General features: G+C 44.2%; 7 protein-coding genes, 6 long non-coding RNA genes, 1 other non-coding gene and 2 pseudogenes across 52 annotated transcripts; 9 read left to right on the top strand and 7 right to left on the bottom strand.

Annotated features, from left to right (window-relative positions):
- The first annotated feature begins 11,469 nt into the window (after window positions 1-11,469).
- LOC102904671 (small ribosomal subunit protein uS4 pseudogene) lies at window positions 11,470-12,124 on the top strand (annotated as a pseudogene).
- Window positions 12,125-17,329: 5,205 nt separating this feature from the next.
- Window positions 17,330-23,653, bottom strand: LOC121831688 (uncharacterized). The gene is made up of 3 exons (XR_006075206.2): window positions 21,516-23,653; window positions 19,831-19,979; window positions 17,330-17,927 (listed from the first exon to the last, which is right to left on the bottom strand). It is a non-coding gene; the product is annotated as an uncharacterized LOC121831688 (long non-coding RNA).
- Window positions 23,654-32,533: 8,880 nt separating this feature from the next.
- On the bottom strand, window positions 32,534-33,945 carry LOC143274518 (uncharacterized). Its single transcript, XR_013053140.1, has 2 exons — window positions 33,539-33,945; window positions 32,534-33,393 (listed from the first exon to the last, which is right to left on the bottom strand). It is a non-coding gene; the product is annotated as an uncharacterized LOC143274518 (long non-coding RNA).
- On the top strand, window positions 32,962-33,033 carry Trnat-cgu (transfer RNA threonine (anticodon CGU)). The gene has a single exon. It is a non-coding gene; the product is annotated as a tRNA-Thr (tRNA).
- On the top strand, window positions 33,719-35,259 carry LOC121831687 (uncharacterized). The gene is made up of 3 exons (XR_013053139.1): window positions 33,719-33,858; window positions 34,130-34,366; window positions 35,024-35,259. It is a non-coding gene; the product is annotated as an uncharacterized LOC121831687 (long non-coding RNA).
- An 8,749-nt stretch (window positions 35,260-44,008) lies between these two features.
- On the top strand, window positions 44,009-71,323 carry LOC107402069 (uncharacterized). 9 transcript variants are annotated; one of them, XR_013053130.1, is made up of 7 exons: window positions 44,009-44,268; window positions 57,779-57,964; window positions 65,631-65,775; window positions 68,348-68,447; window positions 69,298-70,530; window positions 70,641-70,782; window positions 71,198-71,323. It is a non-coding gene; the product is annotated as an uncharacterized LOC107402069 (long non-coding RNA). The 9 variants fall into 9 exon arrangements; XR_013053134.1 differs by lacking the exon at window positions 71,198-71,323 and having other exon boundaries at window positions 69,298-69,439; window positions 70,060-70,530; window positions 70,641-71,010; XR_013053135.1 differs by lacking the exon at window positions 71,198-71,323 and having other exon boundaries at window positions 69,298-69,439; window positions 69,989-70,530; window positions 70,641-71,010.
- Window positions 68,233-71,331, bottom strand: LOC143274517 (uncharacterized). 2 transcript variants are annotated; one of them, XR_013053138.1, is made up of 2 exons: window positions 71,217-71,331; window positions 68,233-70,583 (listed from the first exon to the last, which is right to left on the bottom strand). It is a non-coding gene; the product is annotated as an uncharacterized LOC143274517 (long non-coding RNA). The 2 variants fall into 2 exon arrangements; XR_013053137.1 differs by having other exon boundaries at window positions 68,233-70,399; window positions 71,217-71,328.
- Window positions 71,332-141,980: 70,649 nt separating this feature from the next.
- On the bottom strand, window positions 141,981-309,465 carry Parn (poly(A)-specific ribonuclease). Of its 3 annotated transcripts, none has more exons than XM_042283507.2 (24): window positions 309,299-309,465; window positions 308,804-308,881; window positions 307,249-307,328; window positions 306,695-306,762; window positions 306,534-306,615; window positions 302,686-302,746; window positions 300,450-300,594; window positions 298,730-298,792; window positions 297,768-297,806; window positions 296,992-297,034; window positions 294,652-294,732; window positions 292,448-292,504; window positions 287,432-287,509; window positions 281,260-281,303; window positions 279,813-279,855; window positions 277,234-277,309; window positions 275,017-275,127; window positions 274,398-274,467; window positions 252,255-252,310; window positions 251,198-251,284; window positions 246,738-246,812; window positions 183,066-183,234; window positions 146,086-146,279; window positions 141,981-143,007 (listed from the first exon to the last, which is right to left on the bottom strand). In XM_042283507.2, exons 1-24 carry the CDS (start codon window positions 309,315-309,317, stop codon window positions 142,955-142,957), a joined length of 1,872 nt encoding a protein of 623 aa, XP_042139441.1. In that variant the 5' UTR covers window positions 309,318-309,465; the 3' UTR covers window positions 141,981-142,954. The 3 variants fall into 3 exon arrangements, with proteins under 3 accessions (XP_042139441.1, XP_042139442.1, XP_042139443.1); XM_042283508.2 differs by having other exon boundaries at window positions 294,652-294,729; window positions 309,299-309,459; XM_042283509.2 differs by having other exon boundaries at window positions 309,210-309,349.
- A 13,920-nt stretch (window positions 309,466-323,385) lies between these two features.
- Window positions 323,386-330,172, top strand: LOC102920018 (periphilin-1 pseudogene; annotated as a pseudogene). 3 transcript variants are annotated; one of them, XR_013053144.1, is made up of 3 exons: window positions 324,124-324,159; window positions 324,326-324,429; window positions 328,623-330,172. The product of XR_013053144.1 is annotated as a periphilin-1 pseudogene, transcript variant X2 (transcript). The 3 variants fall into 3 exon arrangements; XR_013053143.1 differs by lacking the exons at window positions 324,124-324,159; window positions 324,326-324,429 and adding an exon at window positions 323,386-323,526; XR_013053145.1 differs by lacking the exon at window positions 324,326-324,429 and having other exon boundaries at window positions 324,023-324,159.
- Bfar (bifunctional apoptosis regulator) lies at window positions 323,386-361,039 on the top strand. 5 transcript variants are annotated; one of them, XR_013053141.1, is made up of 9 exons: window positions 323,386-323,526; window positions 343,889-344,225; window positions 347,663-347,867; window positions 348,666-348,835; window positions 351,962-352,106; window positions 354,491-354,664; window positions 357,113-357,315; window positions 359,526-360,875; window positions 360,914-361,039. XR_013053141.1 is itself a non-coding variant. In XM_006983886.4 (8 exons), the coding sequence occupies exons 2-8, from the start codon at window positions 343,963-343,965 to the stop codon at window positions 359,716-359,718; spliced, it is 1,353 nt and encodes a 450-aa protein (XP_006983948.1). In that variant the 5' UTR covers window positions 323,386-323,526; window positions 343,889-343,962; the 3' UTR covers window positions 359,719-361,039. The 5 variants fall into 5 exon arrangements, 3 of the variants coding, with proteins under 3 accessions (XP_006983948.1, XP_042139446.1, XP_042139449.1); XR_013053142.1 differs by lacking the exon at window positions 323,386-323,526 and adding an exon at window positions 324,030-324,159; XM_006983886.4 differs by having other exon boundaries at window positions 359,526-361,039.
- Window positions 361,040-364,378: 3,339 nt separating this feature from the next.
- LOC102919711 (group 10 secretory phospholipase A2) lies at window positions 364,379-380,638 on the bottom strand. The gene is made up of 4 exons (XM_006983884.4): window positions 378,530-380,638; window positions 375,849-375,999; window positions 374,374-374,480; window positions 364,379-364,893 (listed from the first exon to the last, which is right to left on the bottom strand). Exons 1-4 carry the CDS (start codon window positions 378,585-378,587, stop codon window positions 364,751-364,753), a joined length of 459 nt encoding a protein of 152 aa, XP_006983946.1. The 5' UTR covers window positions 378,588-380,638; the 3' UTR covers window positions 364,379-364,750.
- Window positions 380,639-409,371: 28,733 nt separating this feature from the next.
- On the top strand, window positions 409,372-421,949 carry LOC102904041 (uncharacterized). 2 transcript variants are annotated; one of them, XR_013053125.1, is made up of 3 exons: window positions 409,378-410,851; window positions 421,461-421,558; window positions 421,701-421,826. XR_013053125.1 is itself a non-coding variant. In XM_006983918.4 (2 exons), the coding sequence occupies exon 1, from the start codon at window positions 409,449-409,451 to the stop codon at window positions 410,808-410,810; it is 1,362 nt and encodes a 453-aa protein (XP_006983980.3). In that variant the 5' UTR covers window positions 409,372-409,448; the 3' UTR covers window positions 410,811-410,851; window positions 421,701-421,949. The 2 variants fall into 2 exon arrangements, 1 of the variants encoding a protein (XP_006983980.3); XM_006983918.4 differs by lacking the exon at window positions 421,461-421,558 and having other exon boundaries at window positions 409,372-410,851; window positions 421,701-421,949.
- Window positions 421,950-444,905: 22,956 nt separating this feature from the next.
- On the bottom strand, window positions 444,906-448,834 carry LOC143274516 (uncharacterized). 2 transcript variants are annotated; one of them, XR_013053128.1, is made up of 3 exons: window positions 448,635-448,834; window positions 447,477-447,576; window positions 444,906-445,684 (listed from the first exon to the last, which is right to left on the bottom strand). It is a non-coding gene; the product is annotated as an uncharacterized LOC143274516 (long non-coding RNA). The 2 variants fall into 2 exon arrangements; XR_013053127.1 differs by lacking the exon at window positions 448,635-448,834 and adding an exon at window positions 447,710-447,847 and having other exon boundaries at window positions 445,542-445,684.
- Window positions 448,835-450,166: 1,332 nt separating this feature from the next.
- On the top strand, window positions 450,167-498,041 carry Rrn3 (RNA polymerase I transcription factor RRN3). 2 transcript variants are annotated; one of them, XM_006983880.4, is made up of 18 exons: window positions 450,167-450,321; window positions 452,211-452,316; window positions 454,205-454,261; window positions 459,580-459,669; window positions 459,781-459,910; window positions 460,604-460,663; window positions 461,680-461,743; window positions 463,134-463,203; window positions 464,102-464,200; window positions 474,500-474,592; window positions 476,140-476,278; window positions 477,613-477,743; window positions 486,715-486,845; window positions 488,145-488,329; window positions 490,639-490,747; window positions 492,885-493,037; window positions 493,935-494,022; window positions 496,595-498,041. In XM_006983880.4, exons 1-18 carry the CDS (start codon window positions 450,239-450,241, stop codon window positions 496,781-496,783), a joined length of 1,977 nt encoding a protein of 658 aa, XP_006983942.2. In that variant the 5' UTR covers window positions 450,167-450,238; the 3' UTR covers window positions 496,784-498,041. The 2 variants fall into 2 exon arrangements, with proteins under 2 accessions (XP_006983942.2, XP_076433934.1); XM_076577819.1 differs by lacking the exon at window positions 493,935-494,022.
- Window positions 498,042-502,431: 4,390 nt separating this feature from the next.
- Ntan1 (N-terminal asparagine amidase) lies at window positions 502,432-517,010 on the top strand. Of its 13 annotated transcripts, none has more exons than XM_042283502.2 (10): window positions 502,432-502,479; window positions 508,259-508,361; window positions 508,437-508,502; window positions 508,755-508,863; window positions 509,860-509,933; window positions 512,412-512,465; window positions 512,850-512,903; window positions 513,661-513,758; window positions 516,232-516,345; window positions 516,702-517,010. In XM_042283502.2, exons 4-10 carry the CDS (start codon window positions 508,820-508,822, stop codon window positions 516,876-516,878), a joined length of 615 nt encoding a protein of 204 aa, XP_042139436.2. In that variant the 5' UTR covers window positions 502,432-502,479; window positions 508,259-508,361; window positions 508,437-508,502; window positions 508,755-508,819; the 3' UTR covers window positions 516,879-517,010. The 13 variants fall into 13 exon arrangements, with proteins under 13 accessions (XP_042139436.2, XP_076433935.1, XP_076433937.1 ...); XM_006983881.4 differs by lacking the exon at window positions 502,432-502,479 and adding an exon at window positions 502,511-502,656; XM_042283504.2 differs by lacking the exon at window positions 502,432-502,479 and adding an exon at window positions 502,523-502,656 and having other exon boundaries at window positions 508,259-508,280.
- On the bottom strand, window positions 516,104-575,788 carry Pdxdc1 (pyridoxal dependent decarboxylase domain containing 1). Of its 6 annotated transcripts, none has more exons than XM_076577815.1 (24): window positions 575,144-575,375; window positions 559,547-559,620; window positions 559,033-559,098; window positions 556,715-556,795; window positions 554,277-554,423; window positions 552,814-553,003; window positions 549,557-549,625; window positions 547,296-547,374; window positions 541,762-541,846; window positions 540,879-540,927; window positions 540,627-540,728; window positions 539,070-539,195; window positions 534,563-534,613; window positions 530,902-530,965; window positions 528,392-528,480; window positions 526,664-526,769; window positions 522,745-522,916; window positions 522,080-522,198; window positions 521,689-521,810; window positions 520,741-520,833; window positions 520,559-520,655; window positions 519,514-519,618; window positions 518,891-519,120; window positions 516,104-516,399 (listed from the first exon to the last, which is right to left on the bottom strand). In XM_076577815.1, the coding sequence occupies exons 1-24, from the start codon at window positions 575,162-575,164 to the stop codon at window positions 516,340-516,342; spliced, it is 2,397 nt and encodes a 798-aa protein (XP_076433930.1). In that variant the 5' UTR covers window positions 575,165-575,375; the 3' UTR covers window positions 516,104-516,339. The 6 variants fall into 6 exon arrangements, with proteins under 6 accessions (XP_076433930.1, XP_006983941.2, XP_076433932.1 ...); XM_006983879.4 differs by having other exon boundaries at window positions 559,033-559,095; window positions 575,144-575,360; XM_076577817.1 differs by lacking the exon at window positions 518,891-519,120.
- Between the last annotated feature and the right edge of the window lie 928 nt (window positions 575,789-576,716).

Here is a 576,716-nt window from a genome sequence, read left to right as displayed (position 1 = left end):
CTTACAGTACAGCCTACACTCTCACAGGGAACTCCTGACACTAGGCAAATTCTTTCCTATCTACACCAGCTCTTTCATCCTAATAATCTTGCTCTGTCTCAATTCGTAAAAGCTCACCTACAGCCCACCTCTGACAGTCCTTAAGAACTATTACTGCCTCTTGTGAGATCTGCCAAAAAACAGATCCCAATACCAAGTACAGGAGTCAGCCTTTTCCCACCCACCAGACTAGAGGTTCCCTTCCAGGGACTGACTGGCAGCTTGATTTTACCCTTATGCCCACCATCAGGAAAGTTAAATATCTTCTCGTGATAGTGGACTCATTTTCAAATGGGTAGAGGCATAGTTGGTTTCTAATAAGCGGGCTTAGACAGTTGCAGACCTCCTTCTCTGAGAAATTATTCCTCGGTTTGGGGTTCCTGCTTCTCTTCAGTCTGACAATGGCCCAGAGTTCACCTCTCAGATTTCTCAGACACTAGCTAAGGCCCTTAACATTCCTTGGCATTTTCGTATCCCATACCGTCCTCAATCCTCAGGAAAGGTGGAGCATACCAACCGGTCTTTAAAACTATTCTTACTAAGATGTCACAGGAACTTCATCTCGACTGGGTAAGATTATTGCCTCTAGCTCTTCTCAGGTTCAAGGCTCTTCCTAAAAAGCTTCTTTCAATTTCTCCATTTGAACTAATGTATGGAAGGCCAGTTCTAACACCAGGTCTTTTATTCAACCCTCCAACTGTTCCACATAGCCTGTTAACTCCTCTTTTATGTCACCTAAGGTCTATTCTATGGAGCTATGCAGACTGTTCATTACCTCAGCCATGTGACAATCCTTGTCCATCTCCAATCCACATCGGGGATCAGGTTCTTCTCTTTCCTCCAGGCCAGCACCCTTCACCCCTTTCCCCTAAGTGGCAGGGACCCTTCAAGGTAATTCTTGTGACTCCTACAGCTGCTAAACTCGAGGGCTTTCCTCATTGGGATCCACCTGTCTCATCTAAAATCTTTTATCTCACCTCTATCTCTCTTCATATATAGTAAAACGAACAAGGCCGTGTTCTCTCAAGCTCCAGAAGACATCAAGATCCACTGCCTTGTCACCAATTCCAGAGGAATAAGGTATCACCCCTTCCCTTCCCAACTAGGGCCACACAGAGTCGGAGGCAAAAGGACCATCAGAAATATCCAGGAGGTAAGAAAAAAATGTAATCTAACAGTCTATCATTGTTAAATACTCAGCAACTGATCACCTGCATTTTCTGAATACTAAACTAATAAAGGAAACAGGTGCCTTAAATAAACTCCCTCTAATAAAGCTTGTCTCAGGTAAAAATTAAGCAGAGTACTAAAACAACATAATAATTAATTTTCTCACAGCCACCTTTTTAACATGTCTCCATTTGGACAGGCCAGATCTACCTCAGATAAATGTCACATGTCTCCATCTGGGCAGGCCAGATCTACCTGAGATAAATGTCAACTCCAAAAATAAAATAATAATGATTCTTTTTTCTCTAAGCTTTTTCTATGTCACCAGTATCTTGTCAAACAAAAGGTTCCCAGCCACACCACGAAGGATGGACAGCTGCAGAACAAGGGACGACAGAACTTCATTCCAGGACTCCCACCATCATCCCAGGACTTCAGAAGCTACCCTCCCCATTTCCCCAAGAGCCAACCGACGCCCACCATTCAGCCGGGAGCAGTCTTTGAGAGAAACAACGCCCCATCTGCCATTTTTTCCTTTTTTTTTTTTTTAAAAAAAAAAACAAGAGTCCGGGATGATATGGATTCACAACACGCCCCCACAGTTAGGCATGGTTGCGCATGCCCGCGGGACCTATTCACTTCTGCCTAGCCATTTCCAGGTCAAAACGTCTCACGTGACCAGGACCCCGTGCCTTTGCATGGTTGCGTAAAGCATGCAGCACAACCATGTGATCTACACTCTTGCTACTACTAGAATAGCCACATGGGCCTGTGTGCGCAGGCGCGGCCCAGCCTTTGTAAGCTGGAGCCATATTCTCGGCTCCATCTTTACTCACGTGTCTTTTCCACAGGCCTGTGCACATCTGTCTGTCTCCCTTATCTTAATAAAACTCTTGTTAGTGGATTCTGTCATGTTTCATGACATTTCCTTGCAGGGTAAGAGCACTGCAAATAACCAACACCATGACAACTGTCTCAGGTGAGCACCAGGGGAAAAAACCCTTATAAAGCATTACAGCAACAATGATTGTTCGTTTGTTTTTGGTTTTGATTTTTCAAGACTGTTTCTCTGTGTATTCCTGTTCACCTACCTCTGCCTCCTGACTACTGGGATCAAAAGCCTGCACCACCACTGCCCAGCAACTTTTTAAGAGCCACAAAAATACTTCTAATAAAATCTTATTTTGGAACTGGGCGGCAGTGGTGCACGCCTTTAATCCCAGCACTCAGGAGGCAGAGTCAGACAGATCTCTGTGAGTTCGAGGCCAGCCTGGACTACAGAGTGAGTTCCAGGAAAGGTGCAAAGCTACACAGAGAAACCCTGTCTCGAAAAAACAAAAAACAAAAACAAAAAAAAAAAAAACAAATCTAATTTTGACTTCCATAGGAAAAAAGTTCTAGTGTATCCATGACATGATGAGGAGAAACAAAACAGCACGTTTCGTACTGGACATTTTCTTTTTAAGTTTAGTGTGTGCATGCACAGCAGCACACGTGTGTGCTGTGGCACACATAGGGAGGGAATTGATTCTCTCCTTCCACTGTGGGTTCTGGAAACCAAAGGCAGGTTGTTGGGCGTGGCAGCAATGTCTGCCTGCTGAGCCACCTCATTAAGCCAGGCTTTGGCGGTTTCACATCTGAGTTTTTCCTGTATGCTCAGGGCTTCCCTGCATTGAAGTCAAAGCTGCAGGGGAAAATGCAAGGCTGGCTTGGCTCTGAATAGATCCCCTGGGGCACTTACTTCTATTTCCTTCCATCCTTTTGTCTTTCTGGTTGCTGAGAACAACCTTTGGAATAATCCCCTCCCACACCAAGCTCTGGGGAAGATGTGATTGGTGTCTGCTGACCGGAGGTGACAGTTTTAAACAGTCACCTTAAACTTTGTCACCCATTTCATCTGTAATCATGGAGGTAGCTCTTTCACTCTAGATTTTTTTTAAAGATGGTCTCATGCATCCCAGGCTTGCCCCAAATTCACTAAGTAGTCAAGCATGACCTTGAACTTCCCCTGCCTCACATCCCCTGCCACGGAGAGCTGGGATCACAGTTCCACATCACTAGCTCAGTCCATGTGGTGCTGGGGAGCCAGCTGCAAGGCCTCCTGGCTTTTACCAGGAGTGCTACATTCCCAGGCCTCAAACTCTAGATTTTAATCCAGAATGATAAATATGTGCATGAAAGATGGCCCAGCAGAAAGTGCAAATTCACAAAAACTCATCTATTGGGGAGAAATTAAAAAACAAAAACAGAAAATGGAGAGTTATTATTTATTTATTTATTTATTTATGCAGGGATCTTAAAATATAAGACCTAGAAAATGCTCTGTAATTATCAAAGTAACATCGCCCAGGCTGGGGAGACACTTCCTGCATAAGCGTGAGGACCTGAGCTCAGGTCCCCAGAACCCCCTAAATACAGAGCAGGTGTGTGCACATGCCTAGAACCACAGCCTCAGAAGACATAGACAGGTATCCGCAAAGAAGCCGGCTAGACAGACTGAACAGCTCTGATCAGAGACCCAATGAATAAAGAAGTAAGTGCAATAGAAGATGGTTCCTGACACCAGTCCCACCCTTGTGCCCACACACATATAAAATACATAAACACATGGGAATGTGGGGGAAACTTCCTGAATACTATGGGTAAAATTCTGAAGCTTTGCTATTGTGTGTATTGATGGTTCTTCCCTTTATGTAGAAGTTTACCATCCACCATCAATATGTCCCGACACATGCCAACGAGTGAATTCTGAACACTCACACGCTGTTTCCTATGAAGTTCATTATTCTAAAGACCCCGAGGCATGTGTTTGGTGCAGTCCTGTACACTAACCCTTAGCATGTGCATTAGCCTTGGTTGCACTGTCATAGAAAGTGTGGGCTGGCTGCTTCTTCCTGTTCCCTAACCCCACACAAGCCAAAACAGAGGGACTTAAGCCAGAGCCAATGTCAGTCTTGCTCCTGTGGAGGGGCAGCTGGTCACCTCACTCACTAGAACTGCTGCTTAAGGCTAATGAAAATCACCTTAGAAAGCAATGGGCCTGTGCTTGAGAAACCACCATACATGTTCCCAGGGTATGTGCCACGATGCCACAGCAGCTGCAGAAAACTGGGAGCAACTTCCGTGGCCAGCAAAAGGGGAATTACTAAAACCTTACGGTGGCCTGGTGGATTTGGAACAAGAATAAACTAGGCCAAAGGTAATATGACTGGGCTGCTGCTATGGCTTGAATGTGAAATGGCCCCCACATTGCCCCCAGCTTGTGCACTGTTTTGGGAGGTTGTGGAGCCTTCTGTGACAGTGGCCTAGTTAGCAAAGGTAGGTTGCTTAGGGAAGGTCTTGAAAGTGTTACCTCTTGTTGTATTCTTTGTTTTTTAGACAGGGTCTCACTATGTAGCCCTGGCTAACCTGGAACCCTCTGTGCTGAAGAACCAAAGCACCCCCATTTCAAGCAAGCCCCTCACCCCAGCTTGAAACAGGCCTGAGTTTCAAAATCCTCAGAGCTGCTGACATAGGTCCCAGGACAAAGTCAGGATGCTTGAAGAGCCATCTGGTAATAACTGATTAACCAAAGAATGGCCCAATGCCGGAGATGGTCAAAGTACAAAGTCAGGATGTTTGAAGGACGATCTGGTAGCAATTGATTAACCACAGAATGCCCCAATGCGGGAGGTAGTCTATAAAGTTTGACAAACAGCCGGTTAAAACTACAAAGTAAGATAACACAGAAATTCTGAAAAGCCCCTAAAACTTGAGCCAGTCAGAATTATACCTGTACTAGCACCCCTAAATGATGTAGCTTTGTGGTTTTTGCCCTTCAAACCTGAGCTTGCAGAGGGGCGGGCACCTCCTTCAGTCTCTATGGTGTTGGATGGATTGACGAGGTCCCTGCTGTGCGGCTTGAACTGCTTCAGTAAACCTTGCTTTGCATTTCAGTGAGTTCGTGTCTCTGGTGGTCTCTTCGGGGGTCTCGCACCCACACAACAGTGTGATCCAGGTTCATCTCAGCCTCAAAGATCCACCTGCCTCTGCTTCCTGTGTGTTGGCATTAAAAGTGTGAGTCAGCACACCTGGCCCACTTCCGGTTTCTTGTGTTGTTTGGGGAGGGTGTTTTTGTTTTCTGAGAAAAGGGATCAAGAGCCCAGGCTGGCCTTGAACTTGCTATATAGATAAGGATGACCTTGTGCTCATGATCCTCCTGCCTCTTCCTCCCCAGTGCTAAGATCGCAGGTATGGACCAGTACATCAAATTTTATGCAGCGCTGGGGATCAACCTAGGGCTTGTGCATGGCAGGCAAGCACTCTACCAACTAGGCAGCAGCATCTTCGGCCTGGTTCTGTTTCTGAGCTGTACTTTGTAAGATCCTAAGATGTAAAGAGCTTCTGTTTCAGGCACTTGCCACTGTAGACCAAGCTTTGCCAGCCACTGGGTCTTTCTGGCCATGACAAACTGTGTCCCCTGAAGCCCTGAACCAAAATAGATTTCTCTCAAGTTACTTGTGTCAGCCACTTCGCCAGTGGTGGGAAAAGTACGTAATCCACGGAACCAATGTGGCTGGACCTCCAGTGCTCCATGCAATAATAAATAAATAAATAAATAAATAAATAAATAAATAAATAAATAAATAAACAAATAAATATATAAATAAATACAAATAAATAAATAAATAAATAAATAAATAAATAAATAAATAAATAAATAAATAAATAAATGAAACACCATGATGGTGTTTGTGAGAATAATTCCATTCCTGGGGAGAAATGGGGCCACACGCAATAAAACAAAATCCATGCCTGAGGCTGAAGAGACGGCTGGGTGGTAAAGCATTCTTGTTATTCTTTCAGAGCACCCAAGATCAGTTCCCTGCACTCATGGTTGGCAGCTCCCACTGCCTGCAACTACAGTTTCAGATCAGAGGCCCACACCCTCTGCATATACATACACATAATAAAATAAAATAAAATCAATAAGAGTTGCCTCATAGTGACAGTCTCTCTGAAAGGGAGAAGGGAGAGGAGTGAGCTGGGAAGGAGGGAGCTCTCTGCCGCATCAGGTAAGGCAGGAGCAGAGCCGCATTCTGTTGCTGACCCCTGCTTCATACACATTAGACAGCAGCAGCCTGATGTCAGCACCACATGCTGATGCTGTTCCTCAAATAACCTGCTCGACCTTTTAAGAACTCATCTGACTTGTTCTTCATAGCTGCTGATGTGACCCTGCTCAGGCTCTGGAATAAACCAACTTAAGTGGATTCTTCCCCAGGTGGAACTTCAGACTGATTAGATGAGGTGATGCTGGGACATCCACGTGGGGGCCATGCCTCTGCCAGAAAAAAGTGTGCTTTTCCATCTTTACATTAGAGCATGTATGCTGGTGTTTGTTGAGGGTCCAGAGGCCATCATCATCACTTCCTTTCCCAAGCTTGGCTCTTCAGTCACAGACAACACATGTGTGCAGTAATCTGCAGATGATATACTGTCCAAAATGAGGCAGGGGATTGCTTAAATGGGATGTTACATGGAAACATTTTTCCTCCTCTGAGTCACAGGAAACTCACATTATGAGATTGCAATGAAGTAAATTTGGAATCAAAGACTTAAAAGGGAGAGAGAAGTGGGGAAGGAAGAAGAGAAGGGGGGATAGAGGAAGAGGAGTGGGGAAGAGAAAACAAGGCATGATGGTTATAGCCCTAGAGGCAGGAGAATCAAGAATATGTAGCAAGTTTGAGATCATCCTGTGCTATGTAAGACCTATCTTCAAAAGCAAAACAGAAAATAGGAAGGAAGTCTGTGGGGAGCGGAGGAAGTCCTGAATGTGTGCATATCTTTTCTTTCCTTCTTATTCCATGTCTGGCTGGGTAGCTGCCCCCTGGGGTCCTCTCCTTCTTTTCTCACTCCTACCTCTTATTATTCTCTCTGCCTGGCAGACCCACCTATCCCTCTCTCTGCCTAGCTATTGGCCATTCAGCTCTTTAGTAGACCAGTCAGGTGCTTTAGGCAGACAAAGTAACACAGCTTCACAGAGTTAAACAAATGCAACATAAAAGAATGCAACACATCTTGCATCATTAAATAGATATTCTACAGCATAAATGAATATAATACATCTTAAATTAATATTCCACATTTTCCCCTTTTTGTCTAAATAAAAATGAAAGGTTTTCTGGCGCCAGGGAAACTCCCAGGAACCCACAAGGATGACCTCAGCTAAGACTCTTGGCAATAGTTGAGAGGGTGCCTGAACTGGCCTTCCTCTGTAATCACTTTGGTGACTGCCCTAATTGTTATCAGAGAGCCTTTATCCAGTAACTAATAAAGCAGATGCAGAGATCCACACCCAACCACTTGGCTGAGCTCCCAGAGTCCTGCTGAAGAAAAGGAAGAGTAATTGTATGAGCCAGGAGGATCAAGGTCATGACAGGGAAACCCACAGAGACAGGTGACCTGAGCTCATGGGAGCTCATGGACTCTGAACCAACAGTTAGGGGGCCGGCCCTCTGCAGTTGTGTAGCTTGGTCTATATGTAAGGTTCCTAGCAGTAAGATCAGGACCTGTCCCTGATGGTTAGCTCACTTTTGAGAATCTGTTCCCTATGCTAAATTACCTCACCCAGCCTTGATGCAGGGAAAGGACTTTGGTCCTGCCTCAACTTTATGTACTATGCTTTGTTCAAGCCTATGGGAAGCCTGCTCCTTTCTGAACGGAGATTGAGGAGGAGTGGATAGGAAGGGAGGTGGGGGGAGGGATCAGGAAGAGAGGAGGGAGGGGAAACAGTGGTCGGTATGTATAATAAATGAAAAAAGCTAATTAAATAAAATAAAATAAGAAACAAAAAAATGATGGTTTTAAGTTTAACATAGTAAAATTATATACAACAATAACAGTTATCAAATAAGAATTACAGTTATAATATTTAGTTCATTTGTATTTAGCAAATTCAGAGAAAATACTCCATTATCTATAGTAGTGATTCCAAAAGTTTTATACCTAATTTACTTTCTATCATAACTAAGGAAAACTGTAACTTTAACTTTTTAGTTTTTAACTCCGTCAAAGACTCCAGAAGGATGTAATATTACCTAACAAGAGAGACATTGGGTGCCTGCACAGTCACCAAAGTTCCTCTGCAACACTGGGGCATCCATCTGCAGCCTACAGACTCTTCTGAGAATCAGGAATTTTGAAGGACTGTCCTGCCTTGTATTAGCAACGTTCAGCAGTCACTTTCCTGTGTGTCCTGCATGATATCCAGTTTATACAGCATACTGTCAGCAGGGAAGGTAAAGCAGTTTCCTGCCCAAATGTCTAGCCTTGCCACACCGAAAGTATTCTGCTGGAAACTCCAGCTCACTCCTGCTTGATTTGGAAAGTCCCATTCCTCTCTCTCCAAACACCACTGCTGTGGAGTAATCTTCTTGTACACTGTAAAGTGTACCACTCAAATTGGTTTAATAAAAAGCTGATTGGCTGGTAGCCAGGCAGGAATTATAGTCAGGACAACCAAACTAGGAGAATGATGGGCAGAAGATGGGTGGAGTTAGAGGAGATGCCAACTCTCCTTGAGGAAGCAGGACATGTAGAAAATGAGGTAACAAGCCATGAGCCACATGGCAAAGCATAGATAAGAAATATGGGTTAATTTAATTGTAAGTTAGGCAGTAGCAAGCCTTAGCTATCAGCTGAGCATGTATAATTTATATTAAGCCTCTAAGTTATTTGGGAAGCAGCTACTGGTTATTTGGGCACAGGTGGAAGGGACAGAAAAACGCCACCTGCAAATGGCACCTACTTATGTCTAGATACACATAAGATCTAAAAAAGCTTTAAAAGGTTCTAAACACACAAAAAAGGATCTAGACACAGCTTCCTAGTCTCACTCTCACACTAGCCACATCTCCCAACAGCTGCCTACGAGATGGAGCCAGCCACCTACCGCCATGAGCTAAGCAGCATGGTGTATTCTCACAGTGTCTCACCTGGGCTGCAGTACAGAGAGGTTTCTCTCAGTCACTGCCTGTGGGCTTAAGAGCTCCACCAGCACACTGCAAGGCCATTTTAGGGTTTTTGCTCACACAGATAGAAAAAGTTACAGATATGCAGTAAAGACAGATTCAAATGGGGGGAGGACCTCTTAATGAGTTACAGTGTTTTTCAAAATATACATAGGCATGGGAGAGAAAAGAAAAGGGATAGAAAAAGTCCTTAGAAAAGAAATAGAGTAATAAAAAAAATAATGAGCTACATAAAGATGAGAAATACACAGAAAGTCTGGATCCTGTATGTTAGTGTGTTGTCTTTTAATTTTTTGGCTGCTAGGAGACACTGGATTACAAAAACCAACCTATATATTTTAAAAATATCTTGACTTCAAAATTTAAGTCAAAAGATATGTTACTTTGGGGGAGACGTTAAATTTTATTAACACAGGAAATGAGAGGCTATGGATTCATTACAGGTTAAGGAAAATCAGGTTTGATCAAGGAAGACCTCCTGAAAAATCTGACTACAAACATTAAAAAAAAAAAACTAGAAAAACTACAAGACATGATGTATATTTTACCTGCTCAAACACATGACAAAAAACATCTTTGGCTAACTTGTAAACAATGCACAGTCTACTGTTTGTATTAATGGAGATATATGTTGCCTTTAAAAGTTTATGTATTTTCAGAGCAGAGGGACGAGACACCAATGGGAACAGATGGCTCAGGTGATCCAGTATTCAGAACAGCTTCAAGGCTGCTGACCAAGATGATCCAGCCGCACAGAATATGCCAGCCAAGACTTAACAGTTATCCTGATTTTCTCAAGGTTTACCCAAAGATGTAAGCACCCTTAAACAACAGGAAGTAGTCTAGAGAACTATGCCCACATTCCCAAAAAATGGGTTGTGAATGTTTATTATCATTTTGGGGGGGGGCATTGGTTACAAGTCATTATTGATAAAACTCAGGAAAAAGTTAAACAAAGGAGATTAGATTCAAATATCTCTTTCTAAAAGGGAAAGGGAGGATATAGAGATGATCGGATAAAATGGTAGATTATTAAACTGACTTTTAAACCAAAAATGCAACTACTAGTTTTAAATATTTTACATTGGTATGGATCTTTGTATATTGATACAAATTTAAAGTTAATTTTGTTACACTGTATGTATGTTTCTACTCTTGTTTGAGTTATTGTACTTATACAAATCATTTAAAATGTAATATATAGGGACTGGAGTGATGGCTCAGAGGTTAAGAGCACTGGCTGCTCTTTCAGAGGACTTGAGTTTAATTCCCAGCAACCACAAAATGGCTCACAACTATTTATAATGAGATCTGGTGCCCTCTTCTGGCATGCAGGCAGAATACTGTATACATAATAAATAAATCTTTTAAAAATGTACTATATAATTAAAAAATACAGATTAATAGTCATCTATAATAGCCAAACTTATAGTCATGTTAGATATGTTTTCAAGGTCATAAACAGGTATATTTAGATAGATGATCTTCAAACACTTCAAAGACCTACAAAATATGGCATTTAATATGCTTAATAACCTAAGGCTTTTCATGACATTGAGACATGTCTGCTTCTGGCAACACCAATCTACTTCATAGAAAATGATGGGCATCGAGAAAACACTACATGGAGTTTGTTTTCTTTATCGCAAAAGCTAGCCATGTGGGCAAAGAAACTGCCCTTGCCTCAGTTGCTGACAATATACTGTCCAAACTGAACTAGCAGGACACAAGAAAGGTGACTGCTGAACTTTGCCAAGATGTGGAACAGTCCTTCAGAATCCTTTGCTTCACAGGAAAGTCTGTCAGATATGCTAGGCCTATGGACTAGAGTTGGATGCCCCAACGTTACAGGAGAATTTGATGATTGTTCAGGTGGCTTGAGGTCCCTGTTATTAGGTAACATTTAATTTTTCTGGGGTCTTTGATGGAGTTGAAGACTAGATAGTTATAGTTTTCTTTTGTTATGATAAAAGATAAATTAGGTACAAAACTTTGGACTCACAAAAATAAGATAAATAGTAGAGTGCTTATTTAATTTTGCCAAATATAAGTGGACTGGATATTGTAACTATAATTCTTAATAACTGTTTTTGTTGTATATAATTTTACTGTATTAAAATTAAAACCTTTTTTAATTAGACAAAAAAGGGGAAATGATATGAGTAATCCTCTTGTAAACTGTAAATATTTTTCACTTGAATTGGTTTAAGAAAATGCTGATTGGGTCACGGGCATGAGTTCGTAGGCACAGTGGGCCTAGAGAAGCCAACATGCCAGTTGCCAGAAGTTGGGTTTGTCGCAAAACCTATGTGACCCCACGGAGACCCTTGGAGAAATTGGAGAAATTGAGACTTGACCAGGAACTTAAGCTGATCAGAAAATATGGGCTCTGGAACAAATGTGAGGTCTGGAGGGTCGAATTTACCCTAGCTAAGATCCATAAGGCTGCCTGGGAGCTGCTGACACTGGATGAAAAGGACCTAAGGCGTCTTTTTGAAGGCAATGCTCTGCTGAGGCAACTTGTTCGCATTGGGGAGCTGGATGAGGGCAAGATGAAGCTGGATTACATCCTGGGCCTGAAGATTGAGGATTTCTTGGAGAGGCGGCTGCAGACCCAGGTCTTTAAGCTGGGTCTGGCTAAATCTATTCACCATGCCCGTGTGCTCATCTGACAGTGTCATATCAGGGTCCACAAGCAGGTGGTAAACATTCCATCCTTCATTGTCCGTCTGGACTCCCAGAAGCACATTGATTTCTCCCTCCGTTCTCCTTATTGTGGCCATCCAGGCCAAGTGAAGAGGAAGAATGCCAAGACGGGCCAGGGTGGTGCTGGAGCTGGTGATAATGAGGAAGAGTTAATGCCTCCCTGGACTGGAGGATTGTGTAGTTTTCTGATTGACTAATAAAGCAGAATTAACACTTGAAAAAAAAAAAAAACTGCTGATTGGCTGGTAACCAGGCAGAAATTATTGGTGGGACAACCAAACTAGGAGAATGATGGGAAGAAGAAGGGTGGAGTCAGAGGAGACACCAGCCAGCCCTGAGGATGCAGGACATGTAGAAAATGAGGTAACAAGCCATGAGCCACTTGACAAAGCATAGATAAGAAATATGGGTTAATTTAAATGTAATAGTTAGGTAATAATAAGCCTGAGCTATTGGCAGAGCACTTACAGTTTATATTAAGTCTCTAAGTCAGTTATTTGGGAAGCAGCTGCTGATTATTTGGGAACAGGCTACCAGGACAGAAAAACTCTGCCTACACCCCACCCTCTCAGAGACTCTCCAACAAAGAAAAGGTGCCAAAAAGTTCAGGTCAGCATTCTTGGTGGCTGCAGTAGCTCCTCCCCTGAATCTGCTAGCAACCCAAGATCCCGCCTAAAGTGGTCAGCTTTTGACCATACTTGGGCACAAACCCAGCTTGTGGAGGACACATCATCATTCCTCACCTACAGGGTATGTAAGCTCCCTGCTTTAGTTCAGGTTTGTGATTTCTCCAGCCCCAGTCTCTGGGACTGGAGGACTCACCCAAGAGCAGCTTTGCTCAAATAAATCTGTTCTTTTACTTTTTCAATTCAACTTGTTCTAGAAACCTATCATTGTGTTACAGAAAACCTATTAGAAAGCCAAATCCATACGGAGTTTTTTTTTTTTTAATGCCCATCAGCCTTTTATGAAGTAGATTGGTGCTGTGAGAAGCATACATGTCTCACTGTCATGAAAACCCCTATATTAACAAAACATTTTAAATGTCATATTCTATACATGTTTGAAGATCATTTATCTATCTAAAATATTCCTGTTTAGTCTTGAATACATACCTAATGTGATTACAAGTTTGATTATTACAGAGTAACAAACCTCATTTCTTAGTTATACATTGCTTCTATTTTGGTTTTTTTGAGGCAAGGTTTCTCTGTGTAGCTTTGGAGTCTGTCCTGGAACTTGTTCTGTAGACCAGACTGGCCTCAAACTCACAAAGATCTGCCTGCCTCTGTCTCCTGAGTACTGGGATTAAAGATGTACATGAACCACTGCTCATCTTACATTGCATTTTTAAATGAGCTACATAAATAAGCACTATACCCCAAACAAGATACCAAAATCAATGCCAATGCAAAATATCTGAGATTAATAGCTGTCTTTTTATCCTGTATTCCTATATGCCCCTAAATGATAACAAACATCCATAACCCACCAAATAACCAACAACCACCCACCCCATCTCTTGTTCTCCAGACTGCTTCCTGTTGTCTCTGGGTGAAGACATATTTAAGGGTCCCTGAGAAAATTGAGACAATGGCCACATCCTGGGAAGACCACCTGTAACCTTTGTTAATACATATCACCTGTCAAGGCTCAGGAGGTCTCCCCTGAGGAAACCTGATCCATATTAATCTTAAAAAAAAAATCCACAGCCTTTCGTTTCCTGTGGAAACAAAAGCATTACCTTTTACCCAAAGCAATACATTTTTTGAGTTCCACTTTAAAGTTAAGGCATCCCTAAAATATCTAGGCTGGTTTATTTCATCAGTCCCTCTTTCAATCCCATGTCTCTAAGCAGCTGTTGTTTGCTTATTAGCAATCAATTCAAAAATTAACACAATAACATATAGGATCCAGACTCCCTGTATATTTCCCAACTTACATGGCTTTTTTTTATATTACTTATACTATCTCTTTAAATATTTTACTTTAATATTTTTAACTATTTTTTTATATGACTGTCTATATTCTTTCTCTTTTCTTTCTTAAGCCTACACACATTGTTAAACACACTAGAACCTGTTTAGAGATTTTTTTTCTGTCTGGATTTGCTTTTACTGTGAATCTCTAGTCTTTTTTTGTCTGCATGAGCAAACAGCAGCTAAACAACATGGCTTCGGTGGCTGTCTCCGCCCACTCCTCAGGTCATGAAAGCCAAGCCTAAAGCTCATGGCCTGGTCAAGATGCATGACTGGGAACTGCATTCAATTCCCCAAGTCTGGAGTGCCAGTGCCCTGCACTGTTGCAGGCATTTTAGTTTTTTGTTTCTATTTAGCCTTAAAAAAAAAAAAAAAAAGGCTGTGTAAGTGTTCCACTGTACAGCAGAACTTCTTAATGGAGCTGTGTCTGGTTGGTTTATTTGTTTGTTTAAGCTTTCTCAGGCCCTATGGAAATTTGAGCCCCATTTAGGGTGCCAAAATGTAGTTGATTTTTTTTTAACCTCTTTTTTCTTTAGGGATCAGCTCCCAAATCACACAGAGACTCTTACTTATGAATGCCTGGCCTTATCTTGACTTGTTTCTAGCCAGCTTTTCTTAAATTATTCCATCTACCTTTTGCCTCTGGGCTTTTACCTATCTCTATTTCTGTATATCTTTTCTTTCCTTCTTATTCTGACTGCTGTGTGGCTGTGTGGCTGGCCCCCAGCAATCTCCTCCTCCTTTTCTCATTTCTCCCTCCTCTTTCTTCTTCTATTTATTCTCTCTGCCTGAGGCCCACCAATCCCTCTCCTGCCTAGCTATTGGCCGTTCAGCTCTTTATTAGACCAATCAGGTATTTTAGGCAGACAAAGTAACACAGCTTCACAGAGTTAAACAAATGCAACATAAAAGAATGCAACACATCTTTGCATAATTAAACAAGCATCCCACAGCATAAAAAATGAATTAATACATCTTAAGTTAATATTGCACAACACATAAATAAAAATAAATCTTCAAAATTAAGGCATGGCTGTGTACACCAGTTACTCCAGCACTGGGGATAGAGAAAGGCAGTTCTCAGAGGCTTGCCAGCCAGCCAAAATCCTGTGTTCCAGATTCAGTGAAACCTTATTTGAAAGAAGAAAGAAAGAAAGAAAGAAAGAAAGAAAGAAAGAAAGAAAGAAAGAAAGAAAGAAAGAAGGAAGGAAGGAAGGAAGGAAGGAAAGAGAGAGAGAGAAAGAAAGAAAGAAAGAAAGAAAGAAAGAAAGAAAGAAAGAAAGAAAGAAAGAAAGAAAGAAAGAAAGAAAGAAAGAAAAAGAAAGAAAGAAGGAAAGAAAGCCAAAGATGTCACAGTGGGTAAAATGGCTTGCTGCATAAGCCTGATGACCTGAGTACATTTCCCCCAACCCACATAAAGGTGGGAAGAGAGGACCAACTTCACAAAGGTGACCTCTGGCCTCTATACAAATGCTGTGGCACACATGCTACACACACATTAGTAAGTAAAATTACATCTTAATTTATAAAGTGGAGAAGTGATTGGAGAAGATACCTGATATTTTTCTTGCTTCCACACATGCACACACAGGTAAGTACAGCTCCACACACATGCACATACCACACAAACACACATAGACCTAAAGGTAAAGCTAAAATGGTCCCAAATGTACAGGAAAATACAGTAGAAAAGATCTGCAACCTTGGTGTGCTGCAGTCCTGAGATGGGGGAGGGGCGTTGGCACAAGAATTGTCTGACCACCAGATGAGTTTCACACAAGCAGCTGCCCCTGAATAGCTTGAGCCTCTTTATTTATACTTCAAAAACAAGCACTTTTTCCCACCCTCCAGGATTAACCTCCAGAAAAAAAACAAATAAGTTTTTTTCCCAACTTTTACATCAAAACAACTTTTAAACCAAAAACAATGTTCAGCATTTTGTTAGCTTGGCTAATTATTGAGCCAGACATATCCTGTCCTTACAAAGCTAAAAGTTTATAAACATAGGCACACATTCTCAAGAACAAGAATATTGTTCAAAACTTAACAAAGCATATTTACAGAAATAGGAGTGATTTACCATAAACTACATGTATGAAATTAGCTTGTATTTTTCCAACTGTTCCCTTGTCCTACAAAAGGGCCCTGTATGCCTAAGTGTCTCTGTAAAGGGCAAACTTTGATAAGGCACTCTTTTTCCATCTTAATGGTTTTTTCCCAGAATTAGGAGACACAGTTAACGTCCCCTGTGCTGCTTCCTCATATGTGCCCACTACTCTTTTATTGCCTCTGATTCTATCAGCACTGAATCGAATGGGATTCCAGGGTCTGGAGTAACAACTGGTATTTCCAGATTAGAAACCTGAGAAGCATCAGTTCCCAAAGAATTTTAGGAGAAAATATTGGAGAAAAAAATGAAGTTTCTAGAAATGATCACATCTGTTCCATGCATGACTGTCAAAGTGAAACTGTAAACCACCAAGAGAACCGATATGAGAGAAGGAGAGTGCAGGCTGAGGTCTCAGCAGCATTCTGCACTGTCCCATGGTCCACTGGTCCTTGCTGAGCGAGAGAGACTGTCTCCATGGGCTTTGCCTCTTCTGTTGGACAATATTCATATGCTAATCCAAAATTAGACTATATTACTCCCAACCTTCGTGAGCAATATTTTTCTTTTTTCTTATTTGGTGGGGTTGGAGTTGTGGTTGAACTCAAGACCTCATATATACAGACCCCTTTCACTTAGCTACACACCCCACTCCGGGGTGTTGCAAGATATTTGATTATATTGTGTAAATATATGTCACTGTGATTGGTTTAATAAAAAGCTGAATGACCAATAGCTAGGCAGGAGGTGTAGGTAGGATTTCCAGGGAAAGAAAGGAAGAAGAGGAAGAATCTAGGCACAGGAGATGCCAGGAGAAACAGAGAGGACTCTGGGAAGAAGAAAGACAGGAGATGTCAGGAGACATAGGAAGGAAGCAGGAGGTGCAAGATGGACGGGAGGTAAAAAGCCACAGGTCAGAATGTAGACTTGTATGTAGTGAGTGGTGTTTGCTCCACCCATGACCCCGGGCTATACCGCCCAAAGGAGGTGGTGCTTCCTGCCATGTGACCTCTGAAAAGGAGCTGGAGACAGTCACATGCCCCTTCTCCCTGCTCCTGCCTGTGAGGTGGATTCCTACCAGTTAGATTAGAGGACCACTTCTGCTGTCTACTCTGTTCTGTAATCGTGAGTGTATTTCCTCAAATTATATCTTAATAAATTCTGTTACCCATTTAATAGTTCACATGGATTGATTTTAATAAATGGTGCCTAGATGTGGTGGCAAGAGTTTCCACCTAAAACCTGAGAGAGCTTAAGAAGAGATTATAAATGTAGTTAGGAGCACCTTCCTAGTTCATGTTGCTCATAGTGGGCTGAGGTACAGTGACATGTGAAAGGATGAATAGCACTGGTAGATCGGTGGAAGAGTCATGGCCACAGCAGAACCCAATATTGGTTTTTAGAGCTTTAATGGAGGGAAAGGCAGGGGGAGGAGCCAGGCCTGGCAGAGGGAACAGAGCAGGGACAGAGAGAGGAAACACAGGAAGAGAAGCACAGAGAGAGTGTGTGTGGGTGCATGTCCGGCTTTAAGGCTGGGACGCAGTCACCTGCTGATGGCGTAAGGCCCCAGACAAGACCACAAGCTGCACATGTACGGAATCCTAACATTCCAAACTTTTGCTTATTATAAAAACCAAGTAAATAGGAATAGGGGCGTCGTTTCTCCCAGAAAAACTGCTTCCAGCTGACTTGGTGGGCATCGGTTGGCTCTTAGGGGGAATAGGAAGGGGGTCTTCAGAGGAAGACAGGTGTTGTGGGATGGTGGGCTGTCCATTGTCATCCTTTACTCTGGAGCTGTTTATCCCTCCTGGCTTGGCACTCTGGCTGCTTTTGTGCCTGACAGGACGCTGGTGAGACAGGAAAAGCCTGAAGTAGGTCCGACCTGTCCAGATGGATTTAAGCTGGTTTCTGGAGCTTGGAAAAAAATTTGAACATGTTAAGAAGCAGCCATGAGAAAATTAGTGACCATTTGTGGTGTTTAGCACTCTGCTTGTATTGGTTAGTGTTAATGAGAGAGACAGAGAGATTGGAACACGCTTTATCAGAGAAAGATTAGTTTAAGGCATCTGTTTTCTTTACTAATTTAGCATCCAGGAGACACAGGTGATCAATTGTTGAGAGCATTTAACAGTAATAGATGTTTATATTAAAGTCTGTTTTGTAGAACCCAGACACTTTTGGGTCTGGGGGTGTAAATGTCTTTTAGCTGTTACAGTTTCTTACTTGATGATCTCTGGACTCCGGTTCTGTGGTGGTCCTGTACCATTAGCTAAGCAGTGAGTTAGAACAGGGAACTGGGAAGAGAAAAGCTTGTGGTGCATGAGAATTTATTTCTTTGGAATTAGGGACAAGGCAGAGATCAGGGCCCTGTAACCACAGGTGGGTGGGTCTGGAGTGAGGCACATGGAAGGGAGCAATGAAATGAAAGCTCCTACCTTAGCTGGAAAACCTTTTCCCATTTAAGTAACCCTGAAAGGACAATTAAGTCTGGTGAGGTGCGTAAGGCTGCCCTCCCTAACCTGACAATAGGGAAACGAGGAGAGGTGACATCCCCAAACTCCCAGGACCAGGTCAGTGCCTCTGGTGTCCAGAGGGAAAGAAATGGATCACTTCCCTGCTGCGTTCTGGGTTCCCTGCCATGTCTGTAGCCAAGCCTAGGTCTGCTGGAGGTCTTAGCTTGATGTACCCATGCATCTTGGTGCCTGGGGCCAGTCAGCTGACTCGTTGTCTTTCTAGGCAGCACTTTCAACAAGGCTGTTGATGGCCTGGCCGGGCATTCGCTAGCCCATGGCTTTTTTTCTCACTTAGAACAGGGACCCAACAGCTTTTGGGAGCCAGAGAGTGCCAGCACTTGGCAATTTTGTTCTCGGGCTTTTTATCTCTTCCCTGGTACACCTTGAATGCCATAGATGACTCCTTTGCCTGTGAGGTCAGAAGCCTTGCTCTCCAGATGGTTAAGTTTTAGTCGGGGAGGTCTGGGGAACAAGAGATGGATTTTACTCCATGTCTTGAATTTTTTTTCCTTGATGTTTACTGGCTTGAGGACAGCTTTTTTGCCTGAGGGCAGGCTATAAACTGATCTCTGGCTCAAGAGCCATCCTGACTATTAGAAGCTTATTTGCATGGATCCTATCCGGCTTCCAGACCTGTCTGTGCCTCTCACTGCAGCTTTAGAATGAGTGGGAGGAGTTAGGATGAGTTAAAGTGAGCCAGCAGAAGCGGCCCACACAACAGTACAGAGCCTGCCCACTCGTTTAGAAGTTGAGGTGGGGTAGGTTAAAGCCTACCCAATGCCAGAGAGCAGAAAGCAGAAGTCAGATAGACAGAAGTGGTTGCATGTGGCAGAGAAAACATCAGAAATGGGGAGGGAGAAGGGTTCAGAGTTTTAGCAGAAAGCTGAGGGATAAAGTAACTCTTTTTATTTGCCCATTTGCTGGAAGAAGTTCCCGCAAAGCTGTTATGTGGCCAAATTTACTGGTATCCACCAATTTTACTGGTATCTACCCCTTTATCCCATGGCTGCAGCCAAGAGAGAAAAAATAAAAAATTAAAATAACAAACCAGGATGCTAGGCTACTATCCCAAGCATCCCTGAGGTAGAGGAAGGATCTATGAATCAGCACAAGTTTACCCCACCCCACCCCCTGCATTGACAAGGGAGGGATAAGGGCTGGGAGCATAGGCAGCACGTGGACCACCCGGTGGCCCAACAGCATTGACCTCCTCGTCAGGAGAGAAAATGTGTCGAGGACCACCCCGGGGGGTCCGGCACGCGAGGAATATAGGTCAGGCTGCAGCCTCAGGAAATAGGACTCACCAATCGCATGTGCGCTGGAGACACGGCAGTGGGAGCCGTGGCGGCAGGTCCAGCAGCTGGGAAAAGCAGATCTGGCGATTGCCAGGCAATCACAGGTCCTCAGGTAGGCTTCTGGCATTCAGCCTCGGACACAGAGTGTGCAGAATTTCCTATCCAAGTCATGACACCAATGAAAAGATGAATGGTACTAGTGGGTTGGTGGAAGAGCCATGGCCACGGCAGAACCCAATATTAGTTTTTAAAGCTTTAATGGAGGGAAAGGCAGGGGGAGGAGCCAGGCCTGGCAGAGGGAACAGAGCAGGGACAGAGAGAGGAAATACAGGAAAGAGAAGTGCAGAGAGAGAGCTTTAAGGCTGGGGCGCAGTCACCTGCTGATGACATAAGGCGCCAGACAAGACCCTGAGCTGTACATGTACAGAATCCTAACAACATGTCCCCTGGCTGTAGCAGGTTCATGGAGAGCGGGTTGGAGCTACAGAGGTTTCTCCAAGCCATGCAGTGCACTGTGTGGTGGATTTAGCTCTTGTTAGTACAGACAAAAAAGATGGATTCTGGGCTACATGCTGCTTTGATGGAGGTGTAGACCCACTGCTTCCAAGAGTATTCCAAGAGTATTCCAAGTATGCATGGCCCCCAGAGCTGGCGGTAAATTGGGAAGCTGAAGTGAGAGTCAGCAGCCAAGCCTTCCACTTTAGTACTAGCCACTGCAGTTTAAAGCAATGGATTCACAATAAGACAGATTCAGATGGAATAAGAATTTAAATGATTTACAGTGTGTGTAAAAATGTATGTAGGCTTGGAAGAGAAAAGAAAATGAATATAGACAGTTATATAATGAAATAGTTTTAAAAAACGAAGTCTTTAAAGGGACAGTAAAGGTAATATAAAAAATAAGGCACATAAAGATAGATATTACACAGAGAATCTGGATTGTATTGTCTTTGAGATTTTTTGTGTGGGGGGGGGGTGTTCAAGACAGGGTTTCTCTGTGTAGTTTTGGTGCCTGTCCTGGATCTTACTCGGTAGACCAAGGTGGCCTCCAACTCACAGAGATCCACCTGGCTCTGCCTCCCAAGTGCTGGGATTAGAGGCATGTGCTACCACTGCCTGGCGTCTCTGGGATTTTTTAACTGCAGAAACACATTTGATTGTAAAGGCTACTGAGTTAAACCAATATGTATAATTTAAAGTTATCTTGACTTCAAAATTTGTCTCTAAGGATATGTTGCTTTGAAAAAGAGGTTCTGCTTTTATTTCCACAGAAGATGAGAACCTATGGATTGCTTCTAGGCTAATATGGTTTGATCAGCCAAGATTCCCCTAAAAGGTCTCCCTTGACACCATGGCCCAGATGATCCAACATCCACTACTCTAATTGCTCTAACAGCTGGACCCAGCCCCTAACCTACAGAGTAAAAAGCCCAAGCTCCGGACTTGAAATCCCACCAATCCCCACCCTGGAAAGCTTTACCCCAGTAAGTTCCACCCTCCTCCCCAGGAAACTCTATATAAACCCTGGTTTCTGCTCAGTTCTCTGCTGTTTCTCACTCACAGAGGCAGCCACCCTCCTGATTTTTTCCATCCTAATAAATCTCTTACGTGAGATTTGCTGTGTGGTATGACTTAGTGGTATTCCTTGACTCCAAACTGCCAGGATATCTTTCCATCTGAGCTGTACTGCTTACATTTGGTGCAGAAACCGGGATCAGCTCTCCTGGTGCCTGCATTTCCCCTCAGAGGCCTCAGCTGCTCTGGGACCCTAACCCTCATTGCCAGTCCACCTGCAACAGACTCATTGTACTTGTGCTTTCTCATTGGGACCACCAGCCTGCAAATAATGTCATGGAGACCTATTAATTATAAAAGCTTGGCCTTAGCTTAGGCTTTTAAAACTAGCTCTTATAACTTAATTAACCCATATTTTTAAATCTATGTTCTGCTGCATGGTTTCTTATCTCATCTCCCTACTGCACATCCTGTTCTCCCTCCATGTCTTGCTAGTAACTCTGCCTTTCTTCTTCCCAGAGTTCTCTCTGTCCCTGGAAATCCTGCTTAACCTCTTCCTGCTTACCTATTGGACATTTAGCTCTTTTTTAAACCAATCAGAAGGTGCCTTGGCAAAGACACATCTTCACAGTGTAAACAAATATTCTGCAACAACTCACCTTCCTGCTTACTGATCACTCACCCTATCCACCAGTAGAACTTGGGTAAGTTTTCCCCTTGATCAGTATAAACATTTCCCTGAGTCTGAGGAAGTGACTGTTGAATGTATGGTACCCCTCGAGACAGAGGTACCCCCAGCCACTGTCTTTAAGGCTACAACTGGCCCTCTTCACTAGACCCCATCCCCTCTGCCCTTGGAGTTGCAATCCTGCAGTTTCCTTAACCCAGCAGGGCTTAGGCCTCTTCCTGCCCTCTTCTCCCATCTGTCCTTCAGAGTTGCCTGTAATCCCACAGTTCCTCTAGGCCCTTGTGACTTTTGTGACTCAGTTCTCCAACCATTTCCTGTGGATGAGAACCCCTATAGAGCTAGGTTTTGGTCCTCACTTCCTGGCATCTATGAAAGCCCTGGTACCAGGCACAAGTCTCTCCTCTGGATTGTATTGTCTTTGAGATTTTTTGTTAAGGTTAAGCCCCTGACCCCCATTGAGTGTGGTGATGACCCACCAAATGACTTGGTCCTTGTTCTGTCCTTCCTGAGTTCTGGGTCACCTACAACTACAGACTGCAGTGACATTTTCTCTCCCCCACCACATCCATGGGTACATGTCTTTCATACCCTCCCATTCCCCTTGGAATGCCTCTTAGAAAACCTCCAGCCTCTCCACCTGACACTGACCTGAAGGGCCCTAAAGTTATTTGCTTTTGCAATCAAATCTGTCCTCAATATCCCTTAGATAATCAATACAAAGGGCCCCCTAATGGCACCCTAGATCCTAGTATGATACAGGACCTTTACAAATACAGTGAAGGATCAGGAAAATGGAAAGAGATTCTCTATGTTCAAGCTTTCTCTCGCCTCCACTCCAAACCTTGTCTCTGTACTTACTGTTACCCCACTGTTACACTTTTACACTGTTACACTTTTACACTGTTACACTTTTACACTGTTACACTTTTACACTGTTACACTTTTACACTGTTACACTTTTACACTGTTACACTTTTACACTGTTACACTTTTAGCTGTGAAGTCTGAACAAGATGATTCTTCCATTACCTTTGATCCAGCTAAAGAGCTCCCCCCACTGACCAAACCCCACAGCTCCCCTCCTTTCCCAACCCCTCCAGTTTCCCTGTCTCCCTCAGTGACAGGTTGCCCACATGAACTCTCACTGGCACCCGCTTTCAGCCCACAGACATCCACTGTTCCTCCCGCTACTCACTCCCTTTCTGCCATTGAATCCCTTCTACCTCCCCCTATCCAACTTAAAGCAGCCTCACTTCTCCCTGTGCAAGAGGTTGCCAGGATGGATGGCTTGGTCAGCATATACATCCCCTTCTCATTAACTGAACTCTCTCAAATAGAAAAAAGATTGGGGCTCTATACTGCCAATTCTTCCACCTTTATTAAAGAATTCCAGTGCATTATCTGTCTATTGCTGTGAAGAGACATCATGACTATGGCAACTCTTATAAAGGAAATTGGGATGACTTACATTTGCAGAGGTTCAGTCCATTATCATGCTGTGCAGACATGGTGCAGGAGAAGTAGCCAAATGTCCTACATCTTGACTTGTAGGCAACAGGAAGTGGTCTGAAACACTGGGTGTGGCTTGAACATATATGAGATCTCAAAGCCCGACATCACGGTGACACACTAGACCACACCTATTCCAAAAGGCCACACTTCCCAATAGTGCCACTCCCTTTGGGGGGCATTTTCTTTCAAACCACCACATTCCAGTCCATGGTTCCCAAAAGCCTATAGCCATATCATAAAGCAAAAATGCAATCAGTCCAACTTCAAACGTCCCCATAGTCTATAACAGTCTCAAGCTTATTTAAAAGTCTAAAGTCCAAAGTCTCTTCTGAGATTCATGTGATCTCTTAACTGTAATCCCCTATAAAATCAAAATCAAAGAGCTTATCACATACTTCCAACATATAATGGCACAGGATATACATTACCATTCCAAAAAGTAGGGAAGGGAGCATAGTGAGGAAATACTGGACCAAAGCAAGACTGAAAACAAGCTAGGCAAACAAACTCCAAACTCTGCATCTCCATGTCTGATGTCAAAATGTTCTTCAGATCTCCAACTCCTTTCATCTCTGTTGACTGCAACACACTTCTTTCTCTTGGGCTGGTTCCACTCCCTGTTAGCAGCTTTCCTCAGTAAGTATCCCACGGCTCTGGCATCTCCAACATCTTGAGGTCTCCAAGGCAATCCAGGCTTCACCTTCACAGCTTGATGAAATGGTCTCTCTGGTCCTCCATTCAGGGATCCCCCTGACACATGCCTGGCCTTGGCAGCTTGCCTTAGTTGAGGAAGCAAATTCTACAGCCCCTTTCTTCTATGCTTGACTCTAAATCCAGAACCATGTGGCTGAAGCTGCCGAACTCTGCTGCTTGCTGGAACTGGAACATGACCCCTTGTTCAATTACATCTTCACCAACTTTCTGTTTGCCATGGTTTCCCTCACTGCCTGAGCTTCATTGTTCTGGAACTCGCTCTGTAGACCAAGTAGGCCTCAACTCAGAGATCTGCCAGCCTCTGCCTTCTTGGTGCTGGGATTAAAGCTCTTCCCCACCACAACTGGATCTAAGCTTTTCTTTAATTCTTTTCATAAGTTGGAAGCTTAGCTGGGTGAGGTTATCTTGCTTTTAGGTGACTATTTCTTGATCTGTTTATCTCCTTGAACACAGGATTTAGTGCTATTCTGCTTTCTGGTGCCCCTTTTCTTTTTGTTTTTGCTTTTTAATTTTTTTTTTCAGGACAGGGTTTCTCCGTGTAGCTTTGCGCCTTTCCTGGAACTCACTTTGTAGCCCAGGCTGGCCTCGAACTCACAGAGATCTGCCTGCCTCTGCCTCCCGAGTGCTGGGATTAGAGGCGTGCGCCACCACTACCCGGCTACATTTTGTATTTTTATTAACTTGGTTTGCTCTTTTCATTATAACTTTTCATCAGAGTTAACACTAATAACCAGACAGAGTCTATACTAGGCTGCTTTGAGATTTCCTCTGCCAATGGAAATCATTACTTTACTTTAGCCTCAGGGAGACTCTTCAGATAAGGGCAAAAAGCAGCCTCATTCTTCACCAAAATAACACAAGACCCGTCTCTAGGCCACATACTAACATTCTTCTCCTCTGAAACCTCTTGATCAAGACAGTTCAAATCACACTCAGCACCACTGTCTGTTCAACTGTTTTTCTAACCCATAGTCCCAAGGTCCACATTCCTTCAAATAAAAACATAATCCAGGCTATCACAGCAATATCCGTCCCTGGTACCAACTTCTGTCTTACTGAAGGTTTCTGCTGCTGTGAAAAGATACTATGACCATGACAACTCTTATAAAGGAAAACATTTAATGAGATGGTAATCCTTTATCTTCATGGTGGGGATGATGACATCCACCCAGTTGAGGCTAGGGCAGTTCCCAACCAGGACCCTAAATGGGATTAAAATACCTCAGGGGACATCCTAGCTAGGAATCAATTTATAGCTTGCCTCCTGGTTGGTCTCCACAGGGTTACCCTTAAGGTGGCAAATCCAGGAAAGACATGAAAAGCCATATTAATTCCTCAGCCACTTCACAAAGGCCTTTTTTTTTTTTTTTTTTTTTTGGTTTTTCGAAACAGGGTTTCTCTGTGTAGCTTTGCGCCTTTCCTGGAACTCGCTTTGGAGACCAGGCTGGCCTCGAACTCACGGAGATCCGCCTGCCTCTGCCTCCCGAGTGCTGGGATTAAAGGCGTGCGCCACCACCGCCCGGCAACAAAGGCCTTCTTGCAATGTACCAACCTGGATCCTGAGAACCCAGATGGAAAGCCACTTCCGATGATCTACTCCTCCCAGAGTTTTCCTGGCATCTAGAAAAGGGACCCCTGACTCTACAGGAGGAAGACTTAGCTGTGGCCTTCAAGGTGTATCATGGGAGAAATGAAAAAAAAAACCCGAAAACAAATATACCTACTGATGGCTAAGGCCTCTCAGCCGGCCAAAGCAGAAGCCCAGGCTCCCTGGCCTCCCAAAGGAAGAGAACCTCCAGGTCCCTGTTTCAAATGTGGTCAGGAAGGTCACTGGGTCTGGGCCTGTTTGAACCCTTATAAACCATCTAGACTCTAGTAGTTAAAAAAAAAAATTGTCCCCCAAAGGGAGTGGCACTATTGGGAAGTGTGGCCTATTGGAGTAGGCGTGGTCTTGTTGGAGGAAGTGTGTTACTGTGATGGCAGGCTTTGAGGTCTCACATATGCTCAAGCCACACCCAGTGTTTCAGACCACTTCCTGTTGCCTGCAAGTCAAGATGTAGGACATTTGGCTATTTCTCCTGCACCATGTCTGCCTGCACACCATGTCACAGCATGATAATGGACTGAACCTCTGCAAATGTAAGACACCCCAATTTTCTTTATGAGTTGTCATAGTCATGGTGTCTCTTCACAGCAACAGAAACCCTAAGACGTGGACCATGTCCAAGGTGCCATCAAGAAGGACATTGAAGTGTTGACTACCCTCATGTTCCTTGTGGCATGAGGCATCAAGCTCAGATCACCCTTCAGCTGACCTCCTTGGTCTGACCTGATTGAGGGGGTCTGGGCTCACTTGGCCTGACCACCGCCATCTGTGACAGGGAGCCTTGGGTAGTCATCACAGTATCAGTTTGATCTTTCTCCATCCCTCTGAATACTGGGGCCACATTTTTTGGTCCTGAAGCTCTGGGGACCCACTTCTCCTTCCTGTTCCTCTTTTGTCAGGATAGGGAGACAGCCTTACCAGGCTCCCCAAACCCAGCCACCAGGTGTGTCTTTAGGGTGTCCCATTGACCCACTCCTTCCCAATGGCACCAGCCTGTCCCCTCCCCTTGCGGGGAAGGGACCTCCTTGTGATGGGGAGGGGAGCCTCTATTTCTTTTGCTCCCCCCATCTACTTGACTCCAGGTTCTCAAGCCATTCCCCTCCTCCTTCTCCTCCAAACCACACTGCCTGGCACACCTTTCCCCTTACCTGGTTTCTTAGGTAGATCCCTGGCCACAGGACACCAAAAAAACCTCTAGAATCAAACACCACCCTCCTCGTCATTCAACTAAAACCCACCAAATATATAACCCAGGCTCAGTACCCACTCTCTCTCTCTCTGAAGCCTCAGGAGACTTAAGCCTCTTATCTCTGGCCTCTTAAAAAAAATTTCTGCAACACCATTTCTTCCCCCCTTTAATGCCCTCATACTCATAGTTTAAAAAGCCCAATGGAACCTACCACTTGGTTCAGAATCTCTGACTTACCAACTTAGCAGTGATTCCCCTCCACCCCATAGTGCCCAACCCCTATACTCTCCTCTCCACAACCCTCTCAGAGTCCTCTCATTTCTCCATCCTAGACCTCAAGGATGCCTTCTTTTCTATTCCCCTGGACCCAATTCACTTGGACCATCCTACTCCAAGGGTTCTGGGACATCCCACATCTATTTGGCCAGGCTCTGGCCTCTGACTTACTCTCTTTGTCTCTTCCTCAATCTAAGCTCATACAATACATAGGTCATGTTCTCCTTTACAAATTAGCTAGGCCAACACCTCTACCTTATTAAACTCTCTCTCCAGCCAGAGATCTAGGGTCTCACCCTCTAAGGTCCAACTGTTCACTCCTCAGGTAACTTATCTGGGATTAGCTATTACTCTAACTCATAAGGCCATGTGGTTGAATGTAATTGGCCCCCACAATCTCATAGGGAGTGGCACTGTTAGAAGGTGTGGACTTGTTGGAGGAAGTATGTCACTGTGGAGGCAGGCTTTAAGGTCTTTTGCTTAAGCTTCACTCAGTGTCAGAGTTAATTGGCTTCCTGTTGCCTGCAAGTCAAGATATAGCCAGCACTATGTCTGTCTGCATGCTGTTATGCTCCCTGTCATGATGATAATGGACCGAACCTCTGAAACTGTAACTGAGCCACCCCAATTAAGTGTTTTCTTTATAAGAGTTGCCATGGTCATGGTATCTCTTCACGACAATGAAACTCTAAGACAGGCCATTACCCTAGATAGAAAACAAGAAAACACTTAATCCAGTCACTCACAGTCCCCACCACCAAGGATGAAATTCTGTCCTTCCTAGGAGTGGCTGGTTCCCTATGCTCTTGGGTTTCTTCTTTCTCTGTTCTAGTCCATCACCTATATGAGGTGGCCCTAGATCACTCATATGGACCCCTCCTTGCACCCATTACCAAAACATTTCATAAGCTTCAACAGGCCTTCCTCCAGGGCCTGGCCCTACATCTTCTGGAATTAACTCACTTCCCTCTCTCTCTCTCTCTCTCTCTCTCTCTCTCTCTCTCTCTCTCTCTCTCTCTTACTGAAAAGGAGGGATATGCCCTCAGGGTCCTGGGTCACCAACAGGGACCTCCCTGTGTGTCTGTTGCACACTTACTGAAAAAATTAGACCACACTATCCAAGGAATGACACCTTGTCTGCACCCTCTGGTCACAGCTGAACATCTTCTAGTGAGTCAAAGAAGGTAACCTTTGGGTCACCAATTACTGTCCTCTCCTCACCACCTGTCCCACCTTCTAACATACAAGGACCTCCAGACACCACCCCCTTCCCAAGTTCTCTCTTTTCAGGTAGAGGTCACCACACTTAGCTTTCAGCCATGCTCACCTCTTAACATTTCAATCTCTTCCCCCAACTAACCCCAGAGTACTCCCCATCTCACTCTTACACTGAGACCCTAGAAGAGTTCTTATCTCATCCTACATACACACATGAGGGAGTGCTGCCTCAGGTCATCTGTACTTGGTACGCAGATGAAAGCTCCTTCCTACATGATGCAGTTCATAAAGCAGGATACGCTATTGTTTCAGACACCATAGTGGTTGGAGCACAGACCCTGCCAGTCCAAACCACAGACCAACAGGCTGAATTAATACCTCTTACAACTAGCAAAGGAACAATCCCTAAACCTTTACACAGACTCCAAGTATACGTCTCACCTTCTCTTATCACATGTAGCTATTTGGAAGGAGCGTGGGCTGTGAACAACAAAAGGAGGGTCCATAACCAACCCAGATCGTATCATGGCCCTGCTAGTGGCCTCTCATCTTCCCACAGCCATAGGAATTGTCCGCTGCCGATCACACCAAGCAAACAATTCCATTATCTCCAAGGGAAATAACCAAGCTGGCGAGGCAGCTAGAGCTGTGGCTCTCAGAGGCCTGGGTCCTTCTCACACACCACAAGGCATTCTCATTTTACAACCCACATATTCATTATCATCCTTAGATACTAGACAGATTTTATTCTATCCACACCAGATCTTTCACCCCAATAACCTGGATTTGTCCACTTTATTAAAACCTATTTACAACCTACCTCTGAGGATCTATCCCTTTAAAAGACTATCACTGCTTCTTGTAAAATTTATCAAACGTCTAATCCCATCTCTGGGCATCGGAGTCTCCCTTTCCCCACTCATCAAGCCAGGGGACCCCTCCCTGGATCCGACTGGCAGCTAGACTTCACCCACATGCCCGCAGTTAGATGGTTCAGATACCTTTTGGTCCTGGTGGATACATTCTCAGAGTGAGTAGAAGCTTTCCCTATCACTAATAAAAGAGCACAGACAGTTTTTGGTCTCCTTTCCAGGGAGATTGGCTCCTATTTCAGAGTTCCAATGTCCCTTCAATAAGATAATGGCCCTGAACTTACCTCTCAAATCTGTCAAACCCTAGCCAAAGCTCTTAACATCCCATGGTGTTTCCATGTCACCTCCATCCCCAGTCTTCAGGCAAGGTGGAACAAATCAATTGCTCTCTCAAAAACATTCTTCTCCAACTCTTCCAAGAGCTCCATACAGATTGGATAAACCTCCTGCGGTTGGCTCTTCTGTGACTAAGAGCCCTCCCAAAGAAACCCCTCTTCACCTGCTCTTTCCAGCTCATGTACAGATGGCGGATTCTGCCTCCCGGCCTCATGTCTCAGCCGTCATCTCTCCCTGATCCCCATCTTACCCCCTTGTTACACTGTCTTTACACTTTCCTTTGGAACTTCACCCACCACCATTTGCCTCAGCCCCCCACCCTCCATCAACATCAGGGACTTAGTCCTCTCTCCTCCAGGTCACAGCCCCCTCCTCTTTCTCCAAAATGGGCAGGCCCTCCAGAGTCATCCTTACTGCCCCAACCACTGCTAAGATCAAGGGTTTCCCTCACTGGATGCGTCTTTCTCATCTCAAGCCCTTTACACCATCAGCCCAAGATAACCCTCCTTCTTACATTTTGACCCCAACAGGACCTTACTCTCTTAGGCTTCAGAAGATACCAAGGTCAACCAGCCTGCCTCCAGTCTCAGTGGAATGAGGCCTCATATACCTGCCAAGACCCAAGTCCGACCCACCTACAGCTTAACTTACATTTACAGCCTCCACCCACCTGGGTCTGGGATCTAAACTGTCCACCACGCACAGTGCTGCCCCACCCCCACCCCCACCAGAGGAGCAACACACAATACCTTAAGTGTTTAGGATATTAGGGAAAAACCTGTTGTCATCGAGTGGCCTAAACACTGAGCAGCAAGCCTTATAACCACTGAGTCATCCCTCCAGCCCCGTAAGTCACATCGCTTGGGTTTTTTGTTTTGTTTTGTTTTTTAAAAAAAAACCTGCTTGGAGATAGGAGCTAGGGCAGAGGTACAGAAAGAAAACAGAAACCTGTGGGCAGCTTTTCTCAAATCTGAAGAAGTGTCTCTTTAACACAAAGGAAGTATAGACACAAATTGCTCGATCGGCAAATCAACCATATAGATGAAACAAGACATCCCACTGTGTCACATGGTTCATCTATTCAGAAGCTTTCTCACTTGAAGCAGGCTAGCCCCCCACCCCAAGCAGCAGCACAGGCTTGTTAGGAGGGGAAAGCAGGTTGCTGAGTTCCAGGCCAGCCTGGGCTACGCAGAGAGACCTTGCTTCAAACCACAGGAAACAGAAGCCAGCAGCCTTACAAGACACTTCTAGCAACCCTCCCCAGAGCGTTTGGGGGCCTTCTTACTGGCACGCTCCAGCTCCCTAGGGTCCCCTAAGCTAGAGGCCTGGAGCAACAGAGAACTTTCCATAGATTTGAGTTCTTCCAGTAGAGTGGAAAACAGACACGCTGGACCCTGAGAAGGGCCGTGCCCCGAGGGGCCATCCTAGTGTCCACCGGACCCTGAGAAGGACCGTGCTCCGAGGGGCCGTCCTAGTGTGCGCTGGACCCTGAGAAGGACCGTGCCCCGAGGGGCGTCCTAGTGTCCACCGGACCCTGAGAAGGACCGTGCCCCGAGGGGCCATCCTAGTGTCCACCGGACCCTGAGAAGGACCGTGCCCCGAGGGGCCATCCTAGTGTCCACCGGACCCTGAGAAGGACCGTGCTCCGAGGGGCCGTCCTAGTGTGCGCTGGCTGCTCAGCACTTGCAAACCTCCCTGGAACTCAGAAGGTGCAGGCTCCAGAACCACTTAAAAGAAATGCCTGCAGGTTGACCCTTCCACTGTATTTATTGAGGCCTGACTGCAAGCACCACTCTAAGGTGTGGGCAGGACAGTCTGCCACTACACAGCTGTCCAGTTCTCTAGTCCTGGCCCTTTGGGCTTATGAGTATTTTAAAGCTTGGATTTTAATTTTGAAATATTTGGGTTATTTTCCCATGCCTTCCTATGCCCTTGCCCAAAGGCTTTCCACAGAACAATTTGATAAACTTGGTCCTGGATTTGTTTGTTTTGTTTGTTTTCTACAAGGTCCCATTTTGTAGTCTAACATCTTAGGTGTCTTAGGCTGGCTTCTAAGGCTTCAGCCGCAGAGACAACGTAGCAGAATCCCATGGCGGCAAAAAAGGCACAGACCTCCCAGTGTCTAGTTCCCAGTCACAGAGTCAGTCAATTGTGTGAAATATGCATCGGGGAAAGGCAACTTGTTTGTTTTCCAAGACAGGGTTTCTCTGTGTAACAACCCTGGCTGTCCTGGAACTCACTGTGTAGACCAGGCTGGCCTTGAATACACAGAGAAACCCCTGCCTCTGCCTCCCAAGTGCTGGGATTAAAGGTGTGCATCACCAGGCCAGGCAAAAGGCAACTTTTAATGAGGCGAATGAGGAAATCCATCCGTGCATAATGTACTACATATGTACATTGTTTAAGCATACATAATCTACTCAGTAGTAGTGCACTAATATTATGCAGTATGCTCATTAGAGCAGTAGATATTTGTATTTTCCGAACCTCAGACTAGCAATGATTGTGGTGATTATACTGTTTTATCTATTACAAGCCACCGAATTAAGGCAAAGTACAGGGAATAGCATAATTAGTCCAGTTACAGAAAAATAAAAAGGCCTTTGAATCCATGAACAGGAACATACACATTAGCAGTCCAGACCTCTGCAGCTCAGACCTGCACATAACAGCCCTATGCAGGGGATGTAAACCCACACAAATCGCATTAGTTCTAGTAAAGATTTCCAGATATTGAGGCTGATATCAGAGATATTCCCTACTACAGACAGCAGCAGTAGTCGGAGTAAAATCCAGTTGGGGCTTTTTATTCTGCAAAGTCGATGCACCAATTCACAACCCTGAGCAGGGCAGCCGAGGTCGCGCTAATGAAGACAGCTGGCCACCATGCCTCTGTTTCTTGTAGGGAGGGAGAAAAGCGCTTCTCCAAAGAGGAAACTGAGGCAAGGAGACCCGCAGCACAAGCGAGAGAGCCCACTGACGGATCCGGGATTCGAACTGCAGAGACCGAGACGCCGGGCAAGCCCCGCGGCGCGCGCGCGGAGACCTGGGCTCCGCCTGCGCCGCTGGCGCGCGCCGCCCGTGCGGAGCCCCGCCTGCCCGGCCGCGAGGGGCGGGGCGGCCGCGCTCTGCTCGTGCGCGCACTCGCGCGCGTCAGGCGAGCTCACAGGAGTGGCGCCAGCATAGAGGCTCGCGCGGCCGCCACTCCAACGCAGGCGCGGTGGCCAAGTGGTAAGGCGTCGGTCTCGTAAACCGAAGATCACGGGTTCGAACCCCGTCCGTGCCTGCTCCTGTTCTCCCCTGTGAAGGGACTTTTTATAGTTGACCTCTTTTCAAGAGTGACCGTCACAGGTCCCCACTGGTTCTCCAGGACCGTTGGTGGCACTCACTCTTTTCTTTCAGCCTTGTTTCACAAACTCCTCCTTTCCACCCTTCCGTGGTCGAACCTCGGCCCTTCTGGACCGCCAGCTTTGCTTGGGTCTCTCTGAAAGCAGCGCCCACTGTGGGCCACGAGGTGCTTATGCCTCTGGGAGAATTTGCAGAGCCGCAATCTGGAAGGGTCACCTGCCCATCCTCCGGTAGGAGCTTCGCAATGACTGGCCCCCGGCTGGCTTCAGGGCACTTCACGTTTTTCTGGTTACCCGTCCTAAAGAAAGGACCGTTGTTGTCCCAGCCCACACCCACAGCCAGCCAGTGTCTGTCTCGCTTGCAATGTTTAAAAGGAAACCCTCGCAGGGGGCATCGCCTTCGGGAAGAGAGCAATCCCTGCTCGGACTTGGAACGATTCTGACCTGAAAATGTAAACCCCTGGCTCGGAGCCTCCTTTCAACCCCGCGCTAAAGTGGGTCACGTGGCCCAGAGGTGGCGTTGGCGAGGGAGCAGCCAGGCACTGGCTGCAGAGGTGGCCTCTGCACACGGAGCGGCATGCCTGTCACATTACATCACAGAGGTGTGATTTGTATCATCAAAGGATGTACTGTACCGGAGGGCGCCCCAAGTGCCTTTGACGAGGTCGTTGTCTGACTCCAACTCCCAGACCAGAGTCTTGTAGACTCTGACAGACATCTTGACCTGATTTGTGCAAAGTGTATCGGACCTGTCTGAGATTGAAGCAAGTACCAATGGAGCTGGTAGTGTGCTCCTGAGAGAACTAGATTCAGCAGTGGCGGGTGGGGGGCGGGGGAACCAATCAAACCAGAAAGGGAGAAGAGCTGTGGGTTGGGGTGATGGGTCAGACGCCTGATTGGACAGTAGAGAGTATCACAAGTGTGACTATGCAGTAGTTAAATCACAGCTACTGCATCCGCGATCCTCTGGGATAGGGCCTGATCATCTGTGATTCTAACGGGCTTCAGGGTGATGCTGATGTTTCTCGTTCCCAGGCCACACTCTGAGAACCGCTGCCCTGCTGAGAGTCATACCACAAAGCCACATTGCCAACTCAGGAAAGAGAATGTGCTATGGACGGTAATCCATGGCAAAGTAGTGCCTGGAGGTGCTAGGAAGATGGCTGGGCCAGAACGTTCTTGTTGGGCAGTGATCAGGACCTGAGTTCAGACCCCCAGAACCTACATTTAAAAACAAAAACAAAAAACAAACAAAAAGACATGAGAGTGCAGGTCTGTAACCCCAACGACGGGAAAGGTAGACAAGATGCTCATCATTCACTAGTGGAAGGCCAAAAAACGGGATGTAAGACAGGCGGTGGTGGCATTTGCCTTTAAACCCAGCACTTGGGAGGCAGGGCCAGGTGAATCTTTGAGTTCAAGACCAGCCTGGTCTACAGAGCAAGTTCCAAGACAGAGCTACACAGAGAAACCTGTCTTGATAGATAGATAGATATATATATATAGATAGATAGATAGATAGATAGATAGATAGATAGATAGATAGATAGATAGATGATAGATAGGTAGATAGATAGATAGATGATAGATAGATAGATAGATAGATAGATAGATAGATAAAAATATAGAGTAATTAAGGAGATGCCCTACGTCAGTTCTGGTCTTCATGTGCACACTCACACACAAACTGTGACTATCCATGCTTGTGACATGCAGGTTGAGGTTGCATGTTACAGTGCAGGTCTGACTTCAGAGACAGTGCATGTCTAGTGTGTCATCAGGCAACAAAAGGAGACCCGGGTTTCAGCAGTGACTTTTTGAACAGAAATAGAACGGGGACACTGTTTGGAAGGACTCTTTCCACTCTTGTCCTGGACATTGTATTTTCTACAAGATGGTGGTTCCACATGTGGAGTTTTATTTTCACAGGATCTTATCCACAAAAGAAAGAATCGGGAGGGAAAGGGAGAGAAAGGCTGCAAGGGTGGCCTTTTAGAACAAATGCAAATTGTTGGACGACCGCAGAGTGAAGACGCTAGCACGACGGCTCCCCAGCCAGGGGTCCACTCCTCTTGCTGTGTTTTGTTTTCTCTATTCACTTCTTCTTGAAGAGCTACAAAAGAGCACTTAGGTGCTTCCCCTATTAAAAATGTCTCCAAACCAGATGTGGTGGTACATGCCTGTAATATCAGCACATTGGGGAAGCTGAGGCAGGAGGATGGAGAGTTCAAAGGCAGCCTGGGCTATATATAAGGCTCTATTTCAAGAAACGATACAACAATAACAAAAACAAATCTGGTTTGGGCAGAGCACTTGCATTCACAAAGTCCTGAGATTTCATCCCCAGCAAACACTAGAGCGTGTGCACACAGACACAGACACACACACAGACACACAGAGGAAGGGGAGGGAGAGAGAGAATAAGGGTTCACTTATGAGTTATTTTCTGTTTAAAAAAATATTGTGTCTGTGTATGTACATTTTCATGGCTGTGTACGTGGGTGGAGGCTAAGGGTCAACATCAGATGTCTTCCCCTATTGCTCTCCACCTTATTTTTTGAGACACCTCTCTCTCAGGAACCTGGAGCTCCCTAGTTCTGCTTGACTCTGCTGCCAGCAGTCTCCAAGGATTCACCTGACTCCTTCACCCACCAATACGAGGGTTACAGGCATGCAGTGCGCTCCCCGTCCAGCTTTTTACTTGGAGCTGGGGAGTCTGAAGTCAGGCCCTTAGCAGAGTAAGCACTTTACCAACTGAGCCGTTAGTTGGTTTGCTGTTTCCTTTGTTTTTTGTTTTGAAGCGTAGAAGATTACACTGGAATCCCAAGGTGTCACCTAGGTTGGGAGGTGAGGGTGAGGGATGCCATGGAATTGCGAAGCTAGCGTGCTGCGTGTTATCAAATTGGGAGCTAGTGACCCAAATCCTGAATTCAAGTTGTTTACAATTTTGTGAGTAAAGCTGGTCATGTGTGTGAGTGAGCCAGGTGTTTTCTGTTGATTTAAATCACTTGTGTTCCTGAATATAAAGCCACGTTTGGATTTCTAGAGCTTCTGTGTGAATTTCATGTCTACAGGTCTCCTTGAAGGCTGCTGCCTTTGTGAAAAGTCACACACAGGCCCTCTGTAGATTGGGAAGGGAAGGGAAGAAGGTCGCTGGTGCTGAGACAGAAGGGGCTGAGCAGTGTCCTTCCTTCTAAGACCCCAACATGGGAAATGACCCCCAGGGAGAAGGTAATTCACATGACTAGTCTATGACTTTCTGATAAGAAGAAATTAAATGCTTCTCATATCCTTCTCTGTTTTTAATACACGGTGGCAGCAAAGGGCTTCTTCGAGCAAAAGGAGCCTAAATTCCCAGACAGACCAGCAGCAGGATCAAAGGAAGAACTGCTTGTCAACACAGTGCACAGGTGCAACACTGCCACCCCATGGCAGCATGAAGCAAAAGCATTCATGCATCCTACCCGGCCCCGGTGTGAAGAGCCTCTTCCCTACGCCTGGGTCCCTTCGCTGTAGAGGACACACAGTCATTTATTTCTTCTATTGTGGACGTTTTCCTTCCATTGTTGGGGATGAGGTGATCCCAGGGCCTTCAGTGTGCTAGGTAAACACTCTAACACTGAATTACACCCTCCTTTGTTTGATTTTGAAGATAAGTTCTCACTAAATTATCTAGGCTGGCCTCAAGTTCTTGATTCTCCTGCCTCAGTGATTACAAGTTTGCTCCATCTCAGCTGTCACGGACTTCTGATGACCAGCCAGATGGCTCTACCAAAGTTAGCTTGTGACATCACAGCTGGTCACTGAAGAAACTATTATCTGAAGCAGTGACAAGAACCTCAGCTGAGTCAGGGAAGGCTTCCTTCTGGCTTGTTGTAAGAGCTATTCTAATCTATCTATTATAGGGTCTGGCAGATGCAGTGGGTAAAGTCCTTTCCACACAAGCGTGAGGACCTGAGCTTGGTTGGATCTCCAGAACCCATGTAAAAATCTGGGCAAGACTGGGGAGGCGGAAACAGGAGGATCCCTCAGGGTCACTGACCAGCCAGCCAGCTTAGCCAAACCAACAATCTACAGGTTCTCTGACTTTTGCTAAAATTCCTTCCCAGGTCCTCTAAGGTCCAATGGAGACAGGATTCCACCAGAGTTTACTCGAGGAACTAACCAGTTTATTGGGTGAGGGGTGGGGGTGCTCCTCCCCTCAAAAGGCTGCACTGGAAAGTCTTTACTCAGCAGGGGTAATGGCTTTCCAGAGCCACATAGGTGGGGAACCCATCTTCTCTTCCCCAGCCCAGATGCAGTAGCCTCTCCCATTTTGGATGCTTTTGTATACAGCAGGGGGATAGGAAGTGGTCGGGTACTCCTGAGGTGACCCCACATACACTCCTCTGTGAGGGGCTGTGGACAGTCAAGTCCAGCTTAGGTGTCAGTGGGCATAACTGAACACTCTGAGATGGTAGTTACTTGGCTTGGAGGATAGTCCTGTACAACAGTTGTGCACACTCACACAAACACAAATGCCACACACACGTACAGACATGTTAATGCACTGGGGTGCAGCTGGATGGTGGAGTGTTGTTTAGGGTAAAGCCATGGGTTCCATTCCCGGCTCCATATGCACATATACACAAAATAACTGCACAAATTTAATTTAACCAATTTGATAATATGGTGGTCAGTACACCCTGGACACTAAGTAATAAACATATACATTGCCTCCAAAGGCTGCTTGTGTCTGTCTCTTTGACATCTGTTTATTTGTTTGGAGTGGCGAGCACTTATCACGTGAGACTCTCTCCCTTGGATCTCTAACACCGTGTTCCAACTACTAGGCATCACGGCAGCAGACCTCTGGCGTTAGCTGCTCTTGAAGAATTATAACTTTCTTAGAACTTTAGTTGATGTTCTATGTTTGTGAAACTACCTGTCAGAGGTATGAGCTGTGGTGCACACATGCACACTGATTTTGTGGACAGCATTGTGTTTCTTTTTGTTTCTTAGAGTCCCACTAAGGTGCTAACGCTGAAACTCACAAACCTCCTGCCTCGGCCCCTACATGCTGGGATTACAAAGGTGTATCACCACACCCACCACTGGTTTCTCACAAGGGACACCCTCGTGCTTCTGGCTGGCTGTTCATAGGATAGACCTCTAGGTGGGGTGAAGGATGGAGAGAAACCACAGTGCCAACAGAGACTTTCAAACTCACTGTTTCTGCACAAAAAACTTATAAAAGAGAAACTGTAAACAGTAAACAGGGCAAGGGCTCTGGAGAGCAGGCTAGGTGGAAATGAGCCTGTGCTCACATGGACAAGATGCCAATGAAAAAGCTGACTGTGTCCCTGGCTCAGACCTTCTGCAGGGGGCAGCCCTGGAGGGGCCACCTCCCACCCCTTTGCCTGCTGCCTAGGCTGACATCAGGTGCTTAGAAAACTACCTGGAAGAATTTTTTTAATGGGCCCTTTCATAAGGGGGTGAGCAGTGTGTATACATCCATGCCCTGAGAACCACATTGCACACCCGAAAAATGTTCCAGTTTTCTTTTAAGAACACTTAAAAGAAAAAAATTCTGGCAGACCTGAAGTGGCAGCCATTCAGGGCACTCTGGGGTGGGGAGGAGCTGGCGTTCAGGCCAGGTGCTTCCCTTGCTGCCTTTGTGAAGCAGCCCTGTCCATCTTTTCTACCTCTGGAAGTTGGTCGCATGACAGTGAGCCACCCCCATGCCAGAAATGAATGTAGGAAAGCTTGGGAAATAGTGAATGGTGCGTCCCCTAAATGCCTTGCTGGGCATCACAGTTTCCCATCAACATTCTAGAAATTTCCAGACTCATGAGCCTTGGGCATACATTACCTCATTGCCATGACCTTACATTCCCCTTGTCTGACAGAAGGGACAAAGGGCAGGTCCTGTTCTGTGGGTCCAAGACGATTCAGTGTTTATTACAAAAGCCTGGCAACTTGAACTTCATCCCCAGAAGCCCACAAAAAGGGTAGGAGAAGAGAACTGACGCCATGAGGTCATTCTTGGTCTGGTATGCTGTGGCACACACACACACACACACACACACACACACACACACACACACACACTTTTAAAAAGTTCTAATTTTGTATGTGTGTTGAGCATAAGCACTCTAGGACGATGAAGCACCCCCAGGCTTTTATTTCATCTTCTATTTTGAGACAGGATCTCTTGAAGTTGCCTTGACCTCCTCCCATGTCCAAGTAACTTCTCTGTAATGTATTTACATGTTCTTTTTTATTCATTCACATTTGTTCAATATAAACTTTTAACATGTACTGTATGATAACTAACATCAGTGCTGAGGATAGGCCTGGGCCTCCACATCCTTAGGCAAACTGTTTCGTTTCTGACAGGGCTTCATTAAGCTGCACAGGCTGTTAGAACTCAGATTACCTGCCTCAGGTTTGTGTCACAGTTTTTGTGCTTGCTTTGGAAATGTAGGGTTTTTATTATTACATTTGTGTGTATGTGTACATGTGTGTGTATGCGTGTATGTGTGTCTGTCTGTGTGTGTGTATATGTCTGTGTGTGTATGTGTGTGTGTCTCTGTGTGTGTATGTGTGTGTCTGTGTATACGTCTGTGTGTGTGTCTGTCTGTCTGTCAACTTGTAAGAAAAAGTTTAGCAGAAGTGCACTGGCCTGGCATCATTCCTCTTCCTCACTTCAGCTCATGCCTCTCTAGGTAACGCAACCAAGCTCAAGTAATGAGTAATGGTTTTGCTAAGGATTCCTAATGATGAGCCTCTTTTTAAAACTCACCCAAAGGGCTACAGAGTGGCTTCTTTCTTCTATTTGTGAGTCAACACTACAGGTTAGGGCTTAACTCCCACTTTACAGATGGGGAAACTGAGGTCCAGAGAGGCTCTAGGGCTGCCTTTACCTGCTGAGCCATCTTTCTGGCCCCTAGAAGTTTATTTCTTTTACACCGAGAGTCTTGGCAGCTGATAGTAACTAACCACCTTTTTGTCCGCTTCCCTCAGGCCCCATGAAAACTCAGAGAAACCACGTGAGGCCTATGCCTGGCCTCTCTCACCGGCCTAGGGCTTTCCCGACGACTCGGGTTGGCTGTGGTTCTCTGGGGCTCCAAGGCCCTTTGCAGCTTTTCCATAGATTTGGTTGAGTTTTGGTGTCACCACAGGGCCAACAAGTGAGGCTCCTTCTCGGGGAGAGACCAGCAAGGGTCTAGGGCTTCAGCCAAACGGCAAGTTGTTTTCCATGTACATTGATGGAGATCTCAGGTCCATCACTTGCCTATTGTGGGCAGCTGAGTTAGGTCTGGTAAGACAGAACTCCAATGGACCTGGGAGTATCTTTTAAAAGCCAGGCGTCCCTAGCCTGTGGTGAGGCCTATTCGGCCAGCCAGAGACTGTTTACCCTCCTGCATAACCCTTTGCTTTCAGGCAGGGCCTGAACTGGAGTGCCAGGGTGAGTTTTGCAGCTCCATACACAGATAAGGAGCATGGTCATCCCTGAAGGACCCTGAACTGGCACTTGTGTAGCAGAAGAAAGTCACCTCAGCTTCAGAGCGGGGCTGGGGCCTCCCCATGCCACATACAGCCCTAGTTCCTCTTTCCCACTGTCCTGGCATCGTCCCTCTTCCTCATTTCAGCTTTGTCTTCTCCAGGTAATGCAACCAAGCTCAAGTAAGAAGTAATGGTTTCGCTAAGTCGCTGTGGAACAATCCTTTTCTACACTACGAATATGCATCACTTTCATTGGTTAATAAAAAGCTGACAGGATGGCAGCTGGCCAGGAAGTTAGGTGGGAAAGACAAACAGAGGATGATGGGAAGAAGGAGGGTGGAGTCAGGAGAGACTAGAGCCAGCTGCCCAGGAAGCAAGACATGCCAGAGGACAGGTAAAGCCACAAGCCACATGGCAATACATAGATTAATAGAAATGGGTTAGTTTAAGTTGTAAGAGCTAGTTAATAACAAGCCTGAGCTATTGACAGATCATTTAGAATTAATATAATCCTCTGTGTGGTAATTTGGGAAGCAGCTACTGGGTATTTGGGAACAGGCAGTTGGGACAGCTTCACTAAGTACTCCTAATGGACAGCTTCTTTTTCAATTTCCCACAAAGGGCTACAAAGGGGTTCTTTGTTTTATTCACACTCACATAGTGGTGTGTCACCACTATGGGCATATGGCTTCTTAACTCCCACTTTACAGATGAGTCCAGAGAGGCTCTAGGGGTGTCCAACTTGTGACTCACAGTCTGTATGTAGCAGTTTGACACACACAAAAATATTTGTGTGTGTGATTTCTTTATTGGGGGAGCACAGGCTTGAGCATGAACTTTGTAGATGACAATGTTGTGTCCCAGTGTCAAAAGGTTTGACACACCTAGACAGTGCCCAGGTGGAATAGAACATAGTTGTCCCTCCATGAATTTCACCAAAGGGGGCAGCAAGGTTGCCCATGCCACAGCGTCTATGGAGATAGAACAACAGCAGATACCACCTCAGTCTGTTCTCATGGTCCCCTGACCCAAGGCCGCCTGGGTCTAGGACCCTAGACAATGGTGACTGCATAGCAATCACCATCAACTCTGGACTCTCCCCCACAAAACAAGCTCCTGAGGGCAGGGTTGTAGCAGGAATCTTAAAGAGTCTTATTAATAAAATCAAACCTGTGGCCAGTTATTGGGGTGAATTCTGGAAGATCAGAGAGACAGAACAAGCCACAGCTAACCTCACCTGGCCAACTTCTCAGCTGGTCTTGTTTCCTCAGACTGGATGCTTCTGTGTCCTCATCCCAATGGCTCTCAGTTGAACTGTGCTGCTCAAAAGCCTGAAAAGCTTAACCAGCCAAATGCTTCTTGTTTCTGGCCCTCACGCCTTATATACCTTTCTGCTTTCTACCACCACTCCCTGGGATTAAAGGCGTGTGTTACCATGCCTGGCCATTTCCAATGTGGCCATGAACTCACAGAGATCCAGAGGAATTTCTACCTCTGGAATGCTAGGATTAAAGGTGTGAGTGCCACCATTTTCAAGCCTTTGTATCTAGTGGCTGTTCTGTCTTTGACCCCAGATAAGTTTATTAGGGTGTACAATATTTTGGAGAACACAATACCATCACACAGGGTCATCATCAACACTGTACCTCCCGCCACATAGAAGCCACTGATCCACAAGCATGACTGCCTATCTGTAAGGTAGGACCCGTGACACAATGGCACAGTCCTTGTTCTGTGTATGGCTCCCACACTAGAGGGGCAGTTATCAGTGAGCAAGCCCTGTCTCCCTTGGTCAAATGTCCTTTCCACATTGCTATTGGAAAAGCCACTCTTTGAGGTCCTTGTATCCCCAACTTTGCTTGCCTTCTGGAGCACCGCAGTGGCCAAGAGCCGCAGAAGCAGTGGCTCACAGTCCTGACACTCGAGTTCTTCCACTCACGAAGTGGGAGGGGGCTGCCTGGCTCACTCTCCTTGGGGTCTCTGGAATCTCTCTCATTCTCTCTCTCTCTCTCTCTCTCTCTCTCTCTCTCTCTCTCTCTCTCTCTCTCTCTCTCTCCCCCCCCCCCATTTGTATTTCTCTCTGTCCCCCTCCCCGTCTCTATTTCTCTGTCTGTCTCTCAGTCTGTCTGTCTGTCTGTCTCTCGCTTGCTCCCTCTCCCTCTCCCCATGGAATCAAGACTCTGGGTTGGTTGATGTGCTTTTCAGAGTGTGACAACCGCTGGCCAACAGAGGACAGCAAATACATTTTTTATGATCCCAGGAAACTCAGTCCAGTCACGTTTTCGCGCAGAGAGGCTGGCTGGGCTGTGGAGAGGGACAAGGCGTGTCTCAGTTATTCGGATCCTCTTTGGCCAAGAGGGTGGTGGCTTCTGCAACGGTTCTGGGGATCCTTGGGTAGGGGTGTGGGAGGACGATTTCAGGAGCCGACTGAGCTAGGGCAAACTCCCTGATGTTGAAACCAAAAGTACCTTTTGGGAGTCAGGGTGACAGCACCAGGGGTCAGTACCATGCCAGACAGAAAGTGTCCCCTTCGTGCCCCACCCCATTCCCAGAGCCTGGGGCTGCGAGGGTGCTGGTGGATTCGGAAGGAGAAAGCTCAACTTTCCGTTTGGGTCTGAAGGGGGGTTAGTTTGGGAGTAACTCTTGGGAAAGAGTAGAGCGTACCCTCGAAATTTAGACTGGGGGTCTTCCAAGGCACTGCAGTCACCCCAGAAGGAGATTTGGGACACACAAGGGGTGGCGGAAGAGCTGGGGGCGCTTGCTGCCTCGCCGGCTTCCTTGTGTGTGCGTGTGGAGGGGGAGTGCTGACGGCTGGGGGAGGGGCCGAAGGCGCTCCCTGCGGCAGGCACCCGGAGTTCCCAAAAGAAGGGGGCAGAGCCGAGGGCGGGTCTGAATCCTAAGTGGATGCCTCTCCATTTCGGGCACCCCGGCAGCCCCCACCTCCAGCTCAGGGATCCCTGGAATACTGCCTGCTCCTCACTCCGGCACCCGCAACCTCCCAGAGCGAGGCACGGTGGCACCCCCCTCTCTTGGCACATTAGAAGTGGGGAGTTTTCTCCCTCCTTTAGTATGGACCCGGGGATCCGATGTGTCCCTCTCAGCATCCCCCGCAAGGGTCGCTACTGACATGGCCCGGGCCACATTTCTAGGAATGTGTGTGTCCGTGGACTATATCTGGACAGGGTTTCTAGGAAGGTTTTCCCCAGCCACCCCCACCCACCTAGCCACTGGGGCGGACGAGCTCAGCTGGAAAGCTGGAGCCTTCTCCGAGGCCGGGCTGGAGAGGAGCCGCCTCCCTAGTGTGGCCAACCCCCGGCCCGCCCTGCCCCCGCCTCGGGCCGGCCACAGGGCTCTGGGGGGGCGGGGGCCAGGCCGCGGGGGGGGGGCGGGGGCCGCCCGGGCGGGGGCGCGGCTTTGTGGCAGGCGCGGAGGCCGGGTGCAGCCCCGTGGGCTCGGCGCGCTGCTCTAGGTTGCAGGAAAACCTGTCTCTCCCAGCGTGGTTGGGGAGGGGGCTGGGTTTTGCTTTTTGTTTCTGGAAGTCCCCCTTCACCCTCGTTAGTCCCCGCGTGCAGCCGAGAGGATCGTGTGGAAAGGCTGCAGTGCCCCGGGGCGCACCCCGCCCCGCGCACGCCGGGACGCCAAAAGGCACAGCCCCGGGGGGCTCCCAGCACCCAGGAGGAGGCGCGGTGAGTGCCCTGGCTCTTCCTGCACAGCTCCCTGCCCCGGCTGGGGTGGGGAGCGCGGCAGGTGGGTGCTCAGGCCTGGGGCGTGGGGTGCGGGGCGGCTGTCTGCCCGGCTGGGTGGGTGGGGACCAGAGCGGGGAGGTAGAAGCGAGGGCTCGCCCTCGACTCTTCAGGACCCAGCTCGAAGCTTGTCTAGGCTGCCGCCACCCTGGCGTCTGGAGACGCTAACCCCACCAGAACCCCTTCCCCAGAGGGGCGTGTGTGAGGCCAGGAGGTGGGACAGGGGCGAGGCGAGGCTCCCACTTCCTTAACGCTGGGGCTTGGAGATGAACCGGGAGGTGGAAAACCAGCCACCCCGCCCCCACCCCGGAAAAACCTATTCGTGAAACTGACTTGCTGCGTGACCCCGATATCAATGCCGCGCAGAGCAAGGCTGCTGGCTCCCCGCCGCACCCGACACTCCACGTGCGTCCGGGGGCCCGGCTGGAGGTCCCCGAGAGTCTGGAACAGCTTACCACCTTCCCCTAGATAAAGTTAGGGGGGCCCTCCCTCTAGGAGCAGTTGGCCTTAGCGCTTTGGCTGTAGCCTAACCCGACTGGAGTAAAATAAATAGATTAAAACTAGGTTTCGGGGCGAGGATCCGAATGTCTGGGACTGAAACGACACCAAGTTGGGAGGTGGTTAGGAAGAAAACTTACTGATTGGTGTTGAGGGACTGGCGGCCCTGGTTTCTCTTGCTTCCAACCCCACCAAGGGGAGCAGAGGAATGTGCCGCTCACGTCTTCTGAGGACACATCCATATTTATAATTTATTTTTAGGAGAAGTTGTGAAAAAGGGAGGGATTAAAATGGGGAGAAAAGGTGTGCTTGGGATGGTGTCCTCTTGGGAACCCAAAGGCTAACTGAGCTATTAAAGATGGAAATAATTTCTCCCAATCTGGACTGAGCAGCAAATTTGACTTTAATGAGCGACAATTAAGGGCATAAGTGGAACTTTATTTAGCTGGAGGTGGGATGGGGTGAGGTATTCGAGGCCCCTCAAACACTGGATTTATGCTTGATAAAGGACCTTGCGGCAGCTGGTATTTGCTGGAATGTTTTCAGGCCTGATTGTGTGGGACCGATGGCGGGGGTAGATACGGTATCTCTCCCTCCACAGCGACCCCCTGGCTTTGGGGGAGACAACCTCCTTCCAGCAGAAAGAGGCAGGCATTTTTAGTAACTCTGCCTTCTTCCCAACCCTTTCTCTGAGGCTAGCCAGGCTGCTGGGACCTGCCAACCACAAAGGGGTTCACTTCAGAAAAGAGGCTCCCGAGGTTGTGGGCCCAGGATCGGGGTTTTGAGGGCGAGATGAGTTTGTGTTTTATCCAACTGGCCCACAAAGTCCCGCTTTTGGGGTCATCCTAACTGCAAAGGATTCAGGCCCTGGCAGCCGATGGAGGGTGAGGGCCAACACCCCCAGGCTACCGGTCTGAAACTAAACCCCCCCGCAGAGAAAGAAGGGAAAGGCTGTTTTGGGGTGGGAGGTATTGTTATCTAGCTCTGTTCTCAGTACAAACCTGCAGTGGCCCCTCTCCATGAGAGGCAAAAGACAGCAGACAGGGGACATACAGTCTCTACACACATCCCAAGAGGCTTCATGAGGCCTTTGGGTGGACAAGACCAGTAGGAAATGGTCGACTCTGTGGACTGTAGCTTGAAACCCCTAAACACCACTGAGATAAACCATAATGCTATGAGACTTCGATTTACCTGTCAAAGGAGCAAGCAGCCAGCTGTTCGCTTCTACCTGGATCCACAAATTTGTAATTCTTTGCTACTCCATGTTGAACAAAGCATTTGTAAGAAAATCTGGACAATGAGTTGAGGAGGCATCTATAAGGCAGAGCAAATGTCCCTCTCTGGACTCTCACCTTTGTGTTCACACACACCTCTGTTGGGTAAGACAGTACACAGGGTGTGTGCATCTACACACCCTGAGCTATTTGCAAACCTGAATTTAAACTAAGCGTTCACAGTAGGGAATAGAATGCCTCAGTAGCTTTTGAACTGAGCCCCTGATAGCAGATTGAGTGATTTGCTCCTTGTGGCACACGGACACACAGATGACATTTGTGCTGCCTTGGCAGACAAGAAACGTTCTTTCATTCCAGCGTCCCTTGTTTTTCTTACGAGGTTTGACAAGTCCACACCGTTTCCAGGAGTCCGTGGTGGTGCTGTAGCTCACCCGTGGGCGATGGCCACATGTGAGCTGTGGTGGTGCTTTACTCACTTGCCACCTTGAAGAGACAGCCAGATCCTATCGCCTCTGCTAAATAATCTCAGCAAATTAGCCTTTAACCATACTTGTACAAATAGAGTGTTTTCTGTGAATGAATGCGCCTGGAGCATCAGATGATGAGCTCAGATCAGGGGCTGTCATGGAGGTGATGAAGCAGAAGGTGAAAATTATGGAATTGTTAAAAATGTAGAAAGTCAGGCAGAATTTAGTGTTAAATGTGAACCAATCCCTGTTTTTAAGGTGAGCATACCCAAAGCACAGGGCAGTGTTTACATTCGGCTCTGTGGGTCCACACATGTAATTATGAATATATTTAGCAAACTGCTCCCTGCCCCCAACCAGAGTTTGCAAACAGGTAAAGTAGCGTGGCAAGGAGATTATAAATCAGTTCTTTGCAGTGAGAGGTCAGTCACGAAATCAGCAAAGCGTGTTCTAGCTGCCACCCGGCTTCCCTCCCCTGCCAATAAGAAAAAAAAAAAAAATCCAACAAGGAACTGTTGAGTACTCTGAGTACATTTAGGTGTTTCTCCCTTGGCCTGTCTGCGTAAAATTTCATTAAGCAGCTGCTGCTTCCCGCCACCCATCTCCTTGCTCATCATGCACGGAGTGTGGATTTAGAGCAGGTGGGGGGGCAGATGGAGGGAGCAACTTTGAATTTGGTTCCTTTGCAATATATACAGGGGAAATTTTCAACAGAAAATATGTCAATAATTACGACTAGAGGTGAGATGGAAAGGGTGGGCCCTTCAAAACTAATGTGCATACATGGCTCAAGCTGGGAAAACCACTGCTTCCCTGCCTGCCCCCTCGCCTGACTGAAAGAAGGGCTGGGGTGTAATTCTACCTATTTTGCATAAGGCCCTGGGTTCAACCCTAGCACTGTAAATAAACAAGAAGATTCGGGTGAGGTAAACTTAGAGCTCTCTGAGCTAGTAAATGGCTATTTTAGATATGAAAATAAAAATTAGTCAGGTACACGAGTCCCCACTTCAGAACCACTTACTAGAAAACACACACAGCGGAGACTTCATCGGAGAAGACTTCATCGAACTGAAGGTGCATTCTAACCTGAAGTCCTTCTTGCTCCTCAGATTTGGAACAAGATGAAAATGAACCCCTTCAACCCACACAAGCATGTCATAAACAGCTGTAGATTTCTCAGGGAAAGAGATGTTGAGGAGAGGGGCTTGGGGGAATGGGAGCAATAGACTCTGGGGTCCCTCTATTCACTCCATGCCAGGCCAACCCTCCCGGGCACCTCATGGCTTCTTTCCATAGCTGCCAGTGTTCTGCTGTGGCCTTCACAGCCCGTAGCTGTGGGGACATGGGCAGATATGACGTTTCCAGTCTGTCATTGTTTTCCTCATAAAGGACATGGAGCTGTACAGACCCAGAGTCCACTTTCCCCCAGTGTTTCATGCACCGTAGTAGGAAAGGGACACCAAGGTAGTGATGTGCAGGGAGAGCCCCTGTAAGGTGACATGGCGGACACAGGCACAGGCAAGCTCCTTACCCTAGGTGGGGAGAGAAGGCCACGCAGGCACAGGGTGAGCTGAGCTGCTGAGTTTCAATGTAGTGTCCAAGTTTTGAGACCTCAGCAAACAGGGCTCTTCTGCTAGACTCAGCCATGAGAGCTGTGCCTGGGGCCTGTTGGCATTAGTACCCAAGACAGCCTGGACTGCTGCCAGCTGAGGCCCAGGCATGGCCTTATTGCTATGACTAGAGCCCAAATAAGCTCCAGATAGTGGCCTGCAGGTCTTTCGCCTGGGGTCTGGGTAGAAGCAGTTTAGTGAGAATGTGGGTGTTTGGTCCTCTCAGAGACCCCGCTAGCTTCAAAAGCTTGGTGACCTTGTGGACTCTGGAGAAGGATAGGTTCCTTCTGGACACACAGAAGGGAACACATGAAGCTGATGCACTTAGCTTCTAGAACACACACAAGGTTCTAGAAAATTCCACTACAGAGTTGTGCTTTTGTAGCCAAGTAAAGCCTTCGCTGCTGTCCAGGGGTGGTGAGTGAGGTTGGGGTGCCCTATGACCCATCTTAGCCATTGTGGAATTCTTTGCCAATCTCTCCCCCAGCCAGGCAGCCTGGTGTACTCTTGGGAGATGAACCTTCCCTGCCTAGACCTGAAGAGGCAGAACTGCGGGCCTAGAAGTGGGGAGAAGGTTGCAGGGTATTTGATGACCTAGAGGGAGGGCCAGATGGGCAAAGAAATGGGGGACACCGGAGCCACCTCGGTCCAGGCTTGAGTGTGAGGCCTGGGTGGGTAGGCTGGCCTAAGTTCTGCGGGGAAGGGGGTCTGCAGCCTGCTCAGCCTTGGCCGATCCACCTGCCCCGGGAAGCTGGGCCCAGTGTGAGTCAGCCAAACCCCTGGGATTCTCATTTGGTCCTACTAATTGAACTCCAGGCCTCAGGATGGCTCCTGGGCTCCTCAGTGTACCCCAGCATGGCATTCAAAGGGCCCAGCCAGGGCTCACGGGCCAGGCCATGTTTAGCATCACGTTCACCCAAAGAATATTTTAGGTGCTGCCTGGAAGGAGAGCTCTGGGCTGTGCTGCCGGCCGTCACATGGTGAAGGTGGGGTGGCAGCCTCAGGCCTGACCCAGATGCCTGGAGGCTGCACCAGCGCTTTGGGGCCACCCAGCCAGTGCTGGGAACGTGTTGGGAAGGCTTTGGTGGCATAAGCTCACTTCCACCAGCCCAGCTGTTTTCAGCTGCCTCTTCTCCGAGATGGCCCAGCGTGATAGGTCAGACTGCTGAGAGAGAAACCTTTGGGGACAGGTCAACCCTGTGAAGCCCTTGGGTGCTAGGCGGCCTGTGGGACACCAGTAGAAATCTCCAAGGTCAGATGTCTTGGGGATGACATTGCTGTGGATTTCTTCTTTCCCAGACCTTAGTGGCCAGACCTCAAGGGGGTTTGTGGGCATTCACAGTGACTATGCCCCATCAGCTATAAATGCCCAGTGGCCCTTCCCTAAGCCCGCACCCTCCAAGGGCCAGCCATGGAACCAGCCACTCACCTAGGTATTTCCATCCCAGCCTCCAAGGCAGCTGACTTTCTCTCATAATGCAGGAAGGGAGGCCCTGATGGATCTCTTGTTCTCTCTGCTCATCAGCAAGGGCCAGGAATGAATATTTGGTGTTTGGGGAAAAAGGGGCAGGCCCCTGTGAGTTTCTGCTTCAGGGCATCTCAATGTGATCAATTCTGGAGCCTGCTGGGGGCAGGGGGCCGTCTCCGATGCCTGGTTCCCCGCACTTGGCCTGAGTGAGGCATGTCTGTATGGAAACTCTGCCTAGAAACACATGTAGCGAGTTGTGGCAAAGACGCTGAGGTTCCTGGGAGACAGTGCCTAGCACCACACACCCTCGAAAGGTTCACTTGTCTGAAGTCTGCTTTAACTTTCTGCATTTTTTCCTTTTTAGTTTTGGCTCTTGGTGCCTCGGAGAGCCTCTACCTCCTGCCAGCTGGTTGGTTACCGCAGGGAAAATGAGGGACTTTTGGGGGCAGATGTGTTTCCGTTCCGCTATCATAATGCCCCTAAAAATCCTTATTGCTCTTGCAGTATTCCTCGGGGGTCCCTGGGCCAGGAAGACGGCGGCTGCGAGAGCTGCCAGCAGCTCACAGAAGAGAAAGTGTTCCCTGAGCCCCTGCCCCAGCTCCTCGGGTTCTGGGGTAGACCTCCCCTCGCCGCGCTCAAAACCCATGGAAAATAAAAAGATGCCGTGTTAAACGTGCTTTTTGCCCTCCAGGGGTGAAATGATGGTGCTCAGGCCTGGGAAAAGGCTGGCTGTGGCTGCCGTCCACCTCAGCTCCTGGGGATGTAGGGAGGCGGCTACAGTGAGGAGAAGCCAGAGTTACCAGTTTGGCAGGCCAGGGCCCTCCAGGGCTTCTAGGATCTTCACTGGGGGCGGGGCGGGGCTGGAAAGTCTTCGCCTGCCAGTTTCCAGAAACAGGACTCTTTCCCAACTCTGCCTCAGTTTCTCATCCTGCCAGCCGAGGGCCTATACTCCCTGAACTAGCCTCAGAGTTTCTTGGACATAGCTTGAAGGAATGGGAGGTCAGTTCCTACAGTATTAATTAGTATTGACACTCAGGTTTACTAATACATGCAAATGACTCAGGCAGGAGAGGTTAGAAGCCACAGCTCAGCTGCAAGCATGGTTTTCTGGAAGCAGCCTGTTTGCTTAGCCATATCCTCTCTAAGCACTGGGATTCTCTGTGTCACTACAGGGAAGTAACTCAACCCATGCGGGCCTCAGTACCTCACACCTGAAACCCATGGTGTAGAGCAGAAGTTTCTCCAAGTCTCTTAACATATCCACTAGGTGATTTTAAGTGAATTGTGTCTAAAGTAATGAATTATGCTAAAAGGCATTTCTTTGCACAGTAAACGTTTAGTTATGGCAGCTGGTTGGTTTCCACTTTGGGTGGGGATATTTCACATGAATTTATATTTTTAAAAAGAATGAGAGTATTTCTTTTCCTCACCCCGCCCCCTCCTTTGTTTAGACAGGGTCTCACTATGTAGCTTAAGCTGGCCTGGACCTTGATATAGAGACCAGACTAGGCTCAAAGTCACAGTGATCCACTGCCTACTTCTGCCTCCCTGGCTGGAGTGGGTTTCTTGAAAGAAAGCCACGAAGCAAGCCCGAGGTGAATCCAGCTCCATGGTCTGTACGGTGTCCTAGGTCAACTTTTAAAACGCCTGTTTCCTAGGGGTGGTGAGGGTGCAGAGAGAGCTAATTCAAACTCATCACGACTCCAGCTGTGACAAAGCTGGTGAGGTAGAGCCACCTTCCAGCTCCCTGTCCCCAGGGCCACTCCATGCAGTCTCATCTGTGGCTCTGGTTTGTCTCACTCAGGGGTGACGTAACTCCTTCTTTGTTTGGCTCCTCTGTGAACTTGTTTTCTCTGGGAAATGGGAAGACTCAAACCTCCTGGACATGCCACCAGGTGGTCAAGGCGCCACCACACAGAGCTTTCATGGACAGGGCACCAGGATAGGCAGGGGCACCATACTGCTCTTGGCCTTGAAGGGTGCCAGTTCAAAGGGACAGAGTATGCTGAGCTGGGCTCAAGAGCCAGCTCCCAGCCGATCCCCCCAGGGTGGTGAGGAGGGAAACAGGCCTCAGCAAGGGGCCAGCTCTGGTTACACTTTATGCTGTGTCATGGGGTGGGAGTGCCAGAGGGCTGGCTGGCCAGCTGGGGCAGGTACAGAGGCCAGCAGACAGCTGCCAGCCCAGCTGCCAGAGCACACGCTCCCCCATCCTACAAGCCTGCCAGGATAGGGCAGGGCCCTGGGGGCACCCTTTACATACCTTTCCACCCACACATTGGGGAGAACTTTTAGGACTTTTTTTTTTTTTTTTTTTGAGACAGGGTTTCACACTGTAACCTAGATTGGCCTTGAACTTGGAGAAACCCCAGTGCTCTGGCCTCTGTAGGCGTGGCCTACAGCACCATGGCTTGTCACTAAAACAAGTGTCTCTGTGTCTTTGTCTCTGTGTGTGCACCTGTCTCTCTGTGTCCCCCCAGCCCCCAACTTGGAACTCTCCACACTTTTTAAAGGCAGGGCTGTCACTGAACCTGGAGATCCTGATCGAGTGAGGCTGGCTGGATACAAGCTCCAGGGAGTTTCCTGTCTTCACCTCACCGCAGGACAGGGTTATAAAGACCTGCTCCTACACCAGGCTGCTTTTTATGGGTTCTGGAGATCGAACTGTTCTGTGTTTGAATTTGGGCTCTTCTAAGGACTGGCTTTACAACCTCTAGCAAGTGACAATACTTTATCCCTCAGTTTCCCTGTCTGTATTAGAGAGACAGACATGGGGAGCAGTGGGAATGAGGTCAACAGATGTCAGTACAGACCGAGAACAGCACTGGACACAGTGTGTGCTGTGTGAGCCTTGGCTAATACGACGTCATAATAATATATACAAATTATCATTAGAAGTCAGCTGTAGTCGCCCATCAGGCTGGTGGATGATATCGGGACATGACAGAGTCTCTCCCCAGGACGAATATTACACAAGAGCCTCTCTGCCCCTTAGGTGGGCCTCTTCAACTGGAGGATGAGATGGGGACTCAGACCTCTGCAGAGATGTGCTCGTAGCCACTCACCTGTCGGGCAAGCCATTTGAGCCTAGATTTGGGCTGGTCCCCAAAGGCCTGGGGTCCACACTTGGGTCAGTCTTGTAGTGTTGCTGTCTTGAACTTAATGATTTTGGAACCAGGAGCCCCATATTTTTATTTTGCAAGTTAGTCTGTCCTGCCTCGCTGTAACAGACTTCAAAATGGCCATTCTTCTGCTATAAGTAGTTTGTACATCTGGGCCCAGGGTAATTTTTCAGTTCATCAATCCAGTGTTTGATGTGTTTTATTGGTTTACTTTTTGAAACAGTCTTTAGTCCAGGCTGGCCTGGAACTGATTATGTAGCCCAGGCTGGACTTTAACTTCTGATCTTCCTGCCTGGCTGCCCTTCCTCAGTGCTGGGATTATAGGTCACACTCAGTTTTATGCTGTGCTGGGCCTTGAACTAGGGGGCGTCTCCACACATGCTAGGCAAGCATTCTACCAACTAAGCTACATCCCCAGCTTTCAGTCTAGTGTTTTGTAATGGGGTGGAAGCCTCCAGGAGAAGATGACATTCACTTTAGGATCGATTGTCCATACACATGCCTGCCTGTCTTTCTCACAGGCAGGGGGGTGCCGAGGGCAGGGGGGTGCCGAGGGCAGGGGGGTGCCGAGGGCAGGGAGGTGCCGAGGGCAGGGGGATGCCGAGGGCAGGGGGATGCCGAGGGCAGGGGGATGCTGAGGGCAGGGGGATGCTGAGGGCAGGGGGATGCTGAGGGCAGGGTGGGTGCTAAGGGCAGGCCAGGTCCCCTCTCCACTGAGGTTTGAGACCATATGGAATAGGAACTCAGTGGATCATAGATTACTCTTTCTTCTGACTGGAGCCTCCCTAAGCAACTGACCCCTTCTAGGGAAGCAGGGTCAGTTCCTGCCGCACTGCTTGGCTCCTGGGAAGCTTTGTGAGAGCAGAGTCTGAGGTCTGCTGAGACCCTCCCCGTGACCCCAAACCTGCCCCAACACCAGCACTGTTCAGTGGACACTGGTGTTTAACAGGCTCTGTGGGGTTAAAGGCCTATGTGGCTGGGTCTGTGAAGCCTGTCCCAGGGGAAGAAGCTAAGTACACTTAAAGACACTCATTTCCTTTCGGAGTGGGTGTGAGACCCGGCAGGGGCCATGGCTCAGGGTTTCTGGGCTGTTACATAAGACAGTGTAGTGAATAAGTCAGGAGTATAACTCAGCTTTCCAGAGGCTGAGGCAGGAAGATCGTGAGACCCTGTCTCAAAAGACACCATACATGATGGTGTATGCCTGTAACCTCAGCACCCAGGAGAAGGACAGAATGGGACTTTGACAGCTTTATTGAGTGATCCACTTAGCATGAAAACATGCACATTGAAAATGTGGCAGTCATGGTCTTGGGTGTATTCAGTGTCATGTCATGCAGCCGTCATCAAAATGAGCTTCAGAGCCTCCCGTCACCTGCCTGTCATCCTGCCCAGTCACTGCCAGTCACTGATCTACTGTCTGGCATTTCATGCATGGGATCGTTCTCGGCTGTGCCTGAGGACTGTTCCCTTCCAGGGATGGCTACCTGTGGCCCACTTGTGGCTGTCACGAGCAATACAGCTGTGAATGTTCATGTATGAATGTATGCCTTTATTTCTCCTGGGTATATTGCTAGCAGTGGAGTTGCTGGTTCCCGAGACGACACAGCAGATACCCACTGTCCAGGTGCTCCAGTGCAGGCCTCAGCTTGCTTCCTCTGTCCTCTCCACTTCCTGTCCTCCTCTCAGTATGCTGCCTCTTGGCCAGTGTTCTGTTACTCTTTCTGCTGTGTGTGTGTGTGTGTGTACATGTGTATTCAGGTGCCCATGGAGACCAGAACGGGGTACAGAGTTTCCCTGGAGCTAGAGTTACAGACATTGGTGAGCTACCCAATGCTGGTGCCAGGATCCTCCAATAGAGAGCAGTAAGCACTCTTAATCACTGAGCCACCTCTCTGCCTCGTTCATATTTGTGTGTGTGCACATGTGACTTTGTGTGCACAGAGATCATGTGGCAGTCTGAGGACAGCATCACATATGGACCTGCACATGCCTTTTGCATCTCCTTTGAGAGACTCTCATTGGTCTGGAACTTTATCAAGCTGAGCCGGGCTATCTGGTCTGATATTTTCCGGGGATCTGCGTGTCTCTGCCTCCTGTCTCATCATTGTGGAATACAGGTGCACACCACCACGCTCATTTTTTCCACGGGTGCTAAAGATTCGAACTCAGAACCCCACATTTGCAAGGCATAATTTTTACTGACAGCCATCTCTCCAGCCCTAAAATTTAACATTTCCCTTTGTCTCACACTTTCAGTGGGTGGAGTTTGGAGAGGACAGGAGAGCTGGACAGAATCTAGAGTAGGGCAGTGTAGCATGGGAAGGGAGGAGCCCTGGGTGAGGCTAGACCAGCTTTGTAACTCAAAGGATTCAGGGGGAAACCACTACTTCAGAGTCTTTTCCAAACTACAATGTCAGAGCCAGCAAGGTCCCTTTGTGACTGTACAGGGTGTGAGCAGAACAAGAAGGTACAGCGGATACAAGGATGTAAACCGTGGGTACCCAGGAGACGCGTGAGCAAGCCTCATCCTACCCCTGGTACCCGGGAGACACGTGAGCAAGCCTCATCCTACCCCTGGTACCCAGGAGACACGTGAGCAAGCCTCATCCTACCCCTGGTACCCAGGAGACACGTGAGCAAGCCTCATCCTACCCCTGGTACCCAGGAGACGCGTGAGCAAGCCTCATCCTATCCCTGGTACCCAGGAGACACGTGAGCAAGCCTCATCCTACCCCTGGTACCCGGGAGACACGTGAGCAAGCCTCATCCTACCCCTGGTACCCAGGAGACACGTGAGCAAGCCTCATCCTACCCCTGGTACCCAGGAGACACGTGAGCAAGCCTCATCCTACCCCTGGTACCCAGGAGATGCGTGAGCAAGCCTCATCCTACCCCTGGTACCCAGGAGACACGTGAGCAAGTCTCGTCCTACCTCTGGTACCCAGGAGATTCGTGAGCAAGCCTCATCCTACCCCCGGAGTGGTTCCAATGACAGTGGGGTGTCCCCTGGTATGTCAAGATCCAAACTCCATCCAACCTGTAGGCTCTAAGAACTTAAAAAACAATCATTTGTCTGAGGCCTTCCCCCAAGAGCCTCAGCAGCTGTATTTGGCCACAACCTCTAGCCCTAGCTCCTGAGTGTGTTTAGATACTCCAGCAGGTGATGGGGCTGCACTTTCAGGAACATGGGCACACAAGGGAGCAGACGGCCCGAGCTTCGCAGATCCAGGGTCCCAATGAAGCAGGTGGCTAGCCGATGCCTCCCAGCTCAGAACAGAAGACCATTATCTTTCTCAAGGGCTAGCCTCTACCAGCCCACAAACCTCATTTCCCATGTTCACCTAGACTCTTGTCCCCGGGACTCATCATCTCTACTCAGTACTTTGGGATTCAGAGCCTCCAAAGTGCTGGGGTGATGCATCGGTCCTTTGTCATGAAGGGATATTCAGACTGGTTGGGGTGGGTAAAGGATCCAGCCAGGGACTCAGAGAAGAAGGGGGTCTGGGGATATTTGTTTGTTACGTGTGACTGAAACATAAGGCCCCCCAGGCTGGGCACACTGCATCAGAGCCACAAGACAGATGTAAGTCCTTGCCTGGTGCCTCCCCTGCCTGACAGGCATGTGGCCAAAGAGAGCTGGATATTATTCTGTTTCAGCCAGGATGCAGAATGAACGTTTCCCATCTCATCTTCCCTCCCTCCCAGCCACCCTCTCTCTGAGAAAGGATCTTCCTGTTTTAATCCAGGCTGCCCTCAGCCATGTAAGTGCCAGGATTATGGGCATTTGCTACTGCACCTAGCCAGAAGTGACTTTTAATACCCCACTAATGTTTTTTAATTATCCCAGATAATTTTAAAATGTAGTCTTTATGGTTAAGAGAAAAAGATACACAAAAGAGAACGGAGGGGCTGTGAGAGGGCTCAGTGGATAAAGGTGCTTGCCACCAAGTCTGAGGACCCCAGTTCATCCCTGGGACTCCCACGGCGTGTCTTCTGACTCCACACGTGTGCTGTGGTATGTGCCAATGGCACATGCACGTGCACATACACACACACACATGCCAAGTAAACGAAAAGTTTACTCCAAGTCCACCCTCACCTTCTAAACAGTAACCACCAAGCTGGAGAGAAGGCTCGGTTGGTAAAGTGCTTTTTCTTTTCAAGTCTGAGGACCCAAGTTCAATTCCTAGAGCTCATGGAAACAGCTGGGTGTGTGGTACATGCCTGCAAACCCAGCTTGGAGAGGCAAAGGGTTGCCGGTCAGCCGATCCAGTCTAATTGGAGAGATCCAGATCAGTGGGAGAGCCTGTCTGGACAGTACTTGAGGAACACCCAGCGTTGTCCTCTGGCCTCCACACTTCACACATCTGCACATGAAGGAAGTACCACCATTTGTGGTTTGTACAGTTGATATGAATTTTATGGGCAAGATCAGGTGCCCTTTGTTTTGTCATGAAGTGAAGTCCAGAGTGTGGCCGTTACCTGGAAGACGCAGCTCCCAGGGCCAGCCCACACCAGTAGCGCCCAGCATCTCACCATATTTAATGTCCCCTACTGGTCAACATTTGTGTTAACTCCGGGACTTGACACATACATTCCTTGGCGCAAGTACAAACCCAAGATGTGGAATGTCTCCATCAGAGGATCTGTACGTTTTTAACTTCTGCATCGATTCTCTGGTGCCCTTCAGAAAGGTCGTGTGACTCACATGCCCCTCAACAATGAACACATAAGGACCCCAGTTTCTGGCAGCTTTTCCCTCTAGCAGAGAAACAATATTCTCAGTGAGGTAAGAGGGCCTGGATGGCCTGGGAGGACAGATGGCCATGGCTGCCAAGGTGATCATGCAGTTTTCTGAGGAGACCAGCCATTCAGCAAGATTGGGAGTCTAGGTTATGTAAACAAAGGCAGAGTTTGAGGAGGCGAGCCGGGAAACTCAGAGTGAGTAGCATCGTGCCAGCCAGTATTTACTTCTTTAGCATGGTTAGGACTTAAATATGGTCAAAACATATTCTTCTTTTTAATTTTACACAAACAAATATGTTCCCAGGCTGACACTTCTGATGCCAAGTTTCTAAGGGAAACAAAATTCTACCGCAAAGACATTAAAGCAGCAGAGAGCCACTGAGGATGGAAGCGCCATAGAGAGAGGGACCATCCCACCAGCACCAGAAGCTCCATAGAGAGAGGGACCTTCCCACTGGCACCACCCAGCACTGCTGTGTTTTGGCTGCAGGTAAAGTTGCCGGGAGTCTCAGTGGGATATAGCAAAGCCAAGGTCGGGAAAGGCTTGGTTCTGCTCAAGAGTCCCTCTGCTTGGTAACCTCCCTGCTGCCAGTCAGGCATGCTCCAGACGGGCTGAAGGAAACACGCCGCTCGCCTTTCCGCCTTTCACATTTGTGTAAGAATCAAACAGCCTGAAACCGGTCCAAGCAGGCGAGTAAAGCAACAGGTTATTTGGAGTGATTGCTTAACTTACTGAGCCACCACTGGACCTGTAATGAAGTAAAGTCCTCATAGCCCGGAGTTTTCTCTGCCTCCGTCCTCTGTAATGAAGGATATTTTCCATGAGTTTCTCTGGAATTTTTGCCTTTTTTTTTTTTAAGTGTCAAGCTGATGTTGATAATAGATGTAAGCATTTGATGGGGGCTTGTGTGCCCCTGGTCTTTATGTACATGATCAAATCCACCCGGTTTCCTACTGAAGTAACTCATTAATCCCTGTTTTACAGATGTGCAAGGAAATGTGTGAGGGGTTTACTAGAGAGGGGCTGTCCAAAATGGTAGCTGCTAGCCACTTGTGATGATTTGTGTTTAAATTAGGTACATTTAAATACATTTAGCCAAGTGTGGTGTTACATGCTTGTATCCAAACACTCAGGAAACTGAGGCAAGAGGATTGAGGGTTTGAAGACGGCTTGGGCTACATAATGAGTTCCAGGCCAGCCTGGGCTACAGAGTGATATCCTGTCTTTAAAATAAAATTTTATAATGGATTTTCTAGAGTGTCCTAGAGTCAATTCAAATGCTCAGTGCCCTAAGTAGGCTCACTAATCTCGCTCACTGTGATGGGTGGAGAAAGTTCTGGAGCTTTCTGCAGACCCAGAGACTTCACAGCTGTAATGAGCCAGCCAGCACATGGCTCAGGTGGCAGAGCTTCCCTGACCTTGCCCTTCCTTCTCTGCTGAGACATCATAGCACTGACCACAGGGTTTCATGTAGATCAGGCTGGCCTTAAACTCATTCTGTAGCCAAGAACGACTTCAAACTTCTGTGTGCATGTCTACACGAGTTCCCATGTGTGTTGGTTCATATGTATGTGTGTGTACATGCTGAGGCCTGAGGTTGATGTCTGCTGTATACAGAGAGGGTCTCTCTCTGCTGGCTTGCTGTGGGGATCTCCCGACTATGTATGTCTCCCAAGTACTGGGACTGCAGGTGACCTGCCTGGCATTTCCATGGGTTCTAGGAATCAAAACTCAGGCCTTTGTGCTTTGCAGCAAACACTTCATGCACCAAGCCATTTCACCTGTCCCAGCCGTGAACTTCTGAGCCTCCACCTCCTCAGCAGGATCCTAGGAACGCCTCACCACACTGTGTTCCGCAGCACTGGGGCAGATCGGCCCTCGTGCAGATAGGCTGTCCTCTAACTGCACCACACCCCAGCCCACACTGACACTGCTTATGGAAGTGTTCCCCTCAGCAAACACAAGCCAAGTGTGCACTGTTTTGTGATTTCTAATCAAACAGTGGGGTTGAGACAGCAGCTGCGAGAATCCTAGAGAAGGGAAGCCAGGTGTCACTTTTGAATGGAATGTGAAACCACCTACTACATGGTCCCACTAAAATAAATAAAACACACATCTAAAGGGGCTTCCAAATCTGAGTACCAGTATATAAGAAATATGGGAGTTGAACATGAGGTCAAAAATAAGCAAAATCCAAACTCCAGTTAACCATAACATGGTCCAAGTTCTTCAACAACCAAATGGGGAGTGAATTGTATGTCAATTAGGGGAGAAGTAACCAGCATGACCTGTTGTGACGTTTGAGCTTCTCTGGATTCTGATTTCATGCAGCTGTGAAGAAAGCACTCCTGAGGCCCCAGGAACACTGAAGGAGGACTAGGTTTTCACTAGTGTTAAAGCGTTACTGTTTATTTATGGGTGATGGTGGCAAAGCATTTTTTCCTGTTGGAGTCTGATATATACTGGTGTTTGTAATTGGCTGGATGGTGTATATGCATGGAACAAGACTATTGAGTTCGTCCTCTTTTCCCGCTCCTATGTGTGTGCTGGAAGCTCTTAACAGCAGTGGTTAGAGAGATGGCCCAGTGGTGAGGAGCTTGCTTGTTGCATGAACATTAGGATCTGAGTTTGGATCCCACCTGTAGAAAAAGCCAGGCACTATAACATGTGCTTGTGACATCAGTGCATGGGCTGAGAGGCAGCAGGATCCCTGGGACTCACTGGGCAGCCAGTTTAGCCGAATCAGCAAACTCAGGTTCACTGGGAGTCCCTACCTCAAAAATAAGGTGGTGGTTAAGGAAGACATGGAACATACACTTCTAGTCTCCACAAGCATTCACATCTACATGTACCACACACAAAAATGGGGAAATTATTTTTTTTTCTGACCTCTCAAGGATATCAAATTGGTTCCTGTATTAGTTAGGGTTCCTTAGAGGAACAGAACTCTGTGTGTGTGTGTGTGTGTGTGTGTGTGTGTGTGTGTGTGTGTGTGTGTGTGTTTGTATTCCATACGTTATCATTTTAACTATATATAATAATTATATATACATACATACATATACCCACATATATAAAATGATTTACAGGCTGTGGTCCAGCTAGTCCAACAATGTCTGTCTACCAAAAAGGCGCAGTAGTTGTTCAGTCCATGAGGCTGGTGTCTCCTCTGGTCTTCAGTAGACTCTGAAATCCAGAAGTGGGCTCTAATGCTGGTGAAAGGAATGGACTTGCGAGTGAGAGCGAGCAGGCAGAGAGCAAGCTTCCCTCTTCCATGTCCTTATATCGGCTGCCAGCAGAAGGCATGGGCCAGATTAAAGATGGAGCTTCCCACCTCAAAAGATTTGAATTAAAGGTTCATCTTCTCACCTCAAATATCCAGATTAGAAATGGGTCTTCCTATTTCAAATGATTTTATTAAGAAAATTTCTTACAGGTGTTTCCAGATACTTGGGTTTTAGTTAATTCCAGTTGTAGTCAAGTTGACAACCAAGAGCAGCCATCACAGCTCCCCAGTGCACTACTGCGTCTCCAGGTGAGCCTGGGGAACAGGCGTAGGATACATCTTCAAGCATCCTGCCTCATCTCCATGGCAACTAGTAAGGACCAGCCTTCAGAAGCCACCTTCCTACACTAGGGTCATGCCAGGCTGCCAACATCAATGTCAGGACATGATGTTGTTCCCTTTGGAGCCTCCCCCAGATGGATTTTCACAGCACCACCATACTTGCCACTCCCTTCTCTCTGGAACTTCCTGCATGGTCACCAAGGAAGGAGTAGCCAAGTGGCGTGGGGGCAGCCCCTGAACCATGTGTGTTCCAATTCTGACCCTGCCCTTAGTGCCAGGGCCTGTGCACCTTTCTGGACCTCTTCTGTAAAGTGAATAGAATATAAAGGGGCCAGAGCAGGGATGGGGAGGTGGCTCAGTGGGTAAAGCACTTGCCACACAAGCACGAAGACCTGGGTTTGAATCCCCAGAGTTTATGTAAAGCTGAATACAGTAGAGAACACATCTGTAATCGCAATGCTCCTCCAGGGGAAATGGGAGGCAGAGGGCTTGCTAGCCCGGTGTCCGCAGAAGAAAACAAAGAGCCCCTGTTTCAAACAAGGTGAAAGGCAAGGACTGACACCCAAGGTTGTCTTATCTCCACTTATACAACATGGCATTTGTGCACCTGTACACACACACACACACACACACACACACACACACACACACACACACACCCACCCAGCAAACTCAGTAGATCTCTATCAAGAGAACAGTGTCTATGAGGACCTCATCTCCACCTGGTGGAGCTAGATTCAGGGGTGAAGGGTAATCTTGAACTTCCAAACACCCTTGAAAGATGTGAGGCCAGATTGTCCTCTCACACCCAATTTAAACAAACAGCCTGGCTCCTCTGGAGCAAGCGTAACTCCTGACTCTGCTTCTCATCGTCACCGCTCCCCTGCCATGCCAGGGCATAGGACACCTTCACTGCTGCTCCCATCTGTGAAACAAGACACAGGCTTGGAGAGAAGCACCTGCTCAGGACCACCCTGGTCGCCCATGGTTCCTCCCCTCTATGCCTGGCCACCTGCGGACTGATAAAGCAGGAAATTAGTGCTACCAAGAGGCCAAAGATCTTCCTAACTCCATTTTTAAAATGAAAAACGTAGCCCATAGAGTCCAAGTCCCCATCTGACGCCAGAGCAGGTCAGCAGCAGGGAGAACCTGTTCTCTATAACAAGGAGAGCTGACTTTTTATTTTTCTTTTAAGACATGGTCTCATGTACCCCAGGCTAGCCTCAAACTTGCTATGTAGCTGAGGATAACCTTGAATTTTCGATCCTCCTGATTCCATTTTCAGAGTGCCAGGCCAGGGTTATAGATATGTGCCACCACTCCTAGTTTATGCGATGCTGGAGATGGAATCCAGGCTTCATACATGAAAAGCAAGAGCACACTAACTGCTACACCTCCAGTCCTGAAACAGACCAGTGCTGTGTTCTAGTTCTTGTTGGTTTTGTTTTAGTTGTGCTCTTCTGTTGTTGTTGGGGTTTTTTTTTTTGGGGGGGGGAGGGTGTTTTGGTTTTGGTTTTGGTGTGTGTGTGTGTGTGTGTGTGTGTGTGTGTGTTTTGCTAGGAATTCATGTAACCTAATCTGGCCTTGACAATGCTCTGTAGCCAAGCCTGGCCTTGAACTCCAGATCCTACTTCAACCTCCTAAGTGCTGGGTTGCATGAGTCCCACACCTGGCTAGAGGTTAGCTTCATTGCATTCTGTCCTGGAGCAAGGTGATGGGCATGGCTTGCTCACCTTGGACTGAAGGGTGTGGGGTCCTGAGAAATTCAGGTGGGAAAGCAGAAAAGCCTAGCTGTCTCCTACTCCATCCACATTCAACCCCACAGACATGGCTAAAGGGGTGTTTTCTAAGATGCAAACTCTGGGGATGAAGCCAATTGAGATCAATTTTACAAGGTCCTTTCGAATTTGGAGGCTTCATGTGTGTGACACCCATGGACCATCCATGTGTCACCTCCGTGGCCCCTCAAATTGGTCCATGGTCCAGCATCCTTCCTCACGGCCATTCCATCTGCCCGATAGCTAAAGTGCGCTCTCTCGTCTAAAAATCACAGCACCCTGACTAGTTCACCAGCTAAGTAAGTCCTCATTTTCCCATTACTTTAGGACAAACTAGAGACTTTGCAGGTCCAAGGCTTGGACCTGGCTCCCTTGAGACTCCAACAGGGTAAGGATCACCTTGCACCCATATCCTTCCTTCCTCATTTAGATTCTTATCGCCCCTCCCGTTCCTTCCAGTAGCAACATAGTTCTAATCAAGGACCTGTCGATCTGGTCACCTAGTTATCATCCCCTTGGGGCTGGTAGAGTGCTTGCTGCTTAAGTGTGAGGACCTAAATCCACCCCTAGTAACACATAAAAAGCTGAGCATGGTGGCACACTTACAACCCCAGAACTAAGGAGGCAGAGACAGATGACTCTGGCCAGGGGCTCCCTGGCCGGCCAGGCTAGGCTAATCAGTAAGCTCAAGTGCCCAGTGCAAGACCCTGTCTCAAAAAGTAGCTTTGAGAAATGACACATGTGCCTGGCCTCTGACCTACCCATGTACACACACGTGCGCACACGCACGCACGCACGCACGCACGCACGCACGCACATCTACACATATGAACTGAGTATCTAGTCTCCCCCAGCCTTGTCAGCCATATCCCCAGACTGTCCATCCAAGGGGCCGACAAGTCTCTGATGCTCACTCCTGTTTCACAGCCCCTGTGGATGTTATGTGGATGACATTCTAGAGTCATCAAAAGGTCCCACCAATACCACCCTCACTGCTCCATCTGAGTCAGAGAAACCCTCTACACCCACCAGGGTCTCCTGTCCTCATTTCTGTCTGGCAGGTCACCCTGATATCACAAGATGGAAGATGATCCCAGAGAAAAGACAAGGTCTGACGGGACATCTGAGGTCTGATCTGTCTTCAGTGATTATACCTAATTTGTCTACCCCTCTTAGCTCCGTTCAGATCCCTATCCCAGCGCTCACTTGGTGTTTGGGGGACCATGAGCCTCAGAGTTGACGTAAAGATAGCTCACTGGCTTTTGCAGTAATCAACACTGAAAGTGTTCATTCCTTGCCTTGCCGCCAAGGTAATAATAAAACTCACAGCCTCATTACTTGCTTGTTGGCTAATTCCCTTGTTCTTGTTTTCCTTCCGCTTTTCTCAAATGAATTCCTGAGTTCTTCCAGATTTCTCGTTGCTAAGCTATAAAGTTCCAGGTTTTACAGCCTTGCTGCTCATTGGTGGAGAGTTCCTGGGCTGCTCCAACCAGAAAGAGGCTCCAGAGAAAAGCATTCACCCTAGGAACTGGGAAATTTCTAGCAGTTGATGTCATTGTAAAGGTCTTTGTCTAGCTCTGTGGAATCTGCTGTACTCTTGAACTGACTGAGGAGAGACATAGAGGTTCTAGAATGTTCCCCCCAGGAAGATGAGAGACCATGGATGGACACTGTGACCTCCTCCCCTGTCCACCTCCCAGCCCGGTCAGTGACAGCAGGAGGCCCAGGAAACTGGTGGCACTGAACTTGGGGCACTTGGAATGAGGGGTTCATTTGCAAAGGACCTCTGAATTCCTAAGCCGAAGTCATCCCCAGTCCTTTAGCAGTTGGGACAATAAGGACTGTCACAGGTGACTATAAAGGACTATAAAATGTGTAGATGGAAGACCATTTACCTCAGCAACCATAACAGCCTGCCTCCTCCCATTCAGAAGCTGCCCTGGACATCTGGAGACCATGAGAGATGGCTGTGGACTTTAGCTTCCTTCTTTCAGAAAGAAGGAAGTCATATGATCCAGACAGGCTCTAAGATAGTCACATGACCCAGATAGGCCAATCAGAATTTTCTCTGAGACTTGCCAGCCAGAGCTATAGGAGAAGACCTCATGCACTGCACTGACTGTGAAATGTGTGGAAGGTATTTGAGAATATAGAAATCCTTAAAAGATATAGAGCCCCTGAGCTCCAGCTGTGGGTAAGCAGATCTATGTCTCACATCTAGCAGTGTGTGTGTGTGTGTGTGTGTGTGTGTGTGTGTGTGTGTGTGTTGCTAAGAAACGAAACATATAGATTCACTACATAGTGCTTGGCTGAATGTCAGGTGATGTGCATACAGTTCATGTAACGTCCTTGAGATCACCTAGTGTGTTACTACATTTTGCAGACTGAGAAACTGAGGATCTGAAGGGTACAGGAGTCTTGCCCAGGGGACATTGTCACTGTGTGTTCAGGGATTCCAACACGTGCTAGCTAAACCTTAGCAAATTCAACCTGATGTCTCATGATGTAATGTCACATGCCCACCTTTGGGAACCTCTTGAGACTTGGTCAACTCCCACTAGGTTCCACCCAGCTCTCAGATTTTGACAGTTTCCTGCACCCATCATCCCATCATTTATTCCCAATTATGAGATGAGTCTGTTGTAGAAGCTACTTCATTACCATCTGGACTCAGGGTGCCCTCCACCATGTTAAAATGCAGTGAGACCATATGAAAGCAGAGCAGACACCATGCTCATGAGCATCTCACCTTCCAGGACTATGAGCTAAATAAAAAATTTCTTTTTAAATAACCTGAGTATTTTTATAGCAGCAGAGAGCTGACTGAGGCGGCTAGCTTCCTGTGGGACGAGTGTCGTGAGTGCCGGCAAGCAGGGCACTAAGCAGAAGACGTGGACAAGATGCGAAGATTCTCAGTGACACGTGGCCAGAGTTCCAGGGTCCTGGGTAACCAGGTATGCTGTAAAAGCAGGGATTGTCGGCACCAAGTGGGTGCATCCCTTGGGATTCCCAGCTCTTGGCCCTGTAGGAGTCATGTAGTTCTGCCTTCCTTCAAATCATGTGGCTACCCTTCCAGAGCCCGAAGAGAGCATTGTTCATTCTCAGGATAAACTGCCAAAGCCTTGCATTTTTACCGGTGGTTGTCTCCTTATCTGCTTCTGTTTTGTCTTCCATGCTGGTTAAATCATGTCCCATAAGCTTTCATTCAATCAAAACTCCAGCTGCCAGGCAGTGGTGGCACACACCTTTAATCGCAGCACTCAGGAGGCAGAGGCAGGTGGATCTTTGTGAATTCAAGGACTGCCAGGGCTGCAAAGTGAGATCCAGGACAGCCAGGGCTACACAGAGAAACCCTGTCTCAAAATCAAAAAAAGAAAGAAAAAAGAAATAGCATCTTAATAATTTTTTTTAAAATTTACTCTGTGTGAGTGTGTTGCCAGGGTGGATGGATGTGCCCCATGACTGGTATCTAAGAGGCCAGAAGAGGGTGTCAGAGCCACTGGGACTGTGGCCACCATGTGATGGTTGTGAGCTGCCATGTGGGTGCCTGGAATTGAATTTGGTCCTCTGGGAGAGCAGCCAGTGCTCTTAACCACTGAGCCATCTCTCCAGCCCCCAGAAATAGCATCTTTGTAGATGTAATCAAACAAGGCCACCCTGGACTGTGGTGGGTCTGACCTTAGAAGAAGGGGAGCCAGGAGCGGTGAGTGGCTCACACCTTTAAACCAAGCACTTGTGGGGCAGACACACATAGATTTCTGTGAGTCAAGGCCAGCCTGCTGTACTTAGCAAGCTCCAGGTAAGCCAGGACTAGTGAGATCCTGTCCAAAAACAAGGGAGGGAGGGAAGGGGTGGAGCATAGAGACTCACAAGCCAAGGCTGGAGGGATGCAGCCACAGGCTATGGGAGATGAACACGAGTGAACCCCCAGAAGCTGGGAAGAACTAGAAGGCCTTTCTCTGAGGCCAGCAGAGGGAGTGGGCTCTGAGCCTCTGGAACACTCTGAGTTAGATTTCATTTTGAAATCACAAGGTCTGTGTAGTTTGAACAGCAACTGTAGAAGCAAACACACATCCATTCTTTCTCTCTCCACCTGTCCCCTACCCCTGCCTCTCCCACATCCAGGGTCACTTGGTACAGAAAAAAACCTTGTCAATTATCAGGTGGTAACAGCCCCACCCACTACAGATCCCAATGGTTTCCACAGCTCGAGAAGACAGACCTGTCCCCAGCCTGGCCACAGCAGCCTTTGGGGACAGGCGCTGGCTGGGTAGGGTGAGGGGTTGTCAGACCCTAACCCAGAGCACAGGAAGTAGACTCTGCTCTTGAGGAAGCCCCATGACTTTCCATCCTCAACCACTCCCGGGCCCAGTACCCCAAGGAAAGAATGTCCGCAAACTAAACTCCCTCAGCTCCAAGCCAGGCTGTGACCGGCACAGTTAGCTTGGGTTGTTTCTGCCGCTGCTGTTGTTTAGTGGGTTGTTTCTTTGTTTGAGACAGAGTCTCACTATGTAGCCCTGGCTGGCCTAGAACTTGGCTCTGTGAACCAAGCTGGCCTCAAACTCAGAGATCTGCCTGCCTCAGTCTAAGTGCAGAGATTAAAGGCGTGTCCCGCTGGTCTGACTTTGGTTCTGTTTTAACGTGACTCTCTGGAGAGGTATTGTAGGCTATGCTAGAAAGAGAGAAAAACTGCCTATAATCTTTCACACTCAAAGTCCAAGGAACAGTTTGGCCTACCCTCTTCCCAGACCAAGACAGATAACTGAGCATAAGTAACAGATCAGGGCTCTTTACAAATCAAGGTATTTGAATTCAACACCAAGCTGCGGTTTACTGTAAACCCCATGGGATAGCGAGATTTACTGTTAACCTCGAAAGCCATTCACCTCCACCCAGTAGCCAACTTTCCACTCCAGCTGCCTTGGTAAAAAACAGTGGTTCTCGCCTGATGACTGCGTTCTAGGAGATCAGTAGAGTAAAAACACTACAGACTCTGCATGTAACACACTTGCATTCTCACCACTAACTCTACAAAACAGATGTTCTAAGACCTAGTTTGCTGACTGTGGTGGTATTGTGTTCCCCAAAATATTATGTACCCTAATAAACTTTTTTTTTTTTTTTTTTTTTTTTGTTTTTCGAGACAGGGTTTCTCTGTGTAGCTTTGCGCCTTTCCTGGAGCTCACTTGGTAGCCCAGGCTGGCCTCGAACTCACAGAGATCCGCCTGGCTCTGCCTCCCGAGTGCTGGGATTAAAGGCGTGCGCCACCACCGCCCGGCAACCCTAATAAACTTATCTTGGGTCAGAGAACAGCAAAGCCACTAGATACAGAGGATAGGCAGTAGTAGCACACGCCTTTAATCCTAGCATTCCAGAGCAGAGATCCATGTGTTCAAGGATACAGCCAAGCATGGTGACTCACGCCTTTAATCCCAGGGAGTGGTGGTAGAAAGCAGAAAGATATATAAGGCGTGAGGACCAGGAACAAGAAGCTTTTGGCCTGGTTAAGCATTTGGCCTGGTTAAGCATTCATGCTTTTGAGCAGCAGTTCAGCTGAGACCCATTCTGGATGAGGAATCAGAGGCCTCCAGTCTGAGGAAACAAGACCAGCTGAGGATCCGGCGAGGTGAGGTGGCTGTGGCTTGTTCTGGTTTTCTGATCTTCCAGTTCACCCCAATAGCTGACAGTGAAGGTGCAGAGGGGCCAAGATGTGGGCCAGCCCTCACACCCATGTGGTGGGTTAAACAAGCCAGAAATACCTCTTCCTCTGCTCACAATGAGGTGAAGTCTGTTTCCCACTCCTCTGCATCTAGGCTCTTCTCTCAGTGTTCTACTGATAGGATGTTCTAAAAGCTTCTGTTCTCTTGACTTAGAATGCTGGGTAAGGACGCCGGTCTCACCTATTAAAAGATGCAAGGCCTTGTGAAGAAATGAGAAAATTTAGTCAGTAGCTGGTGTCAACTGTCATTTCAAAGTGGTAAAGGTCACTGTGGACCCTGTAGCCAGCCATGGCCATGGGCAACACCAGGCGTATTCAGCTGAGGAACCATCCAGTTGGTGTGCAAAGCCATTCATACTTGGCTGTTTTAAACCATTCTAGTTTGGGAATTGTCTGTTATGCAGGAAAGCCAACAAATACATTATAAAAGGCCATGCTGGGGTTTCAACCATGGTCTCCCACTATCAGGATCTGAACCTTTCAAAAGCAGTCTATGGTCCCAGAGCTTGAAAAAGATGCTCAAGCAGGGAACCTCCAGGAGACAGATGCCAGCGAATGCTGCCATCTGTGTGATGGGCACCATTCCACGTTAGTTCTCCAGGGCACTGATCTAAACGATTCATTTTAGAAGCAGCTACTGCTGGCTACCAGAGATGGGGGGATGCAGTACATGCTCTCTGGTCTCACGAAGCCTGAAATTTGGGAGATAAGTAGACAAAAGTGAGCCAGTAACCCCCGTGCATGCTGTTCATTCCAGGTCCTCTTCTCCAGTGTCCCCACCGTGGTCCAGACTATCAGCTGCCACTTCATTCCTCATTCACCTTCACCTTTGGATCTGCCCTAGATGGCTCATCTTGCCAAACTTCACACTGAAACCACTGCCAGTGATATCGTACGATGTGAGCTTTGTGCAGTTGAGGGGCAATGTCTTTCCTGTCCTTGCGACTACTCTCTCTAGACTGAGTCAAATGCCTTGAGAGCTGATCATGTGCCTCCTTTTGCCATTCTTTTTTCTGCTATGGGATGAAGAATTGGGAGGCTCTCTTCTGGACCATGCACTGGCCTTTCAAACTCTGAGTCAATTTAAACTTCCTCTCTTAGCTGGGCAGTGGTGGGGCATGACTTCAGTCCCAGTACTCGGGAGGCAGAGGCAGGCAGATCTCTGTGAGTCCCTTCTCTTCCTTCTCTTTCATGTTACAAAGTCTCAGGTAATAACAGAAAGCAGACTAAGATAGTCTCCATCCAGAAACCGGGATGATTTCTTCTATGGAAAACCAGGCTTTGTCACTCCTATTTTTACCCACAACAACCTCCATTGGGGGTCTAGTAAGATCCAAGTTCTCATCCAGGCCTGGGAGTCCACATGACCAGACCAGCGCCTGCCATTCTCTCATAGCCCACTCTGTTCCTGCACAGATAGATACCTAATCTGTTCCTCTCGCACACAGCTCTTTCCTGACCCTGGGCCTTTGCACATGCTGTTCTTCTGCCTGGATGCTCTTCCCCTGTGTTTCTGCAGGGTTGATGCTTTCTGATTCTGTGTGTCCACATGATGGCTTTTGCCCCACCCACAGAATGGGCACTCCGTAAGGTGAGGACTTTTCCCTTTCCGAAACATTTGCCAAAGGCGGGCTCTGCATGTGCTCAAGGCCCAGTGGGCATTGACCGTTTGCATGTTTGCTTACAAACGCCTACTGGGGTGACCAGGTCCTTATCTGCACATATGGTTCTGAGCCACATTGAGACATGAGGCGTTTGCAGCCATTCTCCACCCCAGCCAAGTTCCCATGTGGCAGTCTGGAAAGGAGTACACTATGCAGCCTTCGTGTCTACACGTCCAAACACCGTTTTCTGAGAGCCTGAGAAGAAATGGAGCCACAGCTGTCACCAGAGCTAAGTCACCTCGGGGCCCTTGGTCCACCACTTGGCAAGACTCTTCCAGATCTGCAGACTTTCTGACCAAGTCTGAAAGCTCCTGTCTGCACAGAATGTGAGTAATGCTGAGAAGTCCCTTCTTCCAGCTCCAGTGGACACTGATGCATGCTGGGAAATTCAAACCTCAATCAAATGTGAACTTTTGCTTCTCCCTTTTCTCCACAGATGTGGGGTGGCCCAGCAGTCACTCAGCAGGTTTGACAGATATAGGTGATGGACGCCTCTCCACACTCCTGATCCCACCCCACCCCGAGACAGCCAAAGCTGCTTCTTCATCACACAGGGACTCCTGTCCTGACACATTCCCGTAGGCTATGATGGTCTGTGAGCTGTGCTCCCTCGGGCAAGTCACTCACCCTCTCCAGTCCTCAATCCCCCTCCCCCAAAAAAAGATCAGAAGGGGCTGGCATGGTGGTGCACGCCTTCAATCCCAGCACTTAGGAAGTAGAGGCAGGATCTCTGTGAACTCAAGGCTAGTCTGGTCTACATAGTTCCAGGACAGCCAGGACTGTGTGGAGAAAACTTGTCTCAAGAAAGGGAGGGAGGGAGGGAGGGAGGGAGGGCGGGCCAGAGAGGTGAGAGCCCCTTCCCCAGTACCCACAGAGGACCTGAGAGCAGCCCCAGGCAGAGCGTCCTCAACAGATGCAGCCACTTCTGTGGTGTGCCCAGAGCCTAGCTGAGTAAATGTCTAAAAATATATTTTATTGGATTTTCCTTTAAAGCTTCAGAAGCGATACTCACCCCTGAAACACGCCAGTCAGCCGAGAGGGGATGGAAGACCTCGCAGCTCCCCAGATCCCCTCTGCATGATGTTCCCCGGAAGAACGACTTGGCCCTTTCTCCTTCCGGCTGAGCCTCTCGAGCATGCGCGTTCTCTTTTACTCGCACGTCTCTCGAGCGTGCCCTTCGTTCACTTTTACACGCATTTCCCAGGTTAATGCAACCGACTGTTCCCCAGGGGCTGTGGAGCTCAGTGCTTCCCTGCTGCTGCTGCTGCGGCACGTGGGCCGCCGGGGGCCGCCGTCTCAGTGCTTCCCGGCTCAGCAAAGCAGCCGGACCATTTCCTTCTCTATCACAGAGCCCCTAGAATGTGCTCACCGGGTCAAAGGATGCAGTTTCAGTTTGGGTTTTTAATGAAAGGGGTGGCTGTGTAAGTGTGTGTTGAATGATTCTGAATAGCTCTGAATTTATTTGGCTGCCTCCAGGAAGGCTCAGATGACCTTGATAGCAGACAGGACAGACACCCATTCCTGTTCGTTGTTGATCTTTTCCCTTTTCTGTCTTCCTTCCTTCCTTCCTTCCTTCCTTCCTTCCTTCCTTCCTTCCTTCCTTCCTTCCTTCCTTCCTTCCTTCCTTCCTTCCTTCCTTCCTTTCTCCCTTCCTTCCGTCCTTCCATCTTTCCTTCCTTCCTTCCCTCCCCCCCTCTTCCCTCCCCTCCATTCCCCTCCCCTTCCCTCTTTTGTTCCTTTCTGTTTGGGACAGGGTCTCACTATGCAGCTGTGGTTGGCCTGGACTTTGCTGTGTAAACCATGCTGGTCTCCATAGAGATCTGCCTGCCTTTGTTTCCTGTGCTGAGATTAAAGCATTGTGCTGCCACACCATCTTTTTCTCTTTGCCGTACTGGGGATTAACCAGGGCTAGTAAGCACTCTGGAACTGAACTACCCTTCACCTTCTTCTTACCTTAATTTTGAGGTAGGGTTCTAGTAAGTTTCCCAGACTGGCCTTCAACTCACTGTGCAAGCCCAGGCAGGCCTTGAACTCATGATCCTCCTGGTTCAGCTTCCTGAGCCGATGGATGGCAGGCATTATTCCTGTTAATAGTAAGAATGTGGTTCATCCTCGAAGAAAGTGTGCTCACCTCTTGTCCTAGCTAGAACTTTAGAGGTGAAGGCAGGAGGACCAGAAAAGCCCAGGTCACCCTTGGGTACATAGAGAGCTCAAGGCTGGGCCACATGAGACCTGTCAAAAAAACCAAAAGGACAGATGATGCTAGCAGAGGTAGGGAGGGAGTGGCGAGGCCCAGTCCTGGCTGGGGTAGTGCCCCTGCTAAGGACACGCGACATTCCTTAGTGCCAGCTTCCTCTTAGGATGCAGAGGAAGGGTTGCTGGCTCATCGCGGCCCTGGAGGAGGGCGCTCACTGCAGAGTTAGCGGGGCAGAGGCCGTCATTTTGGCAGTCTTGGTACCCCTCAACTCAAGCAGGCTTCTTCACCCCATGCCCTCACCCGCACTGCCTTCTGGCAGCCTCCTCTCCCCGGTTTGGCCACCCAAAGCCTGGGCCAGTGAGGTGACTCTTCAGATAAAGGCGTTGCCAGCTAGCCTGATGACCTAAGTTCGATTCCTGGGGTCCACATGGTGGAGGGAGAGAACTGACTATGACCTGTACAATGTGTATTGTGAATGGGCTTATATGCCCATACATTCTCTCACACACACAATAAACACATGTAATGGATGGATGGATGGATGGGTGGATGGATGGATGGATGGGTGGATGGATGGATGGATGGGTGGATGGATGGATGGATGGGTGGATGGATGGATGGATGGATGGATGGGTGGATGGATGGATGGATGGATGGGTGGATGGATGGGTGGATGGATGGATGGATGGGTGGATGGATGGATGGGTGGATGGATGGATGGATGAGATGGCTTGTCCTGCCACTCTCTTGGAGCCTGGCTCTGCAGAATGTAACTTTGACTTCTGTTCCCAGTCCACTTACGACCTCACTACCCTGGCTTGCTCACTCTTTCCCCAGCTCTGTCTTCCAGTCTTAGCTCATGGGGTGCAGGAGGCCTGGGTGGGCCTGTCTCCTGGAGACCTCCTCACCCACGAAGCATCTAAAGTTAGGTGTGGTGGTGCACACCTGAAATTCTAGCACTCAGGAGGTGGGAACAGGGAATTCCGACTCAGAAGTCAGTCTGAGCTACCTAGAGAGACACTGTCGCAAAACGAAACCAAAGCAAACCAAAAACCATCCAGGTTTTTATCGAGCACTTCACTATCTCTGAAATGACCTTAAACTGAACCCTCTAATTCCCAGGCTCTGAGTGTCCCCAGGCAATGTGGTGCAGACTTTAGGAGGCCTTGTCTCTTCTCATTTAAAAAAATACATATTTTAATCATATTCTTTCCCTCCCCCCAGATCCTCCCAGATCCGCCCTGCCTCCTTGCAACCCTGCTCCAGGATCTCTTGTGGACTAGGCTGGTCTCACACTCTCTGTGAAGCCAAGAAAGACCTAAGTGCTGGGATGACAAGTGTGCATCTCCACCTGGGCTATTTGGACCTGGGGATGGAGGCCCGACTTCCACACTAGGCTAACACACTGCTGCCTGTCCGTCCATCTCCCTACCCTCGGCTCCCTTCCTGCTCTCAACGGTGCCTGGATTACAGCTGATGCTCAGCATGTTCCATAAGCAAAGGGGAAAGTGTCCCGCGCTGCCTTGAGAATAGGTCAGGGGTGAGGTGTGAGCTCCAGGTTGCTGTGTCTCCACAACGTTGTCACAATTCCCCTTGCAACATCAGGGTTGCTTCACTAAGGCAGTCCGTCACTTCAAAGTCAGAAGTGTCCCTGGGGAAGCGAGTGGCATGGCTTTAGGAGATAAAAATGCATGTGCCCCTTCACCAGGCAGCCAAGGCAGTCAAACCAATTGGGTGGGCCTGGACAGGCTGAGTCCACACGGGGCCTGGCCACCTTCTCTTGAGTCCTGTCAAGTCAGATCAGCCTCCTGGCAACCTTCCTCCCCTCCTGTCAGCACAGGGCCAGTGACCCAAAGTGACCCCTAATCCTGCCTGAGCCTTTTCTTGATCTCCTGGTCTCCACACTGGGTACTCCAACTGTACTCCGCATGCTATCCAGCCGTCCACTCATTCAGCAATTATCTATTGAATATATGCCATATGTGCCGGGCAAGATGGGGGTCATGGGGGTGCAGTGGTGACCCTAGAAGCCCTTCACCCCCAGTTCTCATAGCACCCCAAAGATGTCCACATTATGTTCCAGGAACCTGTATGTCAGCTCTATGGCAAAGGGACTTTGCAGTGGTGGGTAAGTCAGGAACTTAGAGATTGTGCTTCATCATCTAAGTGGACTAATGTAACCACAAGGGTTCTTACAGGAAAAAAGAGATAGACTTCAGTTTCAGGAGATCCAACACCCTCTTCTGAACACCTCAGATACTAGGCATGCATGTGGTACACATATATATATGCAGGCAAAATGACCACACATATAAAAAAATCTAAAATTCTTATAATATATTGATTTTTATTTTATGTGCATTGGTGTTTTGCCTGCATGTATGTCTGCGTGAGGGTGTTGGATCCCCTAGACCCATAGTTACAAACAGTTGTGAGCTGCCATGTGGGTATTGGGAATTCAATCTGACCAAGTCCTCCAGAAGAGCGGCCAGTGCTCTTAACTGCTAAACTGTCTTTCCAGCCCCTAAAGCTAAAAAATTTTAAAAATAATTTCAAAACATCCACAGCAGGCATTTTGCAAGGGCAGGCCTGTGGTGGTTTGAAAGAAAACAGCCCCTAAAAGAAGTGGCACTATTAGGAGGTGTGGCTTTCTTGGAGGAAGTGTGTCATTGTGGGGGTGTCCTTGGAGGTCTCTTATGCTCAAGCCATGCTCAGTGTGGCACAGAATTGCTTCTTTTGTCTGCAGATAAAGATGTAGAGATTTTGGCCGGGCAGTGGTGGCACACACCTTTAATCCCAGCACTCAGGAGGCAGAGGCAGGTGGATCTCTGTGAGTTCAAGGCCAGCCTGGTCTACAGAGTTCCCGGACACCAGGGTTACACACAGAGAAACCCTGTCTCAAAAAACAAAACAAAACAAAAAAAATGGTGCTCCTCCAGCACCATGTCTGCCTGAATGCCACCATGCTCCCTGCTATGAAGATAATGGACTAAACCTCTGAAACTGTAAGCCAGCCCCTTTTAAACATCTTCCTTTTTAAGAGTTGCCATGGCCCATGATGGCTCTTCACAGCAATAGAAACCCTGACTAGACAGGGTCCTCTGGGCACACAGCCAAGTACAGCCGCACAGGTTGTAAACCCATCAAACTGACCCTGAATCCCACCAAGATCAGCTGGATACAGTGGTCTACTTAAAGGAAGAAGCAGAGCCAAAAGGGCCTCAGAGAGTGCATGAGGATGACGTCATCCAGTCTAGGGTGACGAACGCTCCTGGAGGAGGGGTGTGCTTGTGACATAACTCGATCATGCCCAGACGAGTGGGCATGGAAGAGGAAGACACTTCTAGAAGGAGTGTCTTTTTCTCCTGTGAGCCTCTTCCTCCACCCCCTTTAGTAAGACTTCCAAAATCCTCCTGATCTGGCTTCCCACCTTCCTTCTCTGATGGTGATGCCACCTTGTGGATGTCTCTCAGTCTTCTCCATTTTCCTATCAATGCCCTTGCTCCATTCCAAGAGCAACCCATCACTCCGCCCCTTCCTGAACACCTGGGTTCTGCAGTGCTCTGCATTTGACTCTTAACCACTGACCCTCACTGTCAGCTCATTCCCATCTTATGGGTGTGGAGACTGAGGCTCAGAGATATTAAGCAATGATCATCAAGCACTGCTCCACAATGTTGGCATCCTATGGTGTTGGCCCCAGAGTCCCTCTGCACCCGCTATCCAGACTCCAATCCCACCGCATCCCAGGGTCTCCTGACTGGAGTTAGTGTGTTTCCTCCTGCATGCTTTTTCTGCAAACTGACTTAAACCAAAATCATAGTAATAATCATTATTATTGCTGTTGGTGCTAATTTGGACAGGGTCTTGCTGTATACAGGCTGGTCTTGAACTCTGTCCTCTTGTGTTGGTCGTCTCAGTACAGGGATGACAAGCACATGACACCATGGCCAACCAACAAAATCTTCTGAATGGACTTCTTATAGAGGCCTTCTCTGTAGCCATAGGAGAAAATAATTGCAGGGACCAGGAAGATGAAATGATGCTACAGATTCCCACAGTGGTGCCTGCTGCCAATCTAGCACTTAGGAGACTGAGGCAGGAGGATTACAAGTTCAAGGCAGCCTAGGTCATACAGTGAGTTCAAGGCTAACTAGCCTACACTACATCATACATACATATATACATACATACATACATACATACATGCATACATACATTTTTGAAACCCTGTCACAAAAATGACCCCTTAAAAAGCTGGGTGTAGTAGCATACACACATAATCCCATTATTTTTGAGAGGTGGAGATGGGTATGAGGAGTTCAGGGTCAGCCTTGACTATGTAATGAGTTTGAGGCCAGTCTCAAAACAAAAACAAAAATGGAACAGAGTGGAACAGAACACACCAGCAATGAAGGTGGATGAGTGATGGTTGCACTTTGTGAACTCCTCAGACCCAGATGGAGTACCCTAACAAAGTTGCCTCCTTTGAGTCTGCTGGCTTGCAAAGAAGGCAGCACAGAGGTGTGTGGTGTCTTCTCCAAGGTTTTACACGGGCTGAGAGTGAGACCACCACTCCAGTCTAGTCCCTGAACAAGAGGCCTTAGCACCGTGGGGCAGGCAGAGTAACTCAGGCCGCTGAAGAACCTCTGACCTGAGGCATCTGGAGTAAGTTGTAGGCAAATCAGCATGGAAAATGTGTCTTCCCTCCAGAGGAAAATCAGGAGTGACATTTGACTTTCAAAAGCATTTGTATAGCCAGGCTGGGAAAATGGCTACTTGACTTTCTCTTTGCTGCTCTGGCTCGTCCCTCCTTTTCCTTTTTTTTTTTTTTTTTTGTTTGTTTGTTTTGGTTTTTTTTTGTTGTTGTTGGTTTTTTTTGGTTTTTCCGAGACAGGGTTTCTCTGTGTAGCTTTGCACCTTTCCTGGATCTCGCTTTGTAGACCAGGCTGGCCTTGAACTCACAAAGATCCACCTTACTCTGCCTCCCAAGTCCCAGCACTTGGTTTTGGTTTTTTCATGACAGGGTTTCTCTGTGCTCTGGCTGTACTGGAACTCGCTCTGTAGACCAGGCTGAGCAGAGCATGCAGCCGCACATGGTAGCAGCACTTGAGAGGTTGAGGATTGTCATGAGTTCCAGGGCAACCTGGGCTACATGGTGAGACCCTGTCTCAAAAACATAAAGTCATGCATGGTGTGGTCCATGCCTATAATCTCAGAACTGGGGAGGTAGATGCAGGATGATCAGGAGTTCAAGGTCATCATCAGTTCATAACTCAGTGAGTTAGAGGCCAACCTGAGATACATGGAACTTGGTCTCAAAAAATAAAAATAAAATAAAAGAGAGGGGGTTTGCTAGACTATGGATGATTGTGATTTGGGTGAACCAGCGATGTTACTTCTATTAGGGCTGCTGTGCCAACTATGTTATAAATATTGGTATTTGCACAGTGCATGTTCTTGCCCGTCCTTGGTTTGCCTTTTGTAACCACCATTCTGACATGTATCAGGGAAGTCCCACTGTGGTTTGATTGTGCATTTCCCTGATAAATGACATGGGACAGCTTTTCATGAAAATGGTCACTTGTGTCTTTTTGTCTACTTTGCTACCACTGTTATTATTGTTTGTTGTTAGCTGGTGTGATGTAGGAGTTCCTGATATTTTTTTAATATTACCTACTTTGGAGTAGTTCCCTGTAATCATCAACTTGACAAAGACTAGCATCATCTGATGAGGGATTGCTTAGGTTAGATTGACCTGTGGCGTGCCTGTGGGGGTCGTCTTTATTGTCCCTTGATATAGGAGAGTCTACCCCACTATGGCCAGCACCATTCGCTGGGCAGGAGGTCCTCGGCTGTATGAGAAAGCTAGCTAGCCATGATCCATCTAGCAAGGCAGCAAGCAGTGTTCCTTCATGGCTTCTGCCTCAAATTTCTGTTTGAGTTCCTGCTCTGACTGCTCTCAGTGTTGGACTGTGACCCGAAGTGTAAGCCAAATAAACCCTTGCCTTCCCACGTTGCTTTTGGTTCGGGTGGTTTATCATACAACAGAAAAGAAAAGAAACAGCCCCTTATTAGACATGTGGTTCATGATCATTTTCTCCCACTCTGGAGGTTGTATTTTTTACCGTTCATCATTCCCTTTATTGTGCTGATTGGTAAATAAAGTTTTATTGGGACAGACCTGATTACCCATGCATGTCCAAGGTTGCTTCTGACCTACCTCAGCTACTTTACTAGCACAGACATGGCACAAACAGTCCGTCCCTCTGCTACACAGAAAGCTTGCCAGCTCCTGCCATCCCCGCTGGGGCAGCAGGGAGCTGAGGTCAGGCATTGCATTGGTGGCAGAAGCAGCAGGGTAAAGGTGACACTGAGCCATGTGTAGTGGTACGTGTGTGCAGTCCTGGTGCTCAGGAGGTTCAAGATCAGGAGCTTAAGGCCAGCCTGGGCTATGGAGTGAGAACCCTGTTTCAAGACACCATGAGCTCAGTGGTAGAGCACTCCCCAAACGTGAGGCCCTGGGTTTGTCTCCAGTACCACAAGAAGAAAGAAACTTACAGTGGGTAGAAGAGGAGGAGGAAGGAGAGAAAGGGAGGGGATATGTCCAACCATTACGAGGACCTCCACTGGCACCAGTGATGATCCTTCCTGTGGGTCCCTGTCCTGTGGTGACCAAACTGCCATGGCACACACCTGATGGAATCTGATGTCAGCACTGGAGTTCCTACATGGCTGAACCTGGGGCTGCATCCCTTCTAGTCATGAGATACATCGGAGCATCTGAAGTGGAAGCGGACACACAGCTGATACCACAAGTCTGTTCCTCGGTCCCGGCTCCTCTCGCAGTGACTGTGAGCTGCATCTTGTCCGCAGGGAGAGAAGGCAACAGAGTTACTGCCCATGAGAGGGTACTGAGCAACTCCAAAGCCACAATGCATGGAACCCTCTAGAAAAGGCCTCCTAGTCAAGAAGTAGGTCAGCCTCTGAGCCAAGAGCTATGACCCGGCACCCTCTTCCTTTGCTGCCAGACCATGGACCTGGTGCTCTTTCAGCTGGAGTCCCAAAGGCTGCGTGGAGACAGGAGATAAGAGGTGGCTCAACAAGGGACCGGCTGTTATGTGACCTCAGATACTACTGCAGCAACATGAGTGACAGCTACATGCTTTAACTAGAGTATTCAAGACTACCGAGTCTCAGGCTGGAGAGATGGCCCAGCAGTTAAGAGTGTTGGCTGCTCTTCCAGAGGTCCTGAGTTCAATTCCCAGCACCCACATGGAGGCTCACAATCATCTATAACTATGGTCTAATGGAATCTGATGCCCTCTTCTGGTGTGCAGACATACATGTTGACAAACACTCATATACATAAAATAAATAAGTAAATCTTAAAAAAAAGAAAAAGTCTCCTCATATTGTTTGCATGGAGTCAGGAAACCTACCCCCGTCAGCTCCTTCTCATTGCCTCCCTGGAGTGTGTGTGCAGCTCAAGGTTGGAACTGCTCTTGCCTTCCTTCCCTCTCTGGAGGAACTGAAGCAGAGAAGTAAGACTTATCTGCATTAACACAGCTAGCAGGGCCTCAAGCACCATCCTGTATGATGCTCTACTTAAAACAGGCCTTCCTTTACAAAAGAGCACATTTTCTCTTTTTATTGAATATAGATTCTTTTCCCACATAATCCTGGTTTTGGTTTCCCCTCCCTCTGCTCTTCTCATTTCCTCCCCATCCTCCCTCCTATCCAGACCAACTCTCTTTCTGTCTCTCATTAGAAAAGAACAGGCTTCTAAGAGGTAATCATAAAATATAATAAAGTAAAACAAAGACTGTCACACTGAAGTTGGACAAGACAAACCAACAGAAGGACAAGATCCCAGAAGGATGGGCAAAATCAGAGACACATGCACTCACACACTCAGGCGTGCCATGAGAGTACTAGACTGGAAGCCGTGATATATACACAGAGGACCTGGTGCAGACCCAAGTCAGCCCTGTGCATGCTGCCTCAGTTTGTGAGTGCATATGAGCTTTGCTCACGCTGATTTACAGGGCCTTGCTCTCTTGGTGTCCTCTGTCCCCTTTGGCTCTTACACTCTTTCTGCCTCCTTTTCCACGGGGTTACCTGACCTCTGAGGGGAGGAATTTGATGGAAACATCCCATTTAGAGCTGTGTGTTCCAAGGTCTGTCTGTCTGTCTGTCTGTCTGTCTCTCTGTCTCTCTCTGTCTCTCTCTGTCTCTCTCTCTCTCTCTCTCTCTCTCTCTCTCTCGTGTGTGTGTGTGTGTGTGTGTGTGTGTGTGTGTGTGTGTGTGTGTGTGTGTGTGTGTAATGTCTGACTGTGGGTCTCTGTATTTGTTCCCATCTGCTGCAGGAAGAAGCTGCTCTGATGATGCCTGAGCAAGGCATCCATGAGTAGAACAGAATGTCATTAGGAATCATTTTATTGCTACATTCTTTTAGTAGAATAGTAGTATTTGATTTTACTCTGGGTCTCTGGGCTGTGTAGTTTCAGGTTCTTAATCACCAAGTGGTGTCAGGGATGGCTTCCATTTTGTGGAGTGGTATTAGTCAAATGCAGTATTGTTGGTTACTCTCACACACACTATTGGTTACACCATTGCACAAGCATGTCCTGCAGGCAGGACACCACTGAAGATCAAAGGGTTTGTGGCTGGTCGGTGTTTGTGCTTCTCCTTTGGTGGTGTGCAGAGTGCCTTCCTGTACCAAGACACTAGAACATAGGGGTGAAGGCGCTATGTAGGCACCAGCTTGACATCTTCATGCTCAATGAGTTGTGTGGGTGTTGTCTTCAGCAGATGGTTGTGGAGAACAACCTATTGTCTTAGCAACAGCCTGGCTTGTTTGGGGGCTCCCATGATATCCCTCTGGCCAACAACTCAATTGGATGTAGCCCAATCCCAGTATTGGAAGCTTCATTTAGTGACAAGAGATGTCCACTTGGGGCTCTGTCTCCCCCACTATTTGGCCATTCATTTGGATCACCCTCATGTATCAAACCTCATAAAATACATACATACACACACACACACACATATGAAAGTTTCTATTCTATAATTTTCCATTCTAGCTCTCAAATTCTTCTTAATTTTAGCTATCTCTCCCCATATTCCCCACTTCAACCTCCTCTCCTCAGCCCCTCCCCACTTAACCCTGCCATTCCAGCCACTTCTTCATCCATTCATAATTATCTACTCTATTTCCCTTTTTTTAAAGTGTATTTTTTGAATTTGAAGGTTGGAAAGTAGAAACTTTGCATGCCTTTCCAAAGGCTATGAACAAATTTGTGTCCCTGTCCTATGTTTCACCTCCACTTCCACAAGTAAAATTTAGTCATTCAGTGGCCAGCCACATTTAGTCAAAGCATGCCAATAGGGAGATATATTCACATCTCCCCATTCTTTGTGTGGTTCTGAGACGTGCTTTTCTCGCCTAATGAAGCTCTAAGATTAGTCCTTGCTGCCTTTGCACCACTGTATAGAATTCCATTATATAAAGAACATGCCATTTATTGAAGCAACACTCTACCGAAGGGGGTCTAGGTTATTCTCAATCTTCTACTTTTAAACACAACATTGCCAAGGGCTAGGGATGTAACTCAGATGAGAATGTTTGCCTTTCACCTGTAAGGTCCTAGGTTTCACTCCAGTCCCTTCACCGTGTTGCACAGAATAACACTGTACATAAATACTTGCAAGCTCCATTTGATTGACAGGGATCTAGGGCTGGGCAGCAGACCAGCTAGAACACAGTTTCTGCATTTGTCATTTGGGCAGCTATTAGCAAAGAGACTGGGTACCCAGCCCAGCCCAGATCCCCAAACTCCACTTCCTGAGAGGACTGGATCCAATGAATCCAGTCAGGAAAAAGAGAGACCCCTCTCCTCTCTGGCTGTCTCTGGTCCCCAGCTGAATTATCATGACAGTCATTGTCTTAGGCACACACTGTGGGGGCTGGAGTTAAGAACATGAATTGCTCTTACTGAGGACCTAAGTTCAGTCCCCAGCATCCAGGTGGTTCATAACCTCTTGTAACTCCAGCTACAGGAGATAAGAGCACATTCTTCTGACTTCTATGTGGGCACCTGCACATACCCACATATATGCACATAAATAAAGATTAAAAACTTACACACACACACACACACACACACACACACACACACACACACATGCACACGCACACTGTGAAATAATTTGCATCCCAGAAAGGCAGGAAAAGACCCTGATTTGTTAAGGGGGCAAAATGGAAAAGCATGCCTGAGAAGGGAAGCCCTCAGCCCCCGGTCAGACTCCAGGGATGATGATTAAACTAGGGAGGAGATCATTCCCAGGACACCCAACCCCTAAGCTGAGCCCCTAACTGAAGAGGGTCTCTGAGGCAGCCATTTCTTCCCTCACACAGGGTTTCATGTGCATAGTTGAGGTAAACTTTCCCTATGTGGTCAGTGTATTCTTAACTGTGTTGTCTAAGAGAGGACACAGGTGGGCTAACTGCCCAGCTATGCCACACACTGGGCAATGGGATGAGAGAGCCACAGATCACCCATGGCATATTTAAAAGGTAATGGCACTAAAAATATTTGCAAAGAATTCTCAGGACAGCCAAGTTCCCAACAGATCTCCACCTCCTGTAGGAGACAGAAGAACCTGGAAGCTCCTCCTCAGCTCCTCATTTGTCATGTCTACAAGTCTGTTACTCAGCTGACTTAATGCCCCTAACTGCAGACAAGATGAAACATTTGGGGGAGAAATTAATCCATAAACCCAGGACCCAGGAAGACTCTGTAGCGAGTCTGGCAGCTGCCAGACTATGCCCAGCACAGGTGTGTCTGCTTTCTCCTGTTCATTGAGCGCGAATGGACACAAGAGTGCCCAGCAAGCCCACGGCTCGAAAGGTGCAGAGCCAGACACGCGTGCGTTTCGGATTCTTGTTTTTATTTCTGTCAGTCACGTGTGGAGGTGCCCACAGAAGCTGGAGGAGGGCATTGGGTCCCCTGGAGCTGGAGTTACAGGGAATGTAAGCAGCCCAAAATGGATGCTGAGGACAGAACTTGGGTCCTCACCTAGCAGTAGCACTCCATAAATACCTGAAGGAAGGAGAGGAAGAAAGAGGAAAATTCCAGGAGGGTCCTTAGGCAAGGGAAGGTGACAGCTCTTCTGTGTTTGGTGGAGAGGGGCTGTCCTGGATTAGACAGTCTCATATCACCCAGGATGTCCCTGAACTTCTGGTCCTCCCGCCTCTACTTCCCAAGTGGTGAGAAAACAGACATGTGCCATTATGCATGGTGTATGCAATGCTGGAGATCAAGTCCAGGCTAAAGTCAAATACTTTAGCCACTGAGCTACATCACTAGCCAGAACTTTTTAATTAAAGGGGGGGGCAGTATAGCCCAAGCTGGCCTCCACTTCAAGGCAATCTTCCTGCCTTAGCTTATGGAGAGGATGCAGGCCTGTGTCACCATGCCCAAGTATGACGGGGGTTCATTTTGATTTCTTATTTTTTAAAATATGTGTATGTGAGGCGGGGGGGGGGGGTGTGGGGGTGGGGGGGTGTGTGGGGGTGGGGGGATGGGGGGTGGGGTGCACACCAGAGAGGATGCTGGATCTCCTGAAGCTGGAACTGTAAACTGCTCAGTGTGGTGCTTGGAAAGGAACTCCAGTTTTCTGGAAGAGGAATACACGCTCTTAACTTCTGAGCCATCTCTCTAGCCCTATGTCAGGACTTTTAAGTGACAGCTTGATCTCAGTGAAGTAGAAGTCACAGGCTGCACACTAACAATTGTCCCAGGGCTGCCACGAAGGCCAGCTGGCTGCAGTTTTGCCCACTGCCAGGCTGTGCAAAGGCTCCAGGCCTATGAAATCCTTCCATACACTTTCTACTTATCAATGCCATCAGCTGGATGATGAGATATCATGACCAAGGCAACTTCAGAAGACAACATTTAACTGGGGGCTGGCTTACAGTTTCAGAGGGTGGGAGTCCATGAGCATCATGACAGGGAGCGTGGCAGCAGCGGGCAGGCAGGACACCGAAGCAGTGACTGAGAGCTTACGCCAGATCCACAAGCATGAGGCAGGGCTAACGGGAACGGCATGGGCTTTTCAAGTTCAAAGCCCACCACCAGTGACACACCTCCTCCAACAAGACCACACCTACTAATCTTTCCCAGGCAGATCCACTTACTAGGGACCAAGCATCCAAACATATGAGCCTACGGGGGGCCATTTTTCACATTTTTTTTTTGTTGTTGTTGTTCAAACCACCATGTGTCTCAGATCACAGATAGCTGCTCCTCTCTGAAGAGTTCCATTCAAGTCCCTGGAGAAAGTGCTGAGGTCAAGGCCTTTGCAAGCGGCATTAACTTGGTTTGTTTTGAGACAGGGCTTTCCTATGTAGCCCCAGCTGTCCTGGAACCCACTGTATAGACAGGCTAGCTTCAAACCACCTGCATTTGCCTCCCAGTGCTGGGACTGCATGCACACTTCATCATGCTTGGTTCAATACTTTTATTATTTTAAAATTTAAAGCAGGTTCATAATTTGAGCACTTGCTGGGGAGAAAATACAGGGTCAAAACATCCATTTGTTCATAGTTGCTCCCAGTTTGACCATGCCAATTCCTGATCCTCAGCCCACACTAGAGATATCTGCCCCACTAGGAAGAGGCAATCAGACCCTTAGGGCAAGCGGGGGCTTGGGATGGAGTCACATCTGGGCCAAGCTGGGAGCCCCAGACAAGTGGCCAAAGACTCTGACTTCCAGCACTCAAGTAGTCCTGTTTAAGAGAGCTCCAGGGCCTTCAGGCAGAGGGGCAGACGTCTGCAGCCCAGCTCAGCAGCAGAGCCCAGCTGCTCAACACACACTGAGGTTTCGTTTCCCTCTGAACAATGTGGTTGGGCAGGCCCACCACCCAGGGGTCTGTGAGGAGTGGCTTGTACTCCCAGGGCCTCACCAGTCCCTCTTCCCTGATGTGGGATGGTCTGTATAGCAAATGTGTTGCTCTGATTGGTTAGTAAATAAAACACTGATTGGCCCGTGGCTAGGCAGGAAGTATAGGCGGGACTAACAGAGAGGAGGAAAGAAAGAACAGGAAGGCAGAAGGAGTCACTGCCAGCTGCCACCCTGACAAGCAGCATGTGAAGATGCCGGTAAGCCACGAGCCACATGGCAAGGTATAGATTTATGGAAATGGATTAATTTAAGCTATAAGAACAGTTAGCAAGAAGCCTGCCACAGCCATACAGTTTGTAAGCAATATAAGTCTCTGTGTTTACTTGGTTGGGTCTGAGCGGCTGTGGGACTGGCGGGTGACAGAGATTTGTCGTGACTGTGGGCAAGGCAGAAAAACTGTAGCTACGCTTCCATGAAGCACTTCCCTCACAAAAAAGAAAAGACTTCACCTACTAGAATGAGAGGGAGATGGCGGAGGGGGAGCGGCTGTTGTAAGTGGGGTCTCCTGCCAGCCTTCAGAGTCAGGAGGGTCTGTGCTTTGGGGAGGCCCACACATGCTGTTGTGGGCCTCACCTTACTCCGCTCCTTCCTGTGTCTGCTCCACCAAAGGCTGGGCACATTCTGGGGTGGACATTATATCTTAGCCTTACACTGTCCACATGGGGTACCAAGTCACTGAGAGCCTTGATGGAGGGATCATGACTAAGGAAACAGGTTCAAGTAGGTGTGGGCAGGTGAGGAGGCTAATGTCCCATCCCCCATACATCCAAGATGGAAGGTTCCAGAGCAGGAGTGTCCCAGGGTGGGGTGGGAGCCCTTTAATTACCACTGATGACAGCTTAAGCTGCTTTGATGGTACATTTTATTCAAAAACTCATCCTGACATGAAGAGGTTCCTTGAAGGGCAAAACATCGGTGCGGAGGGAGCGGCAAAGGTCGAAGATGCTTAGGAAAAGGTAGCTCATCTCCAAGAGCTCATCACGAGAAAGCCAGCAGGCTGGTGGGCATAGAAGCTATATGTCCTTTCTTAATCTTGTAGCCACTGTGAAGGGTCAAGATGTTGACACTCCAGGCTTTGGTACACCTTGACCCTTCTAAGTCCCCACCTCAAGTGTGATCCTAATGCTGCCACCCTGTGTCCCTCAGATATGATTCCAAGGAGAAAATGTAGAGTACATACATTAACACATGCCAGGCAAGCACTCTAGAGTTCCACTACATCTCCAACCCAGAGTGCGGCCCTTTAAAAGCAGCCAACCATTCCAGATCCTGTGCAGTTTCCCTCAGGTGAAGGTCACTGTTTCTACTTTGTCTCGAGACCACCCTCTCTGGCAGGACTTCTCTTTCCATGCAGGAACCCAACAGAGTTTGTCTGAAGAAATCTAGCCCGTAAGGGTACCCCTCAGAAGCCAGCTGCACCGAGAGGGCTCCCCGCAAAAAGCCCCAAGACTCTCTTGCCGTCTGTGCCTTATTTTATTTTCTTCTAGAACTCATGGATCCCTCCCCCATCTCTCTTTCTTTTAAGAATATTATTTCCTTTGTTTGAGTATGATGGGGAGGAGATGGTGGAACATGCATAGCATATGTAGATGTCAGAGGACAACTTGCTGGAATCTGTTTTTTCTTTCCACTGTATGGGTTCTCAGGACTGAACTCAGATCATGAGGCTTGGCAGCTTGTGCTATGAGCCATCTCACCGCCGTTGTTGTTGTTGTTGTCATTGTTGTTGTCATTTTGAGAGAGGGTTTTGTTAGCCCAGGCTCTTGAGATGGGTCTCTTGCTCTCACCTCCCGAGTGCTAGGACTCCAGGGGTGCGCCACCATACTCACGACCTGAATTCATCTTGATCTTTCCTCTCTACTTCACCCACAGTCTGCAAGCTCACAGAGGCAGGGGCTCGTCACTTCCTTCCCTGCCCTATGTCAGGCCCTAAGTTTTTTGGAAATTCACACAAGCTAAAGCATTTTCTAAGAGAAGTCCTGCCAAAAGCCTGTCTCCATTGTTGTCCCGTGCCCTCACTGGCAGGCCCAGCTAACTCCGAGTGTCCTGTGTCTGCGGCCAGGCTTGGCTGAAGCCGGTTCACAGTGGCAAGGGAGCCTTCTGTGCCACGTCCCATGACCCCGGACCAGGCCTCTCCGCAGAGACTGGGACACAGAGCCCAGAGCTGCTCAGCTCAGCAGGCCCCTGCACACATTGCTTTGGAAGACATTTGTCCCTAGTTTTTAGAGGCGGGGATGGGGAGGCTCACATAGTCATGCCACCTTAGTTCTCAAAGCTCCCCACTCCAGGGAACTGGCCAGACAGAGGCCCTGGCTGCTGAGTTAGGGAAGGAAAGAGCCAGACACAGGTTGGAATATTTCCCACGGCCCTTCTGGGTGACCTGTGGAATGCTCTGGTAATGAAAGGCACATAATGGGGATCAGCTAGGTCTAGCATCTGTACAGCTAGACCCTAGAGCCAGCATCCAGGGGTGGGAACTTCCTTCCTGGACTTATGGAAGGAGCTACCATTCTGTTGGGCTCCATACATGGGAAGCACAGAGAAACGTGGTCCTGTCCTCTTTAGACCCCAAATGATGAGATTCCTTAGAGATAAAAGTGTGGGAGGTCAGTATTGCTCAGCTGTTAAAAAAGGAGTGTTTACTGATCTTGCAGAGGACTAGAGTTCAGTTCTCAGCACTCATATCAGGTGGCTCATGACTGCCTGTAAATCCAACTCCAGAGGACCCAACACTGTTTTCTGGCTTCTGGGGTGGGGCGAGCATACCCATAAACCCCAGTGCTGTGGAGAGCAGAGACAGGAAGATCACGGGGCTGTGTCAGCCTAGGAAGCTCTGGCTCAGGGAAATAAGAGAGATAAAACAAGATGTTTAACATCCTCCTCTAGCTTCACAAGGACACACACACACACACACACACACACACACACACACACACACAAATAAGGAAAAGGGAAGAAACAAGACTAATGGGGTGCTGAGACTTCTGGGGAGACCCACAGAGACACAGGATGGGCAGCATACTGGGCCCCAGCAGACCCCTGACTGTGAAGCAATTACTGCTAATGGCATCCAGCCACCCAAACTGGCTGCACCCCAGACTCTCCCTGCCCCAGCACCCTTGTACAGACACTCCCTCCTCCTGTAACACATTTCCTGCTTTGCTACTGAATCAGTTCTCTGTAGATGTTTATTTTCCCAAACTTTCCAACTGCATAACGGTCCATAGCATCCCTTCTCCCTGGCCAGAGGAGCCTGTCTGCACCCAGGCAGCTTTGTCAGTGGCAGATACTGTTTGCTAGTGCTCGTCTCTGCACCCTGTGGCCATGTTCTGCCATGCAAAGGTGTCAAGGGTGTCAAGAAATGACAGAAGGGTGACAACTGTACTGGGTGACCTGCCAGCAAACCACCTCTCACACCAACCTCACGAGTCAGGTGGCAGGAAGCCTCTCCCTGGTGCCCCATCCTTTCCTGGTTCTACATGTCCCCTACAAGTGGCACTCTCCAGGGGGAAGCACTGAGGATGACCCCTGACCCCATGCTACAGCCAAGTATCCTTTTAAGACACACTTGACCCAAATGGCCATGTCCTTATTTCTTGGACCTTAGATACCTCACTCTATGGCCCTGGCTTGGTACAAGCCAGGGTGAGGAAGGAGCAGAGGGCACAAGGATGCCTCACCTTTTCACCTGTTCGTGTCCTCTGTGGACAGCACCTGGCTCTTTTCACTCACCTGAAGCATGATACCCAAGGAAGCTGTCCTTGAAAACAAGGAAGAGCGGCAGCTGGAGTGGAGTCTGAACCACCTGTGCGCTGCTCACACTGAGGAAGTGGCAGAGCTAGGACCCCTGCTTCTGGGCATCTGAGCCAGGCTGAGGCAATTCAAGTAGGGCTGAGGACAGAGCTCAGAGGAGAATTGGTGAAGACCTCCCTGAAGGTCTTGCATGGACAGAAGGAGCTGGCTTCATGGGTGCTGGCCCAAAGCCAAGGAGCCAACAGGGCAGGGGTGGGGAGTGGTGCGCCCTGGTCCCTGTGGAGGTTCCACCCGCCCTGGAGACCATGGGAGCTGCTAGTTGTGGTAGGCATTGGGCCTGGTCAGCTGGAGGTCACCCTGATCTCTGCGACAGGATGGCAGGAGTCATCATTTCCAACCCCCGCAGCAGGCTTGGCTGACATCTCTGCCAGGAGATTCATGTTGGAAGGGACTGTGTACTGCTGCTTCCAGCAGCTTCCACGGAAGCCACGTTTGCCAGGCTTCGTCACTGTCTTCTACATCCAGTCTGGTGTGTTCCCAGAGTCTCCACTCAGACTTATATCAGGGCTACATCAACAGGGCAGTCAGTATTTACTACAAATGAAAACACTTATCATTACCTGGAGGTGTGTGTGTGTGTGTATGTGTGTGTGTGTGTGTGTATGTATGTGTATATGTGAGTGTGTGTTTTTGTATGTGAGTATGCATATGTGTGCATGTATGTATGTGAGTGTGTGTGAGAATGTGGGTGGATATGTGGTTGAGTGTGTATGTCAGTGTATGAATGTATATGACTCTCTGTGTGTGTGTGTGTGTGTGTGTGTGTGTGTGTGTGTGTGTGTGTGTGGCTGAGGACTGTATCTAACATTTCACACATGTTAGGCTCTACCAGCCCTTTTTCCATTTGGAAGCAGAGTCTCAATACAAAGCTCACTGTGAACTGCCTCTGTAGCCCAATCAATTCTTGAACTAGCAACCCTCCTGCCTCAGCCTCCTGAGTAGCTAGGATTTCAGGCCTGTGCTGCCATGCCCAATGAGATCATTACTTGGGGGCTACTTGTTTCCTTCTCTCATGGCCATATGGCAAGCAATTACCTAAGAGGAGAATGACTCTCCTAAAACAACTGTGCACTTCACAAGGAGCCAAGTCCACAGATCCAGAAGACCCTCCGCACAAGTTTAAAAAGGAGGGTGAGGGTGAGGGGGTGGCTCACTGGGGAAAGTGCTTGCCTAGCATGCACAAAGCCCCAAGTTCAATCTACAGCACCACATAGTGGCGCATGCCTCTAACCCCAGGAGGATCAGAAGTTCAAGGTCATTCTCAACTCCATAGCAGGTTTGAGGCCAGCCTGGGCTACCTGAGATCCAGTCTTAAAAAGGAGGTGAGGGGGGACACAGCAAGAAGGCTCAGTAGGTAAAGGAGCTTGCTGCCAAGCCTGATAACCTGGGTTCAATTCCTGAATCCTACATGGTGGAAGGAAAGAATTGACTCGCACAAGCTGTGCTCTGACCTCCGCACAGTGCCATGGTGTATGCATATGTGCACACACACAAATAAAGACAAGAAAACGTTTCCAGGAGAGTGTCACTACATACCCTTTTCACCCTGGCCCTGAGTGGGTCCCAAGTGTCCTGAGAAGAGACCTGGAAATCTAAGATTAGCTGGCAGTAGGGAATTGAGGGGAACCTTGCTTGGGTGAGAAAGAAGCCAGAACTAGGCTGGACTGCAAACAAGCCTTGTTGCTAAGTCACCCAGTGGCTCTGAGATGGTCATATCCCCAGTGTGACCTAGTGTCAGTACTCACTGGGCCAACAAAAGACAACAACATCAAGTAGGATAGATTGTGGTGTCAGCGTGGCAGGGTCTAGAACCACCTAGCAGACAAACCTCTGAAGAAGTTTCTAGATCGAGTTAACATGGGCAGCACCACCCCATAGGCGGGGCCGACTGAGTATCGAAGGAAAACAGGCTGAGCACCAGCGTGACTGTGGACGGTGTGGCCAGGCACCTCACGCTCCTGGAACCAGTCCCTCAAACTGCTCAAGTCGCTGCTATTGGGTATTTTGTTGCAGCTAAGGCCTCCTCACTCCCAAATGAAAGTGACAGGGTCCCTTCCCTCAGCTGCTGCCATTGCAGACCTTGGGCTTGCTCAGGAGGAAGGAACACCTTCCTGCCACAGTCTCCCACCTGAGATGTGAGTGAGGCTCCTATCATTTAGGAACTGGATTACACCTTACTATTGTGAGGGGCCAGGGTGACACAAGAGGCTGTCGGAATTCACAAACATAAAGTCTGTCCAGTTAGCACTGAATTTTACTTCCTCCCCCTACCCCACACTCCATGGTGGTGTGAACTGAACACTGGGCCTTGCCAATGCTGGGCAAGTGTCCTACCCCAGCTCAACTCTGAATTTCAGATCAACAATACGTGTGTGTATGTATATATATTTAAAGATTTACGTGTGTGTATTTAAAGATTAATATGTGTGTGTATGTGTGTGTGTACCACATATGCTGGTGCCTGCTGAGGCTGGAAGAGTGTGATATCATGTCCTCCCTGAAGCTGAAGTAACTTGCAGTTATGAGCTGCCCTTCTGTGGGTGTTGGGATCATACTTGGGTCCTCTGGAAGAGCAGCAAATGCTCTTAACCCCTGAACAGCTCTCCAGCCCCAAGAAATATGCTTTTTAACTGTGGCTCAGAGAGGCACAGCCAAGGCTAGGACACACACAACTGTTTCCCTTCTGAACTACACAGTGCCACATAAGGCCATTTAATGGACATAGACAACATTGAACATATCCCCCATGGCCCATTCTGTCCCTGTAGCAGGAATCTTAACAGTTCTTAGTAATAAAATCAAACCTGAGGCCAGTTATTGGGGTGAATTCTGGAAGATCAGAGAGACAGAACAAGCCACAGCTAACCTCACCTGGCCAACTTCTCAGCTGGTCTTTTTTCCTCAGACTGGAAGCCTCTGTGTCCTCATCCGAATGGATCTCAGCTGAACTGTGCTGCTCAAAACCTAAAAGCTTAACCAGCCAAATGCTTCTAGTTCCTGGTCCTCACACCTTATATACCTTTCTGCTTTCTACCACCACTCCCTGGGATTAAAGGCGTGAGTCACCATGCCTGGCTGTTTCCAGTGTGGCCATGAACTCACAGAGATCCAGAGGGATTTCTGCCTCTAGAATGCTAGGATTAAAGGTGTGAGTGCCACCATTTTCTAGCCTTTGTATCTAGTGGCTGTTCTGTTCTCTGACCCCAGATAAGTTTATTAGGATGCACAATATTTTGGGGAACACAATACCACCACATTTCCTCTCTTTTTGTCTAAAATTTAAAAAAGCTTATAACTAATACAAGACTAATTATATCCAGTAAGTATATACAATATACACAGTCAAGATTACATTAACGATGTCTAGTCCAGTAACATTTGATAAACTCAGACAAAAAATTTTCATTACTTACCCTATTTAAAACAAGTAGTTCCTTTTTAAAAGTAGATTCAAAAATTGACCTTTTTATCTTAGTATATTCATATTTTCATAAAAGCTTCAATAATCTACCTATTGTCATTTTTATATTTTCCCCTTTTTCTTTTCAGTGTAGATTCAGTGATCTACCTATTTATTCTATTATTTCTTTATCTTTTTTCTCAGAGTAGATTCGATGACCTATCTCATATGTATATTCTCTTTTTCTTTTTGCTTTCTAGGGGTGAAGATATCTTTAGGGAATCTTGAAAAGAAAGTTTTTGGGTTAATTGTCAAGTCCTGTATCATTTGTCCAGTCTCTGCATAATGAGAAAGTGCAGGGCTTGTTTCAAGTCCTTGTTCAAGTCGTCTGTCAGGCTGGATCATCTCAGCTAGCCATCTCAAAATTGTCCTGAGCAGTTTGTAGTTCAAAGTTGATCTTTCTGTGGTGCTAATCAGCTTAATGGCTTTACCATAGTCCATGTGGAATCATCTTTGTGGGGTCCCGTCATCCTTTTGACAACTTCAAAGTCACTGTTAGGCATGGTCAGGGTTCCTTGCAGACTTTTTTTTTTTTTTTTTTTGTGCCTCCTCTGTGGTTTGGAGCAATCACAGTCTGGTAAATGTCTGTTTCTCGGAACCATGAACGTTCTTCCCTAGAAGAGAAAATCTTCACAGCAATTTCTCCCCACCATTTGTCTTGCCAAACTTTTCCAAACTGACCTTTGCCAATGCTTTCTTGTAACACGATGGTCCTGGCAATTCTTCTCTGAACCAGCAGTAGTAAACCCTTTGTCCCAGGTAGCAGCATCACCGCAGTCACCAACATGATGAGAAGGAGCTGGCAACTCAGAGCAGCAGCCGCTGCCTCCATGGTCCCACCACCGTTTTGTGGTTCGGTCCTGGCCGAAGCTTCTCCTAGGTTGGCCTCAAACTCGGTATCCTCCTGCCTCTGCCTTCTCAGTAAATGTTACCATCATGCACCACCACAACCGGCTGAGTGTAGCTTGGGCCTGAGCTGGGGCCCACAAGGCCACAGGCAAGCAGCTTTTTCATGAATTCATCCCACAAATGTTGGGCGCCAGATGTAGATGTAACCAACCGTCTTATTAAATAAGAAACAGAGCCAATACAGAGATGAAAACCAAGAGGTCAGAGCAATAGCTAAGAGCTAAAAACCTTACCCTTCACTGTCACCTACCTCTCCAAAAGAGACCTACTTCCTGTGTGTTTGTGCGTTTTATAGTGTTTCTGTTCTGCCTTCTCATTGGTTGTAAACCCAACCACATGACCTCTAGTCACTGCCTGTCTGTACAGACCTCCAGGTCTTCTATGGTTGGTATTGAGATTAAAAGCGTGTGTCTCCATGCTGGCTGTATCCTTGAACACACAGAGATCTGCTTAGCTCTGCCTCCCAAGAGCTGGGATTAAAGGCCTGCACCACCACTGCCCAGCTTGCTATTAGCTCTGACCCCCAAGCAACTTTATTTATTAACATACAAATCACATTTTAGTACAAATAAAATATCACCATATGTCCCCATGTGTCCCTTCCCCCTTTCCCACTATGTCCCATCAATCCTCTTGTCTCCCTAGACACTTCCACTCCCACGTTGGTGCCCACATTGCCCCCTTTCAAGGACAGAAGGGTTGCAACTTGGTGATACAACCCCACTCGCAAAGAGGAAGCGAGGGCCACCAGTGCTGGGGTGGTGACAAGCAGGCTGGCAAGACAGGGGAATATACAAAGGGCATTGGCCAGCCTCACTGTGAGAAAATCCAAGAAGCCTGTACTCAAAGCTCTCAGCCAGGAGCCAGGCAGGAGGCCTCTCCTGCCCACTCATGCTGAGTGGCTCCCTGCTGTCCCTTGCTGTCATCTCCAGCCACCTAAGACAAAGTGAAATCTACCTAAGAGCTCTGAACCCTCCAACCCAGAAGTATCATGGGAAGAGTACTGCCTTAACCATTCAGTACATGCCCAGCATCAAATGCTGGGACCTGGCTGCCAAAATCAAGAGGCAGATGTCCTCACCCCATCTAGAGGAGATGAGTGTCCCAGATCATGGCCCCATTTATATACAACACATAGAAAAGGGAATCCTGTAGAGACTAGTGGTGACCAGGGCAGCGAAGGGGGGTGGGAACGCATGCACACACACACCAAGTTCCATCTGGAACAATACAAGTGTTGTGCAAGTGTCTTCTGCTCCTCCCAGTTCTGCCTTCAAAGGTTTCATAAGACACCTGGTGACCCCAAAGTTGACCTATGCTTAGATCATGCATCCAAAAATATGAAATGGAAAATTCTAGAAACAACATACAAATTTTCAGCTTTATGCTGTGCTGTGTTCTGTGAGATCCTGTGCCTCCCACCTGACATAGGAATCTTCCTTGGTGTGGGGTATCCACACTGTATATGCCACCCTTCCATTGCTCACTTGGAGAGGGGCTGTCATGAAAAGCAAGTGCTATGGTCAGGTAACACTGTTGCAGCAAAGGGTGGCCCCAAGCTTTGGTCAGGTAACCCCAATTTCTAAGCCAATAATGGTCCCAAAGTTCAAGATTCATGATGCTGGATGTTCAAAAGTGACAGAGAAGTCATAAAATGTTTTCATTGAGTGAAGAGGTGAAGTATGTTGTGAGAGACAGAAAAGGACACCATTCACATAGTTACCACCACTGTGTGTGTGCATTGCTTTGTATTGCATGTTTGAAGGTGCATGTATGTGAGTCAGGGTGCACATGCATGTGTGTGAAGACCAGAGGACCATTCCTCAAGCGTCATCTACCTTGGCTTTTGAGGCAGGGTCTCTCACTGGCCTGGAGCTTGCCAAGTGGATAGGCCAACTGGCCAGTGAGCCTGGGGATCCGCTTGTCTCCTCCCTGAAGTGCTGGAGTGACGAATGTGCACCATGTCCCTGGCTTTGGGTGTGGAACTCAGGATCCGACTCATGAGTGTACAGCATGCACTCTGCTGAGCGATTTCCACAGTCCTCTATAATATATTTCGAGACAAGGTCTCACTATGTAATTCTAGCTGTTCTCAAACTCATAGCAATCCTCCTGCCTCAGTTTCCCAACCAAGTTCAGGAGCTGCAGGAGTGAGCCACTGTGCCAGCTCGGTTAAATGTATCACCATTAAATGTGGTACTTTGACCATTAGTTACTGCTGTGTCTCTTACTCTACCTAACTTGTGAATGAAACTTCATCATAGGTGCACACTTAGAGGAAAATATAGCATTCACACGACTCAGCACTACCCATGGTCTCAGGCTTCCAATGGGGTCTTGGGACATATCCCCATGGCACACTTGTAACATATGAGTATGGTGAGAATCATACTACTCTATACATTTACTAAGATTCAAACAACTGCTTGGTGACTTTCGTGGTGTGTACAGTGTGTCTCATTAGAGCTGTTTAAAAGGCAGCTTCTCTCGGTGTTCAGAGAGGCAGACGACGATGCCTGGGCACCCCAGCCTGAAATAACCATCCTAGCCATGAGATCTCTTAGGCTTCTTAGTGTATAAGGCAATTTGTGGTGCCTCCCTCCCGGGGAAGTCAGGAGATGGACAGGCCTGACTGTCCTTCCTTTGGAGAAGCCCTCTAGCCTGAGGACATGTCCCCAGGGGAAGATGAACTAAGCTGCCAAGGAGGGAAAGGGAGCCTTGTTTGGGTAATCCGCTCACTTGGTGGCAGCCTCTTGGGACAGCAGTTAATCAGTCAGATGACTTGGGCAGGGTGAGTGGGTATCAATGCCAACTGAGGAGAAGGGCATGGGCTGAGAACCGGGCTCCTGGGCCATGCCCTTCCCATCGCTCCCCTCTGCTGGGGTCAGGAGAAGAAAGTCTTTTGTCACTGCTATTGCCCTTGACCTGATGTTGTCCAGCAGAACAGGATCCCTCCATCCTTGAAGTACCAAAAGGCATGCTGGGCCATTCTCCCACTTGCTCAGAGATGAGAGGCATTGACAGTAGTAGCTGGTGTTTATGGGCATGACACTGCAGTCAGGACCTGGGTTCCAATCTCAGCTAGGTCAACTTTCATACTTTAAAAAATGGCCACCATAATGACAATGTCACTGGAAAGGACGATGCATGAAGCTGTGAGCATGGGGACTGAAGACAAGATGGAGACTTCCAGAAAGTTCGAGCTGCCAGGAAACATGGAGTGTCTGCCCGGGGAAGCTGCAGGCAGTGAGTAGAGCCACCCTGACAGAGGGGCTGTGTGGGCTGCTAACAGTGAGGCCTGCCTAAGCCCTGTGGGATCGACATTTTGCAGTCACATGTCCCTGCTGGCTTCCAGGCTTGCTATTGTCTTGTTCTCCCTTTCTGGGCTCCCATAGCCTACCATTTGGAACAGGGTTGTTTACTGTTGGAAGTACATAACGTGCTTTCTGAATTTATAGAGGTCCACAGAGTCTGTATGAATCACAGAGACTGTGAACTTTGGTATGTAAATGGTACTGGGGTGTCTGGTAGGATGCTGGGGACTCTGGAGAAGGAACTGAACGCCTTTTGGTGGAATGTCTGAGTTTAGCTGTGTGCTCTCCCCCAAAAGGACTCAAGTGCTGAAGGCTTGGTCTTCAGCTAGTACCAGTAATAGGAGATGACTCCCTGGAGGCTCAGACCTAATCCATGGACACAGCTGTGGATGGATTTGTGGTCAGGAGGAAAATAGGCAATAATTAAATACAGAGTGGGACAGAAGTTCTTTTCTATGGAAGAAACCTGTAAAATATATATGTGTGCATGTATCATATATGTAATATCATATATTATATATTATTAATTATATATTATAATTATATATTAATTATATATTATATTATATATAATTATATTATATATAATTACATTACATTACATTACATTATATTACATTACATTACATTACATTACATTACATTACATTACATTACATTATATTATATTATATTATATTATATTATATTATATTATATTATATTATATAGTAGGGAGGGTGGAGCTAGAAAGAAGAATTGGCATACCCAACTGGATCTGAGTCAGGCAAGGTCATGACCAGAGCCAAGCACTGGGGTAAAGGTCATGAGGAGCTACTCCCCGATGGCTACTCCAAAGAGGAGCAGCCTGCTGATAAGGGCCGCCAAGATAGTCCCCACATCTCATCCTAGTGTCTTTCTGTGTCTCATCCAGGTCACAGCAAACACAAAGAGGAGAAGAACAGCAACCCATAAGCAAACAATTAGGTAATCACAGAACTTTGTATTGTTTCCTGAGACAAAAAGAAAATCTAGATTCTTCTAAGGACAGTGTAGGTGGGTGAGGGTGTAAAAAGACAACAGAGCAAAAATAAACCAAAAGATTGAAAAGATACAACCAAGCCAGGCATGGGAGCACATGCCACCATCCTACTCTCGGGCCAGAGGCCGATCAGGGGCTAGAGGTGCCATTTCAAAAGCAAAAGCAAGCGTGTGTTTGGTGATCTCGTTTTGTGTGTATGTATGTGTGTGTGTTCATGTGTGCAAACATGTGTGTGTTCATGTGTGCACACATGCATGTGGGGGCCAGAGACACTGGCTGTCTTCCTCAATCACTATTACCATATTTGCTGAGACAAGATCCTTCAGTGGTTCAACTACACTGTAGCAAATCCACAGAATCCCCCTGCCTCAGCCTTCACAGTGCTAGGGTTTCAGGAGCACACCACAATGTCTGGTTTTTGTGTGGGTGCTGGGAATGGAAGTCAGGTCCTCATGAGTGCACAAGCCATTTGCATCCTCTGGTGACTTTCCTTGTTGAAAAGCCACACCCACACCTTGCCTTGGGAATGTCTTACAGACTGCTGTCCTTTTCTTAATCCTCTCTGTCCTCTACTTACTTATGACTAAATTTAAGTACCTATTTTTTTTACACTTGATCTTAGCCAAAAGGCCGAGAAGCGATAAGTACCCTTAAAAAAAAATGATTCACCCAAAAGTTTGAAACCAAATGCAATGTGTGAACCACACCTGGTAGAGCCTGGGTGAAAAGGTAGCTATGAAATGCATTTCAGTGCACCAGGAAAGCAGGACACTTGACGGGGACAGGCACTCAAGGGGACAGAATTTAGTCTGAAAATTATCTCTGCTTCTTCTTCTTCCCAGGGCCTCACATGTACTAAGCATGTCCTACAACTGAAATGCATCTTGGTCCCTTATATCTCAACCCCGTGGGCTCCTGCTCTGAGCAGCAGGTGGTATGTGCTTCCTGCACGACTGTTTAATGTCTTGTATGGATGAAACTGGTCATAAAAATCAGAACATGTCCTCTTTTGCAAATTTTAAATTTATCTTTATTTCATTTAACTTGATTTAGTATAGAGGTTTTTAGGTCTGACATTTGTAGGGAAATGGATGGTACTGGAAATCATTAAGTTAAGCAAAATAAGCCAGACTCAGAATGACCAAAACCATGTTTTCTCTCATATGCAGATTTCGAACTCTGTGTGTGTGTGTGTGTGTGTGTGTGTGTGTGTGTGTGTGTGTGTGTGTTGTAGACCTAGAAGGTGGATCATGAGAGGAGAAGAAGAGATCTTAGTGGAGGAAAAGGGGAATGGAGCACAAGCAAGCAGAAGGGGGACTATTTGGGGAAAGGAAGGAGCCAGCCAGAATGGGAGGGAAGGGACGTGGGACAAGGTGCTGGAGGAAAATTAAACAAACTCTCACACAGTGAAACTTCCACCATGTATGCTAACTCTGACAGTTTAAGGCTGGTCAGATGGCTGTGGTGGATAAAGGTGCCTCACAAGCCGAGGGACCTGAGTTTGACCCCCAGAACCCTTGTAAAAGGAGGGAGAGAGCAGGTGTGGTGGTGGCACACCCTTTAATCCCAGCACTCAGGAGACAGAGGCAGGCGGATCTCTGTGAGTTCAAGGCCAGCCTGGGCTGCAGAGTGAGTTCCAGGACAGCTAGGACTACACAGAGAAGTCTTGTCTCAAAACAAAACAAAACAAAACAAACAAATAAAAAAGCAAAACAAAAGGAAAGAGAGAGCCAGCTCCACACAGCCGCCCTCTGACCTCTACCATACGTGCTATGGCAGGCATGCCTCCTCACCCACAAATAGTAAATGAAAACCTTTTGTCATGATTTGTGCTGGTCTCCCAAAGGCCCTGATTTAATCAGCCAGGGGCACAGTCAGGCTTCCGTTTTTTAAGCTCCGATGCAGTCAGAACCAGCATGCCTTACCAAGCTGAAACAATGGCTACTTGGCTCTGTCTGGGATGGAGAGATCTACCTGGAGCTGAGACTCATCTTCTGGCTTCTGGCTTTACGTGATTGCAAGCAGCTTCTACTAACTGGACCAAGGAGTCCCCAGAAGGAGATATCAGAGATGAGGTGCTGAGGACACGACCCCAAAGTCTGTAAGATGTGAGACTTTCTCTAAAGTGGGGGACAATTTGCTCTCTCATAAACTGGGGTCTCAAACTTGGGTGTTTCTGGATTATACTCCATTTCTGTCTCCCTCCTGATTCATGTTTGTCACCCTGCAGTCTAGTGTACCACGTGATCAACGAGCAGTTCTTGAACAGATGAGTGAATGGTTCAATGTTAGGTAGACGTGATATGCACACATTCCCAGGATTTGGAAGGCTGAAGCAGAAGGGTCCCATGTTCAAAGTAAACCTGGGCTACATAGTGAGACCCTGTCTCAAGAAGGACACCAATGGGCTTTTAACTCAGGGAAGTCTGGGAGCTCAGCTTAGCGGGACATTATGGTGGGGGTTGCTACACTGAAAGACCGAGGAGGTGGTATTGGGAGCCTGACCAATGTCCCTGCCCTCACCTGTGCAAACCAGGGCCACCCCCTCTAGACTCATGGGCAGACACCTTTCATCAGCTAATATTTAATGTTAGCAACTAAATGCAGCCTGGCATGGTGGCACACACCTTTAATCCCGGCACTGGGGAGGCAGGCAGGTGGGTCTCTGTGAGTTTCAGGACAGCACAGCCAGGACACAGTAAGACCCTGTCTCAAACAAAACAACACACACACACACACACACACACACACACACACACACACACACACACACACACACACACCAACTAGATGCATTCTAACCCTGGACAGGAGGGAGAGGAGAAAGAAACTCCCACTCTTCCCAGGCACTGAGCTGAGCACTTTACACAGCTGCCATCTTGACCATACAGTCCCTGTCAGGGATGTTCTCTATCACACTCATGCCTGCCAGGATAGGACAGACATAAGCCAGTGTCTCTGGCTGAGCCAACACTCCCAGCCCCATCCTCACTCAGGAGGGACCCCCCCTGGGACAAAGGGCAGCCTAGATGGGAGGCAGACTGCTATGCTCTGAAGACAGAGGCTCCTCAGTTAGGCCATACCCGTCCTTTTTACAGTAGACATGTACTTTATACATACACAAATACAACATTAAATTAAATATAACTCGGATAGTGCCTAGAAAAACCACCAAGTGGTGATTGCATACATCCTGCCAGAATATTTATTTACATGCTTTTGGTTTTGCTTATTTTAGACAGTCTCACTATGTAGCTGGCTAGGAATTTGCTTTATAGCTGGGAATATAGCTCAGTTTGTAGGCTGCTTGTCTAGCATTCATGGTTTCTAGCCCCAGTACTAGAGGAAGGGGAACAGAAAGTTGAATTTGTGATATAGCCTAGTTGGCCTCAAAGTCACACCCCTGCTGTCTCAGCCCCTCAGATGCCGGGGTCACTGGCACACCAGCACACCTGGCAATGTGTTCTTAGTTTTGATGCTCTTTATCCAGGAATCACAATGATGACGAGCTTGGTATGTGAGCTTGTCTGTTTCAGGCAGCAGGTTCCCGCTGAGCACTAACTACAAGCTGGCAGGTAGCTCTGACTGCTGGAGAAACAGGCTGCCCACCATGCCCGGGTCACAGAAGGTGGTCAGGGTCAAAGGAAGCACAGAGAGATCAGGTCTCCATGCCCCACCCCTGCTCTTCCTGGCTGAGACCTCAAGCAAGTCACTCAGGGATCCAGGCTGTTTCTTGTAAAAGTAAGGCTAACCCTAGCCCTCTGCAGGGCCAAGAGACACGTGGATGGTTCTTGAGTTCTAGAGGCTCAGCTGGGTTTTTAATTCACTGGAGCATTTTTAAAACATCTGAGAGAGATGCAGGTCCTTTCCCTCCCTGCTTCACAGACGAGGGAGTAGGCACTCCGCGCTGGGTGCCAGCTGGGGCTCCCACCAGAGCCCGTCCCATAGCTCTTCACCACACCCCTAGACTTCCACAGAAACATGGCTGAGAGTAGAAAAGATCACAGGGAAGGGAGTCCTAGTCTGTTAACACTCCCCCCACTCCAGTTTCTAACTAAAATAAAGATAGCATAGCCTGGAGTGTTCACCCTGCAGCTACACATCCATCTACCGCAACGCCCTAAGCCTGGACTAGACACAAAGCGATTGCTGCACCCTGCTGTTGCAGAGTTAACAGCCCAGGAGGAGCTAGATCCCATAGAGTGTTAGGGGTTTGTTTGTTTGCTTGTTTTTGTTTTTGTTTTGTTTTGTTTTTGTGGGGGGGGGGGGCTTGTGAGCCAGCCTCAAAAACTAAATCAGTGAAGGCGGAAGAATATCCAGGTGTTGTCTCCCTCTGGCACGGTCAATACCTGCTAACACAGGTTTCTGACATCCCTCAGTAGAGGACAGATGTGGAGACACAGTATGTGGGGAAAGGCATCTTCTAGAGCTGGGGCCAAGAAGTTGCAGTCCATGGGTCAAAACTAGCCAGGCTCCTATTGTTATAAATAAAGTTTTATTAGAATGCAGCCATTTCTCCTCATTTACAAATTGGCTGTGGCTGCTTTCCTGTGGAATGGTTGCCATGGAGACTGTATGCACCACAAAGCTTGAAGCATTTACTCTCTGGCTCTTTATGGGGAAGGCTTGCAGCCACCTGTTCTAGAAGATCCATTGCACAGGATTGGGCTTCAGCAGTTTCCTCAGGAGTGTCAGCTTCCCTAACATCTAACACAACCCAGAGCAGATGCATCACTTTCTAATCCTAGAGCTGTTTGCCAACGTGAGAAAGCGCGAGTCCCCTGTTTCCACCCCTCACATAATACAGAAGAAGCTGGTTGTCCTCTCTGTCCACTGGGGTCTTCTTGTCCCCTGTGTAATTGATCTCTTGCCCTGCCCTTTGTGGCCTGGGGCTGCCCTGTGAGCCTTGCCAGGCCTGTGAATCATCAGGCCTGACTCATTCCCTGTCTAAAAATATCAGTTGTCTCATACAGGCAGTGCAGCTTCAATTGCCGTTTGCGTTCAGGTTGGTCTCTTTCTGCAGGACTCTTTGTGGGCAAGGTCCTGGCTTTTGCCAGAGCCACAGGACCAGGTCATGCCTACAGTTTTGAGCAGGAAAGAAATCTTAGAGGAGGAGGTTGGAAGTTGGGGCTGACGGACTTGGGTGTAGATTCTGACCTGTAAGCTAATTTGCTGTGTGACTCTGAGCACCAGGCTTCTCAGCTTCCTGCTATGGATTATACAGGGTCCACACAGCAGGGTAGATGCCACAATGAAGTCAAAGCAGGTGGCTGTTGTTGCTTATGCCCAGCAGGCTGGTCCCCAGTGTTTAAGGTCCCGGGAGGCTCTGCTGATCACAAGTGTCCCTTTCATGCCTGTTTATAGGGAAGGGGAGTAATGTGCCTACTGTGGCTGGGCTCTGCCAATGAAATCATCCAAAACCATCCAAGGAAACCAGGAACCTTACCCAGCAGGATCCTGATGCCAGGCCTTAGGGGAACTCAAATTACAGAAAGCAAGTGGAAACTAGACCCAAGCTGAACTCGGAACTAGCTTGGGAGCAGCAGTAAGACACACAGCAGGCTCTGGAAGGCCATCACCAAAGCCAAGAGCATCACTTGCAATCATCTATGTCCTGCAGGGCAAGGCCATGGAGTCCCACCTCCAGGGCCTCAAAGGAGCTGTTCAGAGGCCTGTGAGTGGGCTTCAGGTTGGAGCAACTTCACTGAGGCGCTATGTGACCATGGATTGCTGCTTCCTGTCTCTGGGCTTCAGCTGCCATGTCTATAACATGGGAAACTTCTTAGGGGACTCCTGACCATGCCTGGCCTCCAGGAAGCCACCCCACCTCAGGAACATTAAGATGTGGTGTGTGGATAGGAATTAGAGGCTGACTAGAGGTCAGCAGTGTCCCACCCTGTCTAAGTCTGATTTCTATTGCTGTGATAAAACTCTGACCAAAACCAGCGTGGGAAAGAAAGAGTTGGTTTCAGCTTACATCTCACAGCCCATCATAAAAGTAAGTCATGGCAGGAACTCCAGGCAGAAACTGAAGCAGAGCCCTGGAGAACACTGCAGCCCAGACTATCTGTCCAGGGAGGCACTGCCCACAGTGAGCTGGGCCCTCCACATCAGTTCTTAATCCAGAAATATCCCTACAGGCATGCGCACAGGGCCAATGATGGGGGCATTTTCTCAAGTGAGGTTCTCTCTTCCTGGATGGATCTAGCTGTATCAAGTTGACAAAAATTAACAAGCACCCTTCATCATATATTTGTAGAGCAGGAGTGTGAGGAGCAGACAGCATGGAGGAAGCCACCCCTGCCCCTGCACTACCAAGGAAGGGACAAACAGCAAACAGCTGAGTGAGGAATGGGAAGGGGCCCAGGAAGAGGGAATCAAGGAACTTAGGCACTGAGGTGGGGGAGGGGGAGCTGTAAAGGACCAGATATGGGAATGAGGAGAAAATGGGGCCATGAGCCACTCAGGATGTCCACTGCTCTAGGGATGAAATGGGCTGGGGCCACAGTGGTCAGCTCAGGATGGGAGACTTGAGCCATATTTAGGATTCCCCCAAAAAGCAAGTACATCCCACGGCTAACGGGTAGAAAAGTTGCTTAAGGTAAATGACAGATGAGGCGTTATCCCCGAGCTTAAATTCATCCAGATTGCTAAGCCCACAATGTACGATGCCCTATGATAAGCAGAGGGTGCAAGGCAGGTGAGGGGCAAGCCTGGCCCTTGTACTGAAGTTACCTGCATCCCAGTCACCTGACACGCTGACAAACACCTGCACCACACCCAGAACTGCCCACTCCCAGATTCCCCACCTTCCAGCCATTTCCAGTCACTACTTGCTCCAACCACTGCCCCACCCCCAGGTCTGCCAGTTGTTTGCAGCTGGAGCAAACATCACCCAGATGCACAGGCTTTCCCCAGCCCTCCTGCCTTACCTTTGGGAATGAGGCTCAAGGGAAGGCCAGATGGATGGGGGGGGGGTGGTTATGGGGGAAAATTATGATCCTTGGGCAAAGGGACAGATGGAAGGATAGAGTCAGGCTGAGAGCTTCCAGGACCCACCCTACCCTATTCTGCTTCTCTGCCAGGGATGGCATTCAGCCAGTGAGAAGTCCTCACCACCCCAGCTCTCTAGACAGTCCAATCTCAAGTCACACACCACTGTCTCCTGTGCAATACCATCTTGCACGTGGAAGAGGTCTCAAGAGGAGACGCATTTAAGGTCCAAGGGGAGGTGGGAAGGCAGCAGAGTGGCCACGGGCAGGTGTTCTTTGTCTCCCTCAACTCTCAGTTGCTGGTCCTGCAATAGCCTGAAGATAATGGAGCCCTGGGCAGAAAAGCTCCCCTCAGCGACGTACAGACACACCTGGGTCTGCCGCCTCTCCCTAAGTACAGAGCGGGTCCCTTTCCCTGCTGCCTCTCCACCTAAGGTCTGAGTTCAGGGGCAGCAGGAGGTCCCAGGAGTGGACTCACCAGCCGGTCCGCTAGGGACTGGGGATTTTTCTGCAGTGTGAGAATGTTTGTGCTAGAATAAGAGAGTCCTGGAAAAACTGAGCCTTCTGGTCAGTCTAAAGTAGTTGAACCCAGTAAGATAGATAGGAGGCTGTCTGGAAGGCTCTCGGTTTCCTGCTTACCACCCTCCCCCATTGTCTGCCACTCCTTTCCCACGGGGTGGGGTTCCGAATCCCTAACTCACGCCCTGACTTCAGCTCTGACCAGTTAGTAAGTCTTTTTCCCCTCAGGGTACTGAGGCAGGGAACCTTCACGCTTGCTGGCCCAGTGCGCTGTGGCTGGGCTGCACTCCAGTCTGTGGCATCTGTTTAATGTCTTCTAGCACAGGCCTGGGTGCCATCATATTTTTCATAAAGTAGGTGTTCAGGAAATGCTGCCACCTGTCTTCAGGACTCCAAGGCCATGTATGTGACACCCAGGTCCTGGCCACCAGTACTTTCTGGAAACTGGGAGAGGCACCTCTAAGATGAATCCCCTGGGTGACAGCACTGGGGACCTTTAGTGCCCTTGGTCATCATTCATGGGTCCAACATGCGTATTCTGGGTTCTAGGCCTGTGCTGGGCACTAGAGGAGCTGAAGTGTTAAGTCTGCCTTTCAGAGGCACCTTTTGAAGCCAGGGAACCCAGCCAGGACTCAGAGTAGCCAGGCCTGAAGAGCTGGGCCTGTGTGGGAGGCAATGTCAGGCAGAAAGCTGGACACTCTCACAGAGCACAGCAGGCAGCCACCTCAGCACAGTGGAAACCTGCAGTTCTGAGGTCTGGCCAAGCTTCCCTCCTGAGCCAGCACGAGCTCCTGGCCCTCTGAGTGCAGAAACCACGAGGGTCACAGCACTCACATCTGGAGACAAAGAGGGGTTCGAGTGTTCACATCCGGGATGAACAGTACTGTAAGGGTTAGGGACAATCTGAGCCCCTGCAAGCCTGCCAGGGGCTGGAGTCTGATACAGTCACCTTAGAACATCTGGGAGGGACCTAGTGCCACTGGGAGATCTCTCTGGGATTCCCACGTGGCCGTAAGCACACCTGAGTTTGTTAACAGGCCAGGCCTAGAGTTAAGCTCGGAGCCTCACTTCAGCTTCACGGCAGTCTTTGGAGGTACTTCCGGTATGATCCTGCTTTACAAGTGGTAAAACTCAAGTTCAAAAGGTTCTGTAATTCATCCAAGGTCACACAGATCCAGCTGTCACCTCCGCCACCTCAACACAGGCACCAATGGGGTACCTAAGATTGGTTTCGTTTTGAGACAAGGCTTCCCCTGTAGCCCAGGCTAGGCAGGAACTCACAATCTTCCTACCTCAGCCTCCCAAGCACTAGGATTACAGGTGTGTGCACCACGCCCAACTCTCAGGGCAGCCAGCTAACATGATGTGAAGCCACTTCACACATATCACACGGGAAGAAGTTATTATCTCATGTTACTGAGCAGGAAGATGAGGTGAAGACAGTAACCTGCCTGAAGCATCTTCATGAGGAGGGCAGAGCCAACACCCAACAGCAGAACCCACTCGAGCAGATGGACGCGCACGGGCTTCCAGAGGAAGCAGACACTCTGACCTTCCTGAGCGCCTCCGGCATTGCCTGGAGCGTGTAGTCCCACCTTACCTTTAAGCAACCGGAGGTCTCCCACTGGATTCCCATCCCAAGCAGCCTGAGGCCCTGCCTCAGGATCAAGAGCTTCCCTAGCTCCTGCAGAGTTCTTGGGTCCAGCCCCACCTCCAAACACTCACAGAGTGATGAAATGCGCCGGTAAATTCTGGGTTCTGTTTGCTGGGCCTTGTAGACGCCTCAGCCAGCCTGAGCAAACGAATATGGGCTCCATGTCATGGGTGAAGGTCAGAGGTAAGGCTTCGAAGGCCTGGCAAGCAGAATCCCTTGGCGGTGTGTGTGTGTGTGTGTGTGTGTGTGTGTGTGTGTGTGTGTGTGTGTGTGAACATCATTTGAACTGGGTGGAGCTGAAACCACAGACACCAAATTGCCTGCTCCTCCCTTTTCATGGCTTTTAAATGACGTTGGTGGCCAAGACTCATCAAGAGACCCACGTGGTTTTAAGGCTTGACTTTACAGACCCCAGGACCTCTGCCCATGCACACGCATGGGGTGGGGGTGTAGGGCTATGTGAGGGATTTGTCTATCAAATTAGTGATCCTCCTGTTTCAGCCACTTGAGTATTGGGTGTGGTGGTAATCTAATTGTATTGAAATATTATTTTGATTTGTACTGAAATATTAATTTGATTGTATGTTAATAAATAAAGTTGTCTGGGGGTCAGAGCTATTAGAGCCATAGCAAGAGTGTGGCGGTGGTGGCACACGCCTTTAATCCCATAGATATCTGTGTGTTCAGGGTCAGAGCTATTAGAGCCATAGCAAGAGTGTGGCGGTGGTGGCACACGCCTTTAATCCCATAAGATCTCTGTGTGTTCAGGGATACAGCCAGCATTGGAGACATATGCCTTTAAGACCTAGGGGGCTGTACATTCAGACAGTGACGAGGCAGTCATGTGTTTGGGTTTACAACCAATGAGAAGGCAGAACAACATACTTTAAAAATACGAACCGACAGGAAGTAGGTCTCTTTTCGCGAAGCTGGGACAGCAGGAGGAAGGGTGAGATTTTAGCTCTGAGCTCTGACCTCTCGGCTTTCTCTTTTACATTGTTTCTGTGTTTCTTATTTAATAAGACGGTTGGTTACATCTACATCTGGCGCCCAACGTGACAAGAATCCATTAAAAACTGCTTGGCTTGGCGGCAGGTCCGCTTTCCCGCAAGGGCGGCAGGCGGCCCGCGGCGGCGGCGGCGGCGGCACACGGCGGCACACGGCGGCCGGCGGCGATCAGCTTCTTAGTCCGAGCTGCTGGCGTCCTAGTCCGGGTAGCAACTTCTAGCCCGGGCCTAGGTCTGTGAGCAGCTTGCCTAAAGCCGGTGCTACAAACAACTCAGACCTGCCCTGCCGAACAGGGCCCTGCCTGTAAAGCCAACACACGTGGTCGGAGCTTAAGGAAGCCAGACCCAAGCCTTGACTCGGCACAAGAGGGAACACGTGGCTGCATTTAAGCTTTAGCCGGCTACGCTTTCTTGTGCGTTCTCTCTTTCCTCTCTCTCTCTCTCTCTCTCTCTCTCTCTCTCTCTCTCTCTCTCTCTGGATTTACACCTGGGACACTAGGTGGCTGCTTTGAAAATCCCCTCGGATTTCTACTGTTCTACGCAGATTTGGTAAGTCATAATATATCAGATATTTTAAAGGAAACTATCTAAAAGAGAATTTTTTTCCACATTAAAAAACAAATGGGTTTTATGTGTACATTGGAAGAAAATTGGTTTTTGTTCGAAATTTTAGGCAGTCTGGCAATGGAACAACTATATAATATTAGTATTGGTGGAATTATGCACCTCATCACTATAATAATCCACATTTTAATATTTAAAAAGATAGTCAATTTAAGTGCCAGGATAACAGCGTTAGAAGAACTTGTTAAACCTGTAAAAATTCAGACAGAAGAAATTAACAGTGAAGTTGTTTCAAGTCGGGATCATAAGGTTGCAGAAAGAAAGCCTGTTTTCACACAGTCACCCTTAATTTATCCTGTAACAGTACAGCAGATGCCTGATCAAATGGCTACACAAAATACTTGGGCTCCAATTGAAATGTTGGATTTAAAAAGGTTTAAGGAGGCAATAGTATCTTATGGCATGCATTCCCCATATGTAAAGCAAATGTTAAACACTTGGTCAACATATAATAGGATAGTACCACAGGACTGGCGGGACCTCGCACAAGGTGTTCTGGAACCCAGCCAGAGACTTCAATTTCTGACTTGGTTTAAGGAGGAGGCTAAAAACATAGAAAAACAATGGAGGGATAAAGGAGTACAAGTTTGCCAGGATCAGCTTATGGGCGAAGGCCAATATGCTTCAGCACAAGCACAATGTTTATATGATGTCCAAACCCTAATTTTATGTCGAACGGCAGCCTTGAATGCATGGGACAAAGTTGAGGAACCAGGAAAAAAATCTGAGTCATTTACAAAGGTGAAGCAAGGCCCAAAAGAGTCTTTTACAGATTTTTTACAAAGACTGGCTTCAGCAGTAAAGAGAACGGTCTCGGATTCAGAAGCTGGTAAGGCAATAATTGAATCTTTGGCCTTTGAGAATGCGAATGCAGCATGCAAAAGAATAATCAGGCCATTAAGGGCAAGATCTGCCCCTATGGAAGATTGGATTAGAGAAACAATTAATGTTGAAGCTGATGAGCATGATGATACATGGGTAGGAGAAGTAATTTCAAAAGGTTTGAGGAGTGTTAGATGTTTTGGATGTGGAAAGCAAGGACATTTGAAAAGGGACTGTAGACAGGTCATTTCCAGAAACAATGTTTCTTCAAGGAACAATGGCAACAGAATGCCCCTTCCTTCTGGAGTATGCAGAAGGTGTGGTAAGGGAAAACACTGGACCAACGAATGTAGATCAACAAAGGACAGACAGGGTAATCCTTTGCCTCAGTCTTCGGGAAACTCCCAGAGGGGCCTCAGGCAGGCCCCCAGTGCAAATCCAGTTCAAACCTTTCCGGCAGCCATAGAGGAAATGCCTGCTCTGGAGAGCGATTAAATAACCAAATGCCTATTGGAATAAATCATGCTGGTCAGAATGATGAAACAGAGAGAATAGAAAATTCAGGAGAAAACATAAAGAAAATTTTTTGGCAAACTTCTATTAATGAACAAAGACCAAAATTAACGATAAAAATAAATGGTGTTTTGTTGTCTGGTCTGGTAGACACAGGTGCGGACGTTACCATAATTGCACCAGAATTTTGGCATCCAACTTGGCCTCTTCAGGAGGTAAACGTTCAACTGTTAGGAATTGGGACATTATCTCAGGTGAAACAGAGTGCAAGATGGCTCAAATGTATAGGTCCAGAAGGACAGAGAGGAAAATTAAAACCATATGTGGCTAACATAACTATGAACCTGTGGGGTCGAGACTTGTTGCAACAATGGAATACTCAGATTAACATCCCTCCAATCTCAGAAACAAATCATAAACTAGCACATGTTACTGAGAGAAATATTAGAAGATATTGTTCTAATGAGTGGTCACCAGCCATCCATATTATACAAGAACAGGGCACAATAACTGATGATCTTCCAAAGACACCAACAGCTCTACCTTTAAAATGGTTAACAGACAAGCCTGTATGGGTCCAGCAATGGCCTTTAACAACAGAGAAACTCCAGGCTTTAGAAGAGCTGGTAGAAGAACAGTTAAATGCTCAGCATATTGAAGAATCAACCAGCCCTTGGAATTCTCCTGTATTTGTTATTAAAAAGAAATCTGGTAAATGGAGAATGGTAACAGACCTTAGGGCAATTAACAAAGTAATTCAGCCAATGGGTTCTCTACAATCTGGGATGCCTTTGCCTACTCTGTTACCAAAAGGATGGCCTCTCATAGTTATTGATTTAAAAGACTGTTTCTTTTCAATACCCTTACAAGAAAAAGACAGAGAAAGATTTGCTTTTACAGTGCCTACTTATAATAATTCTCAACCGGTTAAAAGATTTCAATGGAGGGTCCTCCCACAGGGAATGTTGAATAGCCCAACTCTGTGCCAATATTTTGTACAACAGCCATTGGAAGTGATACGTAAAAAATTTCCTAAATCTATAATTTATCATTATATGGACGATATTTTACTAGCTGACTCAAATGCAGATACTTTAGAAATAATGTTTGAAGAAGTAAAGAAAATTTTGCCTCGCTGGGGATTACAAATTGCTCCTGAAAAGATACAAAGAGGAGATTCTATTAATTATTTAGGATATAAAATAGAGCTACAAAAAATTAGACCCCAAGATAGTTCATCAACCAGCATGAACATCCAATTTAAACTAACTTGTATCAATAAAACATGCCTTTTCATTTCATCAGATAATAACTTGCCAAAAAGGAACATCCCCAAAATTAGTCTTGGGGAAAAGTTTTTGTTTTTGTCTTTTAGGAGAATGAAGGTTAAGGAATCTGAAGAACACTGGACAAATGAGACAACTGAAGAAAAGGGACAAATCATCTATCCCAAGAAACAGAGTGAAACGGTGTATGGGTATATATTATCTAAAAAAAAAAAAAAATTATGTCTTCCTAAATGTTTGTTTCTGCTTTTCTCTAAAGATTTAACACTATTGGTCTTCTAACAGTCCCAGTTCAATTAAAATTTAAAGCTGACTTTGGAGTTGGAGAATGGCTCTCTCCTTCTTTAAAATCAAGCATGTTGTTAAAAGGAAAATGCAAACTCCCTGTATCATGCCAGAATAAGAGCCATCTTCTGCTATGGTACAGGACAAAAGCAAAATTAATTAAGGGACTATTCTATTACTAATCTCAACTCTTTGATTCTATTCTGATTCTTTAAACTTTTCTCAAAGTATAAATTTTATATCAAAATTTACAAGATTAATATATATATATATATATACATTTTAAACTTTGTTAAGATATGAATGGTCACATAGAGTACTAACTAATTCTAGAAAAAAGGCTAGCTGCATATATATGTTTTTGTGTTCGAGTCTCTTATCAGTTTTCTGCAGGAAATCACGGCCAGGCCTAATATCAACTGAAGTCTCCAGAAAGAAGATGGGGCCCCACAACAACAACAATTCCACATGGACAATAATAATATCATTAAGCTGACAAACATCATCCACAGATCAGCTTTGAACTACAAGGTGCTCAGAGCAATTTTGAGATGACTAGCTGAGATGATCCAGTCTCAAAGACTACTTGAATAAGGACTTGAGATAAACCCTCAACTTTGGCATTATACACAGACTGGATAGTGAAGGATATAGTTACCTCTCTTAGAATTTGACAATTAACCTAAAATTTTTCTTTCAGGATAAAGAAAACTTCGCCCATACCCAGCAGGAAGCAATTTTAAGAATACGACGCCCACATTCCCAAAGAGGTGGTGTGGGGCAGGTGGTTTTTTGGTCTTTTTAATGGGTTCTGGGTCTGGGATAATTTTCAGTATTTAGGGGGGTTGGTTACAAGTTATTGTCAAGGGTTAGGAAAAAGGCTAAGCAAAGGAGATTAGATTTAAGGTTCTTGTTTAAAAAAAAAAAAAGAGAAAGAAAGAAAAGAAAAAGACAATTACTAGTTTTAAATACTTTACATTGGATTGAATTGTTTTATATTGTACACAAATTTGAAACTGATATTGTTAGAAAATGCTATATGTATATTTCTAATTGTATTTATTCCATCCATTTAACAATGTAATGCAAATTTCTGATCCTTGAATGTTATTATTATCAACTATTAGGATATAAAGAAATGAAAGCTAGTAGTTAGACATTATCATAGAACTTGTAGTCATATTAGATATGTTTTAAAAATTGAGCAGAGATGTTTTAGACAGGTCATCTTCAAACCCTTCAGAGATCTACAGAATATGGCATTTAAAATGTTTTAATAACTCAGAAAATTTTTCTTTTTTGAGACATGTCGGCTCCTGGCAGTACCAATCTACTTTAGAGAAAATATGGGCATTGAAGAAACTGCATATGGAGTCAACTTTCATTCTGGCAAAAGTTAGCCACTGGACAACAAAGTATCCTCGAATCAACAGGACAAAATGGACAGACAGATCATGAAACAAGGGACTACTGATTCTTGCCAAAACAAGTGTGGTTATGGCTTTATCAAAAGGCATCTTCTGAGGCCAGGACAATATGGCCCCATCCCTGAAGTGGCCTTCGCATCCGGAAAAGGTACGGTGCCCTTTTCTTCGAAGGCAGCTTAACAGGCAGAGGGCCGATGGATTCTGTTGTACAATGGAACAGCAGCTGAAAGCTCATGCCTCTCAAAAGTAGACTGGCATTTAATAGAGGGATGTGGAGAAGAAGGGGATGCTGAGATGAAGCCATATATACACAGCCAAGAAGAATGGACAGCTGAATTAAAAAACTGTCAACAATTTCCAGAATTTAAAATCCTGAATCATGACAGGACACTAGTGGAATTCAGGTGTTTCTGGTACGTGGACTGCTCTCACCCAATGTGAGGTTGAACTGTTGACCTTGTGTACATCCTACTTCACAAATGAGTCTGTCAGATACACTAAGCCTATAGGCTGAAGATGATGCCCCAACACTGCGGAGAAACCTCAGGTGACTGCCCAGGCAGCTGGCTGTTTCTGTCAACTCACAAAATTTTTTTGGAAGTTGCTTGCATGCACTTCCTGTTTTTATTTTTGTTAGCTAATATTATTCCCTTCTTGGGTCTCTGAGGGAGTTGAAGATTAGTTAGTTATGGTTGAAGATTAGTTAGTTATAGTTGAAAATTAATTAGGATAGAAAGTACATTAGATACATCTTGGAATTATCAAAATAGGATAGATAATGGAATTATTTTCTCTGATTCGTCAAATACCTGTTTAGGTATTTATTATTTGTATATATTGTATATAGTTATTGTACTTTTGTATATAGTTTTTCTTTTGTTAGTCATAACCTTTTGCTTTTTTTCTTTTTATTAAAATAGAAAAGGGGAAATGTGGTGGTAATCTAATTGTATTGAAATATTATTTTGATTTGTACTGAAATATTAATTTGATTGTATGTTAATAAATAAAGTTGTCTGGGGGTCAGAGCTATTAGAGCCATAGCAAGAGTGTGGCGGTGGTGGCACACGCCTTTAATCCCATAGATATCTGTGTGTTCAGGGTCAGAGCTATTAGAGCCATAGCAAGAGTGTGGCGGTGGTGGCACACGCCTTTAATCCCATAAGATCTCTGTGTGTTCAGGGATACAGCCAGCATTGGAGACATATGCCTTTAAGACCTAGGGGGCTGTACATTCAGACAGTGACGAGGCAGTCATGTGTTTGGGTTTACAACCAATGAGAAGGCAGAACAACATACTTTAAAAATACGAACCGACAGGAAGTAGGTCTCTTTTCGCGAAGCTGGGACAGCAGGAGGAAGGGTGAGATTTTAGCTCTGAGCTCTGACCTCTCGGCTTTCTCTTTTACATTGTTTCTGTGTTTCTTATTTAATAAGACGGTTGGTTACATCTACAATTGGGATTACAGGCCTTTCAGCTTCATGTTGGACTTTGTAAATTCAGTGTTCCTAGGAACAGTTAGCCATTTTGTGTGGCTTCCCCATAGCCCGGCTGCCCTGCATTTAAAAACTTTATGCTAAAACTTCTAATGTATTTTATTTTTCCATTCATTCATTCATCCATTCATTCATAGACAGAGTCTCATGAAGCCCAGGCTGGCTTCAAACTCTGTAGTTGATGGTGACCTTGAACTTTTGATCCTGCTGCCTCTGCCTCCTGAGTGCTGGTGTCACAGGCGTGTGCCACCATGCTGTGTTTGTGTGGAGCTGGGAATCAAATCCAGCAGGTCATGCACACCAAACACACACTCTACAAAGCCCCAGAATGGCAGTTTTTAAAATATGCTAAAATATGTTAACACGGCATTGAATAAGTAAACAATATCTGGGACCCATTCCTCCTGCTATTTGCTGATTTTAGTGAAATTGCTGCTTTTACAAAGTTCAGATAACTGGTCAAAGCTTAGTGGTGCAGCTGAGGTTTTTGTGAATTAAGTTCCCGCATAGCCTCACTCATTAATATAGCACACAGAACATTTTATCTTCCATATTTTAAAGATCAGTGGTTTAAAAAACTGTTATTTATATGAGTGTTTTGCCTGCATGCATGTGTGTGTACCACGTACAGGCCTGGTGCCCTTGGAAGTCAGAAGATGCCATCAGACTCCTTGGATCTGGAGTTACAGACAGTGGTGAGCCACCATGTGGGTGATGAAAATCAAGATCCTCTAAAAGAGCAGCCCATGCTCTGGACCAGTGAACTGCCTCCCTGGCCCTTATCTTCTATATTTTGTATGGATGTGTGTGTCTGAGAATGAACCCTAGCTCTCACGTGTGCTGAGCACATTGCCGACTGAGCATGCCACCAAGATAACATCCTCCAGCCTGCTCCGCCATTGCTTCGAGCAACCAGAGGGAGAAGACAACCTCAGGACTTAAGTGTTCTCTCCCTAGAACATTTGTTTCCTCTGAAAGGCTTTGGTTTCCAGCTATTTTGAAAAGCTGGGACTTCACTGTATATAAGGTGGCTCCAGGACCCACATTCTTCTGGGGAAGGTGAGAACCTGGACGCACCCTTGGCCTACCTTGGGGCCACAGCCGCATGCTCTGGACTTTCCTCCAGGTGACACCACCTGAGAATGGCTGCAGAAGCTTTGCTCAGCGCCAAGCCAGAGAGGCAGAGTGGGGCTGCCAACAGCCAGAGGGCAGGGCTGAGGAGCTTACTCATGTACACGTGCCCTACATCCCATAAACTCAACCTGGACTCCCAGCACGACATTCATTCTTTCATTCATTCATTCGAAACAGGGTCTCACTAAGACCCGAGCTGCTCTCATACTTTTGGGCTTAATTGATCCTCGTGCCTCAGTCTCCTAAAAAGCTGGGAGTACAGTCACATGCGCACACTGGGATCTTCCTCAGTCATATCAACGTGGGAAGAAGGCAGGCCACAGAGCCACATTATCTACAAGGCCAATGCTTTGAGGCTTTGAAGCTGCCTGACCAGGAGCTCTTTCTGGTTCCTGTTAAAACATGGGCCAAGGAATCTAAGGGGCTGTCAACACGTCTCTCTGAGCATCCACGTTCTGTAAACCTATCAGACAAACCTGGTGCGTTATTCCTGTCCTGGCACAGGGGACAGAGGGTCTGAACTGTAAAGTCAGGAGAATCGCAGGAGACACAGCTCCACTGTGGCCCTGGCAGAGCAAGGCAGGATGGGACATCGCTCTTCATCAATGATCATTTCTCCCCAGGCACTTTCTGATATCAGATCCATTTTGGCAACAACTCATTTTATTTTCACCATAATCCTCTTAATAGATACATGTGAAGGCAGTTGCAGATCACTCCTCAATCCCTGCCCTACCTTCCCTCTTAGAAACAGAAATCTGAAGTGGGTCTAGCTAGAAAATTGTACTAGTCAGCTAATGCCAAGTGACAAATGAGCTGCAAATTTAGCAGCTCAAATACACAAACAAAAATGTTTATTTTTCTCTAAGTTTTGCAAGTTAGTTCCGTGGGTTCCTCCAGCTCTGGTGTCTCTAGAGACTGCAGTCACAAGGTCTACCAGGACACAGCCATCTGAAGGCTCACCTAGGGGAGGAACGTCCTCTGAGCTCACTCATGATGTTCTCAGGTGAGGCCTCTGGCTGTGGATAGCTGTTCCGGCCTTGGCGCCTGCGTGCATCTCTCTGGAGAACAGCTCAAATTATAGTAGCTGACTTTCCTCAGAGCAAAAGAGGGCACTCATCCAAGACAAATGCCACCATCTCTCTGTAACCTACTCTCAACAGTGACATCCCACTGTGTTTGCTATACTCTACTGGCGAGAAGAAGGCTCATCGTGCTCAAGGGAAGGATGACACAATGCAGTGAGAAGCAGGAGACGAAGATTGTGGGACCATCTTAGAGACTCCTAGTTGTTGTTGTTGTTGTTGTTTTTCTTTGTGTAGCCCTGGCTGTCCTGGAACTCACTCTGTAGACCAGGCTAGCCTTAAACTCCAGAGATCTGCCTGCCTCTGCCTCCCACGTGCTGGGATTAAAGGTGTGCGCCACCACCCAGAGACTTCTAATATTTTAACCCCCTGTGTCTAACTTTGGCAGCTAGATGGCCACATAACTAAGTTCTTGCCAATGAAATACAAAAAGAAACACTGTGGTGGGCAGAGGGACTGAGGAGATGCCTCAGGGGTACAGTGCTTGCTGGGAAATCAGGAAGAACTGAGTTCGAATCCCTAGCACCTATATAAAAGCTGGGCATGGCCACTTCACCTGCAACCCCAGCACTAGGGGAGCAGAGAGGTGGATTCCAGGGGCTCACTGGCCGGCCAGCCTAACTGAAACAGCAAGCTTCAGATCCAGTGAGAGACCCTGTCTCAAACAATAAAGTCTCCACACTACAGTCCTCTGGCCTCCAAATGTGTGCTCAGGGTGCACACACCTTCACGCGCATGTGCACACACACAAATTTAAAAATAAGACGGAACGAGAGTTCTCTGTCTCTTCCTCTCCTGCCCCATTACTCTTACTCCCCTTTCTCTCTAAAGCCAGGGTGGCTTGAACTCAGGATCTTCCTGTCTTAGCCTCCTGAGTGTCAGGGTTATAAGTTCACAGCTTGTACAGATGCCTGGTGGGCTTCCTCTTCCTTGTGTTTTAGAATATGATGGCTGGGACTCTAGCAGCCACCTTTGACCATGAGGTAACCTTTGTAATGGAAGCTAGTGCCAGTACATAGGCTGGATGTCACACTAGCTTTAGTCTACCTTAGTCTTATATTAATGTCTTATGTGGTGTGTGTGTGTGTGTGTGTGTGTGTGTGTGTGTGTGTGTGTGTGTGTGTGCAGGTACATGCATGTACAAGTCCATGTTCTGTGGGCTCTTACACACATGTGTATAAGTGAAGGCCAGAGGTCACCTCAGGTATTGTTCTTTGGGAGTCTACCTTTTTCTTGAAACAAGGTGTCTCCCTAACCTGGGACTCAAAGCAGACTGGCTGGTCAGTGAGCCCCAGGAATCTGTCTGTCTCTACCTTCCCAGGGCAGGGATTAAAAATGTGTGCACCAAGTCCAGCATTTTTGGCTTGGGTTCTGGACTCGAGTTCAAGTCCCCTGGCTTGCAGGGGGTCTGTATTGACTGTGCTGTCTCCTCAGCTTCTACACGAGTACCTTCAGCCAGTGTGTTCAGAGCTGTTCCTTACAAACCCAGCTGCATGCACGGCAGCATCGACATCCCTGTTTGTAGAGAAGAAAACCAGGGTTCAACGGTTTGTAGGAGTCATCCAAAGTCAAGGGCAAGCTTGGGGCTGCCCTGACTCCTAATTTACCTCATTATAAATCATAGCTTCCCTTTCTTCTACGGAGCTCTAGTGGGAGCTGGAACTTCTGTCCTATCTTTCCATTTCTGCCAGGTGAAGTCAAGTGCCAGACCGTGTGTGTGGCAGCGGCAGAAACCGCTGGTTTGTCCACCACATGCCCCGTCCCTCCTGTGGGACACTCAGGGAGGAACACCGTGCACATGGAAATTGGTGGCTTGGGAAACATTCTCCGTTTTAAAATAAGCCATGGGTAAGACTGGCATGAGGAGCAAAAAGAAAAAAGCCTGCCTAGCAGATGGCCCAGGAAAGAGCTTTGCTGTGTCAAAGGCCGGCAGGCTTCCCATGGCTGAAGACAGGCAGCCCAGGCCAAGCCACCAGTGAGAATTTCCCAAAGGAGAGACTAGAAAGCCTCTAGAAATCTCCAAGGCACAGGGTCACCTCCTGGACAGGCTCCTAATCAGGTCCTTGTGAGGGGCAAACCCTCCTCAGGGATTTCCGGTTCAGACGTAAGGTCCTCAGCTGAGCTTCTTAGCCCGATTCCCTCTAAACATGCCCCTCCATCCACTCCCCTGACCTTCACAGTCCATGACAGCAGAACAGGGCCCACTTGGCTAACAGCCCACCAGGTAGCCAGGGGAGGGGGCTTGTTATTCACTACTGTAGGTGAAGCACGCGTCAAGGGTCTGAAGACTCTGTGTAGCTTGCCCTTCCTCCTTGCCTCTTTGCGCCAGCCTCCGGAGGGCAGGGGTGCTGCACACCTGGCACTTGCACCAGCAGGCTGCTCACAGGCCAAGGGCTCCCTGTGTGGAGAAGCCACCTGTAACATGCAGTGTCAGAGTCAAACTAGGATAACAAAGGGGGGTGCTGTGCTGATTTACGTAACTGAAAAGGCAGAGATGGATCTGGCTTCCAGCACATGAACACAAATATGGCTGCCATTCCTGTGTTCTTTCAAAATGGGGTACCCTCCTCACCTACGACAAAGGAACCCCCTGATGTGACAGCATCCTGCCCAATTTTCAGCATTTCCAGATATTCTCAAACAGGGAAGGCCTTTATGGGTCATGTGCCCATCCTGGGGTGAGGGCACACTCTGATTGGCTGGGCCTAGGTCATGTGTCCATCTCCCAGGGAAGGTAGAGAGTGTGGAACTTCAGGCCCTAGAAGAAGTTCAGCTCAGAAAAATGGAGTGTTCCCTTCTAATACAATGGGACACAATGTGTCTGGTGGCCTCCCTCCTGGACATCCTGAACCTTGGTGGAGACTCCTTACCTCCTCAAGGTCTCCCTGTTTTCCATGTTCCCAATGACCTTCTTCACCTTCCCACCTGCATTACCTGGAATAATGTTTTTGTTTGTTTGTTCTTTTGTTTTTGTGAGGTGTTTTTGTTTGTTTGTTTGGTTGGTTTTGAGACAAAACCTCACTATGTGGCTCGAGCTACCTTCAAACTGATAATAATTTCCCTCAGCCTCTGAGTGCTGGTAAGACAAACAGGTATCAGGATGTCTGGAGGACCATAGCCACAGCAAATAAAAACCATGGGGACAGGCTGGTTAGATGGGAGAGGGAGTGCCCTCTCTGGTCCTTGCCAGAGCCTCTGAGAGCTGCCCTGTCTGGCACCCTGCTAGTAGTCCAGCCTTCTCATCCAGATGCCTTTAGGCCTTCCCACGCTAGCAGGCTGAATGGCATCTGACTATAAAGCTGCAGCTGGATGTGGACAGTTCTTGGTCACCAAGAGGAAATGACATGGAGAAGTGCAGACTTCATCCAACTTGAAGGGGCACAAAGGGCTGCTGGATCACCTGCTTGTCATTGCCCAGTTCCAGCTGAGACACTCCTTATGATTTGTTTAAATGTTTTCTCTCTTAGGTTGTTTCTTTATGATTATTATCTATTTGTGTGTGTGTGATATGTATGCCATATGTGATATGTGTATGTTTATGTGTGTGAGAGATATGTGTGACATGTGGTATGTGTGATGTGTATGTGTGTGATGTATTGATGTGTGTATGTGTGTGTGTGTGCATGTGCACACACAGAACAACTTTGGGGAGTTGGCTCATTCACTTCACCTCTGCAAGGATTCCAAGGGTTAAACTTGGACCCTTAGGCTCGTACAGCAAGCGCGTTTTGTGTTGCCCACTGCACCATCTTGTTGGCCATATGATTTTTAAAACATGGATCTTATTCTTACTCAAAAAAATCTTAGCCAGGCAGTGGTGGCTCACGCCTTTAACCCCAGCACTGGGGAGGCAGAGGCAGGAGGATCTCTGTAAGTCCAAGGCCAGCCTGGTCTACAGAGAGAATTCCAGGGCAGCCAGGGCTACACAGAGAAACCCCGTCTCTAAAAACAACACCAACAACAAATCTGTGTGGGTATGATATGTGGATGTGTGCATGTATGTATATGATGTATGTGTGTGTGTATGTTTGTGTGAGTACAGGTTACATTCAAGGCACATGTATGAAGGGCAGAGAACAATCTTGGGTTCAGTCCTCATCTTTCATTGTGTTTGAAAGAGGGTCTCTTGTTCATTCTGTGCACCATGCTGGCTGGCCTGCTGGGCCCGCGAGGATTCTTCTGTCCCCCATCTTTCAGGAGGACCACTGGCACCTCAGATGTATGCCACTCTGCCGGGCTTCATGTCCGTTCTGGGGATCCCGACCAGGTCCGCACGCTTGTGCAGCAGGAGCCTGACCTCACCCACTCAGCCACCCCCCCCCCAGCCCTCTCACTTTTAACTGATGAGACTCAAGGTGACTTTTTCATGTTTGTGTATGTGTGAGTGCATGTGTGTTCATATGAGTGTGGAGGTCAGAGGATAACCTTGTGTGTCATCCTTAGAAAAACTTTCCAGTTCCTTTAAGACGCCTAAAGGGCCCCTCATTGGTCTGGAGCTCACCCATTAGGCTAGGCTAGCTGGCCAGAGAGCCCCAAGCATCCTCTGCCATGTCTCTCCTGTGCTGGGCTCACAGGCTGGCATTTTCTCCTGGGTTCTGGGGTGAACTTAGGTCTTGGTGCTTGTGAGGCAAGCACTTTCCTAGTATCCAGGGTGACGCTTAAAACCTGTAAATAGTGTGTAAGGACAAGAATGTCACCTGTCACCCCAACAGTAGCCATCCCTGTTGGGAGCTCTCAGAAACCCCTTACTAGCTACTTTATAGGCCCCTGCTGTCCACCATAGTCTGCCCTGTGTGAACACTGGGACTTGCCTGCCTTCTTCAGATGTTCTACGCCTGTGAACCATCTTTTCTCCATACTTCCTCCTTGTGATTGCTTCCCCAGCCTGCTTGGGCTGTGAAATAAAGGCTCATCACGGGAATGGTGAGCCTGAAGATTGTGTGCACAGCGACCTTCAGGTGGCTGGCAGCTGGGGTCAGGAGAGTGACAGAGTTGTTCAGTGGTCACCCAGGGAATTTCCAGTCTGAGCTCCAGAGTGAAGCCATGAAGTTGATTAGTATTTCTGGCTGGGGCCTGACACTCTCCGCTCAGGGCCTGGGCTCCACAGAGGATGACTTTGTGCAAAGAGAGGAGCCCGTTGAGCCCCCTCAGCATCCAGACATCATTACATCATGGTCCAGAATTGGGGTAGCCTCCGGATTTACCTTCTCTCATGTCTTTCCTCTACTGTAGTCACTTCACGAACCTGCTGCTCCAGAGGCGAGTCCCCAGACTGGCTCCCTAGGTCACTCTGTCTATGATAACGTTGGAGTCAAGGCCACTGCCTTCTATCTCGACACACATCGCTGCTGCTGCTGCTGCTGCTGCTGCTGCACACTGGACCCCTTCCCATTGCCATCTCACCCTAGAGGGTGAGGCCAAGGGGACTGAACATCAGAAAGCAGAGCTGGTCCTCCACTGTGTCACCTCCTAGCTGGAGCAGGGGTGGCTGTGGGCCCCCAGGGTGTCCAGGTGTTTATCTGGGGGCTGAGGAGCTGCCCCAGTGGGTAAAGAGCTTGCCATGAAAGCGTGAGGAGTTGGGTGTGATCCCAGCACTGACCCAGACAGAAGGATCCCTGAGGCTCACTGGCCAGCCAGCCTACCCAAGCTGTTGAGCTCCAGATCTCAGTAGGAGACCCTGTCTCAAAAAACAAACCAAACAACAATAACAAAACAATCCCTAGATAGCACCTGAGGAAATTTACACCCCAGGTTGACTACATGCATGTGTGTGGCCCCCCCCTTCTCTCTCACACACACACATCGCATACATGCAAATGTTCATCCATCGTTCTCCTTCTTCTTGGTGCTAAAGTCCAGAAGGATGCAGAAGGGAGGGGAAGAGTCTCAGCCGAAGCTCTTTCCTGCACAGGGACATTTGCTTCCAGAATTGAGCTGTTTCTCAGCACACTGGTCTATTTTTGCAGTGGAACCGGCTGCCCCATGCCAAGGTTTCTTACCACAAATAGAAGTTCTGGAAGGGCCTTCGGTTTCCTCCAGGCTTCAGACACCTCTTCACATTTCATCTGGCTTACCCTCCCCATTTCCAAAAGGAAATATTTGGAGTATTTTTTATTCCTGCTGGGAGGCTTTCTCTCCCCAGGGCGCTCCTCTGGTGCGACTTCCACTACCCAGGATGCTAAGCCTAGCCACAGGGTAAGCAGTGTGCCAGACTAGATCCTAAACTGTAGGCCCAACCAAGAGTGAAACAGAGTCCCAAAAGTCCCCATCTGTGCCCTGCTCCCTCCCACTCCCTGTCTCTTCCAAATGCCTGATGCCACCTGTCACTAAAGCCAGGGCTTGGGAGTTCTTCACACAAGTGTTACGGGCAAGATGACACTCTACAAGGTGATGCCTGGAATCTGAATGTTCTAGAAACTATTCCTTAGAGTTGAATCAAAACAGGTAGAGGAAAAATAAAGACCAGTTCCCTGGTTGACTAGGGATTGCCAGCCTCATAAGGACTTTATGTGGCCAAGATTGGCTTTGGTTTGTCAGGGTCCAAGGTCAGGGGATTCAGGGAGAAAGCCAGTTCTGGAGGCACTCAGAGTGAGCTTTGGAAGGTTCCAGAACAACAACAAATGCGACATTCTGCAAGACTCTCCCATTGAAAATTCAGTGTCTTTTCTCAGGCCACTTGTAAGCTGACAACTCACGATGCTTTGAACTGCTCTCAGCTTTCATGTCCCCGGGGAAGAGCGGTGATGCCGATAATAATGTGCCTCTCCTTGTGAATAACAAGTGCTTCTAAGAGTTGGACTCCTGTACATTTTCCATGTGGCCCAACTTGTTCAAACCAAAGACACTATCCATTTCAGAACGCTGACTCCTAGTGTGAAAGAAGTGGATGCAGATTTGGCCATGAGCAACTGTGGGACTTCCAGTGGCTCCCAAGCTCTTGTGGGCACCAGAATCCCCTGGAGGCTGTGTCGGCAGACTGCTGGGCTGCAGCCCTGGCGCTCTGACTCAGGCGCTCTGGATTGGGGCCCAAGAATGTGCCTTTCTGATTAGATCTCAGGTAACACTGGAGTGTCTGGATCTGGGCCACACCCTGAGCACAAGGAGCTTGAAAGACAGCAAGCGCCCTGGTCCCGCCTCCGCCTCTTCTTTGGCAGTGGAGGTCTCAGTGAATTGTGTTATCATGCTGGTCTGTCCTGCCCGCTCCACAACTGTTCTTAACACCTTTAAATGATTTGGGACATGGAAGGGTGTGGGAGGGGTGGAGGGGACTGTGTGTTTGCTTGTGTGAACATATGCCCACCTGTGGAGGCCAGGGATCGCTGTCAAGTGTTTTCCTCAGTTGCTCTCCACCTGGTCTTTTTGACACAGAGTCTCTTACTGAACCAGAGTTTGCTGACTGCCTTGACTTCCTAGTTGGCCAGCTCTAGGATGCACCTGGACCTACTTCCCAGCACGGAGGGTGTTGGCTTCTGTGTGGATGCTGGGAACTGAATTCAGGTCCTCTTGCTTGTGTGGCAAGTACTTTAGTACTGAGCCGTCTCCCCAGACTCTTGTATTTCACACAAGTCCCACCATATAGCCCCGGGTGCTCTTGCTTCTCTTGCCTTCACCCTCCAGTGCTGAGATAACAAGTGTGTGCTTACACATCTGGTTGATGTTAATTGTATGTGCTTATCAGAAACAGTGTGATGATTCTTCAATGCAATTATACAGTGTCAACTCTGATAAAAGTTGGGTAAGGAGCAAAAGTGTCCATCATGTCTTTGTGTTTTGGAAGTCTTTGAACTCACTTCTTGTCCAGGCGACATCGTAAGACCCTGTCTCAATATGTAAATGTGGGACTGTCAGGTCCCAGAGCAACACAGGACACGTGACTGACTGTGGCACTTGTTTAACACACCAAAGCAAATGCTGGCCACCAGGCTCATCCGTACCTGGGGCTCCTCTCTGCTCTTCTCACCCCGCCCCTCCCCTAAACCTCTCCATCCTAGGGGCTTCCCCTCCCTTCCCCAGCTTCTCTTTCCCATAAATCTGCGATTTCTGCCATATACTCTTTTGATTCTTTTGGTTCTCAGCTTTCTCTTGGTCCCCTCTCTTTGCTCACCTCCATCATGGGCCAATTCAGTCTACAGATTAGCTCTAGTCTACTTCCTCTCCCTGCTCTGGACTCTTCCCGGACGCCTCTGGCTGCTTTCTCCTCATGTCTACAATAAACCTTCCCTCAACCGTAGCTTGGAGATGTCCTGTCCTCATTCTCATTCATCTCATGCTTGAAACCCTGGAGAGGCACATGTGAGCCCCTCCAAGGACTCGGCCTCGGAACCAAGCTGCTGGTTTGACTCCTAATGTGTGTGTGTGGATAATATGTTTCTGCTGGTTCTGCTACAACCAATTTGACTCCAAATTTCACCTCCTCAGCTGCTTCTTCCCTTCACCTGCTGTAACCATTTGTTCCTCCCAGTCTACTTGGTAAGTGTCTCTCTGGCTCCTCCCTCTTAGTGGAGCTCTCCCTTCTCTCTGCCTTCCTGTCAGCTGCTCTAACCACTCATCTCTCCTCCTCTGCTGGGAAAGTGTCACCCAGAGCTGCCTGCTTTGACTACTACAAAAGCCACACTGGTGTGCCAGAAAGTTCCTTCTGCCCTCCTGGGCCCCATCATGTGGAAAGTGACACCTCTCCTCTGTGACTTGGGACATTCTCTCTGACAAGTCTCTCGCTCCCTTAGGGTATAGTATTGATGTTTTTGCTCTTTTGAGGGGCGCACTGCTCAGCTCCCAAATAATTCACACACGGAGGCTTATTCTTAATTATGAATGCCTGGCCTTAGCTTGGCTTGTTTCTAGTCAACTGTTCTTAATTTAAATTAACTTGTCTGCCTTTTGCCTCTTGCTTCTCCCTTTCTCTTCTGTAAATCTTACTCTTACTCCGTTGCTGGTTGTGTAGCTGAGTGGCTAGCCCCTGATGTCCTCCTCCTCCTTCTCTGGCTCCTTCTTTTTTCTCCCAGATTCCTCCTTCTATTTATCCTCTCTGCCTGCCAGCCCCACCTATTTCTCTCTCCTGCCTCACTATTGGCCATTTAGCTCTTTATTAAACCATCAGGTGTTTTAGACAGGCACAGTAACACAGCTTCACAGAATTAAACAAATGCAACATAAAAAATAAGTAGCACACCTTAAAATAATATTCACCAACAGTATAATTTAAAAACCTGTGACAAAAAGGTTAGCTTAAAACTTGTAACAAAAGGCTGATAGTTAAAAGAAAATTATACATAGGTAGTCTTAATTTGCTGTGGTGTGTTATATGTGATTCAACTCTTGTTTAGGAAAATAGGTGTTTTGAAATAGTAACCACATGGCTGGCAGCCGTTGTTACTAAGGTAAAAGAAAGTATGTGTTGTGTAACTCCACCACTGTCTTGATTAACCACATGGTATAAACCAACCAAGGCAGCACCCATAAAACTTCTTACTCCTGCTGAGCCCTCTGCTTATCATTGTGTCTCTTTTTTAAACTAAAGAGACAACAGGTCTCCAAGATATTTTGGATTAGGATGGATTTTTGTATGACAAACTCCTAATGTTATAACGTCTGCTCAGGTTAACAGAAACTGACTTAGAGATGAATGTCTAACTACGTATGTCCTTGCTGTGTTCAACACCGGGCTTCTAAAAATTTAAATAAGGAACATATGTTTGATGAATAAGTTATGTTTAATAAATAAGGTTTATAAATTCCTAAGGTCTACTCAGGTTAATAGTAACCAACTTGAAAATATATGTCTAGCCTCTTTGTCTTTGCTAACTTTATTAAGCTTGAGCTATTTAGATAAACCGAGTCTTAGAAAGAACTGTGACATTTTGTGATTGTGCACTATAAAAGGACCAGGAATATAAGGTTTCCAGTCTCTCTGTGGACTGCATTTATGATTTAAAGTTTTCTTTGGATGTTAAAGGGTCTTCAATTCAAATCTTCAGGGCCCAAACTTAACAGGGATAAAACTGTAAAATCCTAATCTTATAAAAGCTACTAACTTGTTATAAACTATTAAAGATAATTAAGACATGCAAGTTAATGGTCAGCCACTTTATAAATGATCAAATTCTTTAATGTGCTCAGAACTATGCTTATAGTCATGCTAAGTACAAATATAGTTCATTTACAGGGACAAGCTTTATTTAGCCTCCCGTATATGTTCAAAGTTAAGCCTAAAGCAAGTAACTAAAAACCAAGTTTGTTTAAAATCAGGTAAACTTAATAAATGGTCCTTAAACTCTTCAGAGATATGTTGAATATGGCATTTAAAATGTTTAATAGAAAAAGCTTCCCATGACAGTCAGAAATGCCAGCTCCTAGCAGCAACCCTAAGGTCTCCAAAGAAGATATTGGAGCACACACAGCTTCACCTGGATTGTGGTAACTCTACCCACTAGGCAAAGAACTGCCACATGCCTCACCCCCTGCCAGGGCCCTGAACAAACTGTGGACACTTTTGGGTTGAGTGCCCTACTCTGCCTCATCAAGGAAGATCAATTTTTCCAAGTTCCTCCTCCGCAGGAAGATCTCTCAGACCTCATGCTGCCATGTGATAGCTGAAGACTAGATCGACTTCTCTGTCCTGCCAGCCAGCTCCCAAGTAACCACACAGAGACTTATTATTAATTATACATGCTTGGTCAATAGCTTAGTTTGTCACTAACTAGCTCTAATAACTTAAATTAACCCATATTTCTTATCTACACTATGCTACATGGCTCAGTACCTTTTCTCAGGATGGCAAGTTCATCTCCTGCTTCCTCTGCATCTCCTTGCGATTCCCAAGACGACTCCTCTTCTTCATGCTCTCTTTTTGTCTGCTAGTCCTGCCTAACCTCTACCTGTCTAGCTATTGGCCAGTCAACTTCTTTATTAACCCAGTCACAGTGACATATTCACACAGTGTAAAGGAATATTCCATAGAATGCCTACAACCTCTGTCCCCCAACAAAGCCCTGGAGACCACAGAAGCCTAGGGTAACTGTCTAGATAGCAGTATGTCTCTGTCATTTTAATTGCTACATAGACCATTATACTTCCTGCCATTATTTATCCTGCTCAGATCTCTGATGGTGTTGATGGCCAACTGTAGCTTTGTCAGTTTGGCAGTGGCAAGCACCCAGCTCCTCCCCTCAAGGCTGCAGCTGCTTGGTCAGTTCATTTCCTATGTAAAATCTGGCCTCACTTTTGTAGAGTCACTGGATTTCCTGCTGAAAAAGGCAGACACAGACACAGTTCACCTTGCTGACTGACTTCACTTTGAAAGAGATAAACTCACAAAACAGGTTTCAATGTATTTTTAATATTTCTTTATTTAAGGGACTTGGTTTTTGATTACTGCTCTCAGTAATCAACATTTGTAAATAATTACATGGAAAAGTAAAGGTTTAAAGTTTATGTAAGTTGTGAGGGTCTAACAAAGTAATTTAAGATATGTAAATGCAAGTTGTAAAGGTTTGAGGATGTGAAGACAAGTTGTGAGGGTCTAAGAAAGTGATTTAAGGTATGTAAATGCAAGTTGTAATGATTTAAGGCTTGTAAGTGCTAGTTGTGAAGGCCTAAGGAAGTGGTTTAAGGTTATGAAAAATGAAAAAGGTTTCAGATTTCTTTCCCTCTCTATACTATGGTTATATTAAGACTTCAAAAGTTCAGTCAGTGGAGTTTGGATAAGCTATTAATCTAGCCCTGGCGAAGCACTGACTACTTAGTATCACAACTACAAGCTCAACTTAAAATTTCCTTTGGTTGTCTTCTAAGTATAGACTTAAAAGTGCTTATCATTGTGCTGAAAACATCTGTCCTATCTGTCTGTCTGTCTATTCCCCCCCCCCCTCTCAAAGACAAAGGAAAGAGTGTTCATGGTTTTAACCCAAAACCACAGCTTTTGCTTTGACTGGAAGGCATGAGTCTGCTCTGGCTGTTAGTGGCTTTTTCTACAGTGATGATTTTCAGTACTGATTACAAACAGTGGTAATGCTAATATATCTAATTTTTTTAATCTATTTTTGTAAATTTAAAAAATCCACAAAGATACCCCCACAATAGACTGCTGGCAATGGTCAAGAGACAGCCCAAACTGACCTACTCTGGTGATGGGATGGCCAAACACCCTAGTTGTCATAGAAACCCCATCCAATGACTGAGGAATCTGGATGCAGAGATCCACGGCTAGGCCCTGGGTGGAGCTCCAGGAGTCCAATTAGCGAGAAAGAGGAGAGTTTATGTGAGCAAGAATTGTTGAAACCAAGGTTGGATAAAGCACAGGAACAAATAGCCAAACGAATGGAAACACATGAACTATGAACCAAAGGCTGAGGAGCCCCCAACTGGATCAGGCCCTCTGAATAAGTGAGACAGTTGATTAGCTTGATCTGTTTGGGAGGCATCCAGGCAGTGGGACCGGGTCCTGTGCTCAGTGCATGAGTTGGCTGTTTGAAACCTGGGGCTTATGCAGGGTTGCTTGGCTCAGCCTGGGAGGAGGGGACTGGACCTGCCTGGACTGAGTCTACCAGGTTGATCTCAGTCCTCTGGGGAGGCCTTGCCCTGGAGGAGGAGGGAATGGAGGGTAGGCTGGGGGGAAGGGGAGCGGGGAGAACAAGGGAACCCGTGGCTGATATGTAGAACTGAATTGTATTGTAAAATAAAATAAAATAAAATAAAATTCATGTAAACTTCAGGGAGTCACTACTTGGATCCACCTGTCACAGGTCAAACAGACTCCAGACAAGTACTCCTGTTACTCCTGTCAATCAACAGCCTAAGTTTCCCCACCCCATCCCGAGGGTGGGATGTCTCTCTCTCTCTCTCTCTCTCTCTCTCTCTCTCTCTCTCTCTCTCTCTCTCTCTCTCTCTCTCTCTCTCTCTCTCCTTGCCTTGGGACTATTTCCACACCTCCAACTACTAGGACCATGGGGGCCTGGAAGTTTCAAATGTTTGCCCAAGATAAAAATTTTCCCCTAAGCTCCTTAGCTTCACCTTCTGTCCTAATCTGTCTGTCCCAGCAGATTTCCACCCAGTGGGAGAGTGTAAACAACTCCAAAGCTGCCTGCAACTCTCCAGCCCCAGGTGGTCCAGCATCCCAGCCTGCTCCAAAGTGGCCTCCAATTCACTAGCCCCAGGTCCTGCAGAACCTGGACAGCAAGTGGATGTCCCCAGCCTGACTCCTCCTCTCTTCCCAGACTTGAGTTCCAGCTCCCCTGCATCCTGACAATGACAAAACGATGCCCTAATTTCAACTAAGAAGCGGTTACAGAAGAGATTATGTACCCCCATCAACAAAAGGCTGGACTGTCAGGTCCCAGAGCAACACAGGACAAGTGACTGACTGTGGCACTTGTTTAACACACCAAAGCAAATGCTGGCCACCAGGCTCATCCGTACCTGGGGCTCCTCTCTGCTCTTCTCACCCCGCCCCTCCCCTAAACCTCTCCATCCTAGGGGCTTCCCCTTCCTTCCCCAGCTTCTCTTTCCCATAGAACCCCGTCATTTCTATCATGTCCTCTTTTGGTTCTCTCGGTTCTCGGCTCTCTCTTGGTCCCTTCTATTTGCTCCCTCTCTCTTCTCTTCCTCTCTTGCTACCCCTCCCCCTCATGCTACCCCTCCCCCCACGGCCTGGTTCAGTCTAATGGTCATGTCTAGTCTACTACTTCCTCTCCCTGCTCTGGACCCTTCCAGATGCCTCTGGCTGTTCTCCCCTTCATATCTACAATACCTTGGAATGGTCATGTCCTCATTTTCTTCATAACCCATTTTCGAAAAGCACATTTTACATCCTAGAAGGTATGTTTAAAGCTCTAAGAAGCTCTAGAAAGCCAGGGCCATGTGTTTTCACATGAAATAAACCAAGGCAGGAACTGAGTGAAGACACTGGGCAGCTTCCTGTTACCTTCTCAGTGAGCGGCTGTGATGCTTCCACCCCAGGACAGTCTCAGGCCCCACAGCTGAGCAGGCCCTGAACTCAGGTGTGGCTAACCCAGGGTGCAACTAGCCAGCGAGTATGAATGAGCAAATGGGAAGAGAGACAAGGAGGGCTCCGAGGTTAGGAGGAGGGTACTCAAGACAGAGGAGGCTCGTGAAGACTAGCCCCGCCGTTTCCTCAGTTTAGACCCACCCCAAAGCAGGTGACCTCCCAGGTGTCACTGAGTAACCGTCATTGATGAAGGGAATTTGTAGCACTGAGATACTGAGCAATTTTAACAATCCACAATGGGGTTAAACCTTCAGTTAGGAAGAGTCCTTACGCACATACAAAACCAGCTCTTGAACTGAATTCTGACTCTCCGTGCTGCATGGAGGGATGTGGGGAGGAGGGGCATGTCAATCAGAGCATGGTTGGTGGGCTGCCTATTGTCCACTCAAGGCTCCCAGTGATCAAGGAGCCACTGTTCAAGCTTTGGACATCTGCAGGGGCACTCAGGGTGGTGGGGGGCTGGGCTCCCATCCTGCCTCTGAGAGGTGAGTGCCAGAACCAGGAATTGTTCCTCTGGCGGTATCTGAAGCAGGTAAAGTCACACAGTCCTGACATCACTGGCTTCCTGCATATGGACACTGAGCAAGTCTACACCGGCAAATAGGCTGGCTTCTTTGGCTGAGCTTCATCTAGAACTCCCCTGGTTCTCACAAAAAACCCAAAACCCAAAACAAAAATACCCATGAAGACCCACTCTTGTGTGTGTGTGTGTGTGTGTGTGTGTGTGTGTGTAGGTCAGACAACCTTGGATGTCAATTCTTGCTTTTTATCTTCTTGGGTCGGGATCTCTGGGTGTTAATCAACATGTATGCCAGGCTAGATGGCCTGTGAGCTTTCAGGGATCCTGTCTCCACCTCAGGTCACACACGCATGCTGCCATACCCAGCTTTATGTGGACCTGGGGACTGAACTCAGGCTCCCATGCTTACTCAGCTTCTCCACACACGGCACACATGTCCATTTAGAGGTCCCGCTGTTAGCTGAGTGCACAGCAGCCACCAGACCTAGCCAGCCTCCAGTGCTTCTCAGGTTCACGTTTGCAGCTTGACAGACGCAGACAAGTGGCTGACAAAAAGCTGAGCTCCTGTTGGCAGATGCCAGACAAGCTGGAGGGGAAGAGACTCCCACAGGAAGAGGAAGCAGCTTCCTGCTCGTTTATTCCTTATCCCCAACAAATCCCCACGCACGATGTGCTCTGAGTGAAGTCAGGAAAGTTTCAAAAAGGTTTATTCACTTGTGTTTTGTGCTTACAGGTGTTGAGCTTGCACATGTGTTTGAACACCATGAGCATACAGTACCCATGGAGGCCAGAAGACGGCCTCAGAGTTGTTACAGACAGTCAGGAACTGCCATTTGGATGCTGGGAATCGAACCTGGGTCCTGGGAGAGTAGGCAGTGCTGTTAACCTCTGACCCACCTCTCCAGCCTCATGAAATTTGTCATGAGATGAAAACCCAAGTCATCCACAGATATTAAACTGTTTCAAAGTCTCAGTGGTTCCCAGGTCAGGATGGATGTCTCATGGTGGCCTGAGTAACAGACTGTTAGAGCCTCATCTCCTCCAAGATCAAGGTAAGGGCAGAGGTTCTGTGCAGCTGTGAAGGGCATGTCCAGGGTGACCATATTCTGCTGTTCAGCAATAAGAACAGTAGATTCTGACACACACACTCAATATCCGCAGATTCCCCTTGAAGTACCAGAGCAGTAAGACAAGCTTCTGCAGACGGCGATGGAATCACAAGACATCTATCTGGATAGAAGAAGGGAGCAGGACTCCAGACTCACTCTACACTGAAAAGTTACTTCAAGAATCATACACTTAAACACTACTGCATCCATGTTTCCAGAAAAAAACTAAAGAACAGTTTTTACCACCTTAGAGCTTCTTAGGACACAGGAACAAATACAAGGTAAACATTTCATCAAAATAAAACAAGACTGGGGCAGCAGCTCAGTGGGCCACGTGCCGCACAGGAGTGAGGACCAGAGTGGACCCCCACACCCACCTAAGAACCAGGTGTGTGGTGGGCGTGATGAACACCTTTAATCCTTGCATTCGGGAGACAGAGGCAGGTGAATCTCTGTGAGTTCGAGGACAGCCTGGTCTACAGAGTGAGTTCCAGGACAGCTAGGGCTGCACAGTGAAACCCTGTCTGGAAAAGTAAAAGTAAAAACAAAAACAAACAAACAAACAAAAGCAACCCCCAAACCAGGTGTGCCTGCCTGTAACCCACACACGGGCAGGGCAGAGTCAGGCGGTCCCCAGAGATCACTGGCCGGCCAATTTAGCCCAAATCATGAGCTCGGTGAGACACCCTGTCTCAAAAAGTAAGGTGCAGAGCGATAGAGAGAATTCTTAAAGTGAAGCCCTGGCCTCCACATGCACGTCTGCATAGATGATATCATGGCACTTGTGCACACGCACACACATACACAATTAGAAAAATATTTATGTATTATGTATTATGTATTATGTATTATGTATACAGTGTTCTGCTTCCATGTATGTCTGCACACCAGAACAGGGCACCAGATCTCATTATAGATGGTTGTGAGCCACCATGTAGTTGCTGAGAATTGAACTCAGGCCTTTTGGAAGAGCAGCCAGTGCTCTTAATCTCTGAACCATCTCTCCAGCCCATGCACACACATCTTTTTATTATTATTATTATTGTTAACTTATAATAATAATAAATAATAATAATAATAATAAGAGATTTTCTGTTCATTTTATATACCAGTCACAGATTCCCCTCTCCTCCCTCCTCCTGCCCTCAGCCTTTCCTCCCAACCCACCCCCCAATTCCCACCTCCTCCAAGGCAAGGTCTGTAGCTGGAGTTTTTCTGGTCCTGCCTGGCTCACAGTCAGGACAAATCTCTCTCACCTACCAGTCCCACAGCCGCTCAGACTGAACCAAGTAAACACACAGAGACTTATATTGCTTACAAACTGTATGGCCATGGCAGGCTTCTTGTTATCCAGTTCTTATATCTTAAATTAACCCATTTCTATTAATCTATACTTTGCCACGTGGCTTGTGGCTTACTGGTACCTTACATCTTGCTTGTCATGGTGGCGGCTAGCAGTGTCTCTCCGCCTCAGCCTTCCACTTGCCAGAATTCTCTTCTCTGCTTGTTCTGCCTATACTTCCTGCCTGGCTACTGACCAATCAGTGTTTTATTTATTAACCAATCAGAGCAACACATTTGACATACAGACCATCCCACAGCAAAGGTCTCCCATGGGGAGTCAGCAGAACCTGGTAAGTTCAGTTGAGGCAGGTCAAAGCCCCTCCTTCCTGCACCAAGGTTGTGCAAAGTGTCCCACCATAGGCATTGGGCTCCAAAAAGCCATCTCATGCACCAGGGATGGGTCTTGATCCCACTGCCTGGGGACCCCCTAAACAGTTCAAGTAAACAACTATCTCACCTATTCAGAGGGCCTAGTTCAGTACCATGGGGGCTTCTCAGCTATTGGTCCACAGTTCATGCATTTCTACTAGTTTGGCTGGTCGTCTCTGTACATTTTCCCATCATGATCTCAATGTCCCTTGCTCAAAGAATCCCTCCTCTCTCATCGATTGGACTTGTGCAGCTCGGCCTGGCATCCAGCCGTGGATCTCTGCATCTGTTTCCATCAGTCACTGGATGAGGGCTCTATGATGACAGTTAGGGGTATTCAGCCATCTGATCACCAGAGCAGGCCAGTTCAGTCATTCTCTTGACTATTGCCAGTAGTCTAAGGTGGGGTCATCCTTGTGGATTCCTGGGACCTTCCCTAGCACTCTGCTTCTCCTTATTCCCATGATGTCATTTATCATGGTATCTCTTTCCTTGCTCTCCCACTCTGTCCTTGTTCCAGCTCAAACCTCCCATTGTTCCCCTATGTTCTCATCCCCCATCCCTTGCCCTCCATTACCCCCCCCCACCCCCAGTTTGCTCATGTAGATCTCATCTATTTCTCCTTGGCTGGGTGATCCATGCGTCCTTCCTAGGGTCCTCCTTACTAGCTAGCCTCCCTACAGCTATGGGTTGCAGTCTGGTTATCCTTTGCTTTACATCTAGTATCCACTTACGAGTGAGGACATACCATGTTTGTCCTTCTGAGTCTGGGTTATCTCACTCAGGATGATATTTTCTAGTTCCATCCATTTGCCTGTAAATTTCATGATGTCATTGTTTTTCTCTGCTGAGTAGTACTCCATTGTGTATATGTACTACATTTCCTTAATCTATTTTTCAGTTGAAGGGCATCTAGGTTGTTTCCAGGTTCTGGCTATTACAAATAGTGCTGCTATGAACATAGTTGAGCATGTGTCCTTGTGGTATAATTGAGCATTCCTTGGGTATACGGCCAAGAGAGGTATGGCTGGGTCTTGAGGTAGATTGATTCCCAATTTTCTGAGAAATCACCATACTGATTTCCACAGTGGTTGTACAAGTTTGCATTCCCACCAACAGTGGAGGAGTGTTCCCCTTGCTCCACATCCTCTCCAACATAAACTGTCTTCAGTGTTTTTGATCTTAGCCATTCTGACAGGTATAAGATGGTATCTCAGAGTCATTTTGATTTGCATTTCCCTGATGACTAAGGCTGTTGAGCAATTCCTTAAATGTCTTTCAACCATTTGAGATTCTTCTGTTGGGAATTCTCTGTTTGGCTTTGTAGCCCATTTTTTATTTGGATTGTTAGATATTTTTGATGTCTAGTTTCTTGAGTTTTTTGTATATTTTGGAGATTAGCCCTCTGTCAGATGTGGGGTTGGTGAAGACCTTTTCCCATTCTGTAGGCTGTCGTTTTGTCTTATTGACTGTGTCCTTTGCCCTACAAAAGCTTTTCAGCTTCAGGAGGTCCCATTTATTAATTGTTGCTCTCAGTGTCTGTGCTGCTGGTGTTATATTTAGGAAGTGATCTCCTGTGCCAATGTATTCAAGACTACTTCCTACTTTCTCTTCTATCAAGTTCAGTGTAACTGGATCTTTGATCCTTTGGACTTGAGTTTTATGCATGGCGACAGATATGGATCTATTTGCAGTCTTCTACATGTTGACATCCAGTTATGCCAGCACCATTTTTTGAAGATTTTTTTTTTTCACTATACAGTTTTAGCTTCTTTGTCAAAAATCAGGTGTTCATACATGTGCAGATTAATGTCAGGGTCTTCAATTCAATTCCATTGGCCCACATGTTGGTTTTTATGCCAGTACCAAGTATATTACTATAGTTCTATAGTAGGGCTTGAAGTCCAGGATTGTGATACCTCCAGAAGTTGCTTTATTATACAGGATTCTTTTAGCTATCCTGGGTTTATTCTTTTTTTCATATAAAGTTGAATATTGTTCTTTCCAAGTCTGTGAAGAATTGGCACACACAATTTTTTTAAAGAGGGAGCTACAAGCCACACATTGGGATGAAACATTTGTAGAACATCTGACAAAGGATGGATATTGAGAATATGTAAATTCCTACATGCTGTGGGATGGTCTGTATGTCAAATCTGTTGCTCTGATTGGTCAATAAATAAAACACTGATTGGCCAGTGGTCAGGCAGGAAGTAGGTGGGACAAGGAGAGAGGAGAATTCTGGGAAGCAGAAGGCTGAGGCGGAGGGACACTGCCAGCCGCTGCCATGACCAGCAGTATGTGAAGACACGATAAACCACCAGCCATGTGGCAAGGTATAGATTTATGGAAATGGATTAATTTAAGCTATAAGAACAGTTAGCAAGAAGTCTGCCACAGCCATACAGTTTGTAAACAATATAAGTCTCTGTGTTTACTTGGTTGGGTCTGAGCGGCTGTGGGACTGGCAGGTGAAAAAGATTTGTCCTGACTGTGGACAAGGCAGGAAAACTCTAGCTACACCTACAAATTAACAAGAGATATAGATTACCAGATAAAATACAGGCATGTGAACTGAACAGACACTTTGTTAAGGAAGACAGACACAGCCAACAAACACACCGTCTTTAGGCACCAGAGAAAAGAGGGCCACAGTCGTTGGTGACTACACACCTACCTGGAGGGCTAAATCCAAGTCCGATTCCAGCAAATGTTGGCAAAGGAGGGAACTCCTGGGACGCCCCAGGTTGTGGCAGCACAGGTGGCTAGGGAGATGGCTCGGGGGTGATGCACTTGCCATCGTGTAGGCAATGAGGAGGTGGGCAGAGCTCTCTGGCGCCCACATAAACGCAGGCTGGCACATAGGGCGGCCAGCCTGTAATCCCACAACCTGAGAGGTGGGGATGGAACATCCTGGGGCAAGCTGGCTCAACAGACCAGCAAAACTGGTGAGTTCTGGGTTCAACTAGGAATCCTACTTCAGTGAATAAGTTGGAGAGCAGTCGAGCAAAATACAAGACATTAATCTCTGGCCTCCACTCTTCTCTTACCAGTGCATGTGTGCACATGCACCTGAACACATACATGCCCACGCCCATGCAAACATGCATTCGCACATGCATATATACAGCAAACAAATAAATGGCATAGCCACCTTGGAAAAACATCCAACAGTTTCCTGGAAGATACACACATCTGACCTAAGCCCCTCCTTGCTACATGCCCAACCCTTGCTACTTATCCCCCCCCCCCCCCAGTTAAAGATTGTGATTTTGGAAAAAAAAATCAATGATTTGGACAGAATGTTTACAAGAATTTTATTTACAAAAGTCTGCAACTAGAAATAGTGTAGGTGTTTGTGGAGAATGGATAAACTGTTGGTACAGGTAACTCAAACTTAAAAAGGGATGGGGTGTCTCAGTGATGAGGTACCTAATGTCACAAGGCTCTGGGTTACATGCCGGGCACATGAATGAATGAATGAATGAATGAATGAATGAATGAACGAATGACAAAGAACTTGTTGCATGCACAACACAGATAAATCTCATAGATAAAATGCTATGCTGAGAGAAAGAAAATTCGTCTCCCTCACTGTTTCCTTATCTCTGGGGATGGAATTCTGAGCTCAAACATGTTGATCGAGCACTCTGCCATGGCACTACAGCCCCATCCCCGGCTTACACCATCTTGAGTATAGACTTTCTCATTCAGGTCTCATAAAGTCTGAGAAGAGATCAATCTGTGGTGAAAAAGCTCAGTCCCGATCGCCTCTGAGGCTGGAGTGGAATAGGGGTGGACCGAGAAGAGGCCCATGGGACAATTCTGGGGCAGTAGTATTGGTAAATTATTCAGTGGTACCTTTAAGAGTCCAGTATTTCAGTCAAGGGATGCTCCCTCCAGATCCACAAATATAAACAACTACTAACTGGCCAATGACACACATGAAGTATGTAGGGTGGGGTGGTGAGTATGTAGGGGTGAGGTGGTGGTATGTAGGGGTAAGGTGGTGGGTATGTAGGGTGAGGTGGTGGTATGTAGGGGTGAGGTGATGGGTATGTAGGGGTGAGGTGGTGGTATGTAGGGGTGAGGTGGTAAGTATGTAGGGGTGAGGTGGTGGGTATGTAGGGTGGGGTGGTGGTATGTAGGGGTGTGGTGGTGGTATGCAGGGTGAGGTGGTGGTATGTAGGGTGGGGTGGTGAGTATGTAGGGGTGGGGTGGTGAGTATGTAGGGTGGGGTGGTGGTATGTAGGGGTGAGGTGGTGGTTTGTAGGGGTGAGGTGGTGGTATGTAGGGGTGAGGTGGTGGTATGTAGGGGTGAGGTGGTGGGTATGTAGGGTGGGGTGGTGAGTATGTAGGGTGAGGTGATGGGTATGTAGGGGTGAGGTGGTGGTATGTAGGGGTGAGGTGATGGGTATATAGGGGTGAGGTGGTGGTATGTAGGGGTGAGGTGGTGGTATGTAGGGGTGAGGTGGTGGTATGTAGGGGTGAGGTGGTGGTATGTAGGGGTGAGGTGGTGGGTATGTAGGGTGGGGTGGTGAGTATGTAGGGTGAGGTGATGGGTATGTAGGGGTGAGGTGGTGGTATGTAGGGGTGAGGTGGTGGGTATGTAGGGGTGAGGTGGTGGTATGTAGGGGTGAGGTGGTGGGTATGTAGGGGTGAGGTGGTGGTATGTAGGGGTGAGGTGGTGGTATGTAGGGGTGAGGTGGTGGTATGTAGGGGTGAGGTGGTGGGTATGTAGGGGTGAGGTGGTGGTATGTAGGGGTGAGGTGGTGGTATGTAGGGGTGAGGTGGTGGTATGTAGGGGTGAGGTGGTGGTATGTAGGGGTGAGGTGATGGGTATATAGGGGTGAGGTGGTGGTATGTAGGGGTGAGGTGGTGGTATGTAGGGGTGAGGTGGTGGTATGTAGGGGTGAGGTGGTGGTATGTAGGGGTGAGGTGGTGGGTATGTAGGGTGGGGTGGTGAGTATGTAGGGTGAGGTGATGGGTATGTAGGGGTGAGGTGGTGGTATGTAGGGGTGAGGTGGTGGGTATGTAGGGGTGAGGTGGTGGTATGTAGGGGTGAGGTGGTGAGTATGTAGGGGTGAGGTGGTGAGTATGTAGGGGTGAGGTGGTGGTATGTAGGGGTGAGGTGGTGGTATGTAGGGGTGAGGTGGTGGTATGTAGGGGTGAGGTGGTGCAGCAGAGTAGCAAGAGTGGCATCCCCATTGCCAGGCCGATGGCCGCCGCGAGCCTCTCCGGGCGGCTCCCTGGCCATGCTCACACGGCAGAACCGTGTTCCTGACAGAATCCCCTCACACTGCAAGGTCCGGCTGGGCCCGCGGCTGCAGGCAGACGTCCAAGCCGCCTTCTCCTGCCCGCACTCTGGACTCCTCTCTCCCTTGCCCTCCCGCCATGCGGCTCCTTGTCAGCCACATGTCCGGCCTCATGAGGCTCGATCCTCTTTATTCTCCTGCTGGACAGCTGCTGCAACAGCTGGCCTGCCCTGGGACTTTTGTTTTTTAGTCTAATAAAATTCTCCTTGATCACCTGTTGAGTCCATTCTTAAATTCTTTTATGAGACTAAGAACATCAAAGGGGACCCCAATTTGACCTCTGTCATCTGGTGACCCCCAAATCCCTGTACATGAATGTTCACAACTGAGAAATTCATCGGAAACCAAGGTGACTGGATGGCTGAATGGCTGGGTGTGGGTGATGGAAGAATGGGTGGGTAGGCAGATGGATGGACAAATGGAAGTAAGACAGACTAAGATGGCAACCATAAACAGTTCAAGTGGTGAGTAAATGGAGCTTCCCGAACACGACTTCGTTCATTTTCTCACGATGTTAGTGGGGACAATGAACGCACACAGAGCTGCGAAGAGGCTCAGACATACTGTGCTGCATTTGCACTGCAGCCTGCCACTCCAAGGACTACAGAGCCACACGCAGAGCCACACAACCCTACAAGGACCACAGAACCACACACAGAGCCACACAACCCTACAAGGACTACAGAACCACACGCAGAGCCACACAGTCCTACAAGGACTACAGAGCCACACGCAGAGCCACACAACCCTACAAGGACTACAGAACCACACGCAGAGCCACACAACCCTACAAGGACTACAGAACCACACGCAGAGCCACACAACCCTACAAGGACTACAGAACCACACGCAGAGCCACACAGTCCCCTACAAGGACTACAGAACCACACGCAGAGCCACACAACCCTACAAGGACTACAGAACCACACGCAGAGCCACACAACCCTACAAGGACTACAGAACCACACGCAGAGCCACACAGTCCTACAAGGACTACAGAACCACACGCAGAGCCACACAACCCTACAAGGACTACAGAACCACACGCAGAGCCACACAATCCCCTACTCCCATAGCTGTCCGAGCGTCCAGCCACAGCCCACACCCACTAAGCCTCTGGGCTGTGGCATGAGGAAGCCAGAAACGTGCTCTGAGGTTTTAAGGAGGTATCAACATGGCCTGGAGGGCAGCTCAGGCAGGTGAGGGGAGAGGGTAACTTAACATCTCAGCAACTGTGTCTCTGTCAGCTCCAGGGACAGAGACACAGCCTACAACCACTACAATCTCCTGTGTACCTGGGAACGTTTGGTATTTTATTTTATTTTGGTTTTTTGAGAGGGTTTCTCCGTGTAGCTTTGGAGCCTGTCCTGGAACTCGCTCTGTAGCCCAGGCTGGCCTCGAACTCACAGAGATCCACCTGCCTCTGCCTCCCGAGTGCTGGGATTAAAGGCGTGCGCCACCACCGCCTGGCCTCGTTTGGTATTTTAGTTCATTTATTCCACAACAACTTTGGAGGTAAGTTTTATTATCTTGATTTTATGAAAGAGAAGGCTGAGGCTCAGAGGGCAAAAATGTACCCAGGAACACACAGCTGGAACTGGGGTGCAAGCACAGTCGCCCAAGTTCTGTCTAGAAAGCACATCTCACCCCGCCCAACTGCTTCCTGGAGCAATGGCAGGGTCTGTGCATATGGGCAGAGCTTTTCCAGCCATGAGTGCTGGATATATTCCTGAGTGAGTCCTGGGTACAACGCAGACAGTCATCAGCTTTGGATAAGGAAGCTGTCTCCCTCTCAGTAAGACTTCCTTTCATACAGGACCAGAGGGTGGTCACAACCACACAAGCATACACAGTAGGCCTTGTGCATGTACATACATGTGCCAGCTCACAGTGTTTTGTGCTTCACCTTTTCCTTTTTTGTAATTTTTAAAGATTTATTTATACATGCATGTATGTGCACATGTGTGTCAGTGCCCATAAAGGCCAGAAGGAGGCACTGCATCACCTGCAGCTGGAGTCACAGGTGTCTGACAGCTGCCTGGCCATGGGTGCTGGGATCTGAATTCTGATCCTCTGGTAGAGCGGTAAGAGCAGTGTTAACCACTGAGCTGTCTATTCAGCCTCACAAATCATGTATTTTCCCTCCCCATATGGAGGCCTGAACCTAAGGCCTCAAGTACGCCAGGCAAAAGCACTCTAGCACTGAACTACATCTCCAGTCTCTCTTCCTTTTTAAAAATTAGTGTCAGATGGGGATGTAGCTCAGTGATACGGTGCTGGACTAGTGCAAAGTGAAGCCCTGGGTCCCCATTCCTACACTTCAAACCAAACCAAAATCAAAGGGCCCCCTAATCTCAAGCCTTTAAGTGTAAAGGCTTGGCAGAGCCCATGGCTCTGGCTCCCTCCCTGTCTCCACTTTCCACTTAGTGGAGCCACAGACTGAGCTGGGGGAGAGGGAAGGGTTGGGAGCCTCGGAGTGGGGGAAAGTCTTCCACACAGGGAGGTGTGCAACTCCACCATGGGAGCTTGAGACAAGGAACCGCTGGAGGGCAAGGGCGGCAATCGCTCCAAAGAAGAGTTAAAGGCGAGTTTCTATGAAATTTTCTTTAATTCCATCTTGTTGAAATTCATTTTTCACTTTTATTTTCATGATACAAAAGCATGACATATCCAGAAGTGTCTGCTGTGGAGTGTCCTGCAGGAGCGCATGATGCTTTGCCACTGTGGAACCTGTCTGAGTGAAGGCTTGAGCATGCTGCAGTTCTGCCACGGTCTCTCTCTCTCTCTCTGTCTGTCTCTGTCTCTCTGTCTCTCTGTCTCTCTGTCTCTCTGTCTCTCTCTCTCACACACACACACACACACACACACACACACACACACACACACACACACACACACACACACACACACCATGAATCTGGCACTGTGCACAGGAACAGAAAATCCAGCTTCTCACTCTCATACCATCCATGCGAGACTCTGAGGGAAAGGAACTTGAAATAACGTGCTCTCAAAGCCCAGGTATCTGCTGAGATGACCCTGGGTCAGCACAGGAAGATCTCCACTGAAAAGACAAGCCTGAGTGCTGTTCCTAGGCAGTGATGGTGGGAAGCAGGCAGTGACCGTGACCTGTGAGGACACCACAGGCTGAATGGAGGGTGTCCCAGCACATCTGCAAGCAGGGCCGAGCTCAGCACAAATGTGTCCAGCACACCCTGGAGGCTGGCTCACCCGGCACGGTTCACAGCGGACTTCCTCCCTGGGTGGACTTGCCACCACTCATGAGGGCAGGAGAGGTTTTCCAGGAGCAGGAAGTAATTAGTTAACAACACACACACACCTGCAACAGCCCTCAACTATGATGTACGCCAACCGTCAGTTTAGATGAAAAGGGAAAATAGAGACAGCCAAAAAAGGGAAAAGTAGCTTTTGCAGGAGACAAACTTGGTTCCAAAGCCCTCCCATGCCTCATTTGATTAAGTGAATACAGTATGGCTTCCAAACAGGCTGGGCTAGCTCTCTCTCAGCAGCAGCATGCTCAGGGTGCTCCACCCTGGTCTCTGTTACCACGTGTCAGGGACTTCAAAAAGCACGGCAGGGCCATCTGCGACGGTTCCTGGGGGAAGGAGAAGCAGATTAAGGACAGGGACAGTCACTAGGGGAACACTGTTGGCTAGCAAGGACAGCACCCTGTGCCCAACCACAGACAAGCAGGGAAGGACTGGTGCACAGGTAGGTCCTGGGCTTGGGGACAGACCCAGCACACGAAGGGGAAGCCACAGGAACCTTTAGGGAGGTGGCAAACCTGGCCTGCTGTGGCGGCCTGTTGCACAGACGGGCGCTTGGGTGTAAGCACTTCATGTACATGTGCATGCAGCATACCCTGCTGGAAACCAAGCTGGGCATTTAATTCACATACTTCATAAAAGCCACCAGGGAGCCGTCGATGTCCCCATGATAGAAAGAACAGACACAGAAAGGTAAATCTACCGAGGGCCTGAGTGAGTTTAGAGCAAGCACTAAGCTCCTCACTAGAGCAGCAACAACCTGAGTTCCCGTGAGAGGGGAGCAGCCAGTACCTGCAGGTGAAATGCCAGGGGTAGCAGGCCAGTGAGGACCACGGGTCCTAGGACAGCAGCAACAGCCATGGGTTTTGCAGAGGCAGTGGTGTAGGCTGAGTCCTCCTCTGGGTCAGTTAGAGTCAGGTTTCCTGTAGGTCTGACATTCTTCCACTTCTGCCATTTGAGACAGTGCGTGCGTGCGTGTGCGTGTGCATGTGTGTGTGTGTGACAGTGGCAACACAGCTGGACTGGTATGTGAATCACAGCATCTAGTCTGGCTTGAGTGTGGACTAGCTGAGGAAAAGCATGTTCATAATGGAAAGCATCCAGGCCTGTCACTGAGGCGGACGGGGAAACAGGCAGAGCCGAGGCTCTGGGCTCTGACCACTCAAGAGTGAATCCACTAACCTGTCTTCTCTCTATCATGACAGCCTCTGTGCCTTACTGTGTGGTGACAGAACCTGGCAAGACGCCAAAAGAGGTTGTGAGGGCAGATACATCCTAATGCACCGTGGCACAACAAAAACCCAGCAAATGGCTATTTCTCCAGCTATTTAAGGTATTCTGTCACATGTGAAGGCATCTGGGGTTTACCTCCTAGTATATCTAGGGTAAACAACTGACAACATTCTGTGTGACATCTGTGGGACATCACACACTGCTTCTTCCACACACTCTTTGGAAAACAGAAAATCCCCCAGGCTGGCCTACCTTTTAGTTATCAACCTTGGTGCAGGACACAGGCTGAGACTCACAAAGCTGAGTGCTCAAGCTCTCAGGCAGACACTGGGCCACACTGTCCCTAACGCTCCACACAGCCCCACCAGCAGGACTAAAATCCCACTCAAAATCCTAAATAACCGATGTATCATTTTCACTTAAAATGATGAAAACTACAGAAGAAATTAATCTATTAATGTATCCTATAGTTATGTGTTAATTTTAAAGAGATTGGCCTCACTCTGTAGCCCAGACTGGCCCCAGCACCCTGTACAGACCAGACTGGCCACTTCAGACTCCCTGTACAGACCAGACTGGCCACTTCAGACTCCCTCTACAGACCAGACTGGCCTTAAAGTCATGGGAATCCTTCAGCCTCAGCCTTCCAAATGCTGTGATTCTAGGCATGCACTGCCAAGCCTGGCCTTTTTAGAGAATGTGATGGTGATGTCTGGAGAGATGGTATAAAGAGCTGCAACAGGACTTCAGTCTGTTAAAATGAAGCTGCAGCACACGTAGACAATGTTTAGGCGTATGCTTGCCTGCTGGTGCGATTTTTGTTAATTTCAATGAAATCCAGCAAGCTCTTTACAGATTAGGCCACACGCAGAGTGGAAAAGGCTCTGACCCTGACTGGGGCACCGTCAAGCCTGCTGCCCAGCACTGCTCTGATCTCACTCTTGATTGTCAACCAGGGCCACTGTCCCCAAGTGACACAAGGAAAAAGAACTGTATCTAGTCCAGTGTCTTCTCATCTTGAGCACACAAGCAGGACCTGGGTGAAGTACCAGCTAGCTTCCTGGCAGGGCATATTTAAGGAGTCTAGGACCTTGGGCAGACTCTCAGAAGCCTCTGTGTTCCTAGCCATAAAGCAGACAGTAATGGATTTAGGGACGGAAATCAGCACTCAGACCTGTCCCGCATGTCCCAGCACATGGGGAGCACTGGCTGCTGGAGGCCTGTGTGAAGTGGAGAAGGCACAGCCGGGTCGGGCAGGCCTGGCCCCTGGCTCTACTTCTCACACTCCCTAAGTTCTCAGAGCTTGGAGCCTGGGTCCATGGTTCCCTCTTTCAAGGCTTTTGTAAAACGTAAGAATCAAGTGAAATAAGGCTCCCACTATGGAGTCTCACACACTAGGCTCTGAACACTTGCTAATTTCTCATTTCCTTGTCTTCTTATAATTCTGTTTGTGAAGAAAATCAGGATGCCAGAGTGTCTCTGGGAACAGTGTCAAGTCTTCTGAAATTGAACACAAGGAGTTGCTTCTGTATAAGTCTAAATGCATGCCCTAGACACTGAGGCTACAAGAAATATACATGCAATACCTTGATAATATAGTGGAGAGGGAAGTTATGAAAATGGCCTGACCACTCTCACAAAGAGACCTCAGCAGGCTTCGTGTGCTAGAACCAGGGCTTGTTACAACCTCTCCGATTAGAATACATCATTGCTTGTCTCCTAAAGGCTTGTATTTGAACATGCAGCCCCAGCAGGAGGTGCTACTTTGAAGGCTGTGGAGCCTTTAGAGGGTGGGGTCTGGCTAGTGGAATCAGGTCTTTGAAGGTTAAACCCACCCTGGCTCTGGTCTGGCTCCCTCCACTTCCTATCTGCCGTCCCCAGAACAAGCATGGCCTGCTGAGTGGCTGCCCCCTGCTCTACCCACACAGACAGAGGCACAGCGGCCACTGTGCTGAACTGAAGGCCCCGGAAACCAGGCGCCCTTCCTCCCTCGTTGCTGTGCCAAGTGATTGTCACCGCAATGAAAGAGCTGCTGATTGTCACGCCCAGAGCTCCGGGGATTAGCGCAGGGGGTCTGCCCTTAAGTGAAGCCCTGCTATCATTTTGCTCCCAAAATATGAGCCTCCTGAAGCATGAAGCAGTCCATGATCAGAGTTAGTCAGACCAATACCAACCTGCCAAGGAAAGCTCTTTCTTCATTCTTTTTAACTTCTTGGCCTTTTTCCGTCCCTCTGGGAGGGGGTCTGCACAGGAATCTATCTGTTCAAGCTCAGAGTCAGAGATCCCCTCTAATTCTCTGTCTTCCGAGCCAGATTCCCCTGGGTCAGGACTCAGATTTCTCTTTCCAATCATGCCAGTTGCTGTGAAGCTGCAATATACAAGGTGAACAACATGAGTGTTGTTAGGAGCAGGCAGAGGGACCAACGAATGGTAAAAGTCCTATGAACATGTCACTGGTGGGCAGCATCTGAATGGAGACCCAGCCTTCATCTGGGACAAACTGGTCAGCCGCAGGCTCTACCGCATGCTGTGCACACAGTGCAGAGCTGAGCTGTTTCAGCATTAACAACTCTTTATAGAAAACCCCGGCTGCATCTCGATAAAGCTACAGCGAAGGAGTGAGGAGGAGAGCCGCTCCGAGTCAGGATTTCGATGGCACTGAACCAGAGAGAGCAGAGCGCCTTCAGAACCTGCTGGTGATGCAGAGCAGGGCGGAAGGACGTTGATCCGGCTGCTGGTGGACGTTCAAAACGTGAATAGCTACAGAACACAGTCCGCCTCTGTGAAATTCTCTTCTCTTCTAAAAAGGTAATCTGTTAAGCTTACAATGAAACCTGGGTTTGTTTTTAAGGCTTTATAGGATCTGACATATTGACTTAAACTAGATTATAGGTCTGATTTTTCCTCAAGAAAATACATTCCTTGAAATAAAACTTCATGAAAACTAGACCATATGGCCAACAAGTCCTATCCCCTTGAAATAGGTCTTGTAAATAGATTTTTTTAAATGATGAAAAGCATTAAAAAAAACAAAAAACAAAGCATTCCATTTAAGGGAAGCCTTCAAGCAGAGAAAGCAGGGTGAGCAGAGAGAGAAGAGAGCTGACCTCATTCCTATTAGCTAGGAAGTGTCACCAACAGGTACTCAAGTCAAAACTCTGGCCGATTCTGTCCCTCCACGGTCCTCCCATCTCTTGTGCATTTCACAGCCCTCAAGACAGGCCCCCCCCCCCCCCCCCCGCCGTGTGAGGAGGGGTCACGCCAGCCCCTGCTCTGATGGCTGGCCTCCTGCTTCACCTCTACTACAGGGATGGTTTGTTCTTGTTCTTAACGTTTTGTTGTTTTCAGGCAGTGTCTTACTCTAGCCCAGGCTGGCCTTGAACTCATGATCATCCTCTTGCCTCAACCTCTCGAGTGCCAGAAGTGCGAGCATGTGCCACCATGCCTAGCTAAATACAGCTGAATGTCTGTGAAGAAAAAGGAAGATGCCCATAGCATCATCTGTGGGAAGGAGATCACTGTTAAAACTTCATGCTGTTCATGGCTTTAAAACTGGCAACAGTGGCAGGGAAAGGGCACAGCAGGCAATGGTGCCTGCCACAAGGCCTGCCAGCTGGAGCTCCATCCCCAGGCTCCTGACAGAAGGAAAAAGCTAATAACCCGTACCCTTATGCTGCTGACGTAGCCTCTATCAGACTCTAGATGTCTGTGAGTACTTGGGTTTGTTTCTGGACTTTGTGTTTTATGATTTTTTTTTTCTTTTTGATAGGGTTTCTCTGTGTAGCTCTGGCTGTCTTGGAACTCGCTCTGTAGACCAAGCTGGCCTCGAACTCAGAGATCTGAGTTCTGCCTCTGCCCCAAGTACTGGGATTAAAGGTGTGTGCCTTTAATTGATCAGCTAAATTTTTGTTAAACATTATGTCCTAGAGGCCACAGACCCCAGAACTCAGAGCCCAGAGAAAATGTCCAGGTCTCCTTCCTTTGCAGCATGGGGTGATCCTGTGGCGATATTTTGTTTGTACTCTAACAAATAAAATTTGCCTGAAGAGCAGAGGACAGAGCCAGCCACTAGATTAAACATAGAGGCCAGGCAATGGTGGCACACACCTTTAATCCCAGCACTAGGAAGGTTGAAACAGGAAGTGATGTGGCTGGGCAGAGAAAGGAATGTAAGGCGGGAGGATCCCTTTCGGCTGAGGACTTGGGCATTCAGTCTGAGGATCTGTGGATCAGGATCCCTTTCGGCTGAGGAGTTGGTGAAGTGAGAAGTGGCTGTAGCTTGTTTCTTCTGATCTTTCAGCATTTACTCCAATACCTGGCTCTGGGTTTTATTATAAGACCAATTAGGATTCGTGCAACATGGTTTAGTAACATAAGTTTCTGAATTGCCTAAATTTTCTGAAACTATCTAATCTTTAAAACAACAACAACAAATGACTCTAAGGTATTATCTCTTTGTTTTCTGAGACAGTCTCTTAATGTGTAGATGGCCTTGCACTCTGATTCCCTGTACCTCACCCTTCTGAGTGCTGGAATCATGCTCAGCCTACCACCAGGCTTGTGTGTGTGTGTTATTTTATGTGTGTGAGTGGACACAAATTATATCAGCATGATGGACTTTCTCAAATTGCTGTTAATACAAGTGGGAAAGGACACATGGGAGGCATTCTTCACACTGTTCACATAAGTGCCTGACAGACAAATACTAAAGTGTGAAAACGTAAGGACAGAAGTACTAAAAGAAATACCTGGCAAATTTTGACAGCCTAGGTATGGAAGATGCTTTCCTTGTATGATTTGCCACCCACATACAGTCAGGTTTATAAATTTGACTTCATGAATATAAAAATTTTGTGTATGGCAGTTGTGTGAGCAAAGCAAAAAAGAAAAATGATAAAGCAGCATAAAATACTGACCACATATACCACAGACAAAGGGTCATGCTCCTAACATATGAATTACTCAAAGGAGGAAGCTGTACTACACACATATGCAGGTACTCCCTAAACATGTCCGTGACGCCACAGCACAATGCTGAGACGTGCTCTCACCACTAGATGAGCAGAAATATCCACACACTCGTCATCTGCTCTGTGGGAAGATGGGGATGGGCACTTTGGTGCATGACAATGAGAACACAGCCTTCTGCCAGGGAGATGGGGACACCTAACAAAACAACATTTGGATACCCCTTAAGACAAAAAGCCTGCTTCTAAGAGTTCAGAAGAGAAACATCCAACAATGCAAAAATAGAAAATGCAAAAAAATGTATGTAATCATTCATTACCAAGTCATTTCTAACTGCAGAATACAGCAAAGCAACCGCGCGCACACACACACACACATCTTTAAAAGTAGTACCACAAACAAGTGACCAATTGTCACTATATAATCTCATTTAATACTCAAATGCAAGAGAGTATTAAAGAGAGGAGAGTGTGTACTTAAATATGATTCAGAAACACATTATTGGTCCAATAACATAAGGAAAAAGCCATCTTGGCCATGTAACAATGTCTCATTTGAGAGAATATCCTTTCTCCAGGCTGCCAGCTTGGAGATAAGATAGGTTTTTTTCATTCTTCAGTGTCCCTGCTCATCCAGTAGCCCCTCGATTACCAAATTCTCTTAGGAGCTGCCATACACAAAATGTTTATATTTATGAAGTCAAACTTACAAATCTTGACTGTATTGCAGCCATGTGAGCAAAGCAAAAAAGACCCCGAGTCCTATTCAAAAACTCCTGATGACTCTCTCCCCACAGGCTGTCACCTCGGGCACAGACAGCTTTGCCCTGGGTCCTGGTTGACCAATCTCAGCCTTTCTACTTCCCTCCAGTCTCTGTCCCTTTATAGATTTACTCCTTCCTAATGTTGCCAACGTTCCCACAAATTGGAAATGTGAGCAAGGACTCCCAGCTCAAGGACATCTTTGGTTTTCCACTACAAACCTCAACAGAACCCACCTGCACAGCCTCCAGATTCACCTCTTTCTCACCTCCTCCTTCCCTGGCTAAGACACAGGCTTACTTATGCATCTATCAAATGCTATCTCCACAGTCCAAGGACATTCTGCGCTTCCTGTTCTAGTGTTCCTGTTCATGCAAAGTGCCTGCTTCCTTGGCCCTTCCTGTTTAAACAACACAGTTTCTGTTTAGTGTTCTCTGTCCTCCATGCCCCAGGGCTCTGCTGGGCTTTCTCAAATGATCTTCCTTCTTATTTATACTAAACAGAGAAAGTACCCACCAATGGAAAAACTGCTAACCACCCAGGGATTCTTAATGTGAAACACACCAGAGCAGTAACAAGTGAGGTGTGTTCTTACTGTGAAACACACCAGAGCAGTAATAAGGCAGGAGTTAGCGATACATTCACAAGGTGAATCACAAAAAAGTTACAAGCAGATGATGGGAACTTCATATAATACTGAGGGAACTTCACATTGTCATTTATTATGAAATTCCAGAAAAGACAAAACTGACAATATATGGAGAAAAAACTCCAGAGGGATGATGGGGGTGGGAGGGCACAGGTTTGGTAGAACTTGGAGCCAGCCTGAGCTACACAGTGAGTTCAACAACAGACTGGGTAACACACAGAAACCAACCAAGACAAGGTTGTCCACTTTCTCTGTACTGTGGTGATATTGTGTTCCCCAAATATTGTGCACCTTAATAAACTTATCTGAGGTCAGAGAACAGAACAGCCGCTAGATCGACATAGAGGCCAGAAAATGGTGGTACACACACCTTTAATCCTAGCATTCTGGAGGCAGAGATCTCTGTGAGTTCAAAGCCACACTGGAAACAGCCAGGCATGTTGACACACGCCTTTAATCCCAGGAAATGATGACAGGAAGCAGAAAGGTATAAAAGGCATGAAAACCAGGAACTAGCTTGGTTAAGCTTTTAGGCTTTTGAGCAGCAGTTCAGCTGAGATCCATTTGGATGAGGACACAGAAGCTTCCAGTCTGAGGAAACAGGATCAAGCTGAGGAATTGGTGAGGTGAGACTGTGGCTTGTTCTGCTTCTCTGGTCTTCCAGCATTCACCCAATAACTGACCTCAGGTTTGATTTTATTAATAAGACCTTTTAAGATTCATGCTATACCGTACCTATTCAATGAGACAACTGAAAGTGATCAAGGGGACCCTGGAAAGGAAAAAGTCAAAGTATCCTTATTTGTAGATGATATAATAGTACACATAAGTGAACCGAAAAATTCCACCAGGAAACTCCTATAGCTGATAAACACTTTCAGCAAAGTAGCTGGATACAAAATTAACTCATAAAATCAGCAGCCGTCCTATATAAGTGACAAATGGACCAAGAAAGAAATCAGGGAAACAGTACCTTTCACAATAGCCTCAAATAATATGAAATATCTTGGGGTAACTCTAAACAAGAAAGTGAAAGAACCTGTATGATAAACCCCTTTAAGATACCAAAGAAAGAAACTGAAGAAGATACCAGAAGATGGAAAGATCTCCCATACTCATACAACAGTAAGATTAATGGCCATCTTACCAAAAGCAATCTACAGACACAGTCCTGAACAGTAAAAGAGCTGCTGGGCCTATCACCATCCCCAACCTCAAACTGTACTGCAGAGCTATAGTAATAAAAACAGCATGGCATTGGCATAAAAACCTGTTGATCAATGGACTCAAACTGAAGACCCAGACATAAATCCACACATCTATGGACATCTGATTTTTTATAAGGAGGCCAGAAATACATAATGGAAAAAAGACAGCACCTTCAACAAATGGTACTCGTCAAACTGGATGGCTGCATGCAGAAGAATGCTGATAGATCTACATTTATTACTCTGCACAAAACTCAAGTCCAATGGATCAAAGACCTCAACATAAGACCAGTTACAGTGAACCTGGCAGAAGAGAATGGGGAATAGCCTTGAATGCACTGTCACAAGAGACAACTACCTGAACAGAACACCAATCGTGCAGGAACTAAGACTGATAATTAATAAATGGGACCTAATGAAACTAAAAAGCTTCTGTAAGACAAGGGACACCGTCAATAGGACAAGACGGCAGCCTACGGAATGGGGAAAGATTTTCACCAACTCCATATCTGACAGAGGGCTAATATCCAAAATATATAAAGAACTCAATAAACTAGACATCAACAAACCAAATAATCCATTTTTTAAATAGGGTACAGACTAACAGAGAAATCTCAAGTAGCCAAGAAACACTTAAAGAAATGTTCAATATCCTTAGCCATCAGGGAAATGCAAATCAAAATGACTTTGAAATTCCATCTTACACCTGTCAGAATGGCTAAGATCAGTCACACAAATGGCTGGTCATAGTGGTGAGGATGCAGACCAAGGGGGATGAACACTCCTCCATTACTGGTGGGAGTGTAGACTGTGAAAATCAGTGTGGTGGTTCCTCATAAGATGGAAATCAATCTATCTCAGGACCTAACTATAAAACTTTTGGGCATATACATGAAGGATGCCTCATCCTACCACAACGACATTTGCTCCACCATGCTCATTGCTGCTCTATTATAATAGCAGCTGGGTGGTGGTGGCGCACACCTTTAATCCCAGCACTCGGGAGGCAGAGGCAGGCAGAGGATCTCAGTGAGTTCGGGGCCAGCCTGGTCTCCAAAGTGAGTTCCAGGAAAGGCGCAAAGCTACACAGAGAAACCCTGTCTTGACCCCCCCAAATATATATAAAACCAAATATATAATATATAATATTTAATAATAATAATATTTAATATAATATATATATATATATATATATATATATATATAATGGCCAGAAATTGGAAATGAACTAGATGTTCCTCAACAGAATAGTGGATAATGAAAATGTGGTATATTTATACAATGGAGTATTACTCAGTCTTTTAAAAAATGACATCATCAAATTTTAAAGCAAATGGATAGAACTAGAAAAAAAACCATCCTGAGTGAGATACCCCATACAAATATGACATATATTTGCTTATATGGGTATTAGGTACAAGGGCAATGATAATCATGCTATAATACACAGAACCTCAGAGGATGAGTACAGAGTAAGGGGTTAAGAGCATCAGTTCTCAACCTGTGGGTTGCGACCTCCCACAGGGTTGCATATTGGATATCCTGCATATCAGATATTTACATCACGATTCATAACAGTAGCAAAATTAGTTATGAAGTGGCAACAAAATAATTTTATAGTTGGGGGTCACCACAACATGAGGAATTGTATTAAAGGGTTGCAGCAACAGACAGCTCTCATTAGGAAAGGGAAACAGAACAGATAGACATGGACAGAAAGGGGGGGGGGTGTTGGAATGGGAGGATCAATTTGAGAGGAGAGGGAAGAGGGGGATAAAGGAGGGAATATGGGGAGAGTCAGTTAAAATTAATGGCCAGTTGATGGCCAGTAAGGAAACCTAACACAGTGAAAGCTTCCTAAAATATATACATATACAGAGGTGATCTAAATAAAATCACCAAATAATGGGGAGACAGAACACTAACTGAATATCTTTTGTCACCAAATGAAGCTTCCAGTAAAAGGAATGAGTTACATTCAATTGAGTTGTCGGCCAGAGGGATATCATGGGAGCCCCAAACAAGCCAGGCTGTTGCTAAGACAATAGGTTGTTCTCCACAACCATCTGCTGAAGACAACACCCACACAACTCACTGAGCATGAAGATGTCAAGCTGGTGCCTACATAGCGCCTTCACCCCTATGTTCTAGTGTCTTGGTACAGGAAGGCACTCTGCACACCACCAAAGGAGAAGCATAAACACCGACCAGCCACAAACCCTTTGATCTTCAGTGGTGTCCTGCCTGCAGGACATGCTTGTGCAATGGCGTAACCAATAGTGCATGTGAGAGTAACCAACAATACTGCATTTGACTAAGACCACTCCACGAAATGGAAGCCATCCCTGACACTGCTTGGTGATTAAGAACCTGAAACTACACAGCCCAGAGACCCAGAGTAAAATCAAATACTACTATTCTACTAAAAGAATGTAGCAATAAAATGATTCCTAATGACATTCTGTTCTACTCATGGATGCCTTGCTCAGGCATCATCAGAGAAGCTTCTTCCTGCAGCAGATGGGAACAAATACAGAGACCCACGGCCAGACAATATGTAGATAGTGAGAGACCTTGGAGCATTCAGCCCTAAATGAGATGTCTCTATCATATCCTTCCCCTCAGGGATCTGGGAACCTTATGAAAGAGGAGGCAGAAAGAGTATAAGAACCAGAGCGGATGGAGGACACCAAGAAAACAAGGCCCTCTAAACACAAGACCAATGCACACATGACCTCACAGAGACTGAGGCAGCATGCACAGGGCCTGCAGTGGTCTGCACCAGATGGGGTCTAGGGCTGAGAGGAGGAGTAGACACATGTCCCTATCCTTAACTCAGAAGCAATCTCCAACTAATAAGCACTGGCAAATGAAAACTTAGTTTCCTCCAAGGGAGTCTCAGTGGGGAAACAAACTACTCTCAAGGGTAGGCTGCATTTCTGGCAGCGATGAACAACAGAAAACAAATTCAGTGGCATCTTTGGAGGCTCCTTGTCTCATAATGTCATGTCAATCCCACCCCAATTTTATCTTATTTTAAAATTTTATGTGATTTATTTATTTTTCTCTTTTTACCCTACAAGACCTTTGTGTATGTTTATATTATGGCTTCCAGTTTAGTGTTTTTATGGTATGTCTCTGTGTCTGTAACAATTTCCTGTGTCTTGTCTTGGGCTTTTTTCATTTAGTTAGTTTTGTCCTATTCTGATGTATTAGCTTTTATCTTATCTTATTTTATTACTATTATCCCTTAGAAGCCTGTTTGTTTTCTGATGAGAGACAGAAGGGAGTGGATCCAGATGGGAGGGATGGTGGGGAGGAAAACATAATCAGGATATATCATGTGAGGAAAAAATCATCTTCAATAAAAATAAATAAATTGGACAAACAAGAGCAACAACAAACCCTCAGAGATTTCCCTCTGTACTCAGTCCACCTCCGAGGACCCCCCCCTCCTTAGTGTGCCGTTCTAGACGTTCCTGTGAATGACCACCATTCCTGGTCCCTTGTATCTGGTTCTTTGAAAATGGCTGCATGGGGACTGTGGGATTCCACGGCAGCCGCGTCACCATTTGCTGACGTTGCTTCCAACGTCTGAAATTATAAATTACGCGGCTACAGATGTTAATGTAAAAATTTTGTTGTGACTATGCTTTAGGAAAAATATCTAGAAGTAGGATTCCAGAGTGATGGGAGTCTTAGGCAGTCTTAGGCTGGTGGCTTCAGGGTCCAGGAAGCTGCCACGCTACTTGCCGGCCACTTGCTGATCCTCCTAGAAGCGTCTGCTGCTCCACCCTTTCTAAAAATGTCTTTCTTTTTTCCTTCCTGGCAGTGCAGGACTGAACCTAGTGCTTCTTGAATGCTATCCATGGACCGTACTTCCCCACTCAAACTGGCTTTTCTTGTTATGAGGTATGAGTTCTTTATATTTAGAAATAAGGACAATTACTTTATTGACATAGACTTAGCAAATATTTTCTGCTAGATTATAGCTTCTTTTATAATTTCTAAGTGTTCGTGTGTGTGTGCACCCATGTGTATGAACATATATGGAGGTCAGTGGTCGACTACAAGTGTCCTTCCTTAGACACGGTCTATGCTTTCTTACTCATTGATTTAGAGACCCCTGTCTCAACTATATAGCCCTGGCTAGCCTGCCACTCTATGTAAACCAGGCTGGCACTGAGCTCACAATGGTGTGAGTGCTGGGATTAAGGGCCTAGCCATCATACCCAGCCCTTGATTACTTTTTAGCAGAAGTAGGTTGAATCCATGGAAGCAAAACCAACAGGTAAGGAAAATGGGGTGTATCATCCTTTGAAGAAAAGTATTATTTAATATAAACTCAGTTTATTAATATTTTTTCTTTGATGGAACATGTTGTGGTATTTAAGAAACTTTTGCCAACAGGGCTGAAGAGATAGCTCAGCAGGTAAGAAAACTGGCTACTGGACCAGTGACATCATGGATCTCCCCCCCTACCCCCACCCCGAGACAGGGTTTCACTGTGTAGCTTTGGAGCCTGTCCTGGAACTCGTCCTGTAGACCACCCAGCGACATCATGGATCTTAGAGGAGAACCTTTAATCACTACTTAACTAAACCAGCATCACTTCTAACTACAGTCTAAATATTTATCCCTATCCGCACAGATAATGCAGTCCTCACCCCTCATCAGGGAAACTTCTCTTTGCAACAGATAGAAACCATTACAGAAAACCACAACCAATCAAAACGCAGAGTTGTGGCTCTCGGTCCCGATGGGTACATGCAGTAAGCTTTCTTGTTGGACTATCTTGGACCACCAGCCCACAAATAATGACATGGAGACTTATTATTAATTATGAAAGCTTGGCCCCAGCTGAGGCTTTTTCCCAACTAGCTCTTATAACTTAATTAACCTGTTTTAAATTAATCTACATTCTGTCATGTGGCTTGGTTACTTGTCCTCTGTTACTTTATGTCTGACTTGTTTTGCACCTTGCTGGAGTCTCCCTGCCTCTCTTCTTTCCAGAGTTCCTCTCTCTCCCTGGAAATCCCCCCTATTCTCTCCCGACTAGCTATTGGCCATTCAGCTCTTTATTAAACCAATCATAGTGATACATCTTTACAGTGTAAACAAATATTCCACAACAGATACATCTAAAAACACTCCTGCACCTGAGGCTCAGGGAATGTTATGGAAGAGGAGATGGAAAGACTGTAAGAGCCAGAGAATCAGAGAGTTTGCTGTGAGATTGTGATGTCAGAAGCAACACCCAGAAAACCCCACCAACATGACTGCCTAAACATGGGCTGAATGAACAAGGAAGATGCCAACAGACAAGCCAAAGTGGACAGGGAATGACTACAAGCCCTCAACCCTACAAAAGTACTACAAACAACTAAGGAATGCTGAGAACCAGAGAAACAGTCTACAGGAAAAAGAACGCCAATTGGTTTGTATTGCAGGATATTTCATCACACTGTGAATTCTGAGACTGAAGTTATTTACTAGAAAAACCTGTTTCTAGTTGTGGTGTGGCTCAGCCTTAACACACACCCCTTTTTTTTTTAAACTTTTATTGATTCTTCATGGATTTCACATTATGCATTCTGATCCCACTTATCTCATTGTCCCCTTGCATCTGCCCTTTGCCTTTCCAACCTTCTCCCAAAACAAAACCAAATTTAAAAGAAAAACCAAAACCCAAACAAAAACAAGAAGAATCTCATTGTGGAAGCTGTAGTGTGGCCAGTTGAGACACATAGTTTACCCTTTAGTCTGCTCATCTTTACTTGCAAATGTTCATAGCCACGAGTCATTGATCTAGATTGAGGCCTTTGGTTTCTGCTACATCACTGATAATGGGCTCTCACTGGGGCTCCTCTTGGATATCCTGTTGTTGTCCTGTGTCATAGAGATTCCGCTGTTTGGGGTCTGTAGCTTTGTCCCCTTCACACGCTCCAACAGTTCATAGATTTGGTGGATGCTGGGGTGGAACAATTCTGGGTCTGCGTGGTAGCTGGGCTGGTCAGCTCAATGGCTCTCCCTCATCATCACTACCCAGATGAGCTCTCCACCATTGCCTCAGCAAGCTCATCCAATGAAGCCTGCAGCAAGGAGCAGGGCCAGCTCTCCTGCTCTCAGGCCCTCACATCCGAGTCCTCCTCACTCATATCGCCAGGGCCAGCTCTACTTTAATACAAGAGCTTTCTGCTTAATGTAAACAGGATTAGATAAAGTCAACCATGGGTCAAGAGGCAGAGCAAGCAACCAGTTGACAGGAAAAAAAACCTACAGAGAGTAAGGGAATCAGGAGGACGAATGGAGACACACACAGGAAGTAGAAGGGAGGGACATTGAGTTTGAGGAGTCTCTGTTTGAGATGGCGTAGAAGAAAGCTTTTTCTAGGATGATGGTGGATGAGGAAGCAGCTGGGTGCTTTATCTGCCTCTTTGAGTTAGCAAGTTTTCACTCCAACATGTGGCTCCTGAGACTTTATTGTTAAAAATCAAATGATTGAGATTTAGATAAAAACAACAGGTTTGGTTATCTAATTCTAAATGGTCAGCCCTGAAAAGATACATACAAGTGACATTACACACACACACACACACACACACACACACACACACACACACACACACACACGTATGAAAGAAGGTGCCATGAATTTGAAAGAGTAAAGAGGGGTGCATTAGAGGGCTTGAAGGGAGGAAAGGTCAGGGGGAAATGATGTAATTACATTATAATCTTTAAAAAAAACAGAAAGAACACTAGTTGCTCTTCCCAGAAGACCTGGGTTCAACTTTCAGCACCACATGGTGACTCACAACAATATTTAACAACAGTTTCAGGGTATCCAATGTCCTCGCTGACTCCTGAGGAGACCAAGCATGCACATAAACATGGAAGTACAACAGCCACACACATAAAATAAAAACAAAATACTTTTTAAAGGAAAGAAAGAAAAGAAAGTTTTACCCTGAGGCACTCCTAGCATGGTACAGTTTTAACCTTTTTTAAAAAGATAATTTATTACTATTTTATGTGGACTGGTGTTTTACCTGCATGTATGTCTATGTGAGGGAGCCAGATCGTCCAGAACTCTAGTTCAACAATTGTGAGCCACCATGTGGGTGTTGAGAATTGAACCTGGGTCCTTCTGGAAGAGCAGTCAGTGCTCTTAACCTCTAAGCCATCTATGGTCTATGAGTCACTTCAAGGTCATTTTGTTTATGGAGTAATGCATTTTGTTCATTCTTTTGCCCACCATCAAGAGGCTGTTTCCACTCTATTTGTTGACAAAACTTTTTTTTCCAATTGGATTGTCAGCATTGTTCTTATAAATCTTTAATTTTTCTTTTTGAAAATGATTTAACAATTTCTTTAGGTCTATCTGTATGCTACATGTGTACAGATGCCCTCAGATGCCAGAAAAGGGCATTATGTGTTCTGGAGCTGGAGTTACAGGTAGTGGAGACCATCTAAACTGGGTGCTGGAACCAAATCTAGGTCCTCTGTAACAGCAGCAGGTCATCTTGCCTCTCTCTAGCCCCTGAGAAGTCTTTAGTTTTTCTAAGCCTTCAACAACAACTAGCTTCAAGAATCAAGACTGAGGAGAAGGAATCCCCCATTCCTGAGTTGTGCTGAGCTTTTCACAGAATTTCCTGGCATGGTTGTGAATAGCAGGTCACCATCACCATAGCAGGCACACTCTCTGTAACAGGGCTCTACTAAGAATGTTAAGGGGTCAATTCACAAGATACAACAATGTACAAGCTAAGTATTGTTATGAGCACACTGACAAAATCATGTTTCAATACTATGTAAGAACAGCCCTATGAGCTGGGGATGGTGGTGCATACCTTTAATGCCAACAGCTAGAAGGCAGAGACAGGGGAATCTCTGTGAGTTCAAGGTCAGCCTGGTCTACATGGTGAGTTCTAGAACAGTGAGGGCTGCATGGAGAAACCTTGTCTTCAAAAGAGGAAGAAAAAAATAACCCTACAGACAGATATTCAGCAACCCAAAATATTAAAAGAAAATATTAGCACTGAATGGATGCTAGATAAATAAAAAACACTGAAAGACATGGCAGACATTCTAAGTATTTATTGTTTTAAAGTTATTCTTAGGTGATATTTTTAAACACACAAGCACAAACTACTGCACTGTTTTAGGTTTAGGAGTGTTCCTTTGTGTTATGTTGATATTGGTCAAACTATCCCAACAAACTGAAGCCACAAGTTAGATGATTTACTGCTCCCTACACACTGTACCCCATCCCCCATCCCACGGTGAAGAGCTTCTACCTGATCGCTTCGTTTTTCTGTTAAAACTGACAGTACTTTCCTAACTCAGACTTTCTACCAGCTAGGTAGACTTTCATCATCATAGCGTATCCCACGATGCTCTTCACCCATCTTCCCCTGATGCTACTTCTGTTGATGTTTACACAAAGTCCAGTAGCTGATACTGAACATTCGAACCCTAGCAAGCACAGCCAGCTCTCCCAGAGTCTGTGGCATAACACTCAGATATGTCAGTGAGGACAGCAGCACAGCTCAGAGCCATGTTTCCAAATTGCCAATTTCAAGACTGCTTCTAAAACTAATCATTTCTCAAAACAAGAGTCCTGGGATTTTTACAATCTTTTCCTGAATGTACAACCTGATGTGAATGAGTCACTGTTGGTGGCAGACAGGGTGACAAATGTACTTCACAAGTTGTCTGTGACTATGAGGAGCAAGGCCTTTCTCCAGGTTCTGGCCCTGGCTCTGGCAGAGCTCATCTGGATTCCAGTGTCAACTGGTTTTGCCTGTGGTCTGAAGACTTCCTGAATCTAAATGCCTTTGAACTAGCAATGTGTATGTTTACTGTTCACATTGTAGCTCTTGGAGAATCTTTCCTTTTCCTCACCTCTCAACTGACTTTTGTCACGATTTGGAATAACATACAATGTCCCTAAAATGTCAGGATGGAATTCCTGCATGGAAATGCAGCACTGGAGATGAGCTGACCACACGCATGCACTTCCATCTGGGCCCTCTCTTCTGTTTCCTATCAGTGTGTCTTGATTTAGCTGAGCCCCCCACTGTCTCCACCACTGCAGACAGGTGGAGGGAGACTAGGAGGTGCAAGCTACAGGACAGTTACAGCTGCCATTCAGTTTACAGAATGTTCCCACATCAAATGCTGTCTTTGTGAACAAGGATGTGGCTTCTCCTGAACTGCAAAGCTGACTGAACACAACCGTGGCTGTACTTCCAGCCCAGTGCTCTGGGCCACTCTATAATCTCCTCCTTCTTATCCCCTCAGAGTTCTGCAAGTCTCCACTAAAGGAACCCTCCCCCCAGGCCCAAGACCCACAGCCTGTAGGACTCATCTCTTTATACTGCCATGTCGTTCTACATCCTATAGTTCTTGTGCTTGTTCTCTCTCTCTCTCTCTCTCTCTCTCTCTCTCTCTCTCTCTCTCTCTCTCTCTCTCTCTCTCTCTCTCTCTCTCAGTTCTAGGATCTTACATTCAAGTCTTCAACACGGCACAGGGCCCCCAAAGTGAGTCTTCTGCCACTTTGCTGAGTGGATGAAACAAATGAGCGGAAGCTCTCCTCAAAGCAAGAAGGCAAGTGACAAATACGTGTGACATCACAGGGTCCACATTCATCACAAAGGCAACCAGCTGGACACAAGTGTATTCTAGGAAGAGGCAGTTTAGGGAATGAAGAAGAAATGAGAAATGTCTCATTGTTCAAACCACCTCTCAGAGTGGAATGAATTAGAAAAATATGAGCAAGTGGGAGCTAGAATATGCTTTCTTAGTGTGTTCCCAACTCGCAGCCAGAGCCACATCCCACCAGCAAATGACTGCTTCTGTGTTTGGATAAGATCTGGGTGGGAGGAGGGGCTGATGGACAACTTTATTTCACTTAGAAGCCAAGAAACCAACACCTCTCCTCTCCTCCCCATTCCCCAATCTCTTCTCCTTATGTGTGTGCACCAATATTCAAGTGTGAAGGCAAGAAGAGATCAAGTGTACTGTTCCATCAGTCTATGCCTTACCTCCTTGAACAGGGTCTCTCACTGAACCCAGAGTGTGCTGTTTCTTCTGCTAGGCTACCTGACTAGCAAGCTTCAGCTATCTCCTATCCCTGACTCCTCACAGTGCTAAAGTTACAGGAACATGCACAGACACGCACGGCTTCTTACACAGATGCTGGGGATCAAACTCAGGCCATGCTTGTGCACAAGTGCTCTCACCCAGCCCCAGGGTTCTTATTTCTAATAAAAAAAAAAAAAAAAAAAAAAAAACATTTGGGGCTGGAGAGATGGCTCAGTGGTTAAGAGCACTGGCTGCTCTTCCAAAGGTCCTGAGTTCAATTCCCAGCAACCACATGGTAGCTCACAACCATCTATACTGAGATCTGATGCCCTCTTCTGGCCTGTAGGTAAAACATGCAGGCAGAATACTGTACACATAATAAATAAATAAATCTAAAAGAAACAAAAACAAAAAAAAAACATTTGATTTTAAAAAGCAAAATTAACACTAAGAAATGTCTGTATGAGAGCTGCGCACTAGTGAAAAGGCATCTCTTATGGGATGGGAGCACAGATCTCTGTGTGTGTCAGCTCTTATGGGATGGGGGCACATATCTCTGTGTGTCAGCTCTTATGGGATGGGGGCACACATCTCTGTGTGTGTCAGCTCTTATGGGATAGGAGCACACACCTCTGTGTGTGTCAGCTCTTATGGAATGGGGGCACACACCTCTGTGTGTGTCAGCTCTTATGGGATGGGGGCACACACCTCTGTGTGTGTCAGCTCTTATGGGATGGGGCACACATCTCTGTGTGTCAGCTCTTATGGGATGGGGGCACACATCTCTGTGTGTGTCAGCTCTTATGGGATAGGAGCACACACCTCTGTGTGTGTCAGCTCTTATGGAATGGGGGCACACACCTCTGTGTGTGTCAGCTCTTATGGGATGGGGGCACACACCTCTGTGTGTGTCAGCTCTTATGGGATGGGGCACACATCTCTGTGTGTCAGCTCTTATGGGATGGGGGCACACATCTCTGTGTGTGTCAGCTCTTATGGGATAGGAGCACACACCTCTGTGTGTGTCAGCTCTTATGGGATGGGGGCACACACCTCTGTGTGTGTCAGCTCTTATGGGATGGGAGCACACACCTCTGTGTGCCCGAGTCAGGGAGGGACAGATACAGAGAGGTTGTATGAGCACACACTCAATCCTTAGCATGAAGCATATTTGTGAACATGAAATTGGCTTCAGTAAGAGAAAAACAATGGGTTACAAAGAATTTTTGTTATTCAATTAGAAATATTTTACAATAGTGCAGTTTGAATATTTTGAACAATCCCCATTGTTAACCTCTTTTAATTCAACATAGAAAAGATTAATTGATGATGAACAGAAAAGACAACTGCTTTAATACTAACTCCTAAATGAAGAACATACACTCAACATTCAATTAGCTGAAGCTGAATTCAAAACATCTGGAATATTTAGAAGCAAGAATGAAATTTACTTTTGCACTAAAATCTACCTCTAACTTCAATAGAAGGATTTGCTAGTCAGTAATGAAACCACAGCCACAGGAGGGAAACTAAAATATACCCTGTCTACCCAAAACTAAACATTTCAAAAAATAAACCACTTAAAACTTCGAGTGGGGCTGGAAGATGTAGCTCTCTGGAAGAACACCTTCAGTAGATGCCCTCTCAAGGCTCAATCCCCCAGTTCTGAAGAAACAAACAAACAAAACCCCAGGGTTGTAAATAAGAGCAAGTGTGGCCAATGGACACACCCATCTGTCTGTGGAGAGGCTCACACCTGAAGGGAGGAGACTAGGCCAGGCAGCAGAGGAAAGATGTCAGCTGCAGGTTCTCTTGAAAAGGAAAAGCAGGGAGAAGTGTGCCAGAGAGTATGCCTGGAGGGGCTGACCTGCACAAACGTTCTATCAAAGACCAGTCTGAGGGAGAGCGCTACAGTCTCTACGGATAATTATCCAGATTCCTCAGAGAAGATGGCAGGAGCTGAAGTCCCCTCTGGAGTCTGCTCTCACCCTAGTGAAGGAGCAACTGAGAGGCCTGCAGCAGCCAGACAGGCTTAGTCTCTGGGACCACAGTCCTTCTGCAGAAGACTCAGACTCAGGATCCTGGAGGCTGGTAAGGCTACCAACTTCCATCTACTGGTGTGCCCTGAACTTACAGCCCCCAATGACATGTCGGAAAAAGACAATGAAAACTGAAAACCTAAAAGCCTTCCCTTAAGATAAGCAATAGAAAGAAGACAAAAAGGCTCAGGACTTCCATTCAACACTACACTGAAGACCCTAGCCAAAAGAGCATAGCATGGGAGGGGACAATTGCTAAGTCCATTCATTTGTAGATATGACTGTCAAAACAAAAATGCCAGGCAATCTACAAAAACTTAATAGAATAAATGAACTTATAATGTAAGACCCAAAGACAAATAATCAAAATATAAAAATTAGTTGCACACGATAGGCTCAGGGCACATCCTGAAGAGGAGGCAGTAAGACTGGGAGAGCCTGAGGAAGCAGGTGGGTAGAATGGTGTGGAATGCTAACTTCTGGGCATGACATGGCTTGTGCACACTTGAGCTCAGAGCCCCTGTGCCACACCAACTCCAGTGTCGTCCATGTGACATGAACAGTTATGTCTATAATAGCGGACGAGAGATATGTGTCCCACGGGACTAAGCTCCCTGGAGGTCCCTGTCAGAGTGCCCGTGTTATGCTTCCTTCTCAAAGAAGACATGCTTCACAGATCATGAGCTCCCTGGGCTATGGGTTCTGTATAACTGCTTTTCTGATAATGTTCAAATTAATCTATGAAGCACAGCAAAAATTAATGAATGCTTGGGCTGTGAACTATGGAGGAAAGGGGAAGCTGGACATGGATTTTAATCAGATACAGCAGAATGAGCTATTTTTTAAGACCCCCAAGCCGCTAGATAAAGAAAGTATAATAGTTCAGGCACTTCTAGGTATTGAACACTCACCTACTAGAAATCCTTTAGAAATCCCAACTAAAGTGATTTATGGTAGAAAACGTTATCTCATAGGAGGCAGATGGTGAGCCCCTCTGTTGAGGAAGTTCATCATGGGAAACTTAAGGACTACAACAGAACCCCTTCCCCTTACAGGCGTAAAAGTACAAGAGTCCATATTCCAGCAGGTAAAAAGGTTTTATATTAAAAGAGATACGTGGTGGAGAACTGAAGAAAGACTTAGAGAGGGTCTGCAGCATCCAAATTGGCTAAGCGGGTCATGAGAACCAGAAAAGTAGAAATGTATAATAAATGTATAGAAAACTGCTGAGATAAGATGAAGGACACAGCTGCAACCGCAAGAAGTCTGCACAAGTCTCGGAACTGTGTTAAGTTTAGAAATCACAGACTGCTCTTCCGGTCATAAAGGTCTTGTGGGTGAAGGGATATGTCTAGCGCAGATTAATAATTGTGTGCTTGCTGTTTTTTTTTTAAAAAGATGATGTAATTGAATTATTGCCAAGCTCTCGTTGTTCCTTGTATGACTTGATAGTTTTCTTTTCTGTATATAAACTACTGATTTGCAGAAGTAAAATTGCAGCAGATTCAAACCATTTTTGAGTGTGTTGTCTGTCATTCACTGAATCTTTGACTTCCTGACTATCCAAGCCCTGATTCTCCTACGGTCGTGGTACTCCCGGTGGGCTAGTCCGTGGCACCCCTGTGATTATCTATAGAGGATCTCCACAAGATTGTGTCCATCAATACCTCTACCACCCCTGGAGTAGGGGGTGGCTCATGGGGACCCACCCCTCCCTGAGGAGTTAATGGTTGATGGAGGAGGGGGAAACATTTTCTTCAGTGGTACAGCCACTGGTGAGGTGCCTATGCACCCATAAACAGACATCCACGCTACTATAGGTAATACTACTAAAACTCAGCAGTCACAAAAACAGCAGCAGCAGCAAGGAAAGGTTCCCAAAGCAGGAGGAAGGAAATTGGAATGTAGAAGATTAGTAAGGTACAAAGGAGACAAGGGGGTGAATATGACTAAAATGCATTATAGACATTCATGAAATTGTCAGAATGAAAGTCATACGTACACTTAATATATGTTAATAAAAACATTATAAAGAAAAAAATCAGTTTTTCAACCTACAATAAATGGAGATCAGACCTGTACAAAAAAAGCAGGCAAATTCTAATAAGGTACATTACAAAATCCTAGGCTGAGACTGTGGGACACCACTGTGAGAAGACATGCCATCTTCATGGAGCACTTGACAATGTGTCCACTCTTCCCACAGTCACCCCTGGACTTAACCCAGTTTCAGTAAAAGGGCTGGTGGGTTCTTGTGGGAGCCGACCAGCTAACTAACATAATACTACTTGGGGAAATGAAGGCCTAAGAATGTAACATCTGATCTCAGGCTTGCAATAAAGCTTCGGCAATTAAGACAGAGTGACCTTATGAAAAGACACAACACGAAGAGCAATGGAGCACAGCAGAGCTGGAACACAGCTCCACTCTACATGCACGGCTAAATGGCTCTGACGAAGGAATCAAGGCAGTCTTTTCACAGATGCAGCCAGGACAGCTGGGTGTTCTATGAAAACATAAGGTGTGCCCTCACCTACCTTCATCTATAAACACTACCCATACTTAAACATAAAACTGAAAACTATGATGACCTTATGTGTGTGTTTGAGACAGGGTTTCTCTGTGTAGCACTGGTTGTCCTGGAACTCAGAGATCACCTGCCTCTGCCTCCCAAGTGCCAGGACTAATAAAGGTGTGTGCCACCACAGTCTGGCAAGGCCAAGATTTACACAGACATAAAACTCAAGCCTGAAAGAAGATTGGTAATCTCAGGGCAACGATGCATTTCAAAGAGAGCGTCTCATGCCACCACTCTCTCATGCACAGGAAAAACACCAGTTAGCTCCACCTCCACCAGGCTGGTGATACCAAGAGGCTCTTCCCTCAGGGAGGAAAGACATAAATGCCCCTTGGTACCCAGAAGGCTAGTCCCAAGACCCTGAAGAGCACCAAACACTAAGGATGCTGAACCTCTCATACAAATGTGGACCTGCTGCATATAACTGACCCATACAATCTCCTGCATCCTTTAAATCATCTCTATATTATTTACGACAGCTAACATGATGGAATGCTAGCCAAGCAGTCATTACACTGTACCTTAGGTAACAGTAACAAGAAACAAAAGTCTATACATCTTAGTACAGATGTAATTATCTACCCCGTAAATTCTAACTGCCATTTGGTTGAACCTGCAGACACAGTCCCTGAGACATGGAAGGCTCACGAGAGTGACTTCCTCTCAAAGAGTAGAGTATGGAACTGGAGAAGACAGTATTCAGCCTGGCAGTGGTAGTGCACGCCTTTAATCCCAGCACTTGGGAGGCAGAGGCAGGTGGATCTCTCTGAGTTTGAGGCCAGCCTGGCCTACAGAGCGAGATCCAGGACAGGCACCAAAACTACATGGTGAAACCTTGTCTCAAAAAAACTAAAAAAAAAAAAAAAAAAAAAAAAAAGACAGCACTTCAGGGAGGAGAAACCTGACATCACCTCATCCAGGAGCCTAAGGTGAGCATCAACAGTGCAGAGTCACGGTGGCAGCCACACTGATAGGTTTTCTGAATGTCACTTACAGCACTGTCTGATAGACTCAGATGAGAGATATTTTATAAAGCTGGTGATTTGTGCTATTCAAAACTGTCAAGGTCATCAAGGTCAAAAGCAAGGAAAACGCAAGCAGTCTAAAGGACCCTGAGGAGTCACCACACAGAACTAAGCATGTATCTAGAAGTCTCAACAGCGCGTCTTCCTGAACACACAACTGAGGGTTTGGTGTGAACGTCCTCTGCCCTGCAGCGGCTTCACTGTAGCTCATCAGTCTGTACGCCAATCCCCCCACAGCTCCCAGGGCTTGTCTGTTAACACAATGATTCAATTCTTGCTTAGAAAGAAAAACACAGCTCCTTGTTTCTAGTGACAAACCCATGCGACATTTAAAAAGGCTAAATGGAAAGAGGAAAGGGACGGAAGAGATAAAAGTGTAACAGAGAATCAAGCCGACAACACCAGTTACACAAGCAGGGGCGGAAGGCAAGGCTGCTGCCCCGGGGCTGCCCAAATGCCGGCCAGAGGAGCCCGTGAGAGCGGCTGGCAGATAAGAGGACAGTCGTTGAGATGAAAGCGAACGATGCCGAGGAAAGGCTAGAAAACAAAAAAAAAAATCACAGAAAGGAACTCTCAGAGATTTCTGGATTGCTCAAAGCACAAAAGGCAGCATGGGATGCAACCCAAATATATGGGAGCACTGGCCAGCACTCACTCCATATCCTAACTTAGAACCAGGAAGACAAGCACCAAAATGTTTCCATATTTTCCTAGGTAAATATTCAGGTTTCTCATTACTCGATGCTTTCAGAAGGATCACTGACTATCAAATAAGAACACAACAGTGTTGTGTGTGTTTGTAAAGTGTGAAAGTGCCGAGCTTGACACTGAGAACACACAAGCCAGGTGGTGAGAAACACATTCCTGTAAAGCTCCTGTACAGCCACAAAGTAGCATCATATCATGTGAAAGAAGACTATGACCCACCCCAATCAAAACCCGAGGCATTTGTGTATAAGGCAGAGGTCCTGGGAATGCAAAAGATTTGGAACAGTTCAAGGGGTAGAGGACAAAGAACTAAGCTGGAGATGTGGGGTTCAGGTGGAGAAGGCAACTGAGGGGTATAGGGGGACAGAGTGTAAATAGCAGGTTGAATGCTGCCTTTTTAACGTGTTTTTAGAGCCAGGCGGTGGTGGCACATGCCTTTAATCCTAGCACTTGGGAGGCAGAGCCAGGCAGATCTCAGCCTGGTCTACAGAGCAAGTTCCAGGACAGCCAGGGCTACACAATGAAACCCTGTCTCAAATTCCCACCCCGCCAAAAGTATTTATTTTTATATTAAATAAAGGAGAGAGGGAACTCCTATAAGTCAATTCCTTTTTAATTTGAAAATACTGAATAATAACCATTTAAGACTCCTATTTTTTATTATAAAAAATTAAATCTTCCTTGGCTTTCAAAAGCAATGTTTACATACGTCATTGAAAATATTTTTAAAGCAGCCGGTGAGGTGGTCAGCAGGTCTGGCACTTGCTGTACAAGCCTGACAACCTAGTTTGGTTCCTAGAACCCACAGATGAAGAGACCTGCATCCCCAAAGTTACCCTTAGACCTTGATATATTCATGGTACCTGCTCCCACACATACATATCACACACACAATAAATAAAAATAACAAAGAAAACATTCTAATAGAAAATGTAAAGGGATCCACACTTAAGACTGACTTAAGTGAAGAACACCAGCAGAAAATCAGCACTTGTCTTTAAAAACAGACTTAGCTCTCATACAAACTGCTAAGTCACAGGTCCCTTTTGTAAAGATCCTCTCCAAGTCCCTCCAAGTCCCTTCTCCAAGTCCACATTAGGTTGCACTTGGGCTCACACAGTTGAGATACTAACCATTCCCTGAGAGAAAACATACCATTTCTTGAAAGACCCCTGTCTCTAGTCTGGGTGTTACTACTTCCATTCACTGGATTACCACAGTATTGGGACAGTCACATACTAACACTTACAGTAGAAAGGACTCAAGGAAAAGACGAAAAGCTAAAGAAAATCAACACAGCACCAGAGCTCACTCCACTGAGCTTCTCAAGACAGTCATTCATTCTATCTCTCCAGAAATTGTCATTTTGGCTCCTTTTGCTTTTCTTTCAATCCCATTAACTAATTGAGCAGGGTCAGGCTGGAAGTGAGTTAATCTGCACAAACGATGGTCAGGAAGGGGAGGTGCCCGGAAGGACCCTACTCTGTGTGTCTCTATCTGATGCCCTTTGCAGGCAAACAGAGCAAACAGAAACCGAGAGATGGAAAAGGGCTGCCAACCATGTGGAGAATGCTACTTTGAACGTCAATGGTCTCGCCATGCATTGCCAACTCAGCATCCTAAATGGCTAGGTATGTTTGGTACAGTCCAAGTAAGGTGATGGTGTTTGCACTGTGGATTTGCTCTGAAGAGCCTACAGGATGTGGTGGCTTCACACCTGGTACTCACTAAATCTAGTCCAGATTCCTCCTGTATCTTGGGTAGGTTTGTGAAGGCTCTTCTGAGGTTACAACTACAGAAGATCAGAAAACAACTCCTTTCAAGTATCTCAAATCAATTAAGATGAAAGAATGAATGCACTGCTATCTTTTACAACATCCCCTAATTCTTTAGATCACATAGACCTCTGTGTAACTCAGAGCACAGCAGCCTCAGCGCTGACTTCCTTTTACTTAACCTTGAGAGCTATGGCATGGCATGGAGGAAAGGTCTTTGACCTGAAATTCCAAGGCATATAGGTGGCTACTCTCATTTTTACATGGCTATAGGTGAAAGTAACAGGCAAGATGTTAAGATGAGGGAGACACTGGTAGTAGTAGAGACAGAGGTCATTCCTCTGTCTGTTATAACTTTAGCAATGTAGCTGAAAGCATTCTTGGAGTGAGTTTATTAAATTTTTTAATTTATTTATTTTATGTACACAAGTGTTTTGCCAGCATAAATGAACGTGTAGCACATGTGTGCCTATAAATGGTTGTGACCCACCATGTGGGAGCTAGGAATCAAGCCCTGGCCCACTGCAAGAACAACAAGTACTTTTAATTCCCAAGCCACCCCTCCAGTTCCTCACCATGACCCTATGGCATTAAAAAGAGAAAAGGTAACCTCTGTGGCCTTGAACATGAAAGGAGAAGGAAGATGTGTTCTGAGTGCCACAGTCTCTGGTCTATTCGTTCATGTGTGTTCTGGAATGGCACATGCAGCCAGGGTAAGTGCTGGAAGGATAATATGAGTAAGTAACAGCATTACTCTTCCTCTTTTGACTTTCTCCAAGAGTCGCAAGGGAGAGAACTCTGACAGGTGGCATGGGAGACACCTGAGAAGATGAGTGTATCATATGCCTATTGATATCCGAGGAGAGAGTGCGTGCTTTTCGGCTTTCCCAATGAATGGGATAGGTCATGAATGGACTAGAGTCAAGAGATAAAGGCTTGAGTCTTTCACTGGTTGTGTGACTCTGAGCAAGTTCCTCTTTTAGAAAATAGATTATTGTTGGGCTGGAGAGATGGCTCAGTGGTTAAGAGCACTGGCTGCTCTTCCAGAAGGCTCGGGTCAGTTCCCAATATTCACATGTTAGCTCCCCACCTGTAACTCCAGTTTAGGGGATTCAATACCCTCATCTGGCTTCTGTAGGTAGCAGGCATGTACACAGTGCACAGACATACATGCAGGCAAAACACTTGTGTATGGTGATATATTGTGTACCCTAATAAAGCTTGCTTGAGGATCAGAGGTCAGAGCCAGCCACTAGATTAGACATAGAGGTCAGGGAGTGGTGGCACACACCCTTAATCCCAGCACTCGGGAGGCAGAGATCCAGAGTTCAAGGCCACCCTGGACTACATGAGATTGACTCAGTCTAGGAGAGAAACAGAGCCAGACAGTGGTGGCACACACCTTTAATCCCAGCACTTGAGATCTCATGTCTTTGCTTGGGAAGCACACACACCTTTAATCCCAAGAAGTAATATGGCAGGGCGAAGAAAGGTATGTAAGGCATGAGGAGACAGGAACTAAAGGCTCTTTTTTGGCTGAGGCCTTTTGGGTAAGGACTCAGAGGCTTTCAGGATTGGCTGAGGAGTTGGCGAGGTAAGGCTGGCTGTGGCTTACTCTATTTCTCTAATCTTTCAGCTTTTACCCCAATATCTGGCTCAGTCAGGGTTTTCTATTAATAAGATTTGAAACAACACTTGTGTAAAACACCAAAAACAACAACAACAAAAGAAATAAAATGGATTGTTGCCAGGATTAATTTAGCACATGCAATGATGCTTGGCACATGGCATACTCCAGGACAAGTGTCCCCTCCCACTCCCGCTGCCTCCCTGCTCTGTGCTGAGAAAGGAAGAAGGTCAAGTAGTCAGAGCTGACACTGATCTGAAACAACCATGCAAATCTTCAAAAAGCAGCAATAAAGCAGCAATTTTGATTAGTCTTGCTTTGGTCCAATATTTCCTCACTGTGTCCCCTTTCCTCCCTTTTGGAAATAGTAATGTATATTCTGTTTCTGCTGGAAGTATATAATTTGCTTTTTTATTTTAAAGGGGATTGCATTTAAGGGATTGCCTTAAATCTCAGAAGTGATTTTGGACTTTAAAATGTTAAGACTGAGAGACAGCAGGGCCTTTTGAAGTTGGTCTAGATACAGTTTGTATTATCATATGGCCATATGGCCGTGAGCCAAGGGGCCCAGAGAGTAGAATGCAGTGGTTTGAATGAGAATGGTCCCATGACTCAGATGTTTGAATGCTTGGCCCCCAGTAGGTGGTGCTATTTGGAAAGGATTAGGATGTGTGACCTTGTGTCACTACAAGAAAACCCAACTAACCTGGGCTCACGGGAGCTCAGAGACTGAACTGACAACCAGAGAGCCTGCATGGGACCAGCCTAGGCCTCTGCATGTATGCGACAGTTGTGTAGCTTGGTCTTCCTGTGGGACTCCTAACAGTGGGAGCAGGGGCCGTCCCTAATGCTTTGACTGGCTTCTGGGAATCTGTTCCTCATACTGGGCTGCCTTGCCCAGTCTTAATACATGGGGAGGAGCTTAGTCCTACCACAATTTAAAACGCCATGCTTTGTTGATACCTATGGGAGGCCTGCTCCTTTCTGAACAGAAACAGAGGAGGAGTGGATGGTGGTGCAGAGGAAAACGTGTAGAGGGGAGAGACTAGGAGGAGAGGAGGGAGGGGAAACTGTGGTAGGAATGTAAAATAAATAAATTTAATTAATAAAAAATACATGGATAATTTTAAATAAATCTAATTGTGCTATCACCACTGTGCTTTACCACTGACTACAGAGGTGATGCTAGATCCTAGTGAGATTAAATCAGACTTTTCATCTGAAAAACCAACTCAGTGAGCTGTCAAATATATGACACCCTAAATCACAGATGAGAGGAGAAAGACCAGGTGTAAGAAGATGTTAAGGACTGAGGATGTGGCCTCGTGATAGAGTGCTTCTCTGGCACGCATGAAGCCCTGGGCTCAGTCCCAGCATCAAAGGGGGAAGCGGGCACCGGGTGAGGCGGGCACCGGGTGAGGCGGGCACCGGGTACCAGCTGAACAGGAGGAATACAGCACAGTTCTCTGCTTGAGCTCTCGTCCTAGGTCTCCAAGAGTTCCTTCTCCTCCCTGTCCTCATGAGAAAGGCTTTAAGTCAAATCTTACTGTAAAAACTCTATCCTAAGTTGCCGAGATCTCTTCTTTAAAAATTTTAAAGATGACATAACATGGCTCGGCCAATTGTGATCCCAACGAACACGATGAAGAAACGCACCCAGATGGCACCCAGACAGAAAGGACTCATTTTATCTCCACAATGGCCTATGAGCATTCTAAGAAGCATGGTCTGAGCCAGTGACCATTAGCTGCCGGGGCAGGAAAGAGAAAAGAGATGAAAAATGATAAAGATTACGATTCAATGAAACAAAAAGACTAGACTCTCTTGTGAAGGCAGAAGTCCCAAAGCTGCTAGGAACTACTGGGGGGCTGGAGATGGCTCAGCGGTTAAAAGCATTTGCTGCTTTGCAGAGGACCTGAGTTTGGTTCCTCGTACTTACGCTGGTTCACAACAACCTGTAACTCCAGCTTCAGGGAAACTTGAGTCGTCTTCTGGTCTCTAGGAAAACCTGGCCTCATGTGTACACACACAAAGACATACACAAATACACAAAGCTAAAAACAAAATAGGTCCAGAGGGGATGGAATTCAGTGGTTCTCAACCTGTGGGTCATTTCGATTCCCAAGTAAGCGTCAAGACCCCTTTGGGGTCCAACAACCCTTTCACAGGGGTCACCTCAGACCATCGGAAAACACAGATGTTTACATTAGGATTCATAATAGTAGCAAAATTATAGTTATAAAGTAGCAATGAAATAATTTTATGACTTGAGGTCACCGTAACATGAGGAACTGTATTAAAGGGTTGTAGCACTGGGAGGGAAACTGACACCAATGGGCTAGATGGATGGCTCAGTAGTTAAGAGAACTTCCTGAGGTTCAATTCCCAGCACCCATATGGTGGTCCTCCATGGACACCAGGCACTCATGTACTGCACTGACACATATCCCAGTAAAACATTCATTCACATAAAATAAATATATTAAAAAATAAAAGAAAGCAAGTCTGGAGCCAGGTCCCTAAGGAAGCAGTGGTACCATGGCTGGAGAACCTCCCAGAGGTGAGCTGCCCCAGAGGATAGGAAGAGAAGGCTCTGGACCTCACAGAGAACTAGGACCCAGAGGCTACCATGGACTGGCTTTGGGGCACAAAGATGAGCCAGTGTGGATGACCCTCCAGAGACTCTCCATGGACACATCGTAGAACAGACACTCCCTTCCTCAGAGTAAGTGCCTCTGAAGCATGTGGGGCTGTGCTAGAAGAAGCAAATGCCTGTGACTGAAGAGCAGGACAAGAGCAGACGAAGAGAATGCTGGGCCAAGAAACAGCAGAAACATACGGAAAAGGAGACTCGGGGAAGAGCTGTTGGCCACATGGGAGAGTCACGAGAGAACAAGATGCAGAGCACGGGAGGAAAAGGGGTGAGGTCGGGGACACAGGGTCTGAGAAGAGGCCAAGCGGACAAGGCACAAACAGCCGGGAAGTGTAGTGGCCATCCCCACCAGCAACAAGCCAGAGCTGATCTTCCCAGTCTGGGGCGTCCACCTGGAGCACACAGCTCAGGCTGCCTGAGGAGACTGCCCTGACTCAGGCATTCTGGGCCTGGGAACAACCTGAAGCAGTGAGTGCCACTGTGGGAGGGGCCCCATGTAGTTTCTCTGTGGCCTCCCCAAAGTTTCTCAGAGGCAGAAAAGGAGAGGCCTCTGCAGGAACTGGGGTTTGTGTTTTCTACACCGTGGCCAAGAATGTCCCAGCCAGGGGCCTTTACCCACTACCCTTTATGACGCCTTCATCTTTATAAAGCACTAACATCTCATTCCTAATAAATACAGGCCCTGAAAATAAATAAAATAAATAAATAAATAAATAAATAAATCTTCAAAAAATTTTATTTTGGGGTTGTTTCTGGGACTCCAGAACTCTTGGGGTTGCATCAGGAAGACTCTGACCTAAGATGAACAAAACATGTACATGAACAAAACCATCAGAACAAATATGGAAACATAAGGAGGCTGCATGGTGTAAGGTCAGTCTATAACCACTGATTATATTTCTATACAGAAGCAGAAAGCAACTTGAAAATGAAAATTTAGGAAACAAGACCAGACATAATAGTATCAAACCAGGTGGTGGTGGCTCACACCTTTAATCCAAGCACTCAGGAGGCAGAGGCAGGCAGATCTCTGCGAGTTCAAGGCCAGCCTGGGTCTCCAGAGCAAATTCCAGGATAGCCAGGGCTGTACAAAAAATCCTGTCCTGAAAACAAAACAAAACAACCAAACCAACCCCAAAATAAGGTATCAAAAAATATAAAACTTAAAGTAATAAAAATGTGAAACACAAAAATGAAAAATATCTAGAAAGCCATTGTAAAAATTGAAAATATCAGTATAAACTTGTTTAAAGGAAGAAACTAAGGAAGACAAACTTCCTGCTTGACAAAGAACAAAGGTAAAGCCTGGGTGTTTGCTGAGGTTGAGACTTCTGGAGTCCCAGAAACAAGTCAGCTTGGGATCTGCATAAGAAAAGAAACAAGCAGCAGAGAGGGAAGGACAGGCAGGCCTGGGGATTTGCACAAAGGTCATGAGTCTGTACACTGAGTCACAAAGAGTTTAGTGGTTTCTATGCTTTGTTTGGGGTTCATTTCAATTGTTATTTATGTATACGTGTTTATGTCTGCTTGTCTGGATGTGCATTCAATGCCCATGGAGGCCAGAAGATAGCATTTGAGCTCCAGAACTGGAGGTAGAGGTGTTTGTGAACCACTATGTGGGTGCTGGGAACTCAATATGGGTCCTCTGCACAGGTAGCAAGAGCTCTGAACCACTGAGCCTCTTTCCAGCCTCCCACCTTTATTTTGTATTTTTTTAAACAAATAGTAGAATAACAACCAGGCAGCCATATGGGAAACACTAAACCTTAACCTCCATATATTAGTCAGCTTCTTGGTGTGACAAAGTCCCAAAGATAATTAAAGAAAGAAATCACAGTATCAGGAGTTTCAGCTGCTGGCTGCCTGGCCCATTGCTTGGACTCATTCTTTCTTCTTCTTCTGTCTCTCTGTTAGTTATTTAGCAGCGCTCTTACCCTGCAAGGAAATGTCATGAAACACGACGGAATCCACTAACAAGAGTTTTATTAAGATAAAGGAGAGACAGATGTGCTCAGGCCTGTGAAAAGACACGTGAATAAAGAGTTGGAAACATGGCGCCGGCTTAGAAAGGCTGGGCTGCGCCTGCACACAGGCCCATGTGGCTATTCCACACATGCACGTAGAGCACACAGTTGCGCTACGCACTTTACGCAACCACGCAAAGTCCTGGTCACTCAAGATGTTTTGACCTGGAAATGGCTAGGCGTAAATGACTAGGTCCAATGGACATGCGAAAACATGCCCAACCATGGAGGCGTGTTGTGAATCCCTATCACTCTTTCCTATCTTCCTTTCCTTCATCTCTCTATTATAATAAACTCTCCCCATGGATGCAGTGTCTAGGTTATGAATTACTGGCCACTGTCGTCATGCCACATGGTGTGCATCTGCTCAGCCCACAGCTGCATCTGCCCAGCATGTTTCTGCACATGAGGGATACCCTCTGGGGTCCTTCTGTCTCCTCCCACCCCCACGCACAGTAATTCATAACACTGGCACGCAATGTCACCAGGCAATTCCACTGCTTTCTCGTGCCCGCTGGCAGTCTGAGGAACTCTGGAATCCTGTACCACCCGCCATTTTTCAGGCTGAGGCACTGTTGGGGACTCTTCACCCAGGAAGAGTAATAGTAAGATTCCTCCCTTCCCTTCTGCCATTTCCCACAAGTGAGGACTTGTCTCATTTTGCTGTTACCACATGTCTTTCAGGCTCTAAGTCCCTCGGCCCCCATCCCCATGCAAGGGCATATGGAGATGACTTGTGCCCACTTAATTCCACAGCCCACAGCCTTTGTTACAACTGTCCATTGGCTATCTGTGCCATTCATTAGTCCTCACTGACTCTCTGGGACGCCGGAAGTCAGATCAGATCTGTCTCATTTCACTTGCTGGTACCACGTGTCTTTTGGGCTCAGAGCCCTTTGGCCCCCACCCCTATGGGACGGCATATGGAGACGGCCCGTGCCCTCTCAATTACATGGCCCATAGCCTTTGTGATGACAGTCACTGGCTATCTTGTGCCTTTATTGTTGGCCCTTGCTGACCTTCTGAGACGCCAGGAATCAGTCCACTAGGCTTTAAACCTCCTGTGGACAAATGTGCCAATGGCCCCCGCCCCCACCGGTGCCACGACCCACGGCTGGGGTTTGTTCCCTGCAGCTGCTCTCTCCTGGCGGCCGCACTGGTGCTTCTCTGTCTTTCTTTCATAAAATCTATTTCTGTGCGAATGGAAATGTATGATTGATATGACCATCTATATTTCTTTCTGACTGACTTTTTTTTTTTTTTTTGGTTTTTGGTTTTTTCGAGACAGGGTTTCTCTGTGTAGCTTTGCGCCTTTCCTGGGACTAACTTGGTAGCCCAGGTTGGCCTCGAACTCACAGAGATCCGCCTGGCTCTGCCTCCCAAGTGCTGGGATTAAAGGCGTGCGCCACCACCGCCCGGCCTGACTGACTTTTAAATGCTTCAATTTATTTGTTCCTTATCTGCTCAGTTTATTTTGGAAAAAAAATTCACATGAACACATGGTCAGATGCCATATTTGATAGGGGCAATCATATGATCAGGCCGCACCATCTTAAATAAGGGCAATCACCTGATAAAGGTGTCATCTTAAGTAAGGGCAATCATGTGGTCTAGCCTCCATCTTGGCTAAGGTAAAAACAGGCAGACCATATGATCTCACGGTCATCTTTAGTAAGGGCAACATGGGCATAGCACCCAGCCCTCAGGCCATCTGTATGGAGGGAGGTTAGGGAATCACCTCCCACTGTACATTGTTTCACCATTTGTTTTATAAGCCGAGGAAAAGCCCTCCACCTTGACCTGGCATTCCCCAGCTGCCCCTCTCAGGCTCCAGCGGTCTGGGTGGGGCAGAGTTCCAGTCAAGGTGTGCTGTTCATTTCTCCGCAGCCATTGTGTGGGCAGGACCCAGAAATGTATGCACTACTCTCCAGGGCATACACAGAACCACACGTAGGCCGTATCATTATATTAATATTTAAAAATTTCAGATCTTAACATTAATCAATTCTGATACACTTTGGGTCACAAGCTCAGGATTTTAAATTTTCCTTGGCTACTCATTACCTGCTTTTCCCATGATTTGGATTTTAGTACTGATTGGTAATACTAATTTATCTAAAACTTTTATTTTTTTCCTCACTTGTCTATTCTTAAGGATGGTATTTTTTCTCTCTCTTTGTCTTGGGACTCCTGCTCTTCCCAATTATTAAGACCAAAAGGCTCCAAATAAATTCATACATTTTAACTCCCATCTCTAGTCTATTTTCAGCAGGTTGGCAGAAACACTGAAGCAGCCGTTGTGGACCACAACCTGCAGCACTTTCCCTGCTACGGATGTCAGCAGAGATTCTTGTCTGTGTGATGTGTTGTGGACCACAACCTGCAGCACTTTCCCTGCTACGGATGTCAGCAGAGATTCTTGTCTGTGTGATGTGGACCCCAGCCCAGTCAAACGCAATTGCTCCCTTCCTCTATAGCCAGGTCAGATGACCACATGACTGGGTTTCCTCCTTACCTTTAACTAGCCAGAGTCCTGACCATCTGTGACCTGTTTCAGCTTGAAGCAACTATAGAGAATATGTCGTCCTGTGCTCCCTGTTCCAAGGACAGGCTGGAGGGTTATCTTAGGGATGGAAACCCTGGCATAGAGTCCACCAAGAGGGTCCTTTTCCTTTTCTCAGAGTTGAGCTGCAAACCTGACTCACAAACCCCTTTTTCCTGTTTTCATTTGGCCTTGGGATCTTTCCCCGTCACTCTTCTTTTCCTTCTCAAAAGACATCTTAAGAAATAATTATTTCTATGTAAGTCATTCAGGATTATAATCTGACTGTACCCCAAAGTTCAGAATGACAGTTACAGGGCCTTAAAAATGGTAATAAATTCAGATATCACTGCCAACAGCTTAAAGAAGTCTCTCCTTACTCAAAGTCTATTCAGGCTTAAGAATGTGAACCTCCCTGTCCTTGCTAACTTCATTAAACTGTAACTAACTGGGAAACCTATATATTCAGATTTAAGTCATATATATGCTCTCAAAGTTATAAATACATCTAACAGGTTTTGTTCCCCCAGTCCTCAAAAATCTGTAGAAAGCTGAGAATATGGCATTTAATTTTATGATAAAGATACATATCAGCTCCTGGTAGCATCCTGTATCCCCTCTAAGAAGACAGAGCCACCCAGAAGCTTATGGCAAGGCTGGCCACACAGCAAAAAAATTGAGATCCTGTCCAGATTGTGAATAAGTGGAAAAATGGAGGACCGATTGCCCCATGCTGTAAAGTCAAGGTGGGTCAGTCTCCCCAAATTTCTACTCCACAGAAAAAACCTATCCGATCTTCTAGGCCTATCGATTGAATAAGTGCTGCCTTTGGGGCTTCTGTTCCCCACGACCACAGAGAGACTTGGGATTGCTGCCTAGGTAGCTGGAAAGCTGTCTCACTTCTTAAATTTATCCTTCTCAGATCTGATGGTGTTTGATGACTAGGGTATCAGTTTAACAGCCCCAATCCCAATCCTCTCTGGTTACAGACAGCTATGCCTCATTCACAGACTTCACGGTATAGGATAGACCAGTTTCAGATATAACTTCAGAGGTTCAAAGTTTTAATATTGATAAATGTAGCTTTGAAGAGTTCTTAAATGGATGTTTAACCCTTTTGTCATGATGTAAATCCATTCCAGCTGTCTTACAGATACCTACAAGATCCTAAAATGTTTTGCTACTGCGTCAAGACTGATGAAAACTAACAATCTCCAGAGCCCATGTTGACCCCACCTATTTTTCAAGCATATTGTGCAGATTCACTGTTCCTGCCTCACCTCCACAGAAACAGCAGATGCCATGGCTTCCATGCCCCTGATTTGGTGTGCCATTTCCCCCCAAGCTCCTGGAACACCACTGCTGCAACCTGCCTCCTCAGACCTGCCTCCTCAGCTCCTCAAGGAACGTTCCTGCCGTGCATGACTTCTGATTCCCGACTCCCCACTTTGCCCCTTGTCAGCTTGAAGTAGCCTGGGGAATTCAGTGCCCTTGTTTCCCCACTTGCTCATATAATTCACCTTTTTATAATAATCATTCTAAAGAAAAAATCCTCCCCTTCCTCTTTCTCTTTATCCAGCTTTTCCTCCCACGAGGTTCTCTCTCTCTCTCCCCTATCATCTCTTTCCTTCATCTCTCTATTATAATAAACTCCACACGGATGCAGCATCTGGGTTGTGAAGTACTGGCTGCCATGGCTGCTGCTGCCACCACCCAGCCCACCACTGCATCCATCTGACCAGCATGTTTCCCTGAACTCTCAGGATACCCTCGGGAGTTCCCCTGCACAATAATTCATAACAGTGAGAACAAAATTTCAAAATATGAGCTCTTGGAAGGCATTTCAGAACACCAAAATTTCATGACATAATTAAAATTCATTTGAAATGGATTACAACCCAAGTAGAAAAGCAAAAAACACTAACCCCCCTCAAACAAAATGTGAACAAAATTATTAGGGTAAGCAAACATTTTTAAGGAAAAAAAAATCTGCTGTGTGTGTATGGAGGGTGGGTGGGCAAAAACAGCTTGACCACACAACTGCCATGACAGGCTTAGAGGCCCAGACACAGCTTCTGTGACAGGCTTACTTCCTGGGTCAAGGAGAAGCCATGTAGGGAGGGCCTGCATCTAAGGAGAAATACCTGACATTCCAAACATTCCCTGTATCCCTAGACAAATGTCAGCCAATCAGGGTCCTGAACCCTGGAAATCACATTACCCCAACCTCTGCTATAATAAAAGCCTGCCTGGGCTCGGGGCTCTCTGTTCTCACTGCTGCATCAGAGAGTCCAAGCTCCCAGTATGAAATAAAGGCTCTTTGCTTTTACATATGGGATTCAGTCTCCATGGTGGTCTTTTGGGGGTTCCCACAATCTGGGCATAACGCTACTAACTATAACAGAAAAAAAAAAGCCATAAGCAGATCATCACAGTGATAACACACTGGGACCAAGACAACTGATACAAAAAAGGGTTTGTTTATTTATGGGTCCAGAGGAATCAGAGTAGACCACCGTTGTAGTAGTAAGAGGTTCAGGAGCTGGGCAGCAATACTGAGAGGCCAGGATCAGAGCTGCTCCTGGTGGTATCTTCTTTGTCCCAGCTGCCAAGTACCTTCTGCCTCCCTCTAGATCTGAGGTAGACACTCACACTGCTGGGCGCTCACACATGGGGAAGCATGGCAGCAGGCAGGCATAGTGGCTGGAGTAGCAAGCCGAGAGCACACATCCTAAAGCTCAGAAGAAGCAGAGAGCAAACTGGGAAGGGTGCAAGTCTTTGACACCACAAAGCCTCCCAAAATGTCACACTTCCTCCAGCAAGGCCACATCTTCTAACCTCCCCTGACAGCAATATCAACTGAGTACTAAGCACTCAAATGGCAGAGCCTATGAGGAGCATTGTCATTCAAACTACCATAATCACCAAAACTAAAAAATATCTGCTCATTAACAGATATCATTAAATAGCCAGGTTATGGTGGTGCACTTTTAATCCCAACACTCGGGAGGCAGAGGCAGACAGATCTCGCAGTTTGAGGCCAGCCTGCTCTACAGAGTGAGTTCCAGGACAGCCAGGGCAACAGAGAAACCCTGTCTCAAAAAGACAAAAAGAAAAAAGAGCACGAAAAAAATGAATAAGGAAACCAACCCTCAAATATAAGTATTTAGCACACATTTCTGATCCAAAATACTTGGAATCAACAAAAAGAAACAGCAAACACAATTTTCAAGGGGGCATGATGGATACCTGAATAGCCAATAAGTATATTAAGAAGGTAGCCAAGGGCTGGAGGTACAGCCAAACACAGAGCTGACTAGATTCCTACTACTGCAAAAACAAGACATAATCCTGAGAGAGATGAAAATTAGAAACATGATAGGATGCTGATTCATATACTCTAGAATAGCGAAAACACAAACTGACAGCATTAAATGTTGGCAGGTATGTGAAGCACTGGAAGTTACACCTACTGGTGGACTATAAAATGGTATAGTCACTTTAGAGACGGCTTTTGTTTCTACAAAGCTTAAAGCTTCACAAACACATAACTGTCACACACCTCTATTCCATAATCCCACTCCTATGCATTTACTCAAGAGGAATGAGAACATGCTGTCACATACATATTCACAGCAAATAGCCCCAAACTAGAAACCATCCAAATGTCAACCAAAATAATAAAGGCTGTACAGTCACGCGATAGAATAGTATTCAACAATATACATTTTTAAAAACTCAATATACATAAGAGAAAATCACAGAAATAAGGTTTGTCTTTTGTTTTTCTAAATTAAAGGCAAGCACAATACTACATGATTCCATTTTCAAAGATAAACCAAACAGGGTAAATTTTTCTATGAATATCTCTACCTATTTATTTTGTAGTGCTAGGGAATGAACTCAGGGCCTTAGGCATTCTAGGTCAAGGCTCTACTGCCTGAGCCACACATGCAGCAGTATCACTATCTACCTGGGATCTAGAAGGAGGCAGAAGGTACTTGGCACTTCAGGAAAGGAAGAGGCCAGATGCCACCAGGAGCAGCTCTGATCCTGGCCTCTCACTGTATTTCATGCCAGATCCTGAACCTCCAATTCCTTACTCCTAAAATGGAAATAGAATATATCTGTTTGCCTTGATGGTGTTATTGGAGAGTTAATGAAAAAAAATCTGGGGTCTATATAACCTCTCAAGTGTAAGGAACTGGAACACTCATAAGCCAGTGCAAAAAATATAGCACCGAAGAGGTCTGTGAATTCAAGGGAAACCAAGATTGTTTCAAATAAGAAAGAAAGAAAGAGAGAGAAAGAGAAGGAAAAAAGAAATAAAAATTAAAAAAATAAAAAAAAAAAAACAAGAAGAAAAGGAAGACACAACTAATAAAAAATTAAGCAGTAATCAGTTACTTATAACATTATGTGAAAAGCTATTTTCCTCCTAAGTCATCAAGGAGGAACCGAGAGAACCACTGCTGGGACAGCTCGAGCCCTGAGCCCAGCCAGGTGCTCACCTGTTGGTGTGGGAACGGGGGCCTGGCATGTTGGGCTGCTTTCTGTCCACCTCCTTCCAGCTGTCTTCTGTCCACTTCCTCTTGACCTGCTTGTCTTCTCGCTTTCTTCCCACATACTCAGCATAGGTCTGGATCCGATAACTTTCAGCATACTTGCTGGTGTTAACAGCTACAAGGAAGAGAAAGAAGTCCTTAGAAAGGATGAAGACAGCACTTACGGACGGCATCCCAGCCCAGGAGCTGCTGGATCTCCTCACATGGTGACAAGTCACTGTTCCTCAACCTCCCCAGTGTGAAGGAAAGTGTACACCCATACACAATGAGAAACAAGGTCACAGAGGTCAATGGTTTGCCTACAGGTTCCTCTACCAAGACTCAGAATCAGGTTACCCAAATGCCAGGGCATTTGCCTACCCTACCCCCTTCTTTATTTTGATTTTTGGCTTTTTGAGATAAGGTTTCTCTGTGTAGCTCTGGCTGTCCTGGAACTCGCTCTGTAGAGTAGGCTGGCCTCAAACTGAGAGATCTACCTGCCTCTGCCTCCCCAGTGCTGGGATTAAAGGTGTGCCCCTCTTGGGAGAACACATTTCTCTGGGATCGGTCATGTTACTGAACTCAACCGCTACTTTTAAAGACTTTCCAGTTGCCCACATTAAACATCTGGCCAAACCCTGCAGGTGCAAGCTGTGCAGGGGTGGGGGTGGGGGTGGGGGTGGGGGGGTGGTGCTGTAAGTTTTTTTTTTTTTTTTGATTTTTTGTTTCTCGGTTTGCAATGTTGAGCACAGAACCCAGAGTCTGGAGCACACACAGCAAGTACTCTTCCACAGAGCTCTGCTCTGGTTACTGGTGTTCTAAGCCCATGTGCTCCTTCGAGGCCAGTGGATGGAACAGGTAGCGTTAAGAAAGTAAGGATGATGGGAGGCTTGTCCTGGGGGAATGGCTCCATCACAATGGTTGTTGGCTCATGAAGTTTAGGCATGTGTTTTCCTTGCTGTGAGAGTCCAGCTCCCACCTTTACAAGGGTTCTGAGGAGGAGGAGAGAGGAATAAGAGAATATCAGACAGAAAGATAGATCTAGATGATAAGAACAAAGAGAAACACAAGATAGCTTTGGGAGGGCCTGGGTCAATAGCCAACAGCCTCGTCTTTTATTCAAAAGGGTGTTTTTTGTTGTTTGTTTGTTTGGTTTTTTTTTTTTTTTTTTGTTTTTTGTTTTTTGTTTTTTTTTTTTTTTTTTTGGTTTTTTGAGACAGGGTTTCTCTGTGTAGCTTTGGAGCCTTTCCTGGAACTCACTCTGTAGCCCAGGCAGGCCTCAAACTCACAGAGATCCGCCTGGCTCTGCCTCCTGGGTGCTGGGGTTAAAGGCGTGTACCACCACAGCCCGGCTCAAAATATGCCTAGGGGAGGGGCAAAAGATCTCCCCCTTGCAAGATCAAACCACACCGTACAGCCGAGTGTAGACCCTTCCAAACACCTGGTAAACATACCCATGGCCAAATCATCTCCTTATGTATCCCTGCTGGGTAAAGCAAACTCAGATTCTCTGACCCTGAGTAAGTACTCACTAGGAAGCCTCTGTAGGCTCCACAGGTCCCCCTTCTTAATAATATAAGGGCTTCCCAGACCCCTCAGATGGACTGTGCCTGTCTTAGGTTGTCGTCTTCACTAGCCTTACCCATCTTTGAGACTGTGTCTTAGATTGACAGCTAGCAAGAAGGACTTCCTGTCTCTGACTACCAGCCTCTGGCGGGAAGGGTACAGAGCTTAATTCTATGCAGCTCTGAAGCCGCTTTTCCACTAAGAGCTTGCAAATAGCTGGAATAATTATAGCAATACTCCTGCCCCTTATGGCTGCTATGCCTCCCAATAAAGGAGTAGAGGCCTGTAATCCCAGTACTCAGGAGGCAGAGGTAGAGGCAGGTGGATCTTTGTGAGTTCGAGGCCAGCCTGGTCTAGAGAACGAGATCCAGGAAAGGCGCCAAAGCTACACAGAGAAACCCTGTCTCAAAGAAAAAAAAACCAAAAGAAATAAAAAAAGAAAGGAAGGAAGGAAGGGAGGGAGGGAGGGAGGGAGGGAGGGAGGGAGGGAGGGAGGGAGGGAGAGAGAGAGAGAGAGAGAGAGAGAGAGAAAGAAAGAAAGAAAGAAAGAAAGAAAGAAAGAAAGAAAGAAAGAAAGAAAGAAAGAAAGAAAGAAAGAAAGAGAAAGAAATACTTATTTGTGCCGGGCAGTGGTGGCACACGCCTTTAATCCCAGCACTTGGGAGGCAGAGCCAGGTGGATCTCTGTAAGTTCAAGGCCAGCCTGGTGTACAAAATGAGTTCCAGGAAAGGCACAAAGCTACAAAGAGAAACCTTGTCTTGAAAAACCAAAAAGAGAAAAAGAGAAAGAAAGAAAGAAAGGAAGGAAGGAAGGAAGGAAGGAAGGAAGGAAGGAAGGAAGGAAGGAAGGAAGAAAGAAAGAAAGAAAGAAAGAAAGAAAGAAAGAAAGAAAGAAAGAAAGAAAGAAAGAAAGAAAGAAAGAAAGAAAATCATGAGTCAATTTGGGACTGGGGAGATGGCTCAGAGGTTAAGAGCACTGACTGCTCTTCCAGAGGTCCTGAGTTCAATTCCCAGCACCAACATGGTGGCTCACAACCACTTATAATGAGATCTGTTGCCATCTTCTGGCCTGCAGGGACACATGCAAGCGGAACACTGTATACATAATAAATAAATAAATCTTAAAAAAAAAAAAGGAGTAGAGGATGTTAAAGATGGAATGGCTTTTTGAATGGGTCTAAGATGTCTATAGTGGTCTTAGCTGCACCAAGCCCATTTTTAAAATCAATAAACTCTTGATGCAACCACATCAAATAAATGAATAAACTCCTAATGCAACTGCATCAAATCTAAAGATGCGGAATTGCATTAACATTAACAAGTTAATGTCATAATTCTAGCATGAATATTACTATAAACAATTACAATTCTTACAAACTTACATCCAAAAGCAAACTCTCAATAGAACTATTTACACTTTACAAACTTTAGCAAACATCCAAAAGCAATTTCTTAATAGAACTATACAAAACATAGTGTACATTAACACAAGTTAACATTAATGCACTCAAGAGACAGGAAAATATTTTTTTAGAAACATTAAAGAGACTGAGGAATATTAATTCCCTGTTTTCTTTAAAATTTTTTAAGCTTCATTTTGAGCCTGGGTAGAAAAAAATAAATTTCTCTATTCGTACACCAAACAATTCCACTTTTTACACAAACAGTTACATTTCTACACAAACAGTTCGGAAGTCACCAGTTAATAAAGCATATATGTGTATATAAAACAGTTCCACAAAAACAGTTCATAAGTCATCACAGTTAAATAAAATTGTAGGTGAGATCAACAGTGTCCCATTTCTGAGGTTTGCAAAAGTTCAAAAAGTCAGTTCTGGTAACACTCTTAAAGTTCCACTGAAAGCTTTCTGATTAGGGCCTGGCTCATCACCTGCCCTAAAGTCTTTGCATAACTGTCCAAGTTGTAATGACTCTGAAGCAAATAGCTCCAAATATAAGGAGTCCCATTACCAAAACTTTTTGCAGTTCCCCTTGCCTGCAACCCAGTTCAAATCAGCATCTTTAAAGCCTCACTCTCAGCTACAGAGGCACTTTCAGCTAGCCTTCACCTAGGCCATTTGCTCAGGGCAAAAGCTGCTAGCTGGCTGGGGAAGACTTCTTCATACAGCCAGCATGAACCAACAGTAAACTATGCAGCTTTTGCTGCTGGCTCTGTTAAGCTTCCACAGTCCCATTCTGTCTGTGCCTCCTGTAACACACCAGTCTGCCCAGGACCCCAGTGTCCTGAGTCCCTGAGGGCTTGCTTGAGCTTCGTAACATGGCTGAATGCCACACCATTGCTATGAGCTATGGCTCTCAACATTGGGTCTGGTAGGAAACCCAACCTTGGTCAGTAGGGGCAGCTGCACCCCAGCTCCATTACCTGCTTTGCTGTGGATCCTCTGCATGCTACCCTACTTGCATGGTCAAATGCCGCCCCCAGGGTGGCCACATGGCTCTAGCCACACCCTGTCTCTGGGAACTAAGACTGCTCTTGGCGTCCAGTGCTTCCACACCATTCAGCCTGGAGTGCTGCTGCCTCACCTCAGCAGTTCCCATGTCTGCCTTTCCACATAGGAGCATGTCTCAGGTACTCGTCCAGCTGCTATCTCTGCTCCAGTTGCCAATGCCACTTCTCCACCTGGGACAGCAGCCTAGTCTCTGCAGGGCTTCCGCTGCTCACTGCTACTGCCTCTCTTGCGGTGTTTTCACTGGGCTCTGGCCACCAGGGACTCCAGCCATTGGGGTCCAAAGTCTCCACTGCACTCCAAGCTGCTGCTGCTGCCTGCCATTCACCTCTCTTGTGGTGTGGTGTCTTGGCTTGTCAAGGTAGAGCACAGCCTGAAGCCATGTCCTTTGGCTGGCTGACATTTCCCTCACCATGGCTCTGCCATGACAGAAAGCATCTAGAACCCCTTGGCCTGTGCTGGCTCTTGGCCTCTGCCACCTCTGTGGTGATGCCCCAAAGGTTTTAGCCACTGATGCCTGGCTTTCTGAAGCAAGCGGTCTCTGAAGTGTTTTTTGTTGTTGTTGTTGTTCTCAGACTGCCAGGTTTGCAGTATCCACTGAGTTCTGGACACTGATTTCTGCATCCCAGGTCCCATCTGTGCTTGGGGATTAAAAACTACTCTATCCTAAGTCTTCACAATATCCTGACACCTAAAGCCTATTCTACCCTAATACACCTAAGCCTACATTTTTCAAACTAAACTTCACAAAACTTTTATGACTTACTTTAACAGAGAGAGAGAGACATAAACATAAACACAGAGAGATACTTGCTGCAACCTAACTTTTAACTACTTGCTTTATATTTACAATTTTACTCCTGAAGAATGGCATATCACCACCTCAACTTAATTCATTATCGGGCATGCCCCCTTAACCCTCAGTGCTCCTTCTCTTCTATCCACTGCACCTAAGCCCCATGTTGGGCGCCAACTGTAAGAGTCCAGTTCCTACCTTTAGAAGGCTTCTTAGGTTGAAGAGAGAGGGATAAGAAAATAGAAAGACAGACCTAGATGACGGGAAGACAGAAACACAGGATAGCTTTGAAAGGGCCTGGGTCAATACCCAACAGCGTCATCCTTTATTCAAAAGGGCTTTTTATAATATGCCAAGGAGAGACACAAAAGACCTCACCCTTACAAGATCAAATCACATCATACAGCCAAGTATAGACCTTTCCAAACACCTGGTAAACACGCCTGTGGACAAATCATCTCCTTATACAGCTCTGCTGGGTAAAGCAAGCTTAGATTCTCTGACCCTGAGTGATTTCTCACTAGGAAGCCTCAGTGGGTTGCCACATTTTGCCCTCAGATCTGTAGGGAGATGATAAGAGCCTGGTCATGATGTTGGGGCAGTCTTGGTATCTAAGTAGAGGCACTAGCACCATGATGGCCATGGTTTATACGCCTGGACCTGGCAGAGTTCATAGTAGATACAGCTGGGAGAGATGAGTATGTAGTCTCAGGGAACACAGAATTAGACAACAGGCCAGGCTTGATGGCACAGACTTGTAATCTCCATGTTCAGGAGGCCAAGACAGAGCAGTGACAGCCTAAGACCAGCCTATGCTCCACAGTGAGTTCCAGGATAATTTGTCCTACAGTACAAGTTGCTGTCTGGAAAAAAAAAAAAAAAAAAAAGAAGAAGAAGTAAAAGAGACTCTGGTGTAACCAGGAGCCTTAACTCCAAGGAAAGAAAACCAAAGTGCAAGAGGCAGATGCTATATATGTCCAAGAGTAGACATTTTTAAATCTTAAAATGAACCAGATTTCACTAATCTCCTCAGCACAATTGTTTCATGTCACACCTGAAATATTTAGACATCCAAATATTAAAATAAGAAAGGGGGATGGAGAGGTGTCTGTCAGTGTGGTGGTTTGGAAGAAAATGGCACCCCCAAAGGGGGTGACACTATTAGGAGGTGTGGCCTTGCTGAAGGAAGTGTGTCACTGTGGGTTTGGGCTTTGAGGTCTCTTTTGCTCAAGTTTCCCTCTGCTGTGGAAAATTCTTTATGCTGTGACTAAGCGTTGCTCTGATTGGTTGGTAAATAAAATGCTGACTGGCCAGTAGCCAAGCAGGAAGTATAGGCTGGATAAGCGGACAAGGAGAATTCTGGGAAGAGGAAGGCTGTGTCAGGGGCCACCAGCCAGACACAAAGGAAGCAAGATGACAAGACAGAAATGAGAAAAGGTACCAAATCACGTTGCTAAACATAAATAAGAATTATGAGTTAATTTAAGTGTAAGAGCTAGTCTGTAATAAGCCTGAGCTAATGGTCAAGCGGTTATAATTAATATTAAGCCTCTGTGTGATTATTTTATAAAAGGCTGTGGGAATGTAGGTGAGAGATTTGTCCCAACCACCTGCCAGGAGAGACACAGAAATTTCCAACTACAAATGGCTGCCCAACATTGAGCATGAGCTTCCACCTAAAACCTGAGAAAGCTTTTTTTAAAAAAAGTTATAGAACAGAGCTAAAAACAACTTCCTAGTTGTGTCTCTCAGGCAAGCCATGAGCTACAGTATGTTAAGTTCTCAGTGGTGTGTGGGCTTGACCAGCAGCATGGTGGATTCCCGCCACAGTACACAGAGGAATCTCCAAGCCACGTAATATGCTGCGTGGTGGAATTAGTTTTTGCTAGTGCAAAAAAAAAAAAGTTTTCTGGGTTACACTCTGCTGGATAGAGGCATGGACCCACTGCCTCCCAGAGTCAGCAGCCAAGGCTGCCGCTTCAGTCCTAAAAAATGCAGTTTAGCAGTTTAAAATCTCTCCTGGTCAGAGAAGGATTATAGGTTCACAATAATAAGTCAAATTCAGATGGAATAAGACTTTAAATGGTTTACAGTGTGTGCAAAAATGTATGTAGGTTTGGAAGAGAGAGGAAAGTGAATATAGACAGTTATATAAAGAAATAGCTTCAAAAAATAGTCTTTAAAGAGACAGTAAAAATAATATAAAAAAATAAGCCACACAAAGATGGAAATCACACACAGAGCATGGGTTATATTGTCTTTTGGATTTTTTAACTGCAGGAAGACATTTGATTATAACAACTGCTCAGTTAAACCAATATATGTATTTTAAAGGTATCTTGACTTCAAAATTTGTGTTTAAGTATATGGTGCTTTGGAAAAGAGGTTCTGCTTTTGTTTCCACAGAACATGAGAACCTATGGATTGCTTCCAAGCTAATCTGGTTTGATCAAGAAAGACCCCCTGAGAGGTCTCCAGATGTTCCAACATCCCAATCAGTTTCAAGGCAACTGACCCAGATAATGCAGCCCCACAGACTACTCCAGTCAGGACTGGACCATAATTCTCTATTTTCTCAGGATCTCCATAAGATTGCCAGTGCCTCCATTCAGCAGGAAGTAGTAGGAGAAGCTATGCCCAAATTCCCAAAATATTGTTTATAAATGTTTATTTTTATTTAAAAGGGGTTGGTTATAAATGCAATCTCTTTCTAAAGAAGAAAAGGGAATATAGATATGATAAGATAAATGGGTAGATTATTGAATCTACTTTTAAAAAGCAACTTGTTTGAAATGTTTTACATTGCTATGGATTTTAGTTTATCGATACAAATTTAAAGTTAATTTTGTTATATTGTATATGTATTTCTACTCTTGCTTAAAGTATTTTGTTTGTGCAACTCATTTGAAATTGTAATGTATAATTAAGAAATACAGATTAATAATTAGTCATCTATGATAATCAAACTTAAAATCATGTTAGTTAAGTTTTCTAGGTATACATAGATATATTTCAATTAGATAGGTAATCTTCAAACACTTTGAAGACATACAGAATATGGCATTTAGAATGTTTTAAAAACAGACTTTCTGGACAGTAAGACATGTCTGCTCCTGCCAGCACCGATTTACTTCAAAGAGAGATGGTCATCGAAGACACTCCATATGGAATTTATCTTCTTGGCACAAAATGGCCTGCTGGGCAAAGAACTGCTCTTGTCTGGACTCCCTGACAGTATGTTATAGAAACTAGACATGCAGGACTCACAACAAAATGACCACAAATTTTGCCAAAACAAGGCAAGATCGTCTTTCTGGTTCCTGCTTCGCAGAGGAGACTGCCAGATATTGTACAGGACACAGGAGAAATGACTAAAAAACTCTAGACCTATAGGTTGAAGATGGATGTCCCAACGTTGCAGAGGAACTTTGAGTGTCTGTCTAGGCAGCCAGCTATCTGTCAATCTAGATTTTTGGAAGTTACTTATAATGTACTTCCTATTTACTTAGGTAATATTATATCCTTCTGAGGTCTTTGGTGTAGTTGAAGACTAGATAGTTTTAAATATAATTTTCCTTGGTTATGATAAAAGATAAATTAGATATGAAACTTTAGACTCATAAATATAGGATAGATAGAATATTTTCTTTAATGTTGTCAAATACAAATGTTAGATATAATATAATTCTTGCTTGATAACTGTTCTATTATATGTAATTTTACTATGTTAAAGTTAAAACCTTCCTTCTTGATTGGACAGAAAAGGGGAGATGCCATGGGGTGTTCTGTATGCTATGAATATGTGTTGCCCTGATTGGTTAATCAATAAAATGCTGACTGGCCAGTAGCCAAGCAGGAAGTATAGGCATGATAATTAGATAAGGAGAATTCTGGGAAGAGGAAGGCTAAGTCAGGGGCCACCAGCCAGACACAGAGGAAGCAAGATGACAAGGCAGAACTGAGAAAAGCTACCAAGCTACATGGCTAAACATCGATAAGAATTATGGGTTAATTTAAGTGTATGAGCTAGTCAGTAATAAGCCTGAGCTAATGGTCGAGCAGTTGTAATTAATATAGCCTCTATGTGTTTATTTGGGTCTGAGGACTGGGTGGGACATAGGAGAACTTCCAACTATATCCCTCAGTGTGCCATCTGGTTGACTTCCTGCTGCCTCTGGTCAAGATGCCACCAGCACCACATCTGCCTGCATGCCACCATGCTCCCCACCATAATGATAATGGACTGAATCTACAAAACTGTAAGCTGCCACCTCAAATGTTTTCTTTGTAAGAGCTGGTGTCTCTTCACAGTAATAAAAAAAAAAAGCCTAAGACAGTAAAGTGCCTGCCACATAGGCACAGGGGTGGTAGTGTGTGCCTGTAACTGCAGCGCTGGGTGTGGGCATAGAGACAGGCCAGCCAACTTAGCCAGATCAATGAGTTTCAGGTTCACAAGGGGATGCTGTCTCAAAAGCATAAAGGTGGAGGAAATAATCCTTGTTGATATCCAGCTTCCACATACATGAGTACCTGTGTGCACATGTGGACACATACTAACAAGTACTCCATCCACACTCTATAAGCACACCCACAAAGAAATATTTAATATTAAAAAAGGGGTATTCTCAATTTCTTTAAGACATACAGAAATTTAACTAAAAGGTTTATTGTACTTTTCTATAGTGAAAGAGGAAATACACTAAGGTATTAGGAAATTTTCCTGTTATGCAACATCTCCCAAAGAAGTGGCAGGGATTGTCAGCAAACCATGGGCTCACAACCACAAACTCCAAGTCACAGCAGCCCAGTCTGCAGAGAGCAGTGGTGGAAGTCATCCTTGGTGGGATGAACCAGTACCATCTCCCTGAAATTCCCTCTTTGGTTGCAAGGTCAACTCCACAACACTCGAAATAACCCCTCTCTGAGTGGAATGCGCATTCCTGAGAGTGAGGACTCAGATCAGTATTTCCCACAGCAGCCAAGGCCATGACAGGGCCAGAGGACAGAGAGATGATGTGTTCAGTCATACGTCCACTGATCCCAGTCACTCTGCCCCAGCCCCATAAATGAATGCCTCCAACAGTCCCCTAAGCACACTGGGATCGGGATCACTTGAAAGGGAGAACAAGCGACAGTCTCACTGTGGGCCTCACCCGCGGCTTTGCAGCTCTGGGACCTTAATCCAGAAGCCAAGGTGTCTGGCTCAGAGCCCCGCTTCTGATGGATGAATCAGCAAAATGAATTGGCTGTCACCCAGTACTTCAGTGGCCAGCCTTCCTGTTAGAAGCAGCATGCAGCAGGCTGCCTGGTGACACTAGCCTTCTCCAGATTAGCCAGGGAAATGACTTGAGGCCCCCTTTTGCTCCCATCACTTTGTTAAAGCCGATGGGAGACCTCCTTACGGCAAATGAGGTGGCTCTCACAACACAATCTCGTGCCCAGTCTGTTGTCTCTTCACTCAGCACACAACATATAATCTCTACAACTCCTGGAGGAACAGATGCTCCAGTGGCCACGGATAAAGCTTCCCAGCTGCCTAAGGCCATGCAGAAAGAGACAGATCTGGTATGAAACCAACACATCAGAAATATGTAGACATATTTAAAGTGACATTCTGTCTATTGTGTATTTACAGGCATTAAGTTTACTGAAGTTGACAACCATCATAAAATCCTGTATTAGGAGTTTTAATGAATTCCACAAAAAGTTGAATTTTCCTTTTTATTCATTTTTAATTAACTTTTTTAGTTAGTGTGCTGGATAGTTCTATGTCAACTTGACACAAGCTAAAGTCATCTGAGAGGAGGGAACCTCAGGTGAATAAATGCCTCCATAAGTAGGAAGGCCTGTAAGGTATTTTCCTAATTACTGACTAGTGGGGGGAGGGCCCAGCTCATTGTGGGTGGTGCCACCCTTGGGCTGGTGGTCCTGGGTTCTACAAGAAAACAGGCTGAGCAAGTCATGGGAAGCAGCCAGTAAGCAGCACCCCTTGAGCGCTTCTACATCAGCTCCTGCCTCCAGGTTCCTGCTCTGCTTGAGTGCCTGGGATGCTCCCTTCAATGACAGACTATAGGATGGAAGTGTAAGCCAAATAAACTCTTTTATCACCAATTTGCTTTTGGTCATGGTGTTTCATTGCAGTAACAGAAAACCAAACTAATGCAGTTGGATACAAAATGTCAAGAATTCTTATGAGTTCCTAGTAGATTTTTTAATTTTAGTTAAGAACTTCAGGGCTAGAGAGGTAGCTCAGTAGGTAAAACCCCTGACACATAAGCATGAGGGTCTGAGTTTGAATCCCAGAACCCACTGAAGTGGAGCATCTGCAATCTCAGTGCTTCTCCATCCTCACTGGAGGTGGAAACAGAATCCTCAGAAAGTCACTGCTCAGCTAGCCTGCTGACATAAGCTATAGTGACGAGACCTTGAGCTCCACAGGTGTGCACGCGCACACACACACACACACACACACACACACACACACACACACACACAAAATCATATTGTCTCTCCAACGTAGTGGTGTATATCTCTAATGCTAGCACTTCAGACACAGAGGCAGGAAGATCACTTAAAGTTCAAAGCCAGCCTGGTCTACACAGTGAGTTTCAGGTCAGTCAGGATCGCACAGAAAATAAATAACAATAAAAGCAGAAAAACAACTTTACTGTCAATGCAAAATCTCTCTAGTTGACAAATATCTTGTATTTATATAGATTTCTTCTGAAATTGATCTACAGATTGTCTGCAACTTTAGGAGGGAGGAGCTATTTTAATAAACATTGCAGGAATTGAAAATAAAACAGTCTCCCCCCCCCCCCCCCCCCCCGCCCACACACAAAAAACAAAACAAAACAACAAAATAAACAAACATTTGCCAGGCTGGTTTACACACATGTCATACTCAAAAGAATGAGGCAAGAATGTCATGAGTTTGAGGTCTGGGGGGACTCCTTACTTGCTGGAAAAGCCTGCTCTAAAACTTGTATTTAAAGGAATTAAGCTAGGTTCATGCCTATAACACAGCACTTGGGGAGTCTGACACAAGACAGTAACACAAACTCAAGGCCAGCCTAGGCTACAGCATGAGACCCTGTCTCAAAGCAAAAACAACAACAAACCCAGTGTGGTGAAAAGGCAGAAATAAACAAATACACCAATGTATAGACGTAAGCTAGAAATGAAATTATGAATTTGTAAATGTTGATTTTTTTCTGACAGGACAGCCTAGAAAAAGGAAGAGCTGGGAAACTTCTTTATCCATAGGAAAACTAAAATCAGATTCCTAGTGATATGGAGCCAAAAAATCCACTCCAGATGAATTTTTCAAGATTGTCATAGGCAAACTTCAAAAACTTGAAGAAAAACTGTAAGTGTAAGTCCTTCTGAGCTGCAGTGGGAAGGGATTTATGAGGATACAAAAGCCCTAAAAGATGAGTGGAAGGCGGCAATCTCGTTAACACTAGAACTGCCACCAGAAGACACCAATAGGAGAGTGAACTGGAAACCGGGAGACGACACCAGGAGTGCATCTGGCTAGCAGAAGATTAGTACCAAAATAGAGAAAAATGCCTGCAATTAGTATGAAACACAAGAAAATAGATAACAGACAATAAAGCGTGGACCTTCTTTATGCAGAAGCAACACAGGACGCCAAGGTAAGGCAAATGAGGAGATAATCTGATACAATTTCACACCGCAGAGCAATGAGGCCTCCAGGGGCTACATGCCCCAGAAAACAATCCAGTGTCCTCTTTAAGCTGACAACCCCGCACTCTACAAAGGGCCCCATAGTTCCACTCCTAGCCCACATTATATCAACACATCAGTGTTAAGAGACAACTATAAACATGTGAGCTCGCTCGCTCTCATTCCTGCTCACACACACATGTGCTCCCCTCCTCTGTCTTTCTCTCTGCAAAGTAACAAGGAAGCTTTATTCAAAGCAAAGTGTGCAGGTCAGAAAACACACTGTCAGGTGAGGGGTGACAGCAGGCCACAGGAGTGAGGACACTCAAGGGCCACAAGTTCTCTTTATCATAGCCCAAACCAGGATCAGGGAGAGAGGACACAATCCAAAACCCATCACTGGCCAGTGGATCAATTTCAGGATAGCCACATTACAGAAAATGAGAAAACACATGGACAAAGAACTACATCCATCTTAGTAATATGCTATGGGGTGGGAATGCGAGCTCCGAGTCAATGACTTCTGTTTTACCAGGTTCAAAAGCAAACACAAGTCAGGCATGGTGACACAAGCCTCTAATTCCAGCACTTGGGAGGCAGAAGCAAGATCAGGAGTTCAAAGCCAGGTTCAACTACATACCAAGTTCAAAACCAGACTACATGAGGAGCCTATTATCAGACAGACAGAAGGAACAGAAAACAAAACAAGCAAGAAAATGACCAATATGAACTTAAGATATAGGCTGCCAAAGCAGGAAATCAGGAGGAGGGAAGGAGAAGAAGCAGACACGGCTTCTTGACTACAACCTGATGCTTAGCTGGGAGCTCTGCTTGGCCCCATCCTCCCTCTCTGAACCCTGCCCCTCAGAAAGCCTGCCAAGCAGTGGCCCCTCTGCCCGCCCCCAGCTCTCAAGACCACGCCACAGGGTATGGAAGGTCTGGCCCATAGACCTCCCACGTGATTTCTCTCCTGGTTCCTTTCCCCGAGAGTCACCTGAGAGTTGCTATGCTGGGATTAAACTTGGTCTTGCTGGGCGGTGGTGGCGCATGCCTTTAATCCCAGCACTCGGGAGGCAGAGGCAGGAGGATCTTTGTGAGTCCTGGGCTACAGAGCGAGATCCAGGAAAGGTACAAAGCTACACAGAGAAACCCTATCTCGAAAAACCAAAAACCAAAAACCAAAACAAAAACAAAAAATAAAAAACCTGGTCTTATTAATTCAGTCTGATTTGGCTTATTGCATCGGCAGAGAAGCACTACCAAGTGATTTTTCAAAATACTTATAACTTCATTCTTTGATGGAAAGCTTGTTTCACAGATGTCCATTTCATCTTATGAATGAATGACCTGTTTGCAGTCCACCATGTCTGTCCAATTTGCCATGTTCACCACTTGTTATTTACATCAGAAGGTAACTTTAAGACCAACCAAGTAACTCCTATTTCAATGTCCTCAGTGATATGAAGGCAGCCTCCTGTTCAGCTCATGGGTGTCGGTGTGGGATCACTTCCTTGAGCAGCTCAGAAAGCAAGCAGTCTGCTTCTTACATGCTGCAGTCAGTGCACAGTGGTGTGAGGTGGAAGGTAGGCACATTAGCCCACCGTGAGTTATACACACAAGCCCTGTGTTGTTTTAATAGCTAAATTATGCCAAAGTTCTTAAGGCCCGGGGCCACACCATGCACACAAGAAAAAAATGTTTACTGAATACTTAACCCAAGCTCATAATACCCTGCAGGTGCCATTCCTATTCTACAAAGAAGGACACTGACTCACAAATGCCCACCCCAAGGTGCCAGAGATTACCAGTGTTTAGGGTAAATTCCAAACTGAAGCACATAGGGTTTCTCTGTGTAGGTTTTTTTGGTTCCTGTCTTGGATCTCACTCTGTAGACCAGGCTGGCCTCAAACTCACAGAGATTGACCTGGCTCTGCCTCCCGAGTGCTGGGATTAGAGGAATGTGCCATGGCTGCCTGGCGTATGTTCTTTTCAAGATGCCACATACTTTATAGGAATCCAGATAGAGTTTCTAGGAAGTGACACCCATAAAGTCTGTCCATCCCTCCATGTAAGTTCTTTATAACCATTCTGTATAACTACACCCCATGTGCTAGTCACTCTCCGGAGGGACAAATGCCAACAGTGGCCTATGCCCTTTGCCAATGGGCACCTCTCATTCCCCTGGGGCAGCTGCATGCTGGGCCTTCCACTTACCGCTACCACTGTGGCCTTCTGCCCCACATATGGATGGACAATGCCCAACATTTTGTGTCTGCATACTTAGATATGAACATTGTAGACATAAAAGTTGCCTCATGTTTCATAGAACTTTGACTGGGTTTGAGTTGACAGCAGAATGATACCTGCTCCTACTCAACAGAGAGAAAATGGAAGGCTTTCTGGTGGACTCTGCAGGAGGGCTGACCTTAAACTCCTGAAAGACAAGCATCAGGATGAAGACAAGGCAGAAACAGCTGAGCCTAATGGTTATGGCAAACATTCTCCTGTAGTCTTGGATGCTGTTTCTACCTATCAAGGGACCAGGCAGATCTAAGCACAGCAGGGATCTACAGAAACCCAGGGAAACACAGATGTCCCCAAGGCCTGTGATGGACCTTCTGTGGCCCTCACCCAGCCCCATGGTCTTCTCTCTGTAAAGACTGTAGAGCTTCATTTTGCCTTGGGTTCTAGTTCTCCCTTCTGTGCTCTCATGGTCTGTCTCCCCAACAGGGTCAGGTGCTCTGAGAGGAGCTGGGCCTCCCTGAGCACTTGCCATCTCCCCTGGCACTTCTGTAGGAATTCATTGTGGTTACAAAAAATGACAGGCAAGGACCACAGCTCTAATGCTTGCTAGCAGACACATTTATAAACACAGAACCTTGACTGGAACAAGAGACTCTGGCCTTGGCTCCAACTGCCTTGGCTCCAACTGCGGCTTCCCTTGGGCAATACACCTGGGCCTCACAGTCCTGCTGGGAAAGTGGACCACAGATATCCACAATCAGCATGATCTCAATAAGGTCAACTCACCTGCCTCAGTTACACAGTTTGACTCAAAAGTTGGAACTCCTTCCACTGCTCTTCCTTTCACATCATGAGTGTTTCACCAACAAAGGATCTGTTTGTAAAGTACAGAGGCTGAAAAAGTGAAAACTAAAGCAGCCACCTTTAACACCATCACTTGAGAGGCCTACATAGAACTAAACAGCAGAACAGAAAGTAATGAAGAAAGGCTGTGAGGAAACTCTCCACTTTCTCAGGGCCTCCACAGAGTGTCTGGAGAAGAAGACCACGGATGCCAACCCAGACTATTATACCCAGCAAAACTCTCAATCACCATAGGCAGAGTAAACAAAACATTCCATGATAAAACCAGATTTAATCAATACCTGTCCACAAACACAGCCCTACAGAAAGCATTAAAAGAGAAAATCCAACCCAAAGAAGCTAAACACATCCATGAAAACTCAGGCAATAGATAATCCCACACCAACAAACACCAAAGAAGGACAACACAACACAACCACAAAAAAATAACAGGAATTAACAATCACTGGTCATTAACATCCATCAATATCAATGGTCTCAACTCACCTATAAAAAGACACAGACTAACAGAATGGATAAGAAAACAGGATCCATCCATCTGCTGCATACAAGGAACACACCTTAACTTCAAAGACAGACATTACCTCAGAGTAAAGGGCTGGGAAAAGGCTTTCCAATCAAATGTACCTAAGAAACAAGCTGGTGTAGCTATCCTAATATTTAATAAAATAGACTTCAACTAAAATCAATCAAAAGAGATCAGGATGGACATTACATATTTTTCACAGGAAAAACCCACAAAGATGAAGTCTCCATTCCGAACATTTATGCCCCAGATACAAAAGCACCCACATTCATAAAAGAAACATTACTAAAACTTAAAATGCACATCAAACCCCATACATTAGTAGTGGGAGATTTCAACACACCACTCTCACCAAAAGACAGATCTACCAGACTGAAATTTAACAAAGAAATAAAGAACCTAACAGATGTTATGACTCAAATGGACTTAATAGATATCTACAGAACATTCCATCCTAACACAAAAGAATATACCTTCTTCTCGGCACCCCATGGAAACTTCTCAAAAATTGACCACATGCTTGGTCACAAAACAAATCTCAACAGATACAAAAAAAATGGAATAACCTCCTGTATTTTATCAGACCACCATGCCTTAAAGTTAGACTTCAACAACAACAAAAATTATAGAAAGCCTACAATCTCATGGAAACTGAATAATGCCCACCTGAAACATCAATGGGTCAAGGAAGAAAGAAAGAAATTCAAGATTTCCTAGAATTCAATGAAAATGAAAGTACAACATACCCAAACTTATGGGACACTATGAAAGCAGTGCTAAGAGGAAAATTCATAGCTCTAAATGCACACATAAAGAAGATGGAGCAATCCCATACCATTGAATTAACAGCACAACTGAAAGCTCTAGAACAAAAAGAAACAAACTCACCTAGGAGAAATAGACACCAGGAAATAATCAAATTGAGGGCTGAAATTAAACGAAATAGAAAACAAGAGAACAATACAAAAAAATCAATGAAACAAAGAGTTGGTTCTTTGAAAAAATCAACAAGATAGACAAACCCCTAGCCAAATTAACCAAAATGCAAAGAGAGAGCACCCAAATTCACAAAATCAGAAAAGGGAAAAATAACAACAGACAACGAGGAAATCCAGAGAATCATCAGATCATACTTCAAAAACCTGTACTCTACAAAAATGGAAAACCAGGAAGAAATGGACAATTTTCTGGATAAATACCACATACCAAAATTAAATCAAGACCAGATAAACCATTTAAATAGACCAATAACCCCTAAAGAAATAGAAACAGTCATCAAAAGTCTCCCAACCAAAAAAAAGCCCAGGACCAGATGGTTTCAGTGCAGAATTCTACCAGACTTTCAAAGAAGAACTAATACCAATACTCTTCAAAGTGTTCCACACAATAGAAACAGAAGGAACACTACCAAACTCTTTTTATGAGGCTACAATTACCCTGATACCCAAGCCACACAAAGATGCAACAAAGAAAGAGAGCTACAGACCAATCTCCCTCATGAACATTGATGCAAAAATACTCAACAAAATATTGGCAAACCGAATCCAAGAACACATCAAAACAATTATCCATCACGACCAAGTAGGATTCATCCCAGGGATGCAAGGATGGTTCAACCATACGAAAATCAGTCAATGTAATACACCATATAAACAAACTGAAAGAAAAAAACCACATGATCATCTCCTTAGATGCTGAAAAAGCCTTTGACAAAATCCAATACCCCTTCATGATAAAGGTCTTAGAAAGATCAGGAATACAAGGAACATTTCTAAACCTAATAAAAGCAATTTATAGCAAGCCAACAGCAAACATCAAATAAAATGGAGAGAAACTCAAAGGGATACCACTAAATTCAGGAACAAGACAAGGCTGTCCACTCTCCCCATATTTATTCAATATAGTACTAGAAGGTCTAGCCAGAGCAATAAGACAACAAAAGGAGATCAAAGGGATACAAATTGGCAAGGAAGAAGTCAAACTTTCACTATTTGCAGATGATATGATAGTATACATAAGTGACCCCAAAAACTCTACCAGGGAACTCCTACAGCTGATAAACTCCTTCAGTAAAGTGGCAGGATACAAGATGAACTGAAAAAAAATCAGTAGCCCTCCTATACACAAATGATAAAAGGGCTGAGAAAGAAGTCAGAGAAACATCACCCTTTACAATAGCCACAAATAATATAAAATGCCTTGGGAAAACACTAACTAAACAAGTGAAGGACCTTTTTGATAAGAACTTTAAATCTCTAAAGAAAGAAACTGAAGAAGATATCAGAAAATGGAAGGATCTCCCATGCTCATGGATAGGTAGGATTAACATAGTAAAAATGGTAATCTTACCAAAAGTTATCTACAGATTCAATGCAATCCCCATCAAAATCCCAACACAATTCTTCACAGACTTGGAAAATACCCAACTTCATATGAAAAACCTTCATAAGAAAAATACCCAACTTCATATGGAAAAACAAAAGACCCAGGATAGCTAAAAGAATCCTGTATGATAAAGCAACCTCTGGAGGCATCACTATCCCTGACGACTCTACTATAGAGCTATAGTAATAACAGCTTGGTACTGGTATAAAAACCGACATACAGACCAATGGAATCGAATTGAAGACCCTGATATTAATTCATGTACATATGAACACCTGATTTTTGACAAAGAAGCCAAAACTATACAATGGAAAAAAGAAAGTATCTTCAACAAATGGTGCTGGCATAACTGGATGTCAATATGTAAAAGATTACAAATAGATCCATATCTGTCACCATGCACAAAACTCAAGTCCAAGTGGATAAAAGACCTCAACATAAATCCAGTTACACTAAACTTAATAGAAGAGAAAGTAGTGCCGGGCGGTGGTGGCGCACGCCTTTAATCCCAGCACTCGGGAGGCAGAGGCAGGTGGATCTTTGTGAGTTCGAGGCCAGCCTGGGCTACCAAGTGAGTTCCAGGAAAGGCGCAAAGCTACACAGAGAAACCCTGTCTCAAAAAAAAAAAAAAAACCAAAAAAAAAAAAAAAAAAAAAAAAGAAGAGAAAGTAGTAAGTACTCTTGAATGCATTGGCACAGGAGACCACTTCCTAAATATAACACCAACAGCACAGACCCTGAGCACAATTAATAGATGGGACCTCTTGAGACTGAGAAGTTTTTGCAGGGCAAAAGACACGGTCAATAAGAAAAAAAAAAAGACAGCCTACAGAATAGGAAAAGGTCTTTACCAACCCCATATCTGACAGAGGATTGATCTCCAAAGTATATAAAGAACTCAAGAAACTAGATATCAAAATACTGAACAATCCAATTGAAAAATGGGCTAAAGAGCTAAACAGAGAATTTACAAAACAAGAATCACAAATGGCTGAAAGACATTTAAAGAAATGCTCAACATCCTTAATTAACAGAGAAATGCAAATCAAAACCACTCCAAGATACCATCTTACACCTGTCAGAATGGCTATGATCAAAAATAGTAATTACAGTCAATGTTGGAGAGGATGTGGAGCAAAGGGAACACTCCTCCATTCTTGGTGGGAATGCAAGCTTGTACAACCACTGTGGAAATCAGTATGGTGGTTTCCCAGAAAATTAGGAATCGAACTACCTCAAGACCCAGCCATCCCACTCTTGGGCATATACCCAAGGAACACTGATTCATACCACAAAGATACATGCTCAACTATGTTCATAGCAGCACTATTTGTAATAGCCAGAACTTGCCCATCAACTGAAGAATGGATTAAGAAAATGTGGTACATATACACAATGGAGTACTACTCAGCAGAGAAAAACAATTAAAGCATGAAATTTGCAGGCAAATGGATGGAACTAGAAAAAAACCATTCTGAGTGAGGTAACCCAAACCCAGAAGGACAAACATGGTATGTACTCACCCATAAGTGGATTCTAGATATAAAATAAAGAACAATCAGACTACAACCACAGAACCATGGAGAATATCTATCTATCTATCTATCTGTCTATCTATCTATCTATCTATCTATCTATCTATCTATCTATCTATCTATCTATCTATCGATAGCTAGCATGGGAGACCCTAGGACGACTATGGCTTATAATAAGTTTTGGTTTTACTCAATTACTGAGCAAGCCTCAATGAAACATTTCCCAATAAAGATGGGAATACATACTGTATCAAGCTGATAATAGAAAGGAGGATAAATTGGTTAATTTGAAAAAGTGAAAAAAGAAAAGAAAAAATTGAACTGTTTAAAAAGGCTCCAAACAAACATATCTTGCTGGAGTAAAAAAAGGGGGAACTGGGGACTCATCTTTCCTCTCCACATTCTATTCTTTCCCTTGTTTTATACATTTAAATTTTTTATCAGTGGTTCTTGCTGGAGTATCCATTGCAGATAAGCACTGAAGGTCTCCTGTTGCAAATCACCCTTTGGAATGATGGAAGGATCTTTCTACTAGCACTTGAAGGAGATGCAATCTGGTGTTGGTGTGGGCCCGGGATTCTGTTTATGTCTTTCTTCAGGACAATGAGGTACCTCTTTGGATTCCTGAGCGCTGTGTGTGCCCTGTGACTGCTGCTGAAACAAACCATGACAGAGACCTATTGGGCCTTAATGAAACACTCTCCACTTCTGATGCCAATGGGGACTGAGAGCCCAATATGCCCAGTTTTGGCAAGCATTAACATAAGCCTAGGAACTGTAGCCATGCTTTTGGATTCTCCAGAAGAGCTGCCAGCCTAAGTAGTGCTAGGATCAAGAAAAAAGAGCCTTGGCGGTTCATGTTCCTGGAGTTGTATCCATGCCAGTGGATGTCCGCACGCTCCAGAAGAGAATTTGACATTGCTGCTGCTGTTGTTGCTGTTATAGCAGTGGCGGCCACCGCTGCTACTGTTTCTGGGATTGCCATTTCATAATTGGTTACTACAGCTAGCACAGTGGAGACCCTGGCAGCAAAAGTAGCTACAACAGTTAATTAATCTTTTATTCTATTGGGCATGATAAATTTAATTCAATAGTTATATACAGTTCGATTGGCTTTGAAAATTATAAATTTGTAAACTCAAGTTCCATTTGCTTTTGGGATACCATCTTACAAGGACTCCAATTTGCAGCAAGGCTCATTAAGGAAGGGAATGGCTCAGTTGCCTTTAGCCTACTGGCTATGGGTGAGATAGGACCTCTGTTGGTCTTTTCTGTGTTGAACATACAGATTACAAGCCCAGTGCCACTTTGAGATCTTTGGCAGCAGTTAACTCTGCAACTCACACACGATTGAGCCTGTATGATAATGAGTATCAGAGACGGGTAATGCCTGGGGGGTGCTCACCAACCTAAGACAGAGCGCCTGTGTGGCCTGGGCAGGCGTCTCCATGACGGGTAAGGTGACCTGCTGACGTCCCACACAACCTAAGTCAGAAGCTCATTTTTTAGTAAAAGGGGGACCTGTAGGGCCCTGGCCCCATTTTGGGTAACTGTTGCCTTGCTTGCTGACCTTGACCTTGATATCCTCCCTATGCTAATTCCCTGCCAGGTTCCACCCTCCTGAATGCTTAAGGGAAGTTCCTTGTCTGTGTATGCTGCATAATGGGTGTTAACAGCTTAGATGCAAGATTGTAAAACATTGGTAGTGAACTTCTGTCCTCCGGGGTTCTCCCATTGTGCTGTAAGCCTGTATTTAAGACTTCTTCTCTCCTTCAAAAAACAGCATTCGGCATAAAAAAATTAAAAATAAATAAATAATAAAAATAAAAGCTGCCGGGCGGTGGTGGCGCACGCCTTTAATCCCAGCACTCGGGAGGCAGAGGCAGGCGGATCTCTGTGAGTTCGAGGCCAGCCTGGGCTACCAAGTGAGCTCCAGGAAAGGCGCAAAGCTACACAGAGAAACCCTGTCTCAAAAAAAAAAAAAAAAAAAAAAAAAAAAAAGCCAAGCAAAAAAATAATAAAATAAAATAACAACAGCAATGTGGAGACACTCATCGGGGGAAAAAAAGTAGACAAGGGTTATGCGAATGAATCAGAAATACATAGCACTATATTCACTAGAAGAAAAAGCCAGAGCATGGACCAATATACACACAGAGGGACCAAGTGCATGGACTACACTGTGAGGAGTTCCCTTCGGAGAACTCACCAAGTTGATTCACAATTCTGCTCAGACTTGATGGTTTCCAGACCAGACATTGCAGGAAATATGGAAAGTGGATATTTGTGTTCCAGGCAAAAGGTAATGATGTAAGCAACCTCTGAGATAGGCAATAGCCTAGCCTGAGGTATGAGAAGACTGGAAAGGTGAAATCCAGACATGGTGAGAAGAGCCCAAAGTGAAGCCAGAGCAACAAGCAGACTGGTGTGTTGACATGGTGGGGGTGTCTGAAGAAATTATGTCACACATGCTCCTGTCTAAGATTTGAGAACAGGAAGCCAGGGCCATAAATAAGAAAAGAGGACACCTAGGAAGGATGGCAGAAGTGTGGATATAAGAGAGTGACAGATGGAAGAACAACCCTTGAAACCTGAGCTGTGGGATGCCCTTTAGGGAATATGGACAGGGAACGCAGGAGTCACTAACCTAAACCCGAGCAGTGTGTGGGAGAAGTCATCCAACCGAGGAACACCAATGTTTAGTATTACCTCAATTGAGAGGAGTCAGGCATGGGGCCTGGGATATTGTGATCCAAAGGAGGACATAAATGTAAGAAACAAATGTTATGGAATTCAAGAAAACGTTATTTCAAGAAGGAAAAACAGACCAGTGTATTGAGCCATCTGGAAGGTGAGAAGGCTGTCTAGCAAGCAGGCCACTGGACACCTCAGGAGGAGTAAACTCAAGGGTGTGGGGAGAAACAGCCAGGACAGAGTGAGGAATCACTGCTAGGTGATGACTGCAGACAAAGCTAGGGTACAGAAAGCAAGTGGGATGGGGACTCTAAAAGGATGGAAGGCCTTCTGAATGTGTTTACAGCTAGGAAGAAGCCAACAGGTAGGCCCAGAAAAGAGCAAGGACACAGCCCGGGGGGGGGGGGGGGGGGAGCAGACTCAGAGTCAGGTAAGAGGAGCACAGAAGGAAACCTTGTGTGCACAAGAGAGATTGGATTGCTCCTAGGAGGAGATGAGAGTATTCCTAAGCCTGGAGATCACAGGGCTGATAACTTGTTAGGACCTTGTACTGGGTGGTTTTGTGCATCAACTTGACTTAAGCTAGAGACATCAGAGGAAGGAGCCTCAGCTGAGGAAATGCCACCTTGAGATCCACCTGTGAGGCATTTTCTCATTAGGGATCAATGGGAGAGGTGCCATCCCTGGGTTGTTGGTCTTCAGTTCTATAAGAAGGTTGGCTGAGCAAGCCATGGGAAGCAAGCCAATAAGCAGCATCCTCTATGGCCTCTGCATCAGCACCTGCCTCCAGGATCCTGCCCTGTTTGAGTTCCTGTCCTGACTTCCTTCACTGATGAACAGCAATGTTCAAGTATAAGCCAAATCAACCCTGTTCTCCTCAACTTGTCTTTTGGTCATGGTGTTTCATCGCAGCAACAGAAGCCCTAACTAATACAGACCCTGACAGAGATGTTGACTTTCAGTTCTGAGACAGAATTTTTTTTTTTTTGTCTTGAACACTCTCACTACAAGGAAAGTGGCAACTCTATTTAACAAGTGAGAAAATACAGAGGAGTTTTAATAGAAATAAAGCACCACCACCGGCAGGGCTGAGTGTGAGTCGTAAGCCCCTGATGCCACACTATAATGACAACTGATGCCATCGTCCAAAGTGCAGGGATGACAGGTGTTCACCACCTTCTCTGGCTGCTACTCAAAAACCAGCCAAATAAAAAGAGGCTCACAGCTGCTGAGGGAGCTTCTTCCAAGGATGTGTAGGGATGTGCAGAAGGCTAAGAAGTTTGATGAGGAGTCAAATACAAGCAGGTACATTCAACAAAAAGTTTATAACTATTACTTTTTAAAAAATCCTGACACTTTCAGCTTTTTAAGACAAAATATACTGCAGGGAATCATGGAGTTCGCATGGTCAAACTGCCTTGAGAGGCATATGTCATAGGTTTTTCAGGTTAGAGTCCACAGAGCCTGGGGCATTGTGTGCCGTTCAGTTCCTCTCTCAGATGTTGAAGCATTCAGGCCACCTGTGTGTCTCTGTGTTCCCTAGAAGTTAGCAAAGCATGTGAAAGTTTTGCAGAACTATCAGCCTTAGACATTAGTCTTCTATGCCCTGGAGAGCTCGCAGCTGCCAGGATCCTGGCAGCCACCACAGTTGTTTGGATAAGTGTATAAAAAGTCTGCTTGAAGTAAACTTGTCTCATCCTGTCTTACTGAGATCCCTCCAACATGGCCCAGTTTTCATTCCCACCAACCATATCAGGAGACCCTAGTTCAGTAAGTAAGCTCTGGTGCTGACAACAAACAACTTAAAATAGGAATTGGTAAGCAGTACTCCACTTAGCAGTCTTGAAACTCCTGACAGATAGCTGAAAGACCTAAGCAATTCACAACATTTTTTACACTTCATGGGAGAAAATTAAGATTTATGTCTCAATCCCACAAGAACAATTTAAGGTCAAATAAAAGGTCTTCTAGATCATGTGTGATGACACTGAATAAATCTCACTCTGGGGGAGAGTGGACCTCTGTGCTCTCATCATGTCTTTTACAGAAGTACCTTTAAGGTCTGCTGACACATACGATATGAAGGGACACAAACAGATGGCAACGTGGTTTACAGGGCTGTCACCATACACATCTCTCTGGATGAGAGCTCTATTGAGGTATTATTGGATAATAACTTTTTTTTTTGGTTTTTTGAAACAGGGTTTCTCCATGTAATCTTGGTGCCTGTCCTGGATCTCGTTCTATAGACCAGGCTGGCCTCGAACTCACAGAGATCTACCTGGATCTCCCTCTTGAGTGCTGGGATTAAAGACACGTGCCACCACCACCCAGCTCTGGGTAATACCTTAACATCCAGGAGAGCTGTCATGAATAGAGGGAGCCGCACACAGGTGATGCACCTTGCCGGATGTCACTGCCTCTGCCAGACTGTGGCAAAGGGTCAACCCATCCTTGACCTCGCAGCACACACTAGTGTCACTTGACAATTCCTCCTTCAGCACAGAAAGCCCAGCTAGATGTTTGCTATTTTTTACCTTTCCCTTCTTTCTTTTTTAAAGAAGCTATTAAAGACATCCTGACCTACTCACAGGCCCTGAGCCAAAGATTGAAACATCCCAAGACGCACTGATACCCATGATTCATAGCAGGACTTGTTATCAACAATGCTTTGAGTTCTAAAAGGTTAACCAACAAAAGAACCTTTAGGATGTGACCTATTAGAGTGATGGACCAGTCAGACTCCATCTTAAGAATAGAAGCCATCTTATTATGAGGTCAAAATAAGTTCATTCCTGTGTTCTATAAAACCTGGATTGACTATGTCTTGATCCATTTTCTGAAATCTGACATGTTCCACACCCTATACCCTGACCTCTTCCCTAAGGATAAGATGTTCTGCCAAATAATTCTGAAATGTTCAGTCAAATGCCTATGTAACCAAAGTTCCCTTAGAAATCCCCCAAGTTTTGAAAAACCTCAAGTATTGCGGTTTTTTTTTGACTATATAAACCCCACTGTCTCCTATATTCAATGCTATTTTCTCAAACTTCTCTTTAGGAAGATATCTCTGTCTCTGACAGAAAATAAAGCTTGCTTAATTTGATCAAAGAATCTAGGTAATGGTCTTTTTTCTCATTCACTGGGATTAACAATTGGAGGCCCCAATGATATCAAGTGATACCCCAAACCAAATTCTAAAGCTGGACCTTCACGTTCCTAAGGACTAATATTATAATGAAAATGCTAATCAATTTAGAACTAAGTTTGAATCTTAATCTTATAAAGGTATTTAACTTGTTATAAAAATAATTAAGACAAGCAAGTTAATAGTCACCTTATAAATGACCAAATTCTTTTAATATGTTCAGAATTATTCTTGTACTAAGATATAAAGTAAGTATAAATGTATAAATAAGTATAAATGTAATTTCTTTACAGAAATAAACTTTGTTTAGCCTCTTATATATGTTTTGAAGGTTAAGCCTAAAGCAAATAACTAAAAACAAGTAAACTTTACTTAAAATCAGGTATAATTAATAGATGGCCCACAAAACTTTTCAGAGATCTGCTGAATATGGAATTTAAAATGTTTAATGAAAAAGCTTCTATGGTGATATTTTATTTGTACTGAAATGTGATTTTATTTGTATGTTAATAAATAAAGTTAATAAATCTCAGAGCAATTAAATAACCAAATGCCTATTGGAATAAACCAGGCTACTAGGAGTAATGGAACAACTGAGACAGAGAGAACAGAAAATTCAGGAGAAACATAAAGAAAATTTTTTGGCAAACTTCTATAAATGAATGTGGTGATATTTTATTTGTACTGAAATGTTATTTTAATTTTATGTTAATAAATAAAGTTGCCCTGGGGTCAGAGCTATTAGAGCCATAGTGAGAGCGTGGTGGTTAGAAGAGCTAGGTAGATTTCTGTGTGTTCAGGGATACAGCCAGTATTGGAGACATACGCCTTTAAGACCTGGAGGGCGGTACTTACAGGCAGTGATGAGGCAGTCATGTGGTTGGGTTTACAACCAATGAGAAGGCAGAACAGAAAGATTATTTAAACAGGGACACAGGAAGTACCTCCCTCTCTCGGGGAAGCTAGGAGCACTGCAGGAGGTAAGATTTTATCTCTGAGCTCTGACCTCTCGGCTTTCTTTTTTACATTGGCTCTGTGTTTCTTATTTTAATAATACGATTGGTTACATCTACATCTGGCGCCCAACGTGACAAGAATCCATTAAAAACTGCTTGGGGCCGGCTCCCTAGCCGGAGCAGCCGGCTCCCTAGCCCCGGCCCAGGTCTGGGCTCAGGCTGGACTGTGAGCTGCTTGCTTAAAGCCAGTGCTACAAACAGCTCAGGCCTGCCCTGCTAAACAGGGCCCCTGGCTGTAAAGCCAAGCCTTGACTCTGCTCAAGAGGGAACAAGTGGCTGGCTTTAAGCTTTAGCCGGCTACCCCTTCGCTTTCACTTTCACTTTCGCTTTCGCTTTCGCTTTTGCTTTCTCTCTTGCTTTCTCTCTGTCTCTCTGTTTCTGTCTCTCTCTCTCTCTCTCTCTCTCTCTCTCTCTCTCTCTCTCTCTCTCTCTCTCTCTGGATTTACACCTAGGACTCTAGGTGGCTGTTTTGAAATTCGCTCAGATTTCTACTGTTCTACGCAGATTTGGTAAGTCATAAAGGAAACTATTTAAAAGACAAATTTTTTCCACATTTAAAAAAAATGGGTTTCCTGTGTACATTGGAAGAAAATTGGGTTTTGTTTGAAATTTTAGGCAGTCTGACAATGGAACAACTATATGAAAAGATTAGTATTATGGGAATTATGCAGTTTATCACCATGCTTATTCTCATTTTACTATTTAAAAAGATAGTCGATTTAAGTGCCAGGATAACAGCTTTAGAAAAACCTGTTAATTTTAACAGTGAAGTTGGTTCAAGTTTGGATCATAAGGTTACAGAAAGAAAGCCTGTTTTCACACAGTCATCCTTAATTTATCCTGTAACCGTACAGCAGATGCCTGATCAAATGGCTACACAAAATATCTGGGCTCCAATTGAACTGATGGATTTTAAAAGGTTTAAGGAGGCAATAGTATCTTATGACATGCATTCCCCATATGTAAAGCAAATGTTAAACTCTTGGTCAACATATAATAGGATTATACCACAGGACTGGCGGGACCTTGCACAAGCTGTTCTGGAACCCAGCCAGAGAATTCAATTTCTAACGTGGCTTAAGGAGGAAGCTAGAAACGTAGAAACACAATGGAGGGATAAAGGAATACAAGTTTGTCAGGATCAGCTTATTGGAGAAGGCCAATATGCTTCAATACAAACACAATGTTTATATGATGTTCAAACCGTAATTTTATGTCGAATGGCAGCCTTGAATGCATGGGACAGAGTTGATGAACCAGGAAAAAAACATGAGTCATTCACAAAGGTTATGCAAGGCCCTAAAGAATCTTTCACAGATTTTTTAGAAAGACTGGCTTCAGCAGTACACAGAATGGTCTCAGGATCAGAAGCTAGTAAGGCAATAATTGAAGCTTTGGCATTTGAGAATGCGAATGCAGCATGCAAAAGAATAATCAGGCCGTTAAGGGCAAGATCTGCACCTTTGGAAGATTGGATTAGAGAAACAATTAATGTTGAGGTTGATGAGCATGATGATACGTGGGTAGGAGAAGTAATTTCAAAAGGTTTGAGGAGTGTTAGATGTTTTGGGTGTGGAAAGCAAGGACATTTTAAAAGGGACTGTAAACAGGTCAATCCTAGAAGCAATGTTTCTTCAAGGAACAATGGCAACAGAATGCCCCTTCCTTCTGGAGTATGCAGAAGGTGTGGTAAGGGAAAACACTGGACCAACGAATGTAGATCAACAAAGGACAGACAGGGTAATCCTTTGCCTCAGTTTTCGGGAAACTCCCGGAGGGGCCTCATGCAGGCCCCCATAGCAAAACCAGTTCAAACCTTTCCTGCAGCTGTAGAGGAAATCCCTGCTCTGAGCGATTAAATAACCAAATGACTATTGGAATAAATCAGGCTGGTCAGGATGATGAAAAAGAGAGAATAGAAAATTCAGGAGAAAACATAAAGAAAATTTTTTGGCAAACTTCTATTAATGAACAGAGACCAAAATTAACGATAAAAATAAATGGTGTTTTGTTGTCTGGTCTGGTAGACACAGGTGCGGACATTACCATAATTGCACCAGAATTTTGGCATCCAGCTTGGCCTCTTCAGGAGGTAAACGTTCAACTGTTAGGAATTGGGACATTATCTGGAGTGAAACAGAGTGCAAGATGGCTGGAATGTATAGGTCCAGAAGGACAGAGAGGAAAATTAAAACCATATGTCGCTAACATAGCTATGAACCTGTGGGGTCGAGACTTGTTGCAACAATGGAATACTCAGATTAAAATCCCTCCAATCTCAGAAACAAATCATAAACTAGCACATGTTTCTGAGAGAAATATTAGAAGGCATTATTTTGAGTGGTCACCAGCCATCCATATTATACAAGAACAGGGCACAACAACTGATAATCTTCCAAAAATACCAACAGCTCTACCTTTAAAATGGTTAACAGACAAGCCTGTATGGGTTCAGCAATGGCCTTTAACAACAGAGAAACTCCAGGCTTTAGAAGAGCTGGTAGAAGAACAGTTAAATGCTCAGCATATTGAACAGTCAACCAGCCCTTGGAATTCTCCTGTATTTGTTATTAAAAAGAAATCTGGTAAATGGAGAATGGTAATAGACCTTAGAGCAATTAACAAAGTAATTCAGCCGATGGGCTCTCTACAATCTGGAATTCCTTTGCCTACTCTGTTACCAAAAGGATGGCCTCTCATAGTTATTGATTTAAAAGACTGTTTCTTTTCAATACCCTTACAAGAAAAAGACAGAGAAAGATTTGCTTTCACAGTGCCTACTTATAATAATTCTCAACCGGTTAAAAGATTTCAATGGAGGGTCCTCCCACAGGGAATGTTAAATAGCCCAACTCTGTGCCAATATTTTGTACAACAGCCATTGGAAGTGATACGTAAAAAATTTCCTAAATCTATAATTTATCATTATATGGATGATATTTTACTAGCTGACTCAAATGCAGATGCTTTAGAAAGAATGTTTGAAGAAGTAAAGAAAATTTTGCCTTGCTGGGGATTACAAATTGCTCCTGAAAAAATACAAAGAGGAGATTCTATTAATTATTTAGGATATAAAATAGAGCTACAAAAAATTAGACCCCAAAAGGTGCAAATTAGGAGAGATAGACTACAGACTCTTAATGACTTTCAAAGATTATTTGGAGATATTTCTCATCTACGAACTATTGTTGGGGTAAAAAATGATGAACTGACTAATTTGTTCAAAACCTTAGAAGGTGACAAGGACTTAAATAGTCCAAGAGAATTATCACCTGAAGCTGAGAAAGAATTGGCCTTGGTAGAAAAGAAAGTACATGAAGGGCACGTGGATCGTATTGATCCAAAGCTGGATTGCATTTTGGTTATTTTACCCTCTAGGCATTCCCCTACTGGAATATTAATGCAGAGGGAAGATATTATATTGGAATGGATATTTTTACCAAATAAACCAAATAAAAAATTAAAAACTTATGGGGAAAAAATCTCTGACTTGATTTGGAAAGGAAAATTGAGACTTCGTCAATTAGCAGGAATAGACCCAGCAGAAATTGTCGTACCTTTAACTAAGGAGGACATTGAAAAATTATGGACAGAAAGTGAACCTTGGCAAAGAGCTTGCAGTAATTTTTTGGGAGAAATTAACAGCAAATATCCCAAAAGCAACAGAATTGATTTTATAAAGAGAGCTGATTGGATCTTGCCTCGAATTGTACGGCAAAAACCCATATCTGGAGTTCGTACATTTTATACAGATGCCAACAAACAAGGAAAGGCAGGTTACAAATCAGAAAATTTAAGTAAAGTGGTACAAAGTCCTTATAATTCAGTGCAAAAATCAGAATTGTATGCTATTCTGTTGGTATTAATGGATTTTTCAGAACCTCTCAACATAGTAACTGACTCTCAGTATGCTGAAAGAGTGGTATTACATATTGAGACTGCAGAATTTATCCCTGATGCTTCAGAATTAACTTCACTATTTATTCAATTACAAGATACAATCAGGAAAAGGAGTCATCCTTTATATATAACTCACATCCGATCTCATACTGGTCTGCCAGGCCCTCTAGCACAAGGCAATGATGAGATTGATAAATTATTGATAGGAGCCGGGCGTGGTGGCGCACGCCTTTAATCCCAGCACTCGGGAGGCAGAGCCAGGTGGATCTCTGTGAGTTCGAGGCCAGCCTGGGCTACCAAGTGAGCTCCAGGAAAGGCGCAAAGCTACACAGAGAAACCCTGTCTCAAAAAAAAAAAAAAAAATTATTGATAGGAAATGTGCTGGAGGCCTCAGAATTTCATAAAAAACATCATGTCAATAGTAAAGGTTTAAAAAAGGATTTTCCCATAACCTGGCAACAAGCCAAAGAAATAGTAAAGAAATGTCCTACTTGTTCCTTCTATAATCAAACACCATTACCAGCAGGATGTAACCCAAAGGGTACTCAGAGGAATGAAATCTGGCAGATGGACGTGTTTCACTTTGCAGAATTTGGAAAACTGAAATATGTACACCACACTATCGATACTTATTCAGGATTTCAATGGGCAACTGCTTTGAGTTCTGAAAAAGCTGATTCTGTAATCACTCATTTGCTAGAAGTTATGGCCATTATGGGTATACCTGCACAAATCAAAACTGACAATGCTCCATCATATGTCTCTGTTAAAATGAAACAGTTTTTTGCTTATTACAATATAAAGCATATTACAGGTATACCACATAATCCTACAGGTCAAGCAGTTATAGAAAGGTCAAACAGAACTCTAAAGGATATGCTAAATAAACAGAAAGGAGTAACAAAAACCCCCAGAAATAGACTGCATAATGCTCTATTAACTTTGAATTTTCTGAATGCCAATGAGAAAGGAACAACAGCTGCAGAGAGACATTGGGTAATAGAAAAAACTACAGAATTAAATCAGCCTATATACTTTAAGGATGTGCTGACCTCAGAATGGAAGCCAGGGTATGTATTACGTTGGGGACGAGGTTTTGCTTTTGTTTCTATAGGAGAAGATAAGCTGTGGGTACCATCAAAATTGATAAAGGTTCGATTTGAACAAGAGAAACCTCTTAATTAGAGGAGGTGATAGTTCATCAACCAGCATGAACATCCAATTTAAACTAACTTGTACCTGTAACACATGTCTTTTCTTTTAATCAGATAATAACTTGCCAAAAAGGAACATCCCCAAAATTAGTCTTGGGGGAAGGTTTTTGTTTTTGTCTTTTAGGAGAATGAAGGTTAAGGAATCTGAAGGACACAAGACAAATGAGACAACTGAAGAAAAGGGACAAATCATCTATCCCAGGAAACAGAGTATATTGGAGTATATGGCATATGGGTATATATTATCTAAAAAATTTTATGTCTTCTTAAATGTTTGTTTCTGCTTTTCTCTAAAGATTTAACACTATTGGTTTTCTAATAGTCCCAGTTCAATTAAAATTTAAAGCTGACTTTGGAGTTGGAGAATGGCTCTCTCCTTCTTTAAACTCAAGCATGTTGTTAAAATGAAAATACAAACTCCCTGTATCATGACAGAATAAAAGAGCCATTTTCTGCTATGGGACAGGACAAAAGCCAAATTAATTAAGGGACTATTCTATTACTAATCTCAACTCTTTGATTCTATTCTGATTCTTTAAACTTTTCTTAAAGTATAAATTTTATATCAAAATTTACAAGATTAATATATATATACATTTTAAACTTTGTTAAGATATGAATGGTCATATAGAGTACTAACTAATTCTAGAAAAAAGGCTTCAGTTAGCTGCATATATATGTCTTTGTGTTCGAGTCTCTTATCAGTTTTCTGCAGGAAATCACGGCCAGGCCTAACATCAACTGAAGTCTCCGGAAAGAAGATGGGGCCCCACAACAACAACAACAACAACAATTCCACGTGGACAATAATAATATCACTAAGCTGACAAACATCATCTACAGATCAGCTTTGAACTACAAGGTGCTCAGAACAATTTTGAGATGACTAGCTGAGATGATCCAGTCTCAAAGACTACTTGAATAAGGACTTGAGATAAACCCTGAACTTTGGCTTTATACACAGACTGGATAATAATGAAGGATATAGTTACCTTTCCTAGAATTTGACAATTAACCTAAATTTTTCTTTCAGGATAAAGATAACTTCGCCCATACCCAGCAGGAAGCAATTTTAAGAATATGACACCCACATTGCCAAAGAAGTGGTGTGGGGCGGGTGGTTTTTTGGTTCTTTTAATGGGTTTTGGGTCTGGGATAATTTTCATTATTTAGGGGGGTAGGTTACAAGTTGTCAAGGGTTAGGAAAAAGGCTAAGCAAAGGAGATTAGATTTAAGGTTCTTGTTTAAAAAAAAAAAAAAGAAAAAAAGAAAAGAAAAAGACAATTACTAGTTTTAAATACTTTACATTATTACCAACTATTAGGATATAAAGAAATGAAAGTTAGTAGTTAGACATTACAATAGAAATTGTAGTCATATTAGATATGTTTTAAAAATTGAGCAGATATATTTTAGACAGGTCATCTTCAAACCCTTCAGAGATCTAACGAATATGGCATTTAAAATATTTTAATAACTTAGAAATTTTTCTTTTTTGAGACATGTCAGCTCCTGGCAGTACCAATCTACTTCAGAGAAAATATGGGCATTGAAGAAACTGCATATGGAGTTAATTTTCATTGTGGCAAAAGTTAGCCACTGGACAACAAAGTATCCTCAAATCAACAGAAAAAATGGACAGACAGAACACGAAACAAAGGACTACCGATTCCTGCCAAAACAAGTGTGGTTATGGCTTTATCAGACGGCATCTTCTGAGGCCAGGACAATATGGCACCATCCCTGAAGTCGCCTTCACAATCTGGAAAAGGTACAGTGCCCTTTTCTTTGAAGGCAGCTGAACAGGCAGTGGGCCGATGGCTTCTGTTGTGCAATGGAACAGCAACTGAAAGCTCACGCCTCTCAATAGTAGACTGACATTTAATAGAGGGATGTGGAGAAGGGCATGCTTAGATGAAGCCATATATACACAGCCAAGAAGAATGGACAGCTGAATTCAAAAACCATCAACAATTTCCAGAATTTAAAATCCTGAATCATGACATGACACTAGTGGAATTCAGGTGTTTCTGGTACATGGACTGCTCTCACCCAAATGGAGGTTGAACTGTTGACCTTGTGTACAACCTACTTCACAAATGAGTCTGTCAGATACCATAAGCCTATAGGCTGAAGATGATGCCCCAACACTGTGGAGAAACCTCAGGTGACTGCCCAGGCAGCTGGCTGTTTCTGTCAACTCACAAAATTTTTGGAAGTTGCTTTTGTGCACTTCCTGTTTTTATTTTTGTTAGCTAATATTATTTCCTTCTTGGGTCTCTGAGGGAGTTGAAGATTAGTTAGTTATAGTTGAAGATTAATTAGGATAGAAAGTGAATTAGATACATTTTGGACTTACTAAAATAGGATAGATAAGGGAATTATTTTCTCTGATTTGTCAAATACAAATGGACTAGACATCGTTTAGGTATTTGTTACTTGTATATATTGTATATAGTTATTGTACTTTTGTATATAGTTTTTCTTTTGTTAGTTATAACCTTTTGCCTTTTTTCTTTTTATTAAAATAGAAAAGGGGAAATGTGGTGATATTTTATTTGTACTGAAATGTTATTTTAATTTTATGTTAATAAATAAAGTTGCCCTGGGGTCAGAGCTATTAGAGCCATAGTGAGAGCGTGGTGGTTAGAAGAGCTAGGTAGATTTCTGTGTGTTCAGGGATACAGCCAGTATTGGAGACATACGCCTTTAAGACCTGGAGGGCGGTACTTACAGGCAGTGATGAGGCAGTCATGTGGTTGGGTTTACAACCAATGAGAAGGCAGAACAGAAAGATTATTTAAACAGGGACACAGGAAGTACCTCCCTCTCTCGGGGAAGCTAGGAGCACTGCAGGAGGTAAGATTTTATCTCTGAGCTCTGACCTCTCGGCTTTCTTTTTTACATTGGCTCTGTGTTTCTTATTTTAATAATACGATTGGTTACATCTACAAATGAACAAAGACCAAAATTAACAATAAAAGTAAATGGTGTTTTGTTGTCAAGCCTCGTAGACACAGGTGCTGACGTGACCATAATTGCACCAGAATTTTGGCATCCAACTTGGCCTCTTCAGGAGGTAAATGTTCAACTGTTAGGAATTGGAACATTATCTCAAGTGAAACAGAGTGCAAGATGGCTCGAATGTATAGGTACAGAAGGACAGAGAGGAAAATTAAAAACATATGTGGCTAACATAGCTATGAACCTGTGGGGTCGAGACCTGTTGCAACAATAGAATACTCAGATTAACATCCCTGCAACCTCAGAAACAAATTATAAACTAGCACATGTTTCTGAGAGAAATATTAGAAGATATTTTTCTAATGAGTGGTCACCAGCCATCCATATTATACAAGAACAGGGCACAACAACTGATGATCTTCCAAAGACACCAACAGCTCTACCTTTAAAATGGTTAACAGACAAGCCTGTATGGGTTCAGCAATGGCCTTTAACAACAGAGAAACTCCAGGCTTTAGAAGAGCTGGTAGAAGAACAGTTAAATGCTCAGCATATAAAAGAATCAACCAGCCCTTGGAATTCTCCTGTATTTGTTATTAAAAAGAAATCTGGTAAATAGAAAATGGTAACAGACCTTAGAGCAATTAACAAAGTAATTCAGCCAATGGGCTCTCTACAATCTGGAATTCCTTTGCCTACTCTGTTACCAAAAGGATGGCCTCTCGTAGTTATTGATTTAAAAGACTGTTTCTTTTCAATACCCTTATAAGAAAAAGAAAAAGATTTGCCTTCATAGTGCCTACTTACAATAATTCTCAACCGGTTAAAAGATTTCAATGGAGGGTCCTCCCACAGGGAATGTTGAACAGCCCGACCCTGTGCCAATATTTTATACAACAGCCATTGGAAGTGGTATGTAAAAAATTTCCTAAATCTATAATTTATCATTATATGGATATTTTACTAGCTGACTCAAATGCAGATACTTTAGAAAGAATGTTTGATGATGTAAAGAAAATTTTGCCATGCTGGGGATTACAAATTGCTCCTAAAAAGATGCAAAGAGGAGATTCTATTAATTATTTAGGATATAAAATAGAGCTACAAAAAATTAGACCTCAAAAGGTGCAAATTAGGAGAGATCAACTACAGACTCTTAATGACTTTCAAAGATTATTTGGAGACATTTCTCATCCATGAACTATTGTTGGGGTAAAAAATGATGAACTGAATAATTTGTTCAAAACCTTAGAAGGTGACAAGGACTTAAATAGTCCAAGGGAATTACACCTGAAGCTGAGAAAGAATTGGCCTTGGTAGAAAAGAAAGTACATGAAGGACATGTGGATCATATTGATCCATAGCATTTTGGTTATTTTACCTTCTAGGCATTCTCCTACAGGAATATTAATGCAGAGGGAAGATATTATATTGGAATGAATATTTTTACCAAATAAACCAAATAAAAAATTAAAAACTTATGTGGAAAAAATCTCTGACTTAATTTTGAAAGGAAAATTGAGACTTCATCAATTAGCAGGAATAGACCCAGCAGAAATTGTTATACCTTTCACTAAGGAGGACATTGACGAATTATGAGCAGAAAGTGAACCTTGGCAAAGAGCCTGCAGTAATTTTTTGAGAGAAATTAACAGCAAATATCCCAAAAGTGAAAATGCTATGTTATATGTATTTATATATATATACATGTATGTATTATATGTATGTATATATATATGTGTGTGTATTTCTAATTGTACTTTTACCATTCATTTAACAATGTAATGCAATTTTCTGATCCTAGAATGTTATTATTACCAACTATTAGGATATAATGTTATTATTACCAACTATTAGGATAAAAAGAAATTAAAGTTAGTAGTTAGACATTACAATAGAACTTGTAGTCATATTAGATATGTTTTAAAAATTGAGCAGGTATATTTTAGATAGACAGGTCATCTTCAAACCCTTCAGAGATCTACAGAATATGGCATTTAAAATGTTTTAATAACTTAGAAAATTTTTCTTTTTTGTTATGACTAAGAGACATGTCGGCTCCTGGCAGTACCAATCTACTTCAGAGAAAATATGGGCATTGAAGAAACTGCATATGGAGTTAACTTTCATTGTGGCAAAAGTTAGCCACTGGACAACAAAGTATCCTCGAATCAGGACAAAATGGACAGACAGAACACGAAACAAAGGACTACTGATTCTTGCCAAAACAAGTGTGGTTATGGCTTTATCAAAAGGCATCTTCTGAGGCCAGGACAATATGGCACCATCCCTGAAGGGGCCTTCGCAATCCAGAAAAGGTACAGTGCCCTTTTCTTCTAAGGCAGCTGAACAGGCAGTGGGCCGATGGCTTCTGATGTGCAATGGAACAGCAGCTGAAACAGTTATTCTTGAAGAGTAACTAAGCTCACGCCTCTCAATAGTAGACTGGCATTTAATAGAGGGATGTGGAGAAGAACGGGATGCTGAGATGAAGCCATACATACACAGCCAAGAAGAATGGACAGCTGAATTCAAAAACCGTCAACAATTTCCAGAATTTAAAATCCTGAATCATGACATGACACTAGTGGAATTCAGGTGTTTCTGGTACGTGGACTGCTCTCACCCAATGTGAGGTTGAACTGTTGACCTTGTGTACATCCTACTTCACAAATGAGTCTGTCAGATATGCTAAGCCTATAGGCTGAAGATGATGCCCCAACACTGCGGAGAAACCTCAGGTTTGTCCAGGCAGCTGGCTGTTTCTGTCAACTCACAAATTTTTTGGAAGTTGCTTGCATGCACTTCCTGTTTTTATTTTTGTTAGGTAATATTATTTCCTTCTTGGGTCTCTGAGCAAGTTGAAGACAAGTTAGTTACAGTTGAAGATTAATTATGATAGAAATTGAATTAGATACATTTTGGGCTTACCAAAATAGGATAGATAATGAAATTATTTTCTCTGAATTTGTCAAATACAAATGGACTAGACATTGTTTAGGTATTTATTACTTGTATATATTGTATATAGTTATTGTACTCTTGTATATAGTCTTTCTTTTGTTAGTTATAACCTTTTTCTTTTTATTAAAATAGAAAAGGGGAAATATGGTGGTATTTTATTTGTACTGAAATGTGATTTTAATTGTATGTTAATAAATAAAGTTGCTTGGGAGTCAGAGCTAATAGCAAGCCATAGCAGAGCTGGGTGTTCATGGCGCATGCCTTTAATCCCAGCACTTGGTAGAAGAGCTAGGTAGATCTCTGTGTGGTCAAGGATACAGCCAGCATTGGAGACACACACCTTTAATCTCAATATCATAGAAGACCGGGAGGGCTGTACATACAGGCAGTGACGAGGCAGTCATGTGTTTGGGTTTACAACCAATGAGAAGGCAGAACAGAAAGACTATATAAAGACAAACACACAGGAAGTAGGCCCCTTTTTAGAGAGGTCTCTTGGCTAGCTGCAGCAGGCAGGTGAGGCTCTTAGCTCTGATCTCTTGGCTCTCTTCTTTGCATTGGTTCTGTGTTTCTTATTTAATAAGATGGTTGGTTACATCTACAACAGTTTCTACTTCCTTCTAGGTATTTGCTTTGCCTTAGGTCTGGTTATAGGTCTAGAGCAGTGGTTCTCGACTTTCCTAATGCTGCAACCCTTTAATACAGTTCCTCATGTTGTGGTGACCTCCAACCATAAAATTATTTTAGTTGCTACTCCTTAACTAATTTTGCTACTGTTATGAATCATATCATAAATGTCTATGCTTTCCGATGGTCTTAGGTGATCTCTGTGAAAGGGTCGTTCAACCTCCAAAGGGGTAGTGACCCACAGATTGAGAACCATTGATCTAGAGGCAACTATTGGTTGACCCTGAAGAACATCAGTATTGTCTTGCCTGGCATTTCCTTCATAGAAAGTCACTGCTGGTTGAGCAGACAATGAAGAATTAATTTCCTCAGTCAAAGGTAGGAAAGGCAATATTTCAGGGAATGGAACTGTTAGGGTGGAGAGACTATTTTTTAAGGTGAGCTAAACCCTTGAGAATCTGAGAGTTCAAAGTTCTCAGCTTCAATAGGGTCCTCCTACATAACCCCATCCCAAGATAAAAGGTAACTTTTTTTTTTAAATACAAAATAATGCCCTTACTTTAACTGCTGACACCCTCTGAGGCCCAGGACATGAATTTTTGCTATAATTCAGCCAACCTTAAAGCTTTAGTTTGAATTTCTGCAACTTGATCTCTGTGGCTGCTGGAGAAACGATTCTCTTCCAGGGCACACTTAGAAGCCTTTAGACTATTCATGCAAACCTAGAGTCATTTTTATCACTGAGTTCATTGTTGTCCTTCACTGTATCCTGGGATGCTAGAAGTTGGTTAATTTTATCACAGAGCAATTTTATCCCTATCCTTTGTTGATTTACCCAGAGATACTAGGAGCAATTGACCAGCAACATCATTTCCTTATTTTTCCACAAACTGCCAAAAGCTTCATGTACAGGATCACCAAATCAACTGACACTCACAACTGATGAATCAGGAAAATCTAATGTATTTATCTCCTTAAGTATGTAACATAGGGGAGCTGGAGAGATGGCTCAGAGGTTAAGAACACTGACTGTTCTTCCAGAGGTCCTGAGTTCAATTCCCAGCAACCACACGATGGCTCACAACCATCTGTAATGAGACCTGGTGCCCTCTTCTGGTCATACATGTTGTATACATAATAAATAAATCTTTAAAAAAAAAAATTAAAAAGTATGTAACATAGCTCACAGCATGGGCTTTTAGTACTCTCTGAGTTCCCAGGAAAGGCTTCAGTAACTGGAGCGGCTTTGGTAGCTGTAGGTGTTGGTAAATTGAAAAGCCTATTCCTATACTTAAAGATTCATCCTTATACTTCTGTTGTTCTAGAACCACTTCTGGTACCAAAATAGAATAAATCTGTGATACATATACACACACACACACACACACACACACACACACACACACATATATATATATATGTGTGTGTGTGTGTGTGTGTGTGTGTGTATATGTATATATATATATATATATATATATATATATATATATATATATATAAAGGGATTTATTAGAATGATTTATAGGCTATGGTCAAGCTAATCCAACAATGGCTGTCTATTTAAGGAAGATCCAAAAATCCGGTAGTTGCTCAGGCTGGGTGTCTAAGCTGGTCTTCAGTATACACCAGAATTCTGAAGAACTATGTTCTAATGCCAGTGAATGGACTTCCCAATAAGAGCGAGAGCAAGCAGGCAAAGAGAGAGTGTCCCTCTTCCTGTCCTTATATAGGTTGCCAACAGAAGGTATAGCCCAGATTAGAGCTGGATCTTTCACCTCAAAAGACCTGGATTAAAGGTGTGTACTCTCACCTCAATGATCTGGATTGGAAGTGGATCTTCCTACTACAAATGATCTACTTAAACAAAAAAAAGAAAAAAATAGTCCCTCACTGGTGTGCCTAGTCAGTCACTTTGAGGTTTTAGTTCATTCCAGATGTAGTCAAGTTAGCAACCAAGAATACCCATTACAGTTACCCTAATTACCTAGCAATTTCAGCTTCCTGAACAAGAGCCAAGGGAAGGGTACCTACTTACCAGTCCTGAAGGAAATTCAAATTTGCAGCTCTGCTCCTAAGGGCAAACAGCAGAGTGACCCAAAGTTCCCTAAGTCCCCCTGCCTTCAGAAACACAGGGAGGGCAGGATGGGCCCTCATGAGCAGCATAGGTGGCAGAGTGCTCTCCAGCATGTACGTGGCCTGAGTTCCATCCCCAGATTCAAAAATGCAACCCCAAACAGCACATACAAATAGAAGGCAAGTAGTTCACACAGCCCTTTTCACAGACGGTTGTCAGTTAATATCCAGGAGGAGAAGAAGGCAATGAGGAATAAACATTAAAGAAAAAAGAAAAGGTTAAATTTTGTTTCTATTACATTCTTTGGAGTCTTGCGATCCCTGCACTTCACTCCCAGAGCCACTGCTGGGGGAGCCAGGGTCAAGGTCACCCTCCTTTTTGTCTTCTGTCAGCCCTGTTTAAAAGCACTTTATTTCATGCATGTTGTTGATTGACTAACGCCTGAATGCAGCTTGTCTAGTGGGTGTATTTTCCTCTGCAAAAACCTTCTTCCACTTAGGAACTCTAGACAGCACTTCAATGCCATGCTTTGAGGCCATATTAAACAGCAAAGTCATAGACAAGAAGCATAAAAATTCAAACAATGTAGATAAGATGGGAAAAAAGCTACTTGTTTACAGTCTGGTTCAATCTCAGCTGAGAGCATGTGCAACAGAGCATCTCATACACCCCAATTCTGCACAGGTCTGAGGGTGACTACCAAAGTCCTGTGAGGATTGATCCTGAAGCTACAAAAATGTGGTAAATTAGCAAGTACAGAATGTGTGAATTGTGAAGGCAAACTGTTTTAACACCATGTCCAAACCAGTTTTCCAAACTGCGTCTGAGAATGAACCTACAGACCCAAGGAACCCAGCTTTACCTGCTAGCTGATGCTGTCTCTCCTATCAGGCTTTTGTTTTGTTTTTGCAATATTGGAGATGGAGCCAGGAAGACACATGATGGGCAGGCTGTGCCCCTTGACCCTTCTATTACTTCTGAGACTTCCTATCATAGAAAGCTGCTCTAGTTAGCAATGAGCTGGGCCCCCCACCTGCATTGGTAAGAGGTTAATTAACATGGCAGCCCAGTTGCAGGAAGCCATGCAGGGGGTGGGGGATGGGGAAATAACGTAAGTAAAGTCATTTTGACAGGGAGTTTTGTTTCTTTCATTTGAAAGGCCCAGAAGTGTCACTCTACACCTACACACACACACACACACACACACACACACACACACACACACACACACACACACAAAAAAAAAAAAAAAAAAACCTCTAAACCAGGGGCCATGCCAAGCTTCTCCTGGTCTACACTTGGAAAGTCTGGTCCCACAAGTGTGTGTTGTCTGTCTGCTGCCACAGGCCCCAAATGCTAAGTCTGACCACATTACTGAGCTTGGAGAAGCATTTAGGTGACAAGTTTTACTGGACTGTTGACAGGCAGGTGGCGGCCTGCATGGCCTTCCACCTTCTGGTTGGTGAGATGGAATCAGGACGTAGGAAGCTACATCTGGAGTGACAGACATCTGTGGTTTGACAAGCCAGAGCGACAGCGAAATAAGATTTTTAGTTTCCATAACAAGAATGTCTTCAGTAAAAAAACAGCTTCCAAGACCAATTATGAAACAAAAAAGAGCTTCTAAGTCACCACACCTTGCTACTGGCTTTTGATAGCACAAGGCCACACCTCATCCCTACCCCTCCCACATCTGACACACCCTGGGAAGGGATTCCATCCCAGGTCACTGGAGCCATGCCCACAGCCTACTGTGCAAAATAGTCTCTGCTGTTCACATGCACAGTCCACATCTGACAGGAGCAGTCATCGAGGACGATCTCTCTGGAGCCTTGTTAGCACTTGGGGACTATTTTCTCTCAGTGAAAGCGTATGAAAGAGGAGGTTATATAAAGGAGAAGGAACGCAGCAGGGGTGGCGGCAGCCAGGGGCATGGATGTGGCTCAGTGGTAGAGTGCTTGCCTACAAAGTATGAGGACCTTGGTTCCATCCCCAGTGACAGAAAAAAGACGAGCTGAGCATGGTGACAGCCTCAGGAGACTGAGGCTGCTTCAAAACAACAGTGAAACTTCCCCTCGGCTTATGAGATTCACCGACATTCTCAGTGTCTTCCTTTTTAACAACACTGCAAACTGGGAAAGAGCTCTCTGGCAGAGCACTTTCCCAGTATGTGGAGGGCCAGGTCCAACCCCCAACACGGGGAAAACAAGGCCGGCCACCACTCACTCAATAACTTCACAACTATGATCAGCTGATCCACAGCTTGCAAACACCAGGCAAGCATCACCATGCTGTCCTCTCTCTGGTAAGCAGGGCTGCCCTCGTGAGCCTTAGAGAAGGGCTTTTCCCTCAGGATTCCAGAAGTGCTTCAAGCACCGTTCCACAGTCCCCACTTCGAAGGGCCAAGTCTCCTGGGGGTGGGGGTGGGCATTAGATGACATGTGTTAGTTCAGCGTCTCCTGCTCTGAACAAAGACACCCACTGGCTGCACCCATATCCAGTGTACCCCCGGGGCCACTCCACCTTGGCTTGCCCCCAGTGCCACTTGTGTAAACAGCCTGTAAACATCTGTCAAAAGATCAATCCTCTTTTTTGCAGGCTTGTTTGTCAGGGATAATTGTCATAAACTCTAAATTGGGAACTGAAGTACACTGTCACCAGTTCTTGGAAGCCATGACCATTTATCACACTGCAGCATTTATAGATGTGGCAGCCTCCCAGAGAAATTCAATTTGGCCTCAATCTAAAGTTAGGAACCAGAGTAAATGTAAAGACTAGATTTCCAGACATTTCAAAATAAACAGAGCTATCTTAGAACATCCTCTACTTGATCTGCTCTGAACTCTGTGTTATGGAGCACCCTAGTTGTCCAAGGCCTGTTCCCTCATCCAAATGATCAACCTGATACCCAATGTCTGGGCAAAGCCCCACCTTCAACAAATGCTTTAAAGGTGATCATTTATTTAAAAACCTATTGTAGTAAAAAAGAGAAAAAATGAAATTCCACAAGGGCAAGACTTGTAGAACAGACAAGATTCACATTCTATTCATGCACCAAATACATGTGTACACCATCTGCCTTTCTTGCCTGCCTCATATATCTCGATGGAGGCTGAACTCAGGCTCTGCCTATTCCAAGAAACCTTCCCCTGACCCTCCTGTGCTCCTGAGTCACCTTCTATCACAGTGCTGGGTTTCTGCAACTGCAGGTTTTAAGACGCCATCATCTTAAGAATTTTGTAAGCATCTTAATTCCTCTTCTCTTGTCACTAAAGAACACTGAGCATGAAGACCTATGATATCTGGCATCACACATACTAAAGAAGGGGCTCACACTCATCTGAAAATCTAATTGCAGGATGCATGCCTATACTTGTCATCCCAGCACTAAAGAGGCTATGGCCAGCAAGGTTGCTCTAAGTTTGAAGCCAACCTAGGCTATTTAGTGAGTACTAGCTAGCCTGGGCTACAGAATAGGGCCCTGTGTCAGAAGGAAAGGTAGGAAGAAAGAAAAGCATGCCTAGATTTATTTTTTTAATTGTGTGTGCACATGCATGCATCTGTGTGCGTGTACGTAGGTACACGCACTTAGGCCAGAAAGAGGTGTCAGAGTCCCTGGAGCTAGAGTTACAGGAACTATCTGCAGGTCCCCTGTAAGAGCTGCCAGCACTCTTAACCACTGAGTTGTCTCTCCAGCCCCAGTAAGCATGTCTAAATGTGACCAGCTCGTGATCTAAGTGACTGAGTTAGAGTATTAGTAGGTAATTAAAATTAAGTAAAAAATTAAAATAATGTAGGTCATCTTTAAGCCACAGAATACCCTATAATAATCTCTAACTTACCCATATAGTAAAACAAGAAAAAGAATATGTGAGGAGAAAATAAATCTATTTCAAAGTTTTAGCATGGCAATGCTGTTTCTCCATTCCTTTCTCTAAAATAACGGCTAGTTCCCTGCATCTGATGCAATCTGCAAAAATGTATGAAGCCCCCACGTGACTCCAGTCCACACAGAGAAGGGAAAGAAGCATTCCTGCCAATTGAACAAAATGACTGGAAGTTTTAATAGAGTCAACAGTTATTTGAAGTCGCCCATGATCCAGGGAAGTGAAAAAGAAGACCTCAGAGTAGCAAGGGTTTAGGAAAAATTCTTATCTGAGGGCTAGACTTTTTCTATCTGAGGGATACATAATAAAGAAACACACCCTTCTGATGATAACTTTCTCTTTTACTTCAACTTCAGAAATCCTCTCTTAAAATCCCTCTGAAAATATCTCTGTCTCCACACAGTTACATCTCTTTACATACAGCTACACTTTCCACACACACTCATACAGTGCCCTCTTCTCTCTGAAAATCTCTCTTGCTCTCTCCTGCCTAGTTATTCATGTTCTCTCCTCAGCTCTTTCTGCACACGCAGATTCACACTCCAAAACATACACACTCACTCACTGCCTAGCTCTTTCCACAGTTCCTTCACATAGCTCTTCCTTTATGGCACAGATCTTTCACCCCGATCTACACAGCCATCTCTCTCCACACCACTGCTGCTGCCCCTCAGCCAAACTCTGGACAAGTATAAGTTACATTTTCAGGGCCCTACCCATTCTCACAACACAAGACAAGTCACTTAGTTTCTCTTAGGCTAGTAATGTCACATTGACCCATGCTCGTAGCTCTAAGTTGGTGAAGGGTTCCAGACAGTAAACAATTGGCTGAACCTTGTGCAGTCAGGGTATGTGCAGACAGGGAGCTATATCTTAATGTAAATAGCCTGGCCTTGATTTAGCAATAAACAACACCTTAGTCTTTGTGCATTTTCTGCAGGGGCAGTTTAGTATGTTTTGAATTTGTTCTGAAGTCCAAAATTAGCTGTCTGTGTAAAAGGCTGTCTTCGTGACTGAGAATCCTATATCAGTCAGAGTATGTAAAATATCTTAGTATTGCTTCTATACATCAAGATCATACAGCCTAAACAGAAGTCATCTTCCAGAACACCCACAGCTATGTGTGTGTACCCAATAAGTGTAAAACACACCACTGAAGGGCTGTGGAAAAGAACCCACCGCTGTCAGAGAAGCATAGCAGTGGCTCCTGAGAAAGCTACGGTCAGAAAACAACCATTCGTTTACAGTCAATAACCCCACAGCTTTGCCAAGTGAGGCCCCCCAACAGGGAGTCATGTGTCTGGTGATTCGACCTGGTAAACACTAGATGTCACTGCTGTACATTCCAACGGCCCCCTGCAGAAGTCAGTATTGCTTTTTAGTAACACCAGCTAAAAGCTACGCATTAATACATAGAGACAAGAAGACAGGGTATAGCGTTAGGGTAAATCAGGGCTGAGAAGGTAGCTCAGTTGGTAAAGTGCCTGATGCACAAACATGAGAACCTGAATTTGGGGCCCTAGCACTCACATAAAAGTCACAGCATGGCACTTTCACACTTTAGAGACACTACTTTCACACTTTAGAGACACTACTACCAAGGCAACCCTTATAAAAGAAAGCATTTAGTTGGGAGCTTGTTTATAGTTTCAGAGAGTGAGTCCATGAGCATGGCACTGAAGCAGTAGCTGAGAGGTTTACATCCTGATCCACAGGCAGCAGAGAGAGACGTACCCTGTAGTGAACTTTTGAAACCTCAAAACCCACGCCTACAGTGACACATCTCTTACAACAAGGCTACACCTCCTAATCTTCCCCAATACTCAGAATAACTGTCGAACAGCAGTGAAACATACGAGCCTTATGGGACCATTTTCATGCAAACCACCACAAAACCTATCATCCCAGTGCAGGGGAGGCAGAGACAGGTGATCCCCTGCAGCTCACTGAACAGCCAGTCTAGATAAATCTAGAACCAAATTCTAGGTTCTGGGACAGACTCAAAAAATATAATGGAGAGCAACTGAGAAAGATACCAGATGTCAACTTCTGGCTTTCATTCATTCTCTCTCTCTCTCTCTCTCTCTCTCTCTCTCTCTCTCTCTCTCTCTCTCTCTCTCGGCCACCGTCACTATCAGTCACCATCAACTCCATGTTTGCTGGGCTTCTGCTGCACATGACAACGTGACAACCATGTTGCTACAAAAGTGAGGTTGGAGCTTCATAAACAAATATATCTTTACAAAGAAAAGACAGCTTGCTTAAAGAGTCAACAGAGAAAATGCTATCCAGAAACACTACAAATAACAAATATTTCATGTTCAACTATTTAGAATAGGGTTGTACCTAAAAGTTAAAAATTTTTTTAGCAAAACGAAATCCACAAATTGCACAATGAGAATGCCAAACAGCAGGCAGACACAGCTGTAAGAAGTGGTGTTCTGCTGCCCACACATGGCTCTTAGAGCCTCTCTGCACCATGAGGTACCATTCTCAGTTCCCACTTGGAGGACTCATAGGTAATGCCTGTTCCATCTGAGAACACCAGAATCTAGAGAAGCACACACAGCTGGAAACCTCTTACAACTCCAAATATGCTGGATCAAAAAAAAAAAAAAAGGTCCCTTGCCATATATAATCAAACCATTAAACATACAGAATAAAGAAAAAATAAATATTATGAGCCACAAAGGAAAAAGGCCAAGTAACATATGAAGGCAGACCCATCAGAATAACACCAGACTTCTCAATGGAGACTCTGAAATCCAGAAGGTCCTGAACAAATGTTATGCAGACACTAAGAGACCATGGATGCCAACCCAGACTGTTATACCCAGCAAAACTCTCAATCACCATAGATGGAGTAAACAAAATATTCCATGATAAAACCAGATTTAAACAATACCTAGCCACAAATCCAGCCCTACAGAAAGCACCAGAAGGAAAAAATCCAACCTAAGGAAATTAGACACACCCATGAAAACTCAGGCAATAGATAATCCCACACCAACAAATACCAAAGAAGGGAAATACAACACTACCACCAAAAAAAAAAAAAAAAAAAAAAAAAAAAAAACAGGAATTAACAATCACTGAGCATTAATATCCATCAATATCAACAGTCTCAACTCACCGATAAAAAGACACAGGCTAACAGAATGGATATGAAAACAGGATCTATCCTTCTGCTACATATAAGAAACACACCTCAACTTCCAGAATGGTGAGCAGATCTGGCCGGTGTCTGGCCGGCTTTGTGTTTAACATGCATCTGTTTGTATTTCTGTGTATATGTGCACAGGTTTATGTGAAAGAGTGTGTGCAGGCCACAGCATATATATGTAAGGAGGTTAGAGGACAAACCACATCTGAACCCAGGTCACCAAGACAGCAATACCAGGGCTTTTACCCAAGGAGCTATCTGCTCTCTGGCTAACTCTTAACTCTCAAGCAGCAAACTGGAAGTCTGAGCTCCGAGCTAAGCCATTATCCACCACAGACACAAGTCCAAATAAGCTGAATGTCTGCGAAACTGAAACAAAATCATGAACACCTTTCTGAGGAATACACCCAAACCCAGAGTCTCCACTAGAGAGTATTTGCAATGCATAAGAAGCAATTCCAGACTGACTCAACAAAGATCAGGACAAGAAGACTCAGTACAAAGGTATAGAAATGCATGGTATAAACTGTTCTTCATTTTCAGTACAGTATCTAAAATCTACACTTTGTCATGAAATAGAATTTGTGTGATGACTCTACCCAACCATGTTCTGGGTAAACTCAAGGTGGGTGAGGGTAAGCAATTACATCCAACGGGCATACTACATACATGTTCTACTTAATAGTATTTTCACCCTCAAGGGGCTTATCAGGAACCCACCCTACTGCAGGATGAGCAGTACCAGTGTACAAGCTAAAAGAGCTATTAGACTGGCTTGTTAGAAGAATAATGGTCAAGGAGTAATAAGCTGAGGAGCTGAGCTACTAAAATCACTTATCTAGTCTGCATAACAGAAAGATGGTAGGAGAAAAAAAGCCAAATAGAGCACAAAGATGTCTTGTGTGAATAGGAATCTCAGGAGTAACAGCAAGTTATGAAAACAAGTATCTGAAAATTTCCAAAATCTGGATAATAGGATAATACAGAGAAGGAACTAGAAGCATACCTCAATCATGGGGCACGTGCTAAAAGCGTGTCAGAGGCACTGGGGCTTCACCCATGGTATACACACATTAAAACAAGCCACGGTTAGTGCAGTGACAGCCAAACTTGTGAAAAGCTCACTGCGGCGGCGGCGGCGGCGGCATGGCTCTGAAGGGGAAGCTCAGGATCCAGTACCAGCACCCTGTAAAATGAGGTGTGGTGTGCATCCCTGTATTCCTAGCACTCAGAACTAGAGGATCCTTAGAGCTTCCTGGCCAGCCAGCCAGTAAGCCAAACCAAGTTCAGTCAGAGACCTCACCCAAAAAAATAAATAAGTGGGAAGTAAGCTAGGAAGACACCAACATGGATCTCCAGCCTACATGCATACATGCACGTAAGCACACAGAAACACAGACACACAGACACACACACACACACACACACACACACACACACACACACACACACACACAGACAGTATATGGTTTCCTATAACAAGAGAACTTTCATTTTCTTTTTTTTGGGGGGGGGTGGTTCAAGACAGGGTTTCTCTGTGTAGTTTTGGTGTCTGTCCTGGAACTCACTCTGTTGCCCAGTCTGGCCTCAAACTCACAGAGATCCCCCTGGTTCTGCCTCCCAAGTGCTGGGATTAAAGGTGTGCACCACCACCGCCCAGCTGAGAACTTTCACTTTTAAGAGGTCAAAAAAGACTTTTCAAACATCGATTAGAATTAGTGATGCCAAAAGAAAAAGACAACTGTCAGCTTAAATGGAACTCTTTGAAAGTAAATCAAATATAATTTGTATTAGAGCCAAAAAAGCCATTATACGTCGCTATATAAATAGGCATTTAGTGATTTTTTTTTCATTGTTACATTATTGATCTGACAGGCCCCTTCAGTTTCTGCTGAAATGCTTATATAATTTGTTTAAGATAACATTAACAGGATTTGTAGCACATTTAGATAATCCAGGTCCCTGGCATAATTAGAATCGCTACTATGAGAAACAAACTTCAAATTGTCTTTTAATGAAGCATTCGCACAGTTTTAGAAATCAGAAAGAGAAAAACAGACATGAGATGTATCTATCAAGTACAGAAGGTAGCTCCAGTCCATGACAGGATGTGTATCAATCCCATGATACTGAAAGTTCAGACAGGCACTGTGAACATAACTGCCCCTGTGGTCCACATGGGTAAGTTCTCGCTCTCAGAGCATACCGTCTCTCTATACGAGTAACAGATCACTGAGGAAAAGACACTTTATAGGCACAGGAGGTGGGGCTACTGTCCTAGTTCTGCCGAGGAAGCCTGAAACATATGGCCACAGTGGGCTGCACTCAGCTGATGCAGCCCCACTCTGTAGAGGGGACAGCTGAGTCCGCTCAGTGGCACAGCACAATCAAGCTGTCAGGGACTTTGTAAAGCACTGTCATATGCAGGCAAAGGAGGCAGCAGTGTCTTCAAGGATGATCACTGGCCTCAGCAGCACATATCTACAACCTGCTGGGAGACTAAGGTAGGAAGAGTGTGGGATCAAGGCCTGCCTAGGCAATGTACCAAGGCCCAATCCCTAAACAAACTTTAAAAAGGTTTTTCCTATAACTCGGTGGTAGAGCATTTACTTTGCATACATGATATCCTTGGCTCCATCACTACTATCATTAAATAAATAATGAACAAAGAATAAAAGATAACAAGCATCTACTTGTTCTAGGAGGGGAAAAGTAAATGTCACAACTTCCTCTCAGCCTATTTCCTACATTGCCCGTTCAAGCCCGTTTATTTTATTCATGCTGTAGTGAACACTGGACCCAAAGGATTCAGTGGTGAACAAGATGACCCAGTGTTGTCCTCAGGGAGGCAACACAACCCAACAGACAAAAACACATGGCTACATATCACTCTGACACACAACCACTGGCATCGGTGTCACTGAATAGAATACTTAGCTTAAAAGTTACTACTCAGAGCAGGGTGTGGTTTTAATCCCAGCACCCAGGAGGCAGAGGCCAGTCTGGTCTACAGAGCTAGATCTAGGACTGCCAGGCTACAGAGAGAGACCCTGGTTCAAAACAAAATGACACAAAAAGCTATTGCTCAGGGTCTACAGAGCTGGCTCAGTGGCAAATGGCTGACACTGCTCTTCCAGAGAACCCAGGTTTAGTTCCCAGGTCTCAGTCAAGTGACTCACAACCAGGGATAACTTCAGTTCCAGGGGATCCAACATCCTCCTCTAGCTTTTTCCAGATACTGCATGCATGTGTGCGCACATATAACACACACAATTAAAATAGAATAAATCATTTTTTTAAATGTTACTTTTCTTTTACTTTTTCTTTTTTTGTTTGTTTGTTTATTTTTCAAGACCTGTCTCTCTGTGTAACTGAAACTCGCTAGACCAGGCTGGCCTTGAACTCACAGATATCCACCTACCTCTGCCTCCCAAGTGCTGGGATTAAAGGCATGTGCCACCACCTCCCGAAATGTTTGTTTGTTTTTTAATATTTTTTAAGATTTATTTTATTTATTATCTATACAATGTTCTGCCTGTATGTTTGCCTGAGGGCCAGAAGAGGGCACCAGATCTCATTACGGATGGTTGTGAGCCACCATATGGTTGCTGGGAATTGAACTCTTAACCACTGAGCCACCTCTCCAGCCCCAAAATGTTACTTTTCAAAGAATCTTCCAGTAAGTCAAGGAACAATCATCATTTGGCATCAAAAATAGTTTAAAAGGAACACTGATAAACCCTATACATGAATAACCAAATTATACTGTCTTTTTAGTGAGATAGTACTAACTGGTGTTCTACAGACTTCAAAACACATTTACACAGTCTCATCCCTACTGCTGACAGAAAGGGCCAGAGTTAGACATCTGAACAATCCATGACCATTTGTCGGGACTCGCTAGGAACTTAATGTCATGACCTCTGTGCATTGTTACAGCCACCTGTGAACAGACTGTAATCATGAACATGTCACATACTGGAAACCTGAAGCCCAGAGTTTATGCATCTCACCCAAGGATACATGAGACAAATGACTGGCCTTCCATCAGTCCCCAAGTCAGTCAACTAAAAGCCTGGACATTCCTTACTTCCCACTGCAAGGCTCCCAGTCACTGATGGAGAAAGCACCCTGGGCAGAGCGGGTGCAGCCACACTGCAGTCAGAACTCGCCTTGCTCTCCTCTCACTAACACTGCAGCCTCTCGTCAGGCACCTGATCCCCACTGAAGGCATCGTCATGCTCCAGTGAGCTGAACCCTTTGCATTGCAAGTCATCTCTCAGAAGAGTACAGGAATAGACAGTAGAAGCAAACGTCCAAGCAAAAACTGAACAATACAACAGGCAGCATCCTTTATGACCGCATCCAACATGGTATTTGGTGTCACGTGTTTCTGAAAAACACTTCCCACTGAAATTTCACTGGAATCAAGCAGTCAGAATACAAGCTCACCAAGCTAGTAGATATCAGCTACACAACATTCACAATAGCCCAAACAGGTCCATACTATCATCCTTACTGCACAGAGAGAAACAGAACTTAGCTAGTTAGATAGCATGTTGGTGTCGCACACTGCACATGGTTGAATAGTACTGACACCAGAATCTAAGATTTTACCTCTACAACAAATCCTGTATTCCTGAGATATTGGAAAATTAAAAAGAGAATTATAAAAATATTTTGACCTGAATTTGCATATTTGGAGAAGTTAAAATTTTTAAAGCATTATAGCATCAAATATGAAATTATGCCAGTATTTGGCATTTGAAGTAAAAATCAAACAGATACATCACTCAAAAAATTTCACACTTTTAAAATGATTATTACCAAGGTACTTGAAATCCAACTGCATATGTAACTTAAAAATACATGCTCAAAATTTTATTCTGAAGGGACCAGAATGTGACTCCATCTTAGATACAGAACAACTCCATTGTAGAAAATTACCTAAGCCTGAGTCCAGGAAGTCCCTCAGTCAAGTTTAGCCAATCAGCTAAACAGTTCCAAACCTGGTCTTATAAGGCTGAGAGACCCAAAGTCACAGAATATGGTTGTTACTGACCATATATGACTAAAAAGGTCACAATGGATGAAATGGTTACCAGCCCCAACCAATCTACATGTGCCCCATGTAACTGCTCTTTGACTGCCTAATTAGAACAGAGATTAGCTCAACATACTTAGAATTCCCCCAGTTCACTATAAAAGGGGCTGCATGCCTTTGTCCTGAGTCGACATCACCACTTTGTATGAATGATTGACCTCTATATGTGGCTATTTCTGCAGAATAAACACTCTTTGTGTTTGCATACTATTTGAGTCTGGGGTCTTTAGCAATTCTCAGACCCTTCCATTTAGGGGCTCATCCAGGATCTCTGGAGCCCCTCCAACCCAGCAGGAGAGCATTTTAGGAGAGCATGTTTTGTTCTCTACCAATAGGTGACTCGGGTATGTCTCTGTCTTGTCTTTATATCACTCTGATCTGTTGTGCAGACAAAATTTGGAGGCTGCTGGAGTTTGGGTGGATGCACTAACTTCCTCCTAGCCAGGGGTTCCCAAGGACACTCTGGACCCCTGTCTGACAGAGCCTGGTTATAGGACAGGCCGCCATCAGGTTTGGGTGACTACAGATGGGTCACACCCATCTGGCAGAGTCAGGTTACAGGATAGGCCGCTGTCACCATTTTGGTTTCTTTTTCTGATTCCGAGGGAACTTGGTCTTGTCTCTGTGTGTCTGTTCTCTGTTTGTCCTTGTCTTGTCTCTGCATTTCACCATGAGTCAGGTGACAAGTTCTACCCCTCTGGATCTAGTCCAATCCCATTTCAAGGAGTACAATCATATAGCAGAAGACCTGAGCCTGATAATCAGACCAGAAAAACTAACCACCTTTTGCAGGAGGGAATGACTTTCATTGTGGGATGGCCAGAAACGGGGGAACCTTCCATCTCCCCAGGATCTATAATGCCAGATATTGTCTACAAGACTCCAAGACATCCTGACCAGATCCTGCACATCAATGCATGGCAATGCATGATGGAGAGACCTCCATCCTGGTTGAAGTTTTTCCTGCTGTTGCCACCTACGATTCCCATCAAAGAATTGGAGCCCCCAAAAGACCAAAAACCTCCAGGTCTGCTCCTCTTGGCCCTGGAGGACCTAAATCCACCTCCATATGTCTCTGCCCCTCCTGTTCCAGTCCGTCAATGGCGGCAGCAACCCAGGACCCAGGGAAGATGACGGAAACTTGGCAAGTCCCCCTCACACCCGGACACTGACCATGAGAAAGGCAGATCCCACTACAGTGGCCCTGCCATTGTGGGCAGCCAGGACACCAGGTCAGGCAGGTTAACAGTTCATGTCCCACATACCCTTGGCTACTAGCGACTTATATAATTGGAAAATGCAAAACCCCAAATTCTCTGAGAAACCATCCACCTTGTTACCATTCCAGCCGACAACATGATGATGCATTTCCCCTGACACACCCGGAATGGAATCCCAATGACCCTGCAGGTAAGGAACAACTGAAGGTCTACTACCAGATTCTGATGGGAGGTCTCCATGAGGCAGCAAGATAGCCCACAAATTTATCTGAGGTCGGACAGACAATACAGGACAAGGATGAAACTCCAGGAGCTTGTCTGGAATGGCTGATGGAGGCTTATAAGGCCTACACTCCATTTGATCCAGAAGCAAAAGAGGAGCAATTGGCTGTAAATATGGCTTTTATCAACCAGGCGGTGCCAGACATCTGAAAGAAACTTCAGTGACTAGATGGATTTGCAGGTAAGCAACTGGCTAAACTAGTGACCACAGCAGAAAAGGTCACAATAGGGAAACTCCTGAAGACACACAGACTGAGGGACTAGCCAAAGTATTGCTGGTGGCCACAGAGAAGGAGGGCCAAATACAAAGGAACTTAAAAAAAATAGCATACGGGAAAAGGGAACGGAGAAAGGTCCTTTCTTGAGAGGAAACGTGACCACATTCCTACCTTCAGAAACACCAATGTGCCTACTGCAATGAGATGGGACACAGGAAAAACGAATGTCAGGAAAAACGAATGTCCGCAAAAACAAGGAGAGGAAGCCAAAGGTCGTAGAGCTAGAGGAGCTCAGTGACTGAGAAGGCCGGGGCTCACACCCCTCCACGAGCACTGGGTAACCTTAAAGACTGTTTGGTGGACACGAGGGCACAACACTCTATTCTAGCCCATAGGACCCTTATCTAGCAAAAAGACCTGACTGACCAAGACCCATGGACTACCCAAAGAAAGGTGAACTGAGGAACAGGACAGGTAACCATTTATTTATGGTCCCTCCTGGATGCCCATATCCACTTCTGGGCCAAGTCCTTCTCACTAAAATGGGAGCACAAATTCATTTCAGTCCCAAGGGACTACAAGTCCTAGATAAACACAGGCCCCTACATATGCTGAGGGTGACCTTGGATGAAGAATAGTTATATGTCCCGCCCCTCCCATCCGCTGATGAGGACCCCTATCTGGAACAACTACAGGGGGAGGTCCCAGGTGTTTGGGAAGAAAACAATCTGATAGGGCTGGCAGGACACTGGGCCCCAATCTTGGTCAAACTAAAAGCTGGTGCCAGCCCAGCTAGGATCTGCCAATACTCCATGTCCCGGGAAGCAAGAGCTGGCATACCATCCCACATCAATGATGCCAGTTGGCCTAGAACTCCTCCCTCTTCCTAGTGAGAAAGCCCCTTCTAATGACTATCAGCCTGTACAGGAATGGTAGGAAGTTAACAAAAAGGTAGAGAACATAGACCCAACCATACCCAACCCATATATTTTGTTAAGTAGCCTGCCACCCTAACAGGCCATTTACTGTACTGGATCTAAAGATTCCTTCTTCAGCCTGTCATTGACTCATGATACAGACCACGGCTTTAATGTACAACTCACCTGAACTAGGCTACCACAAGGATTCAAGAATTCACCCACCATTTTCAAAGAAGCCCTCTCTGTACTTGGGTGAGTACAGAGATCCCACCCCCAAATAAACCTCTTGCAATATGTGGATGACCTCCTTATAGCTGCTCCGGATGAGGAGACTTGCCATGTGGGTGATCACCAACCTGCTCGAGGAACTGAACCAAATGGGGTACCACATACCCGCCAAGAAAGGAGAACTCTTATATTTTTGGTTGTGAGCCTAGCCTTTAATGGCTGAGCCATCTCTCCAGGCCAGGCGGTGGTGGCGCATGCCTTTAATCCCAGCACTTAGGAGGCAGAGGCAGGTGGATCTCTGTGAGTTCGAGGCCAGCCTGGGCTACAGAGTGAGTTCCAGGAAAGGCGTCAAAGCTACAGAGAAACCCTATCTCTAAAAAGAAAAAAAAGAAGTAGGAAGAGGAGGAGAAAAGCAGAACTCTGCAAGAGAGAGATAACATATCTTGGATACATACTCAAGGGGACCAACATCTGTTATCTCGGGCTCAGAAAGAGACAATTATTAACATTCGGACCACATGAGAAGACAGATTTAGGAGTTCTTAGGGTTGACAGGATTTGGTAGATTCTGGGTACTAGGATTCATAGAAATCGCTAAGCCCTTCTATGAGGCCACAAGGGGGGCAGAAAAATTCACTGGACTGGACTCCTGAAATGGATAGGGCCTTCCATAAGTTAAAGGAGGCCCTCTTAAAGGCCAGACCCTTGGCCCTACCAAATATTCATAAACCTTTTCACCTACATGTGGATGAAAGCAAGGACATTGACAAAAGTGTATTAACGCAGACTCGGGCCCCTAGAAAAGGCTGGTGGCCTACTTCTCCAAGAAACTGGACCCAGTGGCCTTCCTCCTCATCATGGCAGCCACCACAGCATTGGTAAAGGATGCAGACAAAATCACCACAGGGCAAGACCTTACCATTACCACACCACATGCCATCAAGGGAACCCTCAAAAGACCCACCAGATCAATAGATATCCAATGCCTGGCTAGCCCATTACCAGGCACTGCTTCTGATATGCCCTGGATCCAATACAGTCCTTCCTCTGCCCTCAATCCAGTCACCCTGTTGCATGCCTGATCCTGACTTAGATATAAGCCATGACTGCTCAGTAATGCTGGGCAATGTCCAGACCTTGAGGCCAGACATGACAGACATTCTGTGGCCAGATGCTAAGGTAGTTTTATTTCACAGATGGGAGCAGCTTCCTGCAGAACAGAATCAGGAATGCGGGTGCTGCAGTGGTAACCCTTGACACCATAGAATGGGCCTCAGAAAAGAGAGTTACAGAAAGAGGGTTACTCATGACAGGAAAAAAAATAAAATAAAATAAAATAAAAACATTAAAAGATGAAATCCTAGCCTTACTAAAAGCAATATGGCTACCTCTTAAGGTAGGCATCATCCACTGCCCAGGGGACTGCTATGGGATGTCTTTCTGTATGGTGTGAATATGTGTTGCTCTGATTGGTTGATAAATAAAGCTGTTTGGCCTATGGCAAGGTGACTTAGAGGCAGGCAGGAAATCCAGGAAAGAGACAGGGAAAGAAAGGCAGAAGCAGAGGAGACGCCATCCCACCATCCAGGGAGCAGCACGTAATGGCACACAGGTAAAGACACAGAACACGTGGTGACATATAGATTAACAGAAATACGCTGAGTTATAAGAGATAGCTAGCAAGAAAATTGAGTCATAGGCCATGGCCATGCAATTCAGAATTGATATAAGCCTCTATGTATTTACTTGGGTCTGAGCAGCTGCAGGACCGGGCAGAACACAGGAAAACGTCCAGCTCCAGGGAACTAAAAAGGGTCAGCTGACAGGGCCAAGGGACTGGCTGACAAGGCTGCTAAGGAGGCTGCCCTGGGTACAAACACTACTGCCCTGTTAGCCATGGTCCTGCCAGAACTTCCTCTGGCCCTCATTATAGCTCAGAAGGTAGGAGGGACCAGGAAAAAATGTCAAGAACTTTATTGAAAGGATGGGTGGCTTCATACATCAGATGGTTGCACCATATTTTGCCAAACAACTTATTCATCAAATATATCAGAATACCCACTTAGGACACAAGAAGCCTAAAGAACATTTGAGAAATCTACCTGGGACCCCTACTAGATGAAATGATTTCTCACTGTCCTACTTGTAAGGGCAGTAAATCTCTTAACTCTGGGACAAAGGACCCCAGGGACCAGACTACATGGACGAAAGCCAGGTACCAACTGGGAAATATACTATACAGAAGCCAAACTGGATCTGTACAGGTATAAATATCTCCTAGTCTTTGTAGATACATTTTCAGGTTGGGAAAAAGCATTTCCCACCAAGAAAGAAATGGCCAACATAGTAGCCAAGAAGTTGTTGGAGATAATTTCCAGATATGGACTGCCTACACTATTAGGATCTGACAATGGACCTGCCTTCATCTCTCAGGTAACACAGTCACTTGTTAAAACTGTAGGGACAGATTAGAAACTCCATTGTGCATACCATCCCCAGAGTTCAGGATAAATAGAATGAATCAGACTTTAAAAGAGACCTTGACTAAATTAACCCTAGAAACTGGTGGTGACTTGGTGGCCCTCCTTCCCTATGCATTATATAAGGCAAGAAATACCCCCTATACCCAGGGCATCGTTCCCTTCAAGATATGTTATGGGAGGCCCCCTCCCCTTCTGCCTAACTTCCAATCTGAGATTCTTGCAGAATTCAACCACCAAACATTTCTGCAATCCCTGAAGGCCCTACATAGGGTCTAGAAGCAGATCTTCCCAGATATATGCCACCTCTATGAATTGGCTCCCCATCCTAATCCCTATTGCTTTGAACCAAATGATAAAGTCTGGATTAAGAGACATAATCACAAGACCATTGAGTCTCGGTGGAAAGGTTTGCACACAGTGATCCTGACTATGCCCACACTGTGAAAGTCAACAGAATAAGAACCTGGCTACATCACTCCCACATCAAGCCTGCAGGACAAGAGATGACCCAAAAGCTGCACCAATGTTGAGATAGACTGCCCAATGAACCCCAGATGAGGAAAATAGAAAGTTCAATGACACCTGAAAGATCCACTGAAGCTTGGGGTCTACAAACCTTCACTCTAGTAACTCCTGTAACCTTAACTCTGGCCAAGGTGCTTTGTTTCCTGATCTGGTCTTTGACTCATGAACACTAGATGATGGGACTTGGACCCCATGGGCCATATAAGGAGATGCCAATACCCAGCCCATCGCAGTGTATTGAGAAACTACCTTCTACATCTGCTCTGGAGGAAGGAGATCTAGGTCACAACGGACTATGTGTGGAGGGCCAGGGTCATATTTCTGTGCAAACTGGGGCTATGAGTCAATTGAGACTGTCTCCTGAACGCCACCAATAAGAGATGACCTTATCACAGTCAAAAGGGACCTGGATTAAACTCACAAGGACGGAGATACGGACTGCAGCCTAAACTCTATGCAAACAGTCTCTGGTAACTATGGTCCTTCTTTGACTGTAACCCCATCACAGTCCACCTCACCCCCCAAGGAATGGGGAGCAGGAAAGACCTGGAGACTATGGCTTTATGTACCTGGATATGATTATGGGGTATTATTCACAATTCAACTCATCACCCAGCAGGTACAGTTCATATATGGGGTGCCACTGGGCCCAAACTCAGCCTTGTCACACATTAAGGTACCCTCCCAGAAATTTGAGCCCACTGCAAAGATCACCCAGACCCTGGGACCCAAGACAATTTGGTCACAGCCTATGACTATAGACGAGGAGCTACAGCCTAGGACGGGGCCTTGGGACCTCCTCTGGGCCATATATCAGGTACTAAATGTTTCTAGGTCCAAGCTCACCATTGAATGTCAGCTCTGCTTAGATATAAAGCCACCCTACTATGAAGGTATAGCCATTCCTGGAAACTATACTTCTGCTGAGAGCAAGGCTTGCTGCTGGCAAGACCTAGGTAATGGAAGGTTAACCCTTGGACTAGTTAAAAGAAATGGGTTTTGTGTTGCAAAAGAAACATGGTCAGTCCCATAAGCTCATAGCCACTTATGTAATATCACCCAGGAGGTCTCAAACGAAGAAACTTACATTGTACACCCCCACCCCCACAACAACACCTGGTGGGCATGCTCTACAAGATTAGCCCCGTGCATCCACATCCAAGCTCTCAGCCGCACTGATGGGTTCTGTGTACTAGTCCAACTTGCCCCCCAAATCCTTCACTATTCAGATGAAAAAATGAAACAGTAAACTGTCCCTGCCCCCAGTCACTCAAACTAAATGAGCTGCCACTGCTGCGGTCCAGGTACCAACCTTGTTAGGACTCTGCATCACTGGTGTGGCAGAGGTGGGCACTTCGGCCCTCATTCTCCAAGACGGCAAAAAGCTTTTTTTTATTTTTATTTTTATTTTTTTTTTTTTTTGGTTTTTCAAGACAGGGTTTCTTTGTGTAGCTTTGGAGCCTGTCCTGGAACTTGCTTTGTAGACCAGGCTGGCCTCGAACTCACGGAGATCTGCCTGCCTCTGCCTCCTGAGTGCTGGGATTAAAGGCATACACTACCACTGCCCAGCAATTATAAAGCTTTAAGTATGGCTATAGATCAGTTAGAAAAGTTCATGTCAGGATTGGGGATTTAGCTCAGTGGTAGAGTGCTTGCCTAGCAAGCACAAGGCCCTGGGTTTGGTTCTCAGCTCCAGGAAAGAAAAAAAGAAGAAGGAGGAGGAGGAGGAGAAGGAGGAGGAGGAGAAGGAGGAGGAGGAGGAGAAGGAGGAGGAGGAGGAGGAGGAGGAGGAGGAGGAGAAGAAAGAAAGAAAGAAAGAAAGAAAGAAAGAAAGAAAGAAAGAAAGAAAGAAAGAAAGAAAGAAAGAAAGAAAGAAAGAAAGAAAGAAAGAAAGAAAGAAAAGTTCATGTCACACTTAGAAGCTTCCCTAATGTCCTTGGTCAAAGTTACCCTCCAAAGCCAGCGAGGATTAGATCTCTTGTTCCCACAAGGGCGACTATGCCTAGCATTGGGAAAACAATGTTTTTAAGCTAACCACTTAGGAGTCATAAAAGAATTTCTGTCTCTCAGTAGAAAAAATTACACAAAAGAGAAAAACAAAAGACTCAAGACAAAAATTGGTTCAATCCTTATTCTCTTGGTCACCATGACCATCACCCTCATCTCATTCCTAATGGGACCCCTAATTCTCTTCTTGCTTGCATTAATTTGTGGTCCCTGTATAATCAATGCTCTGGTATGGTTTGTTAAAGATAGAATTTCTACCATACAACTCATGGTTCTCAAGTCCCAGTACATCCCCCTCACATCTCCCACATGGACAAATGTGATATGCAGCTAACTCAAAGACTTGAGTAACTATCTACTCAAGGAGGAGGAAATGAAGGGACCAGAACGTGATTCTATCTTAGACACAGAACAACTCTATTGTAGAAAATTACATAAGCCTGACTCCAGGAAGTCCCTCAGTCAAGTTTAGCCAATCAGCTAAACAGTTCCAAACCTGGTCTTATAAGGCTGAGAGACCCAAAGTCACAGAATATGGTTGTTACTGACCGTATATGACTAAAAAGGTCACAATGGATGAAATGGTTACCAGCCCCAACCAATCTACATGTGCCCCATGTAACTGCTCCTTGACTGCCCAATTAGAACAGAGATTAGCTCAACATACTTAGAATTCCCCCAGTTCACTATAAAAGGGGCTACATGCCTTTGTCCTGGTTCGACATTGCCATTTTGTATGGATGATCGACTTCTGCATGCTCACTATTTCTGCAGAATAAACACTGTATTTGCATACTATTTGAATCTGGGGTCTTTAGGGATTATCTTTAAACCCTTACAATTAAAAAAACTTTTTACCTTAAGACAGTATGTTTAGAAGCTGAAGATATGATGGTTCCATGGTTAAAAGAACAAGCTGCTCTTGCAGAGGACCCAGGCTCAACTCTCAACACATACATGGTGGCTCACTAATACCTGAAACTCCAGTCTCAGGGAACCTGATGCCCTCTTCTAGCCTCCAAAGGCACTAGGCCCATATGTGGTGCACAGACACACAAACAGGCAAAACACTCATATACATAAAAAGAAAGAAAAGAAAAAAATTGAATAATCAAATGCTAAAGAAAAAAGGTAGTAGATTTTTTAAGGATCAATAAAAGATGTGGTGATCCATCTTTTCAGAATCCTATTTAAAAGTAAATGAAGTATCATTCACTTCGCTTGTAAAAAAAAAAAAAAAAAATTGATAGCCAGGCGGTGGTGGCACACACTTTAATCCCAGCACTCATGAGTCAGAGGCAGGCAGATCTCTGTGAGTGCAAGGCCAGCCTGGTCTACACAGTGAGTTCCAGGACAATCAGGACTGCAGGACTGTTTCACAGAGAAACTCTGTCTCAAAAAACAAAACAACACAAAACAAAACAAAAAAAACAAACAAACAAAAAAAAAAGCTTAATGGCATGGAAAAACCACAGCTAATCACAGACAAATAGGAAAAGTAAGTACAAGATGAACAGGCCAATGAGGGCTTCAGAGGTACTGCCCTCACCTCAATTTGCAAATTCTCAATGTATATCTGCAACTTATTTCAGAAAAAGCACATCAGGAAAGAAATAGAATGGAGGCATGTGAGGAAACAGACCACGTGCTTCATCTAACACAGGGTTCTTAAACGCCTCACAGTGCAATCCCGTCTGCCTGAGAAACTACACATGAGTATATAAAACAGATGAGCTGCAGAGACGGCTGAATGGTGAGCATTGCTGCTTTTCCAGGTTCCATTCTCAGTACCCACATGGTGGCTCACACAGGGACAGCCAGGGCTACCTAGAGAACCCTATCTCAAAACAAAACAACACAAAAAGCTACTGCTTCATGGGATCCAACTCCAGTTCCATGGGATCCAATGTCCTCTTCTGGCCTCCACAGACACTAGGCACACATGTGGTGAACAGAAATACACGCCAGCAAAACACCCATACAAATAAAATAAAATAATAAAAATTTTAAATAGATAGACTAATCAAACATTTACTGATAATAAGTCTTTAAAAATTAAATTAAAACAATTCTTTAGTAGCCAGATGTGGTGGCACACATCTTTAATCCCAGCACTTGAGAAGCAGAGGCAGGCAGATCTCTGAGTCCAAGGCCAGCCTGGTCTACATACTGAGACTCTGTATTTTAAAAAACAAAATAAAACAACAACAAAAAAATGCAGCAACAACATAACTCATTTTGGTATACATATAATTTTGTTATTTGTTAAGACAAAAGTAATTTATGTTCTAATGAGATGAATGTGCTTATCTACCACAATACAACCCAAAGTTGTATTAATTAATTTGATGGGTGCTAAGGAACAACAGTAGGGAAAATGTGACCTCTTTGATTGCCACAATTAAACCACAATGCTTCTGCACAGCAGAATACTGTAAGTACATGAAAACATTGCAGCTGGAACCTACGCTAATCTGGAATTTGAGGTGCTTCAGGCAGTTGACGAGGGTGGTGCATGGCAGGAGGGCGTGTGCAGCATCAAACACACATGCTGTGTGCTCAGCACGGCTGGAGTGAAGCCATGGACAACATGGACAAGCACTCTCTCCAGTGCACTAGCATTTGATTTGACATTGTTTGGTCCTTGCATGCTCAGAAACCTTGCTCTAGTGTCAAATTTTCAAACCCCACATTCAGTCACAAGATACAACATGAGATCTTGAGCCACAGTTTAAGTATCTTTAGAATACTGAATCAAATACACTTCTCTGTATGATATACTTACCAATTTTTTCCTTTATTTTACTGACAAACTCAAAAATTAACTGAGCAGCAATGCCAGTGAACCAGCTGCTTGAAACCACATCTTTCAAACTGAAGGCGAACCCCCACCTCATTCACACACAAAACAGATGTCTAAGACACTAACCAATTTGTACTTGTTCGGGCTGGCTGAGAGAAACGAAGGCTGACGTGTCATCAATCCAGGATATCTGAATGTTACCTGTTAATAATGAATTAAAAACAGAATTAAAAACAAAGTGAGCATCTGAGCATTTAGAGAATCACACAATAGACTCCGTCCAGCATATTCCAGTAGAGTCCAGACAGATGAAGTATTGCTGTAAGACTGGAAACCTCAGCACTGGTCAGCTTACTGAAAATTTTAGTCCACTACTTACTTCTGAGATGGCTTAGCCTAAGAGCACTTGCTGTGCTAGCATGAAGTTCTAACTTCAAACCCCTAGCACCCACATAAAAAAAGCCAGGCCTGTAACTTCAGCACTGGGGGCAGGAAACAGCAGGATCTCAGAAGCCCATTGGCCAGCCTAGGACAGTTTCAGGTTCAGTGAGAGATCCTGTGCCACAGCAGGACACTCAACCTCCTCCACTGGTATATGAGGAGCATGTACCTCGTGTGTGTGTGTGTGTGTGTGTGTGTGTGTGTGTGTGTGTGTGTGTGTGTGTGTGTGTGTGTGTTTGATTCTAGCAGCCATGTAAAACGGTAAGCACAATTGAGTGGGCCTATATGCCCAGAGCTGGAGAGGTGGAGATGGGCAAATCCCTGGAACTCTTGGGCCAGCAAGCCTAGCAAAATTGGTGAGGTTTGGGTTCAGTGATAGACCAAGCATCAAAACACTAAGGTTGAGGGCCAGTGAGATGACTTAGTGGGTAAATGCACTTGCTGCCAAGACCTGAGTTGGCTCTCCGGAACCCACATGGTAGAAGAGAACCAACTCTTATAAGTTGTCCTCTGGCCTTCATATACATGCTATGGCATATGTTTGTCCACACAAAATAAATATAATATTTTTAAATCTTAGAAAAATAGTAGAGATTTAATTGAGGAAGATATCTGACATCAAGCTCTGGACTTCACACACACACACACACACACACACACACACACACACACAAACAGTGATAATAAATTTTAAAACTTAAAAAGAAAGAAGCTTAGCTACAAGGGCATGCCACAATTCTGTCCAATCTTATGCCAGGATCAGAAGTTGTTTATCTTTGAAGGTCACTAACAAAACTCAGAGAACTTATACAATCAAACTGTTATAACTACTTCATTTTACAGACTGCTAGTGTTTGGATCTTTTGTCCCTGCCCCATGTTAACACTTAATCTCCATTATCAGGTATTCAGACATTGGAAACATAAAGGGAGAAGCATAATTGACTCATAATACTCAGCGGTGGGGCCTTGGGGTGGCAGGATAAGTTAGCTCATCCAGGGTGGTGCCCTCATGGGAGCACTGGTGGCTGTACAAGAAGAGGGGGTGCTTGTCAGATGCACACACAAGGACCTGTGCTCCTCTCTCATTCCAAGATGCTCTGTACGGCCTGGGGACCCTGACAGCAAGAAGGCTGTGACTCCAAACTACTAGAAAGAGCTCTGAGCCAAAATAGACCCTTTTTCCTAACACACCAGGCTGTGGTGAGCTTCCAACAGCAACCAAAAGTAGGCTGCTCCAAAGACTCAGACTGAAGATGAATGTTGAAGTTGAAGGGAATGTGATAAATAAACACTACCGACAGAAGGGAAATTCAGTGTTGAAATCAGGCCAGGAAATGAGTGTGGAGGACAAGGAAAAGAAGGATGCAGACAGGGAAAGCTGCTGAGACAGCTCAGTGGATAAAGGAGATTGCAGCCAAGCTTGACCATTTCCAAGATCCACATGGTGAGAGGAGTGAACTGACTCCTACAAGCTGTCCTCTGACTTCCACATGTGATCCATCGCTGCATGCATGCACACATGCACGCACACCTGTAATTTAAAAATTGAGAATTTGGAGAGAGAAAAACCAAGACAGGATGATAGGGAGAAACAGTAGGAAAAAGTACTACACTGAAGCAAACAGTATATGAGGGCAGAAAGGAACCCAGAGCCCCGGAGTCTGAAGAGGAGAACCTGCAATTCGAATCACTGTCCTTGGGAACAGAGCACCAGACTTTAAAAATGGGCAGAGACCCTCAGCAAAGGAACTTTCTAGACACATGCCTGCTTTCACATAAGGTGTTCGTTCTGGGTTGTTTTTAACTTAAGAGGTAATGTGCAGCATGAATTATAAGTGGTATTAATAATAAAAACCCGGATATGCTCATTTTGAAAAGACAGCAAAGCTTATAAAACAAAAAGACCGGGCTGGAGAGATGGCTCAGTGGTTAAGAGCACTGACTGCTCTTCCAGAGGACCCAGGTTTAATTCCCAGCATCCACATGGCAGCTTACAACTGTCTGTAATTCCAGTTCCAGGGTACCCAACACCCTCATACAGATATACATGGAGGCAAAGCACCAATGTACACAAATAATATTTAAAACAAAACAAAAAACCATATGTAAAATACTCCATGGCATGGTTGGAGAGATGGCTCTGCCATTAAGGGCATTGACTGCTCTTTCAAAGGACCTGGGTTCAATTCCCAGTACCCACATGGAGGCTCACAACTGTCTGTAACTGCAGTATCAGGGGATCCGATGCTCTCTTCTGACCTCCAGGGCACTGCATATACATGGTGCTAATACAGAAATGCAGACAAAAAAACCATACAGATTTTTTAAATATATAATAATAAAATACTCAGTGGTGAATACTGAATGCATCTTCCATCACTTCCATCTGCTTTCTCATCTTAATTTCATAATTAAAATAGTGTTAATTATGCAAGATCCTATTCCATATCCTCTTTTTAATCTAAGTACTAAAATACAGTTTGAGACTGGGCAGTGGTGGCGCACACCTTTAATCCCAGCACTCGGGAGGCAGAGGCAGGCAATAGACTGGTCTACAGAGCGAGATCCAGGACAGACACCAAAACTACACAGAGAAACCCTGTCTCGAAAAAAAAAATACAGTTTAAATTTTTTTTTAATGTTTATACCTCTGCATATATTGTTTTATTCATTACTGTGCCGGATGGTTTTATGCCAACATAAGCTAAAGTCATCTGAGGGAAGGGACCTCAATTAAGAAAAATGCCTCCAGAAGACAGGGTTATACACAACCCTGTAGGGCATTTTCTTAATTAGTGATTGATGAGGGAGCAACCAGCCTATTGTGTGTACGGCCATCCCTGTGCTGGTGGTTCTGGGTCCTAGAAGAAAGCAGGCTGAGCAAGTCATGGGGGTTGAGCCAGTAAGCAGCACTCCTCCATGCCCTCTGCATCAGCTCCTGCCTCCAGGTTCCTGCCCTGATTGAGTTCCTGTCCTGACTTCCTTTAGTGATGGACAGTGATGTGGAAGTATAAGCCAAATCAAACCTGTCCTCCCCAACATGCTTTCGGGTCATGGTGTTTCATTGTAGCAATAGAAATACTAACCAAGACAATTGCTATTGTGTCTATTACAGAAGCTACAGCACACATGTGGAGGTCAGAGACAACGCGTGGAGTGGAGTCATGTCTCTCCTTCCACTTTAACATGGGTTCCAGGTATTGCACTCACATCACCAGGCTTGCACAGCAAGCACCGAGCCGTCTCATCAGCCTGTGAATATTCCCTTAAATGTCTGCACAGTTACATCTTTTGAGGATATACAAGTATTACTAGGCATCCTACTACTGACCAGTTTTCCGCTTTCACTTTATTCCACCAAAGAGAATATACAGCTTCAATACTTCACTTGTTAAAATAACAAACCTGTACATTCACAAACCCTGAGAGGTCTAACCACATGATCTGTGACCTAAGAATTAGGTTATCAAAGATTTAATCTGGATCTTAATATTTTCAATTTTTCAAAGTCTTTATTACTTATCACTTAGTAGTAAATGTTATCTGAGGTTTTGTTCACTTTCTTTTTTTTTTTTTTTTTTTTTTTTTTCTCGGAGCTGAGGACCGAAGCCAGGGCCTTGCGCTTGCTAGGTGCGATCTGCCACTAAGCTAAATCCCCACCCCATTTTGTTCACTTTCTTTATGGCAATGCTAGGGATGGAATCCAGGGACCTCTACCACTGAGTGCCACCTTCAGCCCTTCAATGATACATACATAAATATTTGATTTTTAATATAAAAAAAGAATGAGAGAAACTGCCTACCTTACACACATCTGGAGTCTTGGTCTGCTCAGACATCTGTGTTTGTTGCTATCAGTATTAATCTCATGTAGAGACTGCTTGTCAGTATTAAACAGTCTCTCTGAATTTAATCTTAAAAATTATTTACCCTGATTTAGGTTTGTTTTCCTCATCAGCAGTGAGGCAGTCACGGTGATGGCCCATCTAAGTGTCAGCCAGGGTTACACGTCGCACCTCAGATCCCATTAGAACAGAACAAGGCCGTGCCTGGACTTAGAATCCCTTTCACCCCTCCTCTGACCATCTCTACTACAGGACAAAGGCAAACCTTCAAACAGCTGTCACACCGTTCTCTACTCACCAAAGGCGCTGAAGAGCTGGTAAAGGTCGCTGGTTTTCCACTCTTTGGGGAATGTCACGTGGAGAACATGATCACGTTTAGGCTGCACTACAAAAGTGGCAGAAGGACGACAGTTAAGACATGATCCGAGCACTGGCGAGGGACCAGCTCAGTCACCGAGACACTTGCCACACAGGCATGAGGCCTGTGCCTGGCCTCCAGACCCCATAAAAAGGTAGACATGGAGGACTATGCTCCAAGTGCCAGTACTGGGGAGGGGTAAACAGGACTCTCTGGCCAATAGTCTATCCTAATCAGTGAGCTCCAGGTGGACACTGGGTCTCAAAGAACAAGGCGAATAGCTCCTGAGGAACAATAGCCAAGCTGGCTTCTAGCAAGGGACCAGGCAAGTCAGTGATTTTCTGATTGCCTCAGCCCACAGAATGCAAGGATTCTAAGCATGCACCACCACAATGGCAAGTATGGATTCTTTAATTAAACTAGCCCATACTACCTTGAAGAATTAACACAGATGTTTCATGGTTACCAAACAACTCCTAAGAGGATCAGTAGAAGTCTTACCACTATGTAGACAGAGCCGACACAAAGACACAGTAATCCTGCCTCTGCTCCCAAGTGCTGGGATTCCAGAGGTACATTTCCACACCCAGGAATTAGCAGGCTGTTCTTACATGTCAGGTAACCCACAACAATTTCATTTAAAAAATTAACTTGCTAAATTTAAATATATGCATAAGTAACTAGAAAACAGAAAATTTAACAAATTACTGATATAGACAGCATATTTTAAATATGTATTGGAAATGATTCTACTTTGTGGAGGATGAAACTATGAACATATATTTTTTTCCAGGCTATGAGACATATTTATATAGCCTGGAAAATGTAATGAAGGCCCAAGGGTCCCCTGAACTTTTAAGTATGCAGTCCCGACCAACCACAAACCACTGCCCATGTTTAAGTAAAAAAGCTCTTTTGTCAGCCCTTTTTTCCAGGTAACCGTTTCAGACTGCACTCTGACAACAAAGATGCAATGGGGAAATCAAAGTATACTCACAGTCTGGCCCTTCCAAGTTCAGATAGGGAATGTCCATGACCCGCATAAGAAATAACCTACCAAGAGAGAAACAAACAAGCAGGCAGGTAACAAACTAATTTATTTAAAAAAATCTATTCAAATGTTAGCAGAAGCTACTTGTCACTGTGTGGTTTGGATAAGAATGGCCTCCATGGGCTCCTGTTTAATTACATAGTCCTCTGCTGGTGGAAATGTTTGAGGAGTAACAGCTGTGGTCTTGTAGGAAGAAAAACTTATGCCATGACCCGTGTGCTCTCTCTGCTCCCTAAGTGCACATTCCCGCCACTACGCCTCCTTTGTTCCGCCATCATAGACTCCAACACTCTGAAACCATTAGCCCAATTAAGTGCTTTCTTCTATAAGCTGCCTAGGTTATGGTGTTATTATCTCACAGCAATAGAGAAATAACAAATGCACTTATTCTATTTCAAAAAAAAAATAGGATTCTTAAAATTCACTTCAGAGATTTTTTTTTTCCTCTTGAGCTAAATATTTATCATAAAGATAAAAATACAAATTGTGGTATTTCAAATACCTACAATTCCAGGTACTCAGTAGTTTCTCAAAAAATACCAACTAGATTAATGAAATTTTTAATGAAAAGTTGAAAGGAAACCCTGTGTGGAGCACTGTCCTACTAGTTAGTCCAAAGAAACAATGAGAAAACAAATACTAACTCCTTACCAACATATGAAAAGGTTCCTATACAGTCATATTTGTGAGGGGAGGATGACATTCATTTATTTTTATTTTTATTTTTTTAATGAAATACAAAGTCACTGGGTATAGGGTAAATCCCAAAGACTAAAGTAAGTGACTGTCTTCAAATGTTCACATTATTATTGTCATGTAAAATATATCTGAAGCACAAAACAAAATAATCCTTGATAAAGAAAGTTACCATGGGGCTAGGGAGATGGCTCAATGGGTAAGAATATTTGCTGTGCAAGCCTGAGAACCTGAATTCAAATCCCCAGCATCCATGGACAACGCCAGGTATGGCTGCACACACCTATAACACCAGCACTAAGGGAAAGAGGGGTCACTGGGGCTCGCTGGTTGCCAGCAAGAGAGATACCCAATATTGTCCTCTGGCCTCCACATGTACACAGGTACACTCATCCACCTGGCCACACAGCCCGTCTCTCATACACACATGTGCATAGACCCCACACACACGACTATCACACAAATATCAAGCATAGCAAGCATTTTATGTCTAGTTTCTGAAATGGATACAAAGGCACACTTAAAAAACAGTATTCATTAATTACATCTGTCTGCAATGTCTTTCCATTTTCTTTCAGGAGTTAAATCATGAACAAAATCAGGCTTTCTGTTGTGTCTAGGATGATACTAATGAGTTCTACTACTTGGATAACAATGTGTTGTGTGTTTCCGTTAGAAGAGCTATTATGCAGCAAATTAAAAAGACAATCTAAGTGCCCAACAAGCAATTAGTTTGGCTTCAGTGACCTGCAATTAAGGCACATATTACCAGGCGTCAAAAGCAAACAGGGTATGATTAGCTCACAGATGAACCATCAGCAGAACAGCTCTGTCCTGCACTGTCAAAAAATGAGCTCACAGTAGTTGGTGGCTGGAGAACTTGTTTGGCCTCCAATATAATAAACCAGGTCCTACAGCTAAGAAATCAAATTTCTTTTTAGCTCACAAATATAGTATAGATCTACTCTCTGCTGATATAAACTGTCCCCCAAACGAATCGATGTTCCTCACAGTGTTAGGCGGTGACAGAACACAAGCACACATCACAGCAGATCCGACTGACTGGGCAGCTGTCGTTATCTCCGTCACCCACAGCAATTTTATACTCTGAATAACTTCCAATTCTCTTTTTAGTAGAATTAGGTAGTCTCCCCAAATCTCAAAATAAAATTAAAAATAAAACAAAAATAATCACTTCAGACCAACAAAATGGCTCCACAGGTAAAGGTGTTTGCCATACCAGCCTGGCGGCCTGAGTCTGATTCTCCAAAATCATGTAAAGGCAGAAGGAGAGAAATGATACCCCAAAGATAATCTTAACAAACATGCTATGGTAAAAAACACTCACATTTACAGCATGGACACATGTACAATAATAATAAATGTTTGAGGCCGGGCGGTGGTGGCGCACGCCTTTAATCTCAGCACTCGGGAGGCAGAGGCAGGCGGATCTTTGTGAGTTCGAGGCCAGCCTCGTCTACAAAGTGAGATCCAGGAAAGGCGCAAAGCTACACAGAGAAACCCTGTCTCGGGGGGGAAAAAAAAAAAGCAACACATCTAAATAATAATAATAATAATAATAATAATAATAATAATAATAATAAATGTTTGAAAATTACAAATTGGGCCTGGAGAGTGGCTCAGAGATTAAGAGCACTGGCTGCTCATGCAGAGGACCTGGATTTGGTTCCTAGCAGCCACATAGCAGCTAACAACTGTTGGAAACTCTAGTTCAAGGGGATCCGATGTCCTCTTTTGAACCCCGAGTACCATGCACACACGGTACATATATAGAAATGTAGACAAAACAACAATAACCATATAATAAAACTTTAAAAATTCTGTAGGGAAAAAAAAGGAGGCTTCAGAAAAATATATAACAGAGCTGGAGAGATGGATGGAGTGCTTGTTGCTCCTCCAGAGGACACAGGTTCAGTACCCAGAACCCAAACAACAGTTCACAACTATCTATAACTATAGTTCCAGAGGATTAAAGGCCTTCTTCAGGCATGGAACTATAACTATAGTTCCAGAGGATTAAAGGCCTTCTAAGGGCACCAGGCATGCCTGTGATGTATAGACATATATTCATACTTTCATGTACATAAAATAAACCTTAAAAAGAAGTTTTTAATTATCATTTATTATCCTTTTGCTAAGATCAAGATATAGAAGTTAATGAATGGCAGGATAGTAGAGATTAATTGTAGATCACTTGCCTAATATATGTGAAGTCCTGAGTTCAATCTCTAATACCATAAAATAAAAAAATTTAAAGACAAGGATCATACATATGGTAATTTAAAATTTTAATCTAAATTTCAAAATTAGAAGTTGAGTTGGGTATCGTGGCCCACATATATAATCTCAACACTCATGAGGCAAAGGCAGGTAGATAAAAGTAAGTTCAAGGCCAGCCAGGGGTACAAAGTAAAATCCTCAGACCCTGAGACTCTGTCTCAAGAAAAAAAAAAAAAAAAGTTGAATCAGTAAAATGGTCATTGCTGTGCTATAAACAAAGCAATAATCAAAGTTAACTGGCTATTGGGAGAGTAAAGGTTATCAACAGTCTTTTGTTCGGTTTTGCTTTTTTTTTTTTTAATGCCGAATGCTGTTTATTGAAGGAGGGAAGAGGTCTTAAATACAGGCTTACAGCACAATTGGAGAACCCCAGAGGGCAGAAATTCGCTATGGATGTTTTATAATCTTGCATCTAAGCTGTTAACACCCATTATGCAAGATACACAGACAAGGAACCTCCCTTAAGCATTTAGGAGGGTGGAACCAGGCAGGGAATTAGCATAGGGAGGATATCAAGGTCAAGGTCAGCAAGCAAGGCAACAGTTACCCAAAACAGGGGCCAGGGCCCTGCAGGTCCCCCTTTTACTAAAAAATGAGCTTCTGACTTAGGTTGTGTGGGACATCAGCAGGTCACCTTACCCATCATGGAGACGCCTGCCCAGGCCACACAGGCATTCCGTCTTAGGTTGGTGAACACCCCCCAGGCATTACCTGTCTCTGAATACTCATTACCACACAGGCTCAATCATGTGTGAGCTGCAGAGTTAACTGCTGCCAAAGATCTCAAAGTGGCCCTGGGCTTGCTTTTTGAGACAGGGTTTCTCTGTGTAGCCCTGGCTGTCCTAGAACTCACTATGTAGACCAGACTGGCCTCAAACTCACAGAGATCCGCATGCCTCTGCCTCCTGAGTGCTGGATTAAAGGCGTGCACCACCACCGCTGCCCTGGCCATATCAACAGTCTGAACCCCACCCACGCGTGAACTACAACATCAACTAACCAGGTAAGATGTGCCCAGCAGGGCAGCAGTGGTGGCGCTGTTACGGATGCAGCAGCACATTCTCTGATTGGCTGCGGGGCCTACTTCCCAAGAAGAGAGTTGAGCCTAATACAACAAACCTGAGCAGAAACCTCTGACTCAGGAGGTCCTGAGCTCTAAGAGTAACCTACTATTGCTGCTTAGCTAAACTAGAAAGCATCAAACTGCCTTTTAAATACTTATATTTATACCCATAGACAAAGGCTACTCTTGACACTGTCTAGGGTCCACTATAATTAAAGAATTAAAAGGTAGGAAAGAATTATCACCAAAAATCTTGGGAAGGTCCAATGGAACCATCACAATACAAGGGAAATCAGGGTCCCCTCTTGGGGTTCTTCATCTTATTAATAAAAGAACTTAAGAAAGGACACAAAGGGAAGCTCAGAAGCAAAGAGGCAAAGACACAAGAATCTTAAGGACAAGTCATTACAGTTTAAAAAGAAAACCCCCAGAGCAGGCAAGCTGTAAATCTTGCAGCTGCCAGGGAAGGAGGGGGAGAAATGGAGAAGAGAAAGAACAAAAGCCATGTGTCTGAGATAGGGACGCATGGAGGTCAGCCACCTGGCAGCAGGCAGTCGCACAACAGGGAAGAGAGCTTTAGAAGGAGCAAGGAGGCCCAAAGCATTAGTTTGAGTTTAAAAGCATACTTGGGCTCTGGCCAGTATCTGAAAGAAAAAAGAAGAAAAGGAAACAGTTATGCCTTTCTAAGGAAGGGCTGGCAGACCCAGCCAAAGATCATGGCAGCTCATGAGGAGTGTATTAAGGGGCAGAAATTCTAGAAAGGAAAAGTACATTATCTTGAGATGAACCTGCCTTCCTGGGAGTGATCCCTGGCTAGGTCTCTGGCTTGTCCTACTGGATTAAACTTCAATGGCTTAGACAAAGGCATCTCTCCACCTGGAGGTGATCCCATTCTTTACACTCTCATACTTAAATTTCTTTGTAGCAAACAGGTAAATACAGAGATTAGGAATGAAGGACATTTGAATAGTCATCTCTAAACAAGACATTTGTACAAAACCTTAAGGCTCAGGGAACATTTTGGAAGAGGGAATAGAAAAGAATATACAAAGAACCAGAGGATAGGGTAAAGGGCCACAGAACTCAACTCCTAAACAGGACACAGGATGACGATGATCATGAATTCACAGAAACTGCATCTGCTGGCACTGGGCCCATACACATCAGGGCTGCCTTACAGTCAGGTATGGATAGGGAATAGACTTAGAAGCCCTACCACTTACTTCTAAACTACCAGCAACTAAAGGGGAAGTATAAACCCCAGCAGTAGAGCCACTGGTGAGCCCACCAGGCTTTAATGGAGAGCTCCAAACACAAGGTCACTGGAATGTACTAGTTAAACTCTGTGGAGCACAAAACAAAACAAAAAGTCACAGATATGGGAAAGAAATTGTAAGAAAGAAGAGAAACTGGCAGGGGAGGGAAGGAGTTAAGAGAGAGCAAAGAGACAGCAACCAGAATGCACTACATACATGCACATAAATGCCAAAGAACAAAATTTACTAAAAAAAAAAAAAAAAAAAAAAGTAAGGAAACTGTGATGGTTTGGAAGAAAATGGCCCCCAAAGGGAGTGGCACTATTAGGAGGTGTGGCTCTGTGGGAGTGGGTGTGGTCTCATTGGAGGAAGGTCTCTGTACTCCCGCTTCCAAAATGTTCCCTGAGCCTTAAGGTTTTGTCACAGTGGAAGTGGACTCTGAGGTCTCATATATGCTCAAGATACCATCTAGTGTCTCAGCTCACTTCCTATAGCCTGAAAGATGTAGGACTCTCAGCTACTTCTCCAGCACCATGTTTGCCTGCACACCGCCATATCCCACCATGATGATGATGGACTGAACCTCTGAAACTGTGAGCTGCCATCTCAATTAAATGCTTTCCTTTATAAGAGTTGCTGTGATCATGCTGTCTCTTCACAGCAATAGAAACCATAACTAAGACAGAAGTTGGTACCAGGAACTGAGGTATTGCTGTGATAGGTTGACCATGCTTTGGTTTGGAGGAATTTGGGCTTTGGTACTTTGGGCTAGGAAAGTAGTAGAATGCTTTAAGCACTGCTTAATGGGCCATACCAGTAGGAGCATGGAAGACAATGGTGCTGATAATGATCTGAACTGTGGGAGGGATGATGGCTCAAGAGGTTTCAGAGGAGAAGAATTTTAGTATGTTGCCTAGAAATCAATCTTGGGATATTTTGGTGAAGAATATGGCTGCCTTTTGCCCTTGTCCAAAAAGTTTGCCTGAAGCTAAAGTGAAAAGTTTTGGATTAATTCTGTTGGCAGAGGAAATCTCAAAATGGCCTAGTATAAATTCTGTCATGTGGTTACAAAGATTTATAATGAAAAGTAGCAAGCTAAGCAAGGAAAAATACAGAATGTACAATCTGAGAAGAAAAGGAGCACCAGGAAAATGGAGCTAAATCCTGAGTTCTAGGAGATAAACAGATTAAGAAATGGAATAAAGGGAGTGGTAACCTCAGGGCAAGATCCCACCCATCTAAGTTTCTAACTTGTGAAAGGGAACTAAAGAAAAGTTTAGAGGCAGTTGTGGTGGGGCACACCTTCAATCCCAGCATTCAGAAGGCAGAGGCTGGAAGATCTCTGAGTTTGAGATCGGCCTGGTCTACAGAGCAAGTTCAAGGACAACCAAGTTTAGGCAGTGATAGAAAACAGAGAGCTAGTGAAGATGTAAATGAATGAGGGGCCAAGTTCCAGGCCCAGCAAGCAGCAGAACTTGGCAGTTTCAACCACATGGTTCTAGAGTTAAGAATAGAAGGGGTTTTGGAATTTGCCTCTGAGCCTAAGGAAAGCCACTGAGATCAGGCATGTATCAGGGGTGTCCCTGAATGGAGGCCTGGAGGGGCCATTGTGTGAAGCTGTGAAGGTGAAGCCTAGATTGCCTTGCACACCCCAAGATGTCGGAGATGTCAGAACCATGGGGGATACCTGCTGAGGAGTGCTGACAGGGAGTGGAACCAGCCCAAGAGAAAGAAGTGTGTTGCAGTCAACAAAGCTGAAAGGAGTTGGAGATCTGAAGAGCACTTTGACATCAGACATGGAGATGCAGAGTTTGGAGTTTGCCCGGCTGGTTTTCAGGCTTGTTGTGGTCCAGTATTTTCCCATTATGCTCCCTTCTCTACGTTTTGGAATGGTAATGTATATCCTGTGCCATTATATGTTGGAAGTATGTGGTCTGGTTTTTTATTTTGATTTTACAGGGGGATTACAGTTAAAAGATTGCCATGAGTCTCAGAAGAGATTCTGGAATTTGGACTTTGAAACAAGTTTGAGACTGTTATAGACTATGGGGTCCTTTCAAGTTGGACTTAATGCATTTGTGCATTATGATACGGCTACCAGCCTTTGGGTGCCAGGGAGTGGAATGTGGTGGTATGAAAGAAAATGGCCCCCACAGGTTAGAGCACTATCAGGAGTGTGGCTTTGTTGGAGCAGGTATGGCCTTGTTGGACAACTGTGTCACTGTGGAAGTGAGCTTTGAAATCTCATATATGCTCAAGATACTACCCAGTGACTCAATTCACTTCCTGTTGCCTGCCTATCAAGATGTAGAACTCTCAGCTACTTCTCCAGCACCATGTCTGCCTGCACACTACCACAACCCACCAAGATGATGGTGGACTGAACCTCTGAACTGTAAGTGAGCCATCCCAATTAAATGTTTTCCTTTATAAGAGTTGTTGTGGTCGCTGGGTGGTGGTGGTGCACACTTTTAATCCCAGCATTCGGGAAGCAAAGGCAAACGGATTTCTGTGAACTCGAAGCTAGCCTCGTCTACAAAGTGAGTTCCAGGACACCCAGGGCTACACAGAGAAACCTTGTCTAAAAAAAACAAAAACAGTCACTGTGGTCATGGTGTCTTTTCATGGCAATAGAAACAAATAGACAAAAATGTTTATCCCCAGGTAAAACACCCAAATCTCCTGAAAATGTCAGGTTAATCTTGACTATCAGATCTGCTTTCTTTGCACTTTAAAAGAAGCCACTTTCTAATGAATTATTAACAGCACTTCCCACCTTTCCCACTACCTTCATCTCTAGGCTGGAGAGAACTGAACAGCCCCACAAGCAGGAAGAACACAGAAACCAGATCTGTATGTGACTTGGCACAAGGGCTGTAGAAAGAGCCTCACAACTGTGAAAGCAAATCTAATGCTGTAGCTGAGTGGCTGCAGAGCCAAACCAAAGGAAACTTTCCCAGCAGCTTCCCAACTCCTTATACCACTGTGTGCAACTGCTACCACCCTACACTTCTGAAGGAGAATTAAATACTCAGTGCATATGTGCCTCATCCAAACCAGCTGCCAAAGAGCTTAGGCCACCTTCCTGGAGGACTTGGTAAGCGGCTTTGCATATGGATTGGCTAGCTTGACAGTTTTTACCCTAACACATGATACACTAGGCAAGCAGATACACATTGATACACACAAGCGCTCAAGGTGGTTCAGCAGGTAAAGGCACTTACTGCCAAGGCTAACAATCTAAGTTTAATAATCAGAACCCACGTGATACAAGGAGAGAACTGACTATAAAAGTTGTCCTCTGACTTCCACATGCATCACACACACACACACACACACACACACACACACACACATCCTTAGAAAAATAATTTTAAAAAAGATACTTGAACTAACACATGTATGAAATACTGTGCCTGTCAAGACACTCAATTGAGATGTGTGTGGGAATCTTGCTACATTCCTGAAAGCCTTACGATGAAAGAGTATTTTCCCACTTAACCTCTAAAGGATTGACATTAACAAGATTCCAACTTGAACAGTGACAAATTCTGTCTTAAGAAACTAACTATATGATTCAAATTCACATTCTAGATGCCACAAAACAACTGTTATCCTTTGTGGAACTTGTTAGTTTTTCCTATTCTATGAACAGGGTACTGGTGACGTTCAAGTACTGTGACTTTCCAACAAGTCCAGATTCACAGAAGCAAAGTACCTCAGGGCCTTCTCACAAGGCTGGGTAGCTTCAGCTCAACCTTTTACGGGACCCACATGACATCTTTATTTTGCTAAGTCATCTCACCAGCTTTACCAACATGCGAGATGATCCCACAAAAAGCAGCCTTCAAAACTCCTCTGTAACCAAGATAGTATGGCACTGCACCCCAAACTACCTAAGAAGCCACACTCTGAAGAATTTCATTTCAGATATAAAATTTCCCAGGAACACCGCCTATAATGTAAGCAGTCAACAGGCAAAGGCAGGAAGATTACACATTCAAGGTCACTGTGGACTACATAACCATACCCTGTCTAAATAAGCAGTTTCTCAGGAACATAAAACCTTGAGCCTTTATCAAAATGTGGCTTCCCACTGGCAACAGAAGCAGTGTCCTCTGGGAATGTGTTAGAGATGCTGAGTCAAAAACTGGGAGCTGCCCATCAGTGGGTCACAACAAAGTGTTCAACGATGTTGACTACCATCATCAGCTATGTAGCAATGCCTTGCTGGCTGACATCTCCAGAAAGAATGAGTTGTGATGGTTTGTTTATATTAAAAGGTTTTGAGTTGGAAAAAACACAAAACTAGTACATTTCAAGGCCTATCTCTAAATGCAGGAAGCAGTAATACAAGCCCTTTGCTTCTCCCTGAAGCCAGGAGGCCAGAGTGTGAAAGGCAACTGCAACTAGGTTCTCTGAAAGAGACAACTCAGGGACTACTGCTTACTTCATAACTGTCATTCTCATGGCCCTTTTGTTTATTCTCTGTTATTTTGTAGTTGAGATACAGTAATGCTATATAGCCCAAGCTGGCCTTGAATTCATGATCCTCCTGCCTCAGCCTCCCAAGTGCTGGGAGATTACAGGTTAAACCCACCATTATCTGGCTTCATTCTCATTTTGAGAGAGAGAGAAAGAGAAATAGCTGAACATATTTCTATGAGTTGGCCACAAATTAAGCTTTAGTCACTAAGGCACACTAAAGAAAGTCTCTAATCCACACAACACAAGAATTGACATCATAACCTTCATCAAAATTCTCCAATCAACAACTATCAGACATGGATTTCTTCCCCTCATTCCCATCCAGAGGAGGGCACGAAGGTCAAAGGTTATTCTAGGATGACACAGTAGCTTGCCTTGAACTATGTCTTACCTGAATCATTCCGTACCTCTCCAAAAGAGATTACAAAATAATGCAGTATTAACCCACTATATGCAGCGATGTCAGGAAAACCAGAGGTAAATGTGACAGTAAAAGATAATGGGAGCTGCAGTGAGACAGTTACACAAGTAAAAGCCTTGCTGCCAAGCCTGCAGGCCTGAGTTCAACCCGCAGGACTCACACAGCAGAAGGCAAAAACAGACTCCAGCAAGCTGTCTCCGGCCTCCACACACACACTGAGACTGTCTCCGGCCTACACACACACACACACTGAGACTGTCTCCAGCCTCCACACACACACACTGAGACTGTCTCCAGCCTCCACACACACACACTGAGACTGTCTCCAGCCTCCACACACACACACTGAGACTGTCTCCGGCCTCCACACACACACTGAGACTGTCTCCGGCCTCCACACACACACTGAGACTGTCTCCGGCCTCCACACACACACTGAGACTGTCTCCGGCCTCCACACACACACTGAGACTGTCTCCGGCCTCCACACATACACTGAAGACTGTCTCCAGCCTCCACACACACACTGAGACTGTCTCCGGCCTCCACACACACACTGAGACTGTCTCTGGCCTTCACACACACACTGTGGCACACACACTGAGACTGTCTCCGGCCTCCACACACACACTGAGACTGTCTCCGGTCTCCACACACACACTGAAGACTGTCTCTGGCCTACACACACACACTATGGCACACGCACTGAGACTGGAGGGTTGAAAACTTAGGCAAGACTAACAAGACCCAGCAGCAGACAGGAAGTTCTGCAGGTAAGCTTGTATACAGTTGACATGGAAACAGATAACTGCAAAATTCTGCATTACTAAATTAGAAGGAAGATTGATTTTGATTAGAAAAGAAAGAAACAGTTCTCTATTTTCTGCTAAATAGGAGACCTTCCAGTACGGCACAGGGTGAAAGAGAGTCAGACACTGAAATCACTGAAAGAAGTAGTTAGGTGCTGCAGAGATGATGGCGCAGTGGTTAAGAGCACTTGCTGCTCTTGCAGAGGAGGAAAGTTAGGTTCCCAGTGCCCACTTTAGGCAGCTCATAATCATCACCTCTAACTCTAGATCCGGGAAATCCCATGCCCTCTTCTAGTCTCTACAGGTACACACACACATATACACACACACAGAGACAGAGAAAAAAATAAATCTAAAAAAAGAGAAAGAACAAATAAACAAACAAACTAGGCATGGTGCTGTGAGGCAAGCAGAGCTTTGACAGTTAAAGGACCTGTCCTACACAGGGAGTTCCAGGACAGCCAGTACACAGTGAGAACCTGTCTAAAAAGAGGAGGAAAGGCAGAGAAGGAGCAGGAGGTAACAATAGCTGGCAAGCAGGGCAGAACGACGAGTCTATAACCACAGCTCTTTGTGAAGCCAAAGAACTGCTAGAGGTCAGGAGTTCAAGTTTAACTTGGGCAACATAGTAAGACTCCTCTCCTTTCTTTAAAAAGAAAAGAGAAACCTACTACTGCTCAGCTCTGGAAAGAAAACATGGTACAGTAGAGGTAGATGCTGTCAAGACACTTAGGTCCAAAGGGAAGATCTCCACAAGACCCACCTGACAGGGCAGCAAAGGCTCGGTAGGTACACAATGTTGACCATTAGGTTTACCATAATTTCATATATATATATATACAGAGAGAGAGTGTGTGTGTATGTATGTGTGTATGTTACTTTTTTCTAAGGCTATGTGTGTGAGATGCATGTGGAAGTCAGAGGACAACTTTTACACTCTTCCTCTTCTTCCCCATAGTTTCTCATGGGTTCACATATATATGTATATGTATACATATATGATTATTTTAATTTTATGTATATATATGAGTGCCTGCATGTATATATGTAAACCATGTCATGCCTGATCCCTAAGAAAGCCAGGAGAAGGCTTTCTGCATGGGTGATGTGAACCAAACCTGGATCTTCTGCAAGAGTAGCAAGTACTCTCAACCACTGAGCCACCTCTGCAGTATATATATATATATATATATATATATATATATATATATATATATATATATATATAGTTTGTTTGTTTGTTTGTTTGTTTGTTTTGCTTTTCAAGACAGGCTTTCTCTATATAACAGCCCTGGTTGACCTGAAACTCACTCTGTAGACCAGGCTGGTCTCAAACTTGGAGATCCACCTGCCTCTGCCTCCCGAGTGCTGGGATTAAAAGCGTGAACCACCACCACCACCCAGCTTACATTTTTTAACTTGTAAACTTAAACAGTAGTATCATCAGTTGAAAAATGGGAAATATTGATCTCAATTAGTAAATGCAAAAGACATTAAGAACAAACCAGATTTATTGGAAATCCAGTAAAATGACAGTGGTTTTTATTTTGGCCTAAGAAACTGAGGGTTTTTGTTTGTTTGTTTGTTTTTCTTTAATCTGGAAAAAAAAATCTGAGCATCAACTTCCTGACTAAAATATCACTTACCATTGCCTACTTAGCTTCCTGAGAGTCTTGAGGCCTAGAGGACAAGTAGAGAATTAGCAGTAGTTCCCTTATATAAAAAGGGGGGCAGGGTAAGGTTTTTCATGTTCAGTAATGACCACTGGCCACTATGAGGACAGAGAGGAGACTAGAAGCAAAGTTTCCAGTGCTAACCAAGCCTTCTCTCTTCTGCATGCTCCTCTCTTGGTTTTCTCCCAACAAATGTACAACATAAACTACTTCAAAACGTCTGTGGAGCTGGTGAGCTCTGAGTCCAGGATGATCACTCTAAATCAACATCCAACCCCATAAGTAAGAACCCCAGACACTTGTATGGGGTGGAAGTAATGCTCCAAGGGCTGATTAAATTATAACTGTCTCTGATGGCACACAGCCCAGATATGGCGAATGAGACTGCTGCCCGATAGGAGCTCTGAATACATGAATTTGCAAGGCAATTAGAACAACAGGACAAGGAAGAAAGCCATGTGATCACAGATCAGAGAACTACCATCCCATGTCAGCAAAACATAACAATCTAGGCTGGCAGTAGTGGTGCACACCTTTAATCCCAGCATTCAGGAGGCAGAGGTAGTTGGATCTCTGAGTTTGAGGCCAGCCTGGTCTACATAGAGAGTTCCAGGACAGCCAGGACTTCACACAGAGAAACTCTGTCTCAAAAAAACAAAAATAAATTCATACAAAGCAAAGAAAACGCTCTGGGCATCTGACCTCATACTGTCTGCAGTGTCGGGAACGACTGTCCAGCTGCAGAGCTAAGGACTGAGAGACCCTGAGGGTCTCACTTTTTACACCATCAAACAGGTATATGCACACTCAGGCCTGACTGGCCTGGAAAGAGTTCTAGTGCCAAGATATATCTTAATTTGTGACAGTGTCTGTTCTGGTCTCAATCCCTAGCAAAAGAAAAAAGCTCACATCCCCAAACTATTTATCTTCCTAAAAACTAAATATTTCACTCGTTGACAAGTAAAGCTGTCCTGTTCTCTATCACTAAGCCTGGGGTACCAAAATGTTGGGTGCTATCTGACTCAACACAGAGAAAGAATCCCCAAATTCCCAATAGGAAACTCAAACCTTTTAGCAGCCACCAGGTCTACTGTAGTTGCAAATAGGGCACAGCAGTAAAATAGGAAACACATATCTACATGTATGTGCTATTAAAAAAATCTTGACATGGGATCGGAAGCATGCAGACATCTCTCACATTTGAATAAACATGTTTACTAGGTTCCTGGCCCTACCGTGCAAGCTCTAACCAGAAGGGACTTACTGTTGTGGCTTACGTTAATTTCATTCAGGTAGGGGGTACAATTTTCAATCCAAATTCAGCACTGCCCATATTTGTCAAGAAGCCAAGGCATGTCCTTCTGAAACACAACTGACACTAAAATTTAGATTTAAAAAAAAGAAAGACAAAAACCAACAGCTCATTGGAACGGACTCCAGCTAATGACCCATATCAAATTACATCAAATAAAAATATTAAACTAAGCATTATACAATAGCATTCTGCAAAGCCTATGAATCACTGATGTCAGAGGAAGTCTGTTCTCATGCTACCCAATGGTGAAAGATACATCTTTCGGAACCAATGCTCAGGCCAAATGCTGAAAGAAAACAATACCTCCGAGAGAAACACAACCCCCAATCTGCCTGTTTCAGATTCTGTGCTGTGGAGGAAAGAACTGAACCTTCAGCCCAGGACACATCCACTGTCCCTGACTCTGCTACCCTGGGAAAAATGTCTCAGCTTTAAAACGCAGAGATTATCGCCCATGTGTAAAAGCTGCTGTCAGAAGTGCAGTTAATTTAGGTAACACTCTCAGTGGTAGAAGGTGTTCAACGGCTATGCCATCTGCTAGCTGGATTACATTAGTCTTTTGTTTTCATATATGCATATATATGTAGAGTGTGTGTGAGATGTGTGTGTATGTGTTTACACATGCATGTAGAGGCCCAAGGTTGATATCTGGTATATTCTTAGATTGCTTTCCACATTATTCATTGAGGTAGAGTCTATTGCTGAACCTGGAACTCACATTTCAGCGCGTCTAGCTCGCCCACTTGCTCTAAGGACTCCCTATCTGTTTCCTGAGCGGTGGGACTACAGGTGGTCCAGCGAGCCCAGTCATCTCGGACACGGCCTCTGGCTCCAGCCTGAACAGCAAGCACTTCGCCATCTGAGCCATCTCCTCAGTCCCCTCAGCCACACTTCTTAGAGAACACAGCCCTCTGTGGAGCAAGTACAGACTACACAGTCTTGAAAATAATTATTGATCACTTGCTGTAAGCCAGGACCAATGAAAGAACACATAAGAAAGCTTTTGCCATGCATGGTGCTGCATGCTTTAATCCCAGCACCTGAGAGACAGCCGTCGGCAGATCTCCATGAGTTAAAAAGCCAGCCTGGTCTACCAGGCCAGTCAGGGATTCACAGTGAGCCCCAGACTAATAATAATAACTACTACAACAATAATAATAAATAATGCTGAGTTCACCATTAGTGGGATGAAAAATAATAGCCTCAAAAAAAAATGTCCACCATTAATCCCCAGGACTTATGAAAGTCACCTTATTTGGGGAAAACATCTTAGTAATTGTTGTTGAGGCCCTTGAAGTAAAAATATCCACATGAATTACCCACATGGGCCCTCAATACTCTCACACATATTCTGAGAGGACAGAGATAGAACATGTTTACAGAGTTAGCATTCTGTGACTGTGGATGCAGACTGATGTGGTCACAAGTCAAGAAGACCTAGCAGTGCCAGCAACCAGCAGGAGCCAGAGGCCTTGGAGGGAACACAGCCCTCTCAATTTGGAACGCAGGCCTTCTAAATATGAGAACACAGTCTCTACTGCTTTAGGTACCAAGCTTGCAGTCATTTGTTAACCTCCACCACATGACACTAACATAATCCCCACTACAGAGGAAGCAAGCTGTTCCAATAACCATGTAGAAGTTGGTAATTTCTTTCCACCTCCACATACTACTTTTTTATCATAATGTTAAGTGATGCCAGGGGGAAATGTGCTTTGAAGCAGCCAGAGCAAATACAAGACCATCTCAGCCAGAGAGAACACAAGCGTGCACACTTGCACACTTGTCTTCCTCACGCACTCTCCACCTTACTGTTTGAAACAGAGTCTCTTGCTGAAACTGAAGCTTACCAATTACTTAGCCAACAAGCCCTGGACCATTTTGCCTCTGCTTTCCAGAAAAGAGAAGCACATACCACCATGGCCAGCTTTTTAAGTGTGTGATGTGAATCTAAATTCAGGTCCTCATGTGTGCACAGAACTTTATCCACTGAGCCATCTCCACAGCCCCACCAATAAATGTTTTGGCAATCAAAAGTTCAAGATGAAATTAGACAAGATGACACCAACTTGAGAGAAGTACTCTTTCCCTGAAGAAGCACAAAAACAAACACTAGTATTAAAAACCAGATTTAAAACTTAAGAATAATTCAATGTTCCCAAGACACACCTATCTTTTCCCTTAATGAATAACAGTATACAAAACCACTCTTAAAGTCAAATGTAGTGGTGCAAGCAGAAGGCCAAGGCAGAAAGATCACAAATTCAAGGTCAGCCTGGGCTACATGGGAAGATCCATCTGAGTGATGTGACTCTACTCTGGCAGATGCCCATGGTAATAAGGCTCTCCTCCTTCACCCCTGCGGCATTGCTTGTAAGCCAACCTTAGCGGAGGTGATCCCACAAAGACACGCTCATGCAACTGGAAGATTGGGAACCAAAGAACTGACCCTGATACAACACAATTACAAAAGGTAATGCGCCTGGTGTTTCTACAATGTCCACAGTTTTAGCACATTAGAATCTCACTGGAGCAATGCATTGCTCCAGAACAAATGGCCATATCCCCAGGAAGGTAAAAGGAGAGGAAGTGGGGAACTGCTACCTGAGGGCCAGTTCTAGGGAGGGGATAGAAAAGTTCTAGAATTAGGGTTAATCAGGGAAGGGGGGTAGCTCAGTATTGTATTTAAATGGTTAAATTGGCCAAAATTGTTTATCACAATTTTTAAAAAATTCACAGCCCTGGCTGGTAAGATGGCTCAGTGAGTCAAAGTGTTTACCACACAGGCCTGCTGACTTGAGTTGGAACCCCAGAACACACATAATGGCAGCAGAGAACTGATTCACAAAAGTTGTCCATGGACCACACACATCTGTACACAGTGCATACCTCCACACAGACACACACACATACACCAAATGAATTTTTAAAGATTAACTTTACATGACAAAAACATGAAATTATGTATTCTGAATGGATGGATGAAGCATGTCATGCTGAATTTCTACCTCAGTAAAGCCGGTAAACAAGAAAAAGAAGAGCATGTGCTCAGTCCCTTAACGGATGTCACTTCCTTAGCACTCTTGCCCTCAAAAGCACCACACTGAAAACGCAGCAGCAGGAGATGACATAGCCACTTGCCACAGAGGGGAAACAAAACCAAATGAAAGACAACCCGTTCAAGTCTTCTCCCTACACATCAATAGTTACAAGCAGGGATTTTCTTCACCTGCTTTCTGGCCCAAGGTCGTAATTTAATAAGAAGTCCTATTTACAGAGCTTGGACGGTGCAAAGGGTGTGCCTGTACAGTGCCTCCCACAAGGACGGAATGGCCCTCCTTTCACTCTTGGCACCTGTTCAGAGGATCAGTGACAGCAGTGACGACTGTCTGAGGCCTGTGGTGTGCCGGCACTGACGTGTGACACTGTGCGATTCCACCCTCAGCCTCCTATCACCTACAGCCACAACTAACAGATAAGCTGAGGTAGAGGGTGAGCAAATGGTTTAACTCTTAAACTCAGACATAAGATGGTCCTGGGGTGCTGTGACCCAGAGGTGTTTCCCAGCAGCACAGACTGTCACAAGTCACACCTGCACTGAGAAGCGGCAGCCGCATGGAGGGGACACTCTGTGTGACCATGGATGGAAGGTGAAACAGGGCTTCCTGGTGGCTGAGCAGGCCATTCAGAGAGACCAGACAAGAGAGCATGCCCCTCCACACACACACCACAGTACACCAGCAGCCCTGACTTGCATACATGCTTCCGGGCATGAATGGCACTCTGGGCTCTAATCCTTAGTATTTTCTTTCCTATAATTCTTCAAGTTAAAAATCACTTCAATGAAATGGGCCATAGTGGCACATGCCTTTAATCCCAGCACTCAGGAGGCAGAAGAAAAAGCATCTGTGTGAGTCAAAGGCCAGCCTGGTCTACATAGAGAGTTCCGGACAGCCAGGGCTTTATGGAGAGACCCTGTCTCAAAAAAAAATTACTTTGATGATAAATTTTTAGCCATATATATTGTAAGAAAAACCCAGGGACAGCAAGATGACCCAGACTGACAACCTAAGTTTGATCCCCAGAACCCACACTCACAGTACCCACCCCCACACACGCAAGTATTAGCAAGTTAAAGAAAAATTAAAGAAAGGCCTGGTCTATCACCAGGACATGGTCACTTTCCATAGATGAAAGGAACAAAACAGGAGTGTGCTTTACTTGGGGGACTCGACTCTAAGGAGTCTCCGCCCTCTCTGCTTGCGGCTCTTCAACAGGCTGTCACTACCTGCCACAACTTCAGCATTACGGTCATCTGAGCAACAGGACTTCTTCAACTGCCCCAATGCCAAGTGCCAGGCTGACGCCATCTTCCCGAGTATTCTTTCATAAGCCTGTAACACTTGGAAGTAGAACGTGCAAAAGGAGACACTTCAGTCCCACTTGCAGCCTCTGTACTCCAATCTAGTTCAAAGGGTAGCAAACATGTCACTGCTATCATTAAAACCTATCTACCTATCTTCTTACCACAGCAGCATGTCTGTTAGGGGGCCAGGCAGGGCGGCAGTGAGTAGAGGTGGAAACTCTCCTTTCATAAACCTTTTTTTTTTTTGGTTTTCCGAGACAGGGTTTCTCTGTGTAGCTTTGCGCCTCTCCTGGAACTCACTCGGTAGCCCAGGCTGGCCTTGAACCCACAGAGATCCGCCTGGCTCTGCCTCCCGAGTGCTGGGTTCTTTGACTCTTTGTCACACGCGTACACATGCATACCAGACTTTATAAGCTGGAAGTGTAGCTCAGTGGTAAGGATTAGCATACATGAGACACAGTGTTCAATCTCCAGTGTGAGTGGGCACAGGCAGACACACACACATACACACACACACAATGCACACAAATTTTTAAATGGAAATATGAATTCATTTCTGCTCAAGGTTTATCTTTTTCTTCTTTTCAAAAAGTTCTGTGTATAGTTATCATTATATATATGCATGTATGTATGTGGGTGCACTTGTCACGGCATGTGTGTGGAAGTCAGAGAACAATTTTGCGCACTGGGTTTTCTCATTCCACCTTTACATGGGCTCCAAGAAGCAAACTCAGGTTGCCAGGCTTGTGTGCCAACTGCTTTACCTACTGACCCATCTTGCCAACAACCTGTCTTGATTTACTTTTAAAACAGAAATCTGATAAAAGCAAAACAAAATACCATTTGTGGTGTGTGTTTGAGGTCAGTTTGAAGTTCATCAGATTTTATGCCAGTGTGGTAAAGCTACATTTAGAAAAACTGCTATAAAAATTAACTGCCCTGGGAGAAGGAGACAAGAGGATTAGAAGTTCAAGGTCTTCTTTAGCAGAGTTTGAGGACAGAGGCTACATGAGACACTGTTTCAAAAGAAAAACAAAAAATAAGATAATAATGAAATAAGTTGACCTTCAGAAAAGTCATGTTTTTCTGACACCATTAGTGGAAATAATGTTGGGGGCCAATGTTGGATATTTATTAACAGGGTAACTTGAAAAATGACAAGACTCAAGGTCCAGTGTGATAAACGAGACCTGTAAGAGCACGGTAGTGCTACAAGGAAGACATGTCCGGAGTGGCGGTGCCCACTGCAGATGCCTCAGAAGACACAGCTGTGCGGACCAAGACGACGCACAGAACAGAACAGGGAAACCACAGTGTTTTCTCTTCAAAGACAAGAAAAGTATCTTTTTCTTTTACAAATAAGAAAAAATAGAGCAAAAGTAAATTTTTGAGAAGATCCTAGCAGGATTCCTGACCTTATGTCCTTATCCACTGTTTTGATATGTACTTAGATTTTAGCTCCTCAAAAAGAAAAACTCTAAATGGACAGATGTTCTCATATTAAATGACGCCTTAGGTATTTACCATACAGCTCTTCCATTTTTCTGTTTTTGTTGGAGATGGTTTTACACTGTGGCTTAGACAGGCCTAGAACTTACTATGCAGCTCAGATCTAGCTTCAGACTCAGCCTCCTGAGTACTGGAGTACCGGCGTGAACCACAACTAGTTCTGTCAGGTTCCTAAATCAGAAGGCTGCACAGCATCTGCAATACATTCTTGCAGAAAAGCTCTTGAGCAGGCTGTTCAGCGCTATGCTTTTAGGCACACACATGACTCAGAAGCTAGATGCCATCTCCATCTGACCCAGTCTGTACCCATCACATCTGACTTTGTAAGGAATCACAGAACTGCTGCTTCAAATATCTGCAGGAGCTAAACATTTCCAATTTGAAAAATATTGTAGAACAGTGAATGTAATTTCATGTATATAAAACTGTAAGGAATGATTACAACTTAAACCACATTTATTTTCACCAGTGGCATAGATTTCGGAAGAATTACAAAGATAAACATGACTCTAAAATAAGAGATAAACGCTAAGAAAATGGTTTTTCACTCCCCTCCCCCCAACTCTTATTGAACTGGACAGACATAAAAGACTTGGACACCACAACTCATTTTCCATGCAAAAAAATTCAACTTAATTTCCAATATACATCACACTGTGACCTAACCCACTTTTGAAAAGGCTGTCAACTTCATACATATTTCCTCTGAACTTCCAAATAAAATAACAACAAAAACAGAAGAAAGAGGACTGGAGAGAGCACTGGCTGCTTTTCCAGAAGACCTAGGCTCAGTTCCCAGCATCTACGTGGCAGCTCACAACCATCTGTAACTTCAGTTCCACGGTATCTGACTACTTCTCCTGGTCTCTGTAGGTACCAGGCACACACACGGTGCACAAACATACATGCAGGCAAAACACTCGCATATTAAATTAATAATAACAGAAGAGAGTGAGAAAAGAAGATGATAAAGGAAACCACAATGTAATGAAGTTCACTAGCTCAGAGAATAACAGTCCAGAGCCTGTGACAGTTGGAATAGTAGCTGTCTCCATGGCATACTGGGTACGGAAGTCTGGAACTATCACTTACATAGGTACCCTAAGGAAACACTATCCTACCTAGTAAAGCCACGATACGATTGTAATGTGCTGCACATAATGGATGGAAATGATGTAACCACCAACACTGAAACAGCTATTTCTTACAATGGTAGAAGTGAGCTGCCTCATTCTGTCTAGCTCATACAGAATCTAGTATCAACTCTTAAGAGAGCTGAGGCCAAGACAAAGGCCGAGAGCTGTGGTATATAGCCGGACTTGGCTGCCTAAGCATCATATCATAACTTTAGTCACAACCTTGCCAAGCAAGCACAACCCACACTCTGAAATAACAATCTTTGAGATTCTTGAAAAATGCTCTGAACTTAAGACTTCTTCAGAAATTGCAATGACTCCTTATGACAATGCAGAATGTAGGAACAAGCTTTTCCTTCACTGGATGAGATCAACAGTAGCGCATTGCCTAGGATGCATGAGACCATGGTTTAATCCCCAGCACCACAGAACGAAAGAGATGAGCAGAGAGCCGATGAGCATGCAATGACAGTAAAGAATTCATGAATTAGTGCACCCATTCATCAAACATTGCCTTAGAAATAACATGTAATCAGTTAATAAGGCAAATACAATAAATAATAATGTCACATGTAAAGTTCACTAGGGGGTGGGTTTAGCTATAAACACAAGCATCCCTTGAAGGTAATTTAAATGCCAAAACCACCATCACATTTTTCTTGGAAGAGATACACTACCACTAGCAATGTTTTCTTTAGTTTTTTTTTGTGGTTTTTGTTTTGTTTTTGTTTTTTGAGACGCGGTTTCTCTGTGTAGCCCTGGCTGTCCTGGAACTTGCTCTGTAGACCAGGTTGGCCTTGAACTCAGAGATCTGCCTATCCTTGCCTCCCAAGTGCTGGGATTAAGGGTGTGCCATGCCCAGCCTCTTTAGTTTCTTTTTTAAGCCAGTATATTTGAGAAATGATTTCCCAAAAGTTCAATTTCTACTTTCAAAAAAATCTGAGCTAATAAAGATGAGAAATATTTAACAAAAATGTACCCTAGTTCCCTATCTCCCAAGACATGGGGCTTGTGAGCAATGTGAGAAACCAGGACTGTAACCCTCTGATTACTTACTTGTTAAAAAAGGGTTCAATGAGTTTTGATCTGGTGGATACACACACTTTTGGAGGACCGAGTAAAGAACCTAGTGAAGAGAAGCAGGTGTTACACACAGCACGTGGTCAAAGTGCGGAACCTCAGACACAAGTGTGTCACATTCAGCGAGGGTCCACACACGTCCATGGGCAAGTGTCAGCAGTTCCTTCCTGTGTGTCCCCTCCTCATCTCCTCCAGCTCCCCTCTCAAAACCCTCCTGCTTCTCTCAAGGTGGCCAGATCCTAGGACAGTGGTTGTGATGCACAGACTGTCGTCCCTACCCCACTCTCACATGGAAGCTGAGTCCCAAACAATGGTATCCATGAATGAGCTATTTGGGAGGTAAGGAGGGAACTGGTTCTTTACAAGAAGCGTGGGTGCTTCCTCTCCCTAGAACTCCACGATGTGAGGGTATGTGAGTGACAACTGAGAGCTGGTGCCTGGGGATGGGTCCTCAATCTGGACTTCCTACTCTCCAGAACCATCAGAAACATGGGTCTGTTATCTAAGCCTGGTCTTTGGAAATTTGTCACACCAGGCTGAGCTAAGAGGAAACAGGTGAGACCCACTCTTTTTAACAGAAACACAGCTCAAGTACCTAGGTAATTTGCCATGGAGAGGAAGCAGAGTCCTGTGATGTAAGCGTCATACCCTGCCTCGTGGAGCTGCTCAGAAGCTGTGTCATAGCTTGGAAAGCCTTCTGCACTTTCTAAAGAGAAACAAAAAGAACCATCAACTTTCCCCAGAGCATTACCAAACACAAGAACTAGTAAGCACGGTGTCCTGCCAAACCCAAACTGCATTCTGGTGTATTGCAGATGCAGATGTGGCTGGAAGACACAGGAAACATGTCCACACAAGACCTTACAATATTATATGAAAAGTCCCTGAAAATGAGAATTTCAGTTCAGACCAGAGAAAGGTCGGTTTCCTTACCAAGGTTCAGCTATTGGCTTCCTTAGCTACACTGGTTGGGGCCATTTGCAATCTTGTGTTTCCCATCCTGTGACATTTCCACTGTGCTGTTCTTACCATACATGTAGGACACAGCAGATTAAGCAAGACTCCAAGCTAGGCATGGTGGCCACACCTGCAATCTCTGTACTTGAGAAGCTGAAGCAGAAGAACCACAGCAAGTTTGAGGCTATCCTAGGCTAAATAGTGAATTCTAGCCCAGCTTTGGCTACAAAGACAGACCCTATCTTTACAAATAATTAAATAAACAATAAACTTATAAAAATCCAGTAGGACCTAGAGGTCATACAATGTCCATCTGAATCTCTACTCCATCACTCACATGCAATGTGACTCTAGGCAAGGGATTTCACCTCTGAGCCCCAAGTTTTATAAAAAGGAGATGATAATCAACCTTCCCTCATTAGGCTTTTGGGGAACATCAAATGGCATGGTATTGCTAAAAGTTTCATCTAGTGCTTGGCACATGTCATATGTTCATAACCATTAGTATCACAAATAGTTCCCATAAAACTAAATAGTTCAACTCACTACTGGCACGGTCCTCAACTGTTTCCAAGCTTAGCAATTTAAAGACAACAGCATACTTCACCTCCAAGATAGATGAGAACTTGCTGTAACACTGCCCTTAGTCCACAGGGCCACTGCACTACAAAAATCATTTTATAAGATAATGCTTAGTCACGCTGATACACACAGGTACTGAGAGAATGTGAGAGTAATCTACTTTTGAGTAAATTCTCTACCAGAGAAATATGAAAATAATAGGATAGGATACAGCTCTTATTCAAAAGTAATTATTTCCTAGAATCAATCTGAAAATAAATGTTAGAAAGGCCATCGCTTCATCAGAAGAATGGGCAGAAAATACTGATGGAATGACTGGAAGCTGTTTTCATACCAAAACAATGCTCTTTGTGCAAGAACATTTTCACTTTCTTATGATCTAAACATTGGGTTTGACACTTCCTAAGAAAGCCTTTTAACACTGTAGCACTTAAGTAAGATCCTCAACACCTGCTGAAGCTCACCACTCCACAAATCAATTATTCCATTACACTGTTATACCCCAGGCATGAGTTTCCTTCCCTCTATCCACCCAGCATCTTTGTACTTCCTTTCTTGGACTATTACCCAAAAGGAAAGCAAATACCTATGGCTCTGCCTGCCCTGGACCTCCCATCACCAATTTCTGAATCATTAGTGCTGCTATCAGTGTCTTGAGCAGTTTTCTAGCCACAGCTAATGGAATGCTAACTACAGGTCAGCAGCACAATGTGGGTGAAAGGACCAAGGACACAGTGTCCCAAAACACGTGGGTGGAGGCCACACACCCACACAACCCATCTGATACCAAGTGCTCCTCCTGACCTCTGGCTTTCCTCAATGACATTGTTTCTCTGGTCCAAACTAGCTCCAAGGACACAGAGGTGTGCTCTTTTCTCAGCAGCATCCCAGCTCTTGGGTTTTCTGAGACAGTAGATGTTTTTGTTGCATTTCTGATGATTAGTCACTGACTCTGTCTCTGCTCAAACAACACACCATATGAAAGGACACATCACATTTTGAGAGAACTCCAAGCGTTAGGAAATAAAAGTCTTGAAACTTCTCAGTGAATCCCTACCCAATTCTATTAACATGATGTTGATGTAGCTAGATATGGAATCAGGACACCATCTTTACTCAGAAAACAGCAATCCAGCACAGGCACAACCCAGCCACAGTCTACAAAGAAGGCAATACAGTTTCAGAGATGGTTCATAGTCTTTCTACAGAACATATCGGTAATTTCCAGAGTTTTCAGGTCTTCAAGGTTAATATTGAAGGTTAATATTCTTACCAACTTTAGGAGGGTCAAAGGGTGTCTCTTTTAACCGCTTTTCCAACTCAGCAAGGGATGTGTTGTTAATGATATCCTGCAAGGCAGGAGGTGGAGAATTAGGACATTTCATCTGACAGCAAGAGATTAAGGTCCTGGCAGTGGTGGTGGTGGTGGTGGTGGTGGTGGTGGTGGTGGTGGTGGAGGACGCCTTTAATCCCAGCACTCAGGAGGCAGAGGCAGGTGGATCTCTGTGAGTTCGAGGCCAGCCTGGTCTACAAAGAGAGTTCCAGGAAAGGCACAAAGCTACACAGAGAAACCCTGTCTCGAAGAAAAAAAATAAAAGCCCAGCACCACTTTGAGACCTTTGGCAGCAGTTAATTCTGCAGCTCACACACAATTGAGCCTGTATGATAATGAGTATTCAGAGACGGGTAATGCCTGGGGGGCACTCACCAACCTAAGACAGAGCGCCTGTGTAGCCTGGGCAGGCGTCTCCATGATGGGTAAGGTGACCTGCTGACGTCCCACACAACCTAAGTCAGAAGCTCATTTTAGTAAAAGGGGGACCTGTAGGGTCCTGGGCCCCATTTTGGGTAACTGTTGCCTTGCTTGCTAACTTTGACCTTGATATCCTCCCTATGCTAATTCCCTGCCAGGTTCCACCCTCCTAAATGCTTAAGGGAAGTTCCTTGTCTGTGTATCCTGCATAATGGGCATTAACAGCTTAGATGCAAGATTGTAAAACATCCATAGCAAACTTCTGCCCTCTGGGGTTCTCCCATTGTGCTGTAAGCCTGTATTTAAGACCTCCTCCCCCCTTCAATAAATGGCATTCAGCAAAAAAAAAATAAATAAATAAATAAATAAATAAATAAATAAAGAAAGAAAGAAAGAAAGAAAGAAAGAAAGAAAGAAAGAAAGAAAGAAAGAAAGAAAAGAAAAGAAAAGAAACACAGAGAAAAAAAAGTTAAAAAAAAGAGATTAAGGAAGGCCACTTCAGGGTACACAGAAAGGAAAAAACATCCCATACTGCCCTCTTGTGTCCTTTAAAGGAACAGAAGCCACTGTTTACATGAAAAAAAAAAAAAAAGCACCCCAGCAAGTTCAGGGGTCATTGTACTGACAGGAATAATGACACCTGTTAAAACCTCACCTGTAATCAGCTACTTGGGAGGCTGAGGCAGCAGGATGGAGAGTGGAAGGCCAACCTAGTTACTAAAGCAAAACCAGGGGAAAAACTGTGGAAGGGGGAGAAAAAACAAACTTCCAGGAGTGCTGGGGTGTGGGGCCTGGGAGTGACACAGCTTTGGCAGAAACTGTCCTAGTGCACTGCTCAAAGGTACAGAAAGTTCTTCATTCCAGGACTGCTGGCAGGGGCAGGGCAGGAAGGCACTGTCCCAGCACAATGCTCTGGAGGCTGCAGAAAGTCCTTCACAAAGATGTAAATGATCATACGTCGTCTTTATTAGAAAGTATATCCAAATATGTAAAATAAGGAGGCAGGTACAGAAAGGACAAATTGGTTGCATGTATAACCTATTCAAAAACATAAAATATAGACCAGGTGTGATAGTGCATGCCTTTAATCCCAGCACTCAGGAGGCAGAGGCAGGCGGATCTCTATTAGTTTGAGGTCAACCTGGTCTACAGAGTGAATTCCAGAACAGCCAGGACTCTGAGTGCATGCGTGCGTGCGTGCGTGCGTGCGTGTAAAAATTACAGCTGGCATGGTTGTACACACGTGTCATCCCAGCACTGGGGAAGCTGACAGAGGGAGGACTATAGAGTTAGGCTAAAAAGTAAGCCTGTACCTAAAAAATAAAAATAAGTAAAATAAAAAATGCATATATTTTAACATTTAAAAATTTACATTCAAAAAGAGGAAAAATAAAGATAACTGTTCACATTTTGATATACTTATTTCTGGACTTTTCCAATTTCTCTCTTTTTCCTTTCTTATTTTTTTTGTTTGTTTGGGGTTTTTTTGTTTTGTTTTGCTTTTAGTTTTTTTGAGACAGGGTTTCTCCGTGTAGCTTTGCGCCTTTCCTGGAACTCACTCTGTAGCCCGGGCGGGCCTCAAACTCAGAGATCCACCTGCCTCTGTCTCCCAAGTGCTGGAATTAAAGGCGTGTGCCACCACCGCCCGGCTCCTTTCTTATTAATTTATTTATTTTTTTTTCCAAGACAGGGTTTCTCTGTGTAGCTTTGCGCCTTTCCTGGAACTCACTTGGTAGCCCAGGCTGGCCTCGAACTCACAGAGATCTGCCTGCCTCTGCCTCCCGAGTGCTGGGATTAAAGGCGTGCGCCACCACCGCCCAGCTCCTTTCTTATTTTTTAATGTGTTTGAAATAACATTTAAATAGACCAGAATTCCCAAGTTATTAGTGGTAATGCAAAAAAGTTTCAAATAGAGCATGGTGGCACATGCTTGCACCCCAGCATATGGGAGGCAGAGGCAGGAGGATCAGGAATTCAAGGTTACTACTTTCAGGTATAGGGTGAGTTCAAGGCCAGCCTGGGCATACCAAGACTCTGTCTCAAACAAACAAAAATTTCAAATTATATCTTAAGAATGATAGTTCAGATTTAAAAAATACCTTAAAAGGCTGTGTGCTGGCCATCAACTTAGTATCCAAAAGTCTAGAAGCAAAATAAATTTTAGTAAGGTAAATAAAATATATCAATATTTAAAATGTACTTTGTTAAAATATAAAATACTTAAAATGTCTCATAAATAAAATATATAGGTAACATATACTTCATATATGATATACTTAAAAAACACTTAATTCATAAAACACTGAGAAGTGGGCAGATGAAGCACACACACTCGCCAGTGTGAACCTAGTGGCAATGTGGTTAATGAGCTAAGGACAGAGTCCCGCATGCTGGCCTCACTCATCAGACTGCTGTAGGGATTCCATATACTTGCCAAAGGAACAGGCGCCATGCCTGTACTGAGAAGAATGAGGTTGGCATTCATCTCGAAGGTGAGGCAAACGCTGCATGTTTTCCCATTCTACAGAGTCAGCCCCTCCCAATGGCCACAACCCACTGCTACCACCTAGTTTACACAATCTGAATTCTTATGGAGCCAAAGTCTGCATCAGGAAGTTTCCTGCTATTTCTTACTGTGCCAGCTAAGCTCCACTGTCAAACTGACTGGATTTGGAATCACCTAAGAGCCTATGAGGAAGTGTCCAGAGTTTAACTGAGGAAAGAAGACACCTCCGCCCCCAGAAAGCAGGAAGCACACAGACATACACACTGAGTAAAGTAGGAGAGAAAGCCAGGTAAGTGCCGGGGTCTTCCTTGCTGTAGGTGAGGAATCAGGACAGACTATATCCTCAAACTGTGAGCTACACTAAACTTTTCCTCCCATGAGCTGTGAGAAGAAGTAGAACACATAACTACTCTATTACAGGACCAGAAATACTAAGGAAGAGAGGGAGCACGGAAGAGTTCTGTCTAAATCTAGTTCCACATAAATGTAAACACTGTGGCTAGGACAGCAAGAGCCCAGATGAAAGTATGACTAGTTGGCTACCCTCACTTGCCCTTCTTCAAAAGACCTAAAAGTGTCTTACTGTATAGGTTCATGCATTGGACATGCAGTTGATCACACACATGACACGTGACACAGCCAAACTAACATGCACTGCACCACTGACGGTGGACACCACTAACGACATGGTCACTGACCAACTCACAGGGAATGGGTGTGTCGTCTCAGCCATACAGTTCTTAACCGAGGAGAGAGCAGTTTCAGCTGGGACATATCAGTAATTAAATAGCTATGTTCCACATGTGTGAATGGCCAGACCTGTGCCAGGGCCCTTCACCAGTCCTTCAGATGGCAGGATGCAGGACAGGAAAAAGGGAGGTACAGCTACTTTCTACCTTCACTCTAAGTTAGAATCTGATCTTTAAAGGATGATCACACTATTCCATTAAATCCCTTCCCAGCTTGTAGGGACTGCCTACTTGTGTTGCATATACCTCAGTGAGTATCTCAATGTCAGGGAGCTCTTGAAGAAGGCTTACCTGGGGAAGACACATGTTGTCATCTCCTTAAACTCGTTCAGATCCTAAAAAGCAAAAGGACAGCCTGTTACTGTCTTTCAGGAAGACCAGAGTGTTGTTAAAAACACACATGGGCAGCTCCAGGTCTCAGCTGTCTTCTCAAACATGAACTGTCATGCCTCACTTGGGCCTCAAGCTAAAGAGCAAAATCCACTTCTAATTAAGAATTATTTCTTAGGAGCAGGAGAGATGACTCTGAGGTAAAGGGCACTTGTTGCTCTTGCAGAGGACCCAGGTTAGATTCCCAGACCCCACATGGTGGCTTATAACCACCCATAACTCTAGTCCAGGAGATCTAATGCCCTATTCTGAACTCCTCAGGCACTAGGCACACATGTACACATACATACATATATGCAGGCAAGACATTCATCACATAAAAATAAATAAGCCTTAGAGCAAATGAATTACTTTTAAAATAAAATCTGAGCCAATCAGTCTTGGCACCTGCTGCTAAAACTGTCAATCTGAGTCCAACCCAGGGCTCACATGTCAGAAGGCTGACTTTTGTAAGCTGTCCTCTGACTGCCACATGCACAAGTGCACAGGTACACACACACATTTTTTTTTAATGAAGAAAAATAAGGACAGGAAGATGGCTTGGCAGGTTAAAGGTACCAGATGCCAAGCCTGACAACCTGAATTTGATCAGAGACCCATATGGTGGAAAGAGGGAACGGACTCCCACAGTTATGTCTGACTTCCACAGGCACACCTCAGCAACACACTATATACATAAAAGAATAAAAAAATTAAAATTTTAATGTGATAAAAAATGAATAAATAATGAATTTAGGAATATTTCCTATTTCTCACTAGGAATTCTGTGGCTTGGATAAGTAATTTTATAACCAAAAGATTCCGTAGCTGAACTAAAGAAAGAGTGTTTCCGTCACATGTAAAGTACTGCTGACTTGCGAGACTGTCGTACCCCGGGGTACAGACTTAATTCTACCAGTGACACTAGCTGGTGTCACTACAGTGACTGATATGGGAATGGTTACACTGTAAAGCAGCTTCTATCTCTGAGGCCATCTCCGGTTGTTAGTTAAAATGGCCATAAAAACACAGACCTCACAACATAGATATTGTTCCTGCTCTAAGTACTCATAAAATTGTTAATGTGGCACTAACACTAAGTGCCTAAATTAAACTGTTCATTTCAAAGGTTTACTTTGATCAGGAATTCTAGAGCAAAAATTAGAGTACTTTAGCTTTGAATTAGCTTATTTACATACATAATTGCCATGCCAGGCTGGGTAGTAACACTCCTGACCTTTTGTAAACCACATTTCTTTTCAAAGTCATTCATGCTTCTCAGTAAGCTGCCATTTCCAATTAGCTTTTCAAGCCTATAACCACAGACTGTATTTAACTACACCAGTTTCTCAATGGCTGTCATTTAATCAATGGACAAAATACGAAAAAGTGGTTCTAAGGCGAAGTCAAACAAAAAATGCCCTAATGACCATTTTTTAATAATTTATTTAACTTTATTTTATGTGCATTTGTGTGGGAGTGTCAGATCCCTTAGAAATGGAGTTACAGACAGTTGTGAACTGCCATATGGGTGCAGAGAATTGAACCTGGGTCCTCTGAAAAAGCAGCCAGTGCTCTTAACCACTGAGCCTTCTCTCCAACCCTCCTAATGACCATTGTTAACCTTTCAACACCGCTAAAAAGTTTTATAAGCAAGAGCAAAGCAGAATTATGACCACATCCAGAGCGAACACAGAGTTCTGGGCCAACACCTTCAAGGTCATGTTCAAGCAGCAAAGGGCCCCATAAAAAACTCACCCCTAAATACCAAGACATGCATTCTTTCTTTTTATTTTTATCTTGGCATGTGCATATATATAATATGTGTATATACAGTGTGAGCACAAGCCTGCCTCGGTGCATGTGCAGAAGTCAAAGACAATCTGATGTCAGCCTTCGCCCTCTAACATGTCTGTGCCAGGGCCTCCTGTTCACTACATGCCAGGCTGTCTCACCAGAGCTTCTGGGGATTCACCTGTCTCTACCTCCTATCTTGTCGTAGGAATTCTGGATTACAGATGAGCTACGGTGACTAGTTTTACATTTACATTTTAAAAATAGGAGGCCAGGAAATGGAGAGGTGGCTCAGTTAAGAACACTAGCTACAGGGGTTCAATTCCCAGAACCCACATGGAAGCTCAGAACTGTCTGTAACTCCAGTCCCAGGGGATCCAATACCCTCCTCTGGCTTCCGTGGGTACCAGGCATTCAAGGGGTACACAGACATACATACATGCAGGCTGTAGTATGTGAATAAGAATGACCCTCTAAGGCTCATATATTTGAACATTTGGTCCACAGTTAGTGGAACTATTTGGGAAGGAATAGAAGGTGTGGACTTGGAGGAGGTGTCACTGGGGTATGAGGTTTCAAAAGCCCACTCCAGTCCCACCCCACTGCCTGCTGCCTGCAGACTGGATGTAAAGTTCTCAGCTACTACTACAGTGCCATGCCTGTTTGTTTCTCACCATGATGATCATGAACTCACCCTCTGAAACTGTTAAGCAAGCCCCTAATTATATGCTTTCTTGTCTAAGTGTTGCCTTGGTCATAGTGTCTCTTCACAGCAATAGAACAGAGGCAAAACACCTGTGCTGGCTAGTCTTACATCAACTTGACACAAGCTAGAGTTATCTGAAAGGAGGAAACCTCAATTGAGAAGATGCCTCCATAAGCTCTCACTGCAAGGCATTTTGTTAATTAGTAATTGATGGGGGAGGGCCCAGCCCATGGTGGGTTCTAAAAGAAAGCTGGCTGAGCAAGCCATGGGGAGCAAGCCAGTAAGCAGCACTCCTCCATGGCTTCTGCATCAGCTCCTGCCTCCAAGTTCTTGCTGTGTTTCTGTCCTGACTTCCTTTGATGATGAGCAGCGATATGGAAGTATAAGCTGCATAAACCCATTCCTCACCAAGTCGCTTTTTGGTCATGGTGTTTTGTCAAAGCAACGAAACCCTAACTATGACAACGCCCATACACAAAAAATAAAACAAGATGTTCTTAACTTAAGTATGGTGCCAGAAAATGTAAATGTTGTATCGCCTTTGATAGATTGTCTCCTATTACTATCATCTTTTCCATACCTAAATAAAAGAACAATTCTCTCTCTCTCTCTCTCTCTCTCTCTCTCTCTCTCTCTCTCTCTCTCTCTGTGTGTGTGTGTGTGTGTGTGTGTGTGTGTGTGTGTGTGTGTGTGTGTCTAATCATCTAGAATTGGTTGCACCATGTAACCTACAGCAAAATGTAGGCACCCTGGAGGCACCAAAGCCTGGAGGGGTTGGCCACAGAACAGCCGGAACTAGCAAGGCAGTATGCAGAGAGGACCTGCGTGGCAGGACAAGGTAAGTGAAGGTGTGGACTGCAAACATGCAGCAGAGCCACAGTAAGGAGGCAGAAGTAATCATGCACCCAAACCACAGGCCTGCCAGAACACATAGTGTTTAGGAAACGTGTCAACTGGCTGGGGACACAGAGCCTGACAAAGGCTGACTTACACAGGCAATCAGATATGACCTGACAGGCTGAGCTCACTATATGCAGAGGCAACTATATGCAGAAACAAGGAATGTGAGATTACTTGGAAATTTTAGGCAGGGTCTGTAATGTGAAGAGAGCCACACATCAGTCATAGACACTCATTTGTTAATTCAATATTTAATGCCTTCCTCTGTTCGGTATTTATAACACCCAGATGCACAACATTAAATATGCTCCCCTGGTCCTTTTGGTAACTTCATCGCTTTATGGTCAGGAAAGGAGCTGCTCCATTGGTCTCCCTGGCCAGTGAGAAATGAATGACTGAAAACAATCATGAGCTCTTTAGATAGAAAATGCAAATGTCTGGTCATCACTTTTGCTGGAACCCTTGCATCCTGGAGGATGATGGGTCTGTCATGGAAGTGGTGGCAACCTTAAGAGCAAAGCCCTAGAGCAAGGGACCAGCAGACCCAATATGCAAGTGGTCGAGTGCACTGCTCTCCTCCTCGTTGCCTCTGATGGGGCAACGAGACGTAGGAAACATAGAGAGAGGTTGCTGATGTGTAAAAGAGGCCAAATTCTTATCCAAGAGCCAAAACTTTCAAGAAGCAATAAAAACAGGAGTCCAACCTCCAGCAGTTTAAAGCAGGGGCTGGCCAGAAGACAAGGGGCAGGGAGCAGATTGTAATCCTAGCACTTGGGTCTAAGAGTTCACAACCAATCTGGGCTACGTAAGTAGGGGCTGGGGAGATGGCTCCTGTTTAAGAATACTTGCTGCTTTTCCAGAGGACAGGGTCAACTCTCAGCACCCACATGGTGGCTCACAAGTATCTGTAACTCCAGTTTCAGGGGATCTGACAAACTTCTCTGGCCTCTGTGACATCAGGCAAGCAAATTGTGTACATACACACATGCAGGGAAAACGCTCACACATTTTAAAAATTATTTATGTTTAATTATGTGTATGTGGGTGAGTTTTGGGGCACTACATTTTTGCAGGTGTCCTTGGAGGTCAGAAGGCATCAGATCCCCTGGAACTAGAGTTATAAGCAGCTGTGGGCCACCCAGTGTGGGTACTAGGAACCAAACCCAGGTCCGCTAAAAAGCAAGGGCACTTAACCACTGGGACACCTTGACAGTCCTAAAATAAAGTTTTTTAAGTAAATAAAAATAAAGCATGGTGTGATGGCTATTCTTGGTTGTCAACTTGACTACATCTGGAATTAACTAAAACCCAAATAGCTAGGCACACCTGTGAGGGATTTTTTTTTCCTTAAGTAAGTCATTGGAAGTGGAGAGACCCACTTCTAATCTGGATTGTTTGTTTGTTTTGTTTTGTTTTGAGACAGGGTTTCTCTGTGTAACAGCCCTGGCTGTCCTGGAACTCACAGAGGTCTGCCTGCCTCTGCCTCCTAAGTGCTGGGGCTAAAGGCATGTGCCACCACGCCCAGCAAATATGGATTTTTGAGGTGAGAAGATATACCTTTAATCCAGATTTTCTGAGGTGAAAGATCCACCTTTGATCTGAGCCATACTTTCTGGGGCAACCTACATAAAGAACATGGAAGAAGGGAACTTTGCTCTCTCTGCCTGTTACTCTCAATCTCATAGGCATGAGAACTGACTTCTTCAGGACTCCAGTATCCACTGATGACCAGCTGAGACATCTAGCCTTGTGGGTTCTGGGGCTTTCCATTGGTAGACAGACATCGAACTAGCTGGACCACAGGCTGTAAGCCATTCTAATAAAGTCCCTTTATATATATAAATTTATCCCATCAGTTTTGCTTCTCTAGAGAACCCTGACTAATATACATGGATTGGCAAACTATGGCCATACAACCCAAATTTGGGCCATCACCTAATTCTTTTCATAGATCAGGGATTACCCGGCATAGCTGTCTCAGGGTATAAAGGCAGACTGGAGGTGTGATAATGGCTCGAATGACCTGATTCCAAGTACGGAAATGCCATCCAAGTCCACAGGGAGACTCAGGGTGCTCAGCAGGTGTAATCATGTGGCACCCATTTCCTTCCAGCTCTCCTAAATTTAATTTCAGAGGTGCCTACGGCCTATCCTCTGCGCAGTAGTAAATGAGCAAACCCATCAGTATCAATCAAGGAAATAAATATTTAGCTTTGCTCTGGCAATAGCTGACAGCAATCAAACCGCTAAAACAGCTCATATACACATCCTATCAAAACAGCACAGGCAAGGCTAGAAACTTGCATCCACAACTTACTTTTGAACTATCTTCCCAGGTCCCTAGAAAATGTTTTTAAGATGATATCTGAGAGGCTAGAGAGATGGTTCAACAATTAACAGCATGTGCTGCTCTTTCAGAAGACCCAGGATACCTCACAGCTCAGAATCTTCTCTCACTCCAGTCCAAAAGTGCCCTCTTCTGGGCCTCCTTGCGCACCAGGCATGCATGCACATGACACACATACATGAGGGCAAAACACTTATACTCATAAAATAATAAAATAAATCTTTAAAAAAAAGAAGAGTAAGGTAGTTCCTGGGGACATGCCACATATGAGGAACTGAGGAACTGCAACCCAGGCAGAGAGCGCAGTCATAGTTGAAAGGCAGGGGTGTCACACCGGAGCCACTTACTGCAGGCAGAGGGCAGTAGAACTGGTGAATTGTATGCATGACATCCAAGAGCATATTGTGTCCAACGACCAGCTTCCCCTGGGAAAAGACAAGGTTAGGAAAAGCATGTCAAAATTGCATCGGGGCTTAAGAGTAAGATTCATATAAGACAAGAGTCTCACAACAAAGACAGACAAGCCCACTGCTCACTAGGTAACCTGCATGAGCCTCAAACTCATGCCCCTCCTGCCTCAGCATCTCAAGTGCTGAGATTACAGGCATACACCCACCGTGTCCATTCTTAGTGACTTTTCTGTTTTTCTTATTAGGAATTTGATGTAGTTCTTTGTTGTTGGTTTTGGTTTTTGTTGTTGTTGTTTTTTGTTTGTTTGTTTTGTTGGGTTTTTGTTTTGTTTTGTTTTGTTTTTCGAGACAGGGTTTCTCTGTATAGCTTTGGAGCCTACCCTGGATCTCACTCTGTAGACCAGGCTGGCCTCGAACTCACAGAGACCTGCCTGCCTCTGCCTCCTGAGTGCTGCTGGGATTACAGGCATGTGCCACCACCGCACGGTGGTTTTGTTTTTTAAGATAAGTTTTACTGTACTGCCCAGGCTGCTCCTCACCTTCTGAGCTATAGCAATCCTCCTGCCTCAGACTCCCTGAGCGGGTGGGGGGAAATAGCACACACGGTACTTGGCTGGGAGTAGAAAGTTTGACTGAATCACTTTTAAACAATGAAATCTGAAATCCTGAGAACTAGACTTTTCAAAAGCTGTGAACAAAACTTCAAGTATATATCTTTAAGACGTTTAAAACACCTTTAAAACAGCCTAACTATTTTTAAAGATATATTTATAACAATGCTATAAAATAAAAAAATAACTAATTCCTAATTTATTAAACTCAACAACCTTTCATTTCCTACATTATCTATGTCACAGTTCAAAGGGTCATGGCATGTCACTGCTCTTCTTTTTTAAAGTTTATTATTTTTAGCCTGTGTGTGTACACATACAGGGGGGTGGGGGGGAGAGTACACATGCCACAACATGCCTGTGGAGAAGGTCGGGATACAAATGTGTGGGGTAGGTTTGCTCTTTCCACCTTTCCATGGATTTGAGAAGTCAGACTCAGTTCAGCAGGCTTGCATGGCAAGTGCTTTATCCACTGAGCCATCCTGGTGACGTTCATTGCTTCTCAATTAACTGAATACAATACATGTACAATAAATTGCTGCATTTTCATAAAAATTTAACTACTAAAATAGAATGTCCCAGCCTTGTGACTCTTCAGGGGATGGGGAGAAGATGTTGATGCTGGTTTAGTTTTGGGGATTAGAGCAGTAGGAGTTGAGAAAGGTCCTCATGTAGCTAGGCTAGCTCTGGCTGCCTATGTAGCTGAGGATAACCTTGAACACCTAATCCTTGTGCCTCTGTTCCCCAAGTGCTGGAATTAGGCATGCACCACCATATTCGGCTTTGTTTTCAGATTTTGTTTCTTTGTTTTCGTCACTTGTTTGTGGGTTAAGAAGGGTGTTTTGTTTTGATTGACACAGGGTCTCCTCTGTAGGTTGTGTGAAACTCACTGTGTGGTCCTGGCTAGATGACTCCATTTTGAACATAAAGCATGAAGCACTACAGTGAAGCTTTTTACGAAGTTCCAATGGTTCTCCATGTAACACGTCAAACTCAGAGCTCAACTTAATTCTTTGACATAATTAATCTTATATAAAATATCCTAAACCAAACAATCTGTACTGGTTTTGAATCAGGATCTGTATGCGTCTTGAGTCCCTATGCAATGTTAAAATGTGTGGCAGTCATGCTAATGAATAAACCTAACTGAATCCAGGTGAGAAGCTGGGAAGACAAGACTTGGAGGAAAGCATCGTGACTAGACACTATGAAGTCAAAGAGCTGCATAAAAGGCAGGTCTGATCAGTATCACACTTCTCACAGGCCTGGAACCAGGGCTCGGGAGACGGCTCAGCTAGTAAGTAGTCAGCCTCACAGGCATGAGGGTCTGAGCTTGGATTCCCAGCAGTGGCACACATTTCTATAATCCAAACACCGGGGAGGGATCACTGGTCAGCCAGACTAGCTGACTGAATGAAGATCAAGACAAGTGAAGGAATTGGGGGGCTGGGAAAACAAATGAAGAAGGAAGATGCCAGATGTCAACAGCTGTCTTAGTCAGTGTTCTATTGCTGTGAGAAACACCATGGCCAAGACAACTCTTCTCATAAAGGAAAGCATTTAACTGGGGCTTTCTTCCAGTTTCATAGGCTTAGTCAATTATCATCATGGCAGGAAGCAGGGCAGTGTGCACAGCGCTGGAGCAGTAACTGAGAGCTACATCCTGATCTGCAAAGAAAGACTCTGGGCCTGGCATGGGCTTCTGAAACCTCAAAGCCGACCCTCAGTGACTCACTTCTCTAACTAGGCCACACCTCCTGATCCTGTGAAATAGTGTCACTCCCTCCTGACCAAGCACTCAGACCTGTGAGCCTAGGGTGGCCATTCTCATTTAACCCCACAGCAGCCATACTCGCACTTCTTGCTGTATGTACACACACTGTCCAGGTGTGTCTAGAGCCAGGACAGCAACCACATGGTGGCTCATAACCATCTAGAATGAGATCTGGTGCCCTCTTCTGGTGTGCAGGAATACATGCAGGCAGAACACTGTATACATAATAAATAAATAAATCTTAAAAACAAAGGTTCGATCTTTCTTTGACCTCTATGGGTACCCACACTCATGTAGTACACACAGATACACACATCTACACATAAATAAAAATAAATTTAAAAAAAAAGAAAAAAAAAACAAAACAACAAAGGTTCAGTTCCCAGTATCCACACTGGGCACTTACAACCACCTGTAAATCCAGCTCCAGGGGACCTGACACACTTCTGGATTCTGTAGGCAGCTGCACTCACAAGTCCACACATACACATTCGGGCAAAACATCCATACACATAAATAAATTTTTAATTAAAAATAAATAAATAGATAGATAGATAGATAAGATAGATACATGTGTTTACTATCTGCTGGCTTCATAGACCTCATTAATATTAATAAAAAATTAAGCCAGGCTGTGGTGGCACAGTCCTTTAATCCCAGCACTCAGGAGGCAGAGGCAAAGAGATCTCTGTGAGTTCCAGGCCAGCCTGGTCTACAGAGCGAGTTCCAGGACTGACAGAGCTACATAGAGAAACCCTGTCTCAGGAAAAAAAAAAAAAGAATATAATAAATATTTTAATTTCTAAGATATGTAACAACTTTTTTTTCTACTTTGCTTCCTCTAGAGCCTAGGAAACATAGTTTTATTTAGATCCTTCTATTTAAACTGAGTGTTTTGAAGAGATCTCTATCATTTTCCAGTTCTCAGATCTGCCTAGGCAACATAGATATTCAAAGGTACTATTAATGTCTTTGTATTTTTTGGAGTACATATAGTTTAGCAAATAGACATGTACATCTATCCATGTACCAGGAAAACAAATGCCTCAACTTTGAAAAGTCAGCTGAATCATTGTGCTAGTTAATGAGCTCCCTTGCTTCTCAAGCATCCAGTACCAAGTGCAACCAGAACCTGCTTTTCTGGGGACCTGTGATCTTAGCAGCTGCTGAAGAGACTCACCCCTTTCTCTTCCCAGGATCACACAATTCTGTGTTCAGAACAGTTTATCTGTCTATTTCAGTAACAAGTTCCTTGTGCTAATGATCTTTTAGAAGGCTCTAATCATTTGTGTTATCCTCAAATGAGGACATGGTGTGCCTCCTCTCCACTGCCCATGTTGACAGACCTGCATGGAACTCTGAGAGGGTCTCAATGGCCAAGCATCTAAGGAACAAGACAACTCCGTTTCCCAGATCCAACTGCCCAAAAAGGAAGTCTTAGACCTAGGTGATCTACTATCCAAGCAAGAGCACTACCTCGCTTACCCATGCAAAAGGTGGATGCCTTTCGGAAAGGGCCAAGGAAAGATGTCTACCATAGAATTCTCTAGCACATTTACACAAACAGCCAGTACATTTTTAAAGCTTTAATATTACTAAGATTGTGGATGTATTTCAGAATTGAACTAGAGTTCTGTGGAGGAAGTCAACTTGTAATTATTTATCCTGTGGATTCCTCGAATTGCTCCTTGACTTCTGAGTCTCAATTTTATACTAACGATGTCAGTTTCACACATGGACATCTATACATGGACATCTTAGGGTGGAACTCCACTGTACTTGTGCAGCAAAGGCTTTCTGAAAACTGGTTTGGATACAATTCAGCAATGATGACCTCTGACCTGGTGCACTGCACAGCAGGAGCCCACCCTATGTCGGTAACTTCTTCCTTAGGACTAGGTAAACATTCCAAGGTAACTGTGGTAGTCTGAATGTAATTGGCCCCGTTAAGCTTATAAGGAGCGGCACTATTAGGAGGTGTGGCTTTGTTGGAGGAAGTGTGTCACTGTGGGGGCGGGCTTTGAGGTCTCCTCTGATCAGGATATGCCCAGTTGTCTCAGGTGACTTCCTATCAAAATGTAGCTTCTCTTACATTCTCAGCTCCTTCTCCAGCATAATCTCTGCCTGCACGCTGCCATGTCCACCAAAAAGATAATGGACTGAACCTCTAAACTACAAGCCAGCCCCAAATAAATGTTCCCCTTTATAAGAGCTGCCATGATCATGGTGTCTGTTCACAGCAATAGAAACCCTAACTAATGCCGGGTGGTGGCGGCGGCGGCGGCGGCGGCGGCGGCAGCACACGCCTTTAATCCCAGCACTCGGGAGGCAGAGCCAGGCGGATCTCTGTGAGTTCGAGGCCAGCCTGGGCTACCAAGTGAGTTCCAGGAAAGGCGCAAAGCTACACAGAGAAACCCTGTCTCGAAAAACCAAAAAAAAAAAAAAAAAAAAAAGCCCTAACTAAGACAGCAACCAAGTGAGCAATTTCCAAAAGCAGTTAGACACATCATTTTAAATATTGTGCTTAGCCATTCAACTAGAAACAAAACCAAAATGTGGATGACTTACCGAATTAGCAATGGCATGGATGACTCTTGAAAATCCCACAGCATCATTCAGTTCCTCCTAAGTAAAAGAATCTAAATTAAAAACAAATAGAGCCAGCAAGAGGGCTCAGTGGGTAAAGGCACTTGCCACACAGGCCTCAAAACCTGAGTGTGCCCCTCAGAACTCTGTAAAGGCTGAGGAAAAGAACCATCTCCTCAAAGCTTTCTATTGACTTTCACATGCATGTCCTTCGACATGAGCCCCTCTCCCTCTCTGTCTCTCTCCCCCTCCCTCCCTCTCTCTACCTCCCTCCCTCCCTCTGTCTCTGTCTCTCTCTGTCTCTCTCTGTCTCTCTCTCTCTCTCTCTCTCACACACACACACACACACACACACACACACACACACACACACACAGAGTAACAAATGAGAAATAAAGTTTTTAAAAGGCACATTGCATTCCTTACTTGAATGAACTAAAGCCTGAAGCTCCAACAAAATGTAATTTTACATCAAGTGAGACAGCTTTAGTGTCACAGGATTTGTAACAATAATCCCTAATAGCATGTAAAAATGAGGAACCTAGAGAGATACCACCACAGTTAGGAGTGCCACTCCTCTTTCTGGGGACCCAGGTTCCTTTCTTGCACCCACAACCACCTATAACTCCTGTTCTAGGGGATATCACAGGCTCTTCTAATTTTCTGGGGGGGGGGGGGGGCATTTGCACACACATACACACAATTTAAAAAATAAATTTTTTGATCTGAAAATGGCTCAGATGTTTGTGGTGGTATTGTGTTCCCCAAAATATTGTGCACCCTAATAAACTTATCTGGAGTCAGAGGACAGAACAGCCACCAGATACAGAGGAAAGAAAATGGTGGCACTCACACCTTTAATCCTAGCCTTCTGGAGGCATGGATCTCTGTGAGTTCAAGGCCACATTGGAAATAGCCAGGCATGGTGATTCATGCCTTTAATCCCAAGAAGTGAACCTTTAATCCCAGGAAGTGGGGGCAGAAAGCAGAAAGGTATTTAAGGCATGAAGACCAGAAACTAGAAACTTTTAGCTGGTTAAGCTTTTAGGCTTTCGAGAAGCAGTTCAGCTGAGATCCATTTGGATAAGGACACAGAGGCTTCCAGTCTGAGGAAACAGGATCAGCTAAGGAATTGGCAAGGTGAGGTGGCTGTGGCCTGTTCTTCTTCTCTGATCTTCCAGCGTTCACCCCAATACCTGGCTCTGGGTTTGTTTTTATTAATAAGAACTTTTAAGATTCCTGCTACAGATATTAAGAGCACTATTTACTTTTCCAGAGGACCCAAGTTCAGTTCCCAGCAATCACATTAGGTAGCTCACAAATGCATTTAACTCCAGCTTCAGGGACTCCCATGCCCTCATCTGGCCTCTGCACACTTGTGTAGATGTGGCATTCACTTTCAAAGACACACACAAAACACACACATCCACATAGATACAAATAATAAAAGTAACTCTTCACTGGGTGGTGGTGGCAAACATCTTTAATCCCAGCACTCAGGAGGCAGAGGCAGGAGGATCTCTAAGTTTGAGGCCAGCCTGATCTACAGAACAAGTTCCAGGACAGCCAGGGCTACACAGAGAAAGCCTGTCTCAAAAGAAAAAACAAGTACATCTTTTAAAATAATAAAATTAATTTAAGAAAATATAGATAAATATGATAATCTACACACTTTTCTGTTTTAGAGAAAAATAAGCTATGTTAAATTACTCATTAATTACTTAATTAATAGCACTCAGAGTTAACATCACTTCAAATATTTGGGGAGGGAGTTATTCATTTCTTTTCTGAATCAGGATCTCATGTAATTTATGCTGGCCTTGAACTCCTGACCTTCCACCCTCCTCCTTCCAAGGGCTGGGATTGGAGGCATGCACCACCATACCTAGCTATAGGGCGGGTTAGAATTTCCGAGTCAATCAAGGTGACTTGGGAAAAAATAACAACTTAAGGCAGACAAGGCAGTGCATAGCTGTAATCCCAGCAATTGGAAGACTGAGACAAGAGAATCAGGAACTGCAGGCTAAGACCCTACTGGACTTCAAAAGCAAACCAAAATTACCTTTAACAAGCGGTCATCTGCTGGCCAAACTGATCCAGCAACTGTGATCCACAAATACACAGAAAGAAGTCAATCCTATCTGTATTTTCATTTCTTACTCAAAAGGAATAGAAAGTGCACTTACCTGCTCCTTTGCATACTTCTCCTGCTCCCTTCTCTTGCGTTCTTCCTCATCCACTTTGCTGATAACTATGTGTCTCTCCTTCTAAAAGACAAAGCAAATGTGCAGTAGTAGTCTGGAAACATCTTGACCTCTCCTTAGCCTCCAAAGGGCTGTGATTATAACTCTGAATGACAACTTTGATGTATTGGTCTACGGCCAGTCTCAGCTCAGCTATATAAGACCATCTCAATAAGCCAAAAAGAAAACAACCAAAAAGTTGTAAGCCAAAGCATAAGCAGGCACAACAGAAACTATTCTGGGATGATGCCAAAGCTGAGCGGGTACACAGATGCCCTCTACATCTGCATGTCCATGATACATCCAGTGTTTTAAGAATTCAAACTAACAAACATCAGTTGAAATCAGTCACAGAATGTGCAAATAAGACTTTGTATAGGAACCATAGAGGTTATGTAACTTTTGACATAAGAGGCAGGAGTGTAGATGTAACTAACCGTCTTATTAAATAAGAAACACAGAAACAATGTAAAAGAGAAAGCCGAGAGGTCAGAGCTCAGAGCTAAAATCTCACCCTTCCGCCTGCGGTGTCCCAGCTTCCTGAAAGAGACTATATCCTGTCTGTTCATTTCTTTTATAGTATGTTGTTCTGCCTTCTCATTGGTTGTAAACCCAAACACGTGACTGCCTCGTCACTGTCTGAATGTACAGCCCCCTAGGTCTTAAAGGCATATGTCTCCAATGCTGGCTGTATCCCTGAACACACAGAGATCTATGGGATTAAAGGTGTGTGCCACCACCGCCACACTCTTGCTATGGCTCTAATAGCTCTGACCCCCGGGCAACTTTATTTATTAACATACAATCAAAATCACATTTCAGTACAATTAGAATACCACCACACAGGAGGAGTTTTAAATTAGTTTTAAATAAAGCATCCACATATTTTATGAACATGAGAAAAAAACCTTGCATAAGTATAGTCTTATTTCTCATAAATCATATTTTATATTCATTAAGCACACACACTCCAAGGGCCAGAGACTCGGTTCATTAGGGAAAGGCACCTAATGACAACTCTGACAACCTGAGTTCTATCCCTGGGAAGAGAGAACTGACTCACAAGTTGTCTTCTGACCTCCACACACCTCAACTCCCAACACACAGCCACAGACAAGCAAGTGCATGTGTGCATGTGCGCGCGCGCGTGTGTGTGTGTGTATGTGTGTGTGTGTGTGTGTGTGTGTGTAAATTTTAAGAGAAAAAGAGGGCTGGAGAAATGGCTCCACAGTTAAGGACACTGACTGCTCTTCTAGAGGACCCAAGTTTGATTATCAGAACCACATGGCAGCTAACAACTGTCTATAACTCCAGTCCCGTGAGATCCAATTCCCTTTTCCGCACTGTAAATACATGGAACACAGACATACATGCAGACAGAACACCCATGCACATAAAATAAAAATCTCCAGGTAGCTGTGGTGCACACCGTTAATCCCAGCACTCGGATGGCAGAGCCAGGCGGATCTCTATGAGTTCGAGGCCAGCCTGGTCTACAGAGCAAGCTCCAGGACAGGCACCAAAACTACACAGAGAAACCCTGTCCCAGAAATAAATAAATAAATCTTTAATTTAAAAAAGAAAAAAATTTTTTTTTATAACAGGTGGAAAAAAGTTCACTTCCACTTATCCACTGAATCATTTGGTTGGTTTTGTTGGTTTTTTGCTTGTTTTGTTTTGTTTGAAACAGGATCTCTCTACATAGTCCTGGCTGTCCCAGAAATCACTATGTAGACCAGGCTGGCCTGGAACTTACAGAATGCTATCTGCCTCTAAGTGCTGGAATTAAAGGATTGCACAACCAATCCTGACCTGAATCAACAATTAAAAGAAGAAAAAAAAAAAAGCACTAAATGGCGTTGGGGAGATGGTTCAGTAGTTAAGATCAGGGTTGGGGTTTTAAGCTCAGTGGTGGAATGCTTGCCTAGCAAGTAGTTAAGATCACTGACTGCTCTTGCAGAGGACCTGAGTTCAATTCCCTGCACCTACAGGTGGCTCACAAACACCTGTAACTCCAATTCTTCTTCTAGCTTCCATGGGCACATGGTACACATCCCACATGCAGGCAAAACACTTATACACATAAAATAAATCTTCCAAATTTTAATTTTTTTTATCTTAACAGTGTAAGCTACATTAGCTTAAGATCATCATGCTTAGTCCCAAAATACAAACGAGGAAGAGCAGGTTCAGAGAGGACAGTCACAGGTCATGGGAGCCAGCCTATAAACACCGCAGTGCGCCACTGTTAGCAAACTGCCAGCACTAAATAACTTTGGTTACCTTTTCAGTCTCTAGTGTCTCAACATGAATGCCTTTGGGATACCTAAACAAACAAACAAACAAACCATCAGTGCAGACTCAAAAAGAAACGACAGTTTTACTGAAATGGGCAATCATCACTGCACTTCACAGGAAGACTTTACAATGAGCCTACTTACAATATTTCAGCCGCTGTTCTCTGCCTCTTCCCTTAAATGCACTGGAATGTTATCCATTTCATGTGAACTCTTTAGGATTTTTAGCACTTTCTAAAATGCTTGGTATTTCATAATATAGTGAACTAATTGCCACAGAGGACACTTGCTTCCTAATGCCTACTCTGTAACTGAATGGTGACGGTGTCTGTAGACATCATGGGGTACACAAAGGGAAGGGGGCTGCTGGACTGCAGTTTGCCTTGGTGTTTGCAGCAGCCAAAGAGGACAGGGATGTGGAAAGCACAGAGAGTTAGATGTATGGAAAGGACAAGAAAGGAGGTTAGACAAGCCAGCCAACAGCTCTCCTGTCCTGCTTCAAGATTATTCCCATGTACACAACACTGTAGATTATTTTTTAGTTTGGAGGGGCAAAGACACATAGAATAGAGGGAGTTATATGTGCCTTAAGATAGATACAAAGTGGTAACAGAAAAAGGGCAATCAATTTAAGAACTGACTAGGGACATTATTGGGTCAAATCACCCATAACTGAAAATTTCAAGAACAATGGGACCAAAGATTATACTTTATTAAATCCCTGTCCTTGAGAGCTCCCTCACATCTAATTTAAATACTTACTTCCAACTCAAAGTCTGATAAATAAGTTTTCTTTGGAACCTATAAAACAAAAAAAAGGAATTAACTTGGGCTATTAAGAGTGAACCCTAACTGATCAGTTGATGCATGAGAAAGATTGAATTTAGTGTCCTCATTAGAAAATGGTATGGACAACATATATAGGCACATTTCTGAGATGGAAAGACTCATCCTTTGCCTTTTTCAAATTTTTAAAGTTACTATATTGCTTTTAGAGACTAGGTAGAAATTATGGTCAAATATATTGCTTCCTACAACTGCATTCCAACACCTTTGTGAAGTGTGTCATAAAGTAAAAGGGGGAAAGATGCTGAGATACTCTCACATGCTGATTTGGTTTTTCTCTGTAGAGAGAAATTAAAAGAACAGGAGTGGCCTGACAGTGAATCCTTCTCTTCTGAGGTCCTCCTCATGAGTTTAGCATTCCTCCAGGCCAATGATGCTGCTCCTGGGCACAACCTAAAGGCTAAGTGCTGTCCAGGGATGGGACAAAGTATTCATTCTGAGTCTCAGCAGACAAACACTCCCACTGTGTTAGCGCTACAAATCTGAGGAGCACACCTATGACAGAAAGACTATTGATAAGGATGTTGTAAAAAGACCACACATGCTGGGCATGGTGGCGCACGCCTTTAATCCCAGCACTCAGGAGGCAGAGGCAGGGGATCTCTGAGTTCCAGGCCAGCCTGGTCTACAGAGTAAGTTCCAGGACAGCCAGGGCTGTTATACAGAGAAAGCCTGTCCCAAAAAAACAAAAAGAAAAAGAATTTAAAGAAAGGAAGGAAGGGAGGGAGGGAGGAAGGGAGGGAGGGAAGAAGGGAGAGAGGGAGGGAGGAAGGGAGAGAGGGAGGGAGGAAGGGAGAGAGGGAGGGAGGGAGAGAACACACATCAAAAAGCAGAACTCCTCTCCTAAAAAAGAATGCATGCAACAAACAGCAACTGACCCAGTACATGGTTCTAGATCCAAGCTCTTCTCTTCATTTTGTAGGAAGTCCTCTATCTTCTCTCTGATGAGGAAGAATCAGACAATGACCATCAGTACCTTGAAGGAATGAAGTGATCAGAACAGTCATTGTACTCAAAACCCATACTCAAAGTCACCAGCAATAGTTACACTCAAAAGCAATGTAAATAGTGGGCTGGGGAGACGCCAGGGGCACAGCACTTGTCTACGTGAACAAAGCCTGAATTCTATCTCTGGAACATGCCCCCCCGCCCCACAAAAGCAGTCTAGTTTTTCCCCTTTTTTCTTGTTTGAGATAGTCTCATGTATCCCAAGCTGACCTCAAACTTGCTATGTACTGAAGACAGCTTGACCTTCTGCTTTTCCTGGTCCTCCCTCCCAGGATTACAGATGTGCACCACTACACTCAATTCACGCAGTGCTGGAAACCAAACCCTAGGCTCTGTGCATTACAGACAAGCATTCTACTAACTAAATTATATTCCCAATCCCAAGAACATATTTCTTTTTTTTTTTTTTTTTTTTTTTTTTTTTTTTGGTTTTTCGAGACAGGGTTTCTCTGTGTAGCTTTGCGCCTTTCCTGGAGCTCACTTGGTAGCCCAGGCTGGCCTTGAACTCACAGAGATCCGCCTGGCTCTGCCTCCCGAGTGCTGGGATTAAAGGCGTGTGCCACCAACGCCCGGAACATATTTCTTATGCTTATAGGTCTTCTTTCCATACATTCTGAGCAAATCAAAAAGGTAATCAAAACCAAAGAAAATAGGTGTGTTTTTACATATGCTTTCGATGAAATTCTTAAAATTATAACAATTTCTCAAACAATTAATCAATGTTAAAGCTACAGAAACAAGTTAAGAATGCTAGCTATAAACCATGAGGGCAAGTAAGATCCTAACACCAACAAGTCAGGCAGGGCTTAACATATAGCCATGACCGCAGTGGTGAGGAGGAGCATTGCAGAGACAGGAGGATCACTGGACCATGCTGATGGCCAGCCTAGCTCCAGGTTCAGGAAGAAACTCACCTCAAAGTAATAAAGCAAAGAGTGATGCAGGATACCCAACCCCCTTTTCTGACCTTCTCATGCAGACACTCACACATATGTGTATATATACCACTTACACATGCACAAAACTTCTATTTTAAGAAAGAATTCATCAATACTAGTAATATATTTTTGACTTTTCTAATAAAGCTATTACATTGGTAACTAACCTATACAAGACTAGATACTCCTCCCAGGGCATATCTGTCTGTCAAAAACTTCACTGTAAGAAACAAAAAGTGTATACGGGACAATGTTCTGAGAAAGCTTGGTCCAGACATCTGCACACTTACTGAGGCCCCACAGTAGCATGGAACAGGTCCAAACATGATGCAACTTGCTGTTATTGCCCATATTTAGATATGCCACAATTAAAGCCTGCAACTCACATTTATACTTGTGTGAACAGCTGTGCATTTGAAGCACAGTTGGTGTAGAAGACAGAAGTCCTGCCACAATCAAGAGATGGCCTCTCATATCAACTTGTGCACACCTGTGCATGTGAAACACAAGTAGGTGTGAGAGACAGACATCCTCCAATAAGACACAACTAAAGCCTGCCTCTCACATCACACCTACATAGGTACCCTGCAGGTGCTGCCCAGTGTGAGACAGCCTGAAGCCCGTGCCGTACAATGTCTGTTTAGGAACTTACATTACTTGGTCAATAAATTTCCTCTGATCCTCAGGAATTGTCACAGGACATTTTGTCGGAGCTCCTGCCCCATTGGCCTGAGCACGTTTTTCATCCAATTGCTCTCTCAGCTGTCTTTCTTCTTCTTGATTCAGATATGGAATTCCTACACATATTGTTTAAAGAATAAATTAGAAGAAATCATAATTTCAAACAGAAAACTCTTCTTCTTTCTTTTGATTTTTTTTTTTTTTTTTTCCTTATTTTCGGTTTTTCGAAACAGGGTTTCTCTGTGTAGCTTTGCGCCTCTCCTGGATCTCGCTCTGTAGACCAGGCTGGTCTCGAACTCACAAAGATCCGCCTGCCTCTGCCTCCCGAGTGCTGGGATTAACGGTGTGCACCACCACCACCCCAGAAAACTCTTCTTATAAATTTATTTTTATTTATATGTATGTGTATGTATCTTGTGCAGGTGCCTGCAGAGATCAGAAAAGGACCTTGGATCCCCTAGAACTGAAGTTACAGGCAACTGTGAGGTGCCAGATGTGGGTGGTAGGAACCGAACTCCAGCCCTCTAAAAGAAAAGCAACCACTCTTAACTTCCGAGCCATGTGTCCAGCCCTCACACAAACTATTTTTAATTGTTTGTTTTTGTTTTTTGAGTCAAGGTCCCACCATGTAGCCCTGGCTCTCCTGGAACTCACTATGTTAACTGACAACAAAATCAATCCAAGTTAGCATTTCCTCAAGAAATACACAAAACTGGGCATTTCTGATCATCCTGTTGGATGCTGAAGTCACCCTGGGCAAGAGAAGGGGTAGGCATACAACAATGCCAAGCCAGAGCTCATGCTCCTGGAGAATGCCTGCAAGTCACAGAGCAGAAGAGTTATTCCGGGCCTTCTGTTTTGGAGACCAGGTCTCTTGCTATGTAGCAAGGCTGGCACTGAACTTGCAATACTCCTGCCTCGGCTTCCAACTACTGGGATTGCAGGCAGCCACCCCACATCTGACTCCCAAGTATTACTTTTCCTTTTCCTTTTGCAGTACTAAGGACGAGACGGGGTCTCACCTATGCTAGCGAGTGCTCTTCCACGGACTTAACCTCCTGACCTGCCACCTTTACTCTCAAACATTTAAGGGAGGCCATTCTACCATGTGCTACTATCCAATATTCCAGCACTACTGTTCTGTAAATAGTTAATAGTCACCTCCCTGATAAAGAGGCCTCATGTTCTTCACTGAGGATGGGACATGAGGAAACCACTGTCCCTTCTCAGCATGCTGTCCAGTCCCACATCCTTACAGGTAAGCCCTTAGAATCGTGCCAACTATATAGACCACACCTCTCCTCATGAGTTATCTCCAATTATAAGATATACGGTAATGAATAAGGGAATATTGTGACCGAAAGACTAGAATACGGTGCTAAGTATTATATGCACCTGTCACACTGGCAGAAACTAGAACTGTTCCTACATTTGGACATAGACGTAACTAAATCCTAAAGGGGTATGATGAACTCTTCTCTATTAAGTCAGAGTTTAAGAGGCCTCATTATAATTTAAGGAAATACTACTCTCCTGCTCACCTCAAAATTAACCAGGTTTACAAAAAGAGCATGGAGCTGAAGCAGTTAAAAGCATTTGCTGCTCTTCCAGAGGACCTGAGTTCAGATCCCAGCACCCACTCAAACAGCTCACAAACACCTTTACCTCTAGCCGCAGAGTATACAAAATCCTCTTCTGAGCTCTGCGGTACAGGCATAATACATAAATGTAAATTTTTCTTTAATAAAAAATTAAATAAAGAGGTGCAGGATATAGCTCAGTCAGTTAAACACCTGCTATGAAGCCATGAGGAGCAGAGTCTGGAGCCCCAGCACCCACGGACAAGCTAGATAAGGCAGCACACATCTGTAACCCCAGTGCTGCACATGAAACCTAGCACTGTCTACATGATGGACTCTAAATTGATAAAATAAAAAGGCTTTTAAGGCCGGGCGGTGGTGGCACACGCCTTTAATCCCAGCACTCGGGAGGCAGAGGCAGGCGGATCTCTGTGAGTTCGAGGCCAGCCTGGGCTACCAAATGAGTTCAGGAAAGGCGCAAAGCTACACAGAGAAACCCTGTCTCGAAAAACCAAAAAAAAAAAAAAAAAAAAGGCTTTTAAAACATGATGATTCTTAAGCAAAATGAGATATGAGATTTACTTCTGAAGGATTTCAAAGGTTTATCAACTACAAAGCCAGTCTTACCACTGCAAAACACTTTATTAAAGTCAAATCCTTGGCTCGCTAGGAAGTCAATGCTGGAACTCTGAAACAAACAACACAATGTCAGTGACATTCAAGGCCAGTGTCAAAACAGCAGAGGGGTGATGCAGACAAGTAACCATGACAACCCAACAAGAAAGAAGCAGGCCAAAGGTCAAAAGTCTTTAGCCATAGCTGCCATGACTATTCATTCACTTAAAACACCATGGCTCTTCCCCTTAGTAGCTTTATAAAACATTCTCTGTTTTATAATATTAAAATCCACTGAGTGGACAGATAACTCCACATTGAAGAAGGATCCTGCCCTCTGCTACGATACTGACTGTGAGGCTGTAAACAGAAATAAAGTACATTCACACAACCTCGAGTATAAACTGAAGGAATGTAAGGCATTATCTACACTGAGTCGGATACAGAAGGCCCACATCTTATCATTAGTAGTATAGTGTGTGTGTGTGTGTGTGTAAGAGGGGTGGTGGTGGAATGGCAGGCACATGTGGAAGTCAGAGGACAACCTGTAGAATTCAAAGCAAGCACTTTTACCCCCTTGGCCATCTTACCAGTCTTGAAGGCTCAAAATCTTAATTGGGTGTTTTCTTTTGTCTCCTATTGGTGTGTGTTGTTTTTCTGAGGCACAGGCTAGCTAGAACTCACCATGTGGCTGAAAATGATGGCCCTGGACTTCCTAATCCTGAAGCTTCCGGAGAGCTGAGGCTGCAGCTATGCACGGCCACTCCCAGTCTACGGGTCTTGGGATGGGCTCCAAAGCTTCATTCCTGCTGGGCCAGCACTCCACCAAATGAGCTAGCTGCACTCACAGCCCTAAATATTCTTTCCTTGTGGGCTCTTGTTTTTGTTTCTAAGTGGGGATTGAACCTACAGCTTCATACATGCTCTGCAAGTGCTCTACCATGGAGCTGTATCCTCAGCACTCTGCTTTTTGTTTTTTCAGACAGGGTCTCACTGAGTTGTCAAAGACAGCTTTGTCCTCACTGTGTAGCCCACTGATAGTTGGAGCTCTCTTGCTCCCTGCCTCAGTCTCCTAAGTAGCTGGGATTACAGGCCTGTGCCTCCAGACCTGGCGAGTTGGATGGTTTTTTCTTTCTTTTTTTTCCTTTTTTTTTTTTTTTTTTCTTTTGGTTTTTCAAGACAGAGTTTCTCTATATAACTGCTCTGGCTGTCCTGGAATTCACTTTATAGACCAGGCTGGCCTCAAACTCACAGAAATCCACCTGACTCTGCCTCCTGAGTTCTGGGATTAAATGCAGGTGCCACCACCACCTAGTCAATTGTTTGATTTTAATGTTCAAGATCCAGAGAGCATAATCCCTGAGAAAACCTAACTAAACAAATATATCCTGTACCTAGAAGATGAAAGATGTGAATAGATTCATTAAAGCTGAGTAAATAATTTTAGAGATTTTATATGAATTTGGCCAAATCATGAAGCCCTTCCTCAAAGTACCTAAAGAGGAGAATAATACTGTAGCTACTGCAGTTTCCCAGTTCTCCTAAAGTCTCACATAGCCATGCCAACACTCCTCTCTCACAGACACACTAAAAAGGGCCTGGAGAGGCGTTCTGTCTACTAAGTGCCAAACCAGGGCTGCTTGAACTTTTTCCACTAGAAACCCCTTTTCACCCAAGAAATTTCACACAACCCCAGACACAGACGTATAAAATAGGTAGACAAATCAACCATTTGCTGATAAATTAATCACAGTGACATTTATTCTAGGAAAATTCTTGGGTATACATACAATTATTTTACCATTTATTAAAGACAAAGGCAGATCTGTGACACACATCGAGCAGGAGAAACAGAAGTTCAAGGTAATCCTTGGCTACTTAGTAAGTTTGAAACCAGCCTGACCCTCATGGGACCAAGTCTCAGACAACAAAGAGAAGGTGCGGAAACAGGAAAAGAAGACAAAAGCATATAAATGCCATTTTGCAAGCCCATTTGCTGCACTCCACCTCGAGCCCCGGGTTAGGCAGACTCCCCAGCCCATCCCTCCACCTTACCTAGCAGCTCAGTGCTAAACACATTTAATGTTCAAGGACACGGTAAGCTACTCTGCCTGTAGGTCCCAGATGACTTAAGGATAAGAATTCTCTGAGAACTATGACATAATTTTAATCTGTTCAGACTCTAACATCTAACTCCTTTGTAAAATGTAGCTCTGCAGATGTGGGCGTGTGTCTATGTGGATGTATGTGTGTGTATATGTGTATGTAGTATGGGGGCGGTGGTACATGTGCTTATGCGTACCTGTATCTTCACATCACTCTCTACTTTGCTGTGTGTATATATGCACTTGACTGTATGTGATATATACACATCTATATATACATGTGTGCAAAGGTGCACTCAACTCACCCATACTCAGCCATATGTGGAGGCCTGAGGTCAACACTGAGTATTTTCCTCAATCAGTCTCCACCTTAATTTTTGAGACATAGTCTCTCATTGAACCTGGTGCTTGCCTTTACAGCCAGACTAGCCAGCCAGCAGGCACCTCCCCTCAGAATCCACCTGTCTCAACATAGAGCCTGGGACTACAGATTCTGGCTGGTATACCCTGATTTTCTACGGCTGTAGGAGAGCTCCTGCAGTTGTACTTTTAAATAAAACAAGCAAACAACAACAGCAAAACAACTTTAGGGCCAGGGAGGTAGCTCGGTTTATAAAATGTTTACCTATCATACATGAGACCCTAGAATTACAGGTATGTGCCACTTGCCCAGTTTATGCAAGTGCTGGGAATCAAATTCAAAGACCTGTGCATAGCAGGCAAGCACTCTACCTACTAAGCTACACTGCCAGCCCTTATCTTGCTACTTAGAAAGGAAGTACCCAGTAGTCATCCTCTGGATGTCCACAGCTGCATTACTACTTTTATGGTAAAAAAGGAAAAGACAAAGATGAACTCATGTTACTAAGGAGAGAGACCCTAAGCTGCAGGATTACAGGGAAGAGAGGCAGGCCCACGTTTACTCTCCTTATCCGTGATGACAAATAACAAGCAGGCAGAAGGAAACTTTACTTATCTAGTGTCTGCCAAGCCAGCTACCAAAAGTCTCAAGTCTCCTTGCATCTCTACTTGGTGCCCTTCTCAAAAAGAAAACGGAGTCTCTTCCACCTTCTGTTTCCAAATTGGAGAGTTAAGATAAAGGACCCAGGTTTAAGAAGTTTGACTCTTTCAGAAAATAAAGCTCCACCCTTGAGAAAGGAACAAAGACAACGAGGTGAGGAGAAGTCTGTGGGTCCTGCTATAGGATAAATGCAGAGGAAGACCGCAGAAGTCCCAAAGAGAGTCCCACTGCAATGCCATGACCCCCAACCCAGCTTTATTATAATAAAGTTCACGATCTAATTTCCATCTGCTTATCTTTATAGCCTATTCCTTATAATATTCTGAAATGAAGAGGAGATAACAATGTCATTAATTTAAAAATCTAAGAATAAAGGTCAGAAAGGTGAGATAACTTACCCAAAGCTTGGTTTGGTTTGGTTTTTCGGGGGCGGGGAGGAGGGTTGCTTTTTGTTTTTGAAACAGAGTCTCATATAGTCCAGACTGCCCTCAAACTCACTATGTAGTCAAGGATGACTTCTAACTTCTACCTCCACCTCCCTCCCAAGGCCGAATCACAGGCATGCACCACTATGTGGTACTGGAGCTGGAACCCAGGGCATCATTCATGCTGGGCAAGCACTCTACTAACTGGCCTACAGCTCCAGCCCCTAGAGCTAAATCTAAAGAAATGCTATACTTCCACTCCATCCCAATAGCACTTCATAAACGGAAAAATGCAGTTCCACTACTGACCTGGCAAACAAACTTGACATCTGGTGAGGACCTACTGAAAGGCTTGGGGAAAACATAGAAGTTAAATGACTTCGTTATGTGCCTGGAAAAACAAGAGAAAGGACACTTAGGGGTGATACCAGCAGACAGCTTAGGAATTCCCAACCATTAAGACAACCTACTTGGAATCTATGTGGTCATACTTAAAAGTGCAAAGGCCAAACTGAAACAGTAAGAAGTCCATAGAATGCTGGAAAAGGAAAATAAAACATCAGTCACAAGAGAGCCACATATCTGACATGAACAAGTATTCTCAATCTGGTGGTTTTCTGAATCACTCAATAAAACTTCAGTAAAACAGACCAGTGGGGACAGACTGCAGGCTATACATGAAAAGTCTTACTCATTCATACACAACTGTGTTCCCAGCTAAGAAGCCGTCTGTCATCCCCAGAGCATTAGGCCTGTTTCCAAGTTACTACAATAATTACATCATATTTATTTCCTATATATCAAATTAATTTTAAGAAATAATAGCTCTTCCTCAGAATGTTTTCCAGCAAACAATACTTTTTGCTATTTTAAACACCACAAAAGTATTATTTCGTGGTTGGTGTTGAGAAGACACACCTCACTTAGAAAACATGGAAGTGTAAGTTTAATGATTCCACCTCTTCATAATTCAACAGCAGGATCTACGTGACAGAGAAAAAGACTTTTAAGCATGTCCACTTGCCTTTTTAAGCTTCTGATATCTCTCTTCTGGGGTGTCAAAACCACTTGTCAATGCAGTGACTGAGGGTCCATCGCTGATTCCTAGATCATAAAAAATAAGGATTGGGCTCATTAATAAATGCCAGTATAAAACTGTCACATGCTAGAGTGTCAGTCTCCACAGTGCCTATTCATATTCCTATTAGTTAAAATTAATTCGGTGTCTATATCACACTTTTTCAAAATTAACATTAATGTGTGCAGTGGATATAGTTCACTGGTAGAAGTGCTTGCTTGCCTTGCACATGAGAGGGCCCAGGTTGGATTCCTACATTCATAGAAAAATAATAATTAGGGGTTGGGGATGGATCAGTCAGCAAAACACTTGCTGTGTGAGCATGAGGACCTGAGTTGGAATCCCCAGAACCGATGCAAACAGCTACATGCAGCACTGGGGAGAATGGATCCCTGGAGCACACTGGCCAGACAGACAATCAGGTAAAATCAGTGAATTCTAGGTTCAATAAGAGATGCTGTCTCAAAAAAACAGAAAGAAAAGTAGAGTTTGATTGAGGAAAGCATCCAGTGTTGAACTCTTGCCTCCATTCATGCATATGTATGTGCACACACTTATGCAAACACACACAAACACACATGCATGCACACATGTATCTCCTGAGCTAAGCAATACAGATTTCCACTAAAACATCAAGTAATATCCTTATTTGCCTTCCAAGTGTGGCCCTGGCAAGTCACAAAACACTGTAAGATTTCACTTACATGATGTGTCTAGAGTAGCCACAAACCAAGACAAACGACGGCCGACAGAGGCTAAGGGGGTAATGAGTGCGCCCATGAGCAAGCAATCTGTCTGTCTAAGATTTTTAAAAATTCCAGAAATGGATGGGACTGGCTGCATAGCAACATGTGTGTAATTAATGCCACCAAATTGCAAAACTACTTAAGAACAACTGAAACAGGGCTGGGGAAATGGCTCTAAGGATAAAGTGTGTGCCATGCAAACGAAAGGACCTGCGTTTGGACCTTCACTGTATAAAAACCGAGCATGGCAACACACACCTGTAACCCCAGCACTGGAGGGCTGGTGGGGAGAAACAGAAAGATCCTGGGGGCTGCTGGCCAACCTCTAACTGAAATGGCCAGCTCTAGGTTCAACAAGTGAATGTATTTTTTAAAATTAGATGGAGAGGGCCTGGGGCGCGCAAGCCTTTTATCCCAGCACTCAGGAAGCAGAGGCAGGCGGATCTCTGTGAGTTCAAGGCCAGCCTGGTCTACAAAGAGAGTTCCAGGACTACCAAGGCTGTTACACAGAGAAAGCCTGGGGGTTGGGGGCGGGGGAGAACAACAATAAAAGAACTACATCCCCTGCTTTTTAACCATATACACCTAAATTGTTTTAAGCAGCACTAGAACCATAATCTCTATCTACAAACCTCACAGCCTGACCAATCAGAGAACCACTGCATCTTTCTTACGCTTTTGTCATAACCAGCAAGATTACGAAAAGAGTCTTAGCTATACAAGGTGTAAGCCCAGAGCTTTCAAGGGAGTGATACCTGAAAACTCCCCATCGATGGCGAAGAAGTCAGCCTCCTCTATGGCCTGGTACACTTTGTGAAGATTAATCTTAAAATCTGTAGAGAAACCAAGAAGAAGCTCAGAACAGGTGGCCGGCCTTCCTGCCCACCAACTAAAAGATGGGAGAAGGGTCCGGAGGAGCGCCCAGGGCCACGGAAGAGACGGACAAGTCCCTAAGGTGTGCAAGGACCACAGGGAGACAACTTCTTCAGGGGTGGCTAGGCAGAGGAGTCAAGACCCGAAGTGTGCACGACTAAAGAGGGCTAGGCCAGAGGAGATGCACGGGGAAGAGGAAAGCAAAGGTTCCAAAGGTGTCAGTTTCGCAGAGGGGCAGTCCCTCCAACACCACCGGCTTCAGAGGATGCAAAGCCCAGCAGGACTGACTTGGCCCGGGGCCCCGCGAAGCACACGAGGTCTAGGCCTAGCACGCTGGGTCGGCTTGGAGACAAGGGGGGTACGCGGCGGACACGCACTGCTCCGGATTATCTCCATTCTGCCGCTCAGACGGAACCCTGGCCCCGCCCAGGCCGACACCGGTCCACGCGCAGAGTTCCGCAGCGAAGAGCAGCCACCGGAGCGTCGGAGGCAGCCACGGAACAGACCGCGGTGGACACTTCCGGAAACAGCGCGCGCCGCTGCGCCTGCGTCAGAGTGCGTCACCGTCGGGGCGGGCGGAGGCTGAGGGCCTTCCCGCTGCCTGGAAGAGGGGCTGTCGCTAGCAAAGTCCCAAACCCTGGCCAAATTGCTAAAGAAGTTCCTGTTCTGACATCTGATTGGTCAAGAGATTTTGTTGTTTTGGTTTGGTTTTTGGCTTTTCAAGACAGAGTTCCTCTGTGTAACAGCTCTGGCAGTCCTGGAACTGGCTTTGTAGACCAGGCTGGCCTCGAACTCTGTCTCCAGAGTGCTGGGATTAAGGGATGAACCTCCACTGCCAGGCTTGATCTAGAGATTTTTGAACCGTTCTCTCTGGACCTGAAATTCCAGACCTGAGGAAGATGAGGCAAGAGAATTGCAAATTCGAGGCCACTTAGGCGACATAATGAGAATCTGCCTAAAAATAAGTAAATAAATATATATATATACATACATATAATATTGTTTGCTTAGTGTGTGTGTGTGTGTGTGTGTGTGTGTGTGTGTGTGTGTGTGTGTTTGTGTTTAGTGCCCCTCAATGGTAGGCAACTGAGGACCTCAGTGTCTTCTCTTGTTCTCCACCTTCCTTGAGACAAGGTCTCTCACTGAAGCTGTTTCAGCTGGAATGGCTGGCCAGAGAGCTCCTAAGATGCCAGTCTCTGCCTCCCAAGGCTGGAGTTACAGGCCTGCAGGGCTGTGCCTGGCTTTGACATGGGTGCTGGGAATCTGTACTCGTCTTGTTGATTTGACAGCAAGTGCTATCATGTAAATGTAACTGTCTCTCAGCTCCTGTGTACTGAGTTCCTGTTCCATTGCCACTCTGGTAGGATGGGGATACCATGATGAGAAAGCATGGTGATTGTCCCATTGGAGCTGCAAACTTGGGGTAGGAAGGAAAAAAACAGGCAGAAATCAGACTTGCCCTTTGGAAACTTGATCGTTGCTATGGAGATGAAGAGCAAGGTGCTGCAACAGAGAGTGATGAGGATGCAGGGCTTCTTAGCTAATAAAGGAGGGCAAAGCTGGAGCCTTTATAGCTGGGTTGTGTTGGCTGGAGATTGTTGTTGGTCCCCCAAAGCCTGTCGCTTGCTGGACTGATACATAATAGATGTTCTTATTAAACTGGTTGAGTGAATAAATCTAACCTGGTCTTTCAAAAAAAATCTCACCAGGTGGTGGTGGTGGTGGTGGTGGTGTACGCCTTTAATCCCAGCACTTGGGAGGCAGGGACAAGCAGATTTCCATGTTACAGGCCAGCCTGGTCTACATAGTAAGTTCCAAGACAGCCAGGGCTACATAATGAAACCCTGGAGAGAGATAGAGATAGATAGATAGACAGAGAATTATATACAAATAGATCTGTATACTAACTAATTGGTTTGTTATTGAGCAGGGGAGCAGGGGATTGGGGGGGGGGGTTAAACAGGGCCTTGCTATGTGTTAACTGTAACAATAATAGTAGCAATACAATAGAAATCAAGGTCACAAAAGAAAGAGAAAAGAAAAGAAAAAAAAAAGAAATCAAGGTCAGTCCAGGAAAGGAAGTTGACATATAATTACACGCCATGAATGAGATTTATTAGGAGAAAGAGACCATGATCAGACCTCCTGGTGGGAGGAAGAGCATTAGACATGACAGCGATCCTAAAGAAAAGGGGAGCCTTGCCTATAAACTTGGAAAGGGGGGACTAGAAAGATTGCTTAGTGGTTAAGAGTATGCTCTGCTCCTGCAGAGGACTTGAGTTCAATTCCCAGCAACCACATCAGGAAACTCATTATTGTCTGTCACTCCATTTCCAGGCCTCTGACCTTCATGGCACCTGCACTCACTTGCACAGTGCCCACTCAGTCACAGACACACACATACACATAATTAAAAATAATAAAAATGTTTAAAAAGACCTGGATAGAGCCGGGCGGTGGTGGCGCACGCCTTTAATCCCAGCACTCGGGAGGCAGAGGCAGGCGGATCTCTGTGAGTTCGAGGCCAGCCTGGGCTACCAAGTGAGTCCTAGGAAAGGCGCAAAGCTACACAGAGAAACCCTGTCTCGAAAAACCAAAAAAAAAAAAAAAAAAAAAAAAAAAAAAAAAGACCTGGATAGGATCCTCATTAAGAGTGAATAAAAGCTGAGTGGTGGTGCACACACCTTTAATCCCAGGACACAGGAGGCAGAGGCAGGCAGATCTCTGTGAGTTTGGGGCCAGCCTGGTCTACAGAACAAGTTCCAGGACAGCCAGGGCATTGTCTCTAAAAAAAAAAAAAAAAAAAAAAAAAAAAAAGAGTGAAATGAATAAAAAAAAAAAAAAAAGCTGGGTGTGGTGGTACATATGCCTTTAATTCCTGCACCTTAGAGACAGAAACAGGCATATCTCTGAGTACCAGACTGGTCAGTTACACAGTGAGATTCTGTCTCAAAAGAAAAAAAGAGTGAAAATAAACGATATAAGAAGAGACAACAAGAGAGCATTCATGACATCCTGAAATGGATGGCAGTGGAGACAGAGGACTGCTCAGAAAGAATCCCAAGAAAAACCAAAAAAAACAGAATGAATATCAGACTTTCACAAAATTTTAAGGTGTGATGGGTGGGGGGTACTGAAAGAGATGGCTGCAAGGGGGAGCATTTCAGGGTCAGGTAGAAACCTGGTGCAAGGGAAACTCCCAGGAATCTATAAGGATGACCCCAGTTATGACTCCTGGCAATAGTGCATATGTAGCATGAACTGGCCATCTCCCATGACCAAGCAAGACTTCCAGTAGAGGGACTGGGACAACAACCCAGCCACATAACTTTTGACCTACAGTCTGTCCTACCTATGGGATGTGCTGGGTTAAGGGTGTCCCAGAGCTTGTGGTAGTGGCCAACCAATGACTGGTCCAGCCTGAGACCCATGCCATGAGAATGAGCCCACCCCTGACACTGCCTGGAGTGCCGGGAACTAGAGGCTGGATGACCCAGAGACCTAGAATAGAACCAAACATGACTGGAGAAAAAGTCAATGTAATGATGCCCAATAATATTCTGTTATATTCATAGATTGGTGTCTACCCCAATTGTCATCAAAGAGGCTTCATTGGCAACCCAAAATCAAACATTACACAGAGCTTCAGAAATCTCGCTGAAGAGGGGAAGGATTGTACAACTCAGAGGGGTCAGGGACATCACAAGAGAATTCATAGAATCAATTAACCTGTGCTCATATGTCAATTCAGTCTGAACCGACAACCAGAGAGCTTGCATGAGACTAACCAAGACCCTCTACATATATGTGACAGTTGTGTAGCTTGATCTACTTGTGGGTCTCCTAACAGTGGCCCCACTGCTTTGGTTGGCTTTTGGGAACCTCATTCCTCATACTGGGTTGTCTTATCCAGCCTTCCAACAAGGGGAGGAACTTAGTCCTACCAAAACTTGATATACACGATTTGTTGATATCCATGGGAGACCTGCCCTTTTCTGAACAAAAACCAAGGAGTGGATTGGGGGCCAAAGAGGAGGTGGGGTAGGGAATGGGGGGAGAGGAGGGAGGGAAAACTGTGGTCAGCATGTAACATAAATAAATTAACTTAATTTAAAAAGTTTAGGGGGTGGCATGAAGTTTTATATTATATGATTCAATTCAACACAGAGAACTTGTGAAACAGAATTTGAGGGGACAGGCAATGACTTTTTTTTTCGGGTGGGGTTTAATCATACAGACTTTTTTTTTTTCCGAGACAGGGTTTCTCTGTGTAGCTTTGCGCCTTTCCTGGAGCTCACTTGGTAGCCCAGGCTGGCCTCGAACTCACAGAGATCCGCCTGGCTCTGCCTCCCCAGTGCTGGGATTAAAGGCGTGCACCACCAACGCCCGGCTTTTTTTTTTTTTCATACAGACTTTTTTTTAAAACATAAAAACAGATTATAATTCGAAAGTCCAGGGTTATTAGAAACTGGAAAATATTTTCTCTGTAGAAAACAGTAAAAATGATAACATTCCCCAATGAACACTTTTAAGCCGAATGATAGCTGAATTATTCATATAAATATTGATTAGATTCTGGGAAGAAGAAACCTATCTTCATCTGTTCAGAGAACTATGTTTTATTTAAGTTGTGCAAGTGAGATTCCTATTCATGTTACCTTTCACTGTTTGATTTAAATAGACATTTTTCTATAGGTTAACCCATAATCTAAAAAGATTTTAGCCTCCCCTCCTGAAAGTACAGCCAGCATATCCTTTCATCAGCTTGATACGGTACAAATTCTTATCCTAATAGTGAAATGTTTTACTAAAGCATGCCCAGTAATTGGAAAAAAACAAAACTTATTATAAGCCACAGTCATCCTAGGGTCCTCTCTGCTAGGTACCCTCCTTGGATCTGTGGGTTGCAGTCTGATTGTCCTTTGCTTTATTCTAGTATCCACTTATGAGTGAGTACATACCATGTTTGTCCTTCTGAGTCTGGGTTACCTCACTCAGGATGATATCTTCTAGTTCCATCCATTTGCCTGCAAATTTCATGATGTTATTGTTTTTCTCTGCTGAGTAGTACTCCATTGTGTATACGTACCACATTTTCTTAATCCATTCTTCAGTTGACAGGCATCTAGGTTGTTTCTAGGTTCTGGCTATTATGAATAATGCTGCTATGAACATAGTTGAGCATGTATCTTTGTGGTAGGATTGAGTATTCCTTGGGTATATGCCCAAGAGTGGTATGGCTGGGTCTTGAGGTAGGTTGATTTCCAATTTTCCGAGAAACCGCCACACTGATTTCCACAGTGGTTGTACAAGTTTGCACTTCCACCAACAGTGGAGGAGTGTTCCCCTTGCTTTGCATCCTCTCCAGCATAGATTGTCATTAGTGTTTTTGATCATAGCCATTCTGACAGGTGTAAGATGGTATCTCAGAGTTTTGATTTGCATTTCTCTGATGACTAAGGATGTTGAGCAATTTCTTTACTGTCTTTCAGCTATTCGAGATTCTCCTTTTGAGAATTTTCTATTTAGCTCAGTAGCCCATTTTTTAATTGGATTATTAAGTATTTTGATGTCCAGTTTGTTGAGTTCTTTATATACTTTGGAGATCAGTCCTCTGTCAGATGTGGGGTTAGTGAAGATCTTTTCCCATTCTGTAGGCTGTCTTTTCATCTTATTGACTATGTCTATTGCCCTACAAAAGCTTCTTAGTTTCAAGTTGTCCCATTTATTAATTGTTGCTCTCGCTGTCTGTGCTACTGGAGTTATATTTAGGAAGTGATCTCCTGTGCCAATGAGTTCAAGACTAGTTCCTACTTTCTCTTCTATCAAGTTCAGTGTAACTGGATTTATGTTGAGGTCTTTGATCCACTTGAACTTGAGTTTTGTGCATGGTGACAGATATGAATCTATTTTCATGTTGACATCCAGTTATGCCAGAACCATTTGTTGAAGATACTTTCTTTTCTCCATTGTATAGTATTGACTTCTTTGTCAAAAATCAGGTGTTCATATGTGTGTGGATTAATGTCAAGGTTTTCAATTGGATTCCATTGGTCTGTATGTTGGTTTTTATGCCAGTACCAAGTTGTTTTTATTACTATAGTAATATAGTAGAGCTTGAGGTCAGGGATGGTGATGCCTCCAGACATTGATTTATTGTTTTAGCTATCCTGGGATTTTTGTTTTTCCATATGAAGTTGAGTATTGTTCTTTCCATGTCTGTAAAGAATTGTGTTGGGATTTTGATGGGGATTGCATTGAATCTGTAGATTGCTTTTGGTAGGATTGCCATTTTTACTATGTTAATCCTGCCTATACATTAGCATGGGAGATCTTTCCATTTTCTGATATCTTCTTGAATTTCTTTCTTTAGAGACTTAAAGTTCTTATTATACAGGTCCTTCACTTGTTCAGTTAGTGTTACCCCAAGGTATTTTATATTACTTGTGGCTATTGTAAAGGGTAATGTTTCTCTGATTTCTTTCTCAGTTCTTTTATCATTTCTGTATAGGAGGGCTACTGACTTTTTTGAGTTAATCTTGTATCCTGCCACTTTACTGAAAGAGTTTATCAACTGTAGGAGTTCCCAGGTAGAATTTTTGGGGTCACTTATGTCTGAAAATAGGGAAAGTTTGACTTCTTCTTTTCCAATTTCTATCCCTTCGATCTCCTTTTATTGTCATATTGCTCTAGCTAGAACTTCAAGTACTATATTGAATAAATATGGGGAGAGTGGGCAGCTTTGTCTTGTTCCTGATTTTAGTGGAATCGTTTTTGAGTTTCTCTCCATTTAATTTGATGGTGGCTGTTGGCTTGCTGTAAATTGCCTTTATTATAAGGTTAGATATGTTCCTAGTATTCCTGATCTCTCCAAGTCCTTTATCATGAAGGGGTTTTGGATTTTGTCAAAGGCTTTTTCTGCATCTAATGAGATGATCATGTGGTTTTTTCTTTCTATTTTTTTATATGGTGTATTACATTGACAGATTTTCGTATGTTGAGCCATCCTTGCATCTCGGATGAAGCCTACTTGGTCATGGTAGATACTTTTTTTGATGTGTTCTTGCTTTCATTTTGGCAATATTTTGTTGAGTATTTTTCCATCAATGTTCATGAGGGAGATTGGTCTGTAATTCTCTTTCTTGTTTGCATCTTTGTGTGGTTTGAGTATCAGGGTAACTGTAGCCTCATAAAAAGAGTTTGGTAATGTTCCTTCTGTTTCTATTGTGTGGAACAATTTGAAGAGTATTGGAATTAGCTCCTCTTTCAAAATCTGGTAGAATTCTGCACTGAAACCATTTGGCCCTGGGCTTTTTTTGATTAGGAGACTTTTAATGATTGCTTCTATTTCCTTAGCGGTTATTGGTCTATTTAAATAGTTTATCTGGTCTTGATTTAACTTTGGTATGTGGTACCTATCCAGAAAATTGTCCATTTCCTTCAAATTTTCCAATTTTATGGAGTACAGGTTTTTGAAGTATGACCTGATGATTCTCTGGATTTCTTCGTTGTCTGTTCTTATGTCTCCCTTTTCATTTCTGACTTTGTTAATTTGGATGCACTCTCTCTCTCTCTGCCTTTTGATTAATTTGGATAGAGCTTTATCTCTCTTGTTGATTTTTTCAAAGAACCAATTCTTTGTTTCATTGATTCTTTGAATTGTTCTCTGTTTCTATTTCATTGATTTCAGCCCTCAATTTGATTATTTCCTGGTATCTATTCCTCCTGCGTGAGTTTGTTTCTTTTTGTTCTAGAGCTTTCAGGTGTGCTGTTAAGTCACTCGTGTGAGATTTCTTCAACCTCTTTATGTGTACATTCAATGCTATGAATTTTCCTCTTAGCACTGCTTTCATAGTGTCCCATAAGTTTGGGTATGTTGTAGTTTTATTTTCATTGAATTCTAGGAAATCTCTAATGTCTTTCTTTATTTCTTCTTTGACCCATTGGTGCATCAGGTGGGAATTATTCAGTTTCCATGTGATTGTAGGCGTCCTATAGTTTTTGTTGTTGAAATCTAACTTTAAGGCAGGTTATTCCAATGTTTTTGTATCTGTTGAGATTTGCTTTGTGACCGAGCATGTGATCAATTTTCGAGAAGGTTCCATGGGGTGCTGAGAAGAAGGTATATTCTTTCGTGTTAGGGTGGAATGTTCTGTAGATATCTACCAAGTCCATTTGAGTCATAACAACTGTTAGGTCCTTTATTTCTCTGTTAAGTTTCTGTCTGGTAGATCTGTCCATTGGTGAGAGTGGTGTGTTGAAATCTCCCACTACTAGTGTGTGGGGTTTGATGTGCGATTTAAGCGTTAGTAATGTTTCTTTAGAGATGTGGGTGCCTTTGTATTTGGGGTATAAATGTTCAGAATTGAGACTTCATCTTGGTGGTTTTTCCCTGTGATAAATATGTAATGTCCTTCCTGATCTCTTTCGATCGATTTTAGTTTGAAGCTATTTTATTAGATATTAGGACAGCTACACCAGCTTGCTTCTTAAGTCCATTTGACTAGAAAACCTTTTCCCAGCCTTTTACTCTGAGGTAGTGTATGTCTTTGACGTTGAGGTGTGTTTCTTGTATGCAGCAGAAGGATGGATCCTGTTTTCGTATCCATTCTGTTAGCCTGTCCTTTTTTTTTTTCACATTTTTTAAAGATTTATTTATTTTTTTTTAAGATTTATTTATTTATTATGTATACAGTGTTCTGCCTGCATGTATGTCTGCAGGCCAGAAGAGGGCACCAGATCTCATTATAGACAGTTGTGAGGCACCATGTGGTTGCTGGGAATTGAACTCAGGACCTTTGGAAGAACAAGCAGTGCTCTTAACCTCTTAGCCATCTCTCCATCCCAGCCTGTGTCTTTTTATAGGTGAGTTGAGACCATTGATAGTGATGGATATTAATGACCAGTGATTGTTAATTCCTGTTATTTTTTTGGTGTTAGTGTTATGTTTCCCTTCTTTGATATTTGTTGGTGTGGGATTATCTATTGCCTGAGTTTTCATAGGTGTGTCTAATTTCCTTAGGTTGGATTTTTTCTTCTAGTGCTTTCTGTAGGGCTGGATTTCTGGCTAGGTATTGTTTAAATCTGTTTTTTTTTTTTTATTTTATAATTTAACTTAATTTTACATATCAGCCACAGATTCCCCTGTCCTCCCTCCTCCAGCCCACCTCCCACCCTCCCCCCAGCCCACCCCCCATTCCCATCTCCTCCAGGGTTTTATCGTGGAATATTTTGTTTACTCCATCTATGGTGATTGAGAGTTTTGCTGAGTATAATAGTCTGGGTTGGCATCCGTGGTCTCTTAGTGTCTGCATAACATTTGTCTAGGACTTTCTAGCTTTCATAGTCTCCATTCACAAGTCTGGTGTTACTCTGATGGGTCTGCCTTTATATGTTACTTGGCCTTTTTCCTTTGCAACTCTTAATATTTTTTTCTTTATTCTGTGTGTTTAGTTGTTTGATTATTATGTGGCAAGGGGCCTTTTTTTTTTTTTTTTTATCCAGTCTATTTGGTGTTCTGTAAGCTTCTTGTATCTTCATAGGTATTTCTTTCTTTAGGCTGGGAAAGTTTTCTTCTATGATTTTGTTGAATATATTTTCTGTGCCTTTGAGTTGGTATTCTTCTCCTTCTTCTATCCCTATTATTCTTAGGTTTGGTCTTTTCATGGTGTTCCAAATTTCCTGGATGTTTTGTGTTATGACTTTTTTGTCTTTAGTGTTTTCTTTGATTAACGAATCTATTTTTTCTATTGTGTCTTCAACTCAGAGATTTTCTCTTTCATCTCTTGCATTCTGTTGGTTATGCTTGCATCTGTAGTTCCTGTTCGTTTAGTCAGATTTTCTGTTTCCAGCATTCCCTCAGTTTGTGTTTTCTTTATTGTCTCAATTTCAGTTTTTAAATCTTGAATTGTTTCCTTCATCTGTTTAATTGCTTTTTCTTGGCTTTCTTTGATTTATTCCAATTTTTGTTTGTGTTTTCTTCCATTTTTTGAGGGAATTTTTCATTTCCTCTTTAAGGGAGTTTTTCATTTCCTCTTTAAGGGCCTCTGTCATCTTCTTAAAGTCATTTTTAGGATTCATTTCTTTTGTTTCTTCTGATTTGGTATGTTCAGGTCTTGCAGGTGTAGAATCACTAGGTTCTGATGTTGCCATATAGGTCTTTATGTTGTTGCCTGTATTTTTGCACTGGTGTCTACTCATCTCTTCCTCCGCTCAGTGCAGGCGGTGTCTGTGTCTGAGGGTGCCTCTCTTGTTCCAATTGGTAGTCTTGGTCCACTGGGAGTTCTTGGTCAAATCAGTGCTGATGGGCTATGTTTCTCCAGGAGCAGCTTAGTCCAATCCGTGTTAGTGGGTTCCGTCTCAGGGAGCAGCTGTTCCCAATCTGTGCAGGGTGGGCTCATGGCTCTGATGGTTGTTGGTGTCACATGGGATGGTTTTCTTGGTGAGGGGGCAGGGAAAGAGGCAGCTGTCCAGTCACTGGGGCTCCAGTGGCTGTTCCTAGTCTCTGCAGGGTGGGCTTATGACTCCTGTGATCATTGCGGTCACAGGGGCTGGTTTTCTTGGTAGGAGAGCAGAGAAAGGCAGCTGCCGGGTCCCTTGGGCTCCAATGGCTGGGGGAGGGGCAGGTAATATGCCCCTGGGGTCTAGGGGCTAGAGACTTGGTCTGCTGGTCTGGAGATGGGGCCTTATCTATTCTGGGGTCACACTCTGCTCGCTCGCCAACTCCTCAGCTGATCTTGTTTCCTCACACTGCAGGCTTCTGAGACCTCTCCCGAATGGATCTCCGCTAAACAGGTTGATCAGTAGGGCAATCTCACCAACGCCTCCAAGTTGTTGGGCTTTGCATAATCAGCAGCTGGACCCTGGGCTGGCCTCAGGCAGAATGCCTTTTTTTTGTTTTTGAGACAGGGTTTCCTTCTGTAAATCTCACTCGTACTCCATGGCTTGCTGTGTAGCTGGGTGTCTGCCCCTGATGTCCTCCTCCTTTCACTCCTCCATCTCTTTTCTTCCTAAAATTGCTGAGTGTGGTCAGGTGGTGGTGGCTCACTCCTTTAATTCCAGCACTCAGGAGGCAGAGGCAGGTGGATCTCTGTGAATTCGAGGCCAGCCTGGTCTACAAAGCGAGTTCTGGGATAGTCAGGACTACACAGGACTATCAAAAACCCACACCAAAAAAAAAAAAAAAAAAAAAAAAAAAAAAAAAAAAAAAAAAAAAGATGAGTGTGAAAGGACTTGGGCTGGCTGGAGCACGGTGAGCACGGTGAGCACGGTGAGCACGGTGAGCACGGTGAGCACGGTGAGCACGGTGAGCACGGTGAGCACGGTGAGCACGGTGAGCACGGTGAGCACGGCTCAGGCAGACCTTGCCAGTCTCTCCCATTCCTCCTCCTCCTATTTATTTATTTATTTATGTAGCAGGAATCTTAAAAGTTCTTATTAATAAAATCAAACCCGAGGCCAGTTATTGAGGTCAATGCTGGTAGATCAGAGAGACAGAACAAGCCACAGCTATCTCACCTCGCCGGATCCTCAGCTGGTCTTGTCTCCTCCGACTGGAGGCCTCTGAGTCCTCATCCGGAATGGGTCTCAGCTGAATTACTGCTCAAAAGCCTGAATGCTTAACCAGTCAAATGCTTAACCAGCCAAATGCCTCTAGTTTCTTGTCCTCATGCCTTATATATCTTTTTGCTTTCTACCACCACTCCCTGGGATTAAAGGCTGGCTTTCTGGGATTAAAGGCGTGTGTCACCATGCTTGGCTATTTCCAATGTGGCCTTGAACTCACAGAGATCCAGAGGGATTTCTGTCTCTGGAATGCTAGGATTAAAGGCGTGTGCTACCACTGCCTAACTAGTGGCTTGTCTGTTCTCTGACCCCAGGTAAGTTTATTAAGGTACACAATATTTTGGGGAACACAATACCACATATTTATTTATTTATTTATTTATTTATTTATTTTTTGCCCCCCCCCCAGAACTCACTTTGTAGTTCAGGCTGGCCTAAAACTCACAGAGATCCGCCTGCATCTGCCTCCTGAGTGCTGGGATTAAAGGTGTGCGCCACCACCTCCTGGCCCATTCCCTTTTATTTGCTAATCATTAGATTATATTCCTATAGTTATCCACCACCGTCTATTCCCTCATTTGTCCACGTCCTCCTCCTGTGGCTGACTACCAAGTTCCAGCCACAAAGTATTAAAATCTAGCGATCAAAGATCGAGGGTTTCCTAATTAACATGCCCAAACGAAATACATCACCACATCCTAGCCCATTCTAACCACACCTCCCCTTTTTCTCTTCTTAAGAAATCACACCTGTAAAGTCAATTTGCTGCTGTTTTTCTGCCTGAGTCAGAAAGTAGCCACTTTAACCTTTCTTCCACTATTGGTAAAGGATCCCTCGGTGAAAATAGTATTTTGGGTGTGGTTTGTGCCTAACCAGGGCCTGGGAGGGAACTCCCATTCTGGAAGGGGTCTCCTCCACACACCTGTACTTAAAACATTTGGGGAGGTAGATTTGAGGGGATCTCAAATTCATGACTAACCTGGGCTACAAAGGTTGTGTCTCAAAAAGGAAAAAAATAATTAAAATGGTAAATTCTGTTACGTAACTCCTATCACAATGAAGAAAAAAGTTTATACTTTTGATAGGTTATTCTCTGGAAAGTAAATTCACACTTCTTTGCACTAGCAGAGATCATTTTTACTCTTATTTATTCATTTAGAGATGGCTGGTCTCAAATACACTCCAACGTTAAGGGATAGCTTCTCCCTCGCCCTGCCTGGTTGCTGGGACCGGTGTTTTACTGCGCCCAGTCAGGTTATTTGATGCACAAGTATGTCAGGCACGCACTACACCTGGGATTCATCCCCAGCCCATGTCCAACAACTTAAAGATGTTGTTAAACCTGAGAATCTTCTAGGAGACAAGACCAAATCCAAGATTATCCAATTAAAGCTGTCTGTACTTTGGGGTGCCCCAGGGACTGGCCAGCCTGCTGTCTCACCCTAAACTGAGATTTGAGAGAGCAGCCCTTTTATGAGAAAGATAAGGTGCTCACCAGGGTGAGGGAATTAACTGTTACACATTTTTTGTTGTTGTTGTTGTTGTTCTCCGAGACAGGGTTTCTCTGTGTTGTTTTAGTGCAGAGGTGCACCTGCCTCTGCCTCCTGAGTGCTGGGATTAAAGGTGTGCGCCACCAACGCCCAGCTGCTGTTACTCATTGTTAGAGAGCAATAAAGAAAAGGAGGAGGGAACAAGGTAATGGGGTTCACCCGTGAATAGAGTTGCAATGGGAGTGAAGGGGGTTGCAGACAGTTTACATAAGAAACAGGAATTTATTCTACAAATAGAAATTTTAACTTTCAAGGACTTAACACATGACAAACAGGAACTTATGCTCCTTGCCCCCACCTTTGGTTTTTAGAGACAAGGTTTCTCTGTGTAGCCCTGGCTATCCTGGAACTCGCTTTGTAGACCAGGCTGGCCTTGAACTCAGCCTGCCTCTGCCTCCCAAGTGCTAGAACTAAAGGCATTCGCCACTCTAGCTGGCTAAACAGAAACTTCATTACAAATAGGAACATTGACCAACAGTGATGGCGCACACCTTTAATCTTGTCACTCAGGAGGCAGAGTCAGGCAGTGTATTTGAGGCCAGCCTGGTCTACAGAGCTAGTTCCAGGGCAGCTTTGGCTAAAATTATTTAAGAAAAGAAAAAGGAAGAAAGGAAGGAAGAAGGGAGGAAGGGAGGAAGGGAGGAAGGGAGGAAGGAAGGAAGGAAGGAAGGAAGGAAGGAAGGAAGGAAGGAAGGAAGGAAGGAAGGAAAGAAAGAAAGAAAGAAAGAAAGAAAGAAAGAAAGAAAGAAAGAAAGAAAGAAAGAAAGAAAGAAAGAAAGAAAGAAAGAAAGAAAGAAAGAAAGAGAGAAAGAAAACCTGAACTTGCAAGGACTTAACATAGTTCAAAGAGGAACTGATTCGTAACTGTCTAACTGCAAACAGAACCCTTAACCTGCAAAGTATACTTTCCGTTTTGGTCTCCCATTAACTTGTAAGGTATACTGTTCCTGGTTTGGTCTCACGATGTCTAATCGACCGTGAGTTCTCTCAACAGATCCAGACCGAGGTGGGTAGCAGCGGGGTAGACGTGATCAAGTCCTTGTATTCCAAATCCCGACTCTATAAACGAAACTTTAAGCACTGCCTCTGTGGTTTTCTGCATGAACGTGAAAGTAAGATTTATTGTGGTGCATACGGGGCAGTGAGAGAGAATTATTTTAATATCTGACCAAAGCTAGCTCATCTAAACACGGCAACAAGCTCCAGTAGGCACACTTAGTGGAAAAACACCTCCCCACCCTCGGGCTGTGACTGCGGAGCTCCAACCAGACAAAAGTGGGCGGGCCGCACTAGTGCGCATGCGGCGCACCATTCCCTGGAGCGGCCGCTCTAGGCAGTGGGGAGGTCGCCTGGGGTTGAGTCTGCGGAGTCTATGGTGTAGGGGACGGCGCATGGTCAGCCGGCCGACCTGGGTTATTTCCGGAAGCGAGGCCGGCTGCTTTCCCTCTGCTTCCGCAGGGCTCGGAGTGGGTCCCGGGACTAGTGACGAGGTGAGCGCGGTGGGGATGGTAACGGGGCAGCAAGGCGCTTGGCTCGAGATGGAACGAACCCGCTCCCCGAGCCGCACCGGCAGGGTGAGCCCAGGCTCGCGGGCCCTCCCTCACCCGGGCCTGGGCGCTACAAGCGTCCCTGCCGGACTTTTGCCCGCGTCGGGGTCTGGGTCCGAGCCATTCGCTCCCGGGGGTGGCAGACAAGGGGGTCTTGATTCCACACACCTGCGGCTTAGGGGTGCCCGCCACGTCCGCTAGATCCGAAGCCTTCCTGTCCCAAGGCAGACGGTTCATAATGAGAACGCAGAAAAGGGAACATCGAACTCCAAAGTCACACTGAGTTGACCTAGAGCTTCGCTCTTCTCATTGCTGTACTCACGAATCAGAAATGTTGTAGAAAGGGTGTGTGTGTGTTTGAAAGAGATGTTTTTTTTTTGTTTGTTTGTTTGTTTTTCGAGACAAGGTCTCTCTGTGTGAAGTCCTGGCTGTCCTGGAACTGGCTCTGTAGTCCAGGCTGGCCTCGAACTCACAGAGATCCGCCTGCTTCTGCTTCCCGAGTGCTGGGATTGAAGGCGTGCACCACCAACCGCCCGGTCGAGACGATGTATCATCTAACTGGGAATCTCTAGTTGGGTAAGGGGCGAACCCCTAACTTTGGTAGAAAAGAGAAAGTAAGTGAAAGCCTTATGCCCGCAGCTGTCGCCGATGGGTCGTCCCCGCGGAAGCCCATTGGTTCGTCCTTGGAGTGGCCCCAACCTCACACCAGAGAGGCCAATACGAAATTTTCCTCTGTCTTTAGACACCCGAGACCCAGTACGGACTGCACGTGCCTTATGCAGTTTTGTTTGTTCTTGTTACTGCTATTTTGTAAACAGCCTGGATGTGTCCTGACCCAAGTGCTTGGTATGTGCCTGGGTTTATCTTCCACAAACCTGATGGGAAAATCATACTCTTGGGCTGTTTAGACCCCCTCCCCCTCTTTTTTTCCCTCCAGCATTCAGATGTATGCTAACAACACTAGTCACCATTCAGTAAAATTCGGCTATTAGTAATCTCATTAATATCAATCAATCATCCAGCAAACTTTTTACCTAGCTGTGGACACAGTTTGGCATCTATTTCTAGCAATCCTTTAACGTTGATATTAGTGTAGACTGGTAAATGGGAAATAATGAGGCTCAAGGAGAACAAAGGTGACCAGGTTGGGAGCCTAGGTTAGCTTCACTCTGAAGACTTATTTTGGTTTGTTTCTTTTAGGGTGGGTGTGGTGGGGTGGCAGTTTTGGGGGTTTTGTTTTTGTTTCCAGACAGGGTTTCTGTATGTAGTCCTGGTTGCTCAGGAACTCAGACCAGGCTGGCCTTGAACTAGGGAATCCATCAGAGGCAGGAATTTAAATCCCTTTGGATTGCAGGGATTAAAAGCACACTCCATCATGCCTGGCTTGTTTTTGACATAGGGTCCTTGTAGACCAGGCTGGCCAAAAATAACTCTTGGACTTTGACTTTCCTGGCTTTCTGAATCTGGTAACAGGAAATACAGAAGGGAAAATGAAACTCTAAATTGACACTGGTGATAGAATTTCCCTCTTTTGATTCCCAATCTCATGACTTAGAAATCTGGATTTAGGCAAATGGCAGTTTCCCCTGAGTACTGAGATTATAAGTGTGTGCCACCATGCCCAGTTTATACACGGCTAATGATAGAACCTAGTAAGCAAGCAAGCAGTCTGCCACATAGTCCAGGAGATTAGGTGACACAGAGAAGCCTCACAAGCTGCATAGAGACAGGATCTGTTCACTTGGAGTGGATTAATCATCAAAGACATTTGGATCTTGTTAGTGGATACTTTTGATTTAGAAATCTTAACAGATGGGAGTGTAATGATAGTTATTGACATAAGATAGTTATTGATTAAGTCAATTAAAAGTTTTAAGTTCTTTTTCAATGATGAAATGATGGCTAGACCAAGAGTGGGGTTGTGCTCTGAAAAATGTCTTGGTGCCAAAGCTCAGGGATAGAGGTTTTTAAAGGCAAAAACCACAGACCGTAATTTACATCAAAGGCCAGAGTAACCTTAAATGTTCATTCCTGGCAGAGCATGGTAGTTATTTTAGACATAACCTCAAATGTGTTGCCAAGGCAGATGTGACCACTAGGGAAAGGGAATAGAGGGCTGAGAACAAACAAAATATAGTCAAGACAGGATGGTGTACCTTAGTCATTTCAGGAGTATATGAAAAATAAAGCACTCAAGGAGCAGAGGTTTATAAGTGGGACTACATTGTGCTCTGTGAACAGAAGCTTAATAGAAATAACATTGTCATGTGTGCTAGGAACTATTCAGAGTTGTCTTGTAATAGCCCCTTGAGGCTGTATTGTTTTTTTTTTTTTTTTTTTTTTGGTTTTTTCGAGACAGGGTTTCTCTGTGTAGCTTTGCGCCTTTCCTGGAACTCACTTGGTAGCCCAGGCTGGCCTTGAACTCACAGAGATCCGCCTGGCTCTGCCTCCCGAGTGCTGGGATTAAAGGCGTGCGCCACCACCGCCCGGCGAGGCTGTATTGTTATTAGCTCCATTTTACAGATAATGTAAAGAAAGTTAAATGATTTGCCTGAGATCATGCAGCTAATGGTTGAGCTAAGATTTAACTTACTCATTCTGTCTCTAGCATTCGTGCTGTAAGTGAAAATGTTAGTTTGACAGCCAGACTTGGTGGTTTAACAAGTCAAGGCCTGGTGACACAGACTTTAATCCCAGCTACTTGGTAGACTGAGGCAGTAAGATTGCAAGTTCAAAGCCTTAGTTATATGGATTAGGGCTGACGGCCACGGCATCTGTTTAGAGTCTACAAAATTCTGGTTTCAGGTTCTAGCACTAGAAAAGTTAGTTTACTGTCTAGCCATGCAGATTCTTAAGTGAATATCTCCCATCTGGGTTTTAATTTTTTTTGTAGTAGGGAATGTTTTGTTTTGAGACGGTTTCATGTATCACTGGCTTAGCTTGAACTAAGGGTGACCTTGAATACCTGGTTCTCCTGCCTTCAACACTCATATCTGGCATTATAGGCTTGTGACATCAGATCCAGGTTAGTGGGGAAGGTTTTGAGCAAAGGAGGAATTTGATGGAGATTTTGCTCTAAGAAGATAATTCAATCATTGAAAAAGAGAGATTCACAAAAAGAATAGGAAGTGGTATTTAAGTTTCACTTCAGCCATACATAGTCTAAGACATATTTAGGCATTTACATGTAGATTACATGTAGTCCTAAACTTCCAGGCTCATGATAGCCATCTTGTGAAGCAGTCTTGTGAAGCACTTGTTTCAAATACATAGGTCCAGATCCATGGATTGCATATCTACAAATTCAACAGCAGGAAAGGAAAAGAATTTTTAAGTTAACTTTTGGGATGGAGAATATAGTGTATCTAGCATGTACAATGGTCCTGAGTTCAATCCCTGTCTCTGCCAGAAAAATCCAGAAAGTTCCAAATTACAAAATTGGAACTTGCCACATGCTAAGCACTACACTGAATCCAGAGGAATGAAGCTCTGTGAAGGCATGTACATCCTGAGATAGCTTCCTCCCATTTCACGGATCCGCAGTCTCTGCAGCACTATGGGCATTGTTTACCTGGCATTTTGCTCTTGTGTACTTTGTAGTCAGGCCTACTGTGGTTGCTCGTGTACTGGACTTGTGTAAGAGATGACTAAGAGAGACAGGCAGTGGTGGTGCATGCCTTTAATCCCAGTGCTCAGGAGGCAGAGGCAGGTGAACCTACAGAGCAAGTTCCAGTACAGCAAAGGCTACTGAAAAACACCGTCTTGAAAACAACAACAACAACAAAGAACTAAGGAATATAGAATACAGTGCATAGGCCACATGTAAACACTGTCCTTGCCCAAAAGGATTTGCAGACTCAGGTTCTGGTACCTCTGGGAAGTCCTGGAGCCGATACCAAAGGAGGACTATGTACTCCCTGCCTTGTTCTCAGACATCTAGTTCAAGTTCACCAAGTTTCTCACGGGATTCTGATGAAGGTATTAAGAGCTACATTGATAAAGATTCAAATATCTGTTGCTTCAATTTACATCTGCAAATATCTAGAGCCCCATTTTATAGCCGTTCTGTGATATAATAGGCTTGACTGTGGCTTGATTTCTAGAATTCAGGGAGCCCAGGATTTGGAGAGACAAAATGGCTGGAATATTATGTGCAAAGTATAGGGATGAGGTTAACAAGTGCATTTTACTCTTTAAGAGGTAGATGGGACTTATAAGGAGGCTGTTGTATGGGGGAGCAGGCTGCAGAACCAGGACTCTCCTGCAATTCTGCCCTTGTCAGGGTTAAGAGTGAAGATGGAATGGGTTTGGCATAAAGGAAAGAGGAAAGTCTTGAGTCACAGGTTTGTTGTGGTTTTTTGGTTTTGGGGTTTGTTTGTTTGTTTGTGGTTTTTTTTTGTTTTTTGTTTGTTTGTTTGTTTTTGTTGTTTTCAAGACAGAATTTCTCTGTATAACACCCCTGGCTGTCCTAGAACTTAGTTTGTAGACCAGGCTGGCCTTGAACTCACAGAGATCCTCCAGCCTCTATCTCCTGAGTGCTGGGATTAAAGATGTGCACCACTACGCCCAGCTGAATGTTGTTGCTGTAACCAGCGCAGTGTTAGGCACTTTGGGAGACTGCTGGTGGAGAACAGGCCTATTTCTGATAGAGAGCTCAGTAAACTGGGGAGAGTTGGGTTTACAGATAGATTTGACTTTAAGTATTGTTATAGACAGGTGCCTTTTGGCACCTTTTTAAAATTTTTTTTTTTTTTTTTTTTTTTTTTTTTTGGTTTTTTCGAGACAGGGTTTCTCTGTGTAGCTTTGCGCCTTTCCTGGAACTCACTTGGTAGCCCAGGCTGGCCTCGAACTCACAAAGATCCGCCTGCCTCTGCCTCCCGAGTGCTGGGATTAAAGGCGTGCGCCACCACCGCCCGGCTACCTTTTTAAAATTTTTATACATCTATAAGGTGTGCACTGACTTTTCAGAGGTTGTAAGAAGCCTATTGTTCCCACAAAAAACAATGCAAGGCAGTTTATACTTGACTTTTACTCACCAGCACGTACCAACCAGACCTCTAACTACTCCTGTGGCAGCCTGCGTGTCAGCATCCTGGAACCTCAAGCCATCAATCCACACTGAAGCCCATATCTTCTAGAGTCCAGCCTATCTAGGGTGCAGGTGAATTTTGAGGCCTACCTATGTCTCAGTGCCCATTAAAGGACCATTAGGACTGCTTTGGTGAACTTGTGACCAGCCCAGCCATCCATGCTTCACATCCCTGTTATCCTTGGTCACCGTCCAAGATCACTGTACAGAAGAGATGAGATATGGTCTAACAGACCATATGACAAAGTACTTCCTCAGAATGCCCACAGCGATGAATCTGGCCTTAGGAGAACGGGAGATGGTCTTTCTGCAAGCCAACAGCGTGAGTGCAGGGACATAAAAGATGATTTTAAAAGAAAATGTTCCTCCTCTTCCCATTATTCAAGACAGTGGTCTCCCTATAAAGGGACTTCTTGTTTTTTCAGAAAATCAAATATAGGTCAAAAAGACTCCCCACACAGCAGATCTGGATCTAGTGGAGGGCACTCACCAAAAGGAAGCGAACAGTATTCTTCCCATTGGTCACAGCTTAGGACATCCACGCATGCTAATGCCTCCTACAGATGGGACAGAGAGGAAAAGCCGGAAGGAGGTCAAAACAGACCTGGCCAGTCTTGGAAAACATCAGGAGACACATACCCATTAAGTTCTTTAGCAGTTCCTTCATCAGAAATTTTAGACAAACTCAACAACTTCGATGAAAATGGACTTCCTGAAGCTACCAGCAGGCAGGCGGTAGAAAATCCAAAGATGGCAGATGAAGGTGACTTACCTAAAATTTCTGAGTTTGAAGTTGGATTCACAGAACCGTTACTTATGGATCAGCCACAGGAACCTGAGTCAAACAGAACAGAAGGCACAGAATTAGTCAGTGACCAACGAACCGATCGCTTTAAAGCAATAGCATCAAAAACCAAGGAAATTGAGCAAGCATACCACCAAGACTGTGAAACCTTTGGGATGGTGGTGAAAATGCTGGTTGAAAAAGATCCTTCATTAGAAAAGTCCATTCAATTTGCATTTAGGCAGAATTTACATGAAATAAGTGAGCGGTGTGTGGAAGAGCTCAGACAGTTCATTGCAGAGTATGATGCTTCCTAAGAATTGGAGCTCTAGCAGAAAAACGTTCCTTGATTGTTATTCCAGAATTGCATAAATATTTCAAATGTGGAATTTTTGTGATGAGAAATACTTCAGTGTCAAGAAAAATCTAAAATGGTCAGCTTAAAATAATCTATTCAGAACTCTATTCCACTTTATAGAGCCTTCTAATTCATATACATGCCGATTTCATTGAGTGTTTTAGCCTGCTGGGAGCAGCTTTCTGCTTACTCATGTTCTGTAGTCTTCCAAGGACAAGAATGTGTGGCCCAAGTATACTTTATAGTTAGAGATTTAACTTCATAGTAAATGATAGCATGTAAAAATTAGCATTTTGTGATTTTATTGGCCTTTTCTTAGGCTTTGTTACTTGTATTAAAATGATCCTACATTAAAGTATATTATTTTAATAAACTGGTACTTTGGTATCTTAAGAAAATAAAAAGTATAGGAATGGTCTGAATCATCAAAAGACATGTGAGCTTGTAATATGAGTTGAATTGATGAATGTATATGTGTGGTACTAGGGATTAAACTCAGAATTTTGGCATTCTAGGTACCTGATCTTCCACTAAGCTATAATCCCAGGATCAAAGTGGATATTTTAAACCAACTATTAGGGCATGTGTTACTTGGTAACCCCTGTAAGCTTTTCGGTTTGGGGTTTTTGTTTGTTTGTTTGCTTTTTTGTTTGTTTGTTTTTGTTTTCAAGATAGGGTTTCATTGTGTACCTGCTTTGACTGTCTTGGAACTCATTCTGTAGACCAGGCTAACCTCAATCTCAGAGATTCTCCCAGCCTCTGCCTCTCAAGTGCTGGGATTAAAGGTGTGTGCTGCTGCCGCCGCCACCACCACCACCACCACCACCACCACCACCACCACCACGCTAGGCTTTTTGTTTTGTTTGTTTTCTTAATAGCTTTCTGAGTTGTTGAACAACTGCTAGGTGTAGTGCAGAATAGGTCCTCAGATGTCTGCCCCAGAGACAGCAGACGGCAGGCTCAGCCTGATGCCTTTCTTAGACTGCCCTAGTTTTGCCCAACACAACTTAAGGCGATCCAAATTCAGGCAACAAGTCAACATCTAAAAGAGCATGCTATCTTTAGCCTACTGACCTTCGATCTTCTCCAGAAAGAGTCTTTTTGGAATTGGAAAAATAGAAGGTTTTAGACAGAGACTGGAAATGCTTCTGCCTTTTATTGGAAGAGCCAGTGTTTCTGTCTATAGGAATTCCACTAACATTCTCTTCACTAACATTTTGTTCTTACGGCCATTCGTGACCTTTGCCTCACTTAACTGGGCACATTACTTTTTACTTGGTAGTCATGAGAGATGGGTGGACACTGAAGTATTCTGCCACTATTTATAGTGGTCTCCTAGACCAGGCCTGCCCTCCTGCTTAGAATTCAGATGTTCCCCGTAGCATCAGACTCACCTAAACGTCTAACAGTTGGAGTTCATGTTCCAGATAGTGTCAAATCCTGGTTTGTTTTTCTCATCTATACAGTTTGTAGCACTGTGGTGTGGACTAGATGATAAAGGAGTGAATCAGTCCTTTGAGCTGATACTTATTAAATACTTCATTGGGATGGTATGATGGCAGTCTCCATGATTTTCCCCCCTTAGGTTAAAATACAAACTAATGGCAGACTGATTTATAACTGAATTCTGCCCATTACAGATTGGCTTCCATTTTCTCAGCTGTAAAGTGGAAATGATATACTGCTTTTCCCAGTTGACTAGTGTACCTTTTAGATTATAAGACTCAACAAGCACCAGCCATTCTCTTTATTTCCTGTTACTAGATAATGTGTAATGAGAAGAAACAGTCTAATCAGAGGCTCACAGAAGCCAAAATGGCTTTTGTTGTTGTTGATGTTGTTGGTTTGGTTTTTCAAGAAAGGGTTTCTCTGTAGACCAGGCTGGCCTCAAACTCAAAGATCCAGCTGCCTCTGCCTCCTGAGTTCTGCGATTGAAGGCACTAAAGGTGTGTGCTACCACCATCTAGCCTTTTTTTTTTTTTTTTTTGAAAGATTTTTATTATATGTGTTTGAGTGGATGTCTGTGTACCACATACATGCAGTGTCTGCAGAGGCCAGAGGAGGACACTAGATCCCCTGGAGCTGGAGTTAGAGATGCTTGTGAGCTGCCATGTGGATGCTGGGATCTGGAATAGCAGCCATTGCTCTAACCACTGAGTCATCTCCAGTTATCTCTCCAGCCCTAAAGTGAGGTTTTGTTTTGTTTTGTTTTTTTCTCACATAACTTGCAAAAGAGGTGGTTGAGATATTTTCTAGACAGAATCTGAAATAGACCCTAAAAATACTATTCCTCAAATTAGGTACAATCATAATAACTGATATTTGGTTGTTGTTGTTGTTGTTGTTGTTGTTGTTGTTGGTGGTGGTGGTGGTGGTGGTGGTGGTGGTGGGGTGTGTGTGTGTGTGTGTGTGTGTGTGTGTGTGTGTGTGTGTGTGTGTGTGTGTGTAGGTCAGAGGTCAACCTCAGGTGCCATTCTTTAAGGTTTTTTTGGTTTTGGTTTTTTGAGACAGTTTCTTTGTGTAGCTTTGGAGCCTGTCCTGGAACTCACTTTGTAGACCAGGCTGGCCTTAAACTCACAGAAATTCACCTGGCTCTGCCTCCCGAGTGCTGGGATTAAAGGCGTGTGCCACTGCCTGGCTGCCATTCTTTAAGTTTTATCCATCTTCACTTGGCCTGGAACTAATTGATTAGTTTGTGGAATCTAACCAGCAAGTTTTAGAAATCCACTTGTCTCTGCCTCCCCAGCTTTGGAATTTTAAATAGGCTCCACTTTTTTTTTTTTTAATTTAATTTTAAATGAGTTCTAAGAGCTCAAACTTAGGTTCTCAGGCTTATGCAGCAAGCATTTAGCCTTGGCCCCTTCTTTCTTTGTTTTGTTGCTGCTGCTATATTGTTATTTGTTGTCTGTTTCTTACTCTTTTTTGGGGGGCCTGCTAAACCAGCTCTCAAATAAATCATACACAGAGGCTGATATTACTTATGAATGCCCAGCCTTTGCTTGGCTTAGTTTCTTTTTTTGGTTTTTTGAGACAGGATTTCTCTGTGTAGCTTTGGAGCCTGTCCTGGAACTCACTCTGTAGATCAGGCTGACCTTGAACTCACAGAGATCTGCCTGGCTCTGCCTCCCAAGTGCTGGGATTAAAGGTGTGTGCCACCAACGCCTGGCACTTGGCTAAGTTTCTTGCCAGCTTTTCTTAACTTGTTTCAATCTACCTTTTGCCTCTGGGCTTTTCCCTTTCTCTTACTTCTGTGTCTTACTCTTACTCCATGGCTTGCTATATTGCCGGGTGTCCTCCTTCTCTGGCTCCTAGATCTTCGATCTCTCCTCCCAGTTTTCTCCTTCTATTTATACTCTCTGCCTGCCAGCCCCGCCTATCTTTTCTTCTGCTTTGCCAGTTCTTTATTAGACCATCAGGTGTTTACACAGGCATAGTAACAGCTCCACAGAGTTAAACAAAATGCAACATAAACAAAAGCAAGACACCTTAAAATAATATTCTACCACAGTTATTGGAGGTATTTGGGGCTTAGGGATTGAGATAAAGTCTTACTATGTAATTCTGTCTGAGTTAGAACTCATTATGCTGGCCTCAAATTTGGATTCATTTCCCTTTGCCTCCTTAGTGCTAGGATTAAAGGCATGAACCACCAGGCTTGGCATAAGCATTTTTAAACCTAGATTAAATGGTTTCTTTCTTGATGAACTCATTAAAATTTATTGCACTAAATTGGTCATGGTGGCAGGGCCTGTAATCCACCACTAGGAAGGCAGAGATAAGAGGGTTGCTGTCACTCAAAGAGCTTATTCTCTCTGCCTCCTGTATGACACAAAGCAAACTATTTTAATCTTCAGCATAATCCTTATATGATGTTCTTCCTCACTGTTCATGGACCCAGAAGCAATGGAATCACTTGACCATAGATTGAATTTGTGCTACCTCCTCTGCCAGTTTTACCACCATCTCCTTGCCTTCATACCCATAACCTGAAGGCACAGCCACAGGATGAAGTACCCGCCAACCATGATGGTCTCAGAACTGGCAACAAGGTGCAGGTGGAATGCCTTTATAATAACAATAGTGGACAAAGCCTCAGATGCTTGAGGAAAAGGAGCTTCAGTCAACGAGCATACACATGCCTAAAGCAAACACCACTGAAGTACTGAGGATAGCTCCAGTTTTCATTTTGGGAAGGTGGGGGCAGGCTTAAGTGATCTCAATCTGTAGACAAGGATGGCCTGGAAAGAGCCTCCCGGGACTGGTGTTGCAGAGCCACCAAAGTCCAGTTTTCAGGGCCTGCAAGATAGCCCAGCTGGTAAAATTGCTGGGCCAGCAGGCCTGGCAACCTGTGCTCAATCCTCAGAACCACGTAAAGTGAAAGAAAGAACCAGCTCCACAGAGTTGTTTTCTGTCTAGCTTTTTAAAGAATTAAAAGGGTATTGGGTGAGGCCAGAGGAGGAGATGAGCCCCTGATCTGGAGATAAAATGAGAGCTCCGCTAATGACCACAAGTCAAGTAAGAAGGGGAGATGCATGGGTGGTTGGAGAGAGATTAATTCCATTGGGTGAGGATAAGACTACTACCATAATTTTGAGCCAAATTTGAAGGAAGCTTTAATTAAATAATGTAATGGCCAGGATGATGAACTCTGGCCAGGACCATTCTGGTGTTGCCAGAAAATGGTGATGAATTGCAGTTTGCAAAGGCTTTGCACATCCAATGTAGTTGAGTCAAACAAACTTGTTTAGAGGAGTGAAAATATTTGCCTTTTTATCTTAAATAGCCTCTAGTAGATCAGGAAGTATCTGTCCTCTGGCAAGTGGGTTTATAGGTTAGAGGCTTTTTTGTTTTATGCATCTCCTAGGCACAGTAATACAACCTAAAACATAACTTTGGCTGTCACAATATTGCTAACTGACTTAAGTAGTAATGACTTTCCTATATGGGCAGCTGACAAAGCAAACAGATACTAGCAGTGCCACAGCTCTGAGGTGGTAAGTAGCCTTCCAAGTAAATAAGTAGGTGAGGACCAGACCAAACAACTTCAAGAGGAATAGACAGATTCATTCATCTCAAGTCCTTGGTCATTGGGAAAATTGTATGTATCCTAGCATCCCCTTTCTTTCACACATTTTCAGACAGCTATACTTCACCAGTTAACTGGCTTGAAAATGCAGGAAAAAATTATACTGAGATAGGCGTGGTGTTGTATACCTCTAATAGCAGCAGCCAGAATTGGTGAGTTCAAGCCTAGCCTGGGTTACAGAAAGAGACCTGTCACAAAACAAAAAATGTGGTTGACAGATCTTTTGAAAGGGCCCAACTCATCAGCGGCTACTCTTAAACCCTTTTGTGATTCCTGTCCTCAGGTTATCCCAAGTGTTTCACACAGGATATACAAAACCCACTTCTATAGCTTTCCACTCTAAAGCAAAATGGAAGCTGGAACTAGAAAGATGTGTGAAAGAACTAGCCTGATCGCAAACCGTGGTGGAAAAACTTAATAACAGAGTCCCCAGAGTTGACTATTTCAAGGCCAGTTAGCTTAGAAGCAACTATACCCACAGCTTTCAACTCTCAAGGCATTAAGGGCAGAAGCTGAGAACTCCGGGGACTGAATGGAAGGAATTCGCTCACCTGCCCTAGGCAACTGATGAGGGGGAGATCATGGGAGTAGACTCTGTTGTCCAGCTTCACATCTTCTAGTTTTTTGTTTGTTTTGTTTTGTTTTCGTTTTTCAAGACTGGGCTTCTTTATGTAGCCTTGGCTGTCCTAGAACTAGCTCTGTAGACCAGGCTGGTCTCAAACTCAGAGTTCCACCTGCCTCTGCTTCTCGAGGACTAAAGGCATGCGCTACCACCACTGCCCAGCACCTTTTTTAAAAAGTAAGCTAAAAATCTAGATTATTTTTTGTGTGTGTGGAACCAGGTTCATTTTAGTGTTGTCAAATTGACTTTGTATGAGACAGGGAATTATGTAGCCCAGGATGGTCTTGAACTTAATGTGTCTTAAGAATGACCTTGAGCTGGGCCTTTAACCCCAGCACTGAGAGGCAGAGGCAGGTGAATCTATGAATTCTAGGCTAGCCTGGTCTACATTGTGAATTCCAGGACAACCATGTCTCAAGCAAATAAAAACAGTTGGAGCTGTATACTGAGATCCTGTCTTACAAAAAGTAAGAGCCAGAGAAGAAAGGACAGCCTAAGAAAGCCTGCCTGCTGCTGACAAGATGTTGCTTCAGCAGGTTGATGGCTATCGACAAAGACTGGTGTAGGACAGGGAACAGATACCACTTGACAATAATGCTTTGTCATTGTGAGGACCTCCTGGTCCATTCTAACCAACTCCCAAAGTAGGAGAGTGTAACATGTGAGGAGAAGCTGCCATGCAGGAAGTGTCAATTCCCTGCACACGTTCATGATGTGGAATTCAGATCTGGCTTCCAGTTGATGCCCCTGCTGTTCATTTGGAAACACCAGCTTTTGGAATGGTTTAATAACTGTGGGCTCCCAGAGTTTTGCTGTGCCCTGCACTGCTAAGGGCCAGCCTGTCATGAACTGTTTCAGTTGCTGATCAGCACTTTCTGACACCCAGGTGAACATTCCCATTAGTTTTGAACTAAGTAATTAAACTACAGATTAAAGTAGGTGTCGTTTGATCTGTGTCCTGTGAACAGGAGGACACTGAAGGTGTAAGTGGAAAGATTTCCCTGTGCCCCACCCCCGCCTTGCCCGTGTCCCCTCAAGTCTTCATGGCCTTTGAGATGAAAAGACAGGTGGAGGAGGAGGAAGTAGCCAAGATGCCATTTGTCTGTCTTGTGTGTGTGTGTGTGTGTGTGTGTGTGTGTGTGTGTGTGTGTGTGTGTGTGTGTGTTTTAAGACAGAGTTTCTCTGTGAAACAGTCCTGGCTGTCCTGGAACTCACTTTGTAGACCAGGCTGGCCTTGAACTCAGAGATCTGACTGCCTCTGCCTCCCAAGTGCTGTGATTAAAGGTGTGCACCACCACTGTCCCACCCAAGCTGCCTTCTAAGGCTTCATTGAGAAGCAGCTCACAGACAGTGATGCCTGCTCTCCAGCTGGCCACATTTGCAGAACACAGCTGTAAACATTCTCAGGTGCACAGGGTGTGTTCACCAAAGCCATAGCATGGAAGCTTGTAACTTGAGTGTCACTAGATTTTATCAATCTTCCTCTACAAGCGCTGCTGCCTTGCCCATGGAAGTAACCCCAGTTCATACAGATAGGAGGAGCAGAGAAGAGCCTGAACTGAGGGACACATTGTATGTACTTTTTCTGGTAGTTTCCAAGGTGGGTTGTCTGTGGCAAGGTCTTACTATGTGGCCTAGGTTGTCCTTGAACTTATTCTCTTGCCTTTCCCTCTGGGTGCTGAATTACAGATATGCACACTGTACCCAACTACTTTAAAGATTTTGAATTTAAATTAAAATGAGCCTAACAGAACTTCAGAATAGCCAGGCATGGTGGTGCATAACTGTAACCCTGGCACTGAGGAGGCTGAGGCAATTGGATATCTGCCAGTTTGGGGGCAGCCTGAGCTACAGTTCCTACACTATTGTTTTCAGACAGGGTAGCGTAGCTCTGGCTAGCCTGGAACTCAGTTACCTGGCTGGTCTTGAATGCACAAAAAGCTGCCTGTTCCCACCTCTTGAGCACCTGGCCCCTGAAGCTTCTTGTTTTCTAGAATGAATTTTACAAGACAGTTACTGAGCCCAGCTTTCTGTAATATGATTTACCAATATAACTTTAATCTTGTGATTTCTTTGATCTCATGAGAAAAAAAATCTTAAGAGTTCTAGTGGGCAAGCCAGTTTTGTTTGCTTGTTTTTGGTTTTTCAAAACAGGGTTTCTCTTTGTAGCCCTGGCTGGCCTGGAACTCACCCTGTAGAGCAAGCTGGCCTGAAACTCACAGAGACCCTTCTGCCTCTGCTGGGATTAAAGACATGAGCCACCCACCACCATCCAGCCAGTTTTTAATTTAATTTTTAAAATTATTTTATTTCATGTGCATTGGTGTTTTGCGTGCATGAATGTCTGTGTAAGGGTATCGGGTCCCCTGGAACTAGAGTTACAGACAGCTGTGAGCTGTCAGGTGGATGCTGGGAATTGAACCCAGGTTCTCTGGAAGAGAAGTCAGTGCTCCCAACCACTGAGCCAGCTCTCCAACCCCTTTAATTTAATTTTTATTATGTTTATTATATGAGGAAAAGGGAATTCCCTGTGCCACAGATTGTGAGTAGAGGTCAGAAGACAATTTAGGGGAATTGGTTCTCTCTCACAGATCAAACTCAAAGTGTCAGGCTTGGCAGCAATCACCTTTAGCCACTGAGCCATTTTGCTGGCCCAGCAAACTAGTAGGCTGTTTTTTAGAAATTAATTTCAATATGCATTAATTTCTTTGCAAATGGCTCTGAAGTCTGTGCTCTTAGCCTCCTTCTCATTGCCAGTTACAATTTCTGTCTCCAGTTGCTGCTACATACAGATTATCTTGGGAGTCTTGTCATTACCATAAAGCCAACTTTTCTAAATTTCAATTATTTTTTCCTAAGACCGCCTTAGTCTTTCCTACCACCGTCTTACTCAGTGTTCTATTGCTCTGAAGAGACACCATGACCATGGCAACTTTAATGAAAGAAAGCATTTAATTTGGGGCTTGCTTACAGTTTCAGAGGTTTAGTCCATTATCACCATGATGGGGAACATGGTAGCATGCAGGCAGGTACTGTTGTAGTAGTTGAGAACTACATCCTGATGAGTGAGCAGAGAGAGAGCCTGTTCCTGTCAGGAACTTTTGAAACCTTGAAACTGACCTTGAGAGAGACACTTCTTCCAACAAGGCCACACCTCCTAATTCCTATTCCTTTGAAATAGTGCCACTCCCTGGTGACTAAGCATTCAAATATATGAACCTATAGGGGCCTGCCTTTATCTATCTATCTATCTATCTATCTATCTATCTATCTATCTATCTATCTATCTATCTATCTATCTATCTATCTATTTTCTGGGAGTTTAAGTAGCCCTGGCTCTCCTGGACCAAGCTGGCCTCGAACTCAGAGATTTACATGCCTCTGCCCCAGAGCGCTGGGATTCAAGATGTGTGCCACCACTGTCCAACATGGGGCCATTCTTACTCAGCCCACACAAGCACCTTTTTGGAATGTGCACGTTGGGCAGCACCCCCTCCCCGCCATGCTCATATAATGAAGTCAGTGTTGAGTGGTCTGCCCTAATGCTCTCTACCCCACCAGCCCCCAAGACTGTATAGCTCAATGCTGTATAGCCCTAGCAGGCCAGGAACTCACAGATACCTGCCTGCCTCTGCCTCCCATGTGCTGAATTCAAGGTGACCACCTAATTTTTTTGACACAGGGACTTACCTGGAAATCAGTTCAGCTAGGCTGTGAGCCCCAGGTTTTCCCTGTCTTTGGTTCCCTGGTGGTGGGATTACGAACTTACATTCCACTGTACCCAAATTTCCATGGATGTTAAGGCTTCAAACTCAGGTGTTCATGCTAACATCGCAAACACTTTAATGATCAAGCCATCTCCCTTTCCCCTTAATGTTTAATTTTTTTTTAAGGTGTATTTATGTATTTTATGTATGAGTGCTCTACCTGCATGTGCCCTCCAAAAGAGGGCATCAGATCCCATTACAGGTGGTTGTGAGCTACCATGTAGGTGCTAGGAGTTGAACTCAGGACCTCTAGAAGAGCAGCCAGTGCTCTTAACCACTGAGCCATCTCTCCAACCCTTAATTTATTTTCTTAACATTATATATTTTCTTCATTGCTCCACAAGGCTAATTAATCCCTAGTCCCCGCATTTTGTTTTCTGCCTCCTTAGACCCAGGCATTAATACCTTGTGTGGTGGTTTGAATGGTAAATGTCTCCCATAGTCTTGGACATTTGAATTGGTCCTTAGTTAGTAGAGAGAGCTGTTTGAGTAGGCTTAAGAGGTGTGGCTTTGCTATAGAAAGTATAGAAAGTGTAGAAAGGGGTAGGCTTGGAGTCTTTAAAGATGAGCATCATTTCTAGTTAGCTCTGTGCTCTGTGCTTGTGGTTTAAGAGCTGTCAACATCCTGGTCCAGCCACGCCTGCTGCTTGTCATACTTCCCTGCCATGATGGACTCTTATCCCTCTGGAAGTGTAAGCCAAAAAAAACCCCTTCTGTGAGCTACCTTGGTTATGGTGTTTTAACAGAGCAACGGGATCAAGACATCTTTATAACTTGTTCATAATTATTCTCTCAGTCCTGCCCGTCCCTCATTCACAGAGAGATTTGTCATCTAGAACTCAGCTTCACTGAGCTCATTGTACCGGAAACCTTTTTGTGCTCTCTCGCCATCTTCAAGTCTCCTTAACCTGTCACTGGAGACACCATATCAGATCACAGCCCTGTCACTTACTGATTTTGGCAAAAACACAAAACAGTGCCTGAGGCAGGCCTAGCTCTCACTTAGAAGGCCGTTACTCTCCTGGCTCTGAATCTGATGTGTGATGGTCATTATCTAAGGACCTGGCTCTAGCTGATGCTCAGTGAGTAGTGGTGTGCTGGGCTGAGAATGCAGCTCAGTGCTAGAACACTTGCCTAGTGTGGACAAGGCCCAGCATCCTCAGGAGTGCAAAGCCAAAACAAAAATGCTAATGTTGTACTTACATGCTAGGCTTTGTACTTGACACTGCACTTGCATTAACATTTGATTCTGCCAGTGTCACGGAGTAAACATTAGCTCTGAGCCTGTCACACTGAGGAAGCTGAGCTGCACACTGGGGCCTGGGTTCATTTTCTTTTTCTTTTTTCTTTTTTTTTGGTTTTTCGAGACAAGGTTTCTCTGGGTAGCTTTGTGCCTTTCCTGGAACTCACTCTGTATCCCAGGCTGGCCTCAAACTCATAGAAATCCACCTGGCTCTGCCTCCCAAGTGCTGGGATTAAAGGGTGCGCCGCCGCCGCCACCACCACCCGGTTTCATTTTTTGTTTTATTTTCATGTTCATTTTTTTTTTTTTTTTGGAGTACAGCTTTTGCTGTGTCTGGCCTGGTACTCACTATGTGGCCCAGGCTGTGTTAATCACATTGGGTGAGAATAAGACCACTACCATAATTTTTTAGCCAAATTTGAATCGAGCTTTATTAAATACTGGCCAGGTCCATACCCAGGATTCAGGGAACGACTGCTTATGGTGCTTACACAGGCAAAACCCACAAGGTTATGCACTTCCTGCCTTTGTCCATTCAGGGGCTAGCATACATCCTGATGGACTGCCTGTGTATGTATCCCGCCTACATGTGATCAAGCACATTCTGTTCAGTGGGAGCAGCTGTTGGTTTTAAATAATAAGCGGTGCTGTTAGCAGTGTGTGAGGAAAGGTCAGAGGCATGACAAAACCCAGTATCAGAGCTTTATTAGGGGCAACAGAAGAGAGCATGGCCAGGCCTGGGGCAGAGACATGTTGGGGGGTGGGGAGCAGAAGAGAGTGGAGGAGTCTGTGCCTGGCTTTTTAAGGATTCCCCTGTACATGCGCGGGTGGGCTCACGGAGCTACACCACGCATGCACTGATTGTGTGACCGCACTGTGCATTTGCACAATCATGCAGTGCACTGATGACGTAAGATGTAAGACTCCTTGCTTAGCTCCTGAACTGCGCATGTGCGGTCATATAGCTGGAGTGGCAGAATCCTAACAGTAACCAACCTTGTTTACAGAAGTGAAAATGCTGAACTTGTTATCTTACATGAACAACAGCCCTCAGCATTCCAGGAAGTTATCTGTCCTTGGGCAAGTGGAGCTTACAGGTTAGGGGCATTTTTGTTTTGTAGATCTCTTAAGCATAGTACAGTAATTCAATTTTAGCCCTCACAGCTGATCTCATACTGGAGTCAGTTCTCCTGTGTCAGCCTCCTTGGTGTTGGAATTACAGGTATGAGCTACCATGGTCAGTTTTTATTTGTTGTGTCACGGTCTCCATATGCTCTCAGGCTAGTTCAGATTAACTCCCATGACCCTCCTCAACTCCTGAGACATGCTGTCTGTTAACATGGTGTCTCCAAATGTAGTGCATAAGCCCTTGTCTTTGTGACCAGTGTGGGCAGCAACAGCAAGACTGAGAAACTTACCAAAACACCAGAGATAGTGTGTGTCCTTTGCCTCCGTCCTTTGGGGAATGGAGTGCTGTGGCTTTTGTTTTGAGACAGCCATACTTCATAGGCTAGGCTGACCTGGGATTCACTCTGTAGCTGGGAATTAGCTCACAGTACTACCTCTGCCTCCTGAGCACTGGGATCACAGCCATGAGCTCTACACTGGGCTTTGAATGAACATTTCTTCAGTGGCTTCCCACCACACCTCCTGGGAGCTGTTCCTTTCCCCTGGCCTTCTGATTTCTGCTCTTTCTACCTCTCATAGTTGAGGCAGAGCTGGAGGAGCCTCCATAATGTGCCCACAGTCTGTGCTAAGGAGTGAGGCATTTTTGAGTCTTAACTCCAAGGCTTTGCCACTGTCCTGCTGTCCGTTGTTGAAAGGACCCTGAAGGTAGAGATGGCATCATGTGTTCACTGACTAGCATGCTCCAAGCACTGGTTTTGGAAGCCCCTGGGGTTTCTCAGAATAAACCCAGCATAAGGTGGGAAGATCAGGAATTCAAGGTCATTCTTAGCTACATAGCAAGTTTGAGGCCAGTTTGGGCTACCAGAGACCTCTGCCATTAAGAAAAAAAAAAAAAAATCCCCTGACCCAGATAGAATGAGTCTTTGAGCTGGGAGTGGTAGCACACACCTTTAATCTTAGCACTTGGGAATCAGGATGGTCTCTGAGTTACACAGAGTTACTCTGAGTTCCAGGACAGCCAGTGTACCTAGCAAGACCCTGTCTCAAAAAAAAAGAATCTTTAGTATGTTTCTGTGGTACCAGGCTGACCCAGTCCGGAAAGCACAGCCTGCATGTTGAGGTTGTTTTGGGGAAAGGGTGATAGGGGAGCTGGCCTGGCACAGGGTACACGAGAGCAAGAACATGCTAACTTTCTTGGGGTACTCCAGGAAAGCCCTTATGAAGTAACAGTTAACCAGGGAAAGGCAAATGTTCATAGACAAATGGAATGGTTTTTTTTTTTTTTTTTTTTTTTTGGTTTTTTTGAGACAGGGTTTCTCTGTGTAGCCTTGCGCCTTTCCTGGAACTCACTTGGTAGCCCAGGCTGGCCTCGAACTCACAGAGATCCACCTGGCTCTGCCTCCCGAGTGCTGGGATTAAAGGCGTGCGCCACCACAGCCCGGCTGGTTCTCTTTTTTGAAACAGGGTATCTTGAATTCTATATTTTGCTGAGGAGGATCCTGAACTGTTGATCCTTCTGCCTCCACTTCTCAAGTGCTAAGATTATGGGTATGAACCACTGTGTTCAGTCTTCAAAATGTGGTGTGTATGATGCATATCTGTTGCTGGTGTTTTTTTTGTTTTTTGTATTTTTGTTTTTCAAGACAGGGTTTCTCTGTAGCTTTGGAGTCTATCCTGGATCTCACCCTGTAGACCAGGCTGTCCTCGAACTCACGGAGATCCACCTGCCTCTGCCTCCCAAATGCTGGGATTAAAGGCGTGTGCCACTACCGCCTGGCTGCCAATGGTTTATAGAATATAAAATCGTATTAATTAAATTTGTCACATTAAACATCAGAACTCTAGGGCTGGGGATATAGCTCAGTGGTAAAAAACACTTCCCTAGAATACCTTAGGCCCTGAGCTTTAACCCCAGCACCACACAAACAGATTCACTGAATAAAGCTTAGAACTCTAGCGGCTGGAGATGAAGCTCAGTCGGTAGCGTTTCTGTCTAGCATGTGTGAAGCCCTGGGTTCAGTCCTAGTATCACAGAAACCAGGTGTGGGGATGCATGCCTCTCTTTCAGCATCTTAGCTTGAAGCAGGAGGAGTTTTGAAGCCAGCCTGGGCTGTATGACTCCCTCCTCATCCACCCCCCATAGATACAGGGGTTGGAGGGGGACTTGAATAGAATGGCAGCATCTTACTCGGCTACTATTCATCCTGTTTTATTGCTTTCTCCTTTAGACTTTATGATGCATTATAGCAGTGTCCTGATTCTGAAAGTTTCTATGTGTGTGGATCCCAGAATTTACTGAGAGATGGAAGAGCCTCAGAAAAATGACCTGAACACGACAGGGCTGGAGGAAGAGAGTCCCGTCAAAAGCACCGGCCCTCAGATTTCTGTTAGTGAATTTTCCTGCCATTGCTGTTATGACACCCTGGTTAACCCCACCACCTTGAACTGTGGCCATAGCTTCTGCCGGCACTGCCTAGCTTTATGGTGGATGTCTTCAAAGAAGACAGAGTGTCCAGAATGCAGAGAAAAATGGGAAGGTTTCCCCAAGGTCAACATTCTCCTCAGGTAACATTGGGTGATTGGCAGCATGGATGTGCTGTATGGTTTCTCTGTGGGAACTGCAGTTTGAAAAGGAGCAGGCTCAGGGCAGATCATTCTAGGAGCTGGGAACCAAAAAACCAGACTCCTTTTCTCATGTGCTCCATGTGCCCCATGCCAGCGCCTCTGTTTCTGCTGTTGCTTTAGCAACAAGCCCAGCCTTTCTCAGATCGGTAGAGACCATTAACCCAGCATTGGCCATAACTGTTGGCTTTACTTTGCCTAAAGATTAGTCTTACTTGGAAGGAGGGCTCCCTGATTTTATGTAATTGAAAATGAAAAGAGCCCTCTGGGGGCCAGCAAGATGACTCCATGAGTAAAAGACATTTAACTGCCAGTTCTGACAACTCAAGTTTAATCTCTTGGATCCACATGGTGGAAATTGTCCTCCAACCTCCAGCATGTGCCATGGAGAGAAAAATGGGAAGGTTTCCCTAAAGTCAACACATTCATAAACACACACAAAAGAAATAAATGTAATAAAAATATTTTTAGAAAGAGCCCTAAATTCCCTGATAGGTAGTTTGGCTCTCAGAGCTCATACAGCAGACCAACCTGGTAAGTCAGCACTTTCCTCATCAGGGAAGCTTCTTATAGCAGACAGATGCTGCTGCTGAAGTCCAAAGCTGCTAGACTTAGCGGAGAATCAGTGACTGTGGCACTCAGCTCCAGTTGATTGTAACCCAACCCTACACCTAAGGCTCAGGGAAAATCATGGAAAGATTGGAGGGCCAGGATACTTGGTGTGAGTTAGTGTCTTTGAGACATGACAAAGGAGCTACAGCCATGAAATCTGAAAACTTTCTGCCTAAGCCAGACCTGACTAAGCAAGCACACCACCACTTGACAGTTGACATGCCAGTGTGGTTGGGGAAATTTCTCAAGTCTTACCCCTAGATCAAGAGCTACTGGCAATCAGTGGCTGCTGAGAGGAAGGAATCAGTGTTCTCCAGGGGCAAGCTCACTGATCAGTCATCCTTTTCCCAATGGTCAGCCTTCAACACATGTATACTTGAACAACACTAAATGGACTCATTGGGTTTTATATATAAAACATTAATAAAGAAGTCATTAATTGTGTTTGTTTGCTTGTTTTAAGACAGGGTTCCTCTGTGTAACAGCCTTGGCTGTTCTGGAACTCATTTTGTAAACCAGGCTGGCCTTGAACTCACAGAGATCCACCTGCCTCTGACTCATGAGTGCTGGGATTAAAGGCGTGCGCCACCACTTCCCTGGCAGAAGTCATTAATTTTAAGGGGAGGAATTGGAGAAGACGGAAAGGTGCAAATGGTGTAAATTCAGCATTCATATATGAAATTCTCAAAAAAAATTTAATTAAAAAGAAACTAGATTTTCTTCTGTCAAAGAATAGAATACTGTTTCCAACTGACTTCATTTTCCATTTCTATAAACTTTTTTGTTTTTTTTTTGTTTTTTTGTTTTTGTTTTTTCAAGATGGGGTTTCTCTGTGTAGCTTTGGATCCTGTCCTGGAACTCACTCTGTAGCCCAAGCTGGCCTCAAAACCATGGTAACCGGCCCTACTTGGCCTCCTGAATGCTGGGGCTGCAAGTGTTAACAGCCATGTCTAGATTATTGTTTATATTATTTTACAAAGATTCAAAATTAGTAATCAAGCTAAAGACCTCTCCTCCCTCACCTCAGAATTCTTTCCTTTTTCTGCAGAGTAATTTCAGAGACTTAATTGTAACTTCATTCAGATTTATAAAACTTTTTTTTTTCAAAACCGGGGTTCTCTGTCTAACAGTCCTATCTGTCCTGGAATTCACTTTGTACACTAGACTGGCCTCAAACTCACAGAGATCCACCGATTTATGACTCCTGAGTGGAGAGGGTAAAGGCATGTGCCACACCACCCATGCCAGATTTTTAACACTTTTGAAGAGGCTAGAGAAAGAACTCAGGAGCTATCACCGACTGCTTCTGCAGAGGACCTGGTTCAGTTCCCACCTCTAGGGATGGTGCCCATTGTAGCTAGAGTTTTTCTACCTTGCCCACAGTCAGGACAAATTTCTGTCACCCGCCAATCCCACAGCCACTCAGACCCAACCAAGTAAACACAGAGACTTATATTGCTTACAAACTGTATGGCCGTGACAGGCTTCTTGCTAACTGTTCTTATAGCTTAAATTAATCCATTTCCATAAATCTATACCTTGCCACATGGCTTGTGGTTTACCGGCATCTTCACATGCTGCTTGTCCTGGCGGCGACTGGCAGTGACTCCTTCTGCCTTCCATATATGTACTCAGGCACACACCTGAACACGAAATAAGTAAATTTGTAAAACAAAACAATGCCTTTTGAAGTAGAGAATGTTGGTACAGGAAGGGGATTCAGGAGTTTAGTCATCCTCCGCTATATGGGGAATTTAAGGCCAGCCTGGGCTACATGAGACCCTATTTCAAAAAATAAAAAAATAAAGACAAATACTTTTTAATATATGTGCTGACAGAAAAATGCTAGTATTTTTTACATTAGTGTTATATTATCAGCATGGCACTGCAATATACTGTTGTCATCCAGCATTATGTGCATCCTAGATTATCTAACTTGACACACAGTGGCCCAGTAGGTAGGTACATTTATAAAAATATATAGTATTCCACTGTAAAAATTCAGTATTGTTGGCCAGGTGGTGTTGGCACACGCCTTTAATCCCAGTACTCGGGAGGCAGAGCCAGGCCGATTTCTGTGAGTTCAAGGTCAGCCTGGTCTATAGAGCTAGTTCCAGGACATTCTCCAAAGCTACACAGAGAAACCCTGTCTGGGGGGGGGGGGAGGCAGTATTGTATTTTAGGCTCAGCAGGTAATAGTACTTGCCACTCAAGCATGATGACCAGAGTTCAATGATGGAACTCCTGAAAGCTGTTATCTAACCTCCACACATGCATTGCTACACTCAAACACACATCGAAAACATATGCACATAATCATTGGAAGTAATTTTTTTTAAGTCAGTCTCACTGTGTCACCAGGCTATCCTGTAACTTTCTATGTAGACTAGGCTAGCGTGGAACTCAGAGTTCTGTCCCTGGAGTGCTGGGATTAAAGGTATGTACACCACACCTGGCAATACGAGTGTGGCAAACTTCAGGGGCGGGGCTGTAGCTTAGTGTTAGCGCATGTTGCTACCATATATGAGGCCTTGGGTTCAAATGCCAGTACTTCCAGAAAAAACAAATCTGATGCAAATATTTCATGTAGCTGTTTTCTTAATGGTGGACATTAAGATTGTTCTTACGTTTATGCTTTTATCATGAAGCAGAACTCTTTGCTGCTCTCCTAGGCACCTATGTGGATTATGAAATGTTTGTATTGGTGGGTGTGGTCTCTGAATGCTATGTTTTGTCAAACTCTGTCCTATGATTTCTCTTCTCCACAGGGATGCCATTGAAAAGTTATTTCCTGATGCCATTAGAATGCGAATTGAAGACATTCAACAGAATAATGACATAGTCCAAAGTCTTGCAGCCTTTCAAAAATATGGGAATGATCAAAGCCCCTTAACTCCCAGCACAGGGCGAGTGAATCAGCAGAGAGGAGGGGGATTCTTCTCCGGCGTACTCACAGCTTTAACTGGTGTAGCAGTAAGTTTGGCTGTTTAATCTGCACCCTGTGCCACCCACAGGTAGCCCAGAAGTCAGTTCCTCTAACATCACTTAAAACAGTTGATGGTGTGACCATGTGTAACTCATTAAAATTGTATTGTATGTTGGTAACAGAGACCATTACAGTAGTCGGTGCCATTGGTAAGTGTTAGCTCTGTCCTGTTCAATCCTCCTGACCTGTGCAGTGAGTGGCATCATGATGAACCCTATTTTAGAACTGAGGAAAGGGGCAGAACAAGACTGAGAAACCATATCTACACTGATGCTAGACTCTTTTTTTTTAAGAATTTATTTATTATGTAAAGAGTGTTCTGTCTGCACATATCCCTGCAGGCCAGAAGAAGGCACCAGATCTCATAACAGATGGTTGTGAGCCACCATGTGGTTGCTGGGAATTGAACTTAAGATCTTTGCAAGAGCAAGCAGTGTTCTTAACCTCTGAGCCATCTCTCCAGCCCCATGCTAGACTCTTAAGAGGACTTACGGCACGGCCAGTGCAAAGACTTGTTGAACTCTTAAAGTTTTCCCCATAGGAAAGGCATGTGAGTTGGAGGGGTCAGGGATGCAGCTGTTCCTCAGCTGTCTGCTGGCTACCCTTTCCAGATCTCTCTGCCAGCCATGAGCAGAAATGAGTCTGAAGACATTGTGTCCTCACTTCACTAGGGCAGAGGTTCCCTGTTTTCCTCTATTCTCAGATTCAGCCCCTTCCATGCCCTGCCCCACATTCATATCCTCAGAAACTGACTTTTCCACTTCTGACAGCTGGTCTCCTTTCAGGTCATCCTGCTTGTGTATCACTGGCGCAGCAGAGATTCTGAGCATGGCCTCCTGGTGCACAAGGCTGTGGCCAAATGGACAGCAGAAGAAGTTGTCCTCTGGTTAGAACAGCTGGGCCCCTGGGCTTCTCTGTACAGAGAAAGGTTCTTATCTGAAAGAGTAAATGGAAGGTGAGAAAAAAAAAAATCTTCCACACCAGGCCAGGCATGGTGTTGCATACCTTTAATCCCAGAGGTAGTTGGGATCTCTGTCAGTTTGAGGCCAGCCTGGTCTACCTAGTAAGTTCTAGTCTAGCCAGGGCTACATAAAGAAATGCCATCAAAAACAAAACCCTCTGGCATACAGCCATGTTTGTAGATGACTTTATTGAGATACATTCTACCTGTCACAAATCCTTGTAGAAGTGTAGAAACGTGTTGTTGGAATTTTTTTTTTTTTTTTTAACTCTTTGGCTCTTTTGGAGTCCTGCCACCCAGCTCCCAATTCACATGGAGTCTTATTCTTTTTTATGAATGCCGGGCCTAAGCTTGACTTGTTTCTAGCCTGCTTTTTTTAAATTATCCCATCTGCCTTTTGTCTCTAGGCTTTTATCTTTCTCTATACCTTTCTTTACTTCTTATTCTGTGGCTTGCTGTGTAGCCGGGTGGCTGGCCCCTGGGGTCCTCCTCCTTCTCCTTTTGCTCCTAGATCTCTCTTCCTATTCTCTCTGCCTGCCAGCCCCACCTGTCCTTTCACCTGCTTTCCTATTGGCTGTTCAGCTCTTTATTAGACCAATCAGGTATTTTAGACAGGCAAAGTAATACAGCTTCACAGAGTTAAACAAATGCAACGTGAAAGAATGCAGCACACCTTTGCATCATTAAACGTCATTATGAAATCTACTACTTCATAGCTAACTTTATTCTCCTAATGGAAATATTTGTTCTTGCAGCCATCTTCCCATGTGGAATGGAGTCCACAGGGCAGGTGCTGTGCTATCTTCGTCCTGGAGACATCTATTACATTCCAGGCACAGGGTCACACAGAAGCCTCTGCTGAGCCAGTTGTTGCTGTGTATGCATCTAATTCCAGCACTTAGAAGGCTAAGGAAGGCCCGAAGACTGTAGTTAGAGACTTGCCTATGCTGAGCAAGACCCTGTCTTAAATAAAACAAACATATTTGCCAAATATATTTCCATGGCAATTCTTACTGAGCTTTGCATTTTATGTCTGTCAACGACTGGTTTGATTTTCCTTATTGTGATGCCTGTAAATTGTATGGGCCTATAGCCTTTTGGTAACTATATGTTTATGTTCTATGGCAATTTTCATGTCGTAAAATCATCTGACCTTTAATATTTGAAAGTACTGATCTATAAAATAATTTGTTAATGGAAAAAAAAAAACAAATGTTCCACACATAAACAGATGTAACATGTCTGAATATTCCACAGTAAACATGGGTTTGTAATGTCTTCACAGATATGTACAATCAGTCTACCTTCAGAACAATTTCTTGACTCCCAAAAGAAAACTCTTCCCTTTCCTGGTCCATCCTCACTCCCTTCTCCCTCAGCAGATACCATTTATCTTTATCCAGAAATATATTTGACTATGGTTTTTGCATATTAATGTAATCATACAATATGTAACCCTTTTGTGTTTTTCACTCGGCATAATTTCAGGGTTCACACGTGAGAAAAAGCATGCATCTGTGCTTTATTCTGTGTCTTTAAAACTCCCTTGTATGGATAGACCAGATTGTGAGTTCTTCACTTGATGAGCATTTGAGTTGATTCCATTTGAGTGCTGCTAAGGTCATTCATGCACAAAGTTTTGTGTGTTCTGGGAACTCTCTTGGAGAAGAATGGCTGCATCATAGGGTCAATCTGTTTACTTTTCAGAGACATTGTTGAACTGTTTTCCACAGGGGCTGAACCATTTTATATCAGTGACATTTTAACTTCTGTGTTACCCCCTCATTATGAAAGTAATATTACATTAAAAATATAATGTAAGACATTGTGACCTCAAAAGTACAATGTGTTTATGTTGCCACTCTTCACAGAATATTGCTGTTAATATCATAATAGACATAACTGAGCATGGTGGTACATAGTTGTCATCTCAGCACTTGGAGGTAGGAGGTTTGGTAGGAGGGTCAGAGATCAAGGTCAAACTGATATACATCATACCCTATCTCAAAAAAACAACTTATTAGACATCTTTCCAATTCTGACTGTATTTCCTTGGTGGGGTGTCCTGCTGGGGGTCACACAGGGCTTTGAACAGCCAACTCCTCTCTGCCATTGAAGCCCTCCGCAGCCGTGGCTGTTCTGTGTTTATGCAGGAAGGAACCGGTGTCAAATTCTCTATTGCTGAACTTTATCCCATCATACGAGGATGGTTTAACACTGAGTCATTGTAGAGATAGATTATTGGGGTTTTGTTTGTTTTCTTTTTACATTTTGTTTTGTTTTCTCATTTTATTTACTTTTTTAGATAGTGACTTTTAAATTTATTTATTTTTATGTGTATGTGGTTTTTACCTCCATTTTTGTCTACGCACCATGGTTATGCCTGGCACCTTCGGAGGCCAGAAGATGGTCTTCAGATCCCCTTACATATAGTCATGAGCCACCATATCAGAACCTAGGTCCTCTGGAAGACCAGCCAGGGCTCTTAACTGCTCAGCTATCTTGCTAGTCCCTAGATAATTGTTTATTGATGAGGAAAATAAGTAAGGGATTTAGAACTTTCATTAAGTTGAATCAGTATCCCAATACACTGTTTTTTGAGATTGAGATCTCGGTATGTTGCCCAGGTTGGCATCAGACTTAACCATTCTGTTGTGTCAGCCTTCCAAGTCGCTAGTATTACAGATACGCATTATTGAACCCAGCTAAAACAACCACTCTTAATGTAATAAGTTGGATTTCCTTCTGGTTTTCTCCTACACATACCCTTTTAAAAATAAAGTAATATATGACAACAGGAATCTGTAGTTGACAGATTGGAGGTTTAAGAATAAACACCCTGATGTGCCTAAGGCAAGTCACTTTATTTCTGAAGCCAGTTTCTGATCCACAAAATGGGCATGATGTTAAATAGATAATGACAATAGTGTGTGGAAATATTTCCTATGGTAATTGGCTGGTAGTAAGCAAACTGCTCTTGGCAGTCATCAGGACAGCTGCCTGCATTTAACATCCTGCCTTTCCAAGCCTACATATTTGCACAGTAGGGCAGAACTCAGTGTTTAAGGTAGGCATCTTGTGTATAATCTCAGAAGTCATCTTTACCCCTCCCCACTCCAGGTTGCTTTTAACTTTGACAGAGGAAGAATTTTCCAGGGCACCATACACCATAGAAAACAGGAGCCACCGAAGAGTCATCCTCATGGAGCTAGAGCGGGTGAGAACTCTGGGTGTGAAGCCACCCCAGAATCTCTGGGAGTACAAGGTAAATTCTCATTTGTTTGTTTTTTAAATGAAAAAAAAGGGGGGGGGGCTAGAAAACCACTAGCAATTATCTTCCTGCTCATTATATAACTTAAGAAAGAAAGCATTGTGGACCTTGAAGCCACAAGTCCTACCCCTCTCCAGAGGCACTATGTTCCTGCCGTGGAGGCTGCACAATCCTCTCAGGCCTCTGTTCACAGGATTCAGTGTTTCACAGGCAATATGCAAGAAGCATGCATAGTCTTCTGCAAATAGCTGCTTCTCTCTGGGGCTCCAGTTCATTCTGTTTCTCTTTAATCTTTCACTGGACATGTATGTGACAATTATGGATTTTCCTGTTGGTGGACAGTAGCAACTTTTCTGTTTTCACTGTCACTAACAGTGTTGCTTTGGACATTCTCATCATTCTTGAGCTCATATACACAGGTGATTATTGCAGTATATGTAGAGGAGTGGAATTATTAAGTCACAAATAATACACAGCTTCATCTTACTATATTTGATAACTTGATTTCAAATGACTGTATCATTTGATTCTTCTTCATAGACAGAATGTAATGTATACTGCACTAAAGAACAAGTATCTGGAATATTCAAACATGCATATTGAAAGAGACATTGTGAAGAAAGATAAAACCATATAATGCTTACACATACAGTGGGAAATGCTTGTAGTTTAAGAGGTAAAAATGGAACAGTCAAGTGGCTTTTATCCATTCTTGATATAAAGTGAAAGAGCCCACTCATGTTTGTAGCTCCTGAATTGAGCCTTTTTAGTAGATCGTTTGTTAATAACATCCCAATGTAAACTGCACTGGCTTTGGGGGTGGGGTGTTGTTTTGTTTCTTAGACACAGTCTGTCTTTGTAGTCCAAATTGACCTAGAACTCACTGTTCTCCTGCCTCAGATTCCTCAGTGCTAGGATTACAGACATGCACCACCAAGTCTGAATGGGAAAAAAATATATTTAATGTAATTGGTCATAGCAGTACATTAAAAACAACCTAAGGGAGCCAGGTGGTGGTACATGCCTTTAATCCCAGCACTTGGGAGACAGACACAGGTGGATCTCTGAATTGAGACCATCCAGGTCTGCAGAGGGAGCTACAGGATAGTCAGAAAAAAACTATCAAAAAACCAAAACCAGCCAAACAAACAACAACAACAACAAAAAACAATCTAAGGGTCTGGGGAGATGGCTCAATGGGTAACGTGCTTTTTGTGCAAGCATGAGCTGAGTTCAGATTCCCAGCATCCATGGTGAAGCAAGGCATGGTGGCCTATGTGTGTAACCCTAGTTCTAATGGATCGGAAACAGGTGGATCCCAAAGTCTTGTTGGCCAGCCAGCCTAGTCAAATTGGTAGGGTTTAGGTTCAGTGAGAAAATGTAACAAAAATAAGAAATAGAAGAGGTCACCACTGTTGACCTTTGACCTCTGCACACAGGGGAGAACATCTTCACAAATATGAGCACATAAACCACAAACACACACACACAGAGAAAGAAATTTGTGCCCATCATCAGCAAAGTTAAATAACAGACACAGACATACAAACATCCACTGAAAAAGGGAATGTGTTAATGAGGAGATCACAGGGGTAGCTTAGTGGTAGATCTTAGCATACCTGCACAAGGAGCCTTTGTTCAATACCCAGCACATGGATGGATGATTGGTTGGTTGGTTGGTTGGTTGGTCGGTTGCTCTATCAAGAGATAGGCAAACAGATAGAAATCTTTTTTTGAGGCAAAATCTCACTGTTGTCTAGACATGACTAGAACTTGCCATCCTCCTGCTTTGGGCTCCCAGTTGCTAGGATTACAAGCCTTCATCCCCAGGCTTGACTCTTGTTTGTTTGAGATAGGGTCTCACCGTTGTAGCCCTGGGTGTCCTACTCACTCACTCTGTAGACCAGGCTGGCTTCAACCTCACAGAGATCCGCCTGCCTCTGCCTCCTAGGTGCTGGGATTTAAGGCATGTGCCACATTGGCCAGCATCGTGCTTGACTCCTAAAATTAACCTTTCTTAAAATTTATCCCAAGTTAAGTGGTGGTGGCACACGCCTTTAATCTCAGCACTTGGGAGGCAGAGCCAGGCAGATCTCTGTGAGTTCAGGGCTATAGAGTGAGTTCCAGGAAAGGTGCAGAACTACCCAGAGAAACCTTGTCTTGAAAAACCAAAAAAAAAAAAAAAAAAAAAAAATCATAAGTTTTTTTTTTTTTAATTTATCCTAATTTTTGAAGAATGGGTATGTATGGAGTTACTCACTTGGAAATTTGTACAGTATACCCCAACAAATGGGCTCTATATTACACAAAAGATTGGCGGCAAAAGTCATGGGACTTTGAAGGAGTGTAGGTGGTCCTGTCTGTCTTGTCCTCTGCAGGCTGTCAACCCAGGCAGGTCCCTGTTCTTACTGTACGCCCTCAAGAGCTCCCCAAGGCTTGGCTTGCTGTACCTGTACCTGTTTGACTACACAGACTCCTTCCTACCCTTCATCCATACCATCTGCCCTCTGCAGGAAGACAGCTCTGGGGAGGACATCCTCACCAAGCTTCTGGTAGGTCTACAGAGTTCCTGGAAAAGGTAATTTGGTATGGGACAGAAAAAAAAACAATATTTTTATTTAAATCAGGTTGATTATGAATACAATCTCGGGGGTTGGGGATTTAGCTCAGTGGTAGAGTGCTTGAAGGCCCTGGGTTCAGTCCTCAGCTCCAGGAAAAAAAAAAGAATACAATCTCTTTCTAAAGAAAAAAGGGGATATGATATAGATATGATAGGATAAAAGGGTAGATTATTGAACCTACTTTTAAAGAACAATTTGCTTAAAAATGTTATACATTGCTATGGATTTTAGTTTATTGATACAAATTTAAAGTTAATTTTGTTATACTGTATATATTTCTATTCTCATTTAAGGTATTATGTTTATGTAACTCATTTAGATTGTAATGGATAATTTAGAAAAACAGATTAATAATTAGTCATCTATGATAGTCAAACTTGTAGCATGTTAGTTAAGTTTTCTAGGTATATATAGATATATTTCAGATGGTAGATAATCTTCAAATACTTCAAAGACCCACAGAATATGGCATTTAAAATGTTTTAAAAATTTAGACTTTCTGGACAATGAGACATGTCTGATCCTGGCAGCTTCAGAGAGGAGGATGGGCATTGAAGACACTCTATATAGAGTTTATCTTCTTGGCAAAAATAGCCATTTGGGCAAGAAACTGTTCTTGCCTGGACTGCTTAATCAACTGGACATGCAGGACCCATAGGAAGGTGACCACTGAACTTTGCTTGGCGAAATGGTCCTTAAGGTTCCTGCTTCACAGAGGAAACTGCCAGACATTCTACAGGACACAGAGAGAAAAGACTGAGAGACTCTAAGCCTGTGGGCTGAGGACAGATGCCCCTACTTACAAAGAAACATTAAATGACTGTTCAGGCTGCCAGCTGTCTCTTTCCACCCTGCAAGACTCCCAAAAGTTGTTTGTGTCCTTCTTCCAGTTCTCACATAATATTATATCCTTCTGGGGCCTTTGATGTAGTTGAAGACTAGATTGTTATTTCCTCAGTTATGATAAAAGATAAGTTAGATATGAAACCTTAGACTCACAAATATAGATAGGCTATCTTCTTTAATTTTACCAAATACAAATAGGCTAGATATTATAACTAGACTAGAGATCATAACTGTAATTCTTGCTAGATAACTGTTTTGTTATATGTAATTTTACTATATGAAAGTTAAAACCTTCCTTTTAAAAAAAAAACAGAAAAGAAAAGGGGAAGTGCTGTGGATATCGCTCTGTATAAATAAAATGCTCATTGGCCAGTAGCCAGGCAGGAAGTATAGGCGGGACAAGCAGAGAAGAGAATTCTGGGAAGTGGAATGCTGAGGCAGAGAGACACTGCCAGCTGCTGCCATAACAAGGAAGATGTAAGGTACTGGTAAGCCATGAGCCACATGGCAAAGTATAGATTAATAGAAATGGGTTAATTTAAGATAGAAGAACTAGATAGCAAGAAGCCTGAGCCATTAGGCCAAACAGTTTAAATAATATAAGCCTCTGAGTGATTATTTTATAAGTGGGCTGTTGGGCTGCCGGGCTTGGCGGGTCCTGGAGAGAAAACTGTAGCTACAGTAATTCTACCATACCTCAGTGTCATACGGAGAGTACACCAGCCTTTGTGTAATTTTGCAGGGAGAGTTCCCTGAAGAAGAAAAGAAAGACTGGCCCTCTCCTGGAAACCAGCTTTGTTTTCTGCACTATCCAGCCAGAGTGATGGCCCTTTTAATCTTGAAATTTTTTTTTTTTAAAGAATTGCTTCTGTTGCAAAAGAAGTTATTGTAGGTCCAGAACATCCTAAGAGATTAGATGTATGGGCTTTCAAATTTGGCAGGACCACTAAAGGGTAGTAATTAGCCTACTACAAAGTAGGGTTTGGATCTTCTCTGAAGGCCTCACAGTAGTAAGCCGTGGTCCAGGGTATAACGACTCGCATCCACCAATTGTTTCTGCCATGTCATGTGTCATCGCCCAACTCCTGTGGGACTCATTTTACTGGGACGGCTTCTCTGATTCTACTTGGTCATTTGAGAATAATGTCCTTTGCTTTGCTACTGTTGGATTAATTATTATAGTCTGTCTTTTTTCAAAAAGTGTCATGAATATAGGAAGATCCAAACTCTGGCCCTCGTGCTTAACCATTAAGCCGTTTTCTAGCCCCATCCTTATCTATTTTAAGATGAATTATTACAAGGGAGATTGATACATTAATATTCTATTTTAAGCCATCCACGTGCTTTTAATCCTAGAACTCTGAACTGAGGCAGGGAAAATGTGAGTTCAAGGCCATCTAGAGCTATATAAAAAGATGCTGTCTGGAAAAAATATATAGATTGTTAAAGGGGCGTGTGCGTATGTGCATACAATGTCAACATCACTTGTGTAAGTCGGTCCTGTGATTGGGACTGTGTGTGTGATTCTTGAAGGACCTGAGGGAGCCCACATGGAGGCAGTGGAGAGAATTCCTTGTCAAGTACTCCTTTCTCCCGTACCAGCTGATTGCAGAGTTTGCCTGGGACTGGCTGGAGGTCCACTACTGGACATCACGCTTCCTTATCGTCAATGCCATGCTGCTCTCTGTTCTGGAGTTGTTCTCTTTTTGGAAGATCTGGTCGAGAAGTGAGCTGAAGTAAGTGCCTTTCTGTGGTTGATGGTTGGAGCAACAAGGGGTAGTAAAGAACACCAGAGAGGAAGTCCTTGACAGTATCCTTCAGGCTGCGGTGATTCTGTGCTGGAGAGAGGGAGGGGGCTCGGCAGTCCAGAGCAAGGGCTGCTCTTGTAGAGGACTGAAGTTCAATCCCCAGCACCCACATCAGGCAGCCTACAAAAGCTTGTAACTCCAGCCCCAGGAATCTGACATCTTCTTCTGGTCTCTGAGGGCACTGCATTCATGTGCAGAAACCCATGCATGAACTCATTCATACATATACACATAATTAAAATAAATAAATAAAAATAAGTCTTTAAAAATATTCTGCCTAGACTCCTCAGGCTCTGGTCTGACAAATACTGCTTAATCAGCAAATAAGAAAGTTCTGTCGGGGCTGGAGAGATGGCTCAGCGTTTAAGAGCACTAGCTGTTCTTCCAGAGGTCCTGAGTTCAATTCCCAGCAACCACGTGGTGGCTCACAACCATCCATAATGAGATCTAGCATACATGCAGGCAGAACACTGTATACATAATAAATAAATAAATAGATGGGTGAGAGAAAGAAAGAAAGGGAGGGAGGGAGGGAGGGAGGGAGGGAGGGAGGGAGGGAGGGAGGGAGGGAGGGAGGGAGGAAGGAAGGAAGGAAGGAAGGAAGGAAGGAAGGAAGGAAGGAAGGAAGGAAGGAAGGAAAGGTAGTTGCTGTGTCCAGGAGGCAGACTGCACTGTGTGTGGTGGTCTGGTTTTGTTAGAGTCTGTCTAAGTTAGGTTTCTATTGCTGTGATAAAACACCATGACTAAATCAACCTGGGGAAGTCCAGCGTGGTGGCACATGCCTTTAATCCCAGCCCTTGGGAAACAGGCAGACAGATCTTTGGGACCTTGGTCTACATAGTGAGTTCCAGGCTAGACAGAGCTACAAAGCAGGATCCTGTCTCAGAATAAAGAGATAAATACATAAAAATAAAAACCTAAAAACTAGTCCGGCAGTGGTAGCACACGTCTGTAATCCCAGTACTCGGGAGGCAGAGGCAGGCAGATCTCTGTGAGTTCAAGGCCAGCCTGGTCTACAGAGCTAGTCCAGGACAGGCTCCAAAGCTATAGAAACCCTGTCTTGAAAAACCAATTAAAAAAAAAAAAAAAACTGTAGCTAGAGTTTTCCTGCCTTGCCCACAGTCAGGACAAATCTTTGTCACCCACCAGTCCCACAGCCACTCAGACCCAACCAAGTAAACACAGAGACTTATATTGCTTACAAACTGTATGGCCGTGGCAGGCTTCTTGCTAACTGTTCTTATATCTTAAATTAATCCATTTCCATAAATCTATACCTTGCCACATGGCTCGTGGCTTACCGGCGTCTTCACATGCTGCTTGTCCTGGCGGCGACTGGCAGTGACTCCTTCTACCTTCCTGTTCTTTCTTTTCTCCTCTCTGTTAGTCCCACCTATACTTCCTGCCTGGCCACTGGCCAATCAGTGTTTTATTTATTGACCAATCAGAGCAACACATTTGCCATACAGAACATCCCATAGCACAACACAAAGAGCCAGGCACAATAGTGCATGCTTATAGTCCCAGCTACTCAGAACCCTGAGGCAGGAGGTAACAGGGTTGAGACAATAGTAAGATCCTGTGCTGACTAGTTTTTTGTTAACTTAGTACAAGCTAGAGATGAACTTCAATTGAGAAAATGTCTAAGATTGGCCTGTAGGGGGCTGGAGAGATGGCTCAGCAGTTAAGAGCACTAACTGTTCTTCCCAAGGACCTGGGTTCAATTCCCAGCACACACATGGCAGCTCACAACTATGTGTAACTCTGAGATCTGACACCCTCACACATATATGCAGGCAAAAAACCAACACACATAAAATTAATATTGATGAGCCAGACGGCGGCAGCGGTAGTGATGCATGCTTTTAATCCCTACACTTGGGAAGGCAGAGGCAGGTGGATCTCTGTGAGTTCGAGGCCAGCCTGGGCTACAGAGTGAGATCCAGGACAGGCACAAAGCTACACAGAGAAACCCTGTCTTTAAAAAAACAAAACAAACAAAAAACAACAACAAAAATGAGTACTGGTGAGGCAGAGGTGTTTCTCCAGATGTGGGAACAGACGAGATGACGGGGCAGACACCCTCAGTGCCCCACCATGTCCAAGCCTGCCCTCCACCACTCTTCTTTTCTTTTCAGGACAGTGCCCCAGAGGATGTGGAGCCATTTTTGGAAAGTGTCTACGCAGGGGCTATTCGTGGCCATGTTCTGGCCACTCATTCCTCAGTTTGTCTGCAACTGTTTGTTTTACTGGGCTCTGTACTTCAACCCAATTATTAACATTGATCTGGTGGTCAAGGAGGTCCGACGTCTGGAAACCCAAGTGTTATGATCAGCAGCAAGGTCCAGGAGAGCCCGTGAGTCTCCGTGACATCCAAGCTGTGACACTGAGAGAGGCAAGGAACTCATTTCTACCCCTGGTAAAGCAAGGTGCTGCCTCTGTGTCAAGGCTTCAGCCAGGTCCCCTCCTCCTCTGTTTCTTGGACCTTGGCATCTGACTGCTACCCAGGTCAGGTGGGACTCTTTGACTAATACTCAGCCACTCTTCTTACGTGTACTTAGAAGGCTCAGGCTACTCTGGCCAATTGGATGGAAGGTCGTGAACATAATTCAGAGTGACATGTCAGAAGACCTCCATAGGCTGGAGGTGGTGGCACACGCCTTTAATCCCAGCACTTGGGAGACAAAGGCAGGAGGATCTCTGAGTTCAAGGCCAGCCTAGTCTACAGAGAGAGTTCCAAGACAGCCAGGGCTACAGAGAAACCCTGTCTCAAAGCAAATGAAAATAAAAGAGAAGGCCATCGTGGTCTACTAGCCTTAACCTCATGGACTGACAGGCCCCCCGAAACCAGGCTTGTTGGGACCAGTCCTGTCCTGTGGGTCAAGTTTAGGAAAACAAGTATATAGAGTTTGGTCATAGGCATGGATAGTTACATATACAAAAGACAGAGGAAAACCCAGAATTCAATCACAGTTGCTTATTGAGTAGTGAATAGGTTTCAGCATAAACCCAGAGAAAGCTTCAGGCCGAGAGAGAATGATAGCTAGCTGTCTTGTTTCCTGTTTTGATCATTGGAAATTCAGTTCTCCTTTCTGTGAGCAGGGAGCTGAATCGGATTCCCATCAGGCTGAGCCTAGTCGGGTGACTGAGAGCACTGCGTGGGGTTTGTTTTGAAAAATTTTAATCTGCAGGATAAATCCAGTATAGTCTATTCAAGGAAACATTTTGTAAGCTGCTCTCACATCGTATAATACATACTCTTTATTGTCCTGTTCTGAAGTACAGCATCGGGTATAATTATACCAAGTGCTGCCATCCTAAATATGGAGTGAGCTGAAGGGTGACATTTATTTCTTGCCAGTGTGGACACAGCAGGTGTAGAGTGTGAGCTTGTCAGCTTTGGCCTTATGGAAACAAGCTTAAATCCAAAGAGAGAAAAAGAGAGAGAGAGAATGTGTGTGTGTGTGTGTGTGTGTGTGTGTGTGTGTGTGTGTGTGTATGTGTGTGTGTGTGTGTGTGTGTGTAGAGAGAGAGCGAGCAAGAGAGATAGACTTTGTAACTCATTAACCCTTTAAGATTTCACTTAAACTTTGCATTTGAAAGTTTGGGAAATTACTTGAAATAAAAATTAAAGATTTTTATACAAATAAAACCTCTATAGAGAAATCTGATTGCTGAGGAAATACAAGAAAAATCATGCATTGCTTGGTGTGTTATGACTCAATCACATTGAGTGGGGTGTTGAACCAAGATGCTGCTTAGTGATCTCTCCAGTGAAGGAAAAATGTTCTTTCCCAGTTTTCTCATGGAGCCCCAGCGCCCCCTGATTTTGTCTACATAAGACAGCAACTCTGTGGTTCAGGCACACGGTAGCATTTGTGCATTCCTGGAGACAACCCTGGAGATTCCTTCCTGCTTTTCTTCCCCGTGATGAAGTAGGGTGACTGACAAAAGTGATTAGTGGCTGTGCTAGGTTCGGTAGTGCCCAGGTTAGACCATAAGTAGCCAGCCTCCCGATATCCCATTCCCACCTATGACCTTCCATGCTGACCCCATGTACACCAATACCATATCTCAAAGATGAGCAATGCCCAGATCTGCTCTGGAGAAAGAGGAGGTGTGGCCTACAGCAACCAGATGGGCTGGTGCTCCAGCTTCTATTAGAGTGGGCATGCTCACAACCAGGACCACAGGCTTGCTCTAATCCTTGAGTCTTCCTACCCTTCCAGGGAGGCTTAGTGACATCAAAATGGAGGTGTCCATGTGAAACATTCAGACATCTCCAAATCTGAGCTTTATATAGCCCAGGCTGGCCTCAAACTGGTTCCATAGCCCAAGGTGATTTTAAGCTTCTGATCTTTGGGTCTCTAGAATTACAGGTGCATGTAACTACGCCCAGTTTTATGTGGTGTTAGTGATGGAACTCTAGGCTTTGTGCATGAAGGGCAAGCACTCTGCTAACTTAGCGACATCCCCTAGCCCAAAGGAAAATTTCTTCATACAGATCCTAAGAAACAGTTGACAATAGGAGATGCCTCTGGTATCCAAAAGTTGGCAGTACTAGAGATGGAACCCTGGGCTTTATTTGTGGTGAGGCAAGTGCCCTGCCACTGAGCCACACCCTCAGCCTAATACTGCTTTTTAAGAGGCATTAAATTTATGGCAGGGGCTGGAGAGATGGCTCAGAGGTTGAGAGCACTGCTTGCTCTTCCAAAGGTCCTGAGTTCAATTCCCAACAATCACATGGTGGCTCACAACCATTTGTAATGAGATCTGGTGCCCTCTTCTGGCCTGCAGGGATACATGCAGACAGAACACTATATATAATAAATAAATCTTTTTAAAAAATTATGACAGAAAAAGACTGAAAATAATAGGGCATAGTCCTAATTACATCTTCTAAAACTAGAAAAGCACAGTGCACATACACACACAACACACATATATAAAGGGGATTTATTAGAATGATTTACAAATTGTTGGATGACAGCTAATCCAACAATGGCTGGCTGTGAATGAAAAGTCCAAGAATCCAGTGGTGGTGCAGTCCAACTGGGTGAGCTGGGTGTCTCAGCTACTCTTCAGTATACACTGGAATCCCAAAGAAACAGGCTCTGATGCTACTGAAGGACTAGATTGCTAGCAAGGCAAGGTCGGGCAGGCAAAGAAAGGACCTCCTTCTTCCTCATCTATACAGGCTTCTAGCAGAAGGCGCGGCCCAGACTAAAGCTGTGTCTTCCCACCTCAGGATCCCAATTAAGGGGGATCCTCAAAGGATGTCACCTTTGAGGTGTCTTCCTATCTCCAAGGTCTGGATTAGAAGTGGATCTACCTACTTCAAATTAAGCAAAAATTTCTCATAGGTGTGTCTAACACTTTTGGATTTTAGTTAGGTCCAGGAGACAACCAAGAATAGCCATCACAAATCTACTCCTTGTTAACTTGACACATAATCATATGTCCTTAGGTCATGATTAATTAACAAATAAGAACAGCCAGGTCATAACACCTAAACATAACTATTCCACATACAATTAACAAATGCATTATATATTTAGCCAGTCATAATTATGCCTATCATAATATAACTATCACTTGTACAACCGAATACACATTAAATGTTGAGTAGTGTCCCTTGAGGGACATTCTTTTAGTATCTCAAACTTAAATATGATAACCATTGATATTCTCTTAATTGTTGTTATATCACATGATAAAGAAATTGAGGAAAAAACCAAGTATCTATACAAATGCTTTTTTTTTTTTTTGGTTTTTCAAGACAGGGTTTCTCTGTGTAGCTTTGCTCCTTTTCTGGATCTCACTCTGTAGCCCAGGCTGGCTTCGAACTCACAGAGATCTACCTGGCTCTGCCTCCTGAGTGCTGGGGTTAAAGGCGTGTGCCACCACTGCCCGGCTCAAAAGTTTTGTATACAGAATCACCACTAATTCCATTACTGTTCACAACTGGTGAATCAGGAAAATAAAATGCATTTATCTCCTTAAGTTTGTAATACAGTGCACAGCATGGGCTTTCAGTACTCTCCAAGCTCCCAGGAAAGGCTTCAGTAACTGGAGAGACTTTGGTAGCTGTAGGTGTTGGTGACTTGAAAGGTCTATTTCAGATACTTGAAAGATTCTTCCTTATACTTCTGTTGTTCTAGAACCACATCTGGTACCAGAATCTGTATTAGTCAGAGTTCTCTAGAGTAACAGAACTCTGTTTATAGAAAGGGGATTTATTCTGACAATGACTGCCTGTGTATGGAAGATCTAAGAATCCAGTAGTTGCTCAGTCTACAAGGCTGGATGTCTCAGCTGATCTTCAGTATACACTGGAATTCCAAAGAAGTAGGCTCTAAAGCCAGTGAAGGAATGGACTTGTGATCTAGAGTGAGGGTAAGCAGGCAGAGAGAGCAAAAGCTTCCTTCTTGTATTCCAAAACTTGGGAATGCTTTATCTTTATAAAGATTTTAATTGGTGGTGGGGGCGGGGGGCACGTGGGCACATGTACATGTGAGGGCAGGTACCTACAGAGGCCAGATGTGTCAAGCTTCTCTGGAGCCAGAGTTAAAACCATTGAGCTAGACAATATGCATGTTGGGAACCAAACTCAGGTCCTCTGGAAGATCAGGAAGGACTGTTAACCACTGCCACTGAGCCATTCTTCTGGCCGGTGGTTTCACTTTTTAGTGCTTTATATATTGCTCTACGTTTTCTTTTCTTTTGATTTTTTTTTTCTTGAGATGTTGGAAATCAAACTCAGAACCTCAAGCGTGCTACACATATGCTTTAATACACAGTTGTACCACTAGCCCAGGAAATAATTTTCTTTTTCTTTTAGAAACAGAGTCTTCTGTCCTACCCAAGATAGTGTCAAACTCCTGGGCTCAGGTGACCTTTCAACCTCAACCTCCCAGCAGAATACTGCAAACGTGTGCTACCACACCTAGCTTTCAGGAAGTAAATTTTACCCAAGACTGAGAAAGGTAGGGAATGTTTTTATTATAGTAACAGTTCTTAGGTGTATCACGTGGCAATCTTATTACCACAGCCAAGCCTACAAGCAGGAGTTCATCCCCAGTTGACCCCCAGCCATCAACCGCAGGTTAGAAGATAGCACACTGTTTCAAAACTGATAGCAGTACAGCACAGTGGTGGCTGTATAAGACAGACCCAGGACCCAGCTTTCATCAAACTAGCCACTCCACAGGCTAACAGTCCCAAGTTCCTGAATGGAGGGAGAAAGCAAACACAAGGCTTTATCACCTGGCTCCCACTACCTCCTGCAGAAATTGAATGAAGTTGTTCATTACTGAAAGCAAACTTCATTTCCTGGGCAAACGAACATTTCAAGACCAGCCTATCAGTGGCACTTGGGTGAGTCCTTCTCACATAAAACCGAGGGGTAGAAGAGGTATTTCAGGTGGTACTCTGTTCCTGCAAGGCAGTACGCAAGCTCCTCGTCACACTTGCACAGAAGTTCTTGGCATTTGTTCTCTGCAGGTCCTGGAAGAAGTAGGGAAACAGGTTAGAGCAGAGACTTACAGACACTGAGAATAAATGCCAGGTAAGTCAGTAAAGCCAGAAGCAGAACAGGTTATAATTTGCACTTATGTGACACCTGACAGCTTTCTAGTAGCCCCCCCCCCTTGCTGGACAAGACCACCCCAGGAGGCAGCAGTGACAGCTAACTTCCACGAGAAAGGAACTTGGTTTGTCAAAGGAACAAGCTTCTGGCTTCTCTTCTGTGTCAATATTACCCTGTTTCACTTAGGAATCCATTCAGATAAGATTGGATGCCTGGCAACTATCAGGCCTAGATTTGGAGTTCCTGCTCTTAGCTCTGTGACCTTGTCTAACTTTTATGTCAAACAGGAACACTGCTGAGGGTATAGCTCATTGGTAGAGTACTTGCCTAGCTTGACTGAAGCCCTGGGTTCTGTTCCTGCCACCACCAAAATAAGTAGAAAGTAATAGAATGAAATCATTCTCCAATTTGTAAGGCTTTTACACAGTGCCACCCCAGAGCTGGCAATACCCTGAGCTGGCAGCATGGCTGCTTAGCATGCAACACCTAGGCTCTATCTCCAGCACCAGAACTGGCATGGTGGCAGTCATGTAGTCCCAGCACTTAGGTGGAGGCAGAAGGATCTGAAGGTCAAGGTGATCCTTGTCTACCTAGTAAATTTGAAGCCAGCTTGGGCTGCATGAGACCCTGACTCAAAAATTTAAAATTAGGTGGGCAGTGGTGGTGCACACCTTTAATCCCAGCACTCGGGAGGCAGAGGCAGGCAGATCTCTGAGTTTGAGGCCAGCCGGGTCTACAGAGAAAGTTCCAGGACAGTCAGAGCTATACAGAGAAACCCTATATGAAAACCAAAATTAATAAATAAAAGTTAGGACTGGAGAGATGGCTCAGCAATTCAGAGCACTTGCTGCTCTTCTGAAGGAGCCAAGTAAGTTCCCAGCACCCATGTCAGGTGGCTCACAACTTTCTGTAACTCCAACTGCAGGGGATCTGGCCACCTTGGGCAGAACAGGTTATAATTTGCACTTATGTGACACCTGACAGCTTTCTAGTAGCCCCCCTTGCCCCCCTCGCTCCCCCCCCCTCGCTGGACAAGAACCCATGTGGCATACATTCACACAGGCAAACACACATATACATAAAAGTAGTAAAAACAAGGCTTGGCACTGGATGTATACTCAAGATTTATTGGCTCCCAACTATGCTTTCTGTCTCCTTTCTCCAAGTCCTTCTTAGGACTAGGACTGTAGCTCAGTGGTTGAACATTTGCTTAGCATGCAAGAGACCCTGGGTTTGATTCCCAGGACCACAAAAAGAGAAAGAGGGTGAAGGAAGGAATTATGTAGCCCTGACCTGATGTGGAATAATCTCTTTGTACCCTGTAAAGACTTATCACTCAAATTGTTTAATAAAAAGCTGACTGGCCAGTAGCCAGGCAGGAAGTATAAGGCAGTATGACCAAACTAAGGATGATGGGAAGAAGGGAGGAGTCAGGAGTTGCCAGCAGACAGAGAGGGAGCAGGAGATGAACATGCAATGCTAATAAAGGTACCACCATGTGGCAGAGCGTAAATAAGGAATATGAGTTAACTTAAAATGTAAGAGCTAGTGAGTAATAAGCCTGAGCCATAGGCCAAGCATTTATAATTCATTTAAGCCTCTGTGTATATATTTGGGACTGGGAGGTAGGGACAGGAAATGTCCATTTACACTGACTGACTTCAAACTCACTATGTAACTGAGGCTGACCTCAAATTCAAAGCAGTCATTCTGCCTCAGCCTCACCAGTACTGGGATTACAGGCATGTAACTCCATGCCTCACTTCATGTGCATTTAGCTATACACCTAACAAGGCATGGTGGAACACACCTGTAATTCCAGCATGTGGAAGGTGGGGCAGGGTCATCATTTCGGTAAGCAGCCCTGAAGGGTAGTTTGTGAAGCTGCAAGAAAGGTGCAGTAGAGACTAAAGGATGTCCACAGAGGAAAGCTGTAGACAAGAGGGGATGAGGGAAGAGAGGCCAAGCAGGCTGTAAACAACAAGGTCCTGGGAAGGAGCTGCCAAGCTTGTTGGAGCTCAAACCAGGACACCGTGTACCCCAGGGCTGGACAAGAAACTACAGAAGCCGGGCGGTGGCGGTGGCAGTGGCAGTGGTGGCGGTGGCGCCCGCCTTTAATCCCAGCACTCGGGAGACAGGTCAGGCGGATCACTGTGAGTTCGAGGCCAGCCTGGTCTACAAAGTGAGATCCAGGACAGGCACCAAAACTACACAGAGAAACCCTGTCTCGAAAAACAGAAAACAAAAAACAAACAAAAGCCTACAGAAGTTTGTGTTTTATACAGTGTGGTGGCTCACGTCTTTAATTCCAGCACTTGGGAGGTAGAGGCAGGCCTTGTCTTGAAAGTCATGGTAGCAACCACACAATGAACGCTCTTAACTGCTGGGAGTTTGAGAGCATCATGGTCTACAGAGCAAGCTCCAGGCCAGCCATGGCCACATAGCAAGACTGACTTAAAGAAAGGAGGGCAGAGGAGCTTGTTAATCTGGGGGCTGAGGTGTAGCTCAGCAGCACTCACCTGGCATGCATGAGGCACTAGGCTCAACCCAGCACTGCAAAAGAATTATCAATGGCTGGTTTATGTCAACGTGATGCAAGCTGACCACGGGAGAAGAGGGGGCTCAAACGGGAAGATGCCTCCATAGACTGGGCTGTAGGCAAGCCTGCGCGGCATCTTCTTCATTCAAGATTGATGGGGGAGCACTCAGCCCATTGTGGGGGGTGCCGTTTCTGGGCTGGAGGTCCTGAGTTCTATAGAAAGCAGGCTGAGCAAGCCAGTAAGCAGCGCCCCTCCATGGCCTCTGCATCAGCTCCTTGCCTCCAGGTTCCGGCCCTGTTTGAGTGCCTGTCTGGCTTCCTTCAGTGATGGACAGTGATGTGGAAATGTAAGCCAAACAAACCCTTCCTCCCCAAGTTGCTTTTGTCATAATATTTCATCATAGCAACAGTAATAACAGTAATTAATTAAGACAGTTAGCTTGGGGCTGGAGAGATGGCTCAGCGGTTAGGAGCACTGGCTGTTCTTCCACTGGACCTGGGTTCAACTCCCAGCACCCACATGGCAGCTCACAACTGTCCATAACTCTAGTTCCAGGGGATCAGACACCTTCACATAGACATAAATGCAGGCAAAACACCAATGCATATGAAAAAAAGACAGCTTATTAACTAGGTATTAAGTAATTGATTAAACAAATTAGTTAAATTGAGTACATTCACATTGTTAGCATTTATTTAATTCTTCATTTCCATCACCCCAAAAGAAACTTTACACCTTAAACAGTCACTCCTCATTTCCCCATCTCTGATCCTCTGAGTAATTACTCATTTCTTCAGTCTGCAGAGATTTACTATTTCATACAAATGGAGTCACCTATTCCTGTCAATATGCTTCGTGCTCTGAGGTTTACTATGTCCATGTTACAGCAGGTATGGCTCAGAGGTTAAGAGCACTTGTTCTTACATAGGACCTGGGTTTGATTCCCCATACCCTCTGGCTCACCACAGTCTCTAACTCTGTTTCAGTATCTGAAGCCCTCTTCAGACCTCTCTGGGCACTGGGCACAGCAATACATGCAGGCAAAACACCTATGCATATAAAAATAAAATAAAAAATTTTAAGCATTAGGGGGCTAGCAAGAAGGCTCTATGGGGAGAGGTGCTTGCCGCCAAGCTGGCAGCCTGAGCTTGATCCCCAGGCCCCACATGGTGGAAGAGGAGAACTGATTTCTTCAGGCTGTCCTCCGACAACACACGCTGTGGCATGTGCATTCATCCACACAGGAAAGAGAGGGAAGGAGGGAGGGAGAGACAATGTTGACAGAATAAACTAGATCCCTATATTATTTCCAGTGCTGATACGAACCCAACAACTGTGTTTTTCAAAGTTTATCATTTTTAAAATTGTTTTGTTATATTTTTAATTTATTTTTTGTGTTTGTGCATGTGTGTGACAGAGAGATTATGGAGGTCAGGGGACAACTTGAAGGAATCAGTTCTTTCCTCTTACCATGTGGGTCCTGGTGATTAACTCAGGTTGTCAGGCTTGGAGGAGAGCACATTCAACCCCTAAGACATCTTGCCAGCCCACAGCTATGTTTTATCATTCCCATTTTACTGACTAGAAAAATGAGGCTCAAAGGGATTACTTAGCCAAGATCACAGACCTGGGAAGGAGTCACCCAGGATTCCAACCTAGGAAAAGTCTTCTCCTCGGGCAAGAAAGGCTTTCTAAAGTAAGACAAGTTCATTGCTCTGTGGCCTGAGCTCCACCAGAGGGTCCTCACTGTTAAAGAATGAAGTTCAAGAGTCAGGCCACTGGTGCATACTTGTATTCCCAGCAATCTAGAGATTGAGACAGAAGTTTGGAAAGTTCAAGGCCAGTCAACCTGCACTAAGGTATGAAATGATTATCTCAAAAGTAAATAATATATCAAGAAAAGGAAAACTAGCTCCCATGGGTTAGACATAAAGCCTGAGCCAGGCAGGGGGTCTCTGTGAGTTCAAGGTCAGCCTGGTTTACTGAGTTCCAGGGCAGCCAAGAGACTGCACAGATGAACCCTGTCTGAAAACCAAAAAATTAAAATAAAAAAATAAAAATAAATAAATAAATTAAAGCCTACTAGTAAATATTATTATAGGCTGAATTTTTTTTAAATATGTTTGTCAGACCCATAAATGGAAAACAGGCCAAACTTGTAATTAAATAAACAGCTATGTTCAGAATATCCCTAAACAGAATAACAGAATATTTTTGTTGCAAATGCATAACAGACACCTTGGGCCTTTCTGTGTGGCTCAGGGAAGGAGCTCTGAAAACAAGCAGACTCCAGCAGCAAACCTTCTGTGGACACCATCCCACAGTGTAACTGGGGACCCGCAAACAGGAGGGAGGCTAGGAAAGCTGTAAGATCTGTTTCCCCACAAAGTCACTTCACATCTTTGCCCATGCTAGTAGTTCAGGGACGAGTCACTTCTTTCCCTGGGTCTGTTTCTCCAACACAAAATGAACAGGATATAGTTCAGTTGGAGTACAGTGCTTGCCTTGCGTGTACAAAGCATGTGAAAAGGGATGTAACATTTCCACAGTGATTCAACTTTACTCTTTAAGAGAGTTATTTTAGGCCCACAGAGATGGCTCAGAGGTTAAGAGCACTGACTGCTCTTCCAGAGGTCCTGAGTTCAATTTCCAGCAACCACATGGTGGTTCACAACCACCCATAATGGGATCTGATGCCCTCTTCTGGTGTGTAGGCATACATGCAAGTAGAGCACTCATACATAATACATTTATTTATTTTGGTTTCGAAGGGATCATTTTCTTTTCTTCCTTCCTTCCTTTTTTTTTTTTTTTTTTTTTTTTTTGAGACAGGGTTTCTCTGTGTAGTGTTGGTGCCTTTCCTGGAACTCACTTTGTAGACCACCAGGCTGGCCTTGAACTCACAGAGATCTGCCTGCCTCTGCCTTCTGAGTGCTGGGATTAAAGGTGTGTGCCACCACCGCCTAGTGGGATCATTTTCTTTGTGGGGATGGGGATGGTGGATACACCATATTAGTTTTTCATACTGCTACTATGTGGAACCCATGGATCAAGCTTGGCAGTAAGCACCTTTACCCACTGAGCCCTCTGGCCCACCCCAACTTTACACTACCAGTTCTGCCTTCCTTCTAGGGAGACAGGGCCAAGAGCAGGGAATATTGAAGCCACCCTCCCGTGATGCTCATGTTCCGTTCTGCCTCTAGAGCTGGGGTTTTAGTGGAGACTCAGAAGGAGGAACACGAAGAGGGAAAGCAGCACACGCACACACACGCTGAGTTCTTTCACCTCTGCAGCACTCCAGGTAAGGAAACGCTGCTCAGCGTGACAGACACAGCCGTCACCCATCCAGGGTCAGTAATCAAAACAAAGGTGCTGATGCTGTCCAAGAGAGGAAAGATGCCTCTTTAGGAGACAGTGCCGAGACAGTTGGATCACAATATGCCAAAGAATGAAGTTAGACCTATCCTACTGTTTTATGAAAGTTAACTCAAGCCAGGCGGTGGTGGTGCACGTCTTTAATCCCAGCACTCGGGGGGCAGAGCCAGGCAGATCTCTGAGTTCGAGGCCAGCCTGGTCTACAAGCGAGTTCCAAGAAAGGCGCAAAGCTACACATTAAAACCCTGTCTCGAAAACACACACACACACACACACACACACACACACACACACACACAAGAAAACTCAAAGTGGACCATTGCCATCAATCTCAAACTATTAGAAGGAAACCTTTGCTATACTGTGTTTCTCAATGGATTCTTAAAACATCAAATACATGGGTAACAATAAACAAAATAGCTGACTAGGATGTCAGCAAAATGAAAAACATTTGTATCAAGGATGTCATCATGAAAAGGAGGACAACCCACAGAACAGAAGCCACAGCTACGAGAAAGATGCACAACAGCAAAAAGAATTCTGTTGAAAGTTGTGTGCAAGAGGGCACAGTAAAGAAACTGCTGAAAGGTTGCTCCTTTGGGGGAGGTCTTCGTTATGGATGAGAGAAAGAGAATATTCAGGCATCTGGAATAAGAGTCCAGAGCAAAGACAAACAAAACAAACAAACAAAACTGGGATATCTGCAGGAAGGTGAGAGAGTGGGAGAGAAAATGGAGACAGCAAAAGAGAGAAGAGCAAAGAATAGAGAGAGAGAAAAGGAGAATGGTGGGATATAAGGAGGATGAGTAGCTGCTAGGAGGGAAACCTGAAAGCTGGAGCCGGCCTGGGAGTTTAGGGTAGGAGAAGTCGTGAAGGATCAGGATCCTAGGTGGGGCTCTGACATATTTAATGGGTACTTGTGAATAGGGACTGTAGGAGCCTGGAAGCAGGCATGGGCTTTGATATGCTGATGGCTGCTGTGAGAGTATGTCAGTGGAGAGCCATATGTACCTTCTGTCAGAGGCAAGGGAAGTGACTACTTTTGGTGGACAGAAAACATGTTCCACAAGTTCCTGAGGAATGCTGGCTTTTATCAAACCACCAGAAATCCTCCTATGGGTCAGCTTGAGGTGGGTGGGCCAAACCTGTTATTTCTGGACATACAAACTGTCTGAGATATGTGTAAAGTCCTCAAATAAGCATGTCTCCAATTGATACAAAAACAGCCAAGAAGCACATGAAAACATAGTGTTGATGATTTATTAGAAAAAAGCAAATGAAGCTGGGCAGTGTTGGCGCACAGCTTTAATTCCAGCACTCTGGAGGCAGAGGCAGGAGGATCTCTGTGAGTTGGAGGTCAGCCTGGTCTGCAGAATGAGTTCCGGGACAGCCAGGGCTACACATAGAAACCCTAGCTGTTTGGAAAAACAAAGAACAAAACAAAACAAACAAAAAAACCAAACCAACCAACCAACCAAAAATTAACAAAGAATAAAAAGGAAGAAAAGAGAAAGAAAAGTGAACTAGAAATCACAAGTATTGGCAAGACTGCACTAGATCCTTACTATACTTATTTTGAGCTCGTGTGTGTGTGTGTGTGTGTGTGTGTGTGTGTGTGTGTGTGTGTGTGCATGCACACGCACAGAGGTCAGAGGAGAACTTGCAGTTCTCTCCTCCCACCATGTGCGTCCTGGGGTCAAACTCAGGTCTTCAGGCTTGGCAGCCAGTGCCTTTGCCTGTTAGGCCATCTTGCCAGCTTGCTCTTCACTTTAAAACGGTGGAAGAGAGCAAGGCATGGGTACATGAGAAGGTTTGGAGGGGGAAAGGGAAGGAAGGCACGATGAAATTAGAAGCTCAAAAATTAAAAATAGGGTTGGGATTTAGCTCAGTGGCAGAGCGCTTGCCTAGCAAGCACAAGGCCCTGGGTTCGGTCCTCAGCTCTGGAAAAAAAAAAAAAAAAAAGACAAAAAAAATATATAATTTGATGCCGGGCAGTGGTGGCGCACGCCTTTAATCCCAGCACTCGGGAGGCAGAGCCAGGCGGATCTCTGTGAGTTCGAGGCCAGCCTGGGCTACCAAGTGAGTTCCAAGAAAGGCACAAAGCTACACAGAGAAACCCTGTCTCGAAAAATCAAAAAACAAAAAACAAAAAAATAAAATAAATAAAAAATTAAAAATAAAATTTCTTTTCAAATGATAATTTTTTTCCAGTTTGGCCATGGAACCCAGGGCCTTAACATTCTAGGTAAGTGATCTACCAATGAGCTACTGCATTCCAAACCCAGCTGAAGCAATGAAATCTGGGGCTGGACAGATGACAAGATGGTACTCAGTGGTTCAGAGTACCTCCTGTTCTTCCAAAGGACTTAAGTTTGCTTCCTAGACCAAGCGGGGAAAGCCAGAGCAAGCACTCCTCAGGTGCACATGCCCACACAGACACACTCATAATTAAATAATCATAATAATTAATTATTATCTATTATTATTTAAAGCAGTAAAATTTGTGTTGTGTTTATTCTCATTTAAAAGAAAAAAGCAATTGGGCAGCCAAGGCTACACAGAAAAACCCTGTCTCAAAAAAAACAAAAGAATAAATTAAAAAGAAAAAGGAGAAAATTAGGGCCATGTAGCTCAGTGGACAGCACTTGTTTAGCATGTTTGAGGCCCAGGTCTAATCCCTAGTACCGTCACAAATAGAAAAAGAGAAAGAACAGGGAGAAGAAGCCGAGTGCCTGCTTTGAGCCCCACTGCCCCAACTCTATCACTGCCCACAGTCTGTTTGTGATTTTTGAAAGAAAACTATAAATGGAAGGGCACCACTGAGCCCTAGTGCTAGTGCCCGGGGTTCCCACAGCTGGACAAGTGCCCCACCCTGAGCTACATTCCCAATTACCCAGTGCCTTAAGGTAAACATCTCCCTTCTCCCTAGGTGGAACACACTTGTAATCCTAAGAGTTGGCAGGCTGAAGCAGGAGAAAGAAAGAGCCTCCTCGGGGCCTGGGGATTTAGGTCAGTAGTAGAGCACCAGCCAAGGAAGCCCTGGGTTCTGTCCTCAGCACAGGGAAGAGAAGGACATACATAGTCTCACCAGCTCGATAGATCACATTTTTAATTGAAGTTTCTACTCGCTTGTTTGTTTTTTGTTGTTATTGTTGTTGCAGACAGGCTCTCAAATGTATGGTTCTACATTATCCTTTCTTCATGTTGGAGCATAGTCTGCAGTTTGGACACGTGAGCATGTTCACCCAGTTCCCTCCTGATGGACTTTTCAGTTGTTTACACCTCGTGTCATTTCTCTTGTTCTTTTTGTCCAGACACTGGAGAAATATGGATGTGTGTTCCAAGGGCTTGGTGTGGAAGGTCCCTTCTTAGGTAACACTATCATGTGGTCGATGGAGAGCTGGAAGCTGTGGTACCTTACTACCAGGGCACAGAAGCCATTTGGATCTTGCAGGATGCCCAGGGGACACTTGGGGCACTCACCACACTGGATGCGGTGGTCGATGCATTTCCATGCGTAGCGGTCTAGCTTGGGGCTGCAGCCAGTCTCCTGAGCTCGAGAGTAGCAGCAGTCATGATGGTGGCAGCACCTGGGGGTGCAGCATGGGCAGAGCAATAGCTGTGTCAGAGGGAACTCCTGGTGCCCCCATCTGACCGGGGCTGGGCTAGTGGCCTCTGATGGACATGGGGTCCCTCATAGTACCAATCCTGGGTTGGCTGACCAGCCCTGCTCCCTGACCTTACCTGGCCTGCCCCTGCCTGCCTCCTTGTAACTCTGAGCTCCCTTTCCTTCCTCGGTCCAGGTTGTGCCTTCTGCCTGGACAACTCAATGGCCCCAGGCACCAGATTCCACCCAGAAGTGATCATGCCTCCTTCTCTCTCCTCAGGCTAGGAGTATGTCTTGTCACACCCTGTCATAAAACCTCCCTCCTACCAGGAAGGTTGATCATGAATTCTCACTATAAACCTCATACCGTTTGGAACTCTGTGGAACCCTATCATCTCCTTTCCTCACAGTGTCCTCCAGGGCCAGCTAGCCTGCCATATAGTAGAACTTCAGTAAACATTTATTGTTGGACAGTTCCCTGAGAGACACCCACACCTGCCCTCACACCTTGCAACACTCAGCTGAGGCTTCAGGCAGTCAGCTCCAACCTTGTCCTTAGAAAGCCTCCAGTCTGTAGAGGGAGGCAGATCAGCTACGTGATGTGGGGTAGCCAGCGGGGCTCTCGGAGTCCAGAGGAGGTGGCAGCCCTAGCTAAGCTTCAGGGGAGGCTTCTTGGGGGTAGGAACTGCAGAGACACTTCTGAAGATGGTGTGGGAACCAGACGGCCAGAGTGTAGGAGTGCACTTGGCTGTCATGAAATGCACCCAAGGTCCAGGGCAAGCCAACATGTTTCTGTCTCCAGCTAGGGAGGAGGTAACCATATTCTACACTGATCACTGAATTAGCTTTGTGGCAATGGCTAGTGTCTGGGTCTCTGGGAGCCCCAGGGACTTTATTATCAAGTGGGAATAAGCATCATGCTTCTTCCTGAGGAGAGCCATGATGGATGTCACAGAAAGATCTTGGCTCTCAGCTTTCTTGGGGCAGGCTTTTCACAGGGTATTCTTTATGCTCTGTGCTGGCCCAGATAAGCAATTTGATGGTTCTGTAGCTTGGTTTCCTTATCTGTGAAATGGGACTGTTAAGGATTCTCAGAGATCCGTGGCTGTACAATAAATAGTCTAGATAGCTTTATGTTATTACTAGGTGATGTCATCAGGGTAAATGTTAGCTGTTACCAAGATGCCTCTTACTGACCCCAGAACCCAGGAACCCCTCTATATACAGGGTAATGCTAGGTTCTGGGATCTTCCTAGTTCAAACCTGACTTCAGTTTGGGGTTTTCCCTCATAGGCCTTGGCTGTCCTAGGAGTTGGGGGATCTTGTACTCTGAGTCCCAGTGTACACTCACCAGTCAATGGCATCACGTGGGTCTCCATGGCCACCCAGGCCACAATAACAGCCATAGTTCATGTAGGCCACCGGTGATCGAGGACCAACACAATCCAAGGTTCCTGCCAGTTCCAGGAGCCCACGCTTGTACACATGTGACCTCCTTGTTGCTGAGGGATAAACAAAGGTCAGAGCTTCAAGGTCAGAGCTTCCCTATCCCTAGTGAAGGGCACTAGTCTGACAAGGATCTAGATGTTTTAACTTGTCTGGGTTTCATCCCATTTTCTAGGTGTGTGCCCTTGGACAAATGATAGTTTTTCTGTGCTTTGATTTCCTCATTTGCATAGTTCGGGATAGAGTGGCGTCAACTCTCAGAATAAAGTTGGACAAGGCATTCATGGTGCTCTGCACATTACAAACTCCATTACAATCCAGATCTTCAAGGCAATGTGAGCAGAAAAATGAGTTGTAGAGCACAGTATAGGAGAGACCACAGCAGTGGACTTTTGCACAGGCTGATCTCTTTCCCTAGAATGCCCTGGTTCTCACTGCTCTGCCCCTTCGGATGCAGTCAGACTACATGCTGTGCATTCAATATTTATCATGCTGATTTGCTAGGTGCTTGCTTGTCATAAGAGATAAGCTGAAGAACATCCTTGCACAAAGGAGGCTGTCTGGGGGTTCTGAGTCTCTGAGCCTCTCTACCCTCCTCTAAGATTCTGGCTTAGGACCCTATATATCAACTTTTATTTTCACCTCAAGGTCAGCTTCCTTCCTTAGCCTGAGTCCAGCCATTTCTCTGGGTCCTGGTACTCCTCTAGTGGTACTCAATGGGTGCAACAGTAAACCCTGCATTTGAAAGGTAAAAAAGGGACCAGCTGGGGAAAGTGGCCTCCAAACTCCCCCAGCTCAAGCAGTGGAGCTAAGGGGGACACTGGCAAGAGAGCAGGACCAAACGCCCAAGTCTGCAGAGTGTCTGTGTCCACCGCACCCTCCCCTCCCCCACTCCAGGATGGAGGACAGTGGAGGTGCAGCCTGGCCCTGGGCTGCCATGGCTCTCGGCTGTCACTTAGAGCATGTTTCCATCATAATGACTTATTTAAGGGCTCCACACTAAAGTTAAATCCAATCATGTTTTCTCTCAAGTACCACACTAGAGGCTGAGAGGGGTTTCTCAAGGTGTCTCCGATAAGAAGAAAACTGAATTTAAAGAAACTGGGGCTCTAACTCGGGTGGTAGAGGGTTTGCCTGGCATACACTGGTTTCCATCCCTAGCACTGTATAAAGAATGGTAGCCTGTACCCGTAATCACCAGCACTTCAAGGTGGAGGCAGGAAGATTAGAAGTGAATGTCCTTGGCTGGATAGAAGTCTGAGGCCAGCCTAGTCTACACTTTCCTTTCTGGATGAGAAGCCTGCCCTCTTCCAACAGTCCCCACACTTGCCTTGAGCCTTCCATGGTTCCCATGGATTCAGGGTGAAGCTCCCAGTTCCACAGTACTCCATATCCCAGTGGAGATCCAAAGCTTGACCCCCAAGCCTTCCTACCTCTCCAGAACCCAGCCGTCCCTCCAGTCAGGCCCATCACACGACTGCCCCTGCCTTCTCTTCAGCCAGTTCACAGAAGCCTTACTTACTCTACAGGTGGCCCATGCTGTGCCTGCTTGTGGGAGTGCTCTTCTTGCTTAGATGCTCTTCCAGAACAGATCTCTGACTCACATAGCTGCATATTCTGACACACAGAAAGGCTTCTAGGAAAGGTCTGCTGACCTCAGGAGCCACCAAGCCCAGGTCAGACACTCCTAGCCTAACCACTCCAACACTGTCCCCTGAAACCATAGCCCAGCTCCCCCCACTCCGCCCCTAGCCACTCTGCTGTCACAGAGGCTGGAACAGCCATGAAGGGCCCAGGTGAGGGACAGACAGCAGCACTGGGTTTGGAACCAAACAAAACACTCCCTTTGTGCTAACATAGGTGGGGCAGGTCAGGCTGGGGTCTGTTTGCTCTGTCTATGTGGGCAGCTTCCACTGGCAGTGCCAGGACCACGGGGCATTGTACAGGCCCAAGGACTCAATGCTGGTATACACCCAATGTGGGTCGTCCTAGGCATCCCTGAGCTGTGCTACCCAGCTGGTGGATCTGTGACATGGATCTGGAAGATTTTGTCCTGGAGTAGAAGCTTCACACCTCACCTCAGTACTCAGGTAAGGCCAGGTACCCCAGGACCAAGAGAAGCCTTTCTCTAAAGGGGGTTTCCTCACCCATCCACAGGAGTCTAATTCCTATCCATGATCCTCCTACCCACAGAGTCCTGCCTGGAAGTCTTACCTCAGACCCCAAAGACAAGGCAAGTGATTGCCAGTTCAAGAGGGCTCAGGACCGGGGGGCTGGGAGCTCCAGGCTGCTGGCGAGGACTGCAGTAACTATGGGATTATGGAGGGAGGACTCTGACACCCCGTCACCCGCTGAGTTCCTGAATGGAATGCCTGAGTGGAGGGCGCTGGAAGGAATCAGAGACAGGGCTCCTGAGTGTCTGGGAAGGTAGGTATGTAGGCATCTGAAGAAAGGACTGGGGATTTTAAGGCTTCTGAGTGCTTTAAGGGTCTGTTGAGTTGGAGGTGGTGAGAAAAAATGAGGAGGTATGGAATCTGACTTGGGCTGGAGGAAGACAGTCGTCACCCACCCTCGCTGGTCACTCACCCTCATTGAGTCTGGGTCCAGGTCCTAGCAGCAACAGTAGCAGCAGCAGCAGCAGCATTATTAGCCAGCACAGGGTAGCCCACAGGCGTAGGAGGGTGGCAGGTGTGGGACTGACCAGAAAGGCTAGTCGTACACTCAGCAATCCTGCTGACCCTCACCTCCAATCCCGCCCCCACCTCACCTTCTTTCCGTGGGGCGGAGTCCAACAGGCGTGGTCACCTGGCGTCTTGGGGAGTGTCTGTCCCTGACTTCTGCAGATTGGTCCCCCGAAGGGATCCAGACACCAAATGGAGTGCTAAGGATAAAAGGGGGTCAGGCCGGGGATGCCTCCATGGTGTGAAAAGATGCCGTGTTGATGTTGAAGAGCACGGGAATGCTAATTCACCTTAGCATTTTACAACGCCCGCAGCTGTGCTCCTGTGGGGCGGTGGCAATTGACTCTCTCTCTATAGTCTCCCCGTGATACCACCACAAAGTGAGAAACTGAGGTAGTCAAAGTTTGCCCAAAGTCATGCAGCCATTTCTGGTAAAAGACAGGGCTGGAGCCCTGGTGGTGGTGAACTGGGGATCTGGGACAGAAGGATGTGGGGGATTCTGAACCAACCTGGATCACAATGTGGTCTTGGAGGGGAGGCAGGGAGTGAGGAGGGAGGAAAGAGAAAAAGGACAGGCATGGAGGGCAGAAGGCCCTGCCAGCATCACATGGACTATCTATTCCATGCAGTCTACCCCAGGCTTCTCTTTGTTGGATGGTTTCCTTCTGGAGAAGTGGACTCAACAGATGCTCTCTACTGAAAAGAAATGACCATTAGAGGCATTGCTTTTGCCCCGATGCTAACACTGCACAATCAGGCCCCATTTCTTTTTCTCCCTGGAACTCACTTTGTAGACCAGGCAGGCCACAAATTTTTGCTTCTTACCTGAGCTGAGTGGAACCTTGGGAAACACCCATACCTTATGAACAGATTCTAGTAAAGTGAGAATTATCTCCAGCAATAAATAAATAAAAAGTAAATGACAAGGGGAAATTGGGTCTCCCTGGCTTTGAAGGTTCACCACACACGTTTCTGTTGTTGTTGTTTGTTTGTTTGGTTGGTTGGTTGGTTGACTGGTTTTTGTTTTTTTTTTTTTTTTGAGGGGAGGATTTGTTTTGTTTTATTTTTTGAGACAGGGTTTCTCTGTGTAGCTCTGGCTGCCCTGGAACTCAATCTATAGACCAGCCTGGCCTCTAATTCACAGAGATCTGCCTGCCTCTGCCTCCCAAGTGCTAGGATTAAAGGGGTGCACCACCACCACCCAGCACAACACAGGTTTTAGCCTAGGCCCTCAACCAATTCACTGTCACAGAAAGATACTGAGGATCTCTGAAATGAAAAGCCAAAGGGCGGGTGGGATGGCTCCGAGGGTACCACACAAGTCTGGAGACCTAAGCCTGAGCCCTAGAACCCATGGAAAGATGGAAGGAGAGAACTGACTCTACAGAGTTGTCCTCTGACCTCTATACTTGTACTGTGCCCTCCCATGCATCTTGCTCATACATACACACTATAATAATACATCTAAAAATGTTACATATTAAAAGTAGGGGAACCATGACTACAACTCATTATACATAGTATCCAACCTCTCTTTGCCCCTGCTATAATAATTCGAAGGGGACAGGCTTCATCCCTTATCTACCGACTGGAGTGTGAGAGTTGGGCCACAGTCTGGTCTCATGCTTCTTGTGTGGCCATCACTGATCTGCCTGGCCCTTAGTCACCATTCAGTAAAAGCTTTCTCATATAGTACAGATGGGATTTCAGATGCTTCAAGTCTTTGAATTACAGAAAATGTAAGTAACAACCTCAGTGTACAACACCATTAGGAAAGGACAGGGGCTCCTGTGACCTCAACACTCATAGCCACCTGCTCCAGGAGGGCATTGTTTTGAAACTGAAGTCCTACCTGAAAGATACTAGAAGTTTGGAAGAACCAGAAGTTCAGAGCAGGGACAGGGCTCCTGCCCAGCTAATGTGAAGTACCCCAAGAATCATCACTCAGGGTGCTGCTCTCTTGGAGCCTCTCCCCTGGGAGTTCTTGCTCACTTTCCCTTAATTTTGCTCTATGGAAAAGACATTGAGCTCTTGGAAGGCTGGGGTAGCAGGACTGTTGTGAATTTGAGGCCAGACTAGATTATATAGTGAGTTCAAAACCAGCCTGAGCTACTGAGTAAAAGCTTGTCTCCGAAAGCTGAGAGCCAGCAAGATGGCTCAGAGGGTAAGGGCATTTGCCGCCAAGCCTTAGGACCAGAATTTGATTCCAGGAACCATATGCTTGAAGTAGAGAACCACCTTTCTCCATGTCCCCCAACTCCTCAGCTAAATAAATGTTAGAAGAAAAAAAAAACAAAAAACAAAAAAAAAATGTTAGAAGAAGAATCAAGCCAGGTGACATAGGTCTGCAGGCCTAGCTGCTTGGGAGACTGAGGCAGGAGGATGATAAGTTCAATGACAGTCCAGGCTATAGAGTGAGCTCAAGGCCAGCCAGAGCAACTGACGTCCTTTCCAACCCAAGGGTAAGGGTGTGTGTGTGTGTGTGTGTGTGTGTGTGTGTGTGTGTGTGTGTGTGAGAGAGAGAGAGAGAGAGAGAGAGAGAGAGAGAGAGAGAGAGCTAGATATGCAGCTCTGTGGATGTTCTTACTCGTGTGTTTGAGGCTATTCAACACCTATTACCAAGGAAAGAAAAGAAACATCGTTCAATTTCTCCATTATTCATTCATTGAGTCTGCAGCATGGACTGACCACCATGTCCTCAGGGGCAGGCCCTGTACTGGGGTACAACAGGGGACCAAGTGCAGTTGTGTGCCCAGGTGGTGTAGCAGACTGGGGGGACAGACGCGAAGACGCGAGGGGGTGGAGATGTGAGTAGGGCAACGGCATTAGGAGCAAAGGACTTGGGTATCCAGGACGTGAGCCTCCTGGTCTCAGACTGGGTGCCCTATTGTTTTCCAAAAGCAGATCCTGGCCCAGGATGCTGGAAAGGTGGATTATTTGTAAGTGTATTCAGGGAGCAGAGGATGGGGCACAAAGGAAAGCAGGATGCAGGAACAAGTCCTGAGACTAAACACAAACAGGTCTTCAAGGGTTCGTCTAGAAACCTTTTCCTAAGCACCTATTTAGAGAACAAATGGAAGAAACTTCAGACTCCTGCCTCTCTTTGTTTGAGGGTTGCCTGGTGGGGAGGGCATAGAGGGAAGCTGATGAATCTGATTAAAGCCCTCGTGGTCAGAGCCGGGGCTGAAATTGGCTGAGTTAGAGAAGACAGAGCTCAGAAATCAACCAACTTCTCACCCCTCAGGGCTGGCTCAAAGAAAATTCTCCAAGCCAGGTATTTGAGATGAACTTTCCAGATTGGCTGGAATGTGGTGAGACCAGGAACCAAAGACGTATAAGGATGGGAGACACAGCTAGGCAAAGGGCCTGGCACTGGTGGAAATCCCTATAGTACAGGCCTCCCTCTGGTGGACAATCTAGGCATAAAGATTCCTCCCAGGAAGTATTTGATGCGGAGGGGGCAATAGAAAAACTTATTTTTTGATTATAAAGATGGTGAAGCTGGAGATGTAGCTCAATAGGAGAGACCTATAGCATTGGAAAAAGAAAAAAGGTGTGCATGCCGGTGGGGGGGGGTTGTAGCTATAGAACGGCTGGATATTGACAGGGAAGGAACTATTGATGGAAAACACAAGAAAAACAGCTGGACAGGACAGCATGTGCCTGTAGCCCCAGTGTGCTGCAGGCCGAGCTACATAATATTGAGTTAAGAGGCTAGCCTGGGATACATAAGTAAAAACATTTTTTTTCCCCTGATGTTTGGGTAGCCTGCACGTCTTATCTTTGGCAATATTGGTAATTTCATCAAACAGGCTGGGTCTTAGGTCATTTGACCAATGAAATGTGGTGAAAGAAGCCTAGGTCACTTTTCAGCAGAACCTTTGGAGTAAGTGTCTGGGTATATCAATCCTTCCGCCACAAAAGGCTAAGCCATTAGCCTGTTGTGGAAATGAAGAATTTTTTTGTGGAAAGAAGTCTTTTTGCTTGCTTGCTAATTTTTTTCAACACAGGGTTTCTCTGTGTAGCCCTGGCTGTCCTGGAACTCGCTCTGTAGACAAGGTTGGCCTTGAACTCACAAAGATCCACCTGCTTCTGCTTCCCAAGTGCTGGGATTAAAGGCATGTGCCACCACTGGCTGGTGGAAAGAAATCTTTTTAAAATAAAAAATTATATGTTTGTATTTGCGTGTCTAAGTAGGGCATGTGTATGTGAGTGCAGGTGCCTTTGGAGACCAGAAGAGATTGTTGGATCCCCTGGAGTGAGAGTTCCAGGTGATGGTGAACCTCCCCACATGGCTTCTGGGACCAAACTCTGGTGCTCCACAAGATCAGCAATCTCTCTTACCTGTTGAGTCATCTCTGTAGCATAAGAAATGAATATTTGTTGTAGGAAAACTTTGAGCATTAAACTTGCAGCCAGGCAGTGGTGGCACACACTTTAAATCTCAGCACTTGGAAGAAAGAGGCAGGTGTATCTCAGTGAGTACCAGGACAGCCAGGGCTACACAGAGAAACCCTGTCTTAAAAAACAAACAAAAAATAAAAATAAAAAAGAGAATTGGGCTTGTTCGTCACTGCATCAGAACTCCATCTTTCCTGACTAATATACAGAAGAACTAAAACTAACAGAAGAACAATGTATAGAGTCTACTTACTATGGCCTTTCTGAAATCTTCTGAGAGAAGGCTCAGCATGAAGTTTTTTCTAAGACAGATCCTGGTTCATATTCCAACTACAACCTGGGAGACTTTGGATAATTCATTCCCTTCCATGTGGTTTGGTCGTCACAAGTGTCAAATGAAATACTGAGTTGAATTTTGCATGAGACCGTGGGTTTTATTCCCAGCATAAAAAAATAAAAATGACAAAAAGTAACTTTTGGTGCAGGGACACTGTGTAGATGAGAGCAGAGTCTCAGTACCTTTGAGTTAGAGTTGCAGCTGTCCTGGTTCTGTGGGTTGTGGTTATTCCACCTGTAAGAAGACACCTAGCAAACTAAAGAGACAACCATTATTTTGGCTCACGGTTTCCCAGGGTTCTCAGCTCTGTTGATTATGGGCCTGTGCCAGGGAGAGTCATCAAGTTGGAAGGGTGTGGAGGTGGAAACAGCTGTTCATTTCATAGCAGCAAGATATAGAGAGTGAGGAAGCAGCAAACCGGGGATGAGGTATATATTCAAAACCACACCGTCTGGGACATACTTTGTAAGATGAATAGGCAAACTGCCTTATACATAAAAAACCAAGAGCCAGATATTGGGGTGAAAGCTGAGAGATCAGAGGAATAGAAGAAGCCAGACCCACAAGTTCTTACCACTAGGAAATCCTCAGCCTAAGAGAGAGCTACTTCCTGTATACCCACGCCTATAGACCTTTCTGTGCCCTGCCATCTTACATTCTCTCTCTGCCCAGCTACATCACTTCCTGTCTGTCTGTCCAGACCTCCAGACCTCTATGGTTAACTAGTACTGGGATTAAAGGCGTGTGCCATCATGCCTGGCTCTGGTCCCAGTGTGGCCTTGAACTCACAGAGATCTGGATGAATCTCTGCCTCCTGAATCCTAGGATTAAAGGCGTGTGCTACCACTGCCTGATCTCTATGTTTAATATAATGGCTGGCTTTTCCTCTGATCCCCAGGCAAGCTTTATTGTTATTTTATTTGTTAGAGTACAAATAAAATATCTCCACGATACTTCCTCAATTAGGTCCTAACATCTGAAGTTTCTAGAATGTTCCAAAACAGCCTGTGGGGAAAGTTTTATACTCAAGCCAGAGCAGGTATTTACTAATGTGACCCTGATTGATAGTACACAGGGAGACCAGGGCCTTTGGATTAGATTGTCAGCTCTGGCAGTTTCTGGCTTGGGGGCCCTGGAGCAGCACAGTGCCTGGGGCCTGGTTTGGATAAAAGTGCAGTGGGGCTGGGACAGTGGAGTCAGTCGGAGGCTGCCTTCCTCCACAGCAGCACAGCCGCTCTCCCAGAAGCTGCTCCCTCCAGTGACCTTGCCGAGGACTGGTGCCTTTGTCCTCCCGGATTGCCCTCTTTGCCTACTCCACAGAGACCCACTACTCTTCTCCTTTCCTTCTCTCCCCACTCCCCTTTTCCTTTGTTATGGAGTTTGTGACCGCGGGAAAAGACCATATACTCAGTCCAATTATAATTAAAAGATTTATTGATTAGCTCTTAGCAGGACAGTCTCTGAGCCAAACTTGAGATTGCCATGGAGGAGGAGTATGGGGAAGGACTTCTAAAGGGTAAAACCACAGGAAAACCTTCAACACCTATACAAGTGGGTTAAAACTGTTCTGTTCTGCTAAGTTAAGTGGTTAAGGCAACTCAAAACAATCTGTGGGTATCTTCGTAAGCAAGTTACAGAAGCAAAAAAAAAAAAAAACAGTCATATAACAAGTAGTCATGGCTGTACATGTTTAGGTGGGGGCCACTGAGTCAGGGTTACTAAGAACTTATTTTCCAGGGACTGGAGTCAGAGATTAACAGCTGTGGGTGCCAAGATGGCTGCCTAGCATCAGATGGAACCTCTCTAGCCTTAACTCTGTGCTCTTCCTCTACCACTACTTTCTTTTCCTCCTGTCTCTCTCTGTGCTTCCTCTATTCTTGTCTCTCTCTCTCTCTCTCTCTCTCTCTCTCTCTCTCTCTCTCTCTCTCTCTCTCTCTCTCTCACACACACACACACACACACACACACACACACACACACCTGTGCCTTTCTCTACTTTCTTTTCACCACATCTATCATTCCCTCCTGGACCCATCTTCTCCTTCCCACAAACACTGTTTGGAGGACCAAGTCTCCTGTGCCTTTGGTTCCATTCCACAGCTGGCCAAGATCAGCCTCCTCTGTACTGGCTTGGCTTGGGGCACAGAGTAGATGGGGATCCAGTTCCCAGAGACTGTTCCTGTGTCCCCTTACTGCCCCACTGCAGCCCATTCTGTGGATAGACAGGGCTCTATCCCAGATCTTCTGCTGAGCTAGCCTTCTCCACCACCTAACAGGAGAGGTTGCTGGTGCAGGATGAATCAGTGAACAAGGTGAACAAGTGGAGCTGGAGCTGGATGTGCCTCTTCATTCCTTCTAGCAGGACTTCCTTCTCACAGACTTCAACCATACTGATCCCTCAGTTAAGAAGACTAAGACATGGGGTGCATGCAGAAAACTGTCCCCAGCTCCCCCAGTACCTCTCAGCTTGCTGGGACATGGTGCTTCTGGGGAGTGGCTAGCACAGTAAGGAGAGGTCACTGCAGGACATCCTCATTGGTCTCTTGTGGACACTGCTGGCTGCTCATCCACTTCTCACCACCAGGAATGGTCCACTTAATGGGCTGTCTTTTCATCAGACACTCCTTTGTCTGGAAGGCCCAGGTACTCAGTGTATGTTTAATGACCGTACGAACAGAGCCACCACCCAGGTCTAAATACAGGATATTTTCAACACCCTGCTGGCTCCCTTGGGCCCTTTTCAGTCAATATGTCTGTCTTAGTTACTGTTCTATTGCTATAAAGAGACACCATAACCAAGGCAACTCTTATAAAAGTACTTAATCAAGGCCTTGCTTACAGTTTCAGAGGGTTAGTCCATGATCACTATGGTGGGAAGCAGACAGGTATAGCAGGGATCTTAACAGTTCTTATTAATAAAATAAAACCTGAGTCAGGTATTGGGGTGAACTGGAAGATCAGAGAACCAGAACAAGCCACAGCTGCCTCACCTCGCCGGATCCTCAGCTGGTCTTGTTTCCTCAGACTGGAGGCCTCTGAGTCGTCATCCAGAATGGGTCTCAGCTGAACTGTGCTGCTAGAAGCCTGAAAGCTTAACCAGCCAAATGCTTCTAGTTTCTGGTCTTCAAGCCTTATATATCTTTCCTTTCTACCATCACTCCCTGGGATTAAAGGCTTGCTTTCTGGGATTAAAGGAGTGTGTCACCAAGCCTGGCTGTTTCCAATGTGGCCTTGAACTCACAGAGATCCAGACGGATTTCTGCCTCTGGAATGCTAGGATTAAAGGTGTGAGTGCCACCATTTTCTAGCCTTTGTATCTAGTGGCTGTTCTGTCTCTGACCCCCAGATAAGTTTATTAGGGTGTACAATATTTTGGGGAACACAATACCACCACAGACAGGCATGGTGCTGGAACAGTAGCTAAGAGTTTTACATCCTGATTTGCTGTCAGAAAGAGACATTGGGCCTGGCATGCTTTTGAAACCTCAAAGCACACCCCCACTGACACATCTCCTCCAACAAGCCCACAACTCTGCTTCTTCCCAAACAGTCGCACTAGCTATGACCCAAGCATTCAAACATAGGAGTCTATGGGGCCATTCTCACCCAACCCCACAACTATCCAAAGGAGAACATGCTTTTGTTACCACCCTCAGGGTTTCTGTGTGCATTCCAAGGTATGTCAGATGATCTTCCAGGAAGCACAGTCAAGACAACATGAGTACAAGAAGTGTGTTGGGGTAGCACTGTGGTGGGCAAAAGGCACAAGGCAGGCCTGGGAGGGACAAATCTCACACTGTGACATGGGTACCACTCACTGTTATCTCTGAGGGTCCCCTTTACCTGTCACAATGGCTGTGGTAGAAGGCAACAAGGGTTTGGTTTGTTTTGATCAGATTGTGTTTCCATGGGCACATTTTGTCTTCTGAGACATTCATTCTTTTTTTTTTTTTTTCTTCAGGGTTTCTCTGTATAACAGCCCTGGTTATCCTGGAACTCACTCTGTAGACCAGGCTGGCATTGTTTGAGGCTAGAGATCTGACTGCCTTTGCCTCCCTGAGTTGCTGGGATTAAAAGTGTGAACCACCGCTGGCATAACTGGATGTCAATATGTAAAAGATTACAAATAGATCCATATCTGTCACCATGCACAAAACTCAAGTTCAAGTGGATCAAAGACCTCAATATAAGTCCAGTTACACTAAACTTAATAGAAGAGAAAGTAGGAAGTAGTCTTGAACGCACTGGCACAGGAGATCACTTCCTAAATATAACACCAGCAGCATAAACACTGAGCACAATTAATAAATGGGACCTCTTGAAACTGAGAAGCTTTTGTAGGGCAAAAGACACCCAGTCAAGGTGAAGTTCCTGTGACATCTTAAGAATGTTTTTTAAAGAGTGGTTGGTACATTCCACCTTCCTGGAGGACTGAGGATGGTAAGGGATATAGAAATGCAAATTGATGTTAAGAGCTTTAGACATGGTCTAAGAAATCTGGGAGGTGAACTCTGGGCCATTATGAGACTGAAGAGAGGCAGGCATGCTGTGGGATGCTTTCTATATGCTGTGAATATGTGTTGCTCTGATTGGTTAATAAATAAAGCTGCATTGGCCTATGGCAAGGCCAATTAGAATCGGCGGTACAAGGACCATCAAATATACTCGGGTGGTAAGAAATGGAAACACTGTGGAGGTATTCACACCCTCAGACTCAAAAGGGTCTGGACTTTGCAAAAAAAAAAAAAAAAAACCAAAAAATCCCCAGACTTTAATATAACAATGTATTACTGTTAAATGTCCTCAGCAACCAATCGCCTGTGTCTCCTAGATGCTGAAATAATAAAAGGAAACAGGTGCCTTAAGGTTTGTCTCAGGTGAAGATAGAAAGCCTAATTGATGATAAAAATAAAGCACATGGGGCTGGAGAGATGGCTCAGAGGTTAAGAATACTGGCTGTTCTTCCAGAGGTCCTGAGTTCAATTCCCAGCATCCACATGGTGGCTCACAACCATCTGTAATGAGATCTGGCTCTCTCTTCGCCTGCAAGGAAGGATACATGCAAAAAGAACATTATATATATAATAAATAAGTCTGTTGGTGTTTTATTTAGGAAATGGTCTCCGGTGCCAATGCGTTCAAGAGTGCTTCCTACTTTCTTTTCTATTAAGTTTAGTGTAACTGGATTTATGTTCAGGTCTTTGATCCACTTGGACTGGAGTTTTGTGCATGGTGACAGATATGGATCTATTTGTAATCTTTTACATATTGACATCCAGTTATGCCAGCACCATTTGTTGAAGATACTTTCTTTTTTCCATTGTATAGTTTTGGCTCCTTTGTCAAAAACCAGGTGTTCATATGTGCATGGATTAATGTCAGGGTCTTCAACTCGATTCCATTGGTCCGTATGTCGGTTTTTATACCAGTACCAAGCTGTTTTTATTACTATAGTTCTATAGTAGAGTTTGAGGTCAGGGGTGGTGATGCCTCCAAAGGTTGCTTTATCGTATAGGATTCTTTTAGCTATCCTGGGTCTTTTGTTTTTCCATATGAAGTTGAGTTTTTTTTCTTTCCAAGTCTGTGAAGAATTGTGTTGGGATTTTGATGTGGATTGCATTGAATCTGTAGATTGCTTTTGGTAAGATTGCCATTTTTACTATGTTAATCCTACCTATCCATGAGCATGGGAGATCCTCCCATTTTCTGATATCTTCTTCAATTTCTTTCTTTAGAGATTTAAAGTTTTTATCAAAACGGTCCTTCACTTGTTTAGTTAGTGTTATCCCAAGGTATTTTATATTATTTGTGGCTATTGTAAAGGGTGATGTTTCTCTGACTTCTTTCTCAGCCCTTTTATCATTTGTGTATAGGAGGGCTACTGATTTTTTTCAGTTGATCTTGTATCCTGCCACTTTACTGAAGGAGTTTATCAGCTGTAGGAGTTCCCTGGTAGAGTTTTTGGGGTCACTTATGTATACTATCATATCATCTGCAAATAGTGAAAGTTTGACTTCTTTCTTGCCAATTTGTATCTCTTTGATCTCCTTTTGTTGTCTTATTGCTCTAGCTAGAACTTCTAGTACTATATTGAATAAATATGGGGAGAGTGGACAGCCTTGTCTTGTTCCTGAATTTAGTGGTATCGCTTTGAGTTTCTCTCCATTTAATTTGATGTTTGCTGTTGGCTTGCTATAAATTGCTATTATTATGTTTAGAAATGTTCCTTGTATTCCTGATCTTTCTAAGACCTTTATCCTGAAGGGGTGTTGGATTTTGTCAAAGGCTTTTTCAGCATCTAATGAGATGATCATGTGGTTTTTTTCTTTCAGTTTGTTTATATGGTGTATTACATTGACTGAGTTTTCATATGTTGAACCATCCTTGCATCCCTGGGATGAATCCTACTTGGTCGTGATGGATAATTGTTTTGATGTATTCTTGGATTCGGTTTGCCAATATTTTGTTGAGTATTTTTGCATCAATGTTCTCATGAACAACTGGGAGATTGGTTTGTAGTTCTCTTTCTTTGTTGCATCTTTGTGTGGTTTGGGTATCAGGGTAATTGTAGCCTCATAAAAAGAGTTTGGTAGTGTTCCTTCTGTTTCTATTGTGTGGAACACTTTGAAGAGTATTGGTATTAGTTCTTCTTTGAAAGTCTGGTAGAATTCTGCACTGAAACCATCTGGTCCTGGGCTTTTTTTGGTTGGGAGACTTTTGATGACTGTTTTTATTTCTTTAGGGGTTATTGGTCTGTTTAGTTTAAATGGTTTATCTGGTCTTGATTTAATTTTGGTATGTGGTATTTATCCAGAAAATTGTCCATTTCTTCCTGGTTTTCCATTTTTGTGGAGTACAGGTTTTTGAAGTATGATCTGATGATTCTCTGGATTTCCTCGTTGTCTGTTGTTATGTCTCCCTTTTCATTTCTGATTTTGTTAATTTGGGTGCTCTCTCTTTGCCTTTTGGTTAATTTGGCTAGGGGTTTGTCTATCTTGTTGATTTTTTTCAAAGAACCAACTCTTTGTTTCATTGATTTTTTGTATTGTTCTCTTGTTTTCTATTTCGTTGATTTCAGCCCTCAATTTGATTATTTCCTGGCGTGTATTTCTCTTGGGTCAGTTTGTTTCTTTTTGTTCTAGAGCTTTCAGTTGTGCTGTTAATTCATTGGTATGGGATTGCTCCATCTTCTTTATGTGTGCATTTAGAGTTATGAAATTTCCTCTTAGCACTGCTTTCATAGTGTCCCATAAGTTTGGGTATGTTGTACTTTCATTTTTATTGAATTCTAGGAAATCTTTAATTTCTTTCTTTCTTTCTTCCTTGACCCATTGATGTTTCAGGTGGGCATTATTCAGTGTCCATGAGTTTGTGGGTTTTCTATAATTTTTGTTGTTGTTGAGGTCTAACTTTAAGGCATGGTGGTCTGATAAGATACAGGAGGTTATTCCAACTTTTTTGTATCTGTTGAGGTTTTGTGGCCAAGTATGTGGTCAATTTTTGAGAAGGTTCCATGGGGTGCTGAGAAGAAGGTATATTCTTTTGTGTTAGGATGGAATGTTCTGTAGATATCTATTAAGTCCATTTGAGTCATAACATCTGTTAGGTCCTTTATTTCTTTAAGTTTCAGTCTGGTAGATCTGTCTTTTGGTGAGAGTGGTGTGTTAAAGTCTACCACTACTAATGTGTTGGGTTTGATGTGTGTTTTAAACTTTTGTAGTGTTTCTTTTATGAATGTGGGTGCTTTTGTATTTGGAGCATAAATGTTTAGAATTGAGACTTCATCTTGGTGAATTTTTCCCGTGATAAATATGTAATGTCCATCCTGATCTCTTTTGATTGATTTTAGTTTGAAGTCTATTTTATTAGATATTAGGATAGCTACACCAGCTTGTTTCTTAGGTCCATTTGCTTGGAAAGCGTTTTCCCAGCCCTTTACTCAGAGGTAGTGTCTGTCTTTGAAGTTAAGGTATGTTTCTTGTATGCAGCAGATGGATGGGTCCTGTTTTCTTATACATTCTGTTAGCCTGTGTCTTTTTATAGGTGAGTTGAGACCATTGATATTGATGATATTAATGACCAGTGATTGTTAATTCCTGTTATTTTTGTGGTTGTGTTGTGTTATCCTTCTTTGGTGTATGTTGGTGTGGGATTATCTATTGCTTGATTTTTCATGGATGTGTTTAGCTTCTTTGGGTTGGATTTTCCCTTCTAGTGTTTTCTGTAGGGCTGGGTTTATGAACAGGTATTGATTAAATCTGGTTTTATCCTGAAATGTTTTGTTTACTCTGCCTATGCTGGGTATAATAGTCTGGGTTGGCATCCGTGGTCTCTCAGTGTCTGCATAAGATTTGTCCATGATCTTCTTGCTTTCATAGTCTCTATTGAGTAGTCTGGTGTTATTCTGATGGGTTTGCCTTTATATGTTACTTGGTCTTTTTCCTTTGCAGTGTAGTGTTTTGATTAGTATGTGGCGAGGGGACTTTTTTTTTTTTTTTTTTTTTTTTGATCCAGCCTATTCGGTGTTCTGTAAGCTTCTTGTATCTTCATAGGTATTTCTTTCTTTAGGTTAGGAAAGTTTTCTTCTATGATTTTGCTGAATATATTTTCTGTGCCTTTGAGTTGGTATTCTCCTTCTTCTATCCCTATTATTCTTAGGTTTGGTCTTTTCATGGTGTCCCAAATTGCCTGGACGTTTTGTGTTATGACTTTTTTGGCTTTAGTGTTTTCTTTGACTCACGAATCTATTTTCTCTATTGTGTCTTCAGTGTCAGAGATTCACTGTTCCATCTCTTGCAATTGGTTGGTTATGCTTGTTTCTGTAGTTTTTGTTCATTTAGTCAGGATTTCTATTTCCAGCATTCCCTTAGCATGTGTTTTCTTTTTGTCTCGAATTCATTTTTCAGATCTTGGAATGTTTCTTTCATCTGTTTAATTGCTTTTTCTTGGGTTTCTTTGATTTCTTCCCTTTTTTTTGTTCATTTTTTCTTCCATTTCTTTAAGGGAGTTTTTTATTTCCTCTTTAATGGAGTTTTTCCATTTCCTCTTTAAGGGAAGTTTTTATTTCCTCTTTAAGGGAGTTTTTCATTTCCTCTGTAAGGGAATTTTTTATTTCCTCTTTAAGGGAATGTTTTATTTCTTCTTTAAGGGTCTCTATCATCTTCTTAAAGTCATTTTTAGGGTTGATTTCTTCTGTTTCTTCTGTCTTGGTATGTTCAGGTCTTGCAGGTGTAGAATCACTACGTTTTGATGTTGCCATATAGGTCTTTATGTTGTTGCCTGTATTTTTGCACTGGAGTCTACTCATCTCTTCCTCTGCTCGGTGCAGGTGGTGTCTGTGTCTGAGAGTGCCTCTCTTGTTCTAATTTTTAGTCTTGGTTCAGTAGGAGTTCTTGGTTAAATTGGTGCTATTGGGCTGTTTCTTCAGGGGCAGCTGATCTCAGTCGGTGAAGTATATACTTATGATTCTGGTGATCTGGTTTGGTGGCTGGGCAGCGCCTTCTTCTGTGTTCCCAGGTCTCATTTTGTTTATTCGTCAACTCCTCAGCTGATCTTGTTTCTTCAGACTTCAAACTGTAGGGATCTGAATCCTCTCCCGGATGGATTTCAGCTGAGCAGGGTAGTCTCACCAACACCTCTATGTTGTTGGGTTTCACAGGATCAGCAGCTGGGCCCTGGGTTGTCCTCAGACAGAGTGTTCAGATTTGTTCTGGTTCCGTCCCACGGAGATAGCTTCGTCCCCGGGTGTTGGGGTTAGAGGCGTCCCTGTACAAGCTTTTGATTAAGAGTTTGTTTTCACTAGCTCTTCAGCGGATAATAGCTCTGTTTCTGGTCTTTATTGCGACTGTGTTTCGGCCGCCGCCTGCTGTGCCTGCCTGCCTCCACTCCGGGCCTGCCTGCCTCTGCCGGGTCAGTCTACCTCTGCTGGCCACCAACGTGGGCCTACCTGCATCTGCTTGTCTCCACCACCGGGCCTGTATCTCCAGGTGAAATTCTTAGCAATGAAAAGGCAGGCTCTGGAGAGTGGCTCAGAAGTCAAGAGAACTTGCTGCTCTTGCAGAGAACCTAGCACCCATTTGGTGACTTATAGCCACCTATAATTCCAGTTCCAGGGTACCTGATGCCCTCTTCTGGCCTCCTTGGAAACCAGACATGCACGTGGTATACATATATGTGGGCAAAGATTTATATGTATAAAATAAAAACAAACCTTTAAAATAACCAAGCAAATGAAGAAACAAACATCTGAAGCCCCAAAAGTCAGGATGTGACTAATTGAGTTCTCATTGTGGGGCATATGGCTAATGTTCCATGCATGTCTGCTATTATTTCTAACTTCTATTAATCTCTTACCTTGTCTGCAAGAGATGTGTCAACCAGATTATGGTGGGGAGAAGCCCATTGTGTTGCCTCAGGCACCTGAAAATTTTCAATGTCTATCACCGCCAGCTTTTCCTTGTATTGCAAATCCCTGTAACAGCATCAGGTGACCTTTTTTGGGGAGGTGTGGGAGAACAAAGGATCCTGTCCCCTTACCTACATTAAACATCCTACAAGTCTGACTGGCAAAAACTCCAAGGACTATGGGGTGCTGAAATGTTACAGGTCAGGGCCCAAGATATCTTGGGGTATCTTAGCCCCTAAATAGCCATCCATTCTTCTTGTTGCATGTGCCCTAACACCCTCATGACTATTGGGTACATCTTTTTGGAATGTACAGATAGACCACTATTTTCTACAACCCAAGGAGTTCAAGATCAATTTGGGTTAATAGTAAGTTCAAAGGCATTATGAGACCCTGTCATAAGCAAGTGTCTTAGTTAGGGTTTCTACTGCTGTGACAAAAATCCATGACCAAAAAGCAAGTTGGGGAGGAAAGGGTTTATTTGGCTTACACTTCAGCATTGCTGTTCATCACTGAAGAAAGTCAGGACAGGAACTTAAACAGGGCAGGATCCCAGAGGTAGGAGCTGATGCAGAAACCATGGAGGGGTGCTGCTTACTGGCTTGCTCAGCCTGATTTTTTTTATAGAATACAGGGCCACCACCCCAGGGGTGGCTTCACCCACCAGTAACAATTGACACCTCGTCACTACTGAGCCGCAACCCTTTCTTTCTTATTCATCTTCAAGATCTCACATCAAAAACATAAATAACTTTAAAAAGTCCACAGTCTTGGTCTGGAGAGGTGGCTCAGTATTTCAGAGCACTGACTGCTCTTCCAGAGGACCTGGGTTCAATTCCCAGCAGCCATGTGGTAGCTCACAACCTTCTGTAACTCCAGTTTTAGAGGATCTGAATCCCTGGTACAGACATACATGCAGGCAAAATACCAGTGTACATGAAATAAGAATAAATAAATCTTAAAAAATTCACCACAGTCTTTACAAATTCAAACACATTAAAGTTTCAGTCTCTTTAAAATAGCCAATCTCAGCCGGGCGTTGGTGGCGCACGCCTTTAATCCCAGCACTCGGGAGGCAGAGCCAGGCGGATCTCTGTGAGTTCGAGGCCAGCCTGGGCTACCAAGTGAGCTCCAGGAAAGGCGCAAAGCTACACAGAGAAACCCTGTCTCGAAAAAACCAAAAAAAAAAAAAAAAAAAATAGCCAATCTCTTTTAAAATCCAAAGTCTTTTAAAAATTCAAAGTTTCTCAACTGTGGGCTCCAGTAAAATACATTCTTACTTCAAAAGGGGAAAATCAGGGCAGTCACAACCAAATCAAATCAAAACAAAATTCCAACCATCCACAAAGATCTTAACATTCAATGGTCCTTTTAGCCCTAAGTTCCAAAGTCCTTCCACAATCCTCCCCAAAACATGGTCAGGTCTGTCACAGCAACACCCTATCTCTAGTTCCCATTTGCCTTCAGTTGGCAAGGCCAGCAGAATACCCTCACAGTTTTGCCTCAAGGATATATTAACTTTCCTGACCTGTGTCATACCTTAGTTAGTCTCTTCCACAAAATATCACAGAGGTGCCCCAAGTGAGCAGGAGGCAGTAACCACTTTGAACTCATTGGTGACACATACTTGTATCAGAGGATAAACCCAACCAAAATTCAAGAACAGATATTTATGTTTTCATTCAATTTCTTTAACATCAATGAAAAAAATATCAGTGGATATCATATTTGAGATACTAAAAGAATGTCCCCCAAGGGTCATTGCCACATATTATAAATTTATAATGTGTTTATGGTTGTATGAGAGATGTTTAGGTGTTATTATGACCTGATTATTGTTTTCATTTGGAAATTAATCATGACCTAAGGACATATGATTATGTGTCAGATTGACAAGGGGTAGACTTGTGATGGATATTCTTGGTTGTCAACTTGACTATATCTGGAATGAATAACAATCCAGAAATAGAGGGCACACTTGTGATTCAGATCTTGGGGCAAGAGGACAACATGCCTTTGATCTGGACCTTGAGGCTGGAAGATATAGGCTTTTTTTTTTTTTTTTTTGAGACAGGGTTTCTCTGTGTAGTTTTGGTGCCTGTCCTGGACTGGATCTTGCTCTGTAGCCCAGGCTTGCCTCAAACTCACAGAGGTCTGCCTGGCTCTGCCTCCCAAGTGCTGGGATTAAAGGGATTAACCATTGCCCAGCAAGATATAGGCTCTTGATCTGCATTTTGAGGCAGGATGACACATGACTTTAATCCAGACCTTGAGGCAGGAAAACACACATCTTCAATCCAGATCATGATGTGGGAAGATACACCTTTCATCTGTGCCACACCTTCTGCTGGAAGCCAATATAAGGACTTGGAAGGAAGGTTTTCTTTTTTGCCTGCTTGCTCTCATCTTGTCAGCACGTCCATTCCTTCACTGGCATTGGAGCTGACTTCTTCGGGATTCCAACACATACAGAAGACCAGCTGAGACATCCAGCCTCTGTGACAGCCTCTGGGACTGCTGGATTCTTGGACTTTCCATTCACAGAAAGCCATTGTTGGATTAGCTGGACTGCATACTGTTAAGTCAGTCTGATAAATCACACACACACACACACACACACACACACACACACAGCTTTTTTTTTTTTTTTTTTTTTTTTTTTGAGACAGGGTTTCTCTGTGTAGCTTTGGCTGTCCTGGAAATCACTCTGCAGACCAGGCTGGCCTCGAACTCACAGAGATGCGCCTGCCTCTGCCTCCTGAGTGCTGGGATTAAAGGTGTGTGCCACCACTGCCCAGCTGCTGGGGAGTTTTAAATCTTTGGAGCTTATTGTTTGAATCCAGAAGTCGAGTGGAGTGGAGGAGTGGATTGGAGGAGTGGAATGGAGGAGTGAAGGGGAGGAGTGGAGTGGAGGAGTGGAATGGAGGAGTGGAGGGGAGGAGTGGAATGGAGGAGTGAAGGGGAGGAGTGGGGTGGAGGAGTGAAGGGGAGGAGTGGAGGGGAGGAGTGGAATGGAGGAGTGGAGGAGTGGAGGGGAGGAGTGGAGTGGAGGAGTGAAGGGGAGGAGTAGAGGGGAGGAGTGGAATGGAGGAGTGGAGGAGTGGAGGGGAGGAGTGGAGTGGAGGAGTGGAGTGGAGGAGTGGAGTGGAGGAGTGGAATGGAGGAGTGGAATGGAGGAGTGGAGGGGAGGAGTGGAGGGGAGGAGTGGAATGGAGGAGTGGAGGGGAGGAGTGGAATGGAGGAGTGAAATGGAGGAGTGGAGGGGAGGAGTGGAGGAGTGGAGGAGTGGAGGGGAGGAGTGGAGGGGAGGGGTGGAGGGGAGGAGTAGAGGGGAGGAGTGGAATGGAGGAGTGGAGTGGAGGAGTGGAATGGAGGAGTGGAGGAGTGGAGTGGGGGAGTGGAGGGGAGGAGTGGAGGGGAGGAGTGGAGTGGAGGAGTGGAGGGGAGGCACCGGCGCCTCTCTTGTCGAGTGTCTCCTCTGGCAGCACAGCAAGGCACAGAAGGCCACTCTTTGACCGCTCCCAAAGCTAAAATGTATCAGACAGCATGCAGACCTGCAGCAGGTGTGCCCCAGCCTCCCAGGAACCACATGCCTCACATCCACACCAGAGTATTTAGTAAATGCCTTGATGTGACTTTGCTTCATGCAGGGATTTTATTGGGGGCAACATAAATCTATGTCTCCAGTCTATGGTCATTCATATTTGGATAAAATAAAATATCTCTTATTCCCTTGACTGTAGGAACTACTAACATTTTTTTTTTTTTTTTTTTTTTTTTTGGTTTTTTCGAGACAGGGTTTCTCTGTGTAGCTTTGCGCCTTTCCTGGAGCTCACTTGGTAGCCCAGGCTGGCCTCGAACTCACAAAGATCCGCCTGCATCTGCCTCCCGGAACTACTAACATTTTACTGTAAACATTTTCAAATACACAGACAAGTTGAATTGCTCGGAAAACATCTATACCCACAGTGTGTACCTTCTACTTTTGTTGTTGTTGTTTTTTAAGACAGGGTTTCTCTGTGTAGCCCTTGCTGTCCTGGAACTCACTCTGTAGACCAGGCTGGCCCCGAACTCAGAGATCCACCTGCCTCTGCCTCCCGAGTGCTGGGATTAAAGGTGTGCACCACCACTGCCCAGCCTACTTTTAATATGTTGTTTTATTGATATATATTGTATATATATACCCCTCTATATATCCATCCATTTTTTTTGGTGGATTTAAAAATAGGATGCCATTATCAATGCACCTCCCCTTAATGCCTCTTAGGTTCCAAATTCCTTTTCACCTTTCATTCACAGATAAATCAAGAACACTGTGTGTGTGTGTGTGTGTGTGTGTGTGTGTGTGTGTGTGTGTGTGTAGAGGGAGGTAAGGAGGGAGGGAGGAAGGGAGGGAGGGAGAGAGAGAGAGAGAGAGAGAGAGAGAGAGAGAGAGAGAGAGAGAGAGACCGACCGAGACTCTCTGTGCAGCCCTGGCTGGCCTGGAACTGGTTATGTAGACCAGGCTGGTCTTCAGTGAGACCCTCTGCTTCCTGAGTACTGGGATTAAAAACACCATCGTGCTCTTTCCATTCTGTTGTATTTACTTCACAGTTTGCCTTGTCAGTGTTTACTCCAGGCATCAGAACTATCCTCAGTGAGAAACCATAAGGTCTATTTACTCAGAGCCCTTCCTGATGGACATTTAGGTTGTTTTTTCATATTTTCATTTCTATCTTTCTTTTCTCTTAATCTAGGCAAGACACGAACACACACACACACACACACACACACACACACACGCACGCACGCACGCGCACACGCGCGCACACATACACTTTACACACACACACACACACACACACACACACACACACACGCGCACACACTCCTTCACAGCAGGAATGTGGTGCCCAGAGAATGAGTTTAGGAGTCAGCTCTCTCCTTCCACCTTAATGTAGGCTCCAGGGTTTGAACTCAGTTCACTGGTCGCACAGCCTGCTGAGAAATGAATTTCTTTTTTTTTTTTTTTTTTGTTTTTTTGAGACAGGGTTTCTCTGTGTATCTTTGTGCCTTTCCTGGAGCTCACTTGGTAGCCCAGGCTGGCCTCGAACTCACAGAGATCTGCCTGGCTCTGCCTCCCGAGTGCTGGGATTAAAGGCGTGCGCCACCAGCGCCCGGCGAGAGTCAATGTTATTGTCATAGCTGGTTAACAGGAGTCATCATGCTCTGTAGGACTGGCAGAACAGAAGCCAATAACACATATTGGCACTAGGAACTCAGTGGGAGGGGATTTTGTGAGCTGTTTAAAGAATTCACCTCTTAGACCAGGGTAGGGACAAAAGGAAACATTTATTCAGTATACTTTGTAGTGAGCAGCAGGTGTGGTAATGGCATAAAAATCACCTGGTGGAGCCCAGTCCCAATGGAGACTTCTACAAAACAACTCCACATCTAAGCCTTAGGGAACACTGCAGAACAGGGGCAGAGGATCAGGGGTTTGCTGTCAAATTCTGTCTCCTAGGAATGTCAGAAGCTACACCTATAAAGTCTCACCACCATGAGCTGAACAAGGATGACACCAATAGACAATGCTAATGTGGACAGGGAAAGATGAGGTCTTAACCATACCTAGACCAAGAACTACAGGCCATTAAGCAATGCTGAGACTGAAATAGTCTTCTCCAGGGATGAGCACACCAGTTGTTTATCCAATAACAAATGGTCAGCCCTGAAAACATACATAAAAGTAATAATATACAGATCAAGCAGGTTATATTTAGGAAGATATATGCATATATAATATAATATATATAATTTATATAATAATACATATACACTTATGCGTGTAACAACAATTAATGGGAAAAGAGGCCACAGATTTGAAAGCGAGAAAGGAGTATATAGGAAGGCTGGTAGGGAGCAAAGGGAACGGGGAGATAGTGTAATTAAAACTTAAAAAATTAAAAATTTTTTAAAAGTACCATTATTCTGACCTCTACTATAATAAATTAAATATTTAAAAAAAACCACCTGCATATGGTTTTTATGGGCTGCAGAGTGAGGTCTCCACTTTGGATGAGTTCTTACTGGGTAAGCCACTTAGCATGAATTTCTACCATGCAAATAAAGGCAGCTCCGTAGTACTGGTGATTCATGACACCATTCTGCTGGTCCAGTGTTCCACTGCCACTTAAGTAGAGCACAGCTTGGACTGGGGACCTGTTCCTCTGTGGTCATTTAATCATGGCATTCTCTCCTTACTGCACAGGATCACTGGTACACACAGTGATGATTACACTTGGAGGGTCAGATGAGGAAAACAGCAAGTAGGTGTGGGAGGGAGCTCTCCTGGCCAGCTTTTCATACCAGTACTCACAAGGGGAAGCATCCTTTGGTGGAATATTTGTCCACAATATCCTTTTTTCCTGGGAAATGATTCTGCCCACTCCACCATGCCTTGCACCTCCACTACCACACCCTCCCCACCCCTGCCACATCTGGCTCAGCAGCAAGCTGACTTCTACTTCCTGGCATCCCTCCTGTTCCTCCCCCTTTTTCTTCTCTTCATCTTCTTGCTTGAACCCAGGATCATGTGCATGGTAGGCATGTACTCTACCAATCAAGGGCTACCCCCCACCCCATTTTTTTTTTTTTTTTGGTTTTTCGAGACAGGGTTTCTCTGCGTAGCTTTGCGCCTTTCCTGGAGCTAACTTGGTAGCCCAGGCTGGCCTCGAACTCACAGAGATCCACCTGGCTCTGCCTCCCGAGTGCTGGGATTAAAGGCGTGCGCCACCACCGCCCGGCTCACCCCATTTTTTGTTTTGTTTGTTTTTTTGAAACAGATGCTCTCTACATAGCCCCGGCTGTTCTGGAACTCACTATGTAGATCAGGCTGGCCTGAAACTCAGAGGCCTGCTTCTGCCTCCTGAGTGCTGGGATTAAAAGTATGCACCACACAATGACTATGACCCTACCCCATTTTTCCAAGTCAACAACTTTTTGAAAAATCAGTTACATGCTTCATAGGAAAAGGGGAATGGGTTGTGTTGGCAGCAGTAAGTTTGCTGCCTTAATTTTAAATGCCCTTTTTTGTCCTGTCCCAGTTAAGTTGTTTGTGTGAAAAATGTGCAGTTGGGTTCCGGAGGGTACTGGGGATCAGCTCCCCTGTGGTTTTTCCTGTTTGGAAAACAGTGTCCAGCTTGCCTACGGATACAGAGTAACCATTCCTTGACTCCTGCTGTTGGAGTGGTATATAAGCCCATGTTGGTAAGAATAAAGAGAGCTGCTTGCCTGACGAACTGAAACTGGGTGTCTAGGGTGCTGTTTAACCTCAGCGTCCCTCACCAGATTTCATGCTCCAGCTTCGCAGGTCACAGCAAGTGGAGGTCACCACCGGGACCTGGAAAGGGGTAAGCGAACGAGGCTCACCTTCACAAAGGAAGGGGGAGGATTGGATGTAACAGAGTAAAATAGGGTATGTACCATGGGTAATTCTACTGCAAAAGCTCAGTTGGCCACTAAGGAACAGGAATTAAGTAAGCAAGGAACAGGAATTAAGTTAAGTAAGCAAGAAACAGGAATTAAGTTAAGTAAGCAAGGAACAGGAATTAAGTAAGCAAGGAAAAGGAATTAAGTTAAGCAAGAAACAGGAATTAAGTAAGCAAGGAACAGGAATTAAGTCAAGTAAGCAAGGAACAGGAATTAAGTCTAGCATCGCACTCACATTTGTGGACACCATAGCTGAAGTAAGTCCTTGGTTTCTGATGGGAGGAGGTCTGAATATTTCAGATTGGGAAAGATGCTGTTCTGACTGATAAAGTGAAAATGAAAGAGCAACTTTCAGGGTACAAGCAAGCATTTGCTAACACTCAGGAGGCAGAGATGAATGAATCTTTGAAAGGGGAAAAGGAAGAGGTTGAGGTCCCCTGTATAGAGTGTATAAGGATATTTGTGAAAGATTTAATGGATGAGGAAGAAGATGATGATCTTGCCTCTGTCTCAGATTTAGTAGAGGAGGAAGAGCAGAGCAGCTAGAAAAAGAGATAGAGGAACTACAACAGAAATTGCGCTGTGCAAATGTATATTGGGAAAAAAAGGGTGTGTGTGTGTGGCATGAAACATATCCAGTCATTGAAACTCAGAATCAAGCTGGACAGGTGGTCTGGGAGCATGTTCCTTTAACTTTCAAAGATGATGCCTCAGGAAGAAGTTGAGCCGTTATGGAGTTTAGTAAGAAATCTACCTGTGTTACTACCTGTGAGTATCGATAGCCCTGTTTTTCCTGCTGTATTTTCTTCTAATTGGACAACTGGTACAGCTGCCAGCAATGTAAAACTCTAAGAAGGTTTTGTAAATATTACTTTGCAGTTTAAAAAAATGATCTTTGTTTTGAGAAAAATAGTACAGCTGGCAAGAAAAATACCAATGATATCTCCTTGAATCTGAAAGGCAGCTTTCATGATTGCCTAGTCCTGAGTAATACTTCTTTGGCAGGCTTTGTAGGTAGCCCCAGCATGTCCCATGCTGTGGGTCTCCAAGTGCTCCTTTCCCTTTTGTTGTTTGGAATGGTGATGTGGGAGGGGAGGGACTACTAAACTGTTCAGTTCTAAATTGTAGCTTGAATAATTGCTGGAGTGCAAACTGGTCCCATGCAGTGATTGTGAGAATACCTGCATTTGCAGTGATGGATGCCTCTGGAGAGTCCTTCTGATCAGTTTCTGCTGCAACTGAAGAGGACAAGAGGAGACTTTGGCATTACTGCCACAATTGTTGCAGCTGTGGGTGCATCTTCTGTTGTTGCTACAGCTTCTGGGCTTGCCTTATCTCAGACTATTCAACAGGCTGCCGTTATCAACACATTATCTGAGAGGGTGGTTGGTGCCTTGGACATTGAGCAAACATTGAATGGACAATTACACTTTGGAATTCTGATGCTTAATCAGCAAGCAGCACTGTTACAAGAACAAATAGATATGTTGTGGATACACCAACATATGTTATGCGCTTATGGAATGTCAGAAGTTTGTATGAAACTAGAGTTGTTCCTGTAAATGAGCAGACCTGATGGTAATTAATGTCTAAAGCTACTGGGTGGATTACTAGATGGGCAGGGTCTGTTTCCCACTTAATCTGTGCAGGCTGTATGGGAATTGGGTTATTTCTGCTATGCCGATGGCAACGCCAGTTCACTTGACACTGACAGGTAACCAAGCAAGCCCTTCTGGCCATGTCACCCTATGAATCTGTACAAGTGTGGTTACAAATGTTGGACAGATAGTACCCAGAGACCGGCAATTCCTGTGGTCCTCATGCGACCTAAGGCAGGGGGCATAAGGGCAGCCCCCCCCCCCATGGGTAAGTTTGGGGATTGCAACAGGTGACCTAAGGCAGGGGCTATCTGATCTTCCACAGGCTATTCTAGCCAATGTGTTCCTTTTGAAAAATAAAAAGGGAGGACATGTTGGCAGCAGTAAGTTTGCTGCCTTAATTTTATTTTTTTTTCTTGCTAACTGTTTTTATATCTTTTTTTTTTGATATATATTTTTTATTTTACAATACCATTCAGTTCTACATATCAGCCATGGGTTCCCCTATTCTCCCCACTCCCATGCCCTCCCCTTACCCCCAGCCCACCCTCCATTCCCACCTCCTCCAGGACAACTGCCTTAATTTTAAATGCCCTTTTTTGTCCTGTCCCAGTTAAGTTGTTTGTGTTGTCCCAGTTGGGTTCTGGAGGGTGTTGGGGATCAGTTCCCCTGTGGTTTTTCCTGTTTGGAAAACAGTGTCCGGCTTGCCTATGGATACAGAGTAATCATTCCTTGACTCCTGCTGTTGGAGGGGTATATAAGCCCATGTTGGTAAGAATAAAGAGAGCTGCTCGCCTGATGAACTGAAACTGGGTGTCTAGAGTGCTGTTTAACCTCAGCGTCCCTCGCCAGATTTCGTGCTCCAGCTGCCGGGTCGCAGCAGGTTGGGTTTTTGTTGTTGTTGTGTTTTGGTTTTGTTGATCCAGTTTTTCATACATCAGTACTTACATGCAGTTATGGGGATGCCCACATCAGGTGCAGCAGCTGCACTTGTGGGAAGCTCTTTTCAGAGGGAGCCCTCAGTGAACTCCCATAGCTCATGCAACAGCAGGATTAGCAGCTCTTCTTGCGGGAGGTGCATCTACACCATCTACACCTTTGGTACTTGCTGAAGTGGGATCTACTGGTGGCACAGGAACAACTAAGGTCCAGCTGAAGTCAGAAGGCAGACACATGCAGACATGCTAAGAAGAGACATGGTCCCTCCCCCTTGTGTGTCTGTGCATGTGTATTTATGTGTGTACAGGTGCATATGTGTATATAGAGGCCAGAGGATAATTTGTATTGTTTTTTTGAGGCAGGATATTTCACTAGCCAGAAGCTCATCGAGTTGGTGAGGATGACTGTGGGCGCCATGGGCCCTGGCCCCCGACTGTGAGTGGCTGCGGCCTTGCTTGCTGACCTTGATCAGATGTCCTCCCTATTCAGATTCTCTGCCGGTATCCACCCTTCTGAATGCTTAAGGGAAGTTCCTTGTTTGTGTATCCTGCTTTTTGGGCGTTAACTACTTAGATGCAAGAATGTAGAACATTGGGTCTGGAATGTAGACCATTGGTAGCGAACTTCTGCCCTCCGGGGGTTTCTCCATTTGTGCTGTAAGCCTGTATTTAAGGTTTCTTCCCTCTTTCAATAAACGGCATTCGACATCCAATCGTACGAATGACCCGCTGTCTCTTGTCTCTATTTTTTAATCCGCAGCCCTTCGCTCAGACATGGTAAACGGGTATCGGTAATGCGGGCGTTACCACTACAGATGACTGGCTAGCAAGTCCCAGGGATCTACCTGTTCCCAGGAGTGGAATTACAAGAGAAACACGATGGTTTTTTACAGGTCCTCACATTTTCACAGCAAACATTTTATCAACTGAGCTATCGCCCAGCTTTTTTTTTTTTTTAAAAAAAAGATTTATTGTTGTTATTTTTATGTCTTTGTCAATGTATGTAACATATGAAGCAGTACTCGCAGAAGCCAAAAGAGAGTGTCTTAACTATTGAGCCATTTCTCCAGCCCTTTTTTAAGACTGGGTCTCATAAAGCTCTATTTGCAAATACCTTTTTTTTAAAACTCTTGATCCTTGTACCTTCATCTCCTGAATGTTGGGATTACAGGTGTGTGTTCCTGTGGTGGTATTGTGCTCCCCCAAATATTGTGCACTCTAACAAACTTATCTGGGGTCAGAGACAGAACAGCCACAATATTAAACATAGAGGATAGGCAGTGGTAGCACACGCCTTTAATCCTAGCATTCCAGAGGCAGAAATCCATCTGTTCAAGGATACAGCCAAGCATGGTGACTCATGCCTTTAATCCCAGGAAGTGAGGGCAGAAAGCAGAAAGGTATATAAGGCATGAAAACCAGGAACTAGAGCTGGTTAAGCTTTTAGGCTTTTGAGCAGCAGTTCAGCTGAGATCCATTTGGATGAGGACTCAGAGGCTTCCAGTTTGAGGAAACAGGATCAGCTGAGAAACTGGCAAAGTGAGGTGGCTATGGCTTGTTCTGCTTCTCTGATCTTCCAGCATTCACCCCAGTAACTGGCTTCAGGTTTGATTTTATTAATAAGACTCTAAGATTCATGCTACATGTTCCCATGCCCAACTAGACCACAGCTGTGAGTATAAACTGTGAATCACAACCCCATACAGGGTCACTGCAGTGGTTTGAATAGGAATGGCCCCACAGACTCATGTGTTTGAATGCTTGGCCCACAGGAAGTGACACTATTAGGAGGTGTGGCCTTGTTGGAGGAAGTGTGTCACTATGGGAGCAGACTTTGAGGTCTCCTCTGCTCAAGCTACGACCAGTATTGCACACAGTCTCCTGCTGCCTGCGGATCAAGATGTAGACCTTTCAGATCCTTCAGCACATCTGCCTGTATGCTGCCAAGTTTCCCATCATGATGACAATGGACAAAATCTCTGAAACTGTAAGCCAGCTCCAGTTAAATGTCTTTCTTTATAAGAGTTTCTGTGGTCATGGTGTCTCTTTACAGCAATAGAAACCCAAATTAAAACAGTCACATAATTGAATGTGGGGATAGCAAAAAAAAAAAAAAAAAAAAGAGGCAATAGTAAAACACACAACAACCAAAAATTAATTCAAAATCAAGCACATAAAGAATCCAGGACATCTCTGAAAGCATCACTCATGTTGAACCACACTTCTCTGCAGCTTTTCATTATAACTCAGGCCAGGTGCAGCTTGCACTGTGCATGCATGCATACTAGCACCACCATCCAAGGCTGCCTACAACACCTTAGCTCAGACATGAGACTAATGGATGTTATGAAGTGTAGTGTCTCTGCTGTATGCACCGTTTCTTGCTCTTATAGAAACATAATGGTTTAATTACTGAAAACAAAGACTTTTAATATTTTCCTACTATCTTTCCTCAGCATAGAAGTTCCAAATCAGTAAGTCTGTTACAATATTTACCCTCCCCCTCCCACACGCATAGGGTGTTACTATGTATCCCTCGCTGGCCTTGAACTCTCTATGTTGTTAAGGCTGGCCTCAGACTCAGAAATCTGCCTGCTTCTGCCTTCCCAGTGTTGGGATTAAAGGCCATGCCTGGCTAGAATGTTTACTTTTTTAACTTTTAAAACTGTTGTATGGGCCTGTTGCTTGCTGCTAAGCCTGGCAAACATGTGATCCTCTGGTCTCATATGGTAGAAGTACAAGTTGTCTTCTGACCATAGCTGAGCCCTGGTGTACATATTCCCCCTCCCAAACAAACAAATATATGTAATGTGATTAAAAAAAAAAACTTTTTGAGCCGGGCTTTAATCCCAGCACTCGGGAGGCAGAGCCAGGCGGATCTCTGTGAGTTCGAGGCCAGTCTGGTCTCCAAAGTGAGTTCCAGGAAAGGCGCAAAGCTACACAGAGAAACCCTGTCTCAAACAAACAAACAAACAAACAAACAAAACTTTTTGAGTTGCTTACTTCAGTTTCATTTTTTAAAATGTTAAATTTTGTCTTGGCATTATAACGGAATTTTCAAAATGCTCCTAAATACATTTCTGCCATTTTGTACTACATATTTCTGCACATTGGTATTCTCAGCATTAATGATTATAAAATCAAAATACTGATAAACTCTAAAAATGTTGAAGATGCTCTATGTCCTGCAGTATCAAATATTTAGCCAAGAATTATGTAAAAATAAAAATGTGAATCCATCTTATTATCATGTCAATTTTCTTTTGTCTAATGAATAGTAAAATTATATGTATATCAAAGAATTATTTAAAATAGCAGGGAATGGTGGCTATTCCCATAATCCCAGCACTTTGGAAGTGGAGGCAGGAGGAACAGGGTCATCCTCAGCTACATAGAGAATTCAAGGCCAGCCTGGGCTACAATGAGACCATCTCAAAAATAAAATATCAACATCAAAAGACTTATTTTAAAATCAATTTATGATTACCAGTGTTTGATTTGTATACCTATTTTATATATCTATATACCTACAGTCACATGAAATTTTCTCACACATAAAGGGGTCCCAAATGGAAACAGTTTAAGAGGTCCTGGTAAAAAGCAATTGTTAGTGCTTCCCAATACAGGCATCATCTAACGCTGTATGGGCACCTGTTCTGTCATGTATAGAAGGGGAGACCAAAGCTAAGGGAGGTGAAAGAGCTTGCCCCAGGTAAGAAACTCAAACCTAAGCCTGCCTAATTCCAGGAATGACTATGTCAAGGCTAAACTGGCTAATTTCTAAGGACCTGAGGAAAAGGGTGACTCCAGTTCACCCTCTTGTGGAGGCCTATGGTGCTGTACCCTTCACCATCAGGCAGTTCATTCTGGTTGCCAACCTTAAGCACTCCTGCAGCCCAAGGGGAGATAAAGGGGAGATACTGATTTTTCATGTGGAGGTCAATTCTCTCTTTCCACCATGTGGGTCCTGGGGGCTGGAATTAGCCTGTCAGGCTTAATGCTGATCAAGCCTTTAACTACTGAACCATTGTGCCCACCTGTTTGTTACTCATATTTATAAGTTTAAAACTAAAATTTTAAATTACAAAATAAAATCCTGCAACTCTTTATTTGAAAAAAATGTTAAACCTAAACACAGAAATGAACAATGAACACCTATACTCTCATCTCATCTATAGTCTACAATTAACATTTTGCCACCTTAATTTTTCTAATTATCTTTTTTTTAATTTACACTCATGATATTCATTACACTCATGATAGTAATTACATTTGTGGTATTCATTGATTACATTTGCAGTATTCATTCAATAATTACATTTATGATGTTCATTAATTACATTAATTGTATTGATTTATTATATTATATATTCATATTATGTCCTGATACTACTTTTTTCATTCTTTGACAATTTGTACATGTATATCTTGAACATATCTATCTCCAACTTTCTACCCTCACGTCCTTTTTTTTTACTTTCATTCATTCATTCATTTTAAGACAGAGTCTCACAGTAGTTCTAATTTGAAAATTCCAGGCTGGCCTGGAATTCTCAATTAGAACAGGCTGGGTTCAAACTCACAGAGATCTGCTTGCCTCTGCCTCTCAAGTGCAGGGATTAAAGGCATGCACTATCACGTCTAACCTCTTTAAGAATATCTTAATACCTGGGCGGTGGTGGCGCACACTTTTAATCCCAGCACTTGGGAGGCAGAGGCAGGCGGATCTCTGTGAGTTCGTGGCCAGCCTGGTCTACAGAGCAAGTTCCAGGACAAGGCAGGGCTGTCTCAGAAAATACACACACACACACACACACACTTTAACAACTCACTGAGTTCAATTAGTATTGCTTGTATGCTCAGGCACGGGTATGGACTATCCACTGGAGTATCAGTGACGACTCTCTATACCTTTCTAATTATCTATACTTTTGAAAGTATTTAAGAGTAGTTTTTTTCCAAGTGTAGTGGCATGTGCCTATAAGCCTAAGTAAATGTGGCCTGACCTAAAAGCCTAAATCTATTTAAAAATGTACCAGGATGTTTTAAAATCCATCTTTAGCAAAACACAAAATAAAACAAGTGCCCAGCCCTCAACACGATTTCTCTCCTTTCAGGCTGTCCTCTTCCCCCATCCCGACCCCTATAGCGGGCGGGAGAAACTGGAGCGATGGGGGTCTACCAGGTCCTTGGACAAGTGTATCAACAGTCGCCAGTAAGATGGGAATTCAGAGCCAACACAGCAAAACCAGGAACGCCTGACGCACCCGACGCCAAGATTCATTCCAGCCGGGGCGGGGAAGTTACAAGAAAAGAGTCTTCATGGATCGCTCTCCCACAAGCGGTCACCCTCCCTCGAGAAGATTCTCGCCTCGGGTACGGTTAGTTTCGCTGTTGTAAATTTTACCTCACGTAATGCCAAAGGGTCAGACACTGGGGCAGATGGCCGGCGGGAGCGAACACAACACAAGCGCAAAGGCGCACCGGATCCTAGTGCGCACGCGCAGCTCTCTAGGCAGGCTCTCGTTTCCTCTCTGGTGGGGCAAAGCGCCGCCTAGCGTCCCGCCCCGCCCCGCCCCGCCCCGCCCCTTGCGTTGCCATGGAGACCCAGCGGCCAAAGCCCGCCCGTGGCAGCGTCCTGGGCCTGGCGGCGGCTTGCGGGGTTTGCGTGGGCGATGTTGAGCCACACAGAGCTTTCGCGGAAGAGCGTGGACTTGGCGGAGATGCGGTCCGGGGGCCTGGGCCGCTGCAGGCGCTTCTTTTGGCTGGGCGTCGCCTTCGACGCGGTGGGTGTGGCAGTGCTGTTCACTGGCGTGTTCGCGAACCTGCTGTTCTACGACATGCTACTCTATCTGGGTTCCATCATCATCTTCGTCAGCCTCCTGTGGTGGATCTTCTGGTACACTGGCAACATCGAGGCGCTCCCGGAAGACCCCTCGAGGAGGACTTCGCCTCGCGCGGGCGAGGTCGGGATGCACCGCAGCGGCAGCCTTCGCTTCTCGCTGACCCTCAGGAGCGTCTCCAACACCTTCCGGCGGATCCACCGGCGGCGGCGGCCGCGGCTCCTCCCGAGGGTCCTCCAGACGATCCGTAGCCTCAGCTCGACCGACCCAGGCCAGCTGGAAGGGAACAGCGATGCCGGGAGCAAAGATGGCAGAACTTCGTTACGTCCGGCAAAGCCTGTGTCCGTTCTGAAGCAGCTAGAGCTTTGCTCAGTCCAGGCCTCTAGGAGCCTGCCCCTGGTCCCTTTGCCTGCCCCTCTCTCGGTTTGTACTTCTAGGAGCCAGCCTGTCTTTTCGGTGACCTCACAGGGCTACTCTTCTGGCAGCTACTCCCAGATGACTTTGTCCTCTGACAGTCGTGCACCTGTGGATCTTGACCCTCAGGGGCACTCTAAGATCAGTGTGACTTCTCGGATCTACCCTCTGCAACGGGCAGACAGTCAGAGCCACCTCCTGGTGCCCGTACCCTCTGACAGTTTCCCTATGGTGCCCATGAGCTCTCAGAGCCAAATCCAGGACTCTGTGTCCTCTGACAGTCGTGTGCCTGTGGATCTTGACCCTCAGGGGCGCTCTAAGATCAGTGTGACTTCTCAGATCTACCCTCTGCAACGGGCAGACAGTCAGAGGCACCTCCTGGTGCCCTTTGAAAGTTTCCCTGTGTTGCCCATGATCTCTCAGGGCCAAATCCAAGGCTCTCTAGCCCAAAAAAGCCAGCTCCAGAATCTTCCACCTGCCTCTCAAACTCAACCTGAGACTGTTAAAGCTCCCAAGAGCCATTCTTTGGCCATGGAGGTTCCTGTGGTAACACCTGGGTTTGCTCAGACTTCTCAAAGTTGTTCTCCAGGTGTCCAGAAGGTTCCTAAGAATTCAGGTGCTAAAGCTTTGGAGACTCTCCCAGCAACCAGCCATAAAATAGCTCTGGACCAGCCTGACCCTTCATTGCCTGTCTCTGAGGTCACACATACAGACAGGAAGTGTGACCCCACTGACAACCTTCCAGCCTCCAGGGGAGTGAGGGAAAGTCACTCTTCCTAATAGGAATCAGACCCCCGCATGTCTGCTAAGGTCTTTGCCAAGTAAGTGCCTTGGAGGAGAAATTACCAACATTCCCCTTTTTATTGTCAGCATCTCTCACTCCTGTAATGGGAACAAAGTGGCCTGGGACTTGAGGGATTAGCCACTTTGAGAGTTGGTAGGCTTTTGAAACTAGTTCTCTGAGTCATACTAAGGCTTTGACTACTTTATCAGACAATCAAGTCTGTCCTTTTGTTCAAGGTTAGAGAGGGAGTTCTTTAGGATGCCCTGAGTTCTGGAGGAAGGAGGATTTGGATTCTGCAAGGTTTCTCCTGGAAGAAGACAGCTTCATTTTGTACAGGGACATGGCATTAAATGACACTGAACTTTAGGTGGGGAGTTATTCTTTTCCGATATGTTTGATTTTTGTCAGAGACAGTATTCTTTAATACCCCTCTAAAGCTTCAGTAGGCAAAACTGTACCCAGCTAGAATTTCATAATATTCATATTCATACACATTTTCGGTGAGTTACTTCTACTTAGTGCCAAGTAATATTAATTTCCTGCTTACAACAGTGATAGTTGCTATTTAAATACATTATTTAGATAAAACACTTTGTACAATGTAAAGGTAAGCTTTAAATGTAAGAAAAGTTGGGTAATTCTGAAGTGAAGATGTTGGACCTGAGTTAGCTAGTTTATTCTCCCTCTTCCTCTCTCCTCCCCCTTCTCTTTCTCAGTTTGTATTTTGTTGTTGATGTCCTGTAACTCACTCTGTAGACCAGGCTGGCCTTGAACTCACAGAGATCTGCCTGCCTTTGCCTCACGAGTGCTGGGATTAAAGGTGTGGGCCACCACCACCGGGCTTGTTCTGTAAATCTTTATGGGCATTTTGGCTGCTTTAGTTTTATACAGTTTGAACACCTGAATTCTATAAAATATATCCAATGACTTACGTTCATTTCTATTAAAAGAGAGAAAAGCTGGGCATGGTAGCACATACCTGTAATCCTAGCATTTGGGATGCAGAGGCAGGAGGATTGCTGAAAGTTCAAGGCCAACTAGGATAACATAGCAAGACCTGTCTCAAAAAAGTTGGAGGGCATGGGCTGTGGTGGAGCGACTCCGCGATGGCACCTGCCTAGGATGCCCGTATTCTAGATTGAATCGCCTGTGCATTACCCACAAAGTAATAAAAGATAGGGTTGGGAATGAATCTCAGCTTGCTTGACATCAGTAGTGTGTGTGTGTGTGTGTGTGTGTGTGTGTGTGTGTAACTATGTATGAGCAAAACAATTTTAAAAAGAAAAGACTGGGCTGGGTGTGGTGGTGCACATCTTTAATCTCAGTACTCAAAAGGGAGAGGCAGGCAGTCTCTGGAAACTGGAGGCCAGCCTGGGCTACAACGAAAGTTCTAGGCCAACGAGGGCTATCTCAAAAAAAGAGAACAGGATTAAATGTTATTTCAAAAGGCCATTTCCTGCCCCCTTTATTCTTTGGAGTGGTTCATATGATTGAAATAATTATCTAGGTAGGTCTTAAAGACTTAGACACTAGGTGCCAGGAATAAGGTAAATATGAAGGTACAAGGATGTAGATCTTGCCAACAGAAAGTTTTGTAGTCTTTGTTCTCTGAATCAAAACAATATGAGGATGATTAAAGGTCAGCCAAGGAAAAAGGAAGTCTTTAACAGGCCAGTGGGAGTATTATCTTTTTCACAGGAGAAGCTACTCCATGCCTTCAAATAATTAATTCATTGGCCAAACGTTTGTATGTTTTTTTTTTTCAGTTTTTTGAGACAGGGTTTTTCTGTTACACAGTCCTGGCTGTCCTGGAACTCGCTCTGTAGCCCAGGTTGGCCTCGAACTCACAGAGATCTGCTTGGCTCTGCCTCCCGAGTACTGGGATTAAAGGCGTGCACCACCACCACCTGGCTAACATTTGTATTCTTTCTAGCAAGTGCCAGACATTGCATTAAGTATTGAAGAGCCAGTGCTATATTCGGAGGTCCTACTTTTCAAGCACTTACCACCTACCAGGAGGCATGGACACTGAAATAATTAGCCACTGCAGTGTAATACCGTGTTTTAAGAATACCAGTGAGGGTTGGGCAAGGGGTGTTTGAATTGGATCCAAAAGTAGATTTTCACTGGGTGAAGGCATGGGTAAGAACATTCCATATGAAGGGAAAGTGTCACCAAAAGAGTATAGAAGAGGGTGAGGAGACATGGCTCAACAGTTAAGAGGGCTTGCTTTTCTTCCAGAGGACCCTAGTTTAGTCCAGTGCTACACAGAGAAACCCTGTCTCCAAAACAAAACAAAATCTGATGGGTTTGTTGTTTTGTTGTCGTTGTTGTTATTTTTCAAGACAGTGTTTCTCTGTGTAGTCCTGGCTGTCCTGGAATTAGCTCCATAGACCAAGCTGGCCTCAAACTCAGAGATCCCCTGCCTCTGCTGGGATTAAAGATATAGGCCACCCATATAATAAATTTCAGTTTTACTCAATTATTGAAAAAAAATAGCCAAATGAATGGAAACACATGAGCTATGAACCAAAGGCTGAGGGGCCCCCAGCTGGATCAGGCCCTCTGAATAGGTGAGACAGTTGATTGGCTTGATCAGTTTGGGAGGCAACTAGGCAGTGGGACCAAGTCCTGTGCTCATTGCATGAGTTGGCTGTTTGAAACCTGGAACTTATGCAGGGACAAATGGCTCAGTCTGGGAGGAAGGGACTGGACCTCCCTGGACTGAGTCTACCAGGTTGATCGCAGTCCTCGGGGGAGGACTTGTCCTGGAGGAGATGGGAATGGAGGGTGGGCTGGGGGTAAGGGGAGGGAGTGGGAGGGGGGAGAATAGGGGAACCCATGGCTGATATGTAGAACTGAATGGTATTGTAAAATAATATATATATATATATATTATAATATATATTATATGTATATAAAAGATATGGGCCACCATGCCCTGTGAAAAATGAATAAATAAATAAACAAATAAATAATACAAATAAATCGTAAGCAGGATATAGTGCACAGAACATTGTTTTTTGTTTTTTTTCTTGCATTTTTATTTTTTCACCTTTTTAAACAAACATTTATAAACTTTGTCTTATACAGATATACGTATATAAATACAACATTGAGTTCAGTGGTCCTTCAGCATTTTCCACATAATTTTTTTAACATAAAAACAGGTTATAATTCCAAAGTCCAGAGTTATTTGAAACTGGAAAATATTTTCTCTGTAGAAAATAGTAAAAATGATAACATTTCCCAATGAGCCCATTTAAGCCAAATAATAGCTGAATTAAACATATAAATATTGATTAGATTCTGGGATACAGAAGAAACCTATCTTCATCTGTTCAGAGAACTATGTCTAAGTTGTGTAAGTGAGATTCCTATTCATCCTCCCTTGACTGTTTGATTTATGGCAGACATTTTTCTATAGGCTAACCCCTAATCTAAAAAGATTTTAGCCTCCCCTCCTGAAAGTACAGCCAGCATATCCTTTCATCAGCTTGATAAGGTACAAATTCTTATCCTAATAGTGAAATATTTCATTAAAGCATGCCCAGTGATTGGGCAAAACCAAAACTTAATATAAGCCACAGACAACCTAGGGTCCTCCCTGCTAGGTAGGGATCTGTGTCTGATTGTCCTTTGCTTTTTATCTAGTATCCACTTATGAGTGAGTACATACCATGTTTGTCCTTCTGAGTCTGGGTTACCTCACGCAGGATGATATTTTCTAGTTCATTCCATTTGCCTGCAAATTTCATGATGTCATTGTTTTTCTCTGCTGAGTAGTACTCCATTGTGTATATGTACCACATTTTCTTAATCCATTTTTCAGTTGACAGGCATCTAGGTTGTTTCCAGGTTCTGTCTGTTATGAATAATGCTATGAACATAGTTGAACATGTATCTTTGTGGTATGATTGAGCATTCCTTGGGTATACGCCCAAGAGTGGTATAGCTAGGTCTTGAGGAAGATTGATTCCCAGTTTTCTGAGAAACTGCCATACCGATTTCCACAGTGGTTGTACAAGTTTGCACTCCCACCAACAGTGGAGGAGTGTTCCCCTTGCTCCACATCCTGTCCAACATAAGCTGTCTTCAGTGTTTTTGATCTTAGCCATTCTGACAGGTGTGGATGGTATCTCAGAGTCGTTTTGATTTGCAATTCTCTGATGACAAAGGATGTAGAGCATTTCCTGAAATGCCTTTCAACCATTTGAGATTCTTCTTGTGAGAATTCTCTGTTTAGCTCTGTAGCCCATTTTTTAATTTTTTTGTTTTTTGAGACAGGTTTTCTTATGTAACAGCTCTGACTGTTCTGGAATTCATTTTGTAGACCAGGCTGGCCTGGGATTAAAGGGATATACCACCACTGCCCATCTAGTGCACACAACTTTAATCAAAGGCAGGCAGATCTTTTTGTGTTTGAAGTCAGCCTATTCTATATATCAAATTCCACAACAGCTAGGACTACATGGAGAGACCATGTCTCAAAAAAAAAAAAAAGAAAAAGAAAGAAAGAAAGGAAGGAAGGAAGGAAGGAAGGAAGGAAGGAAGGAAGGAAGGCCAGGTGGTGTCGGCACATGCCTTTAATCCCAGCACCTGGGAGGCAGAGGCAGGTGGATCTCTGTGAGTTCAAGGCCAGCCTGGTATACAAAGTGAGTTCCAGGAAAGGCGAAAAGCTACACAGAGAAACCCTGTCTCGAAAAACCAAAAAGAAAAAAAAAAAGGAAAAAAAAAAGAAAAAGAAAATCATGAGTCAATTTGGAACTGGAGAGATGGCTCAGAGGTTAAGAGCACTGACTGCTTTTCCAGAGGTCCTGAGTTCAATTCCCAGCACCCACATGGTGGCTGACAACCATCTGTAATGAGATCTGGCAACCTCTTCTGTGTACATAATAAATAAATAAATAAATCTTTAAAAAAATAGAAAGAAAGGGGGACTGGAGAGATGGCTCAGAGGTTAAGAGCACTGACTATTCTTCCAGAGGTCCTGAGTTCACGAGTTCAATTCCCAGCAACCACATGGTGGCTCACAACCATCTGTAATGAGATCTAGTGCCCTCTTCTGGCTTGCAGGAATATATGCAAGCAGAACACTGTAAACATAATAAAATAAATAAATATTTTTTTTAAAAAAAAGGAAGAAAGGAAAGAGAGAACAGAAGGGCATGGATGTAGTAGATAAGCCAGTATAATGCATATATGCATACATACAAACAATGCTGGGCTTAAACCTCGGCACTGTATAAACCAGGTAGGGTTCTGCACACCTGTAATTTCAGCACATGGGAGATAAAGACAGGAAGATCAGAATTTGAAGATCATCCTCAGCTACATAGTGAGTTTGAGGCTAGCATGGGCTACATGAGACCCTATCTAAAAAAACAAAAGCCAAACAACAATAAAATTAAGTGGCTGGCAAGATGAGTCGGTGGGTAAAGGTGTTTCCTGCCCAGCCTGATGACCTGAGTTCAGTCCCCAAGATGCACATGGTGGAAGGCGAGAACCCACTCCCACAGGTCCTCTGACCTTTAATCTTGTACCTTTCTCTTTCCTCACATAGATACAAATATGTAATAATTTTTTTAACTAAGGTTCACTAGTGAGTGGTGGTGGCATGCACCTTTAATCCTGGCACTTGGGAGGCAGAGACCGGTGGATCTCAATTAGTTCAAGGCCAGCGTGGTCAGCAGAGTTACAGGACAGCCAGGGCTACACAGAAAAACCTTGTCTCAAAAAACAAAAACAACAACAAAATGAAGGTTCACTTTACTAGGGGGTTGTGTTTTAAAAAGGTGCCAAGTTGAGGGGACATAAATTTAAAAAATTTAAAGGAACAGGAACAGATGTAGCTGAAGTGTTCCTGTGTCCTGCCTGGTCCACGGTCAGGACAAATCTCTCTCATCTTCCAGTCTCACAGCCGCTCAGACCCAAGTAAACACACAGAGGCTTATGTTATTTATGAACTGTATGGCCATTAGCTCAAGCTTATTACTGACTAACTCTTTTTTTTTTTTTTTTTTTTTGGTTTTTCGAGACAGGGTTTCTCTGTGTAGCTTTGCGCCTTTCCTGGAACTCACTTGGTAGCCCAGGCTGGCCTCGAACTCACAGAGATCCACCTGCCTCTGCCTCCCGAGTGCTGGGATTAAAGGCATGCGCCATCACCGCCCGGCCACTGACTAACTCTTACACTTAAATTAACCCTTAATTCTTATTTATGTTTAGCCATGTGGCTTGGTACTTTTTTTCAGTTCTGCCTTCACATTTTGCTTCCTCTCTGACTTCTTTCTCAGACTTTTATCATTTGTGTACAGTAGGGCCACTGATTTTTTTGAGTTGATCTTGTATCCTGCCACTTTACTGAAGGAGTTTATCAGCTGTAGGAATTTGCTGGTAGAATTTTTGGGGTTACTTATGTATACTATCATATCATCTGCAAATAGTGAAAGTTCGACTTCTTCCTTTCTAATTTCTATCCCTTTGATCTCCTTTTATTGTCTTATTGCTCTAGCTAGAACTTCAAGTACTATATTGAATAAATATGGGGAGAGTGGACAGCCTTGTCTTGTTCCTGATTTTAGTGGAATTGCTTTGAGTTTCTCTCCATTTAATTTGATGTTGGCTGTTGGCTTGTTGTAAATTGCCTTTATTATGTTTAGGAATGTTCCTTGTATTCCTGATCTCTCCAAGACCTTTATCATGAAGGGGTGTTGGATTTTGTCAAAGGCTTTTTCAGCATCTAATGAGATGATCATGTGGTTTTTTTCTTTCAGTTTTTCTATATGGTATATTACATTGACAGATTTTCATATGTTGAACCATCCTTGCATCCCTGGGATGAAACCTACTTGGTCATGGTGGTTACTTTTTTTGATGTGTTCTTGGATTTGTTTTGGCAATATTTTGTTGAGTATTTTTGCATCAATGTTCATGAGGGAGATTGGTCTGTAGTTCTCTTTTCTTTGTTGCATCTTTGTGTGGTTTGGGTATCAGGGTAATTGTAGCCTCATAAAAAGAGTTTGATAATGTTCCTTCTGTTTCTATTGTGTGGAACAATCTGAAGAGTATTGGATTTAGTTCTTCTTTGAAAGTCTGGCTCTCGACGCAAACCGATGGGCAAACCGTGCTTCCAGGAAAAGGTGAAAAGCTACACAGAGAAACCCTGTCTTGAAAAAAAAAAAAAAAGAAAGAAAGTATAACAGAATTCTGCACTGAAACCATCTGGTCCTGGGCTTTTTTTTGGTTGGGAGACTTGATGACTGTTTCTATTTCTTTAGGGGTTATTTAAATAGTTTATTTGGTCTTGATTTAACTTTGGTTACATCTTGCTTCCTGTATGTCTGGCTGGCGACTCCTGACTCAGCCTTCCTCTTCCCAGAATTCTCCTTGTCTACTTGTCCCGCCTATACTTCCTACCTGGCTATTGGCCAATCAGCATTTTATTTATCAACCAATCAGAGCAATACATTCACAGCATATAGAACGATATCACCCATCAAACAGAGATGTAATAATAGTTCATGGCTTGTTTAGGGCTATCTGGGAAGGCATAACCTAATAGTCACAGGTCCTTGGAACTTTGAGAGTGAAAAGAAAAGAATGTGGTGTGTATGAAAGAAAATGAGAATAGATGAGGCGTCTTTCATGGATGGGAAACCTCTGATGGCCTTTTACTTTGCTCTTTTATTTTTCTTTAAGCAGTGTCTTGCTATGTAGTACACTTGAACTCAAGATTCCCCTGCTTCTAAATATTTGTAAGTTCAAGGCCAGCCTGGTCAATATAGAAAGTTCCAGGCTAGCCAGGACTATACAGTGACACCCTGTCTAAAAAAAAAAAATCATGTACCTGAACCTTCTGAGTGCTGAGATTATAGCCATTGCCACCTTGCATGGTTTCTGCCTGCTGCTTTTTAAATTTTTCATCTTTTTTTAAAAAAGGCCTTATTATTTTTTATTATGTATAGGTATACCTGCATGTGGGTTGTGCATGGGAGTGCAGGTACCAGCCTAAGCCAGAGGCACTGCATCTTCTGGAGCTGGAGTTAACAGACAGTTGTGAGCCATCTGATAAGGTGCCCGGAACTGCATTTGAGTCCCTGGAAGAGAAGCAAGCGATCTTAACCACTATGCCATCTCTCTAGAACTTTTTTTTTCCAGAATCTCATGTAGCTCAGGCTGGCCCAAATATTTGAACTTCTGATTTTTCGGCCTCTGCCTGCCTGAGTGCTGGGTATCACTACACTAGGTTTGTGAAGTGCTGGGGATGGAACCCAGGGCTTTCTGCATACTAGGTGAGCAGTCTACTGAGATCCATGCCCAGCACACCACAGCTGTCTTCTTTGCAGAATTTTTAGCAGGGTTGAATTGTGTTTGTAGTCTGTAGTTCTACCTATGACTGTCTGTAAAGTAATGCCAATAGGCAAATAATTGAGATGAATTGCTAATGTTCTCTTCATTAAATTATAAGCCAAAAGTAAACCTCATTAAATTATAAGCCAAAAGTAAACCTCATTAAATTATAAGCCAAAAGTAGACCTCTTAAATATTAGCAACAAGCCGGGCAGGGGTGAGGCATGCCTTTAACCCCAGCACTTAGGAGGCAGAGGCAGACAGATCTGTGAGTTTGAGGCCAGCCTGGTCTACAGAGTGAGTTCCAGGACAGCTAGGACTATTTCACAGAGAAACCCTGTCTTGGAAAACAAAAACAAAAACAAAAACAAACAAAAAAAAAAAGGTTAGCAACAAAGTATAGTTGTTCATCTTGCAAAATAGTTCCAGGTGTTTAATTTCTTGTACAGAACCTTTCTGGTGGTTACAGAAATGACATCATGTGGAACTACTGTTTACTATAATTGCCCATTTATACATGTTGCTTGTATGATAAGTACTTATCTAAAACAGGAGTACATGTGTTTCCCCCCCCATAAAGGTCAAAGAAGTAGATATTTTAGACTTTAAGGGCCAAAAGACAAAAATCAAAGATGTGAATTGCGTGGTGTAGTGATGCATGCCTTTAATCCTATCCCTTTGGAAATAGAACTCTATATGCTGCCATCCTGGTTTGTGTATCCAGTTTCTGGACAGCCAGGACTACAATAGTGAGACTGTCTTTAAACAATGCTGTGAGTCAACTTGTGTAACCAAGGAGAAACCCCCTGCCCTGATCTGCCCGTTGGCCTGGAATGGGCACTATAGCTCCTTTTGCTCCAGTTACATCATCTGGAGTCATTCAGCTAACCAAGAACAAGTGGCATAGGGAGAAGGGACACTGTGGGACAGGTCTACAGCCAACACTACCTTTGTCATTCTGCCCAGGGACACCCAGATGTGGCCCTCTATTTTCTCAGAATACACAGCCTTCTCCATTTGATGTGCTGGCCCAAGATAAGGCAATTTGCTAACCTCCTGACTCCCAGATGGAGAATCTACCTTTCAGGACCTGGTTTCTTCCAACAACAGAGCACACATTGTATGGCAATACCTACGTCCCTGGGAAGGCTGGTAGTCAAAGAGGCAGGCCCTAGGAATGCTTATTTGGGAACTGATTCCCTAGCTTGGTTTTTGAAGCTCACGTTGAGACTCTATGGTCGTATAAAACTAGGATAAGGAGGGGTGCCTACCAATACCTAGTGTATATAGAGTGGAGATGCAGTGAAGCATCCTAACAATGGACAGGATAGCTTATGTGACATGGATTTCTCTGACCCACAGTGTCAGTAGTATGAGCCTAACAAGCTTGAATCTGAACCTTTACTGAAACTTTAGATTGGAGGATGGAGGCTCCCTGCTGTAATCAGTCTGGCCCTTGGAAGAGTGAGGTGAGAGAATTGAGAGTTGGAGACTATCCTGGCCTATAAAAAGAGAGGCTGTGTCTCAAAAAGAAAAAAAAAATTTAATTGCTGTTTTTCATAAGCTTTATTTTTTTATTTGCTATTTGTACTTTCTGGGTGACCTGGAACTTACTATGAAGCCCAGGCTGGCCCAGACTTTGCAGCATCCCTCCTGCTACTGGGGCCGGGCGGCGGTAGCGCATGCCTTTAATCCCAGCACTTGGGAGGCAGAGGCAGGTGGATCTCTGTGAGTTCGAGGCCAGCCTGGGCTACAGAGTGAGATCCAGGGCAGGCACCAAAACTACACAGAGAAACCCTGTCTAAAAAAAAATAATAATAAAATAAAAAAAATAGCTATTGGGTGTTTATAACACAATAGGAATGACTCAAGGGCATTCATCAGACTTAAACGCTGTTGTTATCTCCACTTAAAGGATGGATTTAACATTGAGAGATTAAGTAAATTTTCCAAAGTTATACAAGTAGAGGAGCTGGAATAACATAATATCCTATGTTATATAGGATAGATGACAAACTTTTCTTTCATATTAAAGTTAGTATTCAAGTAGGTGGTCCATACTGTAATGTCAGCACCCTGGAGGTGGAGGTAGGAGGATCAGAAGTTCAAGGTCATCTTTAAGCACAAAGGGAGTTTGAGGCCAGCCAGAGCCACATGAGACCCTGCTTTATTAGAAGGGAGAGGGGGAGAGGAAAGAAGAGAGCCAGGCCTGGAGAGAGGGAGGGAGCAGAGCAGAGAGAGAACAGAGAGAGGTTTTTTGTTGTTGTTGTAGTTTTATTTTGTTTTGTTTTTTCCAGAGCTGAAGACTGAACCCAGGGCCTTGTGCTCTACCACTGAGCTAAATTCCCAACCCTTGACACAAATATTAAATGTAATTTCAGTTGTAATACTGCAGGTCAGTTCATGGATTACTTCTCTATTTAAACCTTTGATTTCAGCGGAAAAAAATGAGAATTGGCATTGTCTCTTTTTTGTTTTATTCTAGATTATCATATTTATAACTATCATCTCAAATAAAATTGCCTTTTTCTTTCTAGAACTTAATGGTGTTTCTACATACTTCACTGCCAACTTGATAAAAGCACAAGTTCTTATCTTGTTTGAGAAGCTTCTCTCTGGAGTCCTGACCTATTCCAGATCAACAGACTGCCTGTAACCATTGCCTCAGTACTGGAGACAGCATTCCAGCCTCCAGTAACAGTGCTATTTATTAACATGACAATACGCCATAATAGACTTTGTTATTCCAATGAAACTTTATTTAAAATAAATTGAGTTTATAAAAATAGACTGGTCTTGTGCAAGCATTCCAGAAACCTGAATGGAAAATAATGTCCCATGTAACATGTGTGTAAATAAAATCCACATACAAATAGACATTAAAAATAAAATAAAATCCACTGTATAGCTAGGGGTGGTGGCACAGGCCTTTGATCCCAGCACTTGGGAGGCAGAGGCAGGCAGATCTCTCTCTATGAGTTTGAATCCAGCCTGGTCTACATAGTGAGTTCCAGGGCAGCTAGGGCTATGTAGAGAAACACTGTCTCAAACAAACAAGCAAACAAACAAACAAACAAAAAAACAAAAAATATACTTTTGGGGCTCCTGGAGAGGTGACTCAGAAGTTAAGAGCACTGGCTGCTCTTTCAGAGGACCTGGGTTTGTTTCTAGCACCCACATGTCAGCTCACAACCATTGCAATTCCAGTTCCAAGGGTATCAAACATCTTCTTCTGGCCTGGCCTCTCTGGGCACTGCATGCAGGTGGTGCACAGATATACCTGTAGACAAAACACTCATACAGATTTTTAAGAAGATAATCTTAAAAAACCCACACCCAAAAAATAGACTTTGTATTTCAGGATTGTAATCTCATTATGAAAGATATCAGAAAGGGTTAATGCGTTTAGTGTGTTATATAGCAACTTAGGTATATTGCTATACAACTTCCATTTTCCACTAATCCCAGCACTTGAGAGGGTGGAAGCAATAGGCTGGGAAGTTCATGGCCATCCTTAGGTCAGAGTTCAAGGTAGCAGCCTAAAGTATACTTGAGACAATATCTCAAAAAGCCAGAAACAGGGCTCAGTGTTAAAGGCTTTTTATCACCAAGCATGACAACCTTAGTCTGATCCCTGGGACTCACACAGTGGAAAGAGAGAACCAACTCTTGAAAGTTGTCTTCTGACCTCACACACTGTCTGTCACACACACACACACACACACACACACACACACACACACACACACACACCTGTTGGGGAATATTTTAAGGTATGTTACTTTTGTTTATGTTGCATTTGTTTAACTCTGTGAAGCTGTATTACGTGCCTGTCCAAAACACCTGGTGGTCTAATAAAGAACAGAACAGCTAATAGCAAGGTAGAGAGAAGAAAGAAAAGGAAAAGTCTGGGAGGAGATCAAAGATCCAGAGAACAAGGAGGACCCAGGGCCCAGCCAACCAGCTACACAGTAAGCCACAGAGTAAGAAACAAAGGTATACAGGAATAGAAAAGGAAAAGCCCAGAGGCTAAAGATAGATGGGATAATTTAAGGTAAGGAAATCCAGCAAGAAGCAAGCCAAGCTAAGGCTGGGCATTCATAAGTAAAAATAAGCTTGTGTGTGTGATTTATTTGTGAGCTGGGTGGTGGGGCCCCCAAAAGAGCAAAAACAAACAATATGCCTCCACAAACACAAATAAATGCAATTTGGGGACTGGAAAGATGGCTCAGTGATTAAGAGCATTGGCTGCTCTTGCAGAGGACCTGGGTTTGATTCCCCATAACCACATAGCAGCTCACAATGTACGTAACTCCAGTCCCAATGGATCTGACACCCTCTTTTGGCCTCCAAGAACATCAAGTATGCGTATAGACAGGCAGGCAAAACACCAATACATTAAAAACATAAGATGTCTTAAATGTAGTTTTTATTATTTTTATTTTTTTGAAACAGAGTCTCTCTATTTAGTCCTGGATTTTCTGTGTAGACCAGGCTGGCCTCAAACTCACAGATCCTTCTGTCTCCCAAGTACTATGCATGCCACCATCCCAGGCTGAGATGTAATGAAAAAGTAGCAGCCAGGTGTGATGGCTCAGAACTCTAATTCCAGCCCTGGGAAGGCAGAGGCAAGTGACTCACCTAAAGTTCAGAATACCCAGAGCTAAAGAGTGAGACCTGTTAAAACACAATGAAACAAATCGCCACCATATAAACCTAGGAAACAAACCATATTCTCAATGATAAGGACTCAAAATAAGCAAAATGTTAAAAATGAACAATTTATGATTTATTTATTCTACAGAATATCTTCCATGGTTGGAATCTCTCCCAAAGTCATTTGTTGAAAGTCAGTTACCATCATAAAGCAGGAGGAAAGCTGCTTTCTTTCTTTCTTTTTCCTTTGTGGGGCATGGTTTCAAGACAGAGTGTTACCATGTAATCCTAACTGTCCTGAAACTTGCTCAGAGATCTGTCTGCCTCTTGTAGCTGAGTTTTTCTCTCCGGGTCCCGCCAAGTCCCAGCAGTCCCGTAGCCCACTTATAAACTAAACATACAGATGCTTATATTATTTAAACTGCTCGGCCGTTAGCTCAGGCCTACCATTGTCTAGCTCTTACTCTTAAACTCAGCCCATTTCTGTAAATCTATATGTTGCCATGTGTTCCGTGGCTTTACCTGCTGCCTTTACATGATGCTCCCTGGACAGCAGGCTGGTATCTCTTCCTTTCTGCCTTCCTGTTCTCTCAATTCTCCTCTCTGCTAGTCCTGCCTGTTACTTCCTGCCTGACTACTGGCCAATCAGTGTTTTATTTGTCAATCAATCATCCACAGCAGCCTCTGCCTCGAGTTCTGGGATTAAAGCTGTGTCACCACCCCAGGCTAAAAGCTGCTTTCTCACAGGACAGGGCCAAGAGGAATCCCTTGCAGAGCTTCTGACTGGGTTCAGAGCCTCGGGAATTCGATTCGCAGCCTTGCACAAGGGTTAGGGGAAGTAGGTTCTTATTTAGGCCTTTTCTCTTCTTGAGTTTCTTCACACCCCTTTTTGGGAATGAGGATTGAACCTAGGCAGAAGTACTGCCATTCTACAAGCCCCAGCCCACGTCTTTTCTCTCTCCCATGTGAGGATGTCCTCTGTAGTTCAGCAACAAGGGACTATCTTGGAAACCACCACTGGGCTCTCACTAGGTGTGAAGCTTACTAGTGCCTTGATCTTGGCCCTCTTAGTCTACAAACTTTGATAAATAAATATTGTTTTCAAATTATCCAATCTCATGTATTTTGTTACAGTAGCATAAATGGATTAAGCCAGGTTCCATTTTTTTTCTATCTTCTAATTTTCATTTGACTATACCTATAATTAAGTATCCCTGTCTGCATAGTGAGTTTGGGGCCAGCCTGGGATACATGAGGCCTTGTACTAGTTACTTTTCTGTTGCTGTAATAAGATACCATGAACAAAGAAACCTATAGAAGAAAGAGTTTATTTTGGCTTCCAAGTTCAGAGGGTTAGAGTACATGATGATGAGGCCACTGTGGAAGCAGGCAGTAGAGCAGGAACATGAGAGATCACATCTTCAACCATAAACGTGAAGCAGAGATTAAACTGGAAGAGGGGCAAGGTTATGAGTTCTCAAAGCCATTCCCCAGTGACATGCTTCCTCTAGCGAGGCTGAAGCTCCTGTAACCTCCCCAAAGAGTGCCATTGACTAGAGACCTAGTGTTCAATACCTGAACCTCATAAACAGGAGATGGCTCATCAGGTAGAAGCCTGTAAGTCAAGCCTGATCACCTGACTTCTTGCATAATTTGTCTTCTCATACGCATACAATAAATAAATAAAAAAATTTTTAAATTCAATTTTGTGAAATGATGGATTTCAGACATATGTTTAAGTGATCCACCTACTATAGTTCCGAGTATCTGAACTACAGACCTGCAGGAACACACCCAACTCTCTAGCCAATATTATTATAGGAGGGTACTGGACCAATGTTTAATGAGAAGATTTTTTTTTATGTGTATGTGTGTTTACTTATATGTATGCCTGTCTACCACTTGTGTGGCTGGTGCCTTTTAGAGGTCAGAAGAGGGCATCAGATCCTGGGATCTGGAGTTACAATGGGTTATCTGCTGCTGTATTGAAATTTGAAGATTGAATCAGAGTCTCATAGGAGAGTATCCAGAGCTCTTAACTGCTGAGCCATTTCTCCAGCCCCAGTTTTTAAAAGGCATTTGTTATTATGTGTTTGTCTTTGTGTGGGTATGTGCATGAGTGCTGTGCATGTGGAGCCCTGTAGCATTGGATATCCTGGAGCTGAAGTTACAGGTGTTTGTAAGCCACCTGATGTGGGTGCTGGGAACTGAACTCTGATCTTCCTGCATGAGCCGTATGTGCTTCGTTCCTTTCTTTTTTTTGTTTATTTTGTGTGTATGAGTGGTTTGCCTGCATGCATGTCTGTGTACCACATGCATGCTTGATGCCTGAGGGAAGTGGTGAGTCTCCATGTAAGTGCTGGGAATTGAACCTGGGTCTTTTGCAAGAAAAGCAAGTACTCTTAACCACCGAGTCAACTCTCCAGCCCCACCATATGTGCATTTAACTGCTCTGCCATCTCTCCAACCAGAAGGTTTTATTTATTTATTTATTTATTTATTTATTTATTTATTTATTTATTTATTTATTTTCATTTTATGTGTTTTGCCTGAATGTATGTCTGGATATGTACCATGTGAGTGCAGTACTAGTTGTGGCCAGAAGAGGGAGTAGGAGCATGCTGGAACTGGAGTTACAGGCAATTGTGAGCCACCATGCTCTTCCTCTGAAAGAGCCAGCCACCAGGACTCTGAGCAGCTGAGCCATCTCTCCATCTGTGAGTTTGTTGTTGTTGTTTTGTTTATCTTTTTGTTTTTGGGTGAGTGTGTGTGTATATGTGTGTGCATGTGTAATGTGTATTTGTGCCTTATAATATCCTTGAATCTTTAGAAGAATTCCCTGTTTGACTGTTGGCATTGGTTTCTGCTACTTGTGAGCCAAGAGGCTTAGCCAACAGAAGCACTCCAGGGAAAACTGTAAAATTCACCTCTGGGGAAGACTGCTCTTTTGAAAGAGAAATTTAATGTGTCTTCTGGGTGTATGGAGTAGAGAAAACTTCACTCTGAAGAATTGCAGAACAGCTATTAACAACTGTAATAAACAAGATGTAAAAAGGAGGCTGTGCCCTCACAGGTACCTTACTAATGTGCTGTGGGATGTCTTTCTGTATGCTATGAATTTGTGTTGCTCTCATTGGTTGATAAATAAAGCTTTTTGGTCAATGGTGAGGCATAATAAGGTTAGACAGTTCATTCAAACTAAAAACAGAGATGAAGAAGGGCTGAGTCAGGGCAGATGCTGTGAGCCAACCAAGAAGCAAGATGTGAAAGAACCGATAAGCCACGAGCCACATGGCGATATATAGATTAATAGAAATGGGTTAATTTAAATGTAAGTGCAAGCTAATAATAAGCCTAAGCCACCAGCCAAACTAAACTCAAGTTTAGTAGCCTAGGGTTGTGTGTGTGTGTGTGTGTGTGTGTGTGTGTGTGTGTGTGTGTGTGTGTGTGTGTTTTAGCTTGGTTTGATAATGTGAGCCAGGCTATCCTGGAACTCAGCATGTAGCCTGGGTTGGCATTGGACTCTGATTAGCTTTAGCTTTCCAAGTGCTGGGCTCATAGTCTGAGCTACCATGCCTGACATGGGAGCATAGCCCACTTGTTGGTTTATTTGAAGACAGAGTCTCACTCCAGAGCTACATAGCAATTTCAAAAAAACAAAGAACAAAAACAAACAAAAGACAAGGGCTCAGTATGCAAGTCCTTGGCTTGTCTGGAACTTACTGTAGCTAGAAGTTTTCCTGGTCTTGCCCAGCACCAAGGTCCCACAACCATTTATAAGATTCCTGTGTCCCACCTGGTCCTGCAACCACTCAGACCCAAGTAAACACACAGAGGTTTATATCAATTACAAATTGCATGGCCAAGGTCTATGGCTCAAGCTTCTTGCTAGCTAACTCTTATATCTTAAATTAACCTGTTTCTATTAATCTATAAGTTGCCACATGGGTGTCGCTTACCAGTCTGCTGGCATGTTGTTCCTTTGGTGGTGTCTGGTGTCTGCTTTTTTCTTTCCCTTCTCTTCCTGTCTATCTGTTTGGATTTTCCACCTGCCTCTAAGCTGCCTTGCTATAGGCCAAATGACTTTATTTATTAACCAATCAGAGCAATGTATTTTCACAGCATATGAAAGACATTCCGCCATCAACTTACTACCAGGCTGGCTATGAACTCACAGTGATCTGCCTGCCTCTGCCTCCCAGGTGCTGGTACTAAAGGTGTACATGCCCTACCACAGCCTGCTTGTTAACATACTCTTAACTGTGCCTTGGGAAAATAACCAATTATTACTGGGCTTAAGGAAAGTATATTGCACAGTGTGTAGATTTGCACAGCCACTTGGGAAAACTTTTTAAAAATATTTATTTGGTCTGTGTGTGTGTATGCATGATTGTATGTACATCTTGTGAACCATGTACATTCCCCAAACTGGAGTTATATAGACTTTTGTGAGCTGATGGGGGGTGCTGGGAATTGAACCTACATCCTCTGTAAGAGTAGCCAGTACTCTAAACTCCTGAGACATCTATCCCTGGAAAATTTTTTCATGTATTCAAATAATGGGATGCAATATGACAGAGAAACTACAATTTTATATTATATGATATAAATTACAGAAATACATGTTGAAAGTAAGTAGCCATTGTTGGTTAAGTGGTGGTGCTCGTGGCTGGCCGTCGCGGGTGGCAGCCATGGCAACGAATGTTGCAGTGGTGGAAGAATCACGAGTCATGGTTACCTTTCTAGAGCTTTATTGGGAGAGAGAGAGAGAGAGAGAGAGAGAGAGAGAGAGAGAGAGAGAGAGAGAGAGACCACATGGAGGGGGGAGAATATGGAAGGAGAGGCAATAGGGAAAGAGTGAAGAGAGAGCATGCCTGCTTTTTAGGCTGGGACGCCGTCACAGGCTGGTGACATAATTAAGGACATAATCCTTACATCCCAGACTTTCACTTATTATTTTTTAAAAAAAGCAGGTAGATGGGAATAGGGGCATCGTTTCTCTCAAAAGCTGCTTCCAGCTGACTGTTGGACATCAGTTGGTTCTTGGGGGAGTCTTCCGAGGTAGACAGTCATTGTGGGGTACTGTCTGTCATCTGTTTGCTCTGGAGACATGCATCCCTCTTGGCTGTGGCTGGGAACCTTCTGTCTGACAAGATGCTGGTGACATAGAAAAAAGCTTAGAGAGAAAAGAATCCTGAGATTTAAGAGTCTCATGCTCTACCGACTGAGCCTTTATCAAAAGGCATCTTTTGAGGCCAGGACAATATGGCACCATCCCTGAAGTGGCTTTTGCAATCTGGAAAAGGTACGGTGTCCTTTTCTTCAAAGGCAGCTTAATAGGCAGTGGGCCGATGGCTTCTGATGTGCAATGGAACAGCAGCTGAAAAGTTATTCTTGAAGAGTAATTAAGCTCACGCCTCTCAAGAGTAGAATGGCATTTAATAGAGGGATATGGAGAAGAACAGGATGCTGAGATGAAGCACATACACACATAGCCAAGAAGAATGGACAGCTAAATTCAAAAAACATCAACAATTTCCAGAATTTAAAATCCTGAATCATGACATAACACTAGTGGAATTCAGGTGTTTCTGGTATATAGACTGCTCTCACCCAATGTGAGGTTGAACTATTGACCTTGTGTATATCCTAGTTCACAAATGAGTCTGTCAGATACACTAAGCCTATAGACTGAAGATGATGCCCCAACACTGCAGAGAAACCTCAGATGACTGTCCAAGCAGCTGGCTGTTTCTGTCAACTCACAATTTTTTGAAAGTTGCTTGCATGCACTTCCTGTTTTTATTTTTGTTAGCTAATATTATTTCCTTCTTGGGTCTCTGAGGGAGTTGAAGATTAGTTAGTTATAGTTGAAGATTAATTAGGATAGAAAGTGAATTAGATACAATAGGATAGATAATGGAATTATTTTCTCTGAATTTGTCAAATACAAATGAACTAGGCATTGTTTAGTTATTTATTACTTGTATATATTGTATATAGTTATTATACCTTTGTATATAGTTTTTCTTATGTTAGTTCTAAGCTTTTTCCTTTTTTCTTTTTATTAAAATAGAAAAGGGGAACTATGGTGATATTTTATTTGTATTAAAATGTTATTTGTATGTTAATAGCTGTTACAGTTTCTTACTTGATGACCTCTGGACTCCAGCTCTGTTGTGGTCCTATACCATTAGCTAAACAGTGAGTTAGAACAGGGAACTGGGAAGAGAAAAGCTTGTGGTGTATGAGAATTTATTTTTGTGGAATTAGGGACAAGGCAAAGATCAGGGCCCTGTCTGTATGCACATGAGAAACACAGGCAGTAGGTCTGGAGTGAGACAATGAGCTCTTATCTTAGCTGGAAATTTTTTTCCATTAAGTAACTCCGAAAGTGCAATTAAATCTGGTGAGGGAGGTAAGGCTGTCCTCTGTACCTGACAATAGAGAAAGGAGAGGTGACATCCCCAAACTCCCAGGACCAAGTCAGTGGTTTTGATGTCCAGAAGGAAAGAAATGGATCACTTCCCTGCTGCGTTCTGGGTTCCCTGCCATGTCTGTAGCCAAGCCTAGGACTATAAACCAATCCTTTTGGAAAACTTGTCTGAGGAGGCTATAAGATGATTTTTGGCTTAAGAGCCATCCTGACTACTGTAAATTTATTTGTATGGCTCTTAGCAGCTTCCAGATCCGTCTGTGTCTCCCAAGGCAGTTTGAGAATGAGTGGGTGGAGTTAAGGTGAGTTAGGGCGAGTTGTAGAAACCCCCCAAGCCTGCCCATTTGAGCCCGCCCACTGTGGCAGAAGTCAGACAGAAAAGGTTGCACGTGACAGACGCAGAAGTGGGGAGGGATAAGGGTTTATAGCTTTAGCAGAAAGCTTGGGGATAAAGTAACTCTTTTATTTGCCTGTTCGCTGGCAGAAGTTCCCGCGACACTGTTATGTGGCCAGATTTATTGGTACCCACCCCTATCTGCCAATGTAAGTGGTAAATATATCAGCCCCTTTGTCCCATGGCTGTAGCCAAGAGAAAAATAAAAAAATTAAAATAACAAACCGGGATCTGACTCCAATCTTAGGCGTCCCCAAGGAGTGAAGAGAGATCTAAGAATTGGCTCAGGTCCTCTTCGTCAAGGGATGGGAAGGGCTGCGGCTGCACTGCAGTTGGTCCATGGTGGACCTGAGACAGCATTGACCTCCTCGTCAGGAGCAAAAATGTGCCATTGCCAGCACAGCCCAAGGACAACCCCCAGGGTGTCCCTCGCAAAGAATACAGCTCAGACCACAACCGAGAGAACGGTGGACTCGCTGTGGTGAAGAATCATGGCGGTAGCAGTAGTGGAAGCTGTGTGGGGTCCAGTGCATGCTCCAGGTCTCAGGGTCTCACTGGATGGGGGAGGAGGCGGCAAGTGGCAGCCAGCAGTCACCGCAGGTCTTCGGTGATCTATCCAAGTCTGAATGGCACCAGATGTTGGTTAAGTGGTGGCGCTCATGGCTGGCCGCCACCCGCAGTGGCCATGCCACCAGATGTTGTGGTGGCAGAAGAATCACGAGTCATGGTTACCTTTCTAGAGCTTTATTGGGAGAGAAAGGGAGAGAGAGAGAGAGAGAGAGAGAGAGAGAGAGAGAGAGAGAGAGAAGGACCCTGTGGAGGGGGGAGAATATGGAAGGAGAGGCTATACAGAAAGAGCACAGAGAGAGCATGCCCACTTTTTAGGCTGATGATGTAATTAAGGACATAATCCTTACAGCCATATAATGAAGCATGCAAATAAGTTTTACAAAATTCAAAGGCATGTACAAACAATTGCATTGTTGGCTGGGGTGTACCTTGGTGGGAGAGCATATGCTTGCGCAAGGCTCTTGACTCAAATCTCAGGACAAAAACAAAAAAACAAACAAACAAAAAAAAAACCCCTCCAGCTCCAGTGGATCATGGTAGTGTGCACCTGTAATTCCAGCACTTGGGGTGGCGACAGAGGGACCAGGAGTTCAGAGCCAGCCTTGTCTGCAGAAGGAGCCTGAGCCAGAAGACTCCACTTGCCATGGTCTCAAACAAAAAAGCAAGCAAGCAAACAAACAATCAACACTCAGGATTAATCAGGAGGATTCTGAACTGGGGTTATATAATGACACTGTCTCAAACCCTTTCCCCAAAGCCCAGTGTTTAGGAAAAAATTCCTATTTACATAAAGAAAATGGAAGAGCTAAGGATGTAGCTTAGTGGTAACGAGCTTGCCTTACATGGGGAACACCCTGAGATCAGTTCCCAGTACTTAAAACAAAATAAACCACAAAACCTTAAAATGACCTTTAAACATCAAGAAAATGAGTACCTTTGCAGGAAAGCAAGAACACAAATGTGAGCATTGCAGCTCAGATGGAAAGTATTCGGGAGCCAGGGAATACCACAAGTCACCCACAACAAACTTCACACAAGAGATTTATTGGGAGGGAAAAAACCAGGAGGGTGGCTGTCTCTGCTTAGGTAAGAAACAGCAACAAACTGAATAGAATACAAGACTTACAGAGTTTTGTGGGAAGGGGGTAGAACTTTTCAGAATGGAGCTTTCCAGGGTGAGGATTTGTGGGATTTCACGTCCACAGAGTTTTTTTTACTCTGCAGGGTGGGAGGTTCTTAAGGGAAAGGTATCCTGGCTGTCAGAAGCCAGGCTATACCTATAGCTGTGAAGGGAAAGGTATTCTGGCACACCCATGAGGTGATCTTTTATTTGTATGTTAAAAAATAAAGCTTGCCTTTAAAGATCAAGGGGAAAAAGACCAGCCATTTTTAAGTAAACACAAAAGTCAGGCAGTGGTAACACACACCCTTAATCTGATCATGTGGCAGGCAGGGTCTCTGTGTGTTCAAGGACACACTAGGAAACAGCCAAGTGTGGTGACACATGCCTTTAATCCCAGTACCAACCATAGAGACCTGGAGGTCTGTACAGACAGGCAGTGACAAGGAAGTGAGGTAGCTGGGCTAAGAGCCAATGAGAGGGCAGATAAAGGTGTGGTAGACAGAAAGTAGTGTACTTTTGGTAGTAGTGTACTTTTGGCTATCACTATTTCCCTGGTGTCTAAGGCTTTCATCCCTATATTTGGCTTCGTGTTTTTTATTTAACAAGACCAGTTAGAAATTAATCTACAATTGGTGCCCACATGGCAAGAATTCATTAAAAAACCATTGGTGGCCTTACAGGCCAGGAGTTACAGGCCCCCGGCTCAGCCAGAGCTACAAGCAATCTGGCTACACACAGCTGGAGCTACTTGTGGCCAGATCTCCAACTCACGGCCAGAGCTACAAGGGGCTGGAGCTGTAAGTGGCTGGACTGCTTGTGGGTTTACAGACCCCTGGCTCAGGCCAGAGCATGTGGCTGGACTTTCTTTAGCTTTTAGCTTTTAGTAGGCAGGCTCTCTCTCTCTCTCTCTCTCTCTCTCTCTCTCTCTCTCTCTCTCTTCTCTCTCTCTCTCTCTCTCTCTCTCTCTCTCTCTCTCTCTCTCTCTCCCATTGCTGACTGCCATCACTCTAGGTAGCTGCTTTGAAATTCCCTCAGACTTCTACTGTTCTATGCAGACTTGGTAAGTCAATTAACATATCAGATATCTTAAAGGGAGAAACTAGTTAAAAGAGAAAATTTTTTCCCACATTAAAAAGTGGGAAATATTTTTACAATGGAAGTAAATTGGTCTTTGTTTAATAACACATTAGGCAGTCTGAAAATGGAACAATTAAATGAGAGGATAATGTTGATGGGATGTATGTAACATAAATTATGAATATTATTTGTTAATTATCCTTATTTTAGTATTAGAAAGGTTTCTCAATTTAAGTGCCAAGATAAAAGCTTTAGAAAAACCTGTTAAAATGAATTATAGAGAAATTCACACCCAGACAGAAGAATTTAAAGGTGAAATTATTTCAGGATTGAATTATACAGTTACAGAGAGAGACAGCCTGATTTTAAACAATCAAACTTAATTTATCCAATAGCCTTACAGGAACTACCTGCTCAAGGGTGTGTACAAGCTAATTGGACTCCAGTGGAAATGTTAGATTTAAAAAGATTTAAGGAAGCTATAGTATGAGATAGCATGCATTTTCCATTTGTAAAGCAAATGTTAAACTCATGGTCAACTTGTAATAGGATTATTCCTCAGTACTGTAAAGAATTGGTAACAGCTGTCCTGGAGTCCAGAGCACAATTACAGTGTCAAACCTGGTTTAAGGAGGAGGCTAAGATAATAGAACAACAATGTAGGACTACAGGTGTGGAAAATTCCCATGATGAGCTTCTTGGAGAAGGCCCATATGATGAAATACAAAGACAATGTTTATATGATAACCAAACCTTAATTCTATACCTCATGGCAGCCATGAATGCATGGGACAAATTGAGGAAGAGGGAAAAAAATTGAATCATTCACAAAAGTTATACAGGGCCCCAGAGAATCCTTCACAGATTTCTTACAAAGGCTGTCTTCAGCAGTAAAGAGAATGATACCAAATTCAGAAGCTAGTCAGATAATAAGTGAATCTTTAGCTTTTGAGAACGTGAATGCAGCATGCAAAAGAATAATCAGGCTGTTAAAGGCAAGGTCAGCACCCTTGGAGGACTGGATCAGGGATGCAATTAATATTGAGTCTCACACCATGATGAGATGTGGATAGAAGAAGTGATTTCAAAAGCTCTGGGGAAAAATAATGTCAGATGTTTTGGGTGTGGCAAACAAGTTAATTTGAAAAGGGCACGTAAACAGGGCATCCCTAGAAAGAATGTTTATTCAAGGAACAACAGCAACAGAATGTCCTTCCCTTGTGGATTATGCAGAAGGTGTGGTAAGGGTAAACATTGGACCAAAGAATGTAGATCAACAAGGGACAGACAAGGTAATCCTTTGCCTCTGTCCTCAGAAAACTCCTAGAGGGGTTTCATGCAGGCCCCCACAGCAAATTCAGTTCAGACCTTTCCTGCCATCATAGAAGAAATCCCTTCTCAGAGCAATTAAATAACCAAATGCATATTGGAATAAACCAGACTGCTCAGGATGATAGAACAGCTATAGGAGAGAAAACAGAAAGTTCAGAAGAAATCATAAAGTGAATTTTTGGCAAACTTCTATAAATGAACAAAGACCAAAATTAAAAATACGAATAAATGACGTTCTCTTGGAAGGTTTTATAGACATAGGTGCAGATGTGACAATAATTGCACCAGAATTTTGGCATCCAAATTGGTCTCTTCATGAGGCAAATGTTCAGCTGTTAGGGATTGGAACATTATCTCAAGTGAAACAGAGTGCAAGATGGCTCAAATGTATAGGTACAGAAGGACAGAGAGGAAAATTAAAAGCACATGTGGCTAACATAGCTATGATCTTATGATCTATTACAACAATGGAATACTCAGATTAGCATTCCTCCAACCTCAGAAACAAATCATAAACTAACACATGTTTCTGAGAGAAATATCAGAAGGTACTATTCTAAAGAGTGGTCAGCACCCATCCAGATTGTACAAGAACAGGGCACAACAACTGCTGATCTTCCAAAGACACAAACTGCTCTACCTTTAAAATGGTTAACAGACAAGCCTGTATGGGTTCAGCAAAGGCCTTTAGCAACAGAGAAACTTCAGGCTTTAGAAAAGCTGGTACAAGAGCAGTTAAATGCTCAGCATATTGAAGAATCAACTAGCCCTTGGAATTCTCCTGTATTTGTTTTTAAGAAGAAATCTGGTAAATAGAGAATGGTAACATACCTAAGAGCAATTAACAAAGTAATTCAGCCAATAAGCTCTCTACAATCTGGAAGACCTTTGCCTACTCTGTTACCTAAAGGATGGCCTCTTATAGTTATTGATTTAAAAGACGTTCTTTTAAATACCCTTACAAGAAAAATACAGAGAAAGATTTGCCTTCATGGTGCCTACTTATAATAATTGCAACCGGATAAGAGATATCAATGGAGGGTTCTCCCACAGGCAATGTTGAGTACCTTAACCCTGTGCCAATATTTTGTACAACAGCCAATGGAAGTAATATGTAAACAATTTCCTAAATCTGTAATTTATCATTATATGAATGATATTTTACTAGCTGACTCAAATGCAGATACTTTAGAAAGAATATTTGAAGAAGTAAAAAAAAATTGCCTTGTTGGGGATTTCAAATTGCTCCTGAAAAGATACAAAGAGGAGATTCTATTAATTATTTCGGATATAAAATAGGTCTTCAAAACATTAGACCCCAAAAGGTGCAAATTAGGAGAGATAGATTAGACTCTTAATGACTTTCAAAGGCTATTTGGAGACATTTCCCATCTACAAACTGTTGTTGGGGTAAAAAATGATAAACTGAGTAATTTGTTCAAAACCTTAGAAGGTGACAAGGACTTAAATAGTCCAAGAGAATTATCACCTGAAGCTGAGAAAGAATTGGCCTTGGTGGAAAAGAAAGTACAGGATGCACGTGTGGATCATGTAGATCCAAAGCTCAATTGCATTTTGGTTATTTTACCCTCTAGGCATTCTCCTACAGGCATTTTAATGCATATGGAAGATATTATGTTGGAATGGATATTTCTACCAAGTAAACAGTAAAAAAATAAAAACTTATGTGGAAAAGATCTCTGACTTGATTTTTAAAAGAAAAAAATTAGCCGGGCGGTGGTGGCGCACGCCTTTAATCCCAGCACTCGGGAGGCAGAGCCAGGCGGATCTCTGTGAGTACGAGGCCAGCCTGGGCTACCAAGTGAGTTCCAGGAAAGGCGCAAGGCTACACAGAGAAACCCTGTCTCGAAAAACCATTAAAAAAAAAAAAAAGAAAAGAAAAGAAAAAAATTAGACTTCATCAATTAGCAGGAAAGACCCAGCAGAAATTGTTATACCTTTCACTAAGGAGGACATTGACAAATTATGAGCAGAAAGTGAACCTTGGTAAAGAGCTTGCAGTAATTTTTTGAGAGAGATTAACAGCAAATATCCCAAAAGTGATAGAATTGAGGTTATAAAGAGAGCTGATTGGATTTTGCCTCGAATTGTATGGGAAATACCCATATCTAGAGCTCATACATTTTATTCAGATGCAAACAAACAAGGAAAGGCAGGTTGCAAGTCACAAATTTTAAGTAAAGTAGTTCAAAGTCCTTATAATTCAGTTCAAAAATCGGAATTATATGCTATTCTGTTGGCATTAATGGATTTTTCAGGACCTCTCAAGATAGTTACTGACTTTCAGTATGCTGAAAGTGTGGTGTTACATATTGAGATTGCAGAATTTATCCCTGATGAGTCAGAATTGACTACACTATTTATTCAGTTACAAGATATAATCAAGAATAGGAAGCATCCCTTATATTTAACTCACATCCAATCCCATACAGGTCTGCCAGGCCCTCTAGCACAAGGCAATGATGAGATTCATAAATTATTGATAGGAAATGTGCTGGAGGCATCAGAATTTCATAAAAAACATTGTATCAATAGTAAAGGTTTAAAAAAGGATTTTTCCGGCAGGTAGGCCCGCAGCGGCAGCCTGCAGAGGTAGACGGGCCTGGCGGCAGTGGCCTGCAGAGACATACAGGCCCAGCATCAGCCGGCAGAGACGTACAGGCCCAGTGGCGGTCCGCAGAGGTAGAAGGGCCCGACAGCAGTGACAAGCAGAGGTAGGTAGGCCCGTGGCAGCAGCCAGCAGAGACATACATGCCTGGCGGCAGCCGGCAGAGAAGCCCGGCGGACCCGGGGAAGAAGCTATCTCCGTGGGACGGAACCAGAACGAATCTGAACACTCCATCTGAGGACAACCCAGGGCCCAGCTGCTGATGCTGCAAAACCCAACAACTTGGAGGTGTTGGTGAGACTACCCCGCTCAGCTGAAATCCATCCGGGAGAGGATTCAGATGCCTACAGTTTGAAGTCTGAAGAAACAAGATCAGCTGAGGAGTTGACTAATGAACAAAATGTGACCTGGGAACACAGAGGAAGGCACTGCTCAGCCACCAAACCAGATCACCAGAATCATAAGTATATACTTCACCGACTGAGATCAGCTGCCCCTGAAGAAACAGCCCAATAGCACCAATTTAACCAAGAACTCCTACTGAACCAAGACTAAAAATTAGAACAAGAGAGGCACTCTCAGACACAGACACTACCTGCACCGAGCAGAGGAAGAGATGAGTAGACTCCACTGTAAAAATACAGGTAACAACATAAAGACCTATATGGCAACATCAGAATGTAGTGATTCTACACCTGCAAGACCTGAACATACCAAGACAGAAGAAACAGAAGAAATCAACCCTAAAAATGACTTTAAGAAGATGATAGAGACCCTTAAAGAAGAAATAAAACATTCCCTTAAAGAGGAAATAAAAACTTCCCTTAAAGAGGAAATGAAAAACTCCCTTAAAGAGGAAATAAAACTTCCCTTAAAGAGGAAATGGAAAAACTCCGTTAAAGAAGAAATAAAAACTTCCCTTAAAGAGGAAATGAAAAACTCCATTAAAGAGGAAATAAAAACTTCCGTTAAAGAGGAAATGAAAAACTCTATTAAAGAGGAAATAAAAAACTCCCTTAAGGAAATGGAAGAAAAAACAAACAAAAAAATGAAAAGAAATCAAAGAAAGCCAAGAAAAAGCAATTAAACAGATGAAAGAAACATTCCAAGATCTGAAAAATGAATTTGAGACAATAAAGAAAACACATGCTGAGGGAATGCTGGAAATAGAAATCCTGACTAAACGAACAGGAACTACAGAAACAAGTATAGCCAACCAATTGCAAGAGATGGAACAGAGAATCTCTGACACTGAAGACACAATAGAGAAAATAGATTCATCAGTCAAAGAAAACACTAAAGACAAAAAAGTCATAACACAAAACATCCAGGAAATTTGGGACACCATGAAAAGACCAAACCTAAGAATAATAGGGATAGAAGAAGGAGAAGAATACCAACTCAAAGGCACAGAAAATATATTCAACAAAATCATAGAAGAAAACTTTCCTAACCTAAAGAAAGAAATACCTATGAAGATACAAGAAGCTTACAGAACACTGAATAGGCTGGATCCAAAAAAAAAAAAAAGTCTCCTCACCACATAATAATCAAAACACTAAACACACAGAACAAAGAAAAAATATTAAGAGCTGCAAAGGAAAAAGACCAAGTAACATATAAAGGCAAAACCATCAGAATAACACCAGACTACTCAATAGAGACTATGAAAGCTAGAAGATCATGGACAAATCTTATGCAGACACTAACAGACCATGGATGCCAACCCAGACTATTATACCCAGCAAAACTCTCATCACCATAGGTGGAGTAAACAAAATATTTCAGGATAAAACCAGATTTAATCAATACCTGTCTATAAACCCAGCCCTACAGAAAGCACTAGAAGGGAAAATCCAACCCAAAGAAGCTAAACACATCCATGAAAAATCAAGCAATAGATAATCCCACACCAACATACACCAAAGAAGGATAACACAACACAACCAAAAAAATAACAGGAATTAACAATCACTGGTCATTAATATCCATCAATATCAATGGTCTCAACTCACCTATAAAAAGACACAGGCTAACAGAATGTATAAGAAAACAGGACCCATCCATCTGCTGCATACAAGAAACATACCTTAACTTCAAAGACAGACACTACCTCTGAGTAAAGGGCTGGGAAAAGGCTTTCCAAGCAAATGGACCTAAGAAACAAGCTGGTGTAGCTATCCTAATATCTAATAAAATAGACTTCAAACTAAAATCAATCAAAAGAGATCAGGATGGACATTACATATTTATCACGGGAAAAATTCACCAAGATGAAGTCTCAATTCTAAACATTTATGCTCCAAATACAAAAGCACCCACATTCATAAAAGAAACACTACAAAAGTTTAAAACGCACATCAAACCCCACACATTAGTAGTGGCAGACTTTAACACACCACTTTCACCAAAAGACAGATCTACCAGACTGAAACTTAACAAAGAAATAAAGGATCTAACAGATGTTATGTCTCAAATGGACTTAATAGGTATCTACAGAACATTCTATCCTAACACAAAAGAATAGACCTCCTTCTCAGCACCTCATGGAACCTTCTCAAAAATTGACCACATGCTTGGCCACAAAACAAATCTCAACAGATACAAAAAAGTTGGAATAACCTCCTGTATCTTATCAGACCACCATGCCTTAAAGTTAGACCTCAACAACAACAAAAATTATAGAAAACCCACAAACTCATGGACACTGAATAATGCCCACCTGAAACATCAATGGGTCAAGGAAGAAAGAAAGAAAGAAATTAAAGATTTCCTAGAATTCAATAAAAATGAAAGTACAACATACCCAAACTTATGGGACACTATGAAAGCAGTGCTAAGAGGAAATTTCATAACTCTAAATGCACACATAAAGAAGATGGAGCAATCCCATACCAATGAATTAACAGCACAACTGAAAGCTCTAGAACAAAAAGAAACAAACTGACCCAAGAGAAATACACGCCAGGAAATAATCAAATTGAGGGCTGAAATCAACGAAATAGAAAACAAGAGAACAATACAAAAAATCAATGAAACAAAGAGTTGGTTCTTTGAAAAAAATCAACAAGATAGACAAACCCCTAGCCAAATTAACCAAAAGGCAAAGAGAGAGCACCCAAATTAACAAAATCAGAAATGAAAAGGGAGACATAACAACAGACAACGAGGAAATCCAGAGAATCATCAGATCATACTTCAAAAACCTGTACTCCACAAAAATGGAAAACCAGGAAGAAATGGACAATTTTCTGGATAAATACCACATACCAAAATTAAATCAAGACCAGATAAACCATTTAAACTAAACAGACCAATAACCCCTAAAGAAATAAAAACAGTCATCAAAAGTCTCCCAACCAAAAAAAGCCCAGGACCAGATGGTTTCAGTGCAGAATTCTACCAGACTTTCAAAGAAGAACTAATACCAATACTCTTCAAAGTGTTCCACACAATAGAAACAGAAGGAACACTACCAAACTCTTTTTATGAGGCTACAATTACCCTGATACCCAAACCACACAAAGATGCAACAAAGAAAGAGAACTACAAACCAATCTCCCAGTTGTTCATGAGAACATTGATGCAAAAATACTCAACAAAATATTGGCAAACCGAATCCAAGAATACATCAAAACAATTATCCATCACGACCAAGTAGGATTCATCCCAGGGATGCAAGGATGGTTCAACATATGAAAACTCAGTCAATGTAATACACCATATAAACAAACTGAAAGAAAAAAACCACATGATCATCTCATTAGATGCTGAAAAAGCCTTTGACAAAATCCAACACCCCTTCAGGATAAAGGTCTTAGAAAGATCAGGAATACAAGGAACATTTCTAAACATAATAATAGCAATTTATAGCAAGCCAACAGCAAACATCAAATTAAATGGAGAGAAACTCAAAGCGATACCACTAAATTCAGGAACAAGACAAGGCTGTCCACTCTCCCATATTTATTCAATATAGTACTAGAAGTTCTAGCTAGAGCAATAAGACAACAAAAGGAGATCAAAGAGATACAAATTGGCAAGAAAGAAGTCAAACTTTCACTATTTGCAGATGATATGATAGTATACATAAGTGACCCCAAAAACTCTACCAGGGAACTCCTACAGCTGATAAACTCCTTCAGTAAAGTGGCAGGATACAAGATCAACTGAAAAAAATCAGTAGCCCTCCTATACACAAATGATAAAAGGGCTGAGAAAGAAGTCAGAGAAACATCACCCTTTACAATAGCCACAAATAATATAAAATACCTTGGGATAACACTAACTAAACAAGTGAAGGACCGTTTTGATAAAAACTTTAAATCTCTAAAGAAAGAAATTGAAGAAGATATCAGAAAATGGGAGGATCTCCCATGCTCATGGATAGGTAGGATTAACATAGTAAAAATGGCAATCTTACCAAAAGCAATCTACAGATTCAATGCAATCCACATCAAAATCCCAACACAATTCTTCACAGACTTGGAAAGAAAAAAAACTCAACTTCATATGGAAAAACAAAAGACCCAGGATAGCTAAAAGAATCCTATACGATAAAGCAACCTTTGGAGGCATCACCACCCCTGACCTCAAACTCTACTATAGAACTATAGTAATAAAAACAGCTTGGTACTGGTATAAAAACCGACATACGGACCAATGGAATCGAGTTGAAGACCCTGACATTAATCCATGCACATATGAACACCTGGTTTTTGACAAAGGAGCCAAAACTATACAATGGAAAAAAGAAAGTATCTTCAACAAATGGTGCTGGCATAACTGGATGTCAATATGTAAAAGATTACAAATAGATCCATATCTGTCACCATGCACAAAACTCCAGTCCAAGTGGATCAAAGACCTGAACATAAATCCAGTTACACTAAACTTAATAGAAAAGAAAGTAGGAAGCACTCTTGAACGCATTGGCACCGGAGACCATTTCCTAAATAAAACACCAACAGCACAGACCCTGAGAACAACAATTAATAAATGGGACCTCTGGAAATTGAGAAGCTTTTGCAGGGCAAAAGACACAGTCAATAAGACAAAAAGACAGCCAACAGAATGGGAAAAGATCTTCACCAACCCCACATCTGACAGAGGATTGATCTCCACAGTATATAAAGAACTCAAGAAACTAGACATCAAAATACTGAACAGTCCAATTAAAAAAAATGGCTAAAGAGCTAAACAGAATTCACAAAACAAGAATCACAAATGGCTTAAAGACATTTAAAGAAATGTTCAACATCCTTAATCATCAGAGAAATGCAAATCAAAACAACTCTGAGATACCACCTTACACCTGTCAGAATGGCTACGATCAAAAACACCAATGACAGTCAATGTTGGAGAGGATGTGGAGCAAAGGGAACACTCCTCCACTGTTGATGGGAATGTAAACTTGTACAACCACTGTGGAAATCAGTATGTCGGTTTCTCAGAAAATTAGGAATTGAACTACCTCAAGACCCAGTCATACCACTCTTGGGCATATACCCAAGGAATGCTGATTCATACCATAAAGATACATGCTCAGCTACGTTCATAGCAGCACTATTCATAATAGCCAGAACCTGGAAACCACCTAGATACTCGTCAACGAAGAATGGATGAAAAAAAATGTGGTACATATACACAATGGAGTACTACTCAGCAGAGAAAACAATGAAAGCATGAAATTTGCAGGCAAATGGATGGAACTAGAAAAAATCATCCTGAGTGAGGTAACCCAAACCCAGAAAGACAGTCATGGTATGTACTCACTCATAAGTGGATTCTAGATATAAAATAAAGAAGAATCAGACTACACCTCCCCTCCCCAAAAAAAGTGACTGCCGCCAAGTGTGGTGACCTGAGTTCAATCCTTGGAACCCACATAGTGAAAAGAGAGAATGGATTGCCATGAGTTGACTTCTGACCTCACACACACACACACACACACACACACACACACACACACACACACCACAGCAGAGGCACACACCCTCCCCCCAACACACAAAATAAACAATGGGTATTAAAAATTACTGAAAATTAAAAAGAAAAAGAAATCATATGGCCATTCTAAAGTAGGGAGCTTAAGTACCCTGTAGGTGCAGGGTGATGATGTGTCTGTCACAAGCTGGGTTTGTGTTCAATTAACGCTTAAGGCGGGGATTGGCAGCTGGCAGCTTCAGGGAAGGAGCTGCTGCAACCTCCAGGAATACAGAACTGGACATTTTGGTGATTTTTCTGAGAGGGCAGGGTTTGGAGAGGCAGGAAAGGGGCTTTCTCAGCTGGAAGTTCCAGCCAAACATCCTGACCTTCGTGGATATATGGGTGCTGGCTCAAATCTGACTACTTCCTGTTGGCATGGGATGACATGGGGAGTCAGTGGGCTCCTGCTCAGCAGGAGGTATGGGTGAAGAAGCATTCAATTAGCTGCCATCCTGGAGACCTCAGGAGGAGACCTGGAGGAAGCAGAGAAGGCAAGTTGCTAGGAGAAAAAAAAAGATTATTAACACCAGCCCTATAAACGGGCTAGCCATAGGAAGCGTGAAGACCGCCAGTGAGAAGGGATGGATGCGTGCCCTGGTTGTATTGATGAAGTTCTTCAGACAGTTTGTGGAGTGACTCAGTGTTAGTTCCCACCAGGCCAGATTCCTTGACACAGGAGCAGCGCTCTTTCCCAAGAACATGCAGATGTCTATAAAACAGTGGAACATATTTACACTTTGGTGTCATAGCAAAGGCTATGGCTTTGGGTTAAAAGGCATGAACATTTTTCCGATGTCTAGAGAGCCTGGTTTTAGCCCAGTGAAACACACCTTTAAGTCTGTACTTAGAAGACAACCAGAGGAAATTGAAAATCTTGAACTTATGACTGAATAGTAGATAGTTAGTGCTCTATCAGTTTATCAGAACTCCATTTATCAATGCTAAAACTTGCAACCTCTGAAATTCTAGTATAATAATAGCATAGAAAGGGGACAGAAATCTGAAACATTGTATATCTTAAATCATTTTTGTGTTTCTTTAATGGAATGGAAGGTTATATCTGGAATCTGTTTATTCCTTACTGTTAAGTCTATGAACAAGGCAAACCTGTCTGCATTTTTTTTTTTTTTTTTTTTGGTTTTTCGAGATAGGGTTTCTCTGTGTAGCTTTGCACCTTTCCTGGGACTCACTTGGTAGCCCAGGCTGGCCTCGAACTCACAGAGATCCGCCTGGCTCTGCCTCCCAAGTGCTGGGATTAAAGGCATGCGCCACCACCGCCCGGCACCTGTCTGCATTTTTAATAAGAAACTTAACTAATGAACTACCAAAGTAGTTTAGCCTTGGAGGATTGGGCAGAGAGCTCTTAAACTGGCTATCAGTACCCTAGTCATCAAACACCATCAGATCTGAGAAGGATAAAGTTCACCTGAGTAAGCAGAAGTGAGGCAGCTTCTGAACTGATTACCTAGACAGCTACCCCAGTGTAGACAAATTTCTAAGTGGTCTTAATAAATAAAAAACACAGAACCAGAAATTTGGGTTAAAGCCTGAAAGAAAGATCAGAGGAATAGGACAAACCACGAGCTAACCTAACCTCACCAATTCCGCAGCTTCCAAAGAGAGCTTCTTCGTTTATATACCTTTTCTGTTCCTCTTATTGGCTCTCTTAGACCAGCTACATCACTTCCTCTGCTTGCCCAGCTCTGTCACTTGCTGTCTGTCTGTACAGACCTCCAGACCTTTATGGTTAACTAGTGTTAGAATCTAAGGCATGTGCTACCACACCTGGCTCTGTTCCCAGTGTGGCCTTGAACTTGCATAGGTCCAGACAGATCCCTGCCTGTGAGTGATAGGATTAAAGGCTTGTGCTAACATTGCATGACTTTTGTTTACTATAGTGGCTCGCTTTTTCCTCTGATCCTCAGGTAATTTTATTGGGAGACACAGTATATTGGGGGACACAATACATCACCACACCCCAGGTTCCTCTGTGGTCACTGGGGACAGAGGTCCTAGGGCAGTACCAGTCTTCAGCTGCCAGGCCCAGAAGATCTGACAGACTTTCCTGTGGAGTAGGAATTTGGGGAGACCAGCAAACCTTGTCTAGGCAAAGTGGGGAAATCAATTCCCTAGTGTCCTGCTTGTCCACAGACTGGAGAGGATCTTGGCAGCTGCTGAGGTTAAAGGCAGTTTTTTTTTTTTTTCTGCTCCGTGGCTGGCTTTGCTACATTTAAAGTAATCTCTAGGTGGAGGTTCTTCTGTGCCCATCCATCTTCTTTGGAGGAGGTAGGGGTGCTGCCAAGAGCTGGCATATCTCTGTCATGAAAAGGTTTTTTTTCTTCACTAAACATTTTAAATGCCATATTCTCAGATCTCTGAAGCGTTTGGGGATCATTATCTGTTAGGCATATCTAAACTAGACAAATGTTTGTTTTTAGTTACTTGTTTTAGTCTTAACTTTGAGAAGATATGTAAGCTAAATATAAACATATCAAAGAAGCTGATCCTTTATGAGGTGACTTTCAGTAAACTTGTATGTCTTATAAGATTAGGGTTTTATAGCTTTATTCCTGTTAAGTTTAGCCTTAAATAACAATTTCTGAACTGAAACTCTTTTAATATCAAGATGAGACTTTTATTTCATAAACACTACACCATTATTGAATAAAACAGTTGTATGCATGACTAAGTTCACCAAACTAGCTACAGCTTAACAATGTTAGTAAAAGCAAGAAGGTTAGATATACATTCCTAAATTGATCATTGTTAGCCTCCATTTGTAGAAGGCAAAACCAAGTTTCAACAATTTAGTGTCTCTAAAATCAATACCAAGGGGATTACTCTTATGTTACAAAATCTGGTTGCCAACAAGATATGTCCCTGTACATGAATGCAAGGAGATGCAGCTAATTTAATACCTCAGTAAACTAGCATTGTTTTAAATATTATCTTTCAAAAACCTTGGTTTTAGGACAAGACAGGAGTTATCATACAGAAATCCATCCTAATCCTAAATATCCTGGAGACCTTTCAGATCAATATCAAGGAGGTGTCTCCTTGGTAGGCCCACTCCATGTGGTCACCTTTAATCGAGATGGTGAAGTCACATGACATCCCTCTTCTCCAGCTTTAGTCAAAATGGTGACCGCCCACAAGGCTGTACTAATTTAGATGGTGGCAAACCATGTGCTGTTTCTGACAGCAGTTCCAATTTGGAGTTACAAGTTTTTGTGTTTTTTTTTTAAGGTTTTTTTTTTTTTTTTAAATGTATACAGTGTTCTGTGTTGCCTGCAGGCCAGAAGAGGGCACCAGATCTCATTACAGATGGTTGTGAGCCACCATGTGGTTGCTGGGAATTGAACTCAGGACCCTTGGAAGAGCAGTAAGTGCTCTTAACCGCTGAGCCATCTCTCCAACCCTGGAGTTACAAGTTTTAAGTCAACCTTTTGTTACAGATTTTTAACCATACCCAATTCCTTAGCTTTTTTTTTTTAAATTAAGGTAGAACAGCATAAAATAACTTTAATATTATTTCTATCCAAATGACATATGAACCTCTGTCATTACATCAGATTCAATAGCCAGAAAGCCCAGAGGCAGATTCTGAGCCCAGGCAGCTAGTTGCAATAGTAACAGCTGAGCTATCACCAAGACACATGGGACATGTAAACTCAGGCATCCAAGACCAGTCAGAAGCAAGCATGCAGTGGTCACATATATTTACACACCCAGATGAGCCTGAAGTCATTCTGTGTGGCTCCACAAGAATATATGCAGGCACAGATCCATTTATCCATACAAAGTAGACAGAACTTTTCTAACAGTGAGACAAACAAAATTTTCCATGGGAAACAGACTTTGGTACAAATTATATAGATTTTAAACCATGCCTGATTAGCAACTTACAAATCCCGAAATAAGAGTTTACAGTATAGAGCAGCATGCAAGAAACCACAGGAATAAAAGATTTTTAAGAGTAAAGAATTAGAGCTGTAGAGGCAAGAGACTTTGGAAGTGTAGCAGGGTAAGTTTAGGTATATTTAAGGACCCTTTGTCTGTGGCAATAGTAGTTGTTAATGATTTGTGACCAACCAAAAGAGGATCTTACCTTTGCTACTGGTGGATGGGGTGTTGAGCGATTGGTGAGCCAGAGAGTCTGTTGCAGATGGCCTGGAGATAAGGGATAGGGTCCCAGTGAAGCTTAGACCCTGAGGGGAAAAGCAGGCATTAGGAGAGCCTATCTGAGTCATGACACCAAATGTAAGCATTACAGCTTGGATGGAAAGATATCCTGGCAGCTGGGAGCCAAGGAATACCACAAAGTCACACCACACAACAAACCTCATACAAGAGACTTATTGGGAGGGAAAATATCAGGAGGGTGGCTGCCTCTGCTTGGATGAGAAACAGCAGCACACTGAACAGGATAGATATAGAATTTCTTGGGAAGGGGGTGGAACTTTCCAGAGTGGAGATTGGTGGGATTTCATGTCCAGAGATTGGGCTTTTTGCTCTGCAGGGTCGGGGGCAGAGTCCAGCAGTTAGTGCAGTCTGTGGGTGGAACCTGGCAGAGGTCCTTGGGGGAGGGGCCTGGCCACTCATGTGGCTCTCGGGGCTTGCAAAAGTGAACCCTGGGAGTCAACAGTGCAGTTCAGAGTTGTTTCTTAAATTAGGTGGTATAATCATAGGTGTTTTTATTTTTGTTTTTTTGAGACAGGGTTTCTCTGTGTAGCTTTGCGCCTTTCCTGGATCTCGCTCTGTAGACCAGGCTGGCCTCGAACTCACAAAGATCACCTGCCTCTGCCTCCCGAGTGCTGGGATTAAAGGCGTGCCCCACCACCGCCCGGCTAGGTGTTTTATTTTTTATTTTTCTGTATATGTTCAACTTAAAATTCATGGAGTTATGGTTGAACTGGCAGTCACTTGACAGTTCCTGTTCTTCATGCGTCACTCCCATGTACTGTGTTCATCACTCTTGGCTTTTCTCTGGGATAGAGGGAAATAGGTTTCTGCAAAAACAGCCATCCTGAAGCGTTGATAAAGCTTATGTGCAATTATTTTCCCTGCTCTGGAGACTGGGTGATTTCTCTCCAACATTCCCCAGAAACTCTAAAACAGTATCAGATAGAAAATCAATTCAAAACCGCAGAATGCTGTTTGGATTTATGATGTTGCAAAACAGAGCTGTGCTTTTTAGTTATCAAGATGAAGATAGTCTTGTCTTAATTTCTACCCAGCTCCCAAAAGTTTCATTTTTCTTTCTTACTGAGAGTGGGGTGTAGTCTTTCCTCTCCCTCAGTCACAAAGCTTTATTTCTGCTGTTTTCTGAAGAAAAACTCTTCCTTTGAGGCTGGAGAGATGGCTTAGCAGTTAAGAGCACTTCTTGTAGAGGACCTGGGTTTGGTTCCCAGAATTCATGCCAGGTAGGTCACAACAGCTAGTTCCAGTAAATCCCTCCGCAGGCATCTACATGAACATGGTACGTACATATAGACAATTAGGCACACACAGAAATATGTAAGTCTTTCTAAAAAGAAAAAAATAGGCTGGGCCTAAGGTATGGTGACACACACCTTCAACTTCAGCATTTGGGAGGCAGAGGCAGCAGAATCTCTGCAAGGCTACCTAGAGAGACCCTGTCTCAAAAACAACCCAAACAACAACAACAACAACAACAACAACACAAAACCCCAAACCAAACCAATAATCAGAAAAAAAAAAAGAAGAAAAAAGTGGGCTGAAGTGATGGTTTAGTGGATCCTGCTGCCAGTTGATAGTGTCCTTGATCCCAGCACTTGGGAGGCAGAGGCAGGTAGATCTCTGTGAGTTCAAGGCCAGCCTCATCTACAGAGTTCCAGGACAGGCTCCAAAGCTACACGGAGAAACCCTGTCTAGGAAAAAAAAGTCTTCTGGGGAGCAAACAACTCTTTAAAACTTTAAAAATTTATTTATGTGTTTGGATGTTTTGCATACATACATGTCTGTGCACTATGTGCCTGCTGTGCCCAGAGGTATAAGATCCCCTGGGACTGAGGACTCGAGTTACTGACAGTTGTGAGCCATCACTTGGGTGCTGAGAATCAAACCTGGCCCTCGTTTTTTTTTTCTTCTTCGAGTCAGGGTCTCTCTGTGTAACCCTGGCTGTCCTGGAACTTTCTCTGTAGTCCAAGCTAGCCTCAAACTCAATGCCAGCCTCTGCCGGTGCTGGGATTAAAGGCATGCATCACCACGACCAGCTCTCGAACGTGGGTCCTCTTAGCCATGGAGACACCCCTCCAGCCCTCTCCTGGTTTTCCACCACAGCCTACAGGCTTCTGCGTGCCGTGTGTTTCCCAGAGAGTAAGATTATCGTGTTTGTCTAAAATGACATACAGATCATGTGTTCATTAAATCTCTCCACAGTGAAGATTTAATTTCTTTGATTTGATTTTAGCGTCCTGTGGGTGCTTGCATGCTCGCGGAGGTCCTGCCGGCGAGTCCCAGCGATCCTTCTGTCTCCACCTCTCTTATGCTTAACATCACTCTGGGCTCTTTACTGGGTAACCCAGGTCCTAGCACTTTATCGTCTAGTCTTGAATTCCTGATCCTCCCGCCTCCACCTCTGGAAGCCAGGGTTACAGGCGCACGCCACCATGGCCGGAGTCTTTCAGGTTTTGAGGAACCCAGCCACCGACCGGGCCGCCTAGCTCTCCCTGCCTATTCTTATGCACGCTTCACAGGGCCGGACAGATTGGCCTTCTACTGCGATAGCCATGCTCTCCTCACGTGGGCCGCCATTGGCCGGAGGCTGCCTCTCCACCGGGACTTCCGGGGCGGGCCAGCGGCCGTGGCTTCCGGCGGCAGGCGCCGCGTCTGCGCTGCTCCGGCCCGATGGCGGCTCCGCTGCTCCACACGAGCTTGCCGGGTGATGTGGCGGCTGCGGCCTCTGCCACGCTGGGCACGCCGCGGACTGGGTGAGATCCGAGCGGCCTCCGCCTGCGGGTCCGGGGCTCGAACCGGCTGAGAGCGCTCTGGCCGTGCTGAGGACTGAGGGGTGGCGGTGTGCTGAGGACTGAGGGGTGGGGTGCTGAGGACTGAGGTCGGGGGTGCTGAGGACTGAGGGGTGGGGTGCTGAGGACTGAGGGGTGGGGTGCTGAGGACTGAGGTCGGGGGGTGCTGAGGACTGAGGGGTGGGTGCTGAGGACTGAGGTCGGGGTGCTGAGGACTGAGGTCGGGGTGCTGAGGACTGAGGTCGGGGTGCTGAGGACTGAGGGGTGGGGTGCTGAGGACTGAGGGGTGGGGTGCTGAGGACTGAGGTCGGGGGGTGCTGAGGACTGAGGGGTGGGGTGCTGAGGACTGAGGTCGGGGTGCTGAGGACTGAGGGGTGGGGTGCTGAGGACTGAGGGGTGGGTGCTGAGGACTGAGGTCGGGGGGTGCTGAGGACTGAGGGGTGGGGTGCTGAGGACTGAGGGGTGGGGTGCTGAGGACTGAGGTCGGGGTGCTGAGGACTGAGGGGTGGGGTGCTGAGGACTGAGGTCGGGGGTGCTGAGGACTGAGGGGTGGGGTGCTGAGGACTGAGGTCGGGGTGCTGAGGACTGAGGTCGGGGGGTGCTGAGGACTGAGGTCGGGGTGCTGAGGACAGAGGGGTGGGTGCTAAGGACTGAGGTCGGGGTGCTGAGGACTGAGGGGTGGGGTGCTGAGGACTGAGGGGTGGGGTGCTGAGGACTGAGGTCCGGGCCTGCCCACTCCTGGAGGAGCCTGGCCTTCCCTTGCGCTGCATTAGTCAGTCCTGTCTGTTCCGTTGTCTTCCACTCCCTCTTGGACACCCTTTGGGACTTCGGGCTTGTCCTCCGGGTCTTTCTTCTTCCCTCTTTGGTCCAGATGTGGATGGCGTTCCCTGGGTTTTGGATTTCCGGGTGCATGCTATCAGTGGTAACAAATTGAATTCTCAAGGTTGTTTCTGCAGAAGTGAGCAGCAGGCCCAGTTGAGCTGTGTCTTATCTAAGCAGTCTTCTTCTTGTCAGACATTTAAAAATCCCTGTAAAAGGTTTGACCTTTAGATTTTGTATGATTCTCTGTTTAAGTGAAGCAAAACTCTGTAAAGCACTTAGCATAATATTGACAATTATTTATGAAGTGTGGGCTTGCTGTGTTAAGACACTGGGGACAGTAGCTTAACCAGAGACTAACGTTCTTGTACTCAGCAGAGCTGGAGGGGACAGCGATAAATGAATAAGATGGTTTCAGGTATCAGTTAGTGCTATGGAGAACTACAGCACTCCACGGGTCTGGTGAGAAAGCCTCTGATATCTGAGCTTCAACCTTGAATGTATGTGGGAAGAGTGTTTCTAAGAGAGTGAGTAACAAGTGAATGGGAACCAGCTTGACAAGTTTGAGGAAGAAAGGACACCGTGCTTTTAACAAGTGCGTGTACCCTGAGATCAGAAAGTTAGGCAAGAATTCTTGGTTAAATGAGATCTTACAGGATTAATGAAGGAATTTGCAGTCTCTTTCATTTCTTTTCCTTCGCTTTCTCTTAAAAAATAAAAAATAAGTTTTGAGTTAAAAATCTCACTATGAAGCCTATGTTGGCTCAGAACTCCTGGATTCTACCTCGGCCTCCCAAGTGCTGGTTTTTTGAGCAAGTGCTATTTCTCTATTAGGAGTTTGAGTTTGGATTCTTATTCTAAGTGCCACAAGAAGACAGTTTTTCTGAGTGAAGAATGGATTGGTAGGAGTAAGATTGGAAGCAGGGATGCCATTTAATAAACTTTAGCCTCATCACATAAAATGATGTTGGTATAGTAATGTTCACTGTTATTCTCTGTCATGAATTTAATAACTGGTACTCCTGGTTCTTCAGGCTTTCGGATATGCTTGCATTAGACAGTGATTTCTTCAATTCTCCCCCAAGAAAAACTGTTCGGTTTGGTGGAACTGTGACAGAAGTCTTACTGAAATACAAAAAGGTATGAGGAGATACTGTGTGGGGTTGACTTTGGCTAGTCAGAATACAGTAGGTGTTACACTGAAGAACAGATTATCAAGACCCTGGGTTCCTCCTGAGTGCCTTCCTGACCCCCCAAAAAAACACAAACACCGGGAACATAGTAAAGTGAACTTTAGCGTGTCTGTGTGTGTGTGTGTGTGTGTGTGTGTGTGTGTGTGTGTGTGTGTGTTTAGGGCTCTCAGTGGTGGAGAGTGGTCTGGGACCTTGCTCTCACCAGGAAAACACTTCCCCAGTTGAGCTCCTTTAATAGCCTAAAAATAATTTTTACTCTGGACTTGGTGAGCACTTGGAGGCAGAGGCAGATGGGTATTTATGAATTTGAGGCCCTCCAGGGCTACACAGCCTCTAAACAGTGGTTCTCAACCTTCCTAATGCTATGACCCCTTAATACAATTCCTCATGTTGTAGTGATCCCCAACCATAAAATTATTTTCTTTGCTACTTCATAACTGTAATTTTGCTACTGTTAAGAATAATAATGTATCTGTTTTCTGAGGATCTTAGGTGACCCCTGTGAAAAGGTCATTTGGTCCCTGACGGGGCTGTGATCCATAGGTTGAGAATTGCTGGTCTAAAAAGATGGGGGAATGGAGGGAGGGAAATATTTTTAGATATCGTATTGAAATAGAATATTTAGTGATATGCACAATATTGTAAGTTTAAAAGTATTCAAAATGATTTTGCTGAGGTTTTATGTCTTAGAGTGCTGTATATAGTACATTTTGAAAACTTGAACAAGTGCTAAAGTTAAAATTAAAATAGAACAATTTTTGTTTGTTTACTTATTTATTTTTTTTAAATTATTTATTTGTATTTTATGTACATTGGTGTTTTGCCTGCACGTTTGTCAGTGTGAGGGTGTTGGATCCCCTGGAACAGGAGTTATATATAGACAGTTGTGAGCTGCCATATGGGTGCTGGGAACTGAATCCAGGTCCTCTGGAAGAGCAGCCAGTGCTTTTAACTGCTGAACCATCTCTCCAGCTCCTACTTTTTTTTTTTTTTTTTTTTTTGAGACAGTCTTGCTGTGTAGGGCTGGCTGATATCTAATTCCAGTCTTCTTGCCTCAAGCCTGGAATTACATAATCCCATTAAATAATTTTTTTATCCCTTTGAGACTGGGTCTTACCGTATAGCTCTGGTTGGCTCAGAACTGCTTTGTACACAAAGCTGGCCTTGAACTCACAGAGATCCACCTGCCTCTGTCTCTGCCACAGGTCCTTTTTATGTTTTATGTTGGCTAAGTGGTTTCTCTAGAACCACTGTCTCATCACTAAAGATAAAACATAAATGATTGTGTCTTATAATTCCCACCTATGCATATGAATAGATGGTATCTTAATTCTTGCTGACATATCATCACAATGTTTTTTTTAATCTCGTACTTACAGAATTCTCGTTAGTATCTGCTGTAGTCAAAGTTGTCTGTACCATGGTGTAGCCATTAACTCTCCCTTGTCCTAGACTTCTGACTCAGCAAGTTCTTTGTTGCTCTGGTTGTTGTTCTTTCCAGTATTAGGGATTGAACCTAGGATAAGCCCTCCACCCCTGAGCTGGAGCTGCAGCCCTTGTGTTTTCACTTTTTATAGTTGAGATGGGGTTGCCCAGTCAGGTGGCCTTGATCTTGTTTTCTGAATAGTTGGGATTATGGGTATATAAAATGACCAGGACTGCCTTAAATAAGAATTCTTAGAAGTTGTGTAGTCCTTACTTTATTACTGTGAGTGACGTGTAGAAGTTCCACAGGTCCTTTTGCAATTTCATGAGATATCAAGGCATAATAAAAATTCTGTTGATATTTAAAGGAAACCATAGTACTTGTACTTTAATTTCTTCTCTTTGTTAAGGGTGAAACAAATGACTTAGAGTTGTTGAAGAACCAGCTCTCAGACCCTGATATAAAGGTAATTTAAAAAATTCTCTTTATTTTATTTATTACTTTTAATTGTGTATTTTGTACATTTGTTCACACCCATGCATGCTACAGCAAGTGTGAAGGCCAGGGGACAATTTGTAGGAGTTGGCTCTGTCTTTCTACCATGTGGGTTTCTGGGATTGACCCCAGGTTGTCATTTGTACCAATGGTCCTGGTCTGTCCTCCAGAACTTGCTTTCTATGATCCCATCTTACTTAACTCACTGTTTCTCAGCCAGGAGTAGTCTTCCCCCTTAGCAGACATTTAACAAGGGCTGGAAACACTTGGTTGTCACAAGTAGGAGGAAGGGATACTCCTGTCATGTAGTGGTTGGATGACTGGGCTTCACCTGCTCTCTTTCCATACTTGGTGACTTATTAAAGGAGTGGGCTAGAGAGACAGCAATTACGAGCACTTGGTGTTCTTTCAGGGGACTCAGGTTCTATTCTCAGCACCTACATGGCAGCTAGCAACCATCTGTAACTATTTCAGGGGATATAATATCCTCTTCAGGACTCTGCAGTCTCTCTTGCATGCACATATATACAGGAAAAACATTCATAACCATAAAATAAAATATCTTAAAAAAAGAAAGATCGAGGGCAGAACCAAGAAGACTCAATGAGTTGATATCCAGGCTGCAATACGGACTCTCCATTAGCCGTGAGTGTTCCTCTTCACAGTCTGCACACCCTCATTCCTCCTGTCTTGACATTGAAGGCAACTTCTTACTGCTCTAATTACTTTGGCAAAAGTTACCAGTGATCATGTTTTTACCCCCAGTAATTTTTTGTTTTATTCTTCTTGTGAGACAGGGTCTCTCTACATAGCCTTGGTTGTTCTGGAACTCACTATGTAGACCAGGTGGCCTCAAATGAGAGAGATCCTTCTGTCTCTGCATACTGAATGCTGGGATTAAAAGTGTGGCCACCATGCCTGTCTTCCCCAGTAATTTCTCATGCTCATTTCAGTGGCATTTGACAGCCTCATACAACTCAGCAATTGACACTGTTGGCTACCCACTTAAAATCCCCTTTATTTTCTGTGATCTTTCTGTCATCTCATTACTTATCTATTCACTTTATTGGTAGGTTCTTTGTTTTGTATATTATCTTTTGATTTTTTTTTTTTTATTTATTTTTTTTGAGCAGGGTTTCTCTGTGTAGTCCTGGCTGTCCTGGAACTTGCTCTGTAGACCTGGCTGGCCTCCAGCTCTCATATCCTCCTGCCTCTGCCTCCTGAGTACTGGGATTAAAGGCGTGTGCCACCACTGCCCAACCTTTTGATATGTTCTTAACTTTGGTATTGAGTGGGTTTTTCAAAGGTTTATTTCGTTTTATGTGTATGAGTATTCTGCCTACATGTATGTGTGTTCAGTCTGTGTGTGCATGCCTGGTGCTGGTGGAGATCAGAAGTTGTGAGCAGCCATGTGGGTCCTGGATACTGAATCCAGGCCCTTTGGAAGAGCAGTAATTGAGGGCTGCCTCTCTAGCCCTCAATTAAAAAAAAAAATTTACGTGTGTCTTAGTAACTCCTAAATGCATCTGTTGCTCCTGTTCCTGTTGACCCCAGACTTGCTTCCTAACTACCTATTCATTGTGTCTTCCAGAATTGTTAATGTGCCCCAATATGTTGAGTCAAAACACACTTCTTTGCATCCTTCTGTATGCTAAACTGGTTTATTGCTTACCTGAGTTCTTGAGTTAGGAACTTTGTGGTCTTTCTGAACTTTCTCACCTTCTATATCTCTTCATTCATCCATGTTGGGGTGGGGGAGAGAAAACTTTCATGTGTGACTTTGTTGGTGTTCTCAAATCTGAATTCTTCTAGTAACTCTGTTCTTTAGAGCCTGCTGTGCTGTCTTCTTCCTGTAGATGTACTCTGAACAGTTGACGCCTGACTCATCTCTCTCCACAGGACATGCCTAGTCATGTCATTCCCTACTTAAAACCTTCATGCCTGTAGAAGAATAGAGGTTAACTTTAGTACAGCTGGTGACATTATGTTTAGTCTTAAGAAACATTTCATTCCCTGAGTTTGCCACCTTCCACCTGTATGTTTTTGGTTGTCTTTTCTTTGTGGCTAGAGGTCTTCCTTAACACTATTTGAACGTTGGCTCTGACAACACTGCTTCCATCCCAAGGGTGAGTTCTTGCACTTGTACTTTAGTGCCCTCATCTGTAAAATGGAGATCAGTGTGGTACCCACTCTGTAGGGTGGTTCTAAGGAATAAATGAATTCACATATGATAAAGTCTTAGAACACTGTCTGGTACACAGTGAACGGCATATCTCTTTATTGCTACTGCTGTAATAGTCTACAAATTACTCAGTCTCAGATCCTGGTGAAGAATCAGCTGCTTTGAGCTTTCTCTAAGCCCATGGTGTTTTCTTCATTGGGTTCATTTCCCCAGACTTCAGCATATCTTTCTGATTATATACCCAGCGTACATGAAATCTGTGCCCTACCTGACCCTTCTTTGTTCCTCAGAGTTGTCTTTTGGCTTGCTCACTGTATATATGTTGGAGCTATATTGATTTACTTTCAGTTTTCTGAAAATGTGCTTTTTCTCTGTAAGAAATAATACCTTTTAAGAGCACCTGAAGTATTCAAGATTTTCCTGACCTTTACCTTCTTTTTGGATCCAAAGGGCTGGTTTCTTTGTGTTGCACTGTATTTTCTGTGAACAGGTTCTCACTCTTACTAACCTAGTGGTGAGGCTAGAAGTTGGAGCTTATACCCAGCCCTCAGCAGATCCTTTTTTAATTTTTAACTTTAAAAAATGCATTTAGCTGGGTGTGATGGTACACCTTTAGTCCCAGTACTGGGAGGCAAAGGCAGGTACAAGCAAATCTCTGTGAGTTTGGGGCCAGCCTGGTCTACATAGGGAGTTCCTGGACAGCTTGGGCTACACACAAAGACCCAGTCTCAAAACAAACTAACAAAAAATTGCATATTTGTGTGCACGCGCATGCTAGCTCGTGTGCACACTGGATGTGAGATCCTCTAGAGGTAGAATTAGGGGCAGTTAAGAACCACTTGATGTGAACACTGGGGACGTGGAAGTTGAACTTGGGTTTTCTGCAAGAACAATAATGAGCTCTTGACTGATGAACCATCTCTCCAGCCTCAGCCCCAATTTTTTGTATCATATAATAAATATTTTTGTGATTTTTGTTGTGGGCCTTGTGCATTGCTGACCCAGCACTTGTCTACTGATCTTCAGTCTCAGATCATCTGCAGACTCTTGGAACAGTAAAAACTATAGCAGTTGTGTCTGCTTGTTCAGAGTGCTGCACGTAGTCTGTTCCTAATCAGGGCTCACCACTAAAGCAGCAGTCCCTGACTGTGTTCTTGCAGTTCTTATTTTTCCAGTGTTAGAGATTGAAAACTAGGATGTAAGCATGCTGGGAAAGGGCTCTACCACAACCCCAGTCTTTGTGTTTTTTGAGATAATCTTAGCTATGCAGTATAGTCTTGTCTCAAACTTGAGATTCTCCTCCCTCTACTTCTTTTTTTTTTTTTTTTTTTTTTTTGGTTTTTCGAGACAGGGTTTCTCTGTGTAGCTTTGCGCCTTTCCTGGAGCTCACTTGGTAGCCCAGGCTGGCCTCGAACTCACAGAGATCCGCCTGGCTCTGCCTCCCAAGTGCTGGGATTAAAGGCGTGCGCCACCACCGCCCGGCCCCCTCCCTCTACTTCTGAATGTTGGAGTTACAGGCAGGTTGCCGCTGTGCCTTGCAGCTGATTTGCTTTTAATTAATTAATTAATAATAATAATAATAATAATAATAATAATAATTTAATTAATTAATTTGTTTATTTTGTATTACATGAAATATATAGAATATACAAATTTATAGAGACAGAAAAGTTAGATGTTATCTCAAGATGGAGAAGAAAGGAATATAGAGCAATGATTTCCTAAGTATAGAATCTCTGTTTTGTGTGATAGAAAAGTCCCACAAATGGACAGTAGTATCAGGACATAATATCATGAATGTAATAAACCAATACAATTAATGTAATTAATGAATATCATAAATACAATTATTGAATGAATAATGCAAATGTAATCAATGAATACCACAAATGTAATTAATATTATGAGTGTAATTAATGAATATCATGAGTGTAATTAAAAAAAAAGAAGTCTCTGTGTCATTATTTGGGAGCTGGTGGTTCAAAGAAAGTCTGGCTACAGTCCTGTATTCTCAGAGGCAGCCCAACAGTTTGCTCCCCCAGTAAACTTTTCTCTCTACCCACAGAGTGGTCTGGTTAAGTGGTCTCACTGCATTCCTCACTTACGTGATCACTGTAGAGTTGACCAGGAGATCAGGCTTTTCATTTTGTTGTTTTATGCTATAGTTGGGATTTTAAACATCCTCTACATGTCCATGTTGAGGGTTCTGTCTCTTTGCTTTTTTTATTAAAAAGCTTAAATTCTTAATTTATTTTTGTGTATGGGCACACATGCAGCAGTGTGCATGTGTAAGTCAAGGACCACTTGTGGACTCAGAATGTTGGAGTTACAGACAGGTGCCATTGTGCTTTGCAGCTGATTCGCTTTTTTATTAAAAAGCTTAAATTCTTACTTAATTTTTGTGTATGGGCATACATACAGCAGTGTATATATGGTCTTATGTAAGGACCACTTGTGGACTCAGATTTAAAAAAAATTATTACTACTATATTTGTGTAGGTGTTTTCCCTATGTGTATGTCTGGGCACAGTGTATATGCCTGGTGCCTAAAGAAGCCAGGGGGAAGCCGGGCAGTGATGATGCAGGCCTTTAATCCCAGCACTTGGGAGGTAGAGGCAGGCAGATCTCTCTTGAGTTTGAGGCTAGCCTGGTCTATATAGCCAGGGCTACATAGAGAAACTATGTAGATGATTGGAATTGATCCTGTGTTCTCTGGAAGAGCAGCCAGTGCTCTTGACTGCTGAACCATCTCTCCAGTCTTCTGGTGATCAGACTCAAGTTACCTAGCTTGTGTAGGAAGTGCTGGGCATCAAATCCAGGGTCTCCAACTGTACTGTACTACACTTAGCTCTTTCTTTTAAAATGTATATAAGTCAGGTTGGTCTGGAACTCAGTATATAGCTCAGGCCTTGAAGTTGAAGCTTCAGCTTCTCACATGCTGAGATTACAGGAGTGCACACCATGGCCAGTCTCTCTAACCTATCTTAGTGGAGCGTATTTGTTTCCCTGATTTTAAACATTTTATTGATAGATGACTGATACAAAGTATATCCATTATTTTTCTGTAACCTTAGACAGTTTATGATTTTTCTTTGTTTTAAATTAAGGATGACCAGATCATTAACTGGCTGCTGGAATTTCGCTCCTCTGTTATGTACTTGACAAAGGACTTTGAGCAACTTATAAACATCATATTGGTAAGTTCATTTTATTTCACTGACGAGCAGATAGTTTAGTATTTTGAAAACAGTGTGTGTGTATATATATATATGTTTCACTCTTGCATCATCTTCCTCTCCCATCTCTAGAGATTGCCTTGGTTGAAGAGAAGTCAGACAGTGGTGGAGGAGTATTTGGCTTTTCTTGGTAATCTTGTGTCAGCACAAACTGTCTTCCTTAGACCATGTCTCAGCATGATTGCTTCTCATTTTGTACCTCGTAAGTAGTTATTCTTGGCTTGTAAAAATGAATTTTCTTTTTCCTTTCCCCTAGCTTTCACTTGCTTTCTCTGCCCTTACCTTCCTTATTCTTTTTTCTTTTTCTTTTTGGTTTTTAAAGACAGGGATTCTCTGTGTAGTTTTGATGCCTGTCCTGGATCTCGCTCTGTAGACCAGGCTGGCCTTAAACTCACAGAGATCCACCTGGCTCTGCCTCCCGAGTGCTGGGATTAAAGACGTGTACCACCACTGCCCAGCTACCTTCCTTATTAAAGAGTAGTTTGTTTGGCTCACATTGTGGTCTAAGGTCATGATGCCACTTCTGGATGGCTGCTACTTTGCTTGCAGGGCCCTGTGATGACACAGGGTGTCATAGGCAGGAAGCATATGGATGTGGATGTGACTTTCTTAATTTCATTTTTTTGGTGTGTGTGTTTTTTTCTACATGTATATATATGCACCCTGTGTATAGTGCCCAAAGAAGCTGGAAGAGGGTGTCAGATCCCTTTGAACTAGAGTTCAAAGGCATTTGTGAGCCATCATGTGGGTGCTGGCAATCAGGTCCTCTGGAAGATAACTACTAAGCCATCTTTCCAGGCCCCCACCCGCCCACCTGCCCTCAGCCTTTAAAATTTTCTCTACCTTGTTTTTGCTTATGACAGACTAGATAACAAATTTTCTTTTTCCTCCAAAGCCCGAGTGATCATTAAGGACGGTGGCGTAGATGTTTCAGACTCTGACGATGAGGATGATAGTAAGTATAAAGAGAAGTGTTAAAGCAGTGGACAGACGTACCTTTGAGAACGTGTCCTAAAGGATGTTTCACCACTTAGTCTCACGAGGAGACAGCAATGAATGATAGCCTTTGATAGAATCTTTTTGTTTTTTTTGTCTTTTGAGACAGGGAGGGTCTCACTATGTAGCCTTTTCTGCCTTTGAGTGCTGAGATTAAAGGCGTGAATCATCACTCCTAGGTTTATAGACTCTTTTGGACACATTCATAGTGTGTAATCACCCACTCTAAGTGTGATACTAAAATAAATAGTATCCCTCCATTCTCCAACAGGGCCTTATGTGTCCTTGAACTGGCTTTGGACTTACGTAGCTAAAGAGGACCTTAACTTGAGATCCTCTTGCCTCCACGTCCTGATGCTGAGGTTATGAGAGTGAACTGTCATGTCTGTTATGTAGATTGAACTCAATGCTTTGTAAATGCTAGGTGAGCACTCTACCTGCTGAGCTAAATCCTGGGACCCCCCCCCCCCCCCATTATTTTATTTTGTTTTTTAGGTAGGGTCTCTGTAGCCTCTGGTTGGGCTCCAACTCATAGCAATCCTGCTGCTTCAGCCTCTGGAGTGTTATCATTATATGCATACATTGTCATGCTCAGCTAAAAACTCTAGCTCTTTCTAGAAGAATCTATGTAGGTGTCACATAATTAATCCACCTAATACTCATTGTTGGTTGAAGAGACAAACCTTGCAATTCTTTTTTGCTTGTTTGTTTTTTGAGACAGGGTTTCTCTGTGTAGCCCTTGCTCTCCTGGAACTCTCTCTGTAGACCAGGCTGGCCTTGAACTCACAGAGATCTGCCTGCCTCTGCCTCCCAAGTGCTGGGATTCAAGGTGTGTGCCACCACTTCCCAGCAAACCTTGCAATTCTTATTTCTCTGATCAGTTACTGAGTTTTGGTTAGAAAGTGTTTTTACCTTCAGGACATGATTTTGCAGTTTTTAGTTTCAATGTTCATACTTTCAAGTTTTTCCTTGTAGATCTTCCTGCAAATTTTGACACATGTCATAGAGCCTTGCAAATAATAACAAGATATGTCCCATCGTGAGTATTCCTTTTTGTTTAGTTTAACAGTTTGGGGCTTAGTTCTGGTGGGTCACTATAATGTGTGTACACAGCTCTGGAAGGAAGAGATGACGGGTAGATTACAGAGTGTTTGCAGTGGATGATTGATTGATAAATAAAACACTGATTGGCCAGTAGCCAGGCAGGAAGTATAGGGGGGGCTAGCAGAGAGGAGAATTGAGAGAACAGGAAGGCAGAGAGGAGGAGATGCCAGCCTGCCGTCCAGGGAGCATCATGTAAAGGCAGCAGGTAAAGCCACGGAACACATGGCGACATATAGATTTACCGAAATGGACTAAGTATAAGAGTAAGAGCTAGACAATGGTAGGCCTGAGCTAACGGCCGAGCAGTTTAAATAATATAAGTGTCTGTATGTTTATTTTATAAGTGGGCTACGGGACTGCTGGGGCTTGGCGGGACCCAGAGAGAAAAACTTTAGCTACAAGTGTTAATAGCATTAAAAATTGGGTTATATTGCTATTTTTCAATTGTATTAATAACACATGTTGCAAATTCTGTTTTTGTTTTCTGTTCATTATGTTTGTTATTTTATTAACTTATTTAAAGGTTTCATTTGTGTGTGGGTATGGTGCTGGTCAGAGGACATCTATTGGTAGTTTCCCTTCTGCCACCTTACCGTGTAGTAGAGCTGAAACCCAGAAGATGCCAGACCTGAGTCACCTCACGCCTGTTTAACTATTTAACTTATATTTAATTTACACACAATGCTTCTACCTCTCTTGTGCAGAAGTTGGGATTTTGCTTTTATCTTCAATAGATAAGATATCCAAATACTTTCACTGAGAACTGTATGTACACTGTGCCATGGGGATCAATGTGGTTATCACAAAGCAGGGCAAGCTTGGGGGTTTCTTTGGCAGTATAGAATATTACTTTTGTTAACTAAAAATTGGAAGCTGGGGATGGAGTATTGTATATGTGTAACATCAATAGTTGGGAAGGTAGAGGCAGGAGAATCAGGTATTGAGGGTCATCCTTGGCTACACACGGTTTGATGCCTGGGCTACATGAGACCCTGCCTTAATAAAAAAATACCAAGTTCATGACATTTGCCTCTTTATAATTAGTATACTTGTGTACTGATACATGGTCTTAAGCTGAAGTCTGTTAATCTTTCATAGAAGAAAAGCCTGTCTTTTGACTTGATGTTACTAACATAGTAAATAGAGTATATTTTTACATAAGTTGTTTTAGATTTTTCTCTGAAACTGCCTTGATTGGGCCTTTAATTGCTTAAATTAGGGTTCTATTTTTGCCTCTTATGTCCTCATTGTTCATAGGATGGAAATGCTAGCTTCTTAGAAAGTCCAGCTAACGTGGATTGGATTTTTTTTTTCTTTTTAAATAGGACGCCGTGGTTTCTAATGCCAATACTGGTAGACAAATTTCCATTTGTGAGAAAATCAGAGAGAACATTGGTAAGAAAATTTTCATGGAAAGATTGTTTTGTGACTTTATTTTAGATGGTGTTTTATTATTATTATTATTATTATTATTATTATTATTACTACTACTACTACTACTACTACTATTATTACTATCTTAAAAATACCTTTCTAGATTTAAACTCAAGACTTTGTTTTACGGAGGTTATGGTATAATCCTGTGATCCAGAGTGATCTTGATACTTGGGAGGTTAAGCAAGAGGACTTCTTCAAGTTTGGGGTGAGCCTGAGCTACAGTATAAGACCCTGTCTGAAAAAAAAAAAAAATCAAAAGAGAGAGAGAAGGCTAAACATTTCTTGTATTCTTTTCTCTTCATTATTATATTTTCTAAACAGGGTCCTAATCTGTGGTTCAGGCTAGCCTCAAGGCCTCCTAAGTGCTGGGATTATAGGTGTGAGCTACTGCTCCTAGTGTCTAATTCTTTTCTTAGCTAGTAACTCCTTGAAATTCTCAGTACCATTTTATTACTGTGTGTAGGTTGATCATGGTCAGAATCCATTTCAGAAATATCTTTTGTGTTGAATGCTTACACACATAAGAATTACCAAGGAGGCTGCAGATGTAACTCCGTGGCAGAGTGCTCGCTTAGAAAGTACCAGGTCCTGGGTTTGATTCCCATCACCACAAATGAATAAATTAAAAAAAAAAAAGAAAGAAAGTTACCAGAGGGTAATAGTGTATTACTAAGTAGAAAACGTTTACTGGTGGTGATTAGATTAAATACACTTAACATATGTAGACTTGTACAGTGCAGTTTCTGAACTGATAGTCCCTTTTCTATTCATGTATTTAAAGTTACATAATTAATGTTTTGTTTATGTCCTGATATACTGTGCTGAATTGTTCATCTTTTTATGTCTCATGCTTTAGGAATGTTATGTTCATAATTTACTAAGGATAAGTGTGTATTTTCCAACTTTGAGGCGTGAAATCCTGGAACTTGTTATTGAAAAATTACTCAAGTTAGACGTAAGTATCCGATCACCTGTATTTTTTCTCTGTTTCCATTTATGGAATTTTTTTTTTAAAGATTTATTTATTTATTATGTATACAGCATATATGACTGCAGGCCAGAAAAGGGCATCAGATCTCGTTACAGATGGTTGTGAGCCACCATGTGGTTGCTGGGAATTGAACTCAGGACCTCTGGAAGAGCAGTCAGTGCTCTTAACCTGAGCCATCTCTCCAGCCCCCTCCATTTATGGAATTTTATGACTACATATTTTGTATGTGTGAAACAATAGTGTGGTAGCTTGAATGTAATTGGTCCTCATAATTCCATAATTTCATAAGGAGTGGCACTACTAGGAAGCATGGCTTTGTTAGAGTGGGTGTGGTGTTATTGGCTATTTTTTAAAACTCTTTTGGCTCTTTTGAGGGTTCACCATCCAACTCCCAAATAAATCACACCTGGAGGCTTAGTCTTAATTATGAATGCACAGCCTTAGCTTGGCTTAGGTTCTATCCAGCTTTCCTTAAATTATCCCGTCTACCTTTTGCCTCTGGGCTTTGCCTGCTCTTTTACTTCTATAAATCTTACTCTTACTCCATGGCTTGCTGTGTAGCCGGGTGGCTGGCCCTGATGTCCTCCCCCTTCTCTGTCTGCTGCTCCCTCCCCCCACTCTTCCATCTCTTTTCTTCTTTCTCCTCCCAGATTTCTCCTTCTATATAGTCTCTGCCTGCCAGCCTTGCCTTTCTCTCCTACCTTGCTATTGGCCATTCAGTTCTTTATTACACTTTATTAGGTGTTTTAGATAGGCAAAGTATCACAGGTTCCCAAAGTTGAACAAATGCAACACAAACAAAAGTAACACCTTAAAATAATATTCTACAACAGTGTGGCCTTGTTGGAAGTGTGAGTGCAGGCTTTGAGGTTTCATATACTCAGGATGCTTCCTAGTGTGTCAGTTGATTTCCTGTTACCTGCAAGATGTAGCATTCTCAGCGCCAGCACTACCTCTGCCTGCATGCTGCTGTGTTCTCCGCCATGATGATAATTGACTGAACCTCTGATTAAATGTTTTCTTTATAAGAGTTACCATGGTCAGAGCCAGGAGGTGGAGGCAAGTTGAAGGCCAGCCTGGGCTACAGAATGAGTTCTAGGAAAGGCTCCAAAGCTACACAGAGAAACCTTGTCTCAAAAAACCAAAAACAAACAACAACAACAACAACAAAAAACAGAAGAGCTGCCATGGTCATGGTGTCTCCTCACAGCAATAGAAGCCCAAACTAAGACCAATAGCAACAGTGAAAACAATCCAGTTATTTGCTTCATTCTCGTTATACTTCTTGAACTTCACCTATTTTCTGGCAATTGTTAACAGTTCAACCTTAGATTGGGGCAGGCATAAACAGTCATACAAAGGCACAAGGGCATTGTAGGAAGTGCTATTATCTAGACTGCCTTTTGGGACTGTGCGGTATGGGTGTGAGGAAGGCCCAGATTGAATGTTAAAATGAGGTTCTGAATCCATATATGTTTGAAAATTCTTACTTAGGCATAATGATAGACAGGTCAAGCTTTGTTTTGTTTAAAGAAACAGAGGAAGTGATGTTGATGTAACCAACTGTCTTATTAAATAAGAAACACAGAAACAATGTAAAAGAAAAAGCCAAGAGGTCAGAGCTCAGAGCTAAAATCTCACCCTTCCTCCTGCTGTCCCAGCTTCCTGAAAGAGAGCTATTTCCTGTGTGTAAGTCATTTTTTCTAGTCATTCTGCCTTCTCATTGGTTGTAAACCCAAACACGTGACTGCCTCGTCACTGTCTGAATGTACAGCCCCCTAGGTCTTAAAGGCATATGTCTCCAATGCTGGCTGTATCCCTGAACACACAGAGATCTATGGGATTAAAGGCGTGTGCCACCACCGCCACACTCTTGCTATGGCTCTAATAGCTCTGACCCCCGGGCAACTTTATTTATTAACATACAATCAAAATCACATTTCAGTACAATTAGAATACCACCACATTTCCCCTTTTCTATTTTAATAAAAAGAAAAAAAAGCAAAGGGTTATAACTTACAAAAGAAAAACTATATACAAAAGTACAATAACTATATACAATATATACAAATAATAAATACCTAAACAGGTATTTGACAAATCAGAGAAAATAATTCCATTATCTATCCTATTTTGGTAAATCCAAGATGTATCTAATGCACTTTCTATCCTAATTAATTTTCAACTATAACTAACTAATTTTCAACCATAACTAACTAATCTTCAACTCCCTCAGAGACCCAAGAAGGGAATAATATTAGCTAACAAAAATAAAAACAGGAAGTGGATGCAAGCAACTTCCAAAAAATTTGTGAGTTGACAGAAACAGTCAGCTGCCTGGGCAGTCACCTGAGGTTTCTCCGCAGTGTTGGGGCATCATCTTCAGCCTATAGGCTTAGTGTATCTGACAGACTCATTTGTGATGTAGGATGTACACAAGGTGAACAGTTCAACCTCACATTGGGTGAGAGCAGTCCACGTACCAGAAACACTTGAATTCCACTAGTGTCCTGTCATGATTCAGGATTTTAAATTCTGGAAATAGTTGACGGTTTTTGAATTCAGCTGTCCATTCTTCTTGGCTGTGTATATATGGCTTCATCTCAGCATCCCCTTCTTCTCCACATCTCTCTATTAAATGCCAGTCTACTATCGAGAGGTGTGAGCTTTCAGCTGCTGTTCCATTGCACAACAGAAGCCATCGGCCCTCTGCCTGTTAAGCTGCGAAGGCCACTTCAGGGATGGGGCCATATTGTCCTGGCCTCTCAGAAGATGCCTTTTGATAAAGCCATAACCACACTTGTTTTGGCAAGAATCAGTAGTCCCTTGTTTCGTGTCCTGTCTGTCCATTTTGTCCTGTTGATTCGAGGATTCTTTGTTGTCCAGTGGCTAACTTTTGCCACAATGAAAGTTGACTCCATATGCAGTTTCTTCAATGCCCATATTTTCTCTGAAGTAGATTGGTACTGCCAGGAGCCGACATGTCTCAAAAAAGAAAAATTTTCTAAGTTATTAAAACATTTTAAATGCCATATTCTGTAGATCTCTGAAGGGTTTGAAGATGACCTGTCTATCTAAAATATACATGCTCAATTTTTAAAACATATCTAATATGACTACAAGTTCTATTGTAATGTCTAACTACTAACTTTCATTTCATTATATCCTAATAGTTGGTAATAATAACATTCAAGGATCAGAAATTTGCATTACATTGTTAAATGAATGGTATGAATACAATTAGAAATATACATATAGCATTTTCTAACAATATCAGTTTCAAATTTGTATACAATATAAAACAATCCAATCCAATGTAAAGTATTTAAAACTAGTAATTGTCTTTTTCTTTTCTTTCTTTCTTTTCCTTCCTTTTTTTTTTAAAACAAGAACCTTAAATCTAATCTCCTTTGCTTAGCCTTTTTCCTAACCCTTGACAACAACTTGTAACCAACCCCCCTAAACACTGAAAATTATCCCAGACCCAAAACCCATTAAAAAGACCAAAAAACCACCCGCCCCACACCACCTCTTTGGGAATGTGGGCGTTGTATTCTTAAAATTGCTTCCTGCTGGGTATGGGCGAAGTTTTCTTTATCCTGAAAGAAAAATTTTAGGTTAACTGTCAAATTCTAGAAGAGGTAACTATATCCTTCATTATCCAGTCTGTGTATAATGCCAAAGTTCAGGGTTTATCTCAAGTCCTTATTCAAGTAGTCTTTGAGACTGGATCATCTCAGCTAGTCATCTCAAAATTGCTCTGAGCACCTTGTAGTTCAAACCTGATCTGTGGATGATGTTTGTCAGCTTATTGATATTATTATTGTCCACGTGGAATTGTTGTTGTGGGGCCCCATCTTCTTTCTGGAGACTTCAGTTGATGTTAGGCCTGGCCGTGATTTCCTGCAGAAAACTGATAAGAGACTCGAACACAAAGACATATATATGCAGCTAGCCTTTTTTCTAGAATTAGTTAGTACTCTATATGACCATTCATATCTTAATAAAGTTTAAAATGTATATATATATTAATCTTGTAAATTTTGATATAAAATTTATACTTTAAGAAAAGTTTAAAGAATCAGAATAGAATCAAAGAGTTGAGATTAGTAATTGAATAGTCCCTTAATTAATTTTGCTTTTGTCCTGTACCATAGCAGAAGATGGCTCTTTTATTCTGGCATGATACAGGGAGTTTGCATTTTCCTTTTAACAACATGCTTGAGTTTAAAGAAGGAGAGAGCCATTCTCCAACTCCAAAGTCAGCTTTAAATTTTAATTGAACTGGGACTATTAGAAGACCAATAGTGTTAAATCTTTAGAGAAAAGCAGAAACAAACATTTAGGAAGACATAAAATTTTTTAGATAATATATACCCATACACCGTTTCACTGTTTCTTGGGATAGTTGATTTGTCCCTTTTCTTCAGTTGTCTCATTTGTCCAGTGTTCTTCAGATTCCTTAACCTTCATTCTCCTAAAAGACAAAAACAAAAACCTTTCCCCAAGACTAATTTTGGGGATGTTTCCTTTTGGCAAGTTATTATCTGATTAAATGAAAAGGCATGTGTTACTGGTACAAGTTAGTTTAAATTGGATGCTCATGCTGGTTGATGAACTATCACCTCCTCTAATTAAGAGGTCTCTCTTGTTCAAATCGAACCTTTATCAATTTTGATAGTACCCACAGCTTATCTTCTCCTGTAGAAACAAAAGCAAAACCTCGTCCCCAATGTAATACATACCCTGGTTTCCATTCTGAGGTCAGCACATCCTTAAAGTATATAGGCTGATTTAATTCTGTAGTTTTTTCTACTATCCAATGTCTGTCTGCAGCTGTTGTTCCTTTCTCATTGGCATTCAGAAAATTCAAAGTTAGAAGAGCATTATGCAGTCTATTTCTGGGGGTTTTTTGTTACCCATTTCTGTTTATTTAACATATCCTTTAGAGTTCTGTTTGATCTTTCTATGACTGCTTGACCTGTAGGATTATGTGGTATGCCTGTAATATGCTTTATATTGTAATAAGCAAAAAACTGTTTCATTTTAACAGAGACATATGCTGGAGCATTGTCAGTTTTAATTTGTGCAGGTATACTCATGATGGCCATAACTTCTAGCAAATGAGTGATTACAGAATCAGCTTTTTCAGAACTCAAAGCAGTTGCCCATTGAAATCCTGAATAAGTATCGATGGTGTGGTGTACATATTTCAATTTTCCAAATTCTGCAAAGTGAAACACGTCCATCTGCCAGATTTCATTCCTCTGAGTACCCTTTGGGCTGTAGATACATGTTCCAGTTTGGACAGGTTTAGTTGCAGGTAAGGGCTAGTTGGAGAGTACTCACTAGTTTGTAGCAAGGAACTAACAACAGGCTTGTGGAACAATGCAGCCAGGATGGGAGCAGAAGTGGTCAGAAGAGAGAGGAAACTTACTTAGTCTGTGGGTATTGGGAGGATCTGGAAGAAGAAAGAGTGGTCCGTACCAACAGGGATGGACTTGGTCTGTGCAGATAGCTCATCAAGTGAAGTGCCCATGTGAACTTACAGCAGGTGTGGTGGCCTGGGCATAGTGCAGGTGCTTAGAAAGCAATTAGGGTCTCCAGAGCCAGCTGGTTAGCTAGACCAGCCTGAGCTGCGATGTCTAGGTTCTCAGAGACGTGCCTTGGTGAATAAGGTTGAAAGCAATTGAGGAAGACTCCTGATAACAATGTTGGGCTTGCCCCCACAAACATGCCTACAAATCAAATGTAAGGTCGCATACATGCAAACGCGTGCGTGCGTGCATGTGTGCGCTCATGCACCTGGTGCCTGTGAACATCAGAAGAGGCATCAGTGCTCCTGTTACTCGAGTTAGGAATGGTTGTGAGTAACCATGTGCCTGCTTGGAATCAAACTCAGGTCCTCTGCAAAAGCAGCCAGTGTTCTTAACTGCCAAGTCATCTTCTCCAGCCCTTGCACATGAAATTTTAAAAAGTCCTTAGATTGTAATGGTTTTGGTGTTTCCTGAGATGGTTTGCCAGTAAACACTGCAGTTCAGAGAGAGTAGAGGGTCAGGAAGAGGTTAGGAAGTGTGCAGTGTGGGCATGACTCAGAATTGGGGTTACTTGAATAGGGCTGTGACCTGAGGAGATAGAACTCATTTCCTTTATTTGCCGGGGGTGGGGTGGGGTTGGTGGTTTAAAGATTTATTTATTATTATGTGTAGTGTTCTGCCTGCATGCATGCCTTCAGGCCAGAAGAGGGCACCAGATCTCAGTACAGATGGTGTGAGCCACCATGTCGTTTCTGAGAATTGAACTCAGGACCTCTGGAAGAACTCTGAGCCATCTCTCCAGCCCTCATTTTCTTTTGATATTGTTGTTATTTGAGACAGGGTCTTTCTGTGTAGTCATGGTTGTCCTGGAGTTTGATATGTAGACCAGGCCTTAAACTCACAGAGATTCCCCCAGCCTCTGCTTCCTGAGTGTCAGGATTAAAGACACCATGCCTGGCAAGATAGAAAGAACTCTTGGTGGAGAAAAACATTTTAATTTTTTTTTAATTTTTATTTTACTTAGTTTTTGGTCCCCTGCCCCCATGCTCCCTTTTTTAAACATTATTTTTTGTGTCTTGTGTAATGGCATGTGTGTGGAGATTCTTTCCTTCCACCATGTCTGTTCTGGGGATTGAGTGGCTTGGTGGCAATTCCCTTTACCATCTCATTGGCTCTGATTTATTTATTTTTGAAATTATTTTATGTGTATGAGTGTTTTTGTTCGATTGTATGTCTGTGCACCTCATGTATGCCTGGTGTCTGTGGAGGCCAGAAAAGGGGTTTGGATTCCCTGAAACTAGAGTTAAGGATGGGTATGAGCTGCCATGTGGGTACTGGGAATTGTTCTCTGCAAGAACAAGTGCTCTTAGCTGCCTGTTCGCCTTTATTCCCAGTGCTTGGGCAGCAGAGGCAGGTAGATCCCTGAGTTGGAGGCTACCCTGGTCTACAGAGTGAGTTCCAGGCCAGCCAGGGCTACACAGAGAAACCCTGTCTTGAAAACAACCAAATAAGTAAGTATATAAATAAATGAATGAATGAGAGAGAACAAGTGCTCTTAATAGCTGAGCCATTTCTATTATCTCTTGAGACAGGGTCTCACAGTGTATCCCAGGTTGGTCTTGACTTCAAGGTAGCCCTTCCTGCCTGCCCCATCCTGCAATACCCAGCTTTTCTTTTTCTTTCTTTTTTCTTTTCTTTTTCTTTTTTTTTTTGAAGGGAATTTCTATAGCTCTGGGTACCCTTGAACTTTAGATCCTCTTGTCTCAATCTCCTGAGTGCTGGGATTACTGTTGTGTGCTGCTGTGGGATGTTCTGTATGTCCTGTGGGAGCCCGTTCTTGGGTTCCTTGTGGCTTTACCCAGCAGGTCCGCATAGAGCATGATTAGGACCACAGGCCTGAGTGCAGGTGTCTGAGATGGTCTGCACTTGGCTGTGCTGTGGGATGGTCTGTATGTCAAGTTGCTCTGATTGGTCAATAAATAAAACACTGATTGCCCAGTGGCTAGGCAGGAAGTATAGGCGGGACTAACAGAGGGGAGAAATAAAAGAACAGGAAGGCAGAAGGAGTCACTGCCAGCCTCCGCCATGACAAGCAGCATGTGAAGACACCCGTAAGCCTCGAGCCGCATGGCAGGGTATGGATTTGTGGAAATGGATTAATTTAAGCTATAAGAATAGTTAGCAAGAAGCCTGCCATGGCCATACAGTTTGTTTGCAATATAAGTCTCTGTGTTTACTTGGTTGGGTCTGAGCGGCTGTGGGACTGGCGGGTGACAGAGATTTGTCCTGACTGTGGGCAAGGCAGGAAAACTCTAGCTACAGTGTGCTACCATGTGGGCTGACAAAAACACTATAGGGAATAGGGAGGTGGAAAGAGGTAGATTTAGGAAGAGCTGGAAGTTGTATACACTGATAATTGTTTTCTTGGTGTTACATTTCTGCCTAGCTTTGCTGTGAAGTTTCTTAAATTATGTCTGAGAAGCTCATGTTTAGTCAGTAAGAAAAGTCATAATTTGAATAATGTGACCACATATCTATGACCTGTATGTGTCTTGGTCTTTGAAAGAGGTAGAATGAATGTCATCTCGTTGAGGTTGATGAGTGTCACATCTCACCTGTGTTAGATACACTGGTGAAGGGCTTGCCTCACCATGTTTCAGCTTCTTTATGTGGTAGTTTGTACCACCATTATGTTGCAGTGCTTTATAAGATGCTGATGGAGTCCTTTAAAATATATAAAGTAAGCTGGGTGTCATAGTGCAAACCTTTAATCCCAGAACTCAGGAGGCAGAGGCATCTCTGTGAGTTTGAGGCCAGCCTGGTCTACACAGTGAGTCCCAGGACAGTCTGGGCTATGTAAAGAGATCCTGTCTCAAAAAGCAAACAACATAGTATGTAGCAGGCTTGCTTTCTTTCTTTTTTTTTTCCCCCAGAGGATATAATGTTTTATTTAGCTTTAAACAAAAAACAAAACAAAACAAAAGAACCCAGCCAGTTGCTGGTGGTGGCACACTTTTTTTTTTTTTTAACATAAAAACAGGTTATAATTCAAAAGTCCAGGTTTATTTTAAACAGTAAAGTATTTTCTCTGTAGAAAATACTAAAAATGATAACATTTCCCAATGAACCCTTTTAAGCCAAATATTAGCTGAATTATATGTATAAATATTGATTAGATTCTGGGATACAGAAGAAACCTATCTTCATCTGTTCAGAGAACTATGTCTAAGTTGTGTAAGTGAGATTCCTATTCATCTTCCCTTGACTGTTTGATTTACGGCAGACATTTTTCTATAGGCTAACCCATAATCTAAAAAGATTTTAGCCTCCCCTCCTGGAAGTATACAGCCTTTCATCAGCTTGATAAGGTACAAATTCTTATCCTAATAGTGAAATGTTTCACTAAAGCATGCCCAGTGATTGGGCAAAACCAAAACTTAATTATAAGACACAGACAACCTAGGGTCCTCCCTGCTAGGTACTCCCTGGATCTGTGGGTTGCAGTCTGATTGTCCTTTGCTTTTTATCTAGTATCCACTTTTGAGTGAGTACATACCATGTTTGTCCTTCTGAGTCTGGGTTACCTCACTCAGGTTGATATTTTCTAGTTCCATCCATTTGCCTGCAAATTTCATGATGTCATTGTTTTTCTCTGCTGAGTAGTACTCCATTGTGCATATGTACCACATTTTCTTAATCCATTCTTCAGTTGACAGGCATCTAGGTTGTTTCCATGTTCTGTCTATTATGAATAATGCTGCTAAGAACATAGTTGAGCATGTGTTTGTGGTATGATTGAGCATTCTTTGGGTATATGCCCAAGAGTGGGATGGCTGGGTCTTAAGGTAGATGGATTCCCAATTTTCTGAGATACCTTCACACTGGTTTCCACAGTGGTTGTACAAGTTTGTACTCCCACCAACGGTGGAGGAGTGTTCTCCTTGCTCCACATCCTCTCCAACATAGACTGTCATTAGTGTTTTTGATCTTAGCCATTCATAGCAGGCTTTCTTTTGGGCCACCAATCAGCTCCCAAATGATGACATATGGAGACTTCTTATTAGTTATGAATGCTCAACCTTAGCTCCAGTTTTAATCTGTTTCTTTCCCTCCCCCTCCCTTCCTCCCCCCTCCCTACCCCCTCCCTCTCTCCCTCTCTCCCTCCCTCTCTCTCTTTGTGTATATCTTACCGTCTATATCTGGCTGGCGTCTGGCCCCAGGTGTGTCCCTCCGGTTCTCCCTCATTCTCTCCCCCCGCCTTCCCTTTTGTGTAGATTTCTCCTCCCACCTGCTCTCTTCTGCCAGCCCTGCCTATCACTCTCCTGTGTAGCCTGTTCAGATTTTTGTTTTGTTTTTTTTCGAGACAGGGTTTCTCTGTGTAGTTTTGGTTCCTGTTCTGGATCTCTGTAGCCCAGGCTGGCCTCGAACTCACAGAGATCCACCTGTCTCTGCTTCCCGAGTGCTGGGATTAAAGGTGTGCACCACCACTGCCTGGCGCCTGTTCAGCTTTTTATTAAACCAATCAGGTGCCTTAGGCAGGCAAAGTGAAACAAATGAAGCACATCTTTACATAATTAAGCAAATGCAGCACAAACACATGTAACACACCCTACACAGTTAAAGTAATATTCTACAGCATAAACAAGTGTAACACATGTAGCAGATTAATTTTCAGCTACAAATAGCTGCATTTTTGACTGCTTTCATTCATTTTTTTGTGCTATAGGTGAGTGTATCCCGGCAGGATATTGAAGATGCTGAAGAGGCTGCAGCTCAGTCCTGTGCTGGGACAGACACCACAGAAGGACTGTTCAGTATGGTCAGCACCGCTTCTGTTTTGATGTTGATGGTTAAACCTCTTTATTTTTATCTTGTATTTTGATTCTTGTCTTTGTGATTAGCACTCCTATTAACAGAAACATACATTGGAAGTTCATCACTTCAGAGTATGTAAAGAAAGACACAGTACATGGCTTAGATCCTTTAATAGGCTTAAAGCCTTTGGGAGGACAGCTGTGCTGCCAGAGTGCAGCTTTCCTTGTACATATAAGGACTGAAGTTTGACCCTAGAACAGAGAAAATGTTGGGTGTGCTAATGTGTTCTCAGAATCCCAGCTCTAGTGAGGCACAGACAGGAGGATCCTGGCATGGTATTGGGACAGTCTAGGGTAATGGGTGATTACCAGGTTAATGAGAGACCCTGTCTTGGAGGTGGACAGCATTCCTGAGGAAGAATAAACCAAGCAACTTGTGGCCTCCACATGCCTGTGCATATGTGTGTCCCCTCACATACTTGTGGATGTGTATATATATATATATATATATATATATATATATATATATATATATATATATATATATATATAAATGAAGTAGTTTAACAAACTTGAGAATACTCCTTAAATAAGCATGTTGTGGGATTATAGGTGTGATACCTCGCCCAGTGCTGACATGTTATTTACTGTCTGTGAATGGTTTATGTCCAAGGCTTTAAGTTTGGTTTTGGGGAATTTTGTTTCACTTTTACTCCTAAATTTTTTTTCATTATTTCTATAAGTCACACGCATCTGTGAGGAAACAGCAAGCAGAAAGTGTCCCAGTCCCAGTTTAAGTGTTTTGTTAGTTCGATACCTTAAAGTTGTCACCGTCTAATTGGGATATGTGGAGTGGAGCTCACCTGCCCAGAGTTTGAGCTGAATCTTGAGGCCAGGCATCAGAGAACAAGGAAGTTGGGGTGAAGCTTAGTGAGAGCCTGTTTTCTGCGATGGGGTGGGAAGTAGCACACATGTGTGCCTTGAGTATGTGGCCAGAGGACAACTCTCTGGAGTCTGTTCTCTTCTGCCATGTAGATTCTGGAGATCAGCCTCCGGTCACTAGGGTTGGCAGCAAATGTCTTTACTCGCTGAGAATCCCGCTGGCTCTGTGCCTTTTTTGACTTCTTGGCATTGATGCTGAGGTGGTGACAGGAGAAGCTGTGAGGTGACTCGGCCCCAGCAACGCAGCTGCAGAAGTCGCCAGGGTGGGGATGGGAGTGTGCTGCTGGTACAGCCACTTGTGTTTGCATCGTGAGAGTCAGGCTGAGGATACAACTTAGTGCTAGCACACATGCTTAGTACGCATGAGGGTCCAGTCCCAGTACTCTCCCTCTCCCACTCACCCCATCCCTAAACCCTCAAAAAATAAAGAAAAGGAAAAAGGAGAGTCAGACTGATGTTTGTTTAAATTCGAGAAGTGGCTTTGAACTCTATCTCTGAATGAGTCTGGGACAGTGTCTGCATTTACTCTTTTCTTTTAGAAGAAACAGTAGCCTATGCCAGTTTCCCCAAACAGTAAAGACTTTGATAACGTCAGTTTTCACTTCCTCAGGATGAAGATGAGGACACTGAACCTGGAAAGAAAGCTGACCTAGATCGGCCTAGCCAGATGGCTCATCCTATTGCCGAGCGCCTGGACATCCTGCTGTCCTTGCTTCTGTCCTACATTGAGGATGTCTGCCATGTGGATGGTAATAACCAGAGTAACCTAGATAGTTGGTCGATACCTTGCTAATGGGATAAGAAAGGGTCAGATGGAGGAACTTCTGTGGCAGTGTCACATAGTTAGAAAATGAGGGTGGGTTTTATCTCCAGTATTTAACTTTGAAGACCATGGTGTTTTCATTGTTGTGTAATAAAGGGTAATGGATGGAGTTTGGCCAACTTTAGAAGAGATTACTTGTGTTTGAGATGCTTGAGAAATTTAATAATGGTGTGTTGACCATCTCAGGATGTCTGCCTGTATTCCGTAGTTCCTTGAGAGGCTATGGTTAAATGTCTACATTATGCTCAGTGTTGGGACATCAACTTCACTGAGTGAACCAATCCTCAGGAAACAGCCTGGAGACTGCATGACCATGCACTTTGTTCTGGTTTAAGAATGAGTTTATTAGCTGAGCATAGTGGCTCATGCCTTTAATCCCAGCACTCAGGTGGATCTCTGAGTTAGAGACCAGTCTGGTCTATAGAGCAAGCCTCAGGATAGCCAGAAATACACAGAGAAACTCTGTCTTGAAACAAACAAATGAAATAAAAAAAAAAAAAAAAAAAAAGAATGAGTTTATTCAGCATTGATTTGGAAGCCTGGCATAGTGGTCCATGTCTGTAAGCCCAGAACCTGGGAGATAGAGGCAGGAAGAACATGAGTTCAAGATCAGCCTTTTCTCCATGGTGAATTGCAGTCCAGCTTGGGCTCCATGAGACCCTGTCTTGAAAAACAAAAAGGAGGCTGGGCGGTGGTGGCGCACACCTTTAATCCCAGCACTCGGGAGGCAGAGGCAGGCGGATCTCTGTGAGTTCGAGGCCAGCCTGGTCTCCAAAGTGAGTTTCAGGAAAGGTGCAAAGCTACACAGAGAAACCCTGTCTCGGAAAAAAACAAAACAAACAAACAAAAAACCCAGGAAAAAAAAACAAAAGGAAAGATCATTTTTGTGGCTTGACAGCAGTGTGTGACATGGGGCTTGCTTCCTCGTCACTGTGAGATTACACTGGATAAAGTCAGGAGCCCTTGAGATGACTCAGGATGGAGTCTGCCTGTTTCGAAGGCCCAGCCTAAGTGACCCTAGGGCCCTTGTCTGGAGGTGTACACACACAGGAAGCAATCAGTCGTAAATACTGTCGTAGCCATAGCTTAATGGGTAATTCTGGGGTTTTACTTTTGTTTGGGTTTGCTTTTCTGCCTCCCACCCCCTTTTGTGCTGGAACCTCATGAATCTTCAGCCCTGACTCAAATGCTGATTCTTTATGGTATTGTGTTCCTTTAAAATATGTATTTATGAAATGAAAGTTCAAATTTTCTCTGTAGGTAAGATTGATAACAATAAAACAAAGGATTTATACCGTGATCTGATATCCATCTTTGACAAACTCCTGTTGCCCACACATGCCTCCTGCCATGTACAGTTCTTCATGTTTTTCCTTTGCAGCTTTAAATTGGTAAGTAAAATGCCATTGCCATGCTGATTGATTGAATGAGTGAATGATTGGTAACTCATTGATTTATAGGATCTTACCTAACCCTGGCTAGCTTGGAGCTGAGAGATCTGAGTGCCTTTACCTCCTGAGTACTGGGATTAGAGACATGTGCCACCAAGCCCAGTTAAAAATTTACTACTTTTTAAAATTATGAGTACCTGTTCATGTCTACGTATAGCTAGAGTTTTCCTGCCTCGCCCACAGTCAGGACAAATCTCTGTCACCCGCCAGTCCCACAGCCGCTCAGACCCAACCAAGTAAACACAGAGACTTATATTGCATATAAACTGTGTGGCCGTGGCAGGCTTCTTGCTAACTGTTCTTATAGCTTAAATTAATCCATTTCCATAAATCTATACCTTGCCATGTGGCTCGTGGCTTACTGGCATCTTCACATGCTGCTTGTCATGTAGGCGGCTGGCAGTGACTCCTTCTGCCTTCCTGTTCTTTCTTTTCTCCCCTCTGTTAGTCTCGCCTATACTTCCTGCCTAGCCACTGGGCAATCAGTGTTTTATTTATTGACCAATCAGAGCAACACATTTGCCATACAGAACATCCCACAGCATCTACGTGTGGGTGCACATGAGTACTGGTACCCATAGCGTTTAGAAGAGGTCCTCAGTCTGGGCAGTGGTGACTCATGCCTATGTGGATCTCTGAGTTGAAGGCCAATGTGGTCTACACAGAGTGAGTTCTAGGACTGCCAGGGCTACACAGAGAAACCCTGCCTTGAGAAAAATAAAGTCGGGGAAGAGGGGTCTGAGATTCTCTGGAGCTGGTTGTTTGTGGAATAATATGAGTTCCTAATTCCCAGCCCATCTCTTTGGCCTGTATTTTGTTACTTTATTCAATTTTTCTCTTAAAAACTGGGAAGACAGCATGAAGTAACTACTGCACAGATACACTGAAGGTGTTGTCCTGCCTTTGGTCACTAGAGGGTGCGTACCTTTCCCTTTCCTTCTGGTGGTACTGGCGCTCAAATCCAGCCCTTGCAAAGGAAACAAAATACCAACTGAGCTATCCCTTGCCTCTAATCCACAGAGGTATGTGTGGAGCTTTTTGTTTGTTTGTTTTTCAAGATGGTTTCTCTGTGTAGCTCTGGCTGACCTCGAACTCACATTGATCTGCCTGCCTCTGCCTCCTGAGTGCCAGGATTAAAGGTGTGTGTCCCCTGCTGCGCCCTCCCCCCCCCCCCCAGCATTTTTTAAGCCAGAGTCTCTGTGTAGCCCTGGCTGTCCTGGAACTAGCTATGTAGATCAGGCTAGTATCAAACTCAAGGAGATCTGCCTATCTCTGCCTCCCAAGAGCTGAGATTATAGACATACACAATCACGCCTAGCCTGGGGTATTTGTTTCATTTCTGTTGTCACAGTATTGTGAGCCACCTGAGGTGGGTGCTAGGAATCAAGCTCATGACCTTTAAAAGAGCAGCAAGCTCCCTCAGCTGCTGAGCCACTTCTCCAGCCCTTAGTGAGAGGGGGGGTGAGGTGGGGGAGGGAGAGAACAGGTACTTAGACTTGCAGCAGTGTTCACAGAGGTCAGAGGACAACCTGTGGGAATTTCTTCTTTTCTGCTCTTCGATCCTAGTGATTAAGCATAGGTCAATGAGGCATCTTGTGGTTCCTTAAGTAGACTTCTTAATCTAGAGTTTTAAAACTGCAGGTTTGGGCTTTCTTCCTTTGAAAAAATAAAATAAAGCTGCAAGAGGTTCCCCTTCCCCCTTTTGGGCAACTATTTTGTAGCAGCATACAACAATCCAGAGAAAAATGGTAAGGAAGCTAAACTAAGTGTTAACAAAACCTGAGTATCCTTGGCTTTAGGAACAGTTGTTAGAGCTGGTGGTGGGGGGCGCGCCTTTTGCTAGGAAGCCTATTGGCCGTTCTTCCTCTAGTAATCTTGCATCTGTGCAGGGCTGAGATCTGGGCATTGGAACAAGTAAGATACTTTATATTCACAGCAAGAACTCCTGAGGAGTTCCAGGGAAGTGTGGATGAGCTCCGGCCTTCCGGTTTGGTTCAGCGTCCAAATCACTCAAAAGCCTTTTCTTTTTTGAGATACACTATTTATCTCACTACATATCTCTAACTAGCCTAGAACTTGCTGTGTAGGCCAACTGGTCTTGAACTAACAGATCCTTCTGCATCCACCTCAAAGAGCTTTTATAATGTGCAATTTACAAAGCTCTGCCTCTAACCTACATTCTGCATATTGAGTGTATGTGGTTTTTTTTTTTTTTTAATTGTTTTATGTTATGGGCATTTTGCCTGCATGTCTTTCTGTTTGCCACTTGCATGTCTGGTGTTCCCAGAGACCAGAAGAGGTCGTTGGATCCCTTGGGACTGGAGTTATAGGTGCTTGTGAGGAGTTACAGATGTGGCCATGTTGGTGCTGGGAATCTTGTAGGTCCTCTACAAGGGCAGCAAGTAATCTTAGCTGCTGAGTAATCTTAACCCTGCTTTAATTTTTAAAATTACATTTGACTTATTTAGGTGTGTGTCTGTCTGTTTCTGGGTTTTGGTGTTGGTGTGTGTGTATATACATGAGCATGCATGTGCCTTGCCACTGCACACCTGTAGATGTAAGAGGACAGTTTTTGTGAGCGTGTTCTCTCTTTCCATTGTTTGAGTCCCAACTCAGGTCATCAGGCTTGGTGGCAGGCACCTTTTCCTGCTGAGGCATCTCACCAGCTTCTGTGTCTTTTGAGAGGAAATCTTAGTATGTTGCCAGGCTTGGCACCAATTTTCTGGGCTCAAGTCATTCTCTTGCCACAGCCTGTCCACTAGCAGGGACTACAGATGTACACCACTGTGCCTATCACTTATCATTGGTTTTGATGACTAGCTAGCTATATTGGGAGTCCATTGGGTCATTTCCCACCCAGGATGCTTTTAGGGTTTTGTTTTTGTTTTTGTTTGTTTATTTTCCATGACAGGGTTTCTCTTTATAACATCCCTGGCTGTTCTGGAACTAACTCACTTTGTAGACCAGGCTGGCCTCAAACTCACAGACTCTGCCTCCCAAGTGCTGGGATTAAAGGTGGTGCCACCACCACCTGGCTGGGATGCGTTTAGAGGTTTTTCTGTTTTTTTTTTTTGTTGTTGTTGTTTGTTTTGTTTTCTTAATTGAAAATAAAATTTTTTTATACAATATATTCTGATCATTTTCATCTTCCAGCTCTTCCCCACCCTTCCAACTCCAGACCTTCTTCCTCTCTCTTAAGAAAACATAGGCAAAAGCAACAGTAAAAAACCCACAAATAATAATAATAGTAATTTAAAAATGAATAAACTAATAAACAGAAACAGAGAAATGATACATATGCAGAGATACACATAAACAAAATCCATAAAAACAAAATCAGAAACCTTAATATACAACCAAAAAATGAATAAGATTTTGTGTTGGCTATCTACTTCTGGGCATGGGGCCTACCCTTAAGTGTGGTTTGAAATGCCTTTGGAGAAATAATTTTTCCTTTGCAAGGGGGAGTTGGAGGTAGCTTCTTGGTTAGGGATGGGAGTTTGTGTCTACTTCTCCATCTCAGTGCTGGACACTGTCTGGTTTGGACCTGTGCATGTGAGTTCATATGTGAGTCAGTCCTGTTGTGTTTCCTGGTATTATCCATCTTCTCTGGCTCTTAAAATCTTTCTGCCTCCTCTTCTACATAGTTTCTTCAGCCCTGAGGGGAGAGATTTGATGGAGACAACCTATTTAGGACTACGTGTTCAAAGGTCTCACTCTCTTCACATTCAAGGTGTGGGTCTCTATATTAGTTCCCATCTTTTGCAGGGGAAGCTTCTCTGATGATGGCTGCTATAAGTGTAGCAGAGTGCTGTTAGAAATCATTGCATTGCTGTGCTCCTTTAGCAGAACAGTAGTATTTGGGTTTCCCCTGTATCTATGGCCTGTCTAGTCTCAGGTTCTTGGCCACCTAAGCAGTGTCAGGCATGGGTTCCATCTCATGGAGTGGGTCTTAAATCCAATCAGAGAGTGGTTGGTTACTTCAACAACAATTGTGTTACTGTTGCACCAGTGTATCGTACAGGCAGGTCACCATTGTAGATCAAAGAGTTTGTAGCTTGGTTTGTGTCCACATTTTTCCTGTAGTAGAATACAGAGTACATTCTAGTACCATGAACTCTAGTCAGAGTTCACTCTTCTAGGGGTGATGGCTCTATGTAGGTACCAACGCTTTAGTGCTCTGTGTTCAGTGAGATATGCAAGTGTTGTCTTTAGCTGTAGGGCCTTACCATCAGTTTGTGGAGAGCAACTAATAGCCTTAGCTATTATTAATATTAATAATAATAATATTATTATTAATAGCTTGAATTATTTGGGAGTGTCTATGGGGCCCCTTTGGCCAACAGCTCAATTAGTTGTAACCTGTTCCTGGCCCTGGAGGTCTTGTCTCCCCTGTTATTTGGTGACTCCGTTTAGATTTCTTAAAATAGGTGTATATTTTTAGAAGTGTCTACTGTAGTATGTTTCCATATGGCCTCTCAAATTGCCCGCAGTGCTAACTTTCCCTTCTTTACCTCCCTTTTCCCTCCCTCTCTCCATTAATCCTCCCATTCTTGTCTCCTCCCTGTCTCTCTCTAACTGTATATTCTGTTTTTCTTTCCTTGGGAATCCTCCTGACCTCCTAGTTCTTCCTCTATACCTAACCTCTGTGGTCATACTGATCGTAATGCCTCTCAAAGGCTCTAAAGCTGACCATCCACACACGACACTGTCTTTTGGGGTCTGGGTTATGTCACTCAGGATGATTTTTTTTTCTAGTTCCATCTATTACCTGTAAATTTGAATGATTTCTTTCTTTTTTTAAAAAATAGCTGAATTGTGTAATTCCATCTTGTAAATGTACCACATTTTCTTTATCCATTCATCTGTTGATGACATCCAGGCTGTTCCTACTTCTGGCTATTATAAATAGAGCAGCGTGAACATGGGAGAGCAAGTTTCTCAGTAGTAAGATGTAGAGTCGTTATGGGTATATGCCCAAGAGCGGTACAATTGGATCTTGAGGTAGATGGATTTCTAACTTCTTGAGGAACCACCACACTGATTTCCATATTGTCTGTGAAGTTTGCACTCCCCCCAGCAATGATGAGTGTTTCCCTTCCCCCACATCCTTGCCAGCATGAGCTGTCATTTGTTTTACTGATCTTCGACATTCTGACTGGTGAAGGATGTAATCTCAAAGTAGATTTGGTATTCATTTCCTTGATAACTAAGGATGTTGAACATTTAAGCGTTTCTCAACCATTTGTATTTCATCTTTTGAGAACTCTTATTATTTATTTATTATGTATACAGCATATGTGACTGCAGGCCAGAAGAGGGCACCAGATCTCATTACAGATGGTTGTGAGCCACCATGTGGTTGCTGGGAATTGAACTCAGGACTTCTGGAAGAGCAGTCAGTGCTCTTAACCTCTGAGCCATCTCTCCAGCCTTATAGATTTTTTTGTTTGTTTGTTTGGGTTTTTTTTTTTTTTTTTTTTTTTCTTTTTGGTTTTTCGAGACAGGGTTTCTCTGTGTAGCTTTGCACCTTTCCTGGAACTCACTTTGGAGACCAGGCTGGCCTCGAATTCAACGGAGATCTGCCTTCCTCTGCCTCCCGAGTGCTGGAATTAAAGGAGTGCGCCACCACCGCCCGTACCCCATTTTTAAGTTGGGTTGCTTTCTTGATGTCCAGTTTTTTTTTTTTAAGTTCTTTATATATTATAGATATTAAGCCTCTATCAGATGTAATTGGTATCAGTATGTAATTGGTAAAGCTCTTTTCCTATTCTGTAGCCTGCTGCTTTGTCCAAGTGATGGTGTACTTGCTGTACAGAAGCCTTTCAATTTCCTCTTTTTTTTTTCTTTTCCCAAGACAGGGTTTCTCTGTATAGTCCTGACTGTCCTGGAACTTGTAGACCAGGCTAGCCTTGAACTCAGAGATCCACCTGCCTCTGCCTCCAGAGTTCGGGATTAAAGACTCCAATTTCATGATATCCCATTAGTGTTGTTCTTAGTGCCTGTTCTATCAGTGTCCCATTCAGAAAGTCTTTTCCTGTGCAAATGAGTTCAAGACTATTGGGGAAGTGGGGACACTTCCTCTTCTATAAGATTCAGGGTATCTATCCTTATGTTAAGGTCCTTGATTCATTTGTAGTTGAGTTTCATGCAGGGTGATTAATATGGATCTGTTAGCATTCTTGTACATGTAGCCATCAGCTTGACTAGCACAATTTGTTAAAGATGCTATCTTTTTTTGAGTGTATATTTTGGGCTTTTTTTTTTTTTTTTTTTTTTTTTTTTGGTCAAAAATCAGGTATCCATTGGTGTGTGAGCTTATGTCTAGGTCTTCAGTTTTATTCCAGTGATAAACATTTCTGTTTGTATGCCAATACTGCTGTGGGATGTCCTGTATGCTGTAAATATATGTTGCTATGATTGATAAATAAAATGCTGATTGGCCAGTAGCCAGGCAGGAAGGGTAGTGTAGGCGGACAAGGAGGAGGAGAATTCTGGGAGGTGGAAGGCTGAGGCAGGGAGACACTGCCAGCTGCCATGAGGAGAAGCATGATGTAAGATACCGGTAAGCCACGAGCCACGTGGCAAGGTATAGATTTATAGAAATGGGTTAATTTAAGATATAAGAACAGATAGCAAGCAGCCTGCCACACCATACAGTTTATAAGTAATATAAGTCTCCGTGTGTTTACTGGGGGACACTAATGGGAGAGATTTGTCCTGACCGTGGGCCAGGCAGGGCTAGGAAACTTCAGCTACACAATACCATGCAGTTTTTATTACTATAGTTATGTAGAGCCATTTGAGATTGGGGATGGTGACACCTCCGGCACTTTTATTATTTAGGATCGTTTTAGCTATCCTGTGTAATGAGTCTTTCTCTGTACCACCAGCCTCCAAATAACAAAATGGAGACTTAATACTAATTATGAAAGCTTGGCTTTAGCTTAGGCTTGTTTTTAACTAGTTCTTATAACTTAAATTAACCCATTTCTGTCATGTACTGCACATGTGTGTCTCCTGGTGTCTCCTGTGTGCCTAGACTTCTTCTCCTCTTCCTTTCTCTCTCCAGAAATCCCACCTATACCTCCTGCCTATACTGCTCTATTGGCTGTTCAGCTTTTTATTACAGCAGTCACAGCAATACACCTTCACACGTTTCCATATGAAGCTGACAATTGTCGTTTCAGGTTCTGTGAAGAACTGTGTTGGAGTTTTGATTGGGATTGTGTTGGATCTGTAGGCTGCTTCTTGTAGTTTGGCAAGTTTTCACTATAGAATCCTGCTGATCATGAGCATGGGAGGTCTTTCCATCTTCTTCAGTTGTTTAAAGCTTTTATCATACAAGTCTTTCACTTGCTTGGTTAGACTTAACCCAAGATGTTTTTTTTCTGTAATTAAAGGTGTGTGCTACACTACCTGGCTTTTTCTCCTACTCATGTCTTGAACTGTTTGCATTATTTCATTCCACTGTTTGTATTTTCACAGACTTCATTAAGGTATTTATTCATAAATAAATATATAAGGTCTTTAAGGTCCTTGAACACATTCATAATTGCTGTTTTCAATCCTTGTCTGGTGCTTCAGCTGTGTTGCATTTCTCAGGGCCTACCCTAGCAGGGCTACTGGGTTCTAGTGGAGGTGTATTGTCTTGGCTGCTAATGGTTGTGTTTTTGCACTGGTGTCTAGGCATCTGGTGTTTGGGATCATTGAGGAGATTCTTGGTGTTGCTATCTGGTCTTGTCTTTGTTGAGTGGGTGTTCACTCCTTGGTTTCTGTTGCCTTCTCTGGATCTTAGGGAAGTGATGGCCATGGGTTGTCTTGTAGTAAGTGCTTCTGGAAGTGGGTGGGTGGCAGAGAGAAAGGAATAGAGATAGGCTAGGAGAAAAGGCTGAGGGGGGCTTCAGGAAAGACCTATGATGAAGATCCTATTCACACCTAGGAGTGGAGTCCACAGGGAGCTGGAGGTATAGTAGGATCAGGGGATCTTGGAAGTAGGTTACATTAAACTACAAAATTGAAGAGAGATAGAGATGAAAGGGCTAGGGGATCCTGGATGTGGACTCAAGAGCTGGAGGTGGGTGGAGGTGGGGGACGGGGCGGGGCACTCCTGCAAGCAGATTGTCACTGGGCTGAGGGTAAGAGTGGAGAGATCTTATTGGAGCACAGTGTGATTCACCTACCCTGCCATGTATGGCCTCTGGGGGGCCTTTGGGATCTAAAGTATTTCTAGGTATGGGGGCTGACACAAAGGAATGGGGATGGGTTAGAAGGGGGTGGTGTGTGGAGAAGGTCCATAGGGAGAAGGAAAGTTGCATGCATGCCAAGATTTGGCAGAGCTCCCTAAGAACGGATGGAGGGAGGAGGAGTCCCTGCAAGCAGGGCTGCTACAGGACTGGGGATGAGCCTGGAGAGATGGAAGTGGAGGACAAGGAGAATGGAAATAGCCTACCTGAGCCCTAGCCTAGTGTGGCCACTGGGTTCCCAAGTAGAGAGTGTTCCTATGCATCAGTGGCTAAAACAAAGCGATGAGGGCCAGGAGGAGAGCTGGATCTGCTGAGTTTTTGTTTTTAAATAAGAAACCCTCTATTTTTTGTTTAGCAGTATAATTGCATTGTTAGGTAACGCCTTCAGGGTGCTGAGAGCCAGAATATTTTCAGCATTAGAAATATCAAGCTAGGGGCTGGAGAGATGGCTCAGAGGTTAAGAGCACTGACTGCTCTTCCAGAGGTCCTGAGTTCAATTCCCAGCACCCACATGGTGGCTCACAACCATCTGTAATGAGATCTGGTGCCCTCTTCTGGCCTGTAGACATACATGGAGGCAGAACACTGTATACATAATAAATAAATAAATAAATCTTTAAAAAAAAAAAAAAGAAATATCAAGCTAGCAGCCTCTCTTGTTACAGGGATTTGCAGAAGCATTTTTGGAACATCTCTGGAAAAAGTTGCAGGATCCAAATAACCCCGCCATCATCAGACAAGCTGCTGCGAATTACATTGGGAGCTTTTTGGCAAGAGCTAAATTCATTCCTCTTATGTAAGTAGCCTAATTTTCCAAATGTCTTTTTAGTGTTTTGCTTTAGGAAGATTATAGTATTGTCTCAAGTCAAAGAAATAGGTCTTATATTTTTTGATCTGTCTTTGTAAAGCAAGGGGGAAAATGTTCACTACAATGCAAGGTGTTTTTATTTCTAAAAAGCAGTTTGAGAAGGAGAGGTCTCCATTTTAGATAATAGAAGGTACATGAGGCATCTGTTTGTGTGTTGAACCTGAAAGCCTGTCTCTGTTCATGGGTGGCACAGTGTTGTATATTGTTTTTATTCTTTTTGTAGGTTTGTTGTTTTTCATTTACTTTCCAAATCAATTGTGTCTGTTTGATCTGGAGAAAACCCCTTGAAGGTGATTGGGGGTGGGATGGAGCTCAGTGGTAAAGTACATCTGGCACATGCAAAGCCCCGGGTTCAACCCCCAGCACTGAGACTTAGAGGTGATGTAGGGCATCTCTAGGGGCCAGTTTCATCAGGGGCTCCACAAGATACAGGCAAAGATACTGTTAAGCCACCCCCCAGTCAACTAAAAGTCTTGTGGTTCCAGCTTTTGAGTCCAGAAGGGAAGGAGCCCTGATCCTTTTAGCCACATTGCTATTAGGCTGGAAGCTAAGCCAGGAAACCTCAGCTGAATTGGAAAAACCCAGCTCCATCCCTGAATTTTTGTCTTTTTTGTTCCATTTTGGTTTTTTGAGACAAAGTCTTGCTCTGGAACCCAGGTTGGCCTCAGCTCCAGACCTGCCTTCAGTTTGCTCAGTGCCGGGGTTACAGGCCTTTGCTCCCGTGCCTAGCTTCTTGGGACATCCTTAAGGCCTCTTGCTCTGCAGAAGTAAGTGCTGCCTCACAGAGTTGGAAGGCATTCTTTAGTCCCAGTACTGGGGAGGCAGAGGCAGGTGAGCTCTGAGTTCGAGGCCAGTCTGGTCTGTAGACCGAGGTCCAGGACAGCCAAAACTACACAGAAATACTGTCTAGGGTGGGGATGGGAGACAACAAAAAACAAACCCCACAAAAACTCAAAAACAATAAAAATTGGAAGGCAATTTCCTACCACCTGTCCTTTCCTTCTGCTTTTCTCTGCCCACGGGTAAAGTTTTTGGTGGGTTTAGTTTTGGTGCTGGGGATGGAACCCAGGACCTCATGCATGTTAAGCACTTGCTTACCACTGATGTACATCCCACCCCGTGGGTAGTATTTGAGCCTTTATAATGAATGGATCGTGAAAGACAAGTGTGTGTTTCTGTCTCTAGCTTTTTGATGAAGCCAATAACACCAACTCTTTCTCTTTCCAGCACTGTAAAGTCATGCCTGGACCTTTTGGTTAACTGGCTGCACATGTATCTTAATAACCAGGATTCAGGAACAAAGGCTTTTTGTGATGTTGCACTCCATGGACCATTTTATTCAGCCTGCCAAGCTGTATTCTACACTTTCGTTTTTAGACACAAGCAGCTTTTGAGTGGAAACTTGAAGGAAGGTAGATAATGTGTTCAGGCTGGGTTTTCTCATTGTATTTGGACCTTTGGGTCGGTACTGCTTGCCTTGGGTTGATGCTTTATTGTGAATGTGGGAGAAGGGTTGGTGGGAGTTTGCCGCCACAGTGTAGTCATGGCGTCATGGACCTGCAAGGGAGAGCGAGGTAGACTGCGGTGTAAGACTCTGGGTTTCCTTCAAGCATGAACACTTTTTATTTTTCCCCACTGGTGTTTACGTATTGTTTAGGTAGCTACTAGAGAAATCACCGCAAAGGAGTCAGAGCAAAGGGTATCTTTGATCCGCTTGTTTGAGCTCTTCCTTCTTCACTTCCCGCTCTTGTGGCCTTGTTTTGCCACAGGAGAAATTCCTCCTAGTCCAGTGGTTCGCAACCTTCCACGCACACACTGCATGATGACTGCATGATGTGGAGGTCAGAGGACAACTTGCAGGAGTCAGTTCTCTTCCAATATGTGTGTCCTGGGGAATCAAACTTGGTTGTCAGGTTTGGTGGCATGCACTTTTTATCTGCTAAGCCAATTCGCCAGCCCTGGCCAAGAATCGTGATTAGAGAGGAAATACTTTTTGCAAGTTAACACATCTATTTCTTTCTTTTTAAAATTTATTTTATGTTTATGGGTATTTTACCTGCATGCATGTCTGTGTGCCATGTGCATGTAGTGACTTCAGAGACCAGAAGTAGGTGTCTTTGTGACTTTGTGATCTTTGTGACTGTAGTTTTAAACAGTTGTTAGCCACTATGTGGGTGCTGGGAACTGAACCCAGGTCCTCTACAAGAGCAACAGTAGTCTACATAGATAGGCCATGAGGCCTCTGCCATATCTACTTGTCATTTTAAAATGGTTTTGAGTCAGGTTCACACTTGGTAGTTCAAGCTACTTTGGAATTGGTCCTCTTGCCTCAGCCTTCCAAGGCTGGGATCATAGGTGTGTACTGTACCTGGCTTTGATTTTAAATAAATAAATATATATGTATATACATATACATATCTTAAATATATCACATGTAATATATGTGATATATATTCATTTTATAAAACATATATGGGAGTTTTGCCTGCATGTATGTATATGCACCGTGTGTGTGCCTGGTGCCATGGAGGTCAGAAGAGGGCATCTGATCTCCTGGAACTGGAGCCACAGACAGCTGTGAGCTGCAATATGGGTGCTTGGAACTGAGTCCAGGTCCTTTGTAAGAGAGCTATAAGTGCTCTAATCACTGGGACCTCTCTCCAGCCCATGTGTAATTTTTAAATTAAAGCATATATCAAAAATTACTATGTAAACAAACATTAAATTGGTCTGTTTACTGCAAAATAATAAATATCTGTACTTTATCAAAAAAATTTTTTTTGAGGTGATTCCAATATGGAGCCCAGGTTGGCTTTAATTCATAACCCTTCTACTCCATCCTGGGCCGGGATTCCATTGTAAGAGGGAATTCATTAGCTGCGAGAGAGGCTTATGTTACAAGGACTGATGGGGAGAGGAGAAAATACAAACAGTAACGCGTGCCTAAGAATGGGTGCTTGGCTGCACTGTTAAGACACACAGTTGAACTCAGTCTGTTGTTGTTGCCTGTTAGGAGTTCAGCTTCTGTGGTTTGTCTGCTTCATGCACCTGGTCTGCTCTGAGCTGTCAGATACTGATTCCAGGTTGTCATGTGTCTAGTTACGGTTTCTGTTGCTATGAAGAGACACCATGACCACAGAAAGTATTAAAAGGAAAACATTGATTTGGGACTGGCATACAGTTTCAGAGACGGGAAGCATGGCAGCATGCAGGCAGACAAGGTGCTGAAGAAAGAGCTGAGAGTTCTACATCTTGATCTGCAGGCAGCGGAAGGAGGCGGTGTGCCACACAGGGCAAAGCTTGACCATATGAGACCTCAAAGCCCGCCCCACAGCGACACACTTCCTCCAACAAGGCCACACCCACTCCAAACAAGGCCACACCTCCTACTGGTGTCACTCCCTGTGGGCCAAGGATTCCAACATGAGTTTGGGGGGCCATTCCTATTCTAACCAACACACTGTGTAATCCCTCACCTGCCAGGAACTTTGGTTTCTTTCTTCAGAAAAGCTGTACTGATTGACAGCAGTTGGCTTGAACTTTATTCCTGTATTTCTACAAATAACTTCTTGATAATGTCTTTATTTTGGGACATTCTGGGGCTGAAGCCCATCCTAAGCACACATTCTACCACAGAGTCCTTAAGTTGGTTTTTAAATGTGTAATACTTTGTGCTTTTAAAGATAATCTTAGCGGCCCTCCCCCTTTTTTTTAATCAAAGGTTTACGGTATCTTCAGAGTCTAAACTTTGAGCGTGTCGTGCTGAGCCAGCTGAACCCTCTGAAGATATGCCTACCATCGGTGGTTAATTTTTTTGCTGCTGTCACGAAGTAAGTCATTTCCATTTCCATTATGGATATTTAAAAAGTCAAGGGGTGGAACTGTTGTGCTGGCTGCCATGCGCTCTGTCACTGAGAGAATTCCAGTACATTTTGGAGAGCAATACACATGAAGAAACCAGTAATGCTGTTCCTTGAAAGAATACTGCATTTAGCTCTTTTATTCTTCAGCGACACTGAGAGTCAAGCCTACTTTTATCCAGAGAGGCCTAGGCACTCTGAAATACTTAATAGGCAAACTAGTAAGCTGAGAGATACAAATAAATCACAGATACTTAGTTCAGGGAAATACATATTAGTAACAAAACAAATTGGAGGGGAGCTTGATGGTTAAAGGTTGAGATAACTGAGTGTGGCTCTCAGGAAGTACTTGGCAACAGTAGAAAGTTTCTGAACACACAACCACAAACAGTGAATTCAGAATCAAACAGTAATGAATCTGAGGTGTTCCTGAAAGTGTGTGGCACATCATCACCCATTAGTTCTAAACACAGAGCTCTGCACGGCCTGTGCCCTACCTCACTCAGACACTGGCTCAGACTTAGGACTTTAGCATGGCATGAATGGCAGCGTTTTTTTTTTTTTTTTTTTTTTTTTTTTTTTTTTTTTTTATATGCACAAATTTTCTCCCTTTATAGGAATATAATGGTTTAATTACAGAAAACAAAGGCTTAATACTTTCCTCCTATCATTCTTCAGCATGTAAATATGGAATCAGTGTATCTTTGGGTTGTATTGTGTTTCCATGTTTGATTTTCATTGATACTGACTTGAATTTCATGAAAATCTTCAAGTGAATTTTTGCTGAAGAACAGCACTGCCATCAGTGAGCCCAGTTTCCTTCCGCCCTGTGCCAGGATTAAAAGTATGCATGGCACCTGGGTGGGGTTTTTTGTTTTGTTTTTTGTGTTTTTGGTTTGGTTTGGTTTTTTTGAGACAGGGTTACTGAGTAGTCTTGTTTGTCCTGGAACTAGCTCTGTAGACCAGGCTGGCCTTGAACTCACAGACATCTGCCTATGTGTGCCACCATGCCTACCTGTACCTGGATTTTTTTAAAAAGTATTTATTTTTATGTGCATGAGTGTTTTGCCTACAAGTATGTCATGTGTCTGTGCAGCACCTTTGTGCCTGGTGCCAGAGGCCAGAAGAGAATGTCCAATCTCATAAGACTGGAGTCTCAGATAGTTAGTTGTGAGCCACCATATGGATGCTGGGAATCAAACCTGTGTCTTCTGGAAGAAAAGCCAGTGCTGAATCATTGAGCCATCACTTACACTCGTTCTTTAAAATACAGGCTCTGGGGATGGCTTAGGCTCTCATACTTTACTGAGTTACATTCACCAGTTCCAATTAAAAAGTAATCAGATGCTTTCTGTAATGCCTTTTCTGGGAAGTCATAGTTGGCTGGAAATGAGCTTGTAAGCTACTGTGTGGCTTAGCAGTAGACATGCTTGAGTACATGAGGCCCTGGACTGTGCAGAAAAAAACCCAAAAACAAACAAGAAAAACATGCTCATTCTTGTCATCGTAGCACTTGGGAGGGTAAGGCCAGAGAATCAAGAGTTTGAGGTCAGTCTGCTACATGGTGAAACCCTGTCTGAGAACATAAAAGGAAGGAATGGGGAAGAAGAGCTGGTGTGTGGCTCATGCCTGTAATGCTAATACTTGGAGGCTGAGGCTAGAAGATTGCCAAGGCTATAGGATGAGACCCTGCCTCAAAAAAAAGTCAGCTTTAGTCAGGTCCTTCCGTAAAATTCAGAATATCTCCACTGGCATCTACTCTTGGCCCCTAGTAAACAGTGAGTCATTTTTTTTTTTTTTCATGAGTCCTAATTCTTTTTGAAAGCAGAAAATAGATACCTTACTATTGTGCTGAGTACTTTAACATTGCAAGTATATTAGCTTTTCATAATACACATTAATCTCAGCCTGATTTGGTGTTCTGTTTCCTTCCTCCTTAGCAGATATGCAGATCCCAGGCCCAGAGTGCTCACCCTAAGTGGTCCTGTTTCTTGTTGTCCTCATTATACCCAGCAGTGTCTGCATCACAGCAGTAATCTGTACACCACGACCCACAGGGTGACCCTAGCACGGTTTTGTTTTATCTTCTTTGTTGTGTGTCCCACAGTAAGTACCAGCTCGTGTTCTGCTACACCATCATGGAGAGGAACAATCGCCAGATGCTCCCTGTTATTAGAAGTACAGCTGGTGGAGATTCTGTGCAGACCTGTACCAACCCACTGGACACTTTTTTTCCCTTTGACCCCTGTGTGCTTAAGAGGTAGGTCCTCTCAATTGACTCTGTGGGACATACTTACTCTTCCCAAGGCTGGGATTGAGAGTTGCTTTGTCCTGCGTGGGCTTCCTGACTGTTAATTTGGCTAATGGTGAATGCAGGAATGTCACAGGCCCCAGACTGCTTCACAAGCACATCATGGCTGTGCTCATGTTTCCCTAAGCCCAGGGGTACTGAGGCCTTTTTCATCTTTTTGTCCTTTGTTTTCCTTTCAAATGGTTGGTTTAAGTTGATTAGGCTGTCGGGTGAGTTCCTGGGATAGAGAGGGTGCTGCCAGCTTTTGGCCTCTTAGTTTTCTCCCAATGACCAAATCCATCCCAGTGCCTATGATTTATCTAGATAGGTTGTTCTAGAAAACCACCAGGCCATTCTTGGTGTTTGTATATTTTGACTAACTGCAGTTTCTTTTCTTTTTTCTTTTTAAGTTTGTTTTTGTTTTTTGAGTGTTTTGCCTGCATGTGTACATGTGTATCATGTGCTTGCCTCATGCCTGTGGAGATAGAAGAGAGGTAGGATCCTTTGTAAGAACAGCTAGTACTCTTAATAAGTCAAGATGGCTGATATCATCTGAGTTGGTTTTCTAGACTTACTGTCTAGCAGATTCCTGTAGAAGTTCTAGAATATCAATCTGTTTGTACATATGATAACTTGTCAGTCACTGAGTGGGTCAGAAGCAGTTTCCCTTGGAGTCTGAGGGACAGAAGATAACTGCTCCCCTGTGTGACTGGGGAAGAAGCCCTAATGAACGAAACCTCAGGACTCACAGCCCCGTCAGCTCTAGTTCTCACTTCCTGCTGTGGCATGTGGGTCTGAGAAGAGAGCGAAGGTGTTGGATTGTTGGCTACATAGTCATTTACTTTGAAATGCCATCCTTGTTGGCAGGTCAAAGAAGTTTATTGATCCTATTTATCAGATTTGGGAAGACATGAGTGCTGAAGAGCTACAGGAATTTAAGAAACCCTCTAAAAAGGTAAATTTGTGATGAAGGCACTTGGTGAAAGTCTCATGTAGTTACAGACCACAGTAAACACTGTAAACGCTGCTTGAGTCCAAGCCCTGGTTATGTTATTAGTAATAGAGACGATTTGTGGGGTTCTGTTTCATTTATTTCTATCATGGGGGTTTCATGACGTTCTAGGCCCTTCCTTCCTGTCACTGAGTACTGTTTCCCACCATACTAGGCAGTTCTTTTTTTTGTATGTGTTTGTGTATATGTGTGTGAGGTCAGGTGTGTGCATGTGTGTGGAAACCAGAAGTTAGCCTTAGTGTTGGGCCTTAGGAGCTACTCACCTTAGTTTGTAAGACAGGGTCTTTGATTGACTGGAGTTTTCCAAGTAGGCTAGTCTGGCCAGCCCAGGGAACCTGCCTGTCTCTGCCTCCTCAAGGCCGAGGTTCCACGTGTATGTTGTACTTTGTTTGTTTGTTTATTCATCCATTTATTTATTTATTTATTTTGGTTTTTTTCAAGACAGGATTTCCTTGCATAGCCCTAGCTGTCTTGGAACTCATAGACCAGCCTGGCTTCGAACTCAGAGATGCACCTACCTCTGCCTCCTGAGTGCTGGGATTAAAGGCGTGTGTACCATGCCCAGCCTTTTTTTTTAAGTTTATTTTATTTATGAGTACACTACATGTATATCTACATGCCAGAAGAGGGCACCAGATCTCATTACAGATGGTTGTGAGCCACCATGTGGTTGTTGGGAATTGAACTCAGGACCTCTGGAAGAGCAGCCAGTGCTCTTAACCGCTGAGCTATCTCTCCAGCCCCACCCAGCTTTATTTTTATTTTTATTATTTTGTTTGTTTGTTTGGGTGTTTTGGGGACAAGGTTTCTTTGTATCGCCCTGTCTGTCCTGGAACTCATTCTGAAGACTAGACTAACCTCAAACTCAGAGATTCTCCTGCCTCCGCCTCCGACATGCTGGGATTAGAGGTGGGCGCCACCACTGTCAGCAGCTTATCTGACTTAGAAATATGAGTACTGGGGACTGAGTCAAACCCTTACACTGTGCAGCGAGTTCATCGAGACTGAGCTGTTTTACCAGCCCCGTCTGTAATGACTTTGAGAGGTAAACATTGGTTGGAAATAAGCTTGCCAGCTGTAGTGTGGCTTAATGGTAGAGCGCTTGACTAGCATGCTTGAGGCCCTGGGTTCCACCCCAGCACTGCAAAGCTGGGGTTTCAGTCCGCTCATACCTGCTGTCTTAAGTGCCAGAGGATCAAGAGTTCTGAGGCTACAGAGTGAGACTGTCTGGGAGTATATAAGGAGGAGCTGAGAAGGAAAGTAGCTGAGAATAGCTGTGCCTGTAATCCTAGTACTTCAGAGACTGGTGCTACAGATTGCTGAGGCCACAGAATGAGACCCTGTCTAAAAACAAACAGAATGAGATCCTAACAGAGCTTCACTGCCCTCATTTATTTGCTCATTTACCACCAAACACAAATGTCACTCAGCTCATTGTAAAGTCTGCTCCTGTTTTGGGATCCTCAGGAATACACAGACTTGTGTCATTCCTCAAGCTTCTTGATGTGGAGCCAGCATGGTCCTACCCAACAAGAATTTAGATCTAAGACAGTACTTCTTAACCTGTGAGTTGTGATAGGGTCACGACCCCATTGGGGGTGACCCTGTTGGGAGTCAAGATGATCCTTTCACAGGGGTACCTAAGACCATCGGAAAACACCGATACTTACATTACGATTTATAACAGTAGCAAAATTAATTATGAAGTAGCAACAAAAATAATTTCATGGTTGGGGTCACCAGTGTGAGGAACTGTATTAAAGGGTCGAGGCATTAGGAAGTTTGAGAATCCCTGCTCTAGAGGAAATGGTGCTGTTCCTGTCTGCAGCGCTCTGACCCCACATTCAGCGTGGTCATGTCCTTGTTGATTTGGGAGCTCACACGTTAGGCTGGACTTGACGGCTGTTTTGTTTCCCAGTGCGGGGTGTTGGGGGATGGAGTCTGCTCTCTGTTTACTGAGTAATTTTTCTGGCTCCGGAAAGGAGTTCTTAAGCTTTTCATTAAAAAAAAAAAAAAAAAAAAGTTAGGGGTCCTGGAGAGATGGGTCATCAGTTAAGAACATTTACTTAGACTCTTCCAGAGGACCCAGGTTCAATTCCCAGCACCCACCTAGCAGCTCACAACCATCTGTAACTCTAGTTCCACAGGATCAGACACACTCTTTTGACCATCAGAGGCAAAATACTCATATATATAAAATAAATTTAAAAAAAATTTAGGACTAGGCATGGTGGTGCACACCTTTAATCCCAGCATGCAGGAGGCGGAGGCAGGAGGATCTCTGAGTTTGAGGCCAGCCTGGTCTACAGAATGAGTTCCAGGACAGTCAGGATTAAATAGAGAGACCCTGTCTTGAAAGACTGGAAAACAAAATTAAAAACAAACCAGTTGTGTGTGTACACCAAGTCGGAGGACAGCTGGTGGGTCTGGCTCGTTTCTGTCACGGCGCCTCGGCAGCCATGAAGACTTTTCAGACTAGCGCTGTGATGTCCTCAACACTCTGTTCTCTACACAGGAGCTAGTGGAGGACGAAGATGACGACTTTCTGAAAGGTGAAGTGCCCCAGAGCGATGTGGTGATCGGCTTTACCCCGAGCTCCTTGGACGCCCACTTCCGAAGTCCTTCCAGCAGTGTGGGCTCCCCACCTGTGCTGTACATGCCAGGCCAGCCCCACTCACCTCCAGGACCTGTGGTTGAGCTGTGACTGCTCTTCTCAGGGCCCCGAGCCCCACCTCTGGACCCACACTGGACTAGTCTGTGCCTCGTATGTCCGGCTTCCATGCTGGTTGGACTTGGGCCAGTATCTGAAGGGACCCAGGTTGCGTGTGTTTGCAGTTTGCTCCCTGTGGACAGAGGGAAGAACAAGTGTCACGTGCAGTATTTCACAGTGGGCATATCAGTCAGTGCCGATGCTTAGAGTGTTGGCTTAATGTGGAGTATCTGCCTGCAGCCTTCTGATGGAACTGCTGGATGCATGCTAGCGTCACATCCTAGCAGATGACCTTTTCACAGGTTTCTTACTATCAGAACCACAGTCATAGGACTTTTTTGGTCTTGTTTTGATGAGAAATCTTCCAAGATCCTGCCTATGAATACCCTTTAAGTAGATCCTGCCTACAGTGGCATAATGGTTCCCTTTTGACTAGAAGTACATTTGTGATGTAGGGTACAAAGGGAAATCCCAGGCAGGGGTGAAATGCTGAGCGTTTGGGTTGGCTTCAACCGAGGGAACACAAAGGACTGCAGAGGGGCCAAGAAGGCAGGAGGAAAGAAAGGATTCAGAGAAACAGGAAAAGGCACTGGTGCAAGAGAGTGGATCTGACATGAACACAGGTGCATCCCCTGTACCTCAGGCTGACCAAGCGGCCTGGGTGTGGCCTGGGTGTCTGAAAAGTAGTTTAACAACTTGTACAACATGGACTCAGCCTGAAGAGCTGCTCCATAGCAGGCCTGTGTGAGGACTTCAGAGGTGTCCTTCCCTGGGATCCTTACATGTGAAATTTGTATTTGTGAAATGGCCCTTTAAGTATATTTAATTTTTTTGCTACTTATATTTATTGAAAGGCAAGCAATATTTTCTTGGTCACAATATTTTTAATGGACTTCCTCTCAATGTTTATATGGTCTTGTGTAATGACACTGATGCCCTCTGGATTTCAGTCTACCTGTTAATACCTTTTTGGAACAAAGAAATTCTTATTGCTTTAAAAAGCTTTCACCACAAGGCAGGCAGATCCCTGAGTTCCAGGCCAGCCTCGGTGGAAAGTCACTAGGAAACCTCAAGGTTCTGCTGTAACTGCTGACGGAAAGATGCAAAGAAATGCATCCATAGATGCTGACATGGTGTGAGGTTTGGGCAGTAGCTAGAATGAAGAAGGTGTGTTGATAAATAAACCTTTGCAAATGGGCTTGAGAAAAAAGTCCATTGTGAAAAATTAAAGGATGGTGTAGTTCACCTAGCACTTCCTACTCATGTCATTGAGGGCTTTAATAATGACTCCCCACCATTTTCCCATGATTGGTGTGTTTAAGTCTTAGCTTCCTGCTCCATTAAAAGGGGGTGGGATGGTTCAGAAACGATTGGGCAGTGATTAGGATGTTCTCCATGGTTTGAACAAACCCATGAAAACACTTCAGAGAAATTCTGTGCCATCTGGACGTGTGGTATACCTATGATTTCACCACTTGGGAGGCTCAAGCAGTATTTTAAGTTAAAGCTAGACATAGTGAGATAGGTTTTTAAAAAAGCTAAACATCTGTGGAAGAAAGTAGTGAAGTCTCCTTGGAAAAAAAGAATAATTTTCTTTTTAGTACTGAGGATGAAACCAGGGTCTTTCGCCCACACACACCTAGACAGGTTTCGCTAGCCTGAGATGAGGAGTTGGCAAGCACTGGAGTTTGCAGATGGTCTGGGGACGGGAGGGCTCCGAATGCTAAGCACACACTCCACACCTGCCTTCCTGCATGCTTTGTTTCTGAACCGTAGAGCCTCTGTGGCTCATAGGACACATCCTATGCTTTCCTTCTGCATGTTTCAGTCATTGTGCTTAGGTCCTGAATTTGTGATCTGGTGCCTCAGTGCAGTTAGGGCTCCAAGTCTGGCTTTCGTTCTCATCCACAGGCTGGAAGCTGCAGTCAGTGTTGGCATTCTTCCACTGTTTACTAAGGTGTTACGTAATGCTTTTTAAAAACCTTTTATTTGATAGGGATTGATCCTCAGACTCTGCCACAAAAGTGTGCTTCCACTGACCCACACTCCTAACTTTCCCACATCCAATTTTTAGAATTATGTACATTGATGGGAAACAGTTCAGTTTAGCACTTTCTGCCCTTAAGCATGTAACTATTTAATTGTTCAGGATACTTTCACATTCCTGTCTTCAGGTTTGTATAAAACTGTGATCCAAAGCCATAGTCAGGGTGGATGGCTGTGTGGACAATAGCACTTGCTCCTTTAGCAGAGGACCAGTTCTGCCCACAGCACCCACAGCACCCACAGCACCCACAGCAGGTGTCTCACAGCTGTCTGTAACACCAGCTCCAGGGTCTAACAGGCTGCATGTTTTAGGCACTTCCACTCACGTAAGTCCTAATAAATATTAAAAAGCCACAATCTCAGAACTTGTGAGGCTAAGACAGGACTGTCATGAATTCAAGATGAACCTAGGCTATGCAGTGAGCTCCAGGCCAGCCTGAGTTGCAGAGGGAGCACCTGTGTTGTGATCCATTGTCCTAGGAGCCACACAACTGCCATCCTGGGGAGTTCAGCTGAGCCCCTTGCAAAAGAATAATCCCAGCTGGGCTTGTTGACTGTCTGCATCCAGCCACAGGGTGGAAAGGGGGTGAGAGGAGTTGTATGCAGCTCCGCCTTAATTGCATGGGGCATCAGAATAGTCAGGCCTGGAAGACTAGGGGAGGGGCCTCTTATTCCTGCTAAGTAAAGACCTTCTAGATGCAGCTGGTTGGGTGGGGGCACTCATATTTCTGTAGGTAAACCCTCACCTGTTGAGGATTGTCTCAGCATGGGTGTGTGGGGTTCACGTGGATCTGTGGAAAGAAGATTCGGAGGCACCTTAAAGAATGAATCTAGCCTTTCTCAGCTGCAGGAGGGTCCAGCCTGTAAGGACTGAAGCACTTTCCCTTAGCCCAGGGCATTTTTATTTTCTATTAGCCAGTTAATTTCTGTATGCTCAAAACAACCTGAAAGGAACTCCCAAAGATACAATGCCAAGTGTAAATTCCTTGATTTCTCAGGTACCACGGCTTTCCAGGTTTCCTGAATCAAGTTTTGCATAGGCCTTTGATCCTTGGGAGACTTTGACAAGATTCACATAGGGCGATAAGAGAAACAAAAGGTATTGGTTAAACAAAGGATGGATTAGGGCTAGGTGCTACTTTCTGGAGCCAGGCCAGGAGCTCAGCAGGAATGCACCACCCTCACCTAATGCTCTAAGAAAGTCCAAAACCTCATTCCACTCTCCAGAGTGAACTTTAGTGGAACCATGCTGAGGGTTGTCACTGGGACCTTAGGTGTCCTGGTTGGTTTTCTACACAAACTTAGAATTAACACAAGCTAGAGTCATCTAGGAAGAGGAACCTCCATTGAGAAAATGCCTCCATCAGATTGCCTGTAGGCAAGTCTGCAGGGCATTTTCTTCATTAATGATTGATGTGGAAGGGCTAGGCAGGAGGTCCTGCCTACTATAAGGAAAGCAAGCTATACAAATCCATTTTGCCATTGGCCTCAAGTTTCTGCCCTGACTTCCCTTCAATCTCAATATATCAGACCTCTGAAACAATGGATTCCAAAGAAATTAATTTCTCCAGGAATCTCATGCTGGAAGAAGGAAAAGACACCAGCCAGAAGGAGAACTTGTCTCCAGGAGAGATTTCAGAGTTCTAACAATTTGCTAGACCACAGAATGAGACTAAAGTCCAGATGATGGGTTGACCCAAACCAACAGGAATAAGGGCCAAGGATGAGAAATAGATGGGAAATAAAGACAAAAGCAGTAATAGCTGGGACCCTGGAGGTCTTCCAGAAGCCGATGTAAGTTTATTAAGTACAGCATATTGGGGGGGGGGAGGGGTAAGGTCAGCCAAGAGCTAAGTCAAGCAGACAACGTTGACAGAATACACAAGATACCGCAAACACAGCTACCTTAGGACTGATGTCGGTCGCCAGAAACTCCAAGGCACTGGCTCCAGCGTTAGACAGGCTCTGTCAATTCTGTTCCTGGACAAGGATACAGAACTGACCTCTGTCTTTTCATCACGTCCTCTTAGAAAGTCTTGGTTTGGTCTGTGTAAGCAGTGCAACGGATAAAGAAGTATCCTGGCAGTCTGGAGCCAAGGACTACCACAAAGTCACTTTAAGTTTAGCAGTTTCCAGTTTTGCTCCAGGGAAAGGTTTCCCCAATATAACGACTCTGCCCCAGCAGGGGTGGGTTTCCCCAGGGAAATTGTTCCAGTTTTGCTCAGATCCCCTGGAATTTGTAACAACTCTGCTCCCCTAGAGGAAGGATCTGCACAGCTCTGCTCCTGAGAAAGCTCTCTGCTCCATCTAAATAAGGTCTGTAAGCATTCTGTACGGGATTCAAGAGATGTATTGGGAGAGAAGAATCCAGGAGGGTGGCTGCCTCTGCCAGGGTGTCAAAAGGCAGCTGCCAACTGAACAGGCACAGGGCTTATATAGGGCTTCTTGGGGTAGATTTTTTTCAGTTTAGATTTTCAGGGTGGGAATTGGTCGGATTTCAATCCCCAAGCTTAAAACAAGCTCAGAGATTGGCTGGATTTTGTGCTCAGCGATTAGTTGGGTTTTGCGCTGAGTTGGTCAGGGGCAGAGTGTTTCTTTCACTGGCCCTTTTTAACCTTTTGGCTCTGGTTTCAGGGCCAAAGTGTGTTCTTTGGCTGGCCCTTTCACCCTACAGTCTGGCTCTCCCCAATGGGTCAATAGTCTGGTTAGATGTGCATATCCTTTGCCTTCTATTTAAACTTTGACCTCATAAAGCCGGGCGGTGGTGGCGCACGCCTTTAATCCCAGCACTCGGGAGGCAGAGCCAGGTGGATCTCTGTGAGTTCGAGGCCAGCCTGGGCTACCAAGTGAGTCCCAGGCAAGGCGCAAAGCTACACAGAGAAACCCTGTCTCGAAAAACAAAAAAAACAAAACAAAACAAAAAAAAACTTTGACCTCATAAAGATGGACTTGAAGGGTTTCCTGGACCTTTGTCACTCTTCCTAATGTGGCCATATTGAATAAATCCCCCCTTTCTGCTTTCCACAGGCTCTTTAATTAATCAGCTGGCTTATTGAGGACGGGTGACTGGTCCTGACTTGGGGAACGGGTTGTGATCCCCAAGTTCACAGAACTTATTCCTGTGTTTCGGTATCTGTTACCAACCTTTCTTGTAAAAGCTATGTAATTAGAGTTAATGCTGGGAATGCAGGCCGAGGGAGACACTATGGCAGGATTAAAACTCTATCTTAGCCAGAACTTAACTTGACTTTGGCTGTGGCCACGTCTGGGTCCTAGCTTTTCTGCCGAGGGTGGTGAAGGGCGAGGACGGAAACAGAGGTGGGGCCTCTGGTCCGAGAGCCAGGGCGGCCCTCTTTCTTCCGTGCCTTCCTTTCCGGGGCTGCCCACCGCGGTGCCCGCGACTTCTGCGCTAATTTTGGCAGCTGAAGTAGGTGGACGTTAGTTAATTGAATACTTTTGCGAATCATCACAGCTGCAAAGCGCTGGAAACCCTCCCGGCTCTCCTTTCTACGCCTCTACGCCCGCGCCTCTAACATCTCCCCGCCTCCGACAACGTCCCTACAGTTTGGACTACATCTCCCGTGATGCCTTGCGACCCAGAGGCTCTTCCATCGCCGCGGTCCCTCGACCCGGCAGTCTCCGCGGTGAGCAGGGGCGTGGCGCCCTCGATAGGCGGGGCATGACTGGGGGGGCGGGGCGGGGCGGCGGCCGCCTGCCTGGGCCTGGCCGCGGCCTAGGCGATGCCGCTGCTGGTGAACGGACGGCGAGTGCGGCTGCCGCTGTCGGCTGCGGAGCTGGTCCGAGCGCACCCGCCGCTGGAGGTGAGCGGGCTGCCCCGGCCTGCGGGCGGCTGGGCTCTCCGCAGCTTCCACTGGGGATCGGCAGAGACGGGGCCCAGAGAGGTTAGGTGACTTACAGAAGGTCGCACAGCACGCAGCGCGACACTCGGCAGGCTCTACAGGTTGAGCGGCTGCCCGCATTACACAGTACGGCTGCGGACAGGTGCCGGTGCGGGGTGGGGGTGGGGGTGAGCAGTCCTCCCATTCCCGCCCCCTGCGGCGTGGGGCTCCTGGTTATTTTTAGCCAGAAGTAAGGGCTTCGCTTGGAAGTTCCTGGGTCCGGGAGGACCGCGCCCCGATGGATGGATGGGCTTTAGTCTTCTTTCCTTGCGGGCACTTGTGAAAGGTCCCGTGGTGAAGGCAGTGGTGACCGGAAGCCCCCCATGCTAGTCTGGAGTCTGCCCACCCACGGATCTCACATGGAGTCTAGGGGCCTGTTTCCCAATCAGAGCCTCTTTGAAGACTCGGTTATCGCCGAAAGATGTCCACTTTCACTCTCAGAGGTGAAGCCTGGGAGCCTGGAGTTAGGGAAGACATTCTAGAAGATTCCTCGGAGCAGCTGTGGGGTTGTGTCCTGTCTGCTTACTTGCTCTGTTTTCCCTTGGATCTGTCTCCTGGAGCAAACGCTTCCTGAAGGCAGATGGCAGTGTGCTTACAAAATATTTGTTGGGAAATGAATGGGCAGAATGACCCTTGAGAACTGTGGGGCAAGGAGACTGTGACTCTTACCTTGAATTTCAAGACAGACTGATCCCGCAGATCGGGCCAGGCTCCGCCAGGGTCGGTGAAGCCAGGAGTGATACTCATCAAAGACGTTTCACCCACCTCAAGGATTGTGGGGACTCTCTCCTGTGTCTGTCCGAAAACTTGTAGTTTTAGTGGCCACGACGCACATTGCACGGGAAGGCGGGGATGAGTGGGGTGATGTGGGGCGGTGCCTCTGGAAGCGAGGGTTTTGTTCTGTTTAGGGAGACAGCCCAGAAGGGCTGGCTGCACGGTGGAGAGGTGCCTGAGGAGAGAGAGGGCCATGGAGGAGGCTGGAGTGTGGACTGCATCCCCAGTGCTAGGGAAAGCTGTTCACTTTTCCTTAGGATAACGTGCTCTGTAGAGGGAAGTAGAAAATCGTGTCCTTGGTCAGCCATTCTTCTCGTGGTTTTGGTGACTCCTCACAAGTGTTTTTGTTGTTTTTGGGACAGAATCTCTCTACATACCCCTGGCTGTCCTGGAACTTGATATGTAGACCAGGCTGACCACAAACTCAGAGCTCCTGCTTCTGTCTCCCCAGCTTTATTTATTTGCTAGGTGATCCACTGTTTAAAAAGATTTGAGACAGGGTCTTACTGTGTAGCCCTGGCTAGCCTGGAACTCACTGTGTAGGCCTGCCTCAGGCTCACAGAGATCTTTCCCCTGCCTCCCAAATGCTGGCATTAAAGGTGTGCACACCACACCTGATTTTTTATTAATCGGTGTACACTCTGTGTATTTGTCTGTGTGAATGTATGTGCACATAGGTGTGGGTGCACGTGTATACACAGGGAGGCCAGAAAGGGGCATCCAGTGTCTCCCTCTCCATTCAGTGCAGGCAGGGTCTCTCCCTCTATATGCTGCCAGTGGTTCTCTTGTCTCCCCACTTCAGAGTTAGGGTTACAGGCATGTGTGGGAATCCTGGCTTGTGAGTGTTGGTAGATTTCTCAGCAAACAGTTTTAACTACTGACCATCTCTGTAGCATCTTGTCTCCTCCTACCTGCCCCCCCCCTTTTTTTTTCTTTTGAGAAAGAGAGACAGACACAGACAGACAGGCTGGCCTAGAACTTGAATGGCCTTGGATGCCTGAGACCTCCTGCTTCGGCAATACTGTGATTAGAGATGTTATCCAATATGCCCATCACGATATACTTTTTGAATGACAGGTATTATATATTAAATATGCCCATCATGATACACTTTTTGAATGACAGATATTATATATTGGATTTTTTTCCCCCCTTGGTCTTTCGATACAGGGTTTCTCTGTGTAGCCCTGGCTGTCTTGGAACTCAGGTTTGTAGACCAGGCCTTGAAAACAGAGACCTCCCAAGTGTTGGGATTAAAGGCCTGGCTCCCCTGTGTGTATTTCCTGTGTCAGTATTTTGTGAGTGCACATCACCGTCACGTAACAAGCCTGATTAGTGTCTTCCCCGAACCCCATCCTTTCTGCAGTTACTTGCTTGGGCAACCACAGTCTGAACATTTTAAGTGGAAAATTCCAGAACTCTCACTGATACTGTCCCCTCCCACCCCCTGCTTTCTATTTTGAAAGAAGGTCTCACTGTAGCTCAGGCTGATCACCAACTCATGATCTTTGCAGCCTCCCAGGCTGGGATCACAGGCATGTGCCACCATGCTGGCTAAGAAACACCCGTCATTATAGCTGTTACTCGGGCAATCCCATACTGTGACTGTTAACCTGCTTCCCCATGTTTACTCACCAGCATGTCTGGCCAGCCACAGTGGAACTGGCCCCACACTGTGCTTGACAAGATGAATACTTTTGCTCTTATTTTCTAGACTGAGGGCCGTGAGGATCAGACACACGGTGGTGCTTTGAGTGAGAACGGCCCCCATAGGTTCACAGGTTTGATGCTTGGTCTCTAGTTAGTAGAACTTAGATGTGTCCTTATTGGAGGAGGTGTGTCACTGGGGGTGAGCATTGAGGTTTCAAAACCCCAGGCCAGACCCAGTCTCTCTCTCTCTCTCTGCCTGATCAGGATGTAAAGCTCTCAGCTACTGCTCCAGCACCATGCCTGTCTGCTTCCCTCCATGGACTAACCCTCTAAAATTGTAAGCAAGGCCTCAATTAAATGCTTTTTTTAAAAAATAAGAGTTGCATCGGCACAGTGTCTCTCGACAGCAGTAGACCAGTGGACTGTACCCTGCTGTCTGCCCTCACTTTGGATGTTGTGTAATAACTCAGTACAGCAGCCATTGAGACATGGGGCGCCCCTGTAGGTGCTGGCGGTCAGGAGGCTGAGGCAGGAGGACATCTGGGGACTTGAAGCAGTCTTGGTACATAGTGTGTTCCGTGGTAGACAATAGTGAGGAACAAGGTTACTGGAGTCAGTGATCTCGAGTGCTGGTGCACTGCTCTTCAGTGTCTGATGGGTTCAGATTTTTCTGTGCTGTGCGGGGTGCAACCCAGGATGTCCCACTGCACTCCTGCTGCTGAGCCATACCCAGACTTCCTGCTAGTGGTTTGGAACACACCCCATGCTTCACAGTGCAGCAGGCACTTTCTCACTCATGTGCCCTTGGAGGAGAAAGGTGAACTGGAGGAGAAGGGTGAGGGGTGTGGGCTGGTCCCTAAAGTTGCAGATATGTATTTTCCTTTTCTCCCTGGCCCTATGCAGGGACAGAGCCCAGGGCTTCACACATGCTAGACAAGTGCCTGCTTCTGAGATACCTCTAGCCCTTGGCTTAGGTGGTTAGAAAAAGTAAAAGGAATAATAATATTTTATCGCAGTAAATCACATGAATTCAAACTTGCATATCACCTATCACATTTTATTACAACACAGCCATATCCATGTGCTCCTCTGGCTGTTTTTACTACACAGTGGCAGAGACCTTTAGGCTTGTCATCTAGTCATTCTGAGAGAAAAGTCTGCTGACTTCCAGCAGAGAAAGCAATGCCATTCAGTAGGTCTTGGGAAAGGCAGTTAAAGGATGAGTGCACATGAATTAAATGCTGGGAAATGGAGACACTGTGACAACTGGGCCACTATCACTTTAGGAATATGGGATGGGGAGCTTGGCTTAGTGGACCACACACCTGCTGGGGAGGCACAGGGACCTGGGCATGGAGCCTAGGACCCACATAAAAGGCTGTAGGGTGCTTATGTAATCCCAGTGCTGAGGGGCGGAGCACTGTGGATCCCAGGTGCTGGGTGGCCAGCCAGTCCAGCCAAAATAGTGAGCTCCAGTTCAGTGAGAGATCCTGTCTCAAAGGCAGGGCCGTCGAGATGGCTATATGGTAAAGGTGCTTGCTGCCAAGCTTGATGACCTGAGTTCAGTCTCTGTAACATACATGGTGGAGGAGAAAACTACTAAGGGTTGCCATCTGGCCTCCACATGTAGGCCATGTGTGTGGCACCACACACATGCATATATATATATGTGTGTAAATATATATATATATATGTGTGTGTGTGTGTATATATATATACACACACACATATATATATATATATATTCGTTCGTGCATGCATACACACACACACACACACACACACACACACACACACAGGACAAAAAATGAAATTAAAAACAAGGTACAGAGTAACAGGAATTCATATGACATTGACCTCTGGCTTCCAGGTGTACATACATGCACCTCACACACACACCTTTCTCACTCCATGCACACTTCACACTCATGCACTACATGGTGTCTGTATCTCTGTTTCTCTCATGTACACAAATGTGATGAAGTGAGGCTTCATTTAAGAACAGCTTTTACCAAGCGAGAGAGCAGGCTAGCCACTGTCCTGTGCTGTGGCGTTTCTGGTTGCCTTTGCTTTCGTTTCTTGTGTTAGTTTTGAAATGGTAACTTGATCTCACACACGACTTGCTCATTAGTGGTGAGCCAATTATGAACTTGGTAAAATTCTGCCTTAATTCCTCCCCAAGGGAGGTCAGTAAAGGGATTGTAAAGAGGGGGCAAGTGTCTGGTATCCCACCTGACTGGGGTGTGATGAAATACACGATTGGAGATGTTCTTGATTTATTCCAGGTTGTATAGTCAGTCTGAACTTACAAGGTTTACAGCAGTTTGATTTGTTATCTTTTTCTTTCGTGTGTCCCATTCCAATCTTGCAGGAGATTGAATTCTGAACCCATAACCTCCTAGTTCAGTTCTTAAATTGAAGGGCATATCCTCTTTTAATTATCTCCTAGCATTCAGACAGTGGGAATTCATTAAAGGAAGATAGTGCTTAACATGTCTTGGATTTTATTAAGTAATTAGACACAAACTTACATTAGCCAGGCATGAGAAATGGTAAGAAGTTGGTGTAAGACCAAAGCAGGTGTAGGGACATTGACACATGACCATGCTTGCTGACTGGGGATTTGTGGCAAGTTGGAAGGAAGGTCGAGTTCATTTTAATAGTGTGTCAGCTCCCCCATGTGAGTCTGCATGCCCAGGCTGGGATTGTAAGCATGTAAGCATTTCCTTCCATGCCCAGCCAGTTTTGCCTTTGAGACAGCCTCCCTCTAATACACACCTGTAATCGCGGCACTCAGGAGGTAGAGTGGATGGTTTTAGGACAGCCTGAACTACTTTGTCTCAAAGTAAGGTCAAGTCTCAGACTCTTGAAGAACTATGATGTCTCTTTTCTGGTTATAGGGATCTTGTGTCATATGTAGCTCTCCTAGTTAGAGAGAATGTTCCTGACATCTTTCTTCATCAACCTTCAGTAGCCAGTGTAGCACAGTTCAGACATGCCAGCCTGCTTCCTACTTCTGAGCACATATTGGCTCTTCCCACCTCTCCAGTTCAAGCCTCACTAATTCATACAACTATTTTATTCTGTTTCAATTAAACAGGAAAGAGCCAGACTTCTCAGAGGTCAGTCTGTTCAACAAGTGGGACCCCAGGGCCTTCTGTATGTTCAGCAAAGAGAGCTTGCAGTGACCTCCCCAAAGGATGGTAGGTTAGGAAGCAGTGTGTTGGGCCTTATCCCAAAGCCTACTGGCTATTTTATGTTATTTCCTTTTCAAACAGGCTCCATCTCCATTCTGGGTTCTGATGATGCCACTACTTGTCACATTGTGGTCCTGAGGCATACAGGTATGATGACAGAGATGAAGGAAACCATTTGTTAAACTATCCCAACCATGTGGGACCACTGATTTTCTCAGTTTGAGTTTCCTGGTGTAGAATATGAAGCCATGTCTTATCTGCATGATGTCTCCCTGGTGCCCTGGTCAGATGGGTTGGCTGTGCAGCATGGACCCTTTCAGTTTTCTTACAGGGTGTCTACATGGCTTGCTTCCCGAAATATAAGGACTAACTCATTTTACCCTTGTTACCATTATCCAGGTAATGGGGCAACCTGCCTCACACATTGTGATGGAACTGATACCAAAGCTGAAGTCCCCTTGATAATGAGCTCCATAAAATCCTTTTCTGACCACACTCAGTGTGGAAGGTAAGTTCCATGCTGCTATTATATGGACACTGTGGGGGATGCCCTCTACTTGTACACCTTGAGCATGGGTGGTGTCCACACTTGGATGGATGGGGTGATGGAAGGTCAAGCCAGCACTGGACTTTTTGTTGGACAGGGCCTCACTATGTAGTCTTGCCTCCGATCCCCTAGTGCTCTGATGAGGGGACGAGACTTGTCAGGCTTCTGTGCTGCATTTTAAATTGAGTTTGATTTTGAGCTTGTGTAAAGTTGGGAACTTTGAATCTCAGATATTAATTTGTTATGGCCCAGACAGAAGGTGTTTTTGTGAGCAGCCACTTGTTCTAGGGTCTAGAGTAGGCAGTCCTCATACTCTGAAGCAGGCAGGTCAGGAATTATGTAGGAAAGACTGAAGGAGGAGGCAGGGTCAGCAGTGACCATGTCACACAACTCAGCAAGCTGAGTTTGAGCATGGGTGTACAGTAAGAACCAACCCAGACTGGCTGTGGCTCAGCATTTCATCCTTACCGTGACACATGATCGTATGTCAGAGCCACATAGCTAGTTATGTTCTGGCCTGTGACCCAGGCCTGGCTGTCACTTGCTTACATGCCTGGCCTTGTATTACACTTGGCTCTTATTTTCTTGGTAGCCTTTGAAGGAAGTAGTACAGCCATATCCAGGTGCTTAGAATCTCAGGGACACTACTGGTCAACTTTATTTGTGCCTCAAAGCCAAGATCCTTTTAGGTGGAGATGCTGAAAAGTTCTAGAGTATTCTGTGTGGGTGGCCAGGTGACACTGCACTGAGAACCTTGGATGAGGTCTTGATGGCCTTGCTGCTGGCCTTGGCAACCTCACATGCACCCCATTGTGCCCACAGGTATTTTCATTATATGCTGTGGAAAAGGTCCAGAAGCATGCTGTGGAAGTTCATGGGAGCCAGGAACTAAATATCTGTGAAACCAGCATACAGTCATGTCTTTTCCTAACTCTGATCATGTTCCTCTCTCGGCAGGCTGGAAGTGCACCTTGTAGGAGGCTTCAGTGATGATAGGCAGCTGTCACAGAAACTTACTCATCAGCTTCTTAGTAAGTTTGCCACCCCCCCTCCCGGCAATATTATACCTAGTTTTGTTTGGTTTAAAAAACAACAAAAAGGAGCCAGGCAGTGGTGGTGGTGCCTTTAATTAGGTGCATGCCTTTAATTCCAATGCTCAGGAGGCAGAGGCAGGCGGATCTCCAAGTTTGAGGCTAGCCTAGTCTATGGAGTGAGTTCCAGGACAGCCGAGGCTACACAGAGAAACCCTATCTCAAAAAACAAAACAAAACAAAACAAAAAAAAACCCACCAAAAATAAACAAACAAACAAATACATAAAGCTCTCTAGCAGTCAGATGAGGCAGAGGCAGAAGGACCATGAGTCTGAGACCAGCTTGGGATACATGTGAAAATCTGTCTCAAAACAAAACAAACCTGGGGTTGAAGACATAGGCCATATGGATGGAACTATACAGACTGTACAGAAAGTGCAGCACTAAATTCCCAGGTGCAGGTGGGATGGGGACAAGGCCTCCCCATTTTGACAGGGCCATTTTTGGTGGTGAAGCCCCAGCTGGCTGTGGCCTCGTGATCATTGTGCCCTCAGCTGAGTGAAAGAATTACAAGCCTGTGTCAGATGCTCTTTTAAAACAGCAGACGGTAAATTCTTGGAGAGTACATACTCTGAGCTGTATAGCTGTACAGGAGCACTCTTTGTAATCTTCAGAAAATGAAAATGGTCTTTTAGCCCTTTCTTCTAAATCAGGAAAGACAGACATGGTGTGCATTAATTGTGAAATAGGTGTACGCTAATGCCATACCTGCACTGGAGCAGCCTGCCAGCTAGGACACTGGCACTGTGGCTTAAGCCTTTTAAAGGTTCACATCCTTTGACTCAGTAATTCCCCTTCTTGGAATCCATTCTAAGAAAGTCATCTAAGGTCGCACAGAGAGGCTGACAAGATGGCTCACTGGGTAAAGGCACTTCCCACCAAGCCTGAACAAGTTTGGTCTTTGGGACTCACAAGATGGAAGCAGAAATATGACTCTTGTAAGTTGTCCTCTGATCTCCCCCATGTGCTTCACGGCAATACATGCACATGCACACACAGTAAGAAAATGTAAAAAATCAAATCCTCCAACAGAGATTTCGACCTAAAGATGAGCAATCCAGCAGTTCTGACAACATGGAATATCCAGTGTCCTGAGAAGAGTTACAAAACTTCTAGAAGGTGTTACCTACTGAACCAGGTCTGGAGGTCCATGCTTGCAGCTCAACAGTTGGAAAGAGACTGAAGCAGAGGGTTGCTTGTTCCTAACCAGCCTGAGCTACACAGTGACGCCAACAAAAAATTCATAACAAAAAAACCACTTGTGAAAGTTCAGTGTGGTAGAATATACCTTTAATTCCAGCACTTCAGGAGGCTGGGGCAGGTAGATCTGAGTTCAGGGCAGCCTGGTGAGACTGTGTCTCAAACAAACTTTACTAAGAAGTGTTAACTGCATGGGTAAAACCTATGTCTACAAAACAATCAGGGCAAAAGTTACGTGGTGTTACTGGAGCATGGCTGTCTCTGTTAGGAGCTCAGCCGTGCACAGAAACTAAAAGCTACAATGGGGTGACAGGCATTCAGAACCTACTCTCTTCTGTTCCCTTGTCCAAAAACATTCACAAAATTTTTGCTCTGGTGGCTGGGCTCAGTGGTTAAGAGCACTGGCTGCTCTTGCAGAGGACCCAGGTTCAATTCCCAGCACTTACATTACCACAACTCTCCTGTAACACCAGTTCCAGGGGATCCTGTAACAACCATTCCTATGGCACACATACAATGCAGCCAAAACATCTATACACACAAAGAAATATTTTTGCCTTAATAGACTTGAGAAGAGCTGGTCTTCTCTTAGGACTCCACCTGATGTGGGTGCTGGGACCTGAACACACGTCCTCTGCAAGAGCAGATAAATGCTTTTAACCACTGAGTCATTTCTCAACCCCCTGAGGCTTTTCCCTATTAGCCTGTATTAATTACATATAACAGATTTCATCTTATTTTTCATTTAGTGCATGTAGACACTTAGGGCACATGTACACCATATAGCTTGAGTATGTTAGTCAGGACAACTTGTGGGAGTGGGTTTTCTCCTTCCACATGTGGGTCCCAGGGATTGAACACAGGTTCCAAGTACCTCTACAGATGAGTCTTCTTGCTGGCATAACCTATACCCTCAACTCTCCCCCTCCACCACTACCCTTTTTTTTTTTTTTTTTGGAGACAGGATCTCATGTAGCACAGACGGGCTTTGACCTTGAATGTGCCACCAGGCCTGTTTCTGTAGTGCTAAGGCTTGAACCCATAGCCTGGAGCATGCTAGAGCATGCTAGGCAATTACAGTATCAGCTGAACTATAGCCCCAGCCCCAAGAGGACATTTTTATGCATATATGTAATGTATTTTGATCAAATTCACAGAGCCCTGTTACTCATTCTTGGGTACTTTTTTGACATCAATCTTGAAATTCTAATTGTAGGTGAATTTGACAAACAAGATGATGAGATTCACTTAGTGACATTATGTGTGACAGGTGAGTCTGCTGCTTTCACCCAAACAGGGGTATAAGGGTTCAGGAAAGTTTTGTCTGTACCCTTACAACAGCTACCATTAGGATAGGAATTGTAGAAGACAGTCCACAGAGACTGTCACCTCTGGATGACTTGTCCCCACTGCTCCTTATCTCTAGGTAGCCTTCTCAACACCAGGTCCTAGCCAACTAATGCTGCTTCTCCAAAGGCCCTGATGTCAGAGGCTTCTCTGTGTTCCTGGGAGGGGAGAGCACTGGTGAGCTGCCCTTGTGTGGCAGAGGCAGGGTTAGGCCTGTTAGTGGCCCACCTGGGGCTTTGTATTGAGTTTTTCCTTCACATGGAATAAGAACAACTGTTTATCAGTTCTACTTTCCTTCATTTCTTAGAATTAAATGACCGGGAAGAAAATGAAAACCACTTTCCAATCATTTATGGCATTGGTAAGTAGTATTTGTATTAGAGGGTTTCATGGTTCCCATGTGCGTTAGAGCAGGCTGACTCAGGTTAAAGGTCTGAGCGTGCAGTCATTCCATCTGTACTACTGTTGTTGGGTTTGGATCCTTGCTCCTATACATTTACTGTTAAACCCTGGCAAGGGCCTGACCTGACTAGCCTCTAGCTGTGAGGTTGTTAATGTCCTAACAATAACGTGTGGAGAGAAAGTCAGTGTACCACATAGGTTATGCCCACCTCACCTGTGCAGCTTATTGTCACATGGGTGGGTGGTCTGGCATGTTTCTCTCTAGCCAGTGCTCATGGGGAAGGCATGAGGCATTTGGATCTCTGTATACTATGGGAATGAAGTAAAGTTTTGATTTAGAATGAAGATCCCACAAAACCAAGTTCAGAGCTGTCAAACTAAAGGAAGCCAAGGGCCTTCCTCTCCAGTCCTGAGGCTAGCAAATTGTAGAGGGCTTCTGGTGTGTGTTCATGATGGTTAGGTAGGTGGGTAATAAAAGACTGGCACACCTTATTTTATTCTGTGTCACTTTGCATAGCCCTAAATAGGGCACGGCTTTCCACCAGTGTTTGTGGTCGTAGCAAAGCGTTGACTACACAGCCCTGAGGGCAGAGTGCCTCAGGGGCTGTTCCCTCTGCTGCTACAGAGGCACCTCAGTTGTCTCTTGAGGAACAGTGGAAATGGTGAAGTCTGTTTTGGATTTCTGCCGATTTAGAGTCACTCCCTGTCTATTGCAGCTGTCAACATTAAAACTGCAGAGATTTACAGAGCTTCCTTTCACGATCGTGGTCCAGAGGAACAGCTTCGTGCTGCAAGAGCCTTAGCAGGAGGCCCGGTGAGTAGGAGCCTGTCTTTGTGGGGTGAGCTGAGGGGGACCCTAAGAGCCTCAAGTTTTTAGAGTGGAGGAACGTTGTGGCTACCTCCTTACCAGGAACCAGATCCCTTCCTTATGGGTTAGAGGAATAGAGTGAGTTTAGTTTCTAAGTGCCAGATACTAGTTCTCTGCCTGAAAGATGGAGGTGATGGTAAGAGCCTGGATCTATGGACAAAGGGGGACCTCTCCCCATTAACCTTCCGTAGTGAGGACTGGAGAGAGGGGGAGTGACAAGATCCTGCACCGTCCACACTTTGGATCCAGTCACCAAAAAGTAGTTTGGTGAGTCACTCCAAAAAATTACTGAATAGGTCAGTTTAAAAGTTTAATTTTCAGCCGGGCGTCGGTGGCGCCTGCCTTTAATCCCAGCACTCGGGAGGCAGAGCCAGGCGGATCTCTGTGAGTTCAAGGCCAGCCTGGGCTACAGAGTAAGTTCCAGAAAAGGCGCAAAGCTACACAGAGAAACCCTGTCTTGAAAAAACAAAACAAAACAAAAAACAAAAATCCCCAAAGTTTAATTTTCTAGCTGGGCAGTGATGGCACACATCTTTAATCCCAGCACTTGGGAGGCAGAGGCAAGCAGATCTCTGTGAGTTCAAGGCCAGCCTGGTCTACAAACCTCCCTCCCAGTACTGTATTTTGCCTTATTTTTTTGGTAGTGCTGTATTTTTCCTTATTTTTTTGGTAGTGCTGTGGATGGAATAGAGGCATTTGCTAGGAAAATGAGCACTCCTAGCCTAGGCCCTTTTTATTTTCAGGCGAGACCTTGTTATGTAACCTAGCCTCAACATTTCCCAGGGCGGGATTGCACAGGTATACAACTGTGTTCTAGTCTCTATATTTTTTAATTAATTAAATCATTAATTTAAAAGAAGACTTCATTCATCCCATTTGAGGAACAAGTAGAATGTAAAATGCCCAGTGTAAGCCTGGCACGATGGCACACATTTTTAATCCAAGTACTTGGGAGACAGGTGGAATGCTGTGAGGTACAGGTCAGCCTGGGCTTATGCAGCTTTTTAATGATGCCAAACAGGCTCTAGGGAGATGGCTTGCTATATAAGCATGATCCACAGCACCGACATGAGAAGCTGGGCATGCTGGGCATGCTTTCCAGGCCCAGTACTGGGGAGACAGAGGCTGACTCTTAAGAGTTTGCTGAGTCTGGAGCTTCAGCTTTAGTGGAAGACTGTCTCAGGTCACAAAAGCAACTGAAGACATGGGGCATGGCTCTCCGGCCTCACACCCCACACTGCAGCAAGCCCAGAAATCCGCTTTGTTTGTGCAACACTAACATTGCAGTAAGAAGACATCTGGAGTTAAGAGATCTGTTCTGCTAGTCTTTTACCATTTTCAGGAGTCCTAATTTTGTCTTTTAAAAAATTTTGTGTTTGATATGGTCTTGCTATGTATGTAGCCTAAGGTGTCTTAGAACTTGTGGCAAGCATCCTATATCAATGTCCATCAACTACCATGATCAGTTTGGTGGTTTTTTCTTTTTCTTTTTTGAGACAGAGGGTCACATTGCAGCCCAGGCTGGCCTGGAACTTACTTTAGGATTCCTTTTGTTGTTTAGTTAATAGACTATATTTCAGACTGAGTACCCCCTCAGAGCTGAAAATTACCACTGACATAATTTGGGAATTCAAGGAGTCGTCTGTTGGCAAATCAGCTCTACATAGCCAGTTGTGGTGGTGCACACATCCCTGTGACCCCAGACTGGGATGTGTGGCAGGAAGATGAGGATTTCAAACACTCTTGACTGTGTTCAAGGCCAGCCCAGGCTACATGAGACCTTCTCAAAAATAAAACCAGGTGAGATGTGGTGCTATACACTTTTAAAGCAGGCAGATCCCTAAGAGCTTGAGGCCAGCCAGGTCTACCACAGCCAGACCCTGTCTCAAAAACAAACAAAACTAAAAAACTCCTAACCTTTCTTTTATGCTTTTTATGAGACAAGGTCTCATTGTCATCCAGGCTGTCCTGGAACCCAAGGTGATCTTCCTACCTCAGCCTCCTGGGTGTTGGATGGCAGGTGTGAGCTGTCCTAACTGGGCATCGGGCATTATGAGCTGTTTATGCTGCTTAGGGTAGGAGTGAGGAGGTGTGGTATTTGTGCAACCATGAGGGGTACAGGCTTTAGTCAGAACCGCTTGTCTTTGAGGCACTACTGATGCTCACTGGATACGTGACCTGGGACTTTTCTCACTGTCAGCTTCCCCTGAGAAGGGCAGCATGCTGTCTTCTTGTAGGCTTGCCATCAAAACTAAACACAGCAATACACAGGACCAAACACAGGAAAGGCATTTGGTGGTGGCAGCTTTGTTATTTTGGGAGGTTCGCAGTTTATTGGCTAATGGAATAGCCTTGGAACTAGATCACAGCAGTGGTAGGGCAGTGTCCTTACAGCCTGTCATGGAAATGGTTCTTTTAGATGATTAGCATTTATGATGCAAAGACAGAACAACTTCGAATAGGCCCGTATTCCTGGACGCCATTTCCACATGTGGATTTCTGGTTGCAGCAAGATGACAAGCAAATACTAGAGGTGAGAATTTACAGGTTGGCTAAATCTTAAATCTCTGGACCCTGGTTTCCCCATCTGTAAGAAAAAAAAAGGTTTAGACCAGCTAACAGCTGCTTCTCCTTCAGTGGGTGAGATTGACATTCTATTACCATTGGCAGACTAACTTTTATGGCAGTGGGGGATTAGTAACTTCCTGGTGGATGTTTATACAGGTGAAGCAGTAAGTAGTGAAATGTGTGTAACAGATGTACAGAGGCGCTGACACTGAGACGAGCCCAGTGAATGTGTATGTGGCCCAAAGCTACTCTGACATTGTCATCTAAGCCAGGAAGGTATACAGCCTGGCCCTGCTCATGCCCACTGTCTTGTCTTTTCAGAACCTTTCTACTTCTCCTCTGGCTGAGCCCCCCCACTTTGTTGAACATATTAGATCTACCTTGATGTTTTTAAAAAAATTCCCATCTCCAGCAAATATACTGTTTCCTGGAAATAAAGCTCTCCTCTACAAAAAAAATGAAGATGGCTTATGGGAAAAGATCTCTCCAGGGAGCTAACATCCAAGTTACCAAAGAACACAGCTCTTTGGCCTGATAGAGACCATTGGTGGTTTGGAATCTACAACTGTGCAGTTTGACTTCTTCCTTGTTTACTATCTTTCAAAATAAAATCTTATTTTGGCAAAGGCATTTGTTTAGATGATTTTTTGCTCCACTACAAAGAATTTTCACCAGTCATGAGGGACGGAGGAGAAACCACTGGCCTTGCTGGTGAGTAGGCAGTAACTTTAGAGACAGGTTGGTCAGGAAAAACTCTCTGTTCAAAAATTACTCTTAGAAACTTCTTATCAGAGGCTGAGGTGGTACACGCCTTTAATCACAGCACTTGGAGGCAGAGGCAGGCAGATCTCTGACTTCAAGGCTAGCCTGGTCTACAGAGTGAATTCCAGAACACCCAGGGCTACATAGAGAAACCTTGATTCGAAAAACAAACAAACAAACAAACAAACAGAAAAGAAACTTCCTATCTGTTTGGAAAGAAACAGTTGAGTTTATTACCGTCTTCGGAAACAAGCTCCTGGGAGGCCAAATTCAATACATACGATGCTACTAAGATGTTTAGGATTATGGAAGTTATTTTTTTAAGAACGTTTATGTTATCTGATGAAAAGTAAGATTTATATCAAGTTCACAGGTAGCAATTTCAAGAGCCTTTATTTAAGCCAACATCAGATAGTGTCTCAAGGTAAAATTCGGTTGCAGCAAAACCAGGTAACAATTCCAAATGTATAAAAACATTGAAAAATCAATCAGTTCAAGGTGATGATTTACCCCTCCCCACGTCACCTGCTATACTTCATTGCATCAAATGAACAGGGAAGACTATTTAATCATTTGCACCAAAAAAATGGAAAGATTGCATCTTGACAAGTGGCAACTGTCAAAAATCGCATCAAATCAGTGTAATTATAGGCTTAAAGTGGTATAACTAAGGCTTCCAACACTACAGTCCACAGGCCCACCATCTCAGCATCTTCCATTGTTTGACTTTTAGGGACTAAAAAGGCACGGGGTGGGGCATCTTAGGGCACTGCAGGTGATGCAGTACTTGGGAAATACACATGGATGAGAATTAGGCAGCAAGCTCTGGCTGGTTAGCCCGAAAGAGGCAACTTCTCTGGTTCTTTCCTGAGTCGGGCCCAGGGTGAGCACAGGAGAAGTGGCAGCCACCTCATGAAAAGCAGGTCGCAGGCTTGCTTGCTTGCGGCAGCCTTCACTGTGCTGCACAGAAGACGACATGGGCTCTTCATGGCAGCCTGCAGAGGGCTTTCTGTCCTGACCTGACACAAGCACAGGGCACACTGGGCACCAGCTTCAAAGCATTACCAGTGTTTACAAATAGACTTAAATATGGTCAGGAAGAGGTCTTCAGTCAGTTACTGTTAACAAATGAGTTCTTAACTGTGTTTACAGAGAATGTGTACCCGAGAAAAGGGGCAGCAGGAGACAGTCCTAGTGCCACAGCCCATGTGTACACAGGCGAGGGTTCTGATGCTCTCACTCGGGTCCTACTGAGACCCATTTCCTGATGCCAACCAGTGAGGCAGGTATCTACCACAACTTGACTGAACTACAGACCTAGTAAGACAGAAGCATGGAGGAGAACCCAGAGAATCACAGTATGCAGCCTAATCACGCTTAGGTTCAGAGAGAGGAGAGAGAACAGGGTTTCAAGTGGAAGGTGCTTGAAATCTACATGTTCTCTCAGCACAGAGTGTTTATGGTACAGGAAGAAAGGGTATGCCTAGGTTGGGCAGGCCAAAATAGTCAATTGGTGGTTGCTCAACTTACACATAAAATAATTGTCCCCCACCCCCAGAAAGCCTGGTTTTCCACCATTATCTGTGCAAAACTCCCAGTTTAGCACAAATGGCAGAAATTTCTATCATATTATAGCATGTGGCACAGTTCACATTTTCAATAAAACTTCATCTTTCCTGAAACAAGAGTCAATGAAGGTTCAAGCCCAGTATTACTGAGCTTTATCTTAAGCGCTCCAGTCCCTCTACCTGAGGGCGGTCATCTTCCGGATGCTGGGCCTTGTTCTGCAGGGCCTCAGCCTGCCTGGCCATGGGGGCAGGAACACTTGGGGCCTGCTCAGGGCAGTGGGTCTCTGGGTTGCTGTGCTCAAGCCCACTGGACAGCTGTTCCACCTTTTCGAGGTCTTCAATGTGGCTGACTGAGCTGGTCTCACTCACAGCATCCGAGCCTCTGAGGGACCTTTTGAAAGGTTTCTGGCCTAGAGAGACAAGATGAACTATGCTGAGACTGGTGGGGACATCTTGTAACAAAGGTGCCGTGGTCCTGCATGGTCATTGAGTAGGCAGGAATGCTGGAATTCTGGCTTGCATCTTAGAGGTGAAGCGGGAACTAAAGAGCATTGTGGCACTGTACTGCTCCCCAGGCCAGTGCTTCTGTGGTGCCCCTAACGGGAGGGAAGTGCCTTGGGTAAAGCAATGCTTGCCTTAGGAGTGCCATGGAGGCATTTCTTTGGAGCTAAATCTCAGGTGCCTGAATGGTTGTTTCAGTGAAGGGAATGGAATTTTGGATTAAAGAAAGGAACATAAGGAACAACAAATAGAACTGGTTTTCTTCTGTTAATGAAGGTGAACTGTGGAGAGGTTTAACCCACCTGGAAGTCGCTGTTTGCTTCGAGTGCCTGAGGGTGTAGGAGGTGGCGTCACTCCCGTACCTTGTACTTTGTAGACATATGTGTGTTCTGTGGACTCCAGAGAACCTGTCAGGAAAAAAAAAGTGGCAGGAGCTCCTGGCACAGCCATCCTGAGATGTCACTTGCCCTCAACTGGCTTTGTGTCTTAATCAGCATAGAGCCACTACTTAGCTTCCCACTGACTGAACTGGAGCAAACCTACCCTGCAGTTGCTCACAGCTCTCTACAAGCTCCTCAGCTCCTGGGAATGCTCCAGCAGTGTGTGCAGTGTGCCGGGACCCATACCCAGTGCAAAATGCTCTTTAGCAAAGAGCAGATGCTCCTGTTAAAGGCTGAGGTCTGACAGGTAAAATGTTCCTTGTTTGTGGTGTTTTCAGACAGTCTCATAAAACCCTGATCCTTCAGCTTCAGCCTCCTAGATGCTAGGATGACATCCTTCTGCCACCATACCAGGAAACTCTTGTGATCTTTTGCTATCTTGAGAATCTAGCTATTATTTTCTGGAGAAGGAACAAAGGAAGAAACATCAAGTTTTGAGAGTATTTCTTTGGTAGGACAGGAAAGGAGTCACAGCTGTTAGCATCTCACAGCAAGTTGCCAATAGCTGACTGCCAGTCACTGGTTTAAAATAAATACTGTGTGCTACATACAATCTTTAGGTTCCCCTTTCAGAAGGAGCCCTGTCCTGCACAAAATACTCAGGACTACTGTGGGAAACAGTCCTTATGCCAGTGTCCACACTGCACTGTCCCCAGATGAGGGCCAGTTGGATAGGCATGTCCTTGTTCCAAGGAAGACAATGTGCATGCTGCAGAGTGGCTGCTTGCTTTCTGACTATTTCAGCAGAGGCTGGGGGAGATGACAGGGCAGTAGGGCGGACTGCCTCACTTCATATTCCTGCAGAGAATCGGGGAGGTAAAAAAGCATGGCGGGTTCTGGGAGGGAAAGGCATCTGGTCAGAACTGTGAAATAACAGATGTAGGCATAGGCCAGTTGGAAGTCCTACCTGCTGTTAAGTTAAAACTTCTTCCCTTTTGTGAAGCTTGGACTGGAGAAAACCAATTCAGCACGGACCCTACTACAGGGATCTGCCGCAACACTCCCTGTAAGACATAATCTTTGTTCAGGACGACCTGCTGAGCCTGCTCTGCTGGGATGCCAGCCTGGCAGACTCCAACAGTCACCTACCTCTTCCAGAAGCCGCTCCTCATTTGCCTTCTGCAGTTGAACCTGAGCCTCCTGAATTCCCTTCCGAACGACTTCTGTCATGTTCTCTAGAAGCTGCAAAACCAAGGAAGATACTGTTTGTCTAAGCGTCTTGCCTAGTGCCTGGAACTTCTTACACAATCACCAGCATTGGTGACATTTCCCACAAGTGTGTCAGTAGATGGAATTCTGCACTGAAATACCTGAGCAAAAGCTAAATAGAAAATTAAACAGAAGAAGATGAAAGCTCATGCAGGCCCAAGCAGATAGAACTTGTTGCCTGGCCTCATTTGCTAAAGGGGAGAAATAACTAGTTCCATTTTGAATGTTTTATCAATGAAAAGCAAGCACTGTTTAATGCTGAGAGAAAGTCAGAATTAACTGCTAAGACTGGGAAAAACCAACAGTGAACACAGCCAGCTCCTTGGTTTTTAAAAACCTCTTCATCCCCCCATACCCTAAAGTGAACTACAGCACATGTGTCTCTGTCTGCTCTCAGGCAAGGATGGGTTGGTCTGACCACTAGCCTTGTAGCCTGGTCTTCCATGCTACCTGACCAACAGAGGAAGGTCTGTTTTTGGTGGCGTGGCCTTTATCAGGAACATCTGTGTTGTTTGTCCTTAGGACCCAGCTCCTTTCAGGAAGTCTCACCTCAGTGCACTGTGGATGTGAGCAAGCCCCTAAGAGCTCAGCTGCCCTAAGCCACAGCATTTGCTGCACAGCTTGGTGTACATGGCTCTTCCCCAACACTGCCTGGTGAGGACACTGGGGGCAGCAACTGTGTCCAGGCCACTTAGCATTCCTCATGCCTGGCGTAAGACCTAGCTCTCAGGAAAGCAACATTTGGCAAAGAATGAAATGAACAGACATTCCCCAGTGTTGTATTGCAAAAGTAAGAAAAGACATGAAATACTAATTCATCTTACAGACCCTTGAGTTTTCCTCAATTTCCCGGGCTGTGACTGCAATGGTCTCTACTAGTTCAGAAATATCCACATCATCACTTGCCAGGCCAATGTAAATGCAGCTCTTCATGCTTTTGTACTCAGGGCCTGGGGAAAGAAACAGGCAAGGCTGGCTCCCAAGTCCTCAGGACAGTGGGAAGCCAGGTCTGTCCTGACTATGAGGAAGATGCCTCTGACAAAGGAAAGGAAGGCTGGAAGAGCTGCAGAGGGAGGGAGACCTTACTCTGGGAGACACTTAACCTCCAGTTGGTCCTAAACCAGAGCTCTCCCCTCTGTGGCAATGAAAATCATCTTCCTTAAGCCCATTTGACATGGTCTTCTTAAAGTTCACAGTGACTTAGGCAAGTAGTTCTTACCCATTTTAAATATGAGGTCAGATTCCAGTTCATTTAACTTTTTCAGAAGTCCAGTGTGTATTTCCTCCCCCTCTGGATCAGATTTCAAACTGCTGTTATCATCATTAGCATGCTCATACCTAAAACACCAGAGCACAGAAACACATCTAAGATTGAGCATCTCTTCAGACAGGACTGTGGGTGTAGTAGAAACTCCCAGAGATGAGCACAGATGTGGAGTAATCTTTTAATAACGTCTAAGCCTCAGTTTGTGGTCCAGGAAAACGAGAGTCTGGGGGTCTTTTATTTACAAGGAAAAAGGGAAAATGAGAGGAAGGGAAGGTAGCCCAGAAGACTGTGAGGCCAGTACACCTCTCTCCCTGGGAACTAGGCTTACCCTGTAAAGCTCTGTATATTTCACAGAGTAACCATTTGTCCACTATATGTCTGCCCTGGGCACTTGTGAATTCGCACAAGCAGATGGCACATAGTGACCCCTGACTCACTGAGCCCAATGGTGGGCCAAACTATCTGACTACATATTTTATGGGCCTTTCTAAATACTCCAGAACATCTTAGTGAGTTCTTAGCAAATATATTCCAACTTCACCTGGATATGTAAGCATCAGGACCTACTTGTCTTTGACAAGTAGTCCTTCACATCATGTAACAAGTCAAATCATTACCTGACAACCCCGATTCCAGGCCAGTTGGGGTCATCAACATATAGGAGGCCTGCTGTCCCCTCTACCTCCTGCCTGAACTCTTCTCGGAGCTGTAGTGTACAGGTCAGGACTGGCAGTTTGCTTTGGATGCAGGTGATGAGTTGATCCACATCTTCTTCTCGAGTTCCTAACACTGAAAACACCCACAGAATGTTCGAGAAAGGCTTAAAGAAGGACTTGGTGGTGGGGTAGGGGGTACATGAAGGGGAGACTCTTTACTACTAACAAGGTCAAAGGTCAAAAGCCCTCAGTAGTAGCTGAATTTTTTTTTTTTTTTTTGAGACAGGATTTCTCTGTGTAGTTCTGTCCTGGAACTCAGTCTGTAGACCAAACCAGGCTGGTCTTGAACTCAGAGATCGGCCTGCCTCTGCCTCCTGAGTACTGGGATTAAAGGTGTGTGCCGCCACTGCCACCACCGCCACCGCCACCGCCACCACCACCACCACCACGCTTTTTTTTTTTTTTTTTGACAGGGACTCATCCTGTAGTTGAGGCTGGCCTTTAACTCCTGGCAGTCATCCTGCCATAACTTCCAAAGTGTTGGGATTATGGGCATAAGCTACTATACCTGACCTAAAAAAATTTTTTAAGTTGTTCCATGTAACTACAGAAGGATCAGGTAGCAAAACCTAACACACTTGGGGCTCGGGCAACAGTTCCCTTGTACAAGCATGAGGACCTGGGTTTGGATCCCCATGGATCATTACACAAAAAGGTGGCTTCATGGTACACACCTGTAATCACAGCACTGGGGAAGTAGAGACTAGAGGATCCCTGGAGCTCACTGGCCAGCTCAGCGAGCTTCAGGTTTAAGCAAGAAACTCTGTTCTAAAAATATAAAGTGGACAGAGATAAAAGGCATCTGATGCCAACCTCTGGCTTCCATGTGCAAACACACATATACCACACACATAAACAAATTTTTAAAAATCAGGCTGACAGGGCTCAGTGGTAAAAGTGCTTGCCACCAAGCCTAGCAACCTAAGCTTGATCCCAGGACCCATATGGGTAGTAGGAGAGAATCAAGTCCCATAAGTCCTCTGACTTCTACATGCATGTGCCCTTTCCACACAATAAACATAAATAATGAATGAATACATAACAATTTAATGGTTGTTGCTCCAGGACACACAGCTGTTTTATAGATTTAATGCACAATGGAGCTCTCTACCTATAAGCCATTTTCTCACAGAAGGCCTAACTCAGGTTACACATATCCTGTCATGGGCTAAAACAAAAAGGCAGGTTTTTGTTTTATATGCAAATATTAATGGAAGGGAATATTTTGGTGGATTTGTATCTAGGACACCAGGAAGAGGGCAGAGAGACAATACCAGACCACATGAGATACACTGGGTTATTCAGAGGTGAGGGAGTCTTAGCATCTACCATCCCTCCTCCTTTGGGCTCACGGATGCTGCCTGGGTGTTCTCTACCAACCTCCAGCACTGTCTTCAGGGCTAGAGTTGAGGCCATCAGCAAGTTCCAAAATGGCCTTTTCTTTGCAGGGCAAATTTTCTTATTTTGATAAGCTTGAGAAAATACCTTTGCAAAAATGTTGAACATCTCATGAAAAACCACCAAAAACTCTTAAATTGTCTTAAGTTTTATTATAAAAAGCATAACCATTCAGCACTTGGGGTGCAAGGCAGGTGGATCTCTGAGTTCGAGGCCAGCCTGGTCTACAGAACAAGTTCCAGGACAGCCAGGGCTACACAGAAAAACTCTGTCTTGGAAAATCAAAGTGGGGGAAAAAGGTGTTGTGGCTTATGCATGTAATTCCAGTACTTAGGAGACTGAGGCAGGAGGATCAAACGTTTAATGTCAGCCTGGGTTACAGAGCAAGACCCTGTTTCTAAAATATAATAAGGGTTGGTGAAATGGTACTGTGAGTAAAGGTACTTGCTGACATGTATGACAACTGAGTTTGATCCCTAGAATTTATATGGTAAGAGGAAATTGACATCCAAAAACTGTCCTTTAATTTCTATATGTGTAAATGTAGAGCACATGTAACGCACACACACACACACACACACACACACACACACACACACACACACTACACCAAATAAATAAAAAATTTTAAAATAAGAAATATAGCCAGGTATATGGGTGCACACCTTTAATTCCAGCATTTAGAAAGCAGAGGCAGGCAGTTCTCTGTGAGTTCAAAGCCAACATAGTCTACAGAGTGAATGTTTTAGGCCTGTCAAAGGTACAAAGTGAGACCCTGTCTCCAAAGAATAGGAACATATGAAAACTCTACATATTTACAGGGTACTGTGGGCTATGTTGACACATGCATATCTGTAATGATCCCATCTGAGAAAAGCCTGTCTATCTCTCCAAACAGTCAACTGTTTCTTTGTGGAGAAGACATTCACAGTCTTTTCTAGTAGCAGCATTTTAGTGCATTCCTGTGAGCCTACAAGCACTGACACAAAACAGAACAAAGAGCTTATTTCTCCTGCCCAGCTGTTGTTTTATTAGTGACTGAGAGGGTACATCCCCATCTTCAGCCTTAACTTCACAGACTTCAATTGGGCTGCTTTCTGCCATGTCTAAAAGGGTGGCCCTACTCTATTAGAGTTCTAGGGCAATTGGGGATTCCCATTCCCATCCCCAGTGTGAATGGAGAACTTCTGGAGGGTTGACTACATGGAGGATCTTTGAGGGTGGCATACCAGAAGATATGGAAACTGTGTCCCTTTCCTACAATTTGCCCTTATACATTTCTTCCTTTCTTTTCTTTTCTTTTTTTTTTTGGAGACAAGATCTCTGTGTGTAGCTTTGGAGCCTATCCAGGAACTCACTATAGACCAGGCGGGCATCAAACTCAGAGACCTGGTTCCCAAGTGCTGGGACGAAAGGCATGCATCACCACTGCTTGGCTGCCTTATACATTTCTATCTTTAATTATGTGTATTAAAATATATTGCAACCTTAAATATATACTACTAAAAATGCAATTAAACAAAAATAAAAGCATGTCTAGGCTCTATTCCAGACATACAGTGTCAAAACTCTGAAGTGGTCCAGCTGCTGAAAGGCTTGTTTGGGGTGGAAGGAACTCTTTCTTACTGAAAACATTTTATGTATTTTATCATGTTTTCTCTCTCCCAATTCCTCCCAGCTCCTTTCACCTGCTACCTACACAACTGTATGTTCTCTCAAAACAAACCAAAAATGAGAGGGAAAAAAAACCCAAACAAACAAGAAACACAACTCCCCCTCCACCCAAAACTTGAAATTAAAACAAATAAAAGACCAATAATAAAAAAAAAGAAAAAGAAAAAAAAAAAAGCCAAACAAAGCAGAATGAAACAAAAAATTCCACAAAAATACCACTGAGTTCATTTGTGTTGACTAGCTACTCCCTGGCACTTTCTCTTGTCAGCTAACTGCAGACAGCTTCTTTGTTGAAGGGGCTGGGGACAGAAAACGGGGGACAGGGGACAGGAAACAGGGGATAGGGTCCCCCCCTCCATTGTCCTCTTCGCTTCTCAGTGTGGGACCCTTCTGCCTTGAACCTGTGCAGGTCTTGTGCGTGCTGCCACAGTCTTTAAGTGCTGAAAGGTTTTAAAGCTACACAAATCACTCAGATATGCACTTGGGCATGAGAAGTAACCCAAACAGAAAACCTAGAGTCAAAGGACATCAACACACAGAACTGAGGGGCTCCAGATGTCTCACTCTATTACTGAGAAGTTATGTTGACCTAAGTTTGGCTCCAAAGAAAAGCTCCTTCAAAGGGAGATGCTGCAAACTCCAGGAGAGCAGGGCACAAGGGAGACCCAGTCATCTGACTGCTGGTCACCAGTAGGCACAGTGGACTCTTTCTGCCCTAGCCACACGGACAGAGTTGTAACTGCCTTACCTGCTGCTGTCATCAAAGGGCTGAACCTCACACACGTGCCATCTCCCTCCAAGTCCATGACAGTGAGGCCACACATAGGCACTAACTGTTTCAGTTGTTCTCCTAGCTGCAGGGAAAAGGACAGAGGACATTCCTGCAACAGGGAACTTAAATATCCTCACACCCACCCTCCCAACCTCACCCAGACTCAAGTGGCTTCTGCAGCTAGTTTCCCCTATTCTTCAGGGTATCTTTCAATATTTCACAGCAATTTCTTGTTTCCAGTGCTATGAACAGACCTTGTCCAGGGGACTATGCCCCTCCACCTCACCTTTTCCAATTAACAGTTCATTTTATGTTATTCCAAATACAAATTCACTTTAGAAAAACATGCACTACAGTTAAAACAAAAATATGAAATAAAAATGACTAACAACATACTATCTTAACACTGACCATCGATATCTGCTGTATTTCCCAGGGTCTTTTCTCGGTTTTTGTAACAGTGCATTCTATACAATTTAGGAACCTAGCCAGGCAGTGGTGGCGCACGCCTTTATTAATCCCAGCACTCGGGAGGCAGAACCAGGCAGATCTCTGTAAGTTCGGAGCCAGCCTGGTCTACAGAGATCCAGGACAGGCACCAAAACTACACGGAGAAACCCTGTCTTGAAAAACCAAAAAAAAAAAAAAAAAAAAGAAAGAAAAATTTAGGAACCTATTCTCTTTGTCTGTATGCAGGCACACATTTGTGTGTGAGCATGGGTATGTGGAGGCCAGAGATCAATGCTGGGCTCTCCCTCAGTCATTCTCTATCTTACTTTTTGAGACAGGGCCTCTCCTCACTGAAATTGTAGCACATTGATTTGTTTATACTGTCTGGCCAGTGAACCCCTGAACCACCTGTCTGCCTCTCTAGTGCTGTAGGTATGATTGTAGGTATGCTGCCGTGCCTATTTTTTTTTTTTTTACATGGATGCTGAAGATTTGAACCATGTCTGCCTGCATGCCGCCATACTCCCAGCTGCCATGCTCCCCACCATGATGATAATGGACTAAATCTCTGAAACTGTAAGCTGCCATCTCAATTAAATGTTTTTCTTATAAGAGTTGCCATAGTCATGGTGTCTCTTCACAGCAATAAAAACTTAACTAAGATAACATTTTTACCCTAGTGAAAACATGTGAAGTCTAAAATCTAGGGTCCCACATGTTAAGTGTTCAAAAAGCTGCTAGAGCAGCATGCTGGCCCACTTTGCCTGGCTGCCATAGATCCTTGGGGACACCTGTACCTTCTGATGCACTTCGTTTGTCTTGTTTCTTTGATACAAGGTATCACTATGTAGCCCTGGCTGTCCTGGAACTTACTATGTAGACCAGGCTGGCCTCAAACTCAGAGATCCACCTGCCTCTGCCTCCCAAATGCTGGGATTAAAGATGTGCACCACCACGCCCAGCTTTAGGCACACTCTTGTTGCCCAAAGCAGAGGTACTGAAGTTCAGCTTCACATACTGTTTTAGTCTTAGATATCAATCAGGAAATGGTCACAGAAGGAAAGTGAGGGGCTTGCCAGAGGTGACAGTGTGGGAGGTGCTTATCTGATTCAAAACAGAACAAGCCTGGTGTCTCTGCATGAAGCTCCTTCCTGGGGCTATGACTAATCACACACAACCACGTTTACACAGCAGGGGTGAGGCCAGGTGACACTGCTCCAGATGTAAAGAAGAAAAAGTAGCAGCCATCTTTACCCAGTGGTTCAGTGCATCACAGGCATGTCTCTCCCGGCCAACAGCTGCAGGTGCTACGCTGGATACAGGGACAGCTTTAAACGCTGGATCTGAGGCCAAACACAGAAGGGATTCATTCCCAGAAACAAGGCCATAATAAACACTACAACTCAATCCCACTTCATGTAGATGCCAATGTGAATCCTTAGAGAACAGCATCACATATTAATGAAACCAAAATGTCTGAGAGGTTAATGTCCTATACTTTTCTGATGAACTAAGTAACTTCTCAATAGATTTTTAGAATAGGATTCTCCCCCTCCTTCCCTCTCTCTGGTTTCTTAAGACAGGGTTTCACTGTATAACCCTGATGTCCTGGAATTTGCTCTGTAGACCAGGCTGGCCTTGAACTCACTGAGTGAGTTCTGCCACTGAGTGCTGGGTCTAAAGACTTGCGCTATCACCACCCAGCTTAGAATAGGATTCTTAATTTTCCTTTTTAAAAAAAATTGCTTTCAGGCCGGGCGGTGGTGGCGCACGCCTTTAATCCCAGCACTCGGAAGGCAGAGCCAGGCGAATCTCTGTGAGTTCAAGGCCAGCCTGGACTACCAAGTGAGTTCCAGGAAAAGGCGCAAAGCTACACAGAGAAACCCTGTCTCGAAAAACCAAAAAAAAAAAAAAAAAAAATTGCTTTCAACACCAGCCTGGTGGTACACATCTATAATCTCAGCCTTTGGTAAAGCTAAGGCCAGAAGGCAGTGGTGGCACACACCTTTAATGCTGGCACTGGGGAGGCACAGGCAGGTGGGTCTCTGTGAGTTTGAGGCCAGTCTGGTCTACAGAGTGAGTTTTTGGACAGCCAGAGGTACACAGAGGAACTCTGTCTCAAAAAACCCAAAAGTTTGCTTTCAAGGAATTCCAAAAGGAAACCAAAGAAATGTAAATGGACAATAAAGAGAACAAAAAAATCACTATGCATCAAGCCAAAGCCATTGAAAAAAGTGGGGCTCTGACAGAGGGTGATGGAGCCCATGCAGACAGGAAGGTGGGCATTTAGTGGAGATAGTATTGAGTAAGCAGAAGGACTGTTACAAGTATAAAGCCAGCTTGGTCTACACAGTGAGATCTTGTTTCAAACAAGAAAAAACGAAAAGGAATGAAGGGAAAAGTATTTGAAGTAGAAAGAACAACAGTGCCAGAGTCACATGCAAGGCAAGAGCAGGGTGTCCTAGGAACAAGGAAAAGACCAGTGTGACCAAAACACAATGAGGAGGAGGAAGGAGGGATCAGAAAGGAGAAAGAGCTAACAAAAGAGCCTAGGAGCATGGTGTAAAGCCCTGGCTTTGACTCAGCTGAAAAAGAGATGCTGATGGCTATGAGCAGGGCAGAGGCTGAGGTGAGGCTCACTCACTGCCATGCAGAGTTGCCTGAAAGGGACTGTGTACAAATGTGGGAATGTCAGTGATGAGTAGGTGCTGTGGTTGTCTAGATGAAGACTAATGTGCTTTGGACTAGGCTGGTGGCATGCTGGTCACTTTTTTCCCCTTGCAGTATTGGGGATTAAACCTAGTGCCTTATGTATGCCAGGAATTGCTATACCCTCAACAAGATCCATCCCTTAAAAATAGAGATTGATTGATTGATTGACTTACAGACAGGGATTCTCTGTTCTAGAACTTGATCTCAAACTCAGAAATCCTCTGCCTCTGTCTCTCCAGTGTTGGGATTATGGGTGTGTATTACTTTATCAGTTTAAAAGAAAATCTTGATCCCAGCACTCAGGAGGCACAGGCAGGCGGATTATTGTGAATTTGAGGCTAAAATTAGTTTATATAGCGAGTTCCAGGCCAGCCAGAGGAGAAGGGGTAGGGTGGGGTTGGGGAGGGGACAGAGTGAGAGGAAGAAAGGGAGACAGAGACAGAGACTGGCTGAGTCTTTGATCTATCCTCAATCAAAATGCTTGAGAAGTAGAGGCTAAGAATCTAACAGAATAAGAAGTTTAATGTCCCACACTTTTTCTTCATTATGTAACTCCAAAAATATCCCCAGAAATACAATTCTTTATTTCCATTTTTAAAAAAGTCACTCTCGACAGGTGGTCCCACCTTTAATCCCAGCCCTATGGAGGCAGAGGCGGGAGGATCTCTGTGAGTTTGAGGGCAGCTTGGTCTACAGAGTGAGTTCCAGGACAGCCAGGGCTACAGAGAAATTCTGTCTCAAAAGAACCAAACAAACAAACAAAAAAGTCACTCCCCTTAAAAGAATTCTGAGAACAAACCAAAGCAAAGTTTGTAAGCTGACAACTAGTCTGCTAAGCACTGTGTACTCAGCACAGGCTATGTGATGGTATTTGGGAGTCCTGGGTTTAATCATAGGCACTTAACACTAGCATGTTTGTAGAAACTGTAATACTTTTCTAAAATGACTGAAGATTTTAGCAATAAAAACATATGGACTACCTATTTGATTATATAATATTAAATTTAAAGCCTTAAACACAGATATAAACTTTTTTTTTTTAAATCACTTACCTGAGCCTGGTAATTCCTGGAAAAATCTGAACACTACTACTGGAGAACTGAGCTCATCTTCCACCTGCAAAAAGTGAAGTGTGCTGTTACCACATTGAGGATAGGGTCAAACATCAACAGGATGAGATAGTATCTTTGGATAAACAGGCAGATATGCTGCCTGTACACAGACATTTTAAAAAGCTCAAAGGTTGTAACTGGCCTGAAATGAAATGAAAATGATGATTCCTTACTCTCTTGACCCAATAAACCCTGTAAAACTATGCAAACTAGCAAAATGCATTTAAATTTTAAAAAATGCATAGGAGTGTTTTGCCTGCATGTGTGTATGTGAACCAAGTGTGTGTCTGGTACCCACAGAGGCCAGAATAGGATACTGGATCCCCTGGAACTAGAGTTACAGACTGTTGTGAGCCACTATATAGGTGCTGAGAATCAACTCTGGGTCCTCTGCAAGAGCAGCAAAGTGTTCCTAACTGCAGAGCCATCTCTCCAGCCTAAATCAGGAACTTTTTATAAAAAGGCATCAGCTCTTAGAACAAGACTCAAGTCCTTCTGGCAATGTATATATCTGCAGCCTAAAATATACCGGTGTATTGTCAGACAAGTAACTCAACCTATTTCCTAACTGATGACAAGGCTCACTGCACTACAATGTCATGATGTACTTCCCTCTCCACATAAGCTGACGATCAGGTTTACCACACAACCATGGTACATACCAACCAGCAACAGTGTTTCTGTTGGGGGAAGCTCTAGGGATGCTTTTTTTTCAGCACTTAACAGTTATAATCTATCAGTGTAGTCATGAATCATGTGTGTTTTGAATTATACGGTGGCTGATAAACTCACTTAGTAGGACTACAACAGGAAGTGATAACTCACAGACAGGCTCTCTCACTATGTAATGCTAGCTGGCCTGGAACTCACATAAATAAAATAAAATTACTAATGCTGTTTAAGAAAATAAGGAGTTACAGATTAAGTACAATGAGGAAAAAAGAATTAAAAGGTAGCAAAACAATCTCCCCATCTTTTGAGGTAAGGCAGAATGATCCAGTTTATAATGTGTGTGCATGTATATACATGATCACTGTTTTCTTCTTCCTTTGAACCTTGATCTCAGTGTCAGTGTGCACAAGAAATACTGTGAAGTTATAAAAAAAAAAAAATGCAAGGTTTTACCAACATAATAGACTGAACTAATACTGAAGTTATCTAATTATAAATTATGGAGTGTTATATTAAACAAAATTAAATCTAAAAAGTTTAAACCATTTCAGGGCTCAAAACAAAATGAATCCAGAAAGAAGACTAAACAGAAGAAGCATCTGTGAGGACTGGACATAGTGGCATACTCAGGAGGCAGAGGCAGACAGATCCCTGAGTTTGCAGCCAGCCTGGTCTACACAGCGAGTTCCAGCCAGGGCTACACAGAGAGACCCTGTCTCAAAAAAACAAATGACAACAACAAAGCAGCAGCTGTAAAGTTAAGCTAAGCTGCATGGACAGGGAGCATGAGTGGTCATGAACCATAACTTTTATGGTTGAGATCCTATATTTTAATGCCCATGTGGTGCATGGAGAATTTATACAAAGCTTTTAATGAAGCTTCTTCAGGGAAAGAAATAAGTATAATATATAGTGTATTATATATATTATAATACATAATATGCATATGGTACATAAAGTATATATAATAATATATAATATTATATATATTATAATACACACACACACACACACACACACACACACACACACGAGCCTGAGTAAAAATGAGGTCAATAAAGAAGAAAAATCCTGGGGAATCAAGTGATGTATGTCCTGTGTGTGTGTGATCTCAGGGTGCTGAGGGGAAGGCTTCTTGAAGAGGAGATGTTTGAATTGAGACCTGAAAGCTCACAATTCAGTCAAAAGAAGAAATAGGGAGCAGTGAGTGTCTCCAAGCAGAGGGAAAAAAGGAGACTGTTGTAGGGATTAAACAAAACAATGCAGAAAGATATTGGGTGCTATGTGTGCTAACTGTAAATAATAAGCAGCCTACTAGTAGCTGTGAGACGACTGACATGCTACTTACTATGTCTTGTGTTGTTTGCTTATCATATATCCTCCACTGAAGGAAGTGGCCACTTAAAGAAGAGCTGTTGGAAGGTTTGTGGCTCTACTATGTGTAGCCTTACAAACACACTCCATAAGAACTGATGGTTAAGAGGGGACATAAGGACAGCCTTAGTGGGCTCAGGAAGGGACAGGACAACCACATGGGCTCAGTACTGCCTCGATTCCTAACAACAAGCTCATTCTAGTCCACTGTGAATCTCCTCATCTGCAGACAGAGGTGTCCAACCGATATACTTTCATTTGACAGCTGGGATGACAGAACAAGAGGTTAAGAAAATAACTCAGGGGATGGAGAGGTGGCTCAGTGGTAAAGAGAACTGACTATTCTTCCAGAGATCTGGGGTTCAATTCCCAGTAACCACATGGTGACTAACAACTGTCAGTAACTCCAGTTTCAGGGGATCCAGTGCTTTCTTCTGGTCTCTACATACATGGTAAATAGACATATTTGCAGACAAAACATCCATGCATATAAAATAACAACAAATAATCTTATGAAAAAAATGAAAATGACTCAGTGTCACAGGGTCACCCCGTGGCACTGCTAAGAGCAGAACTCAAGCCTCCTGACTGGGAATCATCTCCTTTGCTCCTCCAATGACCCACTATCCTCTTCCAAGTTTCCTTCCAACTGCATGCTGCCAGCTGACTGGCTTCAGAATGCAATACAGAGTACCTGTTCCCCAACCCTGGTTCCTATCCTAAAACCTAACCATATTCTAAACAAAGTGATTATATTAATCTGGACCCCAAATAAACTCAAGGACCAACTTTGAACTAAACTTGTTTTGCAAAAGTGCCAAATAAACACTCAGTGAGCACGTTTAAATAAAAACCTGACCTATTAATTTTCTGAATGAAGCAACATGTGAAAAGCTGCCCTCCTGGACTGATGCTTTTAGTTGTTAGTCCTGCTAGGTCCCTATCTCCTTGTGAGTTATTATTTGAGGGAGCCAAGATCCCAGCAGACAAGGTCTGGGGCATCTGCTTTTTCCTTCTCATCCCACTTTGATCAGGTTTCAGAAAGCAGCCCAGAGTATTCTGAGACAGTCAGCTCTGAGGATGGGTGATCTTAAGTCCTTGGGAAGGTGAAGTAAAAGGAATTTACGTAAGATCTTTGTGCAATCTAGATTTTAACAGAATTGTAGGAATTTAAAATTTAAACATTGTTTGGTACAGAATTCTTAATTTCAGACTGTGTAATTAGGTCACAAACATGTGTGATTGCCTCCTAAAGACTGTTGCTGGGCGGTGGTGGTGCACGCCTTTAATCCCAGCACTCAGGAGGCAGAGGCAGGTGGATCTCTGAGTTTGAGGCCAGCCTGATCTACAGAGTGAGTTCCAGAACAGGCTCCAAAGTTACACAGAGAAACCCTGTCTCAAAACAAACAAACAAACAAACAAACCCAAAAAGACTGTTGTTCACTGGAACTGTCCCAACGCAAATGAAATGTTATCACACTTAGGGAAAACCATTTTCTTTACTGGAGTTAAAAAAACTTAATTCAAAAGCACAGAAAATTATAATATACTATACCAAAATTTTGATGTGGTCCACTTTCTTCAAACTTTCTTGCAACCGTTGACTCTATAAATAACACAAAAAAGTATACAACCTTACTAGACTGATATAATATATTAGCAGGTATCATGAGGGTCTTTGCAATATGCAAATAAGCACTTCAGACAAAGGCATCTGCAACTTGGTGATTAAGTTTGGGTCCCAATTTTTACAATTCAACATCTGCAAATATTTTTCAGTCTTTCACATGTAGGGCTAGCAAGTGAAGACACATGGCATGCCAAGCCATGAGGATGGATACAATTACCATTACTATATAGTCTTAATCCGATACTCCTCATCACTGATATGAGAATCATTATAGTCCCTAACTCAGGGAGCAGAAGAACATGAATTCAGCACTGAGTATTGCATGTTGCAAAGCCCCTCAAGGAACCCCACTTGAAATTTGTTCTATCAGTGGAACTTATATTTGAGTGAAATTGTGGGCATCATATGAAATAATGCAAAGTGCTTCAAGGTGTTTGGCACTGAGTAGATGCTCAACAGCTGCCACACATGAAGAAAGAGGAGATAAGGAGGAGGAGAGGGGAGTCACACGAGACAGCTTTCTTTTTTGGGGATGTATGACACACAATATGGACTATAAGGCATGAACATGCAGACATGCACATCTGCTAATGCTCCACATAGTTTCACAGGTGCTCTAGGATGGTTGTCATTCAAACCCTTATGAACACTGGAGATTAATACAGGTTTGGGTTGTAGGCAGGTGCCAGAGCTGTAGTAATCTCAAGGGCTTGGTAGTTATGTCATCATTATTTTCCTGTACTCCTAGAGCCAAGGGGAATTGAACCTCTCCCATAAGTGCTCAAACCTTCCCCTAATTTGACTAAGTTGCTATGGTAATAAAGGCTTTTATTTCCTAAGAACGAAATCATGATATGAGCTAATAGAATGATGAAAACACTTTTTAAAAAATGCTTTATAAACACAAACCTTAAAATTAATTTTCAATGTAAAAAGGAATTAATCTATAAACCAAAGAATGAAATACTAATTTCTCTTAAGTATAAAAATGACAGGAGAAAGTGCCAATATCCTGGGTTGGAGGAGAAACAGTGGAGTATTTGTTTGGGGTACTGAGACTAAACCCAGGGCCTTGCACATACCAAGTGTGTGATCTACCACTGACCTACAACAACAGCTGTTGTAGAATATTATTTTAAGGTATGTTACTTTTATTTATGTTACATTTGTTTAACTTTGTGAAGCTGAGTTACTGTGCCTGTGTAAAACACCTGGTGGTCTAATAAAGAACAGGCCCATAGTGAGGCAGGAGAAAGGAAAGTCAGGGCTGGCAGGCAGAGAGGATATATAGAAGAAATCTGGCAGGAGAAAAAAGGAGATGGAGGAGTGAGGCGATCTAGCAGCCAGAGAGGGAGGAGGACTCCAGGGGCCAGCTACCCAGCTACACAGCAAGCCATGGAGTAAGAGTAAAAATTACAGAAGTAAGAGAACGGGAAAAGCCCAGAGGTAAAAGGTACACAGGGCTAATTTAAAGTTAAGAAAATAAGCCAAGCTAAGGCCAGGCATTCATATGAAGTAAGAATAAGCCTCTGTGTGATTTATTTGGGAGCAGGGTGGTGCCCCACCCCCCCAAAAAAAGAGTAAAATACCAATAACAACACACAGCCCAAGAATATATTTAAAACAAAGATTTAAACCCATATAAATAATTTATGTGACCAGGCACTACTTAATAGTTTAACATACATTAACTCAGTAAGTTCTTATAAGTAAATTATTATCTTATATTACAGGTGAGAAAAAAAGGTGTCAAAAAATGACATGCTTTTAAATTGGCACAGGGGTCAATGTTCACACCACACAAATAAGATAGCTTCTCATGTAATCCAGGTGTTGTCAAACTTAACTATGTAGCGAGGCTGGTCTTGAACTCCTTCCTGATCTTCCTGACCCCACCTCATGAAAGCTGGGATTACAGTCATGCATGATCATACTTAAACCCAATCTCTTTTTCCTCCTGTTAAAGTTGGCCTTGAATACTTAGTCTTCCCTGCCTCTGCCTGCTTTTTTTTTAAGAAATTTTTTATTCATTTTATATACCAACCACAGATCCCCCTCTCTTTCCTCCTCCCACCCTTCCAGCCTTTCCCCTCCCAACCCACCCCCCATTCCCCCCTACAAGAAGGTAAGGCCTCCCCTGGGGAGTCAGCAGAGCCTGGTGCATTCAGTAGAGGCAGGTACAAGCCTCTCCCCCTACATCAAGGCTGTGCAAGGTATCCTACTATGTATAGGTAGTGGGCTTCAAAAAGCCAGTTCATACACCAGGGATGGATCCTGATCCTACTGCCAGGGGGCCCCTTAAAGCAGATCAAGCTACATAACTGTCTCGCTTATGCAGAGGGCCTACTCTAGTCCTGTGGAGGCTCCACAGGTGTTGGTCTAAATTTCATGAGTTGCCACTAGTTTGATTTGGTTGTCTCTGTAGGTTTCCCCATCATGATCATGATGACCCTTGCTCATAGAATCCCTCTTCTCTCTCTGACTGGACTCCTGGAGCTCGGCCTGGTGTTTGGCTGTGGATCTCTGCATCTGCTTCCATCAGTTACTGGGGAAAGGCTCTATGATGACAGGGTATTCACTGATCTGATAATTGGGGTAAGCCAGTTCATCTGCCTGCTTCTTAAGTGTTTGAAAAACAGAGTTGAGCTACCACGCCTAGCTTGACTTTTTTTTTTAAAGGGTAAGGTTCTCAATACGTTTGTCTGTTCAAAACTGCTATGCTGAAATCTAATATCCTAAACAATGATATTAACAGGTTCAGCCTTTGAAAGTGGTTAGTGCATGATGGCTCACTAAAAAGAATTCACTAAAAAAGATTTGTGAACATGCTTATAAAAAGATGAAGGGATGCCGGGTGGTGGTTGTGGTGTACACCTTTAATTCCAGCACTAGGAGGCAGAGGCAGGTGGATCTCTTGTGAGTTTGAGACTAGCCTAGTCTAAAAAGCCAGTTGCAGGGCAGCCATAGCTGTTACCAGAGAAACCCTGTCTCAAAAGAAAACAAAACAAAACAAAAAAGCAAACAAAAAAACGGAGTGCTTTCCCTGTTTCCAGGTGAGAATACACAGATGGTACCATCTAAGGCCTTCACCAGACACCAAATCTGCTGACATCTTGACCTCAGATTTGAGCATCTACAAATAAAAGCAACATGTTTTTTGCTACTCACAAATTACCCAGTCCAACGTATTTTGTTTTAGCAGCCAAACAGATGACATTAACCTATAACAGAATTTATGTTTTTCATAATCAGTTTACCTCTAATACAAAGAGAGATTTGTCCCCAGAACCTTACAAATAGGAAACCCAAGCTACTGTATTAAAAATATCCATACCTGGGAGCTGGAGATGGCTCCGCAGTTAGGAACACGGGTTACTCTCCCAGAGGACCCAAGTTCAATTCCCAGTACCCAAATGATAGCTCACAACCATGAGATTCCAGTTCCAGGAGATCCAATGCCCTCTTCTGGCCTCAGGTCACCAGGAATGCACATGGTACACAGACACACATGCAGGTAAAACAATCATACACATAAAATAAAAAAAAAAATCTTAAAAAACAAAACAAAACAAAACCAAAAACCCATGCCCTCTAGCAGAGTTTAGAGCTTATGGTACTGAGAGCTTCTGGGAGAGGGAAAGTTCCTTTCTTTAAGGTATGGCTCTGGTAGGTCTAACACATTCTGTGAATGGCTACACACAAAGAGTATACTGGCAATACTAATGGGACTTGATAAGTAAAAAAACAAAAAGAAAAGCAAAACAGAGTAAGGTGGGTATGGAATGAATGGGATTTGCAAGAGTTGGGGGAGGAGAGTGAAAATACAATATATGAAATTCTAAAACCATTAATAAAAATACCTATAGAAAACCCCATGCCACTTACATTGAATTTTTTTTCCCTTCATTCCTTTTTTTTTAAATTGATTTTTATCTTTTTATTTTGAGACAAGGTCTCTCTATGTAGTCCTAGCTATTCTGGAACTTGCTATATAGGAACAGGCTGGCCTCAAACTCAAGAGATTCTTCTATCTCTGCCTCCCCAAATGCTGGGATTAAAGGTGTGGGCCACTATACCAGGCCTCTACACTGAATTTTCAATTTTTATATTCCCTCTCTCTGGAAGGCCAGTCAGTCAAGAGCAATATTTATGCATCTTCTCTTTTCTTGGAAGTCAGTTTGTGACTGTTCTCATTCCAGGATGACACTGGCATATTCCTTTTCATCTGGAAATAATGTTGGGCCAATGCCATCAGTCTCTCCCAGAACTCCAAAGAAAACACATATACATGAGACACTTAGTTTGCTTGCTGATGAGATGGTACACGAAGGTGACAAGGTACTGGACACATATACCAAAAGGAAAGATTTTCCTGTCACTGCTTCTGTGGAGGAGTCTCTGCAACTCTTCTAATGTTCCAGTTTCTACTCACCAGCTGACAGGCATGCTTTATTCTTTCCACAATGCCATCCAGTCCCAAGTATTGTAAAGATAACCACAGCGGCAGGGCTCGGAGTTTGTCTGCAGGCTTATTTGATGTCAGACCAGCAACTAGTGTCTAAAAAAGAGAAGATAGGTGCACTGACCAGGGCTGCTGGAATGTCAGCACTAACTAGCAACTCTTCACTACATACTTGGAATGTATCAAATGCTATGATGGATACCTGGCTTGCATTATCCATTTAGTGCCCTAGGTAAGCTTAGCTCAGAGACCCAGCTGTGCTCAAGGATTCACAAGTGAAGAGAGGCAGAGCTAATCCTGGTGAGAATCCAGATGGGGTATGTTCTAGAGCCACAGTTCTTAGCCATTTAGGAGGCAGCCTCTTGATAGGTCACTATGAGCATATTTGAAATTGTTGGCCATTTTCAACTAAGCAAGATATCAACTGTTTAAGCAATAATCATTAAACATTTACTTTGCATGCATCTATCGTTAACACATCTGCCAAAAAACACAATTTAGTGTTTAAACCAAAATATTAGGTTATAACCTGTACTGGAAAATGTAGGTCAGGGGTCTTAAATGGTAATTCTATTTTTGAGAATCTAATCTCTGGAAAGAATTTAATATGTAAAAGGATATTTATTGTCTCATTAACAAAAACTTGGCAACAACTTAAAAGCCAATGAATGACCATTATTAAGTAAATTGTGATCAAGCAACAGAAAGAAAATCATAGTCATAAAATGCCACACACACAGAAAAATAATCTTTCATATACATAAGGAAATACAGGCATAACTGAAAATATTTAAAGTATGGCTTCCTGAGCTAATGAGATGGCTCAACAGGTAAAGGCACTCATGTGAGTTTGATCACTACAACCCATGGAAAGGTAGAGGGAGAGACTTTCACAAATTCATCCTCTGACCTCCACATGTGTGTTGTGGTATGTGGACTTCCCTATCACTACCTCCAATTTTTTTTTTAAGGTACGGATTCAAATTTTTTTTTTTTAAACACAGAGCCTATGTATCCCAGGTTGGCCTTGAACTCCTGATCCTCTTGGGTCCACCTTCCAAGTGCTAGGATAACAGGTATGCTCTACCACACCCATTTTATATGGTGCTGAGCATGGAATCCAGGGCTTTAGACATGCTAGGCAAGCAGTCTACCAATGGAGCTCCAGCTCCAACAACTTTTTGTTTTTATTTTTGAGACATGGTCTTACTATGTAGCCTAGGCTATACTAAAACTTGCTATGAAGCCCAAGATAGCCTTAAACTTGAGATTTTATTGCCTTACCCTTACAGGTATGTGCCACTATGCCCACTTTAAAAAAAATGGTATTGGAGGGTAAAAGCAAGGTACAATATGCATGCATAAAAATGCCATAATGAAACCCATTATTTTGTATATTTGCCCAAAAAAAGTATTTAAAAAAAGGTAACAGAAGTAGAATTAAGAAAAAAATTCCTTTATTTCTCTCAATTCTATTCTGTAAGGCAATTATGAATACCGTTCATTCCCTAGTGACAGTCAGCTCACCAAGGCAGGATCGTCATGTTTGTAGAGAGTCACTGCAGGGACAGCTGGTAAACCTAGCCATGGGCCAGGAGTCAGTGTCATGCTATCACATTTGGTTGCAGCCTATCAGAAAGAGAGTTTTGTTCATTAGGTGACCAAAGGACATGAAACACAGTCCCTCTTACAGTCGTGAAAACTATGGAAAGCCAGCATGGACTGAACAGACTAAGCTCCTTCTTATCACCACCAAAATTCAATAAACCAACAACATACCAGCACAGACGAGGAGACATAACCTAGAGCCAATGTTGCCAGATTCACACTGGAAGAAAAAGCACAGTCTAAGTTAATGTGACTTATTCCCTAAGCAGTACTCTACAAGAGAGAAAGAACCAACTGTGCTGTGATAAGGTGACATGTGACCATCTTCACCTATGTCTTTTGTTTCATTAGCATTTATTAAAGCAAAAGATGGGAACTACAGAAGTTCTAAAGAAAGCTTTAAAATGCACTTTTAATAAAAACATGTTTTGGGGGCTGTCCTTGCTTATTTAAGACAATGCACACACTATTCTGTATTTTTCATTGCCACTCTTCCTCAGTCACTGTTCTTTTTGTAGAGGAAAGATAAAAGGACCCTTATCATCTTGGACAATGTGATGACATGGGCACCTGGCTGCCCTGCACCTGCTCTCCCTAAAGATACTCCAGGGCCTTCTGTCAAACCATCCTATCACCTTTAACAACCTATGACTCAGGTGGAGTCACTTACCTACATCAGGTGTCCAAAACACCTCAACCATCAGAGAACTCATGGAGCATGAAGCTGGAAGTGAGACTAGGACTTCTGCAGTTACTTTTACCATAATAGAAAAAAATCTCTCCAAGAGCCAAAACATAGGAAATCAAGCCAAGTAACCATGATTAGGGGAGAAGTGGAGAGGAATATATGGAATTCTGGTTGACACTGTGCTTAAAGCCAATCCCAATACTGGTCTTTTCAGTTGTACAAAGCAATAAAATCTCCTTTTGCTTTAGCCAGTTTTGTCATCTGTAATCCAAGCCTTTAATGATAAATATCACTCTAAGTGTTGGTCTGGGCGTCCACTCTCCAAGAAGACCAACATGGAACTGACCAACCTTACCATGTACTTACCCTTCCACATGAAGCCAGATGTCATATTGCTCACAGAGCTCCTTCAAACGTCCAATCTTGTCTGTGTGTCCGACAGCTGCAGTTCCTAAAACAAAATAAACAGGAGCATTAAAAAGCAACTCAGTGCCTTCTGGCTCTTTACAGTGAGGGAGTTTTCATGTACATTTATATAGCATCTCCACAGGATGGATGACTTAAAATCAATACTTGCAAGTTGGTTTGTGTAAGTTTTGAAGAATGTGCCTCCTTTATAAGTAATTTTGTACTGAAATTGTGTACTGGATTTTAAATTCACTAGACCTGTTGAGTCATGGAAAACTGCCAAGTCTGCCATCAATACTGTGGGACTCTCGATTTATGCCTGCATTCTATCAGCATTCTCTTTAGAAACTTCAAAGCTTTGTCCACAAGCATTTGTAACTATTTTCTCTTTCAGATTATGTCTTGTCAGTGTGAACTATTTTACACTCACTATTCTAGGTATAGTACTTCTGTAGACATTTGCTCAAGATATCCTTGTTCATTGTTATCTCCACATCCTGAGTTATTCTGATTTAGGTATCTCCTTTATAAAAAGAATATGTAAGATGAGTTTGGGTTTTTACCACACAGGTTATTATAAAACATGTATTTTGAAGACTACTTAAACATACATCATCCCTCAGTAATTTGCACTATAGACTTCATTGAGCACACCCCTTTCCAGACAAAACTTAAAATATAGAGTCATGTATTCCCCCAAATGCCCTAAATTTTCAGTTAATAAAATCCCAACTAGTAAGAACTTCTACATCCTCACTATGGCCTTAACAAACTCATCTTTAAAAAAAAAAAAAGGTAATGTAGGCTGGCAGTGTAGCTTAGTTGGTAGAATGTTTGCCTAGCATACAGAGAACTCTATGTCAGATCCCCAGCACCACATAAAGTAGGCATAGCAGCACATGCTTGTAATCCTAGCACTAAGATCAAAAGTTCAGCATGAGATACATGAGACTTTTTATCTCAAAAAAGGGGTTAGGGAACTGGGGAGATAGTTAGGTAAATTGCTTGTCTCACAAACAAAGTTTAGCTCAACTGAGGTACCCGGAAAGGACACTCCTGTGATGATTCACATTACATTTGAAGTTTAGACTTTCTATGCTTGAGAGACCAAAAAGCAAAACATGCTTCTAACATGTAAGTCCCTAACTTTTACAGGCTGTACTCTAGCAGCCCACATTCATTTCTCCCCGATGCTGAAGACTGTTCTTAAATTACTGATCTTGTAAAAATTTGCTGTTCTTATGAAATAAGAGGTCATAGCTAACTATTTATGCTTTTGTAATCAAACTTGCTTACTCTGATAAAAAAGAGGACAACTGCAAGATATATATGTTAAAATTAAGACCCTGCCCACACATAGACAAAATACATATAATCTTGTGGGGTTTGCCTTTATAAACCCTGGACTGATATGACTAGCTGCTGCATCTGGAGGGTGCTCTCAGCTGAAGTCCTGGTGTCATGAGCATCCAGCACCAGTATTTCTGTTTTGTTTTGGTTTTTTGAAACAGAATTTCTCTGTGTAGCCTTATTGTCTTGAAACTTGATCTGCAGACCAGGCTGGTCTTGAACTCACAGAGATCCACTGCTGTGGGATTGTCTGTATGCCAAATTGCTCTGATTGGTCAATAAATAAAACACTGATTGGCCAGTGGCCAGGCAGGAAGTATAGGTGGGACTAACAGAGAGGAGAATTGAGAGAACAGGAAGGCAGAAGGAGTCACTGCCAGCCACTCCCATGATAAGCAGCATGAATAGATGCCGGTAAGCCACAAGCCACATGGCAAGGTATAGATTTATGGAAATGGATTAATTTAAGCTATAAGAACAGTTAGCAAGAAGCCTGCCACGGCCATACAGTTTGTAAGCAATATAAGTCTCTGTGTTTACTTGGTTGGGTCTGAGCGGCGGTGGGATTGGCGGGTGAGAGAGATTTGTCCTGACTGTGGGCAAGGCAGGAAAACTCTAGCTACAATCCACTTGCCTCTGCCTTCCAAGTGCTATGATTAAAGGCGTACACCACCACTATGCCCAGCACCAGTATTTAATAAAACCTCTTACTAAAATTTATCCATGGTCATTGTGAATCTCTGTGTGACCAGACTAATAACAACTCTAACCTATTGAGCTGCCTGTAGGCTGTGCAGTCCGGGTCCCCAGCCTTGTGAGCTGTCCCCCATGGTGGGATGGGCTTTGGTGATGCAGCTAACCCTAATAAAACTCAATGGTTTATCAAGTTGGACTTTGGTGGTGCCTGTATTTTGGTCTGTAGTTAGGATCCCTATCTGGGGTGAGTAGACATATATGCCGTGTCTCCCCAGGAAAACTTTTGTCACACAATACCCTACCAGGAATGTCTGTAGCTGCTTGATCCCTATCAGCATTAGGCACTTTTTGTCCCTGCAGTAGGACTGGAGCCAGGGTCTCAGGCACAGCATAAAACATTCTATCACTACACTACATCTCAAGTTCTCACTGTGGTTTTACTTATTATTTTATTTTATATTTTGAGACTGTCTAGCCCTGAACTCACTATACAGGTTTAGACAACCCTGAACTTCAAACTTCTTGTCCCCACCTCCAGAATGCTGGAATTACAGACATGTGCCACCCACATTTGGTTCACTTAGACTTAAGGATCAAAGCCAGAGCTATGAACATACTAACATGTACTCTACCAACTCACTGAACTACATCCCACAACTTACTGTGGTTTCTCCATTCAGCCCAGACTGACCTTGAGTGTTGATCTTTAGGCTTTAGCCTCTGAAGTGCTGGGATTGTAAACTATGATCTAAGTATGTATAAAACATATGCAGCTGAACTGTATTGTTCTAATGATACTGATATTAAACATCTTTTCAAGTGTTTATATGCCCTTTGGTAAAGAATTCATCCAAATGCTGTTAATTTTAAAGCTGTCTATCACCTTACTGTAATGGGGCCCCAGACCTTAGCACAACTGACTCCATGATGGATGTGCCATTCAGGCTGTAAAACACAGCATGTAGACAGCATCACCTGCCAAAACTTAAAGGCCTAATCCATCAAAGCCCATACGGTTCTGGGAAAGTCTCAAAATGTACTAACCTTACTTTTCAGCTTCTGTAGTTCTGCTTCTGGCTAACTATTCTTGTTAACTGAAGTATGTTAACCCAGAATATGTTTTTTAATGCTTAAAGGCTCACTCGGAGAAAGACTTAGGGCTACGCTGGGATTCTGAATGTTGGAGCCCACCGAAGGTTCCTAGTGGCTTTACCCAGGACTGCATAAGAGGATGACTGGGTACCAGGTGTTTGGAAGGGTCTACACTTGGCTGTATCTAGCAAGGGGGAGGCCTTTTGCCCCTCCCCTTGGCATTTTTATAAAAAGTCCTTTTGAATAAAGTTCTGGGCCAGTGGTTAAGGACCCAGGCCCACCCAAGGCTATACTGTGTTTCTATCTGTTTCTCTCCCCTCCATATTTCTATCTAAGTCTCTTATCCGTCACTCCTCAAGAGTCTCTGGGGTAAATAAATTTGGGAGCTGGTCTCCCACATCTGAACACCAGTGTAGTCAATGGCTGGCTAATAAAGACTTTCTATTGGCTTAGCTCATGTCTGATCAGTCTTCTCTGGTGAATACCCCACAGCACTTACTACTGAAGTACAAAGTAACTTTACATATTTTAGATATAAGTCATTTGCTAGAAAAGTGTTTTGAAATACTTTTCTCAGTCTACTGCTTGCTTTTCATTTCTTCATCTTTTTTTGTTTTTTAAGACATCGTTTCTCTGTGCAACAGTCTTGGCTATCCTGGAACTCATTTTGTAGACCAGGCTGGCCTGGAACTCAAAGAGATCCACTCACCTCTGCCTCCTGAGTGTAGTGCTGGGATTAAAGGCATGAGCCTCCACGCTGCTTTTCATTTCATAATAGGGCCTTTTGTTTTTGTTCTCTAAGATAGATTCTATTATGTAGCTCTAGCTGTCCTGGAACTTGTTATGTAAACAAGGCCAGCCTTAAACACAGAGAGATCTCCTGCTTCTGCACCTCTAGTACTGGAATTAAAGGCATGAGCCACCATGCCAGCTCAAAAAGTCTTCTCAAACAGCAAAAGCTTCTTGTTGCTGGGGACTGAATCCAGGGCCTTGTACTTGCTAAGCACAAGCTGTACTAAGTGATATCCTAAATCAAGTTTTTCATTATTTTTTGGTTTTGTTTGAGGCAAGACCTTGCTATGTAGCCTTGGCTGGAACTTGTTACACAGAGATTGTGACAGGGCTTGTTTAGGGATAAATGACTCAGAGACAGAGCCTATAGTTCATTTGGGCCTTCTTAAACTTCTTATTTTTGCTAAATTTACTCATGTAGTTTTCTTAATTTTTTTTTATTAACCTGTGTATAAACATGTGAGATGTGTATGGGGGTACACACATGCCATGGCCCCCATGTGGAAGCTAGAGGATAACTCTGAGGAGTTGGTTCTCTCTTTCAAGCTTTCTATGAGTTTAGGGAACTGAAATCTGGTTGTCAGTTGTTACTGGCTGGTTTTGTGTGTCAACTTGACACAAGTTAGAGTCATCAGAGGAAGGAGGCTCACTTGAAGAAATGCCTCATTGAGATCCAGCTATAAGGCATTTTCTCAATTAGTGATCAATGGGGATGGGCCCAGCCTATGGTAGGTGGTACTATCCCTAGGCTTGTGGTCCTGGGTTCTATAACAAGGTGGACTGAGCAAGCCAGGGGAAGCAAGCCAGTAAGTAGCTCCTCTCCATGGCCTCTGTATCAGCTCCTGCCTCCAGGATCCTGCCCTGTTTGTGTTCCTGTCCTTCAGTGGTGAACAGCAATGCTGAAGTGTAAGCCAAGTCAACCCTTTCCTCTCCAGCTTGCCTTTTGGTTATGGAGTTTGTTTGAAGCAACAGAAACCCTAACTGAGACATCAGGTGTACATTATCATGCAGTAAGCACCTTTCCCTGCCAACCTATATTGCTGGCCCATTTTAAAGGCTTTTTGATGCTATTATAAAAGACATTTTAAATTCAATTTCTTATTTATTACATTTATTTTGTGTGTATGTGTGGGCACTCATGCCACAGAGTACAACAAAGTCAGAGGACAATTTGCAGGATCCTGTTCTCTCTTTTCACCATGAGATGGAACTCAGGTCATTCGATTTGGTGGCAAGCATCTTTATCCACTAGCCATCTTGCTGGCCTTAAATTCAATTTCTAATTGTTTATTGCTGGATAAAAATCTAGAAACCTTATTAGGTTCACAAACCAGTTCCAGGAACTTTTCTTTAGTTTCCCTAAGAGTGCCACTCCTTGATGAGGCCTGGTGTCTTACTTCTTTAACATCAGCCCTTAGAAGGCCAAGGCAGGATTACCATGAATTCCAGGCTACCCTGCGCTATAGAACAGAGACTCCATCCTGACAAAACACCACAAACAAGACCCTGTCTGTTAGGCCAAGTACACGGTGCCCTTGTACATACGAAGTTATGATACCTACCAGCACTTGCAACAAGCAACAAGGGCAGTCTTCCTCTTTCTATGTCATCTTTGATCAGTTTCTCAAGAAAGGCAATGTCCTAGGACCAACAAACCACAGAAATGTGAGCCAATCAGTATAAAAGGTATAACACTGAAAAATTACAACTGTATTTGTGGTGTGTACAAATGCACATGTGCCTGTGTACCAGAGCACATATGTGCCAAAGTCCACCTCAGGGTTGTTCCTCAAGAGCCATTTAGCTTGTCTTTTGAGACAGAGTATATCACTGACCTAGGCTGGTCAGCAAAGTTCATGGAGTAACCTGACTCCACCTCCCCAGCAATAGAGTACAAGCACGAGCTACTATGCCTGGCCTGAATTCTGTTGTTGTTGTTTTGAGACAGTGTCTCACCATGTAACTTTAGCTGGTCTGAAACTTGCTATGTAGACCAGGCTGGCTTTGAGCTCATGGAGATCCATCTGCCCTGCTGCTCAAGTGCTGGAATTAAGAGTGCTAGGATTAAAGACATGTGTCACCACACTCGGCTAAATTCCTTATTTTTAAAACCCACAACTACACTACTAGTGAAATTTTTTGAAGTGAATTCTGGGGATTGAACTCAGGTCCTCATGTCTTCTCAAGAAGCACTTTACTAATTAAGCCATTTCTCCTCCCACCTAGAAGGCTCATGTAGCCCAGGCTGGCCTTGAAGCCTCACTCTGCTTCAACCTCCTCATGGTGTACACCATGTTTGGTTTTATGAGGTACTGTGGCTCAAACCAGGGCTGTATGCATGCTAGGAAGCACTCTACCTAAGCTAATGCCCAGTGAAAAATTATGAATCGAAAAGCACAGATGACTCAAAATTAGTAACTCAAATAAGATTTTTTTTTTCATGTTAGGATAACTATTTACTCTTGAATTTCAGACTTAAAACATTAAAATCTATTCAGTCTTATTAATATATATATATATATATATATATATATATATATATATATATATATATATATATGAAAAGTATTTTAAAGCCACTGTATGCTACCTGGACAAAATGCACATTAGAAGCACTCAAAAAAAACAAAAACAAAAAAACAAAAAACCAAAACCAAAAAAAAAAAAAAAAAAACCCAAACATTTGTTTTCTTGTGGTTTAGAGAATTTAGAGTTCTGAACTCTGTTTTTATTTTATTTGAGGCAAGGCCTCACTGTATAGCCCTGTTGGCCTGGAACTTGCTATGTGAAAATTCACCTGCCTTAGCTCACTGGTGCTGGGATTAAAGGTATGTGCCACCACATCTAACCTGAATTTTTCTGTTTAAAAGACTACTATAATATTAGTAAATGTTCATTTGAATGACATTTACAATCTTTCCATGAAGAGTCTTTTACCTTTCTTTGGTATCACTAAGTGATTTATTTTTTTTCCTATTATTAATATTAAAGATTCCAAAGTATTCCTCCTACAGAAATTTCATAATATTTAAATTTTAATTCTTAACAATTTTTGCTTCCCATAATCATAGACAACAAAATAAGTTTTCTTTATAGGTTAATTAGAATAATTAATAGAGATTAAAGTAAATGCACATTTGCAAGACCAATATTCCTAGTTTTAAACATTCGCATTTAAAGAAATACTTTCTCATTCCCATAGAAACATAAGAAAACTATTTTGAAAAGAGAAATGCAAAATCTTAGAGTTTATCCCTTGTCTTCTGCTTTTAACATCAAGATGTTTATCTTTTGCATGTGTAAAAAATTATCATAACTCAACCCTAAGATTACATTGAAGGGCTTCATTTTAAAATCTATCCATTCACATTATAGGAAGATCACAATTCTGAAGCTAGCCTGGGCTTCCCAGGAAGATCTCAACAAATAAAAAAATAAAAGAAGATATGCCCACTCAAATCCAGATAGTAGTGATGGCTAGCTAAAATTCTGAGCTTGAAGAAATTTTTATGCTTACTTAGGATGAATGACAATGAAAGGGCTGGGGAGAGCACCTACTCAGCATACAAGGAGCCCAAGTATCAAACAACCCCCTCCCACCACCCCAAAAGAAGCAGGTGATGAAGTAATACATATACCTTTAGAGCTACACAGGGTAGCCTTCATTCGAATACAAAAGTACACACTGTACCACAATGGGAAGACTGAAGCAATAAACGGGTAAGCTAATAACTATCTGGAAGCCAGCAAACAACATCAAATAAAAGACATGGTTTCAAAATGCAATTCTATATTACCACAGAAACCCCAACCAAGAACTCACCATCTGATGCTGGGATCCAAACATAGTGTTACAGGGCACACGACACAAGCAGGGCAGGGGTAAGCCAAGCTGCAAGAGGAAACACCATTTACTTATGACTGAGAGACTGAGCAACAAAAACAAGCCACAAATTATTCTTTAAAAACCAAAATCTCAGTGAGGCATAATGGAATATGTCTGTTATCTTATTACTGACGCTGGAGATCACATGTGTGAAGTAAGCCTGGGCTACACAGTGAGACTCCTACCTTTAAGATAATAAACAAAACAAAACAAAAAACTCCCCTCAAGAATTCAAGTTTATAAATACATCACGTTAAAGGACATTTGGAAAGTTAGTCTCACACCCAAAGGTGACTTAACAAATGATTTATAAGAGGACACAATCTAAACTTTTTTAAATGAGTCAAGTAACTACCTTTGATATAGTCTAAAGATGTCAAAAAAAGTCTTTTCCAAACCAAGAAACTACATAAGCACCCTGCATTCTCAGGTTAGGAGGATGATTGGGATTCTTTCCTCAGTTGTTTAGAGAACAGGGTCTTATTTATGGTTTCCCCTACCCTTAAAAAGCAATAAATACGGATTAGAAGAAGTATATTGCTTAAAAGAAGCAAAGTCAATGCCATGGATGGAGAAAATTGTCAAATTGGCTTTACAATCGTAATGTTTAGTTTCCAAACACAGGGGGTTTGTAGTTTTAGGAACTGTAAACAGGTGTAGCACAGAATGGTTCATTCACACATTACCTCTAGAAAGGACATTTTGTGGTACTTTTTCCTTTGGCAGTGCCAGAGATTGAACCCAGGGTTTATTCATGTTAGGCAAATGCTCTGCTACTGAGCTACACTTCATCCCTTACTTAAAGTATTAAAAAAAAACAAAGCAAAACAAAGATTCACTTCAAAAGTGAATCCTGAAATCCTAGCACTTGGAAGGCTGAAGAAAGAGAATGGCCAGTTCAGAGACACTCTAAGCTACAAAATGAGTTTGATACCAGCCTGGGCTACACAGATGGTAAGATCTCATCTGATAAAAATAAATTGGGTATGGTGGCTCACATTTAGTCAATCCTCCTGCCTCTACTTTCCAAGTTCTGGAATTAGAGCACCAACAAGCCCAGTCAGACTCTGTCTTAAAAAGAGCTAAGGTAGAGGCATGGGTGAGTACAAGAAGAAGAGAACTTGACTTGCATGGAAACACTTGGGGTTCAATTCACAGTACCACCAAAAGAATGAAAACAAACATCTTAAGATGCCTCCTGTAAACTACCAATCTATCACCGTTATTGGTTACATATATAGCATTTTGTAGCTATATTATAAATACATGATTTTAATAAATCTGGTTTTCTAGGCATTAAAAACTTGAAAAACCACTAAAACATGATATACTCCTGTTATAAAAGCAACTAAGCCCAAAAGAACCATGTAAGTGCATCTACATCCCTTTTGATAGAATATAGGACAAAATAAAGTACTCTTTGTCTCTGGGTACTCAAAACCACTGAAATGTATCTATTACACATCCTTTCTAAATTCAATAACATTTTTTTATTTCTTTGTGTAGTCCTGGCTGTCCTGGAACTCACTCTGTAGATGAGGCTGGCCTCAAACTCACAGAGATCTGCCTGCCTCTGCCTCCAGATTGCTGGGATTAAAAGTGTGCGCTACCACTGCCGGGTTAATAACATTTATTTTGAGATATAACAACACTAAGGAGTGTAAGCTGGTGGAATTTTTCTTTTCTTTTCTTTTTTCTTTTTTAATTTTTTGTATTGGTGGGGCAAATGCCACAGTAGTCAGAGGACAACTTTAGAGAGTCAATTCTCTCCTTTTCCTTGCTGAAGCAACATCTCCTTTCTGGTTTGTGTCATGCTACATACTCCAAGATAATTAGCCTGTGAGCCTCTGGGCAATTCTCCTGTCTCCAGACCCCACATCACTGTGGGAGCGCTGGGATTACAGAAGTATGTCAGTGTATCAGTTGTCTTCTATGGGTTCTAGTGAAAAAGCCATCCTGCCAGCCCTCAGTCCGCACTCTTTGTATAGTACCAAAAAAACATACAAAAAGATCTTTTTTTTTTTTTTCAACTTGATACAAACAGCAGCTGGAGAAATGTGTCTACATGTTTTAAATGTCTAAAGAATTGAGGGGCTTGAGAGATGGCTCAACGTTAGAAATGTTTGCTGAGGATATGACTGGTTCCCAGCATCCACACTAGGTAGCTTACAACCATCTGCAACTCAGCTCTAGACCTCCACAGACACCAGTATACATGTGACATACACTTATAAACACACATACATAAATAAAATTGTCTTTTTAAAAAGTTTAAAAGGTTGAGTGGTGGTGGTGCACACCTTTAATCCTAGCACTTGAGGGGCAGAGGCAGGAGGACCTCTGTGAGTTCAGGCCAGCCTGGTCTAGAGAGTGAATTCTAAGACAGTCAGCACTGTTACATAGAGAAACCCTGTCTCAAAATATCAAAAAAAAAAAAACAAAAAAAAAAAAACAAACAAAAAAACATAACAAAAACAAAAACAAAGAAAAAAAAAACAGAACAAAACAAAAATTTAAAATATAAAGCATTGGGGCTACAGGTGTAGGTCAGTGTGTACAGCCCCTGCTTAGCATGTGTGAAGCCTTGGGTTTGAGCTCTAGCAGTACAAACCAAAAGCAAACCACTTGGCAGCTTCTTTAAAATATCTATCTTTAGGGGGATAGAGCAATGGCTCTTGCTGAACTGCATTTGGTTCCTGACAGCCATACTGAAATGTTCACAATCACCTGTAACACCAATTCCAGGGCATGTGAGACCCTCTTCTGGTCTCTGTGGGAACCTGCATAAATATAATGCAGATACAAATGTGCAAGCACACACACATACACACAAATAAAATAGTACGTATTTATTTTTGAGACTGGGGACATGGCTTAGAGGTAAACATTTGCTGCAAAAGTATAAGGACTATAGTTTGAATCCCCAGAAACCTATGTAAATTCGAGGTGAGAGTAGTCATCCACTTGTAATTCTAGTCCTGGAAGGCAGAAACAGGGGATCTGCAGAGCAGGCTCTGGATTTGACTAAGAGACTCTGACTCCATGAATGAGATGAAAGAATTTTGAGGATGACTCCTGACATCAACCCTGGGCCTCCATGAACACATACATACCTACTGACACAGACATATAAAAATAGGAACACATATGCACATGAAAAAATGGGGGTGTTAAAAACCTATTTTTTACATTACCTGATTACAAAGGTATTGGCCCAGACCAGGTCTAGCAGCAGCACTAAGGTATATGACAGGTTTTTTGTTATGTAACACGTCGAATCCGTCCACTACAAAGTCTTCATAGCGAGAATGAATGGCAAGCCTACAGATCTTAGCAAGTCCTTCCCTCTCTTCCTCATGGAAATAAGCACATCCATTTTCATACCTATTAAGAGATCTCATATGTTAATGTATTCTCTTTAATTTTTAAAAAGATTTTATTTTTATTTTATGTGTGTTTGCCTGCATGTATATGTGTGTACCAACGTGTGCAATGCCCAAAGAGGCCAGAAGAGTCATTGGATCCCCAGAATTGGAATTACAGATGGTTGTGAACAGTCATATGGGTGCTGGGAATCAAACCTAGGTTTTTTTAGAAGAATATCCAGTGCTCTTCACTGATCAGCCACCTCCCCAGCTGCATATTAATATAGTCCTATTTCTAGTTAATTCTGACTTTTTTCAGTAGTATAAAATCATGAAAGCAATTCTTTTCTCATAGACACTATACAAGGCAGAGGAGACACAATGTCTGGCTACTCACTATAGTGCAGGTTATAAAGGAAAGAAACAAAGACTCATCATCCACACCTAACTCCAGAAATAAAATGAGTAGAAATGATGGAAACAAAGACTAAAGTCCCCAGAAATGATGAGCCTAGAGACAAGGGCTCTTGCTTGTTCCACGTGGAGGCTTAATGCTACAGGCTGACATGGTTGTTAGGAGTTTCAGCACTAAGACATCTGAAATAAATGAAGCATTAATGTGCTCATTTAATCCTCAAATGAAATAGCTATTTATACTCTCCGCACTTAATACAAGGAGAGGTTAGCCAACCCTCTTAGGCATGGAGAGGTTAAGCAACCCTTAGAAGAGTCAAATCCATATGTAGCATCACAAAAACATTACTCACAAGCCACACACGTCTGATTCTGACTCATCTTTAGCCACTTTGTAAGGATAGCTGGAAAGGTAGCTGGTCTGTTAAGAGCACTGGCTGCTCTTCCAGAGAATCTGGGTTTAGTTCCCAGCACCCACATGACAGCTCATAACTATCTGTAACTCTAGTTTCAGGGAATTTGATGCCCTCTTTTGGTCTCCTTGGGCACTGTACACATGTGATGCATATCCATATAGGCAGTCAAAATACTCATACGTGTTCAACAACAACAACAAAAGTAGAGGTGGGCATTGTGATGCACGCCTTTAACCCCAGCACTTGGGAGGAAGAGGTAGGCAGAGCTCTGTGAGTTTGAGGCTAGTTTGGTCTATATAGCAAGTTCCAGAACAGCCAGGCTACATAGAGACCCTGTCACAAATAAACAGGTAAACCTAAAATTAAACAAACAAACAAACACAATCCCTCATAATTTCTTTACCAGTAAATAAACGAATCCTTAAAAAAACTGCAACAAAACCCAGCTCGTAACATCTTTACCTGAAAATCCGGCGTAGCCACAAGGTAGTGTCTGAAAGTATCCTGGTTGTAAGTTTTCTCAGCTTCTCTTTGTCCAGAGTTGAAATATAAGCACCCAGACTGTGACCCAACAAAGCCATGTGACCTTGTTCTCCAATATTCTGGATTCTGTTGATCAAAATCATTAGAGTACTAAGAACTGATCATCACCAAAGAATAGAAAAAGAAAATTTAAACAGTGTTTCACAGAAATTTGGAAGATTTTTAATTCATTTCATGTCCTACAGAGAAATTCAGAAAAAAATGTGTATGAGGTGCTGAAAGTTTGGGAAGAAAAATACCTTTAATATTGAGCCCTAAAAGATAAATGTCCTTCTCTTTACTGACAACACAAACTGCTCTTAAATCCTCTTAAACTATAACTATCAGCCTTAAGAACTATGGCGGAGGGCTGGAGAGATGACTCAGGAGTTTAAGAGCACTAGCTACTGCTGTAGAGGACCCAAGTTCTGTTCTCAACACTCACATGGTGGGTCACAACCATCTGTAATTCCTGTCCCAAGGGATCCAAAACACTCTTCTAGCCTCCAAAGGCATCAGGCATACAAGTGGTGCACAGACATACATGCAGGCAAAACATCCATACACATAAGATAATGATGATGAAGATGAGCTGCAGAGGAAGGGTGATGTAGCTCAGCTGTAGAGTGCTAGCCTACATGGACACCTACACATATGTAGCATACATTCACACAGACACATATACATAAATAATTTAAGTCTTTAAAAAGGTCCGTTTTTTTTTTTTAACAACTTTTAAAAAAATTCTGAGGCTTGAACTTGAGGCCCCACTCATGCGAGGGAAGTGTTCTACTACTGTACACCCCCAGGCTCAAGTAAGTCTTAAAACATACAAAAATACATAATCTAGTTCATAAGAAAAATATTATGCTGAAATATCTCACCTTATATTTCTCACTCACTTATCAAAGATCCTTAAGTTTGCTAACATCATTACAGCAAAGGTGTGGGGAAAGTATTCTCACACACTGCTGGTGAGCCTCTGGATTGACTTATCTCCTAGGAGCACTGGGCTCTATCAAATTCAAAATGCACATATGCATTATCTGACCCAGCATCCTACTTCCATGACTTATTCCTCAAACACATTGCCACTGCAAGAAATGACATATGCTTAAAGTTATGGCACAGCAATGTTTGTATCAGTGAAATAGGAACATAACACAAAATTCTATCCATAAAATTCTATTCATCTATTCCAAGTAAAATAAAGTTGCTCTTAACAAAGAGAGCTCCTTGTATGACATGTGATGAACTCCAAGTCCTAAGTGAAAAAAGAATCAGGACACATAGATAGTATTTAAGTACTGGATGGGGTGTGTATGACTGTTTTGCTTGTATACACAAACACATAAAATATCTGAGGAAGAATAATAAACTGGTCATCATCTATAGCCATAAAAGAGAACCAGGTAGGGAGACCTATGTGTGTGTTTCAGTACTGGGAATTGAACTCAGGGCACATACATGCTACCACAGCCTAGAGCACTATTTTTGTATACCCTTTCTTTTCTGCTCAATTTTTTTCTGTCTTGTTTTTAGTGTTGTTATGTAGCCCTACAGTGGCTTCAAACTTGTGACCCCCTTGCTTCTGCCTCCAGAATGCTAGGATTACAGGTGTGTACCACCATGCCTAGTTTATCTTCTGCCTTTTGAACAAGGAGAATATATTACTGATAGCAAAAAAAAAAAAAAAAAAAAAAAAAAAAAAAAAAAAAAGAAGACAAAGTGAAGATCTATTTATTTAAATATACTGGACAGATGAATAAATAAAGCAAAAGGTGATTCACAGACAATGAAAGCTAATCAATTTAACTGTAGTAATTCTTAGCAAGCTAAAGAAAAAATTTAAAAAGCATATGGTACCTCAGTCCTTCCAGTGGCTCTTCATAAGACCTAATACCATAAAAATGTCACTATTTACTTTTAGAATATAAAAATATCAATATAATTTTTTGTTGTTTTTTGAGACAGGTTTTTTCTGTGTAACAGTCCTGCCTATCCTGGAACTAACTTTGTAGACCAGGTTGGCCTTGAACTCACAGAGATCCACCTGCCTCTGCCTGCCTTCCAAGTTCTGGGATTAAAGGCATACACCATTACCAGCCAGCCTCAATTTAACTTTTAATGAAATTATTATTCAATGAAGTTTCTTCCTTGAGCCACTCAAGAACAGACTTTTTTTTTTTTTTTTTTCCAAGACAAGGTTTCTCTGTGTAGCCCTGGCTGTCCTGGAACTTGCTCTGTAGACCAGGATGGCCTCGAACTCACAGATCTGCCTGCCTCTGCTTCCCAAGTGCTGGGATTAAAGACATGTGCCACCGCCGCCCAGCTAAGAACGAAGTTTCAAAGATAAACTGCCAACATTCCTCCATTACCGGGTGCTCTGGGGCTCCTCATCTTCATCTCCGTGCATCAGATTTTGAACTAACTGGAGGATGCTCACCATATCTTGCCCACTGCAGAACAAAAAGGGTTAGGTGGGTAGAAAGAACACATATGCCCCTCCCCTCCATCTTACAACCATTTCTCTCATTCAAACAACTTGAAGATGTTTTTTGTTTTTGTTTCCTTTTTAAACATTTGGTAGCTAGCTACAAGAAAAAGAATGTTTAGAGACAGTTTATATATTTTCAAAAACATTCCATTTATGTAACTTTACTTATTTTTTGACCCAAATATAAGTTTGATTTTTGAAAATATTTCCAGTCTTGCTCTAGTTGTATTTCTATAATGGATCATTTCATTCTTGAAAAGCAGAGAATATTTAATTTAAGTATAAGAGCCAGTCTTTATAAAATGTTCTAGGCCATAAGCCAACAAAAATTCTCTATTGACAAGACTCTGGAGTCTTGTCCACTTGAACCAACAGCCTTAAACATGTAATCATTTGTTTCCAACCCTTATCCCAGTTGGAAAACTTGAGATCTGCTTAGAGTATAAACAGATACCAAATAGAGTATAAATAGATAGACTGACTTCTATCCAAGATATGCTATTAACTACTCATTATATGAGATGGAAACAGGAGAAAAATGTCAATGACTAAAACGGTATGAAATGGCAAGGCAATTTATGGTGCATAAGATGTAAAAATACTCTATAAGCATATTATTGATAAATATTTTCTTCATAAAAAAAGAAGCATTGGATGGATATAGTGGGGATCGGTAGAGAACTTGCCTAGCATGTATGAATTCTAGGTTCAATCCGAGACCACAAACACAGAAGTAAGAAATAAAAGCACCACCATCAAAACACTGCTCCAAACCCATCTCCCCAAGGTGCTAAACTGAAATGAAATGCTCTGATCCTTTACAGTGCAGAGGGAAGGGAAGGGGAAGGAAGCTCAGGCTCACTTGGCTGCTATCCTTGTGACCTGGAGTGAGTGATCCAAAGTGGCTGAACCCAAGCATTATAGATCGGAGAGGAGATAATCAGACAGTGCCTGTAAAGCACTCACTAGCTTCAAATACTAGACTTTAGCATTATTAAATAAAGATAGATACTCCTGACCACTGTTAACAGTGTTTTTAATGTGCTGCCAGTCTGAGAATTCTTAGGAGATCTAGAGAAACTTTTGTGTAATTAGGAGAATAAACAAGTCCTTGTCCCTTCACATCTGGGATAGGAGACAGGATCTACTTCCTATTCTGAGTGGTGAAAGCTCTATGAGACTTCAAATCAGCAGGATCCATGCTACAAGCTGGAATGACTGAAAACATTGTATCTGGGAGTGTTGGGCATGATATTTGCTGTATGGTGTGATACTTCCTCAATGCTTTCTTTTGTAATCTTGTACAACTTATATTCAGGTCAAAGAACAATTTAAGGGAGTTGTACTGTTGACCTAAGTACAGTTTCCTGGTTATAAAAGAAAAATCGTTTGTCTCAAGGAAGCTGGACTGGGACTTTCATTGCAGACCAACTGCTAGCATCCTGTGAAAACGACAGCCAGCTACTTCTTTTTCACTAGTAGTTCAAACCACAGGACTTGATAAATTTGCTTTAGCTGCAAACAAATTAATCATTCCAGAAATAATTAAAGCTGACATTTTCCTTTCATTTACTATATTATGGGTTTTTCATTTTTTGTTTTGTTTTTGAGACAAGATCTCTTTATGTAGCCCTGGCTGTCCTGGAACTCCCTATGTAGACAAGGCTGGCCTTGAACTGAGAGATCTGCCTGCCTCTGTCTTCTGGGTGCTGGGATTAAAGGCATACACCACTATGCCTGGCTCATTTACTATATTATAAAAATTATAAACTATACCAAGTTAAAATCTCTCTCACAGTAAAACTCAGTCTACAACAGAGATTACAGGTTTCAAGAAAGAACTAGTTTGCTATCCCAGTTATAGCTATGAATTCATGAATGGCTTTTGATTGTTCTGAAAAGAGGCCAGGTATGGTAGGGCATGCCTGTAATCTAATACTCAGAAGGCTGAGGCCACCAGTTGAAGATTGCCGCCACCTGTTGAAGGCAAGCCAACGAACAAAAAGTTCTGAGAGAGAACAAAGCTAGTAAGTTCACTGTTATCACCAACCAGCCAGTTTTCTAATGTTCTGCTGAGCAACTACTTAAATTATCTTGGTACTCATTCAAAGTAAACTTGTAAGAAAGTAATGGTAAAATTTTGGGTTAAGAAAAAAATGTATATCCTAACTAAAGGTATTGATCCTCATTGCCACCTACCTGCCCTGGAGTGGCCCTGGAATATCCTCTGATACTGGCTTCTTTCCATTTTCCTCCTCTATTCTTCTGGTTTAAAGGAAAGAAAGAGTTGACTATGTTTTAACCAATTTCTAACATATGAACATGCAAACACATGATTTTACACAGAACATTTAGTGACTGATGAATGATCTTAAACACATTCATTTCATCTCCCTAGACCCCAGATAAACTTGAAAAGGAAAAGAATGTAAAAACAACCGCTTCGTCAGTTGACACCTTATGTAACTGAATCTATACTAAGAAGTATTTAAATACTTAAATCAACACATTCCATGGCAGAACTAAAAGGTCCTTCCCAAAATTTCAAAATCCTTTCATTGCAAAGCACTTTCTACCCAATACCTGCAGCTTTAAAGGCAGCAGAATCTGACATCCTAGAGATAGAGATATCTTTAACAAGAAGAAACCAGAACCACCAGATTCAAAACTGGCTGGACATATCAACAGGGCAGCCTCTATCCTACATGCTCACCTTTGACTGTTCTCCAGCATCCGCATCGCCTCCTTCAGGTTCTTTCCCATTTCAGCTAATGTAGGGTCTGCTATCTAAGAAATGAACCAAAAGAGGCAAAATTTTAACATTCTTCTATTACTACTTTTTATTTATTTCTAAAAACAAACCTTTTCTGTAGCCTAGGCTATCCTAGAAATCATGGCAATTCTCTTGCCTCAGTCTTTCTCTCTAGTGCTGGGATTACAGGCATGAGCTACCACATCTGACTTTATCTATTACTTCTGTTATATAATTCATTCAGACAAATCAAATGCAAGTCCACTTCCCTTGGATTTACTATAAAATGCATAGATTTATTGTACCACATAAAAGTATAGCACACAAAGTAATAGTTCCCCAGCCCTAACCTCTTAGTGGAACCCATTTTCATTTTACATATACCTCTGTAGCTTGCTGTTGCCCACTTTACAGTAAATATTGCCTCAGTCAAGAAGCCTCCTTCATTCTAGTGGTTACACCTTACTCCATTTGTTGAATATACCACACATAAAATTTAACTAGTCCTAAATTAATTGACCCTGAAGTCATTCCCATTTTCTATCTATCTATCTATCTATCTATCTATCTATCTATCTATCTATCTATCTATCTATCTATCATCTATCTATCTATCTATCTATCTATCTATCTATCTATCTATCTATGTAGTATGCTACTCGTTTTTATCATTGCAGTAGGCTAAAAATCATCTTACCTATTCCCTTTCGATAAGACCCTGGTGTCTATGAATGTTATATTATATGGCAGTCTTTATAAATGTGATTTAAGTTAAAGATCTTGAGATGGTTAGAAAACCTTTACTATCCAGATGAATCTAAAATGTAATAAAATATATTTTGTTTATGATAAAGACAGAAAGAAACACACAAATGCACATACATACAAAGATTACATGAAAAGTGAGTAGAAAAACTTTGAAGATTCGGGCTTTAAAAACTAATGACATGACCCTATGAACCGCAATGCTGATCAACATGGCACTAACTCTAAGGGTGCAACAGTGGCAATAACAGCACGATGGTAACCAACAGCTGTCTAATTAGACATAAGGCCTGCTCAACAGGAGGGAAATCATGCCAGCTACTAGAAACCTAGTTAACCACCAGGGGCTAGTGAGATCATCGATCTTAGAGGAGAACCTACTACTGCCTCCTTACTAAACCAGCATAACTGCATTCTAAATATCACACAGATATCTTATAGCTCAGGGATATCCCATAGCTCTTATCCCTCATCAAAGAAACTTCTCTTTTCAATAGAAAGATACGTTAGAGAAAAACAAAATGAATCAAAATACAGAGAAGAAGTGATCTGGGGTCCAGGCCCAACCGATACATCTATAACACAAGTCCCACACATAAGGTTCAGGAAACATGGAGAAAAGGGGTGCCAGAGGACCAGAAAGTTGCTATGACATCGTGTCTCCTAAAGATGACAGGGAAGCTTCACTCATGATATCACAACAATATGGTTTCCTAAACAAGACCTGAAGAAGTACAACAGCAATAAACATGCTAAATCTTATAGGGCCCCACCCACATACAAAGAAGTACAGGCAACTAAGGAATCCTGAGAGCACAAGAAATAGTTCTCCCCAGGGGTGAGCCCCAATTGGTTATTTATTGCCAAATGGTCAGCTCTGAAATCACAAATACATAAATTATACTAAATAGACTAAGCAGGTGGTATAGGGAGTAGTAATAACATGGAAAGCAAGAAATGACAGGAAACAAAGAAAGGGGGGAATGCTAGTTTTCCTTTGACTTAAACAATAATTTCTGTTGTGTTCTAAATAATTACAACCATATTGCAGATAAAGGACCATGATTTCCAGGGGGAATAAAGAGAGGAACATGGGAGGGGTTGGAGGGAGGAAAGCTAAGGGGAAAAATGATGCAATTTTAATTTTTAAAAAAAGATTAATTAAAAATGACATGGTCACAAGCTGAAGGATGTTAACACCCATTAGAATTAGAATGCCCCTTCTTGTGAGTTCAGCTCTGGTAATCTTATGTAGACTAGGGATAGGAATTTCAAACTTCTGGCCCACAAAACTGGATCTCAAGCTGGGTTTTAGTGGTACATGCCTTTGATCCCAACACTAGGAGGCAAAGTCAGGTCTGTGAGTTTGAGGCCAGCTTGGTCTACAGAGCAAGTTCCAGGATAGCCAAAGCTGCACAGAGAAACCTTGTCTCAACAAACAAACAAACAAACAATCCCCCAAAAGAACCCCAAACCAAACCAACCAACCAAACAAACAAACAAACAAACAAAAAACCCTAGAACTCAAAATCAGTCTCCCTCTTTTTCTTCCTCCCCACTTCCTTACCCTCACCCCACCCTGATTTTTTTGGGAGACAGTTTCTTTCTACATTACCCAGGCTGGCATCACAACTTTCAATCCTGCCTCAGCCCCCGAGAATAACTAGAAACAGGCATGTACATGTCCAGCTTCGCTTCATGTATATTACACTACTAAGTTTGTGATTTGTTCCAGCATCCACAGGAAACTAATTTACCCATAAGCCAGAAGATGATGGCTCTATCTAGAAAAAGCTAAGTGGTGTCCTCTAGAACGTGGAGTGGGAAGATGACCCTCGGTCAGAGAGGGCATTTATGTTTGTTCCCTTTTGTTCCCTTTGGATTGTGTTCCATATGTATACATTTATCTCCCTCCAAAAAGAAATGAAACAAAAGTATTTTTAATTCTTAAAACATTTAAATTTATTTTAATTATGCCTTATTTATGGCAATTAAAAAATTTTAATTAAAATACAATTACATAACTTTGCCACTCCCTCCCATCTCCCCATTGTGCCCACTTCTCCCTATGCACCTCAAATTCAAAGCCTGTAGCTGGAGTTTTCCTGCCTGGCCCACAGTCAGGACAAATCTTTGTCACCCGCCAGTCCCACAGCCGCTCAGACCCAACCAAGTAAACACAGACACTTATATTGCTTACAAACTGTATGGCCGTGGCAGGCTTCTTGCTAACTGTTCTTATATCTTAAATTAACCCATTTCTATAAATCTATACCTTGCCATGTGGCTCGTGGCCTACCGGCATCTTCACATGCGGCTTGTCATGGTGGCGGCTGGCAGTGTCTCTGATTCAGCCTTCTACTTCCCAGAATTCTTCTCCTCCTTGTCCCGCCTATAATTCCTCCTGCCTGACTACTGGCCAATCAGTGTTTTATTTACTAACCAATCAGAGCAACACATTTGCATACAGAACATCCCACAGCAAAAGCCTCTTCTTTTTACTTATTATTGTTACACACACACACACACACACACACACACACACACACACACACATATATATTTCAAATAAATATATAAATTTAACCTGCTGAGTCCAAGATTTATTTTATTATTTAGTTATGTGTGAGTGTACATATTATATGTATATGTGTGCCCAGAGTCCAGAATAGGGAATTAAATCCCCCAGAGCTAGACTTAAAGGTAATTGTGAGCCACTTGATGTGGGTGCTGGGAACAGAACTCAGGTCCTCTCTCCATCTCTCCAGCCCCAAGTTATTAATTCTTATAGAATTAAAACATACACAAGGGCCTGTGAGATGACTCAGCAGTTAAAGGTACTTTCTACCAAGGCTGATGACATAAATTAGATCTCTAGCACACACATGATGAAGGAAAGAACCAACCTAAGTTGTCTTCTGATCTACACACACACACACACACACACACACACACACACACACACACACACAGAGTGTAATTAATTATAAAAACCCCCAAACATCTTTCTTTCTTCTTAATCTCCATAGTACTTTTAGGGAAAAAAGTCTTGCTGCCCCAACTGCTATACAACATGAGTTGTTTTGTACTTACAGAAACTCCTCTGTCAATGTAGTTCTTGAAGGACTTGCATTTCTCTTCATACTGCTTCACGTACCTAAGCATTTTCCACAGCAAGTCTGCAATATTGTCTATTACATTTAGTAGCCCTACGTTACCTCCTCAAATCATTCAAGAAGTTCTATTCAATTTACCAATATCAGAAACATAAATTGTTAAATTTTAGATAAGACATTAGGAGTCTAGTTTGCAGTTCCTGTAAGCCTTACAACAAATGGGAAGGAGGCCAGGTATATGTGCAATCCCAGAACTAGGGAAGCTGGGACAGGAGGATTACCTTGAGTTAGAGGATAGCTTGAGTTATAAAGTGAGACACCATCTTAAAAAAAAAACTAACCAGAGATGGCTCAGTAGATAAGAAACATGCATGGCAAGTGTGAAGACCCAAGTTTGAATTCTCAGACCTCACATAAAGTCAGACATAGCTGTGAGTCTGTAATCTCCCTGTTCCTATAGCAAGATGGGAGATAGAAAAAGAATACCCAGAAGTTTGCAGCCAGCTAGCCTAGCATATGTCTTGTCACAAAGTGGAAGGTGAAGACCAACACCCAAGCTGTTCTCTGCTCTCACATGCACACACCTGTACTCACATACACGAATGCATGAACACGAATCTCTATCTCACACACACTGACACAGACACACAGATAAAATCAACCATCAATCTCTCAAGAAGAACTTGGGGAAGATCTACATAAAAGTGGGGCTTCTAGTGCCTTCTTTCTAGTGCCTATTAGGTAGATCAGCTTTGTTTTATACAAAGGATATTAAGTCAAATTTCATTCATAAAATTGTCATTAGAAAGAAAAAAAGTGTATCATGAAAATATCTGAGTCTAGCTTAACATTTTAGAGGTGAAGAAATTAAGTCTTGGAGATGTGATTTGCTGAAGACATGTGCTAGAACCCTGGGTTCTTTATTCCCCTTTCTGGTCTCTATTACACAAGCTGGTTTCTAGGAAGGTTTACAAAGTAATCCTGTTTCTGCTTTATTTTTCTCTCTTTCCTCCCCCCCCCCCCCCCCCCCGAGACAGGATCTCATTATGTAGCTGCAGCGGGACTGGAACTTACTATGGAGACCAGGCTGGCCTCAAACCCTGAGATCTGTTCGCTTCTACCTCTGAGTTCTGGTATTAAGCCACACCAGGTTATCTGTTTTTGATGTTTAAATATAATTTTAAAACATTTTCAAAAGATGTTTTAAATAAAATCCACAACTTAAGTATGAAATGGGTTATATTTAAAAGGGTCTCAGCAATCTGATTATTGCTGAGAAGTGGAAAAGATAATAGTCAAGAGAATTTATCTTAACTCCTATGTGTCCCAGTTTTGTTCCTTATCACCCTCATCTCTTGCAGCTCAATGAAAAGGTAACCAGTTTGCTTGATCATTCGTATCTTCATGCTCCAAACACTTGCCTGGTTTGAATGCCTTTGTACCTTTAAATTATAAGTCCAGATTTCTTAAAAACAAAACAAAAAATGATTTGTATTTATGTGTGTGCACATACATGTGTGCATATGTGGGTGGGTCCCCATAGAGGATTCCCCTGGAGCTAGAGTTATAGGCAGCTGTGAGTTGCCTGATAGGGTTCTGGGAAACAAACTCTGGTCTTTGAGAGCAATAGTGCTCTTAATCAATGAACCATCTCATCTCTCCATTCCCACAATTCAAGATTTCTATGAAACTTTTATGGATACAACCACTTTCACATCCCCTCTAATGATAGCTGCTTCTTTTTTTTTTTTTTTTTTTTTTTTTTTTTTTTGAGATGGAGGGGATCACTCTATATAACCCAGGCTAGCCTAAAGCCATCTATGTAAGCCAGGCTGCCCTTGAACTTGCTATGACTCTTCTCTTCTGCCTCTCCAGTGCTGGGATTATAAGCATGTGCTAAACACTAGGTGTCACCACTTTTTTCTAAACCCGAAGTCTGCACTCACTGACAAAAAGAACAAAAGATAGAATGTATGGGGATAATGAGACAGAACTTTTGAAATTGGGGCCATTCTGATATTCAGCTGTTAGTCTTCCTGAGTCCTCACATCCTTCACTGAGAACCTTTTTACAGATGCTCTTTCCAGTGCAGATATGAACTCCTTAGCCAAATCATCAGCTGCCTAAAGGCAGGGATGCAGACTTCAGCTAATTCCTGTTTCTCTTATTCAATCAAGGGCTTAAGGTCAGAGACCTTTTCAGCACTGGGCATCATCCTTTCTCTCTGTACAGTGCATCATGATATTTTTTTCCTATAGCATTGGAACAAATCTTTTTAGTTAACAATAAACAAAAATCCATAATCAATAAGATGATGGCTCAGTGGGTGAAGGTACTTGTCACCAAGTCTGACAGCCTGAGTTCAAGCTCAGGGATTTACATGGTAAAAAAGAAAATCAATGCTAAATCGTCCTCTGACTTCACTTGTGTACCATGGCACATGTCTCCCTCTGTCTGTTTTTGTTGTTGTTGTTTTGTTTGTTTGTTTTGTTTTTTGAGACAGGGTTTCTCTGTGTAGCTTTGCGCCTTTCCTGAAACTCATTCTGTAGTCCAGGCTGGCCTCGAACTCACAGAGATCCGCCTGCCTTTGCCTCCTGAGTGCTGGGATTAAAGGCGTGCGCCACCACCGCCTCTGTCTGTTTTCATCTAATTTTTTTTTTTTTTTGACACAGTCCTTTGAAGCCCAGACTGGCCTTGAATTGTGTAGCTGATGAGGATCATGAACTTTTGTGTGTGCATGGACATTGATGTCTATGTGCAAGAGTATAGAAGAGGCTACAAGTCAACATCAAGTGTCTTCCACTTTTCTTTTTTGAGTAAGGATCTCTCAGATGAACCTAGAGCTCATCGATAGGCTAGGTGTTAAAACTATGTGATTATACAAAACCAAAGCAAGAACCATAAACAAACCTACAGGAATAAAGAATTAAATTGAAACCAAGTGTGGTGTTGAGTAATCACTTGGGATGTAGAGGTAAGAGGATCAAGTGTTCAAAGCCAACTTCATCTACACATGGAGTTTCAAGTCATCCTGATCTATATGAAACCTCCAACTTCTTCAAAACACAACAAAAAATAATGCAGTTGAATTGAATGTTGTGGGTCATGCCTGTAATCCCAACACTCAATCAAGGCTGAGGCAGAATTCAAATGCTATGAATTCAAGGCCATGAGTTTGATTCTCAACAGTGCAGAAATTGAGTGAAGTAGCACACAGCTATAATCTCAGCACTTGGGAGGTAAAGACAATAAAAAGCTTAAAGCCATCTTTGGCTACACAATGAGTTTGAGGCCAGCCTGAAATACATCACATCCTGTCTAAAAAGGCAAAAACAAACAACCCAGAAATTGTGAAAAGATACCTATTTTTAGTACATAGAAGGGGACTGTTTTATGATAGAAGGGGGAAATAAAAGCGGACTATTTTATGATATTAAGGAGAAAACAGCCTATTCTTAGGAAAAAGATCATAATTTCATTTTGTTTTAACACCAAGCATAGGGGCCACCACAGAATAAGTAGGATGATCCTTAATTACTGAGTTGCTTACAATCATCAGGCATTATGCTAATTAATTACCTGACACACATTACCTCCCACATAACTAGAGTTTACTTTTAATGATCATTTTTTTCCTGTGGGGGTCAGGGGGTGGGGGTGGGGAGGAGGGAGGGTCTCTCTCTACATAGTCCTGGCTGTCCTAGAACTTACTATAGACGAAACGGGCCTCAAACTCAGAGCTCCTCCTGCTTCTGCCTCCTGAGTGCTGGGATTAAAGGTGCGCACCATGCCTGGCTCATGGTCATCTTTTTAATTAGTATTTTTACTCAGAAACTCTCCATTTAGGGAAAATTTCCATTTCTACAATGTTACAACTAGATGACAAATTTCTCTTATAGAACAAATCCTTCTAGTTAGGAACAAATAAAATAGAGCCAGTGAAATGGTTCATCAGGTAAAGGCATTTGCCACCAAGCCTGTGGCAAGTAGCTCAAATAGAGGCACTTTAAGAGTATTAATAATTAAACCAGGACAAAAGGTGTAGACTGGGATGGTCCTAGGCAAACCAGGATGTAGTGACCCTGTCCGTAACTAAATGTTTACTTCAGATGTTAAACCTTATTCCTTCTAGCAAAGGTAGAGAAATTTATGTGGTGGTGGTGGCTGTTTATGAGCTATGAGGGCTAGAAGGCAGCACAGTTGCAGTGTAAGAGTCACCAGGTTCTCACAGATTTACTTTCCTGCCTTCATCTTTCTTTATTTAAATTCTAGAGAAGGGCCTCTGAGATAGTTCAGTAGGTAAGTGTTTACCACGAAATGATGCAAGCCTGGTGGCCTGAGTTCTATCCCCAGAACCCATGTAAAGGTGGAAGGAGAGAATCAACTCCACAAAGTTGTCCTCTGACCTCCATATGCATACTGTGGCATGAGTACATTACACATATAATTAAAAAAATAAATATACCTGAGTAAAATAACCTCATTAAAGTCTGAGATCTACATGCAACATTAAAGCAGAAGAGATTATCTGTATAAAAGAAGGGGCCCAGAGAGTAAGCAGTAGGGAGCACAGGGGAGGACAAGTGGGTAAGGGGAAAAAGTTAGAACAAGGTATAATGATAAATATATATGAAAATGTCACAATGAAACCCAGTACTGTTTATGGTTGAGTTAAAAAATTTATTCATATGTATGTGTGTTCCTGTGTGTCTGTATGTGTACCTTGTGAGTTCAGGTGCCTATGGACGTCAGAAGGTGTTGGAACCCCTGGAAATGGAGTTATAGATAGCTGTGAGCTGCCATGTGGGGGTTGGAAATGGAATCCAGGTTCTCTGCAAGCACAGCAAGTGCTCTTAAGTGCTGAACCATCTCTTCAGTCTCTGTGTATGTTTACCTTTAAAAAGTAAAATAAAAAAAACCAGAGCCTGTGATGGTATACATCTATGATCTAGGGACTTAGAAGGCTGATGCAGGAAGGTCAGGAGGAGTTCAAGGCCAGATGCAGGAAGGTCAGGAGGAGTTCAAGGCCAGTTTCTGCTGGGCTTTATGAAACATTGTCTCAATAATAAAAGGATTATGGAGATGGCTGAACAGTAAAGGTGCCTGCTGCATGCTTGATGACCTAAGTTTGAGCCTCAGAACCCACACTGTGGAAACCAAGGATCACCTCCCACAAGCCGTCCTATGACCTACACAGGCATGTCAAGCAACCCCCATTAGAAACTTTAAAAAACAAAAAGACACTTCTTTCTGTTTGAGTGTGTCTGTGAGGACATGAAGACATATTATAATTATTAATTCATAAAACATCATAATCTCCAATTTCAAAGGGATATATAGTTGTTGACAAGGTGTAACTACTAGTACTTAACCTTGCAAATTCATGAGCAAAGATTATAAAAGAGCAAAAACATGCAACAGAGTGATAAAAATCCATAAAGCTAAAGAAGCAACAATATTAATAACATGAGACACCAAACATAATAACAGACAGTAGTGCATGGAGGGACAAGAAAGACATCAGTGGTGGTTTGAGTGACATGTCCCCCACAGTCTAGGGCATGTGAATATTCGGTCCCCAGTTGATAGCCCTACTGGAGAGCCCAATAGGAAGTATGGCCTTGCTGGAGGAAGTATGCACTGGGGACAAGATCTGAGGTTTTAAAGTCTCCTGCCATCCCTATTTGACTCTCTATTTCCTGGTTGTGGTCTGAGATGTGGACTTTGAGCTTCCAGCTCCAGCTGCTATGACTGCTGCCTGCTGTCTGTGCCATTATGAGTCCTAACCTGGAACTATAAACCCAAAATAATGGTGTTTTTAATCACAGCAACAGAAAAGTAATTAATACAGCATCCAAATCACCATCAGAGATACATAGAAATTGAGAAATTCAATTCTAAATTAAAATACACACACAGCCCCCTCACCCCCAGATTCTAAAATCCATCCCTTAGATATTATATCATAAATACTATCTTCTGAACAGTATACCAGGAAAAAGATACTACACAGCAGCAAAGCTTTATTTCTAAGTTCTTCTTTATCTGGAGTCACACTGGCACACCTGCACCTACTCTCTCTCACACACACACACAATAATAATAATAGTAGTAGTAGTAGTAACAAGCCCACACAAAAACAATTTAAAAAATACCCCGAATACCCTCTTCTTCAAAACTCCTGACTGGCCATCAATTTAATTTCTTTTTCATTTCTATACTACTTTCTATTCCTCCTTCTTAGACAATGACTTATTTTAAAATGTACACCTAGTAGCATATTGTGATGCGCATTTCTATAATAGCACCTGGGAGGTTGGAAAAAGTAGAGTTTGAAGTCCACTTGGACTACACTGCAAGATCTCATCTCAAAAATAAAACAAAACAAAGTAAAAATGTTGTCCTTCATTATACCATAACCCTGCAGGAATCACATCTTATTCCCCTCTTATCTCCAGCACTCAGCACTGGATTCTGACTTTCAACTAATAAGGGTGTACAAATCAAAACAGATTTCTGCTTTAAGTGAAAACATACAACAGTCACTCTAGGCTAGAATGTAATTCACAATCCTGACTAGAACATTAGGACTGGGGGGTGGGAGGAGAGCACCAAAAGCTCTGCCACAGACACCTCCGCAATCCAGGATAAAACAGAATCACCAAGGCCACAAACATGCTTCTTTGTTGAGACTGGTCCTGTGTAGCCCTGGCAGTCCTGGAACTCACTATGTAGATCAGGCTGGACTCAAGCTCACAGAGATCCACTCGACTCTGCCTTCTGAGTGCTGGGATTAAAGGTATGAGCCAGCATGCCCAGCCAAGGCCATATACTTTTAGAAGCAGAACTCTAAAACAGCAAATCCCATCCATCTCCTCTGATACCCAGCAATGGGTAATCATTTACTCCCATAGCTACCAGGCATCTGTATGCAAAATCCTCACTTTGAATGAGAGCTAGAACATCAGCCCATCGTCTATACAGCAGTCCCTCTACACTATGTGAAAGAGTGGGCCCTGTCACAGTACATACAAAAATCAATTATTTAAAACTTGCCTCATTAGGATTATTTTCTTGTGCTTAAAATTTTTTTAAAAAAAGATTTGTTACTTTTATTTATGTGTATTTGTGTGAGGCTGCATAAATTTAAGAATACCACAAGCATATAGGTACTTTTGAAAGTCAGAGGGTGTTGGTCAGATCCTCTGGTACTGGAGTTACAAGCAGCTGTGAGCCATATTACATTAGTGCTGGGAGCCAAATTCAGGTCCTCTACAAAGGCAGTAGTCACTCTTAGACCACTAAGCCTTCTCTCCAGCCCTTTTTTCATGCTTTTTAAAGGAGGCATAAAAGTTCTGGCTATCCTTATCAATAATGATCAGGATGTTCTGCTCATACTACTTTTGTTCCTCTTTATAAGCTTCTAACAGTAAGATAATAACTTTTCAAAATCTGACTCAAAAGAGAAATGTTTAGTTTAGGGTAAGGACAAGAACAAAAAATGAGAGCCTGTGACACAGCTCAGTGTGCTTACCTAGTATGCTCAAATCCCCAATACTGCACAAAGCTAGGTGTGATGTGATGGCACATGTTTGTAATCCCAACACTCAGGAGATGAAGATAGATCATGAGTTCCGGGTAATCCTTGGCTACACAGTGATATCCCATTTTAAAGACAAAACAAAAAAAAACGAACAACAACAGTGGGCTTAGGTAAAAAACAGAGTTGAAGTTGCCTCTTTCAGAGATAAGTAGCTCCTAACAAGGTAATTAAACCACCCAGCTCTACTGCATTGGTGATTGAAATGGTCTAGTCCTGTGCTGCCCTGTATGTTAGCCACAAGCCATATGTGGTTGATGAGCACTTAGAATATGGTTAGTGATGTGGTTAATACACTAAGGAAATGAACTGTTAGTTCTGCTTGATTTCAGTATATGTAGATTTAAGTTGGCATTCGTAACTAGTGGCTCCCTAACTAAACAGCAGCTCTGGGTTGTAAGTTAATGATTCCCAACCAGAGGCAATTCTGCACACCCCATCTGGAGCCATTTTTAATTGTCACAGCTGGGAGTGTACTGCTAGAACCTAGTGGATGGAGGCCAGGGATCCTGTTAAACATGTTGCACTGCAATGAACCTCCCACACATAAGAATCAGTTGAAACAAATATCAGCAGTTGAGGAGCTTGAAAAATTCTGTCCTGAGTTTGCTCACAGGTGGAGTTAAAGCAAACACAAAACAAATTGCAGCACACCTTGTCTAAACAGAATATCCGGGAAGAATGACATTTTTCATTCAACATAAAAAGGTTTAAAGCAGCAAGATAATACTGAAAAATGAATGTGGTGAAAACTAAATATGGTCTCTCATACTTCTTATGTTAGTACTGACTTGAATATTAACATAATATTAAAATTATCCAGGACCATGTTTTTTTTGTTTTTCAATTGTTTTTCTTTATTTATGTGTATGTGTGTGTGTCTGTAGGCATGCCATATTTGTGCAAGTACTTTCTGAAGCTAGAGAGGGTTTCAGATCTCCTGAAGCTGTAGTTATAGGTGATCAAGAGCCATCTTGGATCCTCTGAAGGAGCAGTACACACTTCTAACCACTAAGCCATCTCTCCAGCTCCAGAACCCTGTTTCTTATGTGTTGAAGATAAGCTTAATTTTTTTTTTTCAGATTTATTTTATATGTAATTGGTGTTCTGCCTGCATGTTTGTCTGTGCACCATACACACATATCTGAGGCCACCAAGGAGGTGGTGGTACAGATGGTTGTGAGCCACCATGTGGGTGCTGGGAATCAAACTTGGGTCCTCTGGAAGAACAACAGTGCTCTTAACAACTAACCCATCTCCAGCCCCCTAACCATTTTTATTTTGCAGATCTACTTATAAAGAACTATTATCAGAGGAACAATCACCTCAGTTTTTCCTAGTCTCTCTTTGTACTCTCAGTTTGAATTTCTTGTCCCTTCGATTAGCCTATCTGGTGTGGAGTCATCACTCATTTTAGATACCATTATGAAAGAAAACCAAATTAAGGTAAGGAAAGGGATTATCCTGTCAGATTTACAAGTTTGCATATCACCTCAAGAAAAAGCAGAGGTACACAGACAGTTATAGTTTGATGAAGGGACATGTATGGAGTGATTTTACTGAGTGATGATCACATACTATATTCTAGAGCAGTGATTCTTAACCCCCTTTAATACAGTTCCTCATGTTGTGGTGACCCCTAACCATAAAATTATTTCGTTACTACTTCATAACTGTAATTGTGCTACTGTTATGAATTGTAATGTAAATGTCTGATATGCAAGATATCTGATATTCTACTCCTGTTGGGTCGCAACCCACAGGTTGAGAACCACTGTCCTAGAGGACGTGATATTGAAGTTTCAGAGGATGAATATCAAATAACATTGTGGTTTCTGTGGCTCTATAAATTATACATGGAAAAGATGAAGCAGGATTATTCAGGAACTACTCAAATAACTCTCAAATTTACATTAGAAATACAGACTCTAGCCCAAATTAGCCTATTCCTCAAAGAATCAGGAATGGACATAATTCAATGTTTCACTTCAATCCAAACTATTTTTTCAGAACAGAGTCATCTAATTCTTATTACATCAAAGCCTTTCATTAACAGAAATTATTCACTATATCTAAAGTGCTCTATTACTTCATAGACTATAAAAATAAGAGCCCTAGCTTCCCTCCCCCTCCCCAAGACAGGGCTTCTCTGTGTAGCCCTAGCAGTCCTGAAACTCACTCTGTAGACCAGGCTGGCCTCGAACTCACAAGATCTGCCTGTTTCTGGCTCACAAGTGATGCGACTAAAAGTTAGCTTTTAAAACAAAACTTACATTTATAATTTTCACACTAGCCTAAGGCAGAGACTTTCAGCCCACATATTCTGAATTCCTCAAAGTTCAATGCAATTTAAGTTCCAGCCCTTTAAGCATGCTGGAGTTTTAGTACCTCTTCAGATCTTCTTTGGAGAGTTTAAAATATCTTATCATCACTTAATACTCAGAAAAATTTACAGTAGGATTCCTAACCACTTTTAGTTTTCAGATATTCTCAGAGGAAAGATCATCTCAGTTCTTTCTAATGGAATGACATAAAGCCGTGTTCAGAAATTAGAAACACAGAAAGGTCATTTTCAGCATCATTTTGTATTCAACTTACACACATGATCTCAACCAGTTTCCTCAGCTTCTGCATTGCTAATACTTCTGTTATGTGGAACTGTCCTGTGCAACAGAGGATATTCAACACTGTCCTTGATTTCTTCCTACTAGGTCCCAGGAGTACCTCTCTTGTGACACTCTAGTCTAAAACATCTCCAGAAATTGCCAAAAGTCCCCTGGAGAACAAACCTAACCTAAGTTAAGAATTACCAATTTTGAGTGAAATTCATGATAACAAAAGGTAGACACTATGCTAATCAGAAGAACCAAGAAAAAAAAAAAAACCCGTATCTTCTTCCCTGATTGTGTTCCATCCAATTTATGCTAAATAGCTGAGGAGCAAGATATGCCACTGTGTGCACATGAAGACATCTGGCTCAATTCCTACAATTACTGCCTTCAACTCTCCAGTGACAAGTGAACACAACTACAACAGCTGCTTCTTTGAAAAAGGAATTCCAAGCCAGGCATGATGACACACTCCTGTAATCCCAGCATTTTGGGGGGCAGAGGCAGGAGACTCACTTTAAGTTTGAGGTCAGCCTAGTCTATAGTGAGTTACAGACTAGCCAGGGTTACTTCACAAGACCGGGGGCGGGGGTGAAGGGGCGGGTGAGAGAAACACAGAGAGGGAAGAACTGAGAGAGACAGGGAAGGGTGGTGGTGGGAAAAGTAGGTTTGCACCACATCGGACAGAGAGAAAAAACTGCGAGGACAGAATGTTAAGCACTGAGAACCCAAGCACAGTTCTCAATTGCCCGCCCTACGGTGGGAACAACTAGAATCCATTCAACACGCCAGAGCAGTCAGCCAGGTCCACCAAGTGGCTATTGCCCCAAGGGGTAAACAGGGTAAGTCGCAGGTCAGAAAGAGGAACCCAAGACCTTGTAAGACCAGCTAGGACCTCCCCCTACCCCAAATAAACTCACCATTTACAGGATACCCACCCCTTTCTGGATCCTAGGGGTTCTAGCCCGGGGTTCGCAGGCTACAGCATCGGAATCACGTGGGGAACTTGTTAAACTCAACAAACTGAGTCCCCGCCCACCACAGCTTCAGACCACAGGCTGCAAATCCGTATTTTCACCAAGGTCCCCAGGTGACTCCTACTCCCGCCAAAGCTCACAATTTGTCTCCTAACTTGGAAAGCACCGTGGCTTTGCAGTGGGCTCCGTGACAACTAGGACTGCTTCCTGTGCGCTTCTGGGGCTCACACCGATTGCTCCTGTCATCCCACAGGGCCAGCGCCGGTTCAGGCCCAGCCCCAAGCCGAGCCTCCGCGAAGCCAAGGCCGGCTCCCACAGCGCCGGGCCCACCTCCCTCAGCCACTCCGTCCGTGACGTGGCCGGGCCGGGGCTGGACGCCCTCCTCCGGCGAGGCTCCTCAGCCCCCGGCCCCCTTTCCCACCGGGAAACAGTCGCCCGCCCGGGAGGCGGAGACCCGGGGCCGCAGCGCCGCCCGATCTCTCCGTACCGACCTTCTCCAGGGACGCGTCCATGGCCGAGGCGTCCGGCGAGGTGCCCGCGGTGCCGGACACTACTTCCGCCTCCCGCGGCCCGCAGCGGTTTCCACGCTGGCAGCGCTGACGTCCCCCGCGCCCGCAGCCGGCGGGGCGGAGAGGAGGAGGAGCTGCCCCGCGGCGCGGCCGGCAGGGACCCTGCGGCTCGCTGAAGGCGGGGCGAGACCCGGCGGGCGGGGCGGGGCCTCTCGGGGCGGGGCCTCCAGGCTTCCGTACTCGGGCGTCACGCCGGCCGGTCCTAACGCTGCCACGTGAGGGGAACCGGGCTGTGGAGCGACCCAGAGTCAACGTGGCCAGAAGCCTGTCGCGGAAGAACTGTAATAAATCGCAGTGTGTCATCCGCCATGTAAAACAGTAGAGACTCGCCAGTGCTTCCAGAGTCAGGCTGCCAAGTTCTCCGCTGTCAACACCCGTCAGCAGTGGAATAGTCCGTCTGCCTCAGAAGCCTGAGGCCACGCCCACCCCGCGCACGCGCAGAACGACGACTGCCGCGCGCTCTAGGATTTTGTGAGGTTGCACGGTGGTCTCTCTTCAGTGACTGCTGTTTGGAACCGATGCTGATCAGAGCTGAATGTGTTTCTGTCAGCTCTTCCCTCGGAAGTCCAGATGGAAACGAGTTTGAGACTGCTGGTCTGGCGTCCTCCTTCATGTCACAATGCTGGCTTGTCGGGCAATGGGTAATAATAATATATAATAGTAGGTCTGTTGCCTTTCCACTTTATATCGCAGCAGCCGTTTGATATGGAGATCATTATTATCCGTGTTAGGGTTTAGTCCCCAGCACCGCGGCAATACGCCGTCCTATCTCCCCTCTACTCCCGCTAGGTGGGGGTGGTGCGTTTTTAGTGAGTAGGAGCCGGCATGATTTTTTTTCCTACCTCGCTCCGACTACTCAGGGGTAGCTGAAATGGGATCTACCACTGTTGCGGTCAGTGAAACTTCTGGTCAGAAGACTGGTGATGGTACTAAAAGCCACAAAGCTGTCCTTACCCCCTCCTGTTTCTTAGGCATCATCTCCTCTCAAGCCTGGGTCACATTGTCAGTGTAGTAATTATCTGCTCTGGGTCCCTACTTTGCACTTGGATAATTGGCCTGCTTGTGTTAATAAAAGTATTTCGAAGCCAAGGAAATCATGTGTATTGCTGTAGAATGTGAAAGCGAGTGACTCGCCAAAGAACTGTAAAAAAAAAAAAAACAACAAAACCCGGAATGATGAAATGGTACCCCTCAGAGACTGACGATTGAATATGCTCCTGCAAAACAATGTGTTATGAAATTTCCAAACGTTTAGAAAAGTCGAAAGAATTGCAGTGAACAATCACATGCCCACTAGCTAGATTACCCAGTTACCATTTTCTGATATTTGTTTTGATCGAATATGTATTCAGATAACCATCCATCAATATATGTGACCTCTGAACACCTCAATATAATTAAAGACTCAATATTTAGGCAGAGGCACAAGGATCTTGCCCCTTCCCCGCAAGAGTTGGAGGCCAGTCTAGGATACATATCAAATTCCAAACCAGTC

This window comes from Peromyscus maniculatus, chromosome 8, assembly GCF_049852395.1.
Source record: "Peromyscus maniculatus bairdii isolate BWxNUB_F1_BW_parent chromosome 8, HU_Pman_BW_mat_3.1, whole genome shotgun sequence".
Classification (NCBI taxonomy): Eukaryota; Metazoa; Chordata; class Mammalia; order Rodentia; family Cricetidae; genus Peromyscus; species Peromyscus maniculatus.
Note: the sequence above shows the minus strand (reverse complement) of the source record. Positions and strands in the feature narration are given on the sequence as shown.

Excerpts from the sequence above, each read along its gene's own strand:
- Parn (XM_042283507.2), bottom strand. Across the intron at positions 292,505-294,651 it reads AGAAGTATGCAAAGGAGCAG|GAGGAACTGAATGATGCTGT; the intron begins GTAAGTGCACTT and ends TCTTTTACTTAG. Across the intron at positions 252,311-274,397 it reads ATTGAACCCTTTTTTAACAA|GTTATTTCTTATGCGGGTCA; the intron begins GTAAGTAATCAG and ends CTCTCTTGGTAG.
- Bfar (XM_006983886.4), top strand. The coding sequence starts at position 343,963 with ATGGAAGAGCCTCAGAAAAATGACCTGAACACGACAGGGCTGGAGGAA. Across the intron at positions 348,836-351,961 it reads TCTGAAAGAGTAAATGGAAG|GTTGCTTTTAACTTTGACAG; the intron begins GTGAGAAAAAAA and ends TCCCCACTCCAG. Across the intron at positions 357,316-359,525 it reads TGGTCGAGAAGTGAGCTGAA|GACAGTGCCCCAGAGGATGT; the intron begins GTAAGTGCCTTT and ends TTTTCTTTTCAG.
- LOC102919711 (XM_006983884.4), bottom strand. The coding sequence starts at position 378,587 with ATGCTGCTGCTGCTGCTGCTACTGTTGCTGCTAGGACCTGGACCCAGA. Across the intron at positions 374,481-375,848 it reads CCACGTGATGCCATTGACTG|GTGCTGCCACCATCATGACT; the intron begins GTGAGTGTACAC and ends CTGCACCCCCAG. Across the intron at positions 364,894-374,373 it reads CGACCACCGCATCCAGTGTG|GACCTGCAGAGAACAAATGC; the intron begins GTGAGTGCCCCA and ends TACTTCTTCCAG.
- LOC102904041 (XM_006983918.4), top strand. The coding sequence starts at position 409,449 with ATGTTGAGCCACACAGAGCTTTCGCGGAAGAGCGTGGACTTGGCGGAG.
- Rrn3 (XM_006983880.4), top strand. The coding sequence starts at position 450,239 with ATGGCGGCTCCGCTGCTCCACACGAGCTTGCCGGGTGATGTGGCGGCT. Across the intron at positions 461,744-463,133 it reads ATAACAAGATATGTCCCATC|GACGCCGTGGTTTCTAATGC; the intron begins GTGAGTATTCCT and ends CTTTTTAAATAG. Across the intron at positions 463,204-464,101 it reads GAAAATCAGAGAGAACATTG|GAATGTTATGTTCATAATTT; the intron begins GTAAGAAAATTT and ends CTCATGCTTTAG.
- Ntan1 (XM_006983881.4), top strand. The coding sequence starts at position 502,576 with ATGCCGCTGCTGGTGAACGGACGGCGAGTGCGGCTGCCGCTGTCGGCT. Across the intron at positions 512,904-513,660 it reads TCCAATCATTTATGGCATTG|CTGTCAACATTAAAACTGCA; the intron begins GTAAGTAGTATT and ends TGTCTATTGCAG. Across the intron at positions 516,346-516,701 it reads ATGACAAGCAAATACTAGAG|AACCTTTCTACTTCTCCTCT; the intron begins GTGAGAATTTAC and ends TTGTCTTTTCAG.
- Pdxdc1 (XM_006983876.4), bottom strand. The coding sequence starts at position 575,524 with ATGACACACTGCGATTTATTACAGTTCTTCCGCGACAGGCTTCTGGCC. Across the intron at positions 541,847-547,295 it reads GTTGCTTGTTGCAAGTGCTG|GAACTGCAGCTGTCGGACAC; the intron begins GTAGGTATCATA and ends ATTTTGTTTTAG. Across the intron at positions 539,196-540,626 it reads AACATGACGATCCTGCCTTG|ACACTAGTTGCTGGTCTGAC; the intron begins GTGAGCTGACTG and ends TCTCTTTTTTAG.